Source organism: Miniopterus schreibersii (genome assembly GCF_964146895.1).
Source record: "Miniopterus schreibersii genome assembly, chromosome: 8".
NCBI classification, from domain to species: domain Eukaryota; kingdom Metazoa; phylum Chordata; class Mammalia; order Chiroptera; family Miniopteridae; genus Miniopterus; species Miniopterus schreibersii.
This window is the reverse complement of record NC_138109.1, coordinates 47,178,231-47,754,946: the sequence shown is the minus strand read 5'-3', so window position 1 is coordinate 47,754,946 and position 576,716 is coordinate 47,178,231. Positions and strand designations below refer to the sequence as shown.

At 38.5% G+C, this 576,716-nt stretch overlaps 7 protein-coding genes and 1 pseudogene across 15 annotated transcripts; 3 read left to right on the top strand and 5 right to left on the bottom strand.

Moving 5' to 3' along the window:
• Positions 1-40,773: 40,773 nt before the first annotated feature.
• ASB17 (ankyrin repeat and SOCS box containing 17) lies at positions 40,774-50,820 on the top strand (the record flags this gene model as incomplete). The annotated part of the gene is made up of 3 exons (XM_081145690.1): positions 40,774-41,174; positions 48,133-48,412; positions 50,614-50,820. 3 exons carry the CDS (start codon positions 40,774-40,776, stop codon positions 50,818-50,820), a joined length of 888 nt encoding a protein of 295 aa, XP_081001816.1.
• Positions 50,821-57,315: 6,495 nt separating this feature from the next.
• On the bottom strand, positions 57,316-110,071 carry MSH4 (mutS homolog 4; the record flags this gene model as incomplete). Its single annotated transcript, XM_081145370.1, has 20 exons — positions 57,316-57,507; positions 61,976-62,064; positions 63,435-63,609; positions 73,809-73,937; positions 75,266-75,384; positions 78,685-78,885; positions 80,609-80,733; positions 81,767-81,870; positions 82,872-83,008; positions 84,902-85,071; positions 86,787-86,851; positions 89,488-89,562; positions 91,691-91,758; positions 94,450-94,622; positions 96,520-96,693; positions 97,567-97,682; positions 99,479-99,589; positions 100,838-100,998; positions 105,168-105,350; positions 109,837-110,071. 20 exons carry the CDS (start codon positions 110,069-110,071, stop codon positions 57,316-57,318), a joined length of 2,802 nt encoding a protein of 933 aa, XP_081001496.1.
• Positions 110,072-111,232: 1,161 nt separating this feature from the next.
• Positions 111,233-119,999, bottom strand: RABGGTB (Rab geranylgeranyltransferase subunit beta). Of its 2 annotated transcripts, XM_081144815.1 has the most exons (9): positions 119,941-119,999; positions 118,847-118,954; positions 117,831-118,028; positions 117,175-117,280; positions 116,307-116,359; positions 116,113-116,223; positions 115,237-115,362; positions 112,480-112,633; positions 111,233-112,115 (listed from the first exon to the last, which is right to left on the bottom strand). In XM_081144815.1, exons 1-9 carry the CDS (start codon positions 119,941-119,943, stop codon positions 111,979-111,981), a joined length of 996 nt encoding a protein of 331 aa, XP_081000941.1. In that variant the 5' UTR covers positions 119,944-119,999; the 3' UTR covers positions 111,233-111,978. The 2 variants fall into 2 exon arrangements, with proteins under 2 accessions (XP_081000941.1, XP_081000942.1); XM_081144816.1 differs by lacking the exons at positions 118,847-118,954; positions 119,941-119,999 and adding an exon at positions 118,673-118,791.
• A 29,911-nt stretch (positions 120,000-149,910) lies between these two features.
• ACADM (acyl-CoA dehydrogenase medium chain) lies at positions 149,911-177,977 on the bottom strand. The gene is made up of 12 exons (XM_081145015.1): positions 177,527-177,977; positions 173,030-173,117; positions 170,607-170,704; positions 168,990-169,059; positions 168,255-168,355; positions 167,572-167,652; positions 160,557-160,687; positions 160,262-160,370; positions 156,682-156,822; positions 155,786-155,881; positions 151,895-152,143; positions 149,911-150,611 (listed from the first exon to the last, which is right to left on the bottom strand). Exons 1-12 carry the CDS (start codon positions 177,563-177,565, stop codon positions 150,540-150,542), a joined length of 1,275 nt encoding a protein of 424 aa, XP_081001141.1. The 5' UTR covers positions 177,566-177,977; the 3' UTR covers positions 149,911-150,539.
• Positions 177,978-178,079: 102 nt separating this feature from the next.
• On the top strand, positions 178,080-198,140 carry LOC308560778 (uncharacterized protein; the record flags this gene model as incomplete). Of its 5 annotated transcripts, XM_081145010.1 has the most annotated exons (4): positions 178,120-178,303; positions 192,423-192,530; positions 194,681-194,825; positions 195,846-198,140. In XM_081145010.1, exons 3-4 carry the CDS (start codon positions 194,707-194,709, stop codon positions 196,525-196,527), a joined length of 801 nt encoding a protein of 266 aa, XP_081001136.1. In that variant the 5' UTR covers positions 178,120-178,303; positions 192,423-192,530; positions 194,681-194,706. The 5 variants fall into 5 exon arrangements, with proteins under 5 accessions (XP_081001140.1, XP_081001136.1, XP_081001137.1 ...); XM_081145014.1 differs by having other exon boundaries at positions 178,080-178,299; positions 194,681-198,140; XM_081145011.1 differs by lacking the exon at positions 178,120-178,303 and having other exon boundaries at positions 192,271-192,530; positions 194,681-194,810; positions 195,846-198,139.
• An 8,455-nt stretch (positions 198,141-206,595) lies between these two features.
• SLC44A5 (solute carrier family 44 member 5) lies at positions 206,596-463,717 on the top strand (the record flags this gene model as incomplete). Of its 3 annotated transcripts, XM_081145140.1 has the most annotated exons (23): positions 206,596-206,687; positions 338,536-338,574; positions 353,776-353,824; positions 391,912-391,985; positions 406,161-406,245; positions 412,762-412,846; positions 418,512-418,640; positions 419,467-419,527; positions 424,432-424,555; positions 425,980-426,063; positions 428,829-428,941; positions 436,112-436,243; positions 439,618-439,717; positions 441,820-441,912; positions 442,377-442,464; positions 443,114-443,376; positions 443,900-443,994; positions 452,294-452,397; positions 453,663-453,736; positions 454,346-454,416; positions 454,521-454,609; positions 455,898-455,982; positions 462,144-463,717. In XM_081145140.1, exons 1-23 carry the CDS (start codon positions 206,654-206,656, stop codon positions 462,248-462,250), a joined length of 2,178 nt encoding a protein of 725 aa, XP_081001266.1. In that variant the 5' UTR covers positions 206,596-206,653. The 3 variants fall into 3 exon arrangements, with proteins under 3 accessions (XP_081001266.1, XP_081001268.1, XP_081001267.1); XM_081145142.1 differs by lacking the exon at positions 455,898-455,982; XM_081145141.1 differs by lacking the exons at positions 338,536-338,574; positions 462,144-463,717 and adding an exon at positions 458,967-459,079 and having other exon boundaries at positions 206,598-206,687.
• Positions 463,718-469,056: 5,339 nt separating this feature from the next.
• On the bottom strand, positions 469,057-495,861 carry LOC308560942 (large ribosomal subunit protein eL30 pseudogene; annotated as a pseudogene). Its single transcript has 3 exons — positions 495,766-495,861; positions 471,775-471,912; positions 469,057-469,381 (listed from the first exon to the last, which is right to left on the bottom strand). The product of its transcript is annotated as a large ribosomal subunit protein eL30 pseudogene (transcript).
• Positions 495,862-496,835: 974 nt separating this feature from the next.
• On the bottom strand, positions 496,836-521,433 carry LHX8 (LIM homeobox 8). The gene is made up of 9 exons (XM_081144839.1): positions 521,380-521,433; positions 519,660-519,746; positions 519,106-519,267; positions 515,248-515,369; positions 512,886-513,106; positions 512,257-512,360; positions 507,133-507,228; positions 501,431-501,614; positions 496,836-497,565 (listed from the first exon to the last, which is right to left on the bottom strand). The coding sequence occupies exons 2-9, from the start codon at positions 519,732-519,734 to the stop codon at positions 497,489-497,491; spliced, it is 1,041 nt and encodes a 346-aa protein (XP_081000965.1). The 5' UTR covers positions 519,735-519,746; positions 521,380-521,433; the 3' UTR covers positions 496,836-497,488.
• Between the last annotated feature and the right edge of the window lie 55,283 nt (positions 521,434-576,716).

Here is a 576,716-nt window from a genome sequence, read left to right as displayed (position 1 = left end):
ATATCCAATGGCCAATAACATTATCAAAAGCAGCTCACATATAACCAGATGTTGAGCAACTGGAGCAGGAATCCCCACTCAGGGTGGATCTGTACATCAGCAGGACCCCTTGTAGAACGACTGCTATTTCTAGTGGACCTGAATGTGAGCTCATGCTTCACACAGCAATTTCACTCCTATGTGTAGACCTCAAAAGGCAAGCAAGGCATTGTTCCCTGGGGCATTTGGAAATTTGTCAACTGTCACCTAACCCCAAACTATAAAATATACCACCACTCATAAAAATTCCAGAAATTAGCAATTTTGTCTAGAGAAACATGAATGCAATGGGTTGTATACATTTATCTGTATAAAAGGATAACATTACTTTCTGTCTTTGTGATCTCCTAGCAGATTGCCTATGATGCACATCACATTCTGGTTTAATGTTTAATCAATAATAAAACTGTTTTATTTCTTAAAAAAAAAAAAAAGCAGCTCAGACTCACTAGTAATCAGAGAAATGCAAATTAAAATCATAAGATACCTTCATATGCTCATGAAAAATAAAAATAAAAATTCAACAATTGCAAATGTGATGAGGTCATGGAGCAGCTGTAACTTTCATTGCACTGCAAGTGGGACTATACATTAGTACATCCACTTTGGAAAACAGTTTGGCATTGTCTAGTAAATCTGAAGAAACACATACCCTACTCAGTTATGCATACATACCCGAAAGAAGCTCTTGCACATGTGCACCAGGATACATGTATCCAAAAGTTCATAGCAATACTGCTGTGTGTTTTATGTCTTACTGATTTCAGAGAGAGGAAGGGAGAGGAAGAGAGAAAGAGAGACATCAATGATGAGTCATTAATTGGCTGCCTCCTGCACACCCCTACTGGGAATTGAGCCCGAAACCCGGGAATGTGCCCTGACAGGAATCGAACCTGGATCTCCTGGATCATAGGTCAACGCTCTGCCGCTGAGCCACTCTGGCCGGACAGCAATACTGTTTTTAATAGTCAAAAACTTGGAAATCACCCAAATGTGTTTCAAGAGAAAAATAGGCAAAACTTCAACTTCCTGCAAAAATATGAATGAAAATCTCAAACATAATGGTGTGGGGACGAATTAACCTTACCCAAATTGGTGTCTGGCCTTTGCCTTTGGCTAGTGGGAGTTAAACGCTAGGCCCTTGGAATGTCGCACCTGATAGAAGCTCTTTGCCTGGGGAGCCTTGGCCACCAGACAATCTAACAGTGTAATTTAAGGTGGGGATTTTGGACCATGCAGTATACACTTGACCTCTGGAGGGGCTGCAGAGTAGAGGCCAGCCTCGTGGGCAATCAAACACAGAGTCCCAATAAAAACTCTGGACACCAAGGCTTGGGGGAGCTTTCCAGGGTGGCAATATTCCATGTGCATTATCACACATTGTTGCCGGGAAAGTAACATAGTCTATGACTCCAGGGTGTGGTAGCTTCCTGGGTTCTGCTGTATAAATTTCTTCCCTTGGCTGATTTTAATCTGTATCCATTCCTTAAAATATTCATAAATGTGAGTATAACAGGTTTCAATGAACTCAGAGAATCTTTTAGTGAATTATCAAATGTCAGAATAGTTTTGGGAACCCCCTCAACTTGCAATTGGTGTCAGAAGTGCAAAGTCTTGTGGACTCTACCCTTCTCCCCAATTTTACAATGATGTTCAGGGAAAGAAGCAAGTTACGTACATATGTTCAATATAACACCATTTATTAAAAAAAGTCCCCAAACAGGTAAAACAACGAAGGTCTTGCGTCTCCTTGTGCAGGCCATACATTGCACAGATTTCAAGAGCACTTTCTCCATCATAACCTTTGTAAACAGTGTTTCCCTAGACTCTTGCGAATATCTGCTGCTCAAGTGAACAAGGAAGTATAATAAACCTTTTTAGTAGCAGCATAAAACATTCATGAGAAACAATAACTCCCACTGACAACTGGTTACCTCTCTGGTGGGAAAAGAGGGGAAAGCAATCCAGAAGGCTTGCACCGGGGATTCCACCTACAGCTGTACTCGTTTATTTCTTAAGCTCAGTTGAGTTCATGGGTGGTTTTTATATATATTATTCTCTATACATTTTCACATGTATGAAATATTTCATTTAAAAAATGCGTATTTAAGGGACAAAATGAAAAAAAATCTGGGGGGTGGGGGTGGGGGTGGGGGTGGGGTAAGATCAGAGATACAGATATAAGGAGAAAACTAGCAGAGTACGCCATCAGAGAAATCAAAATATGAGCTTTAAATAGGACACAATGTTCAACAGTGCCACAAGGAGCTGAGGGTGAAAAGAAGGGATTTCTGGATTTGGCAATTCGATCATTTTGATCTTTCAAAACACAGTTGCAACAGAGCAGTGAGGGTGACATCTGAGTGAAAAGGTTAAGGAGGGAGTAGGAAGTGATGACATGGAAACTGTGAGTGTTGACGCCACTGGAAGTTCAGCAGTAAGAGAGGAGGTGGGACAAGAACTGTTGCTGCAAAGAATATTGAAGTCAAGAGTCTGCTGTAGACAGAATGCTTGTGTCCCCCAAAATCCATCTGCTGAGTTCCCAATGCCCAAGGTGATGATATTAGGAGGTGGGGCCTTTAGGAGGTGATTAGGTCATGGAGGTGGAGCCCTCAGGAATGGGATCAGTGCCCTTATAAAAGGGACCTCATAGAGCTCCCTCATCCCCTTTCACCACATTAAAAAAATATGTGCTGTATGAACGGACACTATAAGAAACAAAAGAAACACATGTGTCCCCAGTTTGTGATGTGTGACATGTCGGTTAGCAATAGAGGTGTCGATAGGGCATTGCCTTGTGACCCTGTGATGAATGGCAGCAGCCAGATGAAGGCCATGGGCCATGTCACGACTCTGCAGCTTCCCTCACGTTATGATGAGTGGTGCAGAGGAAAGAATCCTAGATGGAAGCTACACAGTATTATTCGCTTCTCTCCTCCTACTTAGGTAGAAAAGGAAAGGGAAGAATCAATAATGTATTTTAGGGGCACCCCAATTAGGCTATATAACCATGAGCTGAATTCTGGTTTCAAACTAGCAGGCAGCCCCAGAGATACTAAATTTAAGCCTCTGGACCCAGGGAGGTTTCATGGATCTCAAAACCCTTTGGGGAGGGAGGCTTCAAAGTGAAGACATTATGAGCTGGAGCCTAGCCTTTGATTTTCTAGCAATTAAGGTAGTTAATTGTGACAGGAGCAATTATGCTTTACTTCTTATATGGACCAGTGACCATCTGCCTTTCCCAAATGATTCCTTCCAGCTTTATACCTTCCAAACAGTGTCCTTAGGCTCAGGTTGTGTGAATAAACTTGCTAAACCTCACCCTCGGAGCCCTAGCTGGAGCCCTCGAGCCTGTCACCTTTGACCACAAGCAGCCTGATCTGTTTATACTAATGCAATATAAAATATTATCACTGATATGCCCCAATGAATTAAATATTATAAAGAATGGCTAACACATCTATCCGCAGGGTTTTAATGGATGGGTTTGCGTGGTGGTGGCCTTCACCTCTGCCGTGGATGTGCTGCTTAGATTTCTGCCTCCAGGACTGCAGCACTGGTTTCCCCAGCGGCTGGGAGTGTGGCAGCTCAGAGTTCTCGGTGGGGTTTGCCCTCTGCTGAAGAGAATCACCTGACTCAAGGTCACTGCCTTCCTTGAGGACAGTCTACAGGCAATGACTATTCAGTGATGGGAGATGGGAATGAAGTCCTGGCACCCTCTCCCCAATTCTAATCAAACATGTACTGTTATCCCAGCCCCAGAGCTCCTGTAAGCTCAACAACAGAGGCCTCCGTTTTGATGGGTCGAAGTTTAACGTCCTGTCCCTTTCTACCCTGGAGGTGCTGATCCCGGGAGCTCACCCAACAAGCCTCCTGCATGCAAATCTCCATCTCCGAGTCAGCGTCCCGGAACCCACCTATGATAAGCTCCCTTTCACACAAAGCTCATCTCCTCTGGACACATGTGGAAATATAACTAAGTGTAGCCTTACTATCTCAGATGAATCTCATTTCAACGTCCATTTCCCACAGGCTATTCAGGTCCTGATTCCTTCTAAGTCTTTTTTCTCACATAGGTCAGGAGGTCTGTCTGTTTTAATCAACTGGACGTCTTTAGTGAGGTGGAGAAAACAAGTGCTACACACTATGCCTCCCCAGTGCATAGTTCACTTTGGAGGGAAAGCTCCAGAGGGCAGAGGCCTTTGTTCCCTGTCATGTACCAGTGCCCACAGTAGTGGCTAGCATGTGGCAAATGTCCAATTAGTTATTTGTTTGAAAGACTAAACGAATGAATGAGGTCATAGTAACACAATCCTGCCGGCGTGGGCTTCAGCATTGACAAATGCTGAGCAGTATGTCTGAGCTCGCTTGTTGTTGAGCAAGCAGCTGCTGCTGGCCCATACGGTGCTGGGAAAATTAGAAAAGGAGCCCCTTTCTCAGGACACCTACACCCACCTCTCAGAAAATTGCCCTACCACATGGACTTGTTAGAATAAGACACTTTACTGCCATCTGCCCCCAAACAATAACTGCCCAGATCTACAGCACCTCGGAGGTGGGCAATGTCTTCCTCAGTGTGGTGCTTTGTGCACCACACAACCTGCACAGCCACATGTGGCCGCTCTGCCACATGAACATCTATAAGTAGATTCTATATTCTGACAGTTAGACTCTAACTCACGTTTGTTTTTAATTCCTCACTCAGCTACCATTTGCCAAATTAGAGATAATGGCCAGAGTCTCAGAGTGTTTGCTGGACAATGGTCTCGGCCTCGCCAGGCTCCCCACTCGGCATGGCCTATTTTTTCAGAGAGCTCTCTTTCCACTCTTTGATGGAGAGCTATTTTCAAGAGCCATACAATTTCCTGACATTCTTCTTTGCTTGTTAAAGGCAGATTCTCTTGAGAAGTACAGTATCTTAAGTACTTAAAAAACACTGTGAATGCCATCGCCTCCCGTCTGAAACAGGCTTCCTTTCTCAGCAGCAATCTTCCCCTCTGCCCTGCTTTTCGCGGCCTGTTTGACGCCCTTTGGCCCAGACAGATGAAACAACTGGTCCGGAAAAGGTCACATTCAGTAGGCCAAAATAATATATATTTCTACATTCCCAGCGAAAAGAAAGGCAAATTGAAAGATAACATTAACCAATCTATCTCTGAGGCTCTTGAGAAAGGGACACTGGAAATGTGAAATCATGAATAGTCTTTGATCAGGGAAGCCCAGATGCCAATAGATAACCCAACTGAGTTTCTTTCTGTCTAGTTCTTTGCAAACAAAGGCCAGGAGAAAACAAAACAAAAAGATTGTAACAGGCCATCCTGCTGTAATAGAGTGTAACAAAGCCAAGGCAAATCTGACAGGAACCAAAACTCTAGTTGGCCTAATTACTGAATCGAACAGGATTTGGGTGTATAAGTAGGTCACTGCAAACAAATACCAACTTTACTTTGATAATCAGCTCAGCCCACTGGACACAACAGCTACTTTAAATCTTAACACCCCTGGCAGTCAGACCTAAGTTGTTCCCACATTTGAGAACCCATTGCATTTTGTTTTTTCTTCTGTTGGAATATTTAATATGTTATATTGAATTTTCAGCTCACTCACCCACATTTTTCCCACTAGGTTGTGTTTCCTTGAGACAAGGCCACATCTCGCACTATTCCCAGTGGGAGTATAATGCCAGGCACATCATGGGTGTCCACAATGCTCTGTGGGAGTTAGCTAGATATCGCTGTGGAATGAATGTTCGTCTCCCCCAAATCTATATGTTGAAGCTTTAATCCCCAATGTGATGGTATTTGGAGATGGGGCCTTTGGGAAGTAATCAGGTTTAGATGAGGTCATGAGAGTGGACCCCCATGATGGGACTGGTGCCCTTAGAGTAAAGAGATTGGAGCTCTCTTTGCCGTATATGAGGATACATCAAGAAAGCAGCCATCTGAAAACCAGAAAGAGGATCCTCACCAGAACACAGCAATGCTGGCACCCTGATCTCGAACTTCCACCCTCCAGAACTGTGAGAGATAAACATTTGTTGTTTGAACTTCGGTGTCTGTGGTATTTTTGCTACAGCAACTCAGGACAAACCAGATGTTTTTCCACTAGTGCAGAGGAATTAGACTCCCTTCTTTATTGTGAAATCCTGCTTCTGGGTAATAAAGGAAGAAGTGTCTTTAGCAGCACCCGGAAGGCTCAAAGGACAATGCCCATAACATGCTTTTCCCCTCATGGTGTTATTAATACATTTATAGACTTTCATTTCTCCTGAATTTGCTGAAATTCACCCATTTCTCACAAATCTTTTGTGCATTGTCCTATAATGAATGGCTCAAGCAATGAAGTGCTGGTGCCTAGAGGGAGTCTGTGACCCACAATTACTAGGCATGAGACAAATGGAGAGAGTTTTCATAACTGCTACACGAGGCAGGTGCTTAGTGATGCCACTCAGTCATGGTGCCACCCAAGTGGGGACTCTCAGAAAGAGATCCTGCCAACCAGAGGGCTTATAAAATCCTCTGTTGTCCCATCACACTCAAGGATGATCCAGCAGAGGGACCGCAGACCCCACTGCAGAGAATATCTGACATGCAAAAACGGATGCGGTTTCCAAAACACTCCAGTACAGAACACTGTGGTCAGGAATGTAGCACACATCACAACTAACATTTGAGAGCATTTACCATAGTCCAGGCACTTTGCTAGGGGCTTGACAAGCACTTATCCTCAGAGCCACTCAGGGATGGAGGCACTCTTATTATCTCCATTTTATATATAAGGAAATGGAGGCCTATTTAACAGGCATATAATTTATCTAAGGTCACATAGAAAGTAAGAACAAAGCCAGAACTGACCTCTACTCTGTCTGCTGGGACTCTGTACTTTCAGCAATTAGCAGAAACTGAGTGCAATCAACAATGCATAACCCTACCCATTTAAGTTAGTCTTGATCTACTTTAGCCAATGAGATGACATAATACACTTCATGGCAGAAGCACTTAAGATCCGGAGTACAATTCCCCACTTCTCTCCCACAGCAAAGCCTGAAGCTCCACATTGAGATGACAGCATCATCCAACGCCCACTTCAGATATGGGACCAAGGATGCTAATAGAGAAGGACCGGCCTCCCAGAGACCAAGCCAAGGGCTGAGGACATCCATGGGCTGGAAGATTTTCCTAAAGGTGAGAATGGAGCTCAGTACAGGAACATTCTCCACCTCCGAGGCAGGGAACTGCCACATGGGAGCGAGTTTTCAGAATGCTCCAGACCAATTACTGCTACGTGTCTCCCATTCTTCCTCTTACAGAATGTGAATGTTTATTAAAGTTACCCCGTCCCTGTTCTATTAGGAGGGCAAGGGGTAGGGGCAGATTACTTGTCTTTTTAGTTCACAGTGTTTCATGGGCATTTGGGGTTGTTTTGCAGAATGCTATGGTCTGAATGTTTGTGTCCCTTGAAAGTTCATATGCTGAAACCCTAACTACCAAATTGATGGTGTTTGGAGGTGGGGCCTTTAGGAGGTGATAGGTCATGAAGGTAAAGCCCTCATAAATGGAATTAGTGCCCTTAGAAAAGAGGCCCAAGAAAGTTCCCTTACCTCACCCACAATGTGAGGACACAGTAAAAAGATGCCATTTGTGAGCTAGGAAATGTGCCCTTAGCAGACACGAAACTGCCAGTGTCTTGGTCTTGGACTTCCCAGCATCCAGAACTGTGAAAAATCAATTTCAGTTGCTTATCCACTACTTAATTCTCCGGTATCTTATCTATAGCAGCGGAACAGACTAAGACAACAGGGGATCAGGAGCATGTTCTGCACGTAGGGGAGAAAAGAGAACCTAATATTTGATTATTAGATTATGGTAAGCATTACAAGCACTCCCAATATTTCTCTTCTCCTTTCTTTCTGGGAATATTAGAGGATTGTGCTTCCTTGTCTCTCGAAGCTGGACATAACAAATGGCTTGCTTTGGCCAGTGGAATGTGAGCAGAAGTGATGACTCACTCCTGAGCAGATGAGTTTAAGATCCAGTACATGATCATCCATGCTTATTTCCCCTGTCACAGCAAACCCTGAAACCTCAAACTGAAACAGCAACGTTGTGAGATTATAAAACTTCCACCACCCTGGGCCCCTGGATGACCATTGATGAACATTGTCCCCTGCGAACACAAGCTAGACATGTAATATTAGGGAAAAAACTCAAAACTTTGTTGTTTTAAATACAGAGAGTTTGGAGGTTTTGTTAGCACACCCCTAACCTATCCTGATAGTACCCTAAAACTTAGCTTGAAGGGAATCCTGAAATTAGAAGTTAATATCCCAGTTCAGACTACACTGCACAGGAGAAGAGCAGTTGGAGACATACAGAAGAGAACCAGAAATGAACCTGAACTCTTTGTTAGCCAAACGAATCAGCACCTGCTGCTTGGTGAAGAAGAGATGAAACAGACACTCTCACGGTTATTGTAGACACACATTTATAGTAAAAGACATAGAATTTATGGAGTCAGTCATTAGGGGGAAAAACAGCAACAACCTTTATTCGTCTTCAAAAAGAACTGAGTTAAAAATCCCCAGAGAGGACAACCAGGCAAGGAATGCCCAGAATAGCAGTATTAATCATAATGCAGTTTGCAAACACTTTACATCAGCATCACTAGGGTCTGTGTTAAAACTCCAAATCTCTGGGCTCCACTGTTAAAATCCACTGCTATCGCAAATTCTGTTTCAAGGAGCCTTATTTATTTCTGTCCTGGTATGCCACATAATATGCTTTGACTTTTCTTAGAGTTACATAACTCCCAGCCAAGTAATCCAACAATGGCTTTCAGTCAATAAGCACTCAAGACCATTAAGAATTCCTTAGGCGTTAATGCCTAAGCTAATACTAAAAACTGAATTATAACCATCTGGCCTTTGAACGGGCATTCTTGGTGGGCTTAGAGAGGGAAATACCCATAATTACCAATGAAATTGGTATTTGAAATATCTTTTGGTATTCTTGTCAAGAATTTTAAACACCAACCATGTTTTTAATTTTAAGCATTATGTTGGGTGTTAGGTAGACAAAGATGATGGTCTCATCTCTCAAGGAATTCCATGGCACGTAAACAAATATAGTCAGTTCTCATTATTCTCCATTGTTTTGGTCCATAGAGGGTGGCAGGAAGCTGCCAGAGAGGAAGTAATGCTGTAGAAAAGACTCATAAAGTCTTTTCTATAAGACAGGATTTGGACTTACAGATAAACAAGAAGAGGGCATAGCCCAGAAACAGGGATATGTATGTGGGAAGAATAGGGGACTGAACAGGCTGGAGGAGGCTATCCTGACAGGCCTTGTATTCCACGCTAAGGAGGTTAGATTTTATCCTTTGTAATTATCAAAGAATGATATCCTGGTTAATTGAGTAGACACTAACAATTTGCATTTCCCTTCTATTTGTCACATTGCTACCCTACCACAAAGTACAGGGAGACTGTCAAGGATTATCTTCAGAATGATAATTGTTTACCCCATCCTTTTTGTAATTTCTCCTGTTTAAATTTCACTTCCTAAACATGGCTTTCCTGAAAGCTGAACATTATGATTTATTCACTGGGTAATTTCACATTTAGGAGACAATGTTTTGGCAATGTTTTGATTAGATGGGAATCCAAAACAGAAAAATGACATGAATCAATATCTGTTTAATCCTCAGACAACTACAACTCAATCAAATAAAGCCAGTCAAAGGGGCTATGATGTCTACCACATATCAGTAGTTTGCTTTTGACTAAGCCGGGAGTGAGTTTCTGTGCATCTGGAGTAAACGAGTTCAATTCAAACCAATTTAAAGCCTGGACAGGTTAACCGGCCTGCAGATGGAGTGGAATTTGTGTTACTAAGGGGACCCCGTGGATGTTGGTAGTGTAGTTTTAAGTGCCTGGAGTCCTTTGGTTGCACTGCTAGCCTTAGACAGTGTTCAGCCACGCCTACCTTTCATTCACCACATGGAATTGCCACAGTTGCTCAGGTGCCCAGCTGTGGTCACCAGATAGCAATTCAGGTCACTATCATCCATCACCTTTTATTACTGTAGTTTCTTAATTGTCCTTCTTTATGCTAGTTTCACTTTCTCTCCCATCCATTCTCCACACTCCTGCCACAGTGATCGTTTTTAAGTGGTAAAGCCAACACATCACTCTGCAGCTTGAAAATCTTCACACCTTCCTTAACGTGGTTGCAAGGCCCAGCTTGCTCAGGTTTCCCTTAACTCTCTCATGAATCTCATCTTCACACTCTGATTGAACTATACTGGCTCATTTAATTAACATTTGCCTTCTAAACCATGACCTATCCTGCCTCAGGGCCTTTGCACATGCTGCTCCTTCAGCCCAGAACATTTTTCTCCATTCTCCACCACAAATTCCTACTTATTTATTCTGTCTGATGTTAGACATTACCTCTCCCAGAAAGCTTTCCCTGACCATCCCATTACTCCCTCTGCCCCACTGGGAGTCCCATCATTCCCTGTATATTTCTCTTAACAAAGCACAGATCATCCTGTATTTTCCTTTCCTATATACTTGACTATCTTCCCAGGTTAGACTGTGAGCTTTACCAGAGCAGGGACTGTTACCTCTTATCCCTTGTATTTAAAGAGCCAACACAGTGCCAACACTGTGTTCGTTAATATTTGTTGAATGTTTAAGTAAATGAATAATACTAGTTTCTTCCTTTGAGGAGACAAAACACAGGATTTAGAATCTGGAAAAATGGGTGTGAGTTCCAGTTCTACCAGCTACTGGTGCATGATCATGGGCAAGTCATAATCTTTCTGAGTCCCAATTCTTATCTGCAGAATAAGGAAGACAATGACATCTATCTCACGAAATTATAACAGTGGTTGGCAAAAGCATGCATAATGAGACACTGTGAGCTACATTTCTTAAACATGTTAATCATTACATATACAGAAGATATACATTTTTATTGCTCAGAAGATTAATTTTTTTAAGTACTAATTTCATTTAAAGAGTTTAATTTGGTGATGTGGGTGCAATTTTATCCTATAAATAAAAATCATTTTACTGTGACTAGATTAGGATATTAGGACTCTCATGAAATGCAGCAGGACATTGGAAATAATTTTTTTTTAAAGGCTAAATAGAGGGAAGCTGTTGTCAACTCTAAGCTTCCAGGAGTCACTGAAAAATACACTTTGAAAAAAAAAAACACCCAACTCTATCCAGTATTTCTAAAAGAAAGAAAAATGGCTCATGAAAACTTCATTTGCTGACACTAAAACAATAATTTATAGCCAACCCATTTTCTTTGTGGTCAAGTGGAAAACTGGACATTGCAGATGCTCTCAGGACATGCAGATGATGGGCATTCTACTCTTTAGCTCATTCAACCATACAGAGCTTTCAGCTCATTCCTTCCACAGACCCTGCACAGAAAGCTGTGTAGGCAATAGCTCAAGGCAGCTAAGGGGGGTTATTCTTATTGAAAACAGACACTGTTGGCTTTCAGATCACTTCCAAATCTACTTCTTTTTTCAGTTTTTAGATCAGCAGTCATTGTTAAAGTTAGAACAACTCACTGGTTTATCAGCATATGACCTACCATTGAACTCCAACATGAAACAACCAAGTTGTTCAAATAAAACAGGGACCTACTCGAACCAATTCCTGTTCCTAGACCTCAACTGTAAATCAAAGTCACTGCAGCAGGTGAATTTTTTTTCAGTTGCTCTTTTTACTGAATTACAAAGATAATGGCTGACAGCCTAGAAAATATTTCTTCAATTGTTTCCTCTGAGCTCTGATAATGAGGTGGGCAGGCCCTTGGTTCCCCAGTCGTTTTAGGATTATCTCTGCATATCTATGCTGCTTCATCTCTCCTTGGGTACTTGCCCCTGTGCTCTCAGAGGACAAACCATCCATCTTTCTCCAAAGCGTATCCTTTCCTAGGAGCCTTGTGCTACTTTGTCTCTAGGGAGGAAGAGAGAATCAAAAAACTTGTAGATTAATTGACCTTGATCCCACACTATACCTCCTTCAGTAGCATCTTCAATAGCTTCATGGGTCCTTATTTGATACCTTGAAACATGCCCCAGCTTTCCCTACCTTAATATAAAAAAAAAAAAGTGCCATGCGGCCAATTCATTTCAACCGATGCTTAGAACTTAGATATGTTCAAAGAACAATGACGGCATCATGGGGAGCATCAAAGAAATAAGATAGTCTCTTCCCCAAAGGACCTTCCGATCTGGGCCAGGAGATGAGACACATACGCCATGTGAAGAACTTTAACTTTATTACATCATTTAATTCTCACAGCAATCCTACGAGGTAATGCTATTTATTACTACTCTTCTCATTGTAGATAGACTAGGAAACCAAGGCAAGACAAGCTTACACCTCTTTCCCATGGTCAAACTATTAGCAAGTGACGGAGCCTGGGCTCAGACCTAAGCAGTCTGGTTCTTAATCACTGCTCTCTGTAATCTCCCAGGAATTTAAACACACTTCATACGGTTGTTAAAACAGGCAAACACCTGCCAAGGACAGCTTGTTGGTGTGCTTTAGAAGACTTGGCTCGCCAGCATGAGCAGATCTGCAGCAAGCACCTTTCCACACCAGGGGGAGGGGAGCCAGGATGGGTGTGATCAGGAAAGTGACCCAGCAGCCCCTTCAGTGTTGAGTGTGAGACACTGACAGACGGCAACCAGCCACTATTGGTGCTCATGGTCTCACTACTGCCCTGTGCAGGAAACATCCCTCCTGATGGGTGTTTTCATTGGTTCTACTACAGCCTAAAATGTTTTCTTTTATAACTGTGATGCAGTGGTTACTTGGCAAAGGTAGAGAAACCGAATTGTGTGGCACCGTTTCTGAGATGATGCAGTTTCTAAGGGTTACCCAGGCAACAACAACACACCTTCACAGATGGATACCCCTCCTCTTGGCTCCCATAACACCCTTTGTGCCCCCTTCCCTGCGTTATAATTTTCTGTGTCTCTGTCTGTGTCGCTTACAGGATGCTAAATTCCTTGGGCGCGTCGGGACAATGTATTCCTCGTGAATCCACCACCAGCTCATACACAAAAGGCTATTCGTTGTATATTATCTTGTACTCTTTCGCTGCTGCCTCTTTGGAGCATGGTTCATTTCCTCAGTTAAACCATATACCTTAAATGGAGGAGAGTTTTGATTAAGCTGAGCTCCGATGAAGTTAGGAGCCCAAGAGGACTGCCCAAGGGGAACACAGAAGGCATTGCGAGTAGAGATAATAGCACTGATATACAGGTAGAGAAGAAAGCACTGGTGTAACTCAGGTAAGGGTGATCAGCATTGTGCTCAGTATGGTTGGAACAGAGGGCCTATATCAAGCAGAAAATGAGACAGGAACAAGGCTGTTCTTACCATCTAAGAAAGCAGAGAGGGAGCCTGTTTTCTACATGTTGTGAATTGAACTACTCCAGGAAGGTGTCTCTGACTGTAGTAAATGCCTCCTCCATGCCATTGATGCCTAAAATTAAAGCCTTTCAAATAATAAAGCTTAGTAAATTATGAAGGGGATTGGTAAACAGAGCACAATAATTCTTATAGTCTTTGTATCTCAGTGCCTATGAGTTTATCACAATCTTTGCTGAGAACACAAAATGTGAAGATGAAAACACATGAGGTTTTGGGGTGAAAAATAGGAGGCCCGGTGGCAGAGTAGTAAAAATATGCACATAACTAATTTCATAGTTCTGCCTGGAGTCCTGCCCTATCAATGAGGCTGGGGGTTTGTGGGACAGTCTTCAAAGACCATTTATTCCCTGCGAGGCTGTATTTTAGTTACACATTGCAAAATCTAGTTTGTTAAGTCAAGACTCCTTTTACCAACATTTCCCCACACTCCACAAAAAAGGAGGCAAATACCCCAGTGCTGAGTAACTCAAAGGGGATAAATCTTTTATTTCTATCACATAGCACAGAGAAAGGAAGTATACTTAAATGATTTCTACTTTGTCTCAACTGCTTTTGACCTTACATTAGACCTGCTAGGAGCCTTTTTTAAAAAGGCACTTCAAGGACAATGGAGTTCAGATCCAGTTTTTCTTTCTCTGGACAATATTTATTAAGAACTGAAACGACAGAGACACTGTCAATTTCTCATTTTGGTTGACCTTGCCATTTTCTAAAGACATCAGCAGGAATAAGGTATATCTCTGCCAAAGGTAATATTATTTTTGCAATAGGATATGTTGGAGAAATTAACTGTCTAGTGACTTACAGTTTTTCATCTTTATATTACAAAACCAAGGAAAAGAATAGAGAAAAATACTGGCCAAATATATCCTCATTTAAAGTCTACTTTGGCACTCTCACTCTCAAGTTTTCTAAACGAACAAAGGTTTATGTTAACAAACTAATAATAATCCTTCCATAATACTACCAGCACAACTAGTCATATAAACAATACTAGCTATCATGGGTCTATGTGCCAAGCACAGAGATACATTCTTTGGTATTCATTTTTTAAAAATTTAATTCTCAAAAAAACCACATATTCCAAACCTTGTTCTCTCCTTTAAACACTGTCTTTGTTCAGTTAGACACTTGGAGCAGAGTCCCTGTCACTTAGAGTTGTGTGTGACAAGAAGTTGCATCGCCTCTCTTTTCCCTGATCAGAAACCAGAATAAGTCACAGAACTTACTACACAGGTGGGAGGGTTAGTTTCATGTGTTAACTCGTCTGGGCCACAGGGTGTCCAGGTATCTGGTTAAATATTATTCTGGGTGTGTCTGTGAGGGTGTTTTGAGAACAAATTATCATTTGAATGGACAGGTTGAGTAAAGCACATTGCCTTACCTGATACTGGTGGGTCTCATCCAGCTGCAGGCCTGAGTAGACCAAGGGGGCTGACCCTTCCTGTGTAAAAGAGGCTTCCTCCCGCACAACTGCTTTCAAACTAGGACAGCACTTTTTCCTGCCTTCAGACTCCGACTAAAACATGGGCTCTCCGGCCTGTCCAGTAACCCTGCAGATCTTAGGACTTGTCAGCCTCCATAACCACGTGAGCCAATTCCTTCCCATCTCGCTCTCTTTCGCATATATATGGTGGGGCAAAAATAAGTTTACAGTTGTTCATATAGAAAATAACACAATAATTAATAAATAATAATAGAAGAATAAACTCCGTGTTTCACATACTCTCAATTGCAAACCTACTTTTGCCACACCCTCTCTCTCTCTATATATATGATGGAATCAATTTCCATCATAGATGTGTGTGTGTGTGTGTGTGTATTTCTATTTCTCTGGAGAACACTGACTAATATAATAGTGTAGTAAGATCTAAATGAGGCAAAGAAATGAAGTATTTACTGAGTACAATGCCTAGCACATAGTAGCACAAACTACTGTGCAACTGCCTCTCAGTAATAGTCACGACACACAAAATGTTTTAACCTTTTTATGAAGTGAAAACATCCCAGGGTTGTCCTCATGGACTCAGATCACAGAATGAACATGACAGTATTGATCCTTCTTGCTTACCATTCATTTCATATGCCTTTGCTGGTTGAAGTATTTGTTTTAAAGAAACTACAGATTGGGTGATTTGAAGATCTATCTTGGGTTAGTTATTAAATCAATGCTATCAACGTTGGTTTATTACAGCATCAGGAATTTAGAGGCCAACTACCTCTTTTTTCCTTGACTTTTCTCATATAAAGATATTTCAGGTCCTTCATCTTTTGAAGTGGTATTTTTTTGAAAGAAAGAGAGTCTCTGAGAAAAATAGCCGTTCAATAAATAAGCTATTCAATCAATACAATGATACTAACCTATATCATAAGAGTGACAGCAGAATTACTATCTATAAAATATTCTTGTGAGAGGTATGCATGAGGAACATACAGAGAGAGCATGATGTAAGTTGTTTTATATGACCTCTTCCTAAAGTAAATCTTCCAGGTAAAAACAGAAGAGTGGATACAGGGATCCTCACAAGAGCAATGAACTACCTGGACACAGTAAATTTCCTTCAGAGCCTCGATTCAGTTCACGGTGTATTTCACACTTACTTTGTGCCAGGCACTGTGTGTGGTACTAGGCACATAAAGGCGAGTGAGGTGTGCTCTCTGCCCTCAAGGAGATCACAGTCTAGATTCCATTCAAAGTAGAGTCCAGGGTTTAATGAGGATAGGAGGAGGTTGGTCAGCTCTCCTGGGAGCTAAGGATAGGGTGAACAACGTGGAGAGAAAAGGGGGAGAGGAAGGAAGGGGGTCTTATGGAGAAGGAAAGCTTATTTAAAAGACACCAAGCATAGTAACAACATGCAACATATATATTCAGTCGTTCCTAAAATCCTCCTCACAAAGTCTTGTCCTTTAGAGCATCAGCTTAAAACCTAGGATCACATCGTCTCTACTAGATCCAGGTGTAGCATCTAGTAGAAATCCTAGTTTTCAGACTCCAAATCCAGCATTTTCTCACAATAAAAAACTGAGTTAAACACACGGGAAAGTCAACTCAGTTTATCAGTGAATGAGCGATCTGCAAGCACAGCAGTATTTCCTAGCAAACCACAGCCATAAAAGCTCCAGCTGGAACAAACTGCCCAACTCCAGAAATATAGGCACATAAAAACAATACCTTACCTGAAATTAGAAGGAAAATTCACAACGCTGCTGAACGATAGACAGTCTTGTCTCACAGGGTGTCTTCCTTGACTTTACAAAGAGCAATATTTTCATCCATCATTCTTATGCTGACTCATTTTTTCTCATCCAGTAGATGTTGTCTGTGGACATAAAAAGAAAAAGGTTAGTCACTAAACAAGTTTATCACATTTTAAACTTTTTTCAACTTCTTTAATGACTATAAATTTGAATCAACATAATCCCTGTATTGAAACATGGCATTGAAAATTACAAATATAAATGCCGTAAATCAAGTATATGATTACTAAGGACAACTTAATTAGAGAAAGATTTGCATGGTGTTGGATAAATCATAAAGGGTGGTAAACATAAGCCAGGAAGAATTCTAAGAAGGATTCTAGAGCGAGGCAGTAGGATACTGAAGGCAAAGAGTGGGGATGACAAGATCATACATAGAAGATAAAAATCAAATAAATTTTGTTGAGGCAGAAAGGGGATTCCTGGAGACCATAAAATAAAAGGTGTTTTGGAACCACCAGGTTAAGAAGTTTATACACTATTAAGCTACCAGGAGTACTTGATCCAAGGAGGTAATGAAAATGATTAGAAGACTTCTCTGGTTGCTATCAATAGGCTGCATGTACATTTAGGAGATTCAAGAGTACAGACATTGGAAGTCCAAGAAATATAAAATTTAGCAGCTGGGGGGGAAAAGGGAGTGATGTGGTAGTCACCACCTTAATCAAGAATAGGGGGACAATCAACATAATGTACATACTGGTATGGGTCAAAACATATTTCAGTAGCATCTATGGAGAAATCTTGTCCACAATGTTTATACTGAATCTAATGAAGTTAGATTATAGAAAATTTAAGATAAAGAAGTTAAGTCTCAGTACGAGCAAACAATTGGACAAATCCAGAATGTGGGATATTCTATAATCATCATGGAAACAGTCTGAAAGAAGGAGTTGGAAAACAACTCCTTCCAAAGTCCAAACAGACAAAAAATTAAATGCAACGTATGAACTTCTATTGGATTTGTATTTTTTAAAAAGCTCTAAAAACATATCTTAGGATTTGGGGAAATGCGCATGTGGACTGGTTATCAGATGATTTAGGGATAAGCTGGAGAAGACCTTGAATTAAGTGGTGTAACATATTGACTTCACAGAACAGGAAACTAAGGCCCAGAGAGTTTACAAGTGACTTGTCCCAAATTATATATTTAATTAACCATAGATCAAGCTTAAACCCAGGTTTTCTCTTTCTTAATATATACACTAATAGAGGCAGATGCTATTTATACAAATCATGCCTATTATATGAGGAAACAAAAATAACTAACCATATAGGAAATAAGGAAAGAAATGCTGGTTCTTGGATCTCTTTTACCACTGGCTTTTGTGAATTTGCTGGATGGGTGTGTGAGGGCTAACTTGTCCCCTCAGTGAGAAGCATCGCCAGCCCTGATCTTTGTGGTGCATCCATGTATTGCTCACTGCCTTTTCAATCCTTTAGAATTAAACTAAAAGACTTTTACTCTACTGGTCCAACAATTAAAACCACAACTGAGAAACCACAGCAGAAAGCACAAAGGCTTCTATCTTGTCCTTCTTAATTATACAATTGTATGCTGCCTCCCAGAGACATCACATGTAATGAAATGCAGAAACAGAAACAAAGAGGTACAATCACCACAGCCTAAAACTCCTGTGGTTTGTGTCCATGATTGTCTTTCTTCCTCCCTTCCTCCACAGCTGATATTTCATTCTTTTCACTATTGTGAGAATGGTCATTTGTACATAAATCCATACTCACAATACCATAGACGTACCCATACATAGGTAGACCCCCTCCACAACACACAAAAAAGCCTAACATAATTAACAAGATTCTTCCTTTTTTTCATTTTATTAGAGAGCTGACTAGAGCTATGTTTGTTTGTTAGTTACCGTCTTGTATTTTTGTTTACTTGCTTGCTTGTTTTGAAAGAGGGAGAAAGCTTCTGTTCCTCTGTTTGGTTACAAGACAATTGTTAGAAATACATGCATCCCATCCATTCTCATTACACACTGAAATGACAAGAATTGACAAGATACAGCAGTGATGTTCCACAACAAAAAAAGCTTTTCATTTCAATATACTTTTTGACCAAATATTTTATTTTTAAGACAAAATCAGCTTTAAAAACATATCCAAACATATCGATTTTAGTTTATGTTCTCTGCTAGATATTGCCTAAATAGTCAATAAATACTGGTATTTCTAAAAAGTGACCTGGAGAAGTAGAAAAAAGAAAACAAGAAGCATAAATAACATGCAGGCTTTCTACTCAGCCCTCAGAAGGTTTAGTCATAGATCTGCAAATATTTAAACTTCCCACTTATCTCAGAAATCTGTCCTCTGATCTAGTCTTTCACACTGTGATTGAGTCCCGGGTATCGACTAATTTAATTGGTCTGAAAAACCAAATCATAGTGGTTCTCAGCTTCATTATAGAGATGAAAAATATAAATTACCAAATAGCCATACAGAAACTCTGGGTGATAGAACTAAAATAAAATAAAAGAAAGTGTCATTATGTTGGAGAAAAAGGAAATTTAGGTACAAAGTTTAAAGCTAGCTAGAGGCAACCAATTTGTCCAACACCATTTTTTCATGAAGCAATAATGAAAAGATAGTGGTGCTCTATGATCTGCTGGAACTGAAGAAGAATTTTCATAAAGCAAAATGCAAGAATAACAGTAATGACAGGACATTTTCCCAGTGAGGAAAAATGTTGAGTAGGATGCTTATTATCTACTTGATCCAGGTGAAGAAATTGCCATATATACAGATCCTACAGTGATTCATAGGCAGTGGCTAACTGTTTGGCTTTATTGTCAGGGACTTGGAAAGAACAGGATTGGAAGATTAATCATAAGGAAGTCTAAGACAGAAGTAAATGAATAAAACTTTAGTAATGGGAATCATGTAAAAGTGTTTGTATCCTGCGTGAACGCATACCAAAGGACATACATTATAGACAAGTCCCTCAATAATCAGCTGACAAAATGAGACACTTCGTGTATGACAGTCTTTTCCCAGCTACCTTTGTGCTTGCTCGAAGGGCCCATGAGCAAGTGGCTATGGCGAAAGATATAGAGCTCAAAAACCTGTATTTCCTTTCATTGAAGCTGACTTGGTGTGGCGGGTTTTATTTTCCTTAAGATGGATACAATAAAATATCAGATCCCACATGCTCTTCATATAATGACTTTGACACTTTCCCCATCAAGTGATGGATCTATGTCTCCTCCCCTCAAACGTGGGAAGAGCTTTGTGACTGCTTTGATAAGCTAAGTACAACAAATGCAATACAATTTGACTTCACAAGCTAAATCAAAACAATGACATGTATTTCTAACTTGTCCTATTAGAATGCTCAGCTTCGGAGCCCTAAACCACTATGTAACAGGACTGAGGCCACCATTCTGTGAGGAAGCCCAGGCCACAAGGAGAGACCATGTGTAGGTTTGCCAGGCAACAAACAGCTTCAAATGCTGGGCATGTGAATGACGATATTTCCAGGTCACTCCAGCCATCAACACACCCTCAGGCTGTAAATCTTTCCAGGTGAGACCCTAGACATTGAGAAGCAGAGAACGGCCATATCTGCTATCTAAATATTAGTGATCTATCTAAATTAATGACCTAATACCTAAACTAGATTGTGACCTATCTAAATTCCTGATCCATAGAACCTAAGAGTATCATAAAATGATTGTTTTATACCTTTAAGTTTGAGGGTGGTTTGTTAGGCAATAATAAGTAACTGGGACAAAACTTGAAGCCTGGAAGTAGAGATTTCCATACCAAAAACCTATAACATGTGGCACTGACTTTGGGATCAGGCAAAAGCTGGATGGCTGTAGGCGAGTGTTAGTGCAAGTCTAAAGGGCTTAGAGGAGGCTTTTCATAAGTGCACAAAGGATAGTAAGGAAAATGCTACTGGAATCTAAAAGAAAGAGAAATCTGTTTATGTAGTGTTGGAAAGTTTGGTGATGTAGTAAAGGAAGTATATGTAAAGAATTTTAAAACATAGCTAAGGAGATTTCCAGATAGAATATCAAAAGTTCTACCAGGTTCCTTCTCACTATCTTTGATAAAATATGAAAGGAGAGCAATAATAAGCTATTAAATATAATATAGGACTCGTCAGGTTTGAAAAGAAAACTCTCTATCCCTGGTAGTTTCTAGGCTAAGGTCAAATCCAGAGTAGGGCTGTATGATCATTGTTAATACCTCAGAAAAATCCAAGGCCATATCTCAGAGAATCTTTCAAAGAAAAGGCTTCTAAGAATCTTAAGAGTTTCCAAGAATCTTAAGGGCTTTTCCCATAACAACCTCACAGGAGCCCAAAATAGAGAAGGGCTTTTCTCAAAATGATTTGTATTTGTGGTATGATCTAAAAAAGTGGGTTATAAATTGATACATAAAAATCCCACATGACTTACCAGCTTTAATTGAAAGGGAAAGAGACAGTGAGAAACAAAAAGAGGTGTTTGAACTACTATGAACTACTTCTACAGTTGATGTCCCTAGTGTCCATCTACACCTGTGAAAGTCCATTCATCCCTGAGCTCCACACTTCAAAAATCCTTAGATCAGGTGTACCCTAGGTTGACTCAGTTGCAAACACAGACAACTTCCTACGGAAAAGGAAGGGTGACTCAAAAGGCAGAGGGACTGGAGCCATGACTCCAGTGGCAGAGCCAAGTCATGAAAAACCACTTCGAGGCAGTACCACTGAGACCTAGTCAAGGAACTGGCAACATGTGCCTGGCTGGGAGTCAGAATTGCTATGGACCAGTGACTGTTGTGAGCCTTCTGATTACCTCCTTTATTTGGAAGGGGGTCTCCTATGTCTCTCCCACCATTGCATGTTGAGTGTGTGTGTGGGGGGAGGGATAAATAATCTTATTAATTTACATGTCTTCAGGGGAACTTTATTCAAGGAACCACACCCAAGGAATCTCATCAACACCTGAGCCTGACTAGGTGTTTTGAGCTGACACTGTAAGGAGATAACAGCTGGGGATAATCCCAAAGAGAGGTGGGCAAATGTTGCACATGGGAGGGATGTAAATTCTGACCATACAATATGCAGAGGATTGACCTGGTGTTTCACATGGATAAAATCACATACCAGTAAATGTTTAGATGCAACTGCACATCATGTGGGTTCCATGTCCAGTTCCTAGTACATTTCTATTCCATAGGTTTCTTAATTTACTAAGAACATTGTTTTTACCACAAGGCTGTGTTTCTTAATAAAATCTGTTTTGTATCACTATTGTTAAACCCAATAATTTTATTTTTAGTGAGAAACTTTAATATTAAACTTATTCAAAATATTAGCTGTTTCAGCTTTGGCATAATAAATTCCTAAAAGCTCCACTCTGATTCCATGAATTGGATGAAGAATTGAACTATCATTGAAATTCACTGGTTTTGTATTTAAATCATCTGACATTAATATAACATTGTAAGCATTTGACTATTTGTGAAATTCTTCTGCTAATAAAGCCAGCATGTTCACATTCTTTAATAATTTATCTGTCTCTAATACTATTTATTCACTGATAAAATGAATTATCACTTTACTTTTCATAGCTACACATGAAAAGTTTAAATAAAAAATGAGCCAGAAATTATTTTAGAAAAATTATTTTTTGATCTAGATGAAGAAAGTATGCTTTCTAGGGTGATGTATAAATGCACATTCTGAAGGTACATTTGTAAAATCATCAGCTTTGGATACAGTCTTCTTCTATGTTCTAACCTTTGAACTAACTACTAACCTTATAAATAGAAAATACTGCTTCTTCAGCAGATTTGTGTCTCTTGGTTTTCAAGTGACCAGACGTGGCCTTCACGTGGGTTGTTAATACTGACATTTTGAGCAAAATACATTCTGTTCATCATAAACTTCTTTAAGAAATGGATGTAATTTTTTATTAAATAATGCATGTACTTTAGATCATTACTGCTAAAAAAAGTGTATTGGAAAACACAACACTGTTCATCAAATTATAAAATAATTTCATTATACAATAAATGACAAAACAGCTATAAAAAGAGTGTTCAATGTACCTTATAAGCTCTAGAACAGGACTGTTTAGCTCTATTTTCTGCACATATTTCATGCACATCCAACTAATAATGTTCCATATTTCCCACTGACTCTACTTACTAATGGCCTGGTAGCCTTGTATATCTTGCATGTTGTTGCACAAGCCACATCACAAATGGCTGCAATACCAGGTGTTGTCAGGAACGTCATGATTAAAATACTTATATCACCACATGCAGCTAGAAAGAGTTACCTGTTTCTAGGCCACAGGCAAATAGATTTAACCTATGTGTTAAAATGCTTCATTTTATCAGTGAGCACCATTATGTTGTCTTTGAAAGAGAGGTTTAGTTTTTGCACCTGGGAAGGGTCAAGACACAAGTTCAGGTTATCTCTGGTCATCTTTCAAATTTCAACAAATGTCAAAATGAGAAATCTGTTAATTGCACATACATCTTACATCCTACTAGATAAGACTATGGCAGTAGCTAGAAGTGAAAAGTGGAGATCTACTGCCACAAATCAGGTTCCCCAGGCAGCAGACTAGGAGATGAAGATTGGCACACAGAAAGTTTATAGGAGTGTGTTTTGGGATCAAAACGTGGTAAAAGGAGTAGCACTGGGTAGAACTAAGCAGCAATGCAGTCACAACAAAGGCCCTGTCTGATCCCCAGGGGAGCTTTGGAGCTGGGATGACTGTTAGGATTGTCTAAAACTGGGAAAGAACAGGCCTTTATACCCCTGCATCTATCAGTCATTGGATGTGGTATCCAATGTGGGATCACATTTATCAGTCATAGAACGAGACAAGGTGACTATCTGAGCACAAGTCTTGGAATTAAGTTAACAGATTTTACAAGTAAGTGTTTAGAGAATAATTAGTTGAGAGCTGTCAGCAGCCAACCACTCCCAGTAGCTGGAGAAGTGAGTGTATTTGTCTTTGGAGGAATCCCTTGGCATCTACTGCTTCTCCAAACACAGCCTATGTTATCTTAATGCAATTATTTATAACAGTGACTCATTAAAAATGAAAAACCTGAAACAATACTAAACTGGACAGGAGTCAGGATAGCAGGTGTAATTCAGCACTGTCCTAGACAAACTGGCATGTATGACCAAGTTCACCCTCTCTCCTAGTTCTCCTATCTTTGGAGAAACTTTGACCACATTTTGGTCTCTGTTACCCAGTCCCTTCTTCTGCCTACCTCTTAAATGTTTGTTTTCCCTCAAGGGTCCAATATTTGTCACCTGCTCTTACTGCTCTATGTTCAGGTCAATGTTGTCCATATCCATAACTTCATTCATTCAAAATAATTTTGAGTGAATTTTGTTTCAGACTCTGTGCTAATTTCTGGAGGTATTTTTTTTTTAATAAGGTCTCGTCTATATTGATGCATAGAGGTAAACACATGGGTCTATGGTAGTATATAAGAGATTCATCAAAGGATACCAAATCCAAATCATATGAAAAAGTTTAGGGTCAGGGAAGACTTTATGCTTTACGAGACATAAGAGAAGAATAGAAATTAGTAGGTGAAGAGTAGGAGAAAATAATTTCTATGTAGAGGACATAGCATGGCCCATTCAAGCAGGTGAAAATATTTCGGCATTAATCAGGTTTATAGGGATGCAACAGAAAAGATGCGACTAAATAAAGAACATATTGAAATTTGGAACTTTATCTTAAAAACTATGATACTCAAAAAAGGTTTTCAGCTTAATAGCATCATCAAATTGCATTTTGGAAAATCAAACTGGCAACAACGTGGAATGTGGAAAATGGTTTGTATTAGACAAGATGTAATAACTGAGGAATCCAGGAAGAAAATATGGGGCTTAATCTAAATTAGTTCAAGTGATGTTAGAGAAAAGAGGACTGATTGGAAGATAAAGAAATTTAATATGTAGGAAAACCAGATACTGGGTAAGAAAAACAAGTAGGTGACTCAGGTTTCTCACTAGGGTAATGGCCAGGTAGTAGTGCCACTCACTAACAAAAATAATACAGAACAAGGAACAACTTAACGAGTAAGAGCTGGTGAGTACAATTTCAACTTGTTGTATCTGAAGGGCTTGTGAGACATCAAGAGATGATGTATAACAGCCATTTGCATACATACAGTTGGAGTTCAGAGAAGAAACGTGGGCTGGAGACATACATTTTGGGAGGTCAGTACTATATAGGTTATGTGGAAGACATGCAGGAACTAAGACTAACTAAGAAAAGTCTTTTGAGTGAGAAGAGAAAGATAAATTAATCAGAGGGGGACAACAAAATGTATGGAGTAAATAGAGGAAGGAACGTTTTCTGAGACGGCTAAGCATTCAGAGAGATAGGAAACATCTCAAACTGAAATACCATGGAAATCAAAGAATTTGATTCAAAGGGGCTGGTTGGAAGAAGATGGGAATGATAAAAATAATCCAATGAGGCATTAAGTTTTATAATAGATTTTAAAATGTCCATTGATTTAACAGCAAAGGGAGCATTAAAAATCTTGACAAGAGTAGTCTCAGCGGTGGGAGAGGTCAAGGTGCAGTTGATGGAGAGCGAATTAAAGAGGGGACATTGTAAACAAGAACATAAGACACACTTTTGGGGATGCAGAAAGGAGAAGGGATAGGAGATAAAAAGAAATGTAGGGTTGAGATAGGTAGGATTTGTTGTTTTTAGGACAAAGGAGACTTGAATATGTTTATATGCTGAGAAATAGCCAGAAAAGAGAGAAATTTTGAAGACACGTGAGAGGAAAATGATACTTGGGACAAGGTCACTAAGAAGAAAGGACACAGTTGAGCGGAATATCATTAAACAGAAAGGCTTTGGGGTGGTTAGACAAAGGGTCAGTGCTGCTATGGGTCAAATGGTATCCTTAAAAAATATATGTTCTAAACATGGGTACTTGTGAATGTGACCTTACTGGAAGTAAGTTCTTTGCAGATATAATAAAATTAAAACGAGGTCATGCTGCATTGGGGGGGTGGGGGGTGGAGGAGGCCCTAATCCCATGACTGAAGTCCTTATCAATGAAAATTTAGACACAGACACAAAGGAAAGAAGGTCATATAAACATGAAGATTTTTTTTTAACAAATATAATATTTTGGTTTGAAACTAAGTTTGCAAATTAATTTATATACTTCGTAGAGTTTGGCTAATATTCAATTTTGGATTCAGGTCTCTATTTAACCAGTGATGCTGACCAACAGGATAATTTCTTGATACCAAACAACCAAGTCTCAATAGCTTCACTTATTTTATTCCCTGGCCTGGAAAACAGGAAAGAATTGTCATTCATAATATGATTTGGGCATCATGTAACTGGCACTAACTTTGTAGGTACTGATAGTGATTGAAAAGTTTGTTCTAATGAGTAATTTAATCTCTCCCCTGTAAAATCTTATTGATTACCATTGTAAATTATTTTGTCCTGTGTTTTCATTACCTCACCCAGATGGTCATATATTCAAAAATAAGAGAGTTCAAATTAATAACATTTTACTCTAGTCGTTCTTCAATATTTTTTAGTCAATTGTTTCATGACCTTCAAATTATTTGTAATGCAAATGAAAGAATCTCAGAAGTCATAAATTGGATTCTGACCTCTTAAATTAACTTCATTTAAATAGCTCCAATAACAAGAAAGAGCAGACCTTCTTGCTTTGGGGGCAAATAGAATCACAATTTGAAATGTCAGTTGCCTCAGGCAGGCACATCACAGTTGTGTTTAAACACAGCTTAAAGCTAGCTTCACAGTGAATTATAATAAAGTCACTAAAGGAATCTCTTTTCATCTATAGTAGAAAAAGGAAACTAATTTTAGTATTACTTAACATAGGGAAAATTGGTTAATGTACATAATATCCACATTTATATGACAGTTTTTCTCTTAAAAAATCTAAAATTTATAGTTATCCAATAATTGAAGTAATTTGGTATAATATCAGTATATATTAATGTGATGAAAACATAGAGATACAAAATTAGTTCAGTAACTATTTTTACAACAGTGATGATTTGTAGCTAATGATTACCTAAGGGGGGCAAGACAAAAGCTTTCTGAATTCTAGAAGTATAAACCTGTGAAAGTAAGTAAGCCATCTCTGACAAAGTATTTTTAAAAACAGGATCTCTCCTATTTTAGGTTGATCCAGCTAAAGATCCACAAAACATTCCAAGGTCAGGCCAGTAATATCTTCTCACCATAAATTCTTTATAACACATATCATACCTTAATGTATGTGCTAAATATTTCTTAATCCAAAAAAGGAAATCAAGAGTACAGATAGAGACAATTTAGAAAGTATCAAGAATGTAACTGAGACCAATATGGCTGGGGCATAAAAAAAGTCCTACTTGGTGTACTGGAGAGATTTCCTTTAAAGTCAGTAGCAAGGCAAAAAATTCCACTAACAACAATTATCTAACACTGACTTAAATTTTAGCTAGTACAATAAATAAGGCGGAGATCCAAAATATGATGTATGTTATTGAAACCGGACACAGTGGGTCCGGGCTGCCTATTGTTACTTCAGCCAGTTAAGCAGAGACAAGGTTGAATCATACATAAGTGTTTTATTCCATTATTGCCAGCAAAATGGGAGAGCAAAGGGATTTGTCCACATAAAACCTGCTCTGCCCTTCCTGTGTTACCTGACTGGCTATATAGGGATTAGGAAGAAAGGGTGCATGCCAGGGGGAAGGGGGTGGGGAGGATGGCTGCAGGGTCTGTGGTCCCTGTGTCTCCTTCCAGGATCTTGAAGTCCAATTACAAGGCAATTAATTTTCAATGGTATTAAAAGCCAGTTCTGCCAGCTCCTGGGACCCAAGAATAGGAGAATAGTCAACATTCCTGAGGCAAACTCTCGGAGAGGAGTTAGGCGCCAGACACAGCCACCAAATCAAAGTTCATCCTGTCCTTTGTCTGTTCTCAAAATGCATTTTCTTTTCTGAGCAATGGACCCATCCAGGCCCCAAGGTGTCTCATCTTTTTACAGCTCTGTTTTTCTTCTTGCAGCACATCTTCCAGTTTCCCAGGGTCTGCAGGAAAACTTCTTATCTATAGTTAGTAAGGTGAATAATCATTAAACAGCTATGGTCCTGTTCCTATTAGGTGCCTTCCCCCCTTTCACAGTCACAGTCTACAGAGCATGATCAACATCTCGGCCCCAAACATTATTATTCATGAAGAGACAGATTATTTTTATTTTCAGATGATGCTATTATCCAACTAAAACTGAAAAAAAAAAACAAAACTGAAAAATAAATGATTAAAACTAATAAGTGAGTCTAGTAAGATACCAGTTAACAAAATAAGTACGCAAAATTCAAGAGTTTTTCTAGACCAAGCCAGTTTTGCTCAGTGGTTAGAGCATCAGCCCACGGACTGGGGCATGTACCTGGGGCACACGTGGGAGGCAGCCATCAATGTGTCTCTCTCACATCTACGTTTCTCTCTCTATCTTTCTCTCCCTTCGGCTCTCTCTGAAAAGCAATGAGAAAAGAAATATTTCCTCGGGTGAGAATAAAAATTTTTTAAAAGTTTTTCTATATGCATCCAATAACCAATCAGAAAATATAATTCAAAACCTTGTTCAGAATACAAAAAATATAAAATACACAGGAATAAATGTATTAAAGTCTTCAATGAAGAATATAATGACATTTTATTGAGTGACCTAAATACGGTCAATACTGAAAAGATTTTTATTTTCCCCCCATTAATTCATGTACCAAGTACATTGCCTATCAAATATGGGAGAACTTGACCATGATATGAAAATGATTTTGAAATATTAACCATAGATAGAAAAGAAACTTGAACTATCAATTATTAAAAATATACCACAAAACTAGAAAATTGTTTTGTGAGGTATTGACTTCAATAGACACAAATAGACAAACCTAATAAAATAGTTCAGACACATTCATTCATAATATCCATATGTATGGTATCTGATAAAGGTAGTAGCTTGGTGATAAAAAGATCACAAAGTTCAATTTGTTGGATATAAAGCCAGATCTCTACTACATGCAAAACCAAAAGTGTATTCCAACAGCACTGAAAATAACTAAATATGTGAAATGAAAACATATCAAACCTAGGAAGTAATACAGATTAATAGTCATATCATCTTGCGAGATGGTGAGATAAAGTCTCTAAACTTAAAAAAAAATTAAATGCTAAATAGAACACTGACAGATTACACTTCAAAACATTTTAACAATTTTATATATCTCAAAAGATTTTTAATTAAGTAAACTTGAATACAATTTCACATATATAAAAAAATAGACATTTTTACAAATGAATGAAAAAATCAAATGAAAAACAAATACCCCAACAATAAGGAGGAATAGGCAATTCATAAAATAATACATTCAGCTTTTCAACAAGCATATGAAAAATAATGAGTCATACTATGATTCAGATTAATGCTAAAAAAGAAATTTGATAGGGAATATTTAATTGTCGAAGGTTAAAGTTTTTTTATAATGCCCAGAATTGGTTCAATTTCAGTGTGAAAGGAATCTTCACACACTGCTAATAGGAATACTCATCGATAAACCCTTTTTGAAGACTGCGGTAGACAGAATAATGGCCCTCCAAAATATCCATGTCTTAATCCCCAGAGCCTGTAAATATGTTACCTTATCTGCCTAAAAGGATTTTGCAGATGTGATTAAATTAATCGTCTTGAGATGGGGAGATTATCCTGGATTATCCAGGTGGGCTCAATGTAATCACAAGGGTCCTTGTAAGGCAAAGATGGAGACAGGAAAGTCGGAGTTGGAGAAAGGAGACAGAATGACAGAGGAAGCAGAAGTCAGAGAAAGAGATTTGAAGATGCTACACTGCTGGCGTTGAAAATGGAGGAAGGGGCCACAAATCAAAGAATGCAGGTGGTTTCTAGAAGCTAGAAAAGGCAAATTCGCCCCTAAACCTCCACAGAAATGCAGCATTGCTGACCCCTTGAATTTAGACCTCCAGAACTATAATACATTTTTGTTATTTTAAACCAAGTTTGTGGTAATTTATATAGCAGCAATAGGAACCTTATACAAGAGCAATGGGATAACATTAAAATTATACTTATTCTAGGACAGCAATTCTACATCTAGGAATCGATCCTAAAGATGTTATCAGAGCCTGGCCAGCGTGGTTCAGTGTTTGAGTGTATACCTGTGAACCAGGAGATCACAGCTCAATTCCCAGTCAGGGCACATGCCCAGGGCACATGTCGATGGCGTGATCAGAGGCAGCCAATCAATGACTCTTTCATCATTGATATTTCTACCTCTCTCACCCTCTCCCTTCTTCTCTCTGAAATCAATAAAAGCATATATTTTTTAAAAAGACGTTATCAGAGAGAGTACAAATAGCTAACTATGTTCACTGCAACACTGTTTAGAGTAGTCAACAATTCTAGGTCACCTAAATATTAAATCATAAGGGATATATTAAATAAAGTATTACACATTCTCAATAAAAATATTCAACACTACAGTCACAAGTCAGCTGCTGGAAAAATATCTAGATAAGTGGAAAAATTGTCACAACATTTCTTAAGATAGTTTCCAAAACTCCATTGTTTCGTGTTGATCTCAGTCTATATCAGTAGTGATGCTATTGGCTAGGAATGCCTGGGGGCACTCACGTGGGCCTGTACTACTTGTGGGATCTCCCATAAACATATCCCCAATGGGAGCCAATGTCGTGGCTTGACCAGCCCTTGTTTTTACGATTGCAAGACATGCTTCAGCAACAACCATCAGGGAACACAGAAGACAAGGTTTACCACTCACAGGTATTGGAGGGTACATGGCATGAGGTTGCAGGTAGAGAGGGAGAAAGTTCTGACTAACCTGGGATTCTGCCTTTACTGGGTTGAGGGTGGAGTGCCTAGGGTGTCCAGGGTTCACTCTTTATTGGTGAATTTAAAACATAAGAGCGGGAATTAGGGTGTGGGAAGGGAAAAAAGTGGGATCTCTCAAGGGGTCAATTATCTAGGTCAACCAGGGCTTTCTAAGAGGGAACTTCTAGATGTTTTGCTAGTAGCTGTGTCATAAAGCTGGCAATAGATCTTTTCGAGATGAATGTCTTTGAAACTGGTGGCCCAGCAATCAAAAGCTTAATATCAGGCGCTTACATTACAATAAAAAAAATTTATTGTCAGGCACTCACACTACATACATATAGTACAGTACCTAGTTTTAAAGAGATATATATCTGATTATGTTCAAAATATTTATAGTTACCTCTGGGTGGCAAAATTACAGGTGATTTTTTATACTTTGATAGAGACTAATTTTACACTCAGCAAGATTTATACAGGTACAAAATAATTATATACATACCTACTTGTCAAAAGAGCCTATGCAATATAATTACATTCATAAATATCAGTATCAATTATTATACAGTGCGTAATAGCCTCAAGGCATAAGATAATTGTGTTTTCCTCCATGATAAACAATCCCAGCCTCCCTAATAATTGGAGACTTATTTAGATCAGCTCTACCTGTATAAGCAGAACCTGCCAGTGGCACTTGTCTGGTTCCACTACCAACCCTTTCATGACTGACATGTTTCCCCAAACTGGACATTAATCATGAAAGTTACCTGACAGCAAATAACCAGGTTTGTTAAGTTGCTAGTTTTAACATTATGTGTAATCAGTTGTCTGGCCTTCGACTGTTTTAAAGCACATCAGCTTTATAAACTGCTGTGTTTTGTCCTTTGATACTCAAAGGCCTTTTTTCACTGCATGGTTATGATTTGGATAGGTGGGACTCTCATCAGTTAAACAAGAAATACAACTGACTCCTGAACAACAGGGGTTTAAACTGCACAGGTCCACTTATATGTGGATATATTTTCAATAAATATTGTAGAGGAAACAAGATGGCGCGTAGGTAACAACTGCACCCGCCGCCTCCCGCAGCCGCATCAAAATTACAACTAAAACACAGAACCACCAGCACTCAGAGCCTCCTGAGACCTGGCTGAACAGAAGCCCCACAACCAGGGAGCTGAAGAGGCACCAAGACCAGGAGGAGGGGCGGAGGCGCGGGCAGTTCGGGGCTGAATCGGAGACGCGGCCGCGGGCCCACACCCGGTGCCGTGGTTGAAACCCGGGAGGGAATCTTGGCAGTGGGGGTTTCCCGGAGGTAAGGGGTCCCAGCCCCACAGCAGGCCCCCAGCCCAGGGTTCCGGGGTCAGGAAGCGACATCCCACAGCTTCAGACTGTGAAACCAGTGGGGACTGTGGCTGAGGGTCGCGGAGGCTGCGGGAGCTCCAGCAGCTCCTCTAAAGGGCCCGGCACGGACTCACTCGGACGCTCCCTCTGAGCCCAGCGCCGGGCAGCAGCTGAAAGGACCTGGGACACTCGGGGAGGGACTAACCTGCCTGAGATCCGGGCGAGAGCTGGAGGGGCGGCTTCCTCCCAGGCAGAAGAGCCGGCAGAGGCCATCCCTCCTTTGGCGAGTCCTCCCCGCACACAGCCGGCAGGCGGGCGCCATGTTTGAGTCGCCAGCACCTGACTCACACCTTTGGCCCCGCCCCCTGATTCCCAGAGGCCCCGCCCCGCCCCACCTGCAGCTCATCCAGGCCATTTCCAGGGGCTTTTCTATGCAAATGGCCTCTCGAGCCCCATGCTTAGGACTTTCCTAAAATCACTCAAACAAGCAGCAGCGGGCCCCATATGGCTTGATAAGCGGCCCCAGGCCTGGCACTAGCGGCAGCCTGCACTGGCTCATAGCTTGGCCTCTCCTGGGCTCCTCCAAGCCCAGCACAAGTAGCAGCCAACTACGGTTTGCTGTGTAGCTCATGCGGGGTGGCCCTGGGCACGGCACTGGCACAGGCTGACTTTGCACCTCCCGGGAGGCCCCAGAGACAGTGCACCTGGAGGTCAGACTCGACCACACTTGATTACAACCCTACCGCATCCACGAGTGACACACACAAGGGGTGCACTTGGTGAACACCAAAGCTCCACTGAAGTAAATCCTGCTCCATAGGGGTGTCTCCAGCACAGCAGCTCTTTGGCTGTAGCTGCAGCTGGTCCTCACAGCTGATTGGCCTGGGGGTCAGTTCCTCCCAGTAACCAAGGCTCAACTACAACAGGACAGTGCACACAGCCCACACAGGGGAGCACCTAGAAGGCCCAGCTCAGGCGACTGGGAGGCTGAGCCACTGGACCCTACAGGATACCTACTACACAAAGCCACTATACAAATTCCAGAAGACATAGCAGCTCTACCTAATACCTAGAAACAAACACCTGGAAGCAGCCAAAATGTGGAGGCAAAGAAACATGTCACAAAGGAAAGAACAGAAGAAATCTTCTAGAAGAGGAACTAAATGAAATAGATCCAAGCAAGCTAACAGATACAGAGTTCAGAATTATGGTTATAAGGATGTTCAAGGATATTAGTAAGAGTATGACGAAAATAATTGAGAAAATTGATGACATAATAAAGGATCAATTTGAAATGAAGGCTACACAAACCAAAATGAAGAATAATTTATAGGGAATTAACAGTGGAGAAGAGGAAGCTGAGAATCAAATCAGCTATTTGGAACATGAAGAAACAAAAAACACTCAACCAGAAGAGCATAAAGAAAAAAGAATCCAGAAATATGAAGATAGCATAAGGAGCCTCTGGGACAACTTCAAGAGGCCCAACATTTGTATTATTGGGGTACCAGAAAGAGAGGAAAGAGAGCAAGAAATTGAAAACCTATTTGAAAAAATAATGACAGAAAACTTCCCCTACCTGGGGAAAGAAATAGACTTACAAGTCCAGGAAGCACAGAGGGTCCCAAACAAGAGGAACCCAAAGAGGCTCACAGCAAGACACATCATAATTAAAATGCTAAAGGTTAAAGACAAAGAGAGAATCTTAAAAGCAGCAAGAGAAAAGCAGTTAGTTACCTACAAGGAAGCACCCATACAACTGTCAGCTGATTTCTCAACAGAAACTTTGCAGGCCAGAAGGGAGTGGCAAGAAATATTCAAAGTGATGAAAAACATGGAACTACAACCAAGGTTACTCTACCCAGAGAAGCTATCATTTAGAATTGAAGGTCAGATAAAGAACTTCTTAGACAAGGAAAAGCTAAAGGAGTTCATCACCACCAGACCAGCACTACAGGAAAAACTGAAGGGTCTTCTTTAAGAAGAAGCTAATGAACAAAAGAATCTGATCAACTAAGTAGATCCAGAGACACTGACGCATGTAACAGACGATCATATTTCAGAGGGAAGAGGGAAGGGGGGTGGAGGGTGGGAGGAAATTAATCAAAGAAGTTATATGCATATATGCATAGCCCATGGACACAGACAATGACAGGGTGAAGGCCTGGGGAGGGGGTGAGGGTGAGGTGGGGGGGGAATGGGACACCTGTAATACTTTCAACAATAAAGATAAATTAAAAATAAATAAATAAATAAATAAATATTGTAAATGTATTTTCTCTTCCTTATGTTTTTCTTGATATTTTATTTTCTCTAGCTTCCTTTATTGTAAGAATACAGTATATAATACATAGAATGTACCAATCATGTATTAATCCACTGTTATCTGCTGTTTATCCTATCAGTAGTAGGCTTCCCGTCAACAGCAGGTTACTACCAGTTACGTCTTTGGGGAGTCAAAAGTTACACATGGATTTTCAATGGCATGGGGGAGGGGCAGTGTCAGCTCCTCAGTCCCTATGTTTTTCAAGGGTCAACTGTATATGTATATAGGTATAATCATGAACTTAAAACCAAAGGAGAATGATGATGAATCAAAGAATGAAAATTTAAACCACACACTTCCTTTGGCTTACTGGACTCTAAATCCCTCTCTAAATGATGTAATGCTCAAACTGAAGATTCATAAATAGAACAGATTGGTAAAACAATAATTCAAATAAAGGGGTAATGCTTTTAAAGGCATTTTAACACTTAAAATCAATTGTGTTACTGACATAGGAGTATAAAAGCTATAAAAAATGTTCTGAGTCCCAAAGTAATTCTTGGCAACTGCCAATATTTTCATTATTTAGTTTCCTTGGGGAAAAAATGAACTTGAATAATGTTGTCTGAGCTTGTTACAGAAATGTCTTTATAAAATTATTGATAAGTATCATACCCTTTTCTTTTAGAGGATGGAAGGGAATAGCATAATAGAAGAAATATCCATTAAAAAGTTTGGTGATTTTTCTAAAACTCGAGCCAAAAACATTGTCCATTGCACTTTAAGAGAGTGAATATTCTGGCATATAAATGATATCTCAATAGAAATTGCTCATTATACTATTAGTGTCCATTATGAAAAGGAACCACATGATAGTTGCTTAACAAAAGATCAGGAAACTTTAATTCCTAAAAATCTAAGAATGCAAAAATAATATTAGGAAAACCTAGAGAAATGTATCATTAATTTGTCACTTAATTTTTTCTCTCTTTAAATATCAGTTCTCACTTGACCATTGCTTAAGTGCTAGATCCCAATAATTTCATATTTGAATTTTCAAAAATGCTTATTTATTATGATAAATGGTTGATAGAAGATACAGATGTAAGGGGTGACATCAGCAAGATGGTAGTTGTCCATATTACACGGAACAGTCTACAAATTCAATGCAATCCCTATCAAAATTCCAATGGCATTTTTCACAGAAATAGAACAAGTAATCCTAAAATTTGGGAACCACAAAAGGCCCTCAATAGCCAAAGCAATCTTGAGAAAGAAGTATAAATCTGGGGTGTCACACTCCTTGACTTCAAACTGTACTATATGGCTGTAGTAATCAAAGCATACAGTATTGGCATAAAAACAGACATAGATTAATGGAACAGGATAGAACACAGAAATAAAAATTTTTTAGTATAAATTACAGGGATTAGACCTCAGATTTTTTATTTTAAAGGGCTAAAATTTCCACCTATGTGCATATTATTCTTCTACAGGTAACCATATTTCTAATAGGCTTAATATAAACCATCTATGTGTTTATTTTAAATTTTTAATTTGTAATTTAAATTACAATTTTTAATTGTAATAGAGTCGTGCACTACATAATTATATTTTGGTCCATGACAGACAACATATACAACAGTGGTTCCATCAGATTGTAATAAAGCTGAAAAATTCCTACAGCCTAGTGATGTCATAGCTGCCCTGAATGTCGTAGCACAAAGGTTCCAAAAACCGACAAGGCTGTGGTTGAGACAGCAAACGCTTCAACCTGGGCTTGGACGAGGGTGACACTGAGGAGCTCCTAGAGGTGTTTCCTGAGAAAGTGACTAATGAGGAGTTGGAACTGGAACAGGCGTGCAAAGCTGAAGAAGGGACAAAGAAAAGGAAACTGCAGCGGAAGAACAACTCCCAAGAAAATTCACAGAGAGAGGTTTAGCAGCAGCTTTTACAGATCTCCACAAGCTCCTGAAAAGGTTTGGAAAAAGGGATCCCAACGCCAAAGGGTTTTCATTGCTAGAGAGGAATGTGCATGGTGCCTTACCTGCTTGCAAGCAAATTTATGATGAAAAATAGAAACAAGTCAAGCAAACCCCCATAGAAATATTTCTGAAAAAAGTGACACCTCCTCAAGAAGAACCTCGGGCAGGTCCTTCAGGAGGTAGTCCAGAAAAAGGCATTGTTCCCGCAGGAGATGACAGCTCCATGTATGTTACTGTCCCTAAAGATCTTCCAGAGGGACAAGATGTGGAGAGGAAGGCTGCGATGCTGATTATCCCGTTTCTGTGTAGGCTTAGACTAATGAGTGTGTTCATGTCTTAGTTTTTAACAAAAACATTTAAAAGGTAAAAAGACATTAAATTTAAAAAGTAAAAAAAAGCTTATAGAATAAAGATGAAAAGAAAGACAATATTTTTGTGTATCTGTGCAATGTATTCATGTTTTAAGCTAAGTTTTAGCATAAAAAAATCGGAAAGTCTAAAAAGTTTATAAAGTAAAAAGCTACAGTAAGCTAAGGTTAATTTATTAAAGAATAATCTTCTTAAAAATTTAGTGTAGCCTAAGTGTACAGTGTTTGTAAAGCCTACAGTAGTGCCCAGGGATGTCCTAGGCCTTCCCACTCACTCGCCACTGGGTCATTAACCCACGCAGAGCAGCTTCCAGTCCTGCAGCTCCATTCATGGGAAGTGCCCTATAAAGGTGTGCCATTTTTTAATCTTTTATATCATATTTGTACTGTACATTTTCTGTGTTTAGATAGATTTAGATACAAACACTTATCACCATGTTACAGTTGCCTACAGTATTCAGTGCAGTAACGTGCTGTACAGGCTTGTAGCCTAGGAGCAATAAGGCTGTGCATACACCTAGGTCTGTGCAAGTGCTATGATGGTCAGGGAAAGCACCTAATGATGCATTTTCCAGAATGTATCCCTGTCGTGAAGTGTTGTGTGACTGTACTAGATATTTTGTGGTGTCTGCCTCCCCTAGCCACAACTGACTAGCCTGAGTGGTAGACATAGTCCCAAGGACAATTCACATATAAGCTGGCAAGGGATCTATGGCCTAAAAATAGCCTAGCTCAAAAATTTGAGTTAAGAATCTGAGTGGCTGTCATGAGACAGAAACAAGCCTGACAACTGTAATGCTGTGCAAGCCAAAGATCTGAGGGAGCCAGAATTGTGAGTTGAAGTGTTTCTGGAATGTTGCCTCAATTCCTGAAGAGAAGAATAAAGTTCAGTTTGCCATGTATTTTAAGATAACCTTAAAATGGACACAAAGCTATTAAATATACATTTAAGCCATCATATAGTATATACATGTTCTTTTCATTCTACCTTTGGAAATACACACTGTCCCTACCCATACTAAAAAGTCAGGAATTCCTTCTTCTTTCAGTTCTGATTTTACTTTTGTTCTTTTAAATATTTAAATTAATATTAGACATTAATGCTATTGAGAATAGTCAAGCCTGGCAAAGAGCTAATATAAACTTTATAGGACAGATAGAACTTTTGCAAATAATAATTTATATAATTATGTAGAAATCGTACTACTGAATCCATGAAAAGCCCATTCTTATCTGCTGACATTTGTTTTAGTTTCCTGAGGTTGTACAAACAGGTCCCTCACCTATGACTTACAGACAGAACTCAGCTCCAGGAAACTACTTAGCCGGCCAAACCTGTCCCTGGACCTCCCCTTACTCACTCTCATAGTCCAGTACTATGGTGCTACATCCTTTGTGCTTTCCCGATCCTTAAGTCATTGCTCTAAGACGTTCCTGATATGCTGCTTCCTCCTTAACAAAATGCAGCTGTGCTGAGCCCAGCCAGATTATAGGCTTATGCATCTAATAAAAATGAATTTACTTAAAGGATTAATGAGCGATAATGGTTTCAAGAGTAAGCCTTCCATAATGCCTAGGCCTGAAATGCCCTGACCTAAAGGAACAACCTAGCAGGAATTTCAGACAGCATTTGGGACCTATAAGTTTTCGGCCTACTCACAACACATAGAGGCCAACATGCAACCTAAGCTTAGGTTATTCAATCTTAAGTACTAAAAAACATATTAAGACATTTATTTTAAGTCTCAGTTTTTGAATTATATGTATATAATATATGGAACATATTTCTTTAAATCAGGACATTTATTAAAGATGTTAAACATATTTTCAGTGTCATTAGACTTCTAATGATTTTACTAAGGGCTTTCCATGAACAGAAGATGTATAAGCTACACTCTGGAACAGCTGTTACGGCTATACCAAAGTCGGGAGGCAGCTGAGCACAGAGACAAAGGACGTGGACTGTGAACTCAGCCTTGGTCCAAATCACTGCTACTCACTAGATGTATGACCTCTGGCAAGTGTCTTAACCAATCCAAACCTCAGGTTCCTCAACCATAAAACGGAGATAACAGTAGAAAGCTATGAGATTAAGTGAGAAAGTGCATATAAAGCGCATCTAATAGCATCTAACTACGTAATAAGTCAGTATACGTTAGCTATCATTATTAATCAGTAGATTGTCTACTGAATATGTCTTTGATGTTTACCTTTAGTGACTATAATTTAAATTTTTAAAAGAAACTAGAGCAGCACCAATTTTGACTAAGTATGTTCTGGTTATTATATTCAAAGTAGAAATGACTTGATTGTTTTTTCTTATTACAAAAATAAATACCCTCACTGACATTCGAATCATAAAGAAATTATAAAGAAAAAATCACTCAAGTTTATATATGCAGAGATATATATTATTACTTCAGCAGTAACACTTCTTTCCAAAAGAGGGATCAATCTACCATCTGTTTATTTCCGGTTTTGAAATAGTTTAATTGTAGAGCTCTTGTTGCATGATCTTTATTCTATTAAACTAGCCATAGCAATGGCTAGGTAGCTGTGTTTTTGGAGAAGCAGAGAGAGTAGAGGTGAAGCTTCTGGCATCATCCTGTCTGGGTTCAAATCCCAGCCTTACCACTTACTAGATGTATCATCAGCTTCCTTATCTGTGAAGTAGAGTTATTGTAAGGAAAGGATTAAAGGAGTTAATATATAAAGTACTTAAACAGTGCCTGGTACATAGTAAGTAGTATGTAGTATTATTATATATAGACATACAAAGGTACCTAGATATATTGTTATATAAATAAAAAGCAGGTCATAGAACTAGTTACGTATAATATTATCCAATTTGTATAAAAAGAACAAACATATAATAAAGTATCTATTTATATATAAGCATAAAAATATTTGAAAGGTTATACACAAAACTGCTAAGGTGATTATCACAGGGAGGGATTTTTAATGCCTCTATAATATTTCAATTTTTTACAACCTTCATGTATAGTATTAATAAGAAATCAAGAAAAATAGTTCAATTTAAAAATATATATTTTGAGGTGGAGAAAATAAAAAGAAAGTATAGGAAAACAACAAAACTCTAGGTTTTCAGAAAGATGACAACAGTTATTTTGTTTTCATGCTATGCTGAGAAAAGAGCGCTTAGAGTTTGTAGAATTAAGTGTAGTATTAGTGGAAGTATATTATAGTAAACCCAAAGTTATAACTTCCTTTAACTAAAGAGACATCATTTATGTGATTTAAAGAAAAATATGCATAAGGAAAAAGAAACCATTTCAGTACCTTTAAAGTTGCTCAGAAATACACCCACGGTGTTAAATTTAACAGAAAGGTGACTGAAGCATAAACTTCTAAATAAGAGTAAAATCATACTCCCCCCCTTTACTTTACTGGGGCAAGGATATCGTATAAAGCTTGAAGTACTTTTAGTGCCCAAACCGTATATATTCTGCCTCATTTATATAAGAAATAATCTCTATAAAATTTAAAATTTTTAAATAAAGTTTGCAAATTTTGTTTTATACTGTATGGCATCATTTCTCTTTGAAAATTAATATAGTGTCTATTGGCCCATTACTTTACTTGCCTAAACCTCAGTTTCTTCAACTATAAAACAGGGCAAATATTCTATGAGTTGTTAAGTGAGAACATGCAGTACTCATGCAGAACATGAGAACAACCGTACTTGGACTTTCTCACTCTATCATCTTTGTTTCTGTGAGAGCCTAAAAGAATAATCGATCTGATTAGTAATATTACTTTGTTTAATGTATAGGCTGAGCTTGTAACACTTGATAAACATACATACTAGCTTGAGCTGAGTTCTTAGCAAGTTAAGAATATCATATCTTAGCTCCCACACATGCCATTTCTGTCCAATATCTCTCTCAAATGTCACCAGTTACATATAACATCCCAAATTTCTGACCTATGCTGATGACAGATCTCCACCTATTGTGATGTCATCCAGTACTTAATGGTAATAGTTCACATGGCATCTTTTCTGCCCCAGTTTAAAGGGCACTTCCTGTTTGTGGACTGAAGCCTACCACATTAGCAAAATATGTAACTGCAGGATTACAGTATGCCTTCCTGTGATTTTATTTCTATATCGTTGCCTAAGCAGCAATGAGTAAATCTTCTAAATTATGTAGAAAGACTTCTTGTCCAAGAAGCAATATATTCTGCAATCTTGTTGACAAAATTGTTAAAAGACCATCCTTGCAGTTTTTGGGTCAGTGGGGTTATCACTGTTATGAACCTAGAATTTACAGAACTCTGGCAAAAATTCTGAGGTACGTTGACTTGGATGGGTTTGACATACTCCTCACAGATTACATTGCATTTGTGGAAAAGTCAGGATACCGTTTTGAACTGAATTTTAATCTTGAATTCACCGAGATATGTGTGAATACAATTCTGTACTGGGTTTTTGCCAGAAAAGGTAATCCTGACTTCGTGGAATTGCTTCTCAAGAAGACAAAAGACTATGTTCAAGACAGAAGTTGTAACCTGGCACTGATATGGAGGTAATCATCTCACACGTTTTTACTATAAAAGGAGGAAATTTCTATTTAGGAGATTATACAACTATTTTTTTCTAAAATGAATGTGCATAGTGACTATATATGTATGGATAAGAAATCCTGACTTAAAAATGCTCATTCATTTGTTCACTCCTTCATTCCTTCCTCTTTATGCAATAAAATTGTTACCTATATGTACATTATTCTGTACCAGTAAATTACTAGTGGTTCTGCTTTGTAAAGCTTACATGTTAATACTCAAGGTAATGCAATGTTAGACAACTTAGATTTCTCTAAGTAGACAAAGACATTGTTTTGTGTAACACTGTAATCTCTTCTTTTTAAGAACAGTGTTAATGTATATCTATAGTATGTATATAAATTGATTTTTTAAAAATAAATTGACTTTCAAAGAATAATTCAGTATATATACACAAGTTCACTTAGTAATACTTATTAAACACACTTATTCCCTCTTTATATGTTAAACATTGATAAATTTGACTCCAAATTCCCCAGAATTGAGCACAATGAAAGTCTAACACCTGCTTCAGTTTTTTATAGAACCAAACTTTCACATAGTCTGAGCATGTCAATCTAGCTAATAAATACTACTGAGGATCTTGTAAAAATAAATCTCCAGTGTGACCTCTCTGTAGAGTCCATAACATAGAGTTTAAAGTTACTTAGTTTGTACTAACACCAATTTACTCTTTAGTTTTAGGCATTAGTTTGATTAGATGTGCATTTGTTCATTCGTTCGAAAGTATCTATTACCTTTCTATGTATGATGCACTGTACTAGGCATGATGACAGAGCATGTATGCAATGAAAAACAGTAAGAGAAGGTCAGTTAAGGACTAAACCAATCTAGATTCTGACTGAAGCTGAGTTGTTCTAATTGTGCATCACTGTGATATTGGAGAACTGGACTGCTTTCTTGAATGATCACCCAAGTACAGGAACTGATAGCTGTGGGATGACGTATCAGTAATAAAACCCCAAAATAACACTTTTGGTTGTTTTAAGGACTATTATATTTGTAACTATACCATAAATCAGTAGCTTCTAACACAGAGTGTACTAGATGAGCTAAGTAATGTCTATGTGTATCCCAGGCAGACCCATGAAAAGAAAAATGGAGTAAAACAGAAGAAGAGAGGGTTAAAAAAAAATTAAATGAAGGGCAAGAGGGGAAAACTGAAAGGAAGAAAAACAAAAGAGAAACAGTGGGACATGAAAGAGTGCCATTAACAACTGTCCTAAGTGACGGTTTTAAAATTAATGAATTTTGACTTAGATGCATCCACAAGGTGCACACATTGAAGGCCAATTCTACAAATCACATCATTTGGATCTTTCAAACTCATAGAATTTTAGATTGGAATGAAATTTAAGAATTTGATAGCAAACCCCTCAGGCACAACCCCTTATCAAGCATCCCTGTTTAATGTTCATCTGATCTCTGCTTGGACAACTCTAGTCATAGTGAGTTAACTATACCTTGACCTCTCGATTGTGAGCTCCAGACTCCTCCTTTATTAGGTTGTCTGCTTGACATCTCTACAATGCATCTCAAACTTAACAGAAACAAACAATTTGCCTAGATAATTGTAACAGACTCCCGTAAGTCTTCCAACTTTTGCTCTTCCCTCTTAACCTCTATAATTTAGTCTTGGCTCAGAAACCTCAGTGATCTTATAATATGAAAAATAGGTCATATTGCCCATACTTAAAATCCTCCAAAGTTTTCTGACTGTAAGTGGGATAAAATTTAAACTCAATACTCTTTTTTGTTGTTAATCCTCACCAGAGGACATTTTTTTCCATTGATTTTTAGAGAGAATGGGAGGGAGGGAGTCAGGAGACTGGGGGGGAGAGAGAGAGACATCAATGTGAGAGAGACACATTGATTGGTTGCCTCCCGCACATGCCCTGACTGGGCCGGGATCGAATCTGCAACCCACGTATATGCCCTTGACTGGAAATCAAACCCACAACCCTTCAGTGTGTGGGCTGACATTCTAACCACTGAGTCACACTGGCCAGGGATCAACACCCATTTTTTTAAAAGTCCTACATGATCAGGCCCCTCACCATTTCTCCCCAATTCAACCTCACGTCACTCTCTCCTTGAACACTATATTCCAACCACTAGAACTTTCTGTTTCTGGGACATCAAGTTAATTCCTGCTTGATGACCTTCTCTTTGCCTGAAAAGGCTCTTCACTCAGATCTTTCCACCATTAGCTTCCTTGTCGTTGTCAGCTTCTAGAGGCTGCCTGCATTCCTTGGTTCATGGCCTCTTCCTCCATCTTCAAAGCCAACATTGTAGTCATATCTTTACTGGCTATATTTCCGTCATTTCCTGACACTTCATATAAGGACTCTTGTGATTTCATTTCACCCACCTGGATAATCTCCCATCTCAAGATCCTTATCTTAAATACATCTGCAAAATCCCTTTTGCCATATTGAGAGGCCATAATCCAGCCTTCCACAGTGATCATGTCACAAACCTATCAAGATTATTATAGCCCTGGATAGTGTGGTTCAGTTAGTTGAGCTTCACTCTGTGCACCGAAAGGTCACTGGTTGATTCCTGGTCAGGGCACATACTGGTTAGGGAGCTTACCAGAGGCCACTGATCCATGTTTCTCTCTCACATTGATGTTTCTCTCTCTATCTCTCTCCCTATATCTCTTTCTAAAAATCAATAAAAACTAAGTCCATTTTGGACATAAGAATTTGCATTGCCTAGTGGATATCCAGGTAGAGATGGACTATAGGTGGCTAGATATATAGTGTCATCCTTGATGTCTCTCTTTCTCTTACGTTCCACATCTTATCTGTCAGGATATCTGTTGGTCCTACCTTCAAACAACATACAGAATATGACCACCTCCATTGTTATCACCCTGTATCAAGCTAAGTGACTTCCCTCCTTCGATCCTGTAACAAATTCTCAAAAAACATATGATCATGTTGCTTTTTTACTCAAAATCTCCAGTGGCTCCTCCATTACACTTAGAGTAAAAGACGAAGTTCTTACAGTGATGTACAAGGCTCTGTCTGACACGGCATCCCAGTACCTACCATTCCCGCCCTACTCACTCTCAGCCACACTGACTCCCTTACTCTTCTTCCAGCACTCACTACACGCTCCTGCCTTAGGGCCCTTGAATATCCAAATGGTGAACTTCAGCTCCCCCCTCTCTATCCAAATGTCGTCTTTCAGCCATACCCTCTCCTATCATCCCATTTAAAATTGGAAAATGCCCTCCCTGCACCCTCCTGCTCTTCTATATTTACTGTCCTGCTCTACTTTTTCTTTTCCCACGGTACTTATCAAAACTAACATATTATAAAATTTGCTTGCTTGCTATGTTCATTTGGTATTGTCTGTTACCCCTCACTACAATATAATCGAGAAAGGAGGCATCTTTGTTTTGTTCATTCATGTATCCCCAGCAAGCAAAACAGTGCTGGCATACAATATGCATTCAATAAATATTCATTGAATAAATTATTAGACAGTAGTTGAAGTTACAGTCACAGATGAAATTGCCTGAGAACAATTAGCAAATGAAAATTAGTCATAAGGCCGTATCTATTTAGATGCTGAGGGCAGAGAAAGAGAAACCAGTGAAAGACGATTGAGAATAGTCAAGGAGGTAGATGCATAACTTGCAGAAAATGGTCCCACTGAGTTAAGAGAAAACATGGTTTCAAGCAAGTCAACTGCATTAAATATCAAAGATAAACTTATTATAAGGAAACATTTAGTGAATTTAGCAGCTCAAAACCAAAGGAGAAATTGTAGGAAAAAATTAGAAATAATTATTATAGCTTCAGAACTAAATCATTCTCTGCATGTCTGCATGGAAACATTATGCCCCATTTCATAAGCATGTGTGACAGGTTTTCAGATACAGAGGGTTCAGTTCATTAACCTCACATTTAAAATTGATACCCGCTTTGCTTGCCTCACTCCATCCGTATAAGTACTATTATAATTAACTGTCAGTACAGATTAAGCAAATTTTGGTTTACAGTAACGTGCTCTTTAAACATGGGGATTAATCATGTGTCATTTGGGTACAGATTTGACTTTTAAATCTCATTTTAAACCTATTTGAGTTTTAGTTAGGTTTTCAACGTTTTTGGTACAAAATATCTTCTAAAGGTAATATCAATCTTAATATCTTAAAATCAACTAGAGCCAGTTGTGTTATTTTTTGTCCCTTAAGTCCCCTGAATTTCCATATTTATAGGACTTTTAGGTCAAATATCTTAAGAGTTAGAAAGATGAATAAATTAAGATTGCTTTTGAAAAATTTAAATGATTGCACTTAACTAAAAATCTTGTTAGGTCTGAAAGCTACAGAATAGATTTAAGGAATATATATATGTATGTATATGTATATGTATATGTATATGTATATGTATATGTATATGTATATGTATATGTATATGTATATGTATATATATGAAGGAATATATATATATATATATGAGAGAGAGAGAGAGAGAGAGAGAGAGAGTCAGTCAGGGTAATAGTGAAAAAACTCCATTACAAATTTAAGCATCTACAATGGGCCAAGCACTGTTCTAGGCATTTAAGGATATAACCGTGGACTAAAACAGACAAAAATTATTGCCCTGTGTAGCTTAAATTTTTATAGGTCACCCTGCTCACCCATTTATTTTTGAAGATGATAAAATGAAAGATTAGAAACATTAAGCAAATTGTCCAAAATGGTAAGGGCTTAATGGAAATATGCATGGAAAACCAAGAGGAGGGTCAGGTATTCAAAGAAGACTTCACAGAAGAGCTTATCAGACAGGGTCTTATACAATGAACAAGACAGAATCGAAAAGGGAAGAAAATAACATATGCAAATCAAAGAAATGTGAAAGAGTTGGATGCAGTGGTGTTTTGGGGAAGTGAATACTAATTAGCAGGCTAGGAAGGCAAAAGGAGAAGTCGTTTAGGAGTTCAGTTTGGGATGTGTTGGAAGCATTGTGGAAAAGATGAGCTGTCCCGTACGATACTGACCGAGAGACGATTCTAGGGAGAGTGCATATATTTATAGAGAGAGAACTGGGAAGGACAGACATGGTACAATGGGCAGAGTTATGACGAAAACTTGCCTCTTCGTTTCTAAAATACTGCTCTGCACTACACCATCCTATTGTTTTTGTTTAAATCACAAAATCTTGTCATTTCAGGGCTCAATGAAGCTTTGGAGATAAAGTAGTCGATCTAGTGATTTTCAAACTACTTTTTAGAGCTCCTGACAGGGAATCACCACAGAGGAGGTCTCTAGGACCCCCAAAGACACTTCAAAAAGGAAACTTATCTAATACAAATTGTTAATTTTATATAGCTAGTTTAGGTATAAAAATCCTCCACTTTTGGTTTATGTTTGTAAATGAAACATTTTTTGCAATTTTGTTATTGGCAAATACCTACTAATCTTTTAAGTCTTGGCTCCACGGTAAGCTAGAGGAAGTAATTGCCCTTCTTCAGTGCTTCTAGAGTATCCCAACTATGCTTCTATCATAGCAATTATAACCCTGCACTATATTTATTGAATTACTTGTCTATTTCCCTTACTAGACTGTAAACATCTTGATATCAAGGACTAGATCATTCATCTCTGCATATCTATTACTCAGTATGCTCTGGACAAGCAAGTACTTAAATAAATTCATGAATGAATGAATACATAAATGCACAAGAAAACTGAGACCCAAAGAGGCTGACTTACCCAACATCATATTAGCTACTTAGGAGAACCAAAACCTAGAACCCAGAACCCTTTAATCTCCATTTTTATGGCATTACACCATGTTGCCTCCTGTCTTAATTAAGTATATGCAACCTTAAAATGCCCCTTTTGAATAACACTTTCGTTGCTCTGCATAATTGTCCAAAACCAGAATTTATAGTTTGTATGGTGTTCTGCAGAATATATTAGTATTTTATTAGATCAATCAAGAGAATTCCAGAGACAAGAAGCATGAATAAAATTACTCTTTCTTTAGTCCTAAAAGCCATGTTTACTTGGCCAAATTAAGGCTTGATAATATAAAATCCCCTATGGTTGGTTCTACTATGTCCTATCTACATATAGAGGACAATTCAACAGCAAACAAATATCTTGATCCCCCGTGGGGGCGGCGAGAGGAATGCAGCTGATTGATGTTGATGTTTCTCTCTCATCAATGTTTCTATCTCTCTCCCACTCTCCCTTTCTCTCTCTCTCAAATCAATTTAAAGAAAACTTTACTGAAGAAAATAAAATTCTGCCCTTCAGGGACCTGATATGGTATTTACATTTCTTAAACCAATTCTAATACCAATTCTAATTTTCTTAAAGTGAAAAAACGAAAAGAATTTTTAAAATAGAATTAAAGTAGTTGCACCTATACCTTTTTGTCCAATATTCAAACTCAATTCAAGCTCACCTCTGACCTGTAATCAAGAACAATAAAAGCAAACAAAAATATATTAAATGGTCACATAATTCCGTTTTATTAATAAAGTGAAATAAAGAAGAATCTTTTTCCCTTTTCCATTTTAGATTTTTCAGAGCCACATTAGTTTTATAATGCTTATTCTAATCACAAAAGATTTCTTAAATGAGAAACAGAATTGCTGTTACTAAAAATAAAGCTTTCCACACATTGTAAATCTCTTTTGTTCGTTCTTAGAAGTGTAAAGAGGGTTGAAATATGTAGTAGAAGTTTTCTTATTTTTTAACTTTCAGTTTGGTCTAGATTCATAGAGCAGAAAACTAAGACATATTCTATAAAAGGTAAAGTTACATTAAAAGTTAAGACATTTAATATATAAGTTAATGCTATTATTTCCCCACTACTGTTAAGACAAAGTGTTTACCACATTTCTTAATTCTATACCCAGTGAGGTTGTGTTTGTTTGTCTGATCCACAGGACTTTCACACCAGTATACTGCCCAAGCCCACTAAGTGGCATCACGCCTCTACTTTATGTAGCTCAGACAAGGCAATCCAGCATCTTAAAAATACTGCTGCAATATGGAATCTTAGAAAGAGAAAAAAACCCTATCAACATTGTATTAACAATATTGCTCTACCCTTCAAGAGTGAGAATAATGGTTGATCATGAATTGGTGGACATCCAGGAAGATGCGAAAACATGTTTAGTATTATGTTCCAGAGTGCTTTCGGTCATTTCAATCAGGGAAATAGAGGTAAGCAAAACATGCTTCTTTGGATCTGGGCTCAAATACTGATCGATTTTAAGATAAAATTGTTAGGTAAGAATGAAGTTAATTTTTAATCTATGGATTACATCCATTGGAAAATTAATCACTGAGTGTATGCTTATAAATTAAAAACACAAAATTCAAATTTTCTCAAATATTAGTCCTTTACTTCATAATTTTGTCTTCTAAATATAAAAGAATTTTGAAAGTTCAGTTTATAGTTTATTTTAGTAGTTACTAAGTGGATGTATGTTATTATTGCATTCTAATTACATAAAAGCCTGTTTATTAGGACTTTGATATCTCTTTAAAACACAATAAATGAACATTTTAACAGAATTTTTCCCTCAATAGAGTATTTTAAATGAGAGTTACATTTCTCTCACAACTACAATCAGATTTTTTGTAGTCAGGATACACATTTTTTCTTTTCAAAGTCTCAAAATAATTTTGAGCATAAAAATATAAAGGCTTAAAATATTTGTTCACTCAAAAATATCTATCCCTCAGAAATGTGTAGGGCTTCTCCTTGATAAGATTTTTGGAAATAAACCAAATTTAGAGAGAGAAAAATCAGCCATATGGAGGGCATGTTTACTCCAACAAAATGAACTGTAAATTTCAGCAGCATCATATCATGTCTATTAGGATAGCAAGAAATAAGTCTGCTTAAGGGAAAGAAAGCTACTCCTATAAATTTAAACCAGTAAAATTACCATGGACTTCAGCAGTTCCCCTTACCTTTAAATGTGTGACTTCAGAAACAAATCCCTTACAAATATAACTCTGCTGATTTTTTGTTTTTGTGGGTTTGTGGTGGTGGTTGTTTTTTTGTCTCGACGGTGTATATTAACTATGCCTGGGACAACTGTAAGGAGAGCAAATTGATCAAATAATTTTGGTAACCAGTTTTTAAAGCAAAAACAATAAAAAATTTCTGCATCTTCAGTAATGTGCTTGTCTGTGTCCAGTGTTAGTCCTGCACAATTATTACAGAACAAAACAATTCCCAGTCAATTCCATGAATGCTATTCCTGAGGTACAACCACACTAGAAAATTACTAGGATAGAGTGAGTTGATCAAAATCACCTGCCTGCGGGGCAAAAAAATTATAGCTGGGTTCCAATCACTATTCATACTAGATAGTGTTTAAATAGTCAAGTATTGAATAAATAATGAAAAATTATTCTTTAAGCGAGAGTGTCATATTGTCTGTAGGGTATGGGTTCTACTGGAGAAGTGTCTCTGCAATAAAGCAATGCTTTTTACTACTAAGTCAACCTACTACTCTTTGGCTTCTAGAATTAAATCTCTAAAAGGATATCTTAAGTGAAACTTTGAAAGTTATCTTTTTGTATGGATGGAGCTCCTGTCAGGTCTTCTCATGGCTTAGTAGTATGAAGTTGTACTCTATAATGGTTGGAATCATTTCAGGGAACTTTTAGGATTTGTTTTCTGTGCCCAACCCCAGACCAACTAAATAAGTATCTCTGAAGTAGAACCTTAGTGTTGGTATATTTTAAAGTCCCCTAGATAATTCTAGTGTATATCCAAGTTGACAACACTACTCTAGAAGCTGATAAAACATAAGTGTATTTCACCAGTCAGAGGAAGACAAATACCATATGATCTCACTTATATGTGGAATCTAATGAACAAAATAAACTGATGAACAAAACAGAAATAGAAGCATGGGCACATGGAACAGACTGTCAGCTCTCAGAGGGGAGGGGGAAGAGGGGAACTGGATGAAAGAAGGTGAAGGGATTAGCCAAAGAACATATATGCATTACACATGGACGCAGGCAAGAGTGTGCTGATGGCTGGAGGGAAGAGGGGGCAGGGGCTGGGTAGAGGTGGGCAATGGGGAAAAAAATGGGGACATCTGTAATAGTGTCAACAATAAAGTTAAAAAAACTTAAGTGTATGATCTACCTAAAATTAAAAACATATAGATTCACATTTGTAAGAATTAGTGTGTGTCCTAGACACGTTAAAGTTTATATATAGTTGTAAGGATGAAATGGGAATAAAAATACTTGCATCAGGTGAAAATTCTTTAGAAAAAATATTATAAGGATCATATAAATTTAAGATATATTTTATTAACTTAAGTAAAAATGTTAATAACTTGAACTAATCCAATGATTAACATCACGAAATGAAAATGTTTCCTTTTCCTCAGACGCAGCTAAGTTTAGGAAGACGTCCAATTATTTCAGATTGGTTGGATTACATTCCTTCAACAAGACACAGAGATCCATGTGAACTATTACATCTTTGCAGACTAACCATCAGGTCACAACTACTGACCAACAATATGCTCCCAAATGGGATATTTTCACTTCCGATTCCTGTTCGTCTACAGAACTACCTGAATTTACAAAGTTAACAAGTGTTTTTCCTGAGTTCTTTAAGGATGCTCACCATTGTATGGATTAGAAGTTAATAAACTATTAACTTCATGCAAATTTTTATTGCATTTAATAGTCCATTAGAAACTATATTTTCACACGACACCCTAAATGAACCAATTTTAAATCAACAAATGGCTCTGCCCATTACCTTTCTATACAGTGGAAGAAATATATGCATTTTATTTTTATATTTTATATTTACCCTTTTAGTCCATTCTTAAGCATTGTTTTTCCTTATAGCGTTCTTGTTACTTGTGGAAATTTGGTCATGTTAATGTTCTGAATTCTGAAGCTCTTCTTATTAGCACGTAGTAAGGTAAATATTCTTTTTATATTATGCAGTCATATTAACATTTATTTACTAAGATCTTTAAACTAAAATGTTATAGTTGGTAGTAGGAAATAATCAAGGAAATTAAGATGTAATCCCTTCCTTGAGAAGAATTTATAATTCTGTAGCAGCTATAGTTGCAAATACAAGGTAAAGAATTAGTCAACTAAAAGATAGGGGTTAGGATTGGAATGACAGAAATGGATTATATTTTAAAATAACTTGCCTTAAATTACAATATGGAGCTTTGGTGTTTTGGCATGTAATATACCTACATACTAGTCCAGTAGTATTTTCAATTGAGATATAATTATCAAATAACCTAAGTTTCATGTGTACATAATGATTCAATATATGTATATATTACAAAATTATCACCACACATAGTTGCAATTTTTTTCACAAGATAAGAACCTTTAAGATCCATTCTCTTGCCCTGGTCGGGTAGCTCAGTTGGTTGGAGCATTGTCACGTACACTGAAAGGTTGCAGGTTCGATTCAGGGCACATGCCTACATTGCAGGTTTGATCCCTGGTAGGGTAACACATGGGAGGCAACCAATGTTTCTCTCTCTCTCTCTCAAATCAGTAAACATATCCTCTGTGAGGGTTAAAAAAATAATAATAAAATAAAAGATCTATTCTCTTAGCAACTTTCAAGTATACAATAGAGCAATATTAACTGTAGTCACCATGCTACATATTACATCTCCAGGACTTCTTTATTTTATATCTGGAACTTTGTGCCTTTTGACCACTTTCACACATTTCACCCACCCCTGAATTATATGCATTTTGATGCAAATAATAATAATTTTGATCCATTTTGCATCAAGATGAGATTATTATCAGTTAAGTATTTATGTTCTTTGGTTACAGAGAAACTTATCTTCTAAAAAATTAGAATTTATTTTACTACAATTTTTTAATCCTTTACTTTTTGACTATCTAGGGTACTAGACTTTAACTATTTGATCAAACTGTTACATCACAAATATGAAAATTGGGAGACAATTGTCTATGTCTCTCTCATGTTTCCGCCTGTCCTACGAGCAAGACACTGGCTGTCTCCTTCCTGACCACGTTTTTAAGGATGTTTGTATAGTGAACAGCATTGAAAGGTAGAGGCAGTGTCTCCCTCTGAGCAAAAGGCAGGTTGCTCGGTATCTAGTATAGTATAGGTAATGTCTTCCTCTGGGGCAAAGGTCGAGAATGTTTGCTTGAAGCTCATTGTAAAAGACGAGTTTCCGAAGCTTGGGGTTCCTAAGCTGTAACACAAATGCACTGTGCGCACATCTGCACGGCCGACTCCATGTCTCAGAGGGTGGGATGCATCGAGCCAACACACACATGGCCATGGCGCTCATGCTGCATGCTGAGCCACTACTAATCAAGTCTTTTGTTTTTGACCCAGGAGTTTTTTGTCTTCTGACAGCAAACATCAAACTGTGTTAAGCTAAACTGCTAGTTGCAATGAAGGTAAATATCTCAGACCCTTTATAGTTCTTCGTTTTACATTGAGGTGTAAGTGACATATATTACAGTAGTCTCCCCTTAGCCACAGTTTCGCTTCCCATGGTTTCAGTTGCCCACAGTCAACTGTGAACTGAAATAGTAAGTGGGAAATTGCAGAAATACACAACTGGTAAGCTTACAAACTGCACGCCATTCTGAGTAGCATGAGAAAGCTTGTGCTCTCCTGCTCCATCCTGCCTGGGATGTGAATCTCCCTTTGTCCAACATACCCCATGCTGAAGGAGCCACCTCACTGTTAGTCACATGGTAGCCGTCTGCGTTATCAGATCAGCTGTTGTGGCATCGCAGTGTTTGTGTTCAAATAACCCTTGTTTTACTTAATGATGGCCCCCCAAATGCAAGAATAGTGATGCTGGCAATTCAGATACACCAAAGAAAAGCTATAAAGTGCTTCCTTTAAGTGAAACGGTATGGATGTATAGAAAAAGCATAGTATATATAGGGTTTAGGACTATCGGCAGTTTCAGGCATCTACTGGGGGTCTTGGAACATATCTCATAAATAAGAGGAGGCTACTGTATATTAGCTTTAGGTATACAACATGATTCAATATTTGCATATATTGCAAAATGATCACTGCAGTAAGTCTAGTTAACATCTGTCATCATACATACTAATGCCTTCACAGTTCTTGACAGTGAGAATCTGTTCCCCACCTCATCACTATGTTTTGTGGGATACATTTTAATAGATTATGTCAGATAGCCATTCTCACTGCCTACTTACAACCTGAGAACTATCAAAATTTTTGGCAATTCATAGGAAAGGGGTATTCATTCTGATCTTATAGTAAGATAAACAACAACAACAACAAGCTATGATTTAGCCCTGGCCAGTGTGGCTCAGTTGGTCTGAGCATCTTTCTGTGCACTGAAAGGTTCAGGGTTCAATCCCAGGTCAGGGCACGTACGGGAGGCAACTGATTAATGTTTCTCTCTCACATCGATGTTTCTCTAGCTTGCCCTCTCCCTTCCTCTCTCTCTAAAAATCAATAAAATAACATCCTCAGGTGAGGATTAAAAAAAAAACCCTATATGACTTAAGCTTCTAAAGAACAGAATGGAAACAGCAAAGCAGCAAAATAACTACCAAAATAGTCTTAAACAATCTGGTCTCTTTACTGTGGTTTAATCACCCTTCACCAAATCACTCATGCTACCACCTAGATGATCTTTCTAAAATGGAAATCTAATCCTGTATCCCTCCACCACCACCATCACCCTCTCTCACAGGACAAACACACCTTAAAACTCTTCCGTGGTCTACAGGGGAAATTCATATAAAGCACCCAGATTCATCCTGTTGCCACTCTCATATGCACTCTACCCCACAGCTAAACCAAACTGCTCACTGTTTCATATCTTTTTGCTTTTACATATGCTGATCCTTCTACCTAAAATGCTCTTCTCTACTGATATACTTTAATATCTTGTAAACTCCCTTGACTCACAATTGTACACTTTTTTGTGCCACTACCCTTTTTGATGTTCTTCTATTATTGTTCTTATCACATGGTGTTCCAACTCTAAAATATAGGTGTGTTTTTTCTTTACTATACCTGAAAAATCTACCACAAGGTCAGACATCTTTTTTACCCCTAGCACTTAGTGTGCTGTCTATTCCATAGTAAATATTATTTAATTTTTTGTTGTGGATTTTAAGAATAAGACCTATTGTAAAACTTCTATATGAAGGGAAAATTTTTAAAATGTGCTACCAGAAGGGTTAAGCTAAAAGGCATTTAAAGATAATTTAGTAAAAAAGAATGATCAGAATAGTTTAAAATTTTTTAAAGTGCATTACTCACTACACACCTATTAGAATGGCTAAAGTTAAAACAAAAAACAAAAAACTAACAATATCAAGTACTAGAGAACATGTGGAACAATTGGAACTTTCATACATGGCTGATGGTAATATAAAATAGTACGGTCACTCTGGAAAATAGTTTGATGGCTTCTTATGAAGTTAAACATATACTTATGACATGCTGGAGCTATTCCACTCCTATTTAACCTAGATAAAAAACTTAACACACACAAAAATCTGTACATGAATGTTTGTAACAGTTTTATTAATAATTACCAAAAACTAGAAACCCAAATGTCCTTCAATGAGTGAATTGATAAACTGTGGTACATACAAACAATGAAATACAAGTCAGAAACAAAAAGGCACAACAGCATGGATCAATTCTAAAATAAATTATGCTGAGTAAAATAAGTCAGCCTCAAAAGGTTATATGCTATATGATTCCATTCGTTGGACATTAAGGAAAAAATATATATAGGGAAGGACTACTTAATTATTCCCAGTGATTACTGGGTTAAATTTAGAATCGGAAGAATTTGGGGGCGATGGGACTGTTCTATGTCCTAACTGTGGTTAGTGGTTTCAAGAATCCATAAATGTGCACCATTTAACCAAAACTGTACACCAAAAAATTAATTTTACTGTATGTAAATTTTAAAATAAACAAATACATTGCTTCCTATGCATGGAAATAAGCTGCCCTTTTCCTCTACTCCCACATCTCTTACCCCTAGACCTAAAAAAATATAACTTTATGGGAGGAGAAAGATAGAACAGACGAAAAGAATGGCTTTGAGGTGGAAATTAAAGGAGTTTGTTATGACATTATGGACATTTATCTTAAAAGGCTGGATTATGAGATAACGATCTATACTTTTAGAGAAAGGTGAAGAGATCTAGAGAGTACAGGAAATAGACCTTAAAATTTAAAAAATGGATTGTCTTCCTAGTATTCACCTCTTTCTATAGTACATGACATAATAATTATATCGTCATGTACTTTGCTTTTTTGTTTCTGCTACACACAAAAAGACTGAAAAGCAAGTTAATTTTAAGAAGATACAAATTACCTCAAAATTCTAAATCTAAACTAAAAGAAATTAATCAGTTGGCTGCATCAAAAGCTCTATAAGATGAAACATTCCTTAAAAGTCTGGTGGAATCTAATATTTGGGTTAAATCTAAAGGGAAGTTAATACAACTGAGGAAATGATATTCAGTATATTTAATACCTCTTCTTGTCTGTTTTTCTTATATGCCTGCTCCCCTTCTGCCTTTTATTGCTTCCCCCCTTTTCTTCCCTACCCTCCCAAATAATCTGCCATGCCCTCTTCCTCCTCAGTGCCTTCTAGAAGTTTGCCACAAGCTTAAATTATCTAACTGCTTTTAAGAATGACTGCATAAAATATTATTCATTTCAAAGACAGTGAATTAAAATGTAGCTAATGGCCAAATTCACATACTGTGGTACTCTCTTCCTAAAACAGGACAATGGGGAATATAAGTAGTCTAAAAGCACAGTGAGTATATATCAAATGTAAATATTAACACTAATTTAACATTTACTCTTCCAACAGTATGTCAATCAAATTTTAACTTTTTCAATAAATCTGGCTACTAATATGTACTTAGAATGCTGGAAAAGAGTTTAATAAAGTCAAACATATTAATAAATTTGTAAGGTAAAATATACATGTTAACAAAAAATAGGGCCCTAATCAGTCTGTGAATAATTTTTTTTTTTGCCAAATTACTATGAATTCTGAAGACTACTGAATGTATACTCAAGTTCCAGATACTTAATTGTCCAAGAAAAAGTAACTTCTCTATCCAATGCCTCTGGGCTGAGATTATGTAAATAAGTCATCTAATGTGATAGACTATAGAAACAAGGTGTTTGAGAAGACAACAGCTCTTTCCAGTTACTGAACAACTGACGGTCTTCCATTTTCTTCTGTCCATTTTATGAAACAACAATGACCTTTGGGTAAATTCTAAAATGGTAGTGTAAGCCATACGCCTATGGAAAAACAGTTCTATAAAATGTTCTCTGTGAACCAAGAACTGAGGTAAACAAATCAATATTTACTTTCTGCAGCCTTGGTTAACTCACCTAAAATGGCCAAAAATGAAAACTTGAAAAAGAGAAGAGGTTGGTGAGTAGAAAATGACACAAATGGCTATCTGGAAAATTGGGAGGGTCTGTGGTGGGGACTCCCCTTCCAGAAACGCTCTCTGCATTGCGAAAGATCTATTTGTTTATTTTCACTCTTTAGAAATATAATGAATGTCAAAAAGAATATTTTAAAATTCCCAATATCATTTAAGTAACTTCAGAAGGATTCAGTGTTAGAATTTTGAATACTAAGCGAAAAATTATTGAGACATAGGGTACTATTGCTTCAGAATAGAGTGTAAAAAACTCATGTAAGTTTCCAGACATAAAAAGAAAGTTGGTTTTTTAAACTAGGATATTTATAATAACATCTTAAACCATAACTTTATAAGTATAAATAAACTTAAAACAATAACGTAAGTTTTCACAAATGACAAAAAGTATTACCTCATACTTTTTTCTCCTAAAAATCAGTCCTTTAAACAGTTCTCATTGTTAGGTAATAATAAATATTTTCTTATACAGAATACATAGAGAGCGATAATTCTAAGGTTAATATAAAGTAATTGTTAACTAAAATATAAAATTTAGCAAATATTTTGCTCCTGGGAAAAATGAATTCTAGGTTTCTCATATTAACATATAGTATTTCATTTCCATAAGATGTGACTTGTTGTTATTCTTCAGTATTTCCTGAAACTTGCTCAGCCTTGGGACAATCTGCTTCATACTGCTTTTTGAGATTACTTAAATATGTTCGTAAACTGTCTGGATCCAACCGAGAGTTTCTAGCAGTTTGAACTAGCCTAGTAGCTAGATGGTACACAGCTCTCTGTCTCTCCATCTCGGGGGTACTCCTTTGGTTTTGCTGTTAATGAAAAAAATAAAAAATAAAATAAAAATAAAAAAAAAATAAAAAAATAAAAAATATATATATATATATACACACTAAAATATGACTACCATGACTCTTATATTAAGATTTTAGTAATTTTCTATATCTTTTCAATAGAAATGTAGAATTCAAGGGTTAACTAATACCTTCGGATAAGTCAATTTCATCCAATTAGCAAGGAATATACCAGAAGAAATAAAGAAGTATTATTTTCTTATTTTTGAGAATAAAAGTTCTCATGAGGATTTACAACTTTATGGACAGATCCTTATAACCTTGAAAATCACCTTTCAATGAAAAAAAGAAAAGAATCTGCTAAGTAGGTCAACTATCTCAATACAATACCAAAAAGTAATAGAAAATCCACCAAAATTATGTTCTACAAACACTTTCTCATTTAAAAAGCATGGGAAAAAAGCACTGCTCATTGCTATGCAGTATTCATAATTTTAATTGTTACCCAAGAGTACCACTCTGCTATCTCCTATTTTAATTCCCCAACAGATAAACTGGTGGAAAGAATGGGTCATCAATAAACTGCTTGTCCCTCAAGCGAGTTCATACATAGAAACTGCTAGAGCATAAGAGAAAATACTGCTTGAGGGGTAAATTACAATTTAAAAATAAGGAACATAATTAGCTGCTTAAAATTATGCCTTGATTCTTAACAAATTGCTTAAGGATACCTAAGAAGTAATGTTTAAAATGGGAATTTTCTCATACTTTGGAAGACCTCTACATATTCAGTCCTTGAGTAGTACTTCAGGGCTGGAAGTAGAGCTGGGAAGTTCTTCGTTCACTGCTCTGCCTGAGCTAGATAGGGGAATCAGCATTTTCAATGTTAACTGTGTATACAAAGTCTTAGTGAGTTTCCTTTTACTAAGGGAAATAAAATCCCTCGACTCTTTCTTAATAGCAAGCAATTCCAGATATTTTTCTACTATCACTACAGGAAAAATGAATATGATTTCATTAGTAGAATAAGATTACCGTATATTTACCCATCAGCAAATTTAATACATTGATCAGCTACCAGTTTATTTAAACAACAAATAGTTATTGAATATCCATTATCATCTATATTCTGGGCCCCAAGCCTTGCGTATATATCTATAGGAGATATAAAAATGTTTACCTGACATGACAATGAACTCAAGATCTGTCTAACAATGCAAAAGACATGTTTATAAGCAACCGATTAACATAATTATGGTAAGTCCCATAAGAGAATACAAAATGCTCAAAGGAAGAAGAGCTCACTTCCAGCTCAGGTCAAGAATAGCTTAAATATTGCCCAGCTGGTGTGGTTCAGTGGTTGAGCATTGACCCATGAACAAAGAGGTCCCCAGTTCAATTCCTGGTCAGAGCACATGCTCGAGTTTCAAGCTCGATCCCCAGTAGGGGGTGTGCAGGAGGCAGCCTATCGATCTCTCTCTCTCTCATAGATGTCTCTATGTCTCTATCCCTCTCCCTTCCCCTCTCTCTAAAATCAATAAAAACTTTTTTTGTAAAAAAAAAGGGGGGTAAGAATAGCTTAAATATGATAGGGTATTTGGAATGAATCTTGATAGAAGAGCCTAGAAGGAAGGGCATTCTGGACAAAGAAAACACCTAAAGCAAACACATTAAAAGCATGGTACAGTTATATAATCTTATTAGCCAATGTCCCCCCAATAAATGTAATTTTAAAATATGAATAAATAAATAAATAAATACATAAATAAATAAAGCAAGCAAGCATGGTACACAATCAGGCCAAAACAATGAAATGACAAGTAATTCAATGGGGCAGAAATGTAGGTTATATAGTTAAGTAATGCTGTGTAAGGTTGCAGTAGTAAGCATAAGGAAATTATAAAGCAGCAGTTAACAAACTTCAGTGTGTTTAAGAATCATCTGAAAGAAAAAATGAACAAACAAATTCATAGACACAGACAATAGAAGGTAGTTACCAGAGGGGAGGGGGGAAGGAGAAAAGGGAGAATGAAGACGGTAAAGGGCGTCAAATATATGGTGATGGATGGAGACTAGACTTGGTGCAGAGAGCACACAATGCAATACACAGATGATGTATCATAGAATTGTACATTTGAAACATATACAGTATTACTAACCAGTGTCACCCCAATAGATTTAATTTAAAAAGAATCATCTAAAGACTGGTTAAAAATGTACATTCCTGAGCCACAGGAGACCCCTGAAAATCTACGATGTAGTACCCAATATTCCAGGCAATTCTAATGTAGGTAATTCTAAGACTATATTTTAAGAAGTTATGATAGAAGACTTTTAACACTAGGCTAAGAAGTTATACTTTTATTTGGTAAGAAACATTTTAAAGTTTCTGAGCATGAAAACAGCATGATAAGAGCTACTTTAGGAGACAGTCTGGAAGAATGTAGGATGGGCTGGAAAAGAGAGAACCTACTACATAGTCCTAATGAGAGGTGATTAAGAAGAAGGACTCATAGATGACTCTCATGGGCCAATGGAAGATTTGAAAATGATGAGATGAGATTTTACAGAAGATGATAAATTTAATTTTAGACCTATTAAAGAATATAAACATAAATTAAGATTTCAATAAACATGGAGAAAATACAGGGTAGGGAAAAAGTAGCTTTACTGTGCCATTGTGGCATTCTTTTGAGTTAATAAAGCCATTGTAATATTCATAACCTGCATATCTTTTTCCATACTCACAACTATAAACCTACTTTTGCTCCACCTGTATATAGATTCAGAGCAAAAAAGAAATGAAAATGGAAGCTGAGAAGAGGATGAGATCACCAAGAATACAGAGTTTTAAACAGACAGGGTAAAATCTTAGAAATACTTCTATTTAATAAGTGGAATGATAAAAAGCACTGATGATAAAGAAAAGAAGTAATCGAAGAGGGAAGAGAAGAAAACTATCCAGGGGAAAACAATTCCACCGTAGCCAACACAGGAAAAAAATTATGAAAAGGAAGAATGGTAGTGTTGAATGCCACAGAGAGACCAGGAAAGAGAAGTGCAAAAGGCCATAGATTTCATTATTTGGTATTTAAGAGGAAACTTTCAGTAGAGCGATGACAAGAAGATCCAGTTTGCAAGTGAGAAATGAAAGAAACAAGTATAGAGTATTCTTGAGAAGTTAGCAGTAAAAAGAAGAGAAATATAGTTTGAGAAGTAAGGTTAAAAAAGAGATTCCTTAGGGAAAAAACTAAGCATATTCATAAAGAAAGAAAAGCCAGTCTAAAAAACACTAAGGATCCAAAGAGGAGAAAGGAAACTGATTAAGTAACATCTTAATGAAGTTGGAAAGAAGGTAGAAGAGTTAACTTAAATAGGTTGAAAGATAATCTCTTGAGATAAGAGGGAACAGAAATGGGTAAAAAAGGAAATTCCAAAATAGAATTTTTTAAGGGGAACAGGTTCAAGAACTCATCAAGATCACCTTAAGTCTCGAAAAAAGTACAGGAGGTGAATTCTGTGTGGAGAGGGAGGTTATTGAGGGCTTAGGAAGAATAGAAGTATTTTGAAAGAGTTACTGTGAAGAAACCATACTGATCAATAAAAAGGGAAGGAAAAAACTAGTAAAATACTCAACTAAGTTAAAATATATGCATTTGTAGTGGAAAATATTAGCCTGTCTTGAGTATATTTTGAGCATCATTTGGAAAGCCAAAGCCTAGAAGACTATTAAAATAGGTGCCCATAATTGAAGTGGTACTTCAGAAGTAGAGCACTGACAAAATTACTGATGAAGGGATTCAAATGGGGTTAATTAGGAAAGTAAAGTCATAAAGGCAGTCTATTACCTCAAAAGACTGAAGGAATGCAATAAAAATTGGAGGCAGGTTAAAAAAGTATGAAAGACATAGGAAACCATTATTACTGAAGAAAATTTTGTACTGCTCCTAGCTCAGTTTACTGAACACGCTAGATTCTTAAAACAATTAAAAAAGATTTCCAAATTTTGGATCAACAGATGTGAATTGTGTTGGAGCTACTGCTTCCTAGCAAATAGCTTAACCTCTGTGAACCTCAGCTGTAAAAATGTGAGTTAAAATAATACCTTTATTTTTATCTTTTAGTAGACAGACCTAACTACTTCATGAAGAGTTATGAGGCTTACATATGATGATAGAAGAACTTTAAAAACTATAAAAAAGATTTGAAAATTTTGTGCATAGAGTTTTTACGTTTAATGCTTAGTTTACATAGATTTATTTTCTCATCATAAAGTTAACGTAGCAGTAAGTGTTGTAGAAACTGAACTGGGAAAGGTTGTAATGAACCAAACCAAAAAATTTTTGAGAAGTAAAAAACTATTTTAAATATTTTAATTATTAATATGAATAATTATATATTTAAATCCAAGGCCATTGTAAACATGTACACTAGAAGCATTTTCTTGAATTTGAAAAACAATTACTATTGCTAAAAAGTTTCTTACCAAAATTTGTCTGGTAATTTGAGTTGTGATTTCTTTAGCATCCAAGACAATTGATGGTGGGAGTGATGACACCTCTGCAGCTTTTAATCCTAAAATTATAAACAATGGGGCTTCAATATTATTATTACTGGTATCATTGTTTCCTTGTAACCAGCATTAATCTTTTCTTCACAGATTTAAACTTCCCTTCTCAGACACTTCTTACTACTTGAAAATTCTCAAAATTAGTTTTCAAAAATTCAACTTACTAATTATAAGATTTAATTACATATTCAAGGCATAGTAGACAAATTAGATCAATTATCTCTCAAGATACCTCTGAGATACAGGAAAATATGTTATGGAAAGGAAAAGAGGTAATTAGAAAATTGAATAATAGTAATAACATTGACCAACTACAAAAGCAGTTGGTTAACAGAAGGTCAAAGTATATATAAGTTTTGCAAGGGAAGAGAAAGTTTAGTCACAGAGATGACCGTACAGCTGAATATTCCTCTATCTAGAAGATCAATGAGAGGGGAATTTCTCAGAAGATATAACAGTAGGTGATTACTCTTCATGCAAATTCAAAGTACCAACTAGTAGTCTCATGTTCTCAGAGCTTAACTTTATTGTATAAATGCCATATATGCTTTCTACTGTGTGCTAACAATTTATTTTATTTATTCTTTAGAATAATAGAAGCACACTAACTTTTACTCAGAAGTTAGTAATTGCTAGGCACTATACTTAGTTCATATTTGATAATTCATTTAATCTTCACAAGCCCACATATATGGAAGATTATCCCCATTTAACAGATGAAATTGAGGCTTATAAAGATAAACATCTGATAGAAATTAAGCTATCTATTTGATTTCCTATTTCAAATGGCCAAAAAAAAAAAAAAAAGATGCTTCCCTTCCCCCCTTACAAGGGTCACATTTATAGCTAAAATAATTTTTGGAGCTTTATATGTATACGTCAATTGAAAATTCTCTGAAACCATGAGATTTCACACATGTTAAAAACAATGTAGATAGAAAATATGTAACCAAGTTTATGAATAGCATATGCTTTGGTAATATACCCCATTTTAAGACTTTAGATTTAATGATCAAGTTCCCAACTTCTGAAAAACAGAGAAAGAACCCTGTCACCTAAAGAGCATGTAAGAAATACATAATTTTCAATTCATTATATAACTTGCAAATATAAACTAAACTACATTTTTCTAAGGATAGATACTAATACTTCTGGGGCCTTCATGTGTTATAATTCTACATAGCTACTGGTTAATATAAGTTTAAAAATAAGCTTAAAATATATTAGTTTGACATAGAAAACAGTCTTAGAGCATATAAGCTCTCAAAAAAATGAGAAAGTTACTTAGACTGACAGCCAAGTAAAGGGGAAAAGAAATTTTCTCTTATGAGAATATGTAGTTTCAGTATATAGATATAATTTCTACATGTAATACCATAATTCTTTTCTTCTGTGAATCCTTTAGAAAGTTTGTAGGTATACAAGATTGTGTCTTTATTCCTTGAGATATTCTTTACATGTTGAACTTCAAAATGCATGTTTTCTACATTAGGATACAGGACATCTATATGGCATAGTTCCAAGAAATGTGTGGCAAACAGTGTGAATGCCTAGAATATAGAATAATGAATTTCAATACTTTTTAAATGAATGAGAAAATTCTATTTTAACTACTTAAACATAAAATTTAGTTCAGTTTTCCAAGTAGCTTAGCAGAATGTAGAAATAAAACTAATAATTTTAAGGCTAACATGGTCAATTCATTTTTAAATGTTTTAAAAGTTTATATTCAATGAAGAATATGTTTATACATACACAATTATGTTACATATGGGAAAGGGAACAAGTCCAAAAGTGGAATCCTAGAAAAAAGTCTGAAGATATTGAAAAAAATGAAGCTTATCAGAAATAAACCTATTAGGTAATCTTTTTTTTTTTTAAATATATCTTTATTGATTTCAGAGAGAATGAGGGAGAGGAAGAGAGAGATAGAAACATCAATGATGAGAGAGTCATTGATCGGCTGCCTCCTGCATGTCCCCAACTGGGGATTGAGCCCGCAAACCGGGCATGTGCCCTGACCAGGAATCGAACCATGATCTCCTGGATCCTAGGTCGATGCTCAACCGCTGAGCCACGTCTGGCCAGGCAAGGAATCATTTATTAGAGAAGCAATCCACAAACAAAATCATAACATTTCCCTCAAATTAAAAAAAAAATACTTTAAAAGCATCTTCTCTCCATGTAAGTAGTTTCTGAACAATGGAATCAATGGATTGTATTAGGTACTTGAAATTGCAAAGCTTTTTAAGTTTTTATATTTGCATTATATTTGGGTTAGGTATTTATAGGGGAAAAAAGGACTGAGAAAATTACTTAGGACAATGATTCTCAAACTTTAGTAATTCCTTGGGGAGCTTGTTAAATATGCAAATTCTCGGTACTTATCCCCCTGAAATTCTCAAGCAGAAGCTGTAACAAGGGTCCCTAGGAAACTGTATTTTCCCTTAGTACTTTAGGTGATTTTGATCGAGGTAGTTCAAGTGTCTTATGACCAGACCATGGTTTCTTACCCAGAGTTACTAAAGCAGATAGGAATTTGAATAGTTGACTATATTTTAAGATATTACCAGTGAGAAAATAAATAGGTTATCAGTGGAGAATTAAAATATTAAGACATTAAAAAGAAAATGTTTGACTGGCAAATGGTTATCCACTGTGGAATGAGGGTGGCAAGGGAAGGAGTAATTTTGTATATGACAGAAAAATGAAAAATACCAACTATCTACTGACCAAATCCAAGGGGAATGTAAATAACCAAATTTATAAAGCAACAGGAAAATATTTAGAAACCCAATAAACTATTTAGAAGTTAGGGACCATGTTCATAATAAAATAATGTCCTCAAAATTTATATATCAAACCAATGTATTATGGTAACTTTGTAAACTCTTTATATTCAGGTTAATTCAATATAACAATTATTTGGGGCCTATATATTGCAAGGATTGTGCTTGGCAGTAAAATTCTAGGTTTGAAAAATAATAACTAACTTTAAGTTCCTTAAATGTAAGTAGCAATAATTATAATTTTATTAAATTTTTATAGTAGAAAAAAATTGTTATGAACATAATATTTGTGTGTCCCCCATTCAAATGTTCAAATCATAACCCCTGTGTGATGGTATTAGGATGAGGGGCCTTTGATTAGGTCATGAGGATGGAGCCCTCATGAATGGGATTAGTGCTCTTATAAAACAGACCCCAGAGAGCTCTCTTGTCCTCTCTGCTATGCGAGGATACAATGAGAAGTCAGCAGACTGCAACCTGGAAGAGGGTCCTTACCAGAATTCAACCATACTGGAAGTCTGGTCTTAGACTTCCGGCCTCCAGAATTATGAGAAGTAAATTTCTGATTATAAGCCACCCAGTCTATAGTATTGTGTTATAGCAGTCCAAACTAAGACAGCTATTCAAAAGGATTACTAAAAGCATTATTCTCAGCTATTACACCTCAGAAATGGATATTGTATTAGTCAGGGGTCTCTCAAGAAACAGAACCAATAGGAGATATATATATCTCCTACTATATGTGTATATATGTATATGTATACATATATATAAAGATTGATTGATTTAAAGGAATTAATGATTCCTTTAAACCATGATTTAAAGGAATTAGTTCTTGTAATTATGGAGGCTCACAAATTCCAAGATCTACTACAGTAAGCAAGCTAGAGATCCAGGAGAGCTAATGGGGTGGTTCTTATATAAAGGCAGGCATGCTCAAGGCCCATAAAAAGCCAATGTTTCAGTTCAAGTCTGAAGGTAGAAAAGAACTAATGTCCTGGTTTAAAGGAAGACAGGCAGGAATAATTCCCTCTTGCTCCTGAGAAGGTCGGCTTTTTTGCTCTATTCAGGCCTCCAACTGGGCCCCACTCAAAACTGATTGAGTGGGGCCCACCAACATTAGGGAAGGCAATATGCTTTACTTATTCTATAAGTTCAAATACTACTCTCATCCAAAAGCACCCTCACAGATATATCCAGAATAATGTTTGAGCAAATGTCTGGGTACTCCATAGCACAGTCAAGTTGATACATAAAATTAACCATCACAATAATATTGTATGTCAATTATAATTGAAAAATAAATTTTAAAAAAAGAGAGGGGCAGAGGGAGAATCTTTAAAGGATATCTAAAAGATATGTTAACCAATCACAATTGGTGTGTCTTGTCTAGATCTGATTCAAACAAAAAATTATAAAAATTCATTTATTAAACAATTAAAATTTGAACACCACTTGTATAATTGATGATATTAAGATATATTATTACTCTCTTTTTAGTGTGAAAAAAAATCAACCATCAGAGAAGTTCAACCGTTGTTAATCTGGCATCTGTACACATCTCTTAAAACCATACTTATTCTCCAAATAAAGACAACAAGTTCATACTTCTGCCTAATATGAAACAGCTATCCTATCATATAAAGTTAACAATACTTAAAGAAACTATGATATAAAGTCAATCCATGTTTATTACATGGTAAGAAAATAAGAGAGGGAAGAAAACAAAGATACACACAAGCATAGAAAAATAAAAGAGAAATACCCATTACTCATGAGTATTACTATCCTTATCCACAACTAGTCACATGGTCATAGCTAGTATTTAAAATTGCCTTCTTTCACTCTCCATTTCATATTCCCTTTGACTTCAGTAAGCACCTCAGCTGGTCATGGTTCTTTAGCGGAGTGGCCGAAACCCTCATTACTGAAGGCTCTGGACCATTAGTAGTCATGCCTGGATTGGGTTGCTCTAGATAACTGACCATAATCACAAGGCATGGTAATACTACAAGACACCTTAAGGGACCTCCTATATTCCAGACGTAGTCTTTCTTACCTTCATTGTGGAGCAGTAATCCAATTTCCCTTTGACAGGACCAATAACTACAGCCAACATAGTAATTCTCTTCTACACTTGTTGATTCAGAGGTATGAAGACCCAAAGTGGCCAGGAGGCAGTCTTAACTTCCAACTGAAAGGAATCATTGTTATGTCTCTTGGTAGAAGCAAGTTCTCTCTTTGGAACTAAGATCTCTAGGCCAGCAGAGCATGAAATCATGGGAATAGGAAGCAAATATTTTGCTAATGGGGCACTAAGGGTAATAGTAAGTGGTGCTACTCTCACTTCTTGATTCCTAGGCCCATGAAACTTATACAGTGGTATCTCAGTTTTCAACTGTCTCTGTCGATGAACATTTCGGTTTACAAATGCCATAAACCCAGAAGTAAATGCTTCAGTTTCGAACACGCCTTGGAATTCGAACATGCCACACGGCTTCAGCTAGTGCAAGATCCTGAGGCCTAGCTGTCGGCTGTTGAGCCCTTGGTTTTCAGATGTTTCAGAATTCGAATGGTCTTCCAGAATGGATTACATTAGAAAACTGAGGTACCACTGTATATGGGAGAAACAGCATCATATATTAGACAATGACTCAGTGCATACACAGGTTTCTGGAGAACCTTGCTATAGCCCCACAAGATATTGCCACCTAGCTGGCACTGAAAATGAGTCTTCAAAAGGTCATTTCACTGTTCTATCAAGGCAGCGGCTGGGGAACATGATAAGACCAGTGAATTCCATGAACACAGGCCCATTGCTGCACTTCATTTGCAAGGAAGTGAGTTCTTGATCAAAAACAATTCTGTGTGGACTACCACAATGGTGGATAAAGCATTCTATTAAATTCAAGGGTGGTAGTTTGGACAGAATATATTCAAAGAAGGCAAATCTGTATCTAGAGTAATTACCTACTCCAATAAGAACAAATTGCTGCCCCTTTCATGATGGAAGTGGTCCAATGTAATCCACCTGCCACCAGGCAGCTGGCTGATCACCTTTGGGAATGGTGTCATATTAAAGGCTCAGTGTTGGTCTCTGATGCTGACAAACTGGGCGCTCAGTAGTGGCTCTAGTCAGATTGGCCATGGTGAGTGGAAATCTATGTTGCTGAGTCCACGTATAACCTCTATCCATGCCACCACAGCCACTGTGTTCCTGAGTCCATTGGGCAATGACAGGAGTGGCTGGTGAAAGAGGCTGACTGGTATCCACAGAACAGACCATCCTAACCACTAGATTATTAAAATCTTCCTCTGCTGAGCCACATTTTGGTTGAGTATTCTCATAGAACACAAATTATCTTCACATTTTTTTCCTATAAGAGAGATTTATCCACGTACCTCTTCCCAAAATTTCCTTGTCACCAATTTTCTAAGCATGTTACTTCCAAGTCGCAGCCAGACCATTGGCCACAGTGCATAGACTGGTATATAATCACACATCTGGCCATTTCATGTTCCAAGCAAAATGAACAAGTAGGTACTCTGCTTGAAATTCTGCCCACTCAGGCAATTTCCCTTCACCACTGTCCTTCAGGGATGTCCCAGAAAAGGGAAGTAGTTCTGCACCTGTCCACTTTCCAGTGGCACCTGAATATTGTGCAACACCATCTGTAAACCAGAACAGTCTTCTCTTCCTCTGTCAATGGATCATAGGGGATTCTCCATGAGGTGCAGGCTGAGAGAAAAAGCAATGTAGCAGATGTGGGGACCATGAGCATTTAGGCCATTTCTTCATGTAACTTACTTATACCTTCAGCACTGACTTAGGCTTGATCACCCATAATCACTTCCATTTGATAATGGAGTGCTGCTATGCACACCCAACTTTATGGCTGGTGGGTTAGATAATACCCAGTTCATGATGGGCAGTTCAGGTTGCATAATAACTTGGTGGCCCATGGCTAATCATTCAATCTCTACTAAGGCACAGTAGCAGGCCAAGAGTTGTTTTTCAAAAGTAGAGTAGTTATCCACAAAGGATGATAGGGCTTACTCCAATGCCCTGTGCTATAATCAACCTACAAGGCCCTGCCAAAGGTTCCAAACAGCATCTCCATCTGCCATTAATACTTCAAGCACAATTGGCACTGCTTGGTCATGCAGCCTAAGTAGCAGAGCAACTTGCACAGCTGAACCTGTTGTAGAGCCTTCTTTTGTTTTGGGCCCTACTCAAAACTAACAGTTTTCAGGTCACTTGGTGAATGAGCCAGAGTAACACATCCAAATAAGGACTACGTTGCCTCTAAAATTCAAAGGACAATTGTCTCTTTTACAGCTGGAGGGTCTGAATGTAAAAACTTATGCTTCACTTCAACATGGGGATATCTTAACATGCCTATATGACTGGATTCTAGAAATTTCACTGAGATAAAAGGCCCCTGTACTTTTGTCACATTTATTTCCCCCATCTAACACACAGGTGTCTTACCAATAAATCTAGAGTACTTGCTACTTCTTGCTTACTAGATCCAATCACCATAATGTTATCAATTTAATGGACCAGTTTAGTATGTTGTGGCAGGTTAAGTGATCAAGGTCCTTGCAAACTAAATTATGACATAGAGTTAGAGTTGATATACCCATGAAGTTGGAGATGTATTGCTGATATTGCCAGCTAAAAGCAATCTGCTTCTGGTGGTCTTGATTGACAGGTATAAAGAAAAAAAGCACTGGCTAGACCAATTAGCTGCATACAAGGTATCAGGGGATGTTTTAATTTGCTCAAGCAATGAAACCTCATCTGATACAGCAGCTGCAATTATAGCCACCACACAGTTAAGGTGACAATAATCCACTGTCATTCTTTAAGATCCATCTGTCTTCTGCACAGACCAAATACATGACTGGAATGGAGATGTGCAGGGAATCACCACCTTTGCATCTTTCACCTCTGCACTTCTTCCCACAGGACAAGCTGGGAATCCACTGGGCCCAGTGTGAGAGAGACCTGAGCTAAAAACTCCATTTATCACCTGACTTCAATAAGCCCCTACTAACTGGTAGACCACAGTGAGTTTTGGGTCTCCTGGAATTATAGTCAGTTTAGATCCAGTGGCCAATAGTCCTCAAAATGTCTGATTATTTCCTTTCCCCCAATTCAGTTATCCTGGTAAAATGGCATAAGTCCCTTTAGAAAAGGCTGGGAGAACGATTAAGAGAATAAATTTTTGGCAGTGTACCAGAATCCTTCCTCAAGGGGATCTGGCTTCCCCTTCATTTAAGAGGTTCTAGGTCTATAAACTGGCTCAAGTCTAGAAATGCTTGAGGGGCTATGACTCTCTGTTTTTATGATTCAAGACAGACTTTTGTTCACTTGACCTAAAACTTTTGTGCTTATACAGTACAAGTAAGAATTTAATAAGCTTCCTATCTATTTCACTTCTAGAGACACCATGATCAACTAGCCAATGCCACAGGTCTGAAGTTAAGACTATTCTGATTGCTGCTTTGGCTCTGCTGTTTTGGTAGCCTCACCAACTTTGCCTTTGGTGGTTGAGTGTCATCAATTGGATCCTACCACACTGAGATCCAATTACTTCCTTATATTTAGGGTTCCAAATTCAGTGACTGCACTTTCCACTGCAAGGTCTGGCGTACAGAGAAAAGCAATAACAGAGCTCTTCAAGGATGCCTGGGCTCTCTCACAAATTTTTTTCTCAAAGTCATGGTGAAAGTTATGTTTTTTGGACTTGTCCAGGGCGGGTAAGTGGGTCTTAAATGATAAATCCACAATAACATCCCAATTTCCCTAAGCTTTTGAATCCCTTCCTCTGTGAATGAAAAAAAAAAAAGGGGGGGGTGGTCTATGGAAAGTAACCTCACAGGGCATCTGATCATAAATTCCTAACTGGGCAAGTCCTGGTGAGTAGTCATGCCCCAGGACTATAACTTCTTTCATGAAAGATTTTAAGCCAGCCCTGTCTATTGCTCTTGTGCATCTAGGTTAACATACCTTTGAAATATCAGAAGTAATACCCCTAGAAGGGGGTATTAACTCTCAAGAAACTACGTAATTTTAACTATCTTGTAATCCAATCCCCACCTTGCTTTTTTCCCCACCTCCATGTAATCTTCTTTATGTTCCCCCCTTAATTTCAAATGCATAAAAGAAACTGCAAAACTTATTCCCCAGAGCACTTGGGATCTTGCTCCCCAGCACATGTCAGTTTGGCTCAAATAAACTCATAAAAATTCTCTACAGGTTTAGACATTTCTTAAATCGAGATCTCTACATTAAAACAAGGCAGTCCAACACTTCCAACTCACCATGGGCAACCTTTTGGTTCATGTTTCAACCAACCAACCAAACATCCCACATTGCAACATTAAATGCAAAAGCTCTGCCGAGCGAGTCCGTATCAATAAATTCAGTTTGATCCAACTTTATGCTCCTTCTATGATTATCCCATATCCTTAATATCCAGTTTCACACGTTCCCCAGATTTCTATCTGCATAAATTAGAACAGTCAAGTAGTTTTTTTGACGTATAGTCAGTGTACCAACTCATGGACCATACTTTGTACCTCACCTTTAGGGGCCTGCTAGGACCTGCATCTAGTTATGGTCTAGAAGCAAAGAAGGTTGCTAGGAATGGATCCTAAGGAAAATCAACACTGTTTTACATGACAACTGCCTTAGGGGAGGCCATTACTGCTTCTTCAGGATTACTGTTAATCCACTCAGATGGGGTGTCGAAGCTACTCCCACTGAGGCTAGAGAAGCCTCTTCTGACAAAAACGACTCATCAGAATTTCATCAGGGTCTTCCCACATGTCCCCATTTCAACTTGTAGGATCCCATTTCTTCCTAATCAATGTTCTCACTTTAATAATAGAGTTGCTACCATGTGGCTAAGAATTCAACCTGCATAGTAATTCAGCCAGTCATAGGATGAGATTTGGGTTGGATTTTCAGTTATCTCAGTCCTGTGGCTACAGGAGGTAAGAGACTCCTTCAGGGCACATATAGAAGCTTTCAGGTCATTTATATAGAGATTTATGCAGGCATTTGAATTCCTAAGCTCCTTCTTTTCTTTCCCCATTTTGTCCAGTAACATTAGGAGCAACTAGCCAATCTCATATTTGTTAGTTTGCCAAAAATATTTGAAAGTATCATATATAGTCACCCAGCTCCTTGCTCCTCATAAGTGGTTGATTAAGAGTATCCAATGGTGATATTTTGCATATTTCTATTGCCAGGTCGTGCTATGGATTACCAGTGCTTTCTTTACTGCTGGAACTAGAGTCATTAGTATCTTAATTAATCATATTAGAGAGTCAGTTTCAGAAACCCCAGAACCAATTCAGAAAGCTCCTCCTTAAAATTATGATCCTTTAGAACCACTCTTGATACCAAAATCTGTATTATTCAAGTTTTCCCTAAGAAACAGAATAGATGTGTGTGTGTGTGTTTAGAGGGAGAGAGAGATTTATTTTAAGAAATTGGCTCATGTGATTATGGAGACTGACAAGTGCCCAGATCTGCGATCAGTAAGCTGGAGATTCAGGAGAGCTGATGGTGTAGTTTCAGTCCAAATGTTGGCAGGCTCAAGACCCAGAAAGCGCTAATATTTGTTTGAGTCTGAAGGTAGGAAAGAACCAGTATCCCAGAATGAATGAAGGCAGACAGGCAGATGGAGTTACCTCTTATTCCCAGGACTTTTTGTTCTATTCAGGACTTCAACTGGATCCCATTCAAAACTTATTGAATGCGGCCCACCTACACTGGAGAGTGAAATCTCCTTTACTCATTCTACCAATCCAAATACTAACCTCATCCAGAAACACCCTTACAGATACACCAAGAATATTCTTTGATCAAATGTCCCTGGGATACTCTGTTGTCCAGTCAAGTTAACATAAAATTAGCCATCACAGACACTAATTAACTTTTAATCCTAACAACTAATATACACATCTCTCTTATATGAGAAATTCTAATCGAGTGACATAGTTTCAGAATTACAAAGACTAATGTTACCCAATAATGTTACTTTTGACTCATCACATAACTTTAAGTATAAAATAATATTTTTCTCATTCTATATAATAAATCATTATGAACTTTCATTTAAGGTCTATTAAGGTATAATAAATCATTATGGACTCTCATCTTAGGGGTATTTTAAGGTACTTTAAATGTGAAAAAATATTTTTATTTAAGTTTTTTTTCATATCTGAATATATATGAGTGATGATCTAAAACGTATTTGACAAATTAGCTTAATAGAGCAAAAATCATAGTTTGTTTTATATAATTGATTTGTGGGGGAAAAACACATTTTCTTTAAAGGAATGAATTCTCAGGTAAAACACACTTTTCATAAAGTGACCTCTGATGCCTAGTTTCATTTCATGCTGTGACATCATAGTCAATGTTATTACACATGGAGACAATTATTAAAATGCTTTCATGTTTTGCAAGCAACTAGTTCTAACATTATTTGTATTTCTTAATTTCCTCCTTTCCTTTATGTTATAACTATCCTTCCAACCATTCCCACTTCCATCAGAAATAAAGTAACAAAAATGTAAATGCTCTAGTATTTATTACCTAAAATTGTTTAAAGAGCTATCTGTATGCCTGTAAAATCTAATCATGAAAAATATATATAGGATACATCAAAAAAGGACTTGCCTGGCCTGTGTGGCTCAGCAGTTGAGCATCTTCCTATGATCCAGGAGGTGTCAGTTCAATTTCTGGTCAGGACACATGCCTGGGTTTTGGGATTGATCCCCAGCAGGGGGAGTGCAGTGCAGGAGGCAGCCGATCAGTGACTCTCTCATCATTGAGGTTTCTATCTCTCTCTCCCTCTCCTTATCTCTAAAGTCAATTAAAATATTTTTTTTAAAAAGGTCTCAACATTAATATACTTAAAACAAATAGAGAATAATACCTTTAAGCTCAGCAGATATTCGCAAACTGCATAACAAATGCCAATTCCTTCTTCTGTATTAGTACCTCTGCCAAGTTCATCAATTAATATGAGTGATCTGTCATTAACATTATGCAGAATATATGCTATCTGAAAAATATAATTTCATCCTATTCATTATAGCCAAATGGCTGTCACTATCATAAAAAAAATGAGGAAAAATCCAGTCTCTTTATTAGTTCATCTGAAATATATTTTTATAGAGAAATTCAGCTGAGCAGAAGCTAACATACTGCTTTCTAAAAATCTCATGACTAATAATTCTAATAGAATAGCTGATATGTATATAGACATAAGCATAGGTGTATCAGACAAAAGAATAAATAACCAGCATCTAAAAATATTGATGTTTTAGATACAGTGAAATAAGCAAAACAATGAATTAACTGTTTAAATAAAGCATAAAGATGGTCATTTTCTTCTCCATAAATGACTAATCATTTTTCATAAAATACTCAGAACTGTACCCCAAACTTATTGTAACTTCTCCATAGCCTGTATATATGGAAAGAAAATTTTCGGAAAAAGCATCCAATCAAAGTCCACAGATTCCTGGTTAAACAAGTAAATTTAAATCCATGTCCAACAAAGACCAAGACTTTAACAGATGTTCCTTCTCCACTGAAGATTATTAATCTCCTTCTCAAGAAACAGAATTCCACCTTTATTATGTAATCACACAACAGTAACCTTCATGGCCATTTTACCTTGCTATGTATGGGTCTAAGCTTCTTGAGAGATAGGACTATTTAAAAATATAACTTAATCACCTACTATACTGCTATATTCTCCCATAGATATTCAATACATACTAAATAATTATATAAACATCATATACTGTGGGCAAACAATAACTTTATTCTACCTACAGAAAATTAGCCAACTGTATAGTGATCCAATAAGTCCTACCTACTAAAGATAGGCCAACAGCTATACTGAATTCCTTTAGCCCTTCAAGCCAACTTGACATTTGCTCAAATCAGAAATAGGTGATGATAAATACTCTGTTACAGGAAGTAAAAATTCTATAAGAGCACAGAATATAGGATGATTTTTAAAAGACTTCTAACACAGTGATCTTTTATAGAGGAACAATAGATACTATGTAAAATGTTCCTGAACAGGTCATCACTTTCTGAGAAGACGTCCATGTATCCCATATGAAAACATGAAAGTACATTTTTATCATTAAAGAACACTAGCTTTTTCTTTAAAACTGTTTTTCAATAAAACATTCATTGCCATTTCCACATAAGACAGAAATTAGGAAGCTGTCTTTGACTGCCCTCTGGCTCTTGTAGGGTAGTATATGCACATCTGCATGTTTTAGTTTAAGAATACTTTCTTACATGATGATTGACCGACCATTAGTGGCAGAATTTAATGTTTGTAACATAAGAAAAGTTTAGTTTGGGTACCTCTTTCATTTCCTTCATAAAAGTTGATGAATTTGTTTCTATATCATCATCAGTACTGATTCTTGTAAAAATCTGTTCAGCAATTCTAAAGGAAGAATATTCTGCTGGAACATATGATCCTGTAGAATATAAGATCAAAGTAAACTGAAATGTTTTTGTAAAATATTAGTACTAACATTTTGCACTTTCCACCACCTCAGATTATTTACTAGCCTATCTAAGGATTATGTGGTGGAAATATCACTGGATATGGAGTTAGAAAACATGGCCCTAGCTATGTTATTTATTGTATAACCTTGGGCAGCACTTAAATTCTCCCAGTCTTTTTCATATATAAAATAGAATACTTGCCCTATCTATTGTCCAAAGTTATTTGGAAGTTCAAATAAAATCGTATAGACTCAAGTACATTAGAAAGGTTTGTTATAACTGTGATAAAAATTTTAAGTAATAGTTAGATGATAAAGAACATTCAAAGTATAAAAATTTGAGGAAAATGCTTATAAAGCTAAAGTTGATAAAAGATAAAATCATTATTGAAAAAATATATTAGAAAATATCTGTTAGTAGAAATGTACAGAAATACAATCAGAATGAAAGTAAAATATTTAATTTTTTTGAAAGTTGAATTTTCATTTACGAGACTGTTTCTGCCTGAGAAGTTATCAAGCTAACCAATCTAAAATATTCATCTTTTGAAAACAAGTCTATCTGATTAATACAATTACCTCTAAATGAAATGGCATATAAAAGGCATTCTGAAGTCATAAGAAGATAAAAATATACAAAAAGTTGAATGGGAAAAGTATCAAGTATACAGAACTCAATATAGACAAAATGGTGAAGTAATGGGAGTAAAAAAACACAGCCAGACTATTCCAGGGTTTAAAATAAAGTTAAGGATGAAGAATGGGGTATACTTCTGAGAAATAAGGAGGAGTAGCAAAAGAAAGCAAAAATCAGGATTCTTCTACTAATAATAATAACAGTAATGATGACTGCCCCTCAGAAAACAGATTTCTTAAATATAATTTATAGGATTATCAGAAGGTGTAAGTGGGAAAATAAATGTGAAAGTACCAAGTACAAAATACAGCATATATGACATATGTTTATGTTTTCTCCTCTCTCTTACCTCCACCAAAAAGGCTCCTAACATTTATCTAAATTATTACAGAAGCCTCCTGGCTGGTATTTTGCTTCTGGTCTGGCTCGCATCTAACCATACATCAACCAGAGTGATCTAAAGTCAAATCCGATCATGCCATTCTCTTGCCTAAATTTCAATAGCTCCCTACAGATTTCTGGATGAAGTTCATTCTCCTTAGTTAAGTTCCTAAGGCCCTTCACAATCTGACCCCTGCCCATCTCTCCAGTTTTATTCCATGCTACTTCTCACAGCCCATCTTTGTTCTACAAAGCAAAGGAACTACAAGGCCTCTGGATTCCTTATAGTTCCTTGGGACTATCATACTTTTTTTTTTTTTTTTGCTTCTATGCTTAAGAACATGTTCTTAATCTCTGCCTGAGAAGTCTCCTTCTTTCTCATACTCTTCCCTTGAGTCCGAATCATTTTATATACATTATTTCAATCTTTACAACTATTCTCAGAAGCAGGTACTATTAGAATTTTCATTTACAGACAGGAAAACTAAGGAGGTTAAATAATTTGCCTAAGATCACATAACTAGTAACTTGAAAAACTAACTGTAGTTCCAAAGCCTATGTTCTTAACTTCTATGCTTTTTTTTTTTTTTTTTAAATCCTCACCTGAGGATATATTTTCCATTGCTTTTCAGAGAGAGTGGAAGGGAAAGAGAGAGAGGGAGAGAGGGAAGAGGAGAGAGAGGGAAGGGGAAGGGGGGGGAGGGGGAGAGAGAGAGAGAGAGAGAGAGAGAGATATTGATTGATTGATTGATTGATTGATTGATTGATTGATTGATTGGTTGCCTCCGGCATGAGCCCCAATCAGGGCTGAGCCTGCAACCGAATCTGGGACCCTTCAGTCCACCAGTCGACTCTCTAACCACTGAACCAAACCGGCTACGGCAACTTCCATGCATTTCAAATCCTACTGTTTCCTTTATGATAGGATCATATGAGATATTATATAAACTTTTAGATATTTCAGAGGTTTAAGATAGACAGTGAAAAGAGAAGTATAATAATTTTCTTCAAATATGTGAAGGGCTATTATTAGGGCAGACTAGATTATTCTGTGATGCACAGAAGATAAGAATTAGGAGTAGAAGTTAGAGTAAGTCAAATTTCAATTCAATATAATGAATGCTCTCACAATTAGTGCTGTCAATAATTGGATAGCTTGTTTTTTAAAGGACACAGCTCCTCATAACTATTCAAACACAAGTAGGATTATGTTACATATGAATCTGTATTCTTATAAGGAGAGGGAAATTAGCTAAGATGTTCTTTTAATTCCAATAAAACTATAAACTCAATAAAATATTTATCATTCATTCATTCATCTCCAATTTTCTTTCTCAGTAAAAAGGGTAAATCAGCAGTGTACCATTAATGTTATCATTGTTGTATTTCCCTTACAATCATTACTTTAGACCAGGATTTCTCAAACACAGCACTTACTAACAACTTCGGCTGGGTAAATCTTTCTTGTGTTTGTGGAGGTGGAAGGGGAAGGGAAGCTGTCCTGTGCATTGCAGGATGTTTAGCAGCATCCCTGCACTCTACAGTCCCTTCAGTTGTGACACCAAAAATGTCTTCAAATATTGCCTAATAACAGGGGGAGAGGGGAACCAAATCACCCATGGTTGAGAACCACAGCATTAGGACCAATCCTCTAATCTCTGATTCATACTGTGTCAAGGAAACCCAGTTTTCAGAGACAAGAATTTGTGCCTCTACACCAAGAAATATGCAACAATGTTGGGTCAGTGACAGCCATTTATATGCATGTGTGTGCACATGTGTGTAATGTATCAATTGCTGTGGACAAGTTATTGGTATCCCCTTAAATTAAATAAGGGAAATGCTTATCTGACCAATGTTATAACTTTGGAAAAATCTTATATGGGTTATTAAAGGCAGCAGTTTATCCTACTTATTTCACATTTTCTCACAACAAAGTTTTGTTTTTGATAATTATATTCAATTTAGTAATAATTGATTCAACATTAACAGTTATAGTAAGGAAGTCTCTACTTCTGTTATATTCCACAAAATTTTTATTATAATCCAATCTAAAACTAGATAAAGCTTAATAAATACCAAATCCTAAAAGTTATGGTCTACATACTAGAAACTACTATATAAATTTTTAGGTAAGAAAATCTACCGCAAACTGTTCTTGGGTTAATCAGATACCAGGATCTAAAATATCAGGCACAAAACATTTTAAATGGGAAGCAGAACTGGTAACTATAAAGTAGGCCACAACTTACCAATCTGGGCCATAATCTGACAAAGTGCAATCTGTTTTAAATATGTGGATTTTCCACTCATATTTGGTCCAGTTATGATCAAAAAATTACTCCCCTCTGTAATATAGGTATTGTTGGCAACAGGTTTTTCCACAGATATTCTTTCAAGAATGGGATGCCATCCCTGTTTGATTGCTAAAGTATCAGTAAACTCTGGCCGAACTAAAGAAAAAAATAGAATGATTTTTGAAAGATTAGTCTATATTTATACTTAAAGATTTTGAGGTGTGTGTACACTGTGACACCTTGGTGATTTTACTGGGGTCAATTTTGAACAATAACATTAAGGTATTATTTTATCCCAAATAACATATAATTATATATATCCCTCTAAATTATAACTGACACACTCTAAACACCATCATTTTAATTCACTTCCAGGGAACTCTTGGATTTTGTTCCCTGTCATCCTAGGCTCCAAAAAAGTTCATAACATTTTCAGATTTATCTGTATTAAGAAGAATCAACTAGCCATTGATACTAATTTTAAAATAACAATCAATCACTGGTACTACAAAATTGCACATTACTTAATCCCCACCTTAAGCATTATTTCAAATCTGGCATACTTAGCTTTTCGAATGAGGTATAAACATAGAGTGAAACTAAATATAAAAATAATTTTATGTCCAAACCCTTATAAAATTTTATCTAAAATGAAATCTCAGAGGCTACAGAAAACATACACAAAAGGTAGTTAATTTATAGAAACAAATAATGATCAGATCTCTATGGATACTTTTTGAGGTAAAGGGAGAAGGAAGGAATATAAAATGTTGCATTACTCTAGATGAAACACATGGATAAACTTGAAAGCATTCATTATAAAAGTGAAGTTGGTTAGAAAAAATATTTTTAATTACTTTGAAATATTTTTAACACCAAAAACTCATTATTCAAGATGGTCCCTCTCAAATTAAAATGAAGCATCATCAAGTATCTTAATAGTTAAGAAAACTACTATTAAGATTAGCTGATCCCTGAGGTAAGTCCTTTATCCAAAAGGAAATACAAAAGATTGAAAAGTTTGGGCCTATAAAATACTAATTTAAAAAGTTAACATTTACATAAAAATTTAGAAATATTTAAAAATATTTATAGTCATTCTCATTACAAAAAAATTAGCATAATATTTTGGAAATGTTACTGCTGATTATAGGAAGACATTTTAATGTTATTAAGTTCATAATTATTTAACCTTAATTATCACATACTAGTTCTGCAAATTTGTGTACTAGAGTATGGTTATTATTGATAAGTTAAATAAGAAATTTCAAGGGGATAATTTGAATTATTCATTTAATATTAGAAAATTGCTTAACACTTATATTTAAGGACTGTACAAAAATAAATTATATAATTCTTTTTATATATATTTAAAGTTTCTTTATCTTTATTCTTATAAATAATATATTATTATAAAATATATAAAGTTATGTAATCCTTGATTCTAGGATGCTCAGATCTAAGAAGCTAGTTTAGAAAATGCTCACTTTGGAGGTTCATTTCTCTCGTGTCTATTAGTATTAGTCACACTGCTTTTCTAATGAGTCTTCAGATTGAAACTTTATAAATTTAGATCATTGTAATTTTCACCAAGGAAACAGCTCTGTAGTCTTTCTTATTTTGGGAACCTTTAAAATTTCTTGCAGATTTTTGGGGTTTTTTTCTGATTTGTCAATTTCTCAGTAAATAATTTTCTGACTTTTAAAAGAAATTTTAAGGGCAATTTCACTTTCTCTATTTTAAGTAAGTTTAGAACCAGAGGCAAGAGACTACATTTCAGATAAAAAAATTCGAAATATTCATAATTGTTATATAAAATTGCTTGAATGGAAAACAAATTTTAGTATGCAACATACTTATTCCAAGGAAAGTAACTTACCATAGTCAGAAAGAGTACAGGCATGAGCAAATGACAGTAGCATATCCAGCATTGACACAGTGTCTGCCAGTTTATATAAACAGTGAATATGTTCATAAATTTCACTAAGCAGTTTGCACACTATCCTGAAAGAACACGTTTGGGAAGATAAGTAATGCTTTTTAAAGAGGGCCATACAATCTAACTGTAAAACAATATTAAATGCATTGCCTGAAGTAAAATAACATTCACATTTGAGTTGTACACTACAGAGAGTCTATTGTTCTACTGTCACTTTGTAGACAGGAGGAAATTGAGGCTCATACTCAAGGTCACAGCTACTTAGTAGCAAAGAAGCCATCTTCTGTGTGTTAGCAGCATGTTTTTGAAATTCATGGTTGCTTTTTATTAAATCTTAATGAAATAAACTTTTATTAATAAAAATATTTTTATATATAGGTTAAGTCTTCACTATACTTCAACAGATCCCATCTGCTAATTTTATGATTTTGCTTATGTTAAATTCACCACAAAAGCTATCATGTATTTCCTCTCACCCATATATTCTCTCTCATACATAACAACATAATTATTTAAGCTTTTATGTAGCAGAGTTATCATAATTGTACATAAAAGGTTTTCCCTTACAAGGAAAAATATGTTCTCTAAACGTACTGCATCATATAATTTTTGTGGTCTAAACCCTGAAATTGTTTTGAAAGCCCAACATTTCTCTTCATCATCTCAGCTCACCAATTCTAAATGTCCTATTCCTTATTTCTAGCTGTATTGCAACTGTTTCATGAACAGCAAGAGACTGGCATTACTGTGATGTTGCTGTCCAAGGAGTAAAGCATGAGAAGTTGAAGGGCTTACATACCATAAGAAGAGAGTAAACTAAATGAAACCCAAAATAAACCCAGGATGTGCCGAGTTCTACATTATGGTGGAAGTATCAGTAGTAATGGGGATTATCTGGCCAATTAGATTTGCCCAAAAGTTTCTCTGAGATTCACTGATCCCAATCACAATGATAGTTTTAATTGTTTGTACAGGAAATGTTCTTTCTTTGCTAACATTTATTATGCAATCAGACAAAAAGTCAATTAACGAAGTTTATTATAGTGCCTCAAATTAAACCAATTTAATTCAATATGCAAAAATTTCAAATGCTCTTACATATAAGTCATGTGATAGATTTCTCTCAAAGACTCTTGGCATCTTTCATTCATTTTAATTAAATCTGCTGATGTAAAGCTATAAGAATTTTTCACTTTAGAAATCTGTTAGGAAATAAAAGAATAAAAGTCAAGATACGTGTACACTCCTAGGAACTAAAACATACAGATCTTAAACAATAAAAATATAGGTATTTAGGTTAGTCACTTTAATTTTTCATATACAGTTTCACAGAGAAAGTCCCAAATAATGTTTGTGAATGAGAAAAGGAAGATCACATCTAAAATTAAAGCAGAATTTTTTAACTTAGTCCATCTGATATGACTGTTTTTATAGGTCTTAAAATGACCATGTAAAAATGTTTAAAAACTACATCTTATAAACAAGTAATACACATGATACACATCAGTAGTCTTCACTCCATCCCTGACCACTGTTTTAGGCCTTGCCCCATAACTGAACGTCACACAATCTCTAACCTCATTACTAAGTCTCAACCTATTCTTCACTTCATCCATCCATATTACTTGGTAATACAGTATATATTTTAAAACCCTGAAATTTAAATGGTTTGTTTTTGTAAAAAGTGACTCCCTGGGAACAGAGAAAGTAAATATTAGAGTAGGTTAGATTTTCCCAAACTGGTGTATTATGTAGGAGTTAATATGTATATAGGGAAAAATATTTCCCTGGTCCAAAAGTTTGGCAATATTGGATTAAAATAAGTTAAGTAGATTTCTCTACTTCAGTCCTTTTAAACCTTTAATAGGCAAATGTGCACTAGAGAACTACCTAAAATGAGATGGTACAGTATTTTCTAAATTTCTTTGATCAAAAACATCCTTTGGACTTTCTCCATTCTCCTTTTTTACCCATACCAAGCTCCCAAAACTGTGGGAAGCACTGTTTGGTATTTCTCTAAAAAAAAAAAAACCTTCTAAATCACTGTTAGATTGTACAGCTGCTAGGTGGGTAGGTAAGAGAAGTAGCAATACACAGGACATTCAGAAATTTGGCATGTAAAACTCAAGGAGTGCCTGAAAATATGTAAATGTAATCCTGAAAAATCAGAACAATAGTTTCCTAACCAAACTCTAGAGTGTACCTTAATAAACTCTGAAGGAAGCTGATCATTGGGTAGGGCTGTGCAATCTATAGTCATCTGGATGAAAAATCCTCTAGCAGAGCTAAAGCTTGTCCTTAAAGGAAGACTGTATTTTTCTGCTAGCTGCGATATCATCCCTAGTGACCAGAAAAAAGAAAAACAAAACAAAGAAATTTTAATGAGAAATTATCTTTTCTGTTTAAAAATATCACATTCCTTTTTTCTTCTTATTTTATATACAAATAGGTCTTGTTATACTTTTAAACCCTAAAGATTTTTAACATCTAAAATATCTAGTTAAGTATTCTTTTTAAAAAATTGTACAGCAAAGCTAGTCATTTTGATTGGTATTTTGAAGGTAAAAAAATTGTAAAAATTAAAATAAAAAAATAAAACCAAGACTGTTTTATACTCTCTGTATTAGGAATGTTAGTTTTTGGCTCGTTATTCATTCTATTTTTTTCAAAAGAAAGAGAACATATAAATTATTATAATCATTAATTCACAATAAGAAATTCCTCTACAAAACAGTTTACAAAATATTCCGAAATGAAAATTGGTGATTCATCAAATAAAATTCAAAAAGAAATCCAAATCTCCCTATAAACTTCAAACTCACTACAAAGTTCTGAGTTTATATTTTTAACATGATAACCATTAATGGTTTGAACAATACTTAAGAAAACTAACATCTTTATTCCAAAGCAGGTGCTCCAACAATTTTCTTTCTTTTATCAGTGGTACCATCATTCTCAGGCAAGAAATCTCAGCACCAATGGCTACATTTCCCTTTGCCATGCCCACATCTACTCATTAACTCTCATCAATTCTTTCTTCAATCTTTGCATTTTTCTCCTCCCCATACACATAGCTCTCAACCTAAATAATGCTTTAACTTGTAATAGTTTAAAATGGTCTCCCTGTCTCCACTGCTCCACTCAAATTCATTCAATAATACAGAATCTTCTTGATCAATTTTGCTCCACAGAGCGTCTGAGTGTCTCTTCATTCTCCTTGGGGAAAAATACAAACTCCTGGCCTTTAAAGACTAAATTCTGGTCTCCAGTCTACATTGCTGACCATATCTCTTACTAGTTCTGTAAGAGAATGCCCTGTTCAATTTTAACAAATTTCCTCACGAACCCTTGAGGTTTACTCATGCTTTGTGCTTCAGTTTGTACAGTGCTAGTGGGTGGAATTCCTTCTGGCTATTCTGTCTACTAAAAACAGTCCCATCCTCTATGCTTCCACAACCAGTTACTCTCTGGCCCCTCTAACCTGCTATATTTTTCTTTGTATCTTATATTGATGTAAGATTTTAAGATATAATCAGATATATGTCATTGATAAATATCAATATTGATATATATAATTATATATACACACACATACACCCATGTGTATGTGTGTGTATATTTTTTAATTTTTTTTGTCTGTCTCCTCTACTACAATATAAGCTCCATGAAGATGGACTTTGTCTTGTTCACTATGTATTCCCAGTCCCCAGAACAGTGTCTACATTTACTAGCTCAGTAAATACAGAGGTGGGCGAAAGTAGGTTTACAGTTGTTCATATAGGAAATAATGCAATAATTAATAAATAATACAAGAATAAACTCTGTGTTTCGTGTACTCACAACTGTAAACAGACTTTTACCCACCCCTGTATTTGTTAAATTATTGTACTGGCTCAAATGCCCCCTCTTCTAGACAAAAATGGGATCTCTTCCTCCACTGAAACCCTTTAGTACTGATAGCCTGCATTTTTTATGTAGTTTCTACATAATGTTGTATACAGGTACTTCTATATTTAACTTTGGAGAAAAAATAGACATAACACTTTGTAATCTTTATTTTATATAAAAAAATGTTCCTTAAATGATAGTATTTGTTAACTTTACCTGTTTTAATAACAAAAAATAAATTTAAAATATGCATGGCAGGTTATCACAAGCAAAAAAGCATAGCATATCTAAGAAGTTTGTTTTATTTCTAGAAAACAAAAAAATATGCTCAAGTTATTAAATTACCTGCTATGTCATCTACAATCTCTGTATATGTTCTTCTAGCTATGTCGAGAAATTCATTTATGTTAGACCTCACTGCATAGCACTTCTGAGTCCTCATGTTCAGGCATCCTTTCATGTATCTTACATCATCATTAATTACTGTTTTAATCTTTTCAAGTATGATTCCAAACCTAAAAAAGAACATTATGGTTAATAAGACAAATACTTATAATTTATAATTTGAGTAACAGTTAATAATAGCAAATAACATAGTTTCTTAAATCACTGTTGAAAATTATGTTGAAAATAAATAATTAAGCAATATATATATATATTTAAATTTACATGAGTTAGAACTGCGACTATGTCAATTTTAAATTACTTTGTTGGACTAGACTCTTAAAACAATATGAGGCCACCAAGAACAATTCTACAACTGCTAGAAAACAGATCTCCCAAATAATACATACTGACTGTGCCCATGAATATAAAATATATCCCAGAACAACTATTATAAAAATGCTGGCTTCATGCTCATTGACTCAATAAACATTTACTTATACCATGTATTAACCACTGTGTTAGGTGCAAAGATTCAAAGGCGGATTAACATATGGTCCTTGCATATGGGGCAAGGGAGACTAAACGTAGTACTACAAGACAACATAAAAGTGATTAAGTACAGTGCTCATGTAAACCAGAAGTCTGGTAACACCTATTTCTCTAACCTTTTGTTTTATTCTGTTCTATATTTTATTTGTAATTAATTCAGTTTTATTATAAACCTCAATTGGTAGCCTTACATAAGATCTGAACCTTAAATCAATGGAATAGGAGTTCTTAAGTATCACAAGTCTTTTTGGTCAAGAACCAAGGTGCTACTGCTACAAGTAATATTAACTGTATTTAGATCTTATTCAGTATTGATGTCTACTATTTTTTGGTTATATTAGGCCCTTCATGCTTCAACAAGATAGAAAAAATATTTTCATATTTGCAAGTCTTTCCAGAGAGAATGGATAAAAAAAGATATTGCGTATGATTTTTTAAAAAAATATATCTTTACCGATTTCAGAGAGAGGGAGAGGGAGAGAGAGATAGAAACATCAATGATGAGAGCGCCATTGATCGGCTGCAGCCCGCAACCTGGGCATATGCCCTGACCGAGAATCGAACCCCGATCTCCTGGATTCTAGGTTGATGCTCAACTGCTGAGCCACACCCGGCCAGGCTGCATATGATTTTTTAATGCTATTCTAATTGTCTATTAACACAAATACTCAATATGCTGTTACCCTGCTCTAGCCGGTTTTGCTCAGTGGTTAGAGCATCGGCCCTCGGACTGAAGGGTCTCAGATTCAATTTCGGACAACGGAATGTACCTCAGTTACAGGCTCAATCCCTGGCCTATCAGGGCAGAAACTGGAGGCAACCAGGCAACCAATCAATGTGTATCTCTCACATTAATGTGTGTGTGTGTGTGTGTGTGTGTGTGTGTGTGTCTCTCTCTCCCTTCCATTCTATCTGAAAATCAATGGAAAAAATATCCTTAGGTGAGGATTATATATATATATATATATATATATATATATATATATATATATATGTATATATATATATATATATGTGTGTGTGTGTGTGTGTGTGTGTATGTATATATATATATGTATATACACACATATATACACACACACATATATATATGCTGTTACTCTATTTATTGGTATTTACAAGATAAAATGTATAGTTAGAATTTTGATGAATAGTTTGATGAATAGTTTAAAGGTTCTCTTAACCAAAGCTCAAGTAATTGTTTTGCAGAATATAACTGGAGTCCTTAAAATCAGTTACAATCAGGAAGAAAGGGAGAATCCTGATATTTTATTAACAGTTGAGTGACAAAGACCTCTTATCTTCCAAGGAACCATAGTAAGCTCTTAATAAAGGTGTGTTACAGTTCTTCAGAGCAATCTATTAAAGAATAAAATAAAAATAGTTAAGGATAATAAACTATGTCATTATTCACACATAGCATTTTACATTTGTTCAGTACTTTAAAGCTTACCAAGTGCTTTCTTGCTTCATCTTCTCATATATATACTCATAAAATACATTTTAGGTATGCAGGTGAGAACAGATGGTATCTTTCCATATAAAGAGCACAAGGCCAATAAGTGGCCTCCACTGATTCATTATTATGACTTTTATTTTTCTTGTCTCCCAACTAGTTGTTAACATCCAACTACTTATTAGAGGTAGGTACTTAAACAGCTATCATTGTACATCTGGAGTACTTTACATATATTTCCAAATTTTGTGCTAAATTTCCATTAAACTAAAAAAGTGCTCTTTATATTCAAAAATAGAGCAATTTCTCCATTTTATATAGTAAAAGTAGGGATTTTATTTTGCCTAATGGAAACTATAAGTGGTCATTATTTGAATAAACAGAAAACAGGAGGAGAGAACATAAACTGATATTTTAGTTTACTATGAGGCAATAGCAATAATATTTTTTGCTTATGAATACAAAATAATATTTATACACTGATAAAAACTAAACATTTCAGGAAAGCATAAGGAAAAACACTTTAATCACTCATACTTCTACCACCCTTCCAAAGACAAATAATCTAAATATTATGGTACATTTCCTGTCACTTCTTTAAATAAAAAATAAATTATCATTGCATGTTCCTTTTCTCCCCCACTTAATATTATATCATAAGCATTAAAAAAAATTTATAGAAAAATTTGAAATAATTCCTAATATGTATTCTACCCTGTGGGAAGCAAAGAGTCTCTTCCCCTTGTTATTGGAGTTCTATGTTAATTATAATTTATAATATAAATAATGCTGCAATCACCATCACTGGGTATAAATCTTGGTCAACATTTCTTAAGAGTTCTTTTGGACAGATTTCTAGAAGTAGTATTACAGGATCAAAAGTCACATGTTTCAAAATTTTCCTCTACAATATGTACAACTTGTATTCCTACCAGCTATGTCTCACTGTTCTCACTGTTCTCTCATTAGCATTAAGTTGTACTTTGATTTCCATTTGGGGGTCATTTTCCTTATTTCTACTGTTATTCTAGTATTTTCTTTAAAAATTACACAAGTTTTATGATGCAGAAATTAGTATTTTGTCTATTTGCTATAAATTTTTCCTATATTTCTTTGGCTTTTACTTTGCCTTTGACATATCAAAATTTGAAATTTGTTTCACTAACTCCATCAATTTTGGGAGAAGTCTTATTATTATACCTCTTTCATTCTAAGAAAGATGACAATACTTTTGATATCTTTTACCAAAATGCTTTTATTATATATATTTATCTGAATGAACTCTATAAAAATACTTCCACATTTATCATTATTTTTTCTTTTAAAAAAAAGCAGTTCTTTTGTCATTTTAATTTTAAAAATCTTTTGCACAGGATAGTATTTTAAAATTGATGAGAACATTGCCATTTTGTGACCATAAAAGTAACAATTACTTCAGGTAAGAGTTGCAATAAATACTAAAATCAATGAGTGAAAATCTGATGAGAAACAGAATATTTTACACAGTCCCAAAGTATCTCTCCATACATTACTTATAACTCTGAAAAGAAAAAACTGATCAAAGTTAATGTCACCAAGCATAGGGAAATGACATCATGAGAAAGATACTATTTTTTTACCCTAGTCAGTTTGGCTCAGTGGTTAGAGTGTTGGCCCACCGACTGAAGGATCCCGGGTTTGACTCCAGCCAAGGGCATGTACCTCGATTGCAGGCTCGAATCCCCGGCCCCAGCTGGGGTGCCTGCCAGAGGCAACCAACAGATGTGTCTTTCTCACATTAATGTTTGTTTCTCTCTCTCTCTCTCTCTCTCCCTCTCTCTCTCTCTTTCTCTTTCTCTCCCTCTCCCTGTCCCTCTCTCTCCCTCCCCTCCCCCCTCTACTCTCTGTGAAAAGCAATGGAAAAAATATCCTCAGGTGAGGATTAAAAAAGATACAACATTTTTACAGAGTATTACTGCCAAAAATGCATAAGCTGAATTTAACCATGAATAAATACACAAATTGAAGACTATCCTATAAAACAACTGACCCTTTCCCTTCAAAATATCAGTATCATAACCGACAAAGAAATGTGGAGAAAATTTTTAGTTTAAACGAGTACAAAAAAATATGATATTAAATACAATGCATGATCCTGGACTAAACCCTATAGCAGGGGGCAGGGGGGAATCCATAAAGAACATTATTAGGAAAATTGGAAATTTTGAATATGGGCTATACATTATATAACAGTAGTCTATTAATGCTGCATATCCTGAATTTTATAATCATATGTGTTTATGTAAAAGAGTATCTTTGTTCTTAGGAGACAGACACTTTAGTATTTATGTACTACATCTTATTCTCAGATAGTTCAGTAAGAACAATAATAGTAAGCATAATATGTGTGTGTGTGTGTTGTGCATGCAAAGAGAAAGAATATGGGAATTAATTATACTATTATTACAACTTTCACTAAGTTTGAAATTTTTCAAAACAAAACGTTTAAAAATACTGATGTCTAAACATGTTTTGTACAATATAGACACATATAAATTACCTTTAAAGGATCCACAAGTTCCAAGGTATGTTTTAGGTATATTAAATTTGTTATCTTTGATTCAGCTGCATTAACCTATTAACATAAAAATCCAAATGTAGATACCATAAATATTTAATACAAAAATGGGTTTTCCTCTAAAACATTCTACACTTTTCGTATTTCATTCACCTTTTATATATCAGCTTAGCCAGGATGCCTGCCAGCCTAAACAATGTTTAGAAATTACTGACCCATCATAATAAGACTAGTGCACTAGTCTCCAAAAGTCTGACAATGAAAAGAGTTCACCTCCACACCCTAACCAGTATGGCTCAGTGGTTACAGATCAGCCCTTGGACTGAAGGGTCACAGGTTCGATTCCAGTCACGTACCTTGTTGGCAGGCTCGATCCCCAGCCCCACTCAGGGTATGTGAGGGAGGCAGCCAGTTCATGTGTCTCTCTCTCTGTTTCCCTCTCCCTCTCTCTCTTTCTCTTTCTCTCTCCCTTCCACTCTCTGAAAAGCAATTCTGAAAAGCAATGGAAAAAAATATCCTCAGGTGAGGATAAAAAGAAAAGAAAAAAGAAAAGAGTTCATCTCATTAAATCCAATTTTCATTTCTATTTAAGCTCCTTGGTCCACTACAACCCATAATAGTGATAGGAGACACAGTTCAATTCTGAGCAGCAGTAAGAGGCTAGGATTAAATGAAAAAGGTACAAAGAGTATGTGTGGATAGATGATATCTGAAAAGCTGAATCCAAACATCCCGGATAATTACAGAACACTAATTTCCCCCATTGGTTACTGTTTGTTTAAATAAAACAATTTTTACAATTCCAGTGGTCCAAATTAATTACAGTTTTTCAAAATAAAGCAACATAAGCATTCTAAGTTTTATAAATAAACTTTTTATAAATTAACTTATAGTACTATCTTTAAAGTCGAGCAGTGGTATTAAACCTGGGGAAATGAGAATGTTCTTGTGGATGGACTAATTTATCAGTACTTACAAAAACTTTTAGAATATTACTATTAAGGTATAATAGTAATTGATATGGCACTGTTTCTTTTTGAAACCTTCTGACCTTTATCCCTATTGCACACACTGTATCTGAACTATTCTGTGACCATGTGGGTCAATTTAGAAGAAATACCAAAATGTAGGCTTGTAGCCCTAAAACAAATTATCTCATGCTCTCTTATAATGGATCTCTGAAACTAACTAGAAGATTAAAAATAAATAAAATTCACCAAACAGAAGACAACTATCATCACTATTACCAAAGGAGAATATCTTCCAAAAATAGGCAAAATAGCCTTATATAAGAACAAGGTAAAAGAACTAAATTTAACAAATATCAATTTATAATAAAGTTAGTGTAACTAAGAAACTGTGGTATCAGCACAAGAACAGACAGATACCAATGAAACAGAATAGACTCTAGAAATAGATCCAATAATACATGAGTATTTGACTGTGTTAGGCTAACTTGTTAGTTTGCAAGTAGTGTGAATATCAGATCCCTTCTTCTAGTTTTTGATAATATATGCTGTAACTGCTTTTTTTTTTAACCTAAATCTCATGCTGGATCATTAATTACTTTGGCTTAGTGACTTATTTCTTATAGTCCTCTTGCACAAAAACCACTTGTTGAATAAATAAAAAAAGGAGCCATGTACTATAGATATTGTTATATGGCGGTCTGAAACCAATTGAGAAAAATTAAAGATATTCAAAATGAAGCAAAAAAACTTGGATAAAACTTGAAAAAATTTGTTTAATATTGACATTTTCAAATATTAAAGAAAGAATTTGGATATTTGTAATGAAAAACACAAACTTTCTTAATACAATACATTAAATAGTATGGTCATAAATACTGTATAGAAAGAAAAGACATTTGTGTTAATTCAAATAAAAACTTTTAAGCATTATTCTCAGTAAATATTTATGATCAGGAAATTGCATTTTCTAAAGTCAATATTCTTAAGGGGAAATAAAATAACTCATCTTAGGCAAGCAATTCCATAATGGAGATTTTCAGAGAACACTTGGTTTATTCAGAAGTTTTTGCGTTAAAAGGCATAAAAAAAATCTAAATATTAATAATGAAGCATTTTTCCAAAACATTTCAATATTTTCCAATTGTTACACTACATTAAGACAAGTTATATCACAATGTATAGTAATATAACATATAATGTATATATAAACATACCGTGTCTTGTTTTGGAATTTGGACTAAAACAGAAAGAAGCTGTTCTGTATCAAGAAATCTTGATATAACTGAAACAAAAAAATATGAGCATTTGAACTTTGTTACAGCTTAAAATATAGACTGTAAAATATCCTAAAATAATAAAATAGTTTTACCTGCAAATATTACTTGCTTTGTCTTTATTTATCTTATATGTGCTAGGAATAAAACAATAAATTCTAATGGTCATTTCTTAATTGTGATTACTCACAATCTGTCTCCCAAATTTGAGACTGATCACCCCTTCCTTCTTGAAACTCTACTTCTCTGGCTTTTAGATGATGCTTATCAAAATTTCCTTCCAACTTTTTTGATCTCTAACTTTTCTTCCTGATACTTAAAAATATCAGTTTAAAAGCATAGTTAAACCACTAACTATGTAACCTCCCAGACTATGTAACCTAACTTCTCATCTTTTAAATGTGAATAATGACATCTACCTCCTAGGGTTGCTGTGAGGATTAAGTGAGGTAATATGTGTAAATACCCCGCACATACCAGAGCTCAAAACTGTTATTTTGTTCTCCTCAACTAATTTTCCAGCTTAAAGTATTCTATAAAAGTTTATAGATAATTATAATCTATTCCTTTTAAATATCCCCACATTGTTGTTTTTCCCTTAACTGTTTAACATACAGTTCTTTTAAGAATGCACTCACCTCTTCATACTTAAAATACAGTAAACTACAGTAACTATTTCTTAATGACTCATGGTTATCATCATCATTGTAATATATGACCTCAAAGCTTTTGTGTAGACTTATTGATACTTTACAAAGTGGTCTCAACCTGTTATCCTTTAAAAAAAATTTTATGTGACTTGCTTCCTGTTCTAACTGTCAAGTCTTCTGATAATTTTCAGTTTTCCTACTTCTAACACTGTGCCCTTTTCTAATTTACCACTTTGATGTTAAATTAATGATGTTGAAACTGTTTTTAAAAATTAGAGTAAATGGGCTCAGTATACTTATACTACTTTTATACTGTTCAATCTGACATAATACTATTATGACATTTTACATGTGATTCCACTAGACTCTTAATGCCCTCACTTAGACTGGCCTTTCTCTTTTTCAGTCTCTTCCTTCTTGCTTTCCCCAAATCTATCATAACAACCAGAATAATGTTTCTAAAATAAATATTTGATCATATTATTCTTTCAGTTTAGAACTGTCAGCTCCCTATGTCCTGCATGATAAAATCCCAATTTCTTAGCATTATATAAAGGCCCTTCATAAGCTAGGCCCAGAGCTCATTTCCTGCAATTCCCACTGCTTCAAGTCACAAACAAATATTGGCCATACCTTAAATACAGCAAGCTCTTTTATATCCATGTAAGCATAACTGCAGAAGCTAATGTTAACTCTACCTTTACCAACTTCCCAGAAAAACAAGTGCACCCTAGAAATTAATGACTGTTCCAGATCACAGCCACTAGGACTTATACCAGATCTTTATCTCAGCTACCACACCTAGAAAATATTTTTGTTACCCCTATGCGCATCAACAAACCTTACACAGGCATGTTTCCTTTGTCTTGAGTATCAGTTCTAGGATCCTCCTGTCATCAGAGTCCTACTCATTCCCTTAAGACAAAGCTGAAATATTGTCTCTGAATCCCACCTGGATTCTGTCTTTATTCCAGTTCCTTCTTCTGTGTTCCCATAAAATACTCAATTATTATTTCATTTACCACACTGCATCATATATTTGGAGGTCTGTTTCCCTAACATGAATATAAGATCCTTGAGAACAGAAACTTGTAACTTAATCTTCCTTATCTTTTTATCCCTAATACCTATAAAATACCTACAATAAAATAGGTACTGGGTTTTTTTAATGAGGTTCACATTCTCATATTTTAATAAACTGTAGAAATTACTCTCCCACCCTGCTCTATGTTCATGCTCCCCTACTTTTTACATGTTACGATAAATTATAAACTGTCAAGATATAAAAAACATAGAAATGACTGAAGCTTGACTAATATTACATGATTAAATGACTGAATATTCCTGGCACTTATGTATTATACAGAATGCCAGGTATAGGTAGGCCAACAAGATGTTGCTGTGAAAAAGAAATGGGTTACCAGTTAAAAATGGCTTTCTTGTACCTTTCCCAAAGTTTCACTAAATACGTTAGAATATATAGAAAAAGTGAATATATTCAACAACATTGGAAATGTATGGTCACAGTCAAAATAATGCCAGAATTTTGAAGGAACTATACAAATTAAAGTATATTTGGAATTGGATGGAGGAAAAATTGTTCAGGATATAAATGCCTTCCAGATTTTCATGTGCCACTTCAGTTCATACTACCAGAACACCAGGAAGGATGGCTGGAAAATGGGGGCATAAAAGACAGACCACGCTCCTAAAAACCAGAAACTAGACTAGGAACAATGCACATAAATTGTCTTGCCACCTAGAGGTTTAGGAAGAACATTGCCATGCCAGTGAACAAACAGTCAGGTACTAAGGACAATTCTCTTACCTCATGTTATGGATTGGATTGCATCCCCCCAATAAGGTATTTTGAAGTCCTAAATCCCGGTACCTGTGAATGTTGCCTTATTTGGAAATTGGATCTTGGCAGATGTAATCAAGTTACGATAAAGTCATTAGGATGGGCCTTAATCTGACTGGTGTCCTTATAAGAAGACAATGTATTTTTCTAATAATTTGTATTTATATAATTAGAGGATATTCATTTACCTGACTGAAGTCCAAAGAAGAGTTCCTCATCTTGAAGTAGTTCTTGAACACAATCTAATCTCATGTTAATGGTTTCAATATCAACTAAAGGTTCTAATATGTTAGAACGAAGTCTTCTACCCCCTCCAGGAGTCTTAGTGTAATTTAGAACACCAAAGAGAGTGTGATTATTCCTTTGAAAACACAAGTTTGAAAATTTTCATTAAGTATACAGAAGAAAAATTCTAGAAAATGTCGATTTAACTTCATAATTAAATACTCCTATAATCTACAGTAGTGATTCTCAAACTTTAACATGCATACAAATCACATGTGTATTCTAATTCAATAGATCTGGGATGAGACCTGAGAATCTACATTTCGAATAAGCTCCCAAGTATGCTGTCAGTAAATGAACCATACTTTGATTAATAAGAATCTACAGTACCTTCTTACACTTAACAATTTTTTCATAGTTCATTTACCATATTCAGACTAATATAAAATGTCCTAACCCATGACATTTCATTAATGATAGGAAGATATCAATATTGATTGATATAATAAGGATATAATTTTTCCTGTGATGAAAAGCAAATAATAATAATAATAATAGTAATAATTTATCCTTAAGTGGGGGAAAAACTTTTACATTAACAAAATGAGCATTTCTTTGGGTAGGCTCTCTGTTCCCTTCTGCCTCTCTTCTCATTCAGGTACACCTATTATCCTTATGTTGCTCTTTCTAATGGAGTCAGATAGCTCTCACACAGTTCTTTAATTTTTTTACTCTTAGTTTTCACTCTTCTTCCTCCTGGGTCATTTCTAAGCTTCTCTCTCTCTTCCATCTGGTCTGCTCTACTTTCAGTGCTTTCTATTGCATTCCTCATCTCCTTTATTGAGTTCTTCAGCTCCAGAATTTCTGGTTGGTTCTTTCTAATAGTTTCAATCTCTTTGGTTAAGTATTTCTTCTGCTCATTGATTTTTATTCCTGAGCTCAGTGAACTGCCTTTCTGTGTTCTCTTGGATATTGTCCATTAGGACAGTGCTCAATTCTGCTACGTGTAACTGTTCAATGTACTTTCATCGTTTTGTTTCATAACTGCAATGTTGAATTTTCTGTCATTTAAATCACTGTATTCCAGGACTGAGTTTGGTTTATAGAGACCATTTTCTATGTTACCAAGTTACCTTGGTTGGTTCATGGTATTTAAGGTAGTAAACTCTTTTCTTATTTAGAATCTATTTTTCTCTCAACAGTTTAGCAGGCTGATAGGTAGGGTACTTTCTTTTCTGCTATGCTGCTTGGGGAGTTTCAGAATTCTTTACCAGGCTCTGCTGGGGGGTGGGGTGCGTGGCTGGGGGTGTAATCTTGCCATCCTGTGGCTCCGCCCATTTCCAGTAATGGCTGTTACCCTGTTGCATTGTTTAAAGCCTCCCAGCTTTTTTTACCAGGCTCTGCCAGGGAGTTGGAGGCAAGGAGCAAGGCTGCAATCTTATAGCTCCACCCCCATACCAGTAATGATTGTCAGCACTGCTGTGTTGTTTTAAGCTTCCCAGCCACCTCTACCTGGCTCTACCTCAATAGGGATAGAGAACGGAGATGTCTTTTCTCAAAGAGAAAAGGTTTCTGCCCCTCTTATGGGCAGGCAGTAGTGTGAAGCCTGACTTCTCCTATGCTATTGCTCTTGCTGGAGTTGTAGTAAGCTCAGAACTGCATCAGCAGCCACCACCCTTGTCCTTCCTCCGACCTGCTTCACCAAAATGCCCAACTTCAGATGTCCCAATGCATGGGTCTTTCAAGCATGTTTGTGTGTTGAGCAGGGAATCATTTGTTAAATTATAGTTGTCTGATTTGTTTTTTAAGTTTAAGGGGGGAAACAATGGAGTCCTCTCACTCTGCCATGATGCCTGTGCCATTTCAACAAGTATCTTTTAAAACCTGATTTTGGTGAAACATCTGAACAGTTCAGCAACAATGACAATCATTCTCCATCAATCAATTTTTTTAAATGTAAAGTAACTATTCATAAAAATATGGCCTAATAAAATATACTGATACATTTTATAAGAAAAAATGGGTGATCTTACCTACAGTCTTGATTATTTACTAGTAATTCAAGGTTTTGGGCTGATGATGAATCTATCATGGCTGTCTGTTCACTACCTTGGAAACAAATCTTCAGTGATTTTGGTGCATAAACTGAATTTTGAATAAATTCAACATATTTTAATAAAGCTGCAACAGCTGCAAGGCAGTAATACCTGTAAGATGACCAATAATACATCACTATAAATCTTTATAATTAAATATATATATTGCTATAAAATGAAATATCTATTTAACCTTAATATTTGAAAAATTATTTGCATAGCACTGCTCAAATTCAAAGAAAAAAAGGACATTAAGTATTCCTGATTTTTTTAAAACTATATATATTACCTCTAAAACATAGAAGTTGATAAAAATGGACAATTTTCTGAAGTCTGATACTTAAGGGATATTAGATGCCAATAAATCACGTTAGGAGTTAGCATTTAATGGTAATTCATGCCAATTTTTGATGTACCATTCTAAGTATTCAAATAGTGTTGAAAGAGTCTGAGCTTTAAAGGTAAAGTCAGGAGGGTCCAATGTATAGGAAAGTACGTTATGATCTCAGTGAAGATAGTCACTGTGATTAACTGAGTACGCAAGTGGTCAAAGAAAGTATCTGTTTAGCATGTTCTAAGAAATATCCTTTCCAAAAATATCATTCCCTGTGTCATGCTGAATCTTTTGGGAGTAAAGATATGAAGTAACAGAAACACAACTTTAATTGTGTTTCACATCTGTGCCCTCCAATTTCTAGCTTACTATAGCTACTTAAGCTTTTCACTCCAAAGTAAAGTGAGCAGCAACCATTAGGGCAATAGATTATGACTAATTTGGAGAAATTCTATATAAATTAAGTTAGAAAGATATGCCTTGTGTGTAAATTTTAGTTAAATATTCTACTATTTCAATAATTACTTGGTTGTATTATAAGCCAGGCACTTTTCTAGGTAGAGAATACAGCAGAGGACAAAACAGACAAAAGACCTTGCCCTTGTGGAACTCACACTAAAACTTATGATTTTCCTTAAGTCATGGCTTACTTGGACTGAACCTCCATCAGGACAGTGCTGAATTCTGCTATGCATAACTGTTCGATGTACTCTAATCCTTTTGTCTCATTGAAGTATTTCCTTTGGACAGTAGTGAAATTTACATTCTGAAAAAAAATTTTAATTTCAAAATAAATTTTAAGTTTCATGCACCTACCCAAAACTAGTTTCTTTTTCCCCCAAAAAACTGGCTTCTTAAACACATGTCTGTACATAGCTTAAATACTATATAAAGTTTATTTTTAATGTTTTCCAGAATTAAGTTTTCTTATTTACAAAAAAAAGAATGATCATCTGTATTGTTAAGTGAATTATAGTACAGCCTGTAGCTCTTATTAGAGCATACTCACATGAAATTTAACTGAATATGTCAGGAACCATAATAAAAAATAAACATAAGAGTTCCTTTCAGTAATTTTATTCTATAGCAGCATCATCACACAGGTTTACAATCAGCCTGATGTACTCCATCATAATTGAGTAGAGTAGATCCTTATAATGTGCTAGTTGAGGAAGATGAAAACATCAATTCCACCTATCAAATCTATGCAGTGATATCTACATGAGGTGAATTTCATTTATTTAAAATAAAGAAAAGTCAATAATGGAATTTTTTTAAAAGAGAAAAAACAGCGTGAAGTTGTAGAGCAGGGGTGGGGAACGTCCTGCCTGAGAAATCACTTGGTCTGGCCCTGACAAGGCAACTGTAGGCGGGACTTGAAATTCAACAAATCTAGGAGCTTTTGTCATACCTAATTTTTAAGTTGATAATTTTGTATGGCCCTCAAATGATGTTATAAATATCCAAATGGCCCTTGGCAGAAAAAAGGTTCCCCATCCTGCTGGAGAGCAAAAGGTATATACTACTTTGAACAAAAATAGGTAAGAATAGTAATTTAACACTGGATTGTTAAAAAGCTATGTAAGACTGGAAAAAAAATCTGTTATTTATAACCAATAACTTAGCATGCTTAATCAAAACAAAATAATGGAAGTTGGAGAGATTTACATTAATAAGGGTGATGGAAAGAAGTCAGAAAAAATGAATGAAAGAAACAACAGATAAAGAGACTTGTCTAATAGAGACAATAGATTTACATGAGGGACCATTTCTAACAATGAATCAAAGACAGCTGAGCTACCATAGGATCTCTAAGAGCACCAGAAAAAAATCTTACGTGACTGTAGATCCCATATATTAAAAACAATAAAGAACTCATTGAACCCTAAGTCTCAGCTTGTTGCCAAAAGTGTTAAAGATAAGTCTATGAACATAACAAAATACAGTATATTGTGAAAATAATTTGCACTCATCAGGAATTAATCCAACTGCAATGCTGCCTATTTGGTTTGGAGCAACAGACCCCTTCCACAAAAAAGGGAGATTTACAGCCCAGCTGACACGGCTCAGTGGTTGAGCATCAACCTATGATCCAGGAAATCATGGTTCCATTCCTGGTCACAGCACATGCCCAAGTTGCAGGCTCAATCCCCAGCAGGGGGTGTGCAGGAAGCAGCCGATCAATGACTCTCATCATTGATGTTTCTCTCTCCCTCTCCCTTCCTCTCTCTGAAATCAATAGACATATTAAAAAAATAAAATAGGTCAAGGGTCATTTTTACTATATGTATTAATAGTTCATTAGATTAGAACTCGTGTTTCGTGCATACTTCAGGGTACTAAATACAGGATGGGGCAAAAGTAGGTTTACAGTTGTTTGTATGGAAAATAACACAATAATTAATAAATACTAATACAAAAATAAACTGTTTTGTGTACTCACAACTGTAAACCTACTCTTGCCACATAAAGTTACTGAAAGTATTGTTCCTTAGAATAATATTACAAAATGGATTTTAAATAAAGATCTCTAATGTTACTATTGAGAATAAAATCACTTACCTTGAAATTTTCTGTGATCAGAGTAAACAACTTAGTTGAATTCCCCACAACACAAGCAGTATTTGACATTATTATTTCCAAAGGTGATAAAATTTTGAGTTTAGTGATCACCTAAAATCATTTGGATAATCAATTTCTTAAAAGTAAGCTTAGGATTCTCTAAAGCAAAAATGTTTCATAATTTTTTGAGAGAGAAGTACTTAAAATTACTTCATAGAAATATAAAGGTACAACTGTCCTAATTATATACTTCAATTAAAGTGTATTTCTAATTATTGTATATTAAACATATATCCTATACAATTACAAATATAAAATATTATCATAAGCATAGGCTATATTTCACTCACAATAGTTTGTAACAGCTCTAAGCCCCAAAATTAATTTGAATTTATCAAATACATATTCCTAAAATAAGATTTTAAAAAATAAATTGTTCTAACATTCAATAGTTTAACTATGGCGACAATCAATATGACCTCACCAACACAGCTTAGAAGTTGAAAAGTAAAAAATCAAAGATGAGAAACTTCTGCTTTATGACTTATGCTTTTTGAACTATTCTAGACACAACAATACTTAGTTTGACTAACATTCTTGTTTTATAAAAACTTGTTTCCTATTCTTTTGAAATTGCATGAAAATGTGAAATAACCAGAGGTGAAGGTAGTAGGCAGTACTAATATCAGTTAGGTTGTTAGGTATATTAAAAAATGTATTAAGTAGGAAAAGGAAGCCTATATATATACTGGGGAACCATAAAGGAGAATTAGAAAAAGGAATAAAAAAAAATCCCACTAAAAATAAAATAGTATATCATCTTTTTTAATAATAGTAATTGGGTCAAATAACTTTTTAGAATACAAAGAGTTGGAATAGACTACCTCTGCCTGTTAAGTCACACAAATTCCCATGATAATAGACCAGTAGCCCAAATTAATGAGTAATAGGAAGAAAAGGCAAAAAGAGATTAAATTATGACTGACCTAAGAGACCAGCTTCCCTTAACTCTCAAAAACAAAATTCAAATACAGTTCAGTGGAAATAACACTTTCGAGACAGCACTGTTACATATATCATCTTTGGAACAAATCCAGGAATTATTAAAGATAATAATTTTAGAAACTAGTATTAACAACAATTTGGAATGTTTAAGTAATAGCAAAGCATTATTTTTAGGAGTAAATATACTAAAAATATATCAAATGTAAAACAATTTTATTTTAATTCAGACTAATATTAGGACAATAATGAATAACCTATATTCTACCAAAAAGTAAACTAATTAGGAAGGTACTGACTTGAAAATCTACCTAGTGCCCAATAGGTCAATCATTTTCTAGGATTATAAATATTTACCTTTGCATATGTTGTGTTGTCTGCAAACTGAGATAATATAATTTGTGGGCTCTTTAAATCAATACTTGCCATTCCTATTTCACCTCTGGCAAGTCCTCTCCCTTCTACAACAGCTACAATAACTGATGGGGAGTGTGCAGAAACTGCAGATGAGGATGTAGCTGCTAAAAAGAAATTTTTTTAATGTATAAACATTAATAAAAGTAATTTCTAGGTTTTTCTCATAAGATCTCAAGGCATCAAGTCTAGGACATGGCTATTAATATTCAAGGAAATAATCTTTTTTTACTCATCAAAAAATAACTTTTCACATTCAGACAAAATAAAAATGTTAATTCTCAAAGTATTTCACCAAAACTTAACTTCATTCACATTTAGAAATAATTTATACACTGTCTTATTTTGCATTTTATTGAAATACAGTCATAAAAGAAACACTAAATTTGGAATAAAAACAAACCTCTAGATTATTTATTTTACTCTGTCATTTAAAAGCTACATAAATTTGAGCAAATTATTTCATAATAAATAATCATCAATCACAAAATATAATGGAATAACTGCCCTGGCCTAACTCAAGAGCTGACTGAAACAATCAAATAGGATTATAGCCCGGCCGTGTGTGGCTCAGGGGTTGAGTGTCGACCTAGGATCCAGGCGATCGGGGTTCGATTCCCGGTCAGGGCACATCATTGATGTTTCTGTCTCTTATCATTAATGTTTCTGTCTCTCTCTCTCTCCCTCTCCTTTCCTCTCTCTGAAATCAATAAAGATATATTTAAAAATAATAATAATAATAATAATAGGATTATATATATTATACAACTATAAATTCCAATTACAAGATATCTGTGTAATGGTGGATATTTTATTTCTTAATATGCCAAGAATGTTCTAAATTCTTTACTTGGATTAACTCATTTAATTATCATAAGTGAAAAAATAGTATGAGGTGATGCTGGAAAAACTGACTAGAGCTTTCTCATGCAGTCCTTCATAAAGTATGTCAAGATATTTAAACTTGATCTTGTTAGCAATGGGGAGCCAAAAATTATTAGAAACCATAAGAATACAGCAAGGTGGCTATTGTAGGCTAAATTGTGCGCCCCTCCCCCGCCAAATTCATATGTTGAAGTCCTAAACTTCATGTTCAGTGGCACAATGAATTCAGAATGTGACTATACAGGGTGGGGCAACAGTAGGTTTACAGATGTGACTATGGGGAAAAGGGAGTTTATTCTTGTAGTATTATTTATTAATTATTGTATTATTTTCCATATGAACAATTATAAACCTACTTTTCCCCTACTCTGTATTTGGAGATAGGGCCTTCAAAAAGGTAAATAAGGTTAAATGAGGTTATTAGGGTGAGCCTTAACCCACTATGACTGGTGTCCTTATAAGAAAGGATTAGAACACACAAAAAAGAACAGAGGTGCCATGTGAAGAGACCAGAAGAAGATGGTCATTGTCAAGGCAAGGAGAAAGGCCTCAGAATGAAAGCAATCTGCTGATATCTTGAACTTCTAGGGTCAAATAAAAAGTAAATTTCTGTTATTTAAAGCCACCAAGTCATTTTGTTATGGCAACCCTAGCAAACTAATATAGTGGCTGACCATAAAAAATCAATTAAAATCAATTGTATGTCTATAGATCAGCCATAAAAATTTAGAAAGTGTAATTTTTAAAAGAAACTATAATCACCACAAAAATTATAAGATACATAGAAATAAATCTAACAAACACATATAAAATCTACATTTAGAAAATCATAAAACTTTATGGAGAAATGTTAAAATAAGGCCTAAGAAAGTGAAAAGATATCCCACACTTATGGATAAAATACTCGATATTTCAATTCTCCCCTTAAAGGATCTATTGATTCAGTACAAATGCAATTTCAATTACTATTTCAATGTGTTGCCTGTGACACTTGATAAACTGGTCTAAAATTTATATGGAATAGCAAAAGGACAAGAAGAGTCAAGACTCTTTAGTGGAGGATAGGCTGGGAGGGCTGTCCTTATAGACATCAAGATGTAATACAAAGCTAAAGACAGTGTGATACTGGCAAAGACATACAATGACTCATGGAAGTTAAAAGAGAGGTAGAAACAGAACCATACATATATGGGTCTATGATATATGAAAAAGGTGGCATTCCAAGTCAGTGGAGGAAGGATATTTAAAAAATAGAAATTATCTTTATGGAAAACATGAAATTGACCTCTTACCTCATAAACAAAAATCAATTTGAGATATATTAAAAACTTAAATGAAGTATGCAAAACTCTTGGAGGAAAATATAGAATATTTTTCTGACCTGGGACAGGAATAAAGTTCCTAATCAATACACACAAAGCAGTAATCATGAAAGAAAATATTGATAAATTTGATATTAAAGGGAAGAATTCTGATTTCTGCTTCTGGTAATGGTAGACAAAGTTATTTAAATAAATTCTCTTGATGAAAACAACTCCTAGGTAAAATATAAATATACAAACACACATGCAAAATGCATACAAAATACAAACAACAAAAATACAAACATACAAAAAAACTTCTTAAAAGCATTAAAGAGTTTCAGGAATACTTGTGTTTGTGTGTCAGGACATATATGCCATGAAGTCATACTGATACTTTCAATTTAGCTTTAAAAAAAAGTATTAGCCCTGGCTGGTGCGGTGCAGTGGTTAGAGCACTGCCCAAGCACCAAAGGGTCAAAGGTTCAATTCCCAGTCAAGGGCCTGTACCTGGGTTGTGGGTTCGCTCCCTGCACCCAGCTGGGAGGAATGTAGGAGGCAACCAGCAATGTGTCTCTCTCACAGCAATGTTTCTCTCCCCTTGCCCCCTTTCTTTCTTCCTCTGTCCCTCCCTTCCACTCTCTCTGAAAAGCAATGGAGGAAATATGCTCTGGTGGGGATTAACAAACAAACAAACAAAAAAGTATTAAAGAGCAGAAAGATATTGAGGAATTTCTGGGCCTATATAAAAAAAAAAAATACAAGAATCCAGAGAGGTAAGTCCAGCAAAAGTGGACAATTTTCTTTGAGGCCATTTGCCTATATATAAGTGTGAAAGCAAAAAAAATAGAAAAATAGATATACTATATAAGCACTAATAAACAGAAAGGAGTTGCTATAAACTTTAAAGCAAAAAGCATATCTAGAGATGAAGTCATTTTATAACAAGATATAACAATGCTAAATATTTATATTTCTAATAAAATAGCCTCAAAATATGCAAACAAAAAATTATAAGAACTACAAGAGAAACAGACAAGTCCACAATCATAATGGGAGATTTTAACATATCTCCACAAAAAAGTCAATAGTGACATAGACTTAAACAACATAATTTAAAAAATTACCTAGTAGACATATATATAACATAATTTTAAAAATAAAAAACCATTACTTTCAAGCAGATACAGAACATTTACTCAAAAATGTGTAAAATTAAGAATTTCTATTCTTCAAAGGACATCAAAAAGAAAGGAGGAAGACAAGCTACAAACCTACAGAAGCTATATACAAAACATGTTATCAGCAAAAGATTTAGTATTCAGAATGTATAAATAATTTCTACAACTCCAGAAAAATAAACCTAAAGAAAAATGGGCAAAGGACATAGTCATTTCACAAAAAATGAAGGCTATATGACCGAAAGTACACAAAAAAATAATCAACCTCATTTATAACCAGGAAAATGCAAATTCAGGCTATAGGTAGTATTTTACAACTGCTTGACTGGTAAATGTTAAAAAATCTGACAATACCAAGTGTTGAAACGGATGTAAAATAACAAAAACTCTCATACATTGCTAGTAAGAATGTAGCTGGTAGAACCACTCAGAAAAACAATTTGTCATCATCTTGTAAATGTATATACATTCACATGCCCAATAATCAAGAAATTCTACTTTCCCTTAGAAAATGCTTACACATTAAGACCTATTTCACTCATTTTCCCCTCAAGAAAATCTAGTAAATTTAGATAAAAGCTAAAACTTAAGTATTTTTTTTTAAACCACTCCATAGTATTATCAGAATCAGCTTCTAGACTGAAACATCATATATAAAAGGGACATCTTCTTCTTGTGTTTTGGCAGAATGGTTAAAATAATGTAGAACTGCATTTATTAACAAACTATTGGAAACTATGTAGCCTTATTAACCTCGTCTCAAATTATGGATATGGATAAATTGATGTATTTATCATTCATATCAGGTACAAAACACTTCAAATGAATTTAATCACCCTATTTTATAATTTAAAAAACTTTTAAAGTTTCAAAAAGTTATCTAGATCAATATTCCACTCATTTTACCTGAATATCCCATTTGCGGTGTCCAACTTTTATAACCTGATCTCTGGGGATTTCCAGCAGACAAGGGAGTTTTTAGTGTTTGAGGATAATTATTGTCTCGTGCAGAAGATGAGCTTGTACCAAAATTAAAATTTGATGCAAATATGTTTTCTGCATAAGATCTTTTGTTTCCAAAGAATGACCCTAATTCGAAAAATTAAATGTCAGTTCTTAAAGATTCAGAATTATGCAACAATTAATCCCTACAATTGTACTATGTTCAAGTCTATAAAATATGTTAACAAATTTTTAAAATACATTTTAAAATACAAATTTTTAAAATACAACAAATTATAACAAATGACATTAGTGATCAATTAATCTTGTACTAAAACATAAGGAAAATTGCTTGCGAATATGGCTTTTGCTTCTACAAGTTCATGACCTTCTAATCTTCAAATATACCATATATGTTTGCTTTATGGACCATTTTTCTCTGTTGACTTCATTGAAGTTCTTTTCCCACGTAAATGTATAAAATTTTAGATTCACTTGAATTCATTTCCTTATGTAAGTACTTAACCTGTTAGTATATTACCTACTTCACAGGATTGTGATAAAACTTAAAATAATATACAAAAACGGCCTAGCATAGTGTCTTTTTAAAAATAATGAGGCTCAGCCCTGCCTGGTGTGGTACAGTTGGTTGGAGCACGGGGTTCAATTCCCAGTCAGGGCACATATCTAGGCTGTGGGTTCTATCCCCGTTTAGGGCACGTACAGAAGGCAACCAATCAATAGTCTCTCTCACAGCGATGTTTCTCTCTCTCCCTCCCTCCCTTCCTTTCACTTTCTCTAAAAATCAATGGAAAAAATGTCCTTGGGTGAGGATTTACAAAACAAAACAAAACACTTGCTTTTAGTTTCCTTTCCCAGTTCCTTTTTCCTGTCTCTTAACTGATGGCTTCCCAAGGTTCCATATTTTTTACCACCTCTCACACATCAACATTATACATTTTCTTTGGGCATCTCATCTATTATCTTGGTTTCTATTAATATCTATTTCCTGACAATTCTCAAGTCTTCATATATACCCCTAACTCCTTTCTTACACTGTAAACCACAGGTTGTCAAACTTTTTAATAAAGGACCAGATAGTACAGGCTTTGTGGGCCATAGGATCTTTCACAATCACTAAACTCTTGACACTATAGCAGGAAAGCAGCCATAGAAAATATGTCACTGAATGAGCATGGCTGCATTTCAGTAAAATTATATTTGTGGGTACTGAAATCTGAATTTCATGTATTTTTCACATGTCACAAAATATTATTTTACTTTTTTAGCCCTTTAAAATGTAAAAACCATTCTTAAGTCAATACCTGCATTATTCAATGTAGTAGCTACTTACCACATATGGCTATTTACATTAAATCAGAAATAAATAAAATTTAAAATCCAATCAGTATTTTCCCTTCAAAATTTATTATTTATTACTAGTTGTGGTCAACTGTACTATCCTGTAGCCTGTCACCCAAGTCATAAACTTAGGAGTCATTCTTAATTCCTTTTGCATCAATCCTAACAACTAATCCATGACCAAGTATTATTGTTTTTTCTTTTAAATATCACTAAAATTTCTCTCTACCTCCACTCCTACTAGCCCATTTTAGGCCCATGTCTTCTTCAGGACTTTTGCTAAAGTCTCCTATGTCTCCTTGCCTCCAGTTTTATGCCTCTCTAATAGTCTTCATATCTCATTCTGAAAAAGAAATTTCACCATGTCTCCCTATCTTACAATTCGTCAGTATTTCCCCATTACTCACCATATGATAAAATCTGACTCCTTTGTATGATTCCCAGCAAGAATCATATGACATACTCAAACTAGAATTATTTTAGGAGAGTTTGGTAAAGGGAATTATTTAAAAAGGTAATGGAGAGGGTGGAAGGATATCATCAAAAAGAAGTGTGTAGAACTAGAACAAAGTTTGCTCCATTACCATCTCTAGGCTTAAAGGAGCTAAGGAAGGGAGTGGTTACCAGAATCTGGAGACAGAGTGGGCTGCGTCTTGTTCTCAGGTTACTTTCAGACTTTAAGCTCATTCCTCTAATTTCTTTGACCTTTATTTTGCTGTACCTTCTTTATGTTCTCCCCTCTGAACTCAAATACGGTGGTAATTTACAAATCTGTATCTATCCCAAGTTTCTCTTTTTAGCCCTAAATCCATATATTCAATTGCCTTAATATGAATATACAGATATATCCCAGAGGTTCTTCACACTCAATATGTCCATACAGAATTATCATTTTCCTTCTAAAAGTTGGCTCTCCAACAAAATTCCTCCCCCCCACCCCCCCAGGAAACAGTACTACCATTTATCCAGTCACCAAAGCCAGAAACCTGTTGTTGGCATAGCAGACAAAACCTATTTGCTTCCCGGACCAAATTTCTACAAGTACTCCAAGTTTATGTCAGATCACCCTCCTGCTCTAGCCAAACAAAATTATTTGCAGTCCTACAAACATGACATTCTACATCACACTTCTGAGTCTTTGCACAGGGTTTTCTTTCTTAAGAATATTCAGTTTCTTTTCTCTCCTTAGCTGATATTCTTTGTCCTAGTTATGTTTCAATACCAACTCAAGTTGCACTTGCTCTATAAAAATTTTTTGTTCCCCTTTCTTATAAACCTCAAAAATCTCTAAATACCTCAAATATAGTTCTCTTATAAGTTTATTGATTGATGTTTAAGTCTGTCTTCCCTACTGAACTATAAGATCCTAGGTAGGACAGAATATTATTATCCTTGTCTCCTAACATAACTATTTCACTTGTCAGGGTCTTGGATCCCTCTGTAAACAGAGATTTTAAAAGTTTAAAATAAAAGACTTCGCAGAATTATTGTGAGGATCAAAAATATCAAATGCCTAGTAAGGAGATGGAACAGAGTGGGTACTCATTAATTAGTGGGTGTGATTACTGTTGAAAATATGTGTGAAAAACCATTTCATGAAGAGGGGGATTATAATGACAATGAACATGCATGCTGCCTTGGAAAATCTCCAAGAAGCCCAGTTCAGTTAGAAAATAAGGTAAATTAAGACATGATGGAATATAAGGCTGTAAAGACAAAACAGACCCCAAATAGCCTTGGTTATCCTGTTAGAGTTTGATCTTGTATCTGCAAATACAGAGTCACTGATTCTTTAAGTGGCAAGGGATATTAGATTTTCATTTTCCGTATGACTCTAGTGACACTAAGCTTGGAAAAAGGAATACTTAGGAGTTTGATGCAATAATTCAGACATAAAATAATGAGGGCCTGTAATGGCACGAAGATAGAAAGGAACAGAATTATTTGAAAGATACAGACAGGACTATATTTGGATGCTGTGAGTGAGGGAATAATTGAATTGTTGGAGTCTTCTTAGTTGAAGATTTAGGCAACCCAATGATTGAGATAAGGATCGTATTGTGAGTCTGAAGTGTCCATTGGTCCCTCACTAGAAACTCCAGAAGACCGTTTGAAACACAAATTTGGAATAGAGATGAAATCAGAGCTGTGGTGATACTCACATCCAGGATGAAATGGCCTAGAAAAGAAAATGAAAACTAAGGACAAACCAATAATTAGGAAACTAACAAAGGTGAGTGCAGTTCTCTGGAACACTTGGGAGAAAATTGGGAGTAGAGTCAAGGAAACCAAATTAAGAGAATTCATGAGAAGACCCATGAAGAATATTAAACACAGTGGAAAGTTCACATGGGGTGAACCGAAAAGTGACCGTTGGATTTGACATTTGTTACCATACCATGGGGTTGCAATGGTATGTGAAAAGACAGGCATGGTTTTGCTATGGAGTAACTAAATATAAAATAAATGAGTTGAACCCACCTTGAAGGAGATGCATTTTGTAATAGTAAACATACCATTAACCTGAATTCAATAAATGTTAAGTTTAATCTATTTTCATTACATCCTAGAAGGCTTGGAGCCTTAAGTTCAGGAGCCAAGAGGTTCACCACTCCTATCACTAAACTCTTACACAAATTCTGTCATTTTGTCACATACAGTTGACTGTTGAACAGGGGTTTGAACTATGCAGGTCCTTATGTGGTTTTTGTTTGTTTTTTTTTCAATAAATACTACCAATGTATTTTCTCCTCCTTATGATTTTCTTAGTAACATTTTCTTTTCTCTAGCTTACTTTATTGTAAGAATACAGTATATAATACATATAAACATACAAAATACATGTTAATTGACTGTATTACTGGTGGAGAGGCTTCTAGTCAACAGAAAGCTAGTAGTGTGTTTTGGGGGAGCCAAAAGTTACACAGGGATTTTCGATTGGGTGGGGTTGGTGGCCCTAACACAACACCTCCCCCCCCACACACACTGTTCATGGATCAACTGTATTTTGGCGGGGGGGGGGGCATGGTTAGGGGGAAGAAAGGGCATTATACCGGATAGTTCAGCCTTCCTCGGAACTTAGCCACCCGTCATCACAGCCTTGTAATAAAACCAATTTGCATAGTCAGCCTTTTAGTCACTCAGCGCACCCCCGTTCTCATCCTCCAAGCACCACAACTGCCATTTCTCTGCTAACCACCAACCACCGCTCCCTGAACCTCCGGGAGCTGCAAGCCTCTACCCCATGGGGAATTCACCAACCACTCCTTGCCTTGAGCCCGCAGAGCGCTGGGCAGGTGACCAGCGAGGCTGCTGCTGCTGCTCCGGTCGCCCGCGGCCCCAGACGTGCCGGGCGGGGTGGAGGCAGAGGCCGTGGCTGAAGGGAGGCTCCGAGGTGTCTCCTGGAGTCCAAAATCGTAGCGGGGCCCTTGTGACAGAGACCCTGTGGGTGACTGGGAAGCCGCAGGGACCGAAGGCGAGGTTGATGACATCTCCGGCCTCAGCATCCTCACGATCCTTAGGCGCCCGTGAGGTTTCCGACCGGCCCCTCTGCCCTCTGACAGACGCCACGCGGGAAAGGGCGGGAGGACGGCGCGCGGACGCACCGAGTCGCAGGGCGCAGGCGCCGAGCGGCAGCGCGCAGGCGCACAGGCCTCCAGCTTTCCACCAGCGCACGGCGGTCCCCACCGAAAATGAACTCCCGGCGGTTCGCAACGCCGCCGCCTCCCACGGGGTTTGGTTACGAGCTGAATCTGAGGCACAGCCCTCCTCATCCTGCAGGTTACCACCTGAATGGAGTTCCTCATGGCCCACCGATGACCGCGGTAGCCGCAGGATTCACGCAGCACCCGATTTCTTACACCAAGGCTTCATTTAACATTCCCCACATACTCCCAAATACACTAGCTTCTTCTTAATGCTCACACTTTGTAGTACAACCCACCTAACATTGCTCTTGTGGCTAAATACAGGAGCCATAACCTCCTATATTATCAGTGAAGCATCCACACGGCTGTAATCAGAGCAAGATTGCCCTTCAACCAGTAAGCACATGGTTGTATGCACAGTAGAGTAAGCAGCAGGCAAACAATGGATCTTTTGGGACAGTTTTAGGAACTGCTCCCAATCTCAATTTCTACTACTGTGGTTTCACACAGGTAATTTAGTTAGGAGACTACACAATTTCTAACTCAAGCTTCTCAACAAACAACCTTTGGGAAATTAAGTTCTCTATCTGTTCGGTTTTCATGAATATGGAAATCAGAGATAATAGGATTGAAAAAGAGTGAAATACTCTGGATACCATTAGGCAATCATTTAAAACATTGAATTCATGCAATTTAGTATCCTAATAAATCAGATATTCACAGCATAGTTCACTAAAATGCAATGACTGTAGACTTCGAATCTTCTCCAAACACTTCCTATGATACTATTTAAATAACTGTTCCATCCAATGACCTCCAAGCTTCCAGAAAGACTAGTGAATTGTCAAAGTGCTACTGTATACTCCAAGAATCTAATTCAAGTACCTATATGCAAGATGTTAAAATTGACATTGATCAATATAAGTGAACCATCCCTATGCATTTGTAAAACTTTTTATTGTTGACAAATGACTATTACACAACCTTGTGTAATGTTTTTGAGAAATTTCAACTTCCACCTCAAGAAAAATGTTCACAGAAACTTTTTCACCAAGAATGCAAAACTAAGAGAATAGTTGTGCTTATTTTAGTATTTCTGGAGAAAAAAAAAAGTATACAGAAAATACTATGGTAACTATTGTCTTCTATTTCCTTATTGGGAGGGAGGAAAAAGCCAACAATTCGTTGGTAGTCAGTAGCTGGCTTTGACATAAAATATTAAAAATTAGAATAAAGTGTAGTCCAGATTGCAATCCTATCCTAAGATGGTGAACTGTCCTTTACCTAAATTACTCTGTGACCAAGTCAGAGTACTGTAAGTATATGAAATAACTACCAAATTCAACAACTATTTACTTTTTTGTGCATCTTTTAATTCATATGTGGGGCTTATCAATTTTTACAGTTAACAATCTCATCGACACAAACCAATTTACATGAACTATCATTACATAACATATGAAGGGAGCACGTGAGAAAAATCAAGTAGAATATAAGACTTCTTTAACCAGAGTTCTTACAGACTATTGTTAGGGAAATTTAAATACTTTGAAGCATAAACAAAATATTGTACTCAGAGTACCAGCATTCTAAAAGAAAATCAAAAGCTGAAGATAGGTCTTTATTTTACAATATGTATAATTATATAATTTATTAAAATTAATTCATATACAAAATATTAACAAAGTCATAAGTTTTATAAGCATTTCAAATACAGAAATGTTAGGATGATAAAATTATACTCAGCAACTTTTGCATCAATGAATCTAGCTCACTAGTTCAGGCTGAACATTCACTCTCCGAAGTACTTCTTCAGGCATGCAAAAAACAGGACTAACAGGTTTAATCTGTTCTTCTCCCAGAAGTGACAATCCGGCAATTCCAAATAAAGTATGAAAAGGATCTACCTATATAAAAAAATGAGAATTCATAGAGTATTACAAAATGAAAACTTCTAAAAACCCTGTTTCTGAACAACAGGATACTGGAACCCACTGTATTTCCTTTACTTAAATGTACGCTTCAAGTTTTCTTAATAAAAATGGCTTTAAATTGTGTTGTTAACCTATTTTGGAAATGTGATGAGAAATTTCTATAAACATGTTTTATATCCTTCGTATAGTCTCAAAAATTACGGGAAAAAAGCACCCTGCTCTTAAAGCAACATTTGGAAATACTATACATTTCTAAGTTTAGAATAGCTTTGAACCATAAAGTAATGCAAAACATTGAAATGTAACTGTTACATGAACATGTCAGAAATATACTTGCCATATCTCCTGGCCTGTCTGCAAATCCTCCAGTTTCTTCATCTTGACATGCCAAGATGAAACTTCGGAGTTTCTCTCGATCAATCCAATGAAGCCTTCCAATTATCTTTAGGGAAGCCAACACCCACCATGAATAGCACACATCTGGTAACTAGGAAGAAGAAAAAGCCACCAAGTTGCTACAATTTCATTCTCTAGTCCACACGTGGGTTGGGGCGGGGAGGAGTCAAGGGATATACTGACATGCAGTGTTTGAAATGCTGAAATTCATACACAGAATTGCTTAGAATCAGATAATCACTGGAAAAACACTCCAACCCACAGAATGCCATGCTATGTATTTCACTACTTCCTGACAAACATCCATCTACTTATATTTCTTCTGCAACGAATGTCCCTTACCCAAGAAGCTGGTGGTTAAGGCTCCTGAAATCTATGGTGATGTATGCTGCATTTCCCCAGATAGAGTATTTTCAGCAAGTGCTGTCCAGGTAGCTACCAGACCTGCTTAAAAATCATCTAAAACCTGACCCCTCAAAATAGAGTTTTAAGAAATGCAGGGGATCCTGCCTGAAACTGATAAAGAATCTTCATCAAGATCCTTGGGTGACTCATAGGCACATCATGGCCAGTGGGATAGAAGGGGGGAAAATAGGGACATCTGTAATAGTAAATACAGGAAAACAAATGTCCTACATTATAAAATGCTGGTTCCTGTCAATTGCCACCCCCACCCATTTTCTGATTGTTAAAGTTGCCTAGGTTTTCCATAGGACCTTAACTAGAAACCACCTGAGGTTATTTTCCTACCACCCCACCCCCAACTTACTTAAAAATACCAAGCAAGCAGAATTAAACAAAAATTATGAAAGAACTACCACACCCTATCATATACTTTTAGGTCATGGCCCAGCAAGATACAGCTTGAGTCAAATCTAGACTACAACCAAAGAATAGTTGCTGTTTTTTTAAAAAAATTGATTTCAGAGAGAGGAAGATATAGAAACATCAATGAGAGAGAATCATCCATCGGCTGCCTCATGCACAACCCCTAATGGGGATTGAGCCCAAAGCCCAAGCATGTGCCCTGACCAGGGATCAAACCGTGATCTCCAAGTTCATGGGTATAGACTCAATCACTGAGCCACACCAGCAGGGCAAAAACAGTTTTTCAAAAGGATTTTTGGACAGGATAATCATATGAAGTACAAATGTGTCCATAATTTTACTGCAACACAGCCATACCAATATATTTCTTACTGTCTATGGAAGTATTTGCTTTTCAGGGTAGTTTAGCTGCAACATACCACATGGTTCTACAAAGCTAAAAATAGTTACTATCTGGCCTTTACAGACCCAATTTGGAGAATATGTGAGCTAAACAAAACTTGACTTATGAAGGAAAATTAATTCCCTCCTTCCAAATCCAAGTGTCAAAAATTAGAGGTTTTTCTTTGGGGGGAAAAAGATAGTGAAAAGTTTTAACAATTTTTAAAACACCTCTTTGATTTGGCAAACCCAGTGACCCTTCACACCCATAAATCAACATGGAGTTCTTCTATACTAGATAAATGTGTTCACATAAGCCTTTTAATGCATGACTTATTCCCTCGTATAGATCCAGACATAAAAGGTTTGAAAAATTAGTTCACTTCAATGCCTGAAAAATGCAAAGCCTTCCGAAGGATGGGGGGGAAAGACCCTTTAAGAATTCATGCCCTGGCCAGTGTGGCTCAGTTGGTTGAGCATCATCCCGTAAACTGAAAGGTCATTGGTTTGATTCCTGGTCAGGGCACATGCCCGAGTTGCTGGTTTGGACCATGGATGGGGTACGTGTGGGAGGCAACATATCCATACCTCTCTCTCCCTCTCCCTTCCTCTAAAAAAAAAAAGAAGTCAATCAGAACATATAAAAAATTCAGATTATGTGTGAATATAAATATAGTTTAAAGCTAAGAATATATGCCATTTTTGTATTCTCCTTTATATAACTCAAGACTCTACGTCAGGACAGGAAAGACCAAAAGACAGATTTATAAAACAAGCAGAAGATCCATGCACATCTTTTCTTCAAAAGTATCTTGTAGACAGAGAAACTTTAAATGCGTATTACTAAGTGGAAGAAGCCATTATGAAAAGTCTACATCTACATAATATCAGCTACATAACATTCTGGAAAAGGCAAAACTATAGAGGATAGTAGAGATCAGCGGTTTCCAGGCATTTGCGGGAGGACAGAAGGGTGGATAGGTGAAGCACAGGGGATTTTAGGGTGGTGAACTATTCTGGATGATGCTACAAAGGCGGATACAGGATATTATGTATTTTTCAAAACCTACAGAACTGTACAGTATAGAGTGAACCTGTATGCCAACTATAGACTTTAGCAAATAATAATGTATCAATAATGGTTCATTAATTTTAAGAATGTACCACTCTAAAATAAGGTAAGGTGTTAAAATAGGGGAAACTGTATGTGGGGGAGTTGAGATGCTCCATACTACCTGCTCAATTTTTATGCAAATTTAAAACTTCTAAAAAAATAAAATCTATTAATTAAAAAGTATCTTATTTTTTCAAGGTTTATCTCTCCACCTCTATTACTGTTTTTTTTTAGTTTATTGGGATGACATTGGTAAGATTATATAGGTTTCAAGTGTACATTTCTGAGATGTAATATTGAAAAAGTTAAGACATAGTAGTACTCACTGAAGATTATAAAGCTCTTAGAACAGTTTGTCTTTAAAACAATACCTTCTCTGGCCTTCCATTCAGTCCGCCTGAAGGTAACTGTCGTTCACAAAGCCACCAACCGAGTAAATCAGAATTTACTTGATGCAACTGATTAGTAATAGCCAGAAATCCTGTGCAACAATAGATCTAAAATTACAGACATAAAGTACATGTGTATAATAGTTTTCAGTAAGTGATAAAAACTACTCAATTAAAACTCCTTTTTATGTCTAAAAACTTACTGATAATTGAACAGTTAGAATTGTAAACATGCAAATATCACATAATTATTTGAAAAAAACCTAAGCATACTATTATTAGAATCCAATTTTGCAATGAAATACTACTGTCAAAACTTCTCCATGACTAAAATCATATTTTATTTCACAACTATTTACATATGTACAATGTTCTCTGGTACAAGCAAATAGTTGTGTTCAGGACAGATAGAAACGAAATGCTTTCCACTGCTTAGTTAAAATCTAATGGAGCCCTGGCCAGGTTGTCATCCAGAAACGCCAAGGTCTCAGGTTCAATCCCTGGTGAGGGCACATACAAAAATCAACCAATGAATACAAATTGATGTTTCTCGCTCTTAAAAAAAAAAGATCAACAAGTTAAAAAAAATAATAATTAAAATGAAAAACACTAATGGAGAAATCAGAATGTATTTTTGGTAATTACAAATCTACTTCTGCTTGACTGGGTCTGAGTTTCACCAACAGGGGAATGTATACAAAGCAAATTATTGTAAAAAAATTGTCTTCCTTAACCAGCAATTAAGCAACTATTATGTAACATCACACATTATACTACATTTGGTCAGATTAACTTTGTTAATATTTAACAGACACTAAAGTTGCCATTAATGTATTATAATCTGCATTAGTGAATTACCTGCCCAGCATGGGACTCAGAACCTGGCCTACAACCAAATCCACCATCAAAGTTCATACATGATAAAACAAATTCAATTGCCTTTTCCACATTAATAGCATCCAGCTTCCCCTATAAACAAACAAAAAAATATGCTCATTAAATTCAAGTAACCATGGACACTAATTAATCCCAATACAACAGTCTTAACTTACCAATAGAGCCAAAGTTGCCACCGCACAAAAAGAGAATCTTGTATCGATTTCTCCTAAAAATAAAAGGAATCAAATCAAAACTTAAGTGTTATTAGAGGCTTCTGATCATAATATACACAAGTTACTTTGTACAACTACCATGGTTAAAACTTAAGATTTACTTTTAGGTTGCCAGAAGCAAAGCTAAATCTGAAGTGAAATCACCTTACTTCTAAGAAAACTAAGAACTATAAAAATGCTTTGTCAAAAATACAGAAAATTATCTTAGGTTGCTTCTACAGTGCCCAGAAAGGGAAGGTAAATAGTCAAAAGGACTAGTCCATTCCTAATAATAAACTTACCCTATTATATAAAAGTAGATTTTCACATCCCATGAAGCAGCTGGTCTCTCCGGCCTGCACTGTATTCAGCCCTAAAGTAGAGATTATCTACATTTATCAAGTAAAATACTATTCCCTCCCTCCACTCAAATATTCAGTAAGTTTGTAAAGTTTTTGAATATTTTCCCCTTGCCAGTAAGCAGTTTTCTAAAAACTTTACGAACTCACCAAATATTAGGGAAAAAATTTCCACCTACCTTATCTTTTAGACTGGCCCCCTCTGTTCCAATGCTCCTGTATGCTGACATAACTAGCACAGAGCATGCTGGAACTTCCAGCAGACTATTAACTCCAGATAGACCAGCTGCTTAGTGGGACCTGAAAAGATGAAAAACTTAAAAAAAAATAAAAAATCTTTTATAAATTAGCAAACCTCCAATTAATTATACTTAAAAATAAAAAAATATGCCACAAAGCTTATTACTACAATAAACACCAAAACATTGTATTACTGGTATTTTGGGTAGCATAGATTAAACTGACATTACCCCAAATATCTCCAGCAAAAGAACCATCTTCTTTCTGCAGACTCTGAACATATTCCACAACTTTATTTACGTCAATAACATTAATACTATCATACAGAGTGAGAATCTGTAACCAAAAAAATCATGTTAAATAAATACATCTTCAGCCTTGGTAAGCTGCTTCTAATGTTCTTCCTCAACTACCTTTTAAGTCAAGCAAGCATATCCTTGTCTATGCATATTGTGAACTTTTCTCAAACATGCAAACTATCTTTTATGCAATAAAATTATAGCTTTTTCAACAAACCCAAACATCTAAAAGCACTTTTCTACAAATATTGTAACTTCAAATTAAGACTCTTAAATAGCCTAAACTTACTTAAACTCTTATTTGTGGATCTTCAAAATTAAAACATTTAACTCCGAATAGTGATTTTCAAATATTTACATACACTAAACATTTTACCATCCAAGGTCTCAGTGTCATTTCAGAATTTACATCAACTTTGAATTCAGCTAATACATGCCATCACATCATTGACCTTGTAGAAGAGATTTCATTTGCAAAACTGAGGGTAACTTTTTGACATACTCATTTTGTCACCTTCATTTCAATTTTCCCACTATCAGATAAGAGTATACACTACCAAGATTGCCAAATTTTAATCAGTATTTACCTGGACAGCACTCAGTGTATACAAAAGATGAGGATCATGTCCGATACTAGCACTTATTCCACCACACTCGTGTTGACAGGACTTAATAAATGTCAGAATTTCTTCTCTATTCATTCGATGTAGTTGTCCCATGAGATCCATTACAGTGAGACCCCAATAGATGCCACTCATTCTCAAATACTCAGACATACAGTATTCCTAAAATACAATATTACTTTAATGTGTCAGTTTAAATTGATGCTGGGTTAGAAACTGAATACATAAACATTTAGCCCATCAATGATGAGTTTAAATTTGTGGCTCTCAAATTTCGGGACAGGGGTCCCACTACCTGAGAAGCATATGATAAACTGTGATGGACTAGTATCAAGAAAAAGACGTTACCTTTTTCAAGTTTGGGGAGAACATTGTATTTAGTGACTCCATAATTACAAGGCTATGGGAACCTATCATTTAAGAATTTATCAATACTAGGCGTTTTCCAAGATGATAAATAACCCAGATGTTTGTATACTACAGGGAAAAATATTTCCTTTCAGGGGAGTTGTTCACTACTTTTTTCTAAGATTTTCCCAGAGGAAAACTATCCCACATTGTTTAAAACTCAAGGTAAGAGTTTTTCAAGGTCTCAGCGTAATTCTAGAGCTAGTGTTTATTACACATCAGCAGTAAACTCAGGTAATACATGCCAACACATCACTGACCTTGAAAGTATTACCTCAAGTACAAAAGTTGAAATCTATTCTGTACCTCAAACCTCTTATAAATCTGGTTGGGAGGGGAAATACTTTGTCTGCCAAGGCCTCTAAATAATTATTGATAAATTCAGATATACACTCAACCTCAGATATCCAAAGGTATTCCTCACTGCACTTCATGGACATATCTTCAGTCCTTGGCTATGCAGGAGTTGGATACTCTATTTAAGAAACATGGGCCATAAATACTAACCTACTGCTTATGTAGGATAATCTTGACTTCTTTGAAATAAATTTTTAACGTAAAATCATACATACATAATCATCTTTCTTTGAGCCATAGGATGCAATATAATCTGCATGCTTCTCCAATAATAGAGTGTCAGGTGCGTCTGACTTGATAACAACATCCTTCTGTGGTGTGCCCTTTCAAAATAAAAGTAGTGATTTCATAAATTTTTACCTTTTAATGTCTGACCCCAGAGCACAGTCAATATACATCTGAACTTAAAGCTCTTGGAACGACTCAGGTATTTTTCAGGTCTCAGAGTAATTCTAGAGCTAAAGTAGTCGTAATCAACTTTCGATTCAGAATACATGCCAGCTCATCACAGACCCAAAAAATTACCTTTATCTGTTACCTTTTCCTTAAAGAGTAAAACAAACACCAGAGAATATCAAAGCTTCCCAATTCAGGACAACTTATGGCTTACACGTGGCAGAAAGCAAGCTGCAGCATTAAAACAAAAATCTAGCTAGACAATAATTTGCAATTAAGTTATTTAATGAAATTTTATTAATCCTTAGGAACTCAGGTTTCAAAGCACTTTCTACGCACCCAAAAAGTTATCCCATTGCTCAAGCAAGCAGTCCCTTGGGCCTCACCCTCTCCAGCTTTAGTGAGTTTCTGCATTTGCAATAACCCCCAGGGGATGAGGTTGCTATTCTAACTCTCCACAATTATTTACAGCTTCGTGACTGAGACTGAACTGTATTCATACAAGTAGGTCATGACGATTACCAAAAAGTAGTAAATTCCCTTTACATTTCATTTAAAATTTACTACCAAAGATTGAGCCATAAAAATAAATACGTATGTGTATGTATATCGAAGGGAAAAAGTACAGCCCACTGGCCTGGTTTTGACGGATTAAGAAATCAGGCCTTTGAATTCTGAGGCCGGCCGACAGGAGGAAGCCTGGATAAAATTAAAGGCGGCAACCGCGCCCGGGAGGTCCGCAGAAAACGCTGAGCAATACTTCAGCCTCTCTGAGCCCCCAGGAAACCTTCCAGGGCCCGTGCCTTAACCCAACCATTCTCCACGACTTCCTAAACCACGCTGCTGAATACTACCCTATCCGGCCTACTCCCCGACCCGCCTGGCCTGCAGCGCAAACCTCTGCCACACTCACCATGTCTGAGAACGAAAAGAGAACTGGGCAAGTTCTCGGGCGTATTTAGGAGGCACGCGCCTGCGCAGAAGCACCTCCCAGGTCCCCTACGCGCCCGACTTAGTTGACCAAACGCCCGCCTGTTTCACGGCTGCCCGAGGACCCCACCGACTGCTTATAGCTGTCCTCGCTGCCTGTGCCTAAAGTCTCTGTCCACCCCCTCCCCGTTTCCTCCTCTCATAATCGCAGCGGCTGGTCTAAGACAGTTCTAAGTAAAATTTAAATATCTCATTTACTTTTAATCATTTGTTCTTAAGACTCTTTGAACTCTGAAGATCTGAAATGGCTGGTAATTAGTAGAGATCTTGCAGGTAGTGTTTAATAAATGTCTTTTGAGTGACTGTTGATGAAATGTTCACGTTCCCCTCCAGTTTGCCTCGTCCATTCTGGGTTTGGCTCCCTCACCTGTTCCCGCTCCCCCCACTTTTCTTGAGGAAGTGCTAGTAGCTGAAGTATTTGGGAATTTAGAGAAAGGAAACATCCCTGTGCCTTTTAAGAGCTCTCCACGGAGTTCAGATTTATTAGGTGTATTATTACAGCTATTTTCGTTTGTGATTTCTTAGGTCTTACATATTTAAACATTTTTGAGCACCCATTAGAGAAACTTGGCACTCCATCCCCTTAAAATGAATTGCATTCATTTACTATTTGGAGAAGGGTTTCTGACTGTGACATATGTGAGCTATCAATAATTGAGAGTGTTGAATCTACGATGATAGATTTCATTGTTTCTCCCTGTTATCTTTTATTTGCATTTATAGCTTGAGGCTCCGTTACGAAATGCATGTACGTTTTGAATTATCTATTTCTGCTGAGCTTCCTATCAATAAATCAGATAGGGGAGGGGTGTGGAGGCGTGAGAGAAACCAAGGCAGGGTGGCGTAGTCAGATCTCCTGGGAAAAGCAATGTTCAAAATAAGAATAATACAAGAATCAGATCCAAAAAGTAAGATTAAGATTGAGTCAACACTTGCTGAAGAAATAAAAAATAAACCTCACTTCCTTCTTTATACATTTATTCAACAAATAAGAATTGTATGCCAAATATTAATCTAGGTTCTGGGAAACAATGGTGAGCAAAATGGAAATATGTATAGGTGTTACTGGACTGAAGGGGTCCGTTTCCCTGCATTCATCAAAGCCCAATAAGGCATGAACAGGAGCTTGTAAGGACTTATTAAGGAGATAATGCCATGCCTGGAGTCACAGGTAGCTCATGCTCAAATACCTGGCTCCCTGATGGCTTCTAGGGCATGGGTTACATAGAGGAAAAATCATTAATTATGGTGACTAAGGGAGTTAGGGTCATGGTCTGTACTGGTCAGTGCTAGAGGGGGAAGGGGATAATTGATCATTGCATCTGGTCCTGATGTCAGCCATGCCATCACATAGTCTGGTTTCACAAGTATCCTGTCAGTGGGTGGCGTCCTTCTGGAGCTAAAACACAAATGAGGCCTAGATGTTACCTCTAGTTTGACCAAAACTCTTTCTCTGTGGTCGACAAACCTGAGGCTTTGTTTCTAAGACTCCTGGATGCTGACCAGAACCTCACTGGCTTAATGATTAAGCAAGGGAGAGGGAGGTGGAGGAGTTAGGATGCTGAGGCCAGTTTGAGTCAAAGGAAAAAAATCAAAATCAAAGGGCAGATTAAAGAAAATAATGTCCCTGTGTGTGATTACACAGGGAACATAAGTTCTAGCAATTCTTGTACAATAATAAATTCAACAATTCTATTTCTAAGTATTTCTCCTGCAAATATACAACCTTGGGTATAAAGTTGTGACAGGATAGTAAGAAGCTAAGAAAATTCCTGGGCAAGTGGAATAGAGAAACTGAGACAAGAAAATTAAACAAGGCCAAACAGTTTGGGCAACTTGCAGCCAGCTTGTGAATAGAAAGACCTTATCGTCCCCAACCAAGGACACTTGAGAGCAAATGGTTAATATCTCTCCTCCCTAACCAAAAAATGCATAGCTTAAATCACCCTGGAACTGCTAAAGCAGGAAGGGAGAAGAGGGAAGGAAAAATGGGGAGTTACCAACTAAATGAAGAAGCCAGCCACCTTAGGACTTGCCAAACAGGATGATCAGATGTATGAATAGACATCCTAAGGTAAGCCACAACAACGTAGCCGAGGACTTTGAAACCTAGACTGCTATGCAAGACAGCTGGCAGAGGAACCTTGAAACCTATAGGGAGAAGGATAGTAAACCCCTTGAACCCCCACCAGGCACATACTCAGATTAGCTGGGTGGCCCACTTCTGCTATATGCCAAGTGTATTTTTAATAAATTTACATGCCTTGCTTTCTTAATAAATAAATTTGCTTGCTCTGCTTCAACACTGCTGTCACTGGTCTGAAAACTTTCTTATGAAACTGACAAGAACCGAGGAGGGGACAGCCCTCCCTCTCCAACTTAGGGGGCTGTCAACTTATGTGCAAGAATATTCATAGCTGCAGTCTTTGCAATAGCAAAAGGTTACAGATATTTTAATTAACCATCGAGGGTTAAATAAACTACGGTATATTCATTATGCAGCCATTAAAAAGAACAAGGAAGCTCTGCATACATTGCTTTGGGAAGATCTCCAAAATATATTAAGTGAAAACAAAACCAGAAAATGCCAAACTATGTATAGTATGCTACTATTTGTGTGGGAAACAAAGGAAAAAATATATATAGATATATTTGCACATGCACAGAATTGCTAAAAGCAGTTGCCTACAGAAGGAGAAATGGCTGGCTGGGGACAGGATTTAAGGAAGGATTACTTTTCACTGACTATTCTGGTACTTTTGAAATCTGGTATGTTTTTGTCCCTTCAAAAAATAAAAACATCTCCCTTCCAAAGAAAAATAGCTACAAAAAACCAATAGTGATTAAAAAACAAATTCATCTCCACCTCTAGACCTGTGCTGACCAATATAGCCATTTGGGGCACTTGAAATGTGGCCAATCTGAACTGAAATGTGTTTTAAGTATAAAATGCACACTCTATTTCAAAAACTTAGTAATAAAAATAAAGCAAAATATCTTATTAACAATTTAAAAGTATTAATTATTTAAATGATATTTTGGATATATTGGGTTTCATAAAATATATTCTTCAAATTAACTTCACCTATTGCTATTTACTTTTTTAATTTGTTTGTATGTGAGAGAGCCCTAATCAGTTAAGATTTTAATGACCACTGAGAAGGAGATCTGGGCCCATAATTTTACTTTTGGCAGTGGATGAAGTTGTAGAAATGTTGTCCTCAATGTGTCTGTATGTCTATAATATGTCTATAATTACATATCTATAAAATACTTTCCTACTTCTGAACAGCATAAATTAATAAATTAGATTATACCTCATATTAAGGAACTCTGTTCTGATTGGTTTCTAGAGATAAATAAGTACTTATAAATGAATAGTCCTCAAATTAACAGAAAATTTTAAAAACTAACCTCTATACTTTGAATGAGCTAGACTTTAAAGAAAAAAAAAAAGAATTCTTACAGAAATTGCTAGCTCAGAAACATTTTTCAGGTTCATGTAATTAAGATGAATCTTTGGACAGATCAGAAAGTTTTAGTAATTGGGGTTAAAGAAAAAACAGCTATGTGTCTTTTTCTCTGAATATCCTTAAGTATAATACAAGTATAGTACAATATGTGTAAGTACAGTTTATTTTTTAGTGAAGAGACTAATTAGTCTAAATTTCCTAAACTTTTTATATTGGTTATATTGGTGAAATTAGCTAACCTAAATCCTACATAAAGTTTGATTTTTAAAAATGTAAATTTGGGTCCCACTAAACTGAATCATTATTCTAACAAACTCTATTTTATTCCAACAGTAATTATGTTTTGAATTATGTCAGATTGAAGATAATTTTTAAGATCTTTAAGAAATTTAAGAAAAGATGGCAGCGGACTGAGTGGTAGCTACACTGATACTCTCCTCGGACCAAACTGGAATTGCAACTAAAATATAGAAAACCCATCCTAAATAATCAACTGCAACTGAAGATGAGCTGGAGAGCACCAAGGACGAAAAATGAAGACTGCATAGAGACCGGTAGGAAGTGCAGAGACACAAGAGGGCTGGCTGGGCTCCCCCAGGCAGCAGCTGAAGGACTGGAGGGATAGCTCAACTGTGGGGGGTTCCCACTAAGGACTCTGGGGCCTAAACCCCAGGCTGGGCTTCCCAAGAGTGCCAGAACTGAGAAAGGTGCCCACATAACATGTTTGTGAAAAGCAGCCACATTTCTGTCTGCCAGGGAGAGACTGCTAAAAATGCAGGCACTTTCTTAAAGAGCCAACACAAAGTTTTGTGTGCAGCCACTCAGGGCAGAGTGGACGTGAGCTGTGTGAGGAGAATCTGGGGTTGTGGGGTCTGGAGATAGAATTCAGAGGGCACCCCTCTGTATTCCTGTACTGAGTCATTCCCCATACTACAGAGAACATGTCAGGTGTGTGTCAGGGAGGGGTCTGTAGGCCTTGGTGTTCTGTCCATGACCCTGACCATCTTGCCCATGTGCCCGATGGTAATCCTATACAAGGATGATCCAGCATAATGCAACTGCACATGTGGCTTAGTCTTATGTAATAATGATTCAGCATAGTACAATTGCACGTGTGACAGCACACTGCTTGCTATGGTCTATATAACCAGCACTGTACACAATAAAGGAAGGTACTGTTTCTCCTGATGTCGGCTCCACCCGCCTTCTTTACACTGGGGATCTTGTCTCTGAAACACCCCTTGCAGCCTCCCTCCCCCAACAGGACATCTTTCATAGGCAGACATTTACCTTCTAAGCAGCTTTTGCCTGAGAGCAAAGCAATTGCCTCACCCTGCTGGAAAACCTCGCCCTCCCCAGTGGAGTTTCTACAGCCTGAGTCTCATTTAGAGAATCAGATTCATCAGCCTATAGGCAGAGGCAGAACTCAGAAAGCTTTGAGTCTTTGTCTGATCTGCTTCTGGACCCAGACCTTGTAAAAGCAGATTTTGGTGTGCATCTTGGTCCTGTCCAACTGCACCCAGCCCCAGCAGAGGAGACCTCAAGCAGAGGGCTGTTGATAGGTCCAAACAGGTTACTCAGGGCCAGTCACAAACTGCATCTGACATCAGCTTGCACCAGAGACCTTCCAAAAAGACTAAGAGTCCTAGCAGATCTACCTAATACATAGAAACAAACCCAAATAGGCAGCCAAAATGGGGAGACAAAAAACAAGCCCCAAAGGAAAGAACAAGAGAAGTCTCCAGAAAAAGAGCTAAGTGAAATGGAGATAAGCAATCTATCAAATACAGAGTTCAGAATACTGATTGTAAGGATGCTCAACAGCATGAAAAAAGATATGGAAACTATGAAGGAAATTAAGAATGACAGCAGAATTAAAGAATACATTGGAAGGAATAAACAGCAGATTAGAGGAAGCTGAGGATCAGATCAGTGAATTAGAAGACAGGGTAGAAAAAAAATCACGCAATCAGAGATCCAAAAAGAAAAACAATTAAAAAACAGAAGGACAGCCTAAGGGAGCTATGGGACAGCATAAGACATAACAATATTCGCATCATAGGAGTGCCAGAGGAGGTTGAAAGTAAGCAAGGGTTAGAGAATCTGTTTGAAGAAATAATGGCAGAAAACTTCCCTTACCTGGTGAAGGAAAAAGTGATACAAGTTCAAGAGACACAGAGAGTCCCAAGCAAGAAGAATCCAAAGGGGCCCACTCCCAGACACAAGAATTCAAGACAAAGAGAGACTATTAAAGGGAGGAAGAGAAAAGCAATGTATCTACAAAGAAGCTCCCATAAGGCTGTCAGCTGACTTCTCATCAGAAACTCTACAGGCCAGAAGGGAATGGCAAGAAGTATTCAAGATAATGCAAAACAAGGAACTGAAACCAAGACTGCTCTATCCAGCAAGACTAACATTCAAGATAAATGGTGAAATAAAGAGCTTCCCAGACAAACAAAGGCTAAAGGAGTTTATCACCACCAAACCAGCATTATAAGAAATGTTAAAGAATTGTAATTAGAGAGAGAAACATAGGCATAAACAATTAAAATGGCAATAGATAAGTATCTATCAATAATAACCTTAAATGTAAAACAAGTCTCTACAAGTTCAAGAAGATCGAAATCATATCAAGCATCTCAGATCACAATGGCATGAAATGAGAAATCAACTACAGTAAAAAACACTCAAAAACATTCAAACACAAGGAGGCTAAATAGCATGTTATTAAACAATTAATGGGTTACCCATAAGATCAAGAAAGAAATCAAAAACTTCCTGGAAACAAGTGAAAATGAACACACAACAACCCCAGATCTATGGGACACAGTGAAAGCAGTCCTAAGAGGAAAGTTCATAGCAGTACAGACCTACCTCAAAAAGCAAGAAAAAATTTTAGTAAACTATCTAACCTTACAACTTAAAAGAATTAGAAAGCTCCCCTGTGAAGCCTTCCAGACCAGGGCTTTTGTTTGCTGGGAGTTTTTTTTTTATTACTGCTTTGATTTCATCAGTTGTTATTGGCCTATTCAGGTTTCCTGATTCTTCCTGATTCAGCTTTACATGACCACACTCATATGTGGAACCTAATAAACAAAGTAGAGTGAGGAACAAAATAGATCCAGAGACACAGAAACATGGAACAGACAGATGAATCTCAGTGAGAAGGTGGGTTTGGGGGAGTGGTTGGGGAGAGATTAATCAAAGAACTTATATGCATATATGCATAACCCATGGACACAGACAATAGTGTGGTGAAGGTCTGGGGGGGGAGGGGCGAATGCAGGGTGGAGAGGATCAATGGGGAAATAAGGGAGGATATCTGTAATACTTTCAACAATAAAGATAAATGAAAAAAAAAGAAATTTCAAATCTTGGACTGATCTTGAGTGAATTAATAATTATTGCATGACAAGTTTGCTTCATTGATATACTATTGAATCATTGATTACTGGAGCAAAATTTTAAGTTTATATACATTTGCTTCTTATTTTTATATGCTATGTTTGTGCATTCAGGGACAGTCTCAGAGAAAGGATCAAGTGTTTTGAACTATTGAGTTACTTTAATGAAGCCTCTTGGGTATAGACTTCCAAGCTGACATAGCTTAGACAAATTTCACACCATACCAGTGGACCGAGTCAGTATTTTTTGGATTCTTTAGTCTGAAAGCATATGGCTTCTTTTTTTATTTTATTTTAAATATGTCTTTATTGATTTCAGAGAGTGTAGGAAAAGGCCAGCAAACAACAAACGAACTCTGAAGGAGTTGGTTAGCAAGCTGCCCAGAATCGCAGATGTCTCCTTGAAAACCAGGGAAACTGAAAACAGATCCTCATAGTTCAGGGAAGCTTGCCCCCAGGAGAGTTAAGGCCTTAAGGAAAATGCTAAGCATTGGCTCAGAACAAAGCTACTTGTTCTTGCGCATTTTGTGGTTTCTACTGATCACTATCTCTCACACCTGCTTTTCTGTAGCTCACAATAAAAATCGCTGGATGGTGAGGAGGGTGGTTGCAGCTCCTGCAGAGCCTCAACCCTCTGCATCTCCACCTAAATTCTACATTCTTGGTGTCTCGAGTTTCTTCGCATCCGGAGAACACAACAATTGGTGCAGTGAGCAGGGTCCATAGTGACAGTCTTGTAAGTCATGGGGAACCGGAGAGGGATATATGTGCTAGAAGGAAAGTGACACTCCTGGGCAAGAGGAGGCAGAGTCATGGGGAACTCCCCATCCAGCCTGCTGGCGAGCTCTGGGGTAAAAGTGAAAGAGAAACAGTTTAAAAAGTTATTCACGGAGGTAAAAAGACACTGTTATTGGTTTCAACTGACAGGTAAAGCACGATTAAATCTGAAAGTATGGAGACAAGTTATGCAGGCTCTTAGAAGAGCACAGCAGTTAGGGGACCCTGTTCCTATGGGGGTATGGTCATTATGCAATTTAATCTCCACGGCAATTCCCCCGTTTCAGTCGGACTCTGAACACAGTACAGACTATGAGAGGCCTGTTTTTGATTTTTGATGGGGAACACAGGGACCATGAGTCAGCGGGAGACACGAGATCAGCCGCTTCTTCCCCTACCGATAAAAGATGAGACAAAACAGGGGGAGGGCGCTGAAATCGCTGGGGAAAAGTTCACATCTGACTCAGAGTCTGATGCTTGGGATGAGGAATTGATCATGATCGAGATATCTACCGTGTGCTTATCGCTCAGATCCAGCCACTTGCTGAACAGGTTGATGCACTGCACATTCCCACGGGGAAAAAGCAACCTGATCAGAGCAGGAATTATAGTCCTCCTGAGCTAGGAACCAAAGCCCAAGTTCCTACCCGTTCTCTTCTGAAGCCAAGTGCCCCTCCACTCCCATTCTCTCAAATGCCTGTGGGGCGGGTACAATTCACCTTTCCAGTGGAACCGAATAATCTGATGGTTCAAAAGTTGTTAAATGATCAAGAAGGAGCTCATGCTGCTGGGGATAGTGATGACTTTTTACAGTTCATGGGCTTTCCGGTTACCAGACAAGGGTTCGGTCCCCAGCCCAGCTTTCCTCAAGGAGGAACAAATGTTAATTTTATGCCTGTTGAATATAAGGTTTTGAAAGCCTTTAAAAAGGCCATCTCTAGTTATGGAATGCATTCCAGCTATGTTACTGGCTTGCTTAATAATTTTGCTACAGAACATAAGCTTATTTCAATGGATTGGGAGACATTAGCTAGGACAAATGAATGCCGATCTAAAAGAGATAAACAAGGGAATGTCCTGTCGGGAAACTACAGATTGGGCCCCAAGACCCGGGGCCTGGGGGGGGGGGGGGAATAATATGGGCTTTCAACAGTGCCAGTCTCAGGGGGAAATCAATTACTCCTCCGTGCCCGCACCAATATTTCAGAACTAATGCCTGCTACCCAGGGGAGTACTGCACTGGACCTTCCCAGTGCGCACAATGTTACACTAGTCCCCGGTGCAGGAGTTCAGAAGTTGCATACTAATGTGTTTGGGCCTATTCCTAAAAATACTATAGGACTATTGTCAGGTAGAAGTAGTTTGACAACACAGGGAGTTTTAGTGCACACTGGAATTATTGATTCAGACTATTTAGGTGAAATCTTGGTCATGATCAGTGTATCCAAAACTACTAATATAGGTGCAGGGCAAAGAATTGCACAATTGCTTATATTACCATATATTAAAGGGAAAGCTGCACCACTCCAAAGACAAGGAGGGTTTGGAAGCACAGGCAAACAGATTTTCTGGAATACTGTCATTAATGATATAGTGCCCAAAATGAAATTGAGAGTAAATAATAGGGAATTTGAAGGATTGTTGGACACAGGAGCAAATGTGTCTATTATAGCTTATCAGAATTGGCCAAAAGAATGGCCTTTGCAAACGGTTAGGGCTCAATTTACTGGAATCGGCATACTAACCAATGTATATCCAAGTACTAAAGAATTACAGTGTGTCGGGCCAGAGGGATAGATAGGACATTGTCAACTTTATGTGGCTGAAATTCCTTTAAATTTGTGGGGAAGAGATTTGTTGACTCAATAGGGAGCCACTTTAGAGATTCCTACTATATCTAAACCTGAAAGAGAGTTCATGCTTAATTGTCATAGTTCTGCAGCCAGAATAGCATTTCCAAATTTAGAGTAGGGGCCCTTGTACAGCGCTTCGCTTTGCAACTCACCTGGAAAACGGAACAACCCGTCTGGGTGAACAGTGGCCTCTTTGTCAAGAGAAATTAGAAGCGCTGCATGACTTAGTACGGGAACAATTACAAGCTGAACATATTGAGCCTTCCTCTAGTCCTTGGAATTCCCCTGTGTTTGTGAAAAAAAGAAAAAAAAAAAGAAATCTGGAAAATGGAGAATGTTGACTCATCTTAGAAAAGCTAAGTTGAGTGTATTCAGCCCGTGGGCCCTTTACAGCCAGGAAATCCTTCATCAGCTTTAATTCCACAAAAATGAAGTATCATTATTGTAGATCTAAAAGATTGTTTCTTTACGATTCCCTTGCATCCCAAAGATAGAGAAAAATTTGCCTTTACAGTCCCTATACTCAATAACGAGATGCCTACTGAGAGATATCAGTGGAGGGTTTTGCCACAAGGCATGTTAAATAGCCCTACTATGTGTCAACAATTTGTGCACCTGCCCCAACAAAAAATTGGAAAAGCTTATCTTGATAGTTTAATCTATCATCAAATGGATGATATTTTGTTTGCTCATCCAGAAATACCTGTTTTACAACAGATATTTAACTTGGCTCAGCAGGAATTGACAGAATACAGGTTAATTATAGCTTCTCAAAAAATTCAAACTACAACACCCTTTAAATATTTGGGTCAGTTAATTGAGTCTATCACAGCTCAAAAGGTGACTATTAGAAGAGATAGTCTAAAAATGCTCAATGATTACCAAAAATTATTAGGAGATATCAATTGGCTATGACCATCCTTAGGGATCCCTACATATGCATTGACTTATCTCTTTCAAACTTTAGAAGGCCCGCCAGAACTAGATAGTCCATGGGAATTGACCCATAAAGCAGAAACAGAATTAAACTGGATCGAAGAGCATGTTCAAAGGGCTCAGATACATCATATAGAGTCAATGAAAAATTTCCAGTTGCTAATATTTCACACTCCATATTCTCCTACAGGATTGCTAGTACAAGCTGTAAATATTATTGAATGGGTATTTCTGCCACATCGTAGTCAGAAGAAAATGGAAGAGTATATTTCAAAAATATGTTATATAATTATCCGAGGTTGCAATTGTTTAAGAAATTTAACTGGGAGGGGCCCTGATGTAATTATTGTGCCATTCAATAATGCACAATAATTGCATTGTGGCAATTAAATGAAGATTGGCAAATTGCCTTGTCTGATTTTCTTGGAAAAATTTCTAATCACTATCCCAAAGATAAATTATTTCAATTTCTAAAGAAAACACAATGGATATTATCTACTATAGTTCAAAAGGAACCCTTTAAGGGACCTACATTTTATACAGATGCTAATAAAGCTGGAATGATTGGGTATTCTGGGGAAAATATTTCCCTAGTAGTAAAAACCTCTCTAACCTCTGTCCAGCAGGTGGAGATATCAGCCATTATCCTATTACTGCAAGAGCAAGAACAAATGCTTAATATAGTTACTGACTCTCAGTGTACTGAACTCAGTTAAACATATAGAAACAGTCACTATTATTGAGGATTCCTCACCAATTAATTTGTTATTTTTGCAACTACAGCAGTTAATTCGTGCATGTAAATGCCCACTCTATATCACCCATATAAGGGCACACACCCAACTTCCTGGACCCACAGCAGCAGGTAATCATGAAATAGATCAGAAATTGATTGGATCAGTTTTAAAAGCCACAAAGGCTCATGCCTTGCATCACCACAATGCAAGGGCCTTAAAAGATGATTATCATATTTCCTGGAGGCAGGTTCGTCATATTCTGCATCATTGCCCTATCTGTCCACAAATCCAAGGGCCGTGAATGCCAGAAGGGGTAAACCCTCCAGGCATTGCTAGTAATGATTTGTGGCAAATGGAGGTAACATGTTTGTCTGAGTTTGGAAAGTTACAATATATACATCATACTATAGATACTTATTCTGGATTAACTTGGGTGACCCCCTTACCTAATGAAAGAGCTGATGCTATTATAACACATCTTCTTGAGGCTTTTGCAGTGATGGGTCTTCCTAAAGTCATTAAGACAGACAATGGACCTGCATACCTGGCAGGCAAAACGTAACACTTCTTTTCTAAATATCATATACAGCATGTCATAGGCATTCCTTATAATCCACAGGGGCAAGCAATTATTGAACGAGCTAATAGTACCCTCAAGGAGATGCTGCAAAAACAAAAAGGGGGAATAGGGACTCAGTCACCTAGACAGAGAATTACAAGAGCTCTTTTTACTATCAATTTTTTGAATAAAGACACTCAGGGTGCTACTGCATCTGAGAAACACCGGACTCGTGAGAGTTCTTCAGAGGTACATCAACCTGTGTATGTAAGAGATGTCCTTATGAATACCCGGATCCCTGCCAAAGTTTTATGGTGGAGCTGTGCTTATGCTGTTTCCACGGGTCAACAGAAGTATTGGACGCCCGTAAGGGAAATCAAGATTAGACATGAGCAAGCGAAGGAGGAGTGAATTTAACAACTTAACTCGAAGCATGTAGAAGTTAGATCTTCATGCACAAACCATCACTGTCCCTTTGCCTCAAACACAAAGGGCTACGGTTCCTATTTGAGGCCAACTAAAGAAGATGAATCAGAAAGCTCAACAAGTGTTGCAAGAGGCTGGACAGCCAGTAAAAGCAACTACCCTTTTCCTTGCCATGCTTGCTGTTATTTCCACACAGGTAATGCCTATCCAAGCAGAAAACCACACTTATTGGGCACACGTCCCTAATCCACCCCTAAACAGGGAAGTAGGTGGTGGGATTCTACTATTCCTATTTATACTAATGAAACATCGTGGGTGCCAGGACCTTCTGATGCTCGAGGCCCAATAGCTCCTCATGAAGAGGGGATGATTGTTCCCTTTTATGAAGTAGGAGTAGAGGGTCTACCCACATGCAGAGGAGTTTCTGAGCATTGCTTAAAAGTACAGACTGCTGCCTGGGTGTCTATAGTCCGAAATTCTACTTGGAAAAATGAAAAATCGAGGAAATTACTTTTACTCCAGGGAAAAACTTTTAGTGGCAACATCAGCAGCAGCAGCTGCCCTCTCCTGAATGGCCACCATGCATGTTACTACTACGGCAGCATCTTTGAGTGGTTGGGTACATTGGGAACAATGTAGAGGTGAAGTAGCTCGGTTCTTATTAACACTTCCTATGGGAGTGTCATTGATTGGACCCCTCATGGTTCTGCCTGAGCAAAGGGTCAAGGTTCAGACTTACAGTGATGTTCTGATGGTCATGGTCATATATCTACACATGCTAATGGCACCATCCAATGGCATGGGGGAGGCATGTCTGCAAGTGCTCCTCATCTAATCGGTGGGCACTTTCAGCCCCACCTATGGAAATTGATGAATGTATTAAACCCTATGTATGCTTGGAATGGGCATATATGGCAAAACATTACGACTAATCAAACTCAGTCTCAATTTACAAGAAACTTGACGTGTTGGACACACCTTGTGTCCGATTGCCATATCTTATAATGATTGGGCAGGTATTATGGTATTCTATTAACTATACTCTGACTTGTCATAATTGTTCTTTTTATACTTGTATGAATTTCTCCACCCCCTTTAATAGTTCTTTACAGGACATTTATCTGCTGAAAGCGCGTTCTGGGATATGGATACCAGTCCAACTGTCCCGTCCTTGGCAAGATTCTCCAGCCGTGATGTTGTTTCATCAGTTGGTAGAATATCTGAAAAGAGGCAAAAGAATGATTGGCATGATTATTGCCCTTATCATGGGGCTTGTAGCTGTCACTGCCACGGTGGCTACAGCTGGAGTAGCCTTGCACCAAAGTGTGCAAACCGTACATTGTATACAACAGTGGCATACTAACTCTGAGCAGTTATGGATGTCTCAGAGGCGGATTGACTCAGAAATTAATGCTAGACCAGGAGATTTAGAACAAGCTGTAGTTATGTTAGGATATCAAATAGCTTACAACGTCAGATACATCTTAAATGTGATTGGAACACATCTACCTTTTGTGTCACTCCTATTCCTTGGAATCAAACACACTTTCCTTGGTCTGTAGTATGAAAGCATTTGTTATACCACTCACATAACATGACTGAAGAAATTGGGGAATTACAAAAACATATTTCTACTACTTTTCAAAATCAACTACAACTAGTTTCTGGGACTGATTTAATACAATGGATGCAGGAAGGTTTACAAAAATTAAATCCTCTTAATAGTCTTAAAGCAGTGGGAGGAGGTGTGGCTGGAATTTCCATTCGCTGTTGTGTTGCTTTTTGTCTCCTACACATGGTCTGGATTGGAGCTCGCTGATCGCAAAACTTAATCACCAAAGGACAGCAGAAGGCAGCTGCCTTCTCTATCCTGCTTCATCAAATTCAGCAAAAACAAAAAGGGGGAAATGTAGGAAAAGGCCAGCAAACAACAAACGAACTCTGAAGGAGTTGGTTAGCAAGCCTCCCAGAGTTGCAGATGTCCTCTTGAAAACGAGGGAGACATTTCTGGCAGGAACTGAAAACAGATCCTTATGATTCCTGGAAGCTTGCCCCCAGGAGGGTTATGGCCTTAAGGAAAATGCTAAGCATATAGCTCAGAACAAAGCCACTTGTTCTTGCGCATTTTGTGGTTTCTACTGATCATTATCTCTCACACCTGCTTTTCTGTAGCTCACAGTAAAAATCGCTGGATGGTGAGGAGGGTGGTTGCAGCTCCTGCAGAGCCTCAACCCTCTGCCTCGCCACCTAAATTCTACATTCTCGGTGTCTCAAGTTTCTTCCTGTCCCGCAAGCACAACAAGAGAGAGAGATAGAAACATCAATGATGAGAGAGTCGTCATTGATCGGCTGCCTCCTGCACACCCCCACCTGGGGATCGAACCCACAACCCAGGCATGTGCCCTGACTAGGAATCGAACCTCGATCTCCTGGATCCTAGGTCAATGCTCAACCGCTGAGCCACGCTGGCTGGGCAAGCAGATGGCTTCTTGAGAGCAGTTCACTGACCCACTATCCAGGAAAACAATTATAGAGAACTGAAAGAACTGATGAGTGAAATGTAATCATGGTTACTTGTCTGGAATATTGTTTTGCAGTTGTAATGTTCTATTTTTATGGATATGTGAGGAAGCCCTTTTTAATTCTTAGGCTATCTCTAGCCTTCCATTTGGTGGACTCTGCTTTTGGAAACTGGAGTTTTAAAATGGTATCTGATTCTCACTGAGTCTTCAGAATTCAGAAACAGTTACTGGATCTCTTTACATTTCACGGCAATATTCAAAAGGAATCTCTACTCCTGTTTACCAGGATATAATTGAAGAATTTGTGTAACCAAGAAATTGTGTAATTTTCAATTATTTGAAAATAATTCTCATTTAATCAGCTATGACTAGCCCACTATTAATAAACAAACTGGCTTTACATGTGGAGTCAATGCCTAGAAAGCTATCCCAATAAAACTGAAATGGTACCTGGCTTACAGGGTTCCAGTTTTACAGGGCCCTTCTTAGCAAACCAAGAACCTTAGTAAACTTTGGAGAAGCTGAGGAGGGAAATTCACCCATATTCGTAGGAACTACTGGAGAAATCTGGTGGAGAGTTTCTTGCACTTGGTTCTCTAGCCTTTAGATAGCAAATTATGAAGGCTTTAAAAGTCCAATTTGAGTATCTTTATGAAAACTTTCAGGCAGGTTAATCCTGTTGCTGGATTTGCAGAGTTAATGCAAGGCCTAGACACTTTGCTATGTCTAGGTCAATAGTTGGGCCAAACCTGTCTTTGTGTAATCAGGAGTAATCTTGGCAGAATACTTATAATCACAAGGCAGAAACTGTCAAGAAACATTGTCAAAGACTTGGAAATGGATAAAAGAAATGACTGAGTATCCTTTCAGTGAAGTGCTAGGTGTTGTCTTGTGGATCCTCTGGGTATTTTCTGAAGGGTATGTACCTGTGATTGTCTTCTTACTGGCTAGGCTGTTATACAACTCTGTAAAGTTAGAAGTTAAACTGTAGAAAATGGAGAGTAATGCAAATAAACCATGAACTAGAACTGATTTTTGCTCTGTAGAAAAGATGACTCCTTTAGATTTTATTGCCCTATAGGTTATGAGCCAGTCATATCTATTAGCAAGTTATTTTAAGCATTTCTAACTGCTTATATGTCTGGTTTTCAAATTCTCCCTTTTAGCAGTTTTAGCATCTTATTTCCTCATTCATTGAGTTCAATTAAATGTTTAACATGTATTTAAACAACAACAAAAACACTGTTGCCTGTAGAATTTAACTGTTAATCTCCAAAGGCCTTTTGTACTATTTGTTAATGGATAATGGATTCGAATCTGAGAGCCATATAAACAGCCATTTCTTTTTTAATTCAGAGGAGTCTTGGAATAATCTCCTCTCCCTTTATGCAAATCTATTCTGGTAGATTCCTTAAACATTCATTAACTTGTCATAAACTTACCAAATCTTTTATAAAACGATACCTGTTCCAGGAACCACCAATTCACAGATAAATGCAACTAACAATCATGTTTATAATTTATGACTCTACCTACCCTTCTGGCTTTAATAGCCCTTGAAAGTCAGTTGATAAGTGGTGGCAAATCTCATATGTAAATATTAGATCTTAGTCTATCATGGGATCAAAGAAGCAGAGAAAGCTAGGCTACAGAACAAGAGAAAAAGAGACATGACAGTGAGAAGTAGAGTTTCAAGGTAGAAAAAGAGTATTTCACGGATTGTGAAACCCTATTTAGGTTCTAATCCCTTACTAAAACTGACTCCACCCCTGCCCTTCAGATCCGTGAGACACTTCAATACACAGTTCACCCTTGAACAACCTGGGTTTAAACAGCACTGGTCGCCTTACATGTGATGTGTTTTCAATAAATACATATAGTACTATACATGTATCTTCTTTATGATTTTCTTAATAAGTTTCTTTTCTCTAGCATACTCTATTGTAAGAAGACAGCATATAATTTATGTAATATACAAAATATGTGTTAATGGGCTGTTTATGTTCTTAGTAAGGCATCTAGTCAACAGTAGGCTATTAGTAATTAAGTTTTGGAGGAGTCGAAAGTTATTAATGATTTTCAACTGCACAGGGGTGGAGATTGCTGGAGTTTCACTGCCCCTAACTCACGAGTTGTTCAAGGGTCAACTGACTTTAAATACATTTGTTCACTTTTTAACTTAAAGTAGCTTAAGTTCATATGTGTTACTTTTGACCAAAGTCTTAATTGGTAGTTATATAATTGCTTAATACTTATTAGCAAGGGTACTTTCATAAATATTCTCATCATATGGCCTTGAAATACATTTTTATCTAGAAGTTTTATATTTAGAATCGGCAGGTAAATTTTTGGACTTGTGTACTATAAATTCAAATCTGCATTTCAAATGTATATATTCTACTTAACTTGTAATTTCTATGTAATACCCAATTAAGGGTATTAGGAAGTCTTTAAATCTCCTTATCAATCTCTAGCTGTGTTGTTAAAATACAATTTCACAACTGAGCATAAAAATAGTCATTTAAATATATTTTGTAAAGGATATGAAACCAAGGTTACTCTATCCAGCAAGATTATCAATCAAGCTGGATGATGAAATAAAGAGCTTCAGAGACAAAAAAAAAGGTTAAAAGACTTTATCATTACAAAAGCAGCATTTTAGGAAATGTTAAAAGGACTGCTATAATTAGAAGTAGAAAAAAAGAGAACGAGAACCATAGCTATAAAGAAACAAAATGTCAGTAGATAAGTATCTTTCAATAATAACCTTAAATGTAAATGGATTAAATGCCCCAATGAAAAGATATAGGGTGGCTGAATGGATAAGAAAACATGACCCAAACATATGTTGTCTACAAGAGACCCACCTCAGAACAAAAGAACCACACAGGATGAGAGTGAGGGGATGGAAAGAATCTTCCATGCAAATGGAAATGAAAAAAAAGCTGGGGTAGCAATACTCATATCTGACAAAATAGATTTCAAAATGAAGGCCATAATGAGAGACAAGAAAGGTCATTACATAATACTAAAGGGATCAATCCAGCAAGAGGATATAACCCTAATAAACATATATGCACCCAATACAGGAGCACCTAAATTTATAAAAAAACTTCTAGAGGACTTTAAGGGAGAGATCGACAGGAATATAGTCATACTAGGGGACTTTAACACCCCACTTACTTCACTGGATAGGTCTTCCAGACAAAAAATCAACAAGTAAACAGTGACCCTAAATGACACACTAGATCAGATGGATTTAATTGACATTTACAGAACATTCTACCCCAAAGCTGCAGGATATACATTCTTCTTAAGTGCACATGGGACATTCTCAAAGATAGATCACATGTTAGGACAAAAACAAGTCTCTATAAGTTCAAGAAGATTGAAATCATATCAAGCATCTTCTCAGATCACGATGTCATGAAATTAGAAATCAACTACAAAAAAACACTAAAAGACATTCAAACACATGGAGGCTGAAAAGCATGTTTTCAAACAATGAATGGGTTACCAAAGAGATTAAGAAAGAAATAAAAAACTTCCTGGAAACAAATAAAAATAAACACACAACTTTAAATCTATGGGACACAATGAAAGCAGTCCTGAGAGGGAAGTTCATAGCACTACAAGCCTATCTCAAAAAACAAGAAAGACTTCTAATAGACTCTTTAATCCTACAACTTAAAAACTTAGAAAGAGAACAACAAGAAAAGCCCAGAGTAAGTAGAGGGAAAGAAATAACAAAGATCAGAGAAGAAATAAATGAAATAGAGACTAAAAAAACAATACAAAAGATTAATGAAACCAAGAGCTGGTTTTCTTTGAAAAGATAAATAAGACTGATGAACCTTTAGCCAGACTCATCAAGAAACAAAGAGAGAGGATCCAAATAAACAAAATCAGAGATGAAAGAGGTGAAATAACAACTGACCCAAGACCCAACAGAAATACAAAGGATTGTAAGAGAATACTATGAACAACTATATGCCACCAAGCTGGACAACCTGGATGAAATGGATAAATTCCTAGAAAAATACAACCTTTCAAAACTCAATCAGGAAGAGTCAGAAAATCTAAATAGGCCGATAACTGCTGATGAAGTTAAAGCAGTAATCAAAGGGCTCCAAGCACACAAAAGCCCTGGCCTGGATGGCTTCACAGGGGAGTTTTACCAAACATTCAAAGAAAAATTAACACCTATCCTCCTCAAACTATTTCAAAAAATCCAAGAGGAAGGAACACTTCTAAACTCTTTTTACAATAACAGCATTAGCCTAATTCCAAAACCAGATAAAGAACTACAAAGAAAGAGAATTACAGGCCAATATCCCTGATGAATATAGATGCTAAAATTCTCAACAAAATATTAGCAAATCGAATCCAGAAATATATTAAAAAGGTCATACACCATGACCAAGCGGGATTTATTCCAGGGGTGCAAGGCTGGTACAATATTCGCAAATCAATAAATGTGATACATCACATAAACAAATTGAAAGACAAAAATCACACGATCATATCAATAGATGCAGAAAAAGCATTTGATAAAATCCAACACCCATTTTTGATAAAAACTCTCAGCAAAGTGGGAATAGAAGGATCATACCTCAACATAATAAAGGCCCTATATGACAAACCTACAGCCAACATCATACTCAATGGGCAAAAACTAAAACCATTTCCCCTAAGAGCAGGAACAAGACAGGGGTGTCCACTTTCACCACTCTTATTCAACATAGCACTGGAAGTCCTCGCCACAGTGATTAGACAAAAAGAAGAAATAAAAGGCATCCAAACTGGAAAGGAGGAAACAAAACTGTTATTATTTGCAGATGACATGATATTGTACACAGAGAATCCTAAAGACTCCACCAAAAAACTACTAGATTTAATAAATGAATTCAGCAAGGTAGCAGGATACAAAATTAATACCCAGAAATCGATGGCATTTTTATATACCAATAATGAACTCTCAGAAACAGAAACTAAAAGAAAAATCCCATTTACCATTGCAACTAAAAAAATAAGATACCTAGGAATAAACTTAACCAAAGATGTAAAAGACCTTTACTCGGAAAAGTACAGGGCACTGAAAAAAGAAATAGAGGAAGATATAAACAAATGGAAAAATATACCATGTTCATGGATGGGAAGAATTAACATTATTAACATGTCCATATTACCCAAAGCAATCTATAAATTCAATGCAATCCCTATTAAAGTACCAACAGTATATTTTACAGATATAGAAAAACACTTCGAAAATTTATATGGAACCAAAAAACACCCTGAATAGCCACGGCAATCCTGAGAAAGAAGAAAAAAGTTGGAGGGATCACAATACCAGATATCAAGTTATACTACAAAGCCACTGTCATCGAAACAGCCTGGTACTGGCACAGGAACAGACATACCAATCAGTGGAACAGAACAGAAAACCCAGAAATTGACCCATGCCATTATGGTCAATTTATATTTGACAGAGGAGGCAAGAACATACAATGGAGTAAAGACAGTCTTTTCAATAAATGGTGTTAGAAAAATTGGACAGATACATGCAAAAAAATAAAACTAGACCATCAACTTACACCATACACAAAAGTAAATTCAAAATGGATAAAATACTTAAATGTAAGGCATGAAACCATAAAAATCCTAGAGGAAACCATAGTAAAATCTCAGACATCTCTCATAGTAATATGTTTGCTGATACATCTCCTAGGGCAAGAGCAACTAAGGAGAAAATAAACAAATGGAACTGCATCAAAATAAAAAGCTTCTGCATAGCAAAAGAAACCATCAACAAAACGAAAAGGGAGCCCACTGTATGGGAGAACATATTTGCCAATGACGCATCTGATAAAGGGCTAATATCTAAAATATATAAGGAACTTATACAACTTAACAAAAGGGAGACAAATAATCCAATTAAAAAATGGGCAAAGGACCTAAATCGACACTTCTCCAAAGAGGACCTACAAATGGCTAAGAGGCATATGAAAAAATGCTCAACATTGCTAATCATCAGAGAGATGCAAATTGAAACCACAATGAGGTATCACTTCACACCTGTCAGAATGGCTCCATTAACAAGTCAACGAACTACAAGTGCTGCTGAGGGTGTGGAGAAAGGGGACCCTAGTGCACTGCTGGTGGGAATGCAGACTGGAGCAGCCACTATGGAAAACAATATGGAGGTTCTTCAAAAGATTGAAAATTGACCTGCTATTTGACCCAGTGATCCCACTTCTAGGAATATATCTTAAGGAACCTGAAACACCAATCGCAAAGAACTTATGCACCCCTATGTTCACAGCAGCGCAATTTACAATAGCTAAGATCTGGAAACAGCCCAAGTGCCCATCAGTAGATGAGTGGATAAAAAAGCTGTGGCACATTTACACCATGGAATACTACGCAGCTGTAAAGAGGAAGGACCTTTTAGCCTTTGGCACAGCATGGAGGGAACTAGAGAGTATTATGCTAAGTGAAATAAGCCAGTCAGAGAAAGACAAGTACCACATGATCTCACTTATATATGGAATATAATAAACAAAATAAACTGATGAACAAAGTGGATCCAGAGACATAGAAGCATGGAACAAAGTGAGGGATCTCAGAGGGAAGGCGGGGAGGAGGGTGTGGGTGGGGAGAGATTAATCAGGGAATTTGTGTTTATGGGCATAGCCCATGGACACGGACATTGGTGTGGGGAGGGCCTGGGGGTGGGATGGATGTGGGGTGGAGGGGATCGGGGGGGTGTTAAAAGGGGACATCTGTAATGGTCTGAACAATAAAGATAAAGAAACACAAATAAAAAGTAAAAATAAAAAAAAGAAATGTGCCGTGGTCCAGCCACAATGGGAGTCAGGGGTCCCGAAGGTGGACAAGGCATCAGCGCTGGGAGACAGCAGACTATACGACTCAGAGATGGTGTGACACTGTTCCATTTTATTGAGAATCAATACAATCTTTTATATATATATATTTGGCTACGATTACGTTTCTTCGGTTAGCAAGCAAGAAATATTATTCATAGGTTAAACAATACAAGTTTCGATTTCACCAGAACGGAACAATTTTGACTTTTATTTCTTAGAATAGAGGAGAAAGGAAAAATCAGTGACCTACAGAGCAATAGATGTGGCTTTGTTTGCAGTAGTAATACATTGGCTTGTGAGACAGAAATTTTATATAATATTTGCCTGTGGTTACTACTTCTTGTGGTTATATTTTAACTATGGACCTATTCTTAAGCTATTATATTCTTCTTGCCATTTTCTTCTAAGAAAAGGGTGCCTTTTGCCATAGCTATTGATTAACTGCTTGAGAATGCTTTTCTTTTGTTCCTTTGGGAGCGAGCACCAGCGTGGCCGCTGCCTTGCCAAGCGTTTCATGAAGGGCAAGTTCTCATACTGAACATGCCTCCCACTTACATTAACTATTCTGATACTGTTCTCATTGGAAGCACCTGTGTAAGGCTGAGGAGGGGCTGGTAGCCTTTTCATACTGCTAGCCCCTTTTAGGGGGATGCCACAATCTGCCATTTATTCTATATGCTACCCAGGGTGGTCCTTGTGCAGTAGGCAAGGGGCGACGGCCTTTTTCCTGTCCTCGACTAATCTTGCAATCATAGGCACTTGAGGATAGGCGGGTGCGTGAGCTCAGCTTTCCCTAGTTCCTCCATGAATTCCTTATTGGGGGCACCAGGGGGAGTTTTCCTAGCTACTTCTAATAATAATTGGTTAAAGCATCCAGCACATGTGGTAGTGACTGGACTTGGGGAAATCGGGATTTCTTCAGAAGTGAGAACATCGTTTACCATTCCCAGGTTAGTTATTGATTTTACGACCCAAAATCCCCCTCCAAGGAGGAGAAGAGCTATTCCCATTAAGCCAATTACTCCCACCCACATGCCACGTCCTCTCCCCAGAAGATGCCTTCCTTGAAGCTTCCTCTCCACGTCCGGACCTTGTCAGACAACATGGTTGGGAGAGGATGGAGCAGAAATGTGATACATTATGGGCATACTTTACTATGACGTAATACCAGAAAGTACTTCTAAATTTCCACACTGTTACTTAGTTAACTCCAAATCAGTATTTAACAATCTAAATCACAATTTAATATCTAATTATCATGATGAAAACAGCTTTTGAATGTTGAATGTGTATATAGCTGTACTCAAATACCAGTTCTGGTATGTTGACTTTTAACCAACATACCAGAATTGGGAGAACTGGATTTCATTGCATAATTAGAAAACAACCTAGAATATATTTCTCTGACATGCTTTTAAAGATAATGGGAAGCATTTTTAAATGTTCAGGAGAAAAGAAGTCTTAGTTCCTGGACGTCTATCAAAAGGGAAAAACAGGATTCCGTTTGTACTGGGGACCAGAGGATTCACTTTGTCATTTTGTGCAAGAATCATCCTAAACCTGGGGCCACTGAGGCCTATTTCTTAAAATGAACAAGAATGGATCCCATGACTGCCGGAAGGCTTGCAACTGTAGAGCCATACATGGTGGGCAGTCCTATACATCTCCACACCTGTGGGCAGGACCCACCCTCGGCATTGAAGCTGATGACTTACCTTCAGACATCCTGGACAGGGGCTTTAGTCCTTCAAAAAACAGTGTTTCCACCCTCAAGAGCCCTGCAGCAACCAGCTCTCCAAATCCATCAGATGAGCACACTAAAGTTACATATCCTTCATGTTTATTTGCATTTTTCAAGAGAATACAAAAGTATTTGGAATTAGCATAAGTATTAATTCTGATAAAGGAATAACAGGCTTTATTAGGACAGATTGAGGAAGATGCATGAGGGAAGACAGCCTGAGACCAACAGTCACACCAAGTGAGCCATCTGGCCTTCTTGGTCAGCGCTGGATTGACCTTAAGGATCCACATGACCATCTCATGTAAGCAGTAATGTCACACTGGTTATTTGTAATGCTCAGTAAATATTTCTGGCCCATGGTAGGATTCTATTTTCTGGCTTTTTCGTGGGGTGGGGCCATATGCCCATTCCTGGCCAGTGTGCTATAAGAGTTGATGTGTGATATTTCTGGGCCAGAGCATGTACTTGCTTTTGAAAGAAATCAAAAACGTGAGATCCTGCAGAGCTCTCTCTTCCTCTGCCATGGAGATCAGTAATCTTCCAAATAATAGATATTCTGTCACCTGGGTCCTGGAGAAGGAAATAAACCTGTGGGAGCAAAAAGTAAACCTTTGTTGCTTTAAGCCACTAATATTTGGGGATTATTTGTTACCACAGTATACCCAGCCTCTCTGTATTGATACATATGGGTGGACACAGTAAACATACACTAATGAGTCAGGACAGCCTCAGATTTACAAAGGTAGTAATAACCACTGAGTATCACATTGTATGTTTGATTCCTCCCTTTAGGGGGGAAAGAAAAAGGAACTGCTGTATAGAGAGAGAAACATAGGCATAAATAATTAAAATGGCAATAGATAAGTATCTATCAATAATAACCTTAAATGTAAAACAAGTCTCTACAAGTTCAAGAAGATTGAAGTCATATCAAGCATCTCAGATCACAATGGCATGAAATGAGAAATCAACTCAGTAAAAAACACTCAAAAACATTCAAACACATGGAGGCTAAATAGCATGTTATTAAACAATTAATGGGTTACTCATAAGATCAAGAAAGAAATCAAAAACTTCCTGGAAACAAATGAAAATGAACACACAACAACCCAAAACCTATGGGACACAGCGAAAGCAATCCTAAGAGGAAAGTTCATAGCAGTACAGACCTACCTCAAAAAGCAAGAAAAATTTTTAGTAAACTATCTAACCTTACAACTTAAAAGAATTAGAAAGCTCACCTGTGAAGATGTCCAGACAAGGGCTTTTGTTTGCTGGGAGTTTTTTTTATTACTGCTTTGATTTCATCAGTTGTTATTGGCCTATTCAGGTTTTCTGATTCTCCCTGATTCAGTTTTACATGACCTCACTCATATGTGGAATCTGATAAACAAAATAGACTGAGGAACAAAATATATCCAGAGACACAGAAGCATGGAACAGACAGATGAATCAAAGTGGGAAGGCGGGTTTGGGGGAGTGGGTGGGGAGAGATTAATCAAAGCCTTTATATGCATATATGCATAACTCATGGACACAGACAATAGTGTGGTGAAGGCCTGGGGGGGGGGGCGAATGCAGGGTGGAGAGGATCAATGGGGAAATAAGGGGGGATATCTGTAATACTTTCAACAATAAAGATAAATGAAAAAAAGAAATTTAAAACCTTGGACTGAATTAATGAATAATTATTGCATAGCAAGATTGTTTCTTTGATATAATATTGAATCATTGATTACTGGAGCATAATTTTAAGTTTATATACATTTGCTTTTTTAAAAAAAAATATATATATATATCTTTATTGATTTCAGAGAGAGGAAAGGAGAGGGAGAGAAGGAGACAGAAACATCAATGATGAGTCATTGATTGGCTGCAGCCCACAACCCGGGCATGTGCCCTGACCAGGAATCCAACCCCGATCGCCTGGATCCTAGGTCAATGCTCAACCGCTGAGCCACGCCCGGCCGGACTGCTTCTTATTTTTATATGTTATGGAATAAGTTATATCTCTGGGTCAACTTAATAGTGTGTTTCTTTTTGCCACTTTAAGGTGTAAAGGGATATATATAGCCATATAAAGTTTTGTTAATATTTATGAGTTTTGCTGCTCTCCTAAAATGTTTGTGTGTGACAAACAGTTCTCAATGAACTGCCTTCCAGCTTTCTCTGTGAAACAGAAGTTAGCTGCTTTGACTAAGTCATAGTAATAGTGATGATCATATAACTATATGAGCAATAGTAACAGAGAAATACAATTATATATGGGTTTTTATTTTTTTCTAGAGAAAAAGAATAGTTTTCTTTCAAAGTATCAGTGTGTTCTAGAATATTAAAAAGCACAGTGAAGGTCAAAACTTTAGGAAAGTGATGTTTATTTCCCTTACGTGCAATGCCTGAGTCTGAAAAGACACTGGAATGTGCTACAGTTTTGGCAACATTCGCTCTTTTAAGTGGCTTTCTTCCTTGGTTTACAGCAGTGATTTCAACATTTTTCATCTCATTGCACACATAAACTAATTACTAAAATTCTGCGGTACACCAGAAGAAATATTCTATTTTTTCCTGATTTGGAAAAAAAAAAAAAGTATAATTTTGATTCATTCATACCGGACGGCTATTGTTGTATAAGTCGTTATTTTATTTGACAGTCTAAGGGAAAAGAGGTCAGTGCCCTGACTAAATAGTCAAGCATTGCATGTTTTAAAAATTCTTGGAGCGCACCAGTGTGCTGCTGCACACCAGTTGGAAATTGCTGGTTTACAGATTAACCCCTTCAACAACAATGTAAAAAGTTAACCTTTATATTTTGCCAATATAGAGATTTTTGTCTTACCAGAATAAAGTTTCTGAGTTCTCAACGTTGACTTTTTCATATCCTTATTTTTTTAAAAGGAACAAAGTTTCCTCATTTGATAAACATCTAAATAACCTTATCATGTTATATTGTTCTGTGTTTATTGTCCACTTACTTAAATAGGTAACCAAGTGTTCTTTCTCAGGCACCTATCATCCTATCTTTATATATATATACCTTTATATATATACACACACACACACATACATAAATATACATACACACACACATAGATATATATTTTTATTGATTTCAGAGAGAGGAAGGGAGAGGGAGAAATAGAAACAACAATGTTGAGAGAGAATCATTGATCGGCTGCTTCCTGCATACCCCTGCCTGAGGATCGAACCCACAACCCAGGCATGTGCCCTGACTAGGAATCGAACCTCGATCTCCTGGATCCTAGGTCAATGCTCAACCGCTGAGCCACGCTGGCTGGGCAAGCAGATGGCTTCTTGAGAGCAGTTCACTGACCCACTATCCAGGAAAACAATTATAGAGAACTGAAAGAACTGATGAGTGAAATGTAATCATGGTTACTTGTCTGGAATATTGTTTTGCAGTTGTAATGTTCTATTTTTATGGATATGTGAGGAAGCCCTTTTTAATTCTTAGGCTATCTCTAGCCTTCCATTTGGTGGACTCTGCTTTTGGAAACTGGAGTTTTAAAATGGTATCTGATTCTCACTGAGTCTTCAGAATTCAGAAACAGTTACTGGATCTCTTTACATTTCATGGCAATATTCAAAAGGAATCTCTACTCCTGTTTACCAGGATATAATTGAAGAATTTGTGTAACCAAGAAATTGTGTAATTTTCAATTATTTGAAAATAATTCTCATTTAATCAGCTATGACTAGCCCACTATTAATAAACAAACTGGCTTTACATGTGGAGTCAATGCCTAGAAAGCTATCCCAATAAAACTGAAATGGTACCTGGCTTACAGGGTTCCAGTTTTACAGGGCCCTTCTTAGCAAACCAAGAACCTTAGTAAACTTTGGAGAAGCTGAGGAGGGAAATTCACCCATATTCGTAGGAACTACTGGAGAAATCTGGTGGAGAGTTTCTTGCACTTGGTTCTCTAGCCTTTAGATAGCAAATTATGAAGGCTTTAAAAGTCCAATTTGAGTATCTTTATGAAAACTTTCAGGCAGGTTAATCCTGTTGCTGGATTTGCAGAGTTAATGCAAGGCCTAGACACTTTGCTATGTCTAGGTCAATAGTTGGGCCAAACCTGTCTTTGTGTAATCAGGAGTAATCTTGGCAGAATACTTATAATCACAAGGCAGAAACTGTCAAGAAACATTGTCAAAGACTTGGAAATGGATAAAAGAAATGACTGAGTATCCTTTCAGTGAAGTGCTAGGTGTTGTCTTGTGGATCCTCTGGGTATTTTCTGAAGGGTATGTACCTGTGATTGTCTTCTTACTGGCTAGGCTGTTATACAACTCTGTAAAGTTAGAAGTTAAACTGTAGAAAATGGAGAGTAATGCAAATAAACCATGAACTAGAACTGATTTTTGCTCTGTAGAAAAGATGACTCCTTTAGATTTTATTGCCCTATAGGTTATGAGCCAGTCATATCTATTAGCAAGTTATTTTAAGCATTTCTAACTGCTTATATGTCTGGTTTTCAAATTCTCCCTTTTAGCAGTTCTAGCATCTTATTTCCTCATTCATTGAGTTCAATTAAATGTTTAACATGTGTTTAAACAACAACAAAAACATTGTTGCCTGTAGAATTTAACTGTTAATCTCCAAAGGCCTTTTGTACTATTTGTTAATGGATAATGGATTCGAATCTGAGAGCCATATAAACAGCCATTTCTTTTTTAATTCAGAGGAGTCTTGGAATAATCTCCTCTCCCTTTATGCAAATCTATTCTGGTAGATTCCTTAAACATTCATTAACTTGTCATAAACTTACCAAATCTTTTATAAAACGATACCTGTTCCAGGAACCACCAATTCACAGATAAATGCAACTAACAATCATGTTTATAATTTATGACTCTACCTACCCTTCTGGCTTTAATAGCCCTTGAAAGTCAGTTGATAAGTGGTGGCAAATCTCATATGTAAATATTAGATCTTAGTCTATCATGGGATCAAAGAAGCAGAGAAAGCTAGGCTACAGAACAAGAGAAAAAGAGACATGACAGTGAGAAGTAGAGTTTCAAGGTAGAAAAAGAGTATTTCACGGATTGTGAAACCCTATTTAGGTTCTAATCCCTTACTAAAACTGACTCCACCCCTGCCCTTCAGATCCGTGAGACACTTCAATACACAGTTCACCCTTGAACAACCTGGGTTTAAACAGCACTGGTCGCCTTACATGTGATGTGTTTTCAATAAATACATATAGTACTATACATGTATCTTCTTTATGATTTTCTTAATAAGTTTCTTTTCTCTAGCATACTCTATTGTAAGAAGACAGCATATAATTTATGTAATATACAAAATATGTGTTAATGGGCTGTTTATGTTCTTAGTAAGGCATCTAGTCAACAGTAGGCTATTAGTAATTAAGTTTTGGAGGAGTCGAAAGTTATTAATGATTTTCAACTGCACAGGGGTGGAGATTGCTGGAGTTTCACTGCCCCTAACTCACGAGTTGTTCAAGGGTCAACTGACTTTAAATACATTTGTTCACTTTTTAACTTAAAGTAGCTTAAGTTCATTTGTGTTACTTATGCTTCAGGGGCTTCCGGGTTGGTGAACACATTGAAGGCTGGGAGGGTGGTACACTGGGAGAAGGTATGAGAGGTCTGTGTGTCCTCCCACACCTTGCCCTATGCATCTCTCCCACTTGGCTGTTCCTCAGTTATATCCTTTGTAATAAATCAGTATATGTGAGTGAGGTGTTTTCCTGAGTTCTGTGAGCCATTCAAACAAATCATCAAATCTGAGGGCAGGGTTTGGGGAATACCCGAATTTGCAGCAAAACTGGACAGAAGTGTGTGTAGCCTGGGGAACCAGGACTTGGAACTAATGTCTGAAATGAGGGTAGTCTTGTGCGACTGAGCCCTTAAACCTGTGGAGTCTGATGCTATTTTGAATTAGTGTCAGAATAGGATTGAACTGTAGAGTTGGTGTCAGAATTACAAAATCAGAAGTAATGTCAGAGACACCATTTAGTATAACATATTTTAGCAGTATTTGATGTTTAGAATTACAAAGAAATTCACAAATGTTGTTTCTTTTATATGTTTATTATTTTATATTTGTATTTCCTGAGGTATCTCATAATATAATCTCATGAAAAATAGGCAGGTAACTATGCAATTGAAAATCAAAACATGGCTTTTTCTTTCCATCACAGTATATAAAGTAGGTATCACTATTACATGAAGTAATAAAACTTCCTGGAAAGAATACAGATACACTGCCCTGGCTGGTGTGGCTCAGTTGGTTGGTACATTGTTCTGTACACTGAAAGGTGGTGTGTTCAATTCCCAGTCAGGGCACATACCCAGGTTGTGGGTTCAGTCTCTGGTCAGGACATGTATGGAAGGCAACCAACTGATGTTTCTCTCTCTCTCTCCTCCCCAATGAAAAACATGTCCTCACGTGAGGCTTAAAAATATATATATATATGCTAATAAGTATTGAATAATTTTATTTACGTTTCTTTTCAGAAAGTATGCACATGAAATGAGATTGTGTACAATAAACCAAAAGCTACCCAGAGATCAATGGAGTCGTATAAAAATAATTTAAGGCAAATTTTATAGATTTATTTTAAATAAGGCAAGTGAAATGTGGGCTCAGAATTAACTTCTGGTTGTTGTATAATGGGAGAATATGAACATCAATTTTTTTACAATTACCGTACAAAATTGAAAACAAATGCTTTCCAAATTACAACAAAATGAACTCCTCTAGCACAGCATCATTAAATCTACAAAATCACTGGCAAGTTATTTGATGGCATCTAAATCTGACAAAATTTCCTCAATGTAAATTTTAGAACATCCTAAATACTTTTATAAACCCACTTTTCTGTCATTGGAAAAACATTAAAATTCCAAGGAATTTGTTACTTTAAGAAGTCAAAATAACAAAACAAATGTATTTTTCAAGGTTAATATAGTTCAAGTACAGTGGTACTGAGGACAACACATAATTTTAATGGAACCAAATCTATTTGAGGAAAGGCAAGTCATAAAATCAAACAAACGTAAAACTACTATTAGAATCAGTTGCATATGTTTAGTTAACAGTACTTATTTTAAGATTTTCACTGGGAAAAGTCGTAAAGCCCTTTCTCTTTTTTGTAGCTTAAATACTGGATTATGTTCTATTTGCTCAACAATTAATCACGTTTCTACAGCAATCTTGTTAATTTTTAAACTTGCCAATGTGTTCACGAGCTATAATAAGCCTTTGAATTTGTGCTGTACCTTCATAAATCTGCAAGAAAAAAAATATAGGTTAAATATCTTCAGTACACAAATAACTTCAATTTACTCAATAATTTGGAAAGTAGTGTAAGCTCTATTTCAATACCCAACTGAGTCAAACCACATACAGGGTCTATAGTGATTCCAAAACCTGATTTTGTGAAACCCATGAAAATGTATAATTCTGTAAAGATTAGTTAAAATTATTATAGAAAGTGATTTACCAAAACTTTGGAATTGTCTTAAAAAATCAAATATTAACATTTCAAAAAGTTTGGGAAATCTAAAGTTTGATGTTGCTAAAGTATTTCTCCAACTTTTCTGAACTGTTTTTAGCTAGTTGTCACCTTGAGTCATTTTCTATTTCTACTGTTAAAATCTGACATTTTCTCTTGGGGCCTAAGGAACAGAGTTGCTAAAGAAAATGATGCTGGAAGGATTTGGTTTTGTTCACTTCCTAGTAGCCAACCCTCACTTCCAGTTTGAACATTTAATCCTGGTAACTTGTTATTTTACCTTCTCAGATGGCAGAGAAAAGTTACATGGTTGATAATAGTAATAATCATAATAATTATAGGCTGCAGGAGAGGAAGAGTATCACCAGATAAACCTATAACTTTGGATAAGGTACACATTCTGGTCCTCAGTTTTTTCAAGTCTAAATTAAGAGGCTGTTCTGTGTCTAAATTTTCTTCTCACTCATCTAAGATTCTATCTCTAGATTTCAGATGACTAGATTTCTCAAATAATTTCCTGGGGTGGAGGGAAGCAAGAGAGGAGATACCGAGGAGCATGGGCTATAATTACTTAAGGTACATGTGGAGAACATGTACATTTATATCTAATTTACTAAATTATTCCTTTAATTTAGAAAACAGAATCATCTATATCTGTCTCTTCATGTTTGCTTTTTGCTCCTAATTATCGTTTCAATAAAGTCAATAGTTGTCAGGCAAGATTCAAAATAAAATAATTAATTTTAAGTGATGTGCAAAGTTTTAGGAGATTAAAGGGTGAGTTATGATTAGTTAGGATGTCAAGACTCAAAGAAGGCTGATCTAGATCCACATACATGTATATACCATTTACTTTTTTAACCTATTCTCTCTTAAGGCATATACTTAAAGGTAACATTCTTATTTGTGTTAGTTAGTTCTAAAAACTTCAGCTTACAACCATCTACAATGTCATTTACTATTACTAGTGGCATAAAATCCCTAAATGGTCAAAATCTACTGTCATCTACAAACACTCTGTTTCCTAAGAAACAACAAAAATTATTTTTAATCTTACCTGATAGATCTTGGCATCCCTCATTAGTTTTTCTACAGGATATTCTGTATTAAATCCATTGCCTCCAAAAATCTGCACAGCATCAGAAGCTAACTGATTTGCAATATCTCCAGCAAATGCCTTTGCAACAGATGCATAAAAGGTATTTCGACGACCAGCATCAACCTCCCAAGCGGCTCGCTGGTAAGCTAATCTAGCTAGTTCAACTTTCATTGCCATTTCGGCCAGCAAAAATGATACTCCTTGGTGCTAGAATTAAAAAGAAAATGTTTAAGAATATCTGTTCACCAAAAGTTTTTCTCCTGTAATTTTTAAAAACTTTTAAAACTAATCTTAGGCTTAAAAAGTTACACCCTGCTTCCTTCAGTGTTAACATATTACAAAACCACAGTATACTTATCAAGAATAGGACATTAACATTGGGACAATATTATCAACTTAACTATAAATTTTGTTCAAATTTGTCCTTTTTCTTTTCAAGGATCCCAAATATAATTCCAATTGAATTTAGTCATCTTAGTCTTTCCCACTTTGTTACAATTCCTTAGTTTTCCCTTGTCTTTCATGAACTTGACATTTTTGAAGGATACTGATTGGTTATTTTTTGTAGAACATTCCTTAATTTGGGTTTGCCTGATATTTTCTTAGCACTGGAGAGAAGTTATGGATTTTTGGCAAAAATACCACAAAAATGGTATGTATCCTTCTGAGTGTCAGCTGGGAATTTTAAAGAAAGTTGCTACATACAGTGAATAACAATGCACAACAGACACTGACAGGGGAAAGTGAGTGTCATGACAAGGACAAATAAAAGATGTCTTTTGTTTTTCTAGAGTTCCATAATCAAAAAGGAGACATAAGATGGGTACTTTGAATAAGAGATAGTAAGTGTTCCATGAGTTGTATGGCCAAGATATGTTATAAGACAGAAACACGTCATCATATATTGATAAGGGAAAAATTCAAATATACAGTATAGTTACAGATTTGGAAAAATATATTTGTGAAAAAGAGAATATAGAGCAAAATTTCCACTGTAATCATCTCTGGACAATGGGATTATAGATGAGTTTTATTACTTAATTTTATATTGTATCATATAAATTATTCTTTAATAAACATGGAATGGGACACATGCTTTAAAATAATATACATTAAAAGTAATTCTATAGGCATTCAGAACAAGATACTAAGATGGTTAGAAAGGTGCTTCATGTAGTAGGCAACATCAAAATGGGTTTTGAAGACTAAAAGGTTATAAAAACCACACAATCTATGACTGTGTATGGACTAATATAAACCAAACATCACAAAAAAATAAAACACTGAGCTGTTTAATTTCAATACATTTACTATATTTAGAGCATAAACCGTCACATTACTTGAGAATGTGACAAGCTGCTCTGTACTGGCATGGTAATTAAATCTTAGAGGAGGCATTATTAGCCAATGTGAGTAAATCCTGTGTGGAGAAGTAATATCCTCCCTTATTTCTACCTGCCTGAATTTTGCCCATACTTCTAAGCCAGTGATTTTTTAAAGTTTTGTTTGTTTTAGTTTTCACTGTTTGTTTGTTTTTTAATAGTGAAAGAGAGTTTATTAGTGAAGCAGTGAGACAGAATGGGCTACTTCACAGACAGAGCAGCGGTTTTCAGTCTGTCTGTTGAATAGGTCAGACATCAACCAGACCAAACTCCAAGTTTTCCTCTCACTTCTCTCTATCATCTGCCCCCTCCCCCTTCCCATTTAATTCCCCTTCCTGAGGTAACCAGGTAGAAATTTGTTTTCTGTCCAGCTGAGATATTATATACATACATATAAGCAAATACATCTGTAGTCTCTGCTTTTTACACATATGCTAGTCTACCATGTTGGTGGTTCTTCATTTTGCTTTTCTTATCAATAAACCTGAGTGTTTTCTACATCAATAAATAAAATACTTATTTCACTTTTTTTATAGCTGCAAAGTTTTCCACTGCATGGGTTGGTTGTTTCTATATTTGGTGTATATCTTAAATACACAATGCTGAAATGAATAACCTATGCATATGTTGTGTTGCACATATGGGAGTATATCTGAAAGGAAGTACCGTATGAAATGTAGTTGTAGAATAACCACTGCACTATGGGCCCAAAGGAAGGTACTTTGGATATATATTACCAAAATGTGGTTCATAAAAGTTACACCAATTTATATTCCCATTGGCAAGATATATTAGAGCTTATTTCACCACAGCCTTGACAACCTGGTATAAGATGCCCATGCTCTCTTGAGAGATTGATTTAAAAATGTGGGGTGGTCAAAAGGTGGTGGGTTTGATTCCCAGTGGGGACACATGTCCAGGTTGTGGGTTCAATCCCTAGTCAAGGCACATACCTGGGTTGCAGGTTCAATCCTCAGGGCGTGTGGGGGAGGCAACAAGTCAATGTATCTCTCTTACATTTATTGAGCTCTCCCTCTCCCTCTCTCCCTCCCTTCCACTCTCTGGAAAAAATACCCTCAAGTGAGGATTAACCAAAAATAAAAAGATGAGGGGCTAAAATTGAGATTCCCTACATACAAAGGAAAAGCACTTGGGAAAATAGCTTCTTTCTACAGGGGGAACTAAAAGTCTCTGCTCAAGAGGGCAGGAAGCTTAGCTCTTGTCCAGGACTCTGTCTGGAAGGATCAGAACCAGGAATGAATCTCTTCAAGTGTGGAATCAATGTGTACAGGATTCCCTAAGTGGAGAAATTAACGCAAAAAAAACAGTTCTTGAAATGGTGAAATCTCTGGGGTACCTGATAAAAGCACAAAGTATAAAAGTCAGTCTTTAGGGTGCTACCACAGTGCACTGAAGAAAAATAATACCTACAGCAGATAAACTTAATAGCAAAAATTAAGAGAGAAAAATAACTGGCCATAACAGAGATAGGAGATGCCACAGACCAAACGATTAACACCCTAAGAACTTAACAGAAAAAAGTCTGAAAGTGACTATAAAGGAAGTATTTTTATTTAATTAAGGAGAAAGAAAGAGAAACAGAAGCTATGTTGAAAAACCAGAACACCATAAAAGAAGAAGAGGTGGAACAGAAAAAGAACTGAATATACATTCTATAAATTAAAAAAAGGAATAAAAAAATTCAGCAGGATTAAGTAGCAGATTAGGCACAGGACGCAAGGAAAACTGTTACTGGTTCGTGACATAGAAAGTGAGAGTAAACATTTAGAAAGTTTCATAACAATATGATGGTGTTGTGACATTCTTATGTATACAATAATAATGGTCCATAATTTCTTTGAAATTAAAAACAAACTGATCTTTCACCACAGATGGTTTGAGAACCACTGACACATGAGGACAGAAATAGTACTTGAAGAGATAAGAGTTACAAATTTCCCTGTAAGTTCATGGAAGACATGACTCTTTAGTACTAAAATTATTTGATACTCAAAAATACATGGAAAGTAACATGGATTAAGAGCATGAAATGGAGTACTGGATCTGTGATGCATAAATTGTGTGACCTTGGACAAATTATTTAATCTGTCTCAGTCTCAGATTCCAAATCTTAAATGGAGATTATAGTACTACCAAAACAAGGGTAGTAGCGGGAGAATTAGGAAATATATTTAAAATGTGTAGCACAGTGTCAGATATACAACAGGCACTCATTAAATACTGGCTTGTTTTTCCCCCCTCTTCTTAATTAACACAATTCCCTGAGTGGACAATAGTTAGTGGGAGAGTCTACAGAAAATCTATTCTTGAAACTCATCCTGATAGATTGCATTATCTTCTTGCTACCAAAGCAGAAATAGTTTGTACTTAAAAGACAATTTTCAAATATTTAAATGAAAATGAATGTATTTACATTTGAACAAAGCAAATACAATATTAAAATTACCTCTACGAGCAGCTTTCCAAAAGTTTTCCTCTCCAGGGCATACTTGGTAGCTTCATCCAAAGCCCTTTGTGCTAGTCCCACAGCACCAGCGGCTACCTAGTGTAATAGTTTACAAAGCAAAAGTTCATGCTGTCTTTAAAACACATGGTATAATAGCTATTTGCCTAAGATTCTAAATTAAGGATTATACAGAGAGATAAACTACAGTTTAAGGCAACAAGGGACTGGGAGGAGAGGGGTGGATACCAGGATTTAAATTTAAATTATTTGTGAATTTAAGCTTAATGGAAGGCACAGGATCATAGAAAGAGAAAACTAATTCCTTCAGTTTAACAAATGAAAGCTTCTTAGGGAAAATATTCCTAATGAGTAAAGCAAGATGAAATGAGCACATATTAGCAGGAATGATTAAACTGAGAAATGTCTCTGTAAATCTAGCAGCAACTATAGTAATTTTGTATTTACTAAAATAATTTCTGTAAAAGGCAGCAAGAGAGTTGAAGAATTCTAAATAATAAAGAAAAATATATCTCCATCCTTAATAAAAGAAGCAGATATTAAAAACGAAATAGCCCAGCTGGCGTGGCTCAGTGGTTGAGCGTGAACCCATGAACCAGGAGGTCATGGTTTGATTCCCGGTCAGGGCACATGCCCGGGGTTTTGGGCTCGATCCCCAGGAGGGGACGTGCAGGAAGCAGCTGATCAATGACTCTCTCTCATCATTGATGCTTCTATCTCTCTCTCTCCCTCTCCCTTCCTCTCTCTGAAATCAATAGACTTTTTTTTTTTTTTAAAAAAAGGAAAAGAAATACAAGCCAAGCATACAATGTTAAAATAAAACTATTCAATGTAATAAATAAAAGGTCCTATGAAGATGATCAAGTCATATTACTTACTGGAGGTCTGGTTTTATCAAAAGCTCCCATTGCAATTTTGAAACCAGCTCCCTCACCAATTAAAACATTTTCTTTAGGCACTTTCACATCTTCAAAGACAATTCCTCTTGTATCTGAACACCGCTGACCCATATTTAATTCCTAGCAGGAAAAACAATATATATAAAGGAAAATTTTTCAAGCTAGCATGAATTTTGCTTTAACCACCTTTTTATGACTTTCTGCAATTGTCTAAAACAACAGTTAACGACCTATGGCTTGCAATGCCTATTTTGTAAAGAAAGCTTTATTGGAATATAATCACAACTATTCCTTTACATATTATATATGGCTACTTTCTTGCTACAATGGCAGAATTGAGTAGTTGTGACAGAGAACACAGAGCCTTCAAAATCTAAATTATTTACAATAGGGACCATTACAAAAAAAAAGTGTCAACTCCTAGTTTAAAACAATGTTTCACAAACTTTGAAACCAACACAAGTCTAAAGGACTACGTGTATATAATAACTATAAAGCATTTAGCAAACTGATTTGGGCCATTTAATTTTAGCTTAGCTAATACAGCTAGCAAAGTAATATACTGGGTAAAAGTTGAATTTCCGTTTTCTGTCAACTGTTTCTTAAAATTTGGTTAATTGGGGTAGAATTTACATATAGAAAAATTCACCCTATTTGCATATACATTTCTAATAGTTCTGACAAATGTTTATGTGTAACCACCACCACTATCAAAATACAGAATATTGCAGCACCCCCAAAAATTCTCTTGTACGCCTTTTTAATCAATTACCTTACTCTATTCCCTGCTCGAGGCAACCACTGATCTGAGTTCTGTCTATATAGTTTTCCTCTTCCAGGATGTCATGTAAGTGGAATAACAAGGTCAGCCTTCTGTGTCAGACTTTCCACTTTTCATAGTGCTTTTGAGATTCACTCATGTTGCTGCTGGTCAGTAATTCATTTCTTTGACTGCTGAGTAATATTCCACTATTTGGATGTATCAGATATCCATCACCCATTCACTAGCTGATGGACAACCCCTCCCCCTAGTTTTTATCAATTATAAATTAAGCTGCTCTAAGCATTCATGTATAGGTCTTTGTTTTCATTTCTCCTGGATAAATACCTAGGGAATGCTGGGCATGTGGTAAGTGCACATTTACATTTATAAACGCCAAAGTAGCTACATTCCCTCAACTTTTTGTCTTGAAAATATCCAAACCAACAGAAAAGTTGTACTAGTATAATGAATACCTATATACCCTTTACCTAGATTCACCAATTGTTAACATTTTGCCACATTTGCTTTATTTGTACTGAGTGTGTGTACATTTGTACTGAGTGTGTGTGTATAATTATTAGCAGTCTTTGAATTATTTTAAAAGTTGCAGATATCGTGACCCTTCTCCTTAAGGAAAAAATAATAATCTTGTTTTTAATAAGCAGCATGAGAAGTATGGGCCATGGGAACATACAGCTGTAAATAAATTCTTTAATTTGCTTGCTTTAATATTAATAGTCTGCTTCCAGGCTTGAAGAAATGGTGACAATATATAGTTTGACAGAAAAATAAAACAATATCTCTTTATCGATAAACTCTAGTACCTTAGACCTTCACCCAGGTATAATGAGAAAACCGTTTATGAAAACACTGTTTACTCTATCCTGTTTCCCAGAATCACCCCAAACACCAGAATATTTAAAACCAAAAAGCTTTCTAGACTCTCAAGCCATATAATTTCTAGAACACAAAACATTTTGAAAATCATCAATTTTCCCAAATTTGCAAATGCCCAATATTTCAAAAAACGATTTAAAGGAAGTTTAATTACATATAATAAAACTACGTCTTTCTCACTAGAAAAGAAGCTCCCCAAGTCCAGGGATTTATGTCTGTTTTGATCCATGTAGTCTCCCCTGTACCTAGAATAATAGGGCCTAGCAAATAGTATCAACTCAATAATAAATATTTATTAAATTAGATATTTAAAAAAAGAAAAGAAAATGAGACTAGATTATAGCAACATAAAATTAGACGTGGGTTTACTATTTAAAAAAATATAAGCTGTTTGGTCCTTTACACTTTCTAGAGATGGCCCTGAATTCTCTAGCAACCATCCCTAAAAAGGACATGTGGATAAAACCTAAATAAAAACAAACCAATTGCTTGGAAGAAGCACAGTCATTTTTAGTACTTATATTTTGTAATATACAACAATCTCATTATACTTTTATATGTAAAGTGCTGTCTATCTTTAATATCTACTCTTAGGAGAACATACAGAATACAGTGTCAGAAACTACATTGGACAAGTTCCTAGGATACCTTAGTACTGATCTCAACTCTGCCTTTAAGTATGTAACCCTCAGTAAGTCACTTCACTTGAATCTCAGTTTCAATATTCAGTAAACAGACTGAAATAAAAAATGTACAGATTAACTTCCACCTTTAATATTCTATGACCTATAAGAGAAGTTTTCCCTCTCAAAAAATCTAGCAACATGGTTCCATCTTAAAGAGCTTAGGTACAACAGAGATTCTTCTGATGGCTTTTAAAACAGGATTATACAATTAAACAGTATATTACTGGTTTAGAAGTTTGTGTAGCTCAGTCAGTTCAAATTAACCTTTCCAGTTCAGGTAATACCACTCTTAGTCTAGTATCTGACCAGATAATCTGTGCCTTTCCCCACTTGGGAGGAAGAAAATATATTTGTGTAGCTTTAGTAACTCTTAATTAAATTCCATAATTCCTCCTTTACCTTGGATAGAGATGTAATTTGGTCATTAATAGTTTTCTTTTTTACAAATTCACTTTGCAAAAAGTTTTTTACAGTTGTAAAGTTGTCTCCTCTTCCTGATCTCAGAGTTATAACCTCAAATTGTGCTTCCTTAGCTCTCACTAGGACTACTTGAATGACTTCCTTTCTTTCCTTCTTTGATTTGTTAAATTCAAACTCTTTTCTTTTTAGGCCACTTAAAATGTTACTGCTAAATTATCTGCACATTCAGATTACAACACTTTTCAAATATGTTCAACTACCTTATTTAAATAAAAATTTTCTTGCCTTCCCACATTCAAGGCTCTTTGCTATTTCCACACTTTTCTCAGGCACAGATTTTTATCTTAGTGTTGTATGGCCTTGAGTAACCAACTTATGTCACATTGTTTTAATCCATAAAATGGGCATAATGTCACTTATCCTATGAGAAAGGTTGCTGTAAGGAAGGAAAAAGAGTGAGAAAGTGTTTTGAGATATCTAAAACTTCATTATTGGGTAGGACCTATAAATAATAGCTTGATTTCTGCTTCATTATCCCTCACAACTGTTAGTATTCTCCACAGACTGGCACCATGAATGGCCACTCCTCCAAATAATGACTTGAAATGATTATTTTCACCTTAAAATCTCCAGCAATTTATAGATTGCTTCACCTGATAACATCAAAACACAGCTTTATTTTTATACCAACTTAATAAAAATATAATGTTTTCATTAACAAAACTGAAATGGTAATTTTGAAATTTATGGTTAAAATGATATTTGAGGCCTTAACCACGGATATACACTTTACCTTTCTTCCAATCTGTATCCCTGGGGTGTCTGCTTCCACAATAAATCCAGTAAAGCCTTTACTAGCAGGAACCTTAGGATCCGGATTAGAACGAGCCAATAAAAAGTACCTGATATATACATACATGATAATAAAGATGATATTAGCAGGTAATCCATGGTGACTGCTATCTCAGTTAAACCTCCCAACAATTCCACTTTTATTATCCCCCTTTTCCAGATGAGGAAAGGAGAAAGGAGATTCTTAATCTACAGTAATTAAGAAGCAATATACAGAGATGCTTTAAACAACATACCAATTAGCTTTTCCTCCATTGGTTATCCACATCTTCTGACCGTTAATAATATATTCATCTCCTTTCTTTTCTGCTTTGGTCTTTATACCGGCTACATCAGAGCCTGCTCCGGGTTCTGTTACACAGTAGGCCTGGAATATATGCAAACAAGAGAAAAACTAAATGCTAATTATTAATAAAGTTATGAACATAGAATCAGGAGTGTATTTTATTTTTTAAGCCAGTATTTTAAATATTTTAAAATACCTAAAAGAAAATGTTCTTGTAGAATCAAATAAACTGCTCAAACGTAAAAGTATTTAATATATGATTTGAACTTAATGTAGGATACCAGTAAACCATACCAAAAATTAAAACGTTAGATATCTTCAACCAAGTTAAATTCAATTTCACATGTACTTGCTTATTCAAGCATTTAATGAGTAGTATCTACTATGTAAACCAGGTTACAAACTAGATGGAAAAACCAGAGATGAAAGACATCCTGTCTTCAAGATTGTCACAATGTAACAGTGGGGATGAAATGCTGTATTTAATTATATATCTATTAAAGTCATACACAGCAGGCTTGAGAAACTAGCTTAGCTTTAGCGTGTCAGGAAAAGCTTCCCAGAGGTGATGCTTAAATTAAGTCTCATGAAGAAAAAGGAATTCTTTCCAGGTAGGGAAAAGGAGAAATGTATATTCCCAGCAGAAGTAGTAACATATGCAATGATACTGAGATAAATAGCAGGGATACCCAGTGTTTGGAATACCAAAGTGCCAGGGAATGGTAGGAAGTGAGTCTGGAAAGAAAGGAGGGAAACAGATGACAAAGAACCCTTTATATCACACAAAGAAGTTAACATTTTATCTGGTAGAAAGAAGGGAGCCTCTTAAGGCTCTTAAACAGAGGAGTGACAAGGTGTAAGCAGTAATGGATAAAGGGGGTAAAGGGAGGCAAGCACTGGGTAGCTGAAGATCATTCAAGTTTACTGAGCGACAGGTACGGTGGATACAAGGCCCAAAGACACAAGTCCCTTGCCCTTAAGACACTTACAATCCAAAGCAGACAGAAATCTTAGCAGTTAATTTTAATTCAGAAGTAACAGGGACATAAGAAATGATTCTTTAAACATGGAGGATGGGAGGTGATGGGTAAGGAGGGTGAAAAGAAGAGTAATAAGGAAGGCAAGAATATTGAAGGCACAGGGGAAACGACTCATAGTTCAGTATTGGAAAGTAAAGTATGAAACTGAAAGCCGTGAAAAGAGGCTGAAAAGGCAGAAAGAGATCTGCTCATGGAGGCTGAGGTGCATGTCATACTAAGGAGAGCAGTTTTCCACATTCAACAAAAGTTTATTGAACACCTGTTATTATGCCGTGGAGCCTTGAGGAATCAAGTACATGGGTTTCAGGGGAATCACGAATGATCTACTGTGGAAAATTGAGGAGTATATGCACTTTTCTGAAAATGTCAGCTTCTAAAATGGGTTCACAAACTGAAAAAGGTACAACTGCCACTGATGAAATGGAACCAGAGAGTGTTTTTGTAAATGCAGGAGAGTGATAGACTTACATTTTATTTATTTATTTTTAGATAGTTTATCATTACAAAAGTATGAAGGACAGATTTAAGGTGGTATAATGACAACTTCTCACTGTCTCTCAGGGGCTGTTCTAAGTACTTGACTCATTTAAACTTCACAATAATCCCTATGGCATAGGTACTAGGTATGTGCATTTACAGATAAGGAAACTGAGGCACAGTGAGGTTAAATAATTTGCCCACATTCACAGAAGTAGTGAGTGGCAGAAGTACCTACACAAGACTGGATTTAGGGACACAGATTAGGAGGCCTTGCAATTGTACAGGTAAGAAAGAAGCAAGACAGGGAAGAGAAGATGGAGTTGAGAACTGTGGTGTGAAATTCATGGACACGATGACTGAACAGGATGTTGGGGAGCTAAAGATGTTATGGTGACTCTCAATTTTCTAGTTTAGGTAACTTCAAATTAGAGATAATCTAGAAGAAAAGCAGTTCTAAAGAGTACAAACAAGATAATTTGGTTTGGGACACATGTAGTTTAAGGTATTTAAGTCTAGCCAAGAAGAAATGTCTAATAAACAAGTGCACATAGGAAGGTAAAGCTGAGGGGAGAAGTCAGTGCTGAAACTAGAGTTAAGAGGCTACTTAATGAATATACAAAAAGTTAACAACAGATGGGGAAACTGATTTGGTAATTTAAGCGAAGAGAAAGCTTTAAATAAATCAACAGTGCTAATGCTATAAGCTATATTTATAATAATATCTAAAGTAAGAGTGATGGAACCATTCCACGCTGCACTCATCATGCCATGCTGGAGTACTGTATTTATCTCCAGAATATTTTAGAGTCAGAGATTAGTAAGTAGGTGATGGGACTCTACTGTGTTGTATGAAGATGAAAAAATTTTGATAAAAATAGCTTAGAAAAGATAAGACCCATATGATGGCTTTATTCAAATATCCAAAATGCTATATAGCAAAGGGAGAGAATTTGAATTGATAGGAGAAAATGACAGTGAAATCATACAAACTTTTACTTAATACCTATTATGGTGTGAGGTGGTGAGATTATTTTTTTATTAAAAATTTTTAATGTTGACATTATTGCAGATGTCCTCCAGCTACTCTACAGACATCTTGTCTCCCTCAAGGTGGTAAGATTATAAATAGAAATGGCACAGTTCTTTCCTTCAGGAGCACTGGACTCTAAAAGAGCTTTCTAATGATGAGATAGGCTCCCAAATGGAGTTCAGGAGGTTGTGATTCCCAGGCATGAAAACATAAGCTAGATGGCCTTCTGAGAGGGTGCTATAGAAGGGATTCAGGCGTCACATGAGTTCAGTAAATCACTCTCCTACCCAGGGATTCAAAGATGTTTTTAGCATCATAACAACAACAAAAATGTATTACACAAATGAACTGTCCAAAAAAGTTAATGCTCCAAAGTGCCACAATTTTATTTTAACCACCTTTCGGAATTTTGTTTTCCTGAAATATGGTATTAGATGTTTCTTTGCTTTATAAGGCAAAGCTTTTAGAGCTTATAAAGTGTATGGGTCTGCCCGGCCGGGCGTGGCTCAGTGGTTAAGCGTCGACCTAGGATCCAGGCGATCCGGGTTCGAGTCCCGGTCAGGGCACATGCCCGGGTTGCGGGCTGCAGCCGATCAATGATTCTCTCATCATTGATGTTTCTATCTCTCTCTCTCCCTCTCCTTTCCTCTCTCTGAAATCAATAAAGATATATTTAAAAAATAAAATAAAATAAAATAAAATAAAAAATAAAGTGTATGGGTCTGCATGTCTCCTTATGAAATGGCTTGTCATGGCTGTTTCTTCAGAGATGTCCTTATTTGATTCATTCCTAGTAATTAAAATTAATTTATAATGCACTTTCAGCAGAAGCCTTCTTTCTTGTTTCCACTGCAGCTTGTTCTCCTCTTTATCACACTATATGGTATTATGTAGAGTATTATAGTTATTCATGTGTTTCTTTCTTAGCCGTATCAGAGCTTCTTGAGGGTAGGAATGGGACTTACTCCACTTGGTATCCATAGTGCTTATTAGTAAGTGTTTAATAAAGTAATAAATGTCCCTAGCATTTGTCATCCTCACTATTCTGACTACTTTGACTTACAACCCTAAATGTTGCCATGCAAACTAGAAAATGAAGCAAATTAGTAACATTCTTTTAAGAATAATTATTTATTAATTTATTTACTATCTCGCATAATTCTATCCATAAGTTAACACTTTCTGGGTAAGGATCTAAGGGTCTACCAGACTGTTAACTTCTTGTAAGTAGGAGTCCAGTTTTATTCATTATTTTATTTCTAGTCTAGCTGGTATATAGTATTCAAATATTTGTATGAATGAGTATAGCATTATAACTTTCGTTACTAATGATAATACTTCTACCTTACATTTCCATAGTTTACAAAGCAATTTTGCATTTATTCTCTATTAAAAAAATTCTTTTTGCCTTATACTCTAATGGGACTGGAGGTAGTTCATATAATACATGATTTTTTAAAAAATTTGAAGTGAAAGATGAAACCAGAAAGAAAAATAATACACTACAACACTTGCTTTGAGGTTCTGATAATTACTAATAGTGGGCTTTAAATTGGTCCTAGATTTCTCACTGACCAAAACAAAACAAAAATACTGGTTATAAGTATAACTTACAAATTCGAACTGTGAAATTCCCATAAGCTCAAGTCTGGCATATAGCAGGCAACTCGGATATTGAATAAATTAATGAATGATGGGTAGCAGCTGAAGAGGAACTAAGCTTTCCCTGGTCATTAGGCATGAAAGAAATTTCTCTAATATATTTTTGTGAAAGGGACACTCTATGAAGATATTCTTATAAAAACATAAGCATTTGGTTTTATCCTTACTATTCCTTTTAGATATTATACTCCCTATTTTCAGAACAGACTTTAAGCTGAAGAGACTGTGTAAGATTCCATTACTGTTATACGGCTGAGCCAAGACCTGAAGCCAGATCTTGGGACCCCAAGTTCAGTGCTGTTTCAGTTACATGCCAGCTACTTCCTAGCTTCATTAGAAATGTGTGAATTTATGACAAGAGTTTTCTTTGCCATTATTAGGCTTTTTACCTAGAAGTCTTCTAGGTTCTAAGACCATGTTTGGACAAATGGGTTTACTGAATATCTTACCCATAAAAGCTTGTTCTAATAGTCTAATACTTGTTTCCAATCGCTTAATACTGCATATATTTTAGGTATATACTGTTTAAAAGAGCTAACCCAAACTAATTAATTATTTTAATATTTGATATATAATATATATACAATAATATAATTAGTTTCAATTTTTGGAAAAATTTTTGCATGACATGGTATTAAAAATAATTATGGTGTTGCCCTTATTTATCTCCGCACTCACTTGTCAGAAAGAGTATACCTGACATGTGATCAGGTAAGACATTAAGTCTTATGAATATACAATAACAATATATCTGTACTGTAAAGTTAAATCCAAAAACATATCAACTTTTTCTGTATCAATTTTTAAAATGACATTACTTTTAAAAGCAAAACTCTAAAGAATTTAAATATTCAACAATAGGGGATAGTGAAATAATTTATAATACATCAATAGGCATATTATATAGTAATAAATATCACAATATTTAAAAAGAAATATAACATAAGAAAATATTCATGGTGTTATAAAGAATATAACTGCACATATAATGTTATCCTAATTGTTAAAAACACATTTATATGTATTAAAAATCTGAGAGAATATAGTAAGACAGTAATACCAGTTAACTTTATATCTGAGGGACTATAGATGTTTTTGTTCTTCATACCTTTCTAAATCTTCTATACTATTTTTACAATCAGAAAAGTTAAAAAATATTTTTTTTAAAGTTTGAATAAAATACAGTATTATATATAGTACAATTTTATAAATATTTACTGGGAGTTAAACAATTAACTGAATCTGTAAGTTAACAAAACTTAAAATTAATAAAATAAAATAGTAACATATATTGATATAATTATAAATTACTATTTTCATTTTTACCCTTGGCTTCATATTTTGAGTAGATCTATTGCTAGTACACACTAGAAGGCAGAAAATGTACATTAAACTTTTATTAATTCAGAAGTAATAAAAGCTTAGGGACTATAGTAAAAGTATTTCTACATATATTGAAGGTATTAATATCTAATAAAACTACCAAAATTGTTTAAAGTAGTTGAAATGCTTTTAAATACTCTAATATTCTAGAAATACCTATATATATCTAATAAGATAATTACAAATATTCTTATCAGTGCAATAAGATAGGTTTTCCTAAGCATCTATATTCTATAATTTATTGCAAATTTCTAATATTACATATGTTACAGTATAAGGTTCTAGATATTTCACAAAACAGATAATACTGAGAATTAGCCTTTTAGTAAACCCTTACTTATTGAAAAAAAATTACCATTAAAGAAACATGCATAAATGTCTTTATTAAGCAGTTTGCCCAAATTTAGGTACCTAAATAAATAAAAAACATTAGTTTGCAAATATTACTTTCTACTATTTCAGACCATTTCCCCAAATTAGCTCAATTCTAGTAATAATTTACTGTATTTCAGTATCACAATCACAACCTAGATTAAAATTTGAATTAAAAAAAAAGTAAAAATTCTTAAGTAAAAGCACTTTCTGAATAAAACCTTGGTATGTAAGTGTATATATGTATAAAAATAGTTTAAAAAAAAATACCCAATTTAAACATCTGTTGAGTAGCTCTCAGGGAATTAATCTATAAACTCTTCCCAAGTTATTCATTCAACAAATAAATTGATACCTTTTTTTAAAAAAATATATCTTTATTGATTTCAGAGAGGAAGGGATGGGGGAGAGCTAGAAACATCAATGATGAGAGTCATTGATCGGTTGCCTCCTGCACGCCCCCCATTGGGGATCAAGCCTGCAACCTGGGAATGTGCCCTGATCTGGAATTGAACCACGATCTCTTGGATCATAGGTCAATGCTCAACCACCGAGCCACGCCGGCTGGGCTAAACTGATATTGTTTCATACACATTAATTTCTTACTAGTTCAAAAGGCTACTAGTTCAAAAGGCTACTAGTTCAAACACCTACTACGATACATTCAATTTGAATTTCTGGCACAGCCACTCCGTTTCTGGAACTGCAGAGTGCTCCATTAAGTAGATATTTCTCATCTGGAAATAAGCTAGGGGGTTATTATGCACTATTCTGGCACCCAAGATACATCGTAAGTAGATATCTTTCACCTGGAAATAACCAAGAGTAAGTATTATGACACTTTCTTGGCATACCAGAAATATAACTGTACCTAAATATGTTGGTAACTTCTGTCTTAATGCACTATAGCCCAATGTATACATATAGCTTGAAAAGGAGAAATAGCACCCTGTTCGCTTCTTTAAATGTGAAATAAAGCAGCAGCTGCACATACTCACACACATCAATGGCTCTTCAGTCATCCTCCCCAAATACTTCCTTTTTTGTTGATCATTTCCAGCAATAATAACAGGCATTTGCTATAAAAAAAAGTGACATTAAAAAATAGCAAGATATTTTTATTAGATATGTAAAAACAAACATACTACAGTTTAAAAATAGAGAACTATTTCCCCTGAATGGGTAAGTCTAAAGAACTGGCCTTTATTCTGCCCCTAAATTGGAAAGCTAAAGTAAGAAAATAAATCTGTTAATCCAAGTATTTTCACAAAATTAAATTATATAGGACTTGGTATATAATATGTAAAGAATTAAATTTAGGATAAATAATGTGGTATATATGATCAGGCCTCCTAAGAATTGTTCACTAAATTTTAGCATTGCCAGCAGTGGCAGCAAGCCATCAAGATCCTTCTCCTGAACGCTGGATTTTAGCCTTGCTCTTACCTAAGAATTGTGACTGAAGCAGCAGCCAAAGTGTACAGTTTCCCCACAGGGATAGCTAGGACTCCAAGCACTGGAGACAAGGTCAGAATAATAAGCTTTTGGAATAAAAAATATAGGCTTCACTGCAGAATTTTGTGTTCCATATAAAAGAAAATAGTGTTCTACCAACTAACCTAACCTAGTAGCACTTTCTCATTAACAATAGCTGAGTTACACAATTTTCTAAGTAACTTACCCCCAAAGAATTTGCTTCAATAGCAGTCTGAACTCCTGTACACCCATAAGCCAATTCTTCAGTAATTAAACAGGCATCAAAAGTTCCAAGTCCAAGGCCTCCTACGGTATCAAAATATTTTAAAAGTCCATTATAATATGTAGTACAATTCAGTTGAAATAAAGGTGAGTTATTTTAATTACTTCAAATATGACCTAATCAGAAATAATTAAAATAGTTCATCTAATAGTTTTAAAAGCAAATTTGCAAATACAATATCTGTAACCCAAGAAATTATACTTCTCTAAAGTTTTAAAATTAAAAAAAAATTATCTTGCTATTTGTAATATGGACCTATCTTCCTGCTTCAACTTTTGTAAAAACTTTATTCCACTCTGCTAAAACTTTGCCCCTTTAACCTGAGGAATGAAAACCTCACAGGAAAAACAAGAAACGTCTTAAAAAAACGTAAACTCAAAGGTAGAATTAAAATGCAAAAAACTGAACTTTAGAGAGAGAAGTTACCAAGGTTTAGGATCAAGTTAAGTTTGGAACCTGTTGTAAAGAAGGAAAAATGCCTCTAGGTGTTGAATACATGGCTTCTAGAAGCAGGCAAATACTGAAGTCTGAACAGGGAGACAAGGGTAGAAAGCCAATATTTAATGGTAATAAATATTTGAAAGAATGACTGAGTCGAGTTTCACAATTTTTCTTGTTCATATGCATTCTAGGATTAAAGATGTGAAGAAAGCTTACCACAACTTTCTGGAATGTGTGTATTCATTAAACCAAGTTCCCAGGCTCTTTTAATTAGGGGGACAGGATACTAAAAGAAAAAGAAAAAAAGATGAAAAAAAGCCAGTTATTTACATTTAAAAATCTAGTTAATTTGGTTATGTAGTCTTGTAAAAAATATAAAAGATTTTTCTCTCCTTAAAGTGTATAGAGGCTTCTGGTCAAGATGGCAGAGTAGGTAAATGTGGTACTCGCATCCTCCCACAACCACATCAAAATTACAACTAAACTACAGAGCAACCATAATTCACAATCACCTGCAATTCAGCAGAACGGAAGTCCTATAACTAGGGATTTAAAGATGAAGCCACATCAAAACTGGTAGGAGAGGCCGAGACCCAGAATGGGTTGGTCCCACACCTATGTATGGCAGATAAAATCTAGAAGGGATATCTTGGCCACGGAAGTGCTCCATGAGGAGTGAGGGGGTCCCAGCCCCAGCCCACAGTTCCAGTGCCAGGAAGAAAAGTCCCCATAACTTCTGGCCTTAAAAACCAGTGGAGATTGAGGCTGAGAGACACAGAGGGCTATTGGAGTCCCAGGCAGTACTTCTGAAAGGGCCTACACATGGACTTACTTGGTCTGAGCTGCAGCACTGGGGCAGTAGCTCAAAAGGCACCAAGGACACATGGGGAAGAACTGAAGTGCCTGGCATCAGTGCAAGAGCTGGACAGGCAGCCTTCTAACAGACAGAAGTGCTGGCAGAGGCCATCGTTCCTTTTATGAGCCCTCCCCGCACAGAGCTGGCAGGTGGGTGACATATAGGAGTATTCACTAACCTGGCTATCACTGTTTGCCCCACCCTAGTGATACTCTGAGACCCCACTGCACCCAACTTTCTGGCCCACCCAAGGTGTTTCCAGTGGCTTTTCCATATGAATGGCCTGTCTCAGCTCATGCTTCAAACTTCCTTAAAAATCTCTCCAACAAACTGCATCAGGCCTCAGTGAGCCCTGTACCCTCTCTCTAAGTGGTCCAAGGACTGGCACTAGTGGCAGCTGGCCTTGGTTCAGACTTGGTTCATAGCTGGCCTAACCTGGGCACCTCTAAGCCCAGCACAAGTAGCAGCCATCTGCAAATCACTCTGTAGCTCATGCTGGGTGGCCCTGGGCAGAACACAGGGGGCAGCTAGCCATGGCCTGTACCTCCAGCAAGGCCCCAGAGCTAGCACACCTGGTGGACACCTTCAGACCACACCAAAGCACCAACCAACCACTTCCATAAGTGACACACTCAAGCGGTGGACTCATGAGCACCAGTGCCCTGCTGAATTAAGTCCTGCTCTTTGGGGTGGATCCCTACACAGCTGATCCTCCATGATAGTTGTAGCCAGTCCTTGCAGCCAATTGACCTGGGGGTAAATCCCTCCCACTAACATGCCAACCGCAATCAAGGCTCACCTACAACAGGAGGTGTACACAGCCCACATGGGGGTTGGGGGATCACTTGGAGTGCCCAGCTCAGGTGAACAGGGGAACTATGACACTGGACCCTACAGGACGCCTACTATGTTAGGCCACTCTACCAAGCTCAGGAGACGCAGAAGCTCTACATAGGAACAAACACAGAGATACCTACCTCGCCAGTTTTATCATATTCTGCAGCAACCGGGATTATTTCCTCCCTAGCAAATTTACGAGCAGTAGCTTGAAATTCTTTCTGCTGTTCAGTGAGCTCTAAAGGGAAAGTTATTTAGAAAACATTAAAATAGGACAATGACTTGAGGGAAAAAGCCCTATGGAATCAGTATGTGGAAATTTATGCTTATAATGAAGATTTTTAACCCCTGATTAACCCGACAGTCAAAGGCTAAAAATGAACTTTCTAACTAATCAAGATTTCATTGTATATTATAAAGAAATATATGCCAATGAAAGTAGGTAAGATTTCTAGCTTTTACAAATAATAGATATAAACTTGGGCTTTTCTCTACTTGGTCTAAAAATTTTTAACTTTTAACTACTTTCTAAGCAGATTTATCAAATGTTTAGTACCACAGAAATGAAACATGCCCTAGGGAGATGGGATGTGCTCAGTGACCACAAACCAGTAAAATTTGTTCCAAAATATACATAGGAATATCAATACCTTAACCTCAATTTTTCTCCTCCTTTAAACTCAGAATTTTAAGTTCATAAATCAGCAAAAAGCAAGTGATAGAAGTGGTGGGAAGGTGTCTTAAAAAGTAATGACATAAAACAGCTGTAATGCTATAAGTAGTTTCCAAACAATTACATAAATTACATAAATATGGGGTTGTTATTATAAAATTAATGAAATGAATATGGTGGCTGGACTGAGGACAGAAGCCACTCACTATTGCATTTTTTCAAATCCACACTATCACAGGGTTTTTAATGTGATTGCATCCAACCTCAAAGGATAGGTAAAATTTAAAAGAGATATAGGGTATTTGGGGCAAGAGAATGAAAGCAAAAGCACAGAAGTAGGAATAAACAGAATGTTTAAGATTATAATAATCATTTTTATAGGGATATGAAATGTAAAATGTAACAGACACTAGAATTCTGGTGCTAAATCAAATAGCCTAAGTTCAAATTTCATTTTAGAGACAAGGAAACAAAAGCCCAAATTGGGGAAATAATAGCCCCGTAGACTTACAACAAATTAGCAGTAAAAATAGACTTAAGAGTTTCAGCTCAGTGTTCTCTACCTTATAACTTTACTTCTAAAACTGGAGTCAGTTCATATCAAGGTTATGGGTGGTTAAAGGGTAGAGAAGGCAGGGATCTATTATTGAGAACCTACACTGATCCAGCCACTAAGTGCTAGGAACTTTACATATAAAATTTAATCTTCAAATAAACACCGCATTATAGATATTATCCCCCTTTTATACATCAAGAACCAAATGCAACTGGTCATAGGTGTTATCCCTACTCCTTTTCTTGAGCTTCACACTCTCCTTCCTAAATATTTGTATCTATCTCATCCTCTGTCACTCAGCAAACCACTACAGATTTCTCCTGCTAGACTCTTAACAATCTGTAAGTGACAAACTAGATAGCAATCATACCAAATCTATGCTAACATCTGAACAAGGAATTAAGAAGATCCAGTACTCCAAACTGCTATCCTCACATCACTGGAAATTTTTCATTTAATTCTATTTTTAAGAACTTCATAAAGAAGCTAACAATCTTAAAAAATAACAAAAATAAAATAACCCTAAAGAGCTCTGAGTTTGTTATTTGTACCTGGGTGTGAGTTAATTATCTTAGCTGCCTTTTAAAAAATATAATATTTCTAATTACTTTTTAAAAATGGATTTTAGAGAGAGGAAGGGAGAGAGAGAAATATCGATCAGTTGTCTCCCACACATGCCAAGACCGGGGTATTAAACTCACAACCTGGGTATGTGCCTTGATTGGGAATTGAACCACCACCTTTCAGTGTTTGGGAAGACACTCCAACTGAGTCATACCGGTCAGGGCCCAGGATCTTCATTTTAGAGAGCAGAAGGGAGGGTAAATCATATTCCTTTTTGCTCCAACACCACATGGATCCCTGATCCCAGAACTGAGAACCACATCTACTAACACCAAGACTACAATCCAGATATATTAAGGCTAAAACAGACTTTGACTTATTAGCAGGCACTTAGCATTGTTTGTCTAATAAATGTTTAAGAAGTATTTATTGCATTCAGATTCCTAATTTGAAGTCTGCTCTTATGTATCAGTAACTCTGATATACATAAAAAAATTATTTATTTTGTGCTACATACTTAGAAAGAAAAGCAGGAATATATGTATGCTGCTACCACAGATCTATGGGTACGGCAATTATGCTAAAGAAAAAGATGAGATCAGGAAAAATGAGTGTGACTAACTGGACAATCTGTGGATGGTGATTGATTCTATTCATTGACAGACATTACTAAGATTTTTTAATAAACATATTCCAGACAAATATATAGAGAGAGCTGCATATACATAATAATTTAAGCTTAAAGTCAAAAGACAGAACAAAATATATACCAAAGCTAAATCCCAATCCTTGTTCACGTTGCAGGGCAGCTTTTGTATGTTGTGATCTCCAGTCAAAGTGAGAAAGACTTCTCAGGACCTGTGGAGAACATTTTTATTAAAATAAATTTGATAATTTAAACAATCAAATAAGACAACACTGACAATTACAAATGAGTACAGCAACTTGTTTAACTAAGAGTTTAATTTTATTTTTGTTTAAAATATTACAGATGTCTCTTTTTCTCCCCAATGACCCATTCCACCCCGTCCCATCCCCCACCCCAGTCCCTCTCCCCACCATTGTCCGTGTCCTTGGGTTGTGCATATATGCATATAAATTCTTGAGTACTCTCTCCTCCTCCACCCACCTGCCCTCCTCCATCCCTCTGACATTCGTCAGTCTCATCTATGCCTCCATGTCATTGAATCTATTCTGTTCATCAGTTTATTAAGTTCTTTAGATTCCACATATAAGCGAGATCATGTGATGTTTGTCTTTCTCTGCCTGGCTTATTTCACTTAGCATAATTTTCTCCAGGTCCATCCATACTGTCCCAAATGGTATGAGATACTTCTTCTTTACAGCTGCGTAGTATTCCATGGTGTAAATGTCCCGCAGCTTTTTTATCCACTCATCTACTGATGGGCACTTGGGCTGTTTCCAGATCTTAGCTATTGTAAACTGTGGTGCTATGAGCATCGGGGTACATATATTCTTTCTGATTAGTGTTTCAGGATTCTTAGGATACATTCCCAGGAGTGGAATCACTGGGTCAAAAGGCAGCTCCGCTTCTAATTTTTTGAGGAACCTCCATACTGTTTTCCATAGTGGTTGCACCAGTCTGCATTCCCACCAGCAGTTTACCAGGGTTCCCCTTTCTCCACACCCTCGCCAGCACTTGTCGTTTGTTGATTTGTTGATGGCAGGCATTCTGACAGGTGTAAAGTGATACCTCATTGTGGTTTTAATTTGCATCTCTCTGATGATTATCAACGTTGAGCATTTTCTCAAGTGTCTCTTGGCCATCTGTATGTCCTCTTTGGAGAAGTGTCTATTCAAGTCCTTTGCCCATTTCTTAATTGGGTTGTTTGTCTTCCTCTTGAAGAGCAATTTTTTAAGTCATTACTTAAATGCCTTCAACTATAATTGAATTTCTATATTAAATAAGCCAATTACCAGATATTTGAACACCTATCAAAAAGGAAATTGTTTTAAACAATGAAAATAAAACTAATCAGTAGTATTTACATTACTAAAGTGGAGTGTTTACAAGGCAAATAACGGTCAGGAGTAGTAGCTGACTTAGAACTACTATTCTGGAAATCTCACCTACAAGCTCTAGAACACTTGTGATCAAGTAGAGGCAATGGCAACAATAGGATAGTATTGTGCTGTGTGCAAGAGTTGCCCTGTCCATCAACTTTGATCCCCTGTCCCTGTGAGCCTCCCAGGTATGCCTCTGGGAATCCTCCACTTGTAAGATCTAAGATACCTTACTCAATTTCACTAACCAAAATAGCCTAAAACCATGTTCTTTATTTTCTGCTGTTGTCTATAAGCATTCTTAGAATGTTCTAAGCCAGAGGTCAGTACACTATGGTAGCCACCAATTTTGTAAATTACATTTTATTGGAATATAGCCACACCATATTTTCAATTGCTGCTTCCACACCAAAGTCGTACAGTTGCCACAGGGACCATATATGGTCCACAGAGCCAATATGTACTATCTGTCCCTTTACTTTAAGCTTGCCAGTTCTGTTCTAAACTATTAATATACCACTTGTCTTAATATCTGAAATATGTATACGCTTATTTTTTCAAAGGGATATATTAAAAATATAATCACATATATACTTATTGTTCCATTTTAATACTCATGACAGTTTGTACACAAAAGTAATTACTTGTATTTGTTAAAGTTAGCAAATTGAAAACCCCATAACACCTGAGTAAATGTTTGCAGATGGCCAAAATTACACAATCTATATTTCAAAGAATTTTGATGGAACTATCCCTAGGTAATTTCAGTTAGTTAGACAATGAAGAAAAGAGAAACTGAAAAATATACTAAAAGATCAAGAACTGAACTTACGTTTTTCAAATTCTGTAAAAAGAACCTGACCACTTTGTAGATGACAATTTTAACTTATGAAGAGAATCACCCACATTTAAAGTGACAATACAGATTGTAAAAGATCTTAATTTAAACAGCCCTTTTAAAAAACAATATACTTCATACTACAATTCTGAAAAAGTAATTACAGAGTATGAAAATTCACATTTCCTTGCAATTTTCATTCATTTTATTTTGGAAGTAAAACATGGTTTCTCTGATCCTCATTATCCAGATGTCACAGACCAAACCTATTCTTGTTTACAATCACATTCCACATATTAATTCTGATTCTCTGGGTCAAGCCTAGGATTAAGGCACTATATTTACTCCTATTTTGCACATGAAGAAACTGAGGCTCAGAAAGGTCAAGTAAAATTGGCCAAAGTCACGCTTGCTATTAGTTGGTGGAATCAAGATTCTAACTCTAACATTTACTATCAACCAAACTAAAAGCTTATGCCATCAACCACCTCACTATACCACTCTTTCAGTTTCAAGTCTCTTAACTGGTTATTAGGTCCTATAAAGAAAAACATCCCACAAAAATCAGACCAAAAAACTTTTCTAAACGTGTGTCCAGACACCACTATACAAAAACTAGACCTCACAAAAAAATGTAAAGTGGTCTTCTGAGAGACTTGATTTAATCCGAACTCAACGATATTTTTTCCATTACTTTTCAGAGAGTGGAAAGGAGAGAGAGAGAAACATCACTGTGAGAGAAAGACATCAATTGGTTGCCTCCCGCCTGCAACCAAGGTAAGCTAGAATTAAACCCAGGACCCTTCAGTCCGAGGACTGATGCTCTAAGCACTGAGCCAAACCAGCTAGGACCTTCTGAGAGACTTTAAATAGGGTATATTAGATTTTAAATAACTTACAAAAAGTTAATGTGATTTTTTTGAAGAACATTTTATATAAAACAAAGTACAAAGGTAGATGCAGCCAGGGAACAATGCCCATCTACCTGTTAATTATATAATAATGTTCATCATTTAGAGGTGGCTTAGTAGACATTAGATACAGAAATATTATGTTATTTGGACTTAGAATTGCTAACTCAAGTTGAGTTTGAGTTGACATTCCACAATATTTTTGAGACCTTGGATTGGTTCCAAACTTCTTGTAATTTCTTTTCAAACCTAGAAAATGGGGTTTGAAAAGGAATTATAATTTGTTGAGATGATTAAAATCGGATGATGTCTTGGGAGCATACATTGGGTTCTCTGCCCAGAGCAATAGAATTGCAAATCTCCAAAGAGAGCAACTTTAATCAAGCATCAACTCTGCAATAACAGCACAACTATAATCAAACACTTCTGCATATTTCTTAGGAATATGAGTCTTAGCTTTACGGGAATGTCAATGAAAAGATACAGGGCAGAAGTTTTCTGGATTGGGTTCTTCTGTATCCTTCTTTGGAGAGATTGAGAAATCTTTTTTTTCTGGTGTCACAGTTAAAAGTCATTTTTAAAATCCCCCAATTTCTGCCTTCAGAGCCGATTAATTTATACAGCAATGACAAATATGGGGCAACAATCCATTAGAATTATTCTAAGTTCTAACACTGCTACTTTTTTGGTCAAGAACATAACTTTCTTAACTCAATTATAAATGACATTTTATAACTGAGTTGTGTGAATATACCAATAATATTTAAGATAGCAAAATGCATCTAGTGACTGAGACAATTTAGAATCTGTGCAACACAACACTAGAATATATAGACAAACTTCAAGGAGAATTCTGCAGTAGGTTTTTCTTTTTACTTTTTTTTTTTTTTAAAGGTACGTAACATGGAAACATCTTCCTCTATATCGCAAAACCCAAAGCTTATTAAACATATTAAGTACCCACTTTCCTTTTCCCCGTGACTTCGCAGGCCCCCAAGATCACACTATCTGAACTGTGCATTTTCTAGTATACATCAGTTGCAGTATGACATTTACTTTAAGATTTCCTTTTTGGGCTGGGGACAGAGAGCTGCTCGAGGAGTTGTTATGCCAGTTCCGCAAAAACAGGAGCGCCCAATCCAGACAGGTTCGTTTTGGGAAAGGGTGGGGTTCCTGGGGAAATACGTGCAGGGTCCCAGGCCAAAGAAATAAAAAGGATATTCTAAAAAGTGGACGCCACTGTAGAGGGGCAGTTGCCGAGAGGACACGGGAAGTCAAAACCCACCGTGGGAGGAGGGGTGGAGCCTGAAAGCAAGGCCAGGGTCCGGCTCCCCGCCCGCAGTCACAGCAGGGGCGCCAGGCCGAAGGCGTCCCGAGGCGGGCTCCTGCCTCCCCACCGCTTCCTGCCCCCCCAGGCCCCCTGTCAACGCCTATCTCCGGCGCATGCCCGCACCCCAAACACCCCTCCTCCCCAGCCCTGCTCTCCCTCTCACCCCGCGGCTCCGCCTCAACAACGCAGCTGCCATGTTCATCCGCAGCCCGACGACTCGGTCTTCCTCCCAGCGCGCAGAGCGAGACTTTATTAGGCTCTGCGGGCGTCGGGCACGCGGAACCCGGATGGCCCCGCCCTCCGAGATAATCGTAGGCGGAGCCAGGGAGGGGGCGGAGCAGCCGAAGAAAGTAGCCGGAGGGAAAAGGCCCGGAGGGGTCGCGTGCGCCGCTTGGCCCGCAGCCTCTGGCTCCGGGACCTGGCCTGCGCTGACCCGGCGACCTTGGGACGGGCTGTAATGCGCCTCTGGGGCCTGACAGTTCCGAAGGGTGGTCCCTGAAAACGCTTCGCTTCCATCTGATCCTCTGAGATCAGACCACGCGCCCTCCCGGGGGGCTGACGGCGGCGTGGAGAGGGGGCCCGGGAGGCTGCTTGGCAGCGGGACGCGGGGGCTGGGAGGGCGCGCCCGCGCCGTGGGAGGGAAGGGAGGGGCCTGGGGGTGGGGGTGGGGGTGGGGGTGAGGCAAGAGGAGGCGGGGGTGGGGCGGGGGAGCGGGCGCGCGGCAGGCCGGGAATCTGGGTGAGAGGGCACGGCCCCGGGTTAGGGCGAAAAGTCAGCCTGGATGTCAACCTTGATGTCTCCGGGAAAACCTGTCAAACCCAAATAAGTAGTTTCGTGCTGTAAGGGTTCAACGTACAGTTCACTGTCAAACGCTGGACCTAAAGCGAAAGGATATCTGTGCTTCAGCCAAGTAAACGAGCGGGGGAATGGAATCGCGTAGGTAAATTCGACCTTTCCGAATATTACCGAGGCTATTTATTGCTGCCCGCGGGTACGGATGTGGAGAATGTCCTTGGAAATCGGGTTGTAACATGAGCCTGTCTAAATAAAGTTGGCTCAGCGAGTGAAGGTTGAAAGTGAGCCTCTGCCAGGCACGATTCTACTTCGAGTCACCGTCGCTCCTAAGTTAGCCCCAGCTCCGAGGGGAGAGCTGTGGTGTTGCAAAGCTCGGCGATGTGCAAAGCTGTGCGGGCTTGGACGGCTCTGTGTGAAAGCCAGGCGTGCAAACGCTTCCCATAGTCCCCAGGACGTGCCATTTTTCTTGCTACCATCCTAGTGTAGGCCCTCATCACTCACAGTTGTATCTTGTTATCAATTTAACAATATTTTCTGCCTACTAAAGGCGGGCCATAATCTCATAATTCAGCCGTTTAATTTCTATATCTCTGTATCCTGTTATTGTACTCCCCTACAGGAACCTTACACGTTGTCCTCTGGGAATTCATAATGTATTTATTCAGACTAGGTACAATGTAGAATGTTAATTAAGTGCTAAATGCATAGTAAAAGTACCAGGGAAATTCGGAAAAGAGAACTCAGTTTGTCCTGTAATCAGCAAGAAAGCCTTCAAGAGGAAGGTAAAACACAAAATGGACTGTTACAGATGTGTAGGGTTTGGCTACACATGTCTACCTGCCCCCTACTAGTTTCTCCTTCCTTTCTTTCTCTTTCTTTCTTCCTTTCTTTCTTTCTTTCTTTCTTTCTTTCTTTCTTTCTTTCTTTCTTTCTTTCTTTCTCTTTCTTTCTTTCTTTCTTTCTTTCTTTCTTTCTTTCTTTCTCTCTCTTTTTTTTTTAATATATCTTTATTGATTTCAGAGAGAGGAAAGGGGAGGGAAAGAGAGAGATAGAAACATCAATGATGAGAGAGTCATTGATCGAGCCCGCAACTGGGGCATGTGCCCTGACCGGGAATCGAACCCAGATTGCCTGGATCCCAGGTCAAGGCTTGATCTCTGAGCCACCCCCGGCCGGGCCCCCTACTAGTTTCTTATTCTGAACATTCTAAACAAAAGATTAACCAAAAAAAGAGTACAGAATCACCCATATGCCCATCACCTGGATTTAAAAATTATTTGTCATATTTATATGTTTGTGTGTACATACACATATATGTGTCTGTTTGGTTTTTGTTTGTTTTGTTTTTGTCAGAACCATAAGTTGTAGACATGAAGACACTTTACCTCTAAATACTTTGACTATACATCTCCTGTGAACATATTGTTCTACATAACCGGAAAACCTTTATCACACCTAAGAAAATTAAGTTATTTTCTAATATCACTTAATATAAAGTCAATATATTTCCCCAGTTGTCCCCAAGGTGCCTTTTGTATCTATAGCGGGGTCCTTGAATAATATTGTTTTGTTATAATGTTCTTTTTCTGAGATAAACTATGCTTAATTGAATTGTATTAAATGTATTTAATGTAATTTAATTGAACTTTAGCCAAAATGAGTTGTCCTTTTAAATTTTTTTTCCCCTTAAGTACTGCTGTTTCTTTTTATTGTTTACGCGATTACAGATGTCCCCCGTTTTCCCTGCCCTTACCCACCTCCACCCAGCAACCCCCTCCCCTGGCCTTCACCACACTGTTGTCTGTGTCCATGGGCTATGCATATATATTCTTTGGCTAATCTCTTCACCTTTTATCTAGTTCCCCCAGCCCCTTCCCATCTGACATTTGTCTGTCTGTTCCATGTATCCATGCCTCTGATTCTATTTTGTTCATCAGTTTATTTTGTTCATTAGATTCCACGTATTAGTGAGATCATATGGTATTTGTCTTTCTCTGACTGGCTTATTTCGAGTAGCATAATAATCTCCAGGTCCACCCATGCTGTCACAAAGGGTAAGAGTTCCTTCTTTTTTACATCTGCGTAGTATTCCACTGTGTAAATGTGTTCTGGTGTGACCTGCGACAGACGACCACCAGAGTTTGTGTTTGAATTTTGGAGCCTTTATTAGCTGGCCAGAGGCTACAGTTGCAGCATCTCACCCATGTAAGAGCCGAACTGCAGCCCTGACCCTCAGTTCTTCCCACATTTTATACTCAGTAACTACAAAGGCAAGTATGGTAAAGGGGCTTCTAATAATTTGATAATTTGTTAGGTTGTCAACTTTTGTAACATGAAACAAGGGGGGGGGACCCTTAGTAACATAAAAGGGATGATTTAAACACAATGTCTTACAATGAGTAATGGGGTTATGCTTGACCGGAGTGTGACTGGTTTGCTTTGTTTTTCTACAGGACTTCAGGGGGAGCTGTAATTCTTGGGCTAGCTTGTCAGGCCTTGTCCTGTACAATAGGGATCCTTTTCTACCTTTACTGTTAGTTCCTTAGGTGTTCTTCTGGCCATGGTGGCCAGAACAAATGTACCACAGCTTTTTTTTTTTTTTTTTTAAATACGTTTTTATTGATTTCAGAGAGAGGAAGGGGGAGGGAGAGAGAGATAGAAACATCAATGGTGAGAGTCATTGATCAGCCGCCTCCTGCGTGCTGGGGATTGAGCCTGCAACCGGGGCATGTGACCTGACCAGGAATTAAACCATGACCTCCAGTTTCATAGGTCGATGCTCAACCACTGAGCTATGTCAGCCAGGCACCACTGCTTTTTGTATAATGTTGATGATGAAGAGATGTCGTAGGAATTTAACTCTTGTTTATAACAATTAGCCTATGGTAAAATTAGTTTTGTTATACTTCAATAAAGTTGCAGAATCTATCGATGACTTTAAGTAAAGATTTGATTTACAGTAGTTTGTTTTTGAACCACGAACCTATCAATATGCCTATTGCAGTTGGCTTTTAACTACCTTTGGTATCTTTTAACCTAAAACTTTTAATTTTTACTGTCCACCCTGGATAATTTTGATTGTTTTTTTAAAAGAAACCAAGCCAGTTGTCCTGAAGAATGCCCTAATTCTGAGTTATTAAATTGTATTTATTTCTGCTCCTAGACCTTGTGTTTCCTATAAACTGCAAGTTACTAGATACTTGAGTAGTTGAGATTAAACATATTTGGCAAGGGTACTTCTTAGGTCATACTGTGCAATTTATATTATCTCACATTAGGAGGTGTTTAATGTCAGGTGGGTCCCATTACTAGTGATGATAAATTCAATCATTTGATGAAAGTGCTGACAGGCAGTTTTTTCTACGGTTAAAGGGTATATTTTTGCCTTTGTAATTAAGACATAACTTATAGGGTTATATTTGACATCAGACCAAACAACATTTCTCCTAAATTTGCCCAGAGGTAGACCTGGAATCAGCTCTCGATATATACCTTTTTAATTGGACACTGTTCCACAAAACTTACTCAGTTTTTTAGGTGAAATAGATTAAATATCCCTCCAATGTTCCTTTGTGTCTTACCACCTTCCTTTAACTCATGGGAATGTGATATAAAAACAGACCACTCTTTTAATTAGGGGCTCTTGAATAAACTTAAGGTAGATCTGAGAATCCTTTGGAGTTAAAAGAAAGGAATTTATACGTTGCATACATTCCTGAGGAGAAGATCCTAGATGGTGGGAAAGTAAATGTTTATGAGTTCAGATGCCAATAGCTTGGAGGATGTGATGGAGGGAATAAGAAGTAAGGCTATTAGCAGAGAGTAAGGAAATGTTGGAAATTTGAGGAAAGAGTGAAAAATTGTGTAAGTATGGACTATTTCCTCAAATTTCCTGGGACTGAAGATGTGAGGGGATGAGCGACAGTGCAGAGGTACTAGGTTCAATGTATCCACATGCCTGGTGAGCTTGAAAAATTAATGGAACTGGAATATTGGAGAGAATGATCTGAAAAGATAGAGGGTAGTAATCAGGTGGAGGAGTGTAGTTATAGTAAAGACTAAAGACAAGGTCTAGGGTACCATGGCAGTAACAAGTTGAAGCAGCGCAGAGAGCAAGGTTATTGTAGGAAAGGGAGTCTAAGAACTGAGAGGCCAGCTTAATAGAAGAATTATCTCTGTGGATAATTGAAATTATTAAGAATTATAACTTGTTTGAGATAAAGTGACTTTGAGCCAAGTACAAAACTCTTGGTAGCATCCATATTTTTCTCTCAGTTAAATAAAAATGATGATAGAATTATAGTTATAAGCTGATATGTTTGGTGCAAAACAGCATTAACCTTTTTGGTACCTGATTTTTTTTTTTCTCTTTCATTTTCAAATAGTACTCTTGTTTTGTTTTCTTTAGCAATAGTAACAGAGCCAGATATACTATATTGTTATTATAAACAATGATTTCATAGGAAAGGAATTTATGATTATAGCTCTGCAAAGCTTCCCAGAATTGGTTAAGACTTTGTCAACCTTGGCAATGAAAAAGCAGTTTCTCTTTCACTGACTCCTCTGTTTTTAGAGTAAAGGTCATACTTAAATATTACTGATCCCACATTAAGTACTAGATATAGCTACTTAGCTTAGGTCCCAGGACCTAATCCTTACGGTGATGTTTTCTCTCTTAAAGACTTTCCTTTTATGCATGAAGGATTAATTTGTATATTCATTTTTAGGTGAGCCTCATGACATGTAGTCACATTGGAACCGTGAATTGTTTTTTCTTTTTAATTGCAGAATCAGAAATTTCAAATGGTCAGTTTTTCCCAAATAAGAGTATAAAATCAGACTCTAGTTTGGACCACAATAGGTAAAGGAGCTAAGATTCACCAAAGGGCCAAACCAACCTTTACTGTCTAGTGTACATTCCTCAAGCCAGAAAACAGAGGGAAACAAGTTAGGGACAAGGGTAGGACTTCTTGGGTCCTGGAAACCAATGGAAGGATGAAGAGAATGCTTGTAAGATCAGATCAGATGCATAGCACTTAGTAAATGTTACCTTTACAGGGAAAGGTCCTTTAGCAACCAACGAGTAGAGCACAATCCAGAGCTAGAGGGAAAGGACTATTCTGGGAAGATTCTTAAAAAAATTGAGAATATCTCAACCCAAGCAGCAATAGTAACAAAATTCTTATTTTGGCCAGAAACCTGCATAGCATGGTCATATAAGGTGATAACCAACAAGAGGCCCACAAGTTTCCTGTAGGGACCTAGTTCATGACTTAATTTCAGCATGAAATTAGTTTACTAGAGATGTCAAGCACTGGCTGCACTCCTCATAGCTGCTTCTGGGGGAATCTGCCCTGCTTAGAGTTTGTGCTACCAAAGCAGTTGTATTCTGAACTATGTGTGAACCTTCTGCCTCTTGCTCACAGCTGTTTGGACCCAGGGATGGGCTGTCTGGCCTAAGGGAAGTCAGTTCATGAGCTGGTCAACATTTTTAACCAATGGCATGGCATAAAAAGATAAATTTAGGCAATCAGGGGGCCTGTCTTGGAAAACTGAATCAAAGAAACAAAAGAAGTATTTGTTGGTGGTAGGCACTGGATAGCCCAGCAATTAGAGAGTTCCTGATGATCATGTGCAAGTTAAAAGTTACAGAGGAATAAAAACTCTGAGCATTGGAAGCCAATCGGTAAGAGAGAGAACAGAGAAAGTGAGTAGAGGAAAACAGAATAACCAGGAAAATTAGGAAAATAAAAATCTTACATCTTCAAATAGAGATGATTAGATTAGTTGTTTCTAAGACTTGCCTTCCAGTTTCAATTGTCATTAGGCCCTGTTGTACTTAGGTGCCTTGTCCTTGGAGGTGTGTATTTATAGGAAAACTCCTTGAAATAGGTTGAGCAGATCTTTGTTCCCTGCAACTAGAAAAACCAGAAAGCATTTCTCTTTTACCAAGGAGCTATGCTAATCAAGCAGAATTGTGCCGAGTTATGTTCTTGCTCTATAAACTCATCTGTTTTTATGCTTTTGGCTCTTATTTAATAGCTTTATTAAGATATAATTGACGTACAATTAACTTTACATATTTAAATTTTACAATTTGATAAGTTTTGACATATGTATACACCTAGGAAACTGTCACCACAATCAAGAGAACAAACATTTCCCTCACTCCAAAGTGTCCTCATGCCCCTTTGTAGTTCATCCTTCCATTCCTGTTCCCAGGCAACCACTGATCTTTTTTCTGTTACTGTAGATCCATTTGTATTTTTGTAGAATTTTATATAAATGGACTCACACAGTATATAGTCTTTCTTGGCTGGCTTCTTTCTTTTACCACAATTTGAGATTCATTCATATTTAGAGTGTCACAATTTTGTACATTTTTTGCTGAGTAGTATTCCATTGAATATACCACAATTCATTGATGGACATTCATGTTGTTTTTTGTGTTTTTTAAAAAATATATCTTTATTGGCTTCAGAGAGAGGACAAGAGAGAGAGATAGATAGAAACATCAATGATGAGGGAGTCATTGATCAAGCCTGATGTTGTTTTTAATTTGGGATTATTACAAATAAAGATGTTATAAATATTTGTGTTGAAGAACATACATTAATGCAGTAGAAAAATAAGCAATTAAATCAACAAAATCAAAAGCGGATTTTTGAAAAAACTAGTAAAATAGACATCCCTTTAGCAAGACTGATAAAGAGAAGATAAGAGAATGTTTAAAGAGTTTTTAGAAATTGTAAGACAGAAAACTACAGATTAAGTGTAGATTTAAATATATCACAAGAAAATGCTATGAAAAGTTTTATACCAACAAATTTAGAAACAGACAAAACAGACATCTTCAGACTATGAAGAAATTATCAAAATTATATATGTATATATAAAAAAGAGAAACTGGAATAAAGCATTAACCTCTCGCCCAACTATTCTAACTCAAGGTGGTTTGCATACATAATTCTTTGCTTTGTGAATATTTTGAAGCAGGATCGATTAGTAATATGATTTCAATGTATGGCTTCCATAGGTCTAGTTAATTGTTTTTCTAAATGTATTTATATTTTTCAAACATTACTAAAATAGATTTCTAGGTATTAGACATCTTAGCATTTACTGCTTATCTGATACTATATCCACTCTGAGGACCTAGGATCCAAAGTGATGCCTGCAGCTTACTAGGAACAAGGGCATGGCCAGCTGGTTGCAAGTGTAATATTGCCTTTAGTTTGTTTTATGGGGTCAATAGAACTCACAGCTGAGTTGGGTTGTTACAGAATGTTGACACATGTCAGTCAAGAGGATTCCTTATCAGGGAGTGAACTTTGAATGCAGCTAATAAAACAATTCTAAAAGAAGTCTGAAACGTCAACTGACAGAACCAGTTTGTATTTACCAGGGGCTGTGTATATTTGGTTATAGGGGTGAAGAGTCAGACTGAAACCAGAAGAGTCTCATGAAATTCACTGGTCTTAAAACTCTGAGATTAAGGTTTTTAAATGGTTGAATTACTGGGCTGTCAAAATCATTGTGTAGCAAAACCTCGTCAAGATCTAGGTTTAACAAAGGCAAGTTTAGCATAGGCAAAGTGTCCAAGAACAAAAAAGGTGGTGGAATAAGCACCAGGGCAAATTGTTTTGAAAGGGTTTAAACTGACTTATTTTCAAAATAAGGTTGATTTATTTGATTATAAGTACCTGCTAATTATTTTTAGATACCACAAATAAAGATAAGTATAAAGAAGAAAATAAGAAATAATTATATGTCTATTAGCCATCTGTATGTCCTCTTTGGAGAAGTGTCTATTCAGGTCCTTTGCCCATTTTTTTTTTTTTTAATTGAAACTTTTGCATGTTGACATAATTGCGAATTTGCTTGTTAAGAAAACCAAATGCCAAGCAAATTTGCTTGTTTTCCTAGTTTGCTAAGAGTTTTTATCATGGTAAAAACGACCTCCAGAGACATCCGAGGTACTGTATGCCTTCAGACCTCTCTGAGGAGTGCATATCCAGATACTTTATTCTGTCTTCATGTTGGATATATGGGTTGCATGGCTGGATAGATGATTTATATTTTTTATACCATTCTGGGGTGTTTTGTTTTGTTTTGTTTTCTGAAGGCTCTTTATCATCCCCTGCTTGCTTGAGCTCTGCCCCAGTTACCCTTAAGATACATTGTATCAGATTCAATCTTGCCTGGAGGGCCTTGAATTAATGAGAACAAAGGGTAGATATACATTTGGAGTTATCTGTCCTCGCAGTGGAGTATAGAAATAATCTGCTGCCCTGCATTTTGTTTCTGAGTGTCTAGAGGTTAGCATTGAAGTGTAGCCTTCTAATTGCATTCATTGTGTATGGATAGAATTCACATATAACATGTCTTCTTCTGTCCCTAGAGCTAAATTTTTCAATTTTGCTTGGATCCCTAGTGTTTGACCCTCCCCTCAGTGTTTTCTCTGACAAGACTAGAGACCAGCCCTAATCCCCAACTAGATGACTGTGAGCTATGAACCCCCTACTGTTTTAGCCAGCGCTGCTATAACAAAATCCACAGACTGAGTGGCTAAAACAACAGACACTTATTTTCTCACAGGCTAGGAAGTCTGAAATCAGAGTGCCAGTATGGTTGGATTCTAGTGAGACTTTCAAGCTTGCAGACCACCCTCTTGTTATGTCCTCAAATGACCTCTTCTCAATGTGTGGAGATAGAGGTGGGGAGGAGGAAGGAGAGGGAGAATGAAAAAGAGAGAGATCTTTCTTACAAGGACACTAATGCCGTCAAGGGGATCTCATTGTTATCAGATGAAGTTGAAACTGGACAACAATGGCTCCAGATTGCCTGTCACCACTTGAGCCAATTAAGCAGAGGCAGGGTTGAATCGTATATGAGCATTTATTTCAATATTGCCAGCAAATTGGGAGAGCAGTAATGGTCATCCACAAAAATCCACTCTGCAACCCTGCCATAAGCCAGCTGCTTATATTGGGTAGAAGGACAAAGATTACATGGGAAAGTAGGAATTACAGGCATGGGGAAGTAAGCAAGGTATAATGGTAACAGGTTACCAGCAACGTGGGCTGGGGGGTTGCAAAAAGGTGGGCGCCTCCGGGACTCCAGGTGGGCGCCTCTGGGACCAGTTTACAGGCAATGTGGGCTAGGGCTTGCAAAGGGCAGGTGCCTCCAAGATTCCATTGTTTCAGGAACAAGGTTGTTAATACTTCCATGATGATAGGCAGTTTTCGGGAAAGGAGAACAGACCGCATTCCAAGGGTATTTCCCATGTCCTGGGGCATACAACTCCCAGCCAGGTTAGAAAGTGCTTTTTCTAATTCGAACAGAACAATCACATCTAACAGAATATGATTAATATTTCTTATAACTATAGCTAGCAATCACTGTCAACAGCATGATCAATACCTCTGCCCCTAACAAAGTGAGGGGTCCTTTTCCCCACTAGGTGATGAGGGTAGAACTCTTATAATATCTTGAGAAAAGAATTTTCTGAGACACAGGAGAATGAGTGATTTTTATTTGCATGGAATTATATCCCTGGGTTCCCAAAGTCACATTCCCCTTAGTCCAGTCATAGAAAAAGCATAGCTGGGGTTTCAGTAGAGCTAGAAGCAAAGCTAAGACTTTCCTTTTCATGTTGGAGACAGTCCCAGCACAGCATTAGGCAGGTTGAAGTCCACTACTACATTGTCTGTGGAGGTATGCATGGCTGTGGGCCATCTGGGAGAATGCCAGGAAGCTAAGTGTGAGTCATGGGCAAGCATGCCAAGAAGAACCAAGAGACAAAACTTCTTTGTTCAGGGAATTAAGTATCCCATACCTTTGTGCCCTTGCAGTGCCTACGCCCATTCTGTCCCCAGGTGTGATTGACAGCAAGCACCTTCACTAGTCCCTCCAACTTTACTGGGCATGCGTCTATCTTTCCTTTGTTGGACCCCTTGGGAGTGCAAAGTTGTTGCTTCCAGGTGAAGCTGTCTAAATGACATGCCTGTAATATCTGGCTTCCCCCTTTACTCCTTTCCTGTTATTAATAACTACTTTAATTATAACGGTATCATTCCCCCCCTCAGAGAAAAGGAACCTTGTATTCTTACAAAGGCGAAATGGACAAAGGTCTTCAGCTTCTTGTAACTGCTTTCTGTTGTCAAGGGGCATAGTCCTGTCTATTCCAAAGCTCAAAGGTTCTCCCTGTCTGACAGAAGAAGGAGGGAACAAAGGGAAGGTAGTGTTCACGTAGGAAAGAGATTCTGCAAAGTCCAGGTCAATCTGGTGTTCTTAGGAGGTGACACAGGCGATGTCCAGGAGGATGGCATGTTGGACATGTTGGCATTCTTGTTGTATTTTAGAAATGACAAACTTGACAAGAAGGTTAAAAGGCACAATTTAAAAGTGAGCAGACTTATAGTAACTAAAGGTCTAGTGAGAGGTAAAAATCCATGTGGTAAAGGGAAAGATTAACATGGTGTGCCTGATTAGGTTGGAGGAGTGGCTTTCCTGGAGGCAGCCCTTTTGTTTATCATACTTAAATAAAGTTAAAGGAAATATTCTAAGATTTCCTCCATGAGCAATTGTGGACCATTTCTGTCTGAACTGTTTGAGCAGAAAAGGGAAGGCAGTTTCAAGCGAAACTAATAGGTAGATCATCCATGTTTCATTGGTTCAATCATAAGTCCAGGCTGTTGAGCCTTATTTTCCGGACATGGTGATGTAGATGGCTTTTATAGTGAGGCCTGTATTGTGTGAGCAAGTAATCAGGTAAATAAGGATACAGGCATACATTCTATGATTTAACATAGTATTTATGTCAATGTTTTTAAATGTTTTTTAAGAACTTCTCTAAAGAAATGAATGTAAGGTGATCCACATCATTAAAGAGTTCAGGGTCTTGCCAAAGTTGTAGGATAAATAAAAATGTAAAATGGTGATATGAAACATCATATTAACAAGGTCTTGGAGGCGTTTGGAGACAGGGAATAATTAATAGGGCTGAAATGGAACAGGGCGACTTCATGGAAAAGTAGCCTTGTTCCAGTACTGAGGAGTGGGTGGCATGTGCGTCAGTAGAAAGGAAGGAGAAAGTTTGTCTCTCTTTAAAATTGAATTCAATTTACGAAGCATTTGTGAGCTGTCTTCAGTGAGCAAGGAGCCATCCCAGGCACTGCGGAGAAAGTAAAGGATGGGCCATACAGTCTCTGCCTGGAGTCACACACACCCCAGCAGTAAATGTAAGTCGGGATAGGGTAGTTGAAGAACAGGATATGGTAGAAAAAGCTCTATTGGAAGCCACAAAAGCACACAACAAAATGATATGTGCCTCTCATTCTAACACACGGTGCCAGATCATTTATGTAAAACTTTGTAACTTCATGGTCCTAGACTACTTCTGCCGGCGTTAGCTGTTTACCTCTCCCAGCCTACATGCAAAGCTGAGGTTGCAGAGAAATTCCTTTGGAGAGGAAGTGACAGAGTACCTTGCATGTCACCCACCTTACTACACCTCTCCAATGGGGAAGGAGAGGAGTGTGTTCCTCTGCCGTAGAAATGCCCTCAAGAGACGCAAGTGGAAACGCGTAGGCTGCTGCAGAGCTTGCTCAGAGGAAGGGAGACTGCCCCACTGCAGGTGCAGCAAGAACTTCAGAGCCTGGAGGACGCTGCTGCTTGTTTGCTTTCTAAACTGGTTCTGGGTGTTGACACAGGGGAGCATGAGAAGCACTGAGTCCATTTCCTCCTCTGACTCAGGATATCGGCAAGCTGCCAATTCCACTGAACTTCAGATGGGTTTTTACGGAATGTACAGCAGTTTATTTACTGCGTCAGGCATAAATATAAGTAAAAAAAACCTCATATAGAGGCCAACCTGTCTTTTCATCTGTTCTTGAACTTGGACCAGACAAACAGCCCAGTAGTGGTGGTGGTGGTAGTAATAATAATAATAATAATAATAATAATAATAATAATAATAATATAGAACATGGTAGATGCTCCTTCTCAAGTCAAGGAGAAGCTTTCCTAAGGGGCACTTAAAGAGCTTTATGCACCTCTAGGAACTTGAGGGTCTTACCAATGAATGTTTTAAAGGTGAGATGCCGTGGCTGGTGGCAGAACATACAGGTGGCAGCTTTGGGACTGGGCTGTACTCTCCCGCCATGCAGAGTAAAGGTGCATGTTTTTGGACTTGATAAGGACTCTGGGGGAAAATGATCCTACCCAAGCCTGCTGCCTGAGGGACATGAACAGAATATGGATCCTACAAATCCAGTAGCCAGACAGAAAAAGACAGACCAGGCAACCACAGGGATTCATGAGGAGCCCACAAAGGTACCCACAGACTCAGCAACTATCATTGCCATCTAGAGGGCCCTGCAGGTGGGATACAGCTGTACATGCCACGAAAACTGTGCCCCGCTTCCCCAGCATGTACCCTCCTACCTCACTCCCCCCCCCCCCCCCCCCGCACACCTGTGGGGTCACAGGTATCAGAAACAGTGACTACTAACAAATTGGGGAGGTGGCGCTAGGAAGAGAAAATAACCTAATTTTGACCCCTTACCCTACATAGATTAGAGAAGAGAAGGAATTTAAATTTGACTGAGTTTGGAGTTTGAAATTGTATTAGGTAAGAGCTGCTTCTGTGCTTTCTAATTTTTTAGTTCTATAATAGTGCTGTATGGTTCTCACTTTGTTTTCTTAGCTTTGCATTCTTCATTTTTATCTTTAATATTACTTTACACCTTATTTTAAAAATTGCTTTTGTGTTCTCATTAATGTCTGTATCATGAGATACTTAAAGGACATTTTCTTTGTGGGGCTCTGCTAACTTTCAGAATGGTTTCTTCATCTGTGTTCCCCTCTCTCATATTTATTTATTTTTGCTGATATGTGTTTGCAAAGTTGTTTATGCCCTTTCTTTTTATTTTTCTTACATTGCATTTGAGCAGCTTTGTCTAGGCCTTCTATTTGCTCTGCTGTAGTGTGGGTGAATGCCCCTGGCTCTTCTATTACCTTGGGTTCAAGGACAGGGGAAGAGCCCATCTGGTGCTGTGTAACAGCCTTGGTTGGAGGACCTTGCTCGGCTCTCCTGGAATTTTATTAAATTTTCCCTCTGCTAAACTCCATATATTGGAATTTATCTCCATCACATTAATAATACCACTGCACTTTGGATTATTCCTGCTAATTGTCCTGGAGTTCTGAGTCCTGTTTCCTTTATAGAAAGTAATCTGAAATTTAGTTTTGTTTTGTTTATTTGGTCGTCTACTTCAGTTCACCAATTTTCCCTTTCCACATTCACCCACTTCTTCCCAACAGCAAGTTCTTTTCCTTCCAACCCCTACTTTTTCCTCCCCTGGGGAAAAGATAAATAATAAATGGAGAGGTTTGCTCCTGTATCCATAATTCGTGCATGGGTTACCTCCCTTCAGGCATTAAGCATGCCTCTTTTTCACTTTCCCTCCCTCAGAGACTCTTGTCCTAATTATTTTCTCTCTTTTCTCCCTTTTTGCTAAATCACCCTGTATTGTTGGAGATAATTAATGCTGGGTGTCAATGATGGTTCTGCTGTCCTCTTCATCTTTCTCTCAGCTGGAAGATACCAAAATAGAGAGTCCCAATAGTTCCCTTTTCCGGTAGGACGTGAAGTGGTTGTGATGGGACTTTCTCTCCCTTGGGACATTGTCTCCTCCAAGGGCTACCCATCTCTCTCGGAATCTGTCTTTGTCAGGTTCCACGGCAGGTTTGGGGAGTGGTTAAGATGCTTCAGGATTTTGTTCATGCATCTCCCCTGCAGAGTGCTGTGGGGAGCCGGCTGGCTGCCCCTCATGAATAGTCTCCCTGGTAGGGTGCTGCCCTGGAGTCTCTCCAGGGGCTCGCCGACCCTAGCGTCGCCTTAGAGAGAAATCTCTGGCACGTTGACCCGCAGGGTGGGTCGGCAGAGCTAGCACCTCTGCCTCCTGTAGCTTAGTTAAGATTACATAGTATCCTTTGCTTTAGGGAGTAGAAACCCTGCACAAAGACCTTGACTTGGAGACAGAGTGTCTAGACAAACAAGAATGTTTGTGCAGAGCAGGAACTGGGTAAAAGGTCACTGTTTTGGGTATTGTGGTCTGGGTGCACTATAAAAAGCTTGTAATCAATAAACTCGGCGCGCAGCCCGGCTCAGCTCAGCTCAGCTCTGCCTTGGCTGTAGCCCTCCCGATCCCATCCTTTTCTATGAGTCTTTCTTTTCTAATCCTCACCCCCTCAATCAGGTCCTCGTTCGCCTGCCGGCTGGCCCCGGCAAGTGGCGCCGGAACAGGGACCTGAAAACCTGGGACGACGGTAGAGGACACCTCTCGGGGAGCGCACATTGCTACTGGGTAAGTGCAACCATGGTAGCCGAGAGGGCGGTTAGTACATCGGGAGTAAGGAAATCATGGGACAGGAGAATAGTAGAATGCTGTTCGCACAAGTCTTAAAAACAATGCTCCGTTCTAGGGGCGCCAAGGTTAGTACCTCACAACTGCATACATTTTTGCAGTTTGTGGAGGAAGTGTGCCCCTGGTTCCCTGAGGAGGGCACGGTGAGTTTAGAAACTTGGAATAAGGTAGGAGAACGCTTGCAGGGATATTTTCAGGCCCATGGACCCCAAAAGATGCCAGTAGAAACTTTTTCTCTTTGGAATTTGGTTAGGGACAGCCTTGACCCACGCCATGAAGGCACCCGCATGAATCCTCCCCTAGAGGTCCGTGCTGACTCTGTGAAAGATCCACGCTCTGAGGATGTGGCCACCGCTCCCCCGCTTGAGCCGGGGCCCCTTGTGGGCAATAGTCGGCCTGATAGACTTACACCAAAGGAAGAGGAAGATCTTGAAGAAGCTGCCGCAGAGTATGAGAGAGAGAGATATGGGGAGTTTGCACTCCTTTCAGAGGAATGCACAAAAAGGTCTGGCCCTGCCCCCTCCGCAGTTACCGCAGAGGAGATGCAGGAAATGTTGCAGCAGATGAGAGATCTCTTGCAGGGTCCTGACTCTGGCGGGACGAGAGGAGGTACAGATGACCCCCCTAGTTACCCTGGGACGGGTTTTGGTGCTGCTGCAGCGAGGACTGCCTTGCCGCACGCTGGACAGGCAGGGGTTAAAATACTAAACCCCGAGAGCGTGCCCTGCTTGCCCTAGCACAGAAAGGGCCGGGTCAAATCAACGACCCCGGGTGGGGCCTTTGATATTCCTGTTACCCACGCTGATAAGATAACTTGGAAATCATATCAGCCTATGTGGGTAGATCAATGGCCCCTGTCTGAGGAAAAAATAGCTGCCGCTAAGGACCTGGTGCAGGACCAGCTCCGGCAGGGCCACATAGAGCCTTCTAACTCCCCCTGGAATTCCCCCATATTTGTTATTAAAAAGAAATCTGGAAAGTGGAGATTGCTCCAGGATTTAAGAAAAGTTAATGAGACTATGGAAATTATGGGTGCTCTTCAACTAGGACTGCCCACTCCTGCGGCCATCCCCCGAGGCACTTTCAAAATAATTATTGACCTGAAAGACTGTTTTTATACTATTCCCCTTCATCCACAGGATTGCAAGAGATTTGCTTTTAGTATCCCATCAGCAAATTTCAAAGAACCCATACAACAATACCAGTAGAGAGTGCTGCCGCAGGGGATGGCAAATAGCCCCACCTTGTGTCAAAAATTTGTAGCCGCAACTCTGTCCCGAGTCCGGCGGATCTATCCCACTATCTATTTGTATCACTATATGGATGATATATTAATTGCAGCTAGTCAAGAAGGAATTTTACTTAGGGCTTTTGCAGACCTTGAACAGGACTTGAGTAAGCAGGGGTTAATTATTGCCCCAGAGAAGGTGCAGCGTCATCCTCCATTTGCTTACTTGAGATTTCATCTTCAGCCTAACCTATTTTCTTGTCAGAAGGTGTCCATCAGAGTGGACGACCTTCATACTCTAAATGACTTTCAAAAGCTGCTTGGAGACATTAATTGGATCAGACCTTATTTAGGCTTAACTACTGGAGAGTTAAAACCCCTGTTTGACATTCTCAAGGGTGACTCAAGCCCATCTTCGCCAAGACACCTTACACAGGCGGGACGGGCGGCCCTACAAAGGGTCGAGACAGCCATAAAATCACAGCAGGCGACTTTTTGTGATTATAGCAAGCCTTGGTATGCCTGCATATTGGCCACCAGCCACTCCCCCACGGGCCGTCCTATGGCAGGACCGCCCACTCCTCTGGGTGCATCTCCCATCTTCACCTGCTCGAGTGTTAACCCCTTATTACGAGCATATGGCAATTCTTATCCAACAGGCTCGAGAAGAATCTTGCCGATATTTCGGACGAGAGCCTGCGGCCATCTTAGTGCCTTATTCTCAGGCCCAGATAAACTGGTTATTCCAGAAATGCACACCTTGGGGCATTGCTCTAGCTGAATTCCCAGGACAGGTGGACAATCATTATCCTCCAGATAAACTTTTACAGTTTTTTCTCAGGCATTCTGTTATCTTTCCTAGGATAGTGACGGACCAGCCTTTGCCTGATGCTGACACGGTATTTACTGATGGCTCTTCATCGGGCACCGCCGCCTATGTGCATGAGCAACGAGTTGTCCGATGGACCACCCCCTATTCTTCAGCCCAAGAGGTTGAATTGGCTGCTGTATGTCGGGTGCTTGTTGACTTTGCACACAAGCCTATAAACATCATATCTGACAGTCACTATGTAGTCCGAGGGCTCTCATGTATTGAAACTGTGCCCTTTATTGGCACCACTAACTCCACTGTGCAGCAATTATTTCTGGCCATACAAACAGCCATTTTAAATCGCAGTCACTCTTGTTATTTTGGGCACATCCGCGCCCACACTAATTTACCTGGGCCTTTAGCTGATGACAATAGACGGGCAGATGAAGCCACCCGACTTTACCTCGTCGGAGTGCCCGCCGCCCAGGCATCCCATGCCCTACACCACCAAAATGCACATACTCTCCGACTACAATTCAAAATTACCAGGGAGGCGGCTCGTCAAATAGTAAAAGACTGCCCCACATGTCCTGCTCTTACTACTGTTCCTCATTATGGAGTCAACCCCCGAGGGCTGCTCCCCAACCATCTGTGGCAAATGGATGTCACCCATATCCCTAGCTTTAATAGGCAAAAATTTGTTCATGTTACAATGAACACGTATTCAGGCTTTATAATAGCCTCGGCCTTGCCGGGTGAATCTAGTACTCAAGTTATTGCTCACTGCTTACGCTACATGGCCATTATAGGACAACCTAAAATAATAAAAACTGATAATGGCCCTGGTTACACTAACCAGCGTTTTCAGAATTTTTGCGCCCAACTAGGAATTCAGAGCAAAACTGGAATCCCTTACAACCCACAGGGCCAAGGCATAGTCGAGCGTGCACACAGCACCCTCAAAAATCAATTAATTAAAATAAAAAAGGGGGAGCTGTACCCCCTAACCCCCCAGAATCAATTAAATCATGCTCTTTTTATTCTTAATTTTTAAATTTTGGATGCTGAAGGCCACTCTGCAGCCCAAAGGCTTTGGCAGCCGAGTTCATCTAAGCACCAAGCCTTGGTGAGATGGAAGGATCCGCTTGATGGGGCTTGGCATGGGCCAGATCCGGTATTAATCTGGGGCCGAGGGCATGTGTGTGTTTTTCCACAGGATGCTGAAGCGCCGCGGTGGCTCCCGGAGAGGCTGGTACGGCATGCGTTCCAGAACGCCCCTGCGCGGCCGAGCTCCATCTCGACGGAATCCAGCGCCCCAGAACTCAGTAACAGAGACCCTCGCGCGACTGACCGACCAGGCGAGGAGGATGGTGCAGAACCAGAGAATGGAGGTCACTCCTGAACGGTTATTTCTGGCTATGATAGCCCTGGTCGCGGCCGCCCCTGGAGCCTCTGCGGCGATTCACTGGGCCTACCTGCCCAGTCCTCCATTGCTGCAACCTGTAACCTGGCAGCATGAGGAGGTGGTGATTTACACCAATGACACCTGGGCAGTGGGAGGACACTCTAGTATTCATATTCAGCCAGTGAAGGCTTCGAACTTTACTTATCATGGACACGCCAAGAATCAGCCCAGCTGCTTTTCAAAAAGTGATGGGGTAGCGGGCTGCTTTAAAATTGGCATTACTAAGTGTGAGTCCTTACTGCCGGTACTCAGCGGAATCTTTTCTCTTGATGGCCGTCAACAGCCTTGGACTTTGTCGGTTTCAGATTGGACACGTTGGCATGTGGACCTATGGTATCCTAGTAAGATCGCTGTGGGCAGCGCCACAAATCCCCCGGAAGGGGTGCCTATCTGTGAACCTGATCTCACCAATCGTACAAAGCAACCACATTGAATGAACTGTAGAGGGAAACTTGGTGTATTAATCAATGCAACCGGGGGGTCCCCAATCCATGACTGGTCTACTTCAGGCCCGGAATGGAAGGCCCTTGCCGAGTCTTTTTGGTCAGTGAACCAGGGGCCATTTCAAACTCAACTGTGGCGACTCGTTACTGCCATGGGGAGAGACATCTATACCAATGACGAACGGGGAAATACAGCAATCCTCATGGGGCGGACACAGCAGTTCCGTAAAATACAAGCCTGTGTCCCACCACCCTATGCCCTACTCGTGGGCGCCCTGAATATCACTCGGGACGCCTCATATTGGCAGATCCATTGCAATAATTGTACCATCAGTAATTGTGTGTATAATGTATCTCTGAACTATCAACTTATGATCATGTATCAACCCACCTTTGTAATGATTCCTGTAAATGTTTCTGGGGAATGGTATAATGATAGAAGTCTTCAGGTAATCAAAAAGACCACCAAGCTCCTCCTGCGGAGCAAGAGATTTATCGGCCTCCTAATTACAGGCATTACAGCCCTGGTGGCCGTCATTGCGGCCAGTGTCACCGCGACCGTATCGCTGTCTCAAAGTATACAAACAGCACATCAGATGAATCAACTTAGTGCCAATGTTACTCAGACACTAGGAACCCAGGAAGCGATAGATTTAAAGATAGAAGAAAGACTTAATGCACTTTATGACACCCTTACCATCATAGGGCGAAAAGTGCAAAGTTTAAAACTACGGCTAGACTTAGACTGTCATGCTAATTTTAAACACATTTGCGTGACCCGTAAGGAATATAACAGCTCTTCCTACCCCTGGGACAGAGTGCAAAAGCATTTAGCAGGGGTCTGGCATAATGGTAATGTCTCTCTAGACTTAATACAACTCCATCAAGAAATTCTAGCCTTGAGGGAAGCGCCTAAGATAGATACCTCACTTGCAGAAATGGCGCAATCTTGGGTTAATGGAATGAGGGGACATTTCCTCTCAGCAACAGATTGGAAACATGGAATTGTTGGAATGGCCGAACTGGCTGTTCTCATTGTCCTTGATTTTTTAATAACACCCTGCATACTGAAAACACTCATGAAAGATATAAAAGTCCTAAAAATAGGACTACATACTCTCCACCTGCATACCCGCCCAAAAGCTTTAAAGCCTAAGTCTTTAGTTTAGAAAAGAAAGGGGGAGATGTGGGGAGCCGGCTGGCTGCCCCTCATGAATAGTCTCCCTGGCAGGGTGCTGCCCTGGAGTCTCTCCAGGGGCTCGCCGACCCTAGCGTCGCCTTAGAGAGAAATCTCTGGCACGTTGACCCGCAGGGTGGGTCGGCAGAGCTAGCACCTCTGCCTCCTGTAGCTTAGTTAAGATTACATAGTATCCTTTGCTTTAGGGAGTAGAAACCCTGCACAAAGACCTTGACTTGGAGACAGAGTGTCTAGACAAACAAGAATGTTTGTGCAGAGCAGGAACTGGGTAAAAGGTCACTGTTTTGGGTATTGTGGTCTGGGTGCACTATAAAAAGCTTGTAATCAATAAACTCGGCGCGCAGCCCGGCTCAGCTCAGCTCAGCTCAGCTCAGCTCTGCCTTGGCTGTAGCCCTCCCGATCCCATCCTTTTCTATGAGTCTTTCTTTTCTAATCCTCACCCCCTCAATCAGGTCCTCGTTCGCCTGCCGGCTGGCCCCGGCAGAGTGCATTTGTGGGGGCCGATGTTAAGAGGCTTCCCTTACTGCTCTGAGCTTTGTTTTATAAATTCTTGGAAACGTCTGTCTTTCTTTGATAGCCATAAAATTTTTAAGGCTATGTCTTTACCCTTCTCCTTCTTTGTTTGCTTTTGATATATTTCTGCTGCTTTAAAATTTTTTCCCCATTTGCTATTTATATTATTAAGTTATGTGGAGTATAGATTTTTAGATTTGGCTGAACTCTAGTGTCTAAACCTTGAGCTCTCTTATTCCCGTTTGTCAGTTGTAGAAATCGAAGGTCATCGTGGTTAAGTGATTTGCTTGAGACCCAGCGTATTGAAAAAAGTGGCAGGGAAGAGCCACGATTTGAATCTACATCTGTCTTCCATCCTGTAATCAATATTCTTCTCTGTAACTAGTGGAGAGTAGTCCAGATTTCTACATAGGTTACCTATGAAATGAACCATTCATTTCAGGTTTGGGAGCTGGCATGGGATCCACTAGAGATATATGAGATGAATTTGTAGGGTGGGAACTATGAAAGCAATAAGAGGAGCTTTGCCAGTGCCGCCTCTCCCCCAAGGCAGCACAGCATGGGGCTGAACTAGCTATTGGTGACCTACCCCATGAGGGGAAAGGGAATACAGTGAACGAGTGACCAGCTACCCCAGCTAGCACATTTCTTTCCTGCAGCACCCAGAGTATTGTGGCGGATGCTCCAAGACTAGGGGGATGGGGGAGGAAATCAGGAAAGAGTCAGATAAGAATATCAAGGGGCATGAAAGGGATGTTGTTTCTGAGGACTGCTCTTAGGACTCCAGCAGGAAGCCCACCCATTAGGCACTGGGAGAACCTACTTCGGGACCAGGTTGCTTTGGAACTGTGCTGTTCAGCCTTTGGCCTGACACAGGATCAGACTGTTCCCACTAGAACTGTCTGGTATTTAGCCTGCAGGCTGTTTGGGCCTTTGCTATAACCAAAAACCTCTGAAAAATAGGATACCAGTTATCTAAATACTTTGAAACCTCCCTCACCCTACCCTTTACAGGGACCCTGGCCAATTTTGTTTCAAAACTAACTAGAACTTAGATTCCTGATTCAATATACTTAGGTAACTCTAATGAGGATAATTCTTTTGGCTTAGGAAACCAATGAATATTTAATTCCTCATAAGCTATTTGCCCTGTGGCTCCTTGCACATTGAATCAGTGGCATTTATTGTTTCTGGAAGGCTTAATCCACCTAGAGAAAAGGATCATTGCTTGGTTTTGAGCCTGTCATGAGAGAGTTGTCTTGAAATCCAGGCATTTTAAAAGGGAAAAGAGACATCTAAATTTCAAAATCATCCTTTTTCAAGCCAAGAAGAAAGTTTAGTTACTTGAAAATAGAGTTTTATAATAAGCCATAATGGAGGAAGAATGAAGATGATATGACCCAAGAGAAGTCCCATATGACAAGTAGAAAGTGCTAGGGAAACAGTTAAGAGGTGTATGTGAGAGACAAATGAACAAGAGATAAGACAGCATCCTTTACTCACAGTGCAACTCAGTGGATTGATAGTTTAGAGGAAATCTGGGAATATCATTGGCTGAGAGGTTGGAAGCTGGCATGAGTTGGCCACAGTAGCATAAAAATGGTGGTATGGTGTTTTAGGCAGTACAACAACTGGTTTCTCATGGCTGGTGCATATTGCAGAAGATATCTAGAGATTCCTGAGTGACTCTGAGATATAAAGGATAATTTAGAAATAGGCATTAATATACTTTCCAGAAAGTCATAGCAGAGGAGATCTCAGTAGAGGTCTCTGTTCAAAGGAACATCATAGTGGTAACTGTTAAGGCCCAGGTGTAGAATATTGCTAAGTCTCAGAAGATCAGCAACATCAGTGAAAATCAATGTAGACAGCCTGGTCAGCAGGAGGCGATGGCTGAGCTTCTTGAGAGCAGTCACCAGGCATTGCCTATGTGAAGAGTTTAGACTCAGTGACACCAGTTTTAGCAGTGGTCACAAAAAGCATATAGACCAATGCCCAAAGCCCAGGAGAGGCAAGCTCTGTATCAATATATCAGTTCAATAGCATACACAGTATAAAAACAACTAAAGAGCCCTATCTGACTTGGCTCTGTGGTTAGAGCCTGGGCCTGAGAACTGAAGGGTCTTGGTTCAATTCTGGACACATACCTCTGTTGCAGGTCAATCCCTGGTCCCAGTTGGGGGCGTGTGCAGGAGGCAACCACTTAGTGTGTCTCTCACATCGATGTTTCTCTCTCTCTCCTTTTCCTCCCTTCTACTCTCTCTGAGCGATGGAAAAAATATCCTCAGGTGAGGATTAAAAACAAACAAAAACTAAATAAATATAATTGGAGTTGTTTGGCAAAAGAAATTTTTTTTAATTGATGAGATGCCTGATTAATGTGCAAACCACTCCTCTAATCCTGAATTTCTTACCGGGGGCCTTTGATCATGCTGTTTCCTTTGCCAGGATCATTTCTACTTATCTTTTATTTGTTTGTTTAAATATGACTTCCTCAAAGGAGTCTTCCTTGACATTATCAGTCTAAATTATGCCCTATGTTACTCTCTCCCACAGCATTATGTTTCTTATCTTCCCATAAAACTTGTAACAATTTATAATTATCTGTTTATTTGATTAATTCAGTGTCTCCTGTAAAACTGTAAATACCATGAATGCATAGACCATTTTGTTTTATTCCTCCATTGTGTAATCACCTGGAACAGCAATTTTTAACTGGACTACCACAAGAATTTTTAAAACATGCAATACCTGACTATTTAATCAGGAGCACTGACCTCTTTTCTTTTAGATTTTCAAATAAAAGAAATGACAATGGCCAACAAAACAATAGCTGTCCAGTGTGAATGAGTCAAAATTATACCCACTTTTTTGTCAGGACAGCAAAAAATATAACATATTTTTTGGTGCACCATAGAATTTTAGTAATTAGTTTATGTGTGCCATGAGGTGTAAAAGGTTAAAAATCACTGACCTAGAACAGTGGCTGGCCCATAGTATTACTTAATATATATTTGTTGAATAAGTGTTGTATATAATAAACAGAAATAGAAAAGATTAAAGAATGGAAAATACAATGTGGTCCATTGTAAAAAAATATTTCACAAACATTTAATTAGTTTGTGTGCCATTAATTTGCAAATTTCTCATATATGAAGGAATTGGTTGGTAGAGTGGTAGACTGGGTAAAGGAACAAAACTAGAAAACAAGAATTATAATGGAGAGGGTTACTGCAGAGAGCTTGAGAACATTTTTGAACTAGACTGATTAATTGGAAGCTAGCAGAGGTCAGACTGAAAATTCTGTCCTCGAGAAGGCCAACTGGAGTATCAAAGAAAATAACATATACATTCCAGAAAAATCTTGAGAGTTAGCTGTGGATTATACATAGCAAACTGTGTACTGCCTGACTATCCTTCCATCCATAGTCTGTCTTACTCAGGCTAGGTCTGTACCGCCTCCCTCAAGGGAATTTCTGGGTAATTTGAGTAGAGACTCACGTTAGGGTTTCTTGTCCCTCCCAAACGCCTTTTTTGTTTCTCTTGGGTTTCTGTGGGGTTGAACTGTAATAAGCATATACTTCATTGGGGTGCAAAATAGCTCCGGGTTAATTAGCTCTTTTTTAGAGGGGCATAGTTCTAGAGGTTAGGTGACAGTTGGCAAATTGAATTTAACAAATTAAATACAATTTTCTTCTGTACAGACTCTGCATGATATTTTCAATTGCTAGTAGTGCTAGTAGTGATGTCATGGGTAAGGCAGCTAAGAGATATTTGCTCTGAAAGTAGTAAATGTTAAGAGATCTTTTTGTGAAGGTTTTATCTAAGAAACCTAGAATTTAAACTTAAACCCCTAAATGGTATCCCTGAATTTTATGTCTTCCTGTGCAATTCAAATATGCATAAGTGAAATTACATTTCTTGAGGTCAGGGTCATCACTAGGAGAATTAAAATGGGGTAAAGAGGAAAAGATTCTATAAGCTCTCACTCCAGGACCCTCCATTTAAAGTCAGGTGAAGTTTTTTTTTGTAATGAATACCTGTGTCAGCCTGGTGATCATAGAGAAAGGGAAGAAGTGTTGTTTAAGGCCCCGTGCATCTGTTCTAGTGTGTGGGCTGGGGTAGGAAGGCAGCCTTAATTTCTCCACCCCTTCACATGTTGATTTTGAATATATAAGTGCTGCAGGAATTTTTTTTTTAATGCACTAGTTAGACTATACCACTCTCTTCCCACCATCCTTTCTCTTTTTACCTTTCTTTAGCTCTAGTCACATAAGTTTAGGTTCCCTACAAACCTCAGCTGAGCCCTTCCAGTGTGGCTCAGTGGTTGAGCATTAGCCCGTGACCCAAGATGTTCCCGGTTCGATTCCCAGTCAGGGCACATGTCCGGGTAAGGCTTAGTTGTGGTTGCAGGCTTGATCGGGTTTGATCCCTGGTGCGGGGTGTGCAGGAGGCAGCCCATGTTTCTATCTCTCTCTATCCCTCTCCCCTCCTCTCTCTCTAAAATCAATAAGAACATTAAAACACACAAGCAACTGAGCTGAGGTGAGTGTTATGATTTTATTTTGTACGTAAAATTTAAAAACGCTAAGTCCTTTTTCAATAGTGGTGCAAGTTTGGATTCTTTTGACATCCTTTGGTATTAACATGATTAAAAGCTGTGGGGCTTTTGTTTTTCCTTTCCTTTTCCCGAAACTATAGTAGTTCATTTATGGGTAGGCATTCAATATTAAATATTTGAGCCAAAAGTACTCTTCTGAGGGTTATATTTTTCAACCTTGTTACTGCAAGTACAATAGCTACAGTTAATGACAGTCATGCTCTGTGTATCATAAATTATATTTTCCTTTCGGTCTTCAGTGTAATTTGTATCACAAATTCATTTTCCCTGTTGAGCTCACTTGATGCTTCCACATGAGGAACATGTATCCCTTTTCTCCATTCTGCTTATCTTTTTTACTCTGTAGGTAGTCTTGACAGGGCTAGAATAATCTAGAAAGAGTGATGACACTACATATGACTAAAGTTACCTTTTTAGCACTGTGGCTATTCTTTTGAATGGATTCATTCAGAACCTTCCTATAAGGAAAATAGATCGGGCCAGTTTTGTCCTTTATCACCATCATCATCATCAAATGTGTAAGTTTCCTTGTGCTCAGCAGAATCACATGTGCCTTAAACATTATTTGATTTACTGTGTTTGTTTTTATTGATGGCTCTAAGAGTGGCCACAGATTTAGAAACACCAATCTCTGCAATCTATCTTTAGAAATCATGATTAAATGGGCCCGAAAACTTCGTCATCACTGGTTCTAAGAGCATGTAGACGCCATCAGAATCAGAACTACACCCAAGGATTTGGTTCATTCCCTGCTCTCAATTGCTGAGATGTAAAAACAGACACACAGACATAGCCTGTGGGCCATATACATATAGGGTGGGGCAAAAGTAGGTTTATGGTTCTTCATATGGAAAATAATACAATAATTAATAAATAATAATACAAGAATAAACTCTGTTTCACATACTCACAATTGTAAAACTATCCTGCCCTTCCCCACATTACTGTGTTGTATTAGGCCTGCCTTGATTTGCTTTGTTTTTTGTGTTAACCAACATCAAAAAGGATATTTTACCTGGAAGTGTGGGTTCCTGACTCCTTTTGAAAATGTCAGAATCCTTACGTCACAAGGATTCCTTTCCTACAAGGCAACGTGTCTGTGTAGTAGTGCACGTGCTCTCAGCAATTTGTAGTCCCTACTCTTCATTCAAGTACAGCCTACATTTTCATACTGATCCCTACAGGCGCTCTGTTTGCAGCCCTTAAACAAAAGCAGGCACTATGGGCAACTCAGAAAACACTTGGCCTGGAAACCCACAGCCTGGGTACTTGTGACCATAATGTCTCTGGGTCTGTTTCCTCATCTGTCCAGTTGGGCTGAATTAACCTCTTTTGATGATCTCCCGGGATAGTTGTGACCTTCAGTAGAGAGAATGCATGTAAAAACACTTTGAAGAGCTACAAGTTTAAAAACATGCTAATCATATCCAAGTACAAAAATTAGATATACTTTGTCAACTAAAATTTTGAGTTTCCTCTACTGAGAATAGTATTGGCAACTGTGGAAGAAATAGAAAAAAAGAAACTGTCCCTGGTCTGAAGCAGAAATATTCTATTTCATAGGCAGCTGGTATCATAGGAAGAGCCTGATACTGAGTTAGAAGAGCAGCACAGAAGAAGTCCTGAAGCTGTGCACAAGGCATTGCACTCCATGAGCCCCATTTCTTCATCTATAAAATGTGGAAAACAGGACCTGCCCTCTAAATTCACAGCTTTGAGGGCAGGATTAAATAAAATAAAGTACATGAAAGTAATGAATAAACTGTAAGACATTATTCTAATATAGGCAATAATTTGTATTAGTGATAAACTATGAACACCTAGACTAAGTATAGTTACATGACTAATGTTTACACACCTTGAGAGTCTGAGGAGATGACACAGTAGTTTTGAATTAAATCAGAGAGCTTTTGGGAAGAAAAAATTTTTACTGAGTCTCATTTGTGGCTATAAGTCTCAGAATGGGCCTATTTTGCTAATTAAAATAAGCTTTTTAATTTGTGTTTTATACCTTTGTTGTACACCTTTGTTGTGACAGGCATTGAGGATTTCACATGTTCTTCAGATTACTTACTTCAGTCTAATACACATATAAAATTAAATTTAGAAAGAATGAAAAAAATAACTTGTGATCATTTTGTGACTAAAAATTCTTCGGACATTTATTAGAGCTGGAAGGACTCTTCGAGATGATTATTTTACAAGCCCGAAAACAGAAGAACAGAAGACTTAAACGCCTTGTGCAAATTTTCAGAGCTGTGAAGTTGCGGGGCCAAGAGTCGACGCCAGGGGTATGGACTCCAGTGTACTGTCTGCTGCACCACAGTGACGCTGGGGCAACTCCTGGGTGATGCTGCTGAATGGAATCGCTGGTTACTTAGATAATCAGATTGGGTTGGGAACATAGAGGCGCAAAGGAGAAGTGTTAATAAGATGGCTGCCGATTAGGAAGCGAGTTTTGGGGAAACCTCAGCTCCTGTAAAGAAAACAACAACAGGTGTTGCATCCAGCCACACTAGCAACCCCCTTCCCACCTTGCCTCTTCTGCATTCTCTTAGCGACCCACCCTCATGTGCTCAGGCCTGTCTTACACTTTTGCACGCTCTTGCAGTTCCCGGGCACTGGTGAGATCTCTGATCAGCACACCAGGGGAGGACAGCTCCTCCGGGAAAATGAAAACTTTCCAAACCCCCAGGCAGAGCGAGAAAGCAGGCAGCCCCTGGAATAGCTTCTCCTCGAGGCCAAGAAGCCGCTCCTGTGCCTCCCAGCCCCCCGCCGTGCGTGAGCACCAGCTTTCTGTCCTCTCTTCCCGCAGCCTCGAGGGAACCGTCCCGAGTGCTCGCTGCGAAGAAGTTTAGGGCCCGAACCAGGTCATCCTTCCTGGCGCCTGGGCTGGGCCGCCTCTGGAACTTAATTTCTGTCCTCTCCGCCCGCCTCCGTGCCCCCGCGCCTCCTCCCTTCTGGGTTGCAGAGTGACGGAGGCACCGTGCCCGGGCTCGTCGCCTGCTCGCAATGCGGGGTCCGTGCCCCAGGGGGGCCTCTTTGGGGAGGGCGGCTGGGGGGCTGGGTGGCGAGCGGGCGGCTGGCTCTCTTGCAAGTGGCGGGGGTCCTCGCTGGTGATGGAGACGGGTGCCCGTCCAGGGCCCCCCCTCGTCGCACCTCGCGCCTGCTGCGGGAAGGGCCTCGGAGGCCGGGCGGCAGGCAGGCTGAAGGCGGCTCCCCCGAAGTCGGACGGCTCCGCTTTCTCTTCCCTGGCCACAGATGGCCGCGGGCTCCCCGCTTCCCCGAGCAGCCCCCCTCCTCTGCCGCCGCCACCGTCGCCGTCGCCTCCCCCAGCAGCAGCTGCCGGATGACGGCGCTGTCACCGGTTAGGTGGGAGCGGGCGGCCCGGACGGGACCCCGCGGGCGGAGTGGGGGAGGGACGGTGCGGGGAGGGGGCGGTCGGCTCTGGGCGGGCGCTCGGGGGCCCGGCGCTGCCCCCTCCGGCGGGAGGAGCAGCACAGCCGCGTGCACCGCCGCAGCCACAGTGGCCACGGCGGCGCGAGCGCGGGGCTGGGAGCGGCGCGGCCGGGAGCGGGGGGCGGCGGCGCCCCGCAGCGAGCCAGCCGAGCCAGCCGAGCCGAGCGCGCCGCCGGCCGCCGCCTCGCGGATGCCGTCACCGCAACAAAGAGCCGGCTGAGCGGGGCGCCCGGCGCGGGCTCGGCGGGGAGGCGGCGCGGCGCGCAGGACCCGGCGGCCGCGGCCGGCAGCGCGGGGGGGCCTGCGGGAGGAGAGCGGGCCGACGATGGCCAGGAAGAGAAAGCCCCGCGGCACCAAGGGTGAGTCCCGCTCATCCCCACCGGTCCCCTCCCACCCCCAGCCGGGCCTCCCCCGGGCGGCCTGTGGGCGTCCGGACCCGACCCAGTGGACGGCTGCCTGCCAGGGAAGAGTTTGCCTTCCCTGGGAGATGGGGGGCCCAGCACGGCTGCACCCCCTTTGCCTCCGGGGGGACTCAGACAGGAGTTTGTCCCCTTTTTTTGGTGGCCTGAGAAAGCCTAGAGACTCTTTCGCGCACCCCACCCCTCTTCTACTCCGTGAGCTTGGGGATCTGTTGCACCTTCCTCCCTCAGGGGAGTCCAGGTAGTGGGAAGGGAAGCGGCTCTCGGCTCCCAGAGTCCCATCCAGAAAAGGGAATGCGGCCGGGTGTGTGTGTGTGTGTGTGTGTGTGTGTGTGAGAGGGGGGGGGGAGAGGGAGGGAGTTTTTTCGTGGTCTCTTATTCCCTCTGCCAGCCTCCCCTCCTCTTCATCCCTGGAGCAACTAGTTTGCACCCGTGTCCCCAGCCCCCGCTCCCGGGAGGAGACCGGAGCTGCCTGGCTCTCCTTTACCCCCAGGTCAAGGGGACTCGCCGCCCGCGGGGCGCTGGCCGGCCCCTGCGGCTTATCCGGCTGCCCAGGCGGCGCCTGCGGCCGAGCAGTCCCCCTGTTGCTCCTCTGGAGCCGGGGCTTCCAAAGTTGGAAAGTTCAGGGGTAGAAGGGGTGGCAGGGAGAACCAGAAAGAGCTTGCTGCTGGGGCGGCTTGAGGCATCTTGGCGCGATCCAGGCTGAACTTGGGAGGGAGCCTCCCGGGTGGCGTCGGGGCGGGGGGGGGGCGCACCCCCGGGACTCGCGGAGCGCCGCGCGTGCGGGGAGCAAGTGCACTGTCCGCGCGCCCGCGGCGCCGGCTGGCGGAGGTCGCGGCTCCGTCGCGCTCCCGCGCTCTGGCTGGGGCGCCAGCGGTGGCCACCAGGTGACCGCATTGCTGCGGAGAGGGAGGCACCTCCGCGCCCTGCCCCGCAGGGAGCCTGTGCCCGAGCCCTGCGGGGAGCGGGAAGCCGCGGCCCTTGGAGTTGGGCTGGGACCCGATGGGCCTCGTGGCCCCGGAGGCGGGGACGTGGCGCCGGGGGGGGGGGGCCCGGGGAGCAGGAGCGGGGCTCGGACGCCGGGGCGCGGGGCTGGCCGCGCGGGCTCCGTGCCAGCCGCGCGGGGCTTGGGCGTGCTGCGCGCTGTTCTCCCCCCGTCTTGCTTGTGGGAGCTTAGCTCCGCTCCAGAGGTCACCCGGGGGACACAAGTTTATCTCGGTGCTTCAGCTTGCTTTGTAATTTCACCGGCGCACTCCAGTCACTTACTGGAGAGGGTTTAAAACCACCATCCTTAGGATCCTTAATCTTTTGGACGCCGTTACTGCAAAACACCGGGGATCTTCTGCATGAAACGGTGATATGAGTGTATTTCCTTAAAAACATGACAGCTCCTGCAAAATAGAAGAGACCTTAAAACCCTGATTTTTTTCCTCCTAATGAATTAGTACATGTTTATAGCGGTAGATGACTGAAGAATGAGAATATATTCGTCTATAAGCAGTTTCCTTGCCGTAATACCAAAGAACTCATCTGAACCCAGAGTGACAAGGTGCATTAGCTGCACTTTTGGTTTTTTATGGAACCATATGGCGCGATGAAGAAAACAGAAGGATTGGTTTTCAGCACTGCTGATGTGGCCGTCCATTGGCAGGCAGGCATTTCATACCCGCCCCGAACCTTGCAGGTTGTAAATGGTCCATGAAAAGTGGAAAAAATGTTAGAGTTTTACAGTACATGCTAGCTAGTGACAATCTTACCCTTGAAATTAATCTTGGCAGAAGCACAACAAGGTATGAATGAGACCAAATTAATGAGACGTGAACTCTCTCTAGTATGAGGTTTGACCAAAAGACACCTTTCTTTACTCGCCCCCCAAAACACCAAGAAGTTTTTGTGTTTTGTATGCCAAGATAAGATTGTGTATTTTCTTAAATTTGATAATGAAATAATTGAAGAACAGCAGTTAGTAGAGTTTTGTTATTTAAATGTCAATTTTTCCTCATGAAGAAGCAATGATCAAGCTTTCCTAGGATATGTAGTCTCAAGAAATTCAGTTCTTTAAACATAATGTTTTCTTATGCTACATGTTTTTCTTAAAGAGAAAGTCATTTAGCTCTTAGCTCTTATTGACTTATGTTTATCTCTTTACTAATGTTAAGTTTCTTCTTTGTGTTACCAGTTTATTTAATCTTGCTTAGGAGGAATGATACTTCTTTTTTTTTTTAAATCTGTGGAGTTTCACTTTAGCAAAGCAAGGTTAACTGTGATATTTTATAGATAACAAAAGCAATCCCAGGAAACTGTCATCCATTGACTTGCCTCAATTTTGCCTTTTAAGAGGCGAGCTGTATAAAAGCATCTGCCCGCAGGCTTGCTGAACTGTTCTCAGACATCTGCTTCCAGGCTACAACCAACTAAACTGGGACTACCTGGTAGAAACCCACATGCTAAATTACTAGGCTTTATTTATTTATTTGTTTGTTTATTTTAGCAGGATGCTAGGGTGAACTTTGCTGGATAATAAACTACAGGTCATGCTGTGTTATCATTTTTTGAGATCTGCATCTCTGTTTTGCTACACTGCATGTGGAGAGAGATCATTTGTTGGATCATGTGACAGGCAAGTCGTTCTTTGGCTTCTGAAGTCCTAGCGATAGAGACTTCACATATAGAACAGCTAGAAATTGGCAAAAGGGAAATGCAGTTTCTTACCATCAATAGAAGAACAAAAAGAGTTGACACTATTTCTCAAAGGATACTAGCATTTATTTGTGGTAACCTCTTCAAAGGACAGCTTTTCAAAAAGCTGGACTGTTTATCAATCCAGTATTTATAATGTTTTCATGAAAAAATGCTGTAGTCCACGATCAGTAAAAGTCTTATAAACATGTTAGTTACATTAGTTATAATGATATTAACATCCCCCTCCATATACATACACTTCCAATATTACTACAACAAGGATTTTTTTACTCAGTTACTTAAGTTTAAAAGTTAACTTATTCCTGGGTTATCTATTTATGCATTCACTTAGCACTTAATTATTGAGCACTGAATATGTACCAGGTTCTGTGCAAAACACAGAATGCAGTGACGAACATAATAGACAATGAAGAGTATATTAGGAGGGGGCCTGGGAAGAGCAGGTAAAGGAATACACAAATAAGAAAATTTCACAGCAATTAATACCATGAATAAAATAAAATATTGTGCTAGAAAGTGACTGTGAGGTCACCTTAGGTTGTCTGAAGAGGTGACATTGGAACTGGGAACCAAATGATGAAGAGTAATTTGTATGCCCAAAACTAGAACATAGCACTACTGGCCTTAAGGTAAGAATGAGGTTGCAACTTGGCCTGTTCAAGTACAGAAGGAAGGCCTCTTTGGCTGAATTGTAATGTGTGAGGTAGAAACAGGTTGGGAGAGGCCCGATCTTTTTGACCCTAAACAAGAGTGTAGATTTTATTTTAAGTGCAGTGGGAAGTCGATCGGATACTCATTAGATGTTTGGGGTTACATTCTTATCTTTGAGGGTAATTTCAGGGGGAGCAGCTTTTCTATATCAACTCCCTAAACCAAGCAGAGCTACCCAATGGACTTCACTTTTCTAAAAGGTTCAGTTATACTCAAGAATCACCTGTTATATTCATCAAAATACACACAATAATTTGTGATAGCTTCTCTAGGAATCTGTTTTTTTAAAAAAAACAATCTTAAAGAAAGTGAAGACTAATTCAACATTTTAGTAAATATTATCAGGTTAGTCACCCACCTAGTAAGCAAGTCTTAGGAAAAACATTTGTAATGTTAGAAGGGAGGGTAATAAAGAGTCTGAAACAGTACTGAGCAGTAGGCGAAATGCAGAAGGCAGCATGGGGGGTTCCTAGGTAATGAAAAGGGGGCCATGGAAAAGAGTGATGTAGGGAAAGGGGACTTGGGAAAGCCTCTAAGACAATATCATCCAGATCATGATTTTGCCAAGAAAAGCAGAAGCCTGATGTGAGAGTGTTCCAAGAGAAACACTCTAATCCAAGCACAAAGGGAGTTCAAATCAGGGTACCTTTATGCTTTTGACTGATCTTTTACTTGTGAAGCACACAATAAAAACATACAGCCTTTTAAAAGATGTCTTTGATTTTACTTAACCGTTATTAGGTTGTTCTTATGGATTACAAACCTCACAGATGAAAATTGCGTGAAAAAATTTAATGATGAAAACTGCCATTTGTTGGAGGTGGTTGCTTGACTGCTAGTTAGCAGAGAAATTATGCTTTTGGATGTCTGATCTTATTGTGGAAATGTCAGTGGTGGTGGTGGGGGTGGGGTCATTTGGATGATTTTCTGCCCTCCAAACATTTGTGACTAGAAGGTGCCATGATATTTAGGGAAGATACAAATAATAATTATTTTAAAGTTTTCCGCTGCCTTCTCCCACTTCCAAACTGCTTCTTTGCCAAGGATTAACAGTAAAAAATGTATGAAAAACTTTTGTGGCTTCAGGGAGAGCTTTGCTCAGTTCCCCTCTCCCTTTTCTTTGTACTTCAAGTCTCTTTCTTGAGGCTAGCAAAACTGGTGGTACCTCAGGAATTATGTAACTAAGAATGGATCTGACCCTTAGTGATACTGTAACACAATGTGTTTATGACATCAGCTTTTTTTTTCATAGTATTGAGAATCACAGTATGTGAGAGTTGGAAGGAAAGCTCAATGTTTCTAGAGTTATTGGGAGACTGATACAGTAAGAGGTGAGTGATGCTGCTAAATATGAATAGTATATGTCTCTAAGGAATTTGGTTAAGTTTATTATTGGTAGATACATATTTTATATAAATTAGGATATATATATATCTTGATTATTTATGTATGTAATTAAGTCAAGGTATATCTAACAGTCAAGATATATATCTTGATTTTGTTTATATTTAAGTCAGGATATTTTATATGTATATATATATATCTTGACATATATAAAACAGAGCTTAGTTCCCAATTTATATTCAAACTTCACTGTTTATACATGTGACCGTGGTAATATCTGCATTTTACATGTGAGGAAATTGAGATATGAAGACATACGGTGCTTTCTTGAGGTCTAAGAATAAATTATGTACTGCAGGTAGAGGCATAACCAAGGCCCTGTCACCCTTTTACCTTTGTCTACATCCGGACTTTCAATATTTATTCACTTTCCTCCAGGTGTATCAAGTCTACATAGAAAGGTTAGACTTTTTTTCTCCTGCTGAATCAAGAGGATGATGTATCTTCTTATACTTTCCTCAGAGTGTCACAACTTTATTGTTTGTGATCCACTTTTAAAATTAGAAATACATTGCTAACAAAAAGTAGGCTAACTGCTCACAGATGCTAAGGTGATATTGTATAGAGGTTTAGGGCTCTCTAGAGATGGGAAGGCAAGGCAAGGTGAACAAATGTTCTCACTTTTTGAAGTGGTGTAAGCAGGAAAAGATACATCTAGGTCAACGCTGAGGTGGACTGAGATTATTTAGCTATTCATGTGGTAAGCCATTTGACTGCTGTGGCAGCCGGCCTTCACCATGACCTCAGTGTTCTTCATCTGCTGGTGGTCACCCCCTTACATACAGGGATTCGCACCCCTCCCACACTGGATCTAGACTGACCTGTGTGGCCAGCAGAGCAGGGCAGAAGGCTGCCTTGTACCTCAGGGCACAGTGGCTCCCGCTTTGCCATTGTGTGTCCTTTGGCGCTCTGATATGGCTTAATGTGGGGAAAACCAGCTGCCATGCTGTGAAAACGCTCAAGCGTTCCTGTGGAGAGACTCCCGTGGGAAGCAACCAGAGTCGTCTTCTAGGAGCCAGCATCAGCTTGCTGGCCGTGTGAGTGACCTACCTTGGAAACACCCTCCAGCCCAGTTAAGCCTTCAGATGTCTGTCGCCTCAGCTAACAGCTGACCGCACCTCACCAGAAATCCTGACCCCGAACTGCCCAATCAAGCTGTACCTGGATCTCTGTATCGCAGAAACTGCAAGGGATACTAAAGGCCTACTATTGTCTTAAGCCGCTAAATTTTGGGGTAATTTGTTGCAAGCGTTAGATAATACATCTGTGATTCATTATTTTTGCACCTCTGTCCTGGGAGGTAAGGACCCTCTCACTCTGAGTAAATATTCGGGAAGATGATGTATATGTGCAAAAATATGTATTAAAAAAACACACACTTTTCACTATAGGGACTAATATATTTATACGTTTACTCGGTATCCTATCAACTCCCGAGAGTAATAAGAACATTGTAATTCATGAATTAATGCTGATCTTCATTGCTCATCTCAGCCTTGGCCTTGGATCCTAATCCTATTTCCTACTTTAGTGAGTTGGGCTGACAATCTGAAGCCCTCTTTTCCTGTTTCCTTGAGTTCATTCTAGCAGCTTGTTTCCTCCTCTGCTTTTTTGGGTTTTCATTCCTAGCCCCTTTGGTACACTTAGTTTAGAAGGTACCTTCCAACTAGAAGCCCCACCAAAATAAAAATCAGAGTGATAAAGAGAACTCTAAAGTCCTAAACTCCCCCAATAGCCCAAAACTTCACAGCCCCCAACTGAAGGCAAAAAGTTCCTTAACACCTAAAATCTTCCAGTAAAAACCTCTTGTGCTATATTATCTGCCCTTCCCTATGAAAGATGAGGGCAGAGCAGATCAGGTTGGAACCTTTAGATAATTTTAAGGACTTTGGTTTTAATCCTGAGTAAAATAGGCAGCACTGCAGGTCTTGAACAGAGTAATGTAATCTGACTTACATTTTAAAAGAACTGCTTTGGGCCTGGCCAGTGTTGCTCAGTGGTTGAGAGTTGACCCTGGAACCAAGAGCTCACGGTTCGATTCCCAGTTGGGGCACATGTCCAGGTTTCAGGCTCGATCCCTAGAAGGGGGTGTGAAGGAGGCAGCCGATTGATGTTCCCTCTCATCTGTGTTTCTATCTTTCTATGCCTTTCCCTTTCTCTCGCTCTAAAAATCAATAAAAAACACATTAAAAACAAAAAAGGACTGCTCTGGCTACTGTGTTGAGAATATCCTTAGGGGCAAGCAGAGAGCTGGAAGACCAATAAAGGAGTCTCCTGCAATATTCAGTTGAGAGATGGTGGTCGCATCTGTTGGGGTGGTAGCAGTGGAGGACATGAGAAATGGAAGAATAATACTGAAGATATTTTAAAGGTGGAGCCAATATGGTTTCTTGAACAGGGTGCAGAGGGTGAGAGAAAGATAAGAGTCATGGATGATTCCAGTTTTTGGCCTGAGCAACTAATAAGATGGAGTTGCCATCAACTGCTTCTGAAAAATTGTGGATGGGGCAAGTTTAGGGGGAAGAGGGACTTCAGTTTTGGACACATTTGAAATATTTATTTGATATTCAAGTGGAGATGACAATAGGAAGTTGAATATATGAATCTGGAGCCTGGGAGAGAGGCCTGGGCTGATGTGAATCTGGGCATCATTGGCACATAGTTGGTATTTAAGACCATAGACTGGATGACTCACTGGGAAGTGAGTGCAGTCTGAGATAAATGACCTGAGCCAGGGTCACTGCATTATTAAGAGGAAGGAGAAAAGAGGAGGAAACCCATACGAAGACTGGGCAGTTTCCCATTGGGCAATGCTTTGAGGAATTCTAATGGGCAACATGTTTGGCCCGTAGTTTATATTTAAGGACCGGAATATTTTTTGAATATTTAGAATTTTCATGAGTCTAGATTTCTTTTCCTTCAGTCGGCCCTACTTAGTGAGGTTTTATGCTATCATATTTTCTGAAAACTAGGTTTGGGTAAGTGTTGAGGCTGCAATATCTTGAGAACTGCCGTTGTCAGACCACTAGCTTGGTCATCAGCAAGACCACCACTGGGGTGGGAAGGTAGTTAGATGGTGTCTGGAGTAACTTCATGGGAGGGCTCTTTTTGAAGGATTTCCTAAAGAAAGACCATTATGTTATTCAGAGGAACATTAAAGTCAAGGTTAAAAAAAAATCTAGCTCAACCGAGGAGCCAAGATTTCACATTGTTGATTTCTGTTCTGCATCTGTCTGGCAATTTTGTGAAAGAAAGAATCAAGGACAAGGTGATGTGTTAAGCTCTGGCTCTATAGCTCTTTAATAAGAAAGGAGCTGTGTGTGGTCTTTCAGCCATCTTTTCTGTGGCTTCTTTGGGCCATTAGGACTTCAAAGCACTTTTTGAGTGAAAAGTTTCCTGTAGGATCAAAAATGTAAAATCATTTTTGTAAGAAGCTGCTTAAAATTTATGCATTTTGAAGCCCTCGAACAGGTTCTTTATGTAAATTTTGTGATTCATTGGATTGTATTTCAGTGTTCAAAGTCAGAGACAAAAGTAAGATTTTGAAATGGACATTAATATTTTATTCAAAGCTTATTACCACTTCAGGCTTGCCTTACAAAAAACAATTCAAGTCATTTTACAGTTAGCCTATGATTATATACATTTTACAAGTATTAGTTTAAGAACATCAAAAGTCATAAAATGCAAAAAAGCTACTAATGGACATTCATACTTCACAAATTCCAGTATCAACAGTATTTTCCATTTTGAATTAAGCTCTCTTTTTTTTTGGTGTTCACTCATCTCACCTTCTTACTCACTCATCCTTTTGTTTGGCTGCAAAGAATGTCACCACATTCTTTTCCCATGGTGATGACATTCATCCTGCAGATTTAACACCTTTACTGCACTGAAAGAGTGCCTGTGACCAAAGAAGGACCATTATGGTATTTTAAAAAGTCTTTAGTCATAAATAAATGTGTTCAGGAATATCTTAGCTGTATGAGGTAGGGATAGACTTGAAGTTATAAGGAATAGCTTTGCAATCCATTCCTCCCCTCATCCTTCTCAAACACTAAGAAAGTCTTACATTAAAATGTGTGCTTTGAGTCTACGGCCATACCCCCCTGAACGCGTCCCATCTCGTTTAAAGTGTACACTTTGTAAAACGTTAGGGAAACCCTGTATCGAATAATTACTGCACTTCCCACACAGTACACTTTATGGAAAGAAAACAAAGACAAATGAAGGACATATGCTTCACATGCCAAATTCTAAGACCAAGAGGCCTTATGTTTTAGCAGGCTGTGAATTCTCACTACCTAATTCTGAATTAATGCCTTAGGTATGAGGAAGAAAATTAACAGATTATACATGAGTTTATGTGGGTCAAGAGAGGCATGTAACCTATTTATCCTATTTTGAAAACAAACCATTTTCAAGTTTTGGACAGCATTAAATGGGAGAAAAGTATATTACTTAGAAATACACTGCAAGGCAATTCTTTGAGGAATTCTAATGGGCAATCTTTTGGCCAATTCCTTATATTTAAGGACTGGAATATCTTTTGAATATTTAGAATTTTCATGAGTCTAGACTTCCTTTCCTTCAGTTGGCCCTACTGAGTGAGGTTTTATGCTGCATCATATTTTCTGAAACCTAGGTTTTGATATGTATCAAAGCTGAAGAATCTTGAGAACTGCCGTTGTCAGACACCTGGCTCCGTCATCACCAAGACTGGGGTGGGAAGGTGGTTAGATGGTGTTCTGGAGGAACTTTCTGGGAGGGCTCTTTTTGAAGGAAACTCCTGAATACACATGTAGTCTTTTTATTTCTTTAGTTATGCTAAAACTTTTTCTTAGAATCAGCCTGCCAGTCTGCTTGGCGCATGAGAGAACAGTGCCCTGTTCACCAGCTAGAAAATTTCCACTCTTTTCTAGGGCTGCTTCCAATCTTTCTGCATCTTGGATTAGTTTTCCTGGATCAAACCTGGCTCTGCATAGGTTGTCATGTGCCTGGAATTGGAACTGAGTTTTATGGGACTGGAGCAAGGGGCTGCTTGCTACCTCACAGTGCTTGGGTTTTTCCCTGTGCCTATTTCCTACCCACTTCTATAGACCCCTCCATAGGTGCCCATTTCTAGGCTATGAGCTCCTTACGTGTCCTGATTGTGTTTTATTTATCCTTTAATCCAAAATGTCTAGTGTATTTCTGGGCATATCAAATACTAAATGAATATATTATTGAATGAATCAAGCATGTATCTTTCTCTATGTTTTAAAATATTCTTCATAATATTAATGGTTTGATAATATTCAATTGCATTGCTTTAACATATCTAGCACAATTTACTGGATTTTCTAGTGTTTTTTTTTTCCTTCTGGAAATATAATAGTCTAATGAGCATTTGTGTGTGTGTGTGGTATGTGTGCTCACATATATGTGCAGTTTCTCCAACCTCAGGGTTAGTAGTAGAAGAAAGGTGCTTTCACTTCACTTACTCAGGTATTGAAGTTCTGACCGCCTTCCTTGCCAGTACTTGCGTGTTACCATACCTCCTTGAAGTTTCACTTGTTATAGCATTTATGAAACTGTATTTTAATTGCACGTGTACTCTTCTTTCTTCCTTACTAGGCCTTGTCCACAGGTGTAGCTTTGATGGCTACTAGCACAGTGCCTTACTCACACTTAGTGCTCCACAATTACTTGTTGAAGAAATAAGTGAATAAATATCTTTTTTAAAAAGAGGAAAACATTGTGAAGCAGTTATAGGGATCAGATACTCTATTTTAGGGATAACAAACCTATATCTCAATTCAGTTTCTTATCAGGCCTGGTCACACATTGCCAAAATGATTTTTTTAAGCATTTTTAACAACATCTTCCCAGAGCCTACACCCTCTTTTTTTTCCCTGGACTTTGTGTTTAAATCCCAGCCATGTGATCTTTGGCAAGTTACTTAACCTCTTGGAACTGCCCTTTCCTTACCAGAAAAACAGAGATGATAATACCTACCTTACAGAACTATTGTGAGGATTAAATCACATAACAAATGGCAAATTATATAGCATCATGTTGTGTGTAATAGGTATTCAATAAATGCTCATTTCATTCCACTTTCCTCCTCTCTCTTTCCCCCGCCTCCCTCCCTCCCTCCCCCCTTCCCTCTCCCTCCCTCCCCCCTTCCCTCTCCCTCCCTCCCCCCTCTCTCCCCCTCCCTCCCCCCTCCCCCCCTCCCTCCCTCCCTCCCTCCCTCCCTCCCTCCCTCCCTCCCTTCTCCAACTTCTCCATTTCTGGTAATGAGACAACTATAGAAAGCCTAGAAGCATAGTCAAAGCTAGCTTTTTCTTACAGCCAAGGTGTTCTACCTAGTAAATTACCTTCAGCCCCAGCTAGCCTCCAGGTCAGCCCCTGTTTTTCACACTTATTTTTTCTCTGCCCTATTTGTATGTGAGGTTTACCTTCTGTTTCCAACCTTGGCTTACATGGAATCCAGTTACTCTGACATAGACCTGATGGTCAACATGTTTTCTGTAGCAAGGTAGCAGAAAAGGGAGCGAGTGAGAACTGGGAACCTAGGAGCTCCAGAGGCAGTGAAAACTCCAAGAGGGTGTGTTGATTGAGGAAATTTCTTCCAGAAGTTGAGTCTTTGGAATGACATTCAAGGGCTCATCTGAAAAAGAAAAGGGAAAGGTCACTGCTATTTTTTTTTTTTTTTGGTTCTTGACTGTTAAGAATGCTGATTTATTATTTTTCAATCAGGCTAGGTTGCAAAATGTTTCTAACCAAGATTAGACTTGGTAGTTAAAACAAGCCTGGTCTAAAAAAGACCTGAGCCACATAACTGAATGAAAGAAAAATCATTTAAAAAAGTTAAATTATAAAAACAACATCTGAAAGGACTTTCTTGACATAGACAATCTTTTCTAAGCTTAGAAAGAGATATTATGAGCAATCAGTGGTGGAGCAGCTACTGTTGAGGTTTGGAATAGATCATGGATCTATCTGCTGGCCAAGGGTTAAGAAGAAAGTTTTCAAGAGTGTTTGGCTCTGAGTAAGACTGTAGTTTATTTCTAATCTACCACTTACTAGCTGTGTGACCTTGAGCCCTCAGGTTGCAAAATGCTATCTATAAAACAAACTTTTATACTGGTAAATTATTGCTATTGATACTCTTTCTTTGGTTTAAGGACAAACCTTTTTAGTAGGGTGCTGGGAGAGTTTAATCAGATCAGTCGGAATTCCCCTAATGCTGAGTTTCTCAATCTTGGCACTTTTGACATTTTGGGCTGGATAAGTCTTTGTTGCGGATGGAGGCTGTTCTGGGTGTTGCAGGATGTTTAGCAGTATCCCTGAACTCTACCCACCAGATGCTAGTAGGACTTTGTCTTCTAGGGGTACACCCTCCCCCTTTTTGCCAACCATTGCTCTAATGAAAGAGAGATTTTCCCATGGAGTTAAATTTTTAAAAAATCATGAAGTTAACTGTATTCATGATTGAGTTTCATTAAACATTTACATCCATTATGCATTTTGTTGAATATCTGCAGGTGCTGTGCTGGGTTTTGGGGGCACGTAGATAAGTATGACCTGATCTCTACCTGAAAGGAGCTTGCTTTGTACTAAAGGGAGGAAGTAATGTTTTACCAGTTCATTCCCTACAAAGCTGTTAAATGCAGTGACACATTGCAAGTCCAATAGAAGATACAAGACTAATACAAAATAATATTGAATGTGAACTGTAATTGAAAAGTAAAATTTTAAAAAATTATATATAAGGTGCAATGGGACTGCAAAAGTGTGGCCTTCCCATTCACCTTAGGGAAAGGTGACAGTTAAAGCTTCACTGAGAAAATAGGAACAATATGAGACTATATTTCAAGTCATCAAACAAAATCAACCTTGCTTACATTTAAACTAATGCAGGTATTGTAGTTTTGCCTATCATTTGTTTTTATTTTATATGTACATGCTTTTTCAGATATGACTGTTTCTCTAGTGCAGTGATTCTCCAAGTGTCATCCTTAGACCAGCAGCATCAGCATTATTTGGGAACTTGTTAGAAATACAGATTCTTGGCTTCCAACTCAGACCAACTGACTTAGAAACTCTGGGGGTAGGGCCCAGCAATTTGTGTTTTTACAAACTTCCCTATCCTAATTAGATCATGCTCAAGTCTGAGAACCACTGCTTTAATAAGTCACTGATTTCTCTTAAATGTGCTATATAAAATAATTTTTATAAATAAATGTTTAATGACATTTAAAAAAAATAGTTTATAGTCTATATACTATATGAATTAAGCGTTAATCAAACATTAATTTATTTAACCCCCACAATGACCCTAAGAGGAGGCTTAGTGGTTTTCAGTCTTGGGTTAGCTTCCAAATATCTGTGAAGCTTAGATGCATTTGTTCAGGCCTTGCCTTAGATGCACTGAATCGGACACTACAGGGTTTCTAATGTGCACTGTGATTGAGAATCACTGAAGTAGGTATTCTTATTTGTATATTTTACATACATGAAAATTGAGGTTTCGAGAGGATACATAATTTGACTTGGGATTCTGACAAAGGATAAGACTTATCAAGTATTTCATGATTTGTCCAGCAAATAGTTATTGACATTGAATGATTACTGAGATGGTCTGAATTTAAGGACAATGTCCTTAATCATTTAGGTAAATCCTATTTATGTGACTCAGAAAAAATGCTTTTTTCAAGAGAGAGGAAGCTAATATCTGCAAAGTGATTTATAGTTATAGTTCCTTTACAAAGCATCATAACCTTGTAATGTTATTATCATTGCTATTTTATAGATTAGGAAACCAAGGCTGAGTGAGATTGAGTGATTTGCCTGAAATCACACAACCAGCAAGTCCTGGGGTCAACAGAGTGAATCTGTCAGGTTTTCTGACTCTGGATTTCAGCTTCTCCCCACTTCTACTTAACTGCATATTTATGAATAAAATTAGAATAAGGAAGCTAGTTGTGTGACATTTGCAGGGTTAATTAACTTCCAGATCATTAAATTTACTTGGAATTGTAAAAAAAAAACAACAACCCCCCCCCCCCCCACAACAAACTAGCATAGTATCTATGGTTGGATTTTATTTTCCTAAATTATTCCAAATAGGAGGACTGTAGCTTTTCTAAATAGCTAATAGACATACTGACAGTGCCCCGATTTACTGTGAAGTCAGAATGCACTCACCGATTTTACTATGACATGGGTTTTATATTCTAGTGTGATACGGTACCTGGATGGGTTGGCTAGTGTGGCAACACAAGCAGATGGATTTATTTCACCAGGAAGAATGCAGTTAGGATAATGCTGTGCTGCTCTTGCTGTCACGACCCTTTTAATTACCTTTGCCTTTTGTCCTTTCCACTTGGGCTGGATGACAGGGGAAGTTCAATAAAGGACAGTTTCATCCCAAAGGGACACAGCCATTTAGGGTGAGAGCCTGCGGTTCTTTATTTTGGATTTCTCCTTTTGGGGTACTTGGGTTGCAATTCAGAAAGACACATTCTCATTAAAGGAGCTTTATTCAAGAATCACTTTACATCGATAACAACACATGGAATGGGAGTTGTCCTGTCTTAAAATTTGAGACCTCAAAGCTTAGGACATTGGGTGACAAGTACCTTCACGCTTCAAAGAAAGGTGCTAGACACAGCCTCACAGGAGTTACCGTTAGCTGCTTCTGGCGTGTTTAGGAGAAGAGATATTTATTTAAGGTTCTTTGAAGGGAATTCATAGGGGTAGAAAGCAATGGGGTGTATATTTTTCCTCTTTTACAGGGAGGGTAGCCAGATGCTTCTACTATCCCCAAGACCCCAAGTGTTGGGGAGCCCAAGAGAACTGCTTATAAGAGAGTCATCTACGAAAGGGTGGAAATGGATTGACATTCAGTCCCTGGCCCGTTACTTGCAAAATTGCAGACACCAGCAGATTTTTCCCATGCCTTTACCAGAGCAGAGCATGAGCATTTTCTAGGGAGAACTTGACTTGTGGCCTCACATAATTTGGAGCAAAGTGTGATAATAACAGGTCTTCGCTTCTCCTCTGGGGAAGATGAAAGATCGGAAGCTAAGAGCTGCCCTTGACAGCAGGGCAAGGAGAAGGGGTCAGCCGTTGGTCAAGTCGCGCTTCCATTGTGATTCTGTGAGCCAAGTGGAGGGGACCCTCTCTAAGTGGGGGCCTACTGCGGCAGAGCTGAGCGGGCGGTGCTGGTTATAACAGGGCATTTGGAGAGGTTCTTGTCCATTGCAGGAAATATGTAGGCTGTAGGAGCTGGCTGAGGGACTCCCCAAAATCCACAGATGTGTCTTGTGAGATTCAATTTGTGGATGCCTGCCATGACAGAGCACGTTTAATAGTCAAATGAGAATTATAAACAAGACAGGGGTTTTACATTTTGATCCCTGCCATCTTCCAGGATCCAGAAATGTAAAGGGCATGAAAGAGGGGGTGGGATGGTGTAGGGAGGGGAGAAAGAGCATACAGAGAACAGAACAGAGCCTTCCTCCACAGCTTCCTACTGCTGTCCCTCTTCCCCCACACGAAGCATTCCCGAGCTGCTGGGAGGGCAGAGGCTCCAAATGGAACATGAGATTAAACGCTTTGATTTAGGCAAGGCTGAACTTTTTAATACCTGATGGCTAAATTGTTATGAAAAGAAATCTGAAAGAGATGTTGTCAAGGGTAGAGGAAGGGAGACCTGGCAGAGAATTGGATGCGGTCATCAGAGAAAAATGAAGCTCTTTCCTGATTGCTGCTGAGTCCAGTTCATGCACTAATGAGTAATGAAGGCCTCAGTTTCTTTAACAGACAAATTGTAAGCAAAAGAAAAAGATGGAAGAGTAGTCTACTTTTTGAGTCATGAACAATTTAGGAAACTAGATTATAGGAATGCTTCATTTCAATGAGAGGCTAAATGAGATCATTTTCATGATACCTTCAAACTTCAAAAATCTATACCTTTTTTGGGGGGTGTGTGACTTTTAATAGGTTGTGGCCAAAAATAATATGTCAGCTCTCACTACGCTTTTGTACATAACTGGGGCTCAAATATTATTTTTGGAAAACTCTCCACCTTCCCACTTTATCATATCTCAAATGCATCATTTTTATGAGCTATTATAGAATAGTTTTCATTATAATTCTGAAATTACATTCTTTGTTGCTGACAACTCAGCTTTTATATTGTTGGTCTTAATAGTGATATTAAGTAGTTGGTGCTTTTATTATTTTATGCCAGTGGACTCAAATATTTTGAATATAAGCCAGTTCACTTCGCTAGCACTATCATTTTCTTAAAGCCAAGATACAACATGAAACAATTTTAACAGATAAACTCTACTTTTAGACAATGAGCTTCGGTGTTTGAAAAAGCTTGATCAAATATTATAATACAAGTGCTAGTTCCCCCTCTAGTTTCTCTTTTAAGCCTCTCCCTACTAATGCTAATGGTCCTTGACTCTCTTTAGGTAATGAAAGAATTAAATCATTTGGAGTCACTATATTTTGAATTTGGCAGTTTTCATCAGCCCTCAGGGTCTGGTCTGAGTTTAAGTGGGCAAAATTGAATAATACCATTTGTTTTTAAAACTTTCATTGCTTTAGGATATTTCTACCTTTTCGACATGTACTTATAGCTAAGCATCAGGGACAGTGGGTGTCTGAGAAAGATTCTATTTTCCCCTCAGGCACTAATCCTATCTTGTAGGCTTTGATTAAAAAAAAAAAAAATCTCTGTGCAGTCCTAAGGCATTGTTCTCTTTCAGCCATACAGATTTTTTAGCAGAACTAACTTTAGGGTGTCTAGGCCTTTTTAGCTCATAAGCCTGGTTATTCAAGTAGTTAGTCTGTTTCCTTTCCATGAACAAGGAACTACAGACTGTGTGGTTGAAACAACATAAGAATACAAATGTTTACCTATGACTCTCAAATCACAAGTTTTAGAGCCAGTGGTATGAGAAGCTTACCATCTGTGTCCTAGAAAGTGGCCATTCACGTTCAGGGCGCTACAAATTTTACTTCTTGTTGGTTAAGCTCATAGATTCTACAACTGTCCATAAATATTCTTTAAAGCTTAATGTAGGATTTTGCCTTTTTATTTTATCTTTTCTTTCTTGTAATACTAGTGTGTTTGTTTTTATAATTCTCACCTGAGGATATTTTTTCCATTGCTTTTCAAAGATAGTGGAAGAAAGAGAGAGAGAGAGAGGAGAGAAAGAAACATCGATGTGAGAGAGACACACCGATTGGTTGCCTCCCTCACACACCGTGACTGGGGCCAGGGATGGAGCCTGCAACCGAGAAACGTGCCCTTGGCCAGAATCGAACTGGGGACCCTTCAGTCCACCACCGACACTCTATCCACTGAGCCAAACCGGCCAGGGCTATAATACTAGTATTTTAACTGGGACCTATATTTGCATCTTTTGACCCTAAAAGTATAATCTTTTTACTCTATTATGTAGGTAGTTGTTTTTTTGTTTTTGTTTTGAGAATGGTCTGAACTAGAGGCTCTGTGCTTTTAACGTTTTATCGATAGGTGCTTATGTAATGTGAATACAACCACAGAGAAATGCTCGCTAGATTGTTTTCAGTTTTCAGCCAGTGAAAATACACATGCAAAATGCTGCATTCACTCCTTAAAGCAGAAGTATTAAAAAATATGATAGTTTGAAAGATCTTAAAAAGCTAGTCTTTTGTGTTACCTCCCTGAATTCCTCTTTTTTTTTTCTTCTCGTTGACAGATTGAGATAGGTTAGCTACTTTTTTTTAGTGTAGATAATTGAATTTCGGCTTCTCAAAATTTTCTCTCTTTGTTAAAAAGTTTATAGAGTCATTTCAGATTCGTTCTTGTATATTTTTTCTTCAAGCCCTATCCATTGAGAAAACTTTTTCAAAATCATTCCTAAGTCTTAACCCACTATATGTGACTCTTGACAAGAGGTGTAATTAGTAGGAAATACATCTTTTAAATGCATTGGTTCCATGAAAAATGGGTATCCATTTAGAATTCATGATGAAGAGAAATATAGTGGCTTAAGGAAGTAAGTGAAGGAAAGATCCTTTTAAAAGACTATACTTAGGTGCCTGGAATTAATTTTTAGTTTATAGCCCTGATTTAAAATTATATATTCTGGCCAAATTCAGCTGATTAGTTAAGGCATTTCCCTTCATTCTGATTTGCTTTCAGTAGTCATCCAAATGTAACACTTTAGTGATTACAACCAACTCTTTTTTTCCTGATAAATTAATGATCATAATTCAGAGTCCATTTTATTTTTTGACTGAAGCCCCTACCTTCAGGAATTAAGACTGTAGATTTTAATTCTTTCATTGATAATGACCATTTAAGGCTTAAAGAGCCCAGTTTGTAATCAATAATACTATCATTGATTAAAATATTTATAATTTGGCCAGAATATATAATTTTAAATCAGGGCTATAATAATACCATTTTTGCTCACATGGTAGATTTTTGCATGTTAATATTTTTATACTTTAAATGCTGAAATTTGGCAGCATAGATGATTTTTTTTCTTGAAACTTAAAGGTCGAGGGAATAGGATGTGGTGCCTGAGAGGAAGAGAAGAATCAATTATGACTTGAGGCTTTTCTTTCCCTGAACAAGGGAAAGAGGAAATTACTATGGAGATGCAAAGACTGTGGGAGGAGAGGGCTTGGAAGGGGAAGATAGGAATTCAGTTTTGGACCTTTTGAATCTGAGATTCCTGTTTTGACATCCAAGTTGAGATGAATCCTCAATTCAACTCAAAAGGTAGTTACTATTAGCATCTCTCTTTTGCAAAGGGTCAGGACAGAAAGGTTACTTTCTCTTTACTCACTCAGGAAATGACAGAGGCAGGATTCAAACCCAGGTAGTCTGACACCACAGCTTCTGATTTTAAACACCAAGGGGTCTAACTAAGGAATTTAGAAATGACTCTGGTCATGTTGAGTTATATAGAATTATAACATGGGAAAACTTCACAACCCATCAGCTCTAGGGCATCTGGCAGGTTTACATTAAAATGGCTCTTTTTAAAGGACCATTTATAAAAATGTAAGTGGTCTGCACTATATCTATGTCTATGTTTATTTTTCTTTACCTTTATCCTAGAGAGCTGCTACTCCATACCTGGGTAGCTGGAGTTTTCTGTTCTACATTGCTCTAAACAGTTGTGGCTTCAGTTCCTATTTTGATTACTACAACATTTCTGGCGTCATTTGTACTTACGCCTTTTAGTCTCAAGCTCTCTACTATCTTAGCTTCAAAGAAGCTCTTGCATCTTTTTGATTACATCCTGAATGTTGGTTGACCCAATATTCTGGTTTCCTAAGAGTCCGTTGTTGATTGCATGGTTCAGGTTTAGTATATCCTTACAGTTCCATGTGGCCCAATGTACTTATAATCATTTAATTTAGCACATGGCAGCTGTTTAGGTATCCTTTTGTCAGTTAATCTTACCATACAAGCTCAGCCCAGGTAATTTGTGTTGCACTATACAACTCAGCAAAGGAAATTATTACAATTTAAACATACACCCTCTGTACTAAGTAGGATAATATCTATGTGGACTAGTCTATATAATCTGTCCAAACAACTGTGGAATTCAAAAATTTACTTTTTTAAAAATTACTTACGATCTGGGCTAAGTGCCCTGCTAACTCATAGGAAATGTTTTATATCTTGGCATGTCATCCCTGGAAATATGTATTTGTAAATGAATGGCTAACGTACAATTAACTATTCAGCAATACATTCACCAAATCAATACAGATGTAGTGTATGGCCAATAATATAATTTATTTGTCATTTAATGGCTGTCCCCATTGAAATAAGTACAATATTATAAAAAGCTAAATTTTTCTTTCCTACATTGCGTGCTGTATTTTTGCATCATTAAACCAAAGAGTTAAAGTCTGAGCTTATTATATTTCATCCTTACAAATAACAATACATATGGCTGGAAGCATTTAGTGAAACAATATAATTTGTTGAGGCAATTTAATCTTATGCTGCATTGAAACAATGTATGACTTGGAGTTAAGAAGCTTGATTAACTATTAAAAATGTGAAGCATATAGAACTTCAGTAGTTTTGGAGAAAATGACTTCTGGATTTTCTACTTGTGTAAACTTTAATGAACATTTTAATGTGTTATAAGTTTTCTTTCAAAAGTAAGAGTGATAGCACCCTTTCCCCGGACTGTGCTTTTCAGGCTCCCTCCCTAAGACTTCCCTCATCCTTCACTGTCCTTTTTAATGAAAGGAACGTGTGGTACCGCCGTTCACCTACACACTCTGCACGCTCTTTTGTGTTTGATCCCCATTAGTTCTCAATCATGCTGCAGGGAAATATTCATAAATGCACAATCAGTCTTTCTTCTTTTGTATCTTTCATTGTTTAAATAATTTGCTTACATTACTTAGTAAATGCCCACAATATGGGCTTAATGCTTCTGCTAATGACTGGACCTAGGGCAGGACAGGGCCGCATCTAGGACAGATGTGTTTTGCAAGGTAGAAATAGCATTGGGCTGATCTTGAAGGGTGCAGGTGTTAGAGTATGGGGTGCTTGCAGGAGTGAAGCTCCAATAGAGGTGGGCCACTGAAGGTTACTTACTCCACAGTTCTGCCTAAGAGCCAGATCTGCTTCTACCCTTATATTATTAAGCCGCTTGCTTTATCAGCAATGCTGGGTTGTAGTTTAGTATCCGTAATATTTATTGTTTTCAATATTTCATCAAGATTTATCTGTTATTTAAAACTGCATAAAGTTTAGGTGACACAGAAGAACAAAAGGTCTCAAGTTTAGTGACAGATACTAAGTTGCTATTAGGATATTCTTAAGTCAGGTAGACCAAAGCCAAGAGGCATTATTTAGATCATTTACTAAACAATATTAACATATATTTTTTGTCCAGGCTTCCTTGATATTAGATTGCTGCAATGCAGTCTACCTGGAACAACTTTTGAAAATGGAAGTCAGAAAACGAGAGAGCCTGATTTCTTAATGGGAGAAGCTACAGGGAGAATATTGTTTCTGTTCCACAGTTTACTCCCAGGTGTAACTCAAGGTGTTGGCTCTGATGTATTCTGCTCTCTTTGCTCGATCTCTTTTTCCAGTTGGCACCTCATGAAGCTTACTCATCTGAGACTCAAATGAGCTGAGACTTTTGCTGACAGTCTCTAGATTTGCCGTAAGCACTGATGCAGTGGGCATATCAGCCCAGGGGGTGCATACTTATCTTTACCATCAATATTATACCCAGGTAGAAGGTGCAAGCACTATATCTGCACCTCAATATGGTGAAAACATTGCACGTATTTCTCAAAGCAGCAAACACTTTCTTAAGAAGAGGAAAGAGATCTTTTTTCTGGCTTCATTACTTGAGTTAAACTCAATTTCATTTTATTTTTGTGCTAATTTACCTGATATTTATTGGAGTAGGTTCACATTTGTTTCATAAAATAAACTGACATCATTTTGTGGCAGTAGGGCTTATTTGGGGTGGGGTCACTCTTATGTCACTGTCAGGTTTGGTAGCGAGGATCACCCTCAGCAACGTTTAAGCTGCTCATTTTACATTACTTGTGGGGGAGGCACTCTAAGGACTATTTTCATTTATCCATACATTGACAAACATTAAATTTTATTGAAATAATAAATTTGTGGGGTTAAAAATTCCAACAATACAAAAGACTTTATAATAATAAGTCACAATATCTTAGAAATACAGCAGTATCTACTAAAGAATCAAAAAGTGTTAAGAGTTGGTCAGCTCTGAGAATGGGGAAGCGTGGGGCTGGATATTGTGGCTTTTTATATAAATATATACACACACACACCACTATTTCTTGATTTATTATCTTTAATTTTCTTCCTTTTTAAAAAGTCCTCACCTGATTTTGTTTTAATTTTTTTTTGTTTTTTGTTTTTTAAAGAGAGGAAGAGAGAGAGAGAAACATTGATTTGTTGCTTCCTGCATGCACCGTGCCCAGGGATCAAACCTGCACCTGGGGTGTGTGCCCTGACGGGGACTCGAACCCGTGGCCTTTCGGAGTACCCGACCACGCTCCAACCAGCTGAGCCACACTGGCCAGGGCGATTTCCTTCTCGATCAGCTAGATTAGGATTGAATTCATTTATACTACCCTTCACCTCCCCATTCCTCTTTATCTACATATAATTGTATCAATAGTCTAAGGAACTTCTTGGCCACTCAAAGGAGAATGTCCTTAGCTTCAAGTCTCAGTGAATCCTGTATTTAAACATTCTACCAACTGACTTTATCGTAGCCCTACCTTTTTCAGAGATCTCAGTCTCTTCAGTTCTCTTTCCCCCTTGGGGACCTTTCTCCTGGGACACTGTATCCCCTGGCTGTCTTGGGTCCTCTCTAGGACCTTTCACCCCAAAGCTGTCATCCAGGGGCTTACCTTCACTGTCCCCTGAACAGCACTCCCTGCTTCTGGCATCTTACGTCTTGTTTCTGGCTTACATCCTCAATCGGACTTCCTAAGGAAGGGTGCACAGGAGGTAAAGAGTGAGGTCTCGTAAATCAGCAATGTCTTTATTCTACTTTCATGCCTTATTGACCTCATCATTTCACAGAAAACAGAATTCTTGGATGAGAATCATTTGGCTTCGGAACTTTGGAGGCATTGCTTCATTGTTGTCTAGCACTTAGTTTTGAGGATGAAAAAGTCTGATGTCAGACTAATTTTAATCCACTCGTTGATTACCTGTTTTTCTCTCTCTCTGGCATCTTTTAGGACCGTTATTCTTTGTGTTTTGTTTGAACCGTGCGTGAATTTACTTTTAGTGCTCAGATATTCTCTTATATTATTTCTTTGATAGTCTCCTATATATTCTCTCCTTTCTTCAGAATTTACTAGGGATTATGGAACGTTCTCGATCTATTCTCTTTATTTCTTTATTTCATATATTCTGTTTCTTTGTCCTACTCTCCTATGTCCTGGGAGATTTCCCTGGTTTTATTTTCCAATACTTCCCTTGAATTATATCTTTCACCTACGAGCACTTTCTTGTTTACTGGGTTTTTTTCTCTCCACAATATCTTTCCTGTTTACAGATTCAAAGTTTTCTAGAATCCCTCTGAGAATACCATTTTGAGGTTTTTTAAAAGTTCTCCACATCCCTTGGATTATCACTTTTTTCTTGTGGTTTCATTTGTCCTGCTAACTCATCTGTATCTTCCGTAATATTTCGGGCTTTACTCAAATGTCTTGTGATTTTGGTGGGCTGTTAATGTGGAAGAATGAAGCTCGGGGCTCTGGGTACACAATATAGTTTCCTGAGTGGTGACCTCTGCTTCCTGGGCTGTGGCTGGGGCACTGGCCATTAATCTCAGGAATCTCCAACTACCAGGCCCAGAAATGCTTTAATCAGCACATTGGCACCCATACTTGCTGCCTTACGTTTCCTAGTACTTTCAGAGAAGATAGCTCGGATGCTTTAGTTCAGGGTTACATGCCTGGCTTCAGGCAGCCTTTCTTCCCAGGAGAGGGAGGTGTTTGTATATCCGGTGACTGTTCTATAAACCACGAGTCAGTAAATGTTTTCTGTAAAGGACCCATAGTAATGTTTAGGCTTTGTAGGCCACATACAGTTTCTGTTGCATGGTCTTTTTAGTGTGTTTTTTTTAAACAACGCTCTAAAAATGTAAAAACCATTCTCAGCTCACCGCTATACAAAACAGGTGGCAGCCTGTAGTTTGCCAACCCTTACAAAACAGACCTGCAGTTGATCCCCGTGTGTCCTCCTATGTTTCACTCTCAATTTCTAAGTCTCAGTCCTATCTGGGACTGGGATTCCATAAAATAGCTTGAGCCACCCTGCATCTACCTCCCGCCACCCTTCCTGAGCTTTTGCCTTTCTCCCTGTGTGTCCTGGGCTGTGTTTCTCCTGATTTCTTAGTCTTGGCTTTCCATCTGCTTTCTGCCTTCCAAGAATCTGTTGACAATTCGCGTCCACTGATGGCTCCCTCCACACTCTTCTTGTTATTCTGTGTAGTAGATGCTGTTGGTACCAATGCCCTCTCAGCACTTTCAGGTTCCCAGTATCTATCCCATCTTTTCAACTGCCAGCACCTGCAACTCAGCCCGAGGGTAGGAGCTTGCTGTGCTGCCCGTGGGGTAGGGTGTAGAAGCCAGAGAATGTCCTCTCCTACCAGCCCTCAACTGACCGCTCACAGGAATTGGTGAGTAAACCCCCCAGCTCCCTTGCCCCTCTGTTGGGATAACTCTGGGGTGCTCTGCACTGGCTCCAGAGTTGGCTGGCTGGTTTGAGCCCAGGTGCTAATAATACCTTGTTCAATAATGAACGCTTTATTGGTTCTCCTCTATTCTGTGGCTCACTTTTCCTCTCCCCTACCAAAGTTTCCTGGGATTACTTCTCGTATAAATTGCTTGTATATAAATTCTTATCTAGAATCTACTTCTGAGCAACCCAGAAGGAGAGATCATGGGTTAGTTTGTTTTTCCCTTTATTATAATTTTAATGAAATCTTAGATAGTCGAGCAGATAGCTTTGAGTACTTCTTTATTATATTGATTCCGAATCTGATTAATCAATATTTTAGTATTTACTATGGGCCAGGCATTATTCCTGGGAGATACAATAATTAATTAGACACGAGTTCCACCTGCAAGGAGCTTGTGTTCTATGGAGCAGATAATCCACACAGTAGAATGTTTTAAGTGCTGTTAAGAGGTTGGGATGTATGTGTCATGGGGTCTAGCAGTGTTTTGCAGAGAGGTGATCAGGGGTGACTTCATGAGGAGATGCTGAGATTTCAGTTGGGTAAAGGGGAAATCAATTTGCAAACAGAATGATAGGGTTGGTCACTCCTAGGGGAGAAAACGGAGTGAACACAGGCCCTTTTGAGAAGGCATGTGAAGAGCAGTGGTTGACTCCAGAGAAGCCGTGCATTCCTGAGAGAGCACCAAATCCAGTAAAGCGAGCACGCATACATGTAAAAGCACCACCTATATAACATTGCAGGGAGGCGCGGGTGTGATGGAGACTGGTGACAAATGATTCATATAATTCGGAGTTTGGATTTAATGTGGGAAACACATGGGAGCCATTAGAGTCCTCTGTGAAGGGAAATTAAAAAGCTCTTTAAGGGAGAACGTTGTTATTTAGGATGTTTTATTCTTGGAAGGAATAGATTGAATGGAGGTGAAGACGAGGCCACTGAAGGTTGCAGGCAATTAGGAACCTAAGGGCTAATTTGAGAAAGATGGAGGAAAAGGCTGGAGTGGGGAGAGTGGGAAAGGAAGGAAAAATTCAAAGGGAGAGCTCGAGCTCTTAGGAGTCCCTCAAAGTGAGGACAGCAGAAGGAACAGGAGAGAGAAAGGTGTGTATCTGGACCAGTTAGAACTGAGAAGGTAAACTGGATAGTTTATTGGCAAGAACTCTGCTTCATCTTCTATTCTGATCATTGGTATTTTCCAGAAGAGTTGGTGAGGAATTGTATAAACCTATTGAAGGTTAAATTTTGGGTTTATTTTGGAAAAAAAATATTTTTTTTTCGTACCAGTAATCTAAAGTATTTTTTAAAATTTATCTTTATTGTTGGAAGTATTACAGATGTCTCCTTTGCCCCTCCTTTGACCCCCCTCTACCCCACCCCCACCCCCCTAAAGTGGTGTTAATAGGAATACGTTTTTTAAAAATAGAAAGTAATACATTCTTCATTGATAATAAAGGCTTGAGCTTAAGTGAAAGACTCTCAGAGCCTTCAAATTGTACATTAGAATTTCTATTTAAACTGATTTACTGCTGTAGCCATAAGAGTTATTTTGCCAATTTCCATGTGAAGGCTTCCTCTCTGGAGAAAAATTACAAAACAGAATCCACTGCTTCCCCACAATGTCGATTTTTAGGCACCAGTTCATAAATTAGTGTTATTAGTGTGGAAGAATACTGTGTCTAGCTACATGTATTTAAGTGCATGCCGAAGAGATTGCTCATTACTGCAGCTATAGGGTAGCTGTGGCTACACATTAATAACTTATGAGCTACTGTTTCAGAGAAATTGCTCTACCAATTATAAGTAGCCTGTGTTTCTTTTCTTCTCCCTTGGACATCTGTATGGAATAAAATTAATTCAGAAAACAACCACCTCAGAGAAGTGGGAAAGCTTAAATCATCTCATAACTGGCCTTTACTTCCCTTCCATAACCTTATTAAACAGCCTTTAGAATTATTCTAGCATAGTAGTTGCTCTTTCAGACCATAAATCTTAAGCATTTGTTTTATTTCACACATCCCTTCAGGGTCACCTCCCACTGTTTTTTCTGTTAGCAACCAGTACATGTGGTCCCGTGCTCTTCTAGTTTTCCACATTCTTACCTATTAGTAATTTACTCTGAAGGGTCTTTTCCTTTTTTTTTTTTTTCCATCATCCGACAACATGGGAGCAGGCCGCCCTATGGGAATTCTATTTTCTTAGGATTTTGGAATGAACAGTTTCTCAAAAGCCCACGGGTCCTCTAAAGAACACTCCCCCCCCAATCTCATCAATTCTTTTAACAAATATATCATTGCTTCTAATCTACAGTAATGTAATTAAAATATTGCTGCTTGGATATTTAGCAATTTCTGCTTAGCAAGTTATGTAAAAGTTTCTAATGCCAGAGTGGGAGGTACATCTTCTGGAGAACTTCTGAGATTGTCACGTAGGGGGTAAAGCTGTTCATAAGAAGGTAGCAGCTTTTTCTGTCCCACATTCAGCTTTGGAAAAAAGTACAACATCCTGAAGGAACCAAGGATACCTTAATACCTGCAGAAGTTGTATGATTCTGAACTCATCCACTTCTAGGATCATATAATCATTAGGCAAAGGAGCCCAAAAGAGACCATGTAGATGGAGAACCCACCTTTACATTCAGTCAACATTCCAGTACTTGACCAGTGAAAATATGAGATAGAGAGGGAGCAACATAACATAGTAGCTAAAAGTGTGGGCTCTGGAGTCAGACACTGAAATCCAGATCTTTTGCTTACAGTTATGTGATTTTGAACAAATTAATTAGCCTCTTTTTGTGTTAATCTTTTCAGCAGTAAACTAGGGGTATTAAAACCTATACCATAGAATTGTTGACGTTAAGTGAGGGGCCTGGAATATCCTAAATATTAAATAAATGTAAGCTGTTATTATTTGTTACTTTCAGAACAAGAAGGACTGTAAGTTTGTGCTAAAATCATTTATTGGCTGTAGTCGAAGAAATATATTGTCAGTCCAGCTTATTGAATGAAATCTTTCCTGTTGTTTTCTGCATTGTATCAAACTAACTTTGTAACATAATTTACACATCATTCACATGCATATACATGTTTGAATTATATTTTTAAAAATCTGGCTACATTTTCACAAACACTATAATAAAAAGGTTGTTAGAAATGATAAAAATATTTACCTTTTAGCAGCATGATTTATTTTCACTCTGGTATTGGGACTTCAGGCCAGTGCAGTGTTGCATGACTGCTTAAAATTACCTTGAGAAAAACAACACATATTCTTCTTTTAACTATAGCTGGAATTGACGTTTTTTTCTATAGACTCAGTCTCAGACCTTTAAAAAATAAATGCATTTTTATTGATAACTTTGATTCTATCAAAATGGTTTCTGAATCTCATAGAAGAATTGTAGTTTTTACAAGTAGACTCAAGGTGACTATCACATGTATTTTTATTATAACTAGTACTGGGATAGCTCCCACCGCTTTTAATTTTTGTATGAGCTGGTGCTCTAATCATCAGGCACTGAATCTTAATAGCTGCTGGTGCTATGGCGTTCTGTTTTCCTCCCAGTTCTCACAGGCCCCAGACACCGATTTCAGAAGTGCATAATGTTCCTGGTTCATTGTCATGAACAGATAGCCTGAAGTGGAAGATATGCTATTTAAAGACAGCAATGTATTTCTTTTTCCCTTTTTTTATTTTTACATTTGAATAATGCATCAGTGTGAAAAAAAGCACCTTCAGTATTAAGTTTTGGAAGCCAAATGGAATTCTACAAAATTTCAAAAGTTTGTGTCTCTCATGCTCCTTTACTATTAATAAACCTCTATCCATACCAGGTAGGGAAAGCATCTGGTATTTATTTAGTTGCTTTCCAGTGCCAAGCATTTTGAATAAATTATACTATTTATTTCTCATAATAGCTCCTGGAGGTAGGTATTATTACACTCATTTTATAGAGAAGGACACTAGAGTCGAAGAGGTAATATTATTTGCAAAACTGTTAAGTGTACAGCTAGGACTTGAACCTGGACCTGACACTAAAGACTATCCACCTTTCTACTCTACTGCCTGCAGCAAAAGAGAAAGAAATGTGTGTAGTGAAAATGGAAATGGCTCTGACCATCTGGAAGGATACATCTGCCAAGTTCTAATATAAAAAATGCTGGCCCTTGTTAAGGCAAACATTAATGTAAAGTTGAACCCCTCGATAGGATGATCCCACTCCTATAGAATACCGTGATATAAGTTTTTGTTCTTCGTTTTGTTTCCATACCTGAGGGTACAGTATTGGCCGTAATTATTGCTGTTGTAACTTTGTCCATTAATGGCAATTTTGTGAGGTCAGGTGAATTTTCCTGTTTAGCAAGAGTCGATTGTTCTCCGTAGACTTCCTTTAATCTCCTGCTGAGGTCTTGTTAAACATTCTGAGGATGAACTGATCAGTGTTTTGCATCCTTTCAATAATGTGAATGCTTTTTCCCCTCAGCATAATTTAATGCGAGACTATCCAGATGGAAATAGATGGGAAGGCTCTCTCACCAGTCATGGTCTGGGGAAATGCGCTGGGTAGGCAACCTCATTAAGGTTTAACCAGAGGTAGAGACTTCAGGTAAACATTGGTAATGGGCAACACTGTATAAATAATAATTAATCATTCATTCTCTCTTTCTCACAATTGAAGTTCCTTCTGGGGGTGTTTGAGAGGAAGGTGATCCATTTGCCAAATGCCTAAGCTTTTGGTAGTGCCTATTGATGCCTGAAAATCACCCCAGTGGATCACTTCAGCATATAATTAGAATGCTTAATTTGAAACTAATTCTCCCAAAAAGAGAAACAGCTCTAATTTTCCTGTAGAGGCCATTAGTATTGCTTCTTTGAGTTTAGTGTTAATAGATTATGGTACTTTTCATGTTGTTCCCAGTCAAAGGAGTTGACCAGCATATTACAACTTGTAGCAAGGAGCCAGTGTGTATTTGGTTACTGTTCTGATGTATGAGGTAAAAATATATTTTGATATCTTTGATGGCAAGAATCTTTTAGTAAATAATTTTACATCATTTAAATATGTACAGACATGGATAATAAACCATTCTTTTCTTTATATGCTATAGGGTACAGATTTTAAATTTTGTCAGTATAATTTAGATTTTTGCCTTATGTTCTCTATTACTAATCTGAATCTTTTTCAATAAAACTTTTGAAAGAAGTTCTTATGATTTGGTTTGAAACAGTTGGAAATCATAAGCTGTTTGTGTGATTTTCAGATACTTGTAAATTACAACAGTAATAAGCAATAAATTTAAAATAACCATAGTATGATAATAAATAATAACTTTAAACATTTGTGTTCATTGCATTTGTTGAAAATGCCAAATCTTATTCTGCATACAGTAGAGAGAGGATCTTCAGGAAACTGGAGAGATTTTGTGATTTAATCACCTACAATATTGGAATATTGAGCCCTACAGTCTTGAATGTTATAGGTGCTGGAGATAAGGTAGTGAAAAATACCAAAGTCGCAGTTCTTATAGTATTCCCCTCTAGGAGAGGAAAGAAAATTTCAAAAAGAAACAAATGCATGTAAAGTTTGCCAGTTTGCATTGAATACAACTGAGGAAAAAAGCAAAGTAAGAGCAATATTTTTAGGGTATGAGTAATTTGAACAAAATACTTTAGAATAGCTTCGTTGTGATAAAATATTACTATTCTTGGCTTTTGTATTGTCAAGAAATTTACTAATAATAAACTGATAGTATACTGTGAGGCTCCATGTCTAATTACACATAATCCATTTCTCCACTTTTCCCCCTAATTACAAAGAGCAGATTATGATTCTAGTAAATTTGGATCATGCAGAGAAAAGATTTCAGATAAAAATAACCCATGGAAATAAAAACTGACATCTTGTTTGCTTCCAGAATCCACAACTAAATAGCTAGCAGAATGTTGAATGAGCCCATTGACAGATGTGTGGAGTCTTGGAGCAAAGTAGTTTTAACCAGAGGTGATTTTTAACCCTATTAAAAAATTTACATCAGGTGTAGCTAAATAGGATTGAGTACATAATTTATCAATCTGGCTTTGGTTCTGGTCACTGAAAGTATACATTGAAAATGTAATTAAATTAGAAATCTGAGTAAGGTGTAGGCCCATTTGTCAGTATAGTAGGTGATTCATAGTAGGTGATAAACATTTTTAAAAATTACTTTTTATTTTTCAATTACTGTTGACCTGCAATATTATATTAGTTTCAGGTGTACAACCCAGTGATTAGACATTGTATAACTTACTAAGTGATCATCCTGATAAATCTTATACCCATCTGATATCATACATAGTTATTAGAATATTACTGACTATGTTCCCTATGCTGTACTTTACATGCCAGTGACCAGGGTTACTTCCATTTCCAGAAGCATTTACTGAATCTTGGGCCACAGGAAGCTAGGGAACCAAATCCACCACAGACGAAACTTTGCTGGGGCAACAGAAGCCAGCCAAAATTTCAAGAACTTTATTTTTGTATAACTTTTCTTTTTCAAGATTAGAAACACCAGTAATGAGAATCATTGATCAGCTGCCTCCTGCACGACCCCTACTGGGGATTAAGCCTGAAACCCAGGCATGCACACTGATTCCTCTCAGCCATTCAGTTTCCCCATATCTTCAATAGCACTTGCTATTGTCTTTTTCCTATTATAGCCATCCCAGTGGATGTGAAATGGCATCTCATTCTGGTTTTGATTTGCATTTCCCTCATGACTAATGATGTTCAACGTCTTGTCATGTGATTATTGGCTATATGAAGATCTTCTTTAGAGGAATCTCTCTCAAATCTTTATTCATTTTTAAATTGGGCTATTTGTCTTTTCATTTATAGTTGTAAATTTCATTATATGTTCTGGATACAAGTCGTTTATCAGGTGTATGATATGCAAATATTTTCTCTCATTCTGTGGGTTGTCGTTTCAATTTCTTGATTGTATCATTTGCAGCACAAACATTTTTTTATGTTAATGAAATCCAATTTACCTAGTCTTTCTTTTTCACTTACGCTTTGCTGTCATGTAATGTGGTCAATAAACACTTTGTGGTAAGCACTATACAAGTGCTAAGTATGAGTGAGGACAGGGATTGGCAACTTTTCTGAAGTTACATCTTAAATCATCATATTTTTATTATATTTGAGAGGCTATTTAAGGATAAGGGGCTAAATGTTCATGAAACTATTGTGATTTGAAGTGGCCTGACCAAGCCACTCAGTAGATGTGTGGGTGGGAATGCAACGAGGTAGTGGTATTTCTAGGACTGGGAAGATTTTCTTTCCCTTCCTCCCAACCACCTTTTAAATTCTTAAAGGGTTTGTTTGTTGGCTTGTTTTTCTATGAGTGCTTCCCTATAAGGGTGTGGTGGTGAGGTTTAACCCTGGGCCTGGATGTGCAAGTTGTCACTTATATATCATGTACTTTATTAATTACTCCATTTAATTTTCCTAAGATGCTACATCCAACTCTTCCACCAACTCACTCCATAAACTGTCTCCCGCTATTTCCCTGCTGTTTCAGAAACCTGGTTCTTTCTGCAGGACACTTTCCCGTGGAGCTGCCTGGAGCTGGTGCTTCTCCTTCCTCCATGCTCGGTGTATCACAGATCCCTCTAATTTCATTTGGGTTGTATGCTCTCTGGAAACCACCCCCTCTCCTTTCTGGGTACTGTACTGTGATTTACTGACATTTTGGTTACTCTCTCATGCCCATCAAGGCTTTAGCATCTTGCTCACAGATTTTCCCTCAGACTTGAGACTTGCTGTTCCAGGTGTCTTCATCTGTGTATAAACCCACGGTTCCCTGTTGTCTACTGGATCAGATTCAAACTTCTCAAATAGTACTCAGTGCTCCAAGTCTAACTGTCCGACACTATTATACCCAGTGCTTGGTGCTAACTGACCGTGATAACCAGCTGTCCTTTTTGTGACCAAACCAACTACCACAGCCTGCGTGCGTTTCCAGCTCTGTGCTTTTGCTTGTGCGGTTCCTAGCGTGTAAACTGTTCTGCTCTTCTTCTATTCATATTCTGTTAATCATTTTACACCAGATTTCATTTCTTCCTTTTCTTTGACTGCTTATCACTATTTCTTATTGCACTTGTTTGAGCAAGACAATTAACACTTATTAGGAACTGTTTATTTACTATAGTTTCTAATACTCTGTACAGTTCAATTTAACACTTATGTTTTCCCATTCTTTTGTGTTTGTAAGACTTTTCTTCTTAGTACATAACAGGGTTATTAAAGTCAGTGTTACACATCAATGAGCACTTTGTGTTTGTACACTGACTTCCTTTGGAAATCTTGGGGCTTTACCAGTGAAATGAGTTTTATTTAAAAAAAAAAATAATAGCAATAATAACAAACTATTTTTTTTATTTAAATGTGTGAGTGCAATCACTGCATATTCATTCTCTTTAAATGAGTTTGATATTCCACGTAAATGTGCTTTTCTTAAATCAGACAGTGTTGGTTTTATGACAATGACAGGATATTGAAGTCTCAGGACTTACAACAAAATATCACAGAATTGATGATAATAGAAAATTATATATAGTTCATGTCTTGTAGTTCTATTTGAAAGTTTGGGGATTCTCTAAATATGATCTTTAATTTTTTTTTTTTTAAAAGCAGCTAACCAACCAACAGTATTAAGACAGTATTTATATATGTGTTTCTTTTTTTTCTGAGTGGAATGGCAAATCAACAGTGTGCAACTGCTGTGCTCCTAGATGACAAAGGTCAGTGAACTGTGCTTGTCTTGAATGCTCACTTCTGTTGGTTTTAGTAGAATGCAATATCTGTGCTAGTTTACAGGCAGCAGTCTGAAATCTCCAACAGAAAATAACTGATGTGTCTTCATAACCAAAACACTTGATCTTTGGCAAAGTAATTTGAAAATTTGTGTTACATTTTTATCAAGGGACAAAAATTTTCGATAGTATGTTTCTAGAATTTCTGAGGTGTAAACTCTACAGTGTACTTGCTATTACTTGAGCATCTTGCTCAGCTCTGTTGTTTACTTCTTAAGAGTAATAAAAATGAAAAACGTGAAGGAAACAAACCAGAATTACAAGGACATTTGCTGTGCCAATTACATACATCTACTATAGCACTTATCAAATTGTCATCTTTAGATTGTAAATTTTTATTTTGAGGGCTTTATTTTATTTTTGAACCTGGCACATGCAATGCATGACTCATAGTAGGTGCTCAATAAATGGCTGCTGAATTTGCCCATCTGCTTTTGAAAGTGGGCTAATATTTAGACTGAAAATGAATTCTTAATGCTTGACTCATTGACCAAAATGTGTATATTAATAGATTCACAAGTAACAATTAACACTTGACACATTTTATACTTGAAAAAATGTTTTTCACATCTACTGAATTTTTTAGCAAGTGAATGACATTCATTCCAACTGACCAGAATACTGGGCACACACTATGCATATACTAGGTACATAATAAATGTGTGTGGAGCTGATCTCGTAGCTGGAGATGAATAGGGTATGGTTTGCATTTTAGTCATTGTGGAAACATTTATCCTTCGAAATATGAACCATGTTCTTCTTTCCTCACTTAAGAAATTCGTTTTCCTAGAGATGATATTCTGCCTCTCTTGCCTCATCCTCACACCCAGACAATGCTTGAGGAATATGAAAATTATCCTGACAGAACACTAGAGAACTTTCTAGATACAAGACATTCGGGGACTGGCACTAAATCACAGGGCAACACAGAGGCAAAGCTGTTGGGTAGAAAATATGTGAAGTTCAGCTATCTCGGTCACCGTTCCCCACCCCTCCCTTTCTCACACTCACTCCTTCCACTTTAAGGACAAATAGAAACTAATGTGTTCCTTAACGAATACCTGCATGCTTCCTGGGGCGCTCCTATTAGGTCAAGTCCATGTTGCTGAGGATGAAATTTCTTCCCCTTGCTTGGCATATGAAGATGTCTTTTGGAAGGATTTATGGAAAACTTTATTCATATGGCATCATAGTTAACAGGCTTGTGAAATATCCTAGACCCAGTCCTGACCCTGTCAACCCCTTTCGTCTTGTACCTTTGACTGTTTGAGATTGACTCAGACTGTCGGTCTTGGGCTCTAACCCTTTAGCCCAGACAACCACTGATCTGATGTCTATCAATATAAAGTTGTTTGTCTGATTTACATGTTCATATAATTAAATTATTCAGTATGTACTCTTTTGTGTCCAGTTTCAGCTGGCATAACTTCTATGATGTTTAACCATGTTGCATTGATTTGTCCTTTCAGTTGTGGGTGTTTAGCCCATTCTCACTGCTATAATTACTGAAATGTTTGGCTTTAAGTACACTATCTGGCTATTTTTTTCATTCCACTCCTTATGTTTTTTGCTGTGTTGCTCTTTTCTCCTGATTTTTGGGTTGATTGAATATTTTTTGTGTTTTATTTTATTTCCTTTATTGGCTTCTTAGCTATACCTTTTATTATTTTCTTTTTAGGTGGCTGATCTAGGGTTTACAATACGTAACTTAACATAATCTACCTAAAGGCGATACTCTACCTTTTTGTACTTCCCACTTTCTTTTCACACATCCCACTTTTCATTTAACAAATATAATCATATTAATCAGTATTATTTCATTACACCCTCTCTCAAATTCACTTTTTCATTTAAAACCACTCAAATGACTGTCCATTTTTTTTTAATAAAACGAAATAACTCCTACGATGGCCTTTTAAATCCGTAAGGCTTTGGGCTTTGTCCACACCTCCAGCCTCATCTATTACCACTTCAGCCCCAGGAATACCGATTTTCTTTTAACCTTTCAGATACATCTCGGTGGTTCAAAGCTCCGTGCCTGTCTGGGGCGCGCATCTCCTTTTGCCATATTAAGAATTTTTCTGAGGAATTGGACGTCTGCAGAACTTTCCTTGGCTCCTCTCCTCCAGGGGGGGTTGATCGTTGGTCATTCTCTGCTCTGCTCTCCCCCGCGCCTCGCATCAGGTGCTTCCCGCGCACCCCTTCCAATATTCCCGCCTTGCCTCTCCCCGGCCAGGGCGGCAGCCGCAGCTCCTGTGAGGATGGATGCTGCGCGCCTTCCTGCGGGCACAGCCCTGCCTCACTGCCCCTCGCCCCCCGCCCTGAATTCTCTGCCTGATGGGGCATCGCTGGGACTTTGCTGGCACCCAGGCCTGTGACGCCCGGAGTGATGGCGAGTTCCCGGGACCCCCGACCGAGGCAGGGCCCAGGAGTGGAGAAGTGCTTCCTGCCCTCCCCCTGGCGCATCGGGTGGCTCTGCAGGGCCGCCGGCCGTGCCAGTTCCACAGGGAATCGTGGCCTGACGCTCCCCCCCTGCTCTGCTCCCTCCTCCCTCTCTCTTGCTCCCGAATCGCGCTCCTCTGCCTTAAGCTCTGTAGTCTGGGGAACCCGGGCTGGGGGTACATTTATTGCCCCAATAACGCCGTATTGTAAGTATTCAAACATCTGTTGCTTCCTCCAGACCAGTGATTTTTCAGACATCTTAGAGCAGTAATATATCAAACCCCCAAGTATAAAACTGATAAAAGCAGAGCAAGTCTGATTGAGATGAGAAGGAGGGCAGAGGCTTTGAGAAGCAAAACCAACGTGTTAGTTAAGCTACGAACTTCATGAGAGTCAGAGAACATGTCTCACTGGTCTTTGGCTCCTAAGAGCCTGGTACGGTGGCTGGTTCGCCGCAGGTAGTCTGTAGTGTTTGTTAAGCTGAATTAAATTGAACTGAGGTAAACTAAAGTCTAGAAAAAATAAACAATTTCATTTGGGATGCAGTGTGGATAAAGGAAGGAACAAAACAGAAATATAGTTCTAGAAAAGTGAGGTTTAGTAGAAAACAAATGAAACCTTTTCTGTAAGCTCAAGTTTTTCCATTCTTGACTTGGTATGTAATTTTCAAACTGCTGTCCTGGTTTCTGCTATATGCCAGTAGTAATAGATTGCAGTTGAGTTTTTTAAAATCCCCCAAACAATTTGTTAAGTTGTTTAACAGAGATGAAAGGTATGGGAAAGTTATCATTTATAATTATTTCATAGTCACAAATGTGGAATGGGTGAGATAGAAAGCTAAAGATAATTTCTAGAAAGTAAACATGCCACTATAAAACCAAAGAGCTGCAATGGAAGCTTCTCTAATGTATTGTGATTATAACTGATGCTGAGAGGTGTCATCACTTATTAAAAGAGACAGAAACTCCAGAGGGATAGGTTTGTTGAATTAGTTACTGTGAGCAAGCTTTTCTGAACATTCAGAGGTGGGGATAAAGCCCAAGTGGAAAAACCTGGCCAGGAATTTATGCTCCAGGAAAGTTAGCAAGGTATATTTTTTGTATGAAAAAAGCACTTTATCAGTTGACCTACCATCCCACCCACCCACTCACCCATCGTATAGTGTTGAGGTTAGCACCGGAAGCGTGCATTAGTGTCTATTCATTACCATCAGTCAATAAACTTTCATCAATCATGTTTCTTTAAACTAGAACTTTAAACTTTATGGATAGCAAGTTAGTGACTGATTTCCATTTTCTTTATTGTAAAAATTGAGCTTATTTATGATATTTGTGAGCAAAATATAGTCTTAAAATACATCTATGCAATCCTTCAACGTAAATGTCAGTAACACATACTATGTGCTAAGTCCTGAAGATTCAGTAGGGAAATAGTTTATGGATATTAGAGATGGAAGGGACACCAAGGGACATTATGGGATAGGCAGGGAAGAATAGTTACTAATTAATGACATAGTCATGTAGAAAGATTAAGTGACTTGTCGAAGATCACAGAGCTTATAAATTATTCCTCAGAATATATACTTATTTTTAGATATTATTTTTGTTTGCATTAATTCTTTCTCTGAGCATTACTGAATGATAAACTATGGAGACAGAAAACTCAGTTGTGCAAATGAGAAAACACTAAAAAGGAAACTCTTTTAAAAGGGGAGAGTTAGGGATAAATTGGCATGGAGTGGGGAAAAAATTATAGGATCATTTCAGTTCACCTGGAAAATTTTCAGATTTGGATCCCCCCCCCATTGAGTTGCATATGATTAAAAAAAATAAAATGATAAACTAATGGCAGTTTATCCAGAGTCTAGCATATGCCAGGTACTTTAATATATATGAACTCATTTAATATTCACAACTGTACTGTAAAGTATTGTATTGTTATATCTGCGTGGCCATTTCAGCCTGGTGTTACAGTGTATGTGTCACTCCTTAGTGATCATCCTTGTCCAGAGCTTGACACAAAGCTTTCAGGTTCAGAAACTGGGTCATTATGTGGTCACTCAGGAGTTAACAGGCCCAGGCAAATTGATTCCTTCTAACCAAATTTACAAGAGTCTGATTATAAACCAGAACATCAATTTACAAGTCTCTATGAGGAAATTAACTGCCAAGTAGACTAGAATAGTTCTGTCAGCTTGTCAGCCCATTTTATTCCCTGTGGGGGAAAAAAAAGCTTGGGAAATAAAATTAAGGACAGAAGGATGCCTAAGAAGTATAAAATTAGAAGAAAGTGAGTTGGATGCTTTTAATTAGGAAACTGTCATTCAGTTACTGGAACCCGATGTGCCTTCTCCACCGTAAGACTACCTGTCTGCTGAAGGGAGCTGAATATTATTTCAACCAGTCAGGTCTTTCTCTGCTAATATGTGTCAGATCACGGCCGGTTGTGGACTCAGCTGCAGCAAGACAGAGAAGACTGGGAGTGTAGTATTGGATTGTAATCAGAAGTTTGAAGCAAGACTTAAGAGTTTCAAATAAAGTTTTATGAAGTAGAAAAATGATTATATGGAGCAGTATGAAATGTCAGCTCTGGGCTGCTCAACATGTAACAATGAAAATGCAAAATTAAAGAAAAATGTGATAACCTTTTCAAAGTAGATTTAAAAATTACTTTGAAAAGTCTTTAATTTGGACATACCTATAAGGAATAAAAGTACAAATCGAGGGGAAGAACCTTCAGAGAAAAGAATGGTTATGTCAACTAATAACTGTAAAAGAAATAGTGGAGGTAGAAAATCGCCAGCTTGCAACCAATGGATGCCAAAAGTTTGAAGAGGAATGGAATATATTGATGTATTACCACAGCATCTCCCCAGAGATTTCTTATGAATTACAAAGTGAGAAATGGTAACTTTACAGTGGAGAAACTGATGGACACCACCTTATTGAGTGATCAAAATTAATATCATCAATGATGGGATAAACTGAGATTTGATTCCTGATGTGATGTGCTGAGAAAGTCACAACATGGGTTATACAGTATTCCTGCCAAAAATGTATAACCTGAATCTAATCACATGGAAACATCAGGCAGACCCAAAGGTATTTTTGAAAAATTTCAGTGTCATGAAAAACAAAGTGTGAAAGATTGTTCCAAATGAAGAAAACCAACAAGATACACCAACTACATGTAATGGGTGATTTTGTGTCTGGATCAGAAAAAAAAAATGTGTAAAGCACATTATTAAAACAATTGTAGGAAAATGAAATAAACTGTCTATTAGGTAAAAGTGTTGTATAAATGTTATATTTTCTAGATTTGATAAATGTACTCTGGCTACATAAGAGAATATCTTTGTCCTTAGGAAATGAACATGGAAGTGTGTAGGTATAAAGGCATGATTCTGCAAATAACTCTCAAATGATTCAGGAAAAATATTTTGTGATTTGTGGTTGGAAACAGAAATAAGATATGGCAAAATCATAACCACTGGTGAATCTGCTTGCAGGGCATTCAGCAGTTCTTTGTTCTATGCTTTCAACTCTTCTGTAAGTTTGAAATTATTTCAACATTATGAAGTTAAATTTAAAAAATGAATGATTATTAGTCACCTTCCTGAGAAAGGTGTTCTTCTTTCCCTGAGTCACTGTCACTGAATAGAAAGCATTTGATAGTGCTGAAGTGAAGCTGCAGACCCCATAGACAACTGATGGCAGTGTTGGTAGATGAACTTGCAGTCTTGTTTATCAATATAATTCAGAAAACAAAGTCAGGTTTCTTATTACTCTCCCAGAAGATTTTTACTTTATATGAATAACTCAGTTCATTTTGTTTATTTTTATTTATTTATTAACCCTCACCCTCGGATATTTTTTCCATTGCTTTTCAAAGAGAGTGGAAGGGAGAGCGAGATAGAGAGAAACATTGATGTGAGAGAGACACATGGACTGGTTTGCCTCCTGAACTTTCCCCGACCAGGGCTGGGATTGAGGCTGCAACTGAGGGAGGTACGTGCCCTTGGCTGGAATTGAACCTGGGACCCTTCAGTCCACAGGCTGATGCGTTAACCGTTTAGCCAAATCGGCCAGGGCAACTCAGTTCATTTTATAAACTTTAATGGGGCTCCTATTATATGTCAGGAACTTTGCTAGGCACTGGGGCTACAGTGATGACTGAGTCTCTTGGTCTCAGGTTACTGACAGTTGGGAAGAGGGAAAGCTATAAAAACAAATCTAATATGAAACAGTAAATACAAACCTAGAGAAAAAGTCAGTGGAGAATGAAATAATTAAGACAATATTGGGGAGGAAGGGGTGGCATGATGGAGGGGAATGACAGTGAGGCCCAGGAATTTTCCACTTGGTGGGGATGCAGTAATGGAGTGGGGCAGGTTCCAGGCAAAGAGAGCATTAAGTAATTACAAGAAAGCTTAGGCTGTTTGGGGTCTCTTAAGTAACTTGGGATTGCTGAAGTATAATATATCTTTCTGATTTTCAGTTCATAATAATAAAAAATAAATTCTTTTTAATATAGTTTAGTTATGAAAATTTGTAAGACATTAAAATAGTATGAAATAACTAACACTAGAGAACATATAATACAAATTGGTCTTTTGATGAACTTTTTATTTTAAATGACGTGGCATCTCATTATAACTTGGGATTCCTCCTTTGACCTTGTACCTATAATAATTTTTGTCAAATTTGAATAACATATGGACCCTTTTTAAGGAAAAAAATTTCCTAATTTCTCAACAGTCACATCTTCATATGCTGAGTGGCGATGAATCTCAGGTTGAGAAATGCTGAGTTAGTTGATGAAACTTATGAAAATGTCTTTCCATTACAAATTGTGACTATAAAAGAGATGTTATGTTTTCAATTGACAAAATTATTTTGAATGATTACAATGAAAACAAAACAAATAAAACATAATCATCCAACAATGAAAAATATTGGCAACCTTTGAGTCCAAAGCTTAATATTCTTTTTTAAAAAAAATTACCTTTGTTGTTGAAAGTGTTACAGATGTCCCCACTTTCCCTCTCATTGATCCCCTCCACTTGGCATCTGCCCCAGGCCTTCTCTACACTATTGTCTGTGTCCATGGGTTATGCTTATATGCATATAAGTTCTTTGATTAATCTCCTTAATGGACAAGTTTTACAAAATTGTTACATAATACATTTAGACACCCATAAGTACATAGGCAAAGAGCCCAAATAAATAATTTACAAAAGATGAAATAAAAATGGTTAACAAGAATGTAAAATATTCACCTCCAAAAATAACTAAAAAAGCAAATGAAAATGAGAGAACATTTTTTGACCTATAAATTAGTAGGTGTTTTAAAACATTGTAACCTGTGTTGATGAGGATTTTTAATAACAGAGAAAAAATTGCAAGCAATCTAATTATTTGACAGTGTGAAAATAGTTTAAAAATCCATCAATGTAGTATGACATTACTTGGACTATAAATTAATGTTTTTGAAAATTTTAAATAACCAAAATGCTTATGCTATCATATTAAATATAAGAGGCTATGAACAAAATGTATGATTTAGCCTTGTCAAAATATACATAGATGATTTTGATAGTTCTACTGTGGTAATAAAGGATATTATCAGTAGGGGAAGCTGGGTGAAGAGCACACGGGAACTCTTTGTACTACTTTTGCAACTTTTTTCCAAGTCTAAAATTATTTCAAAATAAAAAGTTAAAAAGCATACATAGGCAAACTACTGATGGGAAAAATAACAAAATTTTAGTACTGATTTCTGTGTGGCATAAGGAAGTTTCCATTTAAAAAATGCTATTTTGTAAAATTTTTATGAGTTCTATAAGCTTTTTTTTTAAAAAACACACAACCTACACTTTTTCCTATAATTAGGGAAAAAGTCTAAACAAAAGAAAAATGCCACCTACCACAATCCAATTTGTTGATCAGCGTGGCAGCTAAATATAAAAACGTAAGTGTGAATGCTGAGAAAAGGGCGCATCTGGGTGGAGGCTGAGATAGACACATCAGCTGGTTAGGGACGCGTTTCACAGGTGGTGTGAAGCGTGAGAGAAGATAATAAAAGTAAGGCTGATGGACTGAGGAGGCTGTGGCGCTGGGGATTTTATGTTAGTAGTAAAGAGAATGCGGTCTTCTCAAAAGAGGGCAGATACCTGCAGTATTTTATGTTAGAAGAGAATTAGGCTACTTCTCTGGGTATCTAAGGAGCATAAACCATAGCAGGCGATGGGAGTATTCCCAAAAGGTTGGTTTTAATAGGTTAAAACCATTTGCTCTAGATAACCATCTTCATACTTGTTTTTATCACAGATTGCTTTCTAAGCAACTCAGCTTTGCGGCGACTCGGGCTTTCTGAAGACACAGCCTTTTATCTTAATGACTGACAAAGGTAATCAGCTATCAAATTAAGTCCCTCTTGACCGGATTTTAGTGTGAAATATTATTTGTTCAGTATTAAACAAGGACAAATAGAAAAGCGACTATTCGCTGTGGTCTCGTTAGGAGCTGTACCTGAAAACTGCACCGTGCTAGACGTTGCAGTCCTCAGTCTTTTCCTATCTTGCGGTCTCTGCAGATGCACCGCCTCCTCCCGTCGGTGCCTGGGGCTCCCTAGAGCCGTGACTCTGGGGCAGGTGTGGTGAGCAGGGGCTGTGTGGGGTGCAAAACCACCCACGTCCCCACTGTACTCAGTCAATCCTGAAACTGCCCCCTTTCTCCTAAATCGCACCCCTCACCTTGAGAGTTAGTGCTACAAACAGAATCTTTAACATTTATCCTAGAGTGTTACTGTTTTCAGCCCCCTCTCTCATATTGGGAAGCCACAGCCTGCTCCTAGAGAAGCAACATAGTATTAGAATTTGTTCCTTGGAGAGGGGCCACTTGACTCCACTTCACTTTTTTTTTTTTAAATATGCCTTTATTGATCTCAGAGAGAGGAAGGGAGAGGAAGAGGGAAAGAGAGAAACATCAGTGATGAGAGTCATTGGTCGGCTGCCCCCTGCACGGCCCCTGCTGGGGATCGAGCCCCAACCCCGCCATGTGCCCTGACTGGGAATCGAACTGCGATCTCTTGGATCCTAGGAAGATGCTCAACCACTGAGCCACCCTGGCCGGGCTCCACTTTACATTTTGACCCCAATTCCTACTATTTCTGTCTCCATAATTAGGTTTTAAGCCCCTGGCAGGCACAGACCAGGTCTTATTCGTCTTTTTTATCCTCCTCAGGCTTAGTCTTTACCTTTCCAAATAGTAGTTACTTAGTACATGTTTATTGAAAATGAATAGTATTTTCCTTAAGGGCAAATTATATTCCTTCATGAAGGGAAATCTATTTCTTGCTATAAAAAAGGTGAGAGGTTGCATAAGTACAAATTAAAATGGAAGATATAGAATGTGCAGCTTAAAGCTAAGTAGCAGCTTTGATCTTTGGCTGAGTATTTTAAAAAGATTAAAAGGGTTATTAAAAATAAGATCCACACGTCTAACAAAACTCTCTAAAAAGGGCCGAAGAAAGTGTCAACCTACATAGGCTCCTGAAAGTACAAATACATTGTACTATGTGGGCTGCCCCTGACAGGCACCCTGCTCCTATGAATGTGTTACAGGAATTCTGCACCCAGAGCTTCTGCACTCTGAGTGTGGATTGCAATTGATTCTGAAGTATGAAAACTGGGGAATGACTGACTTAAAGGACAGCTTCTTTCATGCAAATAAACAGTGTTATTAACGTACTCACGCCTGGGGCAGATTAGTTTTTTAGGCCTGTTTGCTTTTCTGTAAAATAGAATAACAGTAATTATCTTACAGACTGAAGTAAGAATTAAAGTGACACGGTACCCAAGTATTTTGTATATGCCGAGTAAATGATGGTTTTTATTTTGTTCAGAAATTGAAATTCAGAAGCGTGTAACAAGTGGTTCAATGTATTTGACATAGAGTTATGAGGTCTGTATTGTGCTTCAGCTATATCGTAGCTTTGGTTGGTTTATGTGAGCAGAGCAGGGCAATGCTGCCACGTCTACAGATGCCTTAAGGGAAAATCATTGCTCAGAACTACACAGCTTGCATACTCCTGGAGTTTGGGAACCATGATACACTCATAAACTGAGTGTTACCTAGCTATTTTCCATGTTGTTTATTCAATATTTATCTCTCTTTTCTGAATATTGGCTATTCGATAACCTAGAAGAGACATCACAACTTTCACCATCAGAAAGAAACAATTTCTTTCACCATAATACCCACTTTTTTAAAATTTTACTTCCACTAATTGATGCTTCTGTTGGCCTCTATTTAATGTCAAGTAGCTTGCAGACCTCTGACCTTAATTTAATACATGACTTTCTGTATAGCATTTATAAGTCAGACTCTTTGGGCTTGAGTCATTACTCAACTCAATCTGTAAGGACATTTAATTTTTATTTTTTCATCAATTTTTCATTGAAGTTCTTACAAGTGCAATAAATAAAAAAACTATGATGATTAGAAATCTGTAAGAAAAATCACAGAAAATAGTACAGCTCCTGGGACAAACTTGTTCATTCACAGGACAACACTTGTAGAACAGAGAAGCCGCAGAGCCACCAGTGCCACCATCATCAATAGGAAATTTCAGTAAATGTAGACTTGCCTGTGAAACTGTGCTTGGGTCATAAAACGAGAATCACATCGAGAACAATGACCAGGAATTACTTATATACTGTATAGATGGACAGAATAAAAACATTAAGGAAATATCTATGTATGGGCACTGTGGCTTTACGATATATAACTAAGGTACAAATGAAATTTTGTCATGTGGAAAAGGTTAATTCCATAACTGAAGTAGAGATAAAGTTTAGGACTTTCATGTCTAGTTAAAATGATGCATAGTAGGAACAGTGTGACTGTGATCCCTTGAGTTGAAGCATTTCAGTTTTGGTGGCCACCCGGATGGGACATTAGGACAGAGGTAAGCAGAGTGAAGGCTGTAGGCTTTAGTGATGGGCTCTTCAGTGCTGACCCAGACACCTGAGGCAAGCTGAAGTCTCTTGCCACGCTTCAGAATGTGCCATTGGCTCCTGTGACTGTGGGAGGGGTCATGGAAGGGAACCCAATATTTTTATGCATGTGGCTCCAGGGCACTGTATGGCTTCAGGGACAGCAGTGGGGAACACCAATGCCAGAGATCACCAAGATGAGACTAGGGCAAATGATTTAGTATGAAAAGTTGTCCCAGATAGGAATAATAAATTTCATCTGAAACCCCGGTGAACTTCATGTTTCCAAGTGCACATGTTCGCAACAAAGCCAGGAGACATTTAAATAGGATTTTCAAGCTGATGGTTCACACAGACTTTATACTTTAGCTTAAAAGGGAGTACTCAGTTCACTCATTCATTTCTGCAATTGAAAGGGAGTCTTTACAATATGTCTTAAAGCACCGAGGATTCATTTCTATTAACATCTTAGTTTTGCTAAATGCCAATAAACACTATGCCTTATGTTCACTTTTCTGTTAGGAAATTGCCTGAAAGAAAAGGTTTCATTATAAAATTTAAGAAATACATCATAACTAATATTTCCACAAGCCAAGAAGCTACCCATTTTATATCTATATCTGTATCTAGTTCTACATCTATATCTGTATCCATATCTATCTGTATTGTCCAATGATCACACTCTCAAAACATACTGACATTAGAGAAAATAGAAATTTATATATTTAGATGGAGTTAATAAGATTAAAAATCACATAAAATTAATTTTAAAAAACATACTTTAAAAACATACTTTAACTTTAACAAACATACTTTAAAAAAGACTGCAATAAATGAAGGTAAAGGCAATACTTTTTCTTTTTTTAAAATATATCTTTATTGATTTCAGAGAGAGGAAAGGAGAAGGAGAGAGAGAGAAACATCAATGATGAGAGTCATTGATCGGCTGCCTCCTGCACACCCTCAACTGGGGATTGAGCCCGCAACCCGGGCATGTGCCCTGACCGGGAATCGAACCGAGATCTCCTGGATCCTAGGCCAATGCTCAACCGCTGAGCCACACCTGGCCGGGCAACAATACTTTTCTTACACCCTAAGACAAACAGTTAATCAAGACCCATGTGTTCATTCTTGGATTTTCTGTTCTACTTCTCCCCCCCCCCCCCAAATTATACTTTTATTGATTTTAGAGAGGAAGGGACAGGGAGAGAGAGAGATAAAAATATCAATGATGAGAGAGAGTCATTGATTCACTGCCTCCTGCATGCCCCTGACTGGAGATCGAGCCCGCAACCCGGGCATGTGCCCTGACCGGGATTCGAACCGAGATCTCCTGTATCCTAGGCCAATGCTCAACTACCTAACCACGCCTGGCCAGGCTCTATTCTACTTCTGTGGTTGGTCTCACTCCTGTGACACATATAACAACACTAGAATATTACAGAGAAGATTAGCACAACCCCTGTGCAAAAATGACACAAATTTGTAAGGTCATATTTTTGCATAACTACTGCTTTCTTTGGATTCCCATGGCACATCATATATATATTAATTGTCATCTTACTGATTAAAATTATTTATTTCTGTTTCCCTCTCATGAAACAGAATCCCTAAAATAAGGAAAGTAGAGTGTGTATCCTTAGTGGCTAGCACAGTGCCTGGCTTTTAAAAAGCACCCAGAAAATGTTTAATGAATGAATAAAATAATGAATAAAAGCTTTGTAGTCTATGAGTAAGAAACATGTGGAAATTCTTTCTTTTTTTAATTTTAGAGAGAGGAAGAGAGAGAGAAACATCAATGTGAGAGAGAAACATGAGATGGTTGCCTCCTGCAGGTGCCCCAACTGGGGATCGTACCTACAGCCCAGGTATGTGCCCTGACCAGGAATCAAACTCACCAACTTTGAGGCACAGGATGACACTCCAGCCAACTGAGCCACACCAGCCCGGGCACAGAAATTCTTTGTATACATCATCTTAATCCAGATACTGGTTCAGAAGCAGTTAATCTTTTTCTTTCCTCCTCACTTTGTCTTCCTGATGACAGAAATTCTATTTTAGTGTGATGACACACGGCCACCTCCTGTAGATAACTAGCGGGCACAACTCAGTTTGATGATGGACAGATGGACAAGCCTGCTGTTGTTCTTTGCCATAAAGTGTTCCTGCCTACTCTCTTAGATGCATCAAACATGCCTTTCTTCACACCCTACCCCCATTTTTTTTTGCAGGATTGTGCATATTTGCTCCAATGTCTTGCTATATTTGCAATATTAAGGCTATAAGCAGGCTTTGGAAGACAGATAGGAAGAAATATTTTGAGGTGGGTGGTATCTAACACAAAAGAAAAGTACTCCATGGAGAAAAGGCCATTCAATATTGCTACCACAGTGGTACCTCGGTTTTTGAATGTCTCCGTTGAAGAACATTTCGGGTTACAAACGCCGTAAACCCGGGAAGAAATGCTTCGGGTTTTCGAACACGCCTTGGAAGTGGAACACGCCACATGGTTTCCGCTCTGTGAGATCCTGAGGCCCAGGCGTGGGCTGTTGATCCCTCGGTTTTTTTAATGTTTCAGAACTTGAACGGTCTCCCAGAACGGATTACATTAGAAAATCATGGTACCACTGTATTTAACCGAAGAGAGATAGATCTTTTCTCTTTGTCTTCTATCATAGTAGGATTCATTTAAGGGAAATAAAGTTGCAATATATTTCTGGAAAAAGAGATTCAGATTATGGTATCAATTTGAATTACTCAACTAGGTGACTGTGTTACAGGGCAGAAGAGGGGCTCATCTCCCCTTGTTGCTTGTGGGAGTGGAGATCTTGGGGTATCGCTGGAATAAGAATTTCTGGAGGCCCCCTCGGGAGAATGAAATGTGGTGGAAAATTTTATTTTCATGGAGTTTCACCCCTGGGTTTTCAAGTTCTCATTTCCCTTAGACCAGTCCTAGAAGAAGTGTAGCTGGAGCTTCAGTAGAGCTAAAATCAAAGCCAGTGTCCAGAGTTCCCTTTCCGCATTGGAGCTGTGTCCAGTCCAGCATCAGGCTAGCTTAGCTTGTGTTTCCTTCTGCAGTCCATCAGTCCATTGCATGTGAGGTCAGCATGGGCACGGGGCTATGGAGGACACACAGGTGAATGCAAGAAAGCCAAGAGCACAAGAGGAACAAGAGCAGGAGTCTCTTTGTTTAGGGGATTATGTCTCCCATATTTTTGGGTGCTTGCAGTAACAACATCCATTCTGACCGATGATCGCTGCTCCCAGGTGTGATTGACAGGCAAGTACCTTCCCTATGTCACCCCAACTTTACTGGGCATGTGTCTCTCTTCCCTTTGTCCAGTCCCCTTTGCCCAGCATTTTGCAGGGAATAGGCTGATGGTTCCCTGGGGAGCGCAGTTACAGCTTCCTGGTGAAGCTGCCCAAATGGCATGCCTATAATGTGTGGCTTCCCCCTTCACTCCTTTTCTATTATTAATAGCTAGCTAATTACAATAGTATCAACTTCACAGTTATAATTCATTAATATTTTATATATAATTGCATAAATAGTAGTTGCTTCAAATTAACAATATAAAGTACAGCTGCATAGATAAGACATTGGCATGTTACTTGATTTTTAAACCATATACAACATTCAAAAGCATTTTAACATATTTTCTTTACTAGCAAAAAGGAAAGGGGGGAAGGAAATTAATATTTACTTAGTTTCTACCATGAGTCAGGCATTTTTATGCCTTTTTCTATGTTTTTCATGTGATTCTCAGAACTACATTGTGAAATAAATTTTATTAAGGTTATTTTATAAAAAAGAAAACTTAGGCTCAAAAATAATAAGTATTTTCCTCGTGGTTACATAGCTAAGAAGTGACAAAACTCATTTCTAAAATCTTTTCTAACTCTTAAATTTATTCTCTCTTTACTGTGTTGGGTTAGCCAGCGTATAGTCAGCTTTCAAGGAATTTGAGTTTTTATTATGCTAACAGTAGTGTTTTAAAGGATTTTCCATAATTGTAAGTGGTGTTTTGGGTGTTAAGATGTTATTCTAAAAATATTTCTGCTAAGTGAGTTGGGGTACTTGTCCCTTTTTCCAAGGGAGTATATGGGTTGATTGAAACAAATGTTCAATAATGTGATGCAGGAGAGGAGATCTCTGAATTTTTGGAATGACTAGGCCAGAAAGCAGAGCGTTCCAGTGTTTCACAAACATTTTTTAGGTCCGTCTTCTTGCTTGCCTAAAGCAGGGGTGGGGAACCATTTTTGTGCCAAGAGCCATTGGATATCTGTAACATCATTCACGGGCCATACAAAATTATCAACTTAAAAATTAGCTATGAGAAAAACTCCTAGATCTACTGAATTTTGAGTCCTGCCTGCGGTTGCCTTGGTAGGGCCAGACCAAATGCTTTGGCAGCCGGGCGTTTCCCACCCCTGGCCTAAAGGATCCCTGCCTGGGCTAGCGTGATGGGGTCTGAACAGAGTTCTTGATATTTTCCTTGTTTTGACCCAATTCATGGAGCACCAGTGATCTCAACTGACAAAGGGGTGAGAATCACTTCAGCCTTCTAGGGATCTCTTAATGAGTATCAATTTGTGGCGAGATTTTTCTGAGGCTCATTGGGATTGTTCCTATGGGTACCCAGACCCTAGGAGAACCCCTGAATTGTCTGCCTTTTTATTGTGGAGCCTGGCAGTGCGCCCCGAAATTCCTCTGGCTGTTTCGGCCACACTTCCTCTCCCCTATACCCCTTCCCCTTGCATGGGAGCAGGGTGCACACTAAAGAGAAGGGATTCTGTGTATTTGCTATTTTCCTCGTTTTACCCTCAAATATGAGTCAGGCTCCCCTTCTCAGGGTGAAAGGAAAGGCTACTGTACCAACTGCTGGTTCCTTGTGACTAAGTAGCATAGTTGCTAAATTGGATTAACTGTGAAGTCACAGAACTGCTAGTTGTCACCCTGGTTTCCTTGCTTAATGCAGACAGTGCCAGAGGCAATTTCTAGTTGTTAGATGGTGTTTTTTTCCCCCCAAAGGCAGCTTCAATTATAGTTTGCCTAAAATGAGTTAATTAAGACAATTATCAACTGGCTATGTAAAATTTGACAAGTCAGTTTCATTTCAACTGAGTTACAAAGGTGATTATGATATTTGGAAACTGTGCTGTAGAGAGAGGATCTGGAAAATTATAATTCTAAAATGTTGTTCTTAATCTTTTTTGCCTTTTTCACCCATTCCTCTAAGCTGCCTCCCACCTGGAGACTACCAGTTTGTTCTCTGTATCTGAGTTTGTCTCTGTTTTGTTTGTTCATTTATTTTGTTTTTTAGATTCCATATATAAGTGAAATCATATGGTATAATATTTGTCTTTCTTTATCTGACTTACTTCACTTAGCATAACACAAATTGCCAGTTGTAAAAGTAGTCATGGGGATGGAGAGTACAGCACAGGGAATATAGTTAATAATATTGTAATAACTATGTATTATGTCAGATGGGTACTAGACTTATTGGGATGATCGTTTCATAAGGTATATAAATGCCTAATCACTATGTTGTACACCTGAAACTAATATAATATTATATGTCAATTATAATTGGAAATGAAATTAATTTTTTTGAAGTAAAGAAATAATAAAATAAAATGTGTGTATAATTTCCATGGTGAGAAAATGGTCATTATTTATATTAAAATAGATGTTTATTTCTCTCCCTTATCTCTTTTTTCATATTTCTTCAAATAAATGTTTTCCTATAATTTAAATGTAATGATTAAGCTATTTAAAAAATAACACTTTGCCATTAATGAGAAAAAGGTCACCTTTAAAAAGTTGATTCAAGTTATTTTGGGACTGGATTTGAGCCCAGTTCCAATTAATGAAGATTATTTCCCTTTTCTTTTTCTAGGACAGTGGAATTAAAATAATCTGTCTTGTCTATTTCCAGTCATGACACATTCCAGGCTTAGGTAAATAAACCCAACTGAAAAATAACAGAATAACTAATTCTATCACTCAGCTCGAAGCTGTCATTTTTTCATTTCAACATTATATTCATGAGCATTAATATGAAAACTCTCTGTCAAAGGTTTGCTTCTTATATTGTGATTGCTTTAGAATGGAAATTTAAATACCAAATTTCTGAAATGAATTACCAGGAGCAGTGGAGAGAGTCCTGGACAAAGACTCAGGAAGCTGGTTTTGGTCTTGGTCTGCTACCATGTATGTGCCTGGGCAAGTCACTTTAAATTTCTTAGCATCAGTTTCCTCTGCTTTTAGAACCAAGATGGTTAGACTAGGTTAGGATGGCAAACAGGCGTCCCTCTGCCTGCCTGCTCTGATCAGTTGGTGATGTCTGCCTAGAGGGCTGCATTGGGGATGATGGTGAACCTCCTCCAGACCCAGTTGACAGTCTGGGGACAAGAAAGTCACTTCTTTTGCCATCTCTGAACTGAACAGCTTCTTGGGGCATTATATGCTTCTGTTACAACTTTCATGACTTATTCTCAATTTTTAATTTCAAGAAATATTCTCTGCATACTTTGCTTGAAAATATTTTGAAAATTTGAGAGCGAGGAGGTGTAGTCTTAGAGATCACCTAGTCAAGACGAGGCTGATCTGTATAAAAGTGCCTTGTAAGTTGTAGAGCAGTATTTCCGTTGAACACCTGGCTAATTAATAGTAAGTTTTTCCATTGTTTCCCTTGGGGCCCCTTTCTTGTCTAATTTTTCATGAAAATGTTGTTGCATGAATGGTGTAGCCTTTTTTAGTAAATTTCTTAGAATTTATTCATTGCAGTGGCATTAGACTAAGATAGTAAGTGTCAAGTTGCGCAGTATAGACAGTAAACACTGTAGACAGAGAGCTGGAGAACTAGTCATCAGGGAATATTAAAGAAAGAGGCAGAACTTGAACATGACCGGAATAAGCTGAAGTTAGAAGGGCATTGTTAGGTATGGGACAGAATTTGAACAAGCATGGAATAAGGCATATGAATAACTGGGGCAATTCATAGGAAGTATGAACTGTTAGGTTTCAATGAGGAAAAACTTGGATTGCTAATAATAATATTGATAATAGCATTTATTCACTCCTGTATCCCAATAATTTTGGAGTACTTCCAATGTGTCAGCCCCTGTACTAGATACCGACAGAGGATACAACGTTTAGCAAAATGGAGAAAATTCTTGATTTTATAGAGCTTACATCTTAGTGGGAGGAGACAGATAATAAAGCAATAAGTGAAATGTGTAATATGTTAGAAAGTAAAAACTACAAAGGAGGAAAATAAACCCGGGGAAGGAACAACGGAATGATAGGGGTAGGTTGCAAATTTGGAGAGAGTGGCCAGGGAAGGTCCCACTAGGATGGTAACGGAATTGCTAAGAGAGTTATGTATATGAAATAATGTAATTTTCATAACAACTCCATGAGAATGGGTACTGTTCTTGTACTCATTTTATAAATGAGGATCTGAAACACAGACAACTAAACTCATCAAGAATGTACAGCAATTAGGTGTAATAGCTGTGATTTAAGTTCAGGAAGTCTAATTCCAGAGTTTATACTTTTAGTCTAAAAGTCTTAACAAAAATCCTTTAAAAGGCCATGAGAGGTCAAAAAAATGATAACATTTTAGAGCTGAAGAGACATTTACTGATTTTCTAATCCAGTGTTTTTCAAGCCAGCCAGCTCTCTGGATTTCTGGACCCTGACCCCTAAATATTTGATTCAGTATGTCTGCAGCGAGGCCTGAGAATCCTCATTCCAACAAGTTTCCAGGTTGTGCTGATGTTGACAGTGTAGGTAACACTGTGGGAATCATTGGTTTGTCAAGTGGCTCTCAGGCCAGGCTGCATGTTAGACTCAGCTGGGGAGCCTTTCAGAACGACCCATGCCCTGCTCCAGGGGGACTGAGAGCTTGCATTTCATTGGTCTGGGCTGAGACTCAATATTAGTGGCTGCAGTGCCCATGGAGGGTGAAGTACCAGTGGTCTAATTTAATCCTTATTTTACAGATGAGGAAACAGGTATGAAGAGATTAACTAGTCCCTTCTTGTTGTAGCTCCTAGCGTTCAACTCATTGTTCCTTACCACCTACTTGGTCCTCAGCAGTATAAGGCCAGGGGCCGCCTTAATCTCTTTGCTACACAATAAAGGTTCAGTAAACATCTATTGTTGAGTCACTAATGTCAAAGGGAATAGTTTTTGACCAGTAAAGTGACATACTGTATGTTAAAAGTAATATTTAGGAGGATTCATTATTAGGAAGGGTAAGATAAAGACTGGAGATGTGATGACCTTCCTACTGCAGTGTGTCCAGTAGAGCTTTGCTACTCAAAATGTGATAAAGAACAGCAGCAGCATCACCTGCAGCCTTTTTAGAAATGCAGACTCTCAGGTCCCACCTCTGGCCTACTAAATAAGAATCTTCATTTTTACAAGATCCCCAGTGAGTTGTATGCATATGGAAGTCTAAGAAGCTGTTGTAGAGCGTCATATGACCAATGTCTGGATTTATGTAGTAGCCCCAGGGAATCAAGGAAAAGCAGAAAGTGTGAATGGTTGAGCACATCAGCTTTTCCTTAAGCTTATTCCTTGGGATATCAGTTCTCTGGAAACTTAATAGGTATGCAGTGGTCAAAAAGGTTGGACAGGTACAGTTTAAACAAAGCTTAACAGGTTTTTGTTTTTTTAAATAACCAGACTTCTTTTATCTTTTAATATGCTGAATCTCCAAGAGAAAAACTGTATTGTATAGCTGCTTCTATATTTATTGATCATGGAAGCTTGTTTGGGGTGTATCTTCTCATGTTAGTATTTTGTGGAGTGCATCTTGATAAAACTGTAATAAACTCTGTGATTATTAGGGTTCAGACTTAGAAGATATTCTAATTCCTGGATAGGAAACCATCTTACGCTCCTTAAATTTGATACCCATTACTTATCTGTTCAAATGCCCAGCCTTCCCATCACTGGTCCCCCTGTGTGACTTCACTCTGACTCACTTTCATTGGCTGAGTCCTATTTGGACAGAGTCATAGGATAGGTCTGGGCAAACATTCCTGGCTTAGTTGATGGAAATGAGTGGGAGACACTGGAAAATGTAGGGTCACTGGTAACATACCGAAGTTTAGTTTGTGGTAGGAGTGAAATCAGGAGATATGGCTGAGAGCAATTACTAGTTGAGCAAAGAAGAAACACAGAAATGTGATGGACAGTTGTGACACAACATCTGCCAGCAAATTTATAGTGAAAAATAAAAAGAAGCAAATGAACAGATACATTGGGACCTAAGGTTGCTTTAGATATAGGACAGTCCAAAATGGCTTTCCTACTGTTTATTTCCATTGATGCCCTTTTTGAAAATTCATGGCCCATTTTAATGCTGACAGGTTGATTATTCTACATTCTATAACTCAGAAAGCATTTGATTTTAAATTATACTCAACAATAAATTATTGAATAGCACTTTTAGTATTCACCATACAGTTTTTCTTCTGTATCTTTGCCATTAATTTCACTTTTTCCCCCCATGGGCATGGGTAGCAGGATACTTGCTATTCTTAGTAGTAAGAAGAATGAAAATACTTTCTCCATAATAACCTTACTTTGGGCAGTAAGCCACATCACTTTTAATTTTTTGTTAATAAACAAATGGAAAGTATTTTTGATTTGGAGCTGTCCTTTCGAAATGCTCAAAATCTTTTTTTATTTCCTTTTCCTGATATTTAAAAATGTCATTTCTTGCAATATCAAGAAAGTACTGTTAGATCTATTTATGACATCAGTATAATTTTTCTTAGAAAATTTTCTCTTGAAAAATTTGATAGTATTTTAATGGGTAAACTTAGATATGTAAACCTTTCAAATCTGATTCAATTCATTTCAGTTTCTCTTTTTTGTACCCTTAGTTGACAGCATTTCCTGTACTTCCAGGAGAAATTTTGACAAGAAGGGGAAAAAAAACTTTAAGTCAAGCAGAATATATTTAATTGAGTAGTCTTTGATTTCAGAAGCTTCTAGAGGGGATTAGCATAGTTTCAACTGACTTTTCTCCAACTCTAAAATCTACAGTTCCCAGACACTATTACTAAAATAACGATCTTAAGATTTTATCAGCTGCTAAGTCATCTCAAATTTAATTGATTTTATTTTATTAGGTTTATGAAGAAAGAAAGGTAGATTGATTCATCATAGACTACACAGAGGTTGGCAGTCTTTGGGAGTGTTAAGATGCTTGATCTGTCCCTCAGGCTACCAGTGGTGGAAGATACAGTTTACTAAGTAACCCTGACTCTTCCATGGAGTTGGACATGGGAGATTGTGGTAGCTGAAAACTACCTCTGAACGGGCAGAGGGAACTAGAGGGGTGCTGTGGGAACTGCCAGCTGCTCAGTTTTGGACAGTATGGGTAGCTTGTATCAACTACTAGCCTCTATGGTTGTAGGGAAGAGAAAGTCGAGGCAGCAGTTGTCCCACATGCCAAAAATAACTTGCTAATGAGCTTTATTTAACATACATGCTAAGGGTTGCCAATGCTTATTCTAGAAAGATTTTCAACAAGGATTGGATCTAAAGGTTCAAATTAAGCCTTGGGTTACTAGATGATCCCATCCCCAAAATATTTGTACAACATCCATCCAATAAATTATTTATCAAACATCATCGTGTGCCAGTCCTGTGCTGGGAGCTGGAATACCAGGGCAAGAGAAGATAAACGTTGTCGTTGTCATCATGTTGCTTGCTGACTAGAGTGGGATGCGGATATATAAACAAGATCATATAACGTAGTATATCATGTGCTCTGATGGAAATACAGTGAATCATGGTAGTATACAGAAGGGGCCACTTAAGTTTTACTTAAAGAGTCAGGTAAGAAGAGGCATCTACATGAAGGATGAGTAGCATTGGATAGACCAAGAAGAGATGGGCAGAAAAGTGCATTGTGCACAGGGTGAAAAGCATATACAAAAGTCCACAAAAAGATCTTAAAGAATGTTTTGTTTGGCGCATACAAATTTTGGGAAGAAGGAGAAGTGCTTGGAAATGAGGCTAGAAAAGTAAACAGAGTCCAGACATGTAGGGTTGTGTAAGCATTTGGGCTTTATTTTAGATGAAACGGAAAGCCATTGAAAGTTGTTCTCGCCGAGAAATGATTAGGTATGCACTTTAAGTTAATGACTCTGGCAGCATTATGGAGGATGGGTTGGAGGGAGAAAATACTGGAGAAAATGAGACCAATGGGGAGACTCTTGCAGAAGTTTACGTAACACAGGATGGTAGCCTGTATTTGACAAGTGATAGCATTCTCAAAGCTTGTGCTTTTAGGCACTGCAATTATTTACTCTTACATCTTACAAGATTGTTTTATAAGTTTTTTACCGCAGGATTTTCCACTTTAAAATTCCTCAAGAAACCTTTATTTCCTCTTTTTGTGTCTATGTAAATGATTATGTTTTTGTTGCTTCCTAAACATTTTCTTGAAATTTTCTTTTCTGCTCTTGACACATATGTTTGTGGTTTCTTTATCAAACTTGAGTACAGAGTTCATGCTGAGAGAGAAGTAATTATGATTCTGCTGAGTCGATCTTAGTTGTCACAACTATGGGTAGCCTGAGATTCCCTGGAAAGGACTGGAGGAAAAAATAATTTTGTGATTTTCAGCATTGGAAAGAAAGAAAATAATTTAAGGACAGTTTTTAGAGGGGAGGAGGATTGCTGTACAGCAATCAATATGGCAGGATTAGAAAAGACCAACATGGATCAACTCCAAAGTGCAAAAAGTAATTAGGGGCACAGAAAGCACATAATGCATGTCAAGTTCAAAAGAGACGCCGAGAAATTACAGAGTGATGTTTGGCGTTTAAAAATGACACAAAGAGCAAAGGTGGAAAATGACAAAAACATTTCATATAAGCCTAAAAGTGCTGCAGTATTACATGGACACAAAAGGTCAGTGAACAGTCTGGGATGGTGTCTAAAGGAGAACAAGGGTACTCCACTGACTGAGACGTTCTTGTAAACATTGATTACAAAAAATAAAAGTAAATGAATTCTTTGCCTCAGTGCTCTCAGAAAGCACAGTCTGGCTGAAAGGAGAAATCAATTTACAATGAAAGAAGTAAAATTGTTCTTGGAAATGTTGCCAATCAATAGGTGCTAAAGAAATGGAGAAATTTGAATCCTCATGTAGAACCAGATAGTCTTTCTTCTAGGATTAGTGCTGTCCAAGGCCAATAATTCATTCTTAGGTTTAGAAACTCTTTTTTTAAAAGTATCAAGTTGTTTTTTTGTATTTTGTTCCTAAATCTCTGAATGTAGGACATTTTTAATGATATGTTGGCTTTGTATCCATGTGTGAAAGTATGATACAAGAGGACATGTAGAAGTCCTAGTGAAAAAACTTCCCAGCCTAGTAAACATTTTTTATTTTTGAGGAAATGTACTTGTGTGAAGTAGAGCTTTGGAGGAATGACTCTTCCTCACTCTGGAAATTTCTTACCTTAATCAGTTTGGGCCTAAAGAACAAACATGTATTTCTTAACATTTCTGGAGGTTGGAAGTTCAAGATTTGCCAGCAGCCCCTTTCCTGGCTGCTTGTAAGACAGCTGTCTTTTAGCTACATCCTCACAGACAGTCTAATCCCATCACGAGGGCTCCACTCTCAGGACCCTGTTACCTCTCAAAGGTTCCATCTCCAAATAACATCACATTGGGGATTAGGGTTTCAACATGTGAATTTTTGGGAACACGAGCATACAATCCCATAACATCCTTAGAGAAACACATTTTCCAAAGAGGCAGCAATTGTTCTTTCTTAATTGCATGTTAAAGGCAGGATTCAAAAAATGGGTATACCCGATGCAAAAGCAGAGAGATTTTAAGTTACCGTCTCAGAAATGATTCGGAAACAATTTCATATGAAAGTGCTTTTATAGCATAAAACTGAATAATGGCAATTTCATATAGTTTAGCCTAATAGTGAGAGATTGGTATGATTTTCTACATTTGTTCCATTTTCCTGTTTCCCCAGGCCTGTTTCTCCATTGTGATTAGAAACTAGCCAGTTAAAGCAAAGGAAACAAAGAAATTTCTTTTGCATATTTTCAAGGACAGAAAATAAAAAGAACATCGGGGACACAGTGTACATAATGGTAATCCTCACTAGGAGAAGGCAGTTGGCTGTGGGTCTAGATGCGGCTGCGAGGAACAAACGGCAGAGCGAGCCTGAAAAAGGTACCGAGACTTAGCCTGAAGGGACCAGGCGGGGTCCCCAGTTCTCTGTATTTTTCCAGAGCATAATAAACCCTGGGAGGCGGCAAAGGTAAGTTGTTACCATCTTGGGCTCTAGAAACAGATAAACAGTGCGTCTGATTCCTGCCACAGTAAGGAAGCTAGTTTCTGATTGAGCTATGCCCTATTCTCATTTTTCTTGGGGAGACAAGAAGAAAAACAGATGGAGTGTGGAGCAGGTGGTAGCACCTGAGGGGGGCAGGAGGGCAGCTGAAATGTAGCACAGGGCTGCGGGGACTGCTGGGAGCGGAACGGAGGGTTGGCCTGGCCACGCAGGGCAGAGGAGGTCTGAACCCTCAGAGGACTGTTACGGGCTCTCCAGTTCCATGCAACTTATAGATCTGGTCTAGGAAAGGCAGTGGTCAACTCTGGGACAACTAATTGTTTTCCTTTCAATGTAATTATGCTATTCAAATATAATTACATTCTTTAACTATAAATGTTTTTCACACGTATAGAAAAGTTGAAAGAATAATACCACATGAAGACTTCTGTCCTCATTACCTTGATTCAGCGATCGTTGATATTTTGCCATATTTGCTCTGTATAACTACTTGTAAGGACGCTTTTTTCTCAATGCCTTGCAGATATTGCAGGTATCATAGTATTCGCTGTGAATATTTTATACAGCAACAGTGCCATCACTTCACCTAGGATAATTAAATACAGACTTTTCCTGATCAACTGTGACTTAGTTGTATTTCTTCCTAAAGAAGAACACATTCATGATTTTTAAAAATTATTATAATAATTTTGAATATAGAGAAAAATGTGAACATCAGCTATAATCCCAACAACCAGGGAACCAATGTTAACACTTTGATGTATTTCTTTCCATTTTTTCCTCCCCAAAGCCTGTTAGGATATATATTATAAAATTTGATACATAAATTTTATATTCAGCATTTTACAGCTAATATTATATCAGTGCCTTACCACACTGTTAAATATTCTTAAAAATATTTTTTGCTGGCTGCATATTGTTTCATAATAAGGATGTAGCATACTTTATTTCCCTATTCCTTTGCCACCTGGGAACCATATATCCTGGTTTGTCCAGGGAAGTTCTTATTTATAACTATTATCCTGGAAAAATTATTAAAGTACTCCCAGAGTTATCTCGTTTGGAAGACAAACTTGTAGTCACCTTTTGTATAATCACCCTACCTATAATTGACTATTCGCTATTTTAAATTTTCTAATCTATTTACTCTTGCACAAATCTTTCGGTGCATTTCTCAGGATTTCATGAGGGTAAATTCCTAAAAGTGAAGTAACTGGATCAAAGTGTATGATCATTTTTAAGGTTCTGTCTAAACATTGCCCTGCTTGTATTTCTGTTAAATAACTAAAATGCTGTACTGTTAAATCGGACTCAGCAAGTTTATCTGCTTTCAACTTTGAATATTTTATTCCCTTTGAGAAGGGTTTCTCAACACTGGCACTATTAACATTTTGGCTCAAATAATCATTTTTATAAAGGGCTATCTGTGCATTGTAGTAGGATTTAGCAGCACCCCTGGCCTTTACCCCCCAGGTGCCATAGCACCCCCACCCCAGGCATGACAACAATGACTCCAGATATTGCCAAATGCCCCTCACTTGAGAACCACTGGCTTAGAAAAATGTATAGGGGTTAATAAGAGCAATACCTTTTCTAAAGCTTATTTATCTTAAGCTGTGGGTTTTTGATAAAAATACTTCTTTATTTAGCATACTGGATATGGTAAAAGTTGCTTATTCGAGATTACATGACCAAAAGTGACCAAGCAGGAATCTGAACCTAGGCCTGTCTGTCTTCCGAGTCTTGGCCATGTGTTCTGTTACCTGAAGGGCGCATGTGAGTACTACTGGCATAACTCGCCGTTGCTAGACAGAAAACAATGGGAAAGAGGAATTTTCTCTCTAGTGAGTTTTTGACAATCGTTCAGAATCTGTTTGGTTGTTACCAAGATCTTCCTTATTTTTACCATCTCTAAATGGGATTGGCTGTGTGATGTCAATGCATAGAAACACATAGTTTAGGTATTCGCACACAGTAGGTGCTCAATATGTGCTAGTTTGCACTTATATTTGCATTGAGTTTTCATAATCATCTGCTAATGAGTCTGAAGGGCTTAGAGATGAACCAGACAAAGAGAGACTGATTACCTTTCCCTCTTTCTACTTTCAAAAGCTGCCCTCCCCATTTCCCTTCTATGTGGATGACTCACACTTTGAGGAATGGAATAGATGAACAGACTCCAGGGCTTCAACAGGTTAAGAAAGTACAATTTAAATCACTGAAAGAAATGTTGGTTCTTCTTTTTATCTTCTGTCTCAAAAGTCATTTGTTCAGAATAAGAAAATCATCCTTAAGCTCTGGAGGTAAAACACTGCATGTATAATTTAGTTCCAGGTTGTTTGGGGACAGGATCTGAGACATGAACATAAGATGAGTGAGTAGGGGGAGGCCCACACTGGAGAGAGTATCTCCCACACACGCTTGCTCTAGAGTCAGTGGTGCCACTATTGCCAGTGGTGCCTGAGTGGTGGTGGGGTGGGAGGAGGAGTGTGGCGGGCTGTTCCAGCCCTGGAGAGGATGTTTGGCTCAAGTTTTGCAGCTAAGCTCAACTTAGATCCTTACATATGGTGACCTCAAGAAGCATGGCTGGACAACAACTAGTTTTATCTGGGTTTTTCTCATTCTAAGTGGTGGATGTTGCTGATTGTGGAAACTCTTGAAAGTAAAAGCAGAAAGGAACTATGACAGAACCATTTTCCCCCCAAAATATGCTAGACCAGGAAAGAGAAAAAGACATCTGGATCTAACGTACGGGAAGTTCTTATCTATTCTTAACCTAGTCTTAAATTCTAAGCATGATATTTTATGTTTTGTAGTACTACATGGCTTTTAAAACATTTTCACAAATATTAGCTCTCTGACCACCTCAAGGGGCAAGTCAGGCAGACGTCCATGTTTCAGAAGAAATGAAACTCGGAGGAGTTGTGAGTTTTGCCAGCTTAATAGAATCAGGGAAGGCGGGAGATTCTTGATGCCTACATCAGTGCTGTCTCCACTTCACCCGGTGCTTATGTGGTGCCAGGGGTCACGCTGTTTCTCTCCTCTTAGACTTTTTCTTATTTTGCTGGCATCTTAAACTAGTTTATCTGTGAATCGTATTTAAAAGAATGATTATGTGGATACTTTCCCCCGATTCAGTGCAACACTTAAGTGTGCCGATCACGTTGTCTGAAATTTGGGTGCTACCCTTACTCTCTACTTACATGTTTTTCTCTTTTACGTCCTTGTGTAAGGCTGAGAAGAGCTTATTGCTGGGCATATATCACATTTTGAGTTCATAACAGCTTTTCTGTTAATGGGCTGGATATTACTGTGTTTCAACCCCTGTGACCCTGTGTCAGGACAACTCAGCTTGAGGATACATTGCTGAGTCATAATTTTAAAACCCTTGGCCCTTCTCCCTATTAAGCAAACTTGAACACATAACAATGATGTCTTAGATAGGACTGAGAAGTTAGGATTTCTTTTTCAGAAAATGATGCATATTTGAAAAAAGAATGTGTGCTTAAAATCTCGTTCTCCCCCTCACCCCTCTCCATCTCTGTTGCTTTTAAATTGCTCACAATCTGTTAAAGCTTAATATAAAGAAAACAGCCTTCCCTGCTTTATCCTGGTGCTATTTTAAGTTGTATGTCTTAACTACTTTCTTTTATTAGTTTTTTAGGCCCAAATTATCTTCTGTTGTAAGCAGTCTTTTTGTATGTGTCTTATCACTGCAAGTTGAAATGCTCAGTATTTTCTCTCTCCCTCCGTGCCTCCTTCCTTCCTTTTGTTACCTCTTCTTTCTAATTTTATCCATCCATCCATCCATCCATCCATCCACCCACCCATCCATCCACCCATCCATCATCATCATCTCCTCTCAGTGTCTTAGTAATAGAGAAATCCATATTTACCATGTGTAGTAGCCCAAACAGCACAATTTCAAAAGTTGAAGTTTAACAGTATTCTTAAATTGAGCAAGTTCATGAGTTTGGAATTGATCTGCTCACTCCAATTTTGAGTATTTCATCATATTACTATCTTTTAAGTATAATCATATAAGCAAGTGCTCATAATTTATCAAACTTTATGTGGTGTCAAAAACCAAGAAACCTTTGCTTAAGAGATTGAAATTCAAAGTAGGTTGCAGAGTATAGATAAAAATGGTTTCCTTTGTCCATCCTGGTATGTTTTAGTAACTGATCTTTATGATTTCAGTGGCTGTTTCATGTCAGTGTCTTTTCCCCCCAGGATGGAGCCAGTCCTGCTAGCATCTTGACCTTCAGGCTTTGGCATTCTTGCCAACTGCCTCAAGATTATCTTATGCTCTAGTCTCTGAAGGAAAATGGCAGGTAGCCAGGGATTTTCCTTTCAGCAATCCAAAGAGATGTCTCACTTTCTAAGAGAAAACTCTACCTACCCATTTTATTTTATAAGAAGCATCATGAAGAATTTAGATAACTCAGAGCTGAGTGCTTGGAGAGTTATTACATGATAGAAATATACCATTTAAGAGAGGATGCTCAGAGACATGTAAACTAAAGGGAAAATAAGAAATAATAGCTTTCAGTTCCACAAGTTTATTGTTTGTGGAATATACTGCATATTTTCCAATAGGTAATAGGTTTTCCTATGTTTTATTATTGCCTTTTATCAAAATGTTATGAGAAAAGGGGAAAAAATTAAGGATATTAGGGATATATCCAGAGCTACAATCCTGAAGACCAGTTTGTGGGTTCAAATATATTTTTTTCATTGAGATAAACACAGTTGTTTCAACATTTGACAACAATTGTAAATCAACAAGGCCATTTCTTTCATTCATTATTTTCTTAGGAATATGTTACATACTAAGACCCTATAAACATACATATATTTCATGTCCATTTATCTGAACCTTTATGCAAAAAAGATTAAATATAAAAGAAATATGAAACAAATGCAAACAATGAAAAATCATCACTGCTATAAATGACAAATGCCCTGAGAAAACTTAATGCAACGCTTACATATGGTTAGGTAGGATTTAAGTAGTGAAGTTTTACAAAATCTTATGGGCAGCCATAGAGAGCCGCAGGAGCAGATGCGGCGTATCTCGGCAGAGCTTCACTTGGTGTCAGTGTGCCCCTGCCAGCTGCGGCTCCTGCTGCCCACAGAGGATACTAGAGTGTCCTCAGTATCAGAGAAACTCATCTTTTGTAAGCCGCGCTTTTATACTCAAAGTAAGCTAATAAAAATTTACACAACACACACAAATGTATGCACATCTGTGTAGAGGAATGTTCATAAATTCTGGACCCTTTTGTCCCTGAAATAAAACCAGAATCAGTTAGGTGACAATAGTGACTGTGGGGGTGCTCGCCAGGGGAAGGAGAGTGAGTGCCCAGATATTTCTCAACAGAATCTCTTTACCGCAAGTTTATCCAACAACCCAGAAAGACCTTTCCCCTCTATGGCGCAAACATTGTCCCCTGCAGAGCCAAATACTAAACTAAGATTACATTTCCTTTATTGTATACAACTCTTTAAAAAATTCCTGGTTGCCTTTCCCTTTTCCACTACTTGACCTTGTGATATCCCCAATTTTTCACAAAGTCCCCTTGGTATGAGGACACAAGTTTCCAGCCCTGCTCTACAACCACCGTCCTGACTCTTCGCTGTTTTCCCACAATGGACTCCTGTTTTCCTGTCTCCCTCATTCTTTTTTCCTTCACTGGAGCACACCCTCAAATAATGAAGATGCTCGGTCATGAATGTGTCAGAAATAGGACAAAGAAACCACAGTCATTGTCATTTTTCACAGACTGACTGCTTTTCTTAACATGATTCTGGATGAGGGGTCTTTGCATATTTTGGAAGCTCTGACTACAGCTAAGTAAATAAGTTTGGTTTTTGCCTTTTGTTCTCCTGAATTCTATGTATTGAAAAAACCATATCAAAGAATGAAAATAAAGAAGCTATTTAATATATGCCTATGTATATGCAATATATGCCTAAGTATTTTACACAATTTGGGATAATATGGCATACAAAGTTTAGTACCATTTTTAGAAAAACCTGTATCGTGAATACTTTCCCATTTCTTTAAATATTCTTTGAGAATGCTATTTGTAACGTCTCCATAATTTTCTACAGGATGGATATACCAAATGCGTTAGAAATTTGAACAGTTCCTGGAATTTAAATTGCTCATAAGTAGTATTCCTCCTGAGATTGAAAGTGACAAAAGGTTGTGTGTGAAAGTGTGTGAATTTATAACCAAGGCCTGCCAATTAATTTCTTTTATTATATGTCTGCCCTGTATCTTTGGCTCTAAGATCCCTCTAGAATTAGGACTTAGGGTTTATGGTTCCTGGAGATAAAAAGGTGATTACGGTATTCCTTGATTTAATCACCACTCTCACTTTAAGATATTTGGGACATTTCAGAGAAATCCAATAGAAGGGATGGCAAGAATGACTGCTGAGCTTTTGTGGGCTCCTCTGACTCCAAATTGAGAGCTCTTTCTGAACTTATAGGCATTTGGGTGTCTATGGGGGAAATTAGGCACAAGAAAAGATATTGTTGAAAATCAACTTTTTAAAGAGATGGTGACTTTACAACCATTGATGTTTGGGAAGCTTTTTATTTGATTTTTATTTATGAGTTTATTTACCTTTTAATTTTCCTTTTCCAATTTTTTGTTTCTCTGTTTTAGTTTATTTCTGTATGTTCCCACCTTGTCTTGCAGGACATGCCCTCTATTTGCCTGAGATCATTTTTTTTCATGTGCAGGTCGGACCTATTGTCAGCTGTCTTACTGTGGTCAAAGTCATCCAAACATAAATACTCTTGGTCTCTTGGTTTTCTCCTACCCTTTGTGTGTTGCTATTTTCTTCCACATTTTTGTGTTCCCTCCTTTGTTTTCTTGGGCTCTTTGCTCCATCTGCACTCTTCCTTGACTTCCTGGGGTCATAGACTTTCTTTTTTACTCAGTGCATAGCTGCCCCTTTTCATTCTGCTGTGCTTTGGTATTCTGTAGCACGTCTGCCCCTTTCCTCTTTTGTGTATTTAATGTGTGTTGCACCTTGGCTCTGCTCATTCATGCTCCTGAATTTCTGCAGTAGCTTCTCACACATCCTCTGTAGGCTTCACAGAGAGCAGGGAAATTGAAAGGGAAGGGAAAGGACAGCTGTTGTCGTCACTGACGGAACAGCAGCTTCAAACATGGATTCACTTAGAAAAGGGACCAAGTGAAGAAGGAAATTTCCCTAAAGTGTTCTTCCTCGTAAGAAGTTCCCCGTCTTAAGTCCAGAGAGTCATCATTTTTAAAGAAAGACCTCAAAATTTAGGCTGGTCCTCCAAGTATGATTATTTATGGAGCCACACCCAATTTTCCCCATGAATGGAACTATTTTCGAGACTTGTAATGGGGGAGTTATTCTAGAAGGCAGCTGCTTAAAGCCACTTTGAAATGGTTTTAAAATTTTCATACACATGATATGCCTCAATATTCCCTATGACAAAAATGGCTATTCAAGGGCTCTTATCCAGGCTTGCAGGAAGAGAGGGTCAGAGAGTCAATTTGACAAAAGCTTGTGTGGCTACTGCACGCCATCCATATACTTTGTCAAATGCCAGGAACTTAGAGTAGCTATTCTGGTCACAGTCTAACACAGAATTTGGATTCTTTTATTAGCTTGTTCACTTGTTTATGCAACATGAATGAACAAAGTCTCAGTCCTTGACTTCAAGAAGTTTAATACCCAACTGTTGCTTTAGATAAGGGGCTTGGAAACTCACATTTTACATATAGAAATAATGGTATGTAAAAATCATTATATACCATGGTATGTAAGATTCCAGAATGGTACAAAATTTTTGAAATAACAGGACTTTTCATAGTGGTCCTACCTATTAGAATTGGAATATTGGGTTGATTTCTAAACTCCTTCAATGATTAAAAGCATTGTTTTCTGATTCTATTTATACTTATCTTATCAATTACTCTCCATCAATGAGTCATATACCCGAGAGACACTTACACAACTCAAACAAGATAAAATTATAGTTTCCCTACCCAACACCATCTTTTCTTTTCAGTTATAACAGGTACCCCCAAATAGTACTGGACATATGGTCTGGGTTTGTCCTTATAAATCAGTGTAGTTTTTTTGGCCTTGATTAATTGTATCTAAATAATTCACCCTTATTGATAAGTGTATATTTAAATCAAAAGTCTGTCATTACTTTTTCACAGTCTGAAACAAACTAGTTGAGGCAATCAGTATGCTTTATGATTCTGTGTGTTTGAAAATACTAATTACCTAAGTACCAAAAAATAATTCTGTTTCAAACCAAATTTATGTTAGTAAAGTAGAGAGATTAAAATAATTATTTCAGATTATAGGGAAGGAGTCCAAAAGAAAAGAAACTCATACGTTTTGTTCTATCCTGTTTTTCATTTGGACACCACACTAGCATTTCCTTCAGCCCTTGCAGAGTGGCTGAGTACTTCCCATAACGGCTGTATTGACTCTCCTGGAAAAAGCAACACGCTTTAGCCATTGTGGTCACCCTCAGAAACTTGCTGTGACAAACACACGTTGGCTGAAAGGCAAGTACAGAAGAATGTGGATCAGTTTGAAGGGCTCAGAAGTTAGGCTTAAAGTAAAGAAGTATCAAATCTTAGCTAGAGATGTTTGGTTCTAGTAAATATAACAGAAGAGACAGTAAACAAGAGCCAACCAGGATAAATAGATTTTTTTCATATTAATAGTCACAGGATATAATGAAATAGAAAAGGATAATTTAGTGGTCCTTTCTATAACAATGATTTAAAAATTAGAGTAAGATCCAATATACTTATCATGCCATGAAGAGAAGAGGCCACAGGAAAGTACAATTTTCCCTTCAAAGGCTCTCTTTTGTTTGTTGAATTGGAACATCTCCTGCACCTCTAATGATGTACTGATCAGTGTTGCTGAATAGCATTCATTTTTCAAGGGAGTGGTTGGCAAACCAATTTAACTAGGAATTTAAATCTAACCCTAATTGTTTTAGACATACAAACGAAAACACATATATTTTTGCTTGTATATATTTGCCATTTAAGATAGGCTTTAAATTTACTGTTAACACTCTGTTGTATTTTTCCGATAAATTCAACATATTTTATTTTAAGCTTTTATGTTACAGAGTGGTTTATATCACCCACTATCTAGCAAAGATGGATAAAGTCATGGACAAAGATGCACTTTACAACATCTTTAGACTATGACAGTAATATGAATTTGAGAAGCCAAATGGCTGGGTTCTGATAAACATGGTTCCTTCATTAAAATAGTATATATTGACAAGTGCATTGGGATATATGTTATGCCAGTTATCTAATTCAGGCTCCAAGATGAGTTTGCACCAAAATGATAAATGCTGTCCACCTACACAAGTCACTATAGAACTTCTCCCTTCTGTTTAATATTATCTATGTAGTTCAGATCTAAGTCTCTCTCTAATAGTGCTTAACTTGGGGTCAGAAGATCTAGGTTTCAATTCTGACTTCACTGTTTACGAACCATGTGACACTGAGCAAGTCGTTTCATCTTAGGTTCAGGATTTTCATATGTGAGATGAGCCTTACAGTATCATTCTGCCTACTTGATAGAGTTGTGAGGCTCAAATAGAATTAATAAAGAGAATGGATTAAAAAACTCTGAATACTATAAACACCCGGAGTAAGTTAATAATAAAAATAAGGTAGGAAAAGTTACTAAATATTTTTGATGGTAAATTTTCTTATTTTTCTAATCATATACAGTTAAATTATTGGCATAAAACATATGTGGGAAACATAACTGTGGAATATGATCCTATAGATATTCATTACTTTCCTCACCCAGCTTTGCCTAGTTAACTCTACCTCAGTCTTTCTCAGGAGAATGATCTGCTTTCTCCCCTACTTGTGCCCCATTAGGATGGATGATCATGCTCTGCCCCATTATATAATCTTAATGCTCACTAGAATTCCTCCACACAGCACATAACATCCTTCGTGTGTGTATGTATGTATATATAGATGCATTGATTTTTTTCTTTAGAGAGAGAAAAAGGGAGAAGCATCAGTCTGTTGTTCCTCTTATTTATGCATGCATTGGTTGATTCTTGTATGTGCCCTGACTCGGGATCGAACCTGCAACCTTGGCATATTGGAACGACGCTCTAACCAACTGAGCTCCCCAGCCAGCTCATCCTTTGTAATGCCCACATGTGCACATATTTGGTCATCTGTCCCATTAAGGCATAAGCTTCGTGAGGGTAGGAACTTGTTTTGTTCACATACCTGAACACCAACACAGTGTGTGGCACCAAATAAATCATCACTGAGTGATTATTGGATAAAAGTTTCCACTGTTAACATGTTTATATAAATCAACTTGAATCACTAATCAAAAATTGGGTTCAGGCAACTGGGGAGGGGGAAGGAACGGGGTGGAATGGGTCATTGGGGAGAAAAAGGGACATCTGTAATATTTTAAACAATAATAAAATTAAAAAATAAAATAAAATAAATTAAAAAAAAAGGGGGGGGGGGAATTGGGTTCAGGCCTGCTCAAAAACTCAACACAATAATCTGCAGAGATGAAAGTATAGTCAGTCATTCTACTTGAACTTGGATTAATTATGTGTTCTAAATCCCCATGCAGATTGCTATCTTTGGGGCCCTAAGTTCAAAGTAAATTTGATTCTCTTAATATTACATGAAAAAGATTTCTGGTTTTAGTACTATTTATTGAACTGCAGTCAGTCATCTGAGATGTTGAAAATCTTCTGGTTGTAAATAAATTTTGAGTCAATTTTTCTTTCTTTATTTATAAAGTAATTCCTTAGAGGAGAGTTACATTTTCAGAGAGAAATCCATATCTTAAAGCTCTTAGTTTTTTCACTTGAGCTGTGTTTATTTACATGAGCACATTTTCAGATTTATTGAGGCCAAGCCACAGCACATCAACAAGATTGCTCGGTGGACTTAAAATAGGACCCAGAGGCTTAAGCGTTCATGTCACTGCTCTGCACATAACTTCCCTGTGGCCCTGTGCCAGTCAGTAAGCACTTCTGGGCTTTAATGTCCCAGTCATATAATTGGGATTATAATATGTGTCTCTTCTCTGCCTCACTTGAATGGTGAGAGGATTAATAAACAGACTGTCTTGACCCTACTGGAAAGAAAGAAGTAAATCACTTGCTTTTTAAAGGGTTCATTAACTCTTTGAAGCTAGGAGCTATTTAGTGCTTGGCAAAGTTAATTTACTAAATAACCCCAGGTTAGCCTCAAAGAGGTGATGCACTTCCCAAAAGTGAGCAATTGTTCACTTTTTGCTGGCAAAGGCAGGCATTCAACCTCATATAGCTCGGTACAGGACTACGTTTCATAAATGGGCACATTAGTCACATCACTTTGTTAATACCTTATAAAAATAGTGGTTGATGCTTATGTTATTTTGCATCCCTAATTGCTTCTTTGGGGGAGAAGTGCTCAAGCAAGTTGCAAAAAGAACATTTTCTTTTATCATAGCAATGTTTGTTTAATCACACACCCACACACACATAGAGTCTTTATATATATATTTTAAATTAACTGATATAACTACCATGTAAAGGTCCTTAAAATATGCTTTCTGTTTAAAAAGAAGTCCCCATACTTGAAAAATTTGAAAAGTACTGTCCAATTACAAGTTTGACTATATTTAGAATACAAGTCTGGCTACACTGAGCATTCTTCTCCCTGACTGTAACAATATCTAAGAAAACATTTTGGATTTTTCCCAATGTTTCCATCACTTCCATTTCATTAACTAATTTTCTGATCTTTGTTGATCAGGAAGCAGGTATTTTTATTCTTCTAACTTCTCAAACAGGAGCTCTTATCAAGGAACACCAAGAATTTATCAGATGCACTGATTTTAGCAAACACGTGTCTTTGAGATGCCTAGCTATTTGAAATCCCCCGTAATTACCATATCTCAAGACAGTATATGCGAATGTGGTTAGCACAATATCTAGTGGCTAGATAGTAGATGGTCAGTAAATCTAAATTTTTATTCCTCTTTTGCCCTTTTGCCTTTAAAACATCTGTACCAGGTGCATGACATTTGCATTGTCCAAATGGCCAAGCGGCCTGCGGCACATGCCCTGAATAGTCTCAGTTCTCCTCCTCTCTCCTTTTATGCTCTTTCAAGTTTCCTTCCACAGCACTGCTCTTTTTCCACTCCAGGTATCTTTTCACTGAGAGATGCATTTTCTTTTCTTTTTTTAAAAAAATTGTTTTTTATTGATTTTTAGAGAGAGAGGAAGGGGGCGGAGAGAGAGTCATTGGTTGATTCTTGTATGTACCTGACCAGGGATCGAACCCACCTGCAACCTTGGTGCAACAGGACAATGCTCTAACCAACGGAGCTACCCGGCCAGGGCTCTTTTTTTGTTTTTCTTTTCAATTATAGTTCACATGTAATATTATTTGTATTAGTTTCAGGTATACAACATAGTGGTTAGACAATCATATACTTGAAAAAGTGCTCCTCCTGATATTTCCAGTACCTACCTGGCACCATATATCGTTATTACAGTATTATTGACTATTTCCTATGCTCTACTTTACATCCCTGTGACTGTTTTGGAACTACCCATCTGTCCGTCTCAATCCCTTCACCTTGTCCACCCAGTCCCCCGACACCCTTCCCGTCTGGCAACCATCAGCCTGGGAGATACACATTTTCATCTCTGGAATCTAGTTGCAAATTTATCCTTTCAAGTTTGGGAAATACATTATTTCCTTTCCCTAAAACACCCTTGCCCTTTCTGCTCTCTCAGACTCTATCAAGGACCACCTACTCTAGTAACCTTTCCCTGACCTTAGATTTGAGTTAATTGTCCCTCTTTCCTTATTTCATAGAAATCCGTATGGATCTCTAGCAGTATTGAAAATATGGTAAACGTTAGTTCCCTAATCCACCTCATCCACTGACTATAAGTCTCAGCCGTTGGAGTTCTCAGACACTGTTCTTTTTGTTTGTTTGTTTTGTTGTTGTTTTGTGTTTTTTAAAATCTCTGTGACCATGGGCTTGGCATGTAATCAGCATCCAACAAATATTTACTGATTCAACAAATAAAATTGTATTTATTTCCTTGTGTTAGTATCTCAAATTTATTACCCATTGTGCTTTGGAGTATAGACATCTCAGATCATAACTCTTATTCCTGCTTCTCCTTTACAAATGGGTTTCTCATGTAAATTATTGAGCATCTCCTGATTGCAAATCTTGTTCCAATATCATTCATGCCCTCCAAAGGGGCCATTCTACTTTTATAGTTTTAGCTGGGCATTTTTACCTCACCACTTCGATTTTCCATTTAAAGCCTTCCTGATCAAAGTTGTAAATTCCTGGGCAGACATGTTGATCTTCTAGTTCTCCCGAGATGAGTATTTTGTCCCAACTCAAGATTTCATCATTTTGATATCTTAAATAATCTCAGAAATCCAAATTACCTTCTGTAATCTCGTAACCATTCATTTCTCTTATTCTTTTCCTTCCCATACTCAAACACTGAATTTGCATTAAAAATACAACCTGGGTTCCCAAAGTCTTGAATTTTCTGTGGGCATAGATACTTTGTAGACCACCCTTGACTTTTTTTTTTTATTAATTTTTCAATCACAGTTTACGTTCAGTATTATTCTGTGGTTGTAAAATCATGTACTTTACAGAGTGGTTCCCCTGCTGCTGCAAGTACCCACCGGGGGCCCCATTCATAGTTACCACGATATTATTGATTATATTCCCTGTACTGTAGTCTACATCTCTGCGACTATTTCTATAACTACCAATTTGTAGCTTAATCCCTTCACCTTTTTCACCAGTCCCTCAAACCCCCTTCCCTCTGGCAACCATCAGACTGTTCTCTGTATCTATGAGTTTGTTTCTATTTTATCTGTTCATTTATTTTTAGATTCTATGTATAAGTGAAATGATATGGTATTTGTCTTTCTTGGTCTAACTTATTTCACTTAGCAAATGCCCTCTAAAAGGGTATTGTTGTCACAAAAGGTAAAATTTCCCTCTTTTTTACGGCTGAGTAGTGTTCCATGGTGTAAATGTAGCTCAGCTTTTTTATTTACTCATCTACTGATGGGAACTTGAGTTACTTCCATATCTTGGCTACTGTAAATAACACTGCAGTGACAGAGGGGTGCATACATTCTTTTGAATTAGTGTTTCAGGTTTCTTCAGATATATTCCCAGAAGTGGAATCCTGGGGACATAAGGCAGCTGTTCCATTTTTAATTTTTTGAGGAACCTCCACGCTGTTTTCCACTGTGGTTGAACCAACCCGATGTCCCACCAACAGTGCACGAAGGCTCCCTTTTCTCCACACCCTCGCCAACATGTGGTGTTTGTTCATTTATTGGGGGTGGCCATTCTGACAGGGGTGAGGCGACATCTCGTTGTGGTTTTGATTTGCCTTTCTCCGATGGTTAGTGATGTTCCTCATCTCACTGTGAAGCAGCAGGAGTCGCGCATGGTTTGTTGGTGTGTCCCAGAAAGATTAACAGCCTCTGAAGGTCTGTGTCAATAGACCACACCAAGTAGTATCCCACCACCTTCTCCAGCCCCTAGCTTTGACGTTGATACTATGGTGTGACATAGCTCAAATATATACATTAGTGGTTTTTACCCTCTTTTTACTTTTTAATTATTTTTATTAACTCCTCTCAACAATGATTGATTCTCAGAATATTTCATGATCATTCTCTCTGACAAACTGGGGGATATAGAAGTAGATCTCTAGTTGTAGGAAAAAAAATGCTTTACTGAACACAGTAAGGGAGATAATGCTTTGGTACTAATTTTGAACTTTTACGAACAGTTTCCGTATTGCTTTTACATGTATTGGTTTCAAATAAGATTTCAGTATTGATGTACTTGACTTTGTGCTTCATATAGAAATCTTAGACTTTTAGTTGAAACAAAAGGAAAAGAAAACATGGATTTTTATGGTTTCTACATTTTACCTGTAAAACTTTGGAAACATCATAGACATGCAGTCAGGATTGTGATTGCCAAACCAATTCTCAGTACTCCTATGTTCTGAACTATTATTTTAATAATATTTTATTAATGTATATTTTATCAAGAATAGAATAGAAAATAGAAAAGTATACATGTTACAAGACTGCAGGTTGATAAATTATCACAAAATGAACACATTCATGTAATCACCCTAACAGCAATAAATACTCATTTTCCGCCCCTGCAAAATTCTTCCAATGCCCCTCCCAATGACTGCCACTTCCCCAAAATGTAGCTATTATTTTAACTTCTAATACCAGTAATTACTTTTGTTAATTTTTATATAACCCAAAATTAAAATTATGAAAGTGGGAATTACCCATTTGTAGAATAGGAGTAACCTTGGGGGAAATGGAAATATATTAATTATATTTATCTTGAGAACCTCATTACACACACAAACATATATCAAGTCACTTTGCCAATTTAGGGTCATAAGAATGTTCTGCATGGCTTGGTTGGCTCATAAAAGTATTCAAAACAAATCATTGAGAGGTAGGAAGTGATAAGGATTGTAGCAAATATTTTCTCCTTATTGTTTAAGAAAATAATATATGACATTATGAGAAACAAAATGTAGTGTTTTTAACAAAATTTTCTCTGTTTTAAAAATATTGTATAATCTTTCAGATCTCCACTTTGCCCATGTACCCCCATAGACACATTAGAGACCTTATCTAGCTGTGCTTTGGTGACTCGGATACTGCTGTGCCATGGACCATGGAGAATTAGCCTGGCTGAATGTTGGAGCAGGTTCTATGGCCATTCATGTAGACACACGCTCTCTCTTTCATTGTAACTTAAATATTATGGCAGGTTAATGATTCTGTCACTATGAAAGAACTTGCTTTTGCAAATGGACAGTTTTGAACAGAACATATATTACTTCAGGGGTTTATAAGAATAAATGCATTTTTGAAGAAAATGTGATTTAAATATTGATATTTGAGTCCACAAATAAAAATTATTGATATGTGTCAACATTATTGAGGAAAAGAATTAATTGACATTATTTGAAAGGAGATAAGAGTTGAGATGTTGTGAAACAATTCGGAGAAGCCCATATGTTTTTTGTAACTGTTCCTGTGGCTGAGAGTGTTGCTTTGAATAAAACATAGTGGTGCCATACACAACACTTCTAACTTTAACAGAGCACTTTTATCTCATTTAATTCTCAAAATAACCTTATGAGACAGGCGAGAACAGTATGAACCAGAAACAGAAATGAGGGCTCGGGAGAGGCTGAGGGATTTGAGGACCAGCAGAGCAAGCTGATGGCCATGCCCAGACCAGAGCCCCACCCCTAACCTCCCAGTGCCAGACCTGTTCCATTATAGCCCTTGGACTTGTTTTAAAATATGTTAAAGCCCCCTTTGAGCAGGCTTTTAGAACAGTAATTCTTTCCAAGTCAGTTTGCAGGCCAAAAAATTAAATTTCCATTTTAAAAAGCAGGGATCTTGAAATTTATCTTTTCCTTTTTCATGCATGAATATTAACTGAGGGTCCACAGGGTGGTTGGCACTGTAATTGACTAATTTCATGTGAGTTCAGACTTCCCACGAGGCAGTGATCAAGTAAAATGCTGCTGGCTGAAAACATGCTGTCAGATATACAGGCAAAAATATTTTCTGTCCTTTGATCAGTGTTGTTTAGTGTTGTTCAGCCAACTGTGCCTCCCTCTGCGTGCAAGCAAGACTTAGCAGGTGCAGAGCTGCCACTAATATTGAAAGAAGCTGTGTACTCAGAGAAGCTCCATGTGTGCGGGGTGGGGGCCGAGGGGGCAGTACAGAATCTGGCCATTTATTTGCTGTATCAAAATTGCTGCCTTTCCTCTGTTGCTTTTGCTAATAAAGAGCATTGTTGGTATTTCACTGGGTACCATGTGCTGATTTTCACACTTGCTTTTAAGACTTGAATCAATCTTATGCATTGTTTCATCACAAAGGACTTTAGTAATTTTATTCTTCTTGTATCTAAATGATCAACTTTGTATGTGCAACTTGGGCTTGTTATATGCATTTTCAGCATATGTGTGCCCAGAGAGGAAGTGGGGTTTTTTTAAAAAGAACAACGAAAGTTAATTATTTTGCTCTGTAATGCTGTTTATTAAGCATTTGGCTTTGGCATTATTCATTGGCATTTTTCATTTCTCTATGCCTGAGGCTTTTGATTCAGATAACAATTCATCAGAAGAGCCCAGTTATTCAGCACAAATCCTCTGTGTAAGAACCTGGAGTGTAAACTATTTCAGCTGTCTTTGGGGTGATGTGGCAGCTTATTGATGACTAACAAAACCACCATAATCTCTCCTTGGCTCATGAAATCCGTGACTGCAAGGTTTTACTTCTAGTAGGTATTCTTTGATTGTATTTCCTTCATTACAGTCAGAAAATGGTTGTGAAAGTGCTTTGAACTTTATAGAATGCTTAGCAAACATTCAAGTATTATTATTATGATCAGTTAGGCCTGCCAGAAAGCTCACCCTACTAATGTGAGATTAATTTGAAAAGGGAGCAAGATCTGGTATCTTTAGTTTTGTGCAAGTTGGGGAATGTAGTAACAATCTCAGCCTGCAGAGAAATATCTGATCCATGATCTACTTTGTTACCGTCTATAGACTTTCAGTACTTGGCAAAAGAGGATGAGCTGAGATCGAGTTGGGGTAGAGAAATGGGAAGATAAGAGGGAAGTAATGGCCCCAGAGACTGTCACTGAGCTGTGGTGGGAAAGACTGGCTCTTTGTCCCCCTTCACTCTATTAATCTCTAGTATTTGTATTGTGTTATTAATGTTCATTGGAGTCAGTGATTGGAGTCTTTTACCAAATTAACTTTTCTCAAGAGCTACCTTATATACCAATGCATACTACTAATTTTCTAGAGTTCATTTAATATCGTGAAATTAATATGGGATGGGAAAGAGAATCACCTGGGCACTTTTTTTAATGCTCAATGTTGCCCTAAGCATGTCGTATATGTTATAATATTGTCATATGAGAATGAGGAGGCTCCAAGGTGATATGTCTATTTGTTCAAGGTAATACTACAACTAGCAAAAGGTAGAGCTTTTAATCTGTTACCCTCAGTACTGACTTTGAAATGAAATGCATACTGATTTGATGTTTTCAAGGTTCTTCATCACCTTTTTTTTAACTTTACCAATAATTGTGTTAATGAGCAGAAGCAATTCACTTTATTTTTACGAATGAGGCTCAGAGTATTTTTATCAGTTAAGGTGTCTGCTGTAACAAAAAGCCTGAAAATGTGCAATGCTTCTTTTTCATACAAAGTAAAAAAAAACCCTCGTATTTATAACTGGTAGAGTCGACTGTCCTCCACGCAGTTTTTCGAGCACCTAGATGCCTCCCATTTGTTGGATCCTCAATATAGTTTCCAAGATTGTCCTGGTAGAAAGGACATGAAGAGGGAGAAAGTGATGGCAAAGACTACTTCGGTGAGACTTAGCCACATGACCCTAGTTAGTTGCAAGGGAGGCTGGGAAGTATAATCTCTGGCTAGGCAGAGCTGCATATTCAGTGGGCACCTGGTTTATGTTGCAGGCAATAATTTCACCAAATGTCAAATGTATGACAAGAGCCTCCATCTTTCCAGCCTGTGACATTAATTACCTATTATCCACTGCCTGGCTACAAAGCCAATGACATATTTTAGTTTTTTTCAGCACTAACCCATTTTAAGGAATGATTTTTTTGGTATAGCTAATTGCTATACCAAATAAACTTTAGAATTGTCATGGTTTAACACCATAGAAGTATATTTCTTGCTCACATAATAGCAGTGTGGGTTCACAATGGTGTATTATATTTGTATGTTGGGGTGGGGGAAATTGGGGTTAGGGGGACTGTGTTCCACACAGACGTTTGAATATCTTGACATCCATTGGTTTGCCGTCTTTATTTATTTATTTTATTAAATTTACTGGGCGTCATTGGTTAATAGGGTCATGTAGGCTTCAAGTGTACATTTCTATGATACATGATCTGTCTATTGCAATGTGTGTCTACCACCCAAAGTCAAATCATCTTCGGTCACCATATATTTGGCCCCCTTTACCCTTTATTACCCTCCTCACCCCCTTCCCTCTCGTAACCACCACACTGTTGTCTGTCTGTGTCTGTGAGTTTCAGTTCTATATCCCACATATGAGTGAAATCATATGGTTCTTAGTTTTTTCTGTCTGACTTATTTCGCTTAGCATAACGTTCTCAAGGTCCATTCATGTCACAAATGGGTTTGCCACCTTTAACGGGTAGCTTCTAAGAACACTTGGGCACTGACAGCCAGAGAGTGGGTGGGAGGGTTTCATGGGCAGGCCATATCATGCCTGCTCACATTCTATAACCCAGAACTGAGTCATATGGCCACACCTAAGGGAGACTGAAAAGTGCAGGACAGCTGTGTGCCCAGGAAGAAGGGGCAATGGTTTGATGAATAGCTAGATACTCTCTACCATAGTGGATGATGATTTTTTTAAAGCATATTTACATTGGCCATATTTATAAATTTGACAAAAGATTGAGCGTATTTACTTGAACTGAAAAATTTTAAAAATATTCCTGCCATTGTTTAAGCAGAAAGAGGTAGAACAGCAAAAAGCTGCCTACCTGCATCTGAAAGCTCCTGTGTCTTATCTGAGTGTATAAAATACATTGACAAATATTCAAAGCACTAGGCAAATCTATTTTGATTATATTTGCTGAGAGTAAAAAATTGACTTTCAATGTGCTGCATATAATTTTGTCATTTGAGAGAGGAAGTGTATCTGTAGAACTATGAATGAGTTCTCTCTTCTTGAAAATAGTCCGTGTTTGTAACTAAATTCATTTCATGAAAAATTTACATACCTGCTGATTTAAAGAATGTGATTTTGATTATAATATGTACTTTCTCCCACTGAGCATGTCTGACTTTAATTCCTTTGCATGGAAAAACATAGATGATTGCATTGCTTTCATTGTATTATTAAAGTAGAAAGTATTTTTGAAGACTGAAGTGAAAATAACTGTACTAGTATGAAAATGTTAGCATCAAACCTGAAACTTGCTATTATTTTAATGAAAATAGAGGTTTAAAACAATAGAATAATGCTCTACTTTTCTATGCAGATCTTAAAAATACAACACAAGACTCAAATTTGTAAAGAGGAAGTGATGATTAAATTGACTGAAATAACATCAAATGCTAGGAAAATGGTGCTGTTGTCTCAGTAGTTTTATTATGAAAGTGTATTGTTGGTCCCTTGACTTAGATCTATTTAAGACTGTAGGTGTGGGGAAGGGAGAATTCACACTGAGTATGTGCAATGTACACGTTCCACTACATGTGACCCATTGGAAACCATGGGCCAAAAACAATGTTTTAAGTAATACTTGTTGAAAGGATGAATTGTATATTTTCAGGTTATTCAGTTCAACATATTGTCAGAAATGGAAATCTTAATTTATACAAAATTATGATTTTTTTCTAACAATTTTAAGGTTAGGTTGTATTCTTATCCAACCCATAGAACACGACAAGAACCTTAGCTGCTTCAAATACCCGTTGATTGACATCTTTCTCATGTTTCTTGGTCTCCTCGTCTAGAATTTTATTTTTTCATTTTTAAACAAATAAAATAGATTCCTTTTTTGGTAGTTATTAATAATTAAATATAGCAATACTAAAAAAATGTGGTTATCATTGTTTCTTGTAAACCACACCTTTGGGTTTATTTTTCTTCCAGATAAAGTATATTCTCAAGTAATTATTTTACTTATGGATGGCTTGCTTTATATTCGGTTTGTCATTATATATCTGAAGATGTCAGCCTTTTATCTTTATTCGTACATGGAAGTTTAGTTCAGTATAAATTTTTGTAGTAAAAGCTGTTTTTCCTCAGGAATTTGAAGGGCTATTTCGTTGGTTTTTGGTCTCTCCTGTGGCCGACCATTATGCTATAAATCTAACTACTGTACTCTCCTGGTTAACCTGTGTTTCTTCTGATAGCTTTATGTTCTGTTGCTGATTTACCATGTATTCTTACAGTTCTGTCAGTGGTTGTGTAATGTACTTTGAGGCTGTATTGCTAGGTACATATATGTAGATGGTACCTAGATACTAACTGGGATATCATTATTCCTTTGTCCTTGCTGACAGTTGGCTTTGATGAATTAATTAATTTAATTACTCCAGGGTTAATTATGGGAGAAATTTTGTCAAGACACAGACAAAGGCTTGAAATCCTCTGGTATTCTATCTATTATTGTTCTTTTAGTTTCAAAAAATTGGAAATTTAATGCAAAGTAGTTTAAACAAACAAAAAAGGAATGCATTAGCTCAAGTAATTGTGAAGGGCAAGAATGAAGCTGGATGTGTATGGAATCAGGAGCCTAAATAACTTCCCCCATTTCACACCCCCCCTTTTTTTTTTTTTTTTTTACATTTTGTCTTTATTTTCTTCTACTGCACAGATTCCTCTTCAGATGATAGGGCCATAGTCTTTGGCATTTCAGGGCTTATTTATAAAGAGATTTGTAACCACATAATAAAGGGTACCCCTTTGCCAGTTCCAAGAAGAAAAGTCCTAGGGAAGGGCTTTGATGATTCCAGCTTTGGACATTTGCCCATCCCTCATCCAATCCACCGGGCCCCCATGGATGGGCTTTTACTGACCCAGGCTGTTTAATATATGGACACTGGTCAGGAGGGTGGAGGTGGGATTCGTTACCTAAAGAAAGAAGAGGTGCTGAATAGATAAAAACAATAGTTAACTACACCATTTTTTCTCCTCTGCCAGATTGGGGACTTAATTCTATCCTGTTCCCAGCAATACGTCTCTATTATAGCCTTTATGATGAAGTCCTCCTTAGTCTTAGCTACATGCATTTAATAACTTCTTTATTTCTTAGCATTTTTTATTTCCTTTATAGAATTTATCACCTTGTCCTAGAGTTATATCTGTGTATGTCTACCTTATTAGACTGTAATCTCTTTGTAGTAAGAAACTGTTTCCTTTTCACTTTTATAATCTTTGTTTATTCAACTAATTTTTATTGAGTGCCTCCTTTGTGCCAGATGCTGTGACAGCCACTTGGCAAACAGTGGACCTCAATAAATGCCTTCTTGAATAAAGCTTCCTGTACATCCTCAGAAAATATTTTTGTTATTTGCTGAGGTTTGGACAAGCTAGATGCTTTTATTTCAGTTTTCAGTTGTTATCATTTAAAAGCACAAAGTCTAGAGAATGACCTTTGGAATGTTCCACATGATGTGCATTTCAAGGGAAAAATTTGACTGGGCACGCCAGCCTCCTCACTGTGGTGTTTGACAAGGCATCCTGGAAGGATGAGGCAAAGGAGCGAAGCAGGCCAGAAATCTCCCCCGAGAGGTGAAGCTTAGAGCCAGGTACACCCCTGTTTTCGTGAGAACAGGTAACATGCCCACTGTGTCCAGCCAGCTACAGGCTATGTGAAGGTACATTTTTAACTCTGTGAAGTCACTAAAATAAAGCCCAGTGTTTCTCAGGGTACCAACAAATAAAACAAAGGGCAGAATGAAAACTGGAAGAAGTAAAAACCCCATATTCTACCTTTTGACTACCACATGTCATAATAATAAAAAACATATTGTAACCATTTCCCTTTTTAAGACGAAATCACTTTTCTTTAGAAATAAGCAACTTATATTCCCCTACAACCTCATATTTTCCTTCCGACTCTGTGGTATTACCAAAAACCTGATTACCACTGTGTACGTGTACACGTGTGTGCATGAATGTGTGTATAAGTTTTTAAAACTCTGTAACACCCTAAACTCTACACATTTTCTAGGGACAGCTGTGTATGCTTTTGGGGGGAAAATAGAGCATCATAGAGCCAGGAAACTCCTTAAAAAGTCAAAAATGTACTTATTCAGTTTTATCCAATTGAGGTGTTCTTTCTTACTTGTTGGACTTTATACATCTTCTTTCTTATATCTGTTTTGCTCCTCCCCTTCTGCATATCAAATTCATGCTCATTCTTATCAGCAAGTAACAGGAAATCCCAACTCACATGACTTCATAAGGAAATGTATTAGGGAACCTAGAGTTTCCAGGGTTGGTTGGTTCAAATCTGATTCACATCAGTGGGAACCCAGGTTCTTGCCATTTGAAAACTCTTTGATCCTCAGTATATCAGTTTTGACCTTAAGCTAATTTATTTTGTGGTTGAAAGATAGCATCACAACCAGTCATAACAATGCCCTGCTGAAAAAGATACATCTTTTCCCATGTATCTGTTTTTCAGAGTGGGGAAATCTTCCCATTCGCCCCAACAGACTTCCTCTCACTGCTCATTTACCAGGATTAGGTCATGGTTCCCCTGACTAAACCGCTCCCAGGAAAGGGCATGGGGTCGCTATGACCGCCTTAAATGAAAAGGGTTTACTTTTGATGAATAAGAAGGAAAGGTCAACACTGGATAAAATCAGGGCTGTCCAGAAAGGAAGAAAGGGAACTTGGATACTAGACAGATCACCCCTGGTCTTGGCTAGGCTCACCTAGAACATGTCTCTCTCTGACCACCCCAGGTAGAATTAATTTTCTTTTCTGTGCTCCCAGCATGAACTTGAATGAGCATTTTGTTTGTTATTTGAACTTATAAGAAATTACTATTAATGTCTTATTTGCAGTTCACTCATAATGTCACACCCTATTTATATACCCCATTCTACCTCTGTTGGCCAAACTGCATGTACATGCTCACCAAAATAGACTGCTGTGTTTAAAACTATCTCATTATGATTCCTTATAGGTACACTCTTGTGTGTCAGAAACAATGCTTTCTCAACCTGTTTTGAAAATATACCTCTAAGATCTCAATATTTGATGTCTCTCTGGCCTCTGCCTTCTGTCTGCTGGGAACATGTACTGGAAGAGTGGAGAGGACACAGTCGAATGTAGAAGGGCGGAGAGGGAAAAATGGAAACTGAGAGGGAGGAAGGTTTATTCTGACATGTGGGGACACATAGCTTAGATTTGGGAGACAACGAAACCCTAAAAATATTTTAAAGCATTTCTTACAAATTGTTATCTGTTCAATGAGCCATAGAGGCAAGATTAGATATTGACAGTGGGAATGAAGCAGGATTTGAGTAACTAGTTTCAATAATTATCCTTCAGGTGTTGACCCACAATGTAACATGAAACAGTTTGGAGAAAAATGCTCTTTTCATAAATAGTAAACATTACTTCAGGAGAAAGGCTAGTCTGACTACTGATGGGGGGAAAAAGAAAAAAACAACAACACCATTATCCCAATGCGTTTTTAGGAAAGCCCAGAAAAAAGAAGCCATTTGTAAGTAAACACAAGGAATCATGTAATTCACAAAGATACCCCCAAATGCTTTCAGTTACTTAAGCCAGTAATTACTAAACCTGATAATGATTCCTCATATTCTTAGCTATCCTATCCATTATTCATTCCTCCTTCTGCTGTTTATGAGAAAATCAGAGTAATTATAACTTTAATGTAGTGATTTATAGGAAGAACAGATTGTTCATTAAGATAATAGATTAATATTAGAGGCATTATTGCCTCACTGTTTATTTTTCCTGATGTTTTATTGACTTTATTATTCTTTTATTTTTTTAAACATTTTACAATTTAATGTCTTCATGTGGAGTTAAGGTTCAAATGAGTGCGGATTTTAGTATTTTTACTGGAGATCCAATATGTTAGGGGCACACAGTGTGTTATGTGGCCTCTTGTTTCTTCTTTAACTTTTCATCTGTGTTGGTGCACAATGAGCCGAGTAAAGAATTAACGCTCCTTCTTTACTAGTTATAGATGATCTGTTTTGTTTATTAAAAAGTGAGTAAATCTACTGTTTAAAAAGTTGGGGACTTAAGTTATTGGTTCCTAAACATCCTTCCTTGAATATAAAAATGTACTTATTTTATGTCAGCTCCTGAGGGAAATTTTTTCTGTTGTCTTTTGTTTCCTTGACTTGCCCATGTCCTCCCTCCCCCCTCCCTCCCTCCCTCCCTCCCTCCCTCCCTCCCTCCCTCCCTCCCTCCCTCCCTCCCTCCCTCCCTCCCTCCCTCCCTCTCTCCCTCCCTTCCTCTTCCTTCCCTCTGTCACAACAGGAGATGTGATCAAGACTGTTGACACAGACAGCCCATTCTGCTTGAAGTTTCTACCTGCCAAAACAAAGATGACCCTCTTTAATTCTACTTCTGTTTTTTCAGGGGCTTAAGCCTGAAAAAACACCCGGTCTTAAAAACAAATAAAGAACCACCTAGCTGTAGCCCTAGCATTCTATAGCCTATTGTCTTGGTGTATGCACAAATGAGATCTAGATGTTTCTCTTTTTTGTCCAACTGTTTTGATGTAAACACACTTTAGTGAGTAAGGCAAGAGTTATGGAGCAGAAATTTTTTTTTTTTTAAATATATCTTTATTGATTTCAGAGAGAGGAAGGGAGAGGGAGAGAGAGATAGAAACATCAATGATGAGAGAGTCATTGATCGGCTGCAGCCCGCAACCCGGGCATGTGCCCTGACCGGGAATCGAACCCCGATCGCCTGGATCCTAGGTCGATGCTCAGCCGCTGAGCCACGCCCCTCTGGGCATGGAGCAGAAATTTTGAGAATCTTTATTTTCAGGCCACTATGGCTCTCTGACCCATCTCTTCCTCACACACATGCATTTTTATGGATTGTTATTCTATTCTATAATTTCATAGGATAAATCCTGGGTTTATTTTCACTAATGAAGGCTACTTTTATTTTGGATTGGAGAACAGCTCTCATAGCTTTAGAATTGGTGTCAGCTATCCTAGACATTCGATTTAATTCATTTTTTAGCAAATACTATGTATGTCATCAGATCGCTTCACCACAGAACATATAAATTAATGCTATAGCCCTTCCAGCACGGCTCAGCGGTTGAGCATCGGCCTAGGATCCAGGAGACTGCAGTTCGATTTCCCGTCAGGGCGCATCCCTGGGTTGCCGGCTCGATCCGCAGCTGGGGCATGTAGGAGGCAGCCGATCAGTGACTCTCTCTCATCATTGATGTTTCTCTCTCTCTCCCTCTCCCTTCCTCTCTCTGAAATCAATAAAGAGATATTTTTAAAAAGTAATGTCATAATTGCAGGGAAGTGTCAAATGCATCTCATTATCACACGGCAGAGTCTGTCTTAGAGAAATAAGTAATTTTATCCTAAAGAAAAGGGTAAAAGTTCAAGTATTTCTGAGTACTTCCAACACCTTCCTGCGTGACTGAATAGGAGTGTGTCTGGAAGGTTAAATATGAGTGATGAGAGTGATTTTTTAAAAATCCAGATTATTTGAACAGTCCTTTCTAAATTCATATAGCCATTGCTTAGTACTTTGTTCCTTTTATTTAGACTTAGCCCAAAATCAATAGAGTACCTGGTCCCCCAAAACCTCATAGAAGTGAATCAACTCTGCAGATAGCTCATGTGGATTATTTCTTGAGGCCTTGGATAACATTAGTCATAGGCATTTTTTTTCCAATGCAGTATGTGTCATTCACACTTTTCTTTTTCAAATTCTTTGAAAGTGCCGAACTCCATCTTGCTTCAGGGTTACTGCACATGTGGTTTCCTCTGCCTGGAGCTATTTTTCTTGCTCTGTTTGCATGGCTGATTTCAACCAAGTATCATCACTTCTGAAAGGCCATTATCTGACCACTTCCTCTTTCTGTTATTCCTTCTAATTATACATTGTCTCAACTTCATAGTCGCAATTTATAATTGTGGATTTATTTAGTCTTTCTCTTTTTCCTATTCCTACCTCTCAGGGATTGAAAACTCCAAACTCCATAAGAACAGGGGCACATAGTAGGTGTTTAATAAATATTTGATGATAGAATGAATGATCCTGGTATCTGGGCTGGAATCGAACCCTAAATCTCCAGAACCCTACTGCTGTTGTATTTGAGACACTGCACACTTTTCCCTCAAAGTATATTGAATCTGCTCATATAGAAAATAAGCCTCCACATGGCCTAAATTCAACCAGTATCTCATTTCCATGTTATACTTGGGAAGCATAAAAGAAGCAAGTAATTAAGGCCTCCCTAGGTATATTGTTACTATGCAGTACAACCTCAAGAGCAGTAGGATTCTGAACAGAAAATGACAGTTTCACTTGACAGTTGAAAAGCTTCTGCTTTTCAAAAAGACTGAATCTAAAGTCAAAAGCTACCTTCTTCAAAGATAAATCATTTGTGTGTTTTTCCTCTGAATTTTTGGCAAATTAATAAGAAAGGTATAAAAATAAGCTTTATTTCTATTGAATTTAGTCTCATTAAGCTTTGTTTATTAAAAAAATAAAAATTGAATATCTAGTATTTCATCTCCTACACACACACACACACACACACACAGTCCTATTCTGCATTTTTCAAGTACAAATTATCTTGAAGACTTATTACAACTAAAGTGTGAAATCATTTTCTTGTCTATCAGAGAGATAAGTCAGATTCTCTTAGCAGCAGGTTTTTTGTTTGCTGTCTTGAGTAGAGCCTTTAAGGTTTCTTTCTGTGGAGGCAATACCACACTTGAAAATGTGCCAGCATTTTCATATTACTATTTTATTACTAGACAAAGCAATTTATATAATTTTAGAATTAGAAGGTTCCTTAGAGACAATCTAGGCCAATACTCTTATTTATTATTTTTATAATAACAAAATTAACTTGTATTTACATATCCTTTTTCTGAAAGAAAAATTTATAAATAGGAGTATTTAAATAAAATGTTTTTAAAAATTTCTTTCTTCTTAAAAAGGAGAGGAAGTTTAGTCCTCTGAACATTTAGAACTTTTGATTTCAGGAACTTATATATGTCCCCATTCAGATGTTTCTTATCATATTTTCTTTTTTTTAAAAAACATGTCTTTATTGGTTTCAGAGAGAGGAAGGGAGAGGGAGAGAGAGATAGAAACATCATCGATGAGAGAGTCATTGATCTGCTGCCTCCTGCACACCCCACTGGGGATCGAGCCTGTAACTCGGGCCTGTGCCCTGACCGGGAGTTGAACTGCGATCTCCTGGATCACACATAGGTCAGTGCTCAGCTGCTGAGCCATGCCAGCCGGGCTATCATATTTTCTTAATCTTGGTTGCCCTATATCTGTTTCATCTTTATGAGGGCTTTTTAATAAGTTCTCCTAAGTGCTATTAGATAATTAGATAATTTGTAGATTTAAGGAACAAGATGTCTTTAAGCTTTTTCTGAGGTTTAGGATGTTGATAACAACAGTAGGTATTTAGACTTAGCCCCAAATCAATGATCTACTGATTTTGGGACCAAATCTTGATCATTTTTGAATCATACCCAGGTCGCCTCTTTACCTCATAAATTCAGACTGATTCATCTCCCTCTGAAGTAGCCCTACTCGGTCTCTCAGGCTGTCTGGCCAACGCAGCGTTCCCTCTATCCGGAGGTAGAAGCCATTCATTTAATCTCTCTTTCCCCTTCTTCTAAATGTTCATCTTAAAGGTTTCTCTAATTTATTTATTTATTATTATTATTTTTTAATCCTCACCGGAGGATATGTCTTTTATTCATTTTAGAGAGAGGAAGGGGAGAGAGAGAGAAACACTGATGTGAGAAACACTGATCTGCTGGTCCCGTGGAACCCACAACCCGGGCATGTGCCCTGATCAGGAATCAAACCCGCCACCCTTCAGTGTTCAGGATGGTGCTCCAACCAGCTAAGCCACACCAGCCAGGGCTCTCTATCTTATTTTTATGCCCAACAAATAGTAGATGCTCGATAAATATTAGTGCAACGTGAATACAAATGTATATATATATATATGTATACGCACAGTGTGGGGCAAAAGTAGGTTTACAATTAGGGCAAAAGTAGGTTTACGGTTGTTTGTATGGAACATAATACAATAATTAATAAATAATAATATGAGAATGAGCTCTGTGTTTTGTGTACTCACAACTGTAAACCCAACATGTGTTCAACTCTTTGAATATTGAGTATGATTCTAATTGCTTTTCATGTGTTGCCTTGTTCATCTTGGTAACTACTCTGTGAGGTACGCATTCATCCCCATTTTATTGGGGAGAAAAGCCAAAGAGGTTCACTAAGCTCCTTATCCTCACGCAGCTAGTAAGCGGTAGGAGGGGTTGGGGCAGGATAGTCAACCTCTCTGAGCCCTCTTCATTCCTACGCTGCATTCCCTCTGTGATGAGAGCCAAGACCTCCTGAGCGCTGATTCCTAACCCTCTGCTTCCATGTTTGCGTTCTCTGAAAAGTTTGGAGACGGCTGCTGAGTTCTCGATGTGCGAAATACACAACAGAATGGCAGTGAAAACAGGGAACAGTCATGAAAGGGAGCTGGTGAAGCTACTGAAATGAGAATAGGTAAAAGCGACATTCTAGGAGAAGGAGTGGTAGGGTGGAATTCTAGAAGAACAATCAATCATAAAATATCAAAAGAAAATAGATCTTTCTGAGTAGCCATGAAATGATATTTGTTCAGAAGAGTTTATACTAATGTCATTGGGTTGGGGAGGAGGTCCTTCCCAAGAGGAGTGGCAATGCAAGGGATAATTTCAAACCTCATCGATGGAAAGCTCTATGATACCTTCCTCATCGGGTGCCTTCCCCTCTTCTGAAACAAACCCACTACTGTGAATGTTATTTGTCTTTTGAAAGGTTCTCTCAAATGATACTGGAAGGGCACCTAGACCAAGGACATAAAAGCCACTCTCTTCATTTGCCTTCTTGCTGAGCTGTGAATATTTAAGAGATGAGGCATAAAATCATTATTACTGGTGTTATTTTGCCTTATGAGGGGTTCCTTCATAGATGACATGAAGGGCAAGTAGGAAAGGACACAGAACTCAATCTCTTGATTTAGCTCCCTGCTGATGTGTGCACAATTCGGGGTGATGCGCTACACTTTTATTTTATGCCATTTAGTATTTCAGACAGACAGTTGAATTGCCAGAAATCTCTTATGAGAGGTCTTAGTAGGACCATCTTAGTAGAGTGGGACTTTGGAAGAATTCAGAATTATTTGAAAATTCCAGTTACTAAGGGATGCCTTATGAACCAAATTATATGAAAGAAACAGTTAAATTGTTTACCACAAGGTTAATGCAAAGCAAAGTTTCTGGATTTTTTTAAGGCAGCCCACTAAAATCATAGATTAAATGTGTATTTAAATGAAAAATCCAGGTATAAAATTATATTGATTATAGTTCTCTCTTGTATTGCCATTTTGAAAATCTGCTTGAGCCACATAATCCTAAGCCCCAAAAAGCAAATTTACAATTAAGTTGGCCTACTAACTGGCAATAACAAAACAAAACATTCTAGTCAAAAGTTACACATAAGTGTCTATCAAGATTAGCCACTGACCTATGTGACCTAATTTTATGAATGACAATAACTCCAGTTTGCTGATTAACAATCTAAGAAATGTTGAAGTCAGGGGAGAATATTAGCATTTCAGTGTCTATTTGAAAGGGTTAGCATTATAAAATTGGAAATAATGTGTTCTAATAGATGAATGTAAGTATAAAGATAATTATCCTGGAGCATGTTAATTTAGCTTTATTATGCACTGCTAAATGGCTTTATTTAATCATAAAACTCAAAATGCATCTAGTAGGTCTAGATTGCACGAATTTACTATCAACAATAAGTGCCCAGGATATGGTAGAAGGTGCAGAATATATGATAATGAAATAAAAATACATATTGTTAGATTTTTCTAGCTATCAAATTGTTGCCAGTTTCCTCCCCTTGGATCCTAGAATAAAATCTGCTGTTGACAGTAAACTGATTTAATGAAGGAGTGTTAAATATTCAATGAGGCAGCAACTCTGCTCACATTTTATTAGCATAGTTTCGAAGAAACAAAACAAGTCTAACAGAAAGACAGAGTCTGAGATACAGGCTTAAAACAGGATTATGTCTAAATGTCTTCTCCATACTGAATCAGGATTAAAATATTTGGACTCTCTGTATGACACAGTTACATGCAGTGCGGGAGGGCTTATATTTGAAGACTGGTTACATTACTTAGTATTAAATATTCCACTGCCAGCTGGGCTGGACATATTGTCATTGGACAAAGTCTTTAAAGGGTACTGCAGGGGAAAAGATTATCTTATTATTTTAAAAAGGTGATTTATAAAGTTAGGGGAAACACATGAGAAATAAATAAGGCAAGGACCAAGGAAAGAGCTTGTAAAATAAGATATTTGATTATGTACTAGAATCAGAGAAGCTGCATATAATGAAGAAAGTTATCTGTAAAATTATTGTCTCTTGAATGTAAACACTGAGGTGTTTACAAGCCATGAAAGAGAATAATAAAACATCTGTGCATAAAGGGACTTTGCTTGAGGCATATAGATAAGTGTTTTTAGCAACAGCACAAAGCAAGACCCTCTCCCCAATAAACAAACAGGCAAAATCCCATTCTCCTTCCTACCTCACCAAAAACTGCCTGACACTGTTAGTCTAAATCTATGTCATCAATTTAGGAATTTTGCTTCGGAAGCCCGCCAATGAAATTGAGTTCTATCTTCAGACATCACCTTTTCTCTTTGGAAAGCTACCGATACATTTGTACTACATGAGCTGTTTGTTTGTTTTTTTAATTTTTAACCAGCATTAATTTTAATAGCTCTATCCAATTCTTGGCTCTAAAGACTTTTTTGAAGGATTATGCAAAGTGTCACTCCCTTTGAAACTTCCATGTAGTCCCTGGAGATATGGGAAATGCTTGTGAGTAATTTTTTTAAAAATATTTTCTTACTGATTATAGAGAGAGGAAAGGAGAGGGAGAGAGAGGGAGAAACATTGATGGGCTGCCTCCCACACGCATCCCACCTGGAGACCGAGCCCACAGTCCGGGCACGTGCCCTGACCGGGAACTGAACTGCGACCCTTCGGTGCAGGGGATGACACTCAGTCAACTGAGCCATACTGGCCAGGATGAGTGTGAGTAATTTCCATGCCGAGAAAAAGGATTCCCAGCTGAGTGCTAGATTATAGTTCAACCAGGAGATTCTGATGGTGTCCTGAAACTGGAAAGCACAGTTTGAATGCTTTATGAGTAACACCGCACTGTCATCACTGAATTACAGCTAGTATTTTTACTTGATGACTAGGAATACTAGGAGCATAAAATAATTTGATAGCCAGTTACCTTTGAGGTTGAAGGAGATAATCATTCATCACAGCGGAGGTCTTTAGTGCATGCCACAAAGAAAAATTATAATGTGTGTGGGAATGAAGGCTCACCACTTGTTAGTCTGTGAAGGGAAAGATTTGAATATAGAGGACACGGTGGTCTGCAAAGCGTTACAGGACTTGTGATACGAGGACAGGGAAGCAATGCTTTTGACGACACCCAGGTTGCTAGGGACACTAATCCTAGTCTACATTTATACTCGAATTAGAAAAATTCCATGGAGACTAACCTTTCAGCAAGGGAGTATTATCTAAACAGAACACAGTCATTGCAGCTGTTAAATGAAAAACTTGTATTTTATGAGCCTAGAAAGAAGTGCGTTGAATGTTATCATAAGATAACACATTGTCTTCAGGCACCCAAGGGCGCTGATATCTCAAATCCCAGAACAAGTTCAAAAACCCTTAGCCTGCTTTATAATTGTCAAAGCTTTTTTAATTTGAGCCATAACCAATTATTTATGTAAAAATATACTGTAAAGATGATGGTTGGAGAGCAAGAACATGAAAATGTGGGGTTTTTTTCAGGCTTGTTGAGATTAATGAACCCTCAAAAATGTTATTAACTTTGCAGAATGAGTAGCAAGTCTGAATACTTCTGCATTTAAAAATGCCTTGGCTTTTTTCTCAGAAGAATGAATTAAAGTGGTACTCATGACTGAATCAGAAATGCACTATAGACAGGTGCTCAGCAAATTTCCTGCTGCATGGCTCGCTCTGGAGGTACCTGAATTTTGCTATGAAGCCTTTTTATTCTGGTTTTGTTCCTTGGTCTTTTTTCAAACCTCTATTCCCAGTGGCATGGGTGTAGGAAGTTTAAATGCCCAGTAAGGCTCAATATTCAGTTCCTTGGCATCACGTTGGGTTTCACTATTTTTTTTAACCCAGCAGTATGTTTCTGCCTATTGTCCTAAATAGGTAGATCCCTACATGAATGTGGTGCTTAATCTCTCCCAACCCTGCTTAGTGGGGGAGCATGTAAAGAACTGGAGAGGACTTTCCAGGACATGTCACACAAAAATTGGGGACTGGAAAATAAAAATGATTAGGAAGTGGTATTACAGATAGATCAGAGAGGAAAGAAAAGGCTGGTGACTCTTTGGTTATGGTTTTTAAGAATGTGCAGAATTTTTGGCCCAGGTAGGGTTGCTCAGTTGGTTAGAGCATCCTCCCTATAACGCCAAGATTGTGGGCTCGATTTCTGGTCAGGGCACAAAGAATCAACCAATGAATGTGTAAGTGGAACACAAATTGATATTCCTCCCCCCCGCCCCCGTCTTCTCTCTCTAAAAATCAATAAATGAAAACCTTTTTAAAAAATAGAATGTGCAGAATTTTGGGCAGAGGCTGCTAACTAGCTTTTGTTTGCTCTTCCCTGGAGATAGCGTGAGAGTAAATGGCCTTAAGCAATGACTTGAAGGGTTTAGAAACTGAGCTGAGAAAAAGCTGCCAGTCTAAGACAGACGGCAGAAGAAAATTAATAATAAATAGAGAGTAGTGGAATGACAGAGAGGAGAAATGCCTTGAACAAATTAGAAAAGGAAAACCAAAAATCTCTGAAAGAGAGGCGCTAGCTTTGTCTGCATGCTCTCAAGGGGTGGTTGCTGGATTGAGGCTTCTGTTCTGGCGATCGCCGGGAGACAAAGGATGTGGTCAGGTAGAGGCGGTGATTCTGAAAGCTGCTGATGCCATTCCGTCCCCCTTTCCTTTGCCCTTGTTCTGATTTAGTTCATGGTGTATGTGTGAGTGTGTGTGTGCGTGTGTGTGTGTGTGTGTGTGTGTGTGTGTATTAGATAGAAGGGAGGGATTTGAAACAGTTTTTCCTTGTTGGGAGGAAACCCTCAAATAGAACAACAATCCATCCCTCAGAAACATTTTCATCCTGGGGGTCCCCTTTAAAGCCGGCATTCAGGCAATGAGAAAGGTGCCCTTAGACTTGCCCTGTAATGACATGTTACAAGCCATTAATTTTATGAAACTCTAAAGAAACCACAGCCAGGCCATAAAGAGGGGGAAGGATGGATCCTTGAGGAATCATCAGAAAACACCGACTTTCTAAGTTCAGTGAATGAATTTGACCGAGCCTTCTCCCCGCCCCCTCTGTTGAGTTTGAAGCAATTGTGCTTAAGCGTTGTCTTTACCCCCGAAGCCCTTCTCAGTTGCTGTCTTTCTAAGGTTTTTCAAGGAATTAGGGAAACAGGAGCTCCGAACAGGTGAGGGGTCGTGGCAGAAGCAGTCACTCAAGGCCTTTCATAGCTCGCCTTGTTCCCAAGATAAGCCCTTAGCTTAATCTCAGGAGAGGCCTCGGGAACCTGCCCCTTACTCTCCACCCTCATTTCCCCACGTGCCACCGCCACCCCTTATTTCTCCCAGTTCTTCGGCTTGTCTCCCTTCTCTCACCACTGGCCTTGGGACATCCTGCATCCTGTGCTTCGAACCCCTGTCCCGGGGCTCACCCCTGCGGAGCGAGGCTCCGCGTAGCCCAGGCTTCCCTTTCTGCCTGGAGAGGAGCCCGGCGCCCGCCCTGCCTGGCCTTCAGCCCCTTCTGTTTCCGCCACACCGTCCCGTTTGGGCGTTCATCACGCTGTAGAACAATTCCCGTGCCTATTTACGTGGCCAAAGTAGTCCTCACTACACTATAAATTCTCTCGTCATGTCCCACAAGCGTTCTCAGAGCATAAACTGGCTTTTACGGAAAGATTACTTTAAACTTAGGAACATGTGTAGGGGTTCGGCTGTACATTCACTTGTTTTCTCTTGCTCGCTCTCTTCCATCTTTGGGTATTTTTAAAAAACTTATAAAGCACAGCCTCAGGTTTTTGATTTTGTTTATGTTTTAAAGTAAAACTTTTAGTTTCACTTGTGGACCTCATTCAATTTTTTTTTTTTTAAAGTCTATTAGGAGGATTGACTTGAAAGCTTGGTTGATATCAAAAGCCCTTATTCTTTCCAGAATAAAATCTACTTCTGAATTACATAAATGGTATTATTGTTTAAAGTGGCACATGGTGTTACAGAGCAACGCTTATTAGGTCATCACTTATCTTGCATAAATATTTTCAACATTCTCTCACAATCACTGCCTTCAAATGTGCTGTCCAAGACAGTAGCCCCTGGCCTCGTGTGGCTGTTGAGCACCTGAAATGTAGCTAATCTGAATCAAAGGAGCTGTAAATATAAAACACAGGCCACACTTCAGAGACTTAGCAAAATGTTCTTTTATAATTTCATTGTGGTTTTTTGTTGTTGTTTTGGTTTTTTTACTTTTTTAGTGCAGTTACTGGAAATCTTAAAATCACATACAGGGCGCCCTGCCAGGTGTGGCTCAGCGGTTGAGTGTCGACCTAGGATCCAGGCGATTGGGGTTCGATTCCAGGTCAGGGCACATGCCCGGGTTGTGGGCTCGATCCCCAGTGGGGGGTGTGCAGGAGGCAGCCGATCAATGACTCTCTTATCATTGATGTTTCTATCTCTCTCTCCCTCTCCTTTCCTCTCTCTGAAATCAATAAAGATATATTAAAAAAAAAAAAATCACATACAGGGCTTGCTTTATATTTCTTTTGGGTAATACATTATCTAAAAATGAGGACTTTTATTTTCTTTTGCTAGAAAAGGAGGTATTTAGTCACTGTAGCAAGTAAAACTTGATGACTGGTTGACTTATAGGAATGGGGTCCCCAAAGGCAATTAAATATACCTAATGTCTTGGGATTAAGCCACTCATAGTAATAACTACTCTAGTGAACTAATATTATTTACCTCTTTGGATTTTATGAGGATTTAATAAAATAATATGCACGAAGGAGGTAACCTAAATAATATTGTCTTCTGGAGAAAAGAGTGCAGGTAAAAACTGTCAGGGAGCAATTTTGAAACTATTTTCAAACATGATTTATAATAGTATGCTGCTCAATTACCTGTGGACTCAATTAAAGCATCACAGAATGGACTTCTGGTTTGTGTGAAGACTTGTTATGTTATGCCAGAAACATTTTTCACTCAGCTATATAATCTATGCAACCATCCTACAAATGGTGCATGATATTTTACTTAAGTGATTTATCAGCCTTTATATAATCCTTCTCTTATTCTTAGACATTGGGTTGCTTCTAGTTTTTTCTCTCTGTTATTAAAGCTGTGGTGATAAGTATCTGTAAAACTCTTCCCATATTTTAGGTAATTTCCAAGGTTGTCTGATTGATTTTAAAGGAGATAATGGAAGGGAAGTAGGAGAGGGTATGGGGGGATTAATGGTGATGGAAGAAGACTTGATTTGGGGTGGTGAACACACAATACAATATATAGATGATGTATTGTAGAATCATGCACCTGAAACCTATGTAATTTTCTTAGCCCATGTTATCCCCAATAAATTTACCAATAAAATAAAATAATAAAAAATAAAAGCAATTACAAAAAAACAAAGGAGATAGTGAATTTATGTAGAATGGAAACACCATTGCAAGTTCTTGGCTAAAATTGAAGAATTACTAAAATAAGAGGGAGTTGAATATGAGTGGTTTCCTCTTCTCTCTTGCATTTCTAGGGTAAAAAAGATAAATCAGGCAAAGATATACTGAACATTGACATGAAGTTGTTCCTATTGTGAGAATATTGGCAATAGAAATAGTAATAAAACCAACAGAAATGTCAGATATTTTAATTTTAGATCCTGTTATTAATGAAATCTGGCATGTAGAGGTTTAGCCCCATTGAGCAGTTTTATCTAAAGCAGTGCAAGGACTATGAGAGTGCCCTGCAGCTGTATCAAGGCTCATGTAATTGACCAACATCGCATGTGAATTAGCTGCAATCTGCACGTTGGGTTTGGAAAAAGACCATTATTTGTGTTTCAGACCTTTCAGTTCCATTAAAGAAGTCTTGGAAGAAAGGTTTTATTTTGCCCATGACTGTGTGTTTGTAAAAGTTTTATTTTCAGAGCAGATGTTTAAGTCCCAAAAGCTGCGTTTACATTTTGTGAATATATTTATTGTCTTAATCACACAGAGCTTCTGTTCCTGGTAGTAGGTTAGAAACTGCAACTCCTTCCAAATAAAGTTGGGCGGAAATTGGAAGGCAACCTCAAATGAAGGCAGAGCAACTTAATAATGATCTCTTTTAAAATACGGCTTCTCATTATCACAGCTTTACAAACGGAGCTCCAGAGTTCAAGAGCAAACGTTCAGAGCTGCGGCAGCACTGCTCATTCATATGGAGAGAACAGCACAGAGAATATATATTCAGTGAGACCGATTGGTGTAGTTTGTGTTCTATGCATATGGAGCTGCTAATTTTAACATAGTTGCCCTTATTCTCAAGAACATCTGCTACCCGAACAATCCAGTTATAAAATCAACCTCTCCCAAGAATTATTTTCTACGTATACCTCTTAGTTTTAAGAACAATTCTTGAGCACTGCTTGTGCATAAGAATGTTTTTAAGTTACAATTACTGTGACATTGGTTGAACATTTAAAATATCCTAGACACCTTGCAGACCATGACTGTTGCTCCTGCATCGTGCATGGCATATTCTGATGCTAGTATGCTGACAGTGTGCCATGCAGGTACGGAAGGACAGGTATTCCACTTAGAACCAGACACCTGGGCTGGGTGCTGGCTATGTTACTTTGGCAAGTCACATAACTTCTGAAAGCTACTAAGTTTCCTCTTCGAGAGAAAGTGTGTGCAAGAGCTGATGTACTGATTTTTCTTAGATCTTGATCCACACAGTTTGTTCATCTTTCCTAATCCTTGGGTCAAATGAAGAGAAACTTTTGAGTGACATCCCCAGAACACTCTCCTTGGCCAAAATCTCCTTCACTCTCTGAGCTTCTCCATTCCCACAGCTTCAACTATTTTGATGGCATCTAATTCTCTTTCACTTGACCCTCTTTCCTGAGCTCTAAACCTGTATTATTTTCAACTGGAAATTTTTGCTTGGAAATTCCACAGGAATCCTCAGACTTATTCTGTTCAATACCAAACTCATTGTTTCCACCAGTCCCTTTTTAATTCCTCATATATTTATTGAGTGCACACTTTAAGAAGGCACTGGACTAGCCCTTGAAATGCAAAGTAAATAATATAGTCTCTTGCTTCACTAAGATCACACACTAATAGGAGTAAATATAATTCGAACAAATAAGCTCAACAATGTGTAATAGGGATTTTGTGCCTTAATTTCTGGAAAATCAGCTGTCTTCTTTGATTCCTCTGCTCTCATTTTTGCATATTCCCAATCAACAACCTCTTCTTATTTTACCTTCCTAACCATTTCTCAAGCTTATTTCCATCTTTAATATCTTCATTCAAGCCCTCAGAATCTCTCTATTGAACTATCACAATAGCCTTCTAATGGTCTTAAAACCTCCAGACCTGCCTCTCTCATATCCTCTACCAATACCATTATCAGTGATCAGCCTATATTGTGTGTTTCTCCCAGGCCAAAACTCTTCAGTAGTTCTGAGTCACCTATAGGATAAAGCTTAAGTTTCTTAGCAAGACATTAATTTTTCTTATTACCAACTATTTGTTTCATGCTTTGTACCCCAGAGACACTGGACTACTTATGTTTAGTTACTATTCTATACAACATGCCATTTATCACACCCAAGTTGCACTTAATTTCTTTTCCCTTCTGCCAAAAATACTTCTAATTCCCATGGCACCAACCTTTGGTTATCTCTTCTGGATTTTTAAGTCTCAGCAAATATGAATATTTTCTTATCACTCCTAGGGTGAGCTAAGTGCCTTTCTCTATGATTTCACTTATCATGTAATGTTTAAATTCTCCATTTATATGCCAGGTTCACTCATCAAGTTACAAATTTATTGAGAGTGGAGATTGTATCTTAGTCCTTGTATTCTCAGTGTCTGACACATGGTGGGTGCTTAACGATAGGTGTTTGTGAATGGACTCAAAAAATGTGGTCCCTGACTCTTCTCCAACTTCATTTCCTGCCATTTGCTCCCCACGCTGTTGTTCTACCTCTCTGAATGTATAATTTTTTGAATACTCCATGGTCTAGCTTCTAGGCTGTTTATAGGATGATGCCCTTCCATAGCCTGAAATGCTTTTCCTCCTGCTTCTCTTTGTGGTTTGTTACTATTTGTTTTCTAAGTCTGATAGCTTGACTCAGGCATCTCCTCCTCTAGGAAGCTTCTATTCCTCTTTCCCAGTATTCTCATTTTATAAGATGAGAAGGTTGACTTTTTTTTTTTTTTAATATGTTTTTATTGATTCAGAGAGAAGGGAGAGGGAAACAGAGAGAAACATCAATGATGAGAGTCATTGATCAGCTGCCTCCTGCACGCCCCCTGCTGGGGACAGCTCACAACTCAGGCATGTGCCCTGACTGGGAATCGAACCTGTGACCTTCTGGTTCATAGGTAGATGCTCAACCACTGAGCCACGCCGGCCAGGCTGTTTTCTTAAAGCATCCTCTGTTGTCACAGCACTGTTTGTATGGATCGTCCTTTTGGGTTTACTTGTCTTTCTTCCGTACTAGGTTGTAACCTCGTGTGTCTGTCACTGTGCCTAGCATATAGTAGGCACTTAATAAAACATTCTTTAAAAAATAAGAGTATTTTTTCCTTCTTGCATTAAAAGGAGGAAGAGAGAATTAATATTTTGAGAACCTAATATGTACCTGTCCCTATGCCAGGTGTTTATATAGTATTTGAAGAATAGCAATGGAAGGCAAGAAGCTTGGCAAACAGAAAGCATTTGCAGTTTCATAATGTGAGGTCTGTGCTTACTCATAGGCTTGGAGATCTGCATTGTATTCCCCATGTGTATTATAAAAGATGGCTACTCTCAATAGAAAATGTGTGGACCTGTGGGGGGAGCCCACAGTTAATTAGCTTATTTTGTAATATTGTCATATTCTCTGCTTTATTAAGGGAGAAATTCTAAGAGAAAGACTATACGGTGCTGCTTAAGCTGGGGCAAGCATTCTCATGGGGGTGTGAAGCCACAGTAAACAGATGCCTCTTCCTGGCACGTTAACATTTATCCATGGCTACGGGTAATGCTCACTGAAGATGGTGGGGGAAGCTGTTCCAATGCTCCTTTCCTCCCTGAAGTGGATAAAAGCCAAACCAAACCCCCAAACTCCCCCTCTCCAAAGTTCCCCAAAGAATTAAAATCAGGGCAGAGAATTCTATGTTCAAGTGAAAACAGGAAGGACAAACAATTATGAAGACTATCAGCCAAATGTAGTAAAATTTGGGTCAAATAGACGAGACCACTGAGAGCTAAAATAAACCTGTTCAGACCTTGGTTCCAATAGATTTCTGTAAACATAGATGTCACAGAAAAGAAAGGCCCATTTGGCGATCTTTCAATTAAAGTGAATATACTTAGGGGCGTGGGAAGGCTGCAGAAGTGGGAATATTTCTGTGGAGTCCAAGTGTCATACCCAAGCTCAGTTCTAGTTCCACATTCAAGACCCCAAGGGCATGGTTCAAAAAGAGGAGCCGCCTGGGCTAGCTGTCCTGGGTAACTCTGGCCTCGAATCGTAGCTGAGGGAGCCAGCTAGATGTGAGCTTGGGAAAGGGAATGACAACAGGGGGGCTATTCCTTCCAGAGTCTGTAATTTCAGGTTGCTCGCAGCAAGCCAACCCAGCCCCGTCGGTGTCTATAGTGGAGAGGAGATACGTACCCAGGGCAGAGACACAACAGACATCACTGGAAGCAACACGCCACATTTGAAGATGCAAACTTGCCCAGCTCAGACAATCATGAACATAAGTGCATAACTACAAACAGCGACAAAATTACAGGGCGTTATCACAGTGTAGAACAGAGGATGTGACATTGTGTGTGGCTCTGGGAAACTTTCCCTGGGAAAGCAGTTTGAGCTGAGAACTGATGAATGAATCAGTGAGGCAAATGAAGGAGAACATTCTTGTCAGAGGGACAAGCAAGTTCAGAATCTCTGTGGCAGGCGAGGGAGCATTCTGCGGCTGAGAAACAGAAGGCGCGTGTGACAGGACAGAGAAGGGGAGCGGGGTGGGGAGAGGAGAATGGCGAGAGGTAGGAGTAGAGGGAAAGAGTCAAAATGCAGGCCGCCAGCATCCTCGGGACGATTCCTGGGGGAATGGGAGGCAATCGAAAGGCTTAATCAGAGTATGATTGACATTTTAAAATGGCCCCTTTAGCGGTAAGGAAGACAGTTGACTTGGGAGCAGGGGACGGTGTGAGCGCAGGAAACTGGTAGTGAAACAGGTGAGAGGAGGGTGCCTTGGACGACGGCTGCGGCAGCGAAGGCGGCGGCAACGGGCAAATGGGAAGCTTTGCGAAATGTCTAGAAGGCATGTAGGTCTAACTTGGTGATGGATTGGGTTTTGGGATGTGTATGGATTTCTGTTTTATATAATTTTTGTGTATCTCTCCCACTGGAGGGAAAGCTGTACAAAGGTAGAGACTTTGTCTTCCTCACTGTCTGAACTGTGAATGGCGGCTGGCAAAAAATGTGTTGGGTGAATAGGCCCAAGCTCATTTCAAATAGCTTTGAAAATAATAACTACATTCTCTCTAGCTGCCAAATCTACCTTCCCATAGGAAGTGTTTTGATACAATATATCTTAGTAATCTTTGAGATACTATAGAAAACAAGAGATGCTAAAAACTTGTATGGTATCTCAAAGATTACTAAAATATATTGTATTAAAACTCTTCCTATGGGAAGAGATTAACCAAAGAACTTAAATGCATATATGCGGAGTCCTAGGACACAGACAGTAGTGTGGTGAAGGCCTGGGGTGGGGCAGAGCTGGGTGGAGGGGGGCAAAGGAGAGGTGAATGAGGGATATCTATAATACTGTCAACGATAAAAAATAAATTTAAAAAACCAAACAGAAAAAAATACTTAGTATTTTATTAAACCAGAGGCATACTCATCAGAAGCCAGAACTAGGTAAAATAAGTGGTATAATATTATGAAAATTGTCCTTACCTTATAAAATTACATTAATCTCACTTGGAATTTTATGAACTTTTCCCATAAATTCAAACAAATCATTGAAGGATCTCAATAATTCTTGCAGCAATCTTCACTTAGAAGAATACTTTATAGCTCCTATTTCAAGATTTCTACTCCTTTGTGCTTATCCATGGAGAATTCATTGGAAGTACTATATTAAGGTAGCTATTCCTATTTAACAAATGAGATGGTGGAATTATTAAATAACAAAGCTTTTATAGGTTTATATATTACTAAGACACTAAATAAGGAATTTACTCTAAATGTTGTAATGTTCAGTCCAGGATACCTTCCACAGGACCATGCTTTCTATGATAAATTCTGGAAGTTCATTATCAAATTAGGTGATACTATAATCTATGTGAAATGATGCTGGTGAATGAGCTAATTGCATGTGAATAGTGATTTCTGCAGCTACTTTCAAATCTTTCAGTGTTATTTTAAACATTGGAAAATCAATTTAAGAAATGATTATTTTTCTACCAGGAAGCAAGCTGACTTTAGAGTGTACAGTGATCTATAAATCTATAAACTTGATGCAAACAGAATTACTTAGAAAGTAGATTCGGCAATTAGAAGGAGAGAATGTAGTTGTTATTTTCAAAGCTGTTTGAAATGGGCTTGGACTTATTCACCCAACGAATTTTTTTGCCAGCCGCCATTCACAGTTCACAGCAGCGAGTAAGACAAAGTCTCTGCCTTTGTACAGCTTTCCTTCTAGTGGGAGAGATACACAAAAAGCATATAAAACAATGCCATCCATGCAAACAAGACAAAGTAAAGCCAAATAAAGAGACGAGGGAGGCAGGGCTCTTTGGATAAAAATGTCAGCTTTGAGAGATAATATGTAACTGAGACTCTAAGGAAAGATGTTAATAACTTCAAAATTTCTGGGCTACAATTGAAAGTTGATGCAAAGGTAGAGATGAGTTTGACACTTGCTGGAAGCAGTAGGAGTGGGATGTGGCTGCAGCGGTGAGTGGGTAGGGAGTGGGGGAGATGCTGTTAGAGAGCTAGTCAAGGCCAGGCCAGGTCAGACCAGATAGACCTGGGTGGGCACCCTGGATTTTGTACTAAATGCAATAGAAAGATCTGAGCATGAGAGTAAGTGACCTGATTTATGTTTTTTAAAGATCATCTGGCAGCCCGTGGAGAATGGACTAGGGGTGGGAGTGGAGTTGTATGGAGGCAGGGAAGCTTTTGCCATGATGTAGAAAACAGATGATGGTAACCTGGAGCAGAGCAGTGGAGACTGTGAGAAGGATTTGAATTGGGGTATATTTTGAAGGTAGAGCCCATATAAGTTGCTCATGAATTGGATGTGAGGTATAAGAACAAGATAAATCTGGGAAACACTAAGCTTCTGCTCTGGGCAACTGGATGAACTGTGATGCCACCCACTGAGCTGTGGAGGGCTGAATAGAAAGAGGAACTGGTAGAAAAATAAAAAGGTTTTTTTGGACATGTTAAACTTGAGATTCCTTTGAGGCATCCAAGTATAGATGCCACATGAGCAACTAGATATACAAGTCTGGAGCTAGGGGCTGCAGAAAGCAGTTTGTGAGTCAGTAGGTGAGCTCACATAGAAACATACTCAGTTCAGGCACTCTGTTACTCAGAGGTCAGGAACAGGAGAAGAATAAAAACCTGTGGAAGCTGAGGCTGAGGGAGACAGGGGGCTTCCAGACTCCCAGGCAGTTCCTCCTAAAGGGAACATGCACAGACTCACTCAGACTCACTCCTTCTGAGCTCCAGCACTGGGGAAGCCCTTGGGCTTTGCCCTTGGCCCACTTGGTCTTGTTTTACCACCAATGCTGCTGTGTCAGTTTAGCAAGAATCTCCCACCTTCAATATCTGATCCAATTTCCCACCCTCATCCTTGATTCCCTGCCTTGAGCAAGAATCCTATTAAGTTGGTTTAGCCAGAATTCCTCTTACTCCTGGTAATTTTCTATCCACTGAGCCCTACCCTGTGTTCAGTTGAGTTCAATCTTTCTTCCTTATTGCAAAACCCCACTGCAGTAGTCCCCTTCTTGAATAAAGTTTTCTTTGTTGTCTTAACAACAGGGAATAATTTTTTTCTTTAACACAGTCCCCATTCTCTTAACACAATGCTACTCAGTTAGAAAGAAATAATAAGAGTAACAGAAAAAGATTTAAGTCCCTATAAATTTGGATATTTAAAGCATATACATACACTCTCAAATATTTCAGATAACATACAGATCAAAGAAAAATCATAATAAAAATTTTAAAACATGTAGCTGATTAATAAAATATTGCGTATTGAAAGTTGTGAGGAGTTGTGAAAAGAGTACTTTGAGGAAAACATTAAGTAAATCATAGGAAATTGCCATTCTTTGTAAATCAGTAGCAGTCAAATATTAGCAATTTCATATGGTTTAACCTAAATTTATAGCCTCAATTGCTTATGTTAGAAAATAAGAAAGGATGAAAATTTAAGGGATAAAGCCCTCCATTTAAGAAGTCAGAAAATGACAGAATAGACTTGCTCTCCCTTTTAAGAGCATGCCCACACCTATCTTCCCTCTCAGGTGTGCAGCTCCTAAACTCTAGGGGTCTCCAAGAGACTTGCAACCAGGGGACCAATGGGCAGCGGCAGCTCATCCTGGGCTGACTCCCTGAACCTGTCTCCAAGGCACCTTTTCTCCGACTTTCCAGGGAGCCAAGGCAGCCCCGCCTACGCTCTCTCCTGCTGCTGCTTCTATCCTAAGCCCTTCCTTGGTTCCCTCTCCTCAGCTTTAATAAATGCACTCTCAAAAACAAAACAAATCAACTCCCCCCTAAAAATAGAAAAATTCCTTTGAAAAGACTAAAATAAGTAAGAGAACTATGGTTGATATGATCAATTAAAAACAAAACACAAATGATATTAAGTATGGAAAGGGTTTATAACTATATATAAGATGCATTTAAAAGATAAAACACTGAACAATTTTATGCCAATATTTGAAAGATTATATAAAATGTATAAATAACTTACCATTATTGTTATACAGGCAAGTTCTATCAAAGTTTTGAAGAGTACATCTCAATATTCAAAATGTTCCAAAGAACCGAGTATGAGAAAATACTCCCAAACTCCCATTTTATGATCTAGTATAATATAGTATAACCTTGACTTCAAAAGCCCATATTTTATTTAATTTTTAATTTAATTTAATCTAATATAAACTCATATTTGTTTGACCTTAATTATGGGAGTTTGGTGGGTCTAAACTAGGGATGCTTTCCTCCAGTAAGGATTGACATTTGCTTCTGCTCAAAGCCTGGGGCTCTCTCACCCTGGGACCACTCGAATCCCTTTGAGGCATTTGGGTTGAAGTGAGGGGCTGAGGTTAGGTCGGAAAACAAGGTTGCAGCCTGCCCAAGGCTTAGTCTTAGATATCAGTGATGGTATCAGCATTTGTTTGCCTTTAAGGCACCCATTTCCTCTTCTTATTTGTTAGCCACAGTGCTGCCTACTTAGGTTTTAGCTCCTGGGGTTTTTTGTTTTGTGTTGTGTTTTGGTGGTGGTGGTACAGATGCTTTGGTATTTTTCTTTTTAGGTCCTGCAAACCCAGCAGTTCTCTAAACATTATGTATTATTCATGATCTACTTGGTTCGTAGCAAAACTGCTTTTTAGAAAGTCTGGTTTTCCATTCTGGGGAAGCATCGTTCTGTCTTAAAGCCACTCCAATCAGGCTTTCTTCACCCTCATTTTAGGACAACTGTGCTTGTCAAGTTCATCAGTGACTTCTGGGTTGCTGAATCCGACCATCAGCCCTCACTTCTCCCTTTCTCTTAGCAGCACTGGGATGACAACTTTAACATTCCTTAATGAATTTAACATCTGGGCATTGAATTGCTTGATTTTCTGAGATGCATCTTCTGTATTAGAGTGGATAAGAAAGTAGCTAAGTGGGTCTTCAACAGTGGCCCATTCCGGGGCCTGAGCCTACTCAGGATTACTGCAGCACACAGTTCAGGATTTCAAAAGAACAAATATAGTACTAACAATAAGTCAAAAGAAATGTACACTGATACAAAGCCACTACACTCACATAGATTCTAGCTTTCCCTTTAGCTAACACATCTTACAACAAGGAAGGTGAAACTCTTTGGACAATTTTCCCTCAGAAGTAGAGGAGTCAGAGAGAAAGAAAGTTACTGTTTCTTTGTAATGGTTCTGGTACAATGTCAGCAAATTACGAAAGTATTGCACACTTATCAATACCAGCTGGAGTCAGAGATGATACTGATCATTTTGGTGATTTTGTGCCACACGATTTTATCATTGCCATGATTCCCCAGAGGCCCTTCTGAGCTTTATTATGTCATTGATAATGACAAATTTTACATTTCCCAGCAAAGACAAACTCTTTCAGTAAATATTTTCAAAGACTGATGCAGACATCAGAATTCAGGATACCATTTTGCTTGTTCTATAAATCCTCTAAATCAGGACAGAGGCAAAATTTGAGATTCGATTTTGTCCTTGGCTCATTGTTTGTATGAAAGGTGGGGGATTGCATGTATTTGTATACAATAATTTCTGGTGCTATTAACTTTGTTTAAACTAGCCACATTGCTTTAATAACTCATAAATTAAATTTAAGGACTATCAAACCCCAAACCTAATTGCTTTATAAATTGGTTTTTATATGTAATTGTGTGCCTATTATATGTTTGGAACTTGCTAGGGTCAGAAGATACAAATGTGAGTAAAAGTATCCAGATAACTCAGTCTCTCTCGTTTTCTAACTTTATTTCTTTTTTTTTTAAATTCTCACATGAGGCTATTTTTTTCCATTGCTTTTCAGAGAGAGTGGAAGGAAGAGAGAGAGAGAGAAACATCGATGTGAGAGAGACACATCAATTTGTTGCCTCCTGCATGCACCCTGGCCCTGGTGAGCCTGCAACGGAGGTACATGCCCTGGGCCAGAATTGAACCCAGGACCCTTCAGTCTGCAGCCAACGCTCTAACCACTGAGAAAAACTGGCTAAGGCCTAACTTTATTTTTTAATACAAACTGAAAAGAAGTAAATATCATTTCTTATGAACCAATGTCAAATTCATATACCCTTTAAAATAAATAAGCTTTTGGACTTGCATGCATCTGTGTGAATTATTTAATTTGAATTGTGTTGAAAAACAAAATTCAACTGAGTAAATTTGGAGACCTAATTGGCTTTATTAAATGATTCATGAATCTGTCAGCATCACATCTAGTAAACAGAAGTGAACTCCAAGAAGTTGTACAAAATGAAAGATTTTTATAGGCAAAAAATGGGTAGAACAAGAAAGTTATTGATAAAAGAAAGGGAAGGATTGTTTTGGGTTGGGGCACCTTTCTTTGGGGGAAGGGTGGCAGGGGTCTTATCAGGCAGATTGCATCACTAGTGTGGATCGAAAAATTCCAGACTGGTTGGTTTAAGGTCAGGTTTCTGGGAGGGACTGGAACTGCTAGTAAGTCTTTGTTTGCTGTGTTGAGGGCAAGTGGTTCCACCTCAGGCCTTTTTTTGACAGTTGGGTAAAAATCGGTAGTGTAGATGATTAAGGTCCTTTAGGGAAGAATAAAACTTTAAGTAATCAGTGATAGAAAAACAATATTATAATTTGACATGTGTAGAAGTTGTGAAGCCTAAAATAGCCCAGGTGTAACAGAGAAGGCAGCCACATTTGCTTTCTTACTTATATTCATTATGCTAACTTTTAATATTAGCTGTCACTCCCTTTGAACTAGCCAAACTGAGAGGCTTTTGCATAGCTAATTAGCAGCTTTTCTAATGGCAGAGATGGATGAGTTTACATTTTAAAAAACAATTTACTATTTTTATCATGACAATTATATACTTTATTGTCAGGAAAAAAGAAATTTATTAAAAATCATGTTCATGTTCAAATATAATTTAGCGAACTATAGTGTATCTCCATTTGTGTTTTTGAATTCCTTTACAATTTTTATACAGAGTGAAAACCAATGTGGAAATATACTTTTTCCTTCTTGTAGAAAACAAGTAATAAGTAACCTAAAATATGCTGTAATACACTTAATTTTAGAAGGCAACTCTTAACTGTGATTATAATTTTAGCACTTTATCTTCTTGCCTTTAAAAGGTATAAATCTTTGAGGGTAAGGCCAAATCAGGCTGTGGTAATTTTGTGAACATGTGTGCATGCATGTGCACACACTCACGTGTGTGTGTGTGTGTGTCTGTGGTGGTGAGTTGGAGGGAGGGGAAGATAACATACAAAGACATGTCGTCTGAAAGAATGCTCAGTAACATTGCTAGCTATGTTATTATATTTTATTAAGTAAGCAGTACAGAATCCAGTTATTCCAGTGCTGGGTTTGAGACAGGTTCGTGGAGGAAGCAAGGCTGTGTATTCCCCCGACAGAGGGGTGAAGTAGGCCTCTTTCCCTGTTGTTACATAGGGGAGTGTGCTGGCCCCGCCTGTGGGCCATGTCTAAAATGCAGACAGGTCACCACTAGCTGCAGCCTCTCACTTATCCACAGGCCCCTTTGAGGTGAGAACATAGGTGCTGTAGTTAGATGTTAATACAAAGAGAAGCAGAGATTAAGGAGAAGAATTTTGACTACTTATTTTTTTCTCGTTTTCTTGGTTAGTAGATAGTCTTTGTTGTATAGAAAGAGGTATGATCATTCATTGTATGAAGTGTGGAGAACAGTGGCCGTTGTGATATCCTTTTGGTGTATTAGACACTGGAATCGGGTCATAGTAGGCGCCTTGGGATGGAAACCTTAGGAAAGGAAGCTCCTTTTCTTCCAAGGGCCAAGAATGGTGCTAATGTAAATGACTGATGCTTTAAAAACAGGTTCTTGACAGGATTCTTAATTTCCATGTTAGAACCACATATATATCATTTGTTTTACATAGACATCTTAGTTAACATATTAAAATATTTCAGTTAACTGACATATGTATTTCAGTTAGTTAAAATTCTAGTACCTTGTATTAGCAGTGCTCTTTGGGGATGGAGGTAACTAACGTGGGTGGACAGAATACATTTAAGTATTTTGGATCAAATGTGCCAATAGCAGACAAGCTAGTACTAAAATTATTAAATTGGGCTCCCATAAAGTGAAGTGACAGAAAGAAGAGCTACCAAGTCCACTTCAGTAATTCTTACATTGAATGCTTTCTATTGTGAGGCACTGATTGGCCTAAGCATAGTCGGGGATTCATGATGTCCCTGAGGAGCTTGCTTCACTCTAGTTGAGGAAACTCAGTATCCCCATCTGCAGTGCAGGGGATAGTGCACTGTGTGCCTTAAGGATGTGCAGTGTGCTACGGTTCACAGAGGGGAAGCGATTATTTCTTCCAGGAAGACTTGGAGAAGACTTTATTGAAGAGGTGAAATTTTAGTTTGACCTTAAAAATTAAGTAGGATTTCAATAGGCAAAGAAAACAATATCCCAAACCATAGATGCAGGTAATAAAGAATGCATTCTAGAAATAGGTAGAAAAAGTAAATAATGTGTGTGGCTAGAGTGGCAAGTATTTGGGAGACATATGGTGGAATATCAGACAAAGTAATAGGTTCAGAGCAGGCCACAGAGGGCTCTGAATGTCATGTTAAGGAACTTTTCCTTTTATTCTGTAGCAAGAGTCATAGAAGATTTGGGGGCAGTGAATTTATAGGATCAGATTTGTGTTTGGGAAGATAATTGTTGGCAGTGAGAGCTCCTTTCCACAAATATGTATTGAGTGCTTGTGCATGGCAAATACACAAATGACAAAGAAATTCTGCTCTTAGAGAACTTAGTCTAGTGTTATGAAAAAATAATGGGTTGGAGAGGGAAGAGATTGGCAGCAGAGAGATCAATTAATAAGCTCGTTGAGAGGTTATAAAAATTTACAGTAGGGCAGTAGCAAGGGGAATGGAAAGTATGGGGCAGGATCAAGAGACATTTCAGAGAATTATCAATAGGATGTGAAGCGGAGTGGAAGTTGCAGGTAAGGGAGATGACATCTCAAAAAGCACTCTAAAGTTTCTAACTATGCAACCAGGAGGATGGTGCCTCTATTCATGAAGGTGAGAACACAGAAGGAAGGCAGGCTTAGGGTTGGAGGGAGGGCAGAGTTCTTGTTTGGATCTACTCAGTTTGAGGTGCCAGTGCTATATCTATGAAGAGAGGTGCAAAAGGAATTTAGAAAGGCAAGTCTGAGAGGTAGAGAAATTAGAGAACTAGAATTGTAGTCTGAAAGATGCTGACGGAGAAGGTAGTTGAAATTGTCAGTGGTTGAGATCTCCTGGTGGAAGACCACAGAGGGGTTTAGAGTTAAAACAGAAGAGGGTCAGAAAAACTTTTGTCATCAATGAGTTTGGGGAGGAATGGTGATATAAGTAAGAGGAGACTTAGGATATTGAAAGAAAACTTGAGAAAGAGAGTGTTAATAATGAGGGTCCGTTAGCAATGTCGAATGCTGTGTAGAGGTCAAGCAGAATGCAGGGTAAGGAAAGCTCAGATTTTTTTTCAAATTAGAAAGTTATCGTCCACCTCTGGAGGCCAGTTTTAGTAGAGGAGTGGGCTCAGTAGTTTCATTAGATTGCAGTGGAATGAGGGGTAAATGTGAGATGAATCAACAGGGAAATAGATATCTTTTCACCCATTTAATCCATAAATATTTATTGAGCATTTGCTTCTCATTTGTGAAGTGAGGGCAAGAGGAGAGATGGGAGAGTTATTTAAAGGGAAATCAGGGTCAAAGAAAGATTAGTTTTTAATGGGAAGTGCTCTAGCTAAGGGAAAAGAGGCCGTGCAGAGGGAGAGACTAAGGCTAAACGTGAGGAAGAAATAATAAAGCCAAGACATCAGCAGGTAGGAGGAGATGAGATGAGCTCATAAGCACAGGTGGAGAGATTTACTTTGGCCTAGGTTGGGGAGTTCAGGTGGGTGGGGAAATGGTGAGGTTGACCAGAAGCTCCAAGTTCAGAGCTCTCTATTTTAATCCACACTAACAATTGCTTTCTCTGTGGCTTGTTATTGTTTGTGATAATGTTTGTGAAGTGGCATAATAATAGTATTTTTCTTTGGGGTGGGTTGTCACATTTTTCAGGTGAATGGAGCTTTCTGGAGAGTAGTTGAAATATTACTGGGGGTTCAGTGTTGTTAGGACTCCACCTAGTCATTTAAGTCAGTCTTATGAAATTGAGCTGGGTATAATTTCCAGTTGTGCAGTCACACAGAAACTGTGTCTCCCAAGCAATAATTTACTTGCTGCGTAGATCATAATGGCCTTCTCTGGAAATGATTTCTGTTGGAGCCCGATGGTGGCCCTGTGAAAGAACAGCAGTGTCAGCTTGTGAACGTGTAATGATATAAGTAATATTTCAACATTTTTGAGAGCTTAAGGAATGATCTATGTTTTTATTCATAAACAAGTGAGATGTTTGGAGCATAGATTAGTCTTGCAGAGGAAGAGCCTCCCTTTGTTTGCATTTTGAGGCAAGGGTGACTCTTTCCCCCTGTGTGGCTGTGGAAAGTGTTTGTGGGGGATTAGTTGAGAGTGAGATAAAAGAAGCTGGGTTTATTGTAAAGAATATTTTCACTTTCATTCCATTTGCATCGAAACTGCTTTTGCCGCTAAGGTATTGTTTAATAAATAATCATTTTGGGGAGTGTTGCCACGCAGCATGAGAAATGGGTTCTTGAGAGAGTTTAAAGCAATTGAGGAAAGAGCAGAATTGACAAGAAAACTTAACCTTGATTTAATGTATTACAAAAATTGCTCACTAAAATGAATGGGGATGGTCTGAAAGGGAATTCTGTTTTCATTATTGACAAGAACTGGCTTGACAGTTGCATTTCCTAAATGACAACTGTCTACACGTAGGCAAGAATCAAATAAAGGCAGAAATGCTCTAAAAATTCTACATTGTGAAATTTCCCCAAAAAAGGAATAAAATTTGAAAGAGACATTCCTTTTTGACTATTAAGAAATAAACAAGCTATGCTTTTGACCATTTACTTGAATTATATGTTTTCATCTATAGTACTGACCCATTCATCTCCTCTCCTTCATATGACCATTTTTATTGTTTGGTTTTTGCTACATCATCAAAAATCATATGTACTTGTCACTGGACATGAATTAATAATGCTTTACCTGCAATACAAATAACTATTAAAGTTATAAAAAGACAATGAGTGTATTTCAGTTCTCCAATGAAAACAAAATTCCACTTTTCCTCCTCCCCGCTAGACTATTAAATGCTGAAAAATCCACAGGCTTTCCGCAGACAGGGTCACATTAAGGATCTACTAAGTACATAAGTTCATTAAACCTTGACCTTCCAAAACAACTCTGAAAAGTTCTAATTAATTTTTAAACAATATTGAAATAATAACTTAGTACCTCATATTCTTTTAAAATATTGTAACCCAGCCAATCCCTTGACGCAGTACGCTACAGTCAGCTGGCTGCTTTTCTGATGGTTAGAAACAGTTCATTCATTAGTCTGGATAGTCATCACGAAAGCTTGGGGGCAAAAAAACACACACCAAACCACTGAGGTTTTACAGCAGTGATCAGAATTTTTAATGGCTTCGTTGACTCTCCAAGTATTTGCTTTGTTTCTTCCTTGATAGTATGCGAAGGCACAGAAATCTATGTATTCAATTGCAATATTTTTTATTTAGGCCAGTGTTTACCTAAGGTGGTTGTATTGACTCTTTTCACTGGAGAGATTTTCCAAGTCAGTAAAACAGGATTGAATTCTTCCCGTGGGATTCTTTAATTATGCCCCCGTCTTTCCTGACTTGACTGCACTGTGTAGACAAAACTACTTCTTAATTACCGGTAAGGATTCATCTACTTTCTTTGTTGCTGCTGCTGCTGTTGGCATGAGTTCTAGGTGTTTGAATGGAGTTCTGTGCTTGACCAAGAGTTACAAGAGAAGTGGTGGGGACTGGTGGCGAGGGAGCTGAATCTGGCTGGAGCCTAGAGGCCTGAACTCAAGACCAGTGATCTTCCTAAATGTGCAGGTGCCCTTGAGGCTCTCTTGCTTTGCCTGCAGCAGAGTTTTTCACCACTTCTTTGAGATTTCCTGGTGCGCTTCTTAAAAAGGCAGATCCAAGGGCTCCATTCCAACCATTCTCTGGGGATGGTGTCTGCAAATTTGCATTTTTAACAAGATTCAGGATTTGATACTTAAAAGTCTGAGAACCTGACCTATGAGATGAAGTTTAAGTTTCTTGGCACACACAGCGAAGACAAAGTGCTGTCTCTTGTCTCTTGCCATTCCCAGACACTAACAGTTATCAGTAGGGAAATGAACGCATATCTCCCCACATCATGCTATTTCAGGATCTTCTGTCTTTGTACGTGACCTTGCCCAGAATTGCTCACCTGACAATTCTTGTAAATTCCTTTATATCAGGGAGTTCTGCAAAAACAGTAAGCTCCATGAAGCCTATGACATTGGGTATTTTCACAGTTGTAACCTTAGAGATGAGCACAGTGCCAGCACACAGTAGGTGCTCAGTATATACTTAGAATGCATCAGTGTTTAGACATCATGATTCTCCCTTGCCTAAGAAAGATGTAATCACCTTCTGCTGTTTCTTTTGGATGTAGTTTTAACATGAAGCTAGTTTATGACAGTCAGGGTCCAGGTCTCCTGACCTTGGACTCTTTCTTGTTCCTTAGTTTGTTAGGATATATTCCTCTAATGAGATTCACTTCCTAACAAAAACAAAAATTCTGGATATTCTTTTAGAAGTGGTTATTTTTGAAATATTAGAAGTGGTTATTTATCACTGAAATTGGCAGTGAATATAACTGCCACCAAGCCCCAGCTCCACTATCAGAACCGCTAAGGATGGGGCCCAAACATATGTACTCTTTAAAAGCTACAGAAAAGATTCTGCAACCAGGGTTGAATCACTTATACTGCATGCACAATAATGTCTTTAGTGACCATCTATTAAGTATGTGTTCTGGGAACTATTTGGTATTGTGGGAAGACCAGAAAAACTAGGTCTTACCTCTGGCGCTATGCCTGGGGCCAATATTTTATTACTCAGGGGGCCTTAATTTTGTTATCTTTAAAGTGGAGTGTTGAGTAGATAACCTCTCAGATTCTGACAACTCTGTGGTTTCATACTCTTATAATTGTAAGCCAAAGTGAAATCAGAACCTGGAATGGCAGAGTTGCACAGGTGTATATGGATTCCGTGGCAGCTGTCATTTATTTTTTTCCTAAATAAATCATTCTAAATTGGTGCTTGCACTGGGAACGCCTGTCAGGTTTAGTTTATTATGCTAAATAGTACCTTCTTAGATAAGCTAATTTAGCTTCCAAAGTCACATGGATTAGCAACTTCCACAATGAGAACCCCTGACTGGATCACATTTTACACTCTAAAGCTTAATCTGAGTTAGCAAACATTTCCTGAGTTCCAACTGGTATACCATGCACTGTTCTAAATTCTAAGCTATAGAGATTAATGCGACACAGTCCCTGTCCTTGAGTTGCCATCAAGGATAATGCAGAAACAGGTAGTGTAAACAGTGTGATTACCCATAATGGAAAGCTGATGACTGTTAATTTTGTTTTTAACTGATGTCACTATATATCCAGGTCTTTCCTCCAGCTATAGCTAGATATTATCATAATCCAGGCCTAAAAGTCTGAAGGATAGAGATTACACAGGTCAGTTTGTTTTTAAGATTGGACATTGAGAAAGTGGCTGTGACTGGAAGTGGGTTTTAGAATAAAAAAGAAAAAAAAGATTTGGGAAAACATTCATTTCATTGTATCTTACAGTTGGAAATCATAGAGATTAGATACTAGGATATCTGAGGGGGTGTGCAGGACACAGGGTTGGAAGTAGTAGCTTTCTATGTACGCATTGACGTGCAGAAAGGAATATAATCCAGGTTTCCTAAACTCACTGAAAACATGCTGAGATACTCCTCTGCACTGGCCCAGCTCAAGTCCAATCTCCAATTTACGAGAAGAGTATGAGCTTAACTAGAAGGAAGATCTAAAAATCTAGCAACTGCTTAGGTGAGCCACTGATCTGTTACCTCGGCACCCCAGCAGAATTACAGGAAGCATGGAGACTTGCTCTCCTTAAGTTGGAAAATCTTCCATGACTAATTTTTACATACTTTCAGATACAATGGAACCAGTGCTTTTGGAGTGAACTGGCAAAGACCCCATTTGGGTTGAAAATGAGACTGTGCAAATAATGATAGCAGCTGACACTGATTGTGTGTATGCTGTGTGCTAGACACTGAGCTAAGCACTTGGCATTCATTGTCTTATTTGATTGTAACAGAGAAGAAAACCAAAGCACAAAGATGTAAAGTAAATTGCCCAATTTCAAATAGCTAGTGAGTGATGAATCTAGGAATCAAGCAGATAAGTTAGTTAGGACCCTCTCTATGGTAAGTAACACGTATAAACCTAAGCTTGCTTAAACAGAAGAAAGGGTACAGGGTTCTCTGATGTAACCCATTGAAAGGAATGAGATTGGACTTCTGCAAGGGATTCACGCTCCCCCTATTTGGTCTTTATTTATTCTCCTTTCTGTGTGTCTGCTTTGCTGACTCTTTTTTTCACTTATTCTTGGCCCCTTGCCTTAGAACCGGCAACACAGCAGCAGGGTAGTGGTTAAACTCCTGCTGTGAGAGTCAGACATGACCTTTGCAATAACTTATCAAATGGCCTTGAACAGGTCACTGAGTCTGTACTTAACAGTAAGTAGTTCCTGTAGCTGGCTGGGTCTGTCTTAATATAAAGTGAGCATGAATCTCAGATAATTGTTTCCATAATTAAATAGCATCCATGATTTCCTCCCACACATACAATTATTTTCTAAGTTATGTGTCAGGAAGACCTTCCAAGGTTATCTTCCAGCCAATCCATGCTGCCCTGATTCTTCCTGGAAATGGATTGACTCATTCACCTGAATGTGTAAAGATTTGATGATTTATGTACTACTTATCTCAGGGCTTTTCGCCTTATTTAAAGAGACAACTTGAGAGTGATTCTCCAAATATCTTCAGGATGAAATTTTAGACCGCAAAGGAAAGACTGAGACAAGGCAGATATTTGGGGATGTTATTGACCTATGTAGCATTCTTCAAATTATTCTTTATTGGAATTATCCCAGTCTAGGCCATCCTGAGAATGTCATTCACTTAAATAGAAAATAACTGTATTTACCTGAAGTATCCAGATAATTGCCTGGCTTTCTGAATTACTCAGGATAGTCAAGGTTATGCTGTATAACAAACACTCCCCAAAATGCCAGTGGCTTGAAACATCATAGGGTTATCTTTTGCTCATGTAACATATTCATCTCGGCAGCAGAGAGGCTCTGCTCACTTTAATTACTCTAGTCCTTCAGGTTCCCCCATGTCAAAAATTCCTAGTTGCCATGCTCTGGAGAATTCCCAGACTGCCATTTAAATGCTCCAGTTCATTCTACTTGCTCATTGGCCAGAGATAGAAAAATGGCCCCATCCAACCCAAGGGAGGGAGGGAGTGCCTGAGCTAGGAAGAATGAGAATTTTGTTTGATTAATAGCACAAATGACTGTCCCACATTCTAACAGCTTTCCTGTAGAGGCAGAATTCCAGAATATAATAAAAAGCAGATATTTCAATGATGTTTACTAAGAGTCAGGTACCCTTTTAATCATTTTATGTGCATCGTATCTCAGTTAATCCTCACAACAACCCTTTTGTTATTCCCATTTGGAAGATGAGGAAACTGAAGTATAAGGGACTTGATAGTAATTTGTCCAAGACCCCACTGCAGAGTGGGATTTGATCTCAGGCAGTCAAGTCCATGCTCATAACCACAAAACCATGCCCTATATCTGGATTATATATAAATAATGTGCTTTCCTTGAGACAGGGTTAATTAATGACACATTTGCTAGGAGAATGCTGAGTTTATAGGCATATCCGAGGTGTAAAATCTAACTTGCTAGTATTTTGTAAGTCTGCACAAACAGAAGTAGTTCAGCCTGAGAGCGTTTATGATAGGAGACAGTTTTGTTTTGGTGTGCTTCGGAATTTCAAGGTCTGACTGGTATCCTGATGGCAAGCTCTCATTTAGACAGATTTGTTTAGAAGAAGTAAGTGATAACTTATTTAGAGAGGTCAACATGCAATCTGACTTTAAAACACATTTGCCTAAAAATTAATGAAGGTAACATGTTAGGGCCATTAACTTTTAATGATGAGACTAATGAGGATGCAAATGTAGCTGAGGGAGTCTCACTGCAGTGTAGAGGGACTGCCAACAACCTCACAAGCCTGGTGCATCTGTCAAGCGTGAGGGGTGACAAGCCTCAGGACCTGACCCTGGTTGACTTAAGCAGGAAATGGTTTTATTAAATGGAATCTGTGTAGCTGGCAAAGCTTCTGCGAATGCTGGACAACCAGTCCCAGGAAAGAGGTGGAACAAAGTGCAGCTGGGCTCCTAGACAGCCAAAATCATGAGCCCCAGTCCTGTGATGGCGTCACTGCCACCAGGGCTGAGTACTGAGTGCTACAGCTTGTCCTGCTGGCATGGGTGCCCCTGCTACACCTGGGAACTGTGTATTGGGACCGCCACCATCTGGGCCACCAGGGTGGGTTCTCCCCTCTCCCTGCTTCTTTGTGCCAACAGCTACACATTCAAAGCCCCAAGTGGCTTCAGCTGTTTGGCAGGCCTAGGCCTGCCAGAGAGAGTGGGAGAGTCAGTCTTCTTTGAAGTTGTGTAGTGAGGGGTAGATTCTTCCTTCTTCAAATGTGGGGCATTCTCCTAACACAGACAGGGGGCTCAGATGCTGAGCAGCCAGTAAGAAAAAAAAGAAAATAAAAAGACAAATGTCCACTCTAACCGGTTTGACTTTTTGCAGTATCTTCTTATATGATTAATCAGCAAAACTTATCCCTGTTCCCTTGTCCATTTTGTTGTTTTCTTTCAAAGAGATTTGCATCTTAGAGACTTCTAAGTTGTTCATTATTTATTCAGTTAAAAATAATTATTGATTTCCTATAACATGTGAAGCGTTTTTCTAGGCACTGAGTTACAAAAACACAGATCCGGCCTCTCTATAGCTCAGACCGAATTGGGGAGGGGTAAGGAAGTGCTTGTAAATTAAGGGTGGAGAGGGAGTTCACGGTTGACAAGGAAAGGCTTCAAGGGAAAAGGGCATTTGAGCTGAAAATTAGACGTGCAGAGATGGACAGACTTTTCTTATGTGGGAAAAGACAAGAAAAGAGAGACTTTGATTGTATTTAGGGAACAAATTGATTGATGGCCATAGAGATAAGGCAGGAAAGATAAATCAGGCCTAGATCATGGATGTTTTTAAATTATTGACTGAAGTGTGTGTTTTAGTTTATAGGTCCTAGGGAGCTATAGAGGGTTCTTGAGCAGAGTGAGTGATAAAAATTCAACTGCGAGCTAGAAAAATCAATCTAGCAATAGCACATAAAACGGATAGATACAAAAGGAAACTAGAATCAGAGAAATTACTTGAGAAATGATATAATCCAACACAAAGGTATTAAGGCCCTAAAAGAAATTAGTAGTGTTGAGAATAAAAAAAAAAGGAGCGGATGTGAGAAATAGTACATCTATTGCACTTAAGGAAGTGATTTTCTTTCTTTCTTTCTTCTTTCTTTCTTTCTTTCTTTCTTTCTTTCTTTCTTTCTTTCTTTCTTTCTTTCTTTCTTTCTTTCTTCTTTTTTTTTTTTTTTTTTTACCTTTATTGATTTCAGAGAGAGGAAGGGGGAGGGAGAGATGAGAGTTGAAACATCAAGGATGAGAGAGTCATTGATCGGCTGCCTCCTGCACTTCTCCGACTGGAGATGGAGCCCGCAACCCGAGCATGTGCCCTGACCGGGAATCGAACCGTGATTTCCTGGATCCTAGGTCGGTGCTCAACCGCTGAGTCACACCCGGCTGGGCGAAGAAGTGATTTTTTTTTTTTTTGTATGTAGTCACCAAAATGAGGAAGAATTTTCTCATAAGAGCCAAGTATAGCCAGCTCTTGAGAGAGATTAGTGAGCTGGACTGGCCCTTTTCTGAACACCGCTTTAGGATGCTATCACCACCTTTCTGAACCTTGCTATCCTGGTTTAGCTATAAAAAATGACCTTTTCCATTAGTTCTTCTGGAGTAAGATTGGGATTTTTTTTTTTTTCTCAAAATAGTAACAAATGCTATCTATCTCATACCAAGCATTTTTCATGCCTATTTCCAGTCTTTACCACAACTTTGACAGGCAAGTGTTGATATCACTTTCAGAATGAAGAATCTGGGGATTAGAGAAATAGTAGGCAGAACTAGCATTCAAACTTATCTTTTCTCCAGTAGCCAAGGATTTTTTTCTTGGTCTTTAAGTTGCTTTTCAATGAACTTCAACAACAACAACAAATAAGTAAAATAAAAAATTAAACAAACACATGAGAAAATTATAAGGTAAAATTTAAGATAAATGAAAGCAAAATAAATCCACACATGGATGACTTTCATAGTCACCTAAATTAACTAAATCCTCCTACAGCTGAGCTTGCCTGCTAACGCTTATCAGCAAGAACCCACCTTGTTCCTTTCCTCCTCAGTATAACTGTGTCTAAACCACCTGACTCTCTCAATCCTTTGTTGTTCATCTTTGAGCATTTCTCCTTTCTGCTGACGTGTGTCAGCAAGAAGTTAAGTGTATCTACCATTCCTGGCCGATACATCCAATAAAACCTCTCAGACAGCTTCCCTGCTTGCTCACGGTCACAGGTCATTTCTTAGAGACTAATAAAATTAAATAGAAGAGAAAGCATGAGAAAACCTACCTGAAGGAATCAGACAAGGCCCCTGAGAGGGAAGGCTGGCTGGGTCTGAGAGTGCTGGCAGTGAGCCCTGTGCTAGAGCAGCCTTGCCCTGGTCTTCTTTACGCAAGCCGCCCCTAATGCGCCTTAGTAGGACCTTGAGGCCTGAGACTGAGAAGGCCCAGTGGCCAGGCTTGCTCGAATCATTCAGCATACAGCACTGTTACTGCTGCTGGAATCCATGCAGGCTGCTGCTACCCATGGCCTTTCCTCTCCGGGAGAATGGGTAGGACAAACTTGGTAGGTCTCCAACAAGTTTCCTCATTGAGCTGGCCCGCCTGGTTGCCAGCCTTCGTGTTCCTGAGAAGGCAGTCACCTGGATGGCCCCCGTCTCGTCCCCTGGGCCTCGGCCCCTTGATTGCTGACGGTGCTCCTTGGCTCCGCAAGCTCAGAGGATTCAGGTCTCCATCCCTTTATGGGCCATCTGCCACTTCCATCCAATTAGCTGTGCTCTTTCTTTCTGATTTTAATTGTTCCAATTTACAAAGTTTTGGACTATGTATGTCTTTTATTATTTCATCAATCAGCCACCAAATGCTTAATGATGTTCCTAAGAGGGTACCTAACCCAGTGCTGGGCCCTGCAGGGAATATGTACAGAGCACAGCAATTTCTTCCCCTGCTTGGACTTTAAATTTTATTTTTCAATTACAGTTTACATTCAATATTATTTTGTGTTATTTCAGGTATATAGCATTGGGGTTAGGCATTTATATAATTTTCAAAGTGATCCCCTCATATTTCCAGTACCCACCTGGCCCCATATATAGTTATTACAATAATAATCACTAGATTCCTTATGTTCTACCTCACATCTCAGGGACTATTTCATAACTACCAATTTGTACTTCTTCTTTTTTTTTTTTTTCCCTGGTGGCTTTCCTCTCACCTTCCACCTGGTTAGTATAGTTAGGTTTACTGTTCTTGTCTCACCTTTTGGACAAGTTGTACTTAAAGAGCTACAATATAATAAAGACAAAAGTTTTAGTAACCTGGAAAGGAAGCTGAAATGGTATGAAAAAAATAAACTTAATGGAGCAAGACTATTATTTTTAATGCTTCCTACCACCAAATGTTTCCTATTGTTGAGAAATGTACTTAGTATTTTTGAGTTGCTTATACTTTTCAAATGAATCATTTGTATGTGTTTTGTTGTCTGCTGAATTGAGGGATACAGTTGGCTCCCTAAATTCTTCACTTTACATCTTCTTTCCAAGAAAGAAAGGATATTGAGGTGCTGTAACTTAAAATCACATTCCTTGCAATTTGATACAGAGAGTGAAATGAAACAAAAATCAGTTTTCTTGACATCTTAATATTTCTTTTTTCATCTCAGATGTTCAAGCCCAAAGCCAGCTCCACAAAACCAGAAACCTTTTTTGTACCGACTTGCCATTTTCACTATCAATAGAACTCTGATTCTTCTTATTACAAAGGACTTTGCTATTAAAGGGTCTGATGATACATCAAGTATTTAAAACTATCTCAGCGGAAAACTTCAAAAACACAGAGGAGGGACTCTGACAGTCTATGAATGTAGAGCTATAGCTGGAGAGTTGTCAGTTCTATACAGTCAGTGTGATATAATAATATTTAGAAGCAACATAAGCCTCTGCATAGCAAAATAAGCAGCAAAATAAATTACCCAGAACCCTTAAGCAATGAGATGTGTTAAAAAGCCTTCTGCATTCTGGGAGGTGGTTCTAAGTATTAGAATGTCTGATTACTTCCAGAAATGGAAAGAAAGTGGCTCATACCAAAGCGAAGCTCAAATTCTCCAAGGACATATTGGTTTCCCGCAAAGCAACACCTTTTCTCACCACTTGATGGTGTCTTTGCTGCTTACACCCTGAGCAACAAACCATAGGACGCTAATGGTGTTTTAAATGGAAAACAGCAGTTCATTAGGATTGGCTAATAGGTTCTTGGCAAAAGTTCAACTTAACATGTATGCAAGTATGTCTGTGTGTGCTCAGCAAGCCCTCTCCCAAGCTTGCTAATAGCATCACTCAGTACTACAAATTTACTTTGACAGCTTGTAAACAGATCAGTGCGTCCTGAGAGCAGGGTCCATGGACCAAAGCAGTTGCAATTTCCAAAAGAGGCAGGGCAAAGAGAGCCAAGCACGTATTAACAGGGCAAACATTGAACTTTTCTGCCTCTCCATTCTTTAAGGGAATGTTAGCAGCACAGCAAAGCATGATGCAAAAGCGTCATTCCTTAAAATCCTTCACTCTAGGTAGGAATTTAGGATTAGAAATAAATTATTAAAAATACATATTTTAAGGGAAATAAGCAAGGGGCAAGCAAGAGTTTAAAGATATTAGCTTCCTTGCTCTGTGTTAGATCAATATATCTGTTGGCACTGGCTGAGTTGGTAGACGATTCATGTAACAAGCAGACAACCAACTAATTTAATTCCACAAGCAATAGGAAAGTGCAATAGGAGATGTTTGTATTTCATTATTTGCTTGAAAAAGTGTGACCTTACTAAGCAGTTCACTAAGCATTATATATATGGAATTGTATATATGGAATTGCTGTGTGCATGAGAAATTGCTATAGGTGTGTTCATTCCACAGAGAGCACTGTGGCTTTCTGCTTTCTTTCTGGCACCCAGAATAATACAGTCCACCCCAGAGAATGCTTTCTCCCAGTCCTTTGCAAAAGATGCATTTGAGGAAAGAATCAGGTTTTAATGTCAATGAATCAAAGTAGCTGGAGCCTTGAGAATTTTTGGAACAGAGAAAATGGAATGAAAGTTTTACATTTTTAAAATTAGCACATACAGGCAGCAGAAATGTAAGCAGGCTAGTTTCTGTTAAGTTTGAGTTTATAGCACAAAGCAGCTGAGAGTAACTGTAAGAGCACTAGGCCCAGAGTCAAAATGTAGCACCAAGATCCAGTGTGGCCATTAATCATCGAGCTCTGTGGAGAGATGCAAATAGCACTTGCCAGCAAATGGGACAAATTAGTCTTCCCTTACTCGTGCAAGATGTTACACAACTGCTAAGTATTCTAATAGCTTCTTAACATATAAAACTTGTTTCACACTTGATATCTCTATTTTTGACCTTCCTATTGCTGTTAGTGGCATCGACATTTCCCCCAGCCTAAGCATTTCTAATCACCACTGTTGTGTATGGTGTCCCTTGGCTTAGGATACTCATTATTTGTCTAAAGACATTAGAGTTCACTTTCTACGTTTTTATCGACATAAATATTTTTGAGGTGAAACAAAGTGAGCTTGTTTTCGTTTGTTTGTTGCACAGTGATTTACCAAAGGCCTACTAAGTGCAAGACACTGTGGTCTGCACTGTGCACAGCTGGATGCGGACATGCAGAGGATTCTCCTGGCCCTCAGTGAGCTGGCAGCCTAGCAAAGGGTTTGGATGCATCCATACCTCACCCTAATATGTGTGCCGCCCAGCTCTCAGAGGAACACGCAAACTTGGAAGCATCAACTCAGAGCAGTATTCACTCCAGAGAGGGCATTCACCTCTCCACACATGCTGTCCAAGCTTCACATCGAATCACTCTGGGTAAAACGCCTGGCCTCTTTTTAAACACACACACACACACACACACACACACACACACACACACACACACACACACACCCCAAATTCTCTTTCACTAAATATTTCTTGAATTCAGTAATTTTATTGAAAACTTGAGGGGGTCACTGAGTATGACCACATTGTACAATCACAGATTTCTCTCAAATCCCTCTCCTTATCACATGGATAGCATTTCGATGACTATCCTTGATATATGCTCCCCACAACAGGTGGCTCACCAAAGTACTTTTTCGAAGAATTAACAGTGTTCTTCTAAAAAGGATTTCTGGCAAATAAATTTATTTTCACCTCCTGATAACATTTTATGAGTTGTAGACAAAGTTTGCATAACAAAAGCTTTTTTTACACTTACGCTTCCCTTCCTCTAATTATGTTTTGATCCCCCTTAGCAAGGCAACAATGAGCTGATGACATATACGGAACAAATACCAGTAATTGGCCCTTCAAGAGCTGTATGCAAAATGGTGATCTTAATGAAAGAAGAAGAAAGCCTCAGTGAATTTCTCAGGCCACGAGGGCACCATTGAGTACAGTTCTGAAACAGTGTCTCCATGTAGTCAGCAAAATGAGCCACAGCACACTGCACTGCGGTGCCCTCGGCAATCCCTTCCTGATGAAGGAAAAATTAAAATGAGAAGAATAACTGGCCTGTCATCCATTCATTGGTTGCACATATGGCTAATGGCCTGCATTGAAATCTCTAATCAGCCTGTAGCCTTCTCTATATAGTATAAGAAGCAGCACCTTTACTTCTTTCTCAAATTGCAGACCTTGAGCCAAATAGGGTGTCTTAGAGATGATAGTGGCTGAGGCTGCCAGTTTGATTCCCCGTCAGGGCACATGCCCAGGCTGCAGGCTCAACCCCAGGTGAGGGTGTGTATGGGAGGAATCGATCGAAGTTTCTCTCTCACATCAATGTTTTTTTTTTCTTCTCTCTCTCTCTCCTTCTCTCTCTGGAATCAATAAAAACATATTTAAAAATATATATTAGCAAACCAGATCCAACAATACATTAAAAAGATCATACACTATGGTCAAGTAGGATTTATTCCAGGGATACAGGGTTGGCACAGTATCCGCAAGTTAGTAAATGTGATACACCACATAACCAAATTGATGCATAAAAATTATGTGATCATGTCAATAGATGCAGGAAAGCATTTTATAAAATTCGGCACCCATTTATGATAAAAACTTTCAGCAAAGTAGGATTAGAGGGAACATACCTCGACGTAATAAAGGCCATATATGACAAACCCACAGCCAATATCGTACTCAGTGGGCAAAAACTAAGCGCATTTCCCTTAAGGTTGGGAACAAGACAGGGATGTCTGCTTTCACCACTTTTTAAAATTTATTTATCTTTATTGAATTCAGAGAGAGGAAGGGAGAGGGAGAGAGAGAGATAGAAACATCAATGATGAGAGAGAGTCATTGATCGGCTGCCCCCTGCACGCCCCTTGACTGGGGACTGAGCCTGCAGCCCGGGCATGTGCCCTGACCGGGAATCTAACTGTAATCTCCTGGATCCTAGGTCGACGCTCAACACTGAGCCACGCCCGGCGGGGCTGCTTTCCCCACTCTTATTCAACAGAGCGCTGACAGTCCTCGCCATAGCAATCAGGCAAGAAGAAGAAAGAAAAGGCATCCAAGTTGGAAAGGAGAAAGTAAAACCGTCATTGTTTGCAGATGACATGATACTGTGTATAGAGAATCCTAAAGATTCCACCAAAAAACTATTAGAAATGATGAATGAAAGTAAAGTAGCAGGATACAAAATAAATATCCAGTAATCAGTTGCATTTTTTACACCAATCATGAACTATCAGAAAGGGAAACTAAGAAAACAATCCCATTTATAGTTACATCAAAGACCAAATAAAATACCTAAGAATAAAATTCACCAAGGACATAAAAGACGCGTACTCGGAAAATTCTATTGCTTTTCATTCCTTCAACATTTTAGCTTGTGTGATTTTCCTTCTGCCTAAAGGACTTCCTTTAACTTAACATACAAATCTTTTGGCAACGAATTCTTTCACATTTTGCTGATCTGAAAAGAGTATTTTATCTTCATTTTTGAAAGATTTTTTTTCTTCTGGATATAGAATTTATTCTAACAGTACTTTCTTTTTACTCCAGCGTTTAAAACTGCCATTCATTTTCTTAGATCTCTGATAAAAAGTCTACTGTCAATCATTCTTATCTTTCTTCCTTTGTACATATATTGTAGTTTTCTGGCTGCTTTTATTTTGCTATTTTTGATCAATTTGATTACGATGATCTCTGGTGTGATATATTTTTAATTGTTTATTTTGTTCATGGTTAAGATTCTTTGCTCTGTGGGTTTTTCAGTTCTCATTAAATATGGGAAATTTCATCTATTATTCAAGTATTTTTCTAGCCTTTCTCCCCCTTTCTGGAACTCTTATTACATATGTATCAGACCACTTGATGTTATGGTATTTCTGCACATAAACTTTAGGTATTTCTGCCCTTTCAAACTCTGATCCCTTATCTGCTATGCTCTGTGAAATCACGGCTCTGTTTAGGTTTCCTTCTGTGAGCTGTGGCCTGGACAGTGCTTTCAGGTGGTCATCTGGGGCAGTTGGAGGGCTCACCTGGTTTCTCTCCCTTCCCACAAAGATCATAGTCTTATGCTCTGAAAATTGTTTTATTTATATATATAAATAAAATACATAATATTATATATATATATAGTCCCAAAAATGTATGCACAGTTTGAATGATTATAAAGTCAGTGTTTATTAACATATAGTTCATTTTCAAAATTTAAAAGAATCTACAGAAATGAATAATTTTTTTTTTGTTAATGCCTGTTTTTAAACTGATGACCGTTCTGGTCCAGGCACGGCTGATAACTCAAAGCAATGGAATCACAAACATCAAGAATCATTTTGTTCGGTATTTGTGAGCCTTCAATTCATCGACTGTTGCTGGTTTTGTACAGTAAACTTTATCTTTATGTATCCCCATAAAAAAAAGTCTTGTGGCACTTTAATATAAATTTTCTTTCTTCAAAGCTTAGTCTGGCTTTACCCATTATTTCAAATCAGTTAAAACTGAAAAGGAGTGAATATTAAGTTTAAGTGAGTTATCAGCTGTTAACAAGTGTGTATACATTTTCTTGGGACATCATATATACACACACACACGCACCCCATATATACATATATACATATATATACATACATACATACATATATATATATATATATACACATATATGTAGTTATTTTTACATATATTCTAGTTATTTACAGCAGAAAAGTAATTCCCACAGCAGTTAATCCTTCATGGGCAGAAGTTCCTTATGCTTTATTTTTTAATTAATTCATAAAATTCTTTTAAATAACTGATCTTTTAAGAATATAAATGAGAGTGTATGAATCCCATTAACAAATTTATGGCACTTAGGATGAAATCCTGAATCCTTTCCCTGGCTCAGAGGTCCTGTGGGATCTGCCCCTGCTTTCCATTGCAGGTGCACTTTACTCCCCTCCCCTCCATCAGACACTCGCATGGTCCTGGTCAGAGCCTTTATTCCTCAGGCCTTCCGTGCATGCTCTAGCCCCTGCCTGGTGTGCTCCCCCCAATCGTTTCTTGGGTACCTCTTACTCATCTTTTATATATAGGCTTGAATGCCACTTAGAGTGATTCTTTTCCCTGATCCTTCACCACGCACATGCCAAAAAGATTCGGTTTTCTTGTTACAGTCTGTCATAGCACCTTGTAGTTTCCCTTACAGCACAGGACATAATTTGTAGTTATAGTTTTATTGATGTGCTTGTTTTTAATTTTCCATCTTCTTGGTAGACTGTCAGCTCCAAGATGGCAGGGACTTTGACTATTTGTACATCTTGTATTCTAGGCCCTGGCACATAGTAGGCACTCAATAGATAGCTGTTGGCAGATTGTTGTGCAAGCTGAGTAATGGGAAATTCTACACCTTGCGGGTCATGAGATTAGGAACATGCATTATTATTAGGAAAATGTACGATTCCAAGAAGACACCTCTACTTTCCTGTATTTTTACTGCCACATGAAGATTGATGTGAGGAGTAAAAGCGAAAGGAAATGTCACTTTGTGGTATTTTTATGCTTTCTGTGCTTATCACTATCAGTGGCTATCATCCCATTGTTTTAAAAGTACAGCGGCACCTCGGTTTTCCAACGTCTCCGTTGAGGAACATTTGGGGTTCCGAGTGCCGTAAACCGGGAAGTAAACGCTTCGCTTTCGAACCCGCCCCGGAAGGGGAACACGCCAGCGGCTTCCGCTGAGGGCAGGGCCTGAGGCCAGCTGTCGGCTGGGGTCCCTCGGGTTTCGAATGATTCAGACCTCGGCCTGTCTCCGGGACGGATCACACTTGGAACCCGAGGTACCGCTGTATAGCACAGGTCTGCCATGAATGCTCTGCTTCACTTTCTTTACAGTAATAACTAATGCTTTTAGTTATCACATGACATCCTAATTATAGAAACTTTACAAAATAAAGCAAAGTTTCCCTGGTATCCGTTAGTCCCCTCTGTTGGTTCGTCACCCTCTCCCCATCCTTTCAGTGTGGGCTTAAGAGTTTAGCCTTGGCTTTCTTCCCTCCTCTTGGGTCTCATTCTCGGCCCTCCTTGACCTTGCCCACAGCTTCTCTTTCAAATGTGTATTTTTAATCCCTGTGTTTTCTACGGGCTCCAGCCACATATATCCAATGATAATATTACGCCTCCGCTTAGAGATCTGACCTATGTCCGGAAAAACATCCATCGTCTCTTCCAAACTCATTCCATGCCTTGTTGTGTCCAGTCCCAGTGGCCGGTACAATCATCTGCCTCGACGTTCAACCCAGACTTCACCATCAGCTCCTCTTCCCCCCTCCTCACAGCTGTGGTCAAATTCAATCACGTTTACTGATCAAATACCTACTGTGTCAATCGGTCTCTCCCCATCTCCACCGGCGTTTTGAGACTCTTTGTCACAAGCGTCTCTGGCTCCCGTACCCTGACTGGTCTCCTGGCATCGCTCACATTCCCTCCCTGCATTCCCCACACTGCAGCCGGACTCATCCTTGAAAAATAGGCATCATTCTCCTGCCCGGAGCTCTTCAGTGGCTTCCCACGGACGTCACAGTGCAGATAAAACCCTGACCTACAAGGCCCCGCACAGAGCCACCTACCTGTTATCCCTGACTTTCTCTCTTAACACTCTTTCTTTTGCTCTTTTGTTTCTTTCCAATTATGCTAGACTTTGACCAGGTCCACTAATGTGCGGCTCTTCTTCCTAGGAGGCTCCGTGTGTGCCGTTCCCTCTGGCTTCAACACTCATCCTCCTAAACTTTAACCTATTTCATTCCTACCTGTCTTTCCACACTTAGCACAAGCTTTCCTTGACTCTTGAAGCACCAGGTTTTCTTGTTTTATGCTTTTATAGCACCTTATAGCTCTTCTTTATGACAGCTCAACACAATTGTAACTCAATAATTAGTTATAAATTAGTTGGCTATGCCACTCTCTTACTAGGATGTAAGCTCCGTGGGAGCGAGGCTGTGTCTGTCTTATTCTTTATTCGCTCTGGTGCCCAGCACAGGGTTTTGAATAAAGTGGGTACTTAGTGAATATTTTTGGAATGAAAGATTCTTTGAAAGGATTCCTGGTGTAGTCTTGCCTTCACAGAGAGGAACACCAAATTTTGAACACCAAATTAATTTGGGGTCAACACTAAATGGCGCTGGGTCGGTCAGTACCAGGTTTGGCATGATAAAGGTATGTGTAGGCTTTTAAGATTCACAGAATCTATTAGAATTATTTCCTGAGTCAGTATGTGCCCCAGTTTTCTCATTTGAACCTACAGGACTAATGGGCAAAAGAATAAATCTGGGCTCTAGGATAATAGGCTTCATATTTCCCCCCAAATTGGAGTAGGTGGAGTTGCTGTCTAGGATTTCCTTAAGATGTCATATAAAGGCCTATCTTGGCTTCCTTCTGTGGGCTACTATAGACAGGCGCGGCCATGGAAACCTACCCTGTTGTCATAGCAGTCAGGGCCGGCCCCTTCAGCACAGCAGGCTTCTGTCAAGGAGACAACTTCCTTCAGAGATGACTGATCTGTTCAAATGTTCCACTGGGAAATTTTCTGCCAAAGGGGACCATTAATCTGAGGGGAAAACTAAAACCAATACATTAATTTCAAAACACACACAAGGATTCTGGGTTAGAAGAGGGGACAAGGGGGATAAATGGTGATGGAAGGAGACTTGACTTGGGGTAGTGAACACACAATACAATATACAGATGATGTGTTATAGAACTGTGCACCTGAATCCTACATACTTTTATTAACCAATATCACCCCAATAAATTTAAATAAATATTTAAAAAAAAGAATTCTGGAAAAAATATAACATATAGTACATGTATGCATGTATTTATGTGGAAGACGATGCTCATCATAATGGCAAAAGCACTTAGACAATCAAGTGGGTAAACACTGAAACAGCTGTGAGCCAAAACTGCTTCCTGGAGTGTTGGAAGACCCTGCTGTACATAAATATCAATGGCCATCTATTGTGGTATTGTGGTTTTGGAAGGATACCATTGGGTATATTTTGAGGTGCACATGTTTCTTTATAATTCAGGCTACTTCACAAAATATCAATATCAGTTATTTAAAAAGCAATCTCTTCTTTATCGATCACCCCTTATTTTCATCTACCTATTTTATTTTCCCACGGCAGAATCTCTTGGAGCTCCTGTGTTCTCTAAGGAAGGGAATTAGCATTCACTGATTGTTTATCATATGACAGACACTGCGGTGAGCAGTATCCTTTCATTTGCTGTACCAGAATCCTTGTGGTAGAGCTCCGTCCATCCCACTTTACAGATGAGGAAACTGACGCAGCATGCTTGCCCCGGGCCACAGGGAGTGAGGGGCAGTGCCTGGCCCAGTCTCTCTAACTCCACCGTGGCCATGCAGAAGCAGGATTTGATCTCATCTATCTGAAAATTTTTTTTCAGGCTATGACTTTTCAAGCCTTCTATATGCCATCAAAACATACACCATTTCTAATTACTAAAATGTAGTGTTCAACTTCCTCTTCCTAGTAACTATTTTGTAGCTTTTGATTTCCTAGACTTGGGTCATCTCGACTGTCATCTTTTTTCTGAGTGAAGCATATTAGGTGTGGACCACATTTTTTGGCCCTTTCTCTTTTGACTTTCTCTGGGCCGCCTCTAACTCCCCTATAATTTTTTTTTTTAATTGTGTCTACTAGAACTGCAAAAACAAAAACCAAACAAACAAAAACTCCCCCCAAAACAAACAAAGAGTACTGATGCATGGGGTAGTGTTTTTTGTTTTGTTTCCAGTATCTGACCATGATGCCCAGAATACTGTTACCTTTTTGGACTCAGCAGCAATTGTATTCTTTTTGGAGAACATAAAAGTTTACAGATGATACTCAGAAGCCTCAGGTCCATCTTAGACCTCAGGTGCTCGAGCATATATTTCTACAGGAGCATCTAGATGGGGAACAATCGGAGCCTTTTATGTGACAGTCAGGTGTGTTCAGTTTGTGTTCAGTTGCCCTCCTACTCCCTCCTCCACCCCTATCTCCACCCAATCCGTACCCCCTTAAACACCTTTCAAACAATAAAGGAAAAGGGAACAAAGGTAGTAAGAAGGCAGAGCTCTGGAGGGGAGCCCATTGCTCCCATCCTCAATCACATACTGTTCATACCAACTAGATATAGGTGGGCAGGATGCATGTCCAGAAGTTTATCTCGCTTCAGATTCCAGTCTTGCCAGCTGTTGCCACGGTCAGAATGACTTGGCTTTGGTGTCTGTACACACCACCAGGCAGTCTGCATAAGATGTGGATATTCTCACAGCAGCTTTCCAAAAAGACAGAAGCTTATACAGAAGCTGGCTCAACCATTTTGTAAATTGATCACACCAAAAGAGGAGCCTTGATTTTTTTCATTCACTGTGCAAAAACCTGGGAGGACAGAGTCAAAATTATATGGCATAATATTTAGTCTGGGAAACGGGAGACCTGCACGTAGGTCCTGCTTTATTTCTTTGCTTTGCTTTGTTCAATGACAAAACCATGCAATCTTGGTCAAATGCTTTTACCAGTCTGAGTTTCCACATCCCCCACCTGTAAAAGGGGGATAGTGACACCGACTGCGTGTGGTGGTTGTGAGGATTGCACTCTTTGCAAAGCACCTGTATTTCAGTTCCCTCTCCCTCATTTGCTGGGGCTGGGCTGACTGATGCGCATCCTACTGTGCGCAGCACTAATTCCTGAAGGGCCTGGGCTCACGGGGGGAGTTCATTAGTATATATATCTGGGGTGGGGGCTGGGGAACGTCAGAGGAGGGGGCTCTGATTGTGTGAGCTAGCATTTGATTAGAATGGCACACTCTTGAGCCTTTTATAAAAACCACTGTGACCTGTGATTTTTTTAATAAACCAGACCTCAAATTTTGTTTTTTGTTTTTTGTTTTTTTAGTATATTTGGGATATTAAAGGCAAGTCTGGTCACTTAGAGCCCAGGAACAGGAACGAAGCAGTTAGTATTGGATCTTGACATTTTATTCTATCTTTCAGACACTAAGCCTTGCACATACATGCCAATAGTCTAATAAAACCTGTGAGAGATGGTCCATCTTATGACATTTGGGGAACTTTAGTGGGCTTTTCAGATGGTAAGTCTGAAACCTATATGTCCCCAATAAAAAAGCCAGGGAGTCAGACAATGCTCAGCCTCCTATTGAATGTGATCCAACACTGCTGTTTTAAAGAAGGCAAGGATGTCCTAAAAAATATTACACATAATCTTGATTTCTGTCGTAAATTTGATAGTACTAGAGGCAAGTAGTTGTACTGGTTACGAGTGGAGTCTAGAGCCGCACAGACCTACGTTTGAATCCAGGTCCCGCTCTTACTAGCAGGATGACTGTAGGCAGAGATCAGACCCTAAGGTTCACATTGCCTCTGGAAGCCCCAGCCTTTGGTTTTTAGAAGAGAATTGATTACTGTGACCGCAGCAAGGGCTGCTGTGAGTATTAAATGAGATAATGTAACTGAACCATGGCACTTAGTACATAATAAAATTGGTTACTATTTTAATTATCATTATTGTTTTCCCCAAGTGAACACAGTTCATGAATGTTCACTTTCCCTAGAACTTTATTCCAGCCCTGACTCAATGATCTACTATTGTTGGGTTGAGGAGAAGCACTGATGCTTAGGCCAACGTTGTAATTTCTGTCCATCAGGTCGATCGTTGGAATTGTTTTCAATAGCTTTCATTAATGGGTTGACAAGTGTGATTATAAGCATGTTCATGGAAAGTATTAATATTTTTGTTTCACATATATATGGAATTATTATTATTTTTAAATATGTTTTTATTGATTTTTAGAGAGAGAGGAAGGGAGATGGAGAAAGAGATAGAAACATCAATGATGAGAGAGTCATTGGTCGGCTGCCTCCTGTGTGCCCCCGACTGGGGATGGAGCCTGCAACCCGGGCATGTACCCTGACCAGGAATCAAACCGTGACCTCCTGATTCGTAGATCGATGCTCAACCACTGAGTCATGCAGGCTGGGCTGTATGGGATTATTTTAACCTTAAGTCCTTAGGGTGCTATCATTATGGAGTTTACTGCCTCATCTCCCCCCAAATAAATACAAGTAATAATATCTATCAAATTGAGTAGGCTGTCTTAGTAACTATCATGTGTGGGGGGGCTCCTGTTAAAGCAAAACACCATATATATAATATGGTTAAAGTGTGGCTGCTGAATTAGAATTACATCTCTTTTATCTAATCTACCCTGGTTATTCTGCATGTAATTAAAGGTGTTTAACGCATGTGTCTTACGAGGCCTGTACAGTAACATAAAGTAAAAGTAAACAAAGTACTTCATTTCTTGGTGCTGAACGTCTTATGACTGTGCATGTTATCTGCATTGTACAGGTTGTGGGTAAAAATGGAAGAGTTCACAGCTTTATTCCCCCACACCCAAGCCTTTTACTCCTGGCACCTTCATGCAATTCTTTTAATTTCTAAAGAGTGAATGTTCAGTATCAGTAACTTTGGGTATTTAGTATAAGTTCAGCTAGTTCAACCGACCTTATGTTACTCTGTGTCAAAGTCTAAGGACTAGGATTTCTAGGATGGGGAGATATGGGTGTAGAGATCCAGAGTCACCAACCCTTACAAATAAAGATATTTTCTTTGTGCTTTTTTCTAGAAGCACCATCAGACTCTCAGTTAAAGAACAAGCAATATGGTAAGTCATAGTCTGAGTGTTAAGTGCTAGCTTAGTCTAAGAAACCTTCATGACAGTGTATTAAGAAATGCATACTAATACAACATACAGATGATGAAAATCTAGGAAAACTAAATACTTGGTTAGTAAAGACTAATTGCTGATGAAGACTTTTTGGGTCTGTCTTTGAAGTGGCTGATCTTTCCCACCTGCTTTCAAGTGGCTTATTTCTCCTCTTTAAAGTTATAAAAGCCCTCCAGGAGAAACACCATGCCTATAGCCTATGAGACCTACTCTGAAGTTCCCTGGTGGTTTACACTCTCTCCACTTTGGATCTGAGTAGTCTGGCCAGGCTGGATCGAGTCTGAAACCCAGGTATATGTCCTTGGCTGGGATCAAACCCGGGACCCGTCAGTCCGCAGGTCGATGCTCTAACCACTGAGCCAAACCGGCTAGGGCAGTTGTAGGTATTTTTATTCAACAAGCATTTGTGCAGGACTTACAATAGGCCAGCTGTTTAGAGCCTGAAGGAACCATGGGTATTGTCTTCAATCACTTCGTTTCATACTTAAAGCTCAGAAGGGTCAAAGGATTTTTCCCACACCACTCAGGTTGCTGGTGCTGGGCCAGGATTAGACCTAGATCTCAGACTCTGTGCTCCACCAACATCATGCTTTTTTGCACTTTTCATCAAGGTTTTTGTCTGTACCTAGACATTTATAATATTCTTAAATTTTCCCTAAAAGTTTTCAAATGTTAACAAGTGTCTCCTAGCTTTTGTAACCAGAGAACAAGGAAGCCTTGTGTAAAATGGACCTAGATCCTTACCTTATGTTTCCAATCAGAGATTCATGATACATGTTTGCATATTAACAAATCCCCATTCATTTATTTCTTTCTACTTCTGTAGCTACATGTTTACATTTTATCATAGTTTGGTTTGCCTTATAGGGTAAGGCAGGAGCACTTTAGTACAAGGGCAAGAGGTCAGGAATACTTAGTCTATATAAATTGCATGGAAGAAGTCACACTTGGCCACCTTTGCAATAGGAAACCACTCTTGGCAATATTCTGATCAATATGTTACCTGAGCCTAAGTCAGTTCCAGTAGCTGGAGAGATAAAAGGAGTTATAAATGAGTGGAATTGTTTTAAGTGAAAGAAATTCCAAAAAACAAATCATTAAAGTGATATTCTTTCTAAAATAGTTATTTCAGATGTGGATAGGTATATGTTTTGGCCTGTGGGTACAAAGAGCCCCGAAATTCATTCTTTCCTCCTAGAACAAAAGGAAAATTTACAATGTTAATTTTAGGAGCTTGACATTCTTTACTGGGTTACCAGGTCTGGCTTTAAGCCACAGTGTAAAGCACTGAGGAATAGAATTTTTCTATTCTTTGAAGAAAGTTCTTTATTTAGTCAGAACCACCTACAGTGGAAAAAAGCTAAACTATTCAATTTTATTTTAAAATATAGATAAATAGTACCTTAGCAGCTCAGAGCCCGCTGATAAAAGTGGATTGTTTACATGGGAAACTATGATTGGAGCTTGAGAATATGAGCTAGAAGCAGTAACATGGCCAAGCAATAGGAAAACTTAAACCAAAAACTTTGTAATGAGGTAACCTGGTTCACCTTTATTATTTATTCTCCTGGTGAAGTTTTACCGTTCCTTTCTTTACAAACTTAGCTGACTTCTTCAGTTATTGAAAAGTAAAGCTAGCCCGGCCGGTGTGGCTCAGTCGCCATTCGACCCATGAACCAGGACATCACGTTTCGATTCTCGGTCAGGGCACAGGCCTGGGTTGTGCGCTCGATCCCCAGTGGGGGGCGTGCAGGAGGCGGCCGATCAATGACTCTCTCTGCTCATTGATGCTTCTAGCTCTCCCTCCCTTTCCCTTCCTCTCTCTGAAATCAATAAAAACTTTTTAAAAAATTTTTATTTTTTTACACTTGATCTTAGCCAAAAGGCCGAGAAGCGATAATTTTTATTTTTTTTAAGTTTCTTTATTGTTGAAAATATTACAGATGTCCCCTTTTTATCCCCACTGATCCCCTCCACCCCACATCCATCCCACCCCAAGGCTTTCCCCATACCAATGGCTGTCCATGGGTTGTGCTTATAAACATATAAATTCTTTGATTAATCTCTCTCCACCCACACCCTCCCCCCTGCCTTCCCTCTGAGATCCCTCACTTTGTTCCATGCTTCCATGTCTCTGGATCCTCTTTGTTCATCAGTTTATTTTGTTTATTATATTCCACATATAAGCGAGATCATGTGGTACTTGTCTTTCTCTGACTGGCTTATTTCACTTAGCATAATACTCTCTAGTTCCCTCCATGCTGTGCCAAAGGCCAAAAGGTCTTTCCTCTTCACAGCTGCATAGTTCTCCATGGTGTGAATGTGCCACAGCTTTTTTATCCACTCATCTACTGATGGGCACTTGGGCTGTTTCCAGATCTTAGCTACTGTAAACTGCGCTGCTATGAACATAGGGGTGCATAGGTTCTTTGTGATTGGTGTTTGGGGTTCCTTAGGATATATTCCTAGAAGTGGGATCACTGGGCCAAAGGGAAGGTCAACATTTAATCTTTTGAGGAACCTCCATACTCTTTCCATAGTGACTGCCCCAGTCTGCATTCCCACCAGCAGTGTACCAGGGTGCCCTTTTCTCCACACCCTCGCCAGCACTTGTGGTTTGTTGACTTGTTGATGGCAGCCAGTCTGACAGATGTGAAGTGATACCTCATTGTGGTTTTAATTTGCTCTGATGATTAGCGACATTGAGCATTTTTTCATATCTTTTAGCCATTTGTATGTCTTCTTTGGAGAAGTGTCTATTTAGGTCCTTTGCCCATTTTTTTTAAAAGAAAAGGAAAGCTTTTTGTTTTTTATAATGATGAAACAACAGAACTACAGTTAATGGGAAAGGTGGAAAAAGGATGAGTGAATTATTTTTGTTTTAAATAATTTAATTATGTGCCAAAATTATTATTATGAAATTAAAAATCAAATTTGACTTGGAGAGCCCTGGAAGAATGGGAAAACCTAGGAGGCTTTCGGCGAGAGTTCATCGGATTCTGTGAGCCCTTCTAGCTGCCTTTGTTCAGGTGTCCCGTCACTCCTGGAGCCTTGGGGACACCTGGTTGGGCTGTACCTTGAGCTGTCTTCAGAAAGCCTGAAGCATTTCCCTGTGCCCGGCTGTGCCGACCTTTCTATAGAGCTGCTCAAAAGGATGCCGCCCAGGTCCTTTCTGGCTTGAAGATGGTCCCCCCTCACTGTGTCCTCACATAGCACGGGGCTGGCTCTGGTCTCTTCCTCTGCTTAGAAAGACCCTAATCCCATCATAGGGGTCCCACCCTCCTGACCTCACCTACACCTAATGCCATCCCGGAGACTCCGCCTCCAAATACCATCCTCTTGGGAGCTAGGGCTTCAGCATAGGAAGTTAGGGAGGCTGCAAATACTCAGTTTGTCGCCATGTCCGTCGCTTTATCTGTGTTTTCACATTCCCCGGACCGACCGTTTTGTTTATTTTTCTTCTTTTCCTTACCTGATTTTTTATTGACTAATTTTTCTTATTCCATTTTCCTTACTATACTGTTTTCGAAGTAATATATGCTGATTCTACTCTTTTAAAATTGCAGCATGCCTACTTATTAAAGTTTAAAATTCATGAATACTTCACCACTTTCTACACGATACAAAAAGCCTACAATGCTTCAACTCTTGGATTATGTTCTCTGACTGTGGTAATTTTATCTTGTTTTATTTAACCCCACAAGACTTTATGATTATTGCTTTCTACAGCCAGTGGTCGCTTTCTTCCTTCTGCGCCCCTTCTCTCATCAAAGACCTTCCATCTGGCTCACTTTTCTTCTCTCAGAAATATATACCTGCTTAATATACTTTAACGAGATCCTACCAGTGGCATATTCTCTTGTTGTGTGTTTGTTTGTGCCTGAAATTGCCTTTATTTCACCCTTTTTCTTGAACACGGTGTCACTAGATACAGAATTTTACATTGGCAGTTGTTTTCTTTCATTACCACTCTCCCTCCTCTCTGCTCTCTCTTTCTGGAAATCTGATTTGATATATTAAAACTTCTCAATCTACACTCAGTATAGAAGCTATTCTTTAATATTTTCCTTTCTTAGTTTCTCTGTGCTGCACTCTGAACAATTTACATTGATTTACTTTCCAGTTCGCCAGTTGTCTTGTTAGCTGTGTCTAATCTGACCTTAAAACTTACCCACTAAATTCTACATTTCATTTACTATGTTTTTACTTCCAGATGAAATTTTCTTTATTTTTGAAGTTTCTAGGTAATTTTTTATAGTTCTTCACATTTATATTCAAGTTTGTCTCTTATTTCTGAAAAAAAAACAAAACAAAGCAGTAGGCATAGATGTTTTATAATCCGAGACTAATAATTTAAATATCTGAAAACTTTGTGAGTCTGCTGTTGCCTGTTAATGATCTAATTTTTTTATAGTGTCCTGTTTCCTTAGGCAATGTGTTATTTTTTCATTGTGAGTTGCATATATTCTTTGGAAAATTACTTTTGATGATTATTAGAATATAGATGCATTCCAACAGAAGTCTGTTGCTGTTTGTCTGTCAGTGTTCTAGGAGTACCTGTGGATTGACTCCACTTTAGATTACTTGCCATACACTGCAAATTCAAATGAGGGTGTTTCCTTCCATCATTCTGCTCAGTGTGAAGGTGGCTTTCTTAAGGGTGCGGTGGGTTTCAGTCTGAGGCATAGCCCACTGGAGTTTCAACTTTAAGGAGGGATGATTTCCTACTCACTCATCTTGAGCAGCCTCTGGGCTGAGTCTTCTGTCCCTCTTGCTCTTTGAATATGCTAAGCTGGTAAATTTGAGCCTGTAGTGACGCTAGTAGTATCCTTCTCTCTGGGTTCTTACTTTCTCTTAGATTTTGACCTGGCATTTCTTCACTGGTTTGTCAAATTTTCAGTGCTTTTAATAAGATATTCTTTAAGCTTTATATCAGAGTTTTTATTTGTTTTTGGAGAGAGAGATAGAGAGAGAGTTAGAGTTGAACTTATCATACTTTTGGAATTGGAGTTAACAGGGAGACTTTTATTTACAAGTTTATCTTCCCAGTTTTCTATTATTTCCATTATGGAAGATTATGAGGCAAAACCTTGTCTTGAGTGCTAGATTTCCCTTCCCTAGTCTTTCATTCACTCTCCTATATCTATACAGAATGTAAAAGAAGCCCAAAGTTGCCTTTTGACAGTGAGCTTACAGTGTGTCCAGTCTCTTTGTGAAAGATCCCATTTCGTGAGAAGAAAATTTTATGAGCAATTCTCCCTCACATATGCTGGCGCCATAGAACTTACAAGCTCTTTTGTCCTTGACTTGATCCAAGGAGACCGGGCTCCCTGAGGGACTGAGATAAGCCTCCAGGCATCCTTTCCAAGTGATTCCCTTGTTCTACAACAAAAGCCCACTCATTCCCCACCTCCCACCCCCAGCCCCAAGAAGGAAGAAGCTCAGTCTCTCTCTTGTCTTCTCTCTCTCTGAATTGAGATCACAGGTGGAGCAGGTTGGGTGTATCCCTGCTGCCTGTTAATCCTGTTTCACATCCTGAATGCCTGGTCTGAACCATTGGTGAAAGGCCCTGCGTGTAGTACTGATTCTAACAGTGTACCCCACCTGTAGTTTATATGCATTGAAGCATCATGCTTTGATAGAAATGAGGCACTAAAATATGTCTTCTTTCCTACCCTTTAGGCCCAGGAGTAGGGATTTTCTTTTTTCTCCAGTGATTATTATCTTTCATCTTCTTGAGTTGTGGCAAAAGTCAGAATTGATAAGCAGTTTAATTTTGTTTTCATCAATAACCTGTGGGCAATGCTAGGAAGCAGAAGAGATGTTATCACTATCTGCTAACCTGCTTTATGCACGTGTGATAAACTGACACATTCTTGGATTTTTCTTTAGGAGTGTTTATTCTTAAGTTCAATGGAAAATCTTTTACTCGTCTGTAACTTTAAAGACAATTTGCTCCTTATTTGCAAAAGTTAATTTTTATATTTGTGTAAGGGTCACTTTCAAAGCTATCATCTTTCCCAGCCTTTGTTCATTTACTGTGCTATTGCTTGAAATCTGCAGATGGAAAAGCAAGGCGAAGTCACTTATTTTTAGATCCAGCGTGAGTGAAATGCTCTTTATTTCCTATCTCTGCTTGTGAAATTGTACTTTTGTTTTTTAGGAGGTGAGGGAAAGGAGACTGGCATATAATGAAATGCACAACCTATGAAATTGGAAGAAAATAAGGAGTCTCTTCATTGTAATTAGAGTATGTCACGGGTCTTTAGAAAGAAGCATTAGAAAACCCATTCCAATAACCTTCAGACTCAATCCATGTTCTTGTTTGCTTCCAGACTCTCTTTTTAAATCAATATTGATTCAGAATTTTATTTATTCTGAGTAGATGTGTGATTATCTAATAATTCATGGCTGTTCTATAGCACAGATTCACTGCTTTTTCATAGTAGTCAAGAAAAATCATTTTTTTAGAGGTGCATTTCCAATGCTCCCTAAACGTGCATCTTTCAACAATGCCTATAAAATCAGTCTATTAAGAAGCACCCTGAGGGCTTTATGTATGTTTTCTTGTGCCTGCTCAGTGGAAGTGGAGGTTGCTTCTTTTAGGTTATTACTTCTAAGGTTAACATTCTAACTAAATGTTAATGATTTCTGTTCACATAGGATGAATTATTTCAAATAATGATGCAAACTATTTAGAAACCCAACCCTGTGATTAGAAAAATCATTCTTAAAGCAAGAGATTTGACATTCTTGATGTAAAACAGAGTGATTTATCATCTCATGCCTTTAGGAAGTTACTGACACTGGGAGAAAAACCATCATAAGGTCATGATACCACTGTATTGTTTGGTTTGAATCAGCGCTGAAGGAATCTCATTTGCATTTTCATTAATCTTGCCGTGTCTATCGTGGGGTCATGTTTCTGCTGAAGATGAGCTTCTGGAATACACATCATTTTCTGCATGAGGAATTGCTGTCATTAGGTGATGAAGCTTGGTACCATGCCCTTTCCTTCACCCCCACTGAATGTATTCCTCTGTAATGCTTCTGGAATTGCCTCATTCTCTCTACAGCCTCAGTCAGGCACCTACCATCAGTGTGTGAAATAAGACAACAATCTTCTTGTTGGTTCCTTGACTTTAACTCTTCTATTTCCTCTGCATCAAGCAGAAACATAGACTCGTGACAATTGTGGTCCTTCCTCACATTGAGACAGGCTAGTAAGCCAGGATAAGCAGAATAGAAAACTGAGACAAACAGTTAAGTTTACAGCCAACTAGTAAATTGCAAAATCCTATCTTCTGTAACCTGGGACACTTAAGAGTAAATAGTTTACACATCTCCCTAACCAGAGGGTAAAAAGCTTAAATCACCCCACTTGGAGATAGATAGCAGAAGTCCAGTTGGTGCCATTTGCCAACCACACCCAATGACAGATGACATTAAGGGAGTAAATCTTATTTTGGCACATCAGCATAAAGCTGATGAATATTCTATTGAGATACTCTCCTAAACTCCCAGTCTTTAAAAACCCTTAAAAAGAAGGTCTCAAGGCCAGCACTCCCTTACCTTTCCCTTCCTCTTTTTCTTCCCCTATAGGCATTCATTTTTTAGACTTGCAACCAAGGAGCAATGGGCAGTGACAGTTTGTCCTGGGCTAACCCCCGAACCTGTAAAGGCCCCCTTTTTCTCTGACTTCTTAGTTAGCCAAAGCAGCCCAGCCTGGGCTCATTTCCCCACCTAGTCCCTCTCCTGTTTCTTCTTCTATCCTAGGCCCTTCCTTGTTGCACATCCGCAGCTTTAATAAACATCCCCTACAAATCACCTAGACTTATGTTGTGACATCTGCCCTTCATGAAATCAAGAACCCACACACCGGCTGGCCCTAGGCAGACCCACTCAGGGCCAGGGTCCCCTTTCTGGTAACAAGAAGACTTGAGGGGCTTTGTAAGTCCTACCCTACCTCTCAATGATGTGCTTCATTCCCCTAACTGCTCTCATGTCTCCTCTCCCAGGTGTAGTCTTTGTTGTGGCTGAGGTGGCTGAGCATGTGCTTTTGTCCAGCTTTCCCATGTGACACATTTCTTTCTTTAAGCATCTTCAGAATTCCTATCCTTCAAAATGTTATTCCATAAATATCACACCCAGCTTAGTCATTGAAACCTTTCTAGAATTATTGGTGTCACTTATAACCTATGGGGTAATTCAACTAAAGTTGGGTTGCATGGATTCTACACTGACCTACTTTAGTTATGAGGATAATTTACATATACTTTGTTATTTCCCATGGTCACTCCAAAGGCAGAAATTGGTTCTTCCTTTTTTCATTTTTATTTTTTGCTACTGTGGGGAAGGAAGAAATTTTCCTTTACCCTTCAAGTTCTTTTGACTGGTCCAATAATTAAATCTACATGAGACAGATTAACAAGAAAAAAAAATAACCAAATTCAATTACATATGTACATATGGGAACCCCACATATAGGAGAGAGCCAGAGACCTCATATACATGAGAAGTTCAGGGGCAGAAAGTTAAAGTGAGGTATGTGTGGAATTTTGAGGTAAGGTGCCTTAGGGCTTCAGAGGGGAAGAAAGTCATTGGGGAACAATAAGAAGAGAAGATTTCAGTAACTACTAGTTTGCCCTGCCAGATGATAACTGAAAAATGTTATCTCTGATAATCTCTTATTATGGGCAAAGCCTCTAATTTAAATTCTTCTAGGTATTTGGGGAGGGCAAGGCAGAAGTTTCTCTTGAGCCCAAAGGGTCTCCATGGCCTTGAGCTCAAAATAATCCACATACACAGAAACACATTTTGGGGTGACTCATTCTGCATCCCTACACTAGTATCTACCATTTTGTAGATGATAAAATGGAATTTCGGAGAGATAAACAGTAATTTTCCCTAGATCATAAGATTTGTGGGTGGCAGAGATGACATCACAGTACAGAACTGTTAGAAGATCAAGTCTGAAGTGAGGGATGGTAGGAGATGAGGCTGGTGGGACAGCATGAAAGGCCATGGGTGCTGGGCTGAGACGTAGGGACATTAACCTGTAAGAAATGGCAAAGAACATGGCTTTTTATCCTTTGTTGAGACTTGGAGGAAAAGAAACCCTTTCCTTAGATGAAGTGGCAGGCCCTCATTTATAGACACAAAGTCATAAACACATTTGAAAAATAAAGTAAAACAAGCATTTAATTATTTACAATTCTCCACTGGCCGTTGTAGAATATTCAAGCAAGACTTAATTTTATATGACACCATTTTTCCATGCTTATTGGAAAATTATCTGACTTGCTTGCTTATAATTGTACTAAGCCCTAAAATACTTGTTTGCCTCACCTTAATTCTCCTTTTGCTCTCCATATCACGTTAGATGTTCTGAAGGAGAATATATTAAAAGAATAAAATGAAAAGTTTCAGATTTCTGCTTTTTATTTTAAAAAAATCAATGGTAGCTATAGTGTCATTTTCTTTGAGAAACAGATTGCTTTCAAAGAAAGAAGTCTTTCAAGCATGACTGGCCGCTTTATCTTGCCATTTGCATTCAACAGTCATGTGAAATCTGCACCCATGAATTGAATTAATTACCTGGACTATTTTCCTTAGCCTTCATAAATTATTTCTAGTAAGAATAATTACATTGCATGAGTACAATACAAACTGTTAACTACCATAACAAATGTGCGACTGTCTATCATGAATAATTTTAGTGATTATATTGTCATAATTTTGGTGATCAAAGAGTCATGTGAACTTAAGAAGCTTTTACTATGATTACCCAATTTTAATTTTTTCTTTTCCTTTAAATGAGAAATGTGAATTATATTCAGCTAGCTAAGCTATATGACAGTGAAGCTTTGTAGCTTTTCTCATTTAGCTGGCCCGTCAGTCTATTTATTCCAGAAAAGCAATTAGAGCATATGAAGGCCTCTGAAAAAGCAATGCCCTGTATTGATTTCAGGAAATAAAAATTTGCATAACAATACAAATTCTGCTAGCACGTGGGGCAGGCTGAAGTCATCACTTTCCAGCTGTCATTACTCTATGGAATCAGATAAATCTTACCATTGGACTGTGGTTTGGGTGTATTTTCAACTGAACTTTAAGGCAGCCAGGATTTACAGTCAGAATGTGTCAGCTTTCAGACAGATTTGACAATAGCATTTTCACTTACCCTGCAGTCTCCTTTTTCACTTGCTGAAGTACAAATCACACCAAAATTGAAAGCCAGCCTAGATACTTTTAAACCAGTTTAGCTTATCTTTAATGTAAAAAGAGAATAATTACAGGAGCAGTAAAAGTTCCTAACCCTTTTCATCCCACCTTCTCTCCCCAGTCATCTGTGGAATCTCTCTAAGATCACTAATGAGGAATTTACTGCCTAGTAGCTCAATACAGGCTTTGGGGTCAGATCGCCTTCCAGTTCCCTGTCTACCTCTTGTTAACTGAGTAGGCTAGAGCACATCTGCTTGCCCTTCTGTGCCTCAACTTTCTCATCTTAAAATGGAATGATAACAATGATTTAAATCACAGAATTACTGGGATCATTACATGACATCATAAATATACCACTGATATTGTATTGCACAATTCAAGGGGGGACAATTCACCTTATTCTATGTGGAATTATGCAAACGAAGCATATGTGTGTATAAAGTACTTATAGCAGTCCTTGGTACAAGTAAGTATTCACTTAAAAATCATTTTTCTGGGACATTTATAATCTTCCTTCTTTCTTGAAATTCTTTGGCTTTCTTAAATGTCACTTTTTTGTTTCTCTTTCTATAACTGTCCGTTTTTCTCTTACCCTTAATTGTGGTGTTCCCCAAAGCTCACACACATCACGATGAGCTGCTTTTCTCCCATCCCATCAGGTTTGTTCTGTTACATACAGCTAGAATTAACGACTACGTATGAACTAAGATAGAGGTTAAGAATGAAATTCAGAATAAATTAAGTGGCCTAGTGCTCCCTAAGTCTGATTGTGCATCAGAATTTTCTGGTGGGACTTTTAAAAATTGCACATTTCCAGATGCATCCCAGACCTACAGAAATAGAGTATTTGGTGGAAGGGCTGGAAATTTGTACCTCCCAACCACCCCCAAAAGAGTTCTGAGATATTTTAGCTGTTCAGCCACTTTAGGGGACTAAAACCTGGACCAGCAAGAATACCAGCACCAGTTATCCACAGAGTGGAAGAGCCAAGTCAAAGGGCACTGGGCCAGAGGGTTGGTAGAAGGTGAAGCCCAAGTTCAGAATCAGTCAGGAGCTGGAGACAGGACACCTACCCATTGATGAGTCCCTCTGTGCCCCATGGCACCCTCTGCATGTCTCTATCATGGCAATCACATAGTGTTGCAACTATTGTCTTGATTTTATATTTCTTATTCAACTGATGAGATTCAGGAAAGCAGACTTAGTCTCAAGAATTCATCCTTGGATCCCCACCACCTGTCTATTGTGAGAACATAATAAATGTTGTTAAAATGAATTGTTGAAACCTAAGTTGAGCTAAGAGAGTGAATGTACTAGTAGGACTCTTTGGATGCCCATAACCGAACTAGCAAAAAAAAATCAAGGAAGGAGACTTTAGTAAAAGGATACAGGTGTCTCATGAAGCTGAACTCTGGGCCTCAGGTAGGGACTGAAACAGGAGCCTAAAGTCCAGCAGAACTCCCATCCCTGCTTCTCTTTCTACATTTGCTTCAGTAATTTCTTTCTGAAAGCCAGCTTTCTCTGCTTCTCTGATCTTCAAGCTTTATATTTTGCAGTTTCAATCTCCCACTAACTACTGTCCATTCTAATTCTACGGTCCTGGGATAGAGTGGCTAGGAATGAGCACCCCAGCTTGGGTCTCGTGTCCAAACTAGACCCAGTCACTGATTGCCAGGAAACAGGCACACGGGAGAAACTTGGCTACTGGAGGAGGTCAGCTCCCAGAGAAAGGGGATTAGACACCCTGAAACGTATTTCTTACTGGGAGGCAGAGTCCTTCAAGCAGTCAGAAAAAGAGAACACTTGACACTGAAGTATATATGGACTGTCTCAAACAGGAAACATTTTACACACTTCCTCCTGGAGTAGGAACCAATGTTGGCTTTACAGGGTGCGACTAATAGGATCTGTTTTGCTACAGTGAGACTGGGTGGTGTGGATCCAGGTGGACCATTTTTCATCTATGTGACTGTGGGCATGTTCCTTAGCCTCTCTATGCCTTGTTTTTACATATGTAGCATGTGGCTAATAATAGTTTCCAGTCCTCCTACATAATAAGATTATTGTGTCAAGAAAACAAAGTAGTACAAAAAAACACTTAGTACAATGCTTAGCATTTAATGCCAAAATCACGTTAGGCCGGCCAGTGTGGCTGAGTTGGTCGAATGTCGTCCCATGCACCAGGAGGTCACTTGTTCAATTCCCAGTCAGAGCACATGCCCGGTTTTCAGGCTCGATCCCCAGTAGGGGGCATGCAGGAGGTAGCCAATTGATGTTTCTCTCTCTCTCCCCCTCTCCCTTCTTCTCTCTGAAATCAATAAAAAGATATTTTTAAAAAATCTTAAACTTCTTAAAAATAAATTAAATTAATAAATAAAAGCATGTTAAACATTATTGTTATTGTCATTATAACATTACTCTGCATACCTGACAGATCCAATGTTCTTAATGGAGCTCATCACTTTTCATGATATAAACTTGATTTCCAAATATGTATCTCAAGACTTGACCCAAGGCTCCAGTTTCTTAACTGCGGTTGAATGCCGGATTTTTCAATTAGATGTCACTTCAAACTTAAAAAGAGCAAAAATCAATCTCATGCTCTTTTTCTTATAACAACTTCATAATTTCTTCCACCCACTAACATTCCCAACTGTTTTAATAGCATCAACCTTTCTTTAAACCGAGGTAAAAGACCAGAAGTAACTGTGAATCACAATGTCTAGATCTGTATGCTCTTGATTTGGAGCCATCTTTGACTTCTGTTTTTTAAACCCCACATCCAAAATACATAAGGAACTCACACAACTTAACAAAAGGAAGACAAACAATCCAATTAAAAAATGGGCAAAGGACCTAAATAAACACTTCTCCAAAGAGGACATACAGATGGCTAAGAGACATAGGAAAAATTGCTCACAACAACCCCACGTCTTAACATGCATCAACTTCTACTTATCTTTTCATGTAATTACGTGGCTAATAATGAACATTGGGGGCTTACTAAGCACCAGCCACTGTGTTTAGCACCTTTAAAGGTATTAATTCATTCAATCTTCATAACAACTTTATGACATAGGTACTGCTACAATCCCCATGTACAAATATGAAAACTGAGACTCAGAGAAGTGAAATGACCTGTCTAGGGTCACTGAAAGTAAGTGATAAAGAACAGGCAGCCTGACTCTCGCGCTGTTACTCCTGATCCCTAAGCCACCTGACCACTCTGATGAGTCTTGAATCTTTCTCTTTGGTGGAAGTGGCTCACGTTACTTCCCCTCTGTTATTGCAATAGACTGCTGGTTGGTCTCCTTGACTTTACACATTGTCATACAACTTGCACACTGCTGCTCGATTGCTCTTCCTTAAGCCCTGCTTCTACCATGCCCCCCTTGTTCAACTCCTATGGCTCCCTGTGGCCTAAGATGAAAAATAATTTCCATCCCTGGTTTTAAGCTTTCTGTAGTCTGATCCCATACTCTCTATTCCGCTTTATTTTTCCTCCCTCCTAGCCCATTATCCAGTACTCCATTCAAGCTGATCTTTTTCCCATCCCCACAAACAGGACATGCATTCCCAGCTCTATGACTTAAGTCATCTCTACAGGTCTAAACTTTACCTGTCCCAAAATATTGTGGCTCTAGAAACCCTTCCTGACTAATCTCAACTGAATGTGACCTTTCCATCCTTAGAACTCTCCTAACACTTTTTATGTACCCCTCTTGTCATACCTTCCTTGTATTATAGTGATTTGTATACTTTTCTTATTTCTCTCCCTGCTCACTAGTTTGTTAGCTTGTTGAAGACAGAAACTGTGCTTCACTAAATCTTGTATCTCCTGTAGTGCCTCATTTAATGCAGAGCACATAACAAGTGATCAATAAACAGTTACTGAATTTAACAGAATTCTAGTTTTAACCACCCAGCATATTTCTCCTTTCCTTTTTGTTAAAAAAAAAAAATCTCATTTCTGGAATGAAACCCTCTCGACTCTTCTAGTCCTTGATGAAACCTACTTTCTCAGAGCTCTTGTAACACTTAAAGCTAATACCACACAATTTAGTCCTTTATTAATTGTTTTACATGGTATATTCATTGTTCATGTATTATAGCACAGGACCTGGTATATAAAGATTCTCAAAAAACATCTGTTGACTGAATCGATATGTGGACCTTGCCCCACCAGTTGTAAGGTCTCTAAAATAGGGACCACGCCTTATCTATCTTCCGTATCCCCTCAGAGCTCTCGGAGTACAATAGGTGCTTTATGATGAGGGTAATATATTGCAATCATGATGCAACAATGAATGACTAGGGCATATCCCCAAATGGTGTGAAGTCTGGTAGTGGGTCTAAAAAAAATTAAAAAAAAAATCAATACAAATGACATTTATATATTATAATAATGATTTATATATGTCATACAGCAAACATGGCAGAGAACAGCGGTGACTAATATTCCAGCTTCTTGAAGCAAAGCCTAATCTCCCAAGAGGACAGGGAGAACTGGGATAAGCAGGCATCTCTGTTATACTGTGGTCTTCACAAGTACTCAGCAATACTTGGCCATGGCAGATGGCAAAACGTCTTTGTAGGTTGGAAGGGCTTCAGATTTCCTGTTTGGTATACACTCTATATCGTTGCTGCTCAGAACAGTGAGAGGCTATGTGTGCAAGGTGCGTAGATTATGGTCCTTAATGACTCTTTTTAGTCTTGCTTCTAGCTGGAAAGAGGGAGAAAGTTTGACAGCTGTAAGCAAGGTATAACTGGAGTCTCACTGGACAGAAGGATGAATTCAACACTGCACTGAGCAGTGGACTAGCCAAGATGTAGATTTTTTATTCATATTTTATATGTATTTATTTTCCATTTCATTGGCTTATGTGCTTAAAAAACTATTTGTTTTAAATGCAGGTGATTCAAGAGAATTTGATCCAGATTTCAAAGGACCTGTTGCCAAGAGGTAAGCAATTCTTTTCCTAGAAGTACATATTTTTTTAAACAAACACAGAAAAGCTTGTTTTTTAGTACTGTTTTCTAGTCAATGGAGAATTATGTCTACTGTGAGGGGGAAATTTTAGGCTAAAGGTCATCTTATTTATCCAGGGAAAATACAGAGAATAAATCTTTCCATGAGTCACGAATATCCTCTCCTGTTCAGCAAATGAGCTGCTTTAAGTTGTTAGAGTGAAGAGTTTGTATTTCTCAAAAAGAGAAGCTCCAAAAAAACGCTTACAAGATTTAACCACTTTGTGGAGAAGCACATTCAAGTAGTTGTTTTATGCACCTGTTTACTCTGTGATTCACAACTGCAGTGCAGAGTTGCTATGCCAACTTCTTGCACACCAGGTATTTGTGTGACTCAGCTACACAAAGCAGGGAGCTTTCTTAGAGACCACCATTCACCAATACATCATGCACACTTTGGGATACCTTAAAATCCTCTAGGGAAATATGTACTCGTCTCAACTGGCGATTCTCCCCCAATGCATGGCATTTAAAAATTATCTAATAACTCATAGGCCTCTTTTATTTTTATCTTTCATCCCCTATTCCCAGGCTTCTTGCTAATCATAAAGGGGGTTTGGAGGGCAGAATAGCTAAAAATGAAGAGAAAATTATGCTGTTGGTAGCTGGTTCGTGCTTGGATTTGACATTGATTTCTGGCAGTTGTATGTCATAATAAACTGTGATGTGGAATAATGATTAGCATGCTTATTTGCACTTGCCAACCATCAGCATGTACATTAGCATTTACTGTGATGTCCCTGTACTATCCTAGCTTTAAACAAATGTTTATTCAGTGTATTGTAATTCTGTAAAAACCCAGCTCATTTGTTTTGTGTTACTCATTTAAAGGTGTTCCTATGCCTTCTTCAGAATAAGTGTGAGATCTCCCTCATTGTCTCTGTGGTAACACCATCACTATATTCAGTTGTCTAGGGTACCAATAGCCTCATTCGATATGGAAGTTAATTTCACTGTACTTGCACTCACTTTACAATAACTCATTTGTGATCATTGAATCTAGCTTATTGGTCTCAAGGGAACTTCAGATGTAATCCAGATACTTCAACAGTAATAATGACACCAATATTATTAACAGGAGGGAAAGAAAGAAGAGAACATGAGCTGCCACATTTGGACAGACAAAGCGCAGATGACAGGTGTCTTTTCTAGCCATAAAGAAGGAAGCAGAGCTAGGCCTGGCTGGCTTCATGTGTGGGCAAGGAAGTGAGAGCTCTCTGTCTTCAGTAATTTAAAATTTAATGATGGAACCAAGTAGTCTAGGTAAAGTCCAAATAACTGTGATAATCACTGTGAGGAAAGCAATTTATTTTTACCGAGGGCCTTTTATGATGCTAGGCACCAGAAAGGCCTTCAGAGGCGAAATGGTCAGTGTGTGACCATATGTCCCCCACTCTTTAATCCAAGAACAGGGGAAAGTACTGTAAAACCACAGGAGCTTCACTGCAGGAAGTCACAGTAACTTTTCAGTCTGCAGGGCTCTATAATGCCCTTCCTGGGAAAATAATTTGGAGTGTTTAAGGGGCAAGTGAGAAACCCCAGATTCTTCATATTACCTCCAGCAGCAAGGCCAGCTTTAATAACACCTTTTGCTTTCATAATATCACTAAGAGAGCCAACGTCTTATCAGGTATTCAGGCAGACCCTTACCCCACTCCCTGCTTGCATGTTCTATACACCTCTCTCAGTTCACAAGGACATGGATTTGTGCGTAGTGATCACCCAACTGCAGTTGTTTCCAAAAAAGGTGAAGGAATGATGGTAATGCCACAGGAGAGATGAACTCAATTTCCCATTTCTTTTCATATACTAAAATTTGGGAATATGGAAGCTATTGCCACATAATGTTGACCAAAGAAAGTGATTTTGCTAGTTTAAGGTGTTTTCCCAGCCCCCTTTGGAAAAGTAGTTATGCAGAGCCCATGCTTTGTCTATGCTCAACAGACTTTTCAAAAAGGTTGGTTGATGTTGGATTGAGGTAGTGAGGTGTGTGATTGTTTAAGGGAGTATTCAGCACTGTTCTTGGCAGTACGTTAGAGGGCGAAATGAATGCACATAGAAAACTAAGAAATACATCTCTTTTATAAGATGCTACATGAGAAATTCCCATTGTTACTTGAAACTCAGAAAAGTTTTCGTTTAAGGGAGAATTAGTATACTTTCCTCCATCAGATAAGGAGAACTGTGTAATATACTATATTTTTCCTTTTATATTGACTTGTAGAAAGCCCATGGATAAATTTAATTTCAGTGCCAGCAACTGCATTAGCCTTTGAGTCAAGAATTTCTTTTCAGGACTTTGAATTTCTATTTTAATAACTCTATTGCATCCAGGTGTCTTAAGTCATTTCATTTAAGATCCTTCCTGGAAAGAGGCAGCATATAGGTAGACAGGTAAATAGAAATGAAAGCCTTGCATGTTCCATAATTGCCTTTTTTCCCTTTCCTTATACACAAAACAGACTCATATGACTCAGACTAAACAAATTGGTAAGTTTCACAATGCTGAAAATAACTGTTATTACAGAAGGTGGAAAATCTGTCTAAAATGTAGTAAGATGCATTTATTTTTACCTGGAGCTTTGGGAGGGGGGAGGTGGTAAGTTCCCCCTCCCCCCTTCAAGCCATGAAGAGGTTCAAGGAAAGAGTGAAGCGACATTTACTAGGGATGTTGTAGAAGGGATGCATTCATATGGAGGAGTTGGACTAAATGACCTCTGAGGCCTCTTCAGTTTGGAAATTCTATCACTCAGTGATTCAACATTTTTTAAATTCTCACCTGAGGATATGTTTATTGATTTATTTTATTTTTATTTTATTTTTTGAGAGAGAGAGAAACATCAATGTGAGAGAGAAACATCGATTGATTGCCTACAGCTTGCTCCCCAACTGGGGATCAAACCCACAACCTAGGTATGTGCCCTGATCAGGAATCGAACCCACAACCCTTTGATGCACAGGACAATGCTCCAACTAACTGAGCCACCCAGCTAGGGCTCTGTGATTCAGGCTTTAATCCCAAAGCACAGAAGAAAGAGTTCAGCTTCTGACCTGGGATACACACATGAAGCACTATGCCAATGCTCACCACATGCTCTTGTGAATTCTAAGTGTCATTATCAACTAGACATCTCAAATTATTGTGATAACACAATGCTGTTTTCTCAGTTTATGCAGTTTTTGTATTTGTTTCTTGTTGAAATAATTGGTATGCTTCTTGTCACCATAGAGGAGACTTAAATATCTAAGAGGAGGCTTATTATCATGGAAAAATATGAGGAAAATATATATTATAGAAAAAAGTGTACAAAGTTCAAGAAAAAATGTAGATTCTATGTTGTAAAAATGTCTGAGAGAGGCTACAAACCATTTTGACTTGTAAAGTAGTTTGACATAAAAAGCCTATATTCATAGCCCGTCCTTTGAAAACTTGTAAGTAGTCTCAAAATATGGAGGGAAGTGAAGGAAAATAAAGATAAATAATTGCCCGAATGGCTAATTCTTTGCAATGCAAATGTGAATTGAAGAGGTGCTCTAAACCTGGCATTTATTCACCTAATTCTGAATGGAACAAATGGCCCAGTGCAGTAAATTATTTAGCAGTGTGACTCCTTTTCACAGGAAGGTGTAGAAAAACACACATCTTTAAAATTTGTAGCCTGCCCCTATATTCTTCAATATGCGAGCTTGCTTTTTTTTCTGGTTTTGCACTTTAAAAAGTCATTACCTCTATATTGTTTGTCATAATGATGAAAATAATGATACAAAGTTTAAAAATAACATTTTGAACTTTAAACACCTTTAAATCAAAGGATTTAAAGAAAATATTCATTAACTGTGTGCTTCTCATGTGGCAGGCACTGTGCTAGGTGCTAGGAATGCAAAGATGAACTAAGCAATGTTCCTGCCCAATGGAACTTGCAGTCTAATAGGAAAGGCACATAATAAAGGGATTCATGTGGTAAGTGCAAAAATAAAGTTCTGGATGGAGGCTTGGGAACAAAGGAGAGTGTTTTCTAGCATTGCTAGGAGTAGGGAAAGGGGAATATGGAAAAACTTCAGAGCAGAGGTGACCCTGGAGCTGGTTTTCAAAGACATTCCAAGAAAAGTCAGCAGCGTGCATAAGTGTGCAGAGGCCTGAGAACAATCACCCTGGAAGTGGTTAGGTGTAAGCAGAATACCCAGTGTGTGCATGCATGAGTGGTAGGGGGCCTGAGGATCAGTCTGCAGTGGGCAGAAATGATGCTGGAGAGGTAAGAACAAGCAAAATCACCAAGGGCTTCTGCATCATGTTGATGTGTTTGGTATTTTATTCTATAGACTCTGAAGAGACATTGCAGGATTTCAAGTAAAAAATTGACAGAATCAATTTTAGATATTTTTGTTTAGCAAGCACCTAGGGAACACTACTCTGTAAAAGGTCTTATGGCCAGAACCAGGGACACATACCTCCTAGACCTGATCCCAAGCTTAAAAATTTGCTTTTGTTTTGATGTGTATGCTTGTGTTGGAGCAGAAGAGGAGGGTAGTGTTGCAGTGAAACCAAAGACCGCAATGTAGTGAGTTAAACACTATGTAGGGATGCAGGTTGCAATGGAAACACTAGGAAGGTTGTAAATTATGTGGCAAGGGGATGGTCCTGCTTGCCTGACATGATAATGCTGGAAAGGCCCTGAAGGACCTGTAAGAGCTTTGCTTATATAGGAAAGAGCAAAGAGTAACCCAGAGAGAACGGGCTGTGTGAAGGAAGAGACTCTGCTTCACTCGTGTAGAGCAGTGCAAGTTCTTACAGAAGGAGGGAGAATAAGGTTGGGAGAGAAAATTACTTAGGTAGCAACAATCCAGCTAATGAGGAACATTGTGTGCTAAGGTAAGGAGTTTGGACTTTATTCTGAAAAACATGGAATGAATGCTTTTTGGTGAGCCTCTTTTTTGCTTTCAATTGGGGGAGTTGCATAGTTATACAGGGGCACCTCAATTTTCGAATGTCTCCGCTGACGAGCATTTCGGGTTCGAGCGCTGTAGACCCAGAAGTAGATGCTTCGGGTTTCGAACCTGCCTCGGAAGGGGAACAGGCCCTGCGGCTTCGTCTAAGGGCGAAGGCCTGAGGCCCAGCTGTGGGCTGCTGACCCCTCGGGTTTGCAATATTTCAGACCTCAGCCGGCCTCCGGGACGGGTCACACTCGGAACCCGAGGCACTGCTGTACTTGCTTCAGTTGTCTCTATCTCTCCCTTTCTTCTCAGCTTCTCTCCAGCAGAGACTTATTCCCACCACTTTCCTCACACAGACATTGAGGTCACCAATGCCTTTCATCTTGCCAGGCACAGTGGGTGACATTTTTTGTTTTAATCTGGCAGCAGCAACTGACAAAGGTGCCCACTGTCCTTGTTGAGACGCTTTTTTCTCTCGGCTGCCTGGCGTCAGTCACCTGCAGCTCCTCGGCCTCGCTAGCCTCTCTGTCAGTGTCCTTTCGGGCTCCTCAGCCTCTGCTTGACCTCCAGTCCTGGAGCGCCGCAGGGCTTGGTCCTTGGCTTTCCGCTCTTCTCTTGCCTCCTTTTAGTCTCGGTCAGTGACTTTTAATATTATCTGTATGTCAATGCCTCCCAAGCCTACCTCGCTATCAAAGACCTTTCCACTCACCTCCGTATTTCTGTATTCAACTGCCTGCTTGATGTCTCCATTTGAGTTCATAATACTTATTCAAACAATTTGGCCAGATAGAACTTTTGATTTCTACTCCCACCCCAAAGCTCTAAAACTTCCCCATAGTCTTTTCCATCACAGAAAATGACACCAGTATCCGCTTGAGTTTATTCAGGTTACAGATCCTTATTTTCTGCTTTTTTTCTCATCTCCTGCTACTTGGAAAAAAAGCAGGGCACCATGCAGGAAACTATTTCAGTAATCCAGCTGAGAAATGATTAAACCCTGGGCTAAGACAGTGGCCCTGGGAGAGAAGAAATCGAAGAGGTAGTAAGAAGACAGAAATTTGCAAGGCTTTAGGACTGATTGTATGCTGGGAGTAGAAGAAAGAATCTAGTTAATTGTGTATAATAATTACATGGGTTATGGTTACTCTTGCCAAGGTAAGGAACGCACGAGGAGGAGCAGGAATGATTATGAAGGGCAGAGAAAAACCATGAATTTAGATTTTGAAATCCTGAGTTTGGGATGCCTATGGCATACCCAAGTAGGAATATTTAGTAGAAAGCCAGAAATATACTTCTGAAGCTCTTTAAAATATTAATATATTTCTTTTAACTAAAAAAGTATCCAAATAAGGGGAATATTTGAAAGAATTTAATTTTAAATTGTGTAAGTTTTCTCTTTGGAGAAATACTCCCCTGATCATCTCTAGAGTAAACTGTAGGCACCTTCTTTTGTGCTCTCAGAGTACCCTGTGCACTTATAATGTGTGTTGTAATTAACTGTTTGCTTGGCTAACCCCTTAATTAAACCATGAGCTCTGCTAAGTAGAGCTGCATATGCTAGACCCATGAATAACAGGTTTGGTCGTATCACACCCCCATTCAAATTTCACTTCAGTGAGTTCCCACTGCCTAAAAATTAACTCCAAATTTCTTAATATCATAAAATTCCTACAGAACTTTGTCTTAACAACATCTACCTTAATGACTCTTTCTGGGATTTCTAAACCCCTAAATGAACTCTTTGTTAAGCCAAACCAGCCACGTACATTTCTGCAGGGTCTGAAAATTGATTTTGTCAGTGCCCTAGAATTACTCCAACTCTAGGATGATGACCAGCAATAACAAAGCTCACAAGAGACTGATGTACAAGACCAGAATGCCAATGCAATCATTTACATTGAGAAATTTAATTGTTGAGAAGGCCTAGTGTTCCTGTTGGCCTGACAAGCACATTGCTCCCTTTAGGCAAACTACACAAGGAATCTAATTATCAAAAGGTTGCTTGATGAATATATAGTCAGACGGAAATTACATGAGAGGCATGTCTAATGGCACCAGGCTTTGCTGGCCTGCTCTGTCTCTTAACAGAGCAGGATCCTCACATTGGGTCCTCATATTAATTTGACTTGAAGCCCTAACCTGAAGAGTGCTTGGATGGCAGAACTGTTTGATCATGTTAATAAATTCAGGAAGTTTAAAGTCAAGGCTTGCTGGACTGGAAAGCTTACAGTCTCATTGAGGTGACTTATATACTTCTCTGCTTTAATTATGTGTTGATTTCATAGTGTAACTCTCAGAAAACAGCATTGTTTTCTAATGTTTCATGTTTTGGGGAATCACCTTACTGTCACATAAAGTGGTCTTCCTTGCTCCAGGCTCCTGCTCAGGATCTCCCTCCTCTTATGCTAGCCTCAGAGTGCCTTCCCTCTACTGAAATCCTGCAGCTTTTGCTCTGGATGGTATGCAGTACCTGCTGCTTGAGATTTCTATCTAGCTTTTGGTACTTATGTATTGTCTTGTCATCTGCTTTGTAATACCCTTGGAGGACAGAGATCAGCATTTGGGATTTGTGCAAGTAATTAATGATGAGCACTGGCTTTTTTTTTTCTTTCTCTCCATCAATGCACCACTAGTTATACATTATGTGCTCCTTGGATAGCATTCTGTTTGTAAAGAATGGGTTTATTTTTTGTGTGTGGTTCTACTTAAAAATGTCAAGATTCTTTTAATTTGAATCCTCTTTCAGGTGAGTTTTTCTATTAAAACAATTAAATAAGCAAATAAATGTCATCTCCATGTCCTGAGAAGATAATACATGGCCTTTATCGCAGGGTGCCAGTTGTAGCTCCCTGTGATACAATTTGAATTCTGTTTTCCCAGACTTGGATCACAGGTCGAGCAAATGGTCATAACATTTTAATGACTGCTCTGACATAAAAAGAGTGAGATACAGAATGAGCTGAACTCTTTGTACTGGGCTCTGCAAATCTGTGGCTTGCTTTGACACAGCATACTCTGGTCAACACTGTGTACAGTGTCCTGCTCTCTGTGGACACTCAAATCGAAAAATACTATGAGGTGTATTCCATAAGTCCTAGCAATGCAAATAGCCCAGAGAAATAGACACTACTTTCTTATTAGCAGAACATCACATTTAGGAATTTGAACTCTCATTTCATACGAATGTCATTTGAAAATGGTGTAGGATTGGATAACATCTCATCAAGAACTTTAAGTGAAGATTTTAAAGTCCTAGCGTTAAAACCTATAAGTGAAGCTTCACTTACATTTGGTGACTGTTTTACCTCAAATATGATAGTGCTGTGGCCATTACTCAGCCTCTTCTGAGGGTCATCCTTCTGTGGATTCATAGGTTTTTGTCACACTGCTTCTTCCCCATCCTTTCTTTCCTTTATTTCTTAAGGAAATATTTATAGTACACCTTACTCTATGATAAGAATTATGCTAGTTGGTAATAACACAAAGAGAGAATATCCTTTCCCTCCAGGAATTATTAAAAATAGAAGAGACAGAGAGCTGAAAAGACCTTACAGTTCAATGTGGGAAGTATAGCTGAGGAAGAGAGAACTCGGAGCCTGCCTCTTGGGTGTGGGTGTGGCTGCTATTCCAAAGACTAATATTCATTTGTTCTCACTCAGCAAATATTTATTGATCACCTATTGCATGCTCTGTCTCCTCTAGACATTAGAGACACAGTGATGAGCAGGATAGAGGAGGTGTTAGTTTTCTTGGAAGAGGGAAGAGACAGGAAAGACAACATCTGAGAAATAAATATGACCATTTAATAATATGAGGGGAAAAATAAAACAGGGTGATGTGATAGTGCCTAGCTGTGTGTGTGTGTGTGTGTGTGTGTGTGTGTGCGTGTAAGCAGTAACATAGATTTGGTGGTAATGGAAGACCTCTCTATGGAAGTGACAATTGAAATCAGACTCAAATGATAAGGAGGAGTCAGCCATGAAAAGATGTAGCATTTCAGATAGAGGGACAGTGGAATGTGAAGTCTCTAAGGCAGAAATAAACTTAGTATGCTCAGGGAACAGAAAGAAGGCCAGTGTGCGCGCAGCATGGTGGGCGGAGGTAGGGGGTGGGGAGCGGGTTGGTAGGAGATCCCTGCAAGCACATGTAGTAAGTGCGATTAAACAAAGCCATTGGAAGGCTGTAGTGAGGCAGTGAGTTAATCTAATATGTTTTAAAAATTCATCCTAACTGCTGTGTGGAGAATGGCTCATAAGAGTCCAAATGCAGGAGCAGGGGGATCAAAAGGAAGCTCTTGCAGCCACCTAAGCGAAGGAGTGGCTTGGACTAGGGTGGTGGTCGCGGAGCTGGAGAGATGTGAATAGATGTGAGATGTGTTCTTGTGGTGGAGGTGGCGGTACTTATTGATATAAGAGGAGCGAGAGAAAGAAAGGAGCCAAGGATAACTGCTAAATTTTTGACTTGAACGCCTGGGTGGATGACGATCCCCTATATTGAGAATGGAAAGATGAGGGGAAGCAGGTTTGCGGGTGCAGGAATTGACTCCAGTTTTGTCTGAGTTGAGTTTGAGATGGCGAATAGGTGTCCTCCTGGTGACGCTGTGTCAGGAGCTCAGGAAGAATAACATGAGGGGTGGCGATCGAGGGTTTGGGGTCTTCGGCATGTAAGTAATATTTAAAGCCAAATGTATGAGTGGAGTCACTTAGAAGGATGGAGAAGGGACCAAGGACAAAACTCGGCTTGACAATACCTGGAGGCCAAACAGAGGGGAGGGCCGGCAGAGGAGACAGAAGGAGCGCCCAGCGAGTCAGGAGAAAAGCCAGGAGAATGCAATGCTGCAGAAGCCAAAAGGAATGCCACAAGAAGAGCTTGCTTTCATTTCCCTATCTCAAAGTTGTGTTGTTTAAAACTGTGGTGACCGCTTTAAGAAGTCAATCAAGATAAAAACCGAGACGAGACCATTGGATTTGGCAAAATGAAAGTCTGCAGTGACCTGGAGGTAGCCAGTGAGTTTCATTAGAGGAAGAGGAGGGTCTGGGGTCAAAGCAGGGTTTTCTGAAGACACAAGATGCTAGAACGTGGTAGTGTGTGCTGCTGGTGATGTTTCAGGACACTGATGATGCAAAAGGAAGGGGAAGTGATAGAAACAAAATCCTGAAGCTGGGGTTCAAAACACAATTGTAGAGTCTGGCTTTTGGTAGGAACACGGATTCCTAATCCATACTGCGAGATGCTGAGCAGGAAATAGGGTAGATGTGCTGAATGTCAATGGTTTTGGTGATGAAAAGAAGAGAGATTCTTATGGCTTGCTTTTAATTTCTCAGTGAATTATGAGGTAAGGTCATCAGATAGGATGGGCTGGTGGTGGAAGTGGAAGTGGAAGTGGTGGCAGGCCCAGGCATGTGAGGACCAAAAGGAGAAAGCATTAAGCACTCATTTTGGAAAGTGGGGAAGTGAACATACATATACTATTAATCTAGAATATATACATTAGATACCTAAATTAAGTGAATGTGAAGATTCTGAGATAGCTGGAGTTGGGTGGCAATACCCTGGGTATTTCACATAGTAGGAGGGTCTTGAACAATGTTTAGAAGGAAGGATCATGCTGTCGAAGGAGGCATCTTTTCTGTGATGGCTTAAAGACAGGATAAGCATATACCAAGCAAAGCAAATTTGCTTATCTAGATTGGAAAGCAGAGCCTAGATATAACATATATCCAAAAGCAGAGGGGGCTGGGCATGTGAAATTGGCAGGATTTCATTTCAGTTATAATTGAGAAGGAAAAAAGTAGAAGTGTAGGCAGATTCAGATCATGCATTAGTTTATTCCTTCATTCATAACTTTAATCTGTTATGGACTTGGGGCACACTGAAATGAGTAAGGCACAGACTATGCTCTCAATAAACTTACAATTTAAACCACTGACTTGAATATATAAAAAAGTGAATGACTTGCTAAATAGAGGTGCAAGCATAATTCACAGGGACAAAGTAAAATGAATAGTTATTCCTGATTGGGAAGATCAGGAAGTGTTTTTGAAGGCATTATTTGAGCTGGACCTTGGAGGAAGAGAATGATTTTGAGAGAGAATGAAGAAGAGAATCAGACTCTCTGAGGCACGTGTTATAGATTGGGGGTCTCCAGAGCAGATGCTGAGATGGAGTTTGGGGTGTAAGCTCTTTATTAGGGATCAACGCCTGTGAAAAGAAGGGCAAGGAAGTGGGATTACACAGAGGGAGACATCAGTCTGCTACCAGACCCCACAGAGCCTCAGCCATTGCTGCAGGGAGCCCTGGAGTGAGTACTGCCCCGCCCAGGGCTCTAGAGTAACTCTGCAAAGGCTGCACATTTATGAACCCACCTGGCTCAGTCCCTGGTTGTCAGCTGTCCTGGAGGGCATGAACTGGGGTGAAGCGCCTGAAGTGGAGGCTGGAGGCTGTTTGTGACCACACTCGCTAGAGTCGTGCAGCAAGTGCTTCTTGGGAGGGGAACCTGGTTGTGCATCTCTGTGTGGACCACAGCATGTGAGTGCATGGCATGTCCTTCATGCCTCAGAGGGTCTGGACCAGAGACAAGGGCCAAAAAAAGTTAGGAATTAAGCTGAACAGATCACCTGAGATTGGCTTGAAAGGCATGATAAGCATTTTGTACTTTTTTCCCCTGTAGCAATTTGCTAAGGGAATTAAGTAGGGCTATATGATCAACTAATGCTCAGGAGAGAACTCCAGGTGGTGAACCTCGGGCAGCAGAACCCTTAGCGGTGACAGCTGACTAATGAATTTGCTGGGTGGGGGGGAGGGAGGAGGAGAGACACCATACATTACATTATGTCCATTTTTGTTTGGATCTCTTAGTCTCTGCTAACCTTGTCCTTGATGGTTCATTCAGCACAGACATCTGACCCTTCACCTTTACTGTGATTCCAGCTAAAATGTTTCTAAGGAACCCATATTCTCTCTTTTTGGAGAAGCTAATGCTTATCTTCATTACCATATGCCTGTATCAGAAAAATATAGCTGTGTTAGAAGAATGTATTACCATACATTTCTCAAATATTGCTGTGCTCAGGCTGTTTTGTTATTTAATGAATTTGTTTTTCAATTGCTTGCAGTCAGTAATTATACATATTTTAAATGTGGATTCTTTTGATGAAGGGATGGGAAGAGAGATTTTTTTTTACTATTTAAAAAGTAGAGGTAGTTTGTGTCCAGATGGAACAAGAGACCCGTGAGTGGGCACAGTTGGAAGGCGAGCAGGGTTGGAAGGGAGCAGGCAGCTCCCAGGGACTTGGGCCCGCGGGTGCAGTGCTCACGTTGTGACTGGGCTGTAGAATGTGAAATGAGGACTCTGGGGGCAATCCTAGTAGCAGTATCCCGCTATTCTAGTCATTCAGAAACCAGCAGGGCGGAGCCAGGTTACCAAGCCTAAACAGAACCATAGAGGACTCGAGAATACAGAGGTGTAACAGGAAGCAGAAAGGCAAGGCCGGGAAGGATTCCCTTCACTCACTAGCAGCCACTTGAACTGCTTCCCTTAATGTAATGACTGGGCAGGGTTTCAATGCCAAGGCTATTTTCTAGCTAGACCTATGGGAAAAACTTAGTGAAAAAATATGTCATATTTTATCTGAGTATTGACATATAAATCTTTTCCACATTGTGTATTAGTGTTTTAAATGCTTATTTTGCTTGGTTAGTTCAATAAGGAATTATTGTATAAATAGTGTGCAACAGTGAGTTAAGCATTACTTGAGATGCCTTTCTATTCTGACAGTGAAGCCATCACTCAGACACCCTTTACAGGGTATGAACTTGCCCAAATTCCATATACAGTGTCTCTGAGAAAAGGACGGCTTTATATTGCCAGCCTTATAAACCTAAATGGATAGAATAACCAATTTCACAGCTGTACATTTTTAAAGTCTGGACATGATCAAATTAGACTAAAGCTTCCCAACACACAATATATTGTCACTTTTATTTCTGTTACTTGTTGAAAATTTATCTGAGAGGTAATTGTGTTTCATGATTTACAAGTGTACACATCACTTTCCATGCTCTAGACTTTTTTTAAAAAAAAATATCTTTATTGATTTCAGGGAGAGGAGAAGAGAGAGAGAGAGAGAGAGAGAGAGAAACATCAATGATGAGAGAATCATTGATCTTCTGCCTCCTGCACGCCCCCTACTGGGGATCGAGCCTAAAACCTGGGCATGTGCCCTGACCGGGAATTGAACCTCAGTGTCCTCGATCATAGGTTGATGCTCAACTGCTGAGCCACTCTGGCCAGGCCATGCCCTGGGTTTTCGAATTCAGATTATTACGAAGTTGTTTCAGACTGGAAGCCTTTTGTTTATTTGGTGAACGTCTTCAAGAACAGTCCTTTCATGTTGGCAAAGTTGTGGCCTTATGAATTATTACATATCTTATGTTTTTGGTAATTTGTTATCTATTCTTCACAGGATACTTTCTGTGATAGTCAAAAAAATAAAGCTTAAAATCCATGCTGAACATTAAAAGGAAATAAGTAATGTTTGCTCAAAATTTAAAGGAAAAAAATTGTACCTGACTTGATGATCTTCATGTGCCTTATTTTTTAATACTCCCTTCCTGAAAACACTTCTTTGTAATGGGCATTAACATTTTACAAGTCTCCCTTGCACAGAAGGGAAAGCTTGTCCCCTGCAATAAGTGGAGAAAGACTGTTATTTTACAGTTGTGCATTTGCTCTCACAACTTGCTTCTTCAGATTTGGGAAACCAAAATTATAACCACACGATCCATCTTTATACTGTTCATTAATTTTCTCCTATTCAGTAAAAAAAGAAACGACACTCCATCTCTTCCTTCCTAGAAGAGGTTTGATTTCCTATCACACTGTCATCACCTTCCTCCCTAAAACCCTGGCTTTGATGTTTGTGCATCATATTTGTGTTGGGTTTATGAACTTATTCAATGCTCTTGGTTTCTCTCATCTAGCTTATGGTAGTTTTGGTGTGCTGTGCATTTGACTCTGATCTATTTCGGATAAGTAGACCATGCCTACTCCCTTAACCTTGTGTGCCATCTGTATCATTTTCAGTTCAATTGGGGAGTTAAGCTAACATGCATCAACTTTACAGAGCTGTTATGTACTAAATTGTGTTGTGGATTGTAAGAGCAATAGGATTTTCAGTTACAGGAGAGAGAGGTGAATTAAGTGCTGAAAATCAGACTTAATGTAGGAGACAGCCAGGGCTTCACCTCTAGTAAGTTCCCGTGTGTGTGTGTGTGTGTGTGTGTAGAAAGAGAGAGAAGCTTGTGTTGGGAGCGGGGTCCAATTATTGATGAAATGACTTGCCTGACTGAGTTGTACCTCCTGTGAACTGGCCCAGTTCTTTCATTGGATTGATCATATTGACTAACTGTCTTGATATTGAGTAGACATAATCTCAGCATCCTTAATGAGGAACATGGTGTTTTCTCTCAGTATCTCTAATTAGCTTTTGTTGCCTGAGTGTGCCAAACTTTGAGAAGTCCTTTGGCCACAATCTTATGGTCTGAGACTTAAATTTTAATTTTCTTAAAAATCAGAAGCCAGTATGACACATACTGAATGGTTTTTGCTCCCGTGGGAATGTTCAGAGTGAAATAAGATTGTTATTTACTAGTTGGAACAGCCATAGAAAGGGTTTTGTTTTAAGGAATATATTCATTTATTTAATTAGGTAATACATTGGGTAAATGATTCAAACAATATAGAAAAGGCATAGACTCCCCAATACCACAGAATCCTGTCTTAGAGATAGCAGGTATTGTCAATACATTGTGTATGCTTTCAAATAAACACATGCATTTTAAAAGTATATATTTGTGCCCAACCGGTGTGGCTAAGTGGTTGAGCATCGACCTATGATGCAGGAGACCTCGGTTCGATTCCTGGTCAGGGCACATGCCCGGGTTGCCGACTTGATTCCCAGCAAGGAGGTGTGCAGGAGGCAGCCAACCAGTGACTCTCTCATCACTGATGTTTCTGTCTCTCTCTCTCCCTCTCTCTTTCTCTCTCTGAAATCAATAAAAATATATATATTTTTAAAATGTATATATTTGTGTTATGGAATTTTACACTTGAGACCTATATAATTAAAAAAATAAAAGTATATATATTTGTGTGTGTATATATATAGGCACATATATCTTTATACTTGTATATCCATTTCTTTATATAAGTAAAACCATAGTATCATAGCATTCTACACTTTTTAAAATCTAAAAATGTATTTGGGAAATAAATTCATCATTTTATAGAAAGCAATCCTAAGAGTTTGAGAGAGGTCTTCAAGGAAATACTTCGACTTGTAAAATGCTATTATTATTTATACAACTTGAAGAAATAGTGTCCTCAATACCCTCCTCTGTCTGCTACTCACATATCAAGGTCAAGTCCATGCCTGCTTTCTAACTCTTAGCCTTAGCTGCTCTTTGCAGAATCAGTTGCTCTCGTCTGTGTTCTCTAAGTACTCTATACGTTGTGCACACTCCATTTATGGCCCTTTTTATACTGAGGATTTTTTGTTTTCTCGTTTATTTCTCTTTATCCACGAATGGATTGTGGGCTCCTTAAAGCATTCCTTCTGTGAATCCTTATTTCATAGTACAGAGTGTGGTGTATAACAAGTGCTCAATACACGTTTGCCGGATTAAAAAAAAAAGTGAGTTCCTTAACCTTCACTGTTTCTAGAATCCATATTTTCCCTTGTTGTTATTTTTTGGTATTTGACTTGAAATACTTATCTCCCCAATGATAACCTTTTTTTTTTTTTTTTTAACCATGAAGGAGGAAAATAATTATGGATGAAAAAGAAAACAAATAAGCCACCTGGAAATATTTATACAATGCACCTTTTATAAACGTTGATGATAAAAATAAATGATCCTCTCCATTCTGTGTTACAAATTGCTGAGGAAAGGCTGATATGGCTGAAATAAATGTGCTCCCTCCAGCCTGGAGCAGTTGCCCGCGATGTGTTTGCATACACACTTCGCGAAGCTCCTCCATGATGTATGTATGCGTTAGAGCACTGCTCACAAAGATTCTTCACCTCATTACTTAGAAAATCTTCATGTTTGTCTTAGTCAAGCAGACTTGGATTTTGTTGCCAAGCTATAAAACTACAGTGCTATATTTTCATTTATCTGTGCTCTGCTCATTTATATCTCCTCCTTTGCTTGCAATATTTAATAGAACTTTTGGTGTAAATGCAAATAGTTGAGAGAATTATTTCTTATTTATTCGTATTATGGAGCTTGTGAGTCTGCTTTAACCATCCGTTCCCAGAGCATGAGCATTTTTCTTCACTTTGCTTTGAAGATCATTTAAGAACTCATCTTCAAACTGCCTCATTATGTCTTTCAGAAATAACAGTTCTCACGTAACAACTAATCAGGAAATTCAAAGCATTTGAAGTATGTTAGGGAAAACAGATGTTTGCTATTTAAAGTACTACAGATGATTGTTATTTCCTTTTCTAGTGACAAGATGTACGTAGCCACTAAATAAATGTATTGTCTTTAAGTGCACATCCTTCTGTGTCACAGTAGTGGGAAGTCTTCACTGCTTCAGTTAGATGTGAAACTGTTCTGCTAATGTTCTGCTTATCTATTTATTTTGCACAGTGGGAAAGCTTGGCTTAGGAAAACATCAGTAAATTTCACTCTTCTTAGCCTAACAATGGAAATAGCAGTTTCGGCTGTTATTTCTTTTGAAATATTAGCATGCTGAACAAATTCAATAGCCTTTTAAAATTTCTTTTTATTTTTTTTTATTTTTACCCAAAGTAATCTTGGCTGATTTTGTTAGAAAAACTAAACCTTACAGATAAACATAGATATTAAGATATTAAGCAACTGAACTATGAACCAAATCTTAGGGAACAGGAATAGGAGTAGGAAGGATTGTCTAAATATATCTAATTATCCCTTGAATTTAACTACTGAATTTAAGAGATTTTTGTACCATGTAGAGCTTTTATTGCAACAGAATCATAATAATTATCCATTTACTTTGAAAAGAACATTAGAGTTCATTTGGTTCAGCATTCTCTTTGTGGTGGGAAATAAGCCTGGAGAGGTGGAAAGGCTTAACCAAGATTACCTGTTGATTTGGTGGCAAAGCTGGGGTTTGAATCCAGGTCTCCAGGTTATGAGTCTAGAGTTCTTCTGTATTCCTCTGGAACCATTTCTTTTTTCGGTAAATCTGTCACTTTTAATTTCATAGAAGCAATTTGTTTTTCTTTTTGTTGAGTGGGGAAGCAAGCTGAGGGGAGAGGAAAGCCATATCTAAGCAATGGATGGAGAAAGAGGAAAGAGTTGAGACTGGCTGGAAATGTGGAGGGACCTTTGGAGACCAAAATGGCCATTGGGGAATCTTCTTGTGTTTCTGGCATATCTTGTACAGTGTGTGTCCTTTTATCTGCCTCCCACAAACTCTTGGGCAACCATCTATTCCTCAACACTATTGTAGAGTTGGATCCATTTTGATGGATGTAGAGTTGGATCCATTTTGACTAAAATGCCAAGGATGACCTCTGGGTGGATGAGGTCAAGAGCCTGGGCTGTCACTTGAAGGACTGTCACATATTTATTTGTAATATTATTTGACTAACATCTTCTCTCTAGACTATGAGCTTTGCAAGAGTGAGCCATGGTTCTGCCTTGTTCACCATTGTATCTTTAATACCAAATACATTGCCTGGCATATAGTACATGCACAATAAATTTGTTGAAATCTATTAGGACTCAAATCAAATATAAGGTGATTACTTCTTTGCAAAAGGGTATGTATCAGACACTTGATCCTCAGGACTGTTTAATCTAGGGACAGCTCTACAAAGTGTTTATTTGTAACTTTCATTTACAGATTTGGAGCTTAGACTTGGTGACAGCAAGTCACTGTCCAAGGGCCCACAATTCATTAGTGGTATTATGGAAAGAGGGGCAGGGCTGTGGCTTCAAAGTCAGAGTCTCCCTGAATATCCTTGGCCTTCAAAGTCTCATAGATAGGGCCCTGATAACAACAGTATATTCAGATCAAGACTTCATTAGGAGTTAAAAAATACTGTTCTAAGAAACTGTGAAGAAACTGAAACTCAATCTAATAGAGTTTGTACATTTTCCGATCAAGGGGAATCTTTCCTCAGTGGCAGCTACAATTCACTTCAGAGGGTATCTCATGTCCTCAACATGTTATGCTTCATTACAGCAATTGACCAGACTAAGAAGATGGTTCTAAAACAATATTTGCCTCAAAAATACCCCAAATTTCCCTTTTCCCCCCTTGGTGCTGAATACTTCTAGAGTACCAAGAATGTCTCCTACTTACTGAGAGCTTTCTCAATTACTTTACTTAGAAGCATTAAGTACTATTCGGGGAAGACATACCAGCAAGTCACATCACAATGCTAATTTGGGACTGTTCTAGAGACTACCTGATGAAGTGTGATTAAAACAAGAGAAGGGGCAAGTAATACCGATTTGTTACTCTTGGCTGTACAAGATATTGGATAGTATTATAAAAAAACCTTTTCAAGGTTAATTTTAGAAGTATTAGAGCAAGTACTGTGGAGATCACAATGGGAAATTTGGAATAAATTTCCAATGGAAGCATTATAAATGGATTTAAAAATTTTGTATCTCAGACCAATTAGAAGTAAAGGCAATGCCTAGACAACCAGACTATGTAACTAAGAAATCCAGTGATGACAAACATGTGGATGTTTAAAGATGAAATGAATAATGTTTTCATAAAATTTAAAAGGAAAAAGGCACTGATACCAAATTAATATATCATCTATATTTATATAATGTATGATTTTTATAAATGCATGTGTAAATAAACCTGTAAGTCAAATACTAAAAGTGGATCTTTGATTATTTTATGCATTTTATTACATTTCTTTTGACTTCTCCTTCCGTTTTTTAATCTTCTCATTGGGAAGATAGAAAATTGTTACACATTTGGAGCTATAGTATTAGGTATATAGTATTGTTTCTCTCTAACTTTTTCCCTTCAGGTAATCTAATTATCAAACTAGTATTTGTAGTAAGAGAGGATTTGTTTGTTCTCATGATGATGAAATGGTAAAAGTAAACTTGTTAAGAATGGAGCATCTATTGATTAGAGACAGATGCCAATAAATAAAAGCAAGTGACCTTTCTCCATTAAAATTGAGACACCTGTAATTTTATATAGAGAGTTCTGAGAAACAAATGCTTCCTCTGATGTCATAAAGGTAAAAATAAGCATATTATTATTATAATATGATGCTAAATTCAAATTTTCATTTTATCCTATACATTTATGATAAACATACTTATGTATTTTTTTGCCTTACTATTGCAACTGAACAATGATAAATAAGCATACCCCCTTCGAATCCCAGCCTGATTTTATGGAACAAGGTCATGCATCACTAGCTTATTTGTGCTGCCCCAACTTTATACCAGAAGACTCTTAAGTGATTTGGGAATTAAATCTTTGAATGCTTTTGAAAAGCTTCCCTAGTAATTGGACAGAAAGAGACTCTTAAGTACAAGGTCACCTAACCAAAACCATTATTTAGGCCACAGACTTCTCTGATATTAAGCAGTTAGGAAGACACACATATAATTAAATGATCCATAGTATTTAATGAATGTCAATTCAGCATTCAAAATATTGCTTCCATTAGGGAAAGGTGACAACTATTAATTTTCAGCCCTTTGGGCTATAAATTAAAGATAAACATATCTTTAGGCATATAGAATGGATTTGACCTCCTTCAATTTACCAGGAAAAAAAAGTATATACCTTTGGCTTTTTCTTTGGCTTAGTCTTCTGGAGCACAAAATGTGGGTATTTCTTTCCATACAAATTAATGTTATGTTGTATTCTGTCTCTAAAGACTTATCACATAATACTGATATTTGCTACAGGGCAAATGAATTGTAAAATCATGCCTTTAAAATATTATTTTTAGGTTTTGCATGAAGAATTCCCTTATCTTTTGTTGTTATCTTTCTTTCTATGAATTCCTCTGATTGCTCTTGTGGGTCTTTTTTCCTAGTCAGATGTAGCTTGGTAGCATTTTCTATTATGTCTTTCAAAGATCTATTTCTCTTTGCTGCTGCTGGTAGGTAGGTAGCTTTTACTGAATGTAAATATAAACTTCCATATAAACTCTGTTCTGCTTGAGACTTAGATGCCATACATTTTTTAGTTTCCAGCATATTTGAATGACAAATAATTAACTTTCTTTTTCTGTTTGTAAGTGATATCTCTTCTTTAGGCTAGAAGAGTCTAAAAGCTTTGACAAGGAGCAGAGAAAAAATGGTGCAGAGCAGGGGATTGGGGAAAGAGAGGAGAATAGGTTTCAATTCAAATGCAAAAGCCATGCTTTTAACAAACTTACTAGTAAGATGATGTAAGAAAACGTTGAGGTGTTTTCTGCATTTAAGCGATGTATTTTATCATTTGTTTACTGAAGTCGCCTTTCCTTTTTCTAGGACACATTATTTTACCTGATATATTTTAGAAGCCTTCTGCAATATGTAATAATTTCATCTTCTAGTCCCTGTAATCCGTGCTCATGTGGAAAGCCAGGACATGCGTAATCCAAGGCAGTCGCAACCGAACCCCGATCAGAGTTCAACACACACCTTCGCCCCCCCTAGCTGGAGGGATGAGAGTAGGGAGGCAGGAACACCCTTGTAGCCTTACCTCTTTGGGGGTCTACAGAAAAAAATTCAGGAGTACAAAGGATAAACCTTCTGTCTTGGACCTAAGATCCTTTTCCTTAATTGTCTTAGAAGAATTGATGATGATTTAAATATATCTCTAATAAAAATATTTTAACAAAGCTAAGAATTTTCTTCACATTTTAGTATCACCTCTGAGAAAGAGTAGATTGAGAGGTATTACTGAGACCTATACTACAAATAAAATCAAACCAAGAAAGCTTAATAACATTTTCCAGAAACCTATCAGCTGGGGATTATGTGTATAAATTTTTCTATCATCTGAGTTGACATGGCATCTAGGAAAAAGTGCTATTTCCTACCTGTAATTCATATTCAGAAAGCATATATTTGCTCAGGAATTGGGGGTAGGAAAGGGAAAGAAAGATTACATTTCTCTTTTGGACAAATATTAATATATCCCAAAGCAGACAGGAGTCTCTACAGAATCATATGGGGCTAAATAAAAATCAACATAGTGTACTGTTTACCGGCCTAGTGCCTAAATGTCAGCTTGGTTAGATTTTTGTGGGGCCTTTTTATTTGATACTCTTGATGTGCTTTTGTCAACTAAGCACACATCTCTAAAGATTTGCAGATTTACAGATCCAGAAAGACCTTAAAAACATGGTATGGGGAGATGTGAGCTGGGGAGTGAGATTTGGACTGCATATTTAGAATGAAGAGTGCTAGATTAACTTTGAATACTGGCACCGAAGAAGAGAAAGCAGGCTTTTGCCCTTCACTTCCTTCCAGTGCCTGCCTATCCGTATAAGACAGCTGCCAGTAATACTAAGGAGCCTGTGCAACAGGGGAGCCCAAAGACTGACGCTCTGGCCAAAAGCTTCGGACCAAAAATGAAGCTCAGAGTAGAATATTCAAGAGCTAGCCAAGGGTGATGCTTTTGCATGGAAAGCCAGAGGACAGTGTGAGTCCACCTGGCATTTGTATCTGGCATTGTTTTGTCTCTTCCAAGTTTTCATTAATCCTGATATTCAAGGATATGAAACCTCCTGTCACTATATACCACCCATATCTGCATGTCATAGAACTCCATTTTAATATGACATACTTATCTGTGCTTTTGGATGAAGCCAACCAGATTATCTTGCTTAAAATTAAATATGTACTCACAACATTCAAATGTTTAAACATGTATTTTACTTTTAGTCTATCTCGCAGATTTAAATGGCCTCTTTCCACTGTATTTTTAGAAAGAGGTTTTAATATATGAAGAAGGAACAGCACACCCAAACTGGAGTAGGCTCTATTCAGGGACCACGTTATAAGAAATGCTATTTACCTGGTGTTAAGGACTGGAATGTTTGTGTCCCTCAAAACGAGCATGTTGAAGCCCTATCCCAAGCCCCCAGTGGTATTTGGAGGTGGGGCCTTTGCAGGTAATTAGGTTCAGAGGAGGTCCTGAAGGTGAGGCCTTTACGATGGGATGGGTGCCCTTATAAAAAGAGACCACTGAGCTAGCTCTCTCGCTCCTCTCTCTGTCGTGTGAGGATACAGCAAGAAGACAGCCATCTGCTTGTCTGAAGAGAGCTTTCTCCAGAACCAGACGATGCTGGCACCATGATCTCAGACTTCCCAACTCACAGAACTGTGAGAAATAAATGTTGATTGTTTAAGCCACTCCTTCTATGGCATTTTGTTGTAGCTGCCCGAGTTGATTAAGACACCTGAGTGCTCACTCCACCCACCAAAATAGTGTTTTTCAATGATGTGTACACCCTTCTTATTTAAGAATCTATTTTGAATTGTGTGTAAAAAGTGTTTTATGACAACTACAGAAACATTAATTGAGAATAAGTGACTAAACACAACTAAGGAATTTGCCACATTCAATTTTCCAACTAGTCTGATCAATTTTAACAACCAGATACATGTAGACATCAGAACACTAAGATTCTGGTATTAATTCCCCCCTCCCCCCCCCACTAAAATGCAGGAAAACTGGCTGGGGAATGGTCTCAGTCCTACTTCATTAAATCCTTTCTAAACCTAAATCTTGCTGTGGTCCTGGTCCAGCCTAGGTCTTCCATGGATCTGCTTCTGTCCTGTCTGCACCTGCATCAGTTCAAGTTAAATAGCCACCTTCTTGTTATAAGAGATGATTGGAAAAAATGGGAACACTAACAGTTTCTCAGTCTAAAATCATATTTTGAATATGTAATATTCTAAGTTCTAAGTGAGAAGATCTGATATTCTAGACATATATGACGTTCAGACTTTATCTCTTCTATTCCTATTGCTTTTGTGATTTTCTTTGCTGAGTCACTAATTCCACAAATTTGCAAAATGCTGGAGGTGCTACTTATTTCAATGTAAGTAGGCTCTGCAAAAATGTCTTGTTATAAAATGCCTGCCGTACATTCTGCAGTGCTTACGGATGTCCTCCATGAATTTTTAGGGATGGGTTTCATTGATCCTCATGGCTTTTGGTGGGTAGGAAACAATTTTGGTTTTGATGTTACCAGAAACAATCTTCAGATTGCTTAGGCATCATTTACTTTATGGCTGCTGCCGATGTCTGTTTGTCTCCTCCTGGAGTTTTGCTGGTTGAACCTTATACATCTACTTTTATAGATGCTATATACACATAACAGGGTTATATACACATAACAGAGCTCATTGTGATGATGTACTTGGGTAGTGTATAATCATTTCTTTCATAGCCACATTAAACCTATCTGGTAAGAACAAATACATTATCCAGTAAGAAGCAGAGAAGGAAAGCTGTTATAAAAAGAGGAGAGAGACGTTCTACAATATATTAAATCAGAATAATCCTTCTCTTCTTATTTTTAACTAAAAAATTTACCAGCTCCTTTGTTTTTCAAGTTCAGAAGGAAGTCTTCTCATTCATTCATTCATTCATTCATTCATTCATTCATTCATTCACTGAACAAGTACTTATTAATTCTTAAGTACACATTGTACTAGAAATAAAGATTTAAAGGTAATTAAGTCCCAGGTCCTTCCCTCAAGTTTCTCATATTCTAGTGGCAGAGACAAGTATGTACAGATGATGAACACATATTGCTGTGGCAGGGGCATGGCAAACTGGTAAGGGGCACAGAGGAGGGACCTGTTCTTTAGCTTAGTGTGGCCAATGACTGACCCACGGAGGAGGTCACATTTAAGCTGGATCTTGATATTTTGACTGGTAGCAAGGGTGAGAAGGCATTCAAGGTGGGCAGAAAAGCATTATTAATTGAGCCACATAATATTGCCATGTTTAAGGTCAAAATCAGTTAAATATGAGCAATTTCATATGGTTCAACTGAATACAAAGCCACGAAGCGTTGAGAGAGCAAAGGTTATTTGTAAGAGTGGATAAAAGATAGAAAGTAATTTTGAGCAGCTCAGTAAGGGCCAGACTAAGTCAGTTTGAGTTTTATTTTGTAAGCAATTGAGAATCGTAAAAGTTTTGACCAATGGATTTATATGTCAAGTTATGTATTTTATTAAGTGTGGGTGATGCGTCAGAGAGAGCAAGAGGCTGTTTGGAGGCTGTGGTGTCAGCCCAGGTAAGAGACTGATGAGACTTCAACCTAGTCAGTGGCGGTGTGATTGGCAAAAAAGGAGAATGTTGTAGGGTGAAGAATTAGTAGGACTGTCAATCAACTGGGTGCAAAGGATGAGTGAAGAGTGAAGAATGGCAGGACCTTTAGGTTGGGTGAGAAAATGGGTGGTAGAGAGACACAGACAGGGGAAAGAGTAAATTTATGGACTTCTGGGAGCAATAGATTCTGAATTCAATTTTGGACATTTGAATTTAAAAATATAGGGCTGGCATTCAGGAGAGAAAGGTGAAGGCTGTTCATGGCTGAAACCGTGGAAACCTTGATATAGATGAGACCACCTCAGTTTAGCAGGTGGAGTTGGAAGATGAGGTGGGTCAGAAGAGATTACGCCAACATTAAGATGCAGATGGATAAAGACCAGTTCATAAGGAAGACTGAAAGGGAACAGAAGAAATGAAAGAAGTGTGCGTATGTCAGAACTTTTCTGGAAGATGAGATAGAGAATTTTGAGGATGGAATGGTCAATAATTACAGTTTCCTGGAGAATTCATGTTTGGGGTAATCGTTTCTTGGAGTGTTCTGCCTAGTAAAATGAGAAAAGATATTAAGTGTTATTGGGAGATTTCAGACCTCAGATGTAAGAAATATGATTTCATACACTACAAACTTTCTGGCCCTAATGCTTTCTTAGTTAAGCTTTTGTATATAGATGTATATTTAATAGTGGTCGTGATTTATAGTTCAGTCTGTGCCAGAGTTCCAGTTTTCTGCTTCTCCTTGCACTTTTCTAAACACACTCTCAGAAACACTTACTTCTAACCCTTTTCTATGGGGAGTTCCACGTGTTTTACAGATGGTGCCTAATTCATCTTCCATCCCTCAACCCTGAGTCTGCGGTAGAAATAATAACTTTGTGTTGTAAACTAGAGGTGAAGTGGTGTTAAGAGACTTACCAGGTGTTAACTGTGGATGGAACCTAAGTTCCCAGACTGTGACTCTCAAGGCAATCGTTAACCTCAAGGGGAAGGCCCAGATCGAGGAGAGACTATACTCTGAGTATCTTCGCCTCTGTTCGCAGTGTGAGGAGGCCGAGAAGAATGACGGAAAGCTGCAGTTTCCTTAAGATTAAGACTGTTCTTCTGGGAAAACTCTTAGTGAATGCAAACTGAGATGAAGCAATCATTAATTTTCTGCCCAAATTTAAGATCAAATTTAATAGATCAAAATCCTGAAAAGCTACGATTGAACTCAACAGAAATGATCAAGAGTCAGAGATGGGCCCGGCCGGGCATGGCTCAGCGGTTGAGCGTCGACCTAGGATCCAGGAGACCGCGGTTCGATTCCCGGTCAGGGCACATGCCCGGGTTGCGGGCTCCATCCCCAGCTGGGGGCGTGCAGGGGGCAGCTGATCAATGACTCTCTCATCATTGATGTTTCTCTCTCTCTCCATCTCCCTTCCTCTCTCTGAAATCAATAAAGATATATTAAAAAAAAAAAAAAAAGAGTGAGAGATGGCCCTGGCCAGTATTCTCAGTGGTTAGAGCATTGGCCTGAGCACTGAAGGGTCTTGGGTTCGATTCCTGGTCAAGGGCATGCACCTGGTTGCAGGTTTGATCCCCAGCCCTGGTCCGCGTGCATGCAGGAGGCAGCCAATTGATATGTCTCTCTTACATTGATGTTTCTCTCTCTCCCTCCCTCTCCCTCCCTTCTACTCCCTCTAAAAATCAATGGAAAAAATTTCCTCAGGTAAGGATTAACAAATAAAGAGTTAGAGGTGGTTCTTATTTATTTGAAGGTTGAGAAGAGAGTCCTAGGAATCCCAATTGCCTTTCCAAATACTTGCATTAATTAAACTCAAGTCTTTTTTGTGCCCAGCATATTTCACTTGACCCTTCTTAAGCCTTTAGGCAGGATCTCAGCTATTGCTATTGCTGCTACTATAACCGCAGAGTCAATTAAACCTGAAGACAGGCTGTTCCTCCCCACACTTTGATACATTTATCCAATAACTAAAAGGTGAAGTAAGGGTAAAAGTCTGCAAATCTTCTAGCTTTTAGTAATATGCTGCTATTGAACTCACACAGCTTTTCATCCAAGTATGAAAGATGATACTGGCATATTTCTTGTTACCCAGCATTAGTTAGCATTAGATTGAAGGTGGTCCTAGTTCTGACCCTTCTGGGAACAGGCTACAGGGACATGAAGTTTAGGTGGATTCTCCAAGTGCATTATTAATGGGCGAGACAGAGAGAAAGAGATACCTGGATCTGTTGAGTGGCTTTTTGGTAGCTGACAAGTCATGGCTGTAATAGAAAGAAATTAACTGTAAGTATTTTAAGGAAGGGAACAATAAATACAAAGATCAGATCCCCTTGGACTTTGCTCTAGTGTACGGACTTTGACTGTTAGAATCACTTAAACTACAAACTACATGCAGAGAAATGAAGTTAATTTAATAACCATTGTCGACCGTATTATCTCCTTTCACAAACTTATAAAATACTACTTTTATAATTGAATGTGTGGATTTATTTGCTTTTACATTTTCTTCAAACCCAAACAGATTTCAGTAAGCTTTCTTATGCATGGCCTCTATTTATTTTCCTTTTCTTATAACCATAAATAATCCTTTCTCTGCATTTTTCTCAATCTTGTTTCTCTGATTTATTCTCTTTTGCCCCTTTGCTTCTCAACCTTTACCATAATACTTCTGATTTTCAGCAGGAGCCCTACTTCTTCCTCAGTTTTTTCTTCTTTAAATCTGTTTTCAGCTTATTTATCTCTTGGTTTTGTCTTGCCTTTCTTTGTCACTTTTCTCTTTCCCTTCATGTCCTTTACCCTGTCTTTGCCCACTTATATGCAGCTGACAAGAGCTAGAAACAACACAATTCAATAACTTGTCACACACATTGTTAATAATGGACAGTCTATATCCAGGAGGAGCCAAGGCAGGCTGTCCTTTGATGTGCCCCTTGAGAATTAAAACCAACACTTTGTGTCCATTACAGAAAAGATAGATGTCAGCTAACCACACTCATAGCAGAAATCTGAAAAATAGGATCTTTCATCTCCAAAAGCTCACAGAAAAATAGTTTTCTCAAGTTGATGTAATAAAAAAGTGGAATGGAATGCTTTGAAGACTGTAGGAGAAATAAATATAAGATTTGGTGCTCAGATGATATGAGTGTCCCTTTCTCCCTCTGTGCTTAAAACCATAAAGAGAACTTCACATCCATTCCAGTCCACGAGGTATCTGAGTGGAGCTGCGCAGTCACTCCACGCAGTGACATTTGTCTTCACCATGTCCCGGCAGCCCAGGAAAGCACCGTGCACGGGAGACTGGTGATGCTGCCGAAGCAGAGCTGGCCCTGGTCTCATTCTCTTCTGCCACCACCCTAGTTCAGCCCTCATTTCCCTCCCTCTCATCCCTCTGCACTCACCACACACTTCATCCCAATTTGTTCTCCATCCTAGTGCCAAATAAATCTAACTAAAGCGCTGCTTTTGATACATGACTCCTCTATTCAAGAAATTGCCGTAGAAAATGAGCTGAAATTGTAGTCAGGAGTTACCCAATTTGTAAAATTATGTGTTAGTAATAGTTTTTGTATCAGCTTTACAGAGTTGTTGTAATGATCCAAATGAGAAGATAATATATGCTAATGTGAGTAATAAACTACCCAGTCCTTTCAAGTCCAAGTATAACTGTGGACTCCTCTGACAAGCAAGTCCAAACTGAGGCCCACTCAGCCATTCCATTGTACCAGCCTCCCCTTGTATTGCTGTCTCCCTTTCACCTCTATGTTTTGTGCACATTGACTATCTGTCAGTTCCCGGGACAATCCTGGTGTTATCTGCCCTCAGGACCTTTGCATTTGTTGGTTGTTGCTGTTGTTTTTTGTTTTGTTTTTGCCTCAAACACAACCTTCTCCGCCTCTTCATCTTTTCTTTCTTTCCCCAGCTTTATTAAGGCATCATTGACATAGAACATTATATGGTTAAGGTGAATGTGTTAATTTGATATACATATACTGCAAAATGATTACCACTGTAGTGTTAGCTAATCATACAGTTACCATTTCTTACTGGTGGGGAGAACATTTAAGATGTAGTCCCTTAGCAACTTTGAAGTATGATACTACTGTGTTTACTATAATGACAATGCTGTGCATTAGCTCTTCAGACTTACTCCAACTGAATGTTTGTATTCTTTGGCCAATATCTCTCCATTTCCCCTACCAACCAGCCCCTGTAAACCACCATTCTATTCAGTTCCCACAAATTTGGCTTTTTAGATTCCGCATATAAATGATATCATATAGTATTTGTCTTTCTCTAGCTGACTTATTTCTCTTAGCATAATGTCCTCAAGGTGTAATCAAGTCATTGCCAATGGCAGGACTTCCTTCTTTCTGATGGCTGAATCATATCCATATACATACATGCATATATATATATGTATGTATATATATGTATATATATATTTCATCTTTTTCCATCTATTCATTGACAGACCCTTAGGTTGTTTTCCTATCTTGGCTATTGTGAATAATGCTGCAAAGAACATGGGATGCAGATATCTCTTCAAGATCCTGTTTCATTTTCTTTGGCTATACTGCATACCCAAAAGTGGGATTGCTGGGTCATATGGCAGTTCTATTTCGAATATTAGGAATTTGAATCAAAACAGTAGGGTACTTCCCACCTCTCTGGAGAGCCCTTCACTATGTACCCTAGCTTTATTATTCGCTATCATAGGGTCATATCTGTTTCCTTCCTAGTAGTGCCACACAATCTGTCATCATTGTGTTTGTTGATCTTTACTTATTTGTTTTCTGTTTGCCACACTAAATTGCAAGCTTCATGAGAGCAGACATATTGTCAGTCTGGGACACCATTGCATTTATAGAATGTATCACAGTCCTTGGCACAGAACAGGTACCAAATAAATATTATGTAAATAAAAGAATGAGTTTTTTCCCTTTCGTTGAATTTATTGGGGTGACACTGGTTAACACAATCATACAAGTTTCAGGTGCACAATTCTACAACATATCATCTGTACACTGTATTATGTGTTCACCACCCCAAGTCAAGCCTCCTTCCGTCACCATTTATCCCACCCTGTTCCACCCCCCCAACCCCCGGCAATCTCCACACTGTTAAAAAAAAAAAGAATGAGTTCATATTTTTGGTTGCACAATGCTAATCTCAACTGTTTTAGAATTTCTACCCAGTAACAGTTTTAGCCAACCTCCCTCCTTCTCTTCCTCATCAACTATATGTGATTTCGGACCTTTGTTCTTGTACTTTCTTTTGCCTAGAACGGAACTCTCTTCTCTTCCAATCTTCCCTATAATTCAAAACTTTAACCCATCTCTTATAATTAAAGTGTTTCACATACTCTAACTCACACTGAGCTTTTTCCACTCTGTCTAAATCTTTTCTACCTATTTTTACCTTATTTTTATCACTACATTTTAAATTGTTATTATTTTAATGTTAACCTTTTAGGAGCATTTTTCTTTTTTTTAATCTATGAAATTAGAGTATCTGAGGGTTAGGATTATATGATTTTTCTGTTTTATATCTCTTTCTTCCAACTGTCTTGATTTGGTTTACCTTCATCACTCTGTCTCTCTCTCACATAGAACTCACCATACTAGCAAATAGTAGACACTTAACTATTGAGAAAAATGCTAACGAGGTTTTGTGAAATCCTTAGGAGGAGAAACTTACATCTGGGTAAGCCTTAAAATATATTGGTTCTTCTTGAATTTACATCTCAGAATGGCAGGAAAGGGCATAGTGTTGGGAACTGAGACTCATTATGTATATTGCATTGTAGTGCTTGGTTAGAAAAAATAAAAAACTAGGACCATTCTTGGATGAAATTAAGTATAAGATTGCCTAATAACTCCCAGACTTACTATGAAGATGCTATTCTAAGTATCTTATGTTGAAATAAAAGAGACTTACTGGCATAGTTTGTGATACTTTTTATGTCTAATGATTTTTAAAAGATTTATAATAACTTAAGAAAGATTTGTACTTCAATATTCAGCTTAGGACAAATGTAATTGTATATATTTACAAAGGCTGGATTTAAATTTCAAACTCCATTCCAATGAACAAAATGTCAAAAATTATTTAGTAGATTGAATATGAAATATAAAATTATTGAGATATGTGGTCTAACAACATTCTACTTTACTGTTATTGATATTAGCTCTGGAATATGTTTCTCTGGGAAATGAATCTCAGTTTGCCTTGAATTCTGTGAGAAGACACAATATTCAGTTTTCCTATTTCAATCTTGTAAAATGTTTAATATTTAATAGCAATAGCTGCAGAGAAAAACACTCATTCTTTGCCATAATCCATTTAGTTTGACTAGAAATTATTAGGATAAGAAAGTCTTATCATTTTTCATGATTGTTTAAATAAATCTCACTAAGAGCTATGGTGTATTCTGTAATTTGTCTTCCCCAAACGTCCATTGCTAGCCATCTTCTTTCTTGTCTGAGCTATTATAGAAGCTCAAAGCCACACACTCAATTTTCCTAATCACCTTCTAGGCAGGGGTGGCCAGGAGACACAGTTCTATAGGCCAGTGAGCTAAAGGAGAAGTCTGCCAGGAAGGACCTAGTACTTTTCTTAATAAAAAGACAAAGCTTTACTAAAGAGATTTAGGTGCCTTGATTGCAGCAGTCAACTGGTGACATGAGGTATAAGCATGAAGATAAATATCAATTCAAGGCATACTCTGTAGTTTTCCAAGTATGTTTTGGTAAAGATTGGAAGATGGCCCCAACATGCACTGTCCTCCGTGAAAGCCTCTGGGAAGTGAGGCATTCTATTTGCTGGAACAGACTTTTGCCATAAGAATCTGAGAGATAACAGATGACTAAATGGCATTGCTCAGGTGCCAGTAGAACCCCAGAGGAGCTGTGCTTCTAGACTGTGGATTATAAATGCAGCCATATTGTAGACAAATGGGCCCAGGTGACACCAAGAACCTTCAAATCAGCGGGGATCATCCTAGTGGAATCGCTAGCAGTGGACACTTCCTAAACTGACTCATTAGGCAAGAATGGATCATCTGTCAGAGAATAATGACTTTTAGGACTTCCATTCTCGCTCTAATGCTCGATATTAATGACCTTTCAGGATGGTTGATATCATTGGAATTTCATCTGCCAAAAGGAAAGAAAACCAGTAAATGGATCAGTTTCTAAATGAAGGTAAAAGCTGTCCCTGAAAAGGACACAGAATGACAGTTGTTGGAGAATAAGAACTAATGTGGGACTGAAACATGCACTTCACAGATAAAACCCTCATTACCTCTGAATTGAGTCTAACGGCTTCTTTTTGGTGCGTGTGTGTGATTTTGCTGGAGACAGTAATGTCCACATGGCACACTTAAGCTTGACCAAAAAATTGACTTCTTATACAAAACATTCACCATGTAGGAGCCCTCTTCTCCCAAAATGTGAAATTTAAAACATAACCCTGAATTCCTGCAGTCCGTTCATGATACATTAGCCTGTCAGTTAGGGGCGTGTCTTACTAATCACTCATGGGACATCGATGGCTTATGTCTGCAACGTGTAAGGCTCTGTGTTAAATGTCACCATAGAGGACTATATGGTCTAGGTTAGAGGTCAGCAAACTTTTTCAATAAAGGCCGAGGTAGTAAATATTTTAGGCTTTGCAGCCAGATGGTTTGTATTGCAACTTCTCAAAACAGCTGTTGTTGCACAAAAGTAGCTATACACAATATATACATGAATGAGTGTGGCTATTTTCCAAAAATTCTTATTTATGGACACTGAAATTTGAATTGTGTATAATTCATATCTCAAAAAATAGCTTTCTTTTGTTTTTTTAAACTATTTAAAAATGTAAAATTCAGTTTTAGCTCTCAAGCTGCACAAAAACAGGCGGTAGGCCAGATTTGGCCTGTTGGCTCCAGTGTGCCATCCACTGGTCCAGGTTATAATAGATGGGAGATAATTGCCTTGAATATGTATAAACACTATTTCTGTAAGTCTGCAGAGATGAGAAAGATCTCTTTTAGTTGGAAACTTCATGAGGGAGGTATCATTTGAATTGATTTGAAAGATGGAATTTAAAATTTTTAAAATTTTCATTTTTATTAAAAAATTTTTTAAAAAAATATATCTTTGATTTCAGAGAGAGGAAAGGAGAGGGAGAGAGAGTTGAAACATCAAGGATGAGAGAGTCGTCATTGATCGCCTGCCTCCTGCACCCCCTGACTGGGGATCGAGCCCGCAAACCGGGCATGTGCCCTGACAGGGAATTGAACCTCGATCTCCTGGATCATACATAGGTCGATGCTCAACTGCTGAGCCACGCCTGGCTGGGCATAAATTTTTTAAAAAAAATATCTTTATTGTTGAAACTATTACAGATGTCCTCTTTTTTCTCTATTGACCCCTTCTACCTTGCCCCTGCCCCCTGCCCCCTGCCTTCCTGCCCCCGGCCTTCACACTATTGTCTGTGTCCATGGGTCATGAATATAGGCATATAAGTTCTTTGGTTAATTTTTTTTAATTTTTAAATTTTATCTTTTTTACATTTGCATTCACCTATTTGCTATCCACATTAAGCTTATTCATAGCAAAGTTTTAAATTCATATAACATATGACATTGCACAGATTATTATGTTTTTCTGACTGTGCGTATTTTTTTATTGAGGTAAGGACACTTAACATGAGACCTACCCTCTTAACAAAATTTTAAGCACTCAATACAGTATTGTTAAATATAGGCACAGTGTTGTTTTGCAGATCTCTAGAACTTGTTCATCTTGCATAACTGAAACTTATACCCACTGAACAGTAGCTCTCCATTTGCTCGTCCCCCAGTTGTTGGCATCTACCTCCAGGTATATCCAGGTTGTCACATGCAAAATAATTGAAATCAGGACCTCAGATAGATGTCTGCACTCCCACATTCCTTGAAGCATTATTTGTACTAGCTAAGATGTGGAAATAGCCTAAATGTCCATTGACAAACGAATGGGTAAAACAATGTGGCATACGCATACAAGGGAATATTAATCAGCCCTAAAAAAATGAGAGAATCCTACCATATAGAGGATGGGATTTTAGTAGAGCAGGTGAAGATCCTACTGGACACTTTGGAGAGTGGGCGCCTTGTTAATGGTTACACCAGGACAATAGCTGTAAACCCTGGGTGCTCCCTAGAAATTGGGACATATGATTATTTCAAAGGCAGAGTCTAAAGGGTCCATGAGCAGAGAGCCCTGAGTGTGATCAAGGGAGAGTTCATGGTGTATTCAATGAATTAATAAGTCCAAGTTGGTTGAAATACATTGACAAGAATAGAGGGAGATGAAGCTGGAGTCTGGCACTTGCAGTAGGATTGAATTTGTAGGTTCTTAAACATAAAGCTAAGAAACTTTTTCAGTAGGTGGTGGAAAGGCACTACAGTGTTTAAACAATAAAGTGATATCATAAGTCAGCAGTATCTGTGATGTGCAGAATGCTTTGGATCAGGCAGAGACTCCGTGCTGGAGCCCAATTAAGAGACCATGGCAATAGTTTGAAGAGAAGAGAAGGGAATCTGGACTGAGTTCAGGCAGTTGGACTAGAAAGGAAGGGATGAATGAAAGACACATCGGAGAGAAGGAGCCAAGAGGACTTGTCCATTGAGTATGAAAGATAAGCTAAGAAAAAGGGAAAGTCTAAGGGGACTCGCAAGATTTTACGCTGAGGTGACTATCGGCATTCTCTCTCTGTGGGTTAGAGAGAGGAGGGGGAGAGAAATGTGCAAATGCCTACATAATTGGGGCTCTATTTTTATTGTAATTTGGAAAAATAAATATAAGGTAGTGATGGTACTTCTGTAGTTTAACTTTGAAAATACCTTTTATGCCAGGTCAGCTCAATCTGAATAAAGTTTTTAATAGCTTTCTGATAAATTTGAGTGTGAGCAGCTTTTTTTTGGGAGGGGGGCATGGACTTTAATGTAGAGGGAAGGAGAGGGAGAAGGTTGGGGACATATTTCTCTACAACTTTTCTTTCTGTCTTCTTCCTGGGACCCCGAGGGATGCAACCCATTTTTAGCTTGGTACAATGGTTCTTAGTGCTTGCTATGAATGTAAAAATGAATCTACACGAGGAAAAGGCACAGCACTGACAAGCCTCTAGCTAGAAAATGATTTTCAGCCAGGTGCTGGTATCACTCATGTTGCCTCAATAGCTGCCTTGAGAGACTTAAAAACGTAACCAAATTAAATCCTTGGGTTTTAAAAATAACTCATTTCTTGCAGAATGTGTAGGATTGTTGCAGATACCCTGAACTCAAAACAAAGGAACAATGATAATGTGCTACAAATTCTCAAAACTTGAATTAAGCTTCTGCTGTGTTCCTGACTCACAAATGTGCCTAAGTTATTTTTTATATTTTGCTCAAATTCAGTTTTCTAATAGTAATTCTTTTTCTGGAGGGAATATGTCTATAGAAAGGAGAGAAAGAGATGAATTAATAGAGAAAACGGCAGGTAATTGTAGTTACCTGAAAGTGTACACACACACACACACAGACACACACACCCACACACCCTGTTTTTTAAAGGGACATTTAAAAATAACAAAGGGGATCCAATCACTAGAGGAACATATTTAAAAATACAGATGTTTTATCTAGAAAAACAACTCTATGTTTCTAGGAAAACTTTCCTGTTTTTTTTGAGAGTCCTGAATTTTTTTTTATTTGTAATTTCACTCTGTTCAACATTCTTAGCTTAAATAAAATGAAATAAACCAGTCTGGCCACGGGGTGTGAACGCAGGATTCTCCCTGGTCCCAGAGCAGAATCTCAAAGGCCTCAAGGTGTGAATTACTGAGCCGAGCTACCCCCCGGGGTGAGGGGCTGCTGCCGGGGTGGCTGCGTGGGCGCCCAGTAGCCCCTGGTGCTGCAGTGCGTCCTTGGCACCCACAAGAAGTAGAAATGTAGTGTAAAACCCCACATGGAACCATTACTCCAGCTGATGCCCAGTCATCAGTGCCAGCAGCTGGGCAGTGTGTGTTTCACTTTTTAAACATTTCCTGTTGGGCTCCTCTTCTTTCCTTGTGCTCTGTCTTCTGAAATTGGCAGCTTCTTATATTTATCTTCTTAGTATATATGTTTATTTCTTCCTGTGCTTAATTCATAACATTACACATATAGAACATTATAATACTATGTAACACTAGGTCATTATAAATATGCATTACTCTATATATTATATATAATGTGAATATACAGATATAAACATATAGCTATATAGCCTGGCTGGTGCTTCTGATGTCACCTCTGTCTCCCTCTTCTTGGTAGTTATGACACACAAGGGCTTTGACAGCTTGAAGGCTTCTAATTAAAGCACGCCAGTGTTCCAGTTTTCTCTCCTCTAGTCCCTCACCTGCAGGCATTTCTTATTAAGTGTCATGCCATTTAACAACTGCTCTGACAGAATGAGAACCTGATCCTGAGTAGGCTGTGTCAGAATGCACATGAACAGGGATACTCTTCTCATCCCCGTGCAGATTTTTCCTTTCCTTTTTCATTGTATTGAATTTACTGGGGTGACATTGGTTAACCAAATTATACAGGGTTCAGGTGCACAGCTCCACACACATCGTGTGTACACTGTATTGTGAGTTCACCACCCCAAGTCAAGTCTCCATTCATCACCATTTATCACCCTATGCCCTCCTCCAACTCCCCCACCTCCCTCCCTTCCGCTGGCCATCACCACACTACTAACTGTATCCATGAATTTTTTCTCTTTTGCTCAGTCCCTCCACTCTCCCCTACCCTGCCCACCACCAACAGCCGTCAGCCTGCTCTCTATCTCTGAGTCTGTCTCTGTTTTGCTTGTTAGTTCATTTTGTTCATTGGATTCCACATACGAGTGAAATCATATGGTATTTGCCTTTTTCTGACTGGCCTATTTCCCTCTGCATGATGTTCTCCAGATCCCTCCATGCTGTCCCAAAGGGTAAGATTTCTTTCTTTTTTACAGCTGAGTAGTAGTCCATTGTGTAAATGTACCACAGCTTTTTTATCCACTCCTCTACTTGGGCTGCTTCCAAATCTTGGCTATTGTAAATAATGAGATTTTTGCTTTCAACGGTTGTTAACCAAAGAAAACTAGAGCTCTCTTTTCTTCTCTTTTTATTATTATTCCAAATGGATTTTAAAATTCCTGGGTTGACATTGGATTTAAACAAGTGATAGTTTGTGTCTGCATTGGCCATGATTAACTTTCTCTGTGACAGGTGCGTTTCCTATTGCGAGGTAGGAGGGATGTGTGTGTGTGGCGTTTAAGATGTGGCTAATTTGAATCTTCACAAAAAACTGTAATCATATTAACATAACTACTAAATAAAAAAGGTCTGGCATTAAGACCTAGATATTTGCCTGCCTCTGTAACTACTTCTCTCTCTTGGACCTTAGGTAAGTCAACTCACGTTACTACCACAAACAAACTAACGGTATTCTTAGAATATTCGCAGGGAAAGCTGTGAAGGTAAAACAGGGTTTAATCAATGTAAGGTATCACTGTGTCTGTTACTGTGCAATTATTATTCATTATTATTACTACCACCACTAAAAATAGTGTGCAACTTCCACCTGCTTGTGCTAAATGATTAGAGCATTTTTTTTTTTGCCCTGAAGAGCAAGTTTTTGCTATGAAAATTCTCATGTGCAACTTTTAATCCTGTCAAATAGGTTGATTTTTTTTCTTTGCTAATAGATTCTTCATTAAGTTTCAAATAGAGAATGGTTGTATTGTTTCCCACTTTTAAGACATAGCTTTTACCTGCCAGACAGCTTAGAAGCTGAACAAGCTATAACATTGAGAATAGGAAACACTTTCATTGAAAACCTTGAGTGTCTCTGCTGGATCCTGGCTTGACTTGTGACCGTAGCAAGTCACTGCACCTCTTTGAGCCACATTTTCTCTAAACCTAATTTAATGATATCGAGCTGATAGGAGAGCTGGGAAATTTACAGTTCTGAGTTATCAGAATAGTTGCAACTCCACTTGCCATAGAAAGTTTATGTAGTTAGCCTTTATTTAATTAACAGTACCCTTAAAGTGAGTATATAGAAAGAAAATAGAGAAAGGAAGGAAAAGAAAACAGCTGATTTTTTAACATATAGGGTGTCCCCCAAAATGTATATACACTTTAACAGCTGATAGCCATTAAATGAAAATGAATTTTAATAAACACTTCCTTTATAATTTCTGAAAGTATATGTGTACATTCTTGGGGGAATACCCTGTATATACGCCATGTGTGTGGAGGGGCATGAAGAGAAAAGTCATAAAATCAAATAGTTTAAATTACAATTTCAAATAAAAAGTTGTTACTCAATGTTGGTATACTCTCAACCCTAAAAAAAAATTTTACAAATAAAAACTAAGAAAGAATAAACACTAAGAATTCTGGGGAGCCTCTTAGTCATGGAATTAGGACCCCTTTATTGCTGCTTTGATTGCAGAAATACATGTGATCTGCCTTTCAGAATTATTCGATATAAAATGGCATATCATTATATTTTGTTCAGAAAACAAGAAGTCACCTTGGATCCCCCTTTTTTTTAAAGTTTCTTTTTTAAATTTTATCTTTACTGTTGAAAGTATTACAGCTGCCCTCTTTTTCCCCTCATGGACCCCTGCGCCACCACACCCCCCTCCCAGGCCTTCACCGCTCTGTTTGGAACCCCTTTTAATTCTGACTTCTTTTTTGTCTTTAGGAGTTGTACGGATGTTCTGTGCTGCATGGTCTTCATAGTGTTCATTACTGGCTACATTTTTTTAGGACTTATAGGTGAGTAAATACAGGTATAGAAGATATTTAACGTTCGCTAATGGAATAACTAAGTCAATGTCACACTTTTTAACACTAATCATTTTTCCCCAAAGCCATCTTTTTATTGATGGTTGTCTTTTCTTGGGGGGAATGCGGCTCACCAGGACTCACAGGGTAGCAGGCGCAATGAAAAATAAACACAAAGTATTGTATTCCAAGGAAAGCCCCAAATAGTTAAGTAAATACAGTATAAAGAAGGAAGAAAAAGCTTATGGTTTCTTCTTAATCATTCTTAGTTTTGAAATTCTATTAAGCTGCTAATTATGTTCATGTTACTGTTTACTGCTAAGAACTAGGACCTAGATCAGTTTAATTAATATATAAACTTTTTTAATAAGAAAGTTAAAGAGGAGCAATTATTAAGAATTTTACCAGAATGTGAGAGAATATGCGTAGGTTATATACAAATACTACCCCATTTTATACACAGGACTTGAGCATGGGTGGATTTTGGTCAGTTGGGGGTCCAGCAAGCAGTCCACCATGGATCTGGAGTGAGGACTGTGTAGTATGGAAACAGGAATAAAAAGGGGAGTCTGAGATGTAAAACAAAGTGAGAAAGATATTTAATGTAATTTCAGTCTTCTTTCAAAGAGAACTATTTTGTGATATGATGAAATAAATCTAAAGGTCATGTAGGGGAATAAAAAAGCAAAAAGCAAAAAGAATTTTATCAGATAATGCATTGACATGTAAGAAGTCCTGTTGTCTCTGAGTACCAGAAAGAGATCCTGTTGTTTATTGCTAGGTTAAAGAATTTTCTATGAAAGTGAAAATGAGGGGAAAAATACAGAGATTCTTTATTTGGATTTTTAAAAAGCTACCGAAGGAACTGGTATGAATATTTTCTGTTAAAGGGTTTTGGAATTGCATGTGAATCTATCAGATTCTCTCCCCCACTGCCTCCCCACCGTGAGACTCGAAGTCCTGTCCTTTAGATGTTGACCTAGGAAATTTTAATATATTATTATTAGGGTAGGAGCTATAGAAGATAATAGCTTCTAGCCCCAACAACTAATGCCTGCACCTAATGTGGATAGAATGTATTAGCAGAAAGAAGACTGGGCCTACCTAGGGAACAATGGAAAATACTCTTCCCTGTTTTTCAGCTTTATCTTCCAATAAGGGAAATTCTTAGAGAAAGGCAATTGAAAGTAATTTCCAGAAGATTATCTCAGTAATACCATGCAAAAACTACTCAGAATTGGAGAATTCAGAAAGTAAGGCAGGAAGATAAGGAGAGAGAAAGGACTGAAGGAGCACAAATCAGAAAACTAATGGACTCTAAGGCCTTTAGAAGATTCCTTTGGTATTTCTTTAAACTATTTTAACATCTAAATATCAATGTAGTTGTAGCACAATACACCATCCATAAATTGAGTGTTATAATAAAATGAATTTTCATATTGTACAACTAAAGGAATTTTAGTTTCTCTAACTGTAGAACACTTCTTTCTTGTTTATGTAATTTTTTTGTTTGTCTTTACTTTTTGCCATAGAATTGAGTTTTATTGCCTAAGAGAGAGAAGATTTGGAGTCAAGCAGATGTAGGGTTTTCTCAGATTATTTGGTAGACTTGGGCTAGTTTCTTAACCTCAGTTTTTTTTATCTGTCAAATATAGAAACACTATCTACTTTGCAAGGCTATTGTGAGAAGTAAATGAAATAATATTCAGCTACAACAATAATGCTACACAATAGTATTAGACAGTAGATTGCTTGCTACTGTGTGGTTGTGAATTTTAATAAATTGCTTTTAAATGTTACTTACTCTATTGTTTCTATGGCAACCCATAATATTGGTTATTATAGTTTGAATGCATATGGGAACTTCATAAGGATCTCAGACTGTGCCCAGAATCTTACGAGGTGTTATGGCATAATTGAGTAAGTCTCTGTTCCATATCTCAGAGCCAGTTGTTATAATCCACAGAGAAATTCCTTCTGTCCTTATGTGGAGCTGGGAAAGCCACTGCCACTCCCTGTCCTGTCAGACAGAAGAGGGAAGGGCTGGGAATGCTACCATCATTCCCCCTGGAGCAAGATAAGAAATTTACTTTTTTCTTTAAGATCTCCAGATTCAGTTTGAAAATGCCTTAACCCACAAGAGGAAATTAGAGGATATATGTTCCTCATGCAAAACTGTGTTCAATATTGGATTAATTTAGTGATTTTACCAAACTAATCCTGAGGCCACTGATGAAAATGAGTGGCTCACCAAATTCACTAAATATATATGCTTTCTTTACCTGAACTACAATAGCCTTACGAGCTTGTTTCTAAGATAAATTCAACTCTTTGGTTATGTCCAATGTTGGACTGAAAGAAGAATGAAGGAAAACGCTGGCAGGTGGGGGGGTTGGGGGGCAAGAGTGCGGGGTAGAGGAGGTCAGTGGGGGAAAAAGGGAACATCTCTAAGACGTTCAACAATAAAGATAAATTTTAAAAAAAGAAGAAGGGAGGAAAACGATTGGCAGAGGTTACCAGGAGTATGACAAATTTTTTCACACAAAGGAACACACACCTTTACCTGAGGAAAGATGACGCCAAGTCAGTTTCACTGATGGTATAGGTAGTTTGGCATCTTTGGCCATTTTGTTAGATCAGGACTTTCTTAGGCTTATCTTTCATCCCTGCTTTACCACAAGAGAGCTATGTTTCTCACAGATCCCACTGAGGAAAGCTGTTTTTGCCCTTTATGTGGAACATGGCCAGCTAGCAGGTGACAAAGGCACTTGACATTTGACTGATGAAAAGCATAACCTGGGTTCGTGTGGGGGAGGTGGAGTGTGGGTAAAAGGCAATCAAACCTCCTCGAAAGATCAAACTAACATTTATGATAATAGCCCTCTTTTATCCTACTTCACTGATAATTGCTATTCAATTATTTGCTAACTAGAGAAAAGAATAGGAATATTTCTTATGCAAATTGTCCCTTGCTATCCTTGTGCTAACATTATATATACAATAACAGCACTATTTTAACACTCAATAATTTTTTTTTCTTTTCAAATGGATTTCCAGTTGAGTGAGTCATTTCCTTGTTGTGTTTAATTAGGAAGCACTTGGAGTTAGGGTCTCAAGTTTGTTTTCATGGTTTTCAATTTTCCTTAGAATAATCATCACTATTAGTTGAGACAATAGGAACTTAACAAAAAAGTAAATTAATGAAAACTAGGTTAGAACTATGTCATCATGCTTTGAGCAGCCCAAGCCAGATGGAGAAGCCATGCGTAAGGGTCTTGGTCAACGGGCTCTGCTGAACTCCCAGGAATAGATAATTACTATCAGCCCCATAGGGCTTTCAGATGATTGAAGCCCCAGTCAACATCTGACTGCATGAGAGACCCCAAGGGGTCCAGCTGAGGCTTCCCCAATTCTCCCACTTTCAAACTCAATAGCAAAATAGAATGGCTGTATTAAGGCAGTAGATTGGGTTGGGGTGGGGAGTGCAGCAGCAATGGATAGGCAGAACACAATTTAGTGCCTGGATTAACAAAGCCTAAAACACGGCATGGTTTTGAAACCAGGTTCAGAAGCCCAATTGATTGTGAGGAGACTGTCGTGAGAGTTTAAAGCAAAGTGGGGAAAAATGCTATTGGAAGCAGGAGGGAAGGGCACCTTGCTACACAGTGGTGAAATATTTGGCACACTGTTGCCAATGGTAATGTGGGAAACAGGAAATGTGCCCAATGAATTCAGTGGAAAGCTATATCTACACCTAGACCTGACTGAGGTGAGGTGATGAGATCCAGACCTTGAGCCTGAGTCTGATGCTTTAATTGGATGAGACTTCTGTGGGAGGACCTTGGGAGAGTATCAATATATTTGATTGTGAAGGAAATGTAAAAAATTTGTTGTCACAGGTTGGACTATGGTAATGTTAACACATGCTACAAATTCTTTCCCATTCCTTCCATCGAAAGGTGAGGTGTGTGTCCCTTCCCTTGAATCTGGTGAGGCTTGGGATTGCTTCTCCAAAGGAGAAATGAACCAAGCCAAAGCAGACCAGGAAAGGGCCTTGACATGCAGGTCATTTATAGATCAGTATGAGGAATTAAAGAAAGGCCATCATGGGCGACTGCAAATAGAAGGGCTGAAAGTACCAAGTAAGGGAAGGAGTAAGTATACATAATTCAGTCTTAAATCCTTCATGAAATGAGGTAAAGAATAAACAAAATAGTTAAATTAGTAATCAAATGGCCAAACTTGACCCCATCATTTCTGGTATTAAAGTCAATGCTCATTGTCTTGGAGGTAATGATACAGTCACATGTCTACTTTTCCATTTATTGCTTAATTAAACCCAACATATTATTCTCTTCCCTGACCTAAATTGCCCCAAAACGCCAAGGAGGGAACAGTCTTATTTCCAGTTCTAGGTGGGGAGGGAGACCTTATAGTCTACCGGTGCACTGACATTCTAGTTGGTGCCATTTGGTATCATTTCTTTAGCTGATTGCTCATCAGGATCCTTCCACTACTGTAGTGGTTTCCTATACTAGGATCCAAGACTATGACTTTTTAAAGCTTTACACAAAGCTCGGCAAATGCTCCCCAAAGCGTGACTAATGTGAGTGTGCAGCCCCTAATGAATTCAGGGATCAGGCTAAAAGAGATTATCCTTAGGAGAGAAACCAACTCTGAAGAGCCTCATCTACACCTAGTCCTGACTTAGGAGAGGTGATGAGATCCAGACTCTGAGCCAGAGCCAGGCTTCTAGGTCCTGCTATTAAGCCAAGGTCCCAGCCCAGTCTCTGTCTTCATGGCAAGTTCCCTTTCGGGGTATTTATATTACATTTGGCCTAGTGACCTATCTCAGGGTCAGCCTGTTCTATCTTAAATTGAAATCTCAGAGAGAAAAGTGTGAGTTCTTACCCCTGCTTTCTCTTACAGCAAATTGGCTTTCCCCATCCCAAGGGACATGAGAATGGGAGAAACCACATTTTCATGAATGAGAGGTCTCTCAGGTGACCTTTTGAAGAGCAAAGATAAATTCCAAGGTGGCTTTTTTATTCTGTCTATCCAGAGAAGCAGTTAACAGTTTCTCTGACTAATAAGCAAATTAACATAATTTTAAAAATTATTTCATGCCTCACCAGTCATCCTGGTGGTATAGTTAGTGAGCTTGGTGTTCTGACCCTAATATTTACTGCAAGGGGAAGCCAGTGATGGAGAGTGACCATGATAGGGAGTCACACACTACACCTTGCTTTTAGTCTGCTTAGGAACTAACATGTTTTAGCAAAGTAAAATCATTTATTCCAATAAGAAAGTAAGACATTTAAAGAACTGTGGTTCCATTAGTCTTTGAATTGCTCTAGTAAACTTTATGAAAAACTTATTTTATTTATAAATAGCGAGAACAGTATTAAATGTCTTTTTGCCTCCTTTACAAACATATCATTGTTTACAAATTAAACTACATACCTACACTTCTTTTTGGTTTGAAGTCGTCACTTTAAAAAGCAAGCACTTCGTTTTGACTGTTACTGGACCAGATTTCTCTCAGCGTCAAGTGAGATTTTTACTGTTTGCTGTATCTTGCTGAATGCATGCATTCCAGATGATTTCAAGTGGAATCCTGCTGCATAAGAGTGACTGATTCGTGCTCAAGGACACGACCCTAAGCTCACCACTGGGTGGAAGAGGCCACCTGTGAAATGATAAACAACATTTTTCTTATCCAGGCAACCGGATGCAGGGCTGCCTTCAAAAATGCTTCCACAGCAGCAGTGTCATCAACACAGGTTTTCAGATTCGGTATCACGTGTCCTATTATCTGCTTCATTGCATTTGTAAATTGCTTGTGTTAAAAAGCCATAAGCACAATTTGGCAGGCCTGTTCCTCACATATTAAAACAGTTAAAATGTACCTTTAAGGGATACAAAATAATGATTTGAAAGCCAACATTCCCTACGAGCAAATGTTTTGGGAATGCCTTATGCCCAGAACAGATTTGCAGTTAATTTTTAAGTGTCAGTGCAAGCAGTTGGCCTAATCACATTTTCTCCTTGACAGAGGGCTTTTTAAGGGCTGCAACTTCTGACTCAACCGTAGAGCACAACAGGAACATGCTTTGCAAATGTTTGAAAATGAGAGATAATACTAGATAATAATGCTTGCTCCTGGTACTTCAGGAACATGCATTTCCTTGATATGAGTGAAAGGAAAATTTGCCTGAAATAAAGTTTTTACCCATCTCACACCCATCTTGGTTCATCTGCTATGAATTACCCAAATAGGAGTGTTTTACAAATTATTTCTTTTCTCGCTTTTCTTTCTCTTACACACACACACACACACACACACACACACACACACACACACACACACACACACACCAGATTCACCTAAAGTGGTCTTTTAAAGTTTTTCCTAAACCTTAGAGAAGTATTGGATAAGATGATCAGTGCTGATTGGTACTGACTGATGTGTAACTTTGTCATTTGACTCACCAATAACCCAGGCAGTTTAATTCTTGATCCTGTGCTCTTGACCACTATGCAGTCCTGCCTTTTATTTACTAAAGAAGATAAACAGGGATTCTTTAAGTAATGAAGGCCACTTGGGGGCGATGGGGACCAGAACCCCGTGATACCCTGCTAATGCTTTTCTCTTCCTCCTTCCACTCCTCCCACCCCCAATTCCACACAGAGTTGGCTTAAAACAGCAAGTGCCAGAAAGTGACACTAAGGGAGTAAGTGAAAAGCTGGCATTCTTTTGCAAGCAAAAATCATGAGCAATCTGATAGCTCCAGCTTGTTTGTGTGTTTGTTTACATTCAGTGGTTTTTTGCAAAATCAGCCTCTATTATGCACCCACTAAAGAGAGGAGCACGTTCTTTATGATAATCCACACCTACTAATAGAGGTTTGGTTTTTCCTTCAGTTAGTGCTTGTATTTATAGAGTAAATAAAATTATGTCAGGTAGATCTTTGGGGCTTTTTTTTTTGGCCAGGAAGATCTCAAAGGATTTCATGGATCTTTCAAAACAGGTGTGTTTACTAGCAGACACTACTGATAAATTCATGCAGCATTTTCAGATGTAATAAATTTCATCCATTTTTAGGAATGATGAGAGCTCTTCCTTCATATAAAGCCAGGGAGTGTTTGCCAGTTCTGGAGCTACAGTTAAGCAGATAAACACCAAGAGAGGTGATGCTGGATGTGTGTTTGAGTGACTTTGAGTTTTTGAAGGAAAACTTGAATAGGAAGGGAAGGACCTACCTGGACGAAGCCTTCTTCTGTGGATTGCACACCCGGCACTGACCACATCATCATGCTCAAACAATCTTCCTGTAGTTCATTGTAGAAAATAACCCAAGATACTGCCTCTCCATCTGTATCTGGAACTGTACTCCAGCCTGCGGGTGCATCACACTGGTTTTCTTTCCATCACCAGTACCCCCCCCCCCCCCCCGAAGCCTCTGTCCATGTGTCCCTCTGGTGGAAGCCTCCCTGGCCTCCATTCATGTTCCTGCATCACTTCTTCAAGGACATCACCCCTGACCTCCCTCACTTGGTCATTTGTCTCTAAGAATCTCTCTCTCTGTACCATGTATTGCTCCTTTGTAGTGCTTGTTAGAATTGTAACTTCATGTTTGTGCAATTAATTCATTAAGATTAATTACCCCCAAAAGACTATAGGCTTTAGGAGAGCAAGGACCTTTATATATATGCAGCATCTAGCATGATGCTGACACATAGTAGGCACTCAAAAAATATTTATAGAATGAATGAAGAAAAGAATGAATACATTCTGTTCTCATTATTTCCAGCTACTTTTTAACGTTAAAAAAACACATCTAACTTCTAATGTCAATAAAAACCTTGAACAGGTTGTTATAGTGTTAGACTAATTAGAACAACTGAAAAAAGAAGTTTATCAAAGTAATCAGCATAGAGTCAGCCTTGCTAATAAAGCAAAAAGATGTTGTAAAAAGCCTAATTTAGTTTCTTGGTTTATTTGATTGTCCATTTCCTTTTCATTCTATGTCCATTTTATATAAATCTGTTTTAAAAATATGTTTTGTTCCATCTTTTGTCTCCTACTCTGACGCCTTCTATTTCACAGACTCGAAAATTTAGAACGTGTATCTTTCTGCTCTCTTCTTGCTGGTCCATGTGGTAGTAAATTCTGACAAAAGAGAATCTGAAAACTTTATATCTCCAGTTACTTATTTGTTTGTTTTTAATAAAGTCCTATATGTCTTGCTGAATATAGCTAAAGTTCTACGCTTGAAAAGGCTATAGGCTGGGTAAAGATTTATCTCCCCCCATCTCTCTCTACCCTGCTCTGTCCCCTGAGAAACTGGCATATAATTTACAAGGATGACATCAACAGGTTCTCTTGTCCTGTGGCTTCTAATTTGGTTTGTTCAGTGAGAGGTACCAATGACAGATCGGAGGGTAGGAGAATGGGTTTGTGGAGTTTATTCCTCTGCCTCTCTTGCTGGTTCACTTCTCTACCTAAGGCTCCAAGTCCTGTCAGTCAGCCCTTTCCATCTGGCTCCTCTGTCTGGATACAGATAATTCCTTCTGCCCTTGCCCCTTCAGGCCTGAAAACGGCTCCCTATTGTGGCTAGCCTCTGCACCAACTCTTCTTTGTTTCCCAAAACTCTACCCATTCTTTTGTAAATATTTCTTTATTAAATGCTCTTTAATTATTCTTTGTGAGCACAACATGTGTTTCCTGCTATGACCCTGCTGTATTCTAGAAAATAGCAACCCAACCTTGCAAGGTATTGCTTCCTAGGTAGCACTTCAACTAGACCTTCCTACGGTATCTATGGTTCCATATGCCAGGCTACTTCGAGATGATTGGGATCAGATTGGCCATCCACTGCTGACAATGTGTCACAGAAGCAGTTTAGGAGCCAGGTCAGCCTTTTCAAGTAAAAGTGCATATTATCAAAACCCAGTCATAATCTTCATCCCTGTTGTCATGGTAACTTTTTCACAAAATCCTTGAACAAGTACTTTTCTATCTGATTAGTAAAATATACCTCTACAAAAGAGTTTCTAATAAGCTGCCATATGAGACATCAATATCTTCATATTCTGGGTTTATTTTGAGATCAGTCCTTCTAGTTATTTATCAAACTTCCTTGCCATTCATTGTCTAAAATTCTTCTTTTCCAGTTTACGATAATGTGGCAAAAAAGTTGGCCTCTGCTTATGAATAGATAAGTGATTCAGGTCATTTATTCTTCTAGTCAAAGTAGGTAACTGGAAAAATGTCTCCGGATCAGTGCCAACAGATCTTCCCTCGCCACCTGTAAATCCGGCTTAATTTTTTTCTTCGCAGTCAACTGATCATAGGGACCTCTTTATGCACCATAGGTACGTGTTAAGTGGTGCCTCAGGAGTCAGCACACTATTATTGTGAGCAACCTTCTCATGACAATTTCTCATGCCTTTGTGACCTTCACAAGCATTAAATGAATAGACCACTTCAACTTAATCACGGCGTGCTGCTGGGCACAGCCAACTTTTGGATTGATGGGTCAGGTAATAATCTAGTTCTTCATGGGCTTCTTATGTCATTGAGTGATTGATCATTCAGGGTCCAGGACATACTTCTCAAAACAACAGTTATTTGCTGAAAGAATAGGAATTTTCTCCAAAATCCTAGGGACCTCCAACTGTGATTCTCTAATAGGCATTTACCACAGGCCCCATACAGCATTCTGCCCTCTGATAGAGATTTTAAGCACCATTGAGTCCATTCTGCCGTATAGACCCAGTGGCAGAACTGCTTATATAGTATTATCTGAAAAGCATTTTGTTTCTCTGGGCCCTACTTAGATCTGGCAGGCAGTAAGTGTTGTGCTTCTTTCTTACTAGCAGCAAATGCAAGGTGCAGCAACTTACTATTTACTTTGGAGGAGATATCACTGCTGGGCTCCTCAGGTCTTTATTGGAAGACCACTGTATTTTGATGAGATTTTTTTCATCCATGAGCATACATGTTTTTCTAAGGTATCAAGATAACATGCTATCCAATGTTCTCCATATCTTATCTGCATGATGCCATCAATGTAAAGAATCCCTGTGGAGTAAGGATATTATCAAACGCTACAGACTAAATTGTGGCAAAGAGCTAGGAGGTCATGTAATGTTGAGGGAAGATAGTGAAGATGCAATACTCTCCCTTCCAGGTGAAAGCAAGTGCCCCTGGTGTTTTCTATTTATTGGGAATAGCAAAGCTTTTGTTAGATGAACTGCTGCATCCAAGGTGGCAGAGGCTGCTTTTATTTGTTTTAGTAAAGAGACTACAACTTAAACAGCAGCTAAAAGTAAGGTCATGGCTTGGTTAAGCTTAAGAGAATTCATTATTACTCTTCGGAAACCATATTCCCTCTGCACTGACCAACCCGCATGAGAATATAGTTCCCTTAGGGAGAATGTGTTCATTATGAAATAGTTATTATACTAACTATGAATGTGCTCATCTCTATTTCTTCAGAGTCTTTATGTGTCTATCACAGGGAAGGCCTAATGAATGAATGACTCAGTGAACAGGAGGAAGGTGATGAACAATTCAGTCTGAATGACTAGGAGCTTGACCATGTCCTAGACCAGTACTTTAAGATGATGCTTTCATGTTAACCTTCTTTTAAGAATTAAGATAAATAGATATCGGGTACTATAAAATTGGCTGGGCCCTAAAGAATATTTTAAATGTTATGATACTATTAATTACCTTATTGAGAGACCTTGACATTTGTGGGGAAATATTCTAGAACAGATCTCTCCAGGAGAAACATAATGTGCGTCCCATGTAAGTTGAATTTTCTGGTAGCTCTATTTAAGGGAATCTAAAAAAAAATAAAATTAATTTCAATAATATATTTTATTTCATCAACTATAAATATTATCATTTTAAATGTAATCAATATAAAATTATTGAGATATTTACATTCATTTTGTGTTCACACTCCCTTTAAAATCTGACGTGCATTTTGCAGTTGTGGAGGTCTCAGCTCAGATAAGCCACACACCATCGCTCAGTAGACATATGTGACTAGTGCCTACCTTACTTGACAGAACAGTTGTAGACGTTCCATGAACAGAGAAATTCCAAGAAAGGGAGTGAAACGTGAAAAGCCCCTTAGAGTAGTGTAAAAGGCCCCTTAGTTTGTTAGTGGGCACAGTAACTGTTGCTGCATATCTTTTTTGCCTTCATTTCCCCCTGCCATATTCCTCCAGCAGAGGCGAGTGAGATGTATGCTCGATAGAGCAGATAAAGAAAACGAAATACTCTCACTGAGGTCCCTTGGTTGAACCTGCCCTTGCAGTTTTCAGCTCAGAGGCTTGGTGTTCCAGCTCAAACACAGGCCATCTGCAGCGCGACTTCCGTGCCAGCGGCTGCGTGGGGAGGTGCCGCAGCAGCTAGTAAGCACGGCCACCTGCCACGACTCAAAGCCGCAGAGTCAACACGGAGCGTTCCTCCCTTGGCACTTCTGTCTTTGCCTCCCTCTCTTTTGTCCCCAGGCATCATATCCTTCCCATCACCCTCCCTCCCCAGCTAAGTACAAAGCCCTTCTTTTCAAATGGCAGAGGCTCCAAAAGCCCCCGTGTCCACGCCTTTCCTACTATATGTGCCCCACATTCTGCTGATCTTCATGTAGCTGATTCCCTTGTTGCCTCCCGCTGTTAACAAGCTCAGTCCCAGTCTATCCTTTAGCAGGCAGCACTATAGCTGCTAGAGTCTAGTGGTTAAACATGGGCCTTGGGGAGCAGCACACCTAACTTCAGGCGCTGTTTATGCCTCTTCAGAGCTGTGTGATCTTCACAAATAAATAAAACTATAAATGTACTTACCTACCTCCTAGGGTTATTGGGAGACTCTGTTATAGAGCTATTGTGAGGCTCAAATGAGACAATGGATGTAATACATTTAGCACAGTACCTGACACATAGTGAGCAATTAACCAGCTGAAACCCTTACTTTTATACTATTTCCTCAATCTATAGTTCTTCCCTAATCCTGGCCACCTGTCTAAATACTAGCCATTTTTTAGTATTTCTCAGCCCCCTTCTCCTCTAAGCCTTCTACAAACTTTATTCTTTCCTATTTTATGCGTTTCTTAAGAACTCCGACATAAATTATGCCAGGATTGACTTCTAGCACAGGATATATGCCCGTCAGGTGAAATTCTTCGGCTAACTGACTATGGAAGGGGAGGGGGAGATTACAGCAGTGCCGACCCCTCCCCCTCGGCCGTCTGGGTTGGCCTGGGCTCCGGCAGGCAGCTTCGCCCTGCCGCCCGCGAGCATGCCCTGCCTGGTCCTCGCAGTGTCCCCAGCGGGGTGGAGTTGGAGCTGCCCACAGCGTGCTGGCTTTGCCCCCTTCCCTGGCTCGCTCTCCTCACTCCCACTTAGGCTTCCTGAAATCACTTCCCAGATTAACCACCTGCATCAGGGTCCTCGTCTCAGCGTCTGGTTTTGGTGAAACCAGATAGGACAGGAGCTAACATGACAGAGTTCACGCTGTACGGCGGGTGTTCTGCTCTCTCTGTCTCATTCTCAACATTCTGAGGAGGCTGGGTGTTCTTCTGCTCATTTTATAGCAACAAATTAGAAAGCCAAGACTCAAAACAATCAAGTGACTTGTTCAGGGTCCTAAATATATTAAGTAGCATACCTAGCAATCCGTATGCTTCTTTGGGTGCCCATTTCTGAATCAATAATTGTGTGGAAAAAGGAATAAAACATTGCAAGATAGACAAACATATTACAGAAAGTAAAGTCAGGTAAAATTAGATCTCTTTCTCTGCCTTAGCCAAAATGTGACCAAAAGATTTAAAACTGAATTTAATAAAATAGTGTCTGGAGGCATAAATGTTGAGCACTTAGATGTCATATAAATGCCTTATTTATAATCTACTTTCTTTATTCTGGGAAATAAAAATGAGAAGATATGGTAATGGAGAGCTGCCCAAATGAGTCAGATTTTATAAGAAGCTCTTAGACGATGAAACCGATTTGGCCTCTATGACATTTAAGAAAGAATTAGACAAAGGGGACTTTCCTGGGTACTTAGATACTAAAAGGAAAGGCTTAGATGGATGAGAAAAATTTCTTTACCTTATTAAAATTCCCATTCAGAATTGATTTTTAAAAATCTTCTCAAGTCACACTGTCTATTTATATAAGGGTTATTGAATTATAACATGAACTGTCAAATCCAATGAATATGGGTAAGGAGAGAGCTGGGCAAATGTTAAAGGAAGCAAAAGACAAAGAGATATGTTTTCCATACAGAGGCAAGTATTAAATGACCAACACATTTCCTAGATATTTAGAATCTATATTAGTCAAATCAGAGAAGTTAGAAACATTCAGTTAGAATTAAGAAGTATTATCCAGTTTAGTTAATGCATGTTACTTTCTGTGGTTCTATAGTCTAGCTGTCAAGTCAAGTTTGTAATTCTTGGAAAATAAGAGTGATGAGTTTGTATGAGGTAGATAGAGCCCAGGGTCTTCCGAGAAAATAGAACCGAGTCTTCAGTTTTCATGAATTTTGAGAGCACTTGATATTTATAGTAAGCTTTGAGATTATCAGACAAAAATGTGCAATAAATCTTTATTATGTATTGCCTCTGACGCTGCTACTGTTTGCCTTTTTGAATGTCACATGAAATCATAAAAAAGTAGTCAATTTGAATTGGGCATTATAGTTTCATTCCTTTGAATTTATAAGTGTTTTCACTTATGCATAACCCAGAAGAATGACATCATATTATTTACCGTAAATTTATTAGCTCTGCTATGAAGTCATTTAGTTTTGAGCCCTAGAAAAAAAATGACTGCTAGCCAACTGAGCTTTTGTAGTGTGTCCTCTAATTCACATTTTAATAAGTGTCATTTTCTAAGTGCCATTACCTCATGTTTTGGCTTTAACCCAGAGGAATACTGAGAGAATAAGAGAAATGTGCTTTCTAACTGATTCATCCATATTTTATTTTACTTTTCATTAAGAAATTACTCTTTGAAGAAAATCAATAATCTTCTCTCACTAAGGGAGAGGTTAGTGTGTTGCAGTGGTGCAATTTAATTTCTCAAATCAAACTGCTTTCAGCCAGCTGTTGCTGATAGAATTTCTGTCCTTTCTTGTTCCTGCAGCCTGGGTACATGGCGACCCCAGAAGAGTGGCTTATCCTACAGACAGCAAGGGCCACTTTTGTGGCCAGAAGGGCACCCCCAATGAGTGAGTATGGCCACCTTTGCTTTTTCTGATTTTACTGGTTAAGCTAGAACATGGAAAGCACGTTTACATTAATCTTACTGGACTTCTTAACAAGATTGAAATTCATAAGGAAGGCCTTGCCTCCCCCTTTTCCTAGAAACAGTTTATAAGCAGTTGGAGAGTTTCATACTACATGATTAGGACAAGATGTCATTGTTATGCAGCATTGTATTCGATTGCATGAAGATGCTGCTTAATGAAAATATAATTATAATGGATGAATCAGACCAGTGATTTTACCAGAAGTTATATTTGAAAATGCCTCATGAAATGGCTTTTGGGAAGCTGAGTTCTGAGCAGCTGCTAAAAAGCTAGGCATTGCAGTTGTTAGACTTGTGTTTGCCATAAGTAAATCACTCTGATAAATCACTCCACCTTTCAAATTGAGGAGCACACCCAGAAAGTCTTCCATGTGTGGTAGACTTTTCAAGGCAACTTGGCTGCTGCAGACAATGACTCCTGAGTAGCAGAAACAAGCAAGGACGAAGGTTCCATCAATTTCCTTTCTAGTGTTAATCATAGCAGAAGTTTCCATTTCTGAAAATAAGTTTTTTATTTCTTTACCTTAAGAAAACCAAATAAAAAACATAAATCTCACATTTTATGAAAACGTTCCCTTCTTTCTTGCTAGTCCATTTCTTTTCTGTCAATATGTGGGGTTGCTACTAGAGCTGGTTCTTCATAACCAATTCCATTTCCATGAAAGCTGGTATTGAATGGGTAAAAGCCAAACAACAACAGCCCCCTCCCACTAACAGCAACAGCATATAAGGCTTCGAACACTTATTATTTGATATACACAGATTAAAAAACTAAATTCAGGAAGGGGTTAACAAAATTCACGGAGTAGAATTTTTACAGGCAATCAAGATAAACCAAAATTTTGGAGTGGGAGGAGCGCTCAATTATGTCAGGTTGAGTTTATAGTGGACAAATTGACTCCTACAGTAGGGCCTCATTGCCTATTAGAGACAACTGGACTAAACTCTGATTTGTGGTGGTAATTCCTATTTTAACCTCAGTAACTAAAAAACGTCCTAGACATGACAACAAAACCTTCACACTGTGAAGGACAGATAGAGCACCAGATGGTAAAAATCATACAAATCTCTAAGTCTATAGTTCTTTAAAACAGGCAATTTTTAAAGGGCCCCGTAACAATAAATTTTCCAGACCTAAGCCAGTGACCCACTTATTTCCAACAAATATGAGATGGCACGACTGTCAGTACATAAAGATCATACAAAGATAATCCTAGCATAACACAGACATATTCATTAAAGCATTATTTATAATAACATATTATAAATTATACAGCTATCCAGCAATATGTGGGTGATAGTAAATTAGGGCCTATTTATTTAATGAAATAAAATAGAGCCATTAAAAATTATTTATACATTTTTAAGAGTTGATTCTGTTGATTTTCCTTTATAGTTTCTGGATTTTGTATCACAGTTATATTTGCCTTTTTCTTCTCCTGAAAATAACATTCACTCATATTTTTTCTAGTATTTTTATGGTTTCCTTTTGCATATTTATATTTCTAACCCATTTGGAATGTATTTGTGTATATATAATATAGTAGGAATAACACTTTCATTTTTTCCAGTGTAGGAACCAATTTTCTCAGAATAGTTTGTTAAATAATGTACTCTCCTCCTCCCTCTGATTTCTGATACCACAATTATCAAATAATAAATTTATATATTTGTTTCTGAGTCATCTATGCTATTATGATATATATTTTTAAATATCTTAATTGTCTTAATTCTTAAAGTAAAAGGATACTAATTTGAAATTTCAAGAAAGTTGCTTTAAATTATGCTTAAAGTTTTTCATAGTAAGTGAAAATACTTATAAAAACAGGTTTCAATAATCAAAAGAGTGTGGGACTAGGCAGAAATAAATAAATCTATTTATAAATACAATTTTAAGGTGATGAAGATGGGATTTCAAGTCAGTAGCAAAAAGATGGATTATTAAATAAATGGTATTGAATTAACTGAATCGCTATTCATGAATATAAGATAAAATTGGATATTTATCTCATACCTTACAACACATGAATACTGAAACACTGAAGATTTTGTATATAAAATATATGATCAAAAAAGTAACAAAAGAAAATGTAGGGATATATTTCTAGAGGCGTGGGGTAAAGAAGGCTTTTCCATATGGCACTAATGGCTAGATCATCCAGACAGAAACATCCACTGTGTTCATGGTTGATTGCCTGTGATCCCTATGTTCTTTGGTGTAATATGATACTAGGTGCATAGTCTCCAGATAGATACTTCTTGACTGACTTGATTTCAAATTAGATTTAGAATTATCTGTTTGTGTGATGGGAGTCATATTTCTAAAAAAAAAGAAATAAACAAATTTGACACATAAAAATACAAGAGTAGATGATCATCAGAGACCCCAAGAGAAAACGGAGTGCTTTGTTCATGTGTAGCTTTTTCTGCCTTTTGACTTTAAGGGAAGTTATGCATGATTCTTGGGTAGGATCTTTTTCTTTGGGATTTCCACTAAAAAGTGAGAACTTGATTGATTTTGATGCCACCTTCTGGCTACTACAAAAACTTCAGCTTAAAAGGTTGCATTAAAACAACTTTGAACGTGATCTGAGACAGCCTGCTTGCCCAGTCTGAACTCTCCAGCTAGGGAAACAAGAAAGATTAACAGGGCAACGCTCTTCCATTTAAATGCCACATCAGTTGGCATCTAAGTGAAGCAACATTTCCAATCTTACTAAAGAAAGAAGAACCAGGTCTCCCTTGTGAATTTGTTCTACTGCTGTGTCAGTTTTCCAGTGAGGCCTGTGTCCTGTGGGGGGTGACCAGGCTGTGCTGGCTGTCAGATCACACTACAGCTTGAACTGGAGGGAAGCTGGCTGTCATACGTCAGCTTTCAGAATGCCAGAACATGATGGGTTGCAGGCTCGGGTGCCAAATCCCACAGAAGCCCTTGCTATCCCCAGAAGGTTAATTCAACAAAAGAGATGTCTGTTTTTGCCTGTTGTTTTTTTTTTCCTGGATGCTAGAATTCCAAGTGCAGGTGTATGGGAGAAGCACAGAGGTGCTGATTTGCACTGTAGATGTGTATGTAAACTTTCAATTAATCTTCTCAGTTTCAGCCACATTTCTTTTAACTTTGAATCCAGCATATCTCATGATTTCTAATAGGTATAATCATGCCCCACACTTTCCGTAGCCTCGGTGGGGCACCCATCACTCAGCACACTCTCATAATCTTTCCATCTTTCCCAAATTGTTGAACTCTCCTGTGTAATTGTGAGCAGACCCCACCCTCCACATCCTTAGCTGGAATGGTGAGGTTTATTTCTTTTTTTACATTTATGCTTTTATTTTCATGAATCTTGGGAAAGAAGAAAGATGGGCTTACATGCATGGTAGATCATCTTAAAGGAGTAGTTTGTAGTTGCTTCTATTTTGCTGTTTCTTGGTGAAAATATAATTTAAGTTAAATAATGAATTATTTCCTCAGTCACTCCCACAGAATTGCTCCACTGCAACCATCATCACCACCTACTTTTTAACCTAAGAAATCGGAGGTCCACTGATGTTTAAGGATATCAGTCAGACTGTAATAGAATAACTACAAATTTGTGCTGAAAAACTAAGGATTTTAAGATTTTGAAAAAAATTTATTGTGGAATATGTCTCATGCATTCCACATGGAATGAGCCAAGCGCTAGGCTAAGTGTGAGCAAGGTAGGGACATAAAGAATAATGTATAAACCTTACCCTTGAGGATAGCATAATCTAGTGAATAGCTTGAGTTTATGTAGCATTTTGCAGGTTATAAATCGATTTTACTTATGGGGACTCTTGACACTTACTGATTTACCATTCATAGTTTTAACTACTCCTGAGAGACTCCAGTGATCCATGACATGCATTAAATTATTCATTTGCTTAGGTACAAATTTGAATCACATGCACCATGAGACTGTGTGGATGATATAGCTGCTCGGGTGGTGAAAGAGCCAAGCTCTTGTGGAGTCCTGAAGTAGCCTTGTGTGTATTGTGCATGAATTTACAACCAGATCTTGAGCCATCTGAACTTGATGGGGTTACAAACATGAAATGTGTTTATTTTTCCCCATCATTGCCTTTAACAATGTTCTTTCACATCTCTCTTCTCACTTTGGCATCTCAGGTAGAGTCTAATGTTTTCAAGACACTCTCTGTTGTTAAAAAGTTCAGTGTAGTCTAATGTAAAATTTGAATCTCATATCTTCTAATCCCTCTGCTCAGGTTTCAACTCTGCAAAGGAGCTTAAAGTGGAAGAGAGGGCCTGGCCTACTACTTCCCTTCTGTTTCCTCTCTTCTAGTTCTAGCTCTTTATTTGTGTTGTGAGGGATAGAAGGAGGAGGAGTGCCTGTCAGTTTCTTGGCCACTGTCTTCACCCCATATGGTGCTGCTACTGCAGCTAAGATACAACTAACTTGCCATCAAGCATTCTCTTTGGGGTGGCACCCAAATCCTGGTTCTCTCATGGATGGTGTCCAAGTGGAAATTCTCTGGAGAAGTCCTCACTGAATAGTTCTTTGATTTTAGAGATCAGCTTAGCTTGCCCTCCTCCCAGCCCCTTCAGTTTCATTTCTGGTGATTCACCTCCAGTCTCTACCAGGGTAATGCTAGGCCATTTACTCGACTCTCCATCCTTTCATAACAGGCTACTTCAACACACACTTTTCCTGTCCCATTGGCCTTTTCAACTCTCTGTGGTCTCTTTGGGTCTCATTTCTCCCTGCTAAAGTGGGCAGAGAGGGTTGACTAGTAAGTCTGCTATATAAGTGCTGTCCAGTTGGAAAATGAGATGCTGGCCTGCCCTTCCTACAGGTACCCTCGGTCTCTATGAGGTACTCTCAGAGCCCTGGGTAGTTTAGCATTGGGAAGAAACAATCACCCTTTCAATAAGGAACGGATGAAAAATCCTCTTAAATGTGGCCACTATATTCTGCCAACTCCACTGTCTGCAAGTCACCTCCTTCCCCCTACCTTTCGTTTATGTCGACGGGAGCAGGAAAAGGGTAGAAGTGATACAAGGGTCTGGCCCACGATTTTTGTAGAGGGCTTTCTTTGTCTTTAGATTTGGATACTACTTGGTGATTCTGGGTTAGTAGAAAAAGTATTATTCAACACCCTATTATGTATTTTATGTTATGTACATAGTCACATTAATTAATTGGGGACTTGACAAGGTGCTGGGAACATTTTTCTCAGATGTTTAGGGCTTCTCTCAAAGTATGGTTTCTATACCACCTGTATCTGAATCTAGTGGGGATCATAGGGGAAAAAACTGAATTCCTGGGCCACCCCAGAAATTTGGGCTCTCAAGGGTAGAGAAGGAGAGTAAGGGATCATGATTTTCAACAAACACTCCATTTTACTGATGCATATTATAATTGGACAAGCACTTGTCTTGAGTTCACTACATATTACTTTGTGTACTGCCAACACCAGTGTGAATTAGGTAAGGCTGCTGTTACTCCAGTATACTGCTGAGGAAACTGAGATTCGAAAGAGAACCAAGGCTACCCTGGCCAGTATGGCTCAGTGGTAGTGTTGGCCTTTGCACTAGAGGGTCAAGGGTTCAATTTCCGGTCAAGGGCATGTACCTGGGTTGCAGGTTCCACCCCCGCTCCTATCAGGGTGTGCAGGAGGCAACCGATCGATGTGTCTCTCTCACATCGATCTCTCTCTCTCTCTCTCTCCCTCCCTCCCTTCCACTTTCTTTAAAAAAATCTATGGAAAACAATATCCTTGGGTGAAGATTAACAACAACAAAAAGAGGACCATGGCTTGCCAAATGGCAAAATAATGCTTCACTCACATGCAATCAAAATCAATATCAACCTGTCCTATTATGATGCCACTGACCTTAACTCTGAACACAGAGGATATGTTACTCAATTTATTTATCTTTTTTTCAGATTACCAAAGTAATACATGTTTAGTTTAGGAAATCCATAAAAGTACAAAAAAATAACTAAACAAATATAGTTCCATCATTCAGATATAATATTTTTTCTGCATATCATGTTATACCTGTTTGTGCAAATTTAAAATAAAGTCATACCTTAATACTCTTTAGTAATGTGCTTCCTAAAATTAATATAATGGAAATTTCTCCAGCCATTTAATATTTTCTTCAACAATAGTTACAATGACAATGTAGTCTTTTATTTTATGGATGCGTAATTTTTTATTTAACCAATCCTCTATTGATGGATGATTTGATTATTTCAACTTGTTACTATTACCAAACAGTGCTTTAAATATTAAGCTGTTTAAAAGGAAGTTGGGGATTCTATTGCAGTAATCTAGAGAAAATGAAGTCAATTTTTAAAGGCCATGTTATATTAAAAGTGTACAGCGTCTGAAATGATATGGAACATTTACACAGTCACTAGAAAGATTATTTTGTTGTTTTTTTAAACAGGAACAAGAGCATTTTGTTTTATTTTAACCTGTTCAGCTGTACAAGTCCCTCCGTGATGATAAACCTACAGTGCCCTACTACACAGGTAAGGCAACAGAAGCCTAGCTGGTATTGTAAGCAACTTTGACCATTCTTGGGTGAAATAATTCAGAAATTCCATTTGCGTTCTCTGTGTGTGTGTGTGTAGTTAAGGATGAATTTATGAAAAGTGGGAAGGCATGAATATTAGCTTATGTTTGCTCACATGCAATCAAAATGAAGCAGGGATTAATCATTTTAGCATCACTAAAGAACCTTGGTAATTATCTTTTATAAATGAACAAACCACAGCCCAGAGAAGTGGATGCCTTTTTCTCCAGATTAGAATTACCAAGAGTAAATCTAGCTACTGTAAGTAACAAACATCAGTTTTTCATTGACTTAACCCAATAAAGTTTCTTTTGTTTTGCTTTGTTTTTGCCATAGAGCAGTATACGGTGGTGTGGTCAGTGGGGACTTTTCTCCGGGCTCCTTCCATCTGGTGGCTCTATCATCCCTTTATTCCACCTGGATTGTGTTCTTTGAGAGGAACTCCCTAATCCATTGCATCCAATTGTCCTTTGCTCAACCACTTGGAAGGTTATTTCCTGTTCATCAGCCTCCAGTCCATACCATTGCCCAGCACTGGAAATATGCTGTATATTCAGGGACATAGAGCTTTGAAGCTTTCTTCCTATTGTGCAAGTTTTAGCACCTCAAACATTAATTTAATAGTCAAAGGCTTTTTTAGGTTGGCTCGTGAATTCTTTGGCAGTATAACTACCTCAAAAACATAGTAGCTACTGACTTGCTTCTTCTTGGTTTCATGTGCCAGTTTACCATACCCAAAGATCTTTCCTAGAATCTGTTTTTAGATCTGCTTTCTTTCTTTCTTCCTCAACTCTGTCAAAGACTTTTCATATCTTATTCCCTTCTGAGACTAAAACCAACTAGGGATATTGACATCTTAGTTCTGTGACCACTTCAACCACAGATCTTGTTTTCTACTAGAGCTCCCCATTGCCAAGGTCAAATCTTTGATCTTGTCAGTACCAATAATTACCACCCTTTGTAATCTCTATTTCAAATATCCCACTGTCTGGTCATGTCAATCCCTCTAACATCCCAATGATTCTTCTACGTCACCAGGACCTACTAACCCCTGATCCTAACCCCTTCAAAGTGTCTCGAAAGCAGTTCCCTCATGCTTTCATCTGTCTCCCTCTTTACCTCACTTACACTCCATGGTTCCTCTTTAAAATCACTCCCTCATATGAACCCTCAATTTCTTTCTCCCCCTCACTTAGTTGTACTTCCCTGGCAGAGCCTCATCTCTGGCTAAATGCAGCTGTCCGTGTTTTCTTGGAGAAAACGCGCATAACCGTCCTTTACATTCAGGACCACTAACCTCGAGTGGGCCCTCATTGCTGCCTCACAACCACACTGTAGACCCCTTGTCTGTTTGCCAGCCTGCTGTCCTAGAGACAGTTTCACGCCTCTCCTGTCACCTTCAGCTCCAAGGCCTCCTTCCCGCACTCGGCGCACTCGCTTTGCCTCCCGTCTCGCTGAGGAAGTGTAAGCATTGAGAGGACAACTTCTAAAAGCTCCCGCACTGACACCCGCCTGGCCTTAGATCTGATCTTGTCTCACAAGCTCAAGCGCACCACTCCAGAAATCTCCTGTTTTTTCTTTTTATTACCATTTTCCTTCTCTACTAAATCATCCCTGTCAGTATACAAACATGCAGTTATTTCTTCCATCTTAAAAAATGATCTCCTTGATCCCACAGCCTTTTCCAGCTACTAGTAGCTCTGTATCTTTGTGCTTCTTTTTTTTCTTCTTTTTAAAACTGATCAAAAGGATATGTTTAAATCCTTCTCATTCTCATTCAGGCTTTTACTGCTACTCCAGTTTCCTCCAAATGATACCACTGACCTCCATATTATTAAATCAGGGATCAATTCTCAATCCACGTACACTTGATCTAACAGCATTACTTAATCAATCCTTCCTCCTTAAAATACTTTGTTCACTTGGCTTCCAGAGCACAACATTGTTTTGTTTCCTCCCAGCTCTCTGGTTGCTCCCTATCAGTCTCCGTTGCTGGTTTCTCTCCATGTTTCCAACATCTTCTCAGCATTGGAGTTCCCTCCTCACCAAACTCATTCATCTTTGAAATCTGCATTTACTCCTTTGGTGGCCTCACCTAGTCTTGTAGTTTGCACACCATCTATATGCTGCCTTCCCTAATTCCTATCTCCAAATAAGTCTGCTCCCTGAACTCCAGATCTTTGCATCTAGCCACCTAAGCAATGTCTCTATATGGATATTTAGTCGGCATCTTAAATCAACATGTGCAAAACTCAATTCCTCATCTTTGACTCCATCCCTAAAATTCTTTTCTAGCCCCAATAGTCTTTCCTATTTCAGTTAAGGACAGCTCCAAATACCATGGAATTATTTTTGATTCCTCTTTCTCTCACACTCATGTTTGAGCTGTTAGCTAATTCCTCTGGTCTCCATTGAAAATATACCCTGGACCAAACTACTTTTCACCACCTCTTCTTTTTTTCAAGGGACCATAATTTTTTTTCTAGATTAATTCAGTGAACTCCTGACTGATCTCTCTGCCTCCATCCTGGCCCCCCAAACTCCAACCCCTTAGAGTCTCTTTTCCACCCAGCAGTCAGTGTGATCCTGTTAAATACTGTCACATTATGTCTCTCCTTTGCTCACCCCACCTCCATAGCTTCCCAAGTTACTCAGATTAAAAGCCAAGATTCTAACAGTGGCCGACAAGACCCTTCACTGGCTGCCCGGATCTCTGACCACATAGTCTATTACTCTTCCTTTTACCACTGCACTTGGGTCATATTGGCCATCTGTTGCCTTCAAAGGATCCAGGAAAGAGCCTTAGATTTTGCTGCTCACCCTGCCTACGGTACTCTTTCTTCAGGTGGCTATGGCTTAATCACTAGTCATTTTCAAGTCTTTCTTCAGTGTTACCTTTTTACTGAGGCCTTCCTTGACTACCTATTTAAAATTGGAATCACACCCAGCTAACTTTCATCCTTCAGCCTCCTTTCTAGTTTTCTTTTTTCATAGCATTTATTACCATCTATAACAAATAATTTTATTTCGTTGTTGTTACCTGTCTCTCCTTACTAGAAGATAAACTGTTTGAGGGCAAGGATTTTTATCTGTTTTGCTCACTATTATATCCCCAGTTCCTAGAACAGACTCAGAGTAGGTGATTAATAAATATTTGTTGAATGAATGAGGGAATTAATATCTTCCTACTTCCAGTCTAGGAATCTTTCTGCTATACTGTACAAATCTATCATTTCCAGGATTAAACAACAACAAAAATCCTTGTGCACTATGCCTTTTTGGTATTTCATAAATTATTTACTAGATCATTATTTCTTCATAGCAAATGTAGTGTTTTAACTTTCCATGTAACTCTCTCTTCCATTCACCAAATTCTAATTTGTATTACAATGTTAAACCTATATGAATTGAAGATGTAATAAATTACTGATAAAACTTCTACATTCAAAGAACCCCTTTGCGGTTAATCAAAACATCAGAACTGAATTAGAATATATTTTAGCTGCCAATAATGCACACTTACTTTTAGTCTGCCAGGCAATAGTTTATCTACTGATTCAAGCCATATTTTTATGTATTATATTTTTTGTTAACTGCCACCATGGTCGAGACATGCGTCACAAGCACTTAATGGACAGAATGTGATCAATTAGGATACCCAACCTCAATGTGACCTTCATTTTTGGCTAATTACATGTTGATTGCTACTAATCAGCACCCTATTTGAAGTGTACAAATTGGTCCGATAGAAGGAGAGAGTAAAGAGCAGTTGCTATACTGTTTTTTGACAGCTCATTTTGTGTCTGAAATGAAATTTAATGTGCTTCTCTTTAACAAACCACTTCTATACCATTTAATTACTCTCTTTATGTGTTGCATACACAGGACTTTTATATATGTAGTATGCATTGTATGTGTATATACTTATAAATATAGAAATCATCATGGGCCCAACTCAGTAATTCCTACCATCATTTAAAGCCTGAGAAAACACTAGTACTTTCAGTGTTCACTTTTATAAATCCATTTAAATGTATCCACTAGGGAACTAGTTTAGTTATCTTTCAAAGTCATTTAGAAAATTGTCAAAGTCTAAGTGTCTGTGAGGTAGCTCCTAATATATTAATGATTTATTCAACTTAGTTGTAATCAAGAGTGAACATTTTACATTTGCATTAATAATAACCTTAGCGTTCTTCCAAAAAATAAAATAGCATATTAGATGCTGTGAATGTCCCTAAACAGTTCTTCAGCTTTGGTAGAAAGATAACTGTGAAACTTCTGATAATTCCTCTAGAGGTGTATGTGTGTGTGTGTATGGGATTGTGTGTGTGTGTGTGTGCGCACATGTGTATGAGAGACAGAAAGAAAATACATAGGGAGGTACAAATGTGGAGATGGGTTGTCAGAACTTCTAGAAGGAATTAGACTTCTACTACTACAAAACAATATCAACCGTGAGATTTCAGCTGTTCATCTAGTTATCCACCTGCTGCCTTAGCTTTGGGGTCGACACCAAATATCCTTGGGTATAACAGAAACAGGCCTACAGATGAGAAGGCCATGCGAGCTCAGCAGCAGTGTTTCTGGCTACCTGCAAGTGGAGGCCGAGCTAGAATCTGGCCAGCAAGAGTAGTTAGCCAAGTGTACAGCCAGGGAATGGGGCAAGTCACAGTGGGGGAGACTTTCACAGGAGGAATTGAAGGTGGAGGAGGGAATGTGTGAGAATTGACTGCAAATCTCATGACTTAATATGATTTTTTTTTACAAAGAGTAACGAAACCAACAGAGCGCGTCTTCTCTGACTCTGCTTTCTGTCTGTGGGGTTACTAGTTGGACTTCAGTCACTTCACGGTGGCTCTGGACTAGCACAAGGATCTGGTTTGACATTAATAGGTCCCCAAAGTTCATTAATGTGAAATAATTGCATCAGTGACCTCTCTGCCCACATTTGACTGGTGTTGCTAAACGACTACAATAACAATTCATTGCCACAGATAGCCCTCATTTTGTTAGTTTTCTGTGGTAATAAAACCCTAATTATGTTTTAAGAATTGTTGAGAATTCACTGGCACTGATAGTTATTATGTGGCATAAGTTATCAATTTTTGGAGCATTTTAAATCACCATTTTATTCAAATATAGGAAAGGAAGCAAGACACTAACCCTGAAAATGCATACACTACACAGGCAAAATGGGTGAAATCTGAATAAGTTTAATGGATTGTAACATAATCCATTTCCTGGTGGTGATATTCTACTGTAGTTATGCAGATTATTACCACTGGGCAATCCTGGGTGAAAGGCATGTGCAATCTTTTATTTCTCACAGTTGCATGTCTATCTACAATTATCTAAAAATCAGAAGTTAAAAATAAGTCCATCATTTTGCAACCTCTTATCGTTTTAACAGAACATCAACATCAAAGGGCAAGGTGTAGAAATTGATAACCAGTATATGAAATTTCATTTTTTACACTAAGATTAGAAAGTTGATTTAGTTTCTTGGATGGAAAATGATACTTGCTGTTTACCATGGTGGGTAATTTAGAAGTCTGACCTACTTCCTTGGTTTGTTCAGCTCAATTCAGTCCCTGCCATTGTGCTCCTTTTCTTCATAGATCTGTGTCTCCAAGTGCCCAGAAAAATTTTTAACCTATGTGGAAATGCAATTGCCATTCAGAAGAGACAAAAACTCTTGGGAATATTACAACCAGTTCTGCAAGACCCCTATTACTCAACCCGCAAAAGTATGTGAGTTTAAGTTTATAAATTTAGAAAATAATTTAACTTTTGTTTCAATCTTAAGTGTAACATGAGCATTTGTACCTGGAGAAACTCCCAAATCTAGGAAATTATTACTAAAGGCACCATTCCATTAAAACGTGCACAAATGCACATCTACATACAAAAGCATACATACCATTTATAGCATATCATTTTGTCGACTTGGGTGGTTATGCAAGGTGGTTAAGTCTGGTAAGTTAGCTTCAACTCTTCCCTGACACCAACAAATTCTCTACTTGGCTGGATGTCTTAGCTCTGTCAAGAGCTAAGAGCTAAAGCCATTTGCAGTCAGTATTTCATCAATGCGGTGATGAAGCCCAATGGCTTAGAGGCAAGTAGAATTTTACTTCCAACCCATTTCATAATTATTCATTTAAAAAAATCCCCAGACCCTACCTAGGGTTAAGATTTATAAAGGAATTCTAAAACTTAATTATGTTAATAAGTATTAATGACTTCCAAATTAGAGAAGATGCTTGTTTTTCCAGAAGAAAATTTAAGGATTAGAGACTCAGGATGTGACTAAGAAAAAGATACGTACTTTCAAAGGTGGGCCTTGGTTTCAAAGGGTCTGGTTTTATTATTGCTGATTCTACAGAAATGTAGTTAGTGCATTTGTCAACCAAGTATATGGGTGTGATAATCTTACAGTTACTTTTATTAGAGGAGTAATTGGAGTAATGAGATTATTATGCAACTGAATTTTTAATGGACACATTTTTATGTTGAGAGTAAAAGTTGTCATCACATAGCTTGCGAAATGTTAACATACTCTTCCTTCCATTTTAGTCTCTCTCACAAGTAATAATGGATGATGATTGTCCAACAGCGATTTTTCCAAGCAAGCCTTGTAAGTGGTTATTATTTCACCTTAGAAATGCAGAATCTATGAAGAAGTTATTTAATTCAATTCCCTCATTTCACAATGAAAGAAACTGAGGCCAGGAATAGTACTATGACTGGCCCAAGATTCCAGAGATAATTAGGAAGGAAGCCAAAGCTAAAGCCCATTCTCTTGACGCTAGCCAGGGATATTTCCACTGGAGTTATGTGACTTTTTGGGTTTTGCTGCATAAACATACACACACACAAAAAGACTGAAAATTGATTTTTGAAAGCCCAATCAGATTGATTATTTGGTACTCTATGAACACACTTAAGCATAGACAGAGACACACTTGCACACCGACCCCTAAATCCAGCCCAAAAGTTTGCTCAGAAATTGCTTGGGGAGTGATGGTAGGACATATACTTTTCTTTATAATTTGAAACTGAAAATTATTTATATGTCTCCTAAATGAATCAATACTTTACATTTTTAAAATTTATAAGCTTTTTTAAACTCTATTTAAAGGAAAATGAAATAATCACTCATTTTCTTTTCTTATGGATGTAATTTTAACTGCAGGGAAAAATCTTTATGTAAAGATGTTCACCACAATGCTATCCAAAAGGACCCCTCAAAAAAATAAAGAAGAAATACTCTAATGCCCAAGAGCAAGAGAATGCTCAAATAAATTATTATATATTCATCAAATGAAATATTTTTTTTCTTTAAAAAGCCACATTTATTATTTGTGGGTTTTTTTTCTAAATATAAAAGGAAGACATGATCAAACTTGGAACATATGAAAGTAGAAAAATACCCTCTTCTATGATGGAAAAAATAAAATAAAATGGAATAAATTTCTTTAAAAAGTAGAAAAATAAAATATAAAAATTATCTATAATACAAGTTTTTGGTGTGTGCCCCTTTGATATTATTTATGCATATACATACATATGCATATTTTATGCATGTTGTAAAATTAGATTACACAGCATAGTTTTGCAGCTTGCCTTTTTATTTGGCAGTAGATCTTGAACGTTTTTCTATGACTGAAAGGTACTAACTGTACTATTGAATACACTCACAGGTGGCTACTAAGAACTTGAAATGTGGCTAGTCTGAACTGAGGTGTGCTGTATGTGAAAAACACACACCAGACTTCAAACTCTCAGTATGAAAAAATTGTAAAATGTCTTACCAATAATTTTTATATTGATTACATATTGAAATAATATTTTGGCTACATTTGGTTAAATATATAGGGTGTCCTCTAAAAATGTATACACACACTTTGAATAATTATAAAATATGAAATATTTTAGAATTATTAAATATAAGTATTATGTAATATAATGTTAAATGAAATGCAAATTAAATGTAAGTTAAGATAAAGAAAAAAACTATCCAAAGAAAAAGATTGGAAAGAAATATTCCAAAATATTAAGTGGTTGTTTTGGAAGTGGCAAAACACTGGGCATTTTCTCTTTTCTTCTTTTTTCTATTTCTCCAGTTTTTTACAATGAGTATATATTTCTTTTATTATTTATTTATTTATTTATTTATTTATTTATTTAAATATATCTTTATTGATTTCAGAGAGAGGAAAGGAGAGAGAGAGAGGGAAACATCAATGATGAGAGAGTCATTGATTGGTTGCTGCCCACAACCCGGGCATGTGCCCTGACCGGGAATCGAACCCTGATCGCCTGGATCCTAGGTCGACGCTAAACCACTGAGCCACGCCCGGCCGGGCTATATATTTCTTTTAAAATAGAAGAAAGTCGATGTTTGTCAGTTTTGAGTAAAAAGTCGGATAAAAAGTTGAAGTAGCTACCACCAAACAACGTTTTGTAGGCTCCTGTTACTCCTCTCTGGGTCATTAAAGACTCAAGCAAAGATGCATGTTTCCCAAGCAATTGCATTTCACCAGGAAGCCCTAGGCATCAAGTGCCTGTAGCCAAGAATGTTACAAATTTTTATGCAAAAGGTAAAAATGACTCATTAGTCACTGAAGATACAATAGGTATAAAAGTATAAGACATAACCCCTGCCCTTACAAGTACAGTTTGGTTAAATCCCACAATATAAAACATACATCAGTGATATATAAATGGATAAGGCATAGTCCCTCACAGTCTAGTGAAGGAGACATCAAGGTAAACATTGCGATCAATGTGTATTCCCCCTAGTGTGGGATTAAGTATAGTTACTTAGTAGAATAGTATGCAGCTAATAAAATTCACTCATTAAAGAGTTTATAAAAAGAAATGAGTAATATTAAAAGAAGAAAAAAAAACCCCACAAGGGAAAACACTGCAAGTACTCTATGGTTATAACTAAAAGAAAAAATATATTGCTGGAGAAAGACTGAAAGGAAATTCACCAAAATATATTTCACTGTGGGTTGTAGAACTATGTATAGTTTTGTATCTTCCTTCATATTTTCTCTATTTTCCAACTATATAATGAGCATATTTAATGAAGCTAGCAGAGTGGATGAGTTATTGCCTAGGAATAATATCTAGAACAAACGTGGGGAGCTCTGTAGGTGGGAAAAGTTGTATTTAAGGAGTGGAAAGGGAAAGTGCATAGAAAGGCAGAAGGGCAGGAGAGAATCTGCACATGTAAGGCAAAGAAGACTTTCAAAAGGCAGCAATTGTCTACCATGTCAAAGACTCAGGGAAGTTAACTCATCCAACAGCAAGTATTTACTGAGTTTCGCCATGTACCAAGCACTGTGCTAGGTCATGGGCTCAGGCAGGATGAAGACTGAAAACTATTTGAAGGTTTGGGGGGTTAAGACGTCCCCAAAATTGATTTACTAAGTCCCCTAGGCTGGGAGTCAGGTCATTCAGGGCATCACTGGGAGGATAATTTGCACGGAGTGGTGGGGGCAGAAATATGATGGGTTAAGAGGGAAGAGAAGCAACTGGTAGAGACCTACTATGTGAATTTTGCCAGAGAATGGGAAGGGGAAAGATAGGGAGGTTAATGCAGGAATCAGTCGTATTATAAAGTCAGGAAAGGCTTCAGAAAGACATATTTCCTCCTTTCCTGTATTAACTACTTTAGTATGCTCAGGCCTAGACTCTATATGGACCCATGCAATCTGTGATGCTTTGTTGGGTTGCAGCCTCCTGGGGAGCTTCCCAGGTGAACTTGGAAACCAGCTCCCATGCACGGAGGGCAGAGAGAGACCGAAGAGAAGTCTGTTTTAATAAGCAAGGGGTCTTAGTAGGCTTTTCTTGGGCGACCTCCAGACGGGTAGTTTTCTGTACCCACATGCCAAATCTTTAAAGTTTATATAGAGGACTTAACAGGGGTAAGTCACACACGGGAGACCCTAATAGGGCTTAGTCACATACCCAGTCCAGATGCTCTCATCACAATACTTCTGTCTCAAGCCTGTGCCCAAGGCACCTTCTAGCTTGGAAAGGGCAAGCGGAGCACATTCCAAGCACAGGGAAGGGAGTGGGGAGCCTCCAGTTGCCCAGGTCCGGCTAGTAGGTCAAACCACAGGTCATATCTTTTTGATGACCTTCCCTCATGACTGTGACCGTGACCATGACTGGCTCATAATCACAGGGTCTATTCTTTTGCAGTGTGCCCCGAGGAGTCCGCAGGGGTGTTCACTAGCATGGAAGTGGCTCGTTTGGTGGCTATATGGCTGCATTGCAGACAGAGGTCATGGCAACAATCTAGGCATGTGCAAAGTTGAAAAAAAGATTTCCAAAATCAGTGACAACATTTTTTTTTTTTTTTTACCAGGAGGCTCATGATCTGAAAAATTGATTTACTAAGTCCCCTAGGCTGAGAGATCACTCAGGGCATTTACTTGTGTCCTCATGTGATTTAATAAAGGTGCTATATTAACATACCCATCAGGTATGAACACACAACATATAAAATATGTTATATTTCTATATATATTATATTTTTATATATACTCGGTAGGTGGGTACGAAAATCTACCCGTCTTGCAGCTGCTCAAAACGAGCCTCGTCAATTCCCTTGCTTATTAAACCTGCTGCCTTCCAACCCGGAGTGGGCTGCCTTTTTCTTCCATCTCTCCTTGCCCTCTGTGTTTGGGAGCTCATATTAAATTTATGCCTGGGAAGCTCCTAGCCATGTTTATGAACCAACATGCTTCTTATAAGAAAAAAAAAAATGATTTATTTTTTATTTTTTCCCCTCTTCACTAAAACTGGGGTTTACAATATTTTTAGTAATACAGACTTATAAAGGGGCAAGGATTCTATTTAATCAAAACAAGCTTATGGAAGGTTGAACAGTGAATTATCTCTTCTCGGAAATTGTGCTAGTCTACAAAGTGTGGGTCATTTTTGACAGCTTTAGTATTTCCATTTCCAGCCCCCCTAAAAAACCGTGTAAATGAGAAAGGTAGAAGGAAGGCAAATTATTGAGGCTTTGTAAATCAAAATGTGGTTGTCTTAGTAGTACCTAAAATTTGAGCTGGTTTTTATTTCCCAAGAAATTATTTACTAATCTCTGACTTTCAAGGTTTCACTCAAGGAGTATCTAAGCTTTTTTTTTTTTTAAATAAAGTAACAAAACTAAACTCATTCAGTCATATAAATGTAGCCTTTTAGAAAATGTGTTTACCATGAGAGATTCATTATCAGTACTCCTCTTTTAAAACCTGTGCTGTATATCTTACTTGATGAATGTACCAGGTATAAAATAATCAAGTTCAGATTGTCATCATATTTGCTTTCTGTGTGAGTCTTAGAACAATCAGACAATTTTCTGTTCAAATAATGGGCAATTATTTATACTGAGCAATTTATACACTGTCTAGAAAGAACTTGGTTATAAATAACAGAAAACTTAACAAAGGGAGGGCACACATCATCATGTAAGAAGGAGTAGAAAATGATTACCATAATTTTAATTTATTTTTATAGTTCTCCGGAGATGTTTCCCTGACTTCTCTACTAAAAATGGCACTTTGACAGTAGGAAATAAGACAGCATTCGAAGATGGGAATGGAAAGACAAGAAGTGCTACGGAACTCAAGGCAGCTGCAAAGTACGTTTCTTTACGTTTTCGTTTGCAGTCTTGATGCATGCCATGATTGTACCCAAGACTAAAGCTTCCATTGGGTTAAAGGCCTTACCAGAAGAATTACGTATTATGAAATATGCGTGTCACTGTGGATTGGGGAGCTTGGCATGTGTTCATTAAGAAAAGCATCTAAAGGTGAAACCAGAAGAATTAGAAAGAACAATCATGATTTTCAAAACGGTTAAATCTTTCATTGTCATCAGGTATAGAAATGAGACAGCAGGAAATGTACTAAAAGACCATTATATAACTTACTTTTTGAATGAACATAATTTTTAAAAAAACCTATGCTTTTGACAGGACCATTTAAAAAATATGACTAAAATAATGAAACTGCCAGATGTTTTAAAGACAAAGGGCGGGCAACTGTGACAATGCTGTTTCAGTACCGTATCAGATTTCTAATATTAACTACAATGAAGTGAATTTACTCTTTCCATTGGCTGTGCACATCATGGTATTCCACATTACTGGGAAACAGGATTCCCAGGGTGCACACACACATGTGTGCACAAACATGCACGTGCACATGCACAGTATCATTACATTGCTCAGCTGTTGAATGAAAAGTGAAAAATACAGGTATTCTAAAATTTAACTTCTCTTTCTTGAAAGACTTTAGCAGTCCTAATAGTATAGTACAGTTCCTGCATATTGAGAACATAATAGTAACATGGACAGATTTCACATCTATAAAGCTATGTGAAATAATGCAAGCACACTTCCATTAATAAAAGAAAATTTTAAAACAAGCACCACTGAATTAAATTACCCTGTGATGCATATGTAAGAGGTAAAATGAAAAAGAAAACTAGGAAATAATGATCACAAAAGTCAGGACTGTGGTTGCTTTAGGGGGAAAGGGAGGTATTGTCATTGGGACACACTGGAAAAGGGATGACATGACTATAGTTAATTACGTGTGCTTAATTTGATCACCATCAAGCTGGACACTAATGATTTATGCACTTTTCTGTATGTGCCCCATTGTGCCTCCCTGCTATTGAGCTGTCAGAGTTTGAGGAAGGTGAATTAAAGATGATGGTTATTCTTGACTCTATGGATTTTGTAAGTTAAAAGCTGATCTTTACATTTAAATTCATTTCATATAGTGAGGCTTCTGAAATATTGTCACGTATGTTCAAAAGGATCTGTTCAGCATTTTTGAAAGCCATGTTCTCTGTGTGTGTAGATATAGGCACCTTTGGAGGTTCACCCAGGTGACATCTCATGAATTGTTGTGTCTAGGAAAAGAGTCCCTACTGATAAATGGTTTCTAAAAATATGCTTTGAACAGCAGCTTGCAAAATTCCTTTTATCATAACAAGAACGTGTCTGTTTATTGATAGTCAAGAAATAATTGATTGTTTTTTCTTCTTTGAATTCAGAAATATCAATAGAGTCCTTTATGCAAAGGCAATTGGAATCAAAGTGTTTGAAGACTATGCAACAACTTGGTATTGGATTCTCATGTAAGTGAAAACATCGATTTTTTCCCCCCAGCCCCATTCTGATTTTATCTTGGCAGAACTCTTTTTCTTCAGATTCCCTATATACTCGTGAATTCAAGGTTATCTCAGATCTCAGTTCCTTACATTTTGTTTTTCATATAGAATAAAAATGGGACAAATATTTGGAAGTATGCCCAGTGTTAACAGCAAGTTATGGGTATAAATTTTAATTATACTCATTAAAATACTCATAAACATATACTTCAAATTATGTGGGGCGTGTCTGTGGTATGTTTGCTTCTCATTACATGTTAGAGTGGATGAAGTGTAATTTCTCTGGCCCGTTTTCTCATTTTTCCTTCCTTGACTTCCAAGGGATCATTCTAATTTTTTAACACATCTCTTCCACATCTTGTTTGTTACCATCATATCCACAAAGGTCACTGTACTTATGAGGAGCTGAAAAAATATATGAAGAGAAGAGGAAATTTAAAGTTTTTCAAACATAAGATTTGCAGTACTGAAAATGCAGTCACACCACTGGAGTGGGTACATGTGTTTGGTATATCCAAGGATACCATTACTATCTGGCTGTTGTGTCACATTCTTATGTCTTAAAAACATCTATGGTTCCCTACTGACCAAAAAATAAAGTGAAAACTTCTTTAGATACTTATAAGACCATTTATAACCTATCCCAACTTAATTTCCCAGATTCATCTCTGCGTGGGTGTTTTGATTAACCTCATACTCTAAACGCATTAAATAGCATGCCCATCCCTAGACTGCCAAACTCCATGTTTCTGCACATTCTGTTCTTTCCTAGCATTATTGTTCCTCATGCCCTAGGCAACTTTATCTCATTATTTAAAATCAGCTTTTATGCCATTTATGAAGACTTACTTGACTTCTGCAGATATAATTACTTCCCCCTCTGTGTGCCTCATCCCCATTGTGTGTGTGTGTTTATACACATACACATACATAGCTATCTTCTATATAGCACCTACCTTTTTGTGATTTGTTACTTGGCTCTTTCTCTCTGATAAACTATGAACTCTTTACCATGGTAATTATATCTAACTCATTTTTATATTTCTAACTTCTATTATGGTTCTTCAAACATAGAAGATTCATTGAAAATGTCAGTTCAAGCAACATTTATAAAAAACTCTAGGGGAACAAATAGATATGTTTAACTATAAGATGCTTGATAAAGACAAATCAGATTGTGTATCAAGTACTAGTGAGTAATTTTTAGATCTACAAAATAAAGTTTATGAGATTTTATTCATTTCAATGCTTTGTGTTAAACAATTGCAGTAATTATTGTCAGAGAATATCAGGATTTCAGGATGCATCTTCACAGCAGAGATTATAATCTATACTTGACAGATTATAGTCTAAACTGGTTCACCTATTGTCAGACCCAAATGCCACTAGATAATTTTCTTGTTTCTTCTTTCACTTTGGCTTTTCCACTCTCTTGCCCTCCTAACTCCCAGTGCATACACTGGAACCCTCTTCCCCACCTGGCACCACTCCTACCATAGAACATGAGTGCCTCCCTTTAGTTTCAACTCTTCTGTTCTCACTTATTTAATGACTATAAAGCCAAAGTCTGATATGCTTTGACTTAGTTTTATTCAGTTAGATTTTTATGTAGGAATTTAAAACACACAGAATAAATATCATATTTATTTTTCCCACTCTGACCTTTTTGAATATTGCCCTTGGACTATGCCACAGAATAATCTTTTAATCATATCAAGTAGTGAAGCATTAAAGTATCTGTGATTTTTAAAAGGAAATAGCTTTGGAAGTTAAAAGCATAGGTTCTACAAGACTAGGACCTGAGAAGCTACTTTGAGACCATGCTGTTATCTATTCAGTGACAGTAATTATTAAGATTTTGTTTGTAAAGGTAACACTTGGAGACAATAAAGTCAGTAAATGTACCAGGCTTTATCTGTTGCTACCTTTGGAAACTTTCAGATAACACCAGAAGAGTCAGTCCTTAATAGAAGCATTAGCTAAATTTCTAATCTTAACCAGTTCTCTTTTTTGAAATTAACCTGGGTATGTTGGAAAAGAAGCATCTCTACTAGCTCACTCAAACTCCAGGAAGAAATTAAAACAGAGGGAAATTAGTCATGTTGTTGATTGCTTGATAAAATCACATGGCCCAGGTGACCTAGAAGCCTTATGATGGCTCCCAATAGTGGCCTACAGATCCTGTCTGGTAATGTCAGACATGACAAACTATTAGAGATAAGTAGACCATAGTGATGATGACTACAAAATCAAGACTTCGGGAGCTATGTGGGGCAGTTATTTTTTCTGTCTTTCTGTCCTGAAGCTCTTTCCTTACTGCTAGACAGTTATATTTTGGAAGGTTTCCATTAGTCACCAGGTAGATAGAACAGCACAATGGGTGGGGGGTGTGAAGGGAAAAATACAGAACATGGCAACTGTAGCAGATAGGCCAGAATTGTGAGCTGGAGTAATTATGTTTTTTCGTGAACAATGATTGATACCGAGCTTCAGTTTACCTAGTCATTGGAAGATGAGTCATGTATAAATTCCTGATGGTCTTACTCTTTCATACAAAGTCTTAACAGAGACCATTGTTTGTGCTTTCTAATGTTATAAATTTTTCTATAGCTAGGTAAAAGAAAATTATCTGAGAATTATTTTGAATAGGAAAAAATGTGTTGTCTTGCTGTTTTCATTATGCTATGTGTAGCACACTTCACCCTGTGTTTGTTTTGTGTTTTTTCCACTAGTGCCCTGACAATTGCCATGCTCCTCAGTTGGATGTTTCTGCTACTCCTGAGGTTCATAGCTGGGTTCCTCTTCTGGCTCTTCGTATTGGGTGTCATTGGAATTATAGGTTTTGGTAGGTATCACCTCTCTTAAAATTGTCAAATATCAAATTTACCTTTTCCTTTTCAGTTGCCATTATCAATTACCAGAAAGCACTTTCTTGTAGTTCATTTAATTATTCTTTGCTCCCAATCCTTAAAAGTGTGAAATTGAGAAAAGTTACTTAATTTTGCATATATTGTCCCTATTACTTTTTTCTTCTTTATATGGAAAAAAAGTGTTTCAACACGTTCTACTATTTTTTGCTAGCAGTCTTTGGTGTCATGTCTCATGAGTATTAAGAAGGAAGTAAAAAGAATATCTCTTAGGTTAATGAAAAACATTTCAGACAATGTCTTTTATTCTTCTAACTTTTCTATTTGATCAAAGTCTTCGTCTGCATAGTTACAGAAGTGTGACCTATTTTTCTCTTTCCATTTAGTACATTTAATCCAAGTACCGTCACACACTCTAATAATTGGCCAGTACTCCATCATGAGGCATCACCCTCTGCAGGGGTGGGGAATGCCAGGCCCATGGGCCAAAATCATTGGGTCTGGCCCTGCCAAGGCAACCGCAGGCAGGACTCGAAATTCAATAGATCTAGGAGCTTTTTTCGTAGCTAATTTTTAAGTTGATAATTTCGTATGGCCCCCGAATGATGTTATAAATATCCAAATGGCCTTGGCAGAAAAAAGGTTCCCCACCCCTGTGAGGCAGGCATCCTGAATTAAACCTACTAGATGAAGAGTTAGCTTTATTTCAAGGTTGAAATCTAACCAACTCGCTCCTCTCCAAAAGCAGTACAGGTACCATGTGAACACTAAAAAGGGAATTAAAGTCTCTTCCAAAGAACAGTATAACATTTATGACAGCTTCCTTTCAATCCATGGGCCAGTATATGAGTGCTTGAGAGGTTTCTATCCAAAGGAATGATTTCCCCTACAGCATCATTTGGATTGCAATGCAGTTTAAGGCAGCAGACACCAAAAATAACAATTTCCTATTTCTGTCACTCAAAGAAGAAGAGCTTTACACATGTCAGTATAAGAATGCAGCTGAATCCCCAGGTTCTATAGTTAGCCTGAGCTCTTTTTTTTTTTTTGACCCTCACCCAGGGATATTTTTTCCATTGTTGTTTAGAGAGAGTGGGAGGGAGAAAGAGAGAGAGAAACATCGATATGAGAGAGACACATCAATTGGTTGCCTCCCGCACATGCCTGTGCAGCTGAGGCGCATGCCCTGCACTGGAATCAAACCTGAGCCCCTTCAGTCCATGGGCCAGCGCTCTAACCACTGAGCAACTGGCTCGGGCTAGCCTGAGTTCTAACCCCAGCTCCATAAAGTAAAGCTGGAGAACTTGAGGCAAGTTTCTTAATGCTTGTGAGACCCAGTTTCCTTACCCATCATTACAGTAACGATATCTCAGATTCACAGGACTGTGAGGATTAAATGAGACAGTGAGGATCAAGCTTTAGAACAGTGCTTAGAGCAGAGTAAGACCCTGTATTGGACTGCTGCTGTTATCCATCCTCAGCGAGTTTCTAGACAAGCATTTGAGGCTCTTTAGGTGTTTTTTATTTGTCCCTGCTGTGCAGCTTCCCGTGAAAAGGTGGGTCAGTGTGATGAAAGACCTGCTGTCCCTTAATCAGAAACTCCCAAGAAAGCCTTTTGTTTAAAAGCCTTTTTTGTGTTTCTGTTTGGAGCTCAAAATAACCTCTGCTCTTTGCCAACATAGAGTCTGAGCATGTGATTCAATCACTCTTATTATTATCAGGAAGTGAAGGCCAGTAGTTTGCTATTGATTTCACTGACTTGTCTTGAAGAGCAAGAAAAATCTGAAATTGGCTATGGTCCAAGTTTTACAATGGCAAAAGAGAGAAAGATGGTCAATATATAAAAAGTGCAGGTAAAACAACCACTGTTAGCTCTCTATCGACTCCCTAGGTAGTGCTAACCCAGCAATTAATGGTGTGGCAAGTTAGCTTGAAGCTATGCATTGGGTGGAGGAATGTCCGGCTAGATTGGGAAGTGTAAGTAAGACAGTATGTAACTGACATCTGCTACTATCTTGGAAGATTGACTGTCAATATATCACAGGAAACCAACCATTTCCTACTGACAGCAGCCTATTTACTGGGGCAGAGAACAATGTGGATGTGTCATACTGACCAGAGAAAAAACCATGCTATTTGTGGGCAAGAGCCCACGAATAGCAGTGGAACAATTCTCATTGACCAGAACAAGTTAAGAGTTACACAGGAGAGGCCATAAAACACCATGGTTACAAGCATTGATTTGGAGATTGAAAAAGACACAATTCCAGATTTATTTCATGTTACCTACGTGATCTGCTGCAAGTACACAGTCTCCGTAATTTGTAGTTTTCAAAACTATATAATAGGAATCTTTATTAAATAAATAATGTGCATAAAGTACTTAGAAAACTGCCTAGCACATACTAATTGTTCAGTAAATAATATCTATTGTTGTTATTATGCATGAATATTATTGAAGAGGAGTTGAAGCCCAGGGATCATACCTTAAAAAGAGAGAGAGTGAGAGATAAAGCAATAGAAAAATAAATAGGAAAATGCTGCTGAGACTTTCACATCTACCATTATGCAGGAACTAAATAGTCTGAAGGGCTCTCTTGCTATGAAATAATGGAATAAAAATAATATTATATTGTTTTATATAATGTATTGTTTTGATGAGCTTATGGGAAATCCCCCTAAAGAAAAAAAATTAAACCCATGAGCTAAAAAATATGGGGAACTGAGCAGGAAGCACATGTGAAATGCTGGATATCTCATACCAGTGGGACTGTAAATCAGGAGACTGAGACCAGAGATAGGAGCAGAGTAGGGGATCAGACCTGAAACTCCTTGAGTAAGCCTTGGATCCTGGGAAACATCTAAAGTGACCCCAGTTGTGTAGTACCCTTTGGCTGCCAACAGAAACAAAATAATTCCCCTCTAGATGAAAACATCTTCAATTTAGATCACCATGTTTCTGCAGATTAAAATGAACATAGTATGAGTCATAATCAAAGACTATCAAACATGCAGGGAAATGATCTTTTGTGAGAAAAAACTTAAAACATAGTTAAAAATTATAAACTATAATTTCTTAAAGACCTTTCTTGAGATCTCGAAGAAATTGGATATGGGAATTAGCAGATATCAAATATAAAGTAACCATGTATAAAATGTTTAAGAATTAAGAATAGAATTTTTAAAAATAAGAAATCATCAGAAGTGTTCAGGCATATACGAAGATGAACTAAGAACTTTCAAAATAAAAAAATTAATTGTTAGATTAAAATTTAATTGATAAGTTAAATAGAAAATGAGAGAATTAACAGACTGAAAGATGAATCTGAATTACTCAAAATAAAGCAGAATATGACATGGGGACAAAATATGATCATGTGGTTAAGAGACATAGATAATAGTTTGAGTAGGGCCTGACATATATCAGTCATATTTGAAAGTTATGGGATGAGAAATTTCTAGAACTGATGAAAGATAGTAATTTATAGATACAGGAAGCTCTTAATTGTACCAAGGAAGGTAAGGGAAGAGACATCCATGTCTAGTAGTACATTCTTTTATTTATTCATTCAACAAATATCAATTGAGCAGCTACAGTGTACAGGCACCATTCTAAGCTTTTGAGATAGAACAGTAAACAGACAAGGGTTCTTGCTCTCCTGATGCTTACAGCTTAAGTGACTTATCTATTAGAAAGTGATATTTGCTATGGGAAAAGAAAAAGTAGAACAGGTAAAGAGGGTTTAGAGTATCATGATGGGGTAAAGAGTACAAATAGGAATATTAGTAGGGTAGGATTTTTGAAAAGAGATCTGAGAAAACCCCTGAAGGAGGCAATGGAATTAGCCATTGGAGGTAAGGGGAACGTTCCAGATAGTGAGTACAAGTAGAGCAAAGGACCAAAGATAGGAGTGTGTTAAAGAAATGGCTAGAAGGCTGGTGTGGATGGATGTACTAAGTGAAGGGGAGAATAGTAGGAGATGAAGTCATAGAATTTTTGGAAGACCAGAGACTTATAGATTATTGCGAGATCTTGCCTTTTGCTCTGAGTGAAATAAGGAGGCATTATGAGGTTTTGAGCAGAGAAGGGGTGTGAAGTGATGATCACTGTAGTCCTTGAGTTGAGAAGAGACGGTAGTGAGACAAGAGAAGAGCAAGACCAGTGATGAGGCTATTGCAGTAATCCATGTGCCAAATTAGGGAAGCTCAGGTCACGTTTTTAACGTAGAACCAACTGAATTTCCTGATGGATTGAATACAGCTCATGAGAGAAAATGGGGAGTCGAGAATGACTTCAAAATTTTCAACTTGAGAACTGGAAAGATAGAGTTGCCATCAACAGATAGAGAAGGTTTGAGTGTAACAAGCTTGGTGTAGAAAGGGAATTGATCAGAAGTTTAATTTTGAACATGTTGAGTTTGAGATGTTTATTTATGCATTGAAGTGGAGACGTCAAGTAGGCAGTTGGATATTCAGTCGGAATTTAGGAGTCAGGAGCATTTCTCCCAATTTAGTTGGGAGAAGAACAACATGTTTATATATTGTTTGGGATGATCTACTAGAGAACAAGATATTAATGATGTAGGAGGAAGAAATTGTTATGAAACTTCAGAATACCAATAACCTAAAGATTTTAAAAAGAACAGGAGAGAAAAGGCAGATTACATACAAAGAAACAATTAGGCTGAAGCAGACTTTTCAACAGCAGCAAAAGAAGTGAAATAATACTTCAAAGAGCTAAGAAAAAAAACCTGTTAACTTAAAGCTATACACCCAGCAAAACTATCTTTTAAGAATGAGAGTAATATAAGGATATTTTAAGATAAGTAAAAACTAGGATTTACAAATAGACATATATATTAAAGGAAATCTTAAAGGATATATTTCAAGAAGGAAAATGATTCCACACACACAAAAAAATGACATGAAAGGAAGAACTATGATCAAAGAAAATGAATTGGTAAATGCATAAGTAAATTTAAATAAACTTTAATAATAAAGTTATTATTAATATTAAAGTTATTAATAATACTAAATTGATAATATTCAATTTTTTGAGGTCTAACTATACATAAGTAAAATACTGAGGCAATAGAGTGAGGTGATTATTGAATGATCTAAGGTCTTTGTGTTTTTTTGTTAACTTTAAACTGGTTATTAAGTACACATAGCAAATTTTCAAGGTGTAATATATTTTAATAATAGATATCTCCAAACTAATAGAGGGAAAAAACAGAAGTAAACAAATAAACAAAAACTTACCATTTTTAAAAGACAAAAATTGGAAGAAGTGTAGGCACAATGTGGAACAGAAAAAGCAAAAAATAAGTAGATAGAAACAAAAATAAAGATATCAGTATATTAAATACAAATGTATTAAACTTACCAATTAGACTACAGAGATTTGCAAGCCATATTAAAATATATATATACAAGTTGGAACTGTGTGTTACTTATAAAAGTTACACAACACCTGAGGAAATGGACAATTAAGACATAAATAAAAATATATTAGTAATCATTAACAGAGAAAGCTGCAGTAGCCATAATAATATCAGACAAAATGGATTTTAGAATAAAAAGCATTATTAGTTATAAAAAGGATTCAATTTACTAAAAATGTATACCAATTCTAAACATGTATACATCAAATAAAATAGCCTCAAAATTTATAGAACTACACAAATGAATAAATAAACCAATAAATAGTAAATCTGTATGAGATATAAATCTTCCTTAAGAGGGAAATTTCAGCACATTTTTCTGTTAAAATAGAATAATAGAATCATAAACACAAAATTTAGAATAATTGCTCTTTTTCAGAAAGAGGCAAGAAGGTGTGGTAGAATGAAGACATCGGCGTATTATAAAAAATTCAATTTGCTTAATTAGAGCAAAATTGAGATTATAAAATCTTAAGCTTGGTGCTTCATTCATATGTGTTCATTTTACCTTATGCTTTAAAAACTACTTCTGTATTACATATAATTTTGTATGTGTCAAGTATTTCATAAACTATTTTTTAAAGGAAAATTTAAAAATACACTAGGAAAGCAGAGCCTGAAAGAAAGAGATTTGTCACATCTCTTTGAAAAGCAAATGTCTTTTCTAGTCTAGTCTTGTCTCTCTTCATGGACTTCACCTTCACTTTATATCTACATAAAAACCCCCATAACAACAACAAAAAAACTTTTAGTTTACAATTAGGGGTTTAAAAAGCTGTTTGTTTTTTTCATTATTGCTGGAACATTTCCAATAAACCTAATCCAGACCCATTGGCCATTCAAATTAATAGACCTCTTAACTCTATTTTTTTACTAGCACTTTATCTTGACCGTGTAAGAAGTCAGTATATAGCTTGAAATATAGAGTTTGGGGAAAAATACAGTTCGTCCATATTTGTCTTGCCTAGACACAGACTTTGATAATATGCTTTAGGTAATTCCACCAAGACATGACTTCACCATCAAAAATATTTAAAATGGGTTTTTTTGCAATTTAAATGAATTTTTAAATTTGCTTTTTAAAAGTTGATTATATATTCAAGTGCTTCTAATTTCAAAAGATATGAAGTTTATACAGTGAAACTTTTCCTTCTCATTCTATTCCATGGTCACTAAGTTTCCCTTCCCGCAAGCAAAAAATATTATATTTCTGTGTGTCCTTCCAGAGATACTTTATGTGTGTGCAAGAAAATGTATGTAAAGATTGTTCTTACTATACGAATTGCAGCATACATTTTGCTATTTTGGACCTTGGTCTTTTCATCTAACAAAAGATCATAGAAATTATTTAATATCACTAGACTTTCTCCTCTTTATATGGAAATATAGTGTTCTACTGTATAAGGATACCGTAACTTATTTAACCAGTCCCTACTGCTGGACATTAAGGTGGTTTCTAGTCAAAAGGACATTTAAAGCCAAATGTTGCCAGTCATCCAGATAAATACTGAAAACGTTTATATTGAATATAACAGCACATGTAGACTATTAGACCAACATAATACATTTACTATGTAAATATGAATCTTGCCTTTGTAGAAATGACCATGCTGATCAAATACATGTAGATATGTGTGATAAGCGCATGACTTATATTTCAGAAAATAACATTTTATATTAGTCTGGTTTTCTTTCCTTTTCAAGGAATATGGCACTGTTACCAGGAGTACAGCAACCTTCAGGAACTCCCAAATTCTCACTTAAAGATATATGACCTCGGGATGCAGACTGATATACGCATGTACTTTGAACTGAGACAAACATGGCTCATTTTTAGTGAGTGGATTTTAAAAACTGGTTTGTTAAAATTGTAATAATGAGAGAGCATCTTTTTGTCTAAAGGAAAGCTTGGGTTGGTGTAACCTGTTAAGCACACTTATTGTTAATATCATTAAAGTAAATGTGCTTATAATCTTACCAGCTATAGTAAATGGAAACTCATTGAATGGAGTTTATTATATAATCTAAGAAAACATTATTTTACAATGGTTCCAAGCTTTTTGCCTTTAAAATCTTTTGGATGTGGATCTTTGTAGCCATTAACCCGATATCCAAGGAAGGTGTTTTAAAGGGGGAAAAAATGCTTGATTTTTCAAACTTGTTTAAAAAGAAAAAATAAGAAACAATTTTTATAACAGGAATTTTAAACTATTTATTATAGGAATTGGAATAATAAGTAACTAAAAATACATTTCTATTTTGAACTATTTATTCAGATTATCAAATTAGTTAAGGGTAATAGTAACAAAATTTTTAAAGCGAGATGATTTCAGAGATGGCGTTAAACCTATATTCCTAGAATGATTGTATTATACTATTCCTTGCACTTCACAGAGATTGATATTCTTTCATCAAGATTTAAAAAATAATCTCTAACGACATGTTGCTTTAAAAGAGAATTCATCTTCATATTGTTGAAGTTTGAAAGCCAGGCAAGACATGTTCAAAAAAGTCTCACATGATGTCGCCAGAGGGCCATTTTATTTTTTTACACTATTAGGTTTACACTATCGGATACACTACTTACTTTACACTCTTCCCTGACCAGGATGCAGATATAGCCTGCCTAAGACATTGCTTTCCTGGGTTCAAAACCTATGGGGACCGAGATTGCTAATGAGAAGCTTTATTAGCAGAGGACCTCAGATGGTTTCGAGATGCTTTCTTCAGGCTGATGCTGAGTTGATGACCTAGCCCCGCTGCACAGAACCCCCACCAGATTCCTTTGTCTATTAAATGGAGTTGTTCTCCTTTCCTTGGACAGTCCTGGATCAGAACACCAAGTCCTTGCTCTTAGGCTTCCCACTTCTAGCTCTCATCAGATTAGTTTTCTTCATATAACAAACACATTATTTCTTTCAACTATGTTGCAGAAGAACTCTTTCATTTATAGCCATTTTTAACTATAAAAATCAGACATCTTGGGACTTGCATCCTAATCTCATTTCATGAATTTGAAGTGGTTTCATATGTCTTCAGCAGTCCACTTACTGTTAGCTGTCATTTCTGAATATGACAACTCTCATCTATGACGTACTGACAAGTCTAGTCTTACTTTCAGATGATTCTGAGTTACAGGTTCTGTGGCCATCCCACTGCTGTCACTTAAGGACCTTCAACACAGACATCATTGAGATGATCAGAATCTGCTATTGGAAAATTAAGAGATGTACTTTGAGGAAAATACAGAGCTTGCTTTCATTTTCAAGTCTAGAAATACTAATTTTTCCTTAAATGAGCCTCAGCTTTCAGAGCCCATTTTTCAGACATTAATTGATTACTTGCACTGTGTTTGGACAAAATTCTAGGGGCCAGAGACAAGTGCATACATGTGATTACACAAATTCACAGAAACACTGAAAGTAAGCAGAGTTTTACATACACTAATATAATTTTTATGAGTCTTAGATTGTGTTAGGAGATGGTTGTATTCTCATTTCCACTGTTAATTATCCCAGTCTTCTCCTCTGTGAAGCTATAGTCAATACCATAGGGTCTATAGGGTCTCAAAAATATATATGCTTCTGCTTCTATTATTTGTTCTTATTTAGACACAAGGAAGGAATGTAATGTATAAATTCAAAAGACAGTTAAATTTCTCTAATATAACCATTTTGAACATGTAATTTTATAAAGATAGAAGTTTAATATGCTATGTTCTTATCAATGCCATGTCAGAATATAAAGCAATTTTGGTATATCTCATATTCTAGGTTTGTCCGAAGAAGATAATGATTTTAGCTTATTATAGCTATACTCCACAATTTTGGGCTCATTTTCATGTTTTAAGAGAATCAAACGTGCATGAAAACATCAATATAGTTTAACTTAAAAAAGAGATATAATAGCAGAATGATACGTTACTAAGATCTTCCCACATCTCTGGTTTAACTGATTTTTACCTACTTGGAAATAGTAAATGATGTGTGATGTAACATCAGAGTCTTAGTGGTATAAGAATATGAAAATAACGAGCGCCCTATCAGCAGAGGTGTTCACACATCAGCAGAATACTGTGTAAGAAGCATGTTATGGAATGGATTCTTCCACAGGTGGAAATTTGGTTAACTTGCCATTAAGTTTCCTTTGTAATTTCAGAATGTTATTAGCAGTGATATATTTCCTTAATGTTAAGATCATAGTTTTTTCACTTGTTAACATCTCTGAAGTCAGTATGCATCTTATAATTAATGAATAGATATTTAATGAAGGGTTTCTTTACTTTTCCTAAAAAGATATTAGTAAATTAGTATGCTTTAGAATTGAGGAAATATAGTAACTAGGACTATTTGGCTTCAAGTAAAAAGAAACTAATTCAAGCTAGCTGAAAAGAAAATAAAATTGGAGCAAGCTGGGGCTAAGGCAGAGGTATTTTTATAAGAATATACAAGGGTCTCAGCAAACTAAAAAACAGAAACATGATTTCAAGTGTAGATAGATTCAAGAAGCATAATCCAAAAAGAACCCAAGATTTCCTCTTCTTGCTCTCTCGCTCCCTTTATACACACACTTTATCTTCTTTGCAGATGTGTTTACTTCGCATGAAGATAGTTTTGACGCAGTTCATTAAGTTTGTACCACTCTTAATTCAAGAGGTTTATAAGCTTTAACTCAAAACTGACCTAGAATACCTTAGTTCTGTTTCTGAGACTTTTCTTAGACAACTTGGGCTGTGTTTAAGCCCTGATACCATCAACAGTGGCCATGATGATGGTCACAGAATAAAAATGTGGGCAGCCGAGAGCCTGACGTGTAAATCAGCAAGGTCAATTAATTAAGAGGCATTGTGAGCAGGGCAGTTTCTTCTGTAACGATTCTCTTACTCAGTGAGGTGAAAGTGAAACATTTAAGAGCTGCCTAAAGCAGCCCTTCCTTCCTTACATGCCTGTTTTCCCATTTCTACAAATGGCTGAAATATTTCCATAGATAAAACCTGTCGAGCTGAGTTGTTCAAGCTTTAGCTAGAGGTTTTCATCTAGATTTCTTAGCATTTCTTGAGGGTTTTGAAAGTGAATTTCTAAGATTGCCTGAAACTACAAAGTGTTGTAATTGGCAGAAATAACCATGAAGCTTAGTCCTAACTTTGGCAGAGGAAGTTTGTTTTTTTGAACTGATGTGTATCACACACTAATTTCTTTTTCTGTTTAAAGTGGTAATCCTCTCCGTCCTTGAAGTGCTTGTCATCCTCATGCTGATCTTCCTTAGGACCCGAATCCGCATCTCCATTGCCCTGCTGAAGGAAGGGAGCAAGTAAGGCCCCGATGGAAAACCTCACCCCGTGTGTATCCGTCAGTCCAGTCAGTCACTGCCTATTGTGTAGCTGCCCCGGGCTATTTTTCCTTTAAGAAGTCTTGCTAAAAAAATCTGCTTTCCCTTCAAGAAGACTTATCCAAGTTTAGACTGCCACTTATTAAAAAGGTCATGTTAACATGTCCTTCAATATCCCTAAAACCTCCATTATCATAGGGTTAAAACCTGTCTAGTCTACCTATTAGCACTTTTTTTAAAACACCAAATGTATGTTAGGTGAATAGTGTATGTTAAAGTAAGTAATAAAGTGCTATATAAAAGTTAATTATCTTGCATGATGTATTATTCCCATACTGAGTCATATGTTAATATTAATGCTTGAGATCATTTGCAGAACTTTAAACCACCATAATTCTATAAAGTCAATTACATACTATTACCATTTCTGTATGAATGACAAAATTTGCCAGTATAAAGAATAATTGATCCTAGCAGTAGCAGACTATATATTTTGTATCTAAAGCTCTTAATGCAGAAACACTTTATACCCAGAGCCAATTTTTATTTTAAAAAATGCTATAAAATAAACACTAAGTTTTTCATAAATTCATGCTGGAGGGTAATAACACCTACAGTTTCCAAACTATTCCAAAAAGTCACTTGAGGATAATACTTTAAACTTTTGAATGATGCATGGAAGAAACTAAGAAAGCATTATTGTAAAGCCAACAAACCATACTCTCTATTTACAATGATGGAAACTTGGTTGTTAATGGACCAGACCAAATTATTTTAAGTACTCTTTAAGGATTATTTTAACAAAATTGTCATCTATAATATAATAATGCTACCTGAGGCCTATGGTTTAAATGGTTAACAAGCAGTTTGTTGAATTAAACTCTGTCTCCTTCCCACAATAATGGAAGCCCTATCATTAGCCACTGAAAACTACTGATTTGCTGTATTTTTAAAATAATATGATATTGTGCAATTTACTGTAACTTGCCCTACTTTATGCCTCTAAATGTGTATATGAGTGTGTGTATGTGCATATATATGTGTGTGCATGTGTGTGTATATGTGTGTGTGTTAAAGGGCCCATACAACTGTCACAGGTTGATAGTTTGCTCAAGGGAAAATAAGAGTTGGAATAAATGGGTGCGAGAACACAGTAAACAGATAGATGCTCAGTAATTCATTCAACTGCAGTATCTGGAGAAAGGAAACAACAGCATAGTTCAAACAATGAAGTGAAGGTAATAAATTTGAAAGGAATCTAAGGCGTGTCAACTCATTAGGAGTGGAAATCATTCCATCGGCGTTCTCGGTGGCTGTATCAAGCAGTACTGGATTTAATTCAGTGTCATATGCTGCAAAGAGCATTCAAAAGTAGCTAGGGACAGGGCAACTAGGATGGGGACCATTTCAAGCCACGTCTTATGAGGAAATGTCAAAGGAATGCTTATCCTGCAGAACAAAAGGATGAGTTACTTGGAAGGGCTGCTGTGTTGAAAAGCTGGTCATTTCTTCTCCAGAAGGTCATGGATCTGAATTACAGGCAGGCAGAGAAGGGAGAATTTTCTAATATGTTGGTAAGAAAGAGAATAAGCTGTGTCATATAAAAGTAAGTTCCTAACAGTGTGGTCACCGGAGGTTTATGAACATATTTTGAAGATAGTACAGCAAAGATTCCTGAATTAGGGAGGGATTCTCACATTTGATGAGATGACCATCAGGGTCCTCTCTAATTATAAAAGTCTAAGAATCTAAACAAAAGGAAGAAATATTATGATTATAATGAATTAAATCTTTATGAATCAGACAGAAATAATCAAAGAGGAGAGAGTTTGGGGAAATCGGAGCAGGAATCAAACATGAGCATTGAAAGAATATTTCTAACTTACAATCAATCAATCAATCAATCAAATTTAAAAACCAGCTAAGAATATGCCAGCATGATCAGCAAATGAGTCGATGGTTATTACCACTATTCTTAGAAATAATTCAGTCTAAGGCTTATTTCTAGTTCTAACAAATAAGAATTCATTAGAGAAATTATAACACCAGATCATTTTGAACTTCATCTATTTGTTTTATTTCAGAGCCATTGGATATGTCCCTACTACATTAATTTATCCAGTTTTAACTTTCATTTTGCTCTCAATCTGTATTAGCTACTGGGCTGTGATAGCAGTGTATCCTTTGGTAATTTATCTCGTTGAACCTCAGGTCCACCCATTATTCAGGAACCAGGAATTCAGTGATTTTCATCCTGGGAAGATTAAGAACACCTTAAAGAAATAATTGATTATTTTTTCCGCTAAGCTTTAAAAAAGTTTGTCTACTGATTGTATTTCCCCTCATATAAGTCAGATGGTAGATTTCGTTTTATTTTGTCTTCACATATGCTACTTCTCCTTGGCAATAACCTTTAAAAGATCCCATATATTTTACTGATTTTAAGAGGCCGCTCAGTGCAGCTGACCTCTGTGATATTACTCTGGGTCTGAAGAATGGATGAATTATTACAATATTAAGAGTTATTTGAAGTTAATCTCCCAAAGGATTTTTAATTTACTTTTAAAAATAAGTTATTTTTTCATGTCTATTTATTTTCAACTTACCAGCAAGTAATTTATCCTTAATAAAATTTACTCAGTTACTTGGCTACATCAGGGGTGCCCGTATACAAAGTCGTAAACCAGGATGGGCAATGTAAATATGAAAATAAAACCTGTGACCCAGAGGTAAGTAAAAGAAACTCTCTCTTTTATTTAACTTCCATACAGAACTCTTCTACATTCATCTAGCAGTTGTTAGAATCATCCTGAAGTAGAGAAAGACCCTGTGTATTGATAGGGATCACTATGGAGAAGGGGAGAGTGGATCAGGAGAACACTGAAAACGGTGGGAAAATAGAAAGAAAGCTCTACTATTTCCTGATCTCATTTGTCTTATCAGATACCCAAGAAGCAGGTATTGTTAACAATAGCACTAGTACATTGAAACTAAAGGGGTTGAAGAGGGATGAACATAGGATGGAAATGAGATATGCAGGGTGTCCCCAAAAATATATATGCACTTTGAATAATTACTTATTCCAATGGGTTAAATATGAAAAGAAAGAAACATCAATTGAGCTATCAACTGTTAAGTGTGTATACATTTGTAGGGGGAGGGGGCACTCTGTATTTTCCAGAGCTCATTCAATGATTCTATGAAGTGATATGATTGAAAATAGGAATAACAGCAGAAGCTCATGGAGAAAGCACAGAACATGCCATTGCGGGGGGCAGGGGGGCGCAGGGGTAGAGCTACAAAAAAGGAGAAGGCGGGGAGGGTGTTTATCTTGGAATAATATTTACTATTGTCCATGTTGTTGTTTTCTGAGTGCAGGTTTTTAACGGAACTGAAATTTCTAAAGCTTGCCCTCATGCTCGGTGTAACTTTGCTTTCTATGGTGGAAACAGCCTGTACCATCAGTACGTCACTGTCCTCCAGATATTCAATCTTTTTGTCTTCCTGTGGCTTATAAACTTTGTCATTGCGTTGGGTCAGTGTGCCCTGGCGGGTGCCTTTGCTTCTTATTACTGGGCCTTGAGAAAACCTGATGACATCCCACCACATCCACTTTTTACTGCGTTTGGACGAGCCATACGGTAAGTTCCACGTTGAGCCTTACGTCTACTTTCCAGGTTAGGCTTAATGTGCTTATAATTCAATCTTGTGCTTATCACTCAAGTGGCAAGGTACAAATGAGTTCAAAAGTATGATTCGAGATTCATGCATGTTCATTGGCTCTGCCTGGTTTGATAGCCACAACTTTGTACTCCCTACCCAGGCTAGTATTCTTCTAAACACCATAGGTTACTAGAGTCAAGAAGCAGGGAGGACACCAAATTGAAGATTAAGGATTAACTTGGCTTTGTCTCTCCGTTGCTCAGATCAAATATCCTATTTTATGCTGACAGGATATTGGTATCACTTTTGTAGATGAAGGGCAAAATATGCATGTGTGTTTTAAAACTCTCTAGACCTTTATCAATCAGAATAGGAGCATGTAAGAAGCTCTTTTTTATCAGTTCTCCTGCAGTTCTTTGTACCTATAAATAGTTTAACTAACATGCTTTTAGTTAATAGTAAAGATACTTTAACTTTTATTCTCATTTTATCTTTGCCCAGATATCACACGGGATCCCTTGCATTTGGATCCTTAATTCTTGCATTAATTCAACTGTTTAGGATAACCCTAGAATACTTGGACAAACGTATTAAAGGTAAGATTCCAGAACTCATCTTTTCTCAGGCTTCCTTGCTTCTATGAAGAGAATAGATTGGAGCCGGTGGTTGTAGGAAACATGATGACTGTAACTAGGTTAATAAGGACGGAGGTGGTCAGATTGGAGATATATTCGGAAGAAAAAGCCAACAGGATTTGCTGAAGGATTGGATATGAGAGGGGCCGGGGGAGCGAAGCAGTGGTGAAAAAAAGGGGAGAAAAAGCGTGTGATGCTATTTACTAAGATGTCAAAACCAGGAGAAGCAAATTTCAAAGAAGAGATGAAAAATTGTGTTTTTGACATGCTAATATTGAGAAGCGTGCTGGAGTTGTCAGGCAGTTTCAAGTCTAGAGCTACGGACAGGTCAGGCTGAAAATACAAATATGTATGTCATAAGCATAAATCTTCAAACATGATACATATGGTTTATAAATATGTAAACTCTGTTTAGAGTGCGCTTTAAAATATTATTAATTGCCAAAACAATCTTGAAACAGAACAACAAATTTGGAAGACTTACATTTCCTGATTTTAAAACTTAAAAAAGCTACAGTCATCAAAACAGTGTGGTGCTGGCGTAAGGAAGGACATATGGGTGTGGAGTAGAATAGAGCCCCAAAATAAGCCCTCACATATAAGCCCATTCAGTGGGGTAAGGACAGTTTTTTCAACTAAAGTTACTAGCAAAACTGGGTATCTATACGCAAAAGAATGATTTTGGACCCTTACCTTAATCATATAAAAAATTGTTTCAAAGTGGATCATAAGCTTAAATATAAAAGTTAAAAGTATAGGGTGGAGGGAGGCAAAGGGTAGGGGTAGAATGGGGGACATCTGTAAGAGTCAACAATTAAAAACAGCCAAAAGTAAAAAACTCTTAGAAGAAAGCATAGGAAGAAATCTTCATGACATTAGATTTGATGATTTCTTAGATATGACGACAAAAGAAAAAAACATAAATTAGACTTCATCAAAATGAAAAAGAAAGCATCTAAGGACACTGTCAAGAGAGTGGACAACCCACAGAATGGGAGAAAATATTTGCAAATCATATACTTAGATAAGCACTAATATTTAGAATATACAAAGAACTTCTACAATTCAACGATACACCCAATTCAACATGGGCAAAGGATTTTTTAATTATGTAAAACTTTCTGAGCTTTACTGAGATATAATTGACCAATAAAGTTGTAATATGTGTAAAGTGTACAACGTGATGGTTTGGTACGAATACATTGTAGAAGGATTCCCACATTCAAGGTAATGAACACAGTCATCACTTCACCTCACATATTTACCTTTTTTTTTTTTCTTTTTTGGTGAAAACACTCAAGTCCTATTCTCTTAGCAAATTTTAATTCTTTACCACATTATACATTAGACTCTAAGACCTTTATTCATCTTATTACTGAAAGTTTGTACCCTTTCACCACCCTCTCCCTATTTCCTCCACCCCTCAGCCTGCAGCAACCACCATTCTTTTCCATTTATGTGAGTTCAACTTTCTTTTTTATTCCACATGTAAGTGATACCATGCATATTTTTCTTTATCTGGTTTATTTTACTGAGTGTAATGCCCTCCACGTCCATCTCTGTTGTTGCAAAAGAAGGATGTCCTTTTTGAAGGCTGAATAATATTCCATTGTGCATTTATACCACATTTCCTTTAGCCACTGATCCATTAAATGATGTGTAGTTTGTTTCTATACATTGGATATTGTAAATAATGCTGCAGTGAACATGGGAGTGCATATACCTCTCTGAGAGAGTGACTTCATGTCCTTCAGATAGATACAGAGAGTGGAATTGCTAGGTCATGTAGTAGTTCTAGTTCTATTTTTAATTTATAGAGAAACTCCATACTGTTTTCCATAGTGGATGCACCAGTTTACATTCCCACAAACAGGGTACAGGCTTCTCTTTTCTCCACATTCTTGCCAACACATCTCTTGTCTTTTTTGCCGGTAGACGTCCTAACAGGTATGAGGTGAGATCTCATTGTTGCTTTGATTTTCATTTTTCTGATGATTAGTAATGCTGACTACCTTCCCATGGACCTATTGGCCTTTTGTATGTCTTCTTTGGAAAAATATCTATTCATGTCCTTTGCCCATTTTTAAATTGGGTTATTTGGGGGAGGTGGGATTGCTATTGAATTTCAAGTTCTTGTATATTTTGGGTATTAACCTCTTATCATATATGTGGTTTCCAATTTTTTTCCTATTCCATAGGTTGCCTTTTCATATTATTGATGGTTTCTTTTGCTGTGCATAGCTTTTTAGTTTGATGTAGTCCCACGTGTTTATTTTTGCTTTTGTTGACTTTGCTTTTGGTGTCACATTTAAAAAATCATTGGCAGTGCCAATGTCAAAGAGCTTACCCCTATGTTTTCTTCTAGGAGCTTATGGTTTCAGGATTACTTTCAAGTCTTTAATCCATTTTGAGTTGATTATTGTGTATGGTGTAAGATAAGAGTCCAATTTTATTCTTTTGTGTGTGGATATCCACTTTTCCTAGCACCATTTATTGAAGATACCATCTTTTTTGCATTGTATGTTCTTGGCTCCTTTGCCAAAAATTAATTGACCATATATGCATGAATTTATTTCTGCTCTCTCTGTTCTATTCACCGATGCGTCAATTCTTGCATTACTGCCACACTGCTTTGATTACTATTGTTTGAAATCAACAAGTATAATGCCTTTGGCTCTGTTCTTTCTCAATTGCTTTGGCTATTTGGACTCTTTTGTGGTTTCATACAAATTTTAAATTTTTTTTCTATGTCTGTGAAAAATGCTGTTGGAATTTTGATTGCATTGAATTTATGGATTGCTTTGGGTACTATGAACATTTTAACAATGTTAAGTCTTCTAATCCATGAACAAGGAATATTTGTCATTTATTTGTGTCTTCTTCAATTTCTTTCATTAATGGCTTACAGTTTTTGATGCACAGATGTTTCACCTCCTTTTTAAATTTATTCTACCTATTGATTGTTTTTGATGGAATTGTCAATGGAATTATTTTCTTAATTTCTCTTTGCAGCAGTTAGTTGTTAATGTATAGAAATGCAGCTGATTTTTTAATATTGATTTTGTATTCTGAAACTTCACTGAATTTGTTTGTTCTAATAGCTTTTTGATGGAGACAGTAAGGTTTTTTTATATATAATGTCATGTGATCTGCAAACAAAGACAAGTTTGCTTCTTCCTTTCTGATTTGAATGCCTTTTTTTTTTTTTTTTACTTGCCTAATTGTTCTAGCCTGGTTTTCCAATACTGTATTGAATATAAGGGGAGAGAGTGGGTCTCTTTGTCTAGTTCGTTCCTATCTTAGAGGAAAAGCTTTCAGCTTTTCACCATTAAGTATGATGCTAGCTGTGGGCCTTGATTATGGTGAGGCTTATTATAACCAGTCAGTTTGTTAATATCTTGTCAAGGAATTTTACACTTATGTTCATCAGGAATATTGGCCTCTAATTTTCTTTTCTTGTGTCCGTGTCTGGCTTTGGTATTAGGATAATGCTGGCCTCACAAAATAAGTTTGAAAATGTTCCCTGTATTTCTATGTTTTGGGAGAGTTTGAAAACGTTGGTATTAATTCTTCTTTAGAAGTTTGGTAAAATTCACGAGTGAAACAGTCTAATTCTTTCCTTTGTTGGAAGGCTTTTGATTATTGATTCAAATGAAATTTTCTTTTTCTTTATGATTCAGCCTTGGCAGGTTGCATGTTTCTAGGAATTTGTCTATGCCTTCTAGGTATCTGATTTGTCGGTGTGTAATTATTCATAGCAGTCTCATGACTCTTTGTATTTGTGTGGTATTTGTTGTAATGCTTCCTCTTTCATTTCTGTATCTGTCTTTCCCTTTTTTTCCTTAATTAGTCTAGCTAAAGGTTTGTCAGTTTTGTTTACCTTTTCAGAAAATTGGCTGTTCCCTTCACTGATCTTTCCTAACGCCTTTTTATTTTCTATTTCATTTATTTACACTCTGATCTTTACTATTGCCTTTCTTCTACTAACTTTGTGCTTAGTTGTTCTTTTTCTAGTTTCTAGAAGTGTAAAAGATTTTTCAAGATCTTCCTTTTTCTTAGCTTGGGTGTTTATCACTATGAACTTCCCTCTTAAAACTGCTTTGCTACATTCCATGTTTTTGATACGTTGTGTTTCCATTTTCATTTGTCTCAAGATACTCTTTGATTTCCCTTTTGATTTTTTTCTTTGGCCTGTTGGTTGTTCAGTAGCATGTTGGTGAATTTTCCAGTTTTCTTCTTGTTTCATACCACTGTGGTCAGAAAAGATGCTTTATATGAATTCAGTATTTTTACATTTATTAAGATTTGTTTTGTGGCCTAACATTTGATCTGTCCTGGAGATTATTCCATGTGTGCTTGAGAAAAATGTATATTCAGCTGTGGTAGGATGGAATGCAATGTAAATGTTAAGTTCTTTTGGTCTATGATGTAATTTAAGTCTAATGCTTCCTTTCTGATTTTCTGTGTGGATGATCCATCCATTGTTGAAAGTGGAGTATTGAAATCCCCTACTATTATTATATTACTGTTTATTTCTCCCTTCATAACAGTTTATATTTGATTTATATATTTAGGTGCTCCAATGCTGGCTACATAAATATTTACAATTTTATATCATCTTGATGAATAGACCTCTTATCATTGTATAATGACCTGACTTAAGTATAAATACACCTGCTTTATTATAGTTTCCATTTGCGTGAAAAGTCTTGCTCCAATCTTTTGCTTTCACTCTGTGTCTTTAAAGGCGCAGTGAAACTCTTGTAGTAGCAGATGGTTGAGTCTTATTTTTTTTATCCATTCAGCCAGTCTGTAATTTTTTAATTGAAGAATTTAGAAAATTTATATTTAAGTGTAATTCTTGATAGCTATGAACTTGCTATTGCCGTTTTGTTACTTTTTGGGGGGAGGGGAGGGTGTTTGGCTGCTTTATAGACCAATGTGTTTCTCTCTTCCTCTCTTCCTTTGTGATTTGATGATTTTCTGTCGTGGTTGATTCCTTTCTGTTTATCTTTTTGTATCTACTGTAGGTTTTTGGCCTTGTGGTTATCATGAGGCTTACATAAAACATCTTATAGAAATCTAGTTTAAGTTAATAACAACATAACTTCAAACACTTCAAACACATGCAAAAGCTCTACATTTTTACACTTACCATTATATGCTACAATATTTTTGATGTCACAATTTACATATTTTTATACTGTATATAAACAAATTGTATACTTTGTCCTTTAACCTTCATACTAAAGTTGTAAGTAACTTGCCCACCACCATTACAATTTTAGAGTATTCTATTTTAACTATATATTTTCCTTTACCAGTGAGTTTTATACTTTCATATATTTTCATGTTACTAATTAGCACCCTTTTGTTTCATCTTAAAGAACTCCCTTCCCTTTAACAATTCTTGTAAGGCTGGTCTAGTGGTGATGAATTTAGCTTTTGTTTGTCCAAAATACTCTATCTCTCAATTCAGAAGGTCAAGCAATGCCATGTATTTTCTTGGTTGGCAGTATTTTTCTTTCAGTACTTTAAATATATAATTATGCTTCATTCTGGCCTGCAAAGTTTCTGCCGAACAATCTGCTGATATTCTTATGGGGGTTCCATTATAAGTAACAAGTAGCTTTTCTTCTTTGTCTTTAAATTCCTTTTAACTTTTGAAGATTTAATTTTATGTGTCTCAGTGTGAGTCTCTTTAGATTCATCTTTTCTGGTATTCTTTGGGGTTTTTGGATATAGATGTCAGTGTCCCTAGATTGGGCAAGTTTCCAGCCATTATTTCTTTGAATAAGCTTTCTGTTTCTTTTGCCTCATTCTGGGACCTCTAGCACATGTATATTGGTAGCTTGATGGTATCCCTTTAGGTCTTTAAGCTAACGACTCTTTTTACTATTTTTTTCTTTTTGCTTCTCTTATTGAATGAATTCCACTGCCTCATCTTCTAGTTTGTTGATCCTTTCTTTTACTTCATCTAGTCTGATACTGAACCCCTCTATTGAATTTTTCAGCTCAATTATTGTATTCTTCAGCTCTATGAATTCTGCTGGATGCTTTTTTGTATTTTGTATCTCTTTGTTCAAATTCTCACTTTGTTCATACATTGTTCCCCTGACCTCAGTGAGCACTTTAATGACCATTATCTCTGTTTCATTAAGATTAGTTTCAGGAGATTTATCTTGTTATTGTTTGTTTGTTTGAAACTTAGTTTCCTTGTTAATTTTTTCCTGACTCTCTGTTTTGGTTAATGTGCATTAGGTGAAAAAGCCACCTCTCCCATTATGTCAGACTGGTCTCATATAGGAGATGAACAGTTCTCTCCAAACTGTAATTGTCCTAGCCACTATAGTTATTCTTGGTGGCTTCCAATAATTGAGGGTGTGCCAAGACCTGTCAGTGTCTCAAACAGGAAAATCACAGGCAAAACCTGGATGCAGGCTGATTAGAAGCCAGACGCTCAGACAGCAGCTAGGAAAATGTATAGTTTACCCCTTTCGGGGCGAAACTGGGAGATGGGTGTTTTTGCCTGCTCTCTCTGCACAGACACAGGGCGTATAGCCATGGTGGTGGGAGTGGGGAGGGTGCTCCTGCACCATTTAAAAACTGCTTCTCTGTTTGCTATAGTCCTGAGGAGTCCTGAATGCAGGAGCTGTTGGCTAACAGGGCCAGAAGAACTGGGGACCATCCCTGGAGCAGCAGTCACAAGTGCTGTGGCACCAGGCATGTGTACAAGCAACTTCCAAAGAGATGTTGGTGACTGAGTGTTATAAATGGAGTGACCTAGAGAAAGAAGGTGGAAAAATGCCCACCAGCTTCCCCAGGCTCCATGGAGGATCATAGTTAGCTCCTAAATGCACACCAATTAGAAGCCAGAACCTTGGGCCCCAGGTTATAAAAGATGCATTCAGACCCCCTCCTTAGAAAGACCGGAAAATGGGTGTTTTTGCCTGCTCTCTATGTGCTAAGAACTGGGGGGATAGCCAAAGTAAGTAGTAGCACATGTGCCAGTTAAAAACTGCTTCTTTGCTTTCTGTAGTCCTATGGGACTTGTGAACACAACCCCTGTTGGCTTTCAGAGCTAAGCGCCCCTTGGGTAGGAACCTTAAAAGTTGGAATCCTAGATGTGCGGTCCAAACCCTTCACTCCTCAGAGAGAAGCTGAAAGCGGGATATATCATCCCCATTGTGTGTTATTGTGTGGGGAGTGGGGTTTATGGGGCAGGGGCCTCAGCCTTTCCCACCCGCATCAGTGTGGGTGTTTTCTTGGTTGATATGCATGAGTCACTGAGCTAGTTTTTGGATTTCTCTCAGGGGAAATTACTCCATGTGTAGCTGTACATTCAGTGCATCTGTGGAAGGAGGGAAGTCCAGGGGCCTCCCGTGTCATCATCTTGGTCTCCCACGAAGGATTTGCACATACATTGCTCCAAACAAGATATACAAATGGCTAATAAGCACATGAAAAGATGTTCAATATTAGTCATTCTGAAAATGCTAATCAAACCCATAAAGAGGTACCACTTCGCATCCCTTAGAATGACTACTGCAAAAAATGCAATGTAACAAATGTTTGTAGGGTGAAGATCAATTGGAACCTTTGTCTATTGCTGGTGGAAATGCAAATGGTATAATCACCGTGGAAGACAGTGTGACAATTCCTCAAAAAGTTAAAGTTAGGGTTTCCATATGGTCAGCGATTCCACTTTGAGATCTACATACTCAAAAGAATCAAAAGAGGGAGCTCATACAGACACCTGGACACCAGCGTTCACAGCAGCAGTGTTCACAATGGCCAAAGGGCAAAAACAACCCAGCTTCATTAGCAGATAAAATATAAAGAGAGTGTGACATACACATGCGTGGAATGCTCTTCAACTCTAAAAAGGAATAAAATGATGAACCTTAAAACCTTTATGTTAAGCGATACGAGGTATCTAGAAGAAGCAAATTCATACAGACAGAAAGTATAACAGAGGTAACCAGGGGAGGAAGGGAGATTGAGAAGTTAATTTATGGTGGGTACAGAGTTTCTATTTGATATGATAACAAGTTCTGGAAATGGATAGTGATGGTTGCGGAACACTGAATGTAATTAATGCTATTGGATTATACATATTAAAATGGTTAAAATGGTAAATTTTGTGTGTATTTTACTGCAATTTAAAAAATGTAAAAGCCATTTAAAATTTCTTAATTTATTTTTTTGACTCATAGAGTTTAATTGCAAATCATTAATAGATATAAATCTCTCCTCATAGATCACCAGAACAATGTTTCCAAATTTCTACAACACTGCCTGAAATGCTGTTTCTGGTGTCTGGAAAAAGTGGTAAAGTTTTTAAACAGAAATGCCTATGTTATGGTAAGTAGATTATTTTTCATTTACTAAACTTCTTTGCCAACACAAACCCCATGTCTACATTTCCATCTTAAAGCACTTTTACATCTCTTTGGAGAGGGACAATATTATTTACCTTAGAAATTTTTAAATATGCTAGATTAAAAATGATTTTGTGTGTCTTTGACATGGTTTATTGGGAGGAAAGTTTTTACTTAGTCTGTGTCACTCTGAAAGGAAAATATCTTTCTAATTCTGATATATATATATATATATATATATATATATATATATATATATATATATATATATATAGTGTGTGTGTGTGTATACTAAGCCTCACCTGAGGATATTTTTTCCTCATTGATTTTTAGAGAGAGAGGAAGGGAGGGAGGAGGAGGGGAGAGAAAGAAAGAAACATCGACATGAGAGACACACACTGACTGGTTGCCTCCTGCACACGCCCCAACCAGGGCCGGGGATCGAACCTGCAACCGAGGTACTTGCCCTTGACCAGAAATCAAACCCGAGACAGTTTGGTCTGGGGGCCAATGTTCTAACCACTGAGAAAACTGGCCAGGGAGAGATTTATATATTTTAAAGGAAGAGTCTGTTCTCTTTTTTGTGAATCTTATGTTGAAATATGTGGGCATTGACAGTGCCTAACTAAATTTGTTTCTTATTTCCTGTGGGAATATGGAGGCTTCTAAAGAAATTTTTAAATGTAGGGGATCCAAAAATAAAATTCTTCTAAAATTTAGCAACTACAATCTAATGACACTTCCTTATTATCACAGTGGCATAGGGTCTGCAGCAATGATTCAAATAGTCATGGAGATTCAATTAGTCATTAATTTACTTCAGTGAAAATATTGAGGCTTTTAATCAGAAAATCAAGTGTATTGAAAGGCATTGGGTTTCTTGAGAGTAATTTTTAACATGAACTCTACAACATTTAACCCATTCAGCAACAAACCCTAGCCAAACACTTCAAAGACAGAAACCATGTCCTGAGATTTGAGAAAGCAACCTACTGTTTGAGGCCGTCTAATCCCCGTAGAGTTAAAGGGAAAAATATAGCCTCTGAAGCAGACCTTATTGTCAACAACCCTGAGAGTTGTGCAGAGTTGAGGACACACAGTTCCCATGCCTCCCACACACCCACATGTCGGAAAGAGGAATGAGAGTAGCTGTATGGGTGACAGAGAATGAATTCATTTGCCTGTCATTGGATTGTCTGTTGCTCTTGTTAGGATTACTGACTCCAGAATAATAACTGTCTTCCTCAGATTGCAATATATGGCAGAAGCTTCTGCAGGTCAGCAAGAGATGCTTTTGATCTGCTGATAAGAAATATTTTAAAGTAAGTAATCAGGTTGAACACTGCAATAGAAGACTTGCTGACCCTCAAGTACCACATACTTCACATGTTGTAGTTAAAGCACCGGCAGTCATTTTAGACATGAATGTTGTCTTTTAATATGATAGATGTAAATCTTCTTTGTCACATCAATAATTTTTTTCATAGCTTAGAATTGTTGCTTCCATTATTCACTGATGTCTTTCCACCCACTGGAATTTATTTATTTTTATTAGTCCCTCTGCTCAAGAAATTCCTCACATGAACATTATCGTCATATCTCTGACCATTTCCCCCTCCCCAAATTGACAGAGTCTGAGTGAACAAAATCAGAGAACAAATGCAGCATCCTTTGGATCCAGGGTGTTTAGGCCACAAATTAGACAGAGAGGCCGACACCACCAATAACGCCCGACAGCCCTACAATGCCATCTTCTGTTGACTTCATTCAAAATAAGTCAGAACTTTGATTCTTATATTTAACAAATGCCAAATAAAGTGCAGCAAAGAAGCATCAAAATCAACAAATGAATTATTTATTCTCATAAGTTTCAAGTGATACATGTAATTTAAACACACACAAAATTATGCTTTGTTTTTTCTGATTCTTAGAATTGCAGTGTTGGATAAAGTTACAGAGTTTGTACTAGTCCTGGGGAAAATTCTAGTTTCTGGGTGTATAGGTAAGTAATAACAATAAAAATAATTTAAAAAGTTTATGAAGTATTTTTAAAAATTCCTTTACTACAATAATGCATAATATATATGTTCTGCCTTTTCCTTGTAGGTGTCTTGGGCTTCCTACTCTTCACACAGAGAATCTCAATATTTATAGAAGGACCAACCTCTTTAAATTACTACTGGGTACCTTTGCTGGTAAGAGCTGGTGTCTTGGTCTAGGTGGCTATAACAAAATACCATAGACTGGGTGGCTTAAACAACAGGAATTTATTTTTCACGTACTGAAGGCTGAGAGGTCCAAGATCAGGGTTCCCAGAGGTTTGGTTCCTGGTGATGGTTCTGTCCCTGGTTTGCAAAGGGAACCTGCTTGCTGTCTCCTAACACGCTGGAGAGAGATGTTGTAAAGGCACTAATCTTATCCATGAGAGTTCCACCCTCACAGCCTAATTACCTGTCAAATGACTCACCTCCAAATGCCATCACATTGGGGACTAGGTTTCAACATATTAATTTTGAGGGGACACAGTTCAGTCCATAGCAGCTACATACTATCGACCCTAACTTATCAGAGATGGCAAAATAAAAACAAAAAGGAATAAGAGAAATGATGATAGCTGACATTATTGGTCTCACTTTGTGCGAACCCTCATTCTGTTTTAAAGATTGGGTTCCTTGGAAACCACCTCTGAGACAGAGCATTGCGTGTGAAGTGATAATTAGGAAGTGGTCTGAGATACAGTTTTAAGGAAGGGAGGCGGGCATGCCCGGGCACAGGAGAAGCTGACCCAAGTTGCAGTTGTAGCTGAGGCCTCAGATGTAACTAAAGGAAGTTCTGACAAAGGGACTGAGCCTTCGTATGCTGTCTAAGGCAGCCGTTACCCCAGGGTTGCCCCTGAATGGGGGTGTAACCTTGGCTGATGCAGTTTTCTGCAAGGAGGACAATTTGTACTGAGAGAAGCAGCCTACATTCCCCCCAAACTGGAGGGTAGATGTGGCAGCTGGAGAGGACCTGGGTGGAGTCCTGTGGTATCTATTATAATATATGAACACACTCAATCCGTGTGTCATAAATATTATTATTATTATTCACATTCTTCCCTCTCTCACCAACAGTTTTAGAGAGGAGGCACAGACAGGTTACGTAACTTGCTGAATGAATGCCTGTGCCGTAATTCAAACCTAAGGAGTGTGCTCTTAATTCCTACACTTTACTGCCTCCATGAACATAATCGTAGATACAGGATATATTTGGTAAGCATTGGGGATCGTGGTAAGAAAATGGGCCAGTAGTCTAGTGCATTTTGTTTAAATCCCAGTACAAATCACTCCAAAACATTATCATTGCGTATTTTTTGGTCTCTATATTGAAACCTGGTTCCACGCAGAGTACTTTGACACTTTCTCATCATGACTTTCATTTAAGCTGCATTATTGTTCCCGATGAGCTAATGACGTCGCCATTCTCTTCTTTACTCATTTACAGACAGTCATTGTTGGATCTTACCTAGTTGCACATGGGTTCTTCAGCGTCTATGCAATGTGTATTGATACAATTTTCATCTGCTTCTGTAAGTTTTCAGAATATGTGTTTTCCCCCTTCCATGGATAACCAAAAGATGAGGTTAAGACCCTTGTCCATAGCTGGCTTGTAGGTTTACTATCACCTGGCTGTAACCACAAAACAGTGCTTATTTAGAAAGAGACATTGTTTAGTAGATGCTCTTGATACCTTCATGGCTGAGGGAATGGAGTGTGCAAAGCACAGGAGAGCCAGCTACTGAAATGAACCTCAGGCTTCATGGCATGGTGTTAGCATGAAATGATTGTTTTATTTCCTAATGTTTTAAAATGTATAATAGTGATTGGCTTCTGTGGTGCTTTATTAACAGAACTGAGGACGTGATGGGCTCTGGAAACTCTTTGAGGAGAGCCTTTAAAGATTCTGATAAAGCCAAGCTGGCAGTGGTTTCAAAGACACACAGGGACCAACCAGTTCCCATTAAGTAACGCAATGATGAATGGGTAGGATTCACAGAGGAGCATGTCCAGGAAATGTCTAGATCAATTCTGATGCTTAGAGCTTTCATCACTCACTTACTCACGGTGCCTCTGTGTGACCTGTGTATGTTGCACACACAAATGGAAATGTTTTCTCTTAGTATCTCATCTTAAAAGTCCTGGGGAACCTAATGCCCCTCAGGAGCTTGATCTGGCTCTCACCTTCAACCTAGAGAAAGAAGGGTCAGCAGGTGATCGAACAACTCGTTAGCCCTACAGCTATCCCCTCTGAGAGAGTATTTCTCTGGCACATTGCTCTTAAGAGAAAGAGAGAAAACATTCTATAGCAGGGCATTACTGAATGATCGAGTCCACTTGAGTAAAACTGAGTTTGTTTTTTAGTATAACCCACAGTATCAACTTCACACTGGAGAAAAAAATAATAATAAAAATAAAAATAATAGCTACAGGGAGAAGTATTCAAGGCAAACCTAGAAAATGATTTGATCTTGTTTTCATTTTTTTCTTTCTGAACATTTAAAAATCTATTTTCAATAACGGGACAAAGAAGTCAAGGGAACTTTGTGTACTAGTGAGCTCTTCCTCTGGCCATAAATGGAGCTGGAATGCTTAATCTTTTCCTAGTGCCCAGTGGCTTGTTAGGAAAAGCCAGCCACGAAATGCCGCATGCACTCGTCTCACACCTGAGCTGGAACCAGAGCGTGGGAAGCAGGTAACTCCCGGGACGGAGCAGAGAGCTGCCCAGGGTCCCGAGCTCGCTTCTCTCAGTCCCCGGAGAGCTCACGGCGAGGGTCCCCGTCCTTGCAACTAAGAATGTTTCTCAAAATGTATCCCAGGAAATGTCTAGAACCTACTAGTTTCCATTCTTTGGAAGCTTTGGCAAATCTTGTGCATTTTAATTTTTACAGTGGATTTTAAATTTAAGCAGTAAGAAATGTTTTCCACCGTTCCATATTAATAATGGCCAACTTCTCGAAAACCAGGTGTAATTTCAGCTTTATTCAATGTATTGTGTGTTGAACACGAATAGTTTCCTTTCAGGGACTCTTACTTTTGATAATAAAGAACAAGGGAAACCAAATTGTATTTCTCTTCCCTGCCCAGCTGTTACTATGGGCAACATCTTGCTTTGGAAAGCATTCTTCTTAAATGATACTCAAGCCAAATTATGACTGTGTGGAGCTGTACCTTTTATTTTTTATATATCTTTTTGTACCTAATAACTTGACTGCCAGAAAAACTGGTGTTTTTAAAAATGCAAACCTTTTGCAAACACTTCATTTACAGAAACACAGCATCTTTTTAACACTACAGGGCACTGAGCATTTTGGTCCCAGGGTGGGAAAAAATAATAGTTGTAGATGACTATTAATGTGATCCATATCGGGCTTCCTACCTGTACCTCAAGGATCATAATGATATCGACATATGATAAGTGATATGTGATATATAATAGAGCAATAAGACTAAGGAAGAAAGAACAAAAATGTTTGGTGTCTCTCATGTTTCCTCCTTAGCTTTTCATGTTGTGTGTGAGGAAAGTCACTGTGAGGTTTAATGTAAAAATGTACCAAACAAGCAATCCAGCCATTCCCAAAAGAGTGTGATGGAAAATAATTTCGATTTACTCCACAAACCACCATCATATGGTTTTATATACTATTACTTATCTGTGCTACAATCAATAAAGGCTATAAATACATCTTTTTGCATGTACTAGTCAAAACCTAGAATCAAATTGCACTTATGTATTTGTTGATAGATATTATCTGCTGTGAATTGTATGTACCTGCCGTAAACTTAATTCTCAGCATCATTCTGGTACTTCCCCCCCCCCCAACTTCCCAACAGTGAACACCCCGTTATTTTCTTATAAGCCTAGGCAAAGCAGTGAGGTAAATTCATGTATTAAAGAAGTCAGAAAACACTGATGTTAGCTTTTGAATGTTTACCTGAGACAGACTGCCAGGATTTAGGACAGGATGCCTTGTGTAACTAGGCGTCAGAAGGCTGGGTCCGCACCTCATCCTGATCGCCTCAGAGCTTTTGACTTCAGGAGAATCATTTTGCATTCCTGGGTCTCGGTTTCTTCATGTGGAACATTAGGGTATGGGCTACCATTAAAAGTGGCTTTGAACTTTGAAATTCAATTATTGTTCTCCATCTATCACAGGAACAATACACTTTTTATTCAGCTTTATCTCAGAGGACGTGACAGTTGAGCTTTCTGAAATAAACAGCCACAGAATTTAAAGATAACGTTTCTGAAAGGACCTGAAAGATTTCCTTTACCTTTAAACTATCAACATAAACCTCGTTGGGGGTGGAGGGGATGTAGAAAGTTTCCGTGCTTTCTGGCAGAGGTGGTCCAGCATCAGCAACTGAACTGCACTGCACACGTTTGTCTTGTATTTGACTTTCTAACGCTGATTTCTCTGATTTTTCCCTGTTCCACTCTCCACTTTATAAAAATGCATATAATTGTTCTGCCGCTGCTCGCTGCTTTTGCCCGCTTTGGCTGCTACATATACAGGTGAAGATCTGGAAAGAAATGATGGATCTACAGAAAAACCCTACTTCCTAGCCCCCACCCTGCACGGAATCCTGAGCAAGAAGCAACTAGTTCCCCAGAAGCAGAAAGAGTAGAAAAGCTCCAAAGAGTGCCACTCATTTTTTTAAGTAGAAGTTTTGTAAATGAGGTCATTTGTAATTAGAAAATGATGCTTTTGAGTAATGAGAAATTTCTGCGCTGATTTCTAAAAAGCCAGAACCTGGTGCCGGCTGAGGTGCCAGGCGTCCGGTCACAGGGGCCTCTGTGCACTAGGATGCTTTATGGACCGACTGTGCTCCCAGCTGAAGGGCACGTTGTAAATGTCAAACTTTTTTTTTGAAAGTCTGTAGCCGAACGTGTTTTAAAAACTTTTATAACTCGGTGTGCTGTTTCTCATTGCAGCACTTTAATAGCCTTTCTTTTGATACATGTATATTTGTAAAGGACATTCAGGCAATTTTTGAAAATGCTATAAGTGTATAATGGATTAGCCATAAAAAGATTGATTGGTAGTTAACCAGCATATGGTACTAAATTTGTAAATATGGTGCTATGGTCATATTTGTACTGTTCGAGCTAGTGGACAACTCTCTAAACTGTGATTAAACTTGTATTAATGGTTCCCTAGGAAGTATATTTCAGTAAGTGATTCAAGTTCGTTACAAACATGTAGATGTTAATATTGTACAGGTTCCATAGAGAGCGTTACTAGGTAAAAATTACGGTGGAACCTTTGCAGCCCATTTTGTTTTAGTGATATTACATTTACAGTGAAGTTGAATCTGAGTTCTGGGATGTCATTTTCAATCATATGAACCCTTGGCCACCATAAAAGTACTCTAAACAAAATTGAAATGACACGTAACTTATGTCTTTTGTCTCATACTAAATAGAGACAAATTCCTTTTTTCTTATACCCACCATATAGAAAATTGGTGTGGATTTGTTTCAGAAGAGTGAATATACCTTTTCACGAGCATACCTGTTTTCCTAGATTAAAGAGATTGGCTTTGTTCTACAAAAGGTTTGATTTTAGCCCAACTTTCAGTGAGGAAAGAGAAGAGATAAGACACTTCGGATTTTCCCCTAAGGAAATATATGATTGGTCCTCCATAGGTACCTCATCAGGCACCTTTATAAGGGGACATACTGTGAGTTAGAAAATCTATCTCTGGAGGTTTAGGAGGAAAGTTTTTGCCACATTCCACCCTTGCTGGCCAGAGCAACAAGCTGGTTTCTGGCAGCCATGCCTGAGTCTTTTGCATGGCAGAGCAAAGCATGGATCAGACATTCATGTACTTTGCTTACCCATCCCCTTCGTGCAATGCATGATATGGCTCACAGTGTACAAAATGTACCCCAAAAGGAGCACTGAGTCAAGTTGCATCCTTTTGGCTTTTACGCTAAGCTTGTATATAAGGACTATTTATGTATTGACAGAAAATAACACATTGATCTAACATTTTGATTGGAATATGATCCATGTATCCAAGAAGAGAGCCAGAATGGTATCATTGTGTTGAGGATTAATATAAATTGCTAATTTATTTAATGATCTTAAAGTGTGGAAATCTAGATTTAGATTGGCTCAATGGCAGGAATAACAAGAAGCCAATGAATAGGGAGAATATTCAAAATATTGGCTCTTGTAATGGCCATCATCTTGGCTTACTTTCTTGAGATTATTGCAGTCAAAAGTGTCAGTTGGCTTCACAGCTTGACAAGGGGCCTCCTCCACTCTCTCTCTCCTTGAAGTATAATTCAGAGAAGAGTGACGACCTGTCTTTCTAGATGGTTATTATTATTATTTTATTATTCATCAATACAGGGGTTCCAACATCTAACAAAGTATGCTACCTCTGTCTTAAGTGTTGAAAATTATAAGGAATAAGTCCACTTTAAGAGTAGTCGAAAAGTTCGTAATGATGAAACCAAACAATTTTTAATTTTTGTAGGTATCAGAATCACTGTGAAAACTTGTTATAAACATAGATGCTTGTGCCTCACCCTAAGAGATTCTGATATATCGTGCTTGGCTGTGGGCCATCTTGTGAATTGCTACAGAGTTTTCTAGTTGATTCTGATGTGCATAAAAGTTGGAAATTTCCTTGAATAACATATAAATCAACATGTGAGAAACTAGTTGCCTATTTTCTCCTTATATTCATGGCTGTTCTAAGAGTTAGAAATTTGAGAAAGACAAAGGAGATTAATTTGGAGACTTCTAACAAGCATAGCTTCTTCCATATTTTAGATTCCTGGTGCTAAATGGGGCCCATGTGTTATATGTTTAACATAATATCTACTGATTAGGCCAGAAAATTGTCTAGAGTAAAAGTTTTTTACTGAACTATATGGAGGTACATTCTAAGCTTGGCTGTAGTCTCAGGATATAACCCTTGGACCCAAAATCATAAGAAAAAGAGTGCCACTTGGTTCAATATTTCTAAATAATTTCATAAAGGAAAGATTCTTTCCTTTAAGTTTTAACTATATTATGGGCTTATTTCTAGTTAAAAAAATATCCCCCATTAATAACTTCTTTGTGTAATCGAAATATATTAGAGTAAAAATGAGCAGTTTTTGAGGAAAAAATTTAGAAGTCATTTTTTTACAAAGAAAAACAAATAACTGAGAAAACAGCAATATCTCTCAAAATTTGCAATTTAAAGATTTGAAATATACTAAAATTCATCAATCTTATTTTTAAAAGCTATACTATCTGAATTGTTTATGGCCAAACAAAAGAAATTTTGAACAAAGATGGTCATTTAGAAAGCAAATTGAGAACATAGTACTTTTGAGGAATCTGAAGGTGAATTTAGATAATCCCTATGAATCTTTTAGTTTTTCTGTAATTAAGTTTGCTGTCCAAAAGAAGGTAAACCTGATTTCCTCAGTCATGCAGCCGAGAGGCATATACTATGGGCAGAACCTGACCTGGTACACGGAAGGAGATAATATCTTACTGACTTAATAACAAGGGCTGATTGTTTTCTCATAGTCGTGTTTACAGTAATGTGCGTGCCAAACTGCGGTTTCAAACCCACGCGCGGGACGTTTGAGCGGCTGGCAAGCAGAAGGCAGCAGAGGGCGCTGCGACTTCTCGGACAGTGTTGTTTTGCTCGTTCATTTACTCTGTGCCGTTCTTCCTCCTAGTGGAAGATTTAGAAAGAAACGATGGTTCTGCAGAAAGACCCTATTACATGAATCAGTCTCTGATGAAGATTCTGGAGGTGAAAAGAACACATGCTAAGAAGGAGTAGAGGTGCAAGCCCTGGTCGTCCTCTGCTGTGCGCCGCTGGAAGCCTGGACGCCCCACCTTGGGGGCCCTTGTTGGCATGTTTTATACCAAAGCTTATACTAACACGTGAAGCCATCGGAAGTCGCAAGGGAATTGTTAATTACATGGAACATTTTTTATACTAAGACCTTTGGTTCTGTAATTCATTTTAAATAGAGTGGCTTGGATGTTTCGAAAATCTTAGTGAATAGGTTAATACTCTGTTAAATATTGAAAAATGATCCATCGTTTAATCGAGAGCTCCTAATATATTTTTTAAATGACAACTAAAAGGCTTCTGCAGGGAAAATTGGTAAACAAAGCAAAATAGAAAATTTGAAAATTGTCCCCACCCCTGTCTGACAGTGAATCGGTAAAAGACCGCCCAGCTCCAGATTTTGCTCGAAGTATAGGATGTTTCCTATTAAACAAATTGCCAACCATCCAGCCTTTACTGCTTCGCCCTCTCTGACAAAGTGCCTTACTGGCTGTTTAATATGTTACCCGGCTTCTGTGGGCAAGTTTACAAACATGGTTTAAAAAAAACAACCTGCAGTGTTTAGTGATCCCACCGTCTCCTTGCATCTGTTTTCCTCTTAGCGCGCTGGCCGGACACCGCTCATTTCGATGTTTAAGTCCTCACTGTGTGGAGCGCGTGGCCCAGAGGCACGTTCCTCGGCGCCCAGTGGACTCTCGCCAAGCAAAACATCTGAAAGGATGCTTGTTGGGTTTCTTTTTTTACTAAAAGTGAGAAGTTTCAAAATGTAATCTTTTCTATAGCAAGTCTTTGGAAATACAGTAAGTATGACACTACATTTTTCAGTGTTTGACACAGGTTAGAAAGGGAAACTTTGAGGAATTATAAAGGAAAACTTGACCCCGAGGAAGGGTGCTCACAGATGTCATGTACTGAACCACTCCTTTATAAAAGACTGTTTGTTACCCTCAAGGAGTGTTCTATGTATGTTATTTTATATTTTAACTTTTGATATGAAATAATCAGTTTACTTACTATGTGTTAATTTTTATTGTGCTGATGTAAATAGGAACATAACTTCTAATTCAATTTTAAATAACTTTACTGGTACTCTTAACTTTGAAGAGTTCAGTGTGTTATAGAAAGAGTCCATAAAGCATTCATCCTAAAGGGATGTCAGTCTCACATGGTAATCTGTGACAGCTTTGAGAATCAACAGGAAGTTACTATCAGTGTATCTATTATCACATTTGTTTAAATGTGGCTTTTGATGTTTTTTTATGCCAAAAACAAACTCACACGACGAGCACATGACAGTCTGAGCTCTATAATTAATGGGTTTCTGCTGTGCAGAAATATTAGGACCATGTTGTCTAAGTATCTTTGATAACTGGAATATTTAATATTCAATGAAATTTGTTGTTACTTGTTGTTTTAAATCTATTTGTTTTTTCTTCTAATAAAGATTTAGATAAGAAAACACTGTCTGCCTTCTTATTTCTCCAAGCTAGAAAAGGAAAAAAAGCTTTGGTTTTCAAAACCCAGTATTCTATGACGGGATTGTCTTTGTATCAAATATCTAGGGTTATTTTTTTTAACATCTAGATTTATCTTTTTTTAAAAGTCCATTTTCTCTAGCTGTGCATTGATTGCCAAATCAAATAACTGAAAATGATAATTTATACAAAATAAATAAATCAAAGCTAAATGGGTAAGAGATGGATTTTTAAAAAATCCAAACAATGGCCTAAATTAGTTGGTCTTTGTTTTAATTTGCCACACATTTACTCAGTCCCTCATTTGGTTTTTTCAATATTCATAAGAAGCAAATCTCATCATTTTAAAGGCAGGAATAAATTTAAAGAACCTGAAAAGTGTGAACACTAATTAACAATAGTTTTCCAAGGCAAGATTAAATGTACCAGTCACTGGTTTATCTTAAGCTACAAAGTTTCTTAGGTTCAGATATACCTTAATAAATGTATGAGTCTATTTTTAAGTTGAATTATATATTAAATCTTCAAAATTAATTGATGTTTAAAATTTAATGAGGTTCTTAAAATAAAAGCATAAAACAATATTCATGCAGTTTTCAGTGCTGTTTTAAAATGTCCTAACTCTAATAAGATGTTAACTAACATAGCTAATGATTCCTTTCTTTTTAAAAATAGAAACATAGTTCGGTTTCCGGAAGAAATCCAAGTCCTACTTTAGATCTTAATAACTCAGTTTTAGATGATAAAGCACTGACTACACTTGTAAATAAGTTGTTGGAAATTGGACTCTGGTTGATTTGATTTAACTGTGTACCCAGAAAGCTTAAAAAGAGTTTGTGAATCCACAGTGAAATCACACTGTGGAAGGTTCTGTGGGACCATCAGGCGTAATGCAGTTTTTGTTTAAACTCATATTGGAAAACAGGCTCTGTGCAACAATTCCTTACTTTTCTTTTACTATATAGCTGACCAGCACTCATTCCTGTGCATGTTCTTTCACTTTTACAAGTAGTGCCTCAGGAAATTGCTCTTGAACTCTAACCAGGCATAGTAATTATCTCCAGTATTATCTGGTTCTGGACTGGGGAACATGCTTTATGAATCAGTCTTTGTTGGCATAAGATATGGGACAAAACTGAACTGAAGTCATTATTGCAGACCATGGTATATGAAATGGTGACATTTTTTTACAGCTTCTTGCAATTATCCTTAGATGTTTGCAAATGTTCATTTAAAAAAAAATACGGCTCTATGATTATAAGAATACAATTCAGTAAATCAGTAATAAAAAGAAATATCTTACCAATATAGCAGGAGTGAATTACTTTTCCAAAGATACTTTCCATATACCGTGTTTTTAGCCTTGGGTTTAAGTAGGTATTGAATATTTCTCTCAGGACCTAGCTGAGTTTCTTCGGGTCCTCAGTGAATCTGTCATCACCCAGAAAACAAAGCCAATACCCATTAAAACAAATGTGAAACCATTCATTTAGGAAAACAGTACCACCGTATGCAAGGCTTGGACATAGGGATGCCGTCACAGTCATGGACCCCCTTAACATTGATCAGGACATATTGCACCTCCCTCTCCCCCATTTACACTTTCCAATTGCTTGGAATGAAAAGTAGTGAAAACAGTACAGAATCAGGCTGCATTTTCTCTAATGGTTTCTGTGCTGTGAAGCATGGGGACTGTGTGACAAAATCATTTCAAAGCAACCGATTCAATTTTACTACTTGAAGTCACTAGCTTTTTTAATTTTAATGCCTTGGATCTTTTTGCCAGTTCTTTATATGTACTGTATGATTGAGAATAGCTTAAACAAGTGGAGAAAGCAATCTTGAGCCCTTCCACTGCTGGCCCCAAAGCACTGGCATCTTCCTATCCTGGCCCTTTGCGGGTAAAGAGCACTGTGTGTTAACAAGGGTGGGGGATGCTTATCAAACAAAAAGATGTTTCCAATTTGCATATCGATTTAAGTGAACCTGGACTTGATTCCTTGTGAGATTTACCTTGAAATCTCCAGGTTCTCCCGGCCGGATGGATGTATATTGCTGCATGTGTGTGTGCAGGACACAGAAAGGAGAAACTAAAGGTAAGATGTTGGGAAAGCAGTGGTGTCCAAGACGGAACAGAAAAAGCTAAGAATATATTTTTTAAAAATATCTAGCAGGGCCTAAGAGGTCAACATTACAGAAAGTAGGGTGCCTTCTGAAAGATAAATCTATAGAAAAAGAAACTCAATAGCAAATTAGAAGCCAGGAATTAAACAAAAGTATTTTTCAGTCTTCTGGTAAACAGCATTGAAGCAGAATATGTTACAATTAAATTAATCACATAGATGCATTTAGCCCAAACAAACAAAAAAGAATGATGCCCCAACATGATTTATGATTAAGGAATTTAAAAACATCTGCCTTTTTCTTCTCATTGCTGTTGCATGAAAGTTAAAACTTGGCTGTCATGATGAGCTGGTGTATTTCTCTTTTTCATCTCAACTCTAAGATGGATTGGGCTCCCTTTCGGACTCTCTCACTTCCTTCACTCCAACTCAGTCTCTTCCTTTATCTCACTTTCCCTTGCCTATAAGAAACTGATGCTCTAATGATGTCTTTATGGGTTTTTTAAATTTTTATTTTTATTGAATTTATTGGGGTGACACTGGTTAATAAAATTATATAGGTTTCAGGTATACAAGTCTGTTACACACCATCTGCATATTGTATTGTGCATTCACTACCCCAAGTCAAGTCTCCTTCCATCAGCATTTATTTCCCCCTTTATCTTCTTCTGTGCACCCCCCATTCCCTCTGGTAATCACCATACTATTGTTTGTGTCTGTGAGGTGTTTGTTTGTTTGTTTGTTTACTTAATCCCTTCACCTTTTTTACCCAGCCCCCCAAACCCCCTCCCCGCTGACAGCTGTCAGCCTGTTCTCTGTGTCTGAGTCTCTTTCTATTTTGTTTGTTAATTTTGTTCATTAGATTCCATGTATAACAAATCATGGTACTCTTCTTTCTCTGACTGCCTTATTTCACTTAGCATAATACCCTCCCCGTCCATCCAGGCTGTTGCAAAGGGTAAGATTTCCTTCTATTTTACAACCAAGTAGTATTCCATGGTGTGAATGTCCCACAGCTGCTTTATCCACTCATCTACTGATGGGCACTTGGGCTGCCTCCACATCTTGGCTGTGATAAATAATGCTGCAATGAACATAAGGGTGCATATATTTTTTCAAATTAGTGTTTCGGGGTTCTTAGGATATATATTCCCAGAAGTGGAATCACTGCGTCATAAGGCAGCTCCATTTTTAATTTTTTGAGGAAGCTCCATACTGTTTTTCACAACGGCTGCACCAGTCTGCGTCCCCACCAGCAGCGCACGAGGGCTCCCTTTCTCCACACCCTCGCTAATACTTGTTCTTTGTTGATTTATTGCTGATGGCCATTCCGACAGGAGTGAGGTGATACCTCATTGTGGTTTTAATTTGTATTTCTCTGATGATTAATGATGCTGAGCATCTTTTCATCTATCTATTCGTCCTCTTTGGACAAGTATCTGTTCAGGTCCTTTGTCCAGTTTTTAATTGAGTCGTTTGTTTTTTTGGTGTTGAGTTGTACAGGTTCTTTATAAATTTTGGATATTAACCCTTTATCAGATGTACCATTAGAGAATATGTCCTCCCATTCAGTGGGTTGCCTTTTTTATTTTGTTAATGGTTTCCTTTGCTGTGCAAAAACATTTTAGTTTGATGTAGTCCCATTTGTCTTTTTGTTTGTTTCCCTTGCCTGAGGAGATATATCAGAAAAAAGTATTGCTATGAGTAATATCTGACATTTTACTGCCTATGTTTTCTTCTAGGATTTTTATGGTTTTGAGACTTAAATTTAAGTCTTTAATCAATTTTGAGTTTATACTCTTGTATTGTATAAGAAGGTGGCCTAGTTTCATTTTTCTGCATGTATCTGTCCAATTTTCCCAACCCCATTTACTGAATAAACTATCTTTATCTTATTGTATGTTTTTGCTTCCTTTGTCATATATTAATTGACCATAAACCTGTGGGTTTATTTCTGTGCTCTTTGTTCTGTTCCATTGATCTGCATGTCTGTTTTTATGCCATTACCATGCTGTTTTGATTACTATGGCCGTGTAATATAGTTTGATATCAGGGAGCATGATTTCTCCAACTTTGCTCTTCTTTCTCAAGATTGCTGTGGTTATTTGGGGTCTTTTGTGATTCCATATAAATTTTTGAAGCTTTTGTCCCCTTCCCCTCCCCTCCTCCCCCTACCCTCTCCCATCCCCCTTCTGCGCCTCCTTCTTCTTCCCTTTTAATTCTGGCATTAAACCAGGTTTGTGCAGTTGGCAAATTGGAGGTGTTTCTACAGTCCCTTAATCTTTACTTGTTCTCTAAGTTATGCTGAAACTGAATAACATTTCAATTTAATGTTGCGCAGCTGGGCCAGTGTAGCCTTCAGAACCGATCCATAGATCTGCACTTTATACATCTGGGTGGTGTCTTTTCTCCGCAGACTCTGCTCCATGAGTTTGTGTAGGTCTGTGGAGACTCTTCCATTCTGCTCCCCTACACTGGGTTCCCACACAGGAAGCCCTCGATGCACCGCGGGTTTCAGGCCTCCATGAGGGCTCCTGGTTTTTTGAGGCAGAACAACAGAGCCCACTAATCTTTTTTTTAAAAAATACCCAAAAATATGTTTATTGATTTTATAGAGAGAGGATTGGAGAGACACACAGAGAGAAACATCAATGTGAAAGAGAAATATCAATTGATTGCCTCCCATACATGCCCTGACCAGGAATCATCCAACCTGCAACCTTTTTGGTGCACTGACAATGCCCCAATCCAATGACCCACCCCCTGGGCCCCAATAATCTTAAATAAAATCAGCAAAGAAGAAACCATGCTTGACATCAAGTATTCCTTTTTTCCCCATAAAAGAAAACAAGGAGTGGCTAGAAATCATTTTATGTCATATCATTTAAATAATTACATAGTTTATTTCAACTCATCATATATACTGATGAATTGGCAAATTATTTTGTTGTATGTAACATGAATCCAAAATACCACTGTGTTTTGGGAGGTAAGGTCAAGAGAACTCAAACCAGTAAAGGATTTTAGGAATTGTAAAGTTATGCTCTTTTTCATATGGTTTGCTAGGGACATTGGGGTATTTTTATTTATTTATTTATTTATTTATTTATTTATTTATTTATTTATTTATTTTTATTTTATTTATTTTACACCAAGCTCTGGTCAATTTTACTAAAGAAACATTTCCCATGATTTACTTTTCACTGGTCCATCCTGGCATGCTTCTAATGATATCAGAATCACCTGGGTCAGTGATAGCCCGTGTGCATACTCTGTAGTATTTTCCACACGCTGTGCCCATTTCAGTATTATTGCCACTGTAGATGGACACCAGTCGTGGCCAACAAGGTACAGTGCTCCACTGCAGGTTTCCTCAAGGCTGGGCAGTTGCTGGTGAGATGACCAGCTTCGCTTTGCCCTATCTGATCACCTTCAGAGTCTGCTTGTACCCCCAGCATGAACTTGCCACTTTTCATAACCAGCTGGAGCCTAGAGTTGACCAGCGACTTTTTCGTCTTCTAAATTCTGGTACAAAACATATCAAACTGTGACAATGTTCCTGTGTTTTCCTAATTTATTTCTTTAAAATTAAATTATTTCTTGAATTTCTAAAGTTAACCTTTTTGGAAAACAGTTGCTTTATTTTTGCTGCTATTCAGGACTTCTTTTAAAAATAATTTTGGTTTGCTCCTAACACATTTGTTGTCCTTGCTGTTGTTGTTTTGTATACATTAATTTGGGGCATATAAATTGCTCTGGAACCGGTTTTCCCTAGTGTGGGCCATTGCAAAATAGCCACTGTCAAATGGGACTAATGGAACTTGAAAGCAGAAAATAAACCACAAGGAGGGAGCACCCTGAATGGGCCTTGCTTGCCTCAGAGCACTGTGCCCGCAGTGTGTGTGCCGCCTGAGTGCAGACGTGCAAACGTGTGTGTGCGTGGAAGGTGGTGTGCTGTTTGTGTCTAGCACATAGGAAAGTACATGAGTAACTCTCATCTATTGCTACTATCCCAGAAATACTAAATACCATCTTTTATTTCTTTATAAGAATCTTAGCCAGATACCAAAATTACCTTAATATTAAGAACAGAAATAAGAGCAGATCTAAAATGTTCTGCTATATATCCCCAAACAACTGGACACCCTCACTAGGTTCACAACATTGTGACACCGGAGGGAAGAGCTGTGCTAAGGCAATCTTCAAAGGGAAGATTCACAACTAAGGCCGTGCGAGCTATTTGGCTGTCATTTGTTCCCCAGCCAGCTTTTAGCTGAATTCACATTAAAGGGCGCCATGTGTATTTCATTCAAGCTCCAGAGAATTGCAATTCCTGCCAGTACCACCCAGTCAGCCCGCAAAGAAGCAGCTGCTTGATCCAAGCTGTGCTTCCATCCATGCAGAACTGCTCCAAGAATTTTCCCACCTGGGACTGGCCACTTGATTTTCAGCCCACCTAAGAGGTGTCCTAGTCCCAAACCCCAGAGTACTGGCAATGATACGGGACCCAGATGCAAATGCATGTTAATAGGTCCTGCCACCAGATCTCTCAGACTCGAAAAAAATTCAACTTATAGTTACTAAAATCTTTCTTCATGGGAGGCAATGTGGAAGATTTGAAAGTATATTAAAGCCTGGTCAGCATGGCTCAGCGCTTCAGCATCAACCTATGATCCAGGAGATCGTGGTTCGATTCCCGGTCAGGGCACATGCCCCAGGTTGCAGGCTCGATCCCCAGCAGGGGGCGTGCAGGAGGCAGCTGATCAGTGACTCATCATTGATGTTTCGATCTCTCTCTCTCCCTCTCCTTTCCCCTCTCTGAAATCAATAAAAATATATTTTTTTATAAAAAGAAAGTATATTAAATTGTCCCTGCCCTATGTTTTCCTTTCAGAGCAGTATTACAAGTGCTCGGTTACTTATTTAAAGCCCCCACTGGAGTGTGAGCTCCATGAGGGCACAGACTGTGTCTGACTTATTCTCTACTCTCTCTGGGCTTGTCATATAATAGGTGCTCATTAAATGCTGCTTTAATAAGTGAGTAAGATGGGAGAAGACTTCATAGAGAGGGTAGGATTTGCATTGTCTTTGGAAGGATATTAAAGGTAAATATAAGATCAAAGAAAGAAAGATATTAAAGAAATGAGAATTCTAAATGGGAGGTGGAAAGGGAGAGCAATGAGTCCCATATTTATTTTAATTTATCTTTATTGCTGAAAGTATTACAGATGTCCCCTTTTTTCCCCATTGACCCCCTCCACCCTGCCCCTGCACCTCCCCCCAAGCTTTCACTGCATTATTGTCTGTGTCCATGGGCTATGCATATATGCATATAAATTCTTTGGTTAATCTCCTCCTACCCCCACCTGCCCCCTCCCCTCTGAGAATGGTCAGTCTGTTCCATGCTTCTATGTCTCTGGATCTCTTTATGAGTCCCATATTTTAAACATTAGCTTGTGCTAGCAGGCAACTGCTGATGAGTGACTATACCTGGGGAGACAGGTTGAGGCTTGAAAACAGTAAGTCCACACAAAGTCATCAATAGGTTCTGCAAATTTAAACAAAGTGACGTATAATGGAACCAATTTTACCATAGCTTAATTGATCTAAACAAGAGTTAAGTCCCTATAGTAGCTTATCAATGTTATAACAAAACCACATTGAACAAAATGATGTTATTCAAGGACTTGCTATATAGCATAGCAAGTGGAAGTCCCGAGTGGATACCATCTCAGAGGTTGTGAGCCAGGAGGCTTGAGGGATGGTGAAGCCTCTTGGCGTGGAGCCCACAAGAACTGAGCACTAAGATTCAGAGGGAAGAAGAGAGAGAGAGAGAGTAACCCAAAAGGTGGAATAAGGATGCCCTTATCATCTAAGGATAAAGACTGTTACCTTTTTGCCCCTTTCATACCACCAGCTGGCAAGGCCCTTCGCCTTTGGACACCAGGTAGTGTCTTCCCTTGAGAAAGGGCTCAGGAGTGTGGTGATCACCCATACGCTTGCTCTCGACAAGCCGTTTCACCACTCTGCAACTCGGATTTCTCAGTCTCTTAGAATCGGGATAACATTGTCAGGGTTTAATGTTATAAAGCATCTAAAGCACCAAACACACAGTACCTGACACTTAGAGATAGATGAATTAGATAGACAGATGATGATAGATAGATAGATGATAGATGATGATAGATAGATGATAGATAGATGATAGATAGATAGATAGATAGATAGATAGATAGATAGATAATAGATGATAGATAGATAGATAGATAGATAGATAGATGATAGATGATAGATAGATGATAGATAGATAGATAGATGATAGATAGATGATAGATGACTGATAGATGATAGGTAGATGATAGATGGATAGATAGATAGATGATAGATAGATGATAGATAGATGATAGATAGATAGATAGATAGATAGATAGATAGATAGATAGATAGATGATAGATGACTGATAGATGATAGGTAGATGATAGATAGATAGATAGATAGATAGATAGATAGATAGATAGATAGATGATAGATAGATAGATAGATAGATAGATAGATAGATAGATAGATATAGATAGATGATAGATACATAGATAGGTGGTAGATAAAGTTGCTATCTAGTTATATAGTTTACTTCCTCCCACTCTGTCTCTATCATCTATCTATCTACCTATTTATCTCTATCATTTTTTCCCCTCCTGTTTAGCCACATAGCCCTAGCCTCAGAAGACTTAAGTATAAGGCCTCACTCTGCCACTAAGCTAATATGTGATCATGGGCCTCAGTTTCCTCACTAAGGAAAACATGAGGGAATGAACTTATCTATCTCTAAACTACCGTCAAGCTCTAAAATTCTCTTAATTGTCAGATTATAAGAGGAATGTTTGGGAATCACACATTTAGGCTTTTTTAACAATGTCATTTCTCAGGAGAAGCATAAGTCATAATGAACTAGTCTTCACTTGGCTTCATCAATAAGCTTGAGGACCACACTGATCTTCCTCCTCACATTGGCAACTGATGTGTCCATGAGACTTAATTCTCAAGAGTCACTCATGGATGAATAGAAGGGATTAGGCTCGAGAGAGAAAAGCTCTGTTTTCCTTTGAGTCACTGTGAAATGTGTGTATCAGCTTCAGACAGACACTGGAGTCAATGATGAAAGAACAGGTGGTGGCCATAAACGTTGGAAAGGGCTGCTATCAAATGCAGAGACGGAATTACACTGAAAGCATATTTCCAGACAAATCCACATGGTTTTTGCTTAATAAGTATGCTATCTCCAAAGCCATAGGCTTTTTGAATGTAATAATTATGTCACGGACCAGTCTCACTACCCCTCCTGTCCAGAATCCTGCCTCAGGCAGGGGCCCAAGAGACTCATGGTGGAAGCCCTCAGGGGTTTTCCTCCCCAGGGTGTCACTCCCACTGATGGCAAGGACCTCTGAGAAACTGGCCTTATTCTTTGGGTCCTACCACAACCTTCAGCATGGGGTCTCACATAGCGGCCGTACTCAGAAAATAGGGTAAATGAATGAAAGTAGGAGATACGTCCCCCCAAATCCTAGCCACTCTGAATAATGGCTGATAGTGCGAGGCCATATGCAGCTATCCAAGCCTTTTCTGAATTCCTTTCCTATTTTCAGCCCGCATGAGTCTGGATAATTAGTGATGGAGTGCTTCCGTTCATTTGCTCTGAACAGTTTTTTCCTGCTCTGAAGCACCCCCTCAAGGAGCCCTGTGTCTGGTGGGAAAGGTGGCAGATGTGTAAATATATAAAATTACAGACAGAATGTTAATCATCATAAAGAAAGTAAACAAAGCACCCTGGGCATTTAAAGGAGATGACATATTTCAGGGAAACAAAAATGTTGGTGGACTGAGTGGTATTTGTGTCAGGTCTTTAAGGAGTCATAGGATTTTGAATAGAAATAAACTTAGGAGGATGGCACTTCAGGCCTGAGCAAGCATGGAGGTAGAAAGTAAAACACACATCCCAAAAGCAACTAGTTAGTTTACATGTAGGCTAGTTAGATAAATTAGATTAAATGCAGGCTAGGGGTTGTCAGAGTGAAGGCAGAAGCACAGGTTGAGGTTTTATTGTGAAGAGATTTTATTTACTATTGAATTATATAAGCCATAATATTTTAGCTGGGAAGAGCAAGATCAAAGCCTGGCAACACTAACCTGAAAATTGGATTGAAACGGAAAACATCTGGATTCTGGGGCTCTCCCTAGACAACGACGTGCCTTGCTCCCGAAAGTGTGGTGGGGGACCAGCAGTTCTGTCATCATCTGGGAGCCTGTAAGAAGTATGGAACCTCTGGCTGTCCCAGACCCACAGAATCAGAATCCATATTTGAACAGGATCCCCAGGTGATCCATGTGGACATTAACATATAGAAGCGCTAGTCAAAGGGAAGCCCAAAGATGAGAGGGAGGGGATGGGGAGAGAGATGTGGAGATGCAACGAAGATGGGGGGCTTCTGAAGCTACGTGCAAGGGACCAAGAGGACAGTGGGGTCATTCTCAGGACTCTCGGGGGGGTAAGGATGTGGGGTGCGTGGGAGGATGGGAGAGGTGAACATCTGCTTTCACATGTAGAGGTGGAGGGAGGAGTTGTGCAGGGGGGCCCAGGTATGGATGCCCAGGAGGCATTTGGAGAAGCACATCAGATCACAAACAAAGTCCTCTTGCACTTCATCTCAGCAACAAAGAGATTCAAATGTAAAAAATCACCTAAAATGTTGGAATTAAATAATAAAATGCCACAACTCAAAGCACAGATGTTAACCTTGTCCAGTCCTCTTCTGTGATGGGAGGAATCATATGCTCAGGAAAGTGATTTTGACAGATGACTTGGAGAGAAAACTAGATAGCCAGTGACCTGACAGCCAGCCCAGGCCTTATTTCACTTCACTATTATTCTAATAATAAGGGTCTTGGGAACCAGTAATACTGGAATTGGGTTCCAGGAAGATATGACTACAAATCTCAAAAGAATCAATGGAAGTCTTAGTAAATGGCCTAGCAAGAAAACTCCAGGAATTTTATAAATAAGCCTCTACATGGTTCACAGACCTTGTTTAGGTTTCAGGATTATTTTAGAATATACTTGGCATTGTCATACTGAGACCAGCTCTAATCTGGAGTGCTTATTATATAACAACCATATTAACCAGCACTTATATAGCACTTACTATGTGCCAGGCACTGTTTCAAATGCTTCGTTTATATCACTGCTTAATACAACTCTATGAAATAGGCATTAACATTCTCCCCCATCTTGCAGGTGGAGAAACTGAGACAGAAATACAAAAAATTACCCCTCAAAGTCTTACCACTAGTAAGTGGTAGCTAGGATTCAAACATGCAGCAATTTCTAATTTTTGTCTTATTTTATTTTGTCATGTAAAACGACAGCATTTTCTTTGCGACAGCTCTAGCCCTGCACAGCCGGCTGGGCTAACAGAAGCGCTTGGCTGGGGGTCATGCCTTCGTCTATAACCTCTCTGGCTAATCCTTGTGCAGTTTGTTGATCTAACACTGGCTCCTATCCAACGATGTTAATCCACTTCTGTATCCCTTTTAACGCTTTTCAGTCCCATTATCTTTAGGTCATTTCTAATGACCGTCTTAATGTGTTTGCCTCTCGGGGTGTTTCAGTAACTGGAGACAAGAAAGGACAGTGCTTCTATTGTTTGGAAAGAAGGAAGCCTTCTTCCCTGGGTTTTCCCTTGTTCAGCTTTGGGGCTGCAATAGCTGTGCAGTGGCGTTGAGTTTCCCTAGATAGAGATCAGGGGCCCTGGCCCTGGCTGCCTCCCTCTTTCCTTCCCGGGGAAGAAGCTTCCAGAGTGCCACCTGCGCCTCCTCTGCAGCATCGGTGGGCCAAACGTGCCCCGGCTGCGTTTCCCTCGGAGGCTGGCACGGCTCCTCCGAAATCAGTGCCCAGCTGGGGGGCGCCGAGGCGGCCGCGGGGCGCAGGCCGGCTTAGGGCCTCCACTAACGCCTGTGGCTTGCCTTGATTTTCCACACGCCTGACCAAGTCAATTTCCTGCCTTGGATCTCTTTCCTTCTTGTCAAATCCCAAGTTTTCTGCTCTTCATTCTTGGCCTGGCTGTGTGGGTAATTGGTTTTAATTTTTCTGCTTGAAATGTACCTAGTGTTTGCCTCCTGGAAAGGAGTCCAGAGCAGTGTCAGGGGGAAGGGCTTAGGGTTTAATTTTCTCCAAATGATAAAACTGAAAGCCCTCTTTTTTTTTTTCCCCCTTTCCTCACTCTCACTTCTTTTCTTAAAAAAATTGTATTGTTTTATTTTTTAAATTTACATACTATAAAGTCAGCCTTTTAAGTGTATGGTTCTATGAATTTTAACAAATATAAACAGCCTTATAACCACCACCATCATCAGTTCTTTTCTTTTTCTGTGACTCTAACTCTTTGAACAAAACATTAAGTAAACATGCTGATACTCATGCAACATAATAGAACTATTATTAGCACAAGACTTGGTGTCTTTTTTCCCCCCAAAGAGGATTATGTTATTCATTAAGACATTTTAAACATAGCAACGTTTTGTTTATCTCCAAGGGGAACTTCCAGTTCTTGAATATACAGATATAAATGAACAAGACCAACATTTTCACGCTCTAATACGATTGATTCTACCAAGTATACTTTTAAATTTCTCTTTTCCCTTCAGACTAGTATAAATGATGTTTTGATCATTTGTTTTAAAGAATCTTGATTTTATTTCTTCATTTGAGCAGTTATTTGTTTAGGACAAGATAAATAAATGATACTGGTTGATAAATGATATTTACACCTCCCCCCGTGGAAAAACAGCGTGGCAAAAACAAAATAAGCAGAGGGTCGCAGAGGCAGTCAAGGTGGACTATCACTTCAAGTCACAATTTTCAGATTTAGGAAACAGTGATAATTACATGAGAATGTGGCTAAGGGGAACAATCTGTCCACAGCTTTGTATTTGAAGCCAAAAATACAGGGAGAAAATATTTGATTAATGGAAAATGATTTGCATGATTCTAAATGTCAAAACAAAAGCCCAAAGAATCCATTTAGATAATAATGATGTTTAAGTTCCTGAGAGAAAATACTCTCTTCTCAGATTTCTTTATCGAGGAGTCTTTGGATACTCCACTATTTCTCTCTCTGGCCTCTCGTGCTTCAGGGCCCAGCTAAAATTCTTCCCTGAAAAGCTTTTCTGATTCCCGAGAGAGGAGTCAGACATTTTCTCATCTGTGTTCAGCTCAAACATCTCCTAGATCACTGACTGTTTTGTGTCACGAACATCTATTTATAAGCCTATCTTCCTCGTTGGGCTGTGAGCTCTTGGAGGAAGGGGCCATGTCTTACTCACCCTTGTTTTGACAGAGGCCTGGCAAAGAACCACTTCTTCATAAATGAAAAATGAACAATAAATGCTGTGGAGCAGTTGATTAAGTAGCCAGCATTCCTACTCATTCAATTAATAGGCATAGCAAGGTGCTGGGAGTACAGTGAAGAACACAATTGCTTTGGTCTTTGCCCTCCTAGAGCTTACAATCTGGTGAGGGAGAAAAGCAATAATATAGATCATCAGGTGGCTTTTTTAATTGATAGAACATATTTTAAATCAAGTCAGTTAATATATTTTTCATTATTTTTATGACATTACTAAGATTTGATATTTTTAAAATCTTTATTATTGAAAGTATTACAGAGGTCTCCTTTCTCCCCCATTGACCTTCTCTACTCAGCACCTGCCCCTCCCCCAGGCCTTCTCCACACTGTAGTCTCTGTCCGTGGGCTGTGCATATATATATATATATATATACAAGTTCTTTGATTAATCTCCCCACCCCGCACTCTCCCACCCCGCCTTCCCTCTGAAATTCCTCAGTCTGTCCCATGCTTCTATGTCTCTGTATCTATTTTGTTCATCAGTCTATTTTGTTCAATAGATATTGCTCTGATGAGATTTTAGTTCCAGCAAAGGGCTACTAAATATGGCAGTAACATAATTAGAAAATATTTGTTTTTATTTCTTGAGTTTTCTTATTTCAGTTACTATGTTACTATATGTAAATGTTTAGGAATATGTACATATATAATATTACTGGAATCTGGGAAAGAAAATTTTAAGTCAGGAGATAATGATTACTGACTTCAGATTTGCAACTAAGCAACTCCGTGTCCTTAAATGTTAACAAATCTCTCTCTTTGGAGCATACAGAGCTCCAAAAGGGATGTTGTGAGGCCTGGATAATAAATGAAAAAGTTAATAAATTTTAAAATACAATAATGTTGCAAATATTAGGTTCTCCAATTCAAGCAAAGAAGCATTTACTGTGTACCTCCTGCATTAAGCACACTGTTCTAATGAACATAAATTAAAAATCAGGGAAGAAGAGCTACTTTGTAGAGAGAGGGTGATGAGTTTGGGTCTAGATTTTGCTGTTCGTTATGACTTGTTTAACTGCAATTTATTTAGGAGAAGGAGGATCGGAGAGGGGAAGCACAAATGACATTTAGTTTTTTTTGTTTTTTTTAATCCTCACCTGAGGATATGTTTTTATTGTTTTTTAAAGAGAGAGGAGGGAGAGAGAGAAACATTGATGGGTTGCCTTCCTTACCTGCCTGGACCCGGGATAGAACTCAAAATCTTTTTTGGTGCACGTTCCAACCAACTGAGCTGCCCTGCCAAAGCGACATTCAGTTCCTTATTTTAATTCTTTGGGGTTTTGTAGGAGAATTTTGAGATACCTCTTGACATTATCCACAGTGTCCACAGCTGAAGGGGCTGCCCAATAAGAGTTAGGAATCCCTACTGCAGACACGCTCAGAGGAAATGATAATTTAGTCTTCAAGGCTTTAAGGAACTTTCATTTTGAGAGTGCTTCATAGAGAACTAGTCCCAGCATGGGTGTTGTCACATCAGTGGATATGTGGGGGCCTTTGAACAGGTCCTTCAGTGGAGGAAGCGGGCCGCCCAGGGCAGTGCTTAGTAACGGAGGGGAGAAAAACAAGCTTTCATCACCAAAACGACGTTAACTTGTATTTTTGTTGCATTCTGGAATTTGGCACTAGATTAAACTTACATGAATGTATTTGAAAAAGTAAAACTACTATATCCACCTAATACCATTTGCTCTACAAACTCCAGTGAAATTGGAAAATCTCTGAAGGTGGAGGGACAATGGCCTAGACACTGAAAACTTGGCCTTTGACACTCAATCCACAAATTACTTTGAGCACACCAGCTGCATGTGCCACTTGTACTGACATCACTAGAATGGGCTGCTAGTCCCTGTCTTTTCACTTTAAGACTTGAATTATATTTATGATGATTTTTAATTTAATTTAATTTTTTAATTCTCATACAAGGATATTCTTTTCCATTGTTTTTCAGAGAGAGAGAGAGAGAGAGAGAGAGATACATCGATTGGTTGCCTCCCCCATGAGCCCTGACCTTGGGCCAAGGATCTAGCCTGCAAACGAGGTGGTGCCCTTGACTGGAATTGAACCCAGGACCCTTCAGTCGACCAGCTGACACTCTAATCACTGAGCCAAACCGGGTAGGGCTGATGATTTTTTAAAATCTAAATTAAGGGTTTGCTTGGCTGATCTAGTAACTTGCATTCAAATCATCCACATTTGGGTGGTAAACTTTCTCTTCAGGAAATGGTTTGATTAAATACAAGAAAACAAGAGAAATGAAAGCATCATAATTTTCTGTTTACTCACGGGTGTTTTGTGTTCCTTCAGCCCAAGAAATAAGAAGCCTGCTTATGTTTTGATAACGCCGTTTATCTGTCAGATGGTGCAGGCAGGGGCCAGATGTTTCCCATAAAGCTATCTTGGGAAATAGCAAGGGTGCTGTCTGCAATGGTAGATGCTATCTGATACCATTTCTAGGGGGTAGTTCCTGTTGAAATGTTGTAGAAGGGCTTTTCTAAAGAACAGGCCAAAATGTCAAGAATGGTTAGCACTGATACATGCCAAAGTCAATGCAAAATAAGTAGAGAGGAATATAAAATCCTCTTTGAAGGAGGAAAAAGGGTTCAGAAGATGGATAAAAGCAAGCCATGTCCACAGAGTGTGTTGAGAGGGGCACTGGAGAAACTGTCTGATAGCGGAACTGAAGTTGAAAGCTGTGGCCACGGTCACTGGTGCCCAGATCTTAGCCGATGTTTTTGTCATGGAGGCTAGGGACCCAAGCTCCATGATTGAGGGAAGAGGGAGCAAAGATCAGAAGTCCTCACATGCTCAGAGCTAGGTCATTTTACCGTTGGGGAACGTTCAGAATTCTCCTTGCGGTCCCCAGAGAGAGCAGGACCTCCACAGATGGAGCGCTGGACACAGCCTTGGGCTCCGCACGGGTGGGAGGCGCTGCCGGGGGCAGCAGAGGACGGAGCCCGGGGGGGGGGGGGGTGAGGCCACGGTCCACAGGAAGGAGCAGGGCTACAGGGATTCGGGGCTGCCAAATGTTTCAACAACTGTCATATAGAAAGTCTTGTTCTGTGAGTCCTTGAAGGTTGGGCTAAAATCCACAGGAAGAAGTCACAGTATATAATTCTTCATATAGCAAAACCAGTATGTTAGGCAAACAGGGTGTGTGGATATAGACATAAATGAAAGTTGATTTTCACCTCACATTCTCTCTTTAAATCTGCCCTTTGAGAGTAGTGTCTCCCTATCCTGGATGAAAATTTGGACAAGCCCATGACTTTCATGTAAAAGAAAGTTCTACGGCTCCTTAAATCAAAAACACAGCCTCAAATCTGTAATTTAAAATGACAGGGACTATTAAGGGGTATCACCCTTCCTGGTTTTCCTGCCTCTTGCCACGTCTCCTCTCTCAGCTCCATCACTGTGATTTCTGACCCTTCCAGGTATCAAAAATGTAGGAGAGAGAAGGGGACAGGCAAGGCTGGGCTGGGCTGCTTTGCCGCATGGTCTTATGTCCGCAGTTCCCTCCATCTGGGTGACTGCAATCTAGTCTGACAGTTACTCCTTCCCCCTCTGCCCCTAGTAATCTTCCTCCAGCTTCCCCTCTACTGAGGCTTCAGTGCCCTTTGGGTGCCTATTAAACAAAATCTTTAAAAAACACACACATAAATCCATTATGGCTTGCTGTTACACACACGCAATCTGGAAGCGCAGGCCCCTCCCAATGCAGCATTTCTCCTCTGCTCTGCTGGCAAAGCAGCCAGCCGGGCAAGCCTCTCTCTCTTCATTCCCCCTTGGCTCCCTGTGCCTGCCAACTAGAGGAAGTAGGTGTCCAGCTCTCCAAGTGAACCCACTGAAGTTGCTTTCTCTTGAATTGAGGTGATGGTAGGGAAGGGGCTTTCTAATCTTTTCCCCACAAGATCCTTTCCAATCTCCTAAAACTTGGGCCTTTTATATACTATGTGTTGTAGACAAGTCTTCTAATAATTCTCAGCCATAGCTGTCTCACTATTTTTGAATTTGGCATTTACTGTGAACAGAAACTGAAATAAGAAGAGTTTTGTGTTAACACCTTATTACCCAAGGGAGGACTTTTTCAGATAAATAGTACACTATTTATCATGCTGAGTTGGGGACTGGAGTCCGTTGGCAGTTTCCAAACTTTACTTTGACCTTGTTTTGCAATTTTATGACAGTGCCTCAGGGGCTGTTGGTGGAGATAGGAGCAATGTCTCAAGTGGGGCTCTGGTCCCTTGACCCTGGCATCAACTGAAGTTACATAAGATTTTATTGAAATAGGGTCATGCTGCCAAATAAAAGGCTGTTTACTCAGTAAAAACAACTTGTCTGATGACCATTCACTCTTTTGCCTACTCTAAGCAAGATACCAATCTCGGTGGGTTCACAGTGATCCTAGGTGTTCAGAGCGGCTATCACAGCTAATCAGCAGTTTCCAATTCCAATTACAGTGAAAAATAGATCTTTTTAGGTCTGCCATTTGCTCGCTTGAAGAACCTGGGTGAGATACTGAAATTTGTATAGGGTTCTCCCTAAAAAATGCATACACACTTTTTTCTGATAGCTCAATTGATATTTCTTTCTTTTCAGATTTAACCAATTGGAATTAATAATTATTCAAAGTGTGTATACGTTTTTAGGGGACACCCTGTATATCTCAATTTTCTCATCTGGTAAATACCTATCTGGTAGTATTGATTTGCATCCTGTACGTAAAGCGCCTACCATGATGTCACAATCATTGTTGGTACTCAGGAAATCAGCTATCTGGCCTTTCAAAGTAGCCTTGGAAGTTAATGAGCAACATTCCCAAGTACCATGCTCCACTATGTCATCAGTTTGAAGGGCTTTGCTCTGATGTTACCTGTGCCAAGGAAATACCATAGGGGAAACCATTTTCTTCTACTCCTTAAGTAAGAGAGTTAAATCTCTTAGAGAGTTTCCTTGGAGTCTTTTATCATGAATACGGGCACAAAGAGCCCATATGGGCAGAGCCCTAGTAAACCTCATCATTGGAGAGCCCAGAACTATCTTCCCCTACTTGAATGCAGACCAGCACAAGGCATTGGAAGGATGGCGTATTAAGATAAAAGAATTAACAACTGTTACAGGCTCTGCTTAAAAATTGCTGTCACCTCAGTCTACTAACTTCTAAGATCTCTTAGTGCCCCCAGGGAATAATTCCCAACATCATAATTTCCAGATGAAGGATAGATCCTGGGATGGTTAATTTTATGTGTCAACATGACTAGACTATGATGCCCAGTAGTTTGGTTATGACCTTGCTGCCTCATCCAATCATTTGAAGGCCTTAAGAGCAAAAACTGGAGAAGATGGAATTTGGTCTCAAGGCTGCAACATAGAAACCCTGCCTGGGTTTCCAGCCTGCCTGACCCATACTGCAGATTTCAGACTTGCCAGCCCTCATAGTTATGTGTTCTAATTCCTTAAAATAAAGCTCTCTATCCAAATCTATCCTGATGGTTGTTTCTCTGGAGAGCCCTACAGATAAAGACTGATAAAGATCCCATCTTGGTTCTCCTCCTGATACCCAGCACAGTGCTGACCTGACTTTTCTTGGGTGAGGTTGGCCATTCCTTGAACATGAACTACAGCGTAAGTGGTCACAAGATTGGGCTCTATCTAGAAAAGCACTGTCATGGGTTTGACTCTGCCCTGCCACTTATTACCTGTACCTGGCTCATCTTTTGTGCTCAGCCCTGCAGGCTTCATGGCAAGTCAGCCACATAAAGCCCATGTCTTTCCCTGTGACACCTCTTGTAGCCTCTCCCCTCATTGAGCCCCTGGTGACAGAAGTCATAATGACATCAGCATCTAAGACCAACTTACAGGACCCATGGAGATTTTGTCTTCCCAAAACGGTTGCAGAGAGGGGACAGGTGACACAAAGTGGAAGTGCAGGAAATAACACCACGTGGGACAGACAATAAAAAGAAAGACAGGAGATAGGAAGGAGCCAGCAGGAAAACTGTGTGCTCTCCTTCTCTGCAGCAGGTCATTCTCACATGCAGTGGTTCCACGCGGATGCCCAGACTCTCCAGAGTGTCCCATGGAACCAAGCACACAGCTGTGGAGAAAGCTCACAGTAAAGCACCATTTTGAATTTGCTTTCCTTCCTTCCTTGCCTCACTTCTCCTTTTCCTTCATTTATAATTCCCTGGAATTGCACACACACACACACACACACACACACACACACACACACACACACACAAAGTATTGACACGTAACACGTAAGTTTTGTCTTCTGAAGACCTGGGCCAAGACACTAGCAGTATGACCTTGGTAAATCACTTAATCTAAACTCCCATTTTATTCATAGGGATGTTTTAAGGATTGGAGGAGATAATGCACAGGTCTTGGGGTCACTTGATAAATAACAACTATAGCTGTTGCTGCCCCCTTATAGTAAGTGTACAGGGGCAGTCCCACATGGGGGGAGGCTAAAGCTCTCCAGTGTTGCCTGTGACCCAGTGGCTAATTTGTCTAATTCTGGGCCCATTAATAGGAAGCCTGCTGCTGCTGCACACATAAGCCAAGTTGTCTAATAACAGCAGAGCATAATGCCTGTTCCCTAAGGGCAGCTGGCTCCCGATTGAAAGAGGAGTGAGGAGCTAACCATTTCCAACACTCCCCCTAACCTCACTCCTCTACTATCTCTATTTCTGTAGGAAAGAGTAAATGGTGAGGAATCAGCCAGAAGTGTTTAGAGAAAGTTCCTTCTCATGCAAACCAGGAGTGGTGAAGACATATTCTATCTGCTCCCATGCATTGTAGTACTTACTTTATCTTGTCCTACCTTGAATGAAGAGCTGTTAGAGAGGGGGTAGGGATTTCTCTTGAGTAAATGTCATTTATCCTGAAACAGGAAATACGATGGATTTTGAGGCTGCGATTTCAGGGCTAGAGTGCAGAGATAGGGGAAGGGGCTGGTTCTGGGCTCCAGGCCCTTGCAGGTGTGTCTTGGGAGAAATGGCGGCTGCGTGCATTTGTATGTGTGTGCATGTGCATAAAACAGAGAAGCTACAGAATCAAACATATAAATGATTGAGAACTTGAATTTATGGAGGCAGAGAGAGTCTACAGCTGAGTACACCCAGGGTGGGGATCAGAAGAGAGGCATTCTCCTCTCCTCTACACCTAGAGGACCCTCACCTGCACCAGGACAGGGGCAGGGGCTGATGCCACCACCCTTCTTTAGAGGGTAGGGCTTGTACTGGCTCCAGGACTGCCAGGCTGTTTGGTAGGGGTCCATGACCAAGCCACTAGGTTGCCAATGTTTCAGTGAAACCATGTGGCACAGCAGCCAAAAGAATGGTAATCTTCAACAGACAAAAAAGTGTTCTCTCTTTAGGGCCATGCCAATACAGAACTCACTGGACTGAGGAAGTATAATTGAGACTGTAGAAGCTAGCCTGATAGGAAGCAAGGACAAACTTGTGGTTAGGATGAGGTCTCAGTTATTTCACTGGCATATTTAAAAGATCAGGTCCTTTTTTTGTTACCTGAGTTGGTAACGGAAGGTGATTTCTTGTTTACACCTTAGGTTTTTGGATACAAGATAGCATAACAATTCAGATTATACATATGTTCTGGAGCTAAACCGTCTGGATTTAAATCCTGGCTCTGCCGCTTACAAGCTTTGTCACCTACCATCAGCCTCCTCAAATGTGAAATAGGAATGGTAGTAACTAACTCATGGGATTTGAGGAGGATTAAAGAAAGTTAACACATGTAAGCACTAGGCACACTGGCTGGCACATAATAAGCATTCACTAAATGTCAGGTAGTACCGCTACCTTGGTTGTTCTCCTAGAGAAACAGAGGCTCCCATAAGGCTCCCAGAAAAGGCTGAGCATGATCACAATCAAGTCTTAATGATGGAGTTCTTTCTTCAAAAGAAAGAGACTGAGCTGAACATAGAATGACAGAAGTCAGAGTTTGAGGTTCAGGCTCCCAACTGAGAGTTATTTTAAGGTATAAGCAGGTAGTGTCATGAAGACTTGAGAGCAGCCCAGCGGTGCCATAGAGACGCCATTGGCAAGTAAGTCATTTGGCAGAGCCCAGATTGTTCCTCAGAGATTCAGGCGAGTGGCCCAAATGGATTATTTTTGTTTTCATTTCTAAGGAGAAACTGGAAGGGAGGGAAACTTGGATCCAGAGAGTGAAATGAGGGTATTGGATGAGATGATCTCTAAAAACTGTTCCAGCATTCTTCCCAGCCTGGAGTCTGTGAGCATGACTCAAAGAGCAGAGATTTTAAAATATTTAAGGCAGAGAGTTCAAGCAAATGCTCGGGAAAATATGTCCCAACCAAATTCCTGCTGAGCCTCAGAATACCCTGGAAAGGGAAATGGTGTGTTTCATAGCCTGAGTTGTGGAAAATATGATGAAGCACAGGAGGTTGGGGGAAAATCTTACACTTGCAGGGAGATAGGCTTCTCTATCCAGCCAGTTTCTCCTCATTTCACCATGGCTAGAAGGAAGCTTTAAAAGGATTCGGATGGACAAGTTCAATGGCGGCTACAATCAAATGATCCCTATTCTCTTTTGAAATCTGTTTGAGCCATGGTCATTAGACCAGGCCAATAAGGGTAAAACAATGTATGAATTATATTCAAGTGTGTCTGTCTGAAGATCTCCAGACTAATGTAATGGCCCCACATGTCTCCACGAAGCAGTCCAAATAGCTGTGACATGCAGTCCTTGAGTGCTATAAAGTCATATAAAATTATATGAAATTAGGCTGTAAAACTCTATTTGATGGATAAAGATATTAAAATGGAATTAAAGTATTGTTACAAGAGAGGAATTCTTGTGCTTCAAGAGATGAAAGAGGGGGGAAGTGTTGAAAAGTCCAAGGATGAGACAAGCAGCTGCTGTACAAATCTCCTTGCTATTGTTCAACTAAAGCATCCCTGAAGTTTCTACTGCAGAACGCCAATCATTCTGCCAAGATGTTGGCTCAACAGTCAATGTAGGAGTTGAAGCTACTCAATTTGGTCCATCAGCGAAGCTCAGGCTCACCATGCTCCTGATCTCTTAGCCATTTGTTCTCTAGGATGGCCTTTGCCACCCTGCTTGTCATTATTTCTTTGGAGGAGAGAAGAAGGGAAAGGAAGAGAAATCTTGTAAGACATTGATTGAAATCTAAGAAGAGACAGTAGTCTTTCCCTAGAGCTGTCTTCCTGCTCACACCAAGCTTTGCCATCTTAAAAGCACAGCACGATTTAAAAAGCAAAGCAAAGCATTAATGTTATGGCTCCAGCTTGGGCAATTTTTAAATTATTATTACTTTTTTTTGAGGCTCAGAGGACTTGCCTATTAACTCTGGCTCCCTTTATCTCCAGCTATAAGCAGATTTGGAAAAGGGATTCTCACACAATGACCTCAGACACCACCACGTATATTGGGCCCTTATCATTTTTGGAAGAAGTGGTTACATCCATGCAGGTTAGAATACCAGGTGGAGAAAATATATCTCCCTCCAAAAAATAAAAATTGGCCCCATCTCTTGGTGACTCAGATTTCCTACCTAAAAATTAGAAACCTAGGCTCAAGCCAGTGTCTCTGTGACTGGCCAAAACGTCTGACTATTTGAAAATATGTGGGTGTGGGGTACCAAGTGCACTCATCCAGAGGGCTGACTCACATTTTGGCAACTGTGTAGCATCAAATAGCATCTAGTTCAAAGATTTTCATAGAATTAAAAAAAAAAATCAGCAAAAATAATTTTTGGTGTAAACAATACAGAACCAAATGTTTATTGCAATATTTTGAACACTAAGGGCTAGTTTAGCTCTGAGTGTGTCTTGGTTGGTTTTCTCCCAGGCCACTGGTCACCCTTTCTCAACCTTCACTATAACACATGCAATTAAAAAAAAAACACACGCTAAGACCTGGGTTCAAATTCCAGCCTCCTAGGAAACTTTTTTGGCTACCCTGAACCTCAGTTGTATGATCTGTAAAGTGGGAATGATAACTTACCCTGTGGCATTATTGTGAAGAGTAAACACAATGTACTTTAAACCCCCAGCTCACAGAAGACCCTTGATAAATGAACAGTAGCTTAGTGAGGACAAACACCTAGTGAAGGCAGAGGTGGAACCATTCTTCGTGAAACTGCTCTTTAAATTTCCTCCTCCTGTCCCAGAGTTTCTCAAAAGTGTAACTTCTGACCATTTGCTGCAGAATCCTTCATGGTACTTACAAGAGACAGAATTCTGATCCCTGTCCCAGATGTGGCAAATCAGGATCTCTGGGAATCACAATTTCTAACATCTCCCTAGTCTCCAGATGATTCTTCAGTATCTTAAAATTATAGAACCACTAAATTGGAGTGCTTGTTGAAACATATTACTTTTTTGAGTCATTGGTTTGTAAAGAAATAGATGGATCATATGTTTCAATGATTTAAAAGCACTCTGCAGTTTCTGAGTCCTGAGACCCAGAGAGCCTCTGACAGATTAAACAATCTGGTCATTCTGGGGAAGTTTAAAAAGCCAGTCAAGATAGTTCACAGGCTGGGAAAGGGTGCGGACTGGATGGAGAGGGGCAAAGTGGGGGGCAAGTGGGGAATGTCTGTAACACTGTCAACAGTAAATAAATAAAATAAAAATAAAAATAAAATAAAAAGTTCACAGGGAAGCTATCTTTTTATTTTTCCTTGACTTGCTGGCCGACTAATTTCATGCTACTATTTAGGCCCAATGGGCAGTACTTACCCAATTCACTGGGCTATTAAACACAATTTTACATTATTTGCTCATTTAGCCTAATAAAATTCCAACTACTACAGAAGATTCCTAGTCTATAATCTACTTGTTTTGAGACACAGTAGTCCAAAATAAACTCTTGACCCAGGAGCACTGAAGTCTTGAACTTGCCGTTGAACAAAAGAAAAAATTATTTTGCTGGCATAAGACCTGGGCTAGTGTGGGCTCGTTAGTACAAAGGTGAGCGCCTAAAAGGCAAACACTGGCCACTTCCTTGGCAATGGAGAAGTGTAGCCCCGGGGTATCTACTCAAAAAACAAACAATGGAGTTGGCAGGGCCTTCGGGCTACCAGTGTTCATTTAACAGTGAAACCAGGGAAGCACTGTGAAGCCTGAAAAATAAGTGAGCCAATTTCACTGGCAAAGGCTGAGAGCTCCCCCTCAGTATTAGTGGAGCCTTTATTAAATGCAACTCACAGCTGAGCAGTGATATGGAGAACTTGGAGAAGGGCCACGAGAGGCAATCAAGATCAATCAGGCTTCGGAGGAATACATTCTTCCAGGGACTGGCCTGCTTTAGACCAGAGCGGTAGGGCTGCGGGCTGGGAGGGCGGCTGTGCAGGGGAGATTAACGGTGCACTGAGATGGCTAAGAGATAGCTAGGAGTACAAATATTTCTGCTAAGAACATCAAAAGAAAAGGCTTGGGCTGCACTTCAGCAGAAATTGGGCTTGAAATGAAGACCTGGTTGTGAGGGAGAGTGTTGCTGTGTTTTAGTGTTTTGGGGCACTCTCCAACGCTGCTTTCTCACTTCAAACCACCTGCTCCCTTCACCTCCTCCTTCCCTCTCCCCTCACTCCAGTAGCCACCACTTCTTGATTTGGGGCCAACAGTATTCCAGATCCTGGGCTAACTGCTTTATGTTTCTGATCTCATTTAATCCTTATGGTAACCCTGCAATGTAGGTAGTGGCATACTCACTTATAGAAAACAGGCTCCCTGAGATTAAGCAACTTTCCCAGGGTCACATAGAAAGTGGCAGCCTCCAGGAGTCTTGTTCTAAATCTCTGTGTGCTATTTTCTCTCGCCTACTCTCCTGCACACCCCGAGGCCAGTGTGGTGGGAAGCAAGTAAATGAGTGAGCTGGGGCAAGGGCAGGAAACGAGGTCAAACGTAATGGGGTGGGGTTGGGGTGGGGTGGCCACCTGATGAAAAGTGTGCTCTTCAAGGCCATGAAGGATGTTGGATTTTCTTCTGAATGTGAAGAGAAGCCACTGGAGAGTTTTGAGCAGAGAAGTGCTATCCTAGGTTTTCAAGAGAGCTGTGTATGTATTTTAGGAGAGAAGGGATAGAAGCCAGGAAAATAGCTTTGTAGCTATTTTAATAGTCCAGAGGAGTGAGGGTGGCCCCCACAAGGCTTTAGTGGTAAAGATGTGGGGAGGTAGGAGGATTCTCGAGATATTTCGAGAGTAAAACAAACAGCATGTAATGAATTGGCAAGTGATATGCCCTGGGTCACACAGGTAGTAAGGCTGGACAGGACTGGGGTTGGAACAAGGCTCTTACTCTCTGAGGCTCAACCCTGTGATCTTTCCCTAATTACAACGAGCCATGGCGACAGGTTACTGAGAAAGGGATTTCCTGAACCTGAGGCCAAAGTATAGAAAGTTTGCAGCATGTAAAACTTATGACTGAAGTGTGTGTGTGTGTGTGTGTGTGTGTGTGTGGGTGTGGGTGTGGGTGTGTGTGCACGCACACGTGTGTATCCTGTGTGTCCTTGGCCTCTTCTCCTCTCATACCAAAAACAAGATGAGTTGATAGGAGAATATTCAGAACACAGATAAAGAACAGAGAAAACAATTGCCAATGACCCCGTCGAAACATTTCGGCCCACATGGAATACTAACGGAGCGAGGTCAGTTGACAGCCCGGATCAGCTACCATGGACATGGTGAAAGGTAGATTTTATGTTTTAAGCTGTATTAGGTGGATGATGGGAGGAGCCGCTCAACAGAAAAGACTCTGCGACCACATTTTCACAGTAAAAGCCAAGTGGAAGATTGAGCAATTACCCAATAACTGCAGGCTGGGGAGTCAGCCAATTTGGGTAACTCAGATAAAAACATGTGCCTTGGCTGCCTCTCTTGCCTGAATTACTCGATAATGGCCCAACTGTCTGTTTTGCTTAGTTGAAGAGAACAAGAAACAGGTCCATGGGAGCCGGAGACCCTCCATGGCCATGGGGTAGCCCGGGCTGAGGAGCCAGCGGGGGAGCTGCCCCCAGGGGCCTGGCTCGGGCTGGCACGGTGTAGCTGCCCGTGGTAGAGCCTGCTCTGTCAGTGCCCTCTGCTGTTGTCCAGACACCCTCAGATGGACGGTCCTTATTCTGATGTTTCTCAAAGTCTAGTCTTGAGACAATCTTGAGAAAGAATAGTTATAATAAAATAAGAGAGATAGCCTTTGAGGAAGTGATTGGAACACAAAGGCAGCAACTGAGCCACACGGAATGGGATGAGAAGTGGGGGACAGGGAAGGCTTCCTGGAGGAGGTGATGCCTGAGGTGGGTCCTAGAAGATTAGTAGTAATTAGCCGGGAAAAGAGAGATGAGGGAGAAGGAAGTCTACGTGAAAACCAGTGGCATTTTCCCCTCTGCTGGTAAGCGTTAGTTTTCCAAAGAATAATTGATAATATTCAGGCTTTACTGCACACCAGACAGCTCACTAAGCACTTTATAGGCATTATCTTATTGCATCTTCACAGTAACCATTTGAGAACGATGCTATTACTATCCCGTTTTGTGTCTGGGAAAACTGAGGCGCAAGGAGAGTTCAATAGTTTGCCCACAGTCACCCCAGTGGGGTGTGGCAAAGCAGGACATCAGAATATATGAATTCGAAGTCTTTGCAATGCTTCTCCTTGTCTTGGTTTTGTCTGTAACTTGGCTTCTGTAGCCCTGGGTGGGGCCACACAGTTTCCACACGTGCCTCTGACAGATCAGAGCTAAGTCATGCTTCACAGAGGCCAGAAGTCTGCTCTGAGAGTAGTGCCCAGCAGGCAACTGACACTAGAAGCGGCAGCTCCGCCTTTGACCTGCTTGCTCCTGAGCCAGCTCAGCAGCACCTCCACTCTGCCCTCCTTGGTGCCTGGCACCTTGTCTCTGACCCTGTGTGAACTCAGAGCACTCCTCAGAATCCTGAGTTCCCTGCAGACTTTGGCGGCGTCCACTTTCAGCGCTCTCTTCTATCCTAACACAAGTGCAAGCCTGTCAGAGGGTAGGACTGTGTCTCTGTTAGAATTTTCCTGATCCCTCTCCCACCTCCCTTCTATTACTGATCTACTGCAAGATCCAGGCCCTGCTGAGGAGCTAGCTTTACCCACCAAGACTCCTAAGATGTGTTTTAACCGTTGTCATGAACTATATCAGGCAATACTCTGAAAGACGAATAATAAACTAGAACTGCACACGGTCTTGCTTGGAGGAGTTTCCACCAAAGATGAAATTGTGTGGTTCAGAACCACACTGGCGAAGTAGCAGGCTCATCGCGGTGCATCTGAAAGAAATGAGCTAATAATGAGCATTGGTTCTCCAGAGGCTTCAGTCTGATTCTGGGAAGTAAATATTTTGAAATTAAATTTATAAATGGTTTCCTTTTTCAAATATAGTTTCATAATACCTTTGGACTTAAAAAGTGTTTTTGCAAACATTCGAATTACCTTTGCAAGCTAAATTATAGAGAGATTTCTATACCCAAATTACAGATGACACATCCACTTGCCTAAAAAAGTCTTTAAGATCTGGAAGGGAGTTTAGGTAGACAGCAAGTATGGTGTTTTTTTCTTTTATTTTCTTTCTTTCCTTTCTTTCTTTCCTTCTTTCTTTCCTTCTTTCTTTCCTTCTTTCTTTCCTTCTTTCTTTCCTTCCTTCCTTCCTTCCTTCCTTCCTTCCTTCCTTCCTTCCTTCCTTCCTTCCTTCCTTCCTTCTTTTCTTTCTTTCTTTCTTTCTTTCTTTCTTTCTTTCTTTCTTTCTTTCTTTCTTTCTTTCTTTCTTTCTTTCTTTCTTTCTTTCTTTCTTTCTTTCTTTCTCCCTCTCTCTCTCTCTCTCTCTCTCTCTCTCTCTCTCTCTCTCTCTCCTCCCCTTCCTTCCTTCCTTCCTTCCTTCCTTCCTTCCTTCCTTCCTTCCTTCCTTCCTTCCTCCCTCCCTCCCTCCCTCCCTCCCTTATTTTTTTTTGAGGTTGGGATAAGAAAAGAATTTCATTTGAGTACATGGAACTCATTACCAGTATAGACGCTCTAACCTCTGACTTTATTTCTAGAAATAGGTAAAGCACTGTCCTCCCCGGGCTGCCTGGGGCAGAGCAGTGCTTGCCAGACCTCTGGTGCTCCAACAGCCCAACCTCAGCTTGCCTGATCTCCTGTCACTATCCTCCTAAATAAATAGATGGTGTTTTTACCATGTCTTTTCCTTCCATCATCTCATTTTAGCTTCATAAAATTGTTGCTTTTAATGTTAAGAAAGCTGGCATTTGGGGAGGCTAAGCGTCCTTGTTGTACAGTTCATTGGTGTCAGAGAGTGTGCTAAAATCCAGGTGTCCGGAATCCCATGCTAAATAAAATGCCACAGGTATATAAAAGACACTTGCTGGCACATGCCTGGGTTGGGGGCTCCATCCCCAGCAGGGGATGTGCAGGAGGCAGCCAATCAATGACTCTCTCATCATTGATGTTTTTCTCTCTCCCTCTCCCTCTCCCTTCCTCTCTGAAATCAATAAAAGATATAGTTTAAAAAAAAAGATATTTGCGGAAGGAAGGAAGAATATTTTGAAAATTTAAGAAGAGCTCGTTTGGAATTTGAAGTTATCCTAGGGTGCTCAATGGTGAGCATTATTCTGATTAGTTTCCTATCAACCTCATGCAATCATCAGAGTGTTTACCACATTATACTGTGGCATGCAATGCACAGAAGCTGGTTCCAGGACTCACGATCTCTTCTCTTTTTTTAAATTTCTTTTTTATTTATTAAGTTTTAAAATTCATTGATTTGAGAGAGACATGGATTTGCTGATCCACTTATTTATGAATTCACTAGTTGCTTCTTGTATGTGTCCTGATCAGAGATCAAACCTGCAACCTTGGAGTATCGGGACCATGCTCTAACCTGCTGTCAACCAGGGCCTCGTCTCTTATTTCTTAACAGCTTGCTTTCTTTTTGTGATATCTCCCTACCCACACACATTCACCATCCACAGCTAAACTCTGCTCTCAGCCCCCACCAAGTACAGATCCTTGTTCGATTCTTGGTAAGTACTGTACATGTTGACGCAATTTAGAAAGGGAGAGGGTGTTTCCTCAATACGTTGAATGGGGACATGATGATGTACAGAAATGTGTTTGAAATGTGTGAAGGGCCATGCAAATAAAGGTACCAGCATAACCATCAACAGAGCTAATAAAATATGATGGTGCAAAGAGTGCCGCACACACAAGTGAAATAACTGATGTAAAGTGAATGATATCAAATCCTAAAGAATGTTCACTGAGCCATGTATGCAGAATGAGATCACAAAAGTGGCAGCTTGTTTCTTTACCCCTTTTACAAGAAACTATTTTTATGAAATGTAAAATTTCATATCAAGTAATAAATGAAATATCAGGCTTTAAAGATTACCTTTTGACCATCAAATTGGAAAAACAATTAAGATACTATTAATTCCACTGGTAGGCAGGATAGACAAGTGCTCTGGGAAACACCTCAGACACTGCCGGTGGAGATGTAATCAGTGCAGCACCCTGGGGGCAGTTCATGACTTTCAGAATCTTAAAACTATGCGTGCACATCCGTTCCACTTCTGAGAATTTGCACATGGGAAACAGGATGTGAATGAAAAGGTAGCTATGAAGATGCTCACCGTAGTGTTACTTAAAATAGAGAGTGCTTAAAGTACAGAGGGTAAGAATGTGGTATTTGGAGCCACTGAGCTGTGAGATTCAAATCTAGGCTTTGTCGCTTCTCATTGAGATACTGGACATACTACTTTTTAATGTCCATGTTTGTAAAATAATGAGGATCATAATAGAACCTGTTTCACGAGGTGGCTGTGAATATTTAACGAATGCATGTAAGGCGCTCAGAGAGGGCATACTGAAAGTGCTCACAGTGTTAATTGTGTTATAATGAAAAATTAGAAACAACCTGCATGTCTAATAAATTGTTTCATCCCAGCAATGTAGTGCTATATATCAATTAAAATGATGTTGTAGATGAATATTTGACTTGAAAAAATGTTTATTATATTAAAAGGGAAATGCAGAATATAAAATAGTATTTACTATGCTATTGAATTCAAGCAGATGTTTCCTAGACCTTTGCATACTTGAACTTGTTTTGAATTCAAATCTATTTCTCTTTCCAAAAATTTAGTTACAGTTCAAAAAAGCAAAAATCAAATAGTGGTAATTTCAGTTCCTTTATCTGCTGGGGTGGGGGGTCACTGAGAGTTTTTCCTGAGCTAATATACTCCTGGTACATAGTGAACAGCAATTCAAATGACTCCTGTTCTAAATAACAGAAGCATTTCTTTTCTTTTTAAAAAAAGATTTTCTATTGATTTTTAGAGAGAGAGGAAGGGAAGGGGAGAGAGAGAAACATCAATGTGAGAGCAAAACATGAATCAGCTTCTTCCTGCACGCCCCCTACTGGGGGTGGAGCCTGCAACCTGGGCATGTGCCCTGACTGGGAATCGAACTGGCAACCTTTTGGTGCAACCAACTGAGCCACACCAGCCAGAACAGAAGCATTTCTTGAACTAACAGGTAAAAGCCTCCATGCCCTAACGAAGTCCTCAGATCCCATCTAGTCTCATAATGCTACTAGAGTACTTACACATATAATTTACCAAGTCAAGAAATACTACAGCTATTGGCTTTCAAATGCTTTTAACAATTTTTAAAAGCATGAACTATGATTCTAACAGTGTTTATTATGAGACACTCAAAAGAGATGTAGTTATCATTTAAAAAAGTAATATGGACTTTTGAGAATAACATTTGCATAATATAAAATTACCACTAAATGTTAATACCACCTACTAACAAGACTCAAAGGTATTGACTTAATGTAACTCTGGTTTCAATAATTGGTGATTCAATTGATTTGCAGAGCAAAGTAGTTATTTTTACCCTCTTTCAGTTCATGACTCTGAATGCCTAAGAGATAACTACTTGTTACTTGTTGGTCTTTGCTAGTCCAACAGAAGTCTACCTTCAGTCCTCACAAAAATTGATCACCCCCAACTTTAAGCAAATAAATAGTTGCCTGCATGCTTACATTGAGTATTACTAATATGGAAATACTTCAATTCTTTCCTAATTAAAAGTTATAAAATTAGGACCTCTGACTTCCACCAATAGGAATGAAAACATAGCCATATGTTTGCATCACATATAATTTTTTTTAGTACTTTCATATCTACCTCATTTCATTATTAATATGAACTACTTTAGATGCAGGATAAATAAACCTCATTCATTTTGACAACTTTGAACCTCCCTGCTATGGAAGATTTATCTCAACTTCGGGCATTCATCTTTGGAACTAAAAAGGGTAGTGATGTGGTTTGTAAAAACTCTCTGAACAGTCAGAGGGTGGTGAGCACAAGAAAAAGACAAAAGAGAGAGGCGAAGGAACACTCCCAATCAAGCACCTCCTGAGCTAAAGGACGCCGATTAGATCCAGCTGGGAAGCGCTGTAAGCCGCTGATGGCAGGGCCTGGCTGGACGACAAGCGCTTTCCTCGACATCTGGTAAAGGTAGAGCTGACCTCACCGCCCCTGCCCGGGACAGGTAGGCTAAAGCCCCAGGAGATTAGCTTCAATTCCACAAGATTAGGTACAGTGACTATTGACTATGCTCTTTGTTTCTGGCCAAATGGATTCTAACTGGGGTAGCAGGTTTAAAAAAACACCCAACACTTTTTTCTTCCTTTTTACCTTAGTGAAATGTAGTCTTGTTGCTCTGGTTTGAGGCAGATAGTAAGTTACTTACCTCCACATGATTGCTTTCTGGTTGCGTTTATGATCACCAGAATAGAATTACAAATAGTCCGCTATTACTTCCAGTCCTCAGCCAGATGTAAATCTGCTAAGTTAAACAAAGACTTAAAAACTTAAGATTCTTAAGATTTTTTTCTCATTACCTTTTGATTTGTCCTGGCTGGTCTATGAAAGGCAGGAAGTGGATACTGATTAAGTTCTTTAAATCCAAAAATGAGTGAAGGTGGCACTACTTACTTTTGTAATTCCGAGACAAGAGTCCACTGCTACTTAGGATAAAGTCCTGAAGTTCAGATTTCAGCTCTCAAAATCACAATCCCTAAAGAGTGTTCACCGAGAGAAAAACTAGTCTCTGCTCCAGAAACGCTGTTCAGAAACTCCAGACTTCTAAGTGTCCTTCTTTACCCCTGAAGGAAAACATTCTTATGGCCCATTTCTCATTTCTGACTTGGGATATCCCAAAAGGTCGTTTTGAAAAGCTCTCTGCCTTTTCTTTCACACTAATTTTATTAGCGAGTCCAAAAGAGATGATTTGCCAAATTAGATGTTTTCATGTGTTCTTTTGTTGAGTAAGTGCAACCATCAACAAATAAGTTTCCTATTAAAATATACTCACAACACAGCTCAAAACAAAATGAACTTTTAAAGTACGTGTTGTTATATCTGAAAGACATTAAAGTCAACTTACTGTGGAAAACACACACACAAAGAACAAATTGGTTGGGACTTTCACAATAATGGAAAATGTTTAATAAACTTAGAATGGTGGGCTCATTAAACTATAGTGTTATTTACAGCCATAATTCATCAACCACAAACACAAGAATGTGTCTGCATGGCATGCTACAACAGAAGCTTTATTCAGTTCATTCAGAAAACGGTGGCAAAATAAATCTCAGTTGCAAATTCACAGATACAAGCCTCAAAGTATAAAGTTGTATGTAACAAAAAAAAATACAGGTAATATTTATAACAATAACTTACAGATACGAACTAATGATAAACTACAATTTCACAAAGGATTGTAAACATTTTGCACAGTTGTCAGTCCTTTCTTTTAGGCAAAGTGCTCTTTTGATGACAAATAAATTAACAGATACACACTAGAGTGAACTATTTCCAGACAATACAAAAAAAAAAAAAAGTTTTGATTTGTTTTCTTCTTGTAAACATAAGTTTTACCAAAAAAAAAGAAAAGAAAAAACAATGAAAGTGTCTTGCAGGCCAACTGTAGATACATACCTGGGCAGCAAAGTGATGTTGGAAATGCTTTGGGTGTTAAATAAAAAATTAACATTAATCTTTTCAATGGTATTTTATACATAATAAATGACAAGTTTATATCCTTAATCATTTCTATCCCTGAAAAAAGAAACTAGGTATGACTTATTGGCAGTTGTGTCATTGAATGGGGTAACAAGGGCTGGAGTCCAAGAGTTGTTGGCGAATGAGCTACAAAATAGAAAGAAATTTGTGGATCAGTTTTGTAGGGGGAATAAAACTGATTTAAAAACAAACAAAAACAATCCAAATCAATGTGCTTTCATTACTCATTGTAGCCAAGGGCACCAAGCCACACTCATTCCACTAACCCCAGCAGAAGCATTAACTTATTCAGCATGGTGAGTATATTATTAAGTGAGAATCTAGGAATGGTTCACCCCCAGATCTTTATTTGGAGCCACAACCTTTTGCCACTTTAATGTCCTCCATCCATACCCCATTCACTGCACTTTACCCAGCAGCTAGAGAGACACATGAGCTTGTCTGCAGAGATGTCTCTAGCTTTCATGTGAAGGTGTCTGTGTACAGGATGACCCCCCAAACTCTCATTAATGAATGTTTAACTGCCTCTTCCCTAAATATACATCAGAACACACTTGACTCAGGCAACACAACAGTCTTTCATGTGAACACACCCAATTTTAATGCGAGTGCAAGTAAATGATTACAATGATACAGGCTCTGATTTTTTTATTTAGCCGAAACTTAAAATGAAGATTCCACTCTCAGCAAGAGCTATGTTGTTTTAAACACAACCTCCCTCTGAAAGCAACTGGGAAAGCTAGATTAATTTTTTTAAAATGTGTCTGAAGGCTTATGAAAGAGACCAAGGCAGTCAAGTCCCAGAAGAGGAGAGGAATAAAATGAGGCTACTTTTCCGCCCAAGTTAGTGACAATTTTAAAATAAATGTCTGAAAGGCTGAGAAGTTTAGCAGAGTATTCAGGAATTAGACTTAGGCTGGGTGGTGGAAAACAAATATGAAAGATCAGGGACCACTGAAGAGAAGCCCTCCTTAAAAACAGCAGAAACAAAACAAAACACAGGCTTTGTTTGGGATCTCAACAGGCTAAATCCAAGTTGTGGTGACCCAGAAATACACCACCCCTCCTGAGGACTGAAGCTTGATTGGATTAAGTTGATCTTCCCCTAGCCTAACTCCCTGCCAAAGGCAAAACTAAATCCTCTCTGGTGGAAGATATTAGCTAGAGCCTCAAGTTATTTCTAGTTTTTCATACCCAACATCTGAAGTTCAATAAAAAAAATTGCAAGGCAAATAAGACAACATAGCTTGGCTGAAAACAAAGAGGAAAAAACAAAAACAATAGAACAGACCCACAAAAATCCAGATATTGGAGTTATCAGACATGTACATTTTTTTATAACTATAAATTAATATAACAATACTTCTGGTAAGGAACAAAATGAGAAGATAGATTATTTCAGCATAGAAGTGGAAATTGGATAAAAGAATGAAACGGAAATTCTAAAACTGAAGTTATAGTAACTAAAATTAAGAATGCAATGGATGAGTTTTACATCATATGAGAGATAGAGAGTGAATTAGTGGACTGGAAGATAGGTTAGAAGGAAATATCTAGACTGAAGCCTGAAAGGTCAAAAAGTCTGGAAAATATAAATTTTTTTCATAAGGGCAGGAACAATATTTTAGGAGACAACAGCTGAGACTTTTTCATAATGAAAGGCCTCAGACTCCATATTTGAGAAGCATATCTAGGCATGTTATAATAAAAGTGAAAACCAAACACACAGAGAAACGCTGAGGAAAAAAGACATTTACTTTCAAAGAAGTGAGAATAAGACCAACAGCTGACTTCAGCAATAAGTGGTATCAGGTTAATTATCCATATTCTAAACAACAGAAACAATGGACACCAGAAAACAATGTTATCATATCATCAAACTGCTGAAATAAGGCAGCTATCAGCCTAGATTTCCATACGCAGAGGAAATATCAGTTACAACTTCATCAAAACAAATACTTATGAATAAACCTAACAAAAGATGTACTAGATTATTAAACAGTAAAGGTAAAGAGAGCATTTGAAGATGACCTAAATAAATGGACAGGCTAAGTTCATGATGTGAAAGACAATATAACCAAGATGGTTGTTTCCTACAATGGACTGTATCAAAATCTCCATTGTTTTCCTTTTTTGGGGGTAGAAATTGATAAGCTAGTAAAATTTGTGGAAATGCAAAGGGTCAAGAACATGGAACACAAACTTGAATAACAATGAATTAGGAAGACTTGTGCTACTGGATATCAAGAATTATAGGTCTAGCACAATTAAAGCAATTTGGTATGAATATAAAAATAAATACACCAGTAGAACTGACACATATATTACATGGACCCTTGATTTATATCAACGTGGTGCTATGAAGCAGCTGGGAAATTAGTTATTTTCATCAATATTACAATAAGCTTTGCTCCCTATCTCACACCACATACAAAATTCAATTCCAGATGAACTGTAAATCTAAATGTCAAAGACGAAGTTTCTAGAAGATAATGTTGGAGGCGTACCATCATTATCGTTGGGTAAGAACAAGTTCTTGAACCAGTCACAAAAGGAGCAAGCACTCCCCATGAAGGAAAAAAAATGACGAAATGAACTACATTAAAATTAGGAACTGGTGCTCAACAGAGCATACCCTTAACAGAGTAGAAAAAGGCAAGCCACTGAACAGGAAGAGGTATTTGCAACACATATCACCATCAAAAACCACCACACCTTTGTATGCAGAATATGGCAGGAACGAAAGCAAATCCAGAAGAAAAAAGACAAGCCGATAGATCAACAGGCAAAGGATATAAACAGGCTCTTCACAGAAAAAGAAATACAGATGCCCAATGGAAAAAATGCTCAATCTCATCAGTCACTGAGGGAAGAGCAAATTAAAATACAGAGATAGCACTAGACAACCGCCAAACGGGCTAACATGAAGAAGTCAGACCATACCAAGGATCAGCGAGGGTGTGGAGCACCTTGAACTCTCTCATACGCTACTGGCCCAAATACAAACTGCTTCAGCCACTATGGGAAACTGTTAGGCAGAATCAACTAAATTTGAATATATGTGTAGCTTACGACCCTATGTTCCATCCCCAGGTACATACCAAATACAAGTGTGAATTAACGTGCACCAAGAGGCATGTGCAATAGGTCCACAGCAGCATATTCAGAAAAGCCCAAAGTGGAAACAGGACAAACGTCTACCAACCATAGAGCGGATGAACTGTGGTATGTTCCTACCGTAGAATCACACGTAACAATGAAACCAAACAAATCACTGGTTCTCGCAACAATACAGATAAATCTCATAAACAGCAGAGTTGAAAGAAGTGCGACACACAAGAATACATTCTGTATGGTTCGATTTATATAAAGCTCATGAAAGGGCAAAACGAAAACATGATGTTAGAAGTCAAGGCAATGCTGCTTTGGAGGAAAAGCATCTGATCGGGAGGGGACATAAGAGAGGCTTTGGGGGTATTAATTATGTCCCACTACGTCGTCTGGGTAGTATTTACATGGATATGCCCATTTTATGAATTTATCAGGTTGTGTAGTTACTATGCGTGCGCTTTTCTACAAGTATGTTTTATTTCAATAAAAAAGTTTCTTTAACAAAACTAAGTAAACTCCAATCTAAAAATCTGAGTGTGAATACCTTCTCTGACCATAGGAAAATAAATTATTTAAATATTTATCAGGTGAAAAAACCAAACAAAAAATTCTTCCCTAAGAAGAAATCAAGCACTAAGAGCCATTATCCATATTGGCATTTTAGCTGTAGGGTGAGTGTTAAACTTGTCCCTTAAAATACAGGCACAGGAATAAGAATGTTGGGGTAGTTGTGTCCCCTCTGTGCCCGCCGCCCCCCACAATATTTTTCAACCATGACTGAGGTAATATTTCAAAATGTGAATGTCATCAGTAATCTAATATTAGAAGTTGTCAGCTAGTGACTGTTTGAGAGACAGCTGTCAAATGTTCGGATACCTACCATCCATGTAACTATGCAGCGCGGTTAGCATTGTCCCATCTTGGGGCACGTAGGCGGAATAAGCCATTTCTTCCAGCATGGGAGGGGACAGCCTGGAGGGCGGGACCGATGTGACCGGGGCAGAGGAGGAGTGGTTGGGACTGACGTGCTTCTTGTGGCGCGCTCTGCAGTTCTGAAACCACACCTGGGGGAGAGAAGCAATGTAGTTATGTCGTATATCAGTTTCTGATGAAGTCACAACTCAGGTTGGAAAGGGATGCCACCTCAGCGACTCTCCCATACGAGCACAGTATAAATCTAAAGGCGTTCTTGAAAAGTTCCGTAGACAGAAGAAGAACGTTTTTGCACAGATATCAATGGTCATTTTCTTCATTCAGATGACAACTATTGGAAGATTTACTTAAGAGCCAATTCTATACTAAATCAGCATCTTCCAAAATAAAAAGGCTCAAGAATTCCAGAAAAAGTTTCCTTGGTTTTACTACTGGCATTTGGGACAAAAAGGAAAACAGAAAAAGCCTTTTAATCAGAACTTCAAAATATATATATGTAGATATACTATTAAATGTATTCTTAGACACCTGCTGAACTTACTTCAAATCTTGTTTTCAAATGGCTAAAATCCCTACTTAGAACTTAAAGCTTTCTACAGCCCTTTGATTCAGTTATTCCAGGCACATTTTAACGTGCTGGCTTCAATTTTTCCTGGTGAATAGATAGGCTATTTCCTTAGAAGCATGTTAAGGCCAGACTTAAAATAAGGAAAAAACTAAGAATACTTAAGTAGAATAAAATACAAACATATCCACTGGTGAAACAGTTCACAAAATGTAAAAAGCTGCCCTGTCAGTGTAGCTCAGCAGTTGAGCATCAACCTAGGATCCAGGAGATCCCTGTTTGATTCCTGGTCAGGGCACATGCCCGGGTTGCGGGCTCGATCCCCAGTTGGGGGCGTGCAGGAGGCAGCCGATCAATGACTCTCCCATCATTGATGTTTCTCTCTCTTTCTTCCTCTCTCTGAAAGCAATGAGATATATGTATGTATGTATGTATGTATGTATGTATGTATGTATGTATTTAAAGAAAAAAATGTAAAGAGCTAACCACCCTCTTGCCCACTCTTTCCTAGAAATAAAGGAAGCAAGTTCAGGGCAAGCAGGGTTTTCTATCCAGATCAGGTAAGGTTAGACTGCCCAGAATGCTTCCAGCAATAAACCTACCTGTGTCTGAACTCCCTGTCATTAGCTAAAACTTTACTACAGTGTTACTCTATTAAAATATTATAGCATTTATGTGCCATAGCACCAAACAATTCTGTCATTAGGGGAAAGAAAAGTGGAAGAGTGAGAACTTTAAGGAACCTAAGAAAATCTGGGGTCTGGGGCAAAGGCCAGGGGAAGGTTGAGGCATACATTCCTGCCCAGGGCTGGCAAAGGGAATGGAGGCTAAGCAATGCTGAAAAGAAGGAGGGAGGCTACAAAAAGATTTATATGAAAAAGTTGGCCTGATTTCTAAGACACCCTGCCTTGGGACTCAAAGATAGAAGGCTGGCAAAGTATAAACTCAAAGGTTAAAACTAAAAAAATAAACATTAATATGTAATGGGGTATGCACCCCTGAGCAGGTGGCCGAGAGGGAGCACCTGAGGAATATTTCAGGAACAAGGCTTAGATGTGTGTCAAAGAAAAGGAGTGGGAAGTCACAGCCTTCCCCCCATCTTCTGGAGTGTTAGTCAGTCTCTTAGATACCTATAGAGACCATACCCAAAGTCTCTAGTCACAGTTCTCTCCTCAGGCTCCTTAACAATAAGTGCCACTTCTGTCACCCACACAGCCAAGAAGACTCACACATTCTCCCGCCTGTAAACAGGAGCTGCTTCCACCTGCCTTTTCCTGAACAGTACCCAGAAGACTTTCACCCAGAGCACTACGTGTAAGCTAATACACACGGTATTGGGGTTCCCAGAGTTTCTTCAAAGTATCTTACGTCTCCAATGATTAAATTTTGGATGAAACCTTCTCAGATGTTTAAAAAAAGATGTCCCAGACTTTGGAAATAAATATGAAGAAGGCATGACAAACAGCAGAATAACCACCATAATGCTTATTCAAATAGCTCCTCAGAGAGATCTACAGGTAATCAGCAGAGAGAGTTTTGTGAACACGACACTTTGTAATTCGCACACCAAAATATAGCTGAGGATAGCAGACTTCAGAAAATAACTTCTGACATGGGGGCTACCCAGCTTCAGAATTCAAATACAAGTTCTTCTGATTCTCCTCACTGACTTAAAATTTCCTCCTTCTGCTGTGCAAACCCCTAACAAGAGTTAACATTTCTTCTGAGGTATTGCTTTACTTTTGTTGTTGTTGTTGTTCTGTATTGTAAACTACATAAGCTAGAAGCAGGCCCTGCAGACATTCTACAAAAGACTAATGCATAAAAGGAATCTCTTGGAAAGTCCAAAAAGCCAAATATAAAAATTTAGCGTGTGAAAAATATTGAATTTTAAATTATTGGGAAAGCATGGCATAATACTGAATTAAGAAAGCTGGGTAATAATTTGGGGGGGAAATAGAAAAATCCCTACCTTACATGCAATCAAAATTCAATTCCAGATAAAGTATAGGTGTAAATAATTGGAACAATAATGTTTAAGGAAACAAAAGCCAATATTGATATACTCTCTCGGTGGGAAGACATAAAAAAGGCCAAAGCTATGAGAAAAAAAATATTGAGAGGTTTGAATATATAAAAATATAAAAAGTTCTATGTGGGGGAAAAATAAAAATAGAATTGATGATTGGGGTGGTAAACACACAATACAATGCACAGATGATGTATTGTAGAATTGTACACCAAAAATCTATATGATTTTATTAACCTATATCACCCCAATAAATTTAACTTAAAAAAGAAAATTGATGAAATGTGAAAGTTTAACATGATAAATAGAAATCAGTAAAAGTAAGATGGAGAGAAAAGAAACAACCCAATAGAAAAGTGGGCTAAAAAACAACTTTTAAATTACAAAATAAACAAACATATTAAAGTTCACTGATAATGAATGAAATACAAATAAAAACAATGAGACTTTCTGATGATCAAATTGGAAAAGATGTTAAAGAAGGACAGTAATCAGGATTCTTATGGTTGGGGAAGAGTAACTTTCATAAGTAGCTCCTGGCAGAAAAAAATTGGTATGAACTTCCTGGAAGGTGATTTTTGTGCTACCAGGTAAAGGCCCTAAAAATGTTTTATCTTTTGACTCAACAATCCCATTTCCATACATTTATTCTATTAAAACTACTGAACAATTGTGCAAAGTACGTATACAATGTTGTTCACTCAAGCATTTATATGATAATAAAAAATTGGAAATGAACTAAATAAACTATTCTATGCTCAATATATGCAGCAACAAAAATGATGTAGCTATTGATATGAAAAGGTATTCCCAGTATAGTAACTGAAAGAAATAGCACTGCTTTGTCATTTATCTATAAGGTACACAACTCATAATTCACCTATGTGAAAGGGTATGTGAACAGTGACTACATCTGTGTGAAAGGGTATGTGAACGGTGACTATATCTAGAGAGTTAAAAATAAAATCATCCATCTTTATTCTACGATTTTAACACAATGACAGTCTGCTCTGTTACTAATGTCTCTATAAGTAGACTTTAACTGGTAAAGGTGAGACTGTCTCTGTGTATCAGACCACTGTTTCTATCAAATCTTTGCATATAACCTAGCTGCATATTAGAATCAAGGTCTAATAATTAAAACTCAAACTTTTCTAAAGTGTGTCCCATGCTAGGAAGTAGGCTGGGCAAACAGATCATGAGTACTATTTGAGATCACAGCAATTAATTCTTCAAAAATAATACAAAGGACTATATATTTAAATTGTACACACACTTATGTGTATGTATGCTAGTACTCCTTCCTTTGCTACCTTATCAAAAATATTTAAATTCAACCTTCACATAGTAAAAGCCACCATCCAACAATATACTCTCTAAGTTCTAGTGTATGGAATCAAGTTAGTTTGCTTATAATACTAGTGACTGAAATACCTGGAAATTACACGAGGGATGTCTTTCTGAGGTCCTTACTTCTTCAAATAATTAGAAAAGGTATCAGAAAACCCTCCATTTTCCCTTGCTTCCCACTTCAAAATAATCTAAAACATAGTAGTCACGAGTCTGACAGCTGCTGCAGAACATACAGTGTCTGCTTAGAAGGAACCCTCAGCCCACTGTGTCTGAACGACCTCGACGGAGGAAGCGTCGCTTGCAGGCCCAGGAAGCTCACTGCTCCAGTGGTAGCCCATGCCGTTTGTGTAGGCTGTCCTTCTGAGAAAGTTCTACATCATGAGTGAAATCTACCTTTCCTGCATTTCCTTACAGAGACCTGATTCTGCCTACATTGTATCTTTAAACGTTTTGAACTTTGAATGTTATTTAAAATTATTTGCCATTTCCCTGATCTTGTATAAGAACTTGACACAGTTGACCACCTCCATCTTGAGCCCACCACACCCACCCCTTTGGCCTCCAATGATGCTTCTACCCCAGACTCATTCATTCGTTCTGGTTGTTTCTATGTTTCACTCAAACAGGACCTCTTACCTTGCTCTCTCCCTAAACTCCATTCGTCACTTTTTACTGTCTATAATCTCTTTCCAAAGGATCTTTACCCAACTTCATAGTATTAGATCTTTTTTCTTGAGTTCTGCACATCCTTGAAAATACATGTCTACATGCCCAATGGCTCCATCATTGCAGAATTAGCAGAGCGACAAAGGAATTCATCTCCCTCTGAACTACCAAACCAGCTTTCTTTTGACCTGAATATTCCTGTTAATAGCACCATTCCCATGAATACTTTGACTTGAAATTTTAGAATATTTTTTTGACTTCTCTCTGCTTTCCAATGAGTGTCTGGTTCTTTTCTTGTGTCTCTAATATCTAGCACCTGCCATCAGTGGACAGGCAATAAAACATTTCTCAGTAAAATCTAGGCCACTACACCAGTTAGGTTTCCTTTTAAAAAATTACTACTTTCCTGTACATCCCACCTACTCTATCTCTATCTAGCCTCTCATAACTCTAATTCATCCCATGTACTGTCACCAACCTTTTCTTCCTAAAATCACACATCTTGGCTTTCTCCTGTGCAGGAAAGAACGCACAATAACAGGCCTCTCCAAGCTCAGCTCCAACAATTTCTTCCCCTACAACTTGCAAACAGAAATCTTACATTCTGATAAACTTGCTCTAACTCACCCTTCCCTAGCTTTGTTCACATCACTCCCTCTACCTGGAGCTTTAACAAAGGTCATCAACAGCCCCATCACATATACACACTTGCTTACATACACAATCATAGAAAAGTAGAAAAATCACTGACCTCAGGACCAGATCTAGCTTGAAACCAAAGTTGTCTTATTTTTAGCCTGAGGATCTTAGGGTTGCAATGAGCACTGAATTATGTGACTTGTACAAGGAGTCATTTAACAAATGGTAGCCCAGCCCAAGCAGGCTAATTATCAGGTTTCAAACAAAATGATTTAGAGTATGAAGTGACCTAAAACAAGAAGCTAATGCTTTGGCAAGTCTTCACAAAACAACACACGCTCATCAAGACCTACAATAGAAACTTTAGTATCTCTTGAGTAACGTTTAAAACAATCACCTGTATCACACGTCTGCTCAAGCCTGTCCTTTCTGCCAGTTTCTGGAGGGTCTGTGCATCTGGGTTGTTGTCCTGAGCAAATTGTGCCTGCATAACCTGTTGTTTAAAAAGACATAAGAAGTAGCTAAAAACAATCATAATCAATCTTCCACATTTTGATGACGGGAGAGAAGACATGCATAAGAAAATGGGATACTTACAGTTTTTCACTTGAAAACAAGGAAGTATGAATAAATGAAACGAATGCACACTTTGTAAATTTACGCACAAGTTGCTATGTTAAGATCTTTAAAATATCAATTTCAAAGTAAAAATTTGTCTCTCAACTATGCTGCTAAAAATAAGCTCACTTTTCCTTTCCTTCCATTCTTACAACCCACAAATAAAATACATAAATAGTGTTGTCTAGTTAGTCTTTTTTCCATTCTGTTACAAAGCGTTGGCATTAGAGCCCTGGCCGGATGGCTCGGTTGGTTGGCGTGTTACCCAGTCCACCAAAACGCTGCAGGTTCAATTCCCGTCAGGGCACTTACCTAGGTTGCGGGTTTGATCTTGAGTCAGGGAGCAAATGGGAGGCAACTGACTGATGTTTCTCTCACATTGATGCTTCTGTCTCTCTCTCCCTCCCTTCCTCTCTCTCTAAAATCAATAAACATATCCTCAAGTGAGGATTAAAAAAAAAGCGTTAGCATTAGAAAACTTAAAAATACAAAAACCATATCACAATCTCCAAACTCTCCTGAGCTAAACAGGTTCAAGGCCCCTACTGCAATTTTTATTAGTCTGCAAATAGTACACAGCACAACAAATACATTCCGCTTCATTGTAACCACTCCATCACTAATTGTTTTGAGCACTTGCTCTATGCAAAGGAATATCTGGGGTCTTAAAAGGGACACCATCAGCTCACTGAATAAGAATTTCCTGGGATCTAAACATCTACGTATTGAAAAAGGCCCCAGGTGATTCTGAGGTGAACCTCTGGACTGGAACCACCGCGCTAAGTGCTGAGAGATAGCGGCGCCCGAGAAAACCGTCCCTGCTCTCAACTTCCCAGGACAGAGATGCAGACATGCCAATAACTACCAACAATACCTGGCTAAGAGAGGGGTGTGGAAAGCATTTAAAATCTTGCTTCCTGAAGTACGTCATCACAGTTTGGCCCAAATAAAATCTTATAAAAGTTGGGGGGGGGGGAGGCGTGGAGAGGGAAGGAGTACCAGAGTAAAAGCTAAGGGCTTTTGGATCCTTTCAGAAAAGGTTAACCATGGGAAGCAAGTGGGATACACGTATTTTATTAGTTAAAAGTTGATCAATTGAGGGAAGTATTATAAAACATAAAGAGTTATAGAGAGGGAGTCTGGCATCCAATATGACTGGGCTTGTCCATGGGCGTGGGACAGGGGTGGGGTGACCAACCTAGCTGAAGACCTAAGCTCTGCTGGCCTGGACACCGTCTGCAGCAGGCAGTGTGAATTACCTTCTCCACTGTGACCCTCATATAATATTCACTGTCTTTGGCCACCGCCCTTCTCACAGGACAGCCCTTGGCAAGCCTAGCTCTCCCTCGCAGGAGGTGAGATTTCAGGGGTCAAAGGGACTGTCATTCTCCACATCCCCCTTCCTGTCCATAGTGCTCGTGCTTAAGAGTTTGTGACAGGATGGACCTCGACAATGGGAGGAAAATCTGAACACAGTGTGGTGAAAAAGAGCAGTGCTGTTCTGGGAAACCCTATGAGGTTTACAAATGATATAATTTTATGTTAAGTTCTCTCCGATTAGTGACTCTTCTAGAATAAGGTACCCCTGGCTTCCTATCCAACTCTGTCCACATACTCACTGGAAACAGCACATGTATTTTTGCTTTAAAAATGGGTAGAATCAGACAGAAAGTTTATAGTCTCACTCAGTTCACTTCATTCTTCCTTTTCTATCTCAAATGTGTTATTTCATATGCAAATACAGTTGTGTTTATAGGAGGCTGGACGTGTAAATCATGAAGAGCAAATTAATTGTCTTTGTTTTTTAATTTTGAAGGAGAAAAGCATTTGCTTTCAGAATTGATCGTTTATAGAACAGAAACAGCATGCTTTTCACAAATTTGTTTCAAATTCACAAGTTTAATAATGGAACCAAATTACATGAAATAAAGCAATTTCTCATCAAGGAACAAGGCAAAACTTAAATCAACACTGACGGTTTAGGACTGGATTATGCTAACGAAAAAGGGAGTTGTACTTATCACTGTTTGGTCTCAGGGAAAAAAACCACACAGACCTTTTCATTTTGACTTAGTTTTATTATTTTCCAGTCACTAATGATGCCAAAACCCACCCTACCCCTTTTCTGAGCTTTTCTTAACATGGTCAAGGAGTAAGCCTGTAGAGACACTGATTTTAAAGCCAGAAATTCTACCAGAAATGTCAGGATTCTGCACAGTAGCAGCTGACCAACTCGATCTCAAAGTAGATTCAAGTAAGTACTAACCTTAACACATTTAACATTAATCATCACTGGGCAAGTGCATCCAACTGCAATAAGCAAACCATGATATTGGCTGACATCTCTTAAATATCGTTTCTACAAATAAGACAATATTTGAGATATTTATGTCAACACAAAACAGTATTTTATTTTGTAAAGGTGAAACAAATTTTTCTTCTTATAAGTTTCTAAAGAACTTTGGAAAATTATCGTGCTTATTCCTCCCATTTTAACCCTACTCTGTTTAAAGTAGGCACTTCATGAGTAGTCTTGACCTTCTGATCACCTATCATACTTTATTATTTTACTGAAAGGCAGGACGATTTGACGATGAGGGTACATCGCCTGACTTATTAGAGGTTCTGACAAAATATAATAATTCAAGTTTTTAAAAAATCTACAGCCATCCCAGATTCCTAAATTATAAAGAACCACTTGAGGACAAGGATTGTGTCTCGTTTGTTTCAGTCATCCCTGACATAGATAAACACTAATAAATATTGAATAAATGAGAACTTGCTTTGAAAGCATATCATTTCTGCTTTCATTTTTCAAAACTTATGATTCTGATACAAATTTTTTTTTAAACCATGGATTCACAGCACTTTTTTTTTAAAAATGTACTCACAAAGGATATGTTTATTGAATTTTTTTAGAGGGAGGAAGGCAGGGAAAGAGAGAGAGAAACATCGATCTTTTGCCTCTTGTATGCACCCTGACCAGGGATTGAACCTGCAACCTAGGTATGTGTCCTGACCAGGATTCAAAACCATAACCTTCCTGGTGTACAGGACAATGCTCCAACCAACTGAGCCACCTGGGCAGGGCCACAGCACATTTTCATATAATAATGCATGGTTAGTTTATGCACATTTGCAATTAAAACTCTAAGGCTATCTAGAAGATTCAGAATCTTACTCTTTTGTTCTAGCTGCTGCTGCTATTAAGTGGAGTTTTGTTAGGCACAGACTCAGGTCTCCTTGGAGGCCAAGCAAAATGAAAAGACCAGAGGTTTGGGAGCAGGGTCCAAATCTCTTCTCTGCCATTCCCTTGGCAATCTGCCCTGAGGAAAGTTTCTGCACCTATTGAATGAGGCTACCTACATCAAGAATTGTTGTAAGAGTTAAGGGAGATAACGTAGAGAAAATGTCCTTTATAGGACTTGTCACAAAATCCTCCACAAATATTATTCCCTTTTTATTTAATTAGTATTTATATTCCTATGAGATTGTCTATATACCCAAAGTGGTTTCAAATCATCACAATTATAATCTTCATAATAAATTTTTATATCACAATAGAGTTATCAGCTTTATAATTAAAACTATAGCCAGCCCTTACAGCAATGGCCAACTTTAAAAACAGGATATAGCTTCAGTAGAGATTCTATTTTCTTGCACACCTTTATTTATTCTTGCATGCCTCTATTTATTCTTGCACACCTTTTAGCTACTAGGTATTCTGCTGCCAAGTCTCCCACAGGTACTCATGTCTCCTAATTTAGGGCTTTTGGGGATCTTCATTGCAACCCAATGAGGTATCCGGAAAGGCAAGGTTCAAACATATTTCTTTCGTTTGTCTTATCTTTCATTTATTCATTATTGACCATGTATTCTATGCCTAAATTAAGAAATCCAAAACAATCATTTGAAAATTTTCCAGCATGGCATTAGGTTGCTTTCTAATACCATTAAGTTGCCTTGGAATATTTGTGTTACATAAGGTTTCTGTCTTAATCATTCTCAAAATAAAATTCCTCTTCTTGAAACACATGCATTCATCTCAAAGACAGGCAAGTCTTAAAACATTATATGTAATTTTTCAAAAATTACTTTCACTTATATGTTAACCTTGTATAAATGTCCTTTAAAGTCTGAGCTAAGATGGATACAATGTATAAAGCACCCAGCAGTACATAGTAGGTGCTCAGTAAATGTTACTTTACCTTAACATGAAAGACTTCAGTCACATTAATGTTATAGAAAATACGATTTTTTTATCTCAAAAAAAATGCCAGAAAGAATCATTATATGTGTAGACTTAAATATAAAGCAGGAGTAATTATTTAATAGTTTTCTTGACAATTTACATAAATCAAACCTATGACAATCATATTTAGGGCAACTAAGCTGAAAATAATCCCTCCCTTTTCTGGGGACATAATCAATCTACTCAGAAAATGTATAATCTTGTCCATGAAAAGACTCATTGTGATTTGTTAAAAAGACTAACAGATTAGTGTCCCATAGACCCACACACATATTGTATGACTCTTTCTGTTGAGTCCCAAAATATTTTGTTTTCTACTGCAATTATATGTAGTAATATAAATGCCTGGGTTAAACTGGTTTTATCAGGAAGTCAGGACAGACCAACATTTTGCTTCCACTTTGATGTCAATGCCACCAGACACCAGGAAAACAAAGCTTGAATGGCTGGTTCGTACATATTATAACCCTGGGAACACTGATAAGTATGTTAGGGCAGAAAGTATATTTCATACATTCACCAAGCTTTTTTTTTTTTCCACACAAAACATAAGCTAACCTTTTTGAAAACATAAACATGATTTTAGACAGCATAAAAGTTTTTTTTGGTAGGGAGGGGCTTCAAAAATCATAAATTCATTGTCATGTCTACCTGGAGCTGATCTGCTGTAAAGCTGGTCCGAGCCCTTTTTGCTGGTTTTGGATGATTAACATCTTGCTCTGTGAGGAGGGCACCTTCCACACTAATCCCATTACCTACATTTAAGAAACACACAGCACACGTTGGTAGTTGGTAATTCAGATGGGTCCACCAGTCATGCAATAATAGGTTTCTTGCATCTCTTGGCTTGGAGTGAAACTGTATACATCTCCTAGGTTGCCAAACCCTTTAATTTTTTAAACACACTAGAAATATACTGTAAAAACAATATTCCATTTGTAGGGTTGAATATTTAGTCACAAATGCAAAAAGTTAGAAGTACACATCTAAAGCTCATTCTTAGGATGGCAAAGACAGGGAAAAAGACTAGTTACAGAAAGCAAAACAGAATCCTAACCTCAAGGCTGTTGACTGAGAATATGGACAATGCTAATACACATGGCACGGCTTTCCCTGCAAATAAACAGATGGAGACCACCACTAACAGTAAAGTGCTTAATAAGTTTTACCACAATTACACTGCACAAAATAAAGCACTAAAATGATCTGAAGGAAAAATTGCTTTTATTCCTGTATGCACTGTTCCAAAAGACTCAAAAGTATTTTAAGTATATATTTACCATTTTCCACTTCTCTTTTTAAATTATCCAGCATGCAGTCATAATGCACTCTGCACAGGACTTTCTCTTCCACCAAAGCAAACTCCTCTCCCGTGGAAAGTTGCCTTTTGCAAGAAAAGCAGGCAAAGCACGCCAAGTGATAGACATTGCCCTTGGCCCTCCGGACCCAGTCAGTAGAATGGATGTGCCTCCCACAACGAGAGCAGCGAGTTCCATACCTTCTACATAAATAGAAGGGTAGGAGGTGAAGATTTTAATGCTTGGTGAGATATTCATCAGTTTGAGATTAAACTAATGCATTATATTACTCATTGGATTAAGCTAAGTATTTAAATCTTTTGAAAATAAAACAGGAATCGATTATTTTTCTAAAAGCCAGTATGGTAAGCAATCAAGATGAAATATGGTCATAATTCAAACCTATTTGTAAAACAAAAACTTCTCATTGTTACTTTAAAGGAAGACCTGATTTTTTCTTTTAAAAAAAAAAAAGAAATATAAAGTTTCAATCTCTCTTGTAACAAATATTGGTGCATTTTAAATTACAACACACACACTCCAGATTGAACCTAAAAGTGCAAATGCATACACCACTGATAAAGATATAAATAATGACTTCTTAAAACCAATTTGAGGCAATCAGAAAATGCTTTAAATACCTTTTTTAAAAAAATTATATTATCAAAGAATGAGGAGAACAGAAATTGTTCACCCTGGGAAGAATTAAAGGAAGAAAAACTCATACATAATTTCCTTTAGTGAATAAATTATTGCACTGCTAACCATAGGAAGATGGGAAATATCACCTAAAACTTTCAGAGACGCATCTGACCATTAAATGCAGGTTAATCTTAACAAAATGCCAGATGTAAATATTTCTCTTTTCTCTCGGTCCAAGTGACTGGATACTCCTTTCACGTCTCCTTTCGCCATCGTAGCCATGGCTTGGCACACCCACATCCAGTTAGGTAAGTATATATGTCTGTATCTAGTCATTAATACAGAGTGTCCCCAAAACTGTATGCACACTTTAACAGCTGATAGCTCAGTTTTGAAAATGAAATGTATTTTAATAAACACTGCCTTTACAATTATTCAAAGTGTGTGTATACATTTTGAGGGGGACACCCTACATATCTTTAGAGGTATCACCATTCTTTAAAAATTAATCTGAAAAATAAAATCCTAAAAATACATTTCAGAATATAATAAAATATGAACTATAAAAAACATCCTGATGAACTAGACCTTCACTAAGCCTCTGAAACCAACTCTTTCAAAAGTCTTTAGATTATCATAAAAAATTAAGATTAGCATATCCTAAGTGAAAGATGAGGCAAATTCTTACTATTTTTTTGAGGAAATGGAAAGTATATCTGATGAGAAATATAAATTTTGGGTAATTATAAAATTCTGTGACTTTATAAAATAAAAGACTCTGGATTTCATAAAGTGCTTTAAACTACCTAGCAATTTATTCAAATCAATCACTCAACTCTCTGAAATCGGTTTTTGAAATTGGGTATAAACAACATAATTAGTATTATAAACTTCATTATGTAGTATTAACTTCCCAATTTCCACAGTGAGCATTCTCATTGTGAAAATTGTGGAAATGCAAATAAAGAGAAAAATCTGGTAAATTTCTAAATCCATGATTTCAATTTCTAGACATCTATCCATTAAGGATTGAATTATATCCTAGAAGAAACTGTCCACTTAAATAATTACAAGGAGATCACACAGAGAAAGTGTTACATTTAATAGCTTTGGTAAATATAATCTCACAAAATCAAGGTCAAAGAAGAGACAAAAGAAACAGGATTTTTAGGCAGAATAATTAGATTTGGTGTATTTCTGATACTGGCATAGTCAATTCTGATTAATTTGGTTTCTCACAATCTCCGAACTGTTGGCATTTTATTGGTGTATAGCTAGGGATCATTCTATAGTAAACAGGTAAAAGCTTACACAAAACCTAGATTCCCCCCCATAATTATTCCATCTTACCACTCCCCCAAACAAGGGGCTTTTTCACAATATGTCATCTTATATTTCATACTTTATACCTATGCACAGCAAAGAAGTTTCCCTGTTTTTAATACCTAAAACTTTCATTTGCCAAAGTGAGAATAATTATTTAAAATTAGTTTTTGTATACTGAATTCCTAAAACATATAAACATAAATATTTTGTTTTAATACAAATTATACCTCAAAATATAAAGCATTTTCATTCTGACATATATAAGAAAAACTGGCCTTCCATAAATAAAACTGGACAAGAAAGCCTACTTACAAAATTCTCTTTGTGTAATAATTTCTTGGAATATCTACTTACTAAAAAAAATTTCACAGTGTACCTGAAATAATCAAGTTTGCAGAAAATGTCTTTGTCTTTAATATAACAGCTGGTGTGCCTTCCTAAGGAGGTTCTGCAGACACTGCAGGAGAGACACCGAACATGCCAGCACAGGTCATTCACCTGTGAAGGAAAAAGGGGCAAGATGACAACTCATTCTAATACTTAAGAGGATACTCATTGGTTTGGGGTATTAGGCAATTTAAAAAGCTGGTCCCTTAATATTTTAACATACACTCAGAATGTTTCCATCTAAAAGGTATCATTTACACAAATATGTGTGTAGATATATTCTCTTAGATCCAACCAAAAAAATCACAACAATATATTCTATATTTTGTCTTTAAAAATGTTTTATTCCTTTGATGACTTCAGGGTGTGTGTGTGTGTGTGTGTGTGTGTGTGTGTGTGTAATGAAACTTCTATGAACACAGGGAAAATTCTTGGATACTTTAAAGTCCTACATACCGGCTTAATTTTTCTTTTACCAAATTCTTCCCAGCATGAAACATGTTAGCTAAACAAGTCAAACCACACACCTTCTCAATCTACTTTTTGGCCAAATTATTATACATTGTGCACTGGTTAAAATGAGAGAGAGAGAGACAGTGAAAAAGAAGTTTTTTAAGATAAATACTTACCCTTGTAAAGAAGTCAGGCAATCCATTTTGCTTACAAAACAGAAATGTTAAGGTAGATTTAAATGTTGATATGGCAGAAGCCCTGGCTCCCTGTTAACATTAAATAATAGAATCAAGGAGTAAAGTATTGCTAACCCTACTTACTGATCTGGCCACTGAAGAAAAAATAAATCTAAATATAAGTGGTTCTGAAAAGGCACCCAAGCATTGTTTGCCATTTATACTTCAAGAAATGAGGCATAAAATGGAGATTTAATCAATCACACCACTTTATATTTTCTAAGTAGGAACATGAAATATTATCAGCTCAGGGAACAAATCATAAGGATCCTCACCTCAAACTATAAGGACAACTTCAGCCTTCAAGAATAAACACGTGTATTGGCTTGAACTTGCCTTAATCCAGTCTCCTAAAGTTTGCTCTTGTTAAATGGACACAAGAACTAGGTTTATGCTTAAGTTTCATGTAAAAGAACAGCAGTGATGCAAAAACAAAAGTTACACCCTACAAGTGGATCTAATATCTAAAACAGGAATTAGGTAACTTGGAAAAATGGGAAATTTGAAATATACCTTTTACTACACTATTTCATAATAAAGATTACATGTCCAAAGGTTCTATCAGATTAACATTACTGTTCATGAAATGTAAAAGGTACTTCGAAGCTGGGAAAAAAAAAAGTTTCACTGGCTTCTAACTACAGTATGTACCTCTTTCCAAAGCATTAATGCGAGTACCATTTTGGTAAAATTTTAAGTTTTAAGTTTTGTTATAAAAGCTGTATGTTCACTATATAAGAAAATACAGAAAACAGCAAAGAAGTAATAAAAAAATATACATTAACAATGGTGAATGCTGTCCTGGAAATAAAGATATCTTTCCCTTCTATTTTTTCCTAAAATGAGCCCAATTAAATTAAAGATGAAGAATATGGGCTTCCTTTTGTATTCCACTGTTTAAGGCCTCCTTCTGCATTTCAATCTTACCCAACTCCTCCCTCTTTTCTTTTAAAGGAAAGGTAGAGTCAGGCTTCAGGGCCGAGTTATGAACACCCTCTAACTCTCTAAAGCCAGACCGAATGCCTGCTTTTCCATCTTTTCTCAAAGTTTACTTTAAACAACAACAACCAACATCTCTTTCACCGCCCCCTCCCCCATGGAGGAAAGTAAGGTGAAGAGAGAAAATTCTGAAGAATATAGACCTTTCCTGATGGCTGATTTTGATCCATTTGTATGTGTATATGTAATATCAAGCCCGGAAACACACTCAAACAACAGGGCACTGAAGTGTTAGATGGGACAGTCGATGCATTTACCTCCTCTTGTACTTTTTAAAAGTTCTAACTCCACTTTACTTGCCTCATGATACAGTGCTTTTCTATCTTAAATAATCTACACCCTCAAATACTCTATGTCCAACAATTATTATTATTATTTTTTTACCAGTGACGTGAATTCAAGCATATCTGGATAAACGGGGGGGGGGGGGGGGGTGTCTCAAAATGAGGAAAAGGGTGAGAATTCAGAGCTTCTATATAATCATACAAGTATTAAACTTGTTAGAGCCAATACACTAATATGTACAAGGAGGCAGAATAGGACCGTACGCAGAAGACTTCATTGGGAGGACTCCAGTCCCATTCCAGAGGAAAGGTTAGGTAACTTAGGTGCTTCACGTAATCCAGATAGATGACACATAAACATATTTTTCACATATAGAAGGTGAACACTAGAAACTACTTTATTTCAGAGGGCATGTTAAGAGTCACTTAATAATAGGCTTTTTCTTTATCTTCTCTGCTATGAAGGGTTAAAGCCTTTCCAGGTCCTTTTAGAAACATTCTTAAACATTTATGCTAATGACTGAGAGGGCTCTTTGAAAATAAGCTGCTTTTGATCCAAAAGATGATTTTGAAAAATCCAAAAAGGACCGGGTCTAGAAACATTGGAAGGAGGAATCTTAAGAACGTGGATTTAAAAAGAAAGCCATGCTCATTTGTCAGCTTTAAGAATTAGCCACCGATAAAAATTAACTGAGTCACTTTTTTAATGTTTCTACCAGAACTTCTTTTGGTGCTTTACCTGGGTTGTATCCACAGGGTATCATTTCTACTTGACAGGTGACGCTGCTTTCATTGAGGCAGAAATGTAAAGAACCCCTCTAACTTGCTTTTGGAACACATACTCCCCATAATTAATTTTCTTTCTTAAAGCTGGGGGTGGCAGGTTTGTGGAGAGGGAATAGAAAGTGAACTGGTTTGCTACTAATTCAGTGTAGGAGAGATCATTAGTTTAAATGGTGGTTTTAAAGAGCGATTGAAGTTGAAAACCCATAGCATTAGGATTAAGACACATGGGACCCTGATCCTGCAGGCAATGACACGAGCAACCGAGGCCTGCCAGAATTTATACTCCAAAACTCCCCCACAACATCTTAAGAGAAGTGAAACAAATTAAGGCAGACAGTCTACTCTCCAACCACCATTTGAAGCACTTCATCTCAGGCTTCTTTCTTTTTTCCCTAACTGTACATCTATTTACATCCCCCCCCCCCCAAAAAAAAAACACCCCACCACAATGGAGATAACATTTAAAAAAAGTATTGGGGGGCCTTTAGGCATTAAATCTTAATGACAGGAGTGAGGTATGAAACGGTTTGTATTTAAATGCTCCTAGGAACTTTTACTTTGGAAAAGCCTCGGGTAACAGTAAACAGAAGACGATGTAGTAAAAACCAAAAATCTGTCCAGAAAAGAGCCTTTCGGGCGCTTTATCGTGGTTCTCACCCAAGGAGACGCCCACTCAAGGGGGAATCCGGCGACATGCGCCGACCTGGAGCTCTCAGCAGCAGGCCGGGTGGGTGCCCGGGGTGAGGGACCCCAAGGCCCGGGGCCCAGGGACCACAGCGGGCAGGCGGCCTTCGTGGGTGCAGGGGCTTCTCCACTCGCGCCCCCCACAGGTCGGGGCTGCCTCGGGCACAGCCCCGCGGCGCCCGAGCTTCTGAACCGAGACGCGTCACGCACGAGCGTCTCGCGGCACCTCGGGGGGTTCTCGGGCTTCTCCCCACGCGCTTGCCCGCGGCACGAACTGCCCGCGGCCGGGCTGCGCGGCGGCGGGAGCCTACGGCCTCCAGCGGGCACGCGAGGGGCGCGGGGACCCCGAGCTTCCCCCCTGTCCCGGCCCCGGCGCGCTCCCCGCCGCCTCGCGCCGCGCCCTACCTTGAGCAGGTACTTGTCCACGATCTCCAGGCCGCAGCTGCTGCACACACACTTGCCGGGGGGACAGGCGGAGCCCGAGGCCATGGACCGGGGCGAGGACGACGGCGACAGCGGGGCCGAGGAGGAGCACGAGTCGTCGTCTCCCGCTCCCTCGGGGCTCACCTGCGGGAAGCCGCGAGGCGCGGGCTCGGGCGGTTCCAGGCCCCTCCGCCCCTCCTCTCATTCCACGGATCCCCGGGGGCTCCCCCGCCGCCTCGCCCCTCCTTTCTCCAGCAGTCCCCCCTCCCCCGTTCCCGCCCAGTTCCTGAGGTCTCACTTCTCCCTCACCCCGAGTCCGGAGTCCAAGCTCCAGCCACCACCCTCTGGGGCTGCGACCCCTGACCTCGAGGACCCGGGGCGCCCGACGGCCCTGCCCAGCGCGCCGCGCCGGCTCGGCGGTGCACCCCGCCCCTCCGCAGGCCCCCCCCATCCACCCGCTCCCCGAGGGCCGGGGGGGCCCGGGAAGGAGCGCGGGACGGCGGCCAGTCTCGCCAGCACCTGTGCCCCCCACTCACCAGTCCCTCTTCCCCGGCGCTCTTCCGAGTCCTCCCGGCCGCCAGGGCTGCGGTCCGCCCGCACTCGTCCGACATGAGCCCCTGGCGCTGCGGGGCGGCAGCGGGAGAAACAGACGGGAAGCTGAGAGCCCGCACCCGCGGCGCGGAGCCTCGGTGCGGGCGCGCGCGGGGCGGGCTAATGAAGGCCCAGCGCGCCGGCCGCGCGGGCAGCCGTCAGGGCTCCCGGCCCCCGCGCGTGGCCACCGGCCGCCCGAGCGCCCAGGGCTCGCGGGGCGCTCTGGGGGCCCGGCTCCCGGCTCTCACCGGAGCTCGCCGGTTCCCCGCCCCCCCGCCGAGGGCAACGCGTTCATAACAATCATCCCCGCACAAAGCGTTTTCCCTCCAGCCGTCAATCACCGCGGCGCTGGGAGCACCGGCTAAATGGGGCGCGGAGGAGAGGCCGGGTGGGAGCGGAGGGCAGGGGCCGAGGAGGGGACGGGGGAAGAAACTTGATTTCTTTAATAACCTCAATTAAAAGAGCAAGACATATTTTTTTGAAGGGGGCTTTTTGAATTGGATAGCCCGAAAGGTGAAGAGGTTTAATAGGATACTTGAAAGCTAATTACGGCGGGATTTAAGAAGCCTGGTGCTCGTTCCGATGACAATTTGAATGAAAATGCTTCAGATTAAACCGAGCCAGCAGCTCTTTCGTAAACTTGCAGCAATTAGAGCCGCGAGTGATTTACACTCGTTTCTTTAAGGTGTAAATTGCCACTTATTGCTCAGTAAGTCAACATTTGAGCTACTAAAGGATTATTTTTAACCAGCGCAAAAAGCGTATCGAATAATGGAAAATATCCAGCTGAATTTAATTTGTGTCATTTAAAAAAAAAAACACTCACCCAACCTCGGTCAAAATGTTTTAAAGCAACAACGCTCATGACTCAAGTGTTTCCAAGCCTTTGCTGGATTTTTTGTTCTTAAACGAAAACGCAGCCTTTCTGGGCGTTTTCTGCCTTTTACGGAAACTCCCGCGTGCCGCCGGGTGCGGTGGTGGAGGGCGAGCTCCGGACACCCGCACCCCTGCTTTTCTGACTCTTCGCGTCCCTCTGACAGCACCAGGCGAGATGCAGTCCCGCCGGCGTCCCCCGGCCCTTTGCGGGGACCCGCGGGAGCGCTCCCCGCGCGGGACGCACGCAGCCGCCCCGGGGCCGCGTCCTCGCCGACACAAAGGGAGTTTCGGCAGAAAAGCCCTGCGTCTGCCGGGTGCTCCCGCCCGCGTCGCCGCGGAGAGGAGTCGGCCGCGCCGGCGCGGGTCCCGCTGAGGCGCCCTCACAGGCTCCCGTTGATTTTCAAACTTAAAACTAAGCACCCACGGGTCCCGCCTCCAGAGCGAGGCGAGAGCTTGTCGGTTCCCCCCGTTTCCTCTACACACAGTGTGACTCGCGTACGCTGAGGTTTGCTTCTTTTGGAAGTTTAAGTAAAATAGCGCTCCTGGCCGCCCCCGGGTCCCCTAGGCCTTTCGGAAGCCGGGCGTCTTTCTGTTTTCGCTGTGGGCTCGCCCGCGAGGATCGCCCCGCAGCCGGAGGCGCGCCCCGGGGCCCGCGAGCGTCCGCGGGTGGCCGGGCGCAAGGGGCTGCGCCTCTGCGGGGTCCCACCCGACAGCCTCTCGGCCCTCCCGTTTCTCTCTCCCCGACCGCCACGACCACCTCGGCAAAGAGAAAAAAAAACCCCGACTCACATGTACCCGAGAGCGCCTTAGGCTCCAGGCTTCGTCTCCCAAATTACAGCCTCCAAATCCATGCCTCAGGTTAAGTGAGCTTGTGGGGAGGGGAGGCAATGATTACTGACTAACGCTACTACGTAACCAAAAAAAAAAAAAAAAAAAAAAAAAAATTGCCAGGTCTGAAGATGAGGCGGTTACAGGTAATTTCTGAACCTCGTTTAGGAGCCCAAACAGCTCGCGTTTCAAGAAAACGGCGATTCAGCGTGTCTGGCCCGGCGTCGGCTCGCTCACCTTCTCAGGGGGAACTGCCAGCTCCGGCACGTCTTTTTCTTCCAGTTTACACACAAACATCTGATCGCTTTTCCAATACATGGCACTGCTAGGGCTGCTTATCTCATACCAACTCCAGAGGGTCAGAGGCTGTCCGTGTCTGCAGATCTCCCCCCTCCCCCGCCCCAATGCACTAATAAAAGCTGACACCGGGAAGAGTAACAATGTTACAAGTAAGTGCTCGTCCAAAGAGGCCGCTGTGGCCGTGACCGTTCTCCGGTGCACTCTCCTTAAGATTTTCCCCCAACTTCGCTGAGGTCTGTCCCTCCAGGAAAAGAAAAGGGGGGAAAAGTTTGTTTTCCAGAGGGTGGAACCTTACATAAAGGGAGGGAAGGGGGTGTGTGGGGGGAAAGTCTTTTCCTGGAGGAATAGCCTCACCTCCTTCAGGAAAACCCGCCTTCTCTACATGTTAAGATCTTTATCAGGACAAGCCAACTTAGTCCAGATTCGTATTAAAGAAAAAAAAAAAAACCACCAACACTGGGAATGGCCCGGTTAACTTTTGACTTAAAAAAAAAAAAAAATCTGCTCTCTGCATTTGCCGCGGCTTTTTAATTCTCGCTTCCCAACCAAAACCTAAACAAAGATTCGGGTTACATCTCTTTCTCCAGCAAGCCGAAGGGGAAGCAGGTCTGGGTGACTTGGAGGTTGTAGTCATTCTCCTGAAATGCGCAGCTCGCGGGTCTGGCGGAGGAACGCCGCCGCTCCCCGGCAGCCTGGGGCTGGCTGATCTAGCGGCAGGCGCTCCCTCCGCGAAAAGTTTTCTCATTGAGATAAAGAAGGCACATCTGAGCAGCACAAAAGCCTATGAGTTGCGACTAGATTTGAAATCAAGGCGACAAGAAAGGCAAAAGTATGTTGCTCATGGTATTGCTCTTCATCTCGTCCTAGACAAAATTTAAGCCCGTAAAGCCGCCAGGTTCTGCCTCAATTTTTGGCTGCGGGTTTGCAGAGGGAGGGGGTGGTGTTCAGAATACCTTAATTTTGATTAGGATTGGAGGGTGTGTTTGTTTAAACAGCTACTTTATAGTATACATTGTACTGTATTACTTAGCATATGAAGGGGAATTTGGTAAGAAACTTTTTAACAATATATTTTCTTATTTCCAATGTTTTCTTTATAAGAAACAAACAAACCAAAAAAGCAAACTTCTGAGCCATAAGTAATATACGGATAACTGGAGTCTGTTTCCTAAAAGCCTTTAACAAAGTCACTGATGCTGCTTCAAGCAGACGGATATATATGCACATATAATCTTATCTCCTTGCCTTGTCTGTCTAGAAGAGAAGGAAGTGCCCTCTCTCTTCCAGACCAGTTGGCAGCAGGCTAGAGGAGGGGCCCTGAGCAGGGAGATGCAGGCTTTCCCCGGATGAAGTGAGCCGATCTAACAGCCTGGGACCCAGCAAAGAGGCAAACCTACTTTTTCCTCAATTACATTTTTCTCCCATGAAAACGAGGGTCCCTAGAGCATTTTCCTATCGCCATTGTTTTCTTCTACACTCAGCTCTCTGGCGTTAAGACTAGCCACCCCACTGCAGCTCCTCCCAGGAAAATCTTGCTGAAATTCACCCTGTAGGGCGAAGGGAACGCGATGCCCTCTTACAGAATTGAAGGCTTGGGATGGACCGACTTCTCGAAAAGCTAACCTGCACGTGGAGAACAGAGAGACTTGCAAAAATCAGTATTTTGGGGGAAAAATTCACATAATGCATTTTCCATAAAATAGCATCGGTCTCCAGATGACTCTTTCGAATGGAGAGACAGTTGTGCAGAAGGTTGGCTCTGTCAGGCCGTGTATGTCGAGCAGGACTGAGAGTGGAATTAAAAATAAAGACCCAGTTCGGAGACATAGTTGCCGTTTCTATTGGTTAGGGTCTGCAAAACTGTATCTGGGGTACTATTTGGCTACTTTCGGAAAGAATTAATCGCGCGGGTCATTTGGAGATCCCGAGAGCGCTAGAGCTGTTTTGGGGAGTGGGGCGGGGGCGCGGGCGTTTATGCGGTCTTTCCACCCACCCTCGCCTAATCAGGCGGCTCTCAATCAGGTTTTCAAAATACTAATCTTGATCTAAGAGCTCCTATCAGTGCATAAGTGGAGGAAATGATTCATTTTTAGAGGCTTCTGGCTTGGGAAAGAAGAGTGGTCGTCAGACATAAAAAGAAGATCTAAAAGCTGGTCTGGCGGCCACTTTACTCCGGGCGCCCGGCCGGACCTGGACCTTTCCTGCGGGGTAACTGCGCTCATCCAGTCCTTCTGCCCTGTAGGCCTCTGGGCGGTGAGTCTATTTATGCGTCTCGGGCGGTTTGGAAGCCTTCGGTTGGGGGTCATATGTGGAGGTGGGAGGAGGGGATGTGCAGGTATTTGCTATGAATGTCGGGGCTGAGCGTCCCGTGGGTCCTGGGCCCAACGACCTCTAGGCCACTTGACAGGGGCTAGTACAGCGAGGGATTTCTCGTGCTCCGTGGCCCGGGTTCTGGGAGCTAGTGTCACCCCTCTTACCCACGCCCCTCCTCCGCTGGCTCGGACAAAGGAAAAGTTCGACTGCTGCTTTGCATAGTACCTCTTCCTACCTTAGGCGATTGTGCTAAGAGTCAGAAGGACTCTTTTTGTCTTCGTAGTGAGAGTTTTTAGCCCAAACTCCAACTGAGAACAGTTTTGGTCTAACGAGGACAGGCCAAAAAAACATCATCTTACATGTCTGCAGGGGGCAGAGGCATCTCCTTCTTTGGGGCGATTCTTACCTACTAACTGGAAATTTCTAGATGGACATCTCTCCTTTAAGTGAAAATCGGAAATTGCAAGTCCACACAGGCAGGACAACCAACACCCGTGAACGGGAGGGCTCTTTGCAAAGCTCGGGTAAAGAAAGCCAGAGAGACTTGGGAATGTGTCCTGTTAGGGACTGCCGGGCTCCCAGGCCAGCTGGGAAGCATTGGGTGTGTCTCCCTAAAGCCGGAGGGGGTCGGGGAAGGTGTCTGGGTTCCGTAGAGCCAAGGCCTTGATTGGAGGTCCAGGGCTGGAGAGCAGGAACACCAACCCGCCCTGACCCCCACAGTTTCCACTCACCTCGAAGAGCTGCCTAATTGGGCTGTGAGCGGCTGCGAAATTTGTAATCGCCTAATAAGCCTTCCACCTCGGTAATTCTTATCAAAAGGCATAAAACTGATATTTTCACACTCGGCTTGCACCACAGGAGCCGTTTATAAACATCCTTCATCAGTGGGATGAAATTAAGCCTGCATTGACAGAGGTCTCCGTGACTCGATATTTAAAAGCAATAGATCCGAATTAGCAAATTATTACTTTACCTAGGGAAAGTCCCCACCAACTTGACTATTGAACCCTTTGCCTCTGAGCTCCTTGCGGTGAGTAACCACAGGTTTGAGGGAACTTAACCTGGAGTTTCCGAGGTACTCAAGCAACCTCCGGAATCTCGCTTTCTGACCTGCTCCCAGCCCTCCCACCAGTGTTCGAGGATGCGCCTGGATCAGACGTGCGCAGACCTGGGCGAGGCACAGCTGGGGCCTGTATGAAAACGTGGTCACAGGAGAGATGCAGCCAGGATTCCCGGCCCACCGGCGAAGGGTCAGCGCCACCCGTTGGAGTCCTGAGCCTTCCTGGGTCCACAACCCTTGCTGACGCGCCCCCCCCCCCCAGGTATCCGAGCCGGGGGCCAGACGGAGGACTGTGGAAGGGTGAAGTTGGGGGAGACCTCTGCGCGGGTAAGGCGGCGCAGCTTCTGGCTAATTCTTGTGGCGACTTCATTACCCATGAAAGTAAAAACTCAGAGCCGAGGGCGCCCTGAAATTCTGCAGGCACATTTGCTTCAGGGTTGGGAGAGGGTACCCTTGGATTTTTGCCCATCCCGTCTAACCATTATTAATATTGACGGGAAAGTGACTGAAGGAGATCGTTTCCAAAGGTTTTTGCACAAAGTTGCGCAGCTCAGAACGTGCATCACTTTTCAGCGATGGAGGAGCGGGAAACTCGCTCACCTGGCGAATTACCGGCCCCAGGCTCCTTCTCAGACTGTGTCACCCCGTTCCCAGGGAAAGCGAAGTTCGCCTTTATTCACGCCGGTGGAGGTTGCCCAGACAAAGGTGTCCAGACCCTCGGTCTGGGGCCCACTGTCTCGCCCCCAGTGCGCACCAAGGCCTGGGCTGCGTGGGCTTAGCGGCGAGGCCAGCCAGCCGGGCACCGGACTTCGCGAGCGAACTAGCTCGGAGACCCGCGGGCCCGGACTCGGCTCTCTGCCCCAACCCACCCCGCGGACGTTTGTTTTGCAAACTGCAGTCGGACGCGGCAACCGGGCCAATTGTCTCCAGCGGTTTCACAGGTCCAACAACCGAAAAACAAGTTCTGTGCGGGAGAAGATCTACAAATGGGCTGGTTGTTTCTTTTCAGCCGGTGCGCTCGCGCCCTCCCTCCCCGCCATCCAGCACCCCACCCCCCCTTCGGCCCAGGGCGGGAGTCCGGTCCCCAGGCCGGCTGAGGAAGGAGTGAGCTAAAGGTTTCTCGACAGATAGGGCGGGTGATAGGAGAGAACTGGGAGCCCTCGGTGGAGGCCGAGATTGGGCAGGGGGCCGTCTGGGACGCTCCTGGGCTCACTGCTACCGCGCAAAGCAGGGAAGTCCATTCCACCATTTACTCATTGTGACATTTCCAAGCCGACAAGCTCGCCTTAAGCACGCTTGCGGTTTGAAGTTGCTGATTTTATAGGCATTTTATCTTTCAGAATGAGCAACAAGGCAGGACCAGCGGAAACCTGATTCGAACCTTTTTCTACAGCTCTCTGCCCACACAACTGAGTAAAAAACAAACTAGGAGGTGGAGAGGGGGAGAGAGAGAGAGAGAGAGAGAGAGAGAGAGAGAGAGAGAGAGAGAGAGAGAACACCCGGAAAGCCGAAAACAAAACACCAGCAGCTCTGTAACCCTTCTCCTCTGCCCCAAGTGTTCCTACACTCCTAGGCGCTAGGGATGGATTTAGCCTGGAGGTCACTAACCTACCGGGAGCAAGTTAACCCAAACCCTGCAGGCTTCCGGTCCTGCAGCCCCCTATTCCACAGGGATCCCTAAGAGTCAACTAAACCCGCCTAGGGAGGGCAAGAAAGCTAAACTTGATCTGAGTGCAGAAACGTGGGCGCCAGGCCGTGTTTCTTGGGTGGAGCGGGGAGGGGAGGTGGTGGCCTGGAGCTTGCTGTATGGGCCTCCTATTTGCAGGCTTCAATCCGGTTTTGATAAGGGAACACCCAGCTCAGGCCGGCAGCCAGTGTGGGCGCACCCCACAGAAGCCTGGGTTGTCCCGCCCACAACCTCGCTGTCCCCGTCCCTCCCGGGCAGCAGTACCGCATCCAGCTGTTGCTTATCTGAGGAATCTCGTAAAAAAAAAATGATGCTCTTTGTCTGCGAAATAATCTTGAGACATAACTTTGTAAACGTTAAATAACTTGGCCCTCGGCACAGGCCAAGGTTGCAGTGGGACCCCAGGTCAGGGCACACACATACAAGAGTCAACCAGTGAATGCGTAAATAAGTGAGGCAAGGAGTAGAGGTGTTTCTCTCTCCCCCTCTCTTAGCCTTCCTCTCTGTCTCTAAAATCAATCAATCAAAACAGCTAAATAACTTCACATGGATTTCTGTGACAGGAGCCTGGTTCTGGGATGGTGTCTCCTTTCTTTCCTTTCCTCTTTGCCTGTTCGCCTGCCTGCCTGCCTTCCGGGGATCTCGGGGCCTAAGGTGTTATTATAGGAAGAGTACAGGATTTGAAGTCAGTCAAATTATTTAACAACGTAACACTTCAGATTTCATCCGTAAAATGGAGATAATCGCACCAATAAGGTTGAAATGTGTTAACACATACATAGAGTAGGTTCTCCATGAGGGCGCTGGCAGTGAATGCAATCTCCTCCGGCTCCTCCTGTCCCTCCTTCATCGCCCAAGAGAGGTCAGGATGCAGAGGCATCACCAAAGGGGATAGGCCAGCGCTCCTCGGCACCCGCCTGAGATTCCAGTTGGTCATTCCTCGGAGCTCACCAGATTCGATCTCCAAGGCCAGACGGCCTCTCGGCGGCAGCGGGGAGCCACCGTGGCTCCCACTATGAACAACTTTTTCTCCCCTTTCGTCACTGGCTTATTTGGGAGTTAACCTGGCACGTTTTAATGCTTAGTACCCCAACTTCTGTCAGTTTGTGCAAACATCTGAATGTTGTGAAAGTGGCAGTAATCATAGCTGTTTGCTTATTAGTTGTCAAACGTCCTGCTGGCCGCTGAAGTGCGTAACCTACTTCAGTAACTTCCCTACGGCCACCTACCAGGCTGGGGCGGATGTGCCAGGCCCGGCTCTGTATTTTAAAGGCCGGCCTTTAAACGCTCCTTTATGCGCCTTCCTTGCAGTGAGTTCAGAAATGAACATTTTTATTAATAGATCTATTTGCCTCAACTCAAGATGGCTCTTTACATAGTCCAGTTGGCCTGGGTTTCGGCCCACACACAGGTGGTCCAGCTGCCAGCCCCTTGCCTGCTCCGGCTTCGGCCCCAGCTGCAGGCATCTGATACCCAGAGGGAAAGAGCTCCCACTTCCACTCTGACTATGAGGCTTCAAAGAACGTAGAATGGTTTGGTGCCTCCAATAAAACAGCCACAGAGGAGAAAGAGGGGTCCAGTCCTTAAACCAGTGATAAAATCTCTCTCTCCTTTTCTTTGCAAATTACAGAACCCGCTGACTCATCATCAGCCAGTGAATCAAAGCCCGGACTGAACTAGTGACCACAGCTCTCCATGCCCCTCGCCTTCCTCGCAAAGGTCTGCGCTCACTTCTGGAGCTTCCCTGTCGGCTTGGACAGAAGTTCGGGTCACTTTGTGGAGCACCAAGCAGCGTGGTGCTGGCTCCTGGCTGTGCACAGGTTGTCTCGCTGCGCCCTCTCTTCATCCTACACAGAAATCTTTAGAATAACTTTATGCTGCACGAACAGGTGAATAAAGTCGACCTCAGCAGGTCTTCCCGCAGCTGCCGATGGCGACATCCTGCTGTTTGGATGCTCTGGAACCTTGCTCAGTGGCTGGTGTCCGGCAGTGAAGGATGGCTTTTTGAATGAAAATCTGTGCGTTCAGGGTACACAGAGGGTTTCTTCCTTTCTGTGCATTCTTTGTTCTAGCTTCCTACTTTTGTATATTGGCACCTTCTTGCCAGGAACTGAATCTTTTAATCCCTAGGAGAGCGAGGCAAGGAAGGGCATGGAGATTCGGATCATTTAAATTGTGGGAATTTCTTGGCTCCAGTTTTTGTTTAGGGCAAGGGAGTTGTAACGTCCAGTGCCTCCTCAGGTGCAATGGTTCATTTCGGGCCCCCCTGGAGAATTCTTCAGATCTCAGTGTTTGCAATTAAATTGGAAACCCACTCTGATGTCTAAGATACCTCCAGTTACAGAGGGGAAGGCTTTTGGGAATTGGAGTAGGACGGTGTTGGACCCTAGTAGTCTGGGTAAGCCTCCATGGGGCCATTCTGACTACACACGTGGAAAGACTGTGTTTGTTGGCCAGACATAAGTTGACCTAAGTTCTGGCCTGCCCCAGGGCAGGAAGGGAGGGCATCCCATCAGGATAGGAGCCGAGGTCATTTGGAGTTAGATGCTGGTGTTCCCAGGCCTCACTGGCCTAGAAAGGAGATGCATCACTGTTTAGTCTGAAAACAGCAGAACAACATGGAGGAGAGGCGCAGGTGGAAGACCAAGTCTCGAGCCTGGAAGAGGTCTCTTGACCTGGGATGGTTGTACCACCCCTTGTGGTGTTGAATTTACTCTGACACTAGGGGGGAAAGCACTAGGCTCTATCTTGAAGACTTGGGTCTCTTGGCAGATGCACTAGGAAGGGTTGCAAATTCAGCCACAGCTGCTGCAGGCATGCAAAAGTGGCAAAAACCATTTTAAAGGTGTTTAATACCACCCATTTCCTTCCAATAGCCGTTCCTGCCTCTGGAGAGCCTGGGGGGGGGGGGTGTTAAAGAATAACACCTTGACTGGGATCCAGCCCTTTATATTTTGCATTTATTATTGTTTTTCGTTTCAGAGGCACTGAAAACACAGGCAGCTGTCTCTCGCTCGTGAAGTTTTAATACATACGATGCCTTTTCGAGGCGGCGTCCTCCTTTCAGAATGCTTCTACCCCGCTCCAGTGATTAACTTTAGTGACACTGTGGGGGAAACCGCTCACATTAAGAAGATATCTGGATTGGTCCTTGTAAAGTTGTCCTTTAAAGGTCGGGTGGGAAAAAATAGTTGGTAAACTGAGCCATAACTACTGATTCTTTACACTGCCCCTTCCCCCAAAGACGGTATATCTTTTTTTCCTAAAAAGGCTTTTTGCATTTCTAGAGATGAGTGTGTCCATGTGTGTAGCTACCCTTCCATAAGAAATACCGTCTATTGTTTAGCATCGCCCAGATCTCAAAGGTGGTCACCTATATTCCCCACAGTCACCTGAGAGCTAAATATTATTCTGTCCATTTCACAGATGGGGAAGATAAAGCTCACAGACAAGGCCCGAGTTCTTACGGAAAATTAGCGACAGAGTCTGGACCCAAGGTCTAAGGACTGCGCTAAGTATAAGGATATTTTGAGAGCCCTGCTGCAGGGTAGGAAGGGAAGTGCCCCCCCTCCTGAAAGTATCAGAAGCTAGAATCCTCTCTGGAGCTCAGGGTGGGGGCGCAGAGCTGGGGGTGCGTGTAGGGTGGGGGGGGGGAGGCTTGAGGGACTTGCCGCGCCCTCAGTTTTGCAGGGGTCAGGAGCCCCGGCGGAGCCCGTGGGGCAGGATGCGCTAGGGGTGGGAAGCTGCTGGGGGAGGGAGGTAGAGCGCGTGCTGGGCGAACCCTTTCTCATCTCCCTCTCCCTCTGGTCGTAAATATTGTTGCATTTCCTTGGTAACCCCAAGCCCTAGGCGGAGGCCGGCAGGTCGCCTCCCGTGGGGGCTGAGACCCTTCCCCGCGGGCTGGCTCGGAGGGCGCCTGCCTTTGGAGGGCCTGGCCGCTTTCCCGGTTCCGCGGCCCCCTCGAGTGAGGTCCGCCGGCGGCAGCCCCGGGAAAGGCCGCGAGCGTCCCTGGCGCGCACGGTGCTCGCCCGGGAGGCCCGACGCGTGTGGGCACCAAGTGGGCGACGAGGGCGAACGCCAGGGAGACACGCTGTGGTCCGAAAGCGGGCGGCAGCCCCTGCGGGAACCCGCACCTCACGGACCCAAAGTCGGCAGAAGGCGGGAGGAGGGCGGCGCGCCCCGCGGGAAGGCCCGGCCGCGCTGTCGGGCTGCGCGCAGGTGGGTCCCGCCGCCCTCCGCGCCCTTTCCGTGGGCGACGCCGGGGGGAGGCTGGGGTTGCAGATGCGAAACGTCGGGCTTCGGGAACCAGACCTGCTTCCAGAGCTTCACGCTCCTCTCTCGGAGCAAGTGAGCGCCTGAAGGAGGCCCAAGGCCCAAGCCCTTCCCCTGGGCCGTCCCTGCCGTGAATAGGTAGGTGACTCCTGCGCACCTTTCACAGGTCCCGGCGCGCGGCGCAAACCCGCCGGCCGCCCGCAGGGCTGTGGCCGCCGCCTGCCCGGCCCCCGGCGGCGCCCGGCTGTTCGGGGCGGGCGGGCTCGGGATGAGAGTCCCAAGCGGAGGCTGGCGCGGGAGACTCGCGGGCCCCGCAGAGGCCCCCTTCCGGTGCGCAGGGTCCACGCAGCCGGGCAGCCGGGGAGCTGGGCCTGGGGTCCGACGGCCCGACCTGCCGTCCCAGGGGCAGGGCTGCGGCCCAGCCGGGGCCCCCCGGAGTTCCAGTTTCTCCCACTTGGCCTTAGCCGCTGGGCCAGCCGTAGGCATTTGGCGCATGGTACTTTCAACACTGCTGTGCAGGGCCTGGGCAAATACCGTGACCGCCCAGGGGCTTGCGCACAGCTCGTCTAAAAGGTGGGGTGGGTGTGTGTGTGTGTGCGTGTGTGTGTGCGTGCGTGTGTGTGTGTGTGTGTGCGTGCGCGTGCGTGTGTGTGTGTGTGTGCGTGTGTGTGTGTGTGCGCGTGTGTGTGTGTGTGCGCGCGCGTGTGTGTAAGAGGAGGGGGAGAGAGATTTTTCTAGGCTGTTGAGACTATTTTTCAGTTTCAAATGACGCATAGGGGCCCTTCGATCCCCTAAATTTCTAAATCTAGGACTTGTTTTTTTCTTTTATATGATTAGTTATTTTTGACGTGCATAAAAAATTGTATTCTTAATTTTAGCCTGATAAAATTTTAATAGCAACGTATAAGAGAAAGCCAAAGGGAAAATACTTGGATGCCGACCTTGATCTGGAAAAGTATCAGTAGCATTTCTTATTTGACAAGGACATGCATTTGTTCAGTCTTTATTCTTTTGTTTTTGTTTTTCAGCTGGCAAGGGCATCATTTTTAATGTATATCTCATGTTGATTGTTTCTGTTTGGGACTTTGGTCATTTGCAGCACATCTGCTTCTGATATTGTTCCTGTGTAAAGCACACACTATTGTGTTAGCAAGATTTTACACCATCTGTTTAAGAACATTCTTGCCAGTGCTATTTGATGCCCAGTTGAACTTTAGCCAAACTTCTTCATTTTATAATGTTCTCTCAGTCCTGAGCATATATCATATACTTTAATGAAATTATGCTTTTATACTTGCTGACAGACATCAGAAACACATTTGGCCAGGTCAGGCAGATTACCTAAATGTTGCATAGAGGGACTATATTAAAATAGTAAAGATGTTAAAAAGGAAAAATATTTGGAAACAAAACAATTAAATTAAAATAAAATAATTATCCAAATAAACAACTGTTACAAACAACTCCCCCCATTCCCCTATGCAAGAATTGATGTGGCTCTTGGCAGTTAATATATAGTTCTGATGATTTATGTATTTCTTCATTATATATATTAAACTTAGGAATTTATATTTTTTACATTATTCCCAATGGTGGAACAACTGGTTATAAAAATAATAAAATAGAATAACATTGTAATGTGACTGTATCAAATATATATTGAATATAACACATAGAGATAAACTTAATCATTGAGTCTAAAGTGCAATTTTTTTTTTTTAATCTTGTGGCTACTCAGAAAGGTTTTCTACTGTATCATCAATAGCTAACAGACAATGTTTCCTACTACTGAGCTCTTTAGAAGTAAAGTTATTTGTGACAATTCGAAAAAATTCAAGTATCTATATTTGCTATCTAAGCACATATATCTAATAGCAGCATGACTACAGACTGGAATCGGCTTGAAAAAGTGAATACTGGCTGTATGCTTTCAAATATATTTTCTAGAATATATTGATATATTGACCTATTTTGTTCACAGACAATGTATGTACCCCAGTGTAAAGCCTTAAAATAATAATTTTGCATAATATTTTAGTTATAAGCCCAGAAATAGAAACCTTGACACAGGTTAATAACCATCTGACATTCATTCCTGGAAATCAGTATTCTTCAATTGGCAAAGAACTTTCATTTGAATGAGTTCTGCCCAAAACAGGTTGTCACGTTCTTCCAGTTGTTACATGGACAGGCAAACTGCTTTTACTGCAGATGCTGTGATTAAAGGTGTGTCCATTAGACAAGTACTTAGGGGTGCATAGTCTCTTTCTCTTTGCTTCTTTAGGAAAACAAACCTTTGTTTTGGTATTAATTCCTAAATAAAATGTATCCTTGGCAATGTGGGTAATTGATTATTTATTCAAGACAGTTGGAATTCAGTACCTTCTTACTGTGAGATAAACCTGGTTATAGAAAGGGAACCAGTCTCATAATGTGTTGCCTACTTATACCTCTAAAAACCTACTTATCAAGTTTTACATTTCCCTCAAACTGTTAATTTAGATGTGCTGAAATGTAACCTATAAATTTCTCTTTTAATAACTGATGTTACAAAAAAGCAAACTTTATGAATCTTCACATGTCTGGTTCCAATTAATCTGCTTAGACTATTTAATGGATAAAATAACAAACCTGATTTAGTCAATCTGGAGTTCTGCACCAATTTTCTATGTGCCTCTTTAAGGTCTAATGCCTTTTCCTACACATGTCTAGTTCATAGTTATAATCGTGTAAAATCTGGGATTAGAAGAATACTTAACTAGATGCATTTTCTTAAAAAAAAAATGTTGCATTTATATCAGTCTAAAAGGGAGATGGTCTCAAGAAAACTATACACATCTTTGTGAGTTCAATTCATGAAGCACCTACAATATTCTAGGTGCTGAGGATACAAAAAAGAGTGAGACAAGGGTGGCCCTTGTTCTTGGAAAATTCCCAGTCCATTAAGGAGACTGGCAAAAATACAGTTAGTTCATCCCTGCAATTCTATAATGATTTTGTTCTATTCCTTGGGCTTTGGATTGGGAAAGTATCAGATGAACTCATCACAATACTTTCTATATGTTTTTAATAAAGGCTGTTATTTATATAGAACAAAAGTGAAGTACCCGCAGAAGGCTATATGGTCTCTGAGGTAACCTACCCTTTCTGTACTTTTTCAGTTGTGGGAAGGGAACAGCATTAACATGCTGTTTCTGAAACATCTGCTCAATTATTTTGAGTCTCGCATCAGAATTACTCCTTTGGTCTGTTGTAGAATCTGTTGAAAGGGTAGTGGTGAGGCACCATACCAGAGCTAGAAATTGTTTTAGGATTGTTTAATTCTAAAATCTGCAACTAATCTTTTCCTCTTTCCTTCTCACTCTCTCCTACAAAATAATTTTATATATCTACGGCTGAAAACTTTTATAGATGATTGGAATAGAGGAGGATTCTATAAAGACTATCATTTAAGACAATGGATGACTGAAGTGAGCATTTGCTGTCTTCCCAACATATATTTGCTAGCTTTGAGAATTAATCATCCCCAAACTACAAGGCCGAGTTTATTTTTCATACAAACACACTGGGGATTGTTTAGCAGACTATTTTGAAAAAGTCGAATGTTTTTGTTTATGGAAAGTTTTGTTGGGAATTTAGAGTAAAAAAATGTAGATGTAAAGTAGGGTTTTTTTAGTGCTATCAAGAATTACAGCCAGGTTAAATTTAATTACTGTTTCTAATACTTTTAGAGATTAAAGTATACTTTTCTTCTTCTGTGTGCACTGATGAGAAATATCAGGAGGGAAAGGAGCACTCATTTGATTGAATTAATTGAATGCCTTTTACCCTTGAGGAAACATTGCATTTTAATTTCTTTGGTTTAATCATGGTTTTTGGAGTGAGTCTGTATTATTTGTTCCTTTAGAGGATACTGCATCTTGTTTTGCCTCACCTTAATCACAGATCAGTTCATGTGATCAGTTGATTTCTACTGGCTGTTTTCAGACATTTCATTTTCGATGCTCCATTTTCCTTAACCCCTTCCTTTGTAGAGAGGCAGGATGTTGAAGTGAAAGCTCTTACAGTTGGAGCCTGCTGACCTATATTTCAGTTTCAGCCCCTTTGATTTTTACCTGCATGATGTTCTTGGGGAAATCATATAACTCTCTGAATCCCAGTTTCTCCATTTTTTGGGGTGGGGTGGGAGGGCAGAGATAAGGGTCATCAGAATAAGTTATAATTCAAAGTCTTCCAAGCTCTTCGCCGATTTTCAAGAGCTTTTCTCAAGCCAGCTTTGAAATCTCAGTCATGATGGCCCTTCAGAAGGAAATTTTTCTTCAGGTTATGTCCCTGTTTAAGAGTACCACCACGTCCTAGTTTATTTGCTGAAGTCAAGTTGAGGCTTCACTCTGGTCTCTATCTCCCAGCAGTTCCTTCTCCAAAGCTAGATGAAATTATCTTAAGAAAAGTTAATTCTGACTCCAGTCCAAGGTATGAATCCAAGTCGAACAAAATGAGAAATTCCTAAATAGGCTTCCACTTCTCCCTCAACCTTTAAAGCTGAGTTCAAACGCTGCCCTGTCCTTGAGCATTTCCATTCAGGCTGGAGGTGGTTTCTCTTTTCTTTGAGCAACGCTACTCACTGAGTTGGGCAGTTGCTGGGTTAATTAGTTAGCACCACTGCAGGCACAGCTGAATGCGATTCTCCTTATGCTATAGCTCAGGCATCTTATATTTGGTGATTCATCTTTAGAGTTTGGTGTTAAGTAAACCCCACTGATGATGCAGATGAGGCAGTGCCAGACACTGGTAACATGACCTAATACGTCATTTGTTAAAAAGATCAACATACTCTACTTCATTACAAGACGGCTTATCACCCATCAGGAGTATGATATATATTTTTTCCTGGTAGTCATAAGGAATTTGGGCTGAAGTAGCCATCCTCTCTATTCGGTTCTCCTTAGTGGAGTTTGCAGGGCAGTAGACTAGTCAAGGATGAAGACTGTCGGCATGGAAGAGACTAAAGGGAACTAGGACACTGTAGGCTTCATCTGCAGCCTGATGATATTTTACTTTCCAAAAAGATGTCTGTGTAAAAAGTTACCCAGTATATTTCCTGACATTAATTATGGTGGTAAAAACATTGGCATGGCATGTTTTTTTTTGAGGTGGTCGACATTTCAATAGCAGCTGGGCAGAACAGACGTTTTTCATCCTGAATGGCTGGGATCTGCAGCCCATTTGACAACTGCAAGGAATTACTTCCATTCTCTGCCAGGTATAGATTATTTCCACATAAAATAATTCTGTATATATATGTATATATTTTCAACTCCTATAGAATGGTATATGAATTCATCTAATTGATCGTCAATGTCCACTGCTGAAATATTAATAGGCGAGAGTGGCGGACTTTGCAGTTGCATTATCAATATCTATTCCATTCCTTACACCATTGTGCAGTAGTCATGTTGTTTGATTAGAATGGACCCTCGCCCTCACTCCAGGAGTGGCAAACTATTGGACGTAAACCAGTCCTCACTCTGATGAATTCAGGGGTGGTTACAGGACCTTAAGCTCTGTGAAGACTGGGAATCTGTTTTGTTCATGGCTGTTTCCAGCACAAAGAATAGTACCTGATAGACAGTAGGTGACCAATAAATATTAGCTGAAAGAATGGCTGAGGCAAGATTGCCTAATCAAAATGATTCTTGGTGATTTTTTTGATCCTCAGAATGTTGGAGAGTCCCTATTTTCTCCAGCTATAACTTAGGAAGCATGTAGCAAATGTAGCAAATCCCGCGGCCATGAAGGAAATGCCCAAGGACTGAGGGGAGCAAAGCTGAGAAAATGAGTGCGAAATAGCCTGTGTGTTAACCTGTACCTCCACATTACCTCTATGGTTTAAAATATCTTGAAGTAGATTTTTCAGTTCAACCAAGGGCATCCTAAATGATATATCGAAAATGGGTCAAGGCGTATAACACAGAACAGTTAGCACATTTATTAGCTCTTTTACTGTACATACTAATTCTTGAAGGCAAGGATTTAAAGACTTGAATATAAAACTACCATATGACAATCTTTTTTAAAAAAATTATCTTTATTGTTGAAAGTATTACGGATGTCCCTTTTTCCCCCTCATTGGCTCCCTCCACCCCTCCTACCTCTCCTCTCGCCAATCTTTGACTGAATTGGGTTTCTGGTAAAAACTCCAAGACTTGTGAAATTTAAACAGTTTTCATGTTGTAGTTGAGCCAGAGGCCCTTTAACAAATCAACAAGTAGTTTAAAAATATAATTCTGTTTTCTAGATCCAGAGACTTGCTGAGAATTAGGTAATACATAGAAAACTAGATATTTTCCTTTTAGGTAAATTTTGGTTATGTAGCTTTTTACTTTCCCTGAATTTGAAATAATAAAAACATGTTTATTTATAATGCATGGTATACATAGTGCTAAATAAAACATTTGAAGTGGCTTTAATCTACTTACAAGATATAATTCTCTTTATTGATCAGAAATAAGGTATCTCTCCTATCTACCTTTTCATTATGTGTCCAAGATCTATTTGAGAAACTTTTAAATCTGTAGTAGAATTGTGGCCTTAGGCTCTCCACCAAAACATAATTACCAGTTTTTAACACAAATTTGTAATGATTTGAGCTTAGCCTGAAGCTTAGTCAATAGTTGTCATTCCATATTACAGAATGTCAGTAAGAACTCAGAATTTAAACTTTGAAAGCTGCACTCTGGATTGTCATTTGAAAACCAAAGTGAGAAAGGTAATGGAGACATAATAGCCATAAAATGATCATCTCCATGCTCTGATCCCTCATCCTGATTTAAATACTTGACCTTAGTCCTTGGCTGGCACTTAGTGCATTCCTCTGTCTGCTACCCGGCTGTCCTGATGGGCTTATCTGACTTCCTCACTAGCTCAAAAGCTTTCTGAGGGCAGTGACCATGTCTCATGGAGCTTGAGATACCTAGTGTCTCAAATAATGGCTGTACTGTGTTTAATGAACAAATGAATGGATTAATGAATTGAATTGCTGTTCTTTTTTATGGGATCTCAATGAAAATAACTTTAGTGACCAGATAGTAATATGAATGTGGGAAGGGGCCCAATAAAATACAACAGAGAGTGGTAGGCCTGTGACACACTTTACTTATGTACATTCAAGTTAACTTTGGTTTTAAAAAACTTGCGTGTTAAGACTCTTATGAAGATTGCTAGTTTGAGATCCCTACATTATATCTTTAAAAAAAATTTGAGCTTAGAGTTAAAAGATTCAGCTTGGCTACTTACTGGCCTTGACTGTTCTCTACTTGTTTTTGATTTAAATTTAGAAAATGAAGATAATGCCTTCTTTGATTAACTTAGGGTGTCATTGTGATGAAATGAGAATGTATCAGAGATGTTTTTAAAACGTAAAGCAATAAACAAATCTTAGGTACTCTGATGAATTTCTAGAGCATAAATTGTAGGGCACATTCTAAATGCAAACAAACAAAAATTTAAACAAAAAAACAAACAAGCCACAGTGATAAGGACTCATTAGCACGTAGGGACCATAATGAGGAGGTTTCATAGTGGTTTCTATTGTAATTCATATCTAAATTCAAGTGACTTGACTTTGGTAGATAGTGTGCAACCTAGGGAGTTAGAACTGTTTGGAACTTTCTAAAGAGTACATAATAGGAGATCTAAAAAGACTTCCTAGGAGAAAACACCTTGGGAAGCCCTAGTGGAATGGCAAATGGGAAGGACAGTGCTTGAGCTAGGGTACATACCTACAGATGTTAATTACATTTCTCCCTCCGAAATTTGTCCTGATTGTTGGTCTTCCTTTGACAGCCAGGCCTTTAGGAAGATAAAGTCTAAACCCTTGTGTGGGGAAGGAAAAAGCTGAGGCACAAAGTTTCTTCCCCCAAGAGGAAGAGTCAGTAGATAGAACTGGTTTTTAAAAACATGCAGAGTACAGATAACTGAAGTGATGAGCAGAGCAGCAGTGGACCCTTTCTTCTGACAGCAAGAGAATGGGAAATATCACTTGTGGATATTCACTCAATATTTACTGAGCACAGTGCAAGCGCTGTGACAGGCACTGAGGACACACTAATGGTGTGTCCCGACATCAGAACCGACACAGCCCTTCCTGATCCCTTGATTTTCCCAGGCGGGTGGCTGACACAGGCATTAAACAACGTACTCTAGAAACATAATTTTCCCCATAGACGGGAATAGATATTAGTATCGCATATTTATGAACTAGTTTCTTAATGTAGAATAATATAACCCTTTCATCTTTACTTTCCAAACTAATTTTCTTATATCTTTCAAAATAAATTTTAAAGTACTTTATTGTTTCTCTTCTTCAAGGTTACTAAGTCTGTTTAAGGAGAATTTAATTCAACCTTGAAAGTAAACATAAGCGAATTCTCCAAAATCTCAAAGCAAATGAAGCAGATTATTAAAAAACAAAAGAATTATGAAAAAAACTAAGTTATAGTTTAACTATAAACATTCTAGCAAACTTTAAATAAATCTTATTGAGTTTTTAAAGGTAAAAAGTCCATTAAAATACTTTTTTTTAACTTATTTCTTATTTTTATTTATCTCATTCATAATAGGTGCTCAATAAATATTTGGTGCATAAATGAATAAATTCATGGTCAGATTCTAAGGGATGTGGAAATAAGTGTGTGTGTGTGTCGGGGGGGAATGAGATTTTTACTTTCCTTCTATAAGCCATACCCTATCAAGCTGATGGTTGTAGTTTTAATATTAGAAACAAACATCAATATAAAAAACCTGGTAGTCCATATGGCAGGAAGGTTTTTTTTTTTAAACCTCAAAGACAAATAAACACTATTCAGAAATTGCTGGCATCAGAGTCAGTTGTGAATCTCAGAATGCTTAACCTTAAGTATTTACTACCTATCTCACTTTCAGCACAAACATGCTGTTTACAAACATATTTTGCAAAGAGGTTTTCCACATAGGTCAATTATTTCTGGCTACCAGCTAACCTGGTAGTTTAGATCACAGAAAAATAAATAATTAAACTGGCTCCCTTCTCAGGATGCAGCTGAAGCTTCCATCTTTGGGAAAGTATTTTGTATTTCTAAATAAAAATCAGATCGTCAGTTTATCATTTTTTACTTTACAAAATACTTTTAAGCTATTGAGTATGTAACAGTCATTAATTCAGAGTCTGATAAGGGATTTAGACTTTCTTTTTGTAAACTTTAAACAGTGTCCTAAATGCCTTTGAGAATTTGCTTTGGGGTACGCCTTTTCTCTCTCTATTGAGTTATTGGTCATTTGCTTTGCTTATATTTTCCAATTTGTGGGTTTGCATGGGGCAGATACTCCTCTTAGCTTACATTTTTTTGTGGTTCTTGAGAAATAAGGAAGATATTAAAATAAATTTGGATGCATTAATAAATTTTGATGTTGTAAAGAGAAAAGTTATGGAAATTTGTGTGTTAAAGTAAAGTGTAGTAATCTCTTGTTTTTGTTAATGCCCCTTGAAATGTACATCTGCTCTAACTAGAAGCAAGAGGAAACTGAAAACTTCAGCCTGAGAGCTTTTAAAAATGACGGAATCCAGGGGATACGTATATATTGCTGATTCTTGTCAGCCAGAAATTTGGAATAAGTCATGCTTGAGCTCTGCTGGTTGTAACTTTGTATTAAATATTCCATTCATCTAGACCTTTCTCACTATTTTGGTAATTGTGGGAGGGTGTATTTAAAAAACTTTACAATAAATGTCTGTCTTCAGGTGTTCACCTCTCTTTGGCTTAGACTCCAGTTTTAAAAAGTGTTTAACCTCATAGACAGATGACAGTGTGGTGATGACCAGAGGGAAAGGGGGGATGGGGGAAAGAAGAAGAGGGAATGGGGGGGATAAATGCTCATGGGAGGAGACCTGACTTGGGGTGATGAACACACAATACAATATGCAGATGGAGTATTATAGAATTGTACACCTGAAACCTATATAATTCTATTAACCAATGTCACCCCAATTAATTCAATTTTTAAAAAAAAGTTTTTAATGGTGAGGTTAAGTGGAAAAGTCTCTCTCTCCGGCATGGAGACTGAGTTCTAGAGCATGCAAATTAGGGTGGAGGACTTTCCTGGACTTACCTGACACTTTTTCTTTTTTTTCTTTTGGCTCAGTTTTTTTTCACAATTTGCTCTCATAAGGCTCACCAGCTGGTAACGTCTTAGGCTTTCTGATGGTCAGCAGTTGTGCTGGCAATTGGTAACTGACCAAAGGCATGTGTATTAGTAATTCTAGAGACTTTCCAGGATATTGGTGGTTTTTAAAGAAAGCTGTTAATATATAGTACATGCAATTTTAAACATGTTTATTGCTGATCCTTTTAAGGTTAGATCTCTAGTATCTTTTTTCCTTCTAGTAAAATTTTAAGTATAGGAAAGTGCTTCATTACAAATCTAGCAATTTACAAGTAAATACTATATTTGACATATTGAAAATGTCCACAATTAACTAATTAGTTCATATCTTTTAGGTTCAGCGAAAATGTAATGGGCAAAGTGCCATCATTTGTCCTTCGGCCAATACTACTGTTAGATCTATGTAGGGTATTATAATTTAATCAGCATTTTGTCTTTGGAATGGATTTCTAGGCATCTGGGGGAAAGGAGACATAAATAAATATATCCTTAATAATGGGGTATAACTTATTTTTAGCTACCCTACTATTTACTGTACTATTGGTTATGTGGCTTATTTTTTTATTTTTTTTAAGAGAACACCAAACCAAAAGTCTTAGCAAGATTTAAATTGCAAATAAAATATCTCAAACTTTAGGGCATTTCTTTCTTACTTTTCTCCTTGGAAATAAGAAAAGTTTAAAATAATACTGTTGATAAAACATATTGTCTTAAATTATCAAAGAGAAATGCTATGTAGAGATTTATGAATGACTAAAATGATAGCAAGAATAGCCAAAATTTCATTTAAGTTATACAAATAAAGTTGATATTTATTTCATTTGGAAAAAATGTTTCAAAAACAACTGTGTTATAGAAAATATGTTTTTAGAAGATTGGTCGGCACTATCTTGAATTTATTGTCCATGATTGTATAAAAGTAATTAATTGGAATTAGAATGTAAATAAGGTGGATTTTAATGGACTCTTAGTTCTAAGTACAATTTTATTCTTTTTTTCTTTATATTTTTCACCTGTGTATTATCAAAGATTTATTTGAATGTGTTCCAGATAGTTAATGCATGAATTGATTCATAGCATAACATGAATTCAATACATTTGTACATGGTAATAGAAAAGACTGTGTAGAAGAGTGTAGTTTTAGTGTTTCAATTCACCTTGAATTGTTTAAAACTGGAGTGAAGTTTCTGAACACACCTAAAAAGATGTATGCAATACAGATGTGAAACACTGTTTTTAGCACAGTTATAATTACTAAATGAAACACCTACTAACTGTGTAAACAATGTGGTAACATGCACCTTCTGTAAATATCTTTACATTATAATACTTCACAGAAGGTATGAGCATTCTACACAGAACTCCTCTTGTGTATCTCTTATTTTAAAATTTATCTTTATTGTTGAAAGTATTATAGATGGTCCCCCTTTTCCCTATTGACCCTTTCTACCCTGTACCCACCCCCTCTCCCCAAGCCTTCACACTATTATCTGTGTGTTTTTTATTTTTGATAAAGAATTTGGAAAGTGAGTCTTCTTTCATTTAAGGTAAAATAACAAAGGGCCTTAGGATTTTTTGTTGTTTTACTAGCATATTGATTCTCCATGTTTAGCTGCTATTATCGTTAAGGGAAATACAGTATTAAGGCAGCACAGATTAACTTCTGTTACCCAATTAGCAAAGTAAAATATTTTCTGGGAAAAATGATATTAAAACAACCACTTTAAAAATTGTGATGTATTTCTTTGGGTATTTTCTGTACAGACTTGAAATTATTATTAAAATGAAATTAAAGAAACACAAAGACTTTGTAGAAATTGAATATATTTTCTGCCTGATAAACTACATATTAAACAGTTTTTGTATTAAGAAAATAATGCTCTAAAATTAAGCTTTTCTTAAAGTAAAAATTAAAATATAAATACTAGTTTATATTTTGAACACTATTAGAATATGCAGTTTCATTTCTTATAACCAATATACTTAAATTATCATAATTAATTTGTGTAATGTTATATAATATTTTAAATATGAGGGAATTATAAATATAGTTAACATTTATAATCCTTTGTTAATTATATTTGTGTCTGGTTAACAGAATATTATAATATATATTCATTAACAGAATATTATAATATATATTCATTAATTATAATTATAGGTCATTATAAATATCTTGGCATTAAAATTTAAGGTTACAATTTAGGCATTAATTTTATATGAATTCCTTTGTGTGACCACAAATAAGAAATGAATCTGCTCCAAATGTTCAAAGCCAATGTCAAGGCAAAAAAAAAAAAAAAAACAACCCAAAAAACCCAGCAAGAAAAAAGTACCCTACCAAAAACTTGACAAAGGCATTTTGAAATAATTGATGTGTTCAATCAAACTACAAAGACATCACAATGAAGAGCTTAGCTTATTTTGTTTTCTTTTGCATTTCATAAGGTATGCCAGCAATAGATATATTTTTATATTTTATAATTTGAGATAATGAAGTATGTTTAGACAAAGTAACAGTGCATTCAGAGTTGGAAACTTTACTTTTTATTTTCTTAGCTGCATTCCATCTGTTTCGTCAAAGGCAAGGTTCCAGCAGTTTCATGATGTCCAGATCATTAGACACAAAGCTCTTGTATGCATGTGAATCAAGGTAGATTTTTTAAAGTTTGGCTTAAAGAACAAAAGAACAGGAATGATTGTGAGGCGCTTAGGTGATTCAGAAATGCTTGAAGAGAAAGCCATGCATGGATCTCTACTTACAGTAATTGTTTTTTAAAAAAGTATAATTTTGAGCCAGATTATTTGTTATTTGTGAACTATTTGATTAATTATAATTGTAGATATGATGACCTCATGGCTTCATTTTTAGGACTACTAACATTTTTCCTTCTAACAAATATAAATGTGTAGTTCTGTGTTAAGCAAACTTTTTTTTCCCCCCATGAAGGTAAATTAGAAAAATGTTTTGGGGTTAATTAAAATTTATTCTATTTTTTTCTAACTATAAATATGGCAGACTGGGTTACATTTTAAATGATTAAAGGCTGTTTGTTCACTTTGTTTGATTTCATGAAAAAAGTGTAGGTTGTTAAAATGTGTGTTGTTGCTATCATTGTCAATGAGAAAAATGGCTCTGCTTTGAGCCAGTAAAATGTTAATATTTGAGCATATTTGTGAGAAACAGCATGGAAGTTTATCAGTCTTTTATGAAGAAATTAGGAAGAGCCAGATATTGAAGCTAGATTGTGTGCTGACCTTTTACCATTCCCTTACCTCCAATTTATTACTGATAGAGAATATCTGAATTAACTTTAATTTGTGTCATATTTTTTTCAACCAGAAAAAAAGATCTCAATAATTTTGAATTGCTTATTCCTGAAAACAATTTGGATTGTTTTGACAAAGTTTGACCTAATGCATTCTGATGTGTGTGCTGGGTTAAACTTCAAGAGTAAAAACATTTGTGGGTAGCGGTGCTGCTTATGAAGAAATTCTTATTAGTCATTGGCCAGCTTGGCTTCTAATAAATTGAAATGAATACATTTAACTTATAAAATGAATGATTCCAACTTCTTTCCCAACTAGATTTTTAATCTTTTTTTTTTTTTTTACTAATTACTCAAAATTTGCTATCACCCCAAAATAAAAAATAAAAAAATAAGAGAGCATGAATAACAATTTAATTTGATTAGCTTCTTATAATTTTCAAAATATATAATATAATTAGATAAAAATATTCAAAAAGACTTTGTGGAATTAGAAAGACTATCTGCCACTGAGAATTTGTTTAATCATGATAAATGCCTATATTGACCTAATATCCATATTTATGATTAAAACAATAGCTTTCTTTTATAATCTTAAGTGAATTAAATAGTATTTTTGTGCACTCTATTCCATACTACTAATGCAATAGAAGGAAAGGTTTTGCAAAATTTGTTTGGACTTTTCTCCACTTAAGAAAAACCATTATATGAAAATTTGTTTGCTTACTTTGCTCTTGCATAGTTAAGGATGCCATGGATGGTATACATTGTTTCTTATGTTCCAGAAATACTTTTATGCTCAATAGCTGTAAAAGAAACCCTCACAGGAGTGTCTGGATCTGGAAGGATCTGTGTACATTTGTAGGCTTTCCTATGTGAAAAAACCCATGTAGATTACCATTATCATTTTATAACTATCCCTAGTCTTCAGAGCAACAAAAGATAGGTAGTGCACTATATCTACTTTCAGAAAAGCCTTATTAATTTAAACTCTGCTATTTTAGAGTTGATGATCATGTAAATGGAAGTTAGCCTTCTTTAAAGGAGAGTACTCATGAATAAGTTACACAATATTATTTTAGTAATATTTACAATATTTCAGGGAACTTCTTGATGTACCATTTATATATAAACTATATAGTAAATGAAATTTGACTTGTGTATTATTCAAACAAAAGATTTTCTAACAGGATGAAATAAATTTGCAATAAGTGTGACAAAGAAATGACAAGTTTGTTCTATAAAGAGCTCACACAACTCAATAAGAAAAATACAAAATCCCACAAGTAAATGGGTAAAAGCATGACTATTTTATGAGAGAGGAACTACAAATGGTTAAGATACATGAAAAAAATTTCAACTTCAATAATATGTGAAAAAATACAAATAATAGGCTAATGAGATTACTCATACTCAAATCAGGTTAGCAAACCCTAAAAGATATATAATGTTGGTGAGGGCAAAAGTTGTCTATTCAGCTTTTAACAATATGTAGCAAGAAAGCTTTAAAAAATGTTTATAATCCAGCATTTCCTTTTTTGGTAGTCTGTGCAAATGAAATAGTATAAAATTCTCACTAAGATTTATAATCAGAGATGTTTGGCATAGCCTTTTTTTAAACCAAGAAAAATTGTAAAACAATCTAAATTCTTAGGAATATAGTTAGGTGAGTTACTTAAATGACGGGGCTTAATGCAGTCATTAATAATAAGTAAATGCTTCTGATAGGTTAGATGAGAAAAACTGGATACAAAGTATACATGCAAAATAATTTCAAATATGTTCAAATGAAAGAAAAAAGACTGGAAGGAAGTGTGACAGAATGTGGTTGCCCAAGGAAGAAAGTTATGAGTATTTCTTCCTACTGCTTTTTAATTTACCTTTACTAACCAAAGAACATTATCTTATTTTTAAATTAGAGAGGAGCAACTTTAAAAGTATATCCATACCCTTTGCCTCAGCTATCTCACATCTTGAAATCGATCCTGTGGAAATAATCCTGAATGTTCACTTAAATTTGTGTAAAAGGACTGCAACCTTTTTGTTGCTTTTAATAGCAGGCTATTTCCAGCAAGAAAGATATCCAAAATAGATAAATTATTAAGATATAATATATTTCTAGAATGGAGTATTACATAATTACTAAAGTTATTTTTCAGAAGAGATTTTCAAATGAAAAAATTTTATGATATATCATAATTAAGTAAAAAAGTTTGAACTCAACTATATGCAAAATAATATATGGAGAGAAAACAAGAATTGATATGTGTCAAATCTTGGTGATTTTTTTTCCTTCTTTAAATGTTTTTGCATTTTCCAAAATTTTTCAACATGTGTCCCCAATTACTTTTACAACCAGGAAAACAAACATAGCAGTTGGAATTTTTAATAAGCAAATTAAAAAAATATATATCTCCTGGGTGAAATTTGTTAGCCTTAAAATAATTACTTAAATAATAACATACATTACTTATAACTTAAGAAATAATTTGAAAAGTAATAGTTTAAAAGTAATAACAGCTTTTAAGTTTCAAATCACCTTTTTACCAGTGGAGAGAACTTTTTTTCCTCCTAGCATAAATTAGGGAGGTTTTCTTATAGAAGCATGTAATTTCTTCAGTAACAAATAACCACTGGTCTATTAGGATTTTGATACCTGAGTCAAACTGTTCAAAAATACATTCAAAGAAAAGCGGAAAACCAGATCAAGCAGGCTGGCAAATGTGCTTGACAGTTTGATTTCATGCTTCTCAATAAATCAAAGTTCCAGAGTATCATGGATAACTTTTAAAACAGTCATGACTGACATACATGAGTCTGATTTTTCAGAAGAGTGCAGTCTTATGGGGGAAGGTATGGAAGGTGGCTGTTTCACTGTGCTAGGAAAACACGTGGGGATATTAATGATGGCCCTTACAGTAGTGTCAAAATGAGTGAGAAAAAAGTATAGCAAAGGTTATTTTTAAACAATCCAGAATAGTGTGGCAAACAGAAAGATAGACCCACCTGACTAGCTACCTATGGCTTGTAACAGAGTCTGAAAAATTTAGATGTTCTTTAGAAAACCACATACCATGCTAGGGATGCCTGGCAAGATCAACCTTTCACAGCCTGTTCACCTACATATGGCTAGAACCATCAGAAGTATTATCTTGGAATGTCAAGCACATTCCATTAATATATACATGTATTTCAAAATACATCAGTGGTCATTATAAAGAACTAAAACTCTCATGGTTTCTAAAAAGGTCATTTAATGGGGAAAATTGAACAAAAGGAGAAAATGAAATAATTTAAAACAAAGTTTTTGTCTTCATTAAAAAAAATCCATTTCAAGTAAAAATATATAGTACCAAAAAATATATTTATATAGTACCGTAAAAAGCCTAAGACACCTCACATAAGACATCTTAATTTAAAAGTACTAGAATTAAACATTCCTACTTATTTTTTAGTCACTTTATAGATAAATAAATGTATGCTATAAACATGTGTTCATATTCAGTATATATTCACATAAAAATATTTTAGCTAATCACAAGCCATATCTTCCTATCTTATCTCAGAACCACACAATACTATTTAAACTACCCAAAAGTTACCAAAATCAACTTTATTTATTTTTAAAGAAATAGCCACTCCTTTTGAAAAGGCACTTGCTTTCTGATTGTGGGGAACTAAGGTTTTAAGAGTTCATAAATATCTAATGGGGAACATGTAGAAGACCCATCTGTTACATATCACAATTTTTCCTCTCTCAAATGTAGTTACATTTTCTTTCTCTCTACAAAAAAATGCCCTGAATCAATTTTAAAAATCTCACCCACATCCCCTTTCTCCTCTCCACGACCTCCAAAAGCAAAAAACAAAACAAAACAAAAATCCATTTTGTTCATATGATCTTTCCCTTGAGGTCTTAATCGGTTTAGTCTGTAGGATTTCCTTTTTGGGTGACATTATCAGAAGAAATTACCCTGTACCATTACCTATGGTCAATGAGGTTTGACAGGCTTTCCTTCCCTCTCATCTGCGTCAGGCAAATCCCTGAGACAGGAAGGTGTCGTTTAGAAGTGACCCTTTGAAGTGACTTTTACTTCCATCTTCAGCTCACTGAAATTTTATTTTGTGGGGTCATCAACCTTAAACTCTCAGAGCCCGTGGACAATGTGCTTCAGTTATTATAGCCACTGACTGTCGCCCTCGCGCTGGAGGGACAGTCAGGCTGGCTTCGGACTTTGCTGGAATTCACCCAGGGTGAGCTTTGGGTGGCCCTTACCCGAGCAGTGGCTGCAGGCCAGGGGGAGGCAGGGGGAAGCTGGGAGGGACCTCTGCGAACTGGAGAGGTCCGCGGGACTTTATCTCAGCCATGCCATTGTAATTTTTGGTTTGTTTTGTTTTTCTGGGGAACAGAGCATTTCATTGCGAATTTGCAGTTTAAAACGTGCCGTAATCAATAATGACAGAAAAGAATGGTGCTCTAGCCAGTGTCTTAACTAATTTAAAAGCTTGCGTTGTGTGTTTTTTATCTCCCCCCCCCCCAGTAAAACGACATAGTTAAATTCTCTTGATACTAGTATGTTGGGCAAAGCTTCAAAAGAGTGAAAGTTTGCCGCTTTAGGAAAAATGCTCACCCCTCACAATGTACCCACTCCCTCCGGTGGCTGCAGACCGCGGCTAAGGGGTTCATGCTCCCGTCTTTAGTGTAGTCCGTGACTTGCTCATGAGGAGCACAGCATTAAAGAATGGCAACCGTGATAGATCCGGAAACTCCTTCAGACGTTCACCGAGAAAGGAATAACTTCCAGAAGCCGTCTCACAGCCAAACAGGACCTTTGGGGAGGGGTGGGGGGGATGGGGGTAGAGTGGGTGTTGCATAGGGGTTTTAGATTTTTTGTTTTACTGATAAAAGGATAAACTTTACTGTTCTATTCTGCATACGTTTTTGTTTGCTTGTTTGTTTGAATGTCAGTAATTCCCCTGCATGTTTCCGCTGTGGGAAAAAGGCGTATGCACTTCCAGTTCACATCTGCCTTGTCTGGGCTGCAGTTTCAGGGGGAGCGTGGAGGTGGTCAGTGTGCCAAACGTTTTATAAGCAGGGCTTCGCAGTTCCCCCTCCAAGGCCTTCATGCCAGTGGGCAGGCTTACTGATGAGTCAGACAACATAGTGGCTGGCAACAGGGCTCTTAGAAAGCCCCGAGAAATGCACTTACACCTCTCGCCGGGTCTCTTAGCACAGAAGTGAATGAATCCTAAGAATTAGGAAGATGATATTTTGAACTGATTCCTATCAAAAGGAAGTGCGTTTGGAAGAAGGGATGCAGCATCAGTATTGCTAGGCCAGAGACAGCAGTCTTAGAAAGGACACTTGTCTTATGGAGTGCTCTGTAGCTTAAAACAGCATTTTACCTGTATTTAATATCACTTAGATTTGATCCTAAAAATAATCTTCTTACATAAGCCATCATCAAATAGCCCATGACCAAATTGCCATTTTTTAAGGTATGGAAACTAAGGCTCCTGCGAAGTAACATTCTTAAATTTGCACGGCTGGTAAAAGGCAAAGAATTTAAAGCCCAAGTCTCCTGACTGCAAGATCTTACTACACCAAAATTTAATGAGGATGCTTTGGTGGGAAGGGAATTATAGGGAAATTTGGATTCTTGAGATTTGCCAAAGGCTAAACTTGTGTAAGTGTCATTAAACCTGAGAAAAAAAATCAGGTCTGCGAAGTGCAGGGCAAAGTAGGCATTGTTTTAAACACCCACAAATTAATTTATAACTTTTTAAACACTCTTTTACGAAGCATTTTACCTATCTTCTGTTTTAACTTAATAGACCTTGTAAATTTTACTTGTATACATAACCACCCAAAATGCCATAAACATTTCCCCCAAGTTATACTACATACACTGAGGAAGTGGTTTTCCAGAACAAGTTATGTAGTATGTGGGATAAAGTAAGATTTTTAAATCTAATAATTTCCATTGGGGACTGAGAAAGGTAGATTCTTAAGTCTCCCAAGAGATGATAAATTACACTTTTTAAGTATCCAGAAGAGTTACTAAGATTTTCTTCTTTGTGATTCAAATGGGTAGGTTCGTTTTTGTTGTGAATTCAGTTGTCAACTAAATTTTTTGTTTTTGTTTATATTTTAATTTATTAAAACTTATTGCACACATATTCTCAAATCCTATCCATAAGCCCGATAATGAAGGGTAAAACTTTATTATTTGTTGATTAGAATATCATATACCAATACTGTATGGTGAGAAATATTAAAACTTTAACAAAACTAAAAAAAAAAAAAAAAAAAGGAAACAGTTAAACATTTTAATGGTGAGATTGTGTACTTTTTTTTCTTTGAGGAGTTTAGTTTCTAATGTTTTAATAAAAAAATCATCATGCATGATTTTTTAAAATACTTCTTTTATTAAAAACAAACTGCTAGGAAAACACTTTAAAAGCTATGCATTTTTCATGATATCATTTGTTTAATAACCTTTTTTATTCATTATTATAATTTCTAATGGCCTGTCACCACTTGTTTTCTATTTTGAAAGTTAATAGGATTCTTCGTTAGTGCTTTGCCATCTACCAGAACCAGAGGATTTCCTCAAAAGTATGGATCTCACTGTGATTCTGAATCAGCCCAGTAATTTTATTGGGCCTCGAGCTTTCTGAGCCTGGAGGAAACACTCTATGTAAAACTTGCAGAGTCATCTGGTAGTGATTTGTCATTTACCATGTTTTGGGCTTGCAGCCAGGTCAGCTGTTGCCAAGAAAAGGCAGACAGGGAAGTAAAATTATTATCAAGAAAAGACTTGGAAATATACTGAATGAAGCAAACTGAGACAAACTGAAACAAAATCGAGGGTGTAACGGACTCCCAGAAGGAAAGGGGGCTGGAAAAGCAAGAGGACTCAGTCCCTTAGGCCAGTGTCTCTCCCACATGTGTGCCCTTGATATGTGCCCTTGACATACCAAGTACTAGTCTCTAAGTTTATTTAATTAATTGCACAACTAGGAGTAGATTTCCTCTAACCTTTTTTTTAGTCAAATCGATTCTATGACCTGGAAATTTGCCCTTTTAGTTACTCCTCCACCATGTTTTAGGAGTTTTAAATATCATTTCTAGGAGGTTTATTATCTCTTGAACTCACTACTCCTCAGACTCAGTCAATAGAATATGTAAATATATAATGTAAAAAGGTATAAGAAAAAGACATAATTTAAATCTAATAAGAAAACATTACAAGCTGAGGATTCCCAGTGTACTTGGGGGTCAAATATATTTAATAGTGTTATAATTTTAGTAAAAATATTCTAAATAAAGATAGAAGGATAATGTATACATAAATTCCCAGAATGTGCAACTGCAACTGAAAAATATTTGTAACAGGCTTGAAATTAAGGTTCAAAAGTCTTTAGACTTGAAAAAAATTCTTTTTGGACCTCACCAAACCTCATTAGTTCATTTGGTACCTATAACTGAGTAATTGTAATAATCACTAATATTTACTGGGTACTTTAAGTTGATACATTTTACTAAAAATCTGAAGGTGGAATTTATGCATTCAATTGAACCCTCTTATAGGAGTTGTTATTATAAAACAGACAATAATGATGATGACCAAGTAGAGGATAGAAACACTTAAATAACTTCTTTTTGTTGTTCTCTTCCCGAAATGTAGAGAACTTTGTAGGATGACGAAGACATTTTATATATGCCCAGGAAACCAGTAAAATAATTTAGAATGTCAGATCGATCCATATATTTAAAATACTTGTTGTATCAAATGGGTAACTTTTTGAGAAATACCATATGATTTCACTTCTATGTGGAACCTTACAAAACAAAATAAATAAACAAAATTAAAACAATCATAAATACAAAGAATAGACACAGGAGAGGGTTTGGGGGGCTGGGTGAAAAAGGTGAGGAGAGTAAGAAGTACAAATTGATAGTTACAGAATAGTCATGGAGATATGAAGTACAGTATAGGAAATGTAGTCAATGATCTTGCAATAACTATATATGGTGCCAAGTGGGTACTAGAAATATGGGAGGCACTTTGTAAAGTATATGATTGTCTAGCCACTGTGCTGTATACCTGAAACTAATACAAAATAATATTGAATGTAAACTGTGATTGAAAAATAAAACTAAAAAAGAGAACTGTTTATTTTAATTAAGAAGGCATTGTTTAGCTTAAGTGGAAAGAGATTTAGTATCAGACAGACCTGGGCTGGAATCCCAACTCTACCGCTTACAACCTACATGACCTTGGCAATTCAGAAACAGTTACCTCATGTATAAGGTGGCAGGAGTTGTAATAATAATAATGTGTTTCTCACATAATTCTTGTTGATAATGTAGTTATAGTGCCTATAATGATAAATTATACATATAGACGTTCAATTGTTATTGTAATATTTCTAATGATTACTTTAAGCCTTTTAATTCCTAACATTTCATAATAAAAACATATAAACTCCTCATGCTTCATTTCTGATGTAAAGTTCTTCTCGGGTTGTTTCTTGATCATATCATGTTGACTTCAGTGATCTTGAGAAAGGTTGGTACGTTGTTTGGGGTAAGTGAACAAACTTGAAGCTGCAGGTTGTTGTGCTCAAGTTTACCATGCTGGCTTTCTGGGACACATCCTACTGAAACCAAATTTATTAGTAAGGAATGCTGCTTCTGGACCACAGGAAAGGCAAAAGTGTTGATGGCTCATTGCTAGGAAGGGAAAAGAGAAAAGGGCAGCGCACGAATCCCTCTGCTGTTCCAAGAGCTGGTACTATTATTATATCCACTACCACCTGGGGGCCAGCATATTTTTTGTTGCCAATGCCATCTCTAATGGGTCCACTAATCTTATTATTTAAGAAAGAAAAGAATTTGTTAACTTTGATTGTCATATTTATAATTTTTATATCAACAAAATGTTTACAAAGCTATTATGTGGCAATCCTTTAAGACTCATCAGATCTCTCTGGTTATTGTTGTGTGTGTGTTTTTTTAATGTTCAGTAAAGATTTGTCTTTTCATTGCTTCCCCATGGTGTCTAAGTTGGGGTCTTGCATTATACATTTTTAAATAAAATTTAATTGATTTAAAAAAATCCCTGTTTCCCTAAAGACTTGTCCTTTTCATGAGGTTTCTTTTTTCTTTTGGGACATAACAATACGTATTACTTCAAAGTTAGGATTCCTACCCTAACCACTGTGCTCACAACCATCCTAAGTATTGCAAACAAAACGAAGCATGCAAAATAGTAATTGAATTGAAGGCTTCTAGTCCTAAGCGTTCTTAAATTAAGCCTCACATACGTCTATTAAACATGAAATTGTTGTAAGAACAATAATTAATTATGTTTCCATTAACCCAGTGTAACCATCAACCAAAAGAGCTCTGTGTTCCTGGATGAGACAGTGGAGATCAGAGACTCACTTCCCTTGAAACAAGCTTTCACAGTGATTCTCTTCCAAGATGTTAATTTAACGGTGCATTTATTAATTTAGAAAAATTTATCAAATTAAAAAATTTATTTTATTAAAATAAAACAATGTATTTTTATTTTAGAATATTGGAAAATAAAGGCATTATATGTGGTAATTTATTACAAAAATGTCACCAGTAAGCCATGCCTACATGAATTCAAGCTCTGTGTAGTCTCCTCTCAGCAAATCTGGGCTGGCCTCATGATTCGTTTGGCCTACTAGAAAGCGATGAAAATGGGGTTGTGTTAGTGCTGGGTCTAGGCTTTAAGAAACCTTGCAGCATTTTCTTGCTGGCCTGAGACACCATATAAAGGAACCTGAATTAGGTTATTTGAGAATGAGAGGTCTTATGGAAAGAGAGGCCCTCTTGCAGAAAGACTGCAGAGAGAGATTCAGCCAGATCCCAGTCATTCTAGCGGTACTAACCTAGGCCCTCGACCTGGGTGAAACCATCTGAGATCCTTCAGCTCCTGTCAAGCTGTGAGCTGACTGCAAATGCATGTGTGAGCCCAGTTAATATGATATGGAGCAGACATTAGCTTCCCAACGGTACCCACATCATATTGAATTGTTAGCAAAGAAATGGTTGTGTTGTTTTAAGCACTAAATTTTGGGATGGTTTGTTATGCAGTAATAATTAACATATATATATATATATATATATATATATATATATATATATATATATATGTGTGTGTGTGTGTGTGTGTGTGTGTGTGTGTGCATATATATATATATATATATATATATATATATATATAAGAAAATTATTACTTATCCCACCACTTTGACATAAATGAACATTTGGTGTAATTCATATTGTGTAAAGAGTTTGTTCACTGTATCATGAACATTATCTCATGCAATTAATCTTCAAAATATTTAGATTTTATAAGAAAAAAAGATAAATAAAAAAGTAAAATCAGCAACCAAAACAAAACCACCATAAACTAGACTTTAAAAAGTGAACAATATATGTTCTCTATATTAATGGTGGGATAGGGGCTATGCTGTGTATTAGTTATATATTGCTATAAGACACATCTCCCCAAAACTTAAAGGCTTAAAATAACAACAAATATTTATTTATCTCTCAAGGATTTTCCCAGACAAGAATTCAAGAGTGGCTTAGCTTGGCAGTTCTGGCTCTGGCTTTGTCATGAGGTTGTGGTGAATATGTCAGCTAGCCCATAGTCATCTGAGGGATAAGTTAAATAAAATTCTTCATCTTTGAGTTAAAAAAAATTCTTGTTGAAGATTAATTCATATAGAAAACTAAGCCTGAAAGGCAAATTGAAACTATTTTTTAAAAAAAGTTTCAACACACACTGAGTTAACACACATAGTATTAATCTATGCAAAGTGGAGTTAAGATATTTTCTGAGGGATGATAGAGGTTTATAATGTCGACAGTCAACGTGAAAAATGCGGGTATTTATTTAAAGTAACTGTTTTCTTCTGTTGACTTATTCACAAACTGATCCTAGTATATGAAAATACACCAATCCTAGTATGTTAAAACTGAAAGATACTATGGCAATTAATGAGACAGTCTTCCATCCAATACAGTAATTCTTCCTGCAGTTCTTTGATAGATGGTGTATTTTTTTACTTGGGTATCTCTGTTGTTGGGCAATTCTAGTTAAAAAAGAAATCTATGTTGAGTCAAAATGTAACTTTTTATAATCCATCTATTTCTGCCTTTAAAGTAGCAAACATTCTACTTCTGCTTCTACGTGACAGTCCTCAGATATCTACCTTCATCTCACCTCCTGTATGTCATATATTCACCGACAATATTCATTAATACTGTGCCATTGTAAAAACAGTCTCAAATTATGCCCAGGAGATATAGATATACTTTGATACGATACCATTTGAATTTCATACTTTACTACAGTATAAACTTCATGAAAGCAGGGGCTATATATTTTTACTCAGTATTATATCCCTAGCACCGAACAAATTGCCTGTCATAAAATATTTGTTTAATAAATGAATGAATGACTGTGACTCAACTCAGCATGTGTGTCTTTTTGCTAGAACCTGGAATTGGTTTTTTTCCCCCCATAAGATTTCAAGGTTACAGTACCTATGGAAAATAATACTTTGTATTTTTAAAAGTTTGTCCCATTTCAAAATATTTTGTGAACAAATTAGTGAACCACTCCTATGCCATTGGACAATGTCTGTCTTCCATTGGACTAGCACCAGCCTAATGTCCAAAGGCATTTTTTAAAACCATAAAAAGGAAACTATATTATGTCTGGTGGGAAAGGAGAGTGGAGCAAGAGCAATTCTGTGAACTGCACTAAGGCCACATGACAAGGATAACCTCTTTGTTCTTATTCTTACAAAAGTCAACCCTAAAATTGTACAACTCCTTTTGAAAACAAACAAACAAACAAACAAACAAACAAACACAAACACACACTTCTCTCTTCCATTTGGGAGCCATTGGGTTTAGGTCTGGTTCAGAAGGAGGACTCCTTACTGCATCATCTACTCATTTTCTGCAATTTACTGACGATGTTTGTTGTAACTATAGATGTGGCCTCATTTTATTAAGGTGGTAGTAACTGACAGCGTCAATGCCAAGATAAGAGACTTACTTTACATCAAAGCTATTTATTTATTGGGATTAGCTGGGTTGATTTTAGCTTTCCCATCAACCTGAAGTGGAATCTACTTCCTTGCTCTAGTCATTCAAGAATTACTGTTAAAGCTGCCAAAACATTTGCATTAGAGAGCCCCAACTCAGTTATTCAGTTGCAACCCAACCAATCAAAGTTTAGGCAGAACATTGGAGCAAAGTGAGGAGCCCCTAAAACTTGGAAATAAGACCATTTTCTAAATGTAAGGCAAGTAAGACTCATCAAGTTTTACATGAGATTAGCCATCTGTAGAAACTGTTAATGTGTGCCTGAGGTTGTCTATGGTTTAGATAAAATACTCTTCCAAACTCAGTTTGCTTAGATTCCTTTTTTACAAAGCTACTTTATAATTATAAGTCAGTCTTCCAGATATTTTGATTTGGAAGATCTATTTTCCTGAATAATGGACAGACCTGTGTCCGTGGTCACTGGAAAGCACATATTCCACATTGTTAGTGAATGTATTGCTTCATTCATGAGTCAGCCTCTGGTGAGTTTAGGTAGCCTAAGTCCATGCTCAGGAACCTGTTCAACTCTGAGTGCACGAAAAGCAACACACAATGACCTCTCAGCATGTAAAAATATAGGTATTATATTATCAGCTCCTTTTAAATCTGTGTGGACAGTTAACACCTCTCCTTTTATTTTACCCTTAATCTCTCACTTAACTTTTAAAAAAAATATATATCTTTATTGATTTCAGAGAGAGGAAAGAAGAGGGAGAGAGAAAAAGATAGAAACATCAATGATGAGAGAGTCATTGATCAAGCCCGCAACCTGGGCATGTGCCCTGACTGGGAATCGAACCCTGATCTCCTGGATCCCAGGTAGAAGCTCAACCGCTGAGCGATGCCCAGTTGGGCTCACTTAACTTTAATCTAGATATTTTAAAGTGTTACACTATAGTTGTCAATACTGTGAGATCTTACCATCACCATTATTTGATAAAATTGTAATTGAACGCACCATTTTGGCAGTAGCAAAGGATTAATTGGTTCAGCTCATTAAAATTTTCTAAGATGTGAGCTGATTTTGACAACCAGCAAGGGGTGGCTTGTCAGAAGTGGATCTACCTAGTCTTTTGGCATCATCAGCTCAAAAGTAACTATGTAATACAACAGTTTAGCATATCCGTAAAGAAAATATTTCAGATTTGTAAAAAATTATCTAGGTCGGAATCTGTATAGGAGATTCACTAAGCTATACGTAAGAGAAACATGTTCTTTGAGCATTGTAATTGAATTAGGATTCATAGTGTGGTGAAGGCCTGGGGAGGGGGCAGGAGCAGGGTGAAAGGTGTCAATGGGGGAGGAAAGGGGGATACCTGTAATACTTTCAACAATAAAGAAAGATTTTTAAAAATTCTGGTGTTTTAAGTAAGGAATCTTTGCTGTTTCAAGAGAGTTCCTAAAACTAATGTAATCTGTTTGCATAACCATGAAAACTAAAAATACAACTATTTATTCAGATAATATAACAAGCAGGAAAATGGCACCTCCACGACATAATTCCCACATCCTTGACTATTACCTTATATGGCAAAAAGGTGTGTTTAAGTTAAGGATCTTAAGAGGAAGAGCTTATCCTGAATTATTCAGTGGGCCTAAATGCAATCACATGCTCTCATAAGAGAGAGGCAGCGGGAGATTATAAACAGGCAGAGGAGAAGACACACACACTGAGGACAGGGTGACGAAGGCAGACCAGAGAGAGAGAGAGCCGTAAGCCAAAATGCCAACCACCCCTGAAGCTGAAAGAGGTAAGAAATGACGGTGTCGCCCTCTGACACCCTGATTTTGGACTTCTGGCCTCTGGATCTATGAGAGAACAAATTTCTGTTATTTTAAGCCACCAAGTTTGTGGTAATTTGTTACAAAAGCCGTAGGAAACTAATACAATAAGTGGAGGTTTTGCTCCCCAACTTAAAAATCATATTACTTTCAGTAGTGTTACAGGTAGAACTTACACAGTTGTACCTTTTGATGAAATGCATTGTAGTCTCATAAGGTTATATGATAGTTTGCTACATTAAAATGTTCTCAATTTTTTAATTATTAAGAGTCAGATACTCCTGGAGTTAAAAACATTTGGCAAGACTGGTAAAGTGTCAGGATGATAAAAATTCGGTTTTAGATGAATTTACCTGAATACAACTTGTATTTGTCATGATTTTTTTGGGGGGTATAGAAATAAAAACACAAAGACAACGTATGATTCTCATTTTTCTTTCTCTCCGACTTTCCAGGTCCAACTGTGTACATTGTAAAGCCAAAGAATTATTTCCCAAATAATTATTAAGTTGCTGTCATGTATTCAAAATGCTGAGGATTTGGCAGTCCATGAGGCAGATATGGTCCTTGTCTCTAGAGCAAGCACTGACCCATTAGTATACCTTTGCACAAATTAGTAAAAGGTGCCTCCTTTCCGCAGGCGCAGCCTGAATGTACAGCCTGTATTTGCCCCGCCGAAGGAAGGTAGGTTTTGGCCCCACTTGACCCCTTGGCTGACTACTCTTGCGCACAATCTGCACAGCTATAGGCAGAGACCCTGCTTTGTCTCAAGAAAATGATTATGTAGCCATAGCAGATGGGCTTCTTGGTTAGTACCTCAAGCACTCCTCTCTACTATGAAAAAGGGGCAAAAAACTGTTTCTGGATTATTTTTTTTAGTTGCTTTTTTTTTTTAAATATATCTTTATTGATTTCAGAGAGAGGAAAGGAGAGGGAGAGAGAGATAGAAACATCAGTGATGAGAGAGTCATTGATCGAGCCCGCAACCGGGCATGTGCCCTGACCGGGAATCGAACCCCGATCGCCTGGATCCCAGGTGGACGCTCACCCGCTGAGCCACGCCCGGCCGGGCTGCTTCTGGATTATGGAACAGGCTCCGCTTCCACGTAAGGCTGTGTACACCAGAGAAGAGAGAAGCTGAGAAAGTGAATATTGATACTTTCCACGACTGCGTGCCTTCCCCCATAGAAGCTTGTGCATTTATTTCAACAGGTTTTCATGCACTAATTCTGTCCCATGGGCCAGAGGATTTGTTCTATTCTGTTTTTTCCAGATGGTGAAATGCTAACAAATAAGCTTTGTCTACACTGGGTAAAAAGCCAGCGTCTAAGATGCTTAGGGATATTTTGTGGGCTCCAGGCTGCTAAAATTTGTTGGGAGGTGCAAATAAGCTGTAAGAAACTATTTTGAAGGATAATATATTGAATGAAAAAAAATATTACAAGAACACATGTATCTAGAGCTGCAACATAGATGTGTATGGAGAAAATGCCTCTCTTTGGGGACTACTCAGAATTATCACATGACAAGGATGGAGAATGTTTGGGAATTCTCAGTATGCTTTATCTTCTTTTCACCAGCAGCAAAGATGCATGTGGATAAATTTTTCCTATCTCTTTTCAAAGAGAAGATGTATTTGTATGGTTTCAAAAAAGAAATTATCCTATTGGAAACTTGAAAAGATTGTGGGATTTGGTGTGTGTGTGAATATCTTTTTGTTTTAAAAAGATAATGGGAAAGTCAAGTTTCCTCATTTCCCCCTCTCAAAGCATAGGGATTTAGGGACTGAAAAACTGATAAGTGTTTTTTTAAAATCAGGAATAGAAGCCTGAATCAGTAATCTAGCTTGCCAAATGGATTCTGATGTGTAAGAAATATTTGTATTTTAGGGGTTGGGGTTGAGTGGGAGTGGAGGAAAGGATGGGAAGGGGGGGAAGGCAACCAACAAAAGGCTGCAAATAGTTATGAGGGAGCCAAAAAAGAAAGGCAGAGCCAAGATCTGGAAGATTTATTCCATTCTAAAATAAGTATCTCCACTGCTTAAGTTGAGAAAGTGGTTTATGTTAACATCGCCTGTATGTGGAATAGCTCACTATAAACTTTCTGTTGAAATGACTGAACCACTCATTCGGTTATAATTACGTTGGTCAAAAGAGACACAGTTCTTTCTTTGACTTATAACTATTCAGAGAGATTGTTAATACAATTAATGATGATTGAGTGTGACACAAAGTTGCACTTGAACAGAAGGTGAGACATCTTAAAAGGAGCCTTATCTTTCCCTTTATTTTTTAGTCGACGGTGAATAGAAAAATCCCTGTAAAGAGTCATTTTTCTTCTCTTTACGTTCCATAACTGTGTTGAATATGAAAGGCAGAGTTTATCTTCTTATATTCCATCCTCACAGTTTAGATAAGAAAGGCCACAAGGTCAAACGTGTCTAGTTTATACAACTGTACTAGCTCCAATCTTGGGCTTGGAACTTGGCTGTAGAAACTCAAGCGGGCTCCACTCCAAGCAAAACTGGCTTTTTGCATTTTCAGATCCAGAACAATGAGTTTTCAAAGCAGACCTAATCCCCTGACTGTGACCAACAGCAACTAGATCTGAAAAGATACAGATTGAACCGAATGCAGACCCAGTTGACCAATGGGTCTTCGGGTCAGAGAATGGCTGCAGGTGGCAGTGGTGACCCCAGCAGCGTATATGATGGACTGGACCCCCAGTACCACTAGAAACAGCGGCATCTCTCGAGTTCACTGCTCGCGAAGGCCTGGTTCATACTGTTTTTGTTGGTCAGCCTGCATTCCTGATTTCTGAATTAGTCAAAGTCTCCTTGCTCCCACCTCGCCTCACGGGACCCTTATAAGTAGGAAGATGTGGTAATTCACGAAAGAGGAAGGAATATGGCCCAGGAAAAGCACTTTGCTGCACCAGATAGCTCTTTTCTCTGGCAAATTGCTGAAACATGCCGAAGTGTAGGAAACAGTGCCCAGACCCCAGCCTGGGAAGAGTTTTGTATCTACTGGAAGGAGCACAATGTAGTGATCAAAAGTTCTGCAGCCAGATTTCCTGTATTTGTTTTCTAGCTCCTATAGAACTACATAGGATTTTTGGCAAGTTAGCCAACTTCTTTCCGTGCCTCAGTTTCTTCTTTATTAAAATGGTGATAATAACTGTACCCATATCGTACCCAGAATCAAGTAAATTAATATAAGTAAAGTACTTAGATTAATGCCTGGCTCACAGTAATCACTAATAAGTTAGTTATTTGTAACTTCAGTTCTAATTCTTTTAAAACACAGTGAATGTTGCCAGCAATTCTTGTATCCTTTGGAAGATACTGTTTAAAGGATACAAGAGTGATACCTGAAATTAGTTGCTCTGGAGAGTTTGCTAATGCCTTACCTTTCTTATTAGAGATCATTCAGGGATTCAGAGTGAAACACAATAAAGACGGGATGTGTCATAAGGATCAGAACCATAAGCTGGTGAAAGGCCAGCGTTAGGGATAATTAGCTGCCATAAAGGGTAAAGATGGCAGCATTCTCTGTAGTTCTCCTGGGTAGGAGCTAGTTTTGTCTCAGAATTTGGCTCAAAAGGGGGTTTTCAGGAGAGCACTCCGTTGGCTAGCCTAGCTTTGGTGACAGGTCCAGTGGCACCAACCAGATTAGTCTGCCCGGGTGACATCATGGTGGCCGTGTTAGCAGATCTGAAGAGCTGTTTCGGAGGAAATACTGGACTTGTTTATTTTCGTAAAGTAGCACTAAGATGCATGAACCCAGTATGGGCTCCGTATGAGGAAGATGTTCTCAATCACAGCTGGTTTGAAATAGAAAGTGTTGCCCTATCAGGTTCTAATACGAAAGAACGCTGCAGCAGAAGCCAGCCCACCAGGGACCGGAACTGCACCTGGCCGTTCACGCGTGGCGGGAATAATAACCGTCTGACCATATTGTTACGCGGGTTAAACGCAATAATGTGCCTTTAGCAGTCAGCACAGTGCCTGGCCCGTTGTAAATACTCGACGAACGGTGATTGTTGATACTACTCCGACCACTACTGTCTCCACCACTATTATTGCTATCTTTATTATGATTAATGGGGGTTTTAAATTTAGCTAAGGGGCTGGACTGTGTGATCTCTCTAGTTTCTGTGAAAATAGATTGTTGGCTTACGCTTTTTATGGTCTCTTTCGCTCAGGAAGTTTAAAAGACTTAGAAATGGGAGACATCTTACATTGTAGGATGTGGCGGCGCTCCTCGTGTGTTTATTATGCTAGCTCCTTGGACTATTCTATTATTTATTATTCTCTACTTTATTTAGAATGGTTTAACCTGTGTAGGGTTCAGCTGTATTCTTTGTTAGTGTAGTAATTATAGATTCTGTTTATAAAGATGAAAAAGAGATGGGATGAAGAAATGAAAAAAAGTTTCAAGTTTAAATACCAAGATCTTTTCTTTCTCAGCTGGTAAACAGGTTAGATGAGAATCATTTTACAAAAAAGCGGCACCTTGTTTATTTTCTCCTGAAGGATTCATTATGTTCTAAATTCAGACTCTGAAAGTTTTAATACCTTTTTGGTGATCAAGTCTTTTCTTGAGAAAGGGAATTGAGTTAGGAATAAAACAGAGTTAGGAATAAAATAAAAGTCACCATATTTTCCTCCAAGGCAAAAGAACAGAAGCGGAAGCAAGATGGGAACAAAACATCTAAATACAGGACATGTCTAAATGAAGGCCAAAAGTAAAATATTTCTCCTCTTGTTGTAAGTATATGCTTTTGGTATGAAGTATTTATATTACTAAAGACACAGTTCGTTGTAATCACTCTGTGCATTTACTGATGGTGAGGCCGGGCTGCACAGGACACATTAAAATTTTCAGCTCTATCAACATCTATGAGAAAATAGAGACAAGAAAAAGAGTGCACAGATAATTGCATTATAAAGAATGCAGAATCTTAAATGGTTTTTACTCTATAATCCCTGCTCACTGAGCAGATGATAAATGGAAGCCCTGTTGGAGTTTGGCTTCATTTTTACGTTTCCCTCTACGTGTGCAGTTTACTTAGACTCCCTTTTCCTTCAAGGGTTTTTCGCCTCGCCTGTAGGCCTGCAGAGGCAATCAAGGCTGAACAATAGGTGCCTTCTTATTTCAAGTGGGCAATTTGCATTTCTGAGGAGCTCCTGGCCGGATTAAACACGTTTCACCGAGGCCTCCGCAGCTCACGGGAATGTTCCTGTTCGTTGTAGAAATTTACCTCATCTGTAGCAGGGTAGGATGTTGCTCCGCTTTCACGCTCCTGAGAAACATAAGGCATCCTAATTTGCACAAAATCATTGTCGTTATTTCCTCTGAGATTCAGTTATTCATAAATTAAGAACTGTTGAGTCCATAAGCGTTCCTAATTTTCCTTCTGTTTATTTGAATGTTTTATTTACAGCAGAGCAGGCAAGCCATGATAGAGCCGGAAACTGGAATTTTGAAAACCTCTCTTTGATGAGCTCTGTGATTTTAGGTCAACTACTTTGCCATTCTGGGACTCAGTTTCCTCTTTTGTAATATGAGCAGTGACTACCCTTTAGACCTCTAAGAGTGAATATTCTATGCAAAAGTACCACTGACTAACCCGCCTTTCCTTCCTGCAAGGAGGAAAGATTGTGTATGCACCAAGCGTCAGGCACTATAGGTACAAAGTGGATAATGTATGGCTTTTGCCCTCACCAGGCTCACTGTTCACAGGGAGAAGCGGACATACCGTAAGTGCAGTATGTGGTGATAATTGTGAACAAGGTACTTCAGGAGCAGGCTTTACAGTGGAGGTGGTATTTTGGTGGGATCTTAAAGGATGGAAAGGGATTCAGTTAATGAAGAGTTTGTATTAGAGAGGGGAGAGGTTGGAACTCTGGGGGAATCAACATTTAAGGTCTATGCAGGCAAAGCAGAGCTTACAGTGGAGACTCAGGGAGATCAGAGAGGTAAAGGGACAGCAAGAGCGACCAGAGTCCTGGAAGCCAAGGAAGAAGGCTTCAGTGGAGTGCTCATTAGTCATGTCAGAGGCACTAAGGGCCGACGTAAGGCTCGTGTCTGCTGGAACAGGCAACGGGGCTAATTAAAGACATTGCTGGTGGAGTTGGGGGAAGCAACGGGACACAACACCTATTGAAGCAGGCTTAGCGGTAAACGTGGAGCCTGCCAGTGGAGCCTGAAAGTATAGATTGTAATTTTCACAAGCTAGTATAGATTAGATTGTTATTTTCAGAAGCTTGTTGGCTTGGTTGGGAGGTGAAGGAAAGTTGCAGGAAAAGATACAGAAATGTAGGATCCAAAGATATTTTCTTTTTCAAGGAAGAGAGACATTAATATGTTTATATATTGAGGGAACAGATGTATATTGAGGGAACATATATATATATGTTTATATATTGAGGGATAGTAGATGCAGCTCAAGAAATAGATGCAAGTTACTGTCCTGCTTACAATTTCAGTCCTGTGAGTTCTGACTGTTCTTTATCTCTCCAGCTTTATGTCTAATCATCCTCCGCAGGCACCTAAACTAAGCAGCGCAACTGCGCTAAGGACACTCCTTCAGCGTCATTGTGTATGCTGCCCGCCGCCTGCCTCTGCCTCCCGCTCCTCCGCTCCCTCCTCCCCGTCTTCTCCTCTCGGCTTCCTCCTTCCCCCTTTCTTCTGTTTTGGAAGGCTTCATTTAACTTATCCAGAAAGCCTGTTCACATGGTCCCTTTCTCTAGGACAGATTCCCTGACAGCCCTCTCCTCACCCTCACCTGAGCCGGAATTAGGCTCCTTTAACATTATTTGTAAACCTTCATGTTATTAGTCACCTTATATTAAAATTCCCTATTTATTTGTCTTTCCTCTTATAGGTGGCTATTAATTCCTTGGGGCCAGAGAGTATTATTTGATAGGTAAGTGCTCCATAAATGTTCATTAAACAAGGCAAAAAGTGCCACACTTGGGCAAAATTGTGCTTAAATGAGCTTTTGCTTTCCTTCAAAGATTACTGTTTGAACGGCTCTCCCCTAAAATAACTGCGGCCTTCTTGGTTATTAGGGAGAGCGGCTGGGGTGGCAGATAGTTAGTACTCATATTGCCACCTGTTGCAAGGCTAAGGCAGACACCATCAGTTAATTGCTGCACTTGATCACACAACCTGGACACTACCTCTTTACACTGTAGCTGTTATTAATGGATCAGAGTTGACACTTGTGACAAAAGCTGTTTGCTATGCTTCTACATCTCACAGAGTCTTGCCTTTCTTAAATCTTTCCTAGATGCAATAGGAAACCTCCTTTCTTCTCCAAAACTGTGCTCCCAGGGTTTTCTAGGAATCCATCTGGCCACCTTCATGGATGCATGGCCTTCAAGCGATGAAACTCAGGTGGATTTTTATTTTCTCTAGTAATTTATGAAAATAGCTATACTCCTATATGTAAAAAGATAGTATTAAGCCCACTATTCAAGGAGGGGGCTGGGACTCATTAATTTTTTTAGAACAATTATAGCAGGGGAGATGTTAAGGGGGATAAATATGATATTGTACCACCATAGAAAGATTACACTGTACGTGCACGGGAAAAGAATATGAAGAAGTGAGGAATTCATTGATGATATTACCTTTTTCTTAATCTCCCATTCCCCATTCCTCACTCCACACTATATAATTCAGTTTAAGAAAAATTTATTAAGTGCTTACTTGTGCCAAGTACTTACTGTGCTAGGAACAGGAGATACAAAAATGCTTGAAACAAACAGCCCTCAAAGAGTTTGCAGACTTATTAGGGAAGGTGTTAACAACTAAAGCAGAGGGATGCACAAGATGATAGTGGAAAACATGCAGATATAACTTGGTCTGAATCGTCCCATTTACCCAGATATGTTGCCAGAATTTATTACGTTTATTGATAACCTTTTCATTTTAATGATCAAAGCCACTTAGAATTTTTGTTCTTAACCTTGATTCATGTTTATATGTAAGACAATTCCTTTGAATCATGGAAATTGTATGTGGGTAAGAGCTCTTATAGATAAAAAAATTTAAAATATTATAAACAGGGTGTATACTTATTTTCTGGGTCAAAGTCAGAAGTCATAATGAGATAAGAGTTAAGAATATATCAATTTAGAAAATATTACTAATTCTTTTGAAAGACCACCAGACTTTGTTGAGTCTATAGAATTGCTTTGTTATAAGAGGCAAAAGACAAACTTTATTTAGAAAATTAAACACAAAAAAAGACATCTCCCCACCCTGTTTACTCTTGACTCAAATTGCAGCACAAGCATTAAAGAAAGCTCATTGTGTCCTCCAGTGAACATTAGAATTAGCACCCACGTGAATATTATAAAAATAAGGAACAGAATGTTCACAATAAACCTTAGGAAGATTCTGATGCAGATAAGGCCAAATGTTTCATTTTTGTTATTTAATGTAATGCTGTTACAACTTACTTGCAACACTATTCCCTGCGTGGAGGGCCCCCTAATTATTTCATCATGCAGCAGGAAATCCTGGTAGGTCATATATAAACAGCCTGAGGCAGGAACCTCTTCATCTGATAGAGCAGGACATCTGACATCTGTGCAGCCTGCCGCTCGCCCGCCACAATTAACCAGGAAGCTCAGACATTAACTAATGCAAAGGCCACTGGGAGCTTAGGATAATGCCGAGTAGCAAAGGTCTTTCCTAATCCAATAAATTCCTATGAAGATGAAAAAGTGACAGCAAATAGGTGACAATTTTCTGAGGAACTGAGCCTCTGTGGTCTTTTTCCTGTTTTCTAAGAAGCAGCAAGCCGACTTCCCTATCTCCCCTCCCTGTCTGCTTCTCATGTATGCATAATTTCCCTTGACTTTGAATGAGACTTAAGTGCACTTAGAGGCTGCTGGGTTCAGCTCTTGGTATTGTTTACGCTTAGTCCTTGAGTGGGGGTGGGAGTCCGTTTCTGGGCTTCACAAAATAAATGAAGTCCAGAATAGAACGACAGTATGTGTTCAGGGACTGAGCCAGCACCTGCTTGATAGGCTAATTGTTTCTACCAGACATTTACTATTTATTATTATGCCTTGAGGCAAATGCTAAGGGCAGCGGGTAATTTACATTGCCCAGAGTTTCACTGTATTGTCTGCTAAGAATATGTAATTTTCATATTTTATTTCAGTGCTTTTATTAAACAAATATTTACTGAGTGCTTCCTATGTGTTAGACACTATGCTTGACCCAGGCCTGAAGAAAATCATCTGTACTCGGGACTGAAGAAGATCATCTCTGCCCATGAACTTGGTCTCTTGAAGGAGACGACCACATAGAGCAAATAACAAGCAATTGTGGTGTTTTATAAACGGACTAAGGATTGATAAGGAGGGAGCAACTAACCTAAGAGGAGAGAGAGCCAGGCATGATAGCACGGAGGAGACTTTTGTTCTGCATCTTGAATGCTTAGTAAGTTTTTCAGGCTCACAAAGTGAGGTAGAGTGATTTAGAGGGAGTAACAAAGTAAAGGCGCTGAGATATTGAAGAGCCAGGGCTGTCTGAGGGAGCTCAGCGAGGATTAATATTGTGGGCACATGGTGTGTGGAGGGGAATGGAAGGAGATGGGACTAGAAATGTTGTCCCCGGGTTTGGGGGGCCATGCTAAGGAATTATTTGTTGTACAGCAATCAATTATTTATTGATTAGCTTGATTTTCTTTTAAAATTAATGGAAACTTATTGCCGGACTCTGCTGTTGGGAGACTGTCCTGTCGAAGTGTGTGGGATAGATTGGAGAGGAAGGAAAGATTGAGTCAGGAAGGCAGTGAGAGAGCTGATTCAGTAGGGACTCTCGGCGTTCATTTGCCGAGTCCTTCAACAAATAAAGGCCGAAGAAGGTCAAAAAAGGTCTCTGAATGTTGGTGCCTGAGTGTGTTAAGTGGTACTGGTGTGGCTTCAGGATTAATTTCTGCTCTCTCCTTACTCCTCTGCACTGCTCTCTTTTCTCTGTTTCCGAGCCATCTGAAACCAGAAATCACGGAGCTCACCCGCCTTTGAGGTTGAAGCTCTCGGCCAACATTCCGATGATTTCAACGCTCTCCAAGTTCACCTCTTTGAAGTCCATGGCTTGCTGGTGGTGATAGAGCAGATATTCATTCGAAATAATCACTGGTGGGCTCATAAGAGACAAAGAAGCCTGGCAAGCAAGGGCTGGGAAATACACATGGTCAGTTAGGATTTGACCTTTTTAGAAAGTAGGCTGCAGGGATCCGATAAGGCGAAGTCTGTGGGACTCAGAACAATCATACTGTATTAATTATTATTGCTCATTTTATATTGCCACAAGTGTACACAATGTTATATAAATGGTTGACAGTGTTGGCGAAAGAATAATATCCCAGCTCTGGAGTGCTTATAATTTATGTAAACATATCCTTTTATTTTGTTTTTCTAAGCCATATCTCTGAATTGTGATTCTGCTTATTTTGCTCATAGTCATATTTCATCTCTGGTTCTCGTATAAACTAAAAAAATGAGTTGTTTTAGGAATAGCACATGTTATTTCAAAATAACGGTTCTCCGCCATAGAACTAGAATTGTTGCGTTGGGAATTCTGAGCACAGAGCCACTCCCTGATTGGGGTCCTCGTGTGTATGTGAAACGAGAAAAAGGGAGTATGTATATTTAAGGCCCTCTGGAGATGAATGGGGCTATAAGGGTATAATATTATTAGGAGCTTTTCTTAGTAGAGTATTAAAATTCTTTGCCTCTAGTTAACCAAAGGATTTATGTGCATATATGCATAGCCCATGGACACAGACAACAGTGTGGTGAAAGCCTGGAGTGGAGCAGGAGCTGGGTGGATGGGGGCAAAAAAGAGGGAAATGGGGAACATCTGTAATGCTCTCAACAATAAAAATAAATTTTAAAAAATTCTTTGCCTCTAAAAGTGTTTTTGCTACTATGAACACACAGAGGAAACCATGTAGAGAAGATTAGTGGCAACATTCATTATTACCGGAAATTCCTTGCAAGTTCTGCCTCCTGGTTGCGCTGTTAGTTCATCAGGTTCATTGGTCTTCCCCCAGTATACATTCATGCTACATTACTGCTGTATTTTACCTTGCCCACAAATATCCTTAAGCTGGCTTAGTTTAGAAGCAGACAGATTGATTTATACAGTCTCTCAGGTTTTTGTTAAATAGCAACAAGCATCCCACAGACTGACAAATTCAACATTAACCTGAATGTGATAGGAGAGAAACTTTTTATTATAATTACACATATTATTTTATTTCCTTTCACTTTATTTCAAAACACTTGAAAGACACAGTTTAGACTTTGACGCAACTTACATTAGTCTCTGAAAACTTTTTCTTAGAAACAAAATGTGTGACCAATTTTAGAACCTCTAACTTGAGGGCCTTGCAAAATGATCGATAATAATATCTATTTCCTTTTTCTGTTTGTTTTGTTAATCCTCAGCCTAGGAATAAATATAACCAAGGATGTGAAGGACCTATACACTGAAAATTACAAAGTATTAATAAAAGAGATTGAAAAAGACACAAAGATGTGGAAAGATATTCTGTGTTCATGGATTGGAAGGAACAACATAGTTAAAATGTCTTTATTACCCAAAGCAATATAGCAATTCCCATCAAAATCCCATTGGCAATTTTTAAAGAAATAGAACAAAAAATCATCAGACTTATATGGAACCACAAAAGGTCTGAAACAAACAAACAAATTCTGAGAAAGAAAGAACAGAGCCTGAGGCATTACATTCCCTGAGTTCAAACCACATTACAAAGTGACAATAATCAGAACAGCATGGTATGGGCAGGAAAACAGACACACAGACCAATGGAATGGAATTGAGAGATCAGAAATAAACTCACACATATAGGGGCAAATAATTTTTGACGAAGGAGCCAAAAACGTACAATGGAGAAAGAAAGCCTCTTCATTAAATGGTGCTGGGAAAATTGGAAAGCCACTTGCAAAAGAATGAAGCCAGGAACATCTTTTAACTGTTGGTGTTTGTGGACTTCTGTGTCATCCATCTGTCTCACTTATGTATCAAATATAACAGATATTTTGATAACTGCTAAATTTTATATCTCCAGCTAAGATTTCTCTCCTGAATTTCAGATAAATATATAAAAATATCCACTAAACATTCCCAATCAAAAGCCCTAAATACACCTCAAATCAACATATTAAAAGTTAACACCTTTTCTGATGGCCAAGAGACACATGAGAAAATGCTCAACATTGCTAATCATCAGACAGATGCAAATTAAAACCACAATGAGGTATCACTTCACACCTGTCAGAATGGCTCCATCAACAAATCAACAAACGACATGTGCTGGCGAGGGTGTGGAGAAAAGGGAACCCTAGTGCACTGCTGGTGGGAATGCAGACTGGTGCAGCCACTATGGAAAACAGTATGGAGGTTCCTCAGAAAATTAGAAATGGAGCTGCCATTTGACCCAGTGATTCCACTCCTGGGAATGTATCCTAAGAATCCTAAAACATTAATCAGGAGGAATATATGTACCCAGATGTTCATAGCAACACAGTTTACAATAGCTAAGATTTGTAAACAACCCAAGTGCCCATCAGTAGATGAGTGGATAAAAAAGCTGTGGGACATTTACAGCATGGAATACTATGCGGCTGTAAAGAAGAAGAATCTCATACCCTTTGGGACAGTATGGATGGACCTGGAGAATATTATGCTAAGTGAAATAAGCCAGGCAGAGAAAGACAAATATCACACGCTCTCTCTTATATGTGGAATCTAAAGAACTTAATAAACTGATGAACAGAAATGATTCAATGACATGGAAGCATAGATGAGACTGATGAATGTCAGAGGGATGGAGAAGGGCGGGTGGGTGGAAGGGGAGAGAGTAACCAAAGAATTTATATGCACAACCCAAGGACACAGACAATGGTGGGGAGAGGGACTGGGGAGGGGGAAGGGATGGGGTGGAATGGGTCATTGGGGAGAAAAAGGGACATCTGTAATATTTTAAACAAAAATAAAATTAAAAAAAATAATAAAAATTTTTAAAAAGTAAAAAAAATAAAAAAATAGTTAACAACTCTTCTGCCTCAACTTCCACCTATTACTCTTTTTGTATTTTCCATCTCAGTCGATATCATTACTCACTAGTCCAAATTAGAAACCTGGGTATCAATCTTGAAACTATTATCTATTTGTCATGCCTTATGTCCAGCCAATTACAAGGTAATTTTACAAGATCATTTTGGCTCTACCTTTTTTTTTTTTCCTATTTCTTAATTCCTTGACCTTTTGCACTCATCCTCCTAAGTCCCTCCCATCTGGCAACCATCAAAATGTTCTCTGTATTTATAAGTCTGTTTCTATCCTGTTTATTCATTTATTTTTTTAGATTCAATTGTTGATAGATAAGTATTTATTGTCATTTTATTGTTTATATTTTTTATCTTTTCTTCTTAAAGAAGACCCTTTAACATTTCATGTAATACTGGTTTAGTGGTAATGAACTCCTTTAGCTTTTTCTTGTCTAGGAAGATCTTTATATGTCCTTTGATTCTAAATGATAGCTTTGTGGGGCAGAGTAATCGTGGTTATAGGCCCTTGCTTTTCATCACTTTGAATATTTCTTCCCACTTCCTTCTGGCCTGAAAAGTTTCTGTTGAGAAATCATCTGAAAGTCCTTATGGGAGCTCCCTTGTAGGTAACTACTTGCTTTTCTTTTGCTGCTTTTAAGATTCTCTCTCTGTCTTTAACCTTTGCCACTTTAATTAACATGTACCTTGGTGTGGGCCTCTAGGTTCATCTTGTTTGGGACTCTCTGCACTTCCTGCACTTCTGGCACTTGTATGTCTATTTTCTTCACCAGCTTAGGGAAGTTTTCTGTCATTATTTTTTCAAATAGGTTTTCAATTTCTTGCTTTCTCTCTTTGCCTACTGGCACCTCCATGATTTGAATGTTGGTATGCTTGAAGTTGTCCCAGAGACTCCTTACACTATCCTAGTTTCTTTGATTATTTTTTCTTTCTGCTGTTCTGATTGGGTGTTTTTTGCTTTCTTATATTCCAGATCGCTGATTTGATTCTCAGCTTTATCTGCTATACTGTCGATTCCTTGTAAATTATTCATTTCAGTTAGTGTATCCTTCATTTCTGATTGCTTCTTTTTAATGGTTTCCACGTGTCGTTTTTAATGCTATTGAAATTCTCACTAAGGTCATCTGCTCTTCCTGTGTTCAGTGAGCATCTTTAGAACCAGTGTTTTGAACTCTGCATCTAGTAGATTGCTTGTCTCCATTTTGTTCAGTTCTTTTCCTGGAGTTTTGTTCTGTTCTTTCATTTGGGGCCTGTTTCTTTGTTTCCTCGCTTTGGCAGCCTCCCTGTGTGGGGCGATGCTTAATATTTGAAAATTAATTAATTAATTAACCCTACATTACTAGTTCTTTGCATTTTTCTTACCGTTTGTCTTTTTAAAAGGCCTTGCTTTCACATATGCTCTCACATAACTTTCACTCTTACTCCATGTGGCAGATAAGGAGATATAATTACTACTGTTTTATAGATAATGGCCCTCAGACAAAGGGACTAAATGATTTTCCCATAGTCAGAGAGCAAATTGTGAACAGAGATCCAGGTTTTCTGTAGTCATCTAGTCCAACTGAGCTCCTTCAACCATGGTATTCTGCTTCTCAGAACATCTCATTATAAAATGAGACACAGGACAGTAAAAGGTGCATGGTATATTTAGGATTCTAAGGGACTATATACAGGTCACTTTGGCTGGCCAGATAAATGAAAACATATATTTAGAAACTCTAAATGAAATAATTAATAATTTAGATTTATATCCTCCATACTAATGTCAAGGAGTTCAGAGATGTGTAACTAAACATTCTGATTCTTGGAATTGAAGAATATGACTTGAATCTTTGGGGGGAAATTTTTCACACCAGGGCTCAGTGGTAACAGAATTCCATAGAAGCATCCTTGCTGCCTTTTACTCTCCCCTCTACTCCTACTCTACTTCCAGGATTAGCAAAAATTCCTTCCTCTTCTCTTTACTTACTGAAGCAAAGTGCAGGGGTTCACAGGATACCTAGCCTCAACCTAATTCCAGTGCTCATATTAATTACTCTGTTTTATGTGGAATTGAAAAATTTACAGAGTTCTTTCACAAACATTATGTCTTTTGATTTTCAAATCACCCTGTTTGGTAGGCAGACCAGACCTTATTTATCCTTATTTCAGGAATAAAGAAATTGAGGTCCAGAGATGAAAGAATTCTAGGTGCATGGCCTTATGTGGTAGATTCAGGGTTTTAAGCATACCAGTTTTTCTGCCTCTTCCCACTAACAGAACTGAGAAAAGAAAGTCCAATAACTACAAATTGGAAAATAGATGCTAAGGTGATTTTTGTAGTTAGCAGCAGCACTGAAACCTTTCAGGACAACTTGGATCTGTTTTCAGAGCTACCTTCAAATCTTGTTTTCTAGGACAGTCTGTTTACCTCTTCTGGTGTGGAGCAATCTGGTTTTCTTGTGTTCAGAACTCCTCTTAGGAAAGGTAAAGGGGATAAATTGTTCTCATGACAGTTCCAGGTTTTTGGATGGATCCAGAAGTTGTTTTCTGCATCTGTCAAGTGCTCCCAGTGATTGAGATTTTGGCTGGAAATGCTTTTGGCTGTTCACTCAAGTGCAACTCCCTTACTTTTCCTCCCTCTGCTTGTTTTTGTCAAGTGAGGGCTTAACTTACATAGGTCTGACTATTTGTTAAAGAGGGCCAATAATAAAAACAAAAAGTGGCATCTATTCACACTTTTGGAGGTAAACAATACCCTATTCACTTTTTAAAGAAATCATTATGACAGCTGCATTTCTTTGTTGTATGTTTTTTTATAATAGCTTTATTAAGATATAATTCACATAGTATAAAACTCACCCTCTTAAAGTGTGCAATTCAGTGTTTTTTAGTGTATTTATGGGTTGTATAACCATTATCACCATCTAACTTTAGAATATTTTCATCAGTCTAAGAAGAAACCCATTAGCAGTCACTTCTCATACCCCTCCTCCAGCCCCTGGCTAATCTACTTCTGTTTTTACTTATTCTGGACATTTCATATAAATGGATTGTACAATATTTGGTTTTTGGTGATTGGTTTCTTGCACTTGGCATAATGTTTTCAAAGTTCATCCATATTGTAGCATGAATGTTTAATGTTGTAACATGTATGTTGTAGCATGTATTACAACACATACTCATTTGTTCTTATTCCATTGTATTGATATACCAAATTTTGTCTGTCTGTTTATCAACTGATGGCCATTTGGGTTGTTTTTGTTTTTGGTTATTATGAATGCAGGGTGGAGCAAAAGTAGGTTTACAGTTGTGCTTATGTGAAACACAGAGTTTATTCTTGTAGTATTATTTATTAATTATTGTATTATTTTCCACACAAACAACTGTAAACCTACTTTTTGTCCACTTGTATCATTACCATGAACATTTATGTACAAGTTTTTGTGCAGACATATGCTTTTATTTCTCTTGGGTCATATGGTAACTCTGTGTTTAGCATAGAGTTTTGAGGAACTGTCAAACTGTTTTCCAAAGATGCTGGACCATTTTTAATTCCACCAGCAATGCACAAGGGTTTCAATTTCTCAAACATAATTCTAAACCTTTGCTTTTTCTCTTTTTAATTTTTTATTGTGGCTATCCTAGTTGATGTGAAGTGCTTTCTCATTGTGATTTTTACTTTTATTTCCCTACTGACTAATGATGTTGAGCATCCTTTCATGTTTTTGGCCATTTGCATATCTTCTTTAGAGAAATGCCAATTGAAATTCTTTGTCCATTTTTCACTTGGGTTGTTTATTTTTATATTATTGATTTGTAAGAGTTTTTTATATAGTCTCCATACAATTTGATTTGCAAATATTTTCTCTCAGTCCATGAATGGTCTATTTGTCTTCTTGGTAGTGTCTTTTGAAGAAAAGTGTTTGATAATTAATTAATCTAATTTGTTGATTTTTTCCTTAAAGAAACAATTTCCTAACTCGAAGTCATGAGGAAATACTTCTATATTTTTCTCTAAGAGTTTTAGCTCTTATATTTAGGTCTATGATCCATCTTGAGTTAATTTTTATATATGGTATGTGGTAGAAGTTCAGCTTCATTCTTTTGTATGTGGATAACCAATTTCTCCAGCACCATCTGTTGAAAAGATTATTCTTTCCCCATTGCGTAGTCTTGGCACTCTTATAAAAAAATCAATTGATCATAAAGTTTGGGTTTATTTCTGAACTCTCAATTCTATTCCACTGATCTATTGTCTAGTCTTTTGCCAGTACCACACTGTCTTGATTTCTGTGGTGTTGTAGTAACTTTTGAAATGAAGAACTATAAATTCTCCAGCTTGATTCCTACTCAAGATTGTTTTGGTTATTTTGGGTCCCTTGCATTCCCATATGAATTTTAGGATCAGTTTGCAGATTTCTTCAAAAAGAAGCTGGAATTTCAATAGGAATTGCTTTGAATTAGTAGATATATTTAATGAGTATTGCCATCATAACAAAGTTATATCTTCAAATCCATGAAAATGGATGGCTTTGCGTCTATTTAAATTTTTTAATTTCTTTCAACAATGTTTTATAGTTATCAAAATACAAGTCTTGCACTTTTTGTTGTTGTTAAATCTGTTTCTAAGTGTTTAGTTCTTTCTGATGCTATTCTAAATGGAATTGTTTTCTTAATCTTATTTTTTGGATTCTTCATTGCTAATGTTTAAAATACAATTGATTTTTATATGTTGATCTTATACCTAGTAACTTACTGACATCTTTTATTAGTCCAATAGTTTTTTTCAATGCATTCATGGAGATTTTCTGTATTAAAAATCTGCAAATAGAGATAGTTTAAATTCTTCCTTTTCAATATGCATACTTTTTTTTCTTGCTTAGTTGGTCTGCCTAGAACATTTAGTTCAATGATGAATAGAGATGGCAACAGTAGACATCCTTGTCTTATTCCTGATCTTATATGGAAAGTATTCTGTTTTTCACCATCAAGTATAATGATAATTGTAGGTTTTTCATGGATGCCCTTTGTCATATTGAGGAAGTTTTCAACTATTCCTAGTTTGTTGAGTATTTTTACAATGAAAGAGCATTGGATTTTGTTAAATTTTTCCTGCATATATTGAGATGATCATGCAATTTTTG

Bases quoted from the DNA above. Each gene is read 5' to 3' on its own strand.
- RABGGTB (XM_081144815.1), bottom strand. The intron at 116,224-116,306 runs GTAAGTTAAGAC...GTTTGTTTATAG, and splicing joins TGGCAACTTTGGCTCTATTG to GGGAAGCTGGATGCTATTAA. The intron at 112,116-112,479 runs GTATATTTCTGA...TTATATAGGTAG, and splicing joins CAGGCCAGGAGATATGGCAA to ATCCTTTTCATACTTTATTT.
- ACADM (XM_081145015.1), bottom strand. From the start codon at position 177,565: ATGAACATGGCAGCTGCGTTGTTGAGGCGGAGCCGCGGG. The intron at 168,356-168,989 runs GTAAGCTTTCTT...TTGATACCGTAG, and splicing joins ACACATTCCAGAAAGTTGTG to GAGGCCTTGGACTTGGAACT. The intron at 160,371-160,556 runs GTATGTTGTTTA...TGTATATATCAG, and splicing joins AATGGAGGAAAAGCTAATTG to GTACTTTTTATTGGCTCGTT.
- LHX8 (XM_081144839.1), bottom strand. From the start codon at position 519,734: ATGTCGGACGAGTGCGGGCGGACCGCAGCCCTGGCGGCCGGGAGGACT. The intron at 519,268-519,659 runs GTGAGTGGGGGG...GGCTTCCCGCAG, and splicing joins GCGCCGGGGAAGAGGGACTG to GTGAGCCCCGAGGGAGCGGG. The intron at 507,229-512,256 runs GTAGACATGACA...TTTAAACAACAG, and splicing joins TTACAGCAGATCAGCTCCAG to GTTATGCAGGCACAATTTGC.